Below are 555,430 nucleotides of genomic sequence, written 5' to 3'. Positions count from 1 at the left end.
ACTCCAGTCCAGGTATAATAACTCAATACTCCTCAACCATCACTTGTGTCTAAACCTCAGAGTTAAACTTGTGTCATTTCTACAGGCTTCAGTGATCACATGGAAGACAGAAAACTTAATGCCAAGAACTAATGTCCAAGAGCTCTGTTCTCAGTAGGTGCAACTCTGAACAGTCCTATTAAAATGAAATGAGAACATGGCCCTAGGACTGAGTAAATTGAAGCATTCTGAAACCCTTTGTTCCCTTTCCAATTTCTAAAAACGATTTCATTTGACCTGCTAAATATGTAGATTTAAAGGTGACAGTGAGGTAATAAGGCATGTATGTAAAAGCCTGATCCATCCCTTCAATATCCAACAGCAGCAGCAGGCAGACATGGAGGAAGAAGGCTAACTTTATCAAAAATATCCCTACCTCTTAAAGTACGAGGAAGTGTTCTTCCCCACCTACAGGCATGATGATTCAGCAATTTGGAAAGAATACAGAGAGCTCCACAAAATAGTAGGAAAAAATGGAAGTGCGCAAAAAAACCTGATCCCCTGTCCCACACTATGCCAGGATGGTTCTAACACATGAAAAATACAGTATATCTAACCAATCTGTAAGATTTGAGGCTACAAACTTGAACCCTGAATTCCTGGGAGTAAATAGGCAGATGCACACTGAGAGCAGCGCGTACCTATGGATCAGCCTCGACAGAACACCAGCATTCTTTTCCGTACACAATACACGTTTAACTTATCTCACAGCGCTTCACTGCTCAGCATACCTGCTCTCGCTTGGAAACGCAGACTAACTTTTGCTAACTCGTGCCAGCTCGCTCCAGCACAGCAGCTGGATCGCTCCCCTTCAGAGCTAAGCAAGGGACTTGCTCTGGGTCACAAGCCTGTTTTACTTGATCAGCTACATGTAACAGCAGGCTACAATGCATTTCACTCTCTAGCCTGTTTTAAATCCTCTGGGAAAGCAACTACATTCTGTTAACAAACCAGCATCTGGCAGTACTTTTCAATTGAGGAAGTGCAGACAAACTGCCTTTGAACCCAAGGTTCAGAATAAAGATCCATTCTCTATAGCTCCTAGAGGTTTAACTTGGCAAAGAAAGTGTGTGTGTTGGGGGGGGGGGTGTTAAAGGAAACATCTGGAAATTGTTTCTTGTGGCATCTTTCTCAAGTCTGTCTGAATAAAACATTTTCTTACTGAAAAACCGGTTAAAATGAGAAGCACCTAAAGAAAGGTCCATCAGTTTTCACACTTTTTTTTTTCCCTATACATACATCAGGCCGCTAAGTTTAAAATTTTGCCTTCAGCTTTGCTGGATATTTGTGGCAGATACAGGATGGTGAAAACGAATGACAGAAAATTTAATAACAAACAAGGTTTTAACTCAACACTTGGCCAGTTATTCTGAAAGCTGAGAAGCCTAACATATAATTTGGGATTGGGTGATTAATTTCATAGTGGATCTGTCAAGCAAACTAAACAAACAAAACACGACTGACAGCTCATCTGTGCCCATGGGAGGTCACTGTTGCTTCACAGAAGTGTATAAATCCTAAAAATAAAGTATCAGATGTGCTAATTTTGGATCGACAGCACAACTCCCATCAGGAATACCAGCAAGCCACATGATTCGTAATAGCCTGAAGAGTCTTTCCCTAAATACCTTTTCCAGAAATATACCAAAAAGTGAATATACGACGAAATACTTGTGAATGGAGACTGATGCTTCTCAGAGCTGTACTGAGAAGAAACCTAATGACATCTCCAAGTGCCCCTCTAAGGCACTGAAAATAGATGAATCATAAAAGAGTTTCTTCACCCTCAATAACCTGCAATTCTTTGATATCTGACCACGCAGCTCAGAAGGGAGCTGAATGCCATTAATAATTAACTGCATCTGTTCACTGTAGACAATGACATCAGAAACTAGTGTCACATAGGATCAGCAGGAGAACCAGCTTTACTTATCATGGTCTGAAGAAGCAAAGACAGTCTGCAAAACTTCTTGTTTAGTAACTATGGGGGACTGAGTCAAACAGGCGCTCTGACAAGAGAGAAAGTTCCTTACGGTTGAATAAAAGGTATTTCAGCTAGGCAAAAAAAAAAAAAAAAAGTCTGAACACGCCATTTCTGTCAGCGTTGAGGAGCTCTGAATCCAAGGAAAACATTTAGAAGTAACCATGCATCATCTTTAAAGATGAGTCAGTAGCAGATAATTCTTGGGGATTTACAATAGAAAGCATGCAAAAAATTACAATGATATTGTCAATTATGCCATCACTAGAGCTGCCTCTTTTACCCTCCTTCCTTCACTATAAGTTTTCACCTTCTACAACACAGTCTATTCTGCTGAACACAGACCATTTCACAAGCTGTGATGCCTTCAGCCCGTGGGTGCATGACTATAAGAGGGTGGAGAAAAATTGCTACCTGCGTTAGGCAAATAGCATGACTGAGATAGGCCCTGTCAGAATCGAGCAAATAAACAGGAATCCTTCTGACACACACTCACATAGCTGGAAAAATATCCTCCCTTCTCAGGAAACACATTTGCGCATGAGGAATTTGCCCTCATGTTTGCTTATGAGAATAAGCACCGAGAAGATGGCAAAGCAAACCATCCCTAAGGAAAGACAGGAGGCTTTTACAATAGAGGAAGGCACAGTATATGAAAACTGATCTTGTCTATGTCCTGTGCTCTATTTCTGTCCTCTAAAGGCAAAGCAGAGCATGCATAGTTACTGAAGTTCCTGCTGAAGGAAGATAATTGCAGATAGATAAAAGATGGTGTATTTTCACTCAACAAAGCTAAATATATCCAAGCCTTAGGAAAGCAAGACGTCAGTTATCAGAGTAGGGATTTTAAGGAGATCTGCACGATTTTGTGATTGGTAAGACAAATCAGTTTAGTCTTATAATACAGTTTTGTTCTGCAGCAAGAGGTAAAGTGACTTCACATTTCATGGGCATCAAAATCACTAAGAGCTGTTCAGGTTCAGCTGTTCAGCACTGACCTCTGTCATTACAGTTTCCCTCTGAAACATCATATACTAGCCACACTCAGCAGAGAACTCTGATGCAATTGCCCAATGGCCTTCCTCAGCATAGCAAGTTAGGTACTCCTGTTAACTATGAAAATGTGAGCCTACAAATGGATAGCAATGTCACAATCCTGTTTCATTGCCAGTGTAGACGTGGGCTGTAGAATATGCACGTTTAGAATACAGCACAATTTAAGCTTTCCATCAAAGGCATGCAAATGAAACCTCTGCATCAGAACGCTGCTTCCCAGGAGGGATACTCAGAGGCAAGAAAAATCCACACATGATCTGCATTTGCTCTGAATATCTACTTTTTCAACATATCTTAGTCAGTCAATACTTTTCAAATTATTGGAAATCCACTACCTTCAAGATCTACTCACACAATACAATGTTCATCTTCAAACAGAATTGTACACATATGATGTCTTATTTATATTCTAATCAGACATTAAAGCACATGCAAGGAAAATCCTTACGCTTCCTTTCTACACCACTGCAAATTTAGCCCAGCATCTCCATATCCCTCCATAGCTGAAAGGCAGTATTAATAAAGGAAACCTTCGCAACAAGGGATTTCACACACAGGTGAGTTAACAGCTGGCAAAGCAACAGCATCTAAAGGGAAAGACAGACAAAAACCTAACCCAGCAAATGCCGTTAAAGTGGGTGTGTGCACTAAAGAAACATGTAGCAACAAGGGATGAAGGAAGCTATAGAGCGTTCATCCTGCATCCAAATACATAAAAGGAGCTGCACTCACTGGCAGGATGACCTGAAAGTTCACATGGAGAGAGATTTGCAGAGCTGCCCATTACAAGTCAGCTGGAAAGAAACTGCTTTAACTACAGTTATCTACTAGGAAATTCCAACTGGTGACAGTCATTTTTCTGAACATATTACATAAGTATACTTTAAAGGGGAAAGAAAAAAAAAAAAGAAAAAAAAACTTCTCTCCACACAAAAATCTAACAGGCAATCTTTCCTGCTAACGGATCTGGTGAAGGGAGATACAGAAGAGGGGAAATACTAACCAGTCCTTCCTAAAAGCTTAGACAGCTCCGGGTACAGCCAAACCTGTGTTTCGACTTCCTCCCCTTCCCCAATTGACTGTCACTGAAAAATCTCTACCTAAACGCTCAGACTTGTATCCATCCTCATTCCTTACATTATGATGCTTGAAATTTTCTCGCTTTCTCAAAATAGATGGTATAGGGTAGATTAAAAGATCAGGAAATTTATAAACTGTGGAAGACAATTAAAATATTCTACGTCCCTGAGTAGAGAATACTTTTCCTAGCCTAGGTGTCACTGGTTAATAGGCTAAGTAGTTCTGTCCATGGCTGCGGGAATCAAGGAGTGCCAACTGTCTACAGATCCTGGAAAGCTGTGTTTACAGTCTCTCCGCTTGCTGTGCATGCTGCAACTTGCCTTGCAGCAATGGCTACAGGAGGACATGACTTGTAGCATTCTCAGCAGGTTCAAATTTAAAACTGCTATTGACAGGACAAAAGATGCAGCTGTAAATGGACAACTCATTTCCATTTCTGGCTATTCTTATTAATACTTGTTCATAGAATAAGACTCATAAGAGCTATCTGAAATTAGAGAATACTGTTTGCATAAAATATCACGTACCTGCTGAAGTTGGAAGCAGAACCACCACAAGATTCCACTTTCTTAGAGTGGCCAAGGTTGCTGTTGCTATCTTTGAAAAACTGCTTCTCTTCTCATGGCTACAGGGATGTGTTTTTGTCCTTTCTGTACCATAATGCTGGTCTAATTTCTGCTTTCACTGAGAATGTAATAGCATATTATAAACTAACAGTAAAAATTACCCAATATATTGGGTGGGTGCAGTGGGGGAGAGAAAAGAAAGGTGAAAAATCTCCAGTACAATTTTCAACCCAATAAACGCGATGATTCACCACAGCATTTTCCTGTTTATGGTAGGCCAAATTCTCCCACCTATACAAGCATTGAGAAGTTCCTTACAGGATATCTCATCCTACTGATTTGAACAGTACCTTTTACAAAATAACAAACTGCTTCATGTCACTAAGGAAGGTGTGACTGGATCCTGGCTCTGGCTTGTCCTAGGCTGACACAAGTCAATAAGGCAAAGTGGGCGAGACAAAAAAAAAAAAATATATATATATATATATTATATATAAATTTAACTAGAGAGCAGAGTATGTTCTTCATTGAAAATAGATACGCCTTCTGACTGTCTCAAGGTTAGAGACGTGAAAGAATTTTTCAGAATTTAGAAAGTTGTTATCAATCATTCTCATTAAGCAAACTGGTCACAATCCACAATGGAAGAAATTGGGATATTTGTTCATTATATGTCCTTAATCCCTGATCACCACCTACACAGTCATTTGGATTTTATAGGAATAAAAGAGAGTTCGCTTGGCCCTGTTAATTGAAACAATGGACAGCAGGCAAAGATATGGTTATTAGCCATACCTCTCCCCCCTACACTCATGTTTTCAGATCCAAATGTCATTAGTGCTGTTACTACGTTGTTAAGTTCTATGGGGCAGGAAGCAAGTCAATAGCCTCTCCAGCGCTGCTGCAATGCAGATTGGTACCTGATTCTACACTTGTAAAACAAGTATCAAATATCCTAGCTTTGATCAATATCTCAATAATTCTGTCAACATTCCTGAGACTGGGGTTACCACACGCAGTACAGAGGAAAAAAGAGAGACAGGATTGTGCAGGTCTGTCGAGAGGAGTCAGTATCCAGATTTAATTAAGACATATTTGTAGCACAGTTCTGCACCTGGTCAAGAAGGTGTAGTCCCCTTATGTTTAGTCTGATATACAAGGAAGATAATTCCGCTTGGGAGTAAAGCTGGAATGCTTTCCAAGATCCATCTAAGGGAGCTTCCATTATTATAGCATTTGATAAGCCTTGTAATCTCTTTCCAGAAAGAGACTGAAAGAATTATCTGGTTTTTGAGTTGAAATGTCATAGCCCACAAGTAGGGGTATATAACAAAATTTATTTCCCACGGAAACAAGAATAAAATTTAAATCTGGTGCCAAAGTCTTTTCTCCTCGTCTCAGAAAGACTTTCTGCAAGAGTGCCCATCCCAATAGATTTCTAAGTCACCTGTGATTTAAGAATTGCATGTCACAATATTTATGCATCCTTCTTTGGATAAAAAAAAGTCAACAGAAATAATAACAACTTTAATGGAGCATATAAAACTTCTATCTTCAGAGTCAAAACTATGCAGAGAGTAGGGGATGTGTTTGCACAGCTGAATTTTTGCTCTTAAGGGAAGAGCATTTATTTTTGCTTCTTGAAGGCTGTGAGCAATAGGTCCTTTTACACAGCCTTGGCAAAAGGGCTTTGTTTTCCTGATAAAAGAATTGACAAAATGTTTACTTCTGAATCAGTTGCTTGTTGTATGGTTCAATCTATTCATCTAGGGGGGTGTCTTTCCCTACTCATGCCACTCGCAGTAAACTCAACCAGAGTTTGATTTTTAAGTCTTACACCTAGGGAAAAAATATTTTTCAATTTGTACTCAGTCTCTTCTTGGGAAAAATGATTTATCCATCAGCTGCTGCTACAGATTGTTAGGAAAGAGGGTGGGGCCTTCCCAGGCTGACGTCCTTCAAGCCCTACCTGACTATAAAGAGCAAGGAAGTGTTGCAGCCAAGAAACACTCAAAAGCCATTTCTAGTGACTGCTTGGATTCCAAGGCTGGCTTTATGCTGCAACTGCTATAACTTGCTACCGAAAGAAGGAAGAGGGAAGTTGGAGCCAGCTAGTAGTGGCTAATTACTCTGGAGAATTACATGAGAAATTATCATGTTCTCAATGTGAAACTGGATTTTCATTTCTTTTTACAAATCAGTAAGGTTTGGTTTTCTAGGTTTTTTTTTTTCTTCCCTCCTTTTTCATATTTTTCTGCACAGCCAGTGGAAATGTTGCAAACAGTCTGCATGAGTCCTGAATTACTGATCAATCAAAACATCAGTGAAAATGAAGTCTGTGGCTATAGCCCAGGCCAGGAATCCCCACTGCCTGGAGAAACTGCCAGCCCCAAAAGCTATTTTCAGCAGAGCCCATCATTGCCAGACTCTGGATTAACTGAATTTAATGTTGCGAGTCCCGAGATCTACTCTCCTCCTTCTGGTAAACCTCAGGAGAGGTCTGCTCCCACCGGTAAGATCAAGAATTTACTCACATTTTTCTATTTTATGCAACTGTATTGTGCTTCCTTTGCAAAGCAATAAAGTACACTGACTTGCAACTCGCTCTGTGCTAGCAGAAAATTATGCTAAGAGCAGACATGTTAAGCTTCTGTGGCAATAATGCCAAAGAAAGATGCATGTTGCACTTTCCCTACTCAGATCTCATTTTTGTTTTGCTGTGGTCTGTTCCCAAAGTCAGAAATGATTTTGTGTTTTGTTAAGGGCTACTCAATAATCCATGATTTCTGTTTCTCTCTAGCATTTCGCTGCTCATTTACAATCTGAACTGCAAGTTTGGTTTCAAATCAAACAACAACGTAATAGATGTGACCTTCTAAGTTATTAATATTACAAAATCATATGAAAGCGTACTTGGTGAATCATTGCCTTTGTCGAGTTCTTCACTCTCAAGGCTGTATCTGGGCATGTAATCCAATCCATCATCTAGTACTGTTACTCTGAAATAGCTTAAATAACGTAATATATTAACAATTTTGTCTTTTTATAATGCCTTTCCAACAGGCCTTTAAAATACTCTACAAGTGGTAAATTATTTATCTTTAAAACACCAGTTTAAAATACTAATTATTTCCATTTGTAGAGTAGTCTGAAAAATAAACTACATTTTCGAGGTCTCAGTGTTTCAAATATTCAGTGACAGGTTAAACATTCAGAAATGCCAGAAGTCAGCACAAAGTGAAAATTCACCCAAAATGCACTGTTTGCCACTTGAGACTCATTGTCCTCCTGCTGAAGGGGTAGCAGTCTCTTAATGCCTGAAGCAGGGAAGAGAAACAACATCACATGACTTCAAACCACATCTTGCGTAGCTCGTTTCCATGCCAATATTGCCTACTCTGAGACATCCCAAGTTTGGGGAGGTGCACAATACACGCCCACTGAGCTCCTGCAATCCTCCTCCCCAGGATTAAGCTAGCCAGGCTCCAGCAGCTCTTACAGGGTGCACACACAGAAGCTCCCCTCTGCTCCAGCAAGCATTGCTGCTGGCTAACTCCTTGCTCTCAGTAGCCCACACACTGACTCTCGACACCAGGGCTCCTTTGGCACAGTATAATAATAATAATACTGTACTTTATGTGCTAGCCAACTGGGAAGAACCCTAGACTAATCCATTAAAGCTATCATTTTATAATGAGAATAGCTATTACTGAATGCTTTTCATAGGAAAAGGATCATCCTCAAGGGGAAAAAGTTACATAAAAGGTATTTCAAAAGCGATACATTTAAGCTCCTAATCTGGGCTAGTCTTTCAAGTTTGGGGATTCAAGTACAAGATACAAGAAGACCTAACACAAACAATCGCAGAGCAACTTGTTTTGACGAAGACAAGCTTGTTCGGACAATTATATATATATATATACACACACACACAAATAAGTATTTCATTTCACTACAGAAAAGCGTTGTTCCCTGTTGAATTACACCACATTGACTTCTACATACACCAAGAACCATTGGAAAAAGAGGTTGAACATGACATTTCCATCTCATCTCTAAAGAGTTCTGGTCCCAATTTGCGACCAATATCAACAAAAGAAACCACAGGACAGAAAACAGCAAAGAAAGATTTACTGTGACAGATGAGAATTGGAACAAGACTAAGAGGAGCAATAATCTGGACAGTGTTGACATATTCCTCCCAAAAGCACTATGACATGCTCTTAATCAGGATGGCACCCCTGAGCTGAAGGGCACCAACAGAAACTGCCCAGGGCCAAGCCTTAAGATACCATGTTTATTTCTGCACCACCAAAAACTCCAAGTCTGACTTTTCTCCCCCCCCTCTTCTTCCCATCCATCCATCTGAATTTCCCTCTGCCTTGCTACCCTGCGCCTGTTGTCCTGTTTCTAGCTTCAGTGCCACATTCATGCTTTGGGCAGTCTCTTCTCTTCCTTCCCTCCAAACCAAAGCGTTCCCTACACACTAAAGCTCGGCAACGGCCTTTGCGTGGCAATCTGCAGGTTAACTCAGCTCTCAGCTTATGCCTTGAGACTACAAACCCCACAGCTGGCTTTGGGGTTTACTTTTTGTTTCTCAAGAAAAAGATTCGTGTTGTCATGCCCCAGACTGTTTTACCTTGAGAAGTAACGCATTAAATAATTGTTGAGCAGGAAGTATTTTAATAAAAGGCCAGAGCTAAGGAAAATGTAAGTGATGTGGAGATTTCCTACGACTGATGATGAGCATCAGAATCAAAGGCTGCCCCTCAGGGTGTCCTCATCTTCTCACTACTATATTATAGCCCATAGAATTATATTGCTTTAAGCATCATGTTATGACTTTTCCAGACTCTGGACTCAGCTCTGAAATCCCTCAGAAGCGCTACATGGGCGTCAGGGTGAAGATGCCAGTACGGGAACTACTGAGAAAGATCCGGCTTTCCAAAGGCCTGGACTCAGCTCACAGTAAGGTAAGGACTCTCTTAGAGTTTGGAAAGGTCACTTACATCCTGAGGTGCAGCATGGTGCACGCACATCACGCTGCCGCTCTGTAGGTGGCTCTGGAAAGGTTACCCCATCGCTGCTGCCTCTTCTACCAGGTCAAGAGAATGCTTTTGATGGAGGTAGAGAATACACCAAGTTTTAAACAGGCTGAGGGCCTGTGCTAGGAACCTTTCTGAGTGACAGCAAGAACTCATCCATGCCCCACATGCCATTTTGAAGGATAAGCCCATGCTATATATTCAAATATACGCCAAAACTAAACATCATGCAATCAAGCTAAAGATGGCCTGAGAACCAATAGCAATTTTGCTGTAGCAACCCAGATTTCTGAACAACCTGCAAAACCAGCCTAAGAAGCTGGTAGACTCCCAGATACCTGGCCTACTGTAAGGGCTAGGCCACCATCTGCCTGCAGCTGTCATGAACTACCCAGTCATGGAATTTTGTTGACCTGCAGCCACTGCTGTGCAAAGTACATGCTGTGCAAAGTACATGGGTACTTTGCTGTGCAAAGTTACGATTTATTTAGCTCACATTACATTATTTGCCACTTTCACTTTCTCTTATGTGAGAGCGTCTCAAATTGAATTTTTTTTTGCCTCCTTAGGAAGCCTCATTAACGAAGACAGCAACTAAAGGATCCTCAGGAAAAACAGGTCAAGAAATCCCTCTCTTGGTAACGTGGTCTCCTTTTGTAGTAGGAATAGCACTCAGAAACACAAAGAGCTGGGCCACTTCTACCCCATTTTCAGTAACCGACACCGGTTCCTAGCTCCCCGAAAGTACACGAGCAGGGCAGCTGTGTATCACCGCCATGTATGTGTTACCTGTTACATGGGGGACCATTTCTGCTAAAATTCTGAGATCTTCTGTATATTCCCCCCCCTCTGATAACTGAAGACAGCTTTTTCTCTTTCTTTCCAACAGAAAAGAGACGAGTTCACCCTTATACAGAGAAACAGCTTGGACAGGTATGCATAACACATTCAGCTCAGCGCTGCCAGCCTCCCCAGGCATATTTCATGTTTTATCACTGAGCAAGAGCAGGACACTTCACGTCTGATTTTCCTCCCCCATCTTCCGCCCTCTCCCTTTTTGTTGTTGCTGTTTCAGAGCAAGCAGAGCATTGGGCAAACACCAAAAGGCTTAGAGGACCTCGATATCCTGGTGGAGGTACTGCAGGAAGATTTGAACAAAAGCCAGTCAAAGGAGTTTTCTCTGGGTTCTGCGCCAGATAGCTTTTGGCAGAGCTTCTCCAAAGACCTGCAAGCCACTCAGTGGGAAACTGGAGTAAGCAAGCAGGCAGCTGGCGGCCTGCGGGAAAGATGCCACAGCTTGACCAAATTGCACTCATACTGCTCTTTTAAAGATTGCAACTCACTGTTGCAGGGAGAGGTAGAGACTTCTTCTCATGATGATCATAAAAACATGCAAGAGCCAGACTCATCAGGACTATTCTCAAGGACAAGTGAGGAAAGCGGCTCATGGATGCAGCATGCATGTACCAGTTACCAGAAAGATTTCCTGAGGCTTTCTGCATGGACCACATCTCCCTGCTACAATCCATCAGGGGCCTGTCCAGAGGTGTTTCTGGAAGGTAGCAAAGGCTCTCCAGACTTCGAGGGACACTTGAAATCGACCTTGATTTCTTTCACACAGCAGGATCTCTCTGCCATCTCTTTCTTCCAGTTCCAGCTCTGCAGGGAAGAAAGTCTACTGAGAAACATCCCAGTGGGCAAACTGCTTGCACCTGATGAAAATGGCAACAGGTCTCCAATTTTTCTACTGAAATCATATAGCTTGCTTTTTCCTGGGGTGTCACTTGTCCTGAGGATTTGCTCTAACTTCTACTATCGGTTTTGGGCACACCTGTAGCAAAGGCTTCCTTACTCAATATGAAGCTCGAACTTGCTGTAGAATACACTGTTTTAGACAGAATCAAACTCCACTAGTAAAAATAGAAAGTTTCCCTATTTGCAGTAGTATTGCTAAACCACAGCTGACATCAAGACAAATTCAGAGTGTGAGCAATACTCAGGACTGAATTGTATATGTGAGGATTCAGAAGAAAATTAAATCAAGCAAAACAAATTGCTGCTACTTGGGGGGGGGGGGGGGGGGGGAATAAAGATGTGCAGACGAGATTTGTTTTCCAGGCTGCAGCCACTCATGGGATAATTACTTCTATTATTAGTTGGCAATAAAGATTAGCAGCATATGTATGTTTTGGTGTAGTCTACAGAGGGTAGACTTCCAAAGAACTGGGAGTGGTTGTTTTGTTAGAAATGAATTGAAGCAAAAGGCTTTACTGCTGGAGTGGCACACTTAAAGAGCAAATACTTGTTTACCAAAAAAAGCAAAACCTTATGAGGTTCCCTGCAGTTCAGCTAATTTGAGAAAAGATATCAAATCCAATATGGCAGAAAGCATGACCTAGTTCTAAACTGTCCTAGTTTGTTGGAAAGCAGACTCATTTGTGATCATACAGACAATCCTGATCCCAATTTAAAGTATTTGGATTCCATGCAGGGAGAGCTAGATAACAGAACTAGCCTCTTCCATGAAGTACCATGTTTCATTCACATAATGATTTGCAATGCAATAATACAAAATGTAGGCTTTGCTTCTCAAAAATAATGCACGACCCCCAACACAGTTGAAATAAGCCACCTCCTATCTTTTTTCAGTATTTCCCACATTTTTTAAATATTAATATAGAAGAAAAACCCTCACATCTACTCAAAATGCATCACAGTTAAGAAATTAAGATTTCTACTACCATTTTTATATAGAATCCGCAAGCTAAAATTTTCAGCAGCAAGCTTAAATCCATGAGGAACTTAAACACCAGGCCATGTGCACAAATGAGCATTTGAAGGCAAGAGTACCTACTAAAGGGATGTCAGTTCTGAGCTGAATCGAATGATGAGCAATACGAGTTACTGCATCAAAAAGCCCTCACAAAAACAAACCAACCAACCCCAGAGACTGCAGTAGGTGGCCAAACCCCAGCCTAGAGTTATTCAGACATCGCTGAGTACCATGCTACAGGACAAGGAAAATAAGTGCCTGCGCTAAATGTTTCCTCCAGAGGAAAGGTAAACATGTCCAATTTTACAAGAACATAAGTCTTTTCAGGAGAAGTACGTGTGCTTGTTTTGAGTAGTTCAGTGAGACTGAGGACAGAAGCACTGAGCTCTCCTCCTGCGTAGGACTGAATTACTGCTTGAAAACACTGCTTTTCTCTCAAGTGGGAGAGAAGGGATTCCCTTCCCAGGCTTTTCAGGCACCTCACGCTCCCTTTCCCCTGTACTGAAAGGGGCTCATATAAAAGGAGGAGGAAGTAGTTAGAGACGTCTAGTCTTCAGACTAGACTGAAGTGGAGGGGAACGGAGCAGTAAGTAGCAAGCAGGGAGAAGCAAGAAACCCCCAGCACACACAGCCAGTTCAAACAACAGCCACAAAATTAGCAAGTCCCTTATTAATACAGGATAGATAAATGCATTAAATGCTGAAACATCCCAAACTTTAGACATTTGCGACCCTTAGCATTTCAGGCTTTGAAATAAGTTATGTTACTTTTGAGTAAATTAAGCATTGCTTTAACTTCTAATTGTTTAAAACGGTATTTATTGCAGGCTGCTGCACAAGGCTGTCGCTCAGGGAAGAAGAGCTCTGACTTACGTGCTTGCACAGAGATTTGCATCCCTAAATAAAATTGACGAGAAGGATGCAGAGAAACGGGTAGGATGATAACTTAGAAAAAGACCCTATTCTTTCCATCACATGCAAATATCGTTCAAACATGGGTTAAAAAACCAAGCACCCTTTTGAGCAAGGTGTTGCTGCTGTTGTTGCAAAGAGGCAAGAACGTACAAGAGAGGAAATGATTCCCATAGAGCAAGTATTAGCACAGCTGGGAATAAAACGCAAAAGTCACAACTCTCCCTCTCTAACACACAGTGCTGCTTTAAAAGCATTTACACCTTTCACAGTGAGTTTCTCCCATTTTTCTTTACTTAGACTGCATTACATCTTGCTGCAGAAAAGAACCAACACCTGATGGTCAGTGACCTGATTTCGCTGGGAGCTAATGTCAATGAACAGGACAATTTGGGGAAAACCCCACTCCACCTCTGTGCAGAGAATGGATATTTGCGAGTTCTAGAAGTAAGTTGGTCATTTATATTTTACAGCCACACGCTCAAAGGCAGAGTTGATAAGTCAAATACCTGTTATTTCATTCAGAACAGACAGGGTTTTTACTTATTAGAAAACCAGCGTTGGTGTGATATTGTTAAAGTGGGATAGAGGGATTGTATTTTGGCAGTGCCAAAACCAAGTTGAGATGATAAATCATTTTCTTGATTTCAGGTTTTGAAAAACTGCAAAGAAAATGGCATGTGTGTGGAAGTGAACCTGACTGACCATTATGGTAAGAGGAAAAGCTTAACTATATTGAAGCGTAGCATAGATTCCTGAAGTTTCAGATCCCAGATTTTATCTGGGCCAAAGAACATTTAATTTTACATTTAAAAATAAAAGGTCTAGGATGAGGGCCAGTCTTACCAGGACATCCCCTTGCAATTAGCCACGCGTGGGATGGTTTACTTAAGTGATGTGTTCAAGCGCTGGATTTGTTTGACTTTTCTGTGATCCTTTCTGCTCAGGTTTAACACCGTTACACTGTGCCGCTCTTTCCCACACTGTCTTAGTTATGGAATCTCAAAAAACTGACATCAATACTGACATGGGAAGGTTTCTCAAACTACGCAAAGATCAAATTCTTGAGGGAATTAACTGTTTGTTACAAATGGGAGGAAAACCTGAGCTGCAGGTGAGGATCAGCAGCAGGCTGTTTACTGTGATCTTATGCTTTCTTATTTGTTCGCAAACACAGGTTTCGCTTTCTTTTGTAGGTACTAAATTCGTGTCAAATTACCACTCCCTGTTTAAAAATAGAGGAGAATACTGAGCTAATGCGTTTTCTCCAGACTCATAAACCCAGGAGACAGAACGTCCTTCAAGAGGTAACTCTGCCCATGGAGCCTTTTACACCAGCGCTAGCACCCAAGAAAGCAAACGTGGTAATATAAACTGTACCTCTCTGTAAGCACAGTAGATAAAGCTCCCCGTCTTGCCCTAGCTGGCACAGCATAGTCACCCCCCTTTTCAAGGGAAAACCACCATAGCAGCTGTTAGTCACGCTTGATCCCATTCCTGTTCCAGGGATTGTTACGTATGCAAAAATTTAGAGCAGTCCAGTTGCATGCAGGGGCTGCCAGCACACTGCTCACGCCTGCCCCCGATCCAGTCCCTGCTAGCAACAACTTCGTTTCCAACATTTTACAGCACACCAAACCAGACAGGGGTAAGTTCAGGAGCAGCACCAGAGGAATTCTTCCTCCGCTGATAAGGAGATGCTGCAGCCTAGAACGTTGCCACCATTTACAGTTTCAGCAGCTTTGTCATAGAGAAAAAGCTGATTTTCCTCATTTTCCCTGTCCCTTAGCATACCAATTCAATACGAACCCAAACCAACATCTGCAGTGCAAGGCTGAAAGATAACCAGATTATCCTGTGGTTATCAGTATCTCTTGCTAAATTTTTGGTGTAGCAGACACCAACCTTGAAAAGCAGGAACTCTGCTAAGCACTCAGATTGCTAGGGTGAAATTCTGTTCTCATGAAATAATGCAATATCTGCCATAGATTTCAGTATTCTTGTCAAAAACCTAGCAACTATTCAATGCTTAAGAGTAACAGCCTTCAGACCTATTTTCAAATGCATCAGATGAGACTTCTTAGCTGTGTACATGTACAGAAACTGAGCAAAAAAAAAGATTTTAGTCAGAGGTACGTAGATTTAAAAAAAAATGTATTTTGAGTCATTTATGGACCTATTTTCATAACAGATGTGCTCTGCAGGAACTAAAACACAGCACAAGCAATTAAAATCATTTCTACCCAGGTTACTACTGACTGAACTAACTGTTAACCATGCCACACTCTTCCATCTTATGGTAAGGGACAGAATCTAAGCTTAGCAAGTCAAAACCAGTTTGCGTTCTTGACACAAAGCTTGCCTCATTGAAATTGCTGAAAATTGACCGTTCTGGATTCTTCATCTCTACAGGGTTATGGTTTGCTTGATGCTCCAAGAAGAATGCCTTACCACTCACCACCAGATAATGTTTCTGAACTTTTTCCCCATTTCATCTTTGGGCTTCTTTGACATCATTCTTAAAGGTATTTCCCAATTACAAAAACGGTTTTATCTAGTCAGGATCTTTGTAACTCCACAGCTGGAATGTAGCAGCTACCTCCAGTACATAATTGGTATTGCTCTAGAATCATAAATCACCAGTTACACATGAACTGATGGAAAATATGCCCAGTGACTTGTAATAGATTTTGGATCAAGTCCAGAGTTCTGCACAAAATACCTTTTGCTTGCAAAGCTCCTTGCTCATCCAAAAACCAAGTAGAAAATGGGGCAATAAATATTTGGCATTAGAAAAAAATTTAACATGTAGATTGAACTGAATATTTGTTGGTTTATTGCCTTCCAGGGAAATGCTGATAAGGCTCATTATCTGCATCTCATGGTCCGTATGCTGCAGCTGTTGCTGAAGAATAGACAGAGAACAGACAGTAAAAGTCTTTGAATGTATTAGAGCTTGAACTGACTGTTAAAAAAAAATCTCCTTAGTATCTGGAAACAAAGAGCAAACAACTAAAGGCAAAAAAAACCCTCAGGCCAGGTTTCACTAGTATTAGGCATTCAGTGTTAGATGCTCCAATAAATAAGTCAGTCTTAATTTTCCTGTGCAGCTGATTGCACTTCTCTCTTGAAGTCCATTTGAGTAGTAGTTGTTCTGCATTCTGAAGCCCTGGCAATTTTTTTTTAAATGCATGTATCTAGTTTAAGGAGGAAGAAAAAAAAAAAAAAAACACACACACCCCTGATTTTAGCCCTCCACAGCCTAGTCTTCAGAGCACGAGCATGCGATTATCCTCTACAGTCTGAACTTAACGTTCAGATGTGCTGAAAACCTCCAGCAATATATAAATTTGAATGTATACTATGGGTACTCAAAGTCTGACTGGTTGAATCTAATACTCTCTGCAAATTAACTTTGAATTTGTCCAAGGCTTGAGTTGTCACCCTTTAAGGCAATCCCATTTAAAAACAAACAAAAAAACCCCTACATCTCATAACTAAGCCTTCCCCTCCCCCCGCAACAAAAGTCAAGCTCTGTTTATACAATCAGAATTTGCCATCAGTAATGGATTGTAGGTGTAGTTTGGGACAAAAAATTAGTGGTTTAGATCATTTAGAGTGAAGGAACTGATTCATCAGAGGAAAATACTCTAAAAAATTTAACTATATAACAACATGGCACTTTTTTAAATACGGAGAAATTTTGAAGTTAGAAGGATAACAAATAGCTTAAATAATCCTCTACTGCCAGATACATAAGCCTAATCTCTAGAATTTCTATAAATTAGGTAGTTATTGCCACAAAAAATTACTTTCTCTTTCTGGACTTAGTCTCATTTTATTTTAATTTCTGATTGTTAATTAGCTGGTTTCTATGAAACTTCCCTGTTTGCTACATATGGAGCAATCTAGATTTATATAAACCTACAAAATGACTGATCCAGCAATCAGCTCACATATGTACCTCCCATTGAAGGAATGGGAGGTTTTTCTTGTGTAACCATTGCAGGATCCAGTATTAAGTACTCAGCATGTTTGGGGGATATTTTTTAAACGCTTCCTTTGCATTTTCTTGTTATAGAACAATCTCTTTCCTCTTGTTGGATATCCTTAAGTGTTAAGCTCCAAGAGCTATAGTGTACAACACGATTCAAGTTTAACTTAAAAACACTGTCATTTTCAGTAAACTCCAGTGGGCTTTGGGTCATATCCTGTGTTTCTTATGCCCTGAACAGTTACATTTTGCATTGCATTACTCTACATGCATCTTCTGCAGTCTAAATGAGAATTAAGTACTACAAAACTCTCAAGTGTATTTTAAATAATTTTGTACTGCTACTTGCATAACAAGTTGAACAACATTATGCAGTATTCATCCCTCTCCTTCCATAGACATCCGCCATGCTTTTAATTATACAAAGTCTTTCTCTTCTTCTTTTGTCCCAGATTTTACCTGGAAATAGAAATATTTTCCTCTCAGATGTTTTTCTGTCACCCCCCCCCCCCCCCGCCACAAGTTCTTCTTTCATTTTGCATTTTAATTCTCATCTGAGCTCATAGCCCTTTTTATTCATTTAGAGAGAATGAATGTGGATCTTCTAGGTTACTCAGCTTCCATTCATGAGATTTAAGGAGCAGTTCCAAAACCTACTGAAATTAAAGACTCCTTATTTTCAGTGAATACTGGGCAAGAAATTCTGCATTACATGCAAAAGCAAGAATGAAGTAGTATGGTGACCAAATTTACAGCTGCATCAATAAACATTTTCAATGAAAAAAAAAAAAAAAGAATTTGCAGGATATCACAGAAAAAACTGCAGAAAACTATCGTATAAAAATACAATATTAAGCAAGGTTTTCTATTGTATAAAAATACAATATTAAGCAAGGTTTTAGTTACACAGATAACTGTTCAGGTGAAAGGAAGATTGGAACCTTAAGCTCTTAGTCTGTATCATTTATTCAATATACTCAAAACTGAATTTGCCTGTAAAGTATACATTTTACAACAGTTAATATATATTAACAGAATCTATTATTCTATTAAGAATAATAGATGTGCTTTACGTTGTTTCATTGTTCCTTCTCATCAATAAGTTTTCAGTTTCATGCATTATTTGTTTTTATGTACTGACATTGATATACTGTACTCACAGAAGAGACAACTGTCATCAAATGAGCAAATTAAGCAGTTAAAGTGTGTGCGTGTGGTTTTTTTTTAAATGCACTCATCAGCTTAAAAAAAAAAAGGGGGGGGGGAGGGGGATGAGTGGTGCCTGTGCAGCAGCACCATCATTACCAAGCGGTTTTACTAGAGACCCTTGTTTGCTAGCCATATTCATCAATTCTCTACCTCTAGCTAAGAGTAGAAAACTATTCTTTCAATAAACTATAAAACCAATTCTCAATCTTTTTCAGCACTAGGAAATTTTTGGCTACAACTGATCTGCAGCTGGAGGGGGGGCAGCACTAAAGAGCTTAAGTAATGCAAGAGCATGCTGAAAAAACTGCACTTTCTCAGCTGTTCACTGTGGCTAACTGCAACCAGCTATTTTAAACCAAAAGAGAATAAGAAAGGGCTTTGAATAGGAATTATCCTTTATAAACTTAATTTGCACTTCTATGGCAAGATTCTTCCAATTATTTTTTCCTCTTTGTGAGGAGAAGGACCTTTTAGCATTAAGATGGGGACTTTGTAAGTACTGCATTTTCTCTACTCCTAGTGCAGTCACTACTGCAAGTGATGTGAACAATTGTCTGCAAAGAGCTGTCACAACAGCTGGGCTGAAAATGAAGAAATATGATATTCAAGGGAAAGTTCTGGGGGAAGTTTTCTAGGGTGGTATGTGCTAACAGGTACTGTAATTTGGGAAGGGCAGAACTGAAATCAACTCCGACACGTATGTACAGCACTAGATAGGGCTAGTTAGATTGTGATGGTTCAGATTAAAAGCTTTTGCTTTGAATCTCATCACAAAGCGAAAACCTCCCCTGGCAGGGCAGCTCCTTGAACCTAGGCCCATTGCTGATTCAGGACTATCTCGAAGGAAAGGACAGCACTTACTGGATCACTAGCATTACTTCCTTCAGCCCCACATGCATGCTGTAAATCTGCCCCCACATCTCTTTAGACAGTCCCAGTTCAAACCCGCTTAGTTAGCGGTGGTAATAGGACCTCAACAGAAGGTTTTACAATACTTGAGAATCAGTCCAATGGCTTCTCCCGAGCCTGTCTTTAAACTGAGGTTTTGAAAACGCGCATACAAACACTAGCTTACTTTTGTGGAAATAGTCCCATGTTCCTACGAAAACTTCTGTCGCATTAATTATGGAAACTGGCTTCCACATTCAGCCCTCATGCTGACAAGGTTTAAGGTCACTGTAATCCAAGGAGGGACCTCTTGGCCTACAGACGCATCCTGTGCACATAGGCTGCAAAAGTGCCTGTGGCAGAGGGAGAGCGGTTACCTTTCTGCAGTTCCTGCCAGGGCACGGCAGAATTGTCCCCAGGACAGAGTTTGGCCATCACAGACCACAGGTCAGACCTACTTTAAGCTGCACTGATGTTATCAGCCTCACTTGAAATGGGCTCAGAGCTGGTGAGGTTCAAGAGGAGCAGCCACAGCAGCACAAGGTTCAAGGTGGGCAGCATGACTGTGGCACGCCTGGGACCAAGTGCTGTGCTGCTGACTACTAAGTACCACTTACAGTGGCCAGACTAATATTTGCTGCGCGAGTCCTCCAGCTAATTTATTCAAAGCCAGCTCCCGTGTGCTCCTGCAAGCTGTAGCCATGCCTTTGAACTACATACAGCACAGGCCATACTTAGAGAAGCTGCTTAGCTTTTTCACCTCACTTCTCACCCTGTATTACAAAATGAGTGTTGCTCACTGGCTTACACAGTTAGTTAGGTTCCGATTTCCTTTGAAGATATATGAGCACTGGCATGCATAATTATTTTTAAATGCAGTGCAAGAGCTCCGTCACTAAAGTAGTAGCGGTTCAGCACAGAAAGATAAAAATAAGCCACCAGATCAGATCCAGCACTCCCAGCAGTTCTCAGGGATGTTCCTGATGTGGAAAGAGGAAATTCATGAGATATCTGTGGCATATTTGTAATGGGTTGAAGAAGGTCATGGCAATGGTAGAAGCTTTACCTTCCTGTCAGGGCTCTCTGATGCATGTTTACCATCAGTGATAACTGCAAGGCCACAATCCCAGGTCTCCTCTCCCGTAGATCTTTCCATTTAGTGTTTTGGGTGAAAGGGAGTACATATGCCAGAGCCCTAAAAGCTAAAGTTACCCAGAAGAGAAGCTCCAGACTACAGCAAGATATGTTTGTCAAAAGCAGCCTGAGGCGAGGGAACAGGAGCTCTGTCCTAGGTGTTACCTCACTAGGACTTTGGCAGCATTTTACACCCTTCACATACAAAACCAATACCCTGAAGTTCCTCAAGGAGGCAAGGCAGAACACAGATGCTTAGATGCTGCTACTACAGTCACAAGCCCAGAAACAAAAGCTGTTCTAAGGATCTCAACACCTTAGCATTGAAAGCTTTTTTAGTGCACATAGATGTGTTCCCATTAGCTTCCAGAAGTTATCAGCAACACAAGTACTTAGCGTAGTCAACTATAAAGTGCTGTGAAAAGCAGAGAAAGCATAGCCTTTGCTACCAAGCTCATATCTATGAAACACACAAGATAAATTGCAGAGGTGGCAAAAGGCAATACAAATGATGAAAAGATTAGGGAAGAAATTTTATGGATGAAGAAGCAACTGCAAGGCAGACAGAAGGAAGGAAACTATCCTAGGTATTAGGTACATTAAAGTAGTAGGAATAACACAAAAAGGAGAGCAGAGAAGAGATTCTGGCCTCAATTTTCAGCTGCACGAAATTCGGCAGGCAGCAAGAGCGCCAGTTACAGACCATTAACTCTGGAAGATGTGTTAAGCAGACAGGTCCTCAGGGAGCTGTGTTCAGTAGCTAGTGAAGGCAGGAACACTCCAACAGTCTTTCCTACTTCTGACGCCAAATAGGATGATGGGACCTGACTTTTTTTTTTTTTTTTGGACAGAAGGAAATCCCCAGCTGGGGAAATCTGGCTGCTCTTCGGCCCTACCACCTCAGCCCGATATCAACAAAACGTCCGTAGCAGAAAATCCACCTCCTATTATGTTTTTATCCTCAGAAAAAAAGTCTTTGAAATCGTGCTTGGCAGCATACTCAAGGCTATGGTGGCAAAGGCTCTGTAAGGCTGCTGGGTTTTGCCAAAGCAAACTGTATCTCCCAGATCCCAAGAACTTAGCTAAGAAGCATATGGACTATTGCCTCCTAAAATAGATAACGGCAAACAGCAATGCTGCGATTGCATAACACATTCAGTCTTGTAGATGAGGAGCAAAAAGAGTTGGGAGTGGCAAGGGAGACCCCGAGGAAAACCCTCCATAGCACTGGCCCTTTGAGAATACAGGCCAACAGCTGCCATTTAAGAAGAAACACTGACTCTTCCTCTACACCAGTCTGCATCTTGTTTCCCGCAACCCCACATCTCTCTCCACATGGTAATGACAACCAGGCTGAGTTGCAAGCAGAGCTGGAGAAGCCAAGTTTCTGAGCCAAGCAAGAGGGAGGGGCTGAGCTCTTGGCTGATTCAGATTCTTTTGGAACAGTCTCACCCATCAAGTTTAATTTTTCCTGCTTTGTTTGTGGCTGCAGAAACTTGGAAACCAAGTAATTCAATTTAAAACAAGAACATGTTTCTGCAGCTGTGCTGAACAGGACAGATGAAATACATGCAGGGAAAAGGAGCCCACCAACTGAAACCCACGTGTCTCAGGAATTTTGGAGAGGTCACAGCAGGGAGAGGCAGGAAAAGGAAAGAGGACAGGACACTGGCTCCGACTCAACCCAGACAGCAGAGCTCTCAAGCTGTAGCAAGGGCTACAGCCCAGCCTACCCAGCCACACATACACGCAAGCCAGGCGCTGCAGTTGAGAGTTGCTGCACACTTCAGTCTGTTCACCCAGAAGCTTCGTTTCTCCTGAGGAGAAGCATGCTGCACAGCTTAGCACCCAGAGCTTGCAGGCTCAGCCCTAAAGAAGTCCCTTCAGTCCTGAGAGAGTCTAAACTGGGCTGAAGATTCAGGCATCCCTGCTTGCTCTAGTTACTGCCACCACGGTCACAGGGTACCTGCGCCCTGAAGTACTACACCATCAGTTTCCTGCCTTTTCTCCATCCTTCGTTCCATATGGTTTCCAGGAGGGGCAGAGGGTTTAAGCTCATGTGATCAGGAAACATTTTTCCTGAAGAAAGGGGAGGGTTAGGGTTTTTGGTGTCCCACTCACCCCTTGCTAAGCTTCCTGCAGTGCTGAAGATGCAGCGTTTATTCCTTCTTCCCTGGGTTTCCAGTTTCTTTTTATCAACTTTCAAGCCACTTTCCCTTTGTGTCATTGGGCAGCTTCGGGGTTCACTTGGCTTGACAGCAGGAGTTTAGACTCCAATGGATAAAACATCACTTCTCAAGTGTAAAAAACCAAGATGTTAAAACAATTTATGTCAGAAAGTCCCCTGGGCACTACTCTGCTCCATGCTTGACCATACTCCACTGTTACACCCATGAGAAGCTTGTCCAGGTAGGTCCTAGCTTTTAATTATCTCTGTTTGTCATCTCTATCTATTGCCACTGGCCCAACAAGTTTACAGAAGTCTCATTTTTTGGAACACAATGAGACCTCCAAATGCAAACATTGAGTAGTATGTAGTGTGATAAGTACATAGAGAAATCGTAACACCCTTACCTGAGGGTTACTGTGTAACCCAGAATAAATACTCCCTTTAGATCTATCTAAAGGAAAATATGCAGCGTGAATTAACACAAAAACATAGTGGCAGATCTTAAATATTAAGACTTGTTTTTAGCAAAACCCTCTAGATCCCATTGTTGCTGATGAGTAGCCAGTTTTTGAATCCCTCACAATTACTTTTAGAAAGCTATTCAGAACTAATTGCTCATTAGTCAGAGAGAAACACAACAACCTGTATTTAGAGTTCTACACAAAGGCCAAAAAAATGTTCCACTCTCACAAACACTTCGACTAAAACAAGGCATTTTACAGTTCACAAAGCACTGCCCCTTAAAACTTCAGTTCTCCTCGACTTCTGCATTTCATTCTATCCCTTTCATAAAAGTTCTTTAGAGAGAAAGGGCAAAAAGATGTTCACACTTTTACTCATGCTGTGATGAAATCACATTGCAGTTAAGGAAGAAATATCCTCCAGACAGAAAAACTCTAGGAAACATTAATGCACAGAAATTCATCTTGTACACACTACGTTTTTAATGCTTTTGACAGTTTCTGGGACGTCATTTTCTGCTGCTTCCAGGTGTACACGTTTTGTGTCCTAGTAAACATGACATTTCCATTTCAGTGGAATTATTACTCACATACAAAAGCAATCCCTTTTCTGATATAACACAAGATAAGCTTCTGCAGAACCCAGCAGTTCTTCGAGTTCACAGCCAGACAACGTGCTTCCTAAGGCGAAGCACGTACACTGTTAAAGTCCACTGTGATGATGCTTGTGCATGGTATGGAGGTCATTTCAACACTGGATTTTTACTTCCTATGTTTGCAGCAGGCTACTTTCAATAACATACTTGGCTGTTGTAAAAGAGAACGTAGTGGGTTTTTGCCTTACATACAAAAAAAAAAAAAAAACTTTGGGGGTTAGTTCTCTGAACAATGAAAAACTATGCACCATTACATTCCATGCACTACCTCCAGGATCAGCGCTCAGATATAGAGTTGCTAAATTATATGCATGTATTCTATACCAGTTTTAATCCAGCTACCCCTAAAGCTCTGCTATTGCAAAAATCCAGCTGCAAAATCAAAACAAAAACAAGATAGCAACTTACAGTCTTGGCACTGTCCCCAGGAGCTGAAAAATCTGAGCTCTTTCTGATCTACATCCTGACTCATTTGAATGTAAATTATGATTCAGGTGGCTTTTCAGAATTATTTCAGAACAGCCAGTCTTCAAGCCTTTTGTTTTCAAATACAACAATTGAGTCCCGAGTGCCAGAAGCCTTATGCTAATTCAATTCCATTCCCCCCCCCCCCCCCCCCCACCAAAAGTGAACTGGAACAGCCACAAACGTTGAAGAATAGAAATAAAACAGAGAAAGCATGGAAAGGGTAAGGAACATCAGATAAGACTCTTTCACGTGTTGGATCAGTTTCACCCCTGCATTTTAAGGGGGAGGAGGCACTTGTGTTTAAACAAAGACGACAGATAACTTAGAAGCTCCAGATATGCTATCATATACTCATATTTTGTGTGAAGAAGGATTCCTTCCTCTTTTGTAGATACTAGGTACATAGTAGACCAAACCAAAAAAGCACAGGGAAACAAATACGCATTCTGCGTTGCAATGGCAATCTTATGTGCATTATTATTAGGGCCAGACCTGTGACCTCCTCCAAACAGGGAGGAAGTCTGCATGAACCAGTTGCAGGTCTTCTGATCTTTACTCATATTGGGCAGAAAACTAACTTCACCCTCCTCTCACAACTCAGTCAACACTGAAACTGGAAGTTTGTAACAGATAATGTCCTCAACTTGGAGCCAGGGGGAGGGGTTCAAGGTAAATTACAGTTTTTAGAGCAGTAAGTCCTGCAACAGTCATTCTCTGGTAATGCCACCAAAACCATCAAGGTTACCTTGGCTTTGTGCCTACTGTTTCATTGGAAGGCTTTAAAAACACTTTTGCGTAAGCTTCTCTTCAGAAAGCCATTATGATCATAAACCAAGCGTTATCTAAGAGTACTTGTCCTCCTTCACCAGAGTCAAAGGCTATTGTAAACATTACCTGGAGAATAAAGTTTATGTGGAAAAGTAATAACATGGTATAACTAGTTAGTAGCTCGGTCAGATGCTTGCAAAAGAATATACATGACTTGTGGCTATGTGAACAGAGTCTTCCCTTTAGTTACAGACTTGTATTCAACTTTACAGGCAAACAGACGAAAATTTTGCTCGACTAACATATTAAACCTAGCTCTTACAAACATAACAGTACCTGCTTATTCACATATCACGTAATTAAAATAACAAATAATTCTCAAACCCCAACAGCCAGAAAGAAAAATAGCCAATGCTAACGTGCAGTTCATAACATCGATCTGGTGCAGCAAAGACTAGAAACAGAAGCAATTGTATTTACTCGAAAAAAATAGCACTCCTAACTAGAATTATATACGAGTTTAAAAAAAACGGCACGCATTAGGACATGCTTTACGAGCTCCATAACAAAGAGAAGGAGCAAGACTCTCCCCTTTGCTCTCTACAAGAACTATTTTGAGCAGGTTTGAAATCTCTAGTTTGTGTTCAATAACGCACTGCTTTTAGACACTATTCCCCCTATTTACAAGTTAAATAGAAAAACAGGACTTTGGTGTACTTAGCCTCTCCCTCTTTTTTCCTGTTCTTCTGCTCGAGTGAAAAGTTAAGCTAAATAATTACAGAAAAAAAAGAAAAAAGAAAAAAGAGAAGAGTCTGTATGACAGTGACAAAGGCAAGTACCTCTGAGAGTGACTCAAGCACTAGCTATTCTTGCTCTCGATTAGTCAGGACACGTTTTATGGGGATATTAAAACTCCAAACCCTGCCAGGAGAATGACTGTTTGGCGCACACAGCATCATTGTGTATCAGTTCTGTGGAAAGGGGAAGTTGCTTATCTGTTAACAACAACAAGCAATCACTAACCTAAGACTCAACAGGGAAAATGCTATCACAAGTTATTTCCTCATTCTAGACCCATCACAACCGGACACCAGTTTGTAGAGCCAATAGCAATTAGATACACAGCTATAAAACAGTTCCTGTTTGAAGTAAAGCCACTAACTTTTTCTCATGTTCTTCGCCTATGAAATGTCTCAGGGAGTCTTTGTGGTCACTTCCACAACAGTATGCATGCTGCACTCCCAAAGACTGAATTCTATTAGATCCAGGACTTGGAAGCCTGCCCAGCCTAATCTTTCCAGGGGAAAAAAAATAACAACAACAAATAAAAAATTTCCAAAAGAAGAACTTCTAGACTTATGGCGAAATCCAAAGTCTTGTAAAAGGCAAGAGAGCTGCCTTAGGAGGACATGTGCTAGGCACTTCTTAAAAATAAAGAAATAAACCCTCCAAAAACATCATGCTGAGCAGGGGTCTTGCAAAGTTACCCAGTTTTGAATTCCTGCATATGCCCAAGGCTTGTCTTGCTCTGGAGCTCTTGACACCTGACTCGGGGCTGCTCGCTGACAGAGAGGGACCTCCATCTACGTGGCATCCAGAGCCCAAAATCCTAGTTGTACTGATCAGTGACAGTTCATTTATTCTAAAGCACAGCTGGAGAAAGCAATGATTCAGTGACTAGCACTCGTAGCAGGAGGCGGGGGCAACCTCAGTCTCTGTTCTGTTTCCTGAGCCCTACTTTACTTAAAATAGTAACAGGCTGAAACAGAGAAAGCGTTGGAAGGAGGGAGATGAACACTGCACCACAACGCTACTCATTACCTTCTCTAGAATATGACACTAGCAGCTGTACAGAACGAACAGAACTACAATAGACAGCCATTCCTCTGTGTTCCCCTGGCAGCAAGGCCACATCCCCGTGAGGTAGGAGGTGTGAACTGAAACTTTTCTGGGAGAGGAAGGAGTTGAACGCATATCTGCTATTTCTGGGTGAATGTTCCAACTCTGTGGACGCTGGGTGGGAGACAGCTCTGACTATCTGTGTTTAAATAAAATAAAAAATAAATACAAGAAAAGAAAAAAATGGCTGCACTTAATTTGGCAATCACCAGCACTTGCTGGCTGTGCTCCGATATTGCACACCAAGGCAAAAGCCCTGGAGGGGTCTGGGGAATAGGCAGAAAAATAGCTAGTTCCTGCATTCCAGTCTGTTCTATGCAGGACCTATGCACAGGATTTCTCCAATGGGGGCAATTCCAGGCATGCTCAGAGACAGATCTTGGCACTTGGGGAATGCAAACTCAAACAAGGAGGTTAGTTGAGGCACTTTCAGTGTTAGGCAGCTGCTGAGCAGGAAAGTGTTGTGGATTGCAGTTTAAAAAGCAGGCAACTCAGATCTAAGCAAATCCCACTTTAAGAACCAAACTGTTTTAGTTGATACTGCCTCTATTGCATATCGTCCTATAAAACACCACCTTTGGTTGAAGACTTTAGCCACTACTGTATTAAATATATTTATATATATCAAATTTATATCCCAATTAATCCTTGCACTGTAGAATCACAGAGTTCTGCAAAATAATACCAACAACTACTGGCAACATGCACACAGTCAATCAAGTTGCAGTCTTAACTTTCGCAAAAAGATAAATTAATATAAACTTTTACAACAGTCTCCTTTCCCTGAGGGCTGCCTTCCCACATCCTGGGTTTTCCAGGCTGACTACCCAGTGGAACAATGAGTGCCATTCAAAAAACATCTGGGAACCACTCATTTATCATGTCCCTAGGAAGCCTACCCAAACACAACTCCTTGAACTAGCAGTTGTGCAAAAGGTCTTTAAGAAACATATACGCACTAAACAATGCTGAAAGAGATACAGAGGAGAGCAGTGGGAAACATCATCCAGAAGTGCTCTTGCATATTTGATTTTTATATTTCACAAGAAAATACAAGTCACTGCTAGACATATGGCATCTCCTTTATTATGCATGCAGAGAAGGCTCTGGGAGAGCTGCCTTCTATTACAAAGGCAAAGGTTTCAGAAACACCTCGGATGCTCAGACCCATCAATTTAAGATGTGACATTACTTCCCTTTACCTACCTCTCAGCACATTTGAAAAATCTCTTCCCGAATTGACATCGAGAAGTTTATCGCTTCCTTATCTGTGATTAGGAGAGCACAACACGTTTTGTGTCACAATGCAAAACTGAAAGAGGAGGAACCACTCAAGATACTTTCTCTTTACCTGCCAGGGTCTAGCACACGTCAGCGACTTGCAGAGCAATGAGGAGCAGGCGAGGGCAGAGCAGGTTTCCCTGCCCCGAAAGAGAAGGCACACTGCCCCCTGCTGTGGGAATTGCTATTTGACTGACAGGAGAAAGGCCTTGTTTTCCTGAGTAACAGGTTCAGAAACACTTGCCGTTTTGCAACTTTGGAAACCTCCCCCACCCCACCCCCCCCAGGAACGGAAAAAAAAGGAGGGCATTCAAAAACAGATCCTCTGGCCTGCATTCTAGGATCTGGCACAGATCTTGAAAAACGGAGAGGACAAAAATAATCGTGAGTAATTAGGCTTCCCACAATAAACACATAGAAGAAACCAATTGCTGAACCGGGTTCTGTTTTATGCACATCATAAACTATGCAGCCTATCCCAACACTAAGACACGCCGCATATCCCATATTTACTGATGAGTGCTTATGATAAACGAAGACTCGCAGGCTTTGCAAAAAATCTAGCTGTTACAGGGAGCCCAAAGAGTTCAGTAGCAAATTGTCTACAGTCATAGACAAGCGCTTATCTGTGCTGCAGCATTAGTATTTCATATATAAATTCTTTAGACTGGACAGGGTACAGTTTCTGTACTGTGACCTGTAGGGAAGTACAATAGGCTCAAGTAACCTGTATGAATATTTCACACAGATATATTAGCATGTTTCAACTTTCACTCTTTATTAAACATTCAGTGGCTGAAAAGATAGCTCTTCTTATGTGTGTCTGTTACTCACCAGCATTTGGCAAACTGAGTTACTCCCTGCAATAGGAGAATGGCCCACTTCCTCTTCATTTTCTTGATTTTCCTGAGCTTGCTTTGTGGTAACGGGGAGCTGCAACTTCAAAACAATGAAGATTGTCGAAGTGGAATTTACTGCAAAAGAAGAGAACAGAATCTGACAATCTGTCCAGCAGGTATTTGGGAATAATTTACCAGAGGTTATTAGCTTCTTTAGAATGGTTTTCAGTTACATACTGCTCACTAAAAATGCAGTGAGATCTTACTTTTGCTGAATGCTAGAGGAGCACTGAGCTAATCAATTAGACCTGAAGAAATTTGGATTGTAAAAGGTAAATGGGCTTAAATAACAACTGCATAGCATTCAAATTTTATTGTAATAAGATTCAGTAATCGGAAGACTTCCTTTCTGTCCTGCAAAATAAAACAATATTGAAATGGGAGAGTATTTTTAATAAGGCAGGATGCATTTAACAGATTTTGATGTTATGACACAAATAAGTTCCATTGTTTTTAATACTCTAAAGGCACTGTAACGCAGCTAACTAAACCACATAAGACAGCCACGTTATGTAAGAAACGTTCACAGGAATTTTTCTTGTTGTTCAAAGGCTTTTTCTGCCCTGAAGGAAACATCACACCAGTTCCGTGTCCCCCAGGCACTTTTCGTTCAGAAGGAGCAGCGCTCATATCACACAGTTGCTTGACGTGCCCAGTGGATTTCTTTAATCCTATGCCTGGCCAAAAAGCATGTCTTCCATGTGGCTCAGATGCTGCACAGCCTGCAGAAGGTCAAGAGACATGCATCTGCCTTGGGGAAGGTCAGGTGTTCCAGGTACAGGAGCAGCCCTGCAAAAGCAGTTCCATTCTCATGCACATCACTGCCTATTCAGGCTTTGATCTTTGCTCTCTTTACCTCGCATGCAGCGCCCTATGCCATCTTTCTCTCTTTAATATAGTCTTCAGTCCTATGTCTCATTTCTAATCACGTAGATCCACAATGGGGGGGGGGGGGGGGGAAGGCACCAGACCTGCATATTTACTGAGTTTCTTCAGAGTTGCATCATTCCATCTCCTTCCCTGGAAGGTAAGGGGTACAGATACAGATATCAAAGTTTCACCTGATCTTTGTCAAATAAGGTGCAATGCCTAACCCAGCAAGTTACAGAACAGTGCCTGCATGAGACAGCAGGTTTATAGACCAATATCTGTCTTTTCTTCCAGCCCCGTGATGCTCACTGCACATGCCCTCCAGGTTATTGGAGCTCCTTAGATGATAGAAGACATTGTGTCAGACAAATGTATGACATTTGTAGAGATTCAGCTTCCCGAAATCAGGAAGGACAATGTTTAACCAAGAAAGGATGGGCTCATTATTGCTCAGAAAAGGTATTGTGATTGTGGCATTAGTTAAGTCCAGGGACTGTGCAGAAGTTGCCCTAAGAGCAAACTCCCTAGCTCACTCTTTCTTAAGCATAGATAGCATGAGAACCAAGTGTTATTAACATTTTCACAAGAAGTTTTGCCTTATGTTATGTTGCTCTTCTTCAGCCTGAAATAGGAAGCCCAGAGTTGCCTCCTCACTTGACGAGCACCTGGCCATTGTTTGTCTTCCAAGTTACTCTTCTATACCCTTTTTCCTCTTGCAGGTTTGCACCATCCCTGGAGATTATGAAGGCTATGACAAGGTTCTTGGCCTCTGCATTTGTCAAGCTGACAGTCTGGAGAGCGTGTGTGATTCTCAGTGTAGAAGACAACAAAGAGATATTCTGCAGTTCACTTGTGCAGAGAAAAATGCTCGGCTTTTTATCACTTACAGAAATGGGAGCAAGGTAAAAGGCTGCATTTATTTTTACGATCTTCCACTTTACACTCAAATTCTATATTTTTTAAGCAATCTTTTAACCAAAGAACACACTCATTCTTCTTTTCTTAAGAAAAGTGTAGAAGGAAAGAAACAAAGAAAAAAATTCCAGACACTATTACATGTGTAGCATATTTTTGTACCTGGCCTTAACATTGCAACTGTGAGGGGGGTGGGGAAATCACAGTAAGAGTTTTCTGATCTCTCTTTCTGTTAGACTGCCATTTTTTTGGAAGAATTAAGAACAGTTCTGCTAAGACTGTCTTTTCCTCCGAAAGATGTCTGCCCTTCAGAGCAGAGCAACTCTTCCCATCCAGTGTACATGGTGAAAACAAGTGGTAAGGGAAAGGATAACAAGAGGTGCAGTATTAAATGACTTTTTAAGCAAGATACCTATCTTTGTTACTTGTAACACGAAGGATCGGCAATCTCGACAAGCATGAGGCAATACAAACTCAACACTTGGTGCAAAATTCATCCCATTCATTCCCAGAACATTCATCTGAGATCTGTATATTTCCGACATTCCAGGAAAGGACAGATAGCCAGAGATTCCTTCCCACTCCCATTTCCTAAATTAGGATAAACAGAGATGAAGAATACATCTGCATATCAAAAGACTGCCTCCTCAGATCCTTCATCTGTACACGTTTTCTCTGGGACTTCATGTTATAGATGTGATTTTACCAAGTAGAATTGAAAGCAGCTAAATGTTTTTTCAGTGTTCTAAAATTAACCCATGAGCCAAATGCACCATTTACACAACCGCATGAAAATCTAGTAAAGACCAATAGGATGGAAACATTTGCCCATGGTACCTTTGCACAGTTTCATCAACTTCAGCCAAGTTAAACTAGTTACTACTGAAGGAACAGGTCTTACCATACCAAAGAAACCCTAAAGCTTTTGGATAAAGCCCGGGCATTTTAGATCACTGCCCTGGAATAAGAGAAACACAGCAAAACACATACAATTTGCTTTTAGTTTCTGTAAACTTTACTTGAGGAACTTGGTGAGCTGATTCTCTATAAAGTAGAAGGACAGCAAAGTCCAAAATGATTAAAAAAAGAAAACCAGCCGTAACCAATGTTTTCTATATCACTTCAGGGAAAGGCTTTTTAGGGGTGTATAATCCTGACCCACAACTCTTCCACAATTTCATCATGCTAAACGAGGCTTCGTCACTTCACAAAAACAGGCCTTCCTCAGCAATGCCTCCAGGTAAGGTCTCACATAAAGCTACCCAGTAAGTATCTATGTATAGTTTAACAAAGATTTTATTGTGCTTCTTCACATCAACCATGTCTCCAGTGCTGAACTAAATGAGCAATAGCAAAACTGCACAGAACTCACCATCTTCAAATGCCCCAAGAAGCTGTTCATACCAAACATACTGAAGTCAAAGAAAAACCTTTGACTCCTCTGGACTCAGAATCAGGGCCCCTGTGCTCACAGCCTAGTAGCTCACTACCCAGGAGTCAGCAGGCTACCTCTGTCAGGCCCCCTGCCTTTTGCCTAGGGGCGAGGGGGAGCAGCTGTGTGGGCAATTGCTGAATGCCTCCACCTGCATGTGCACATGACCTGGCACGCGGCCCCCTAACATCCACGGCTGTGTGGGGAGGACAGAGCTCAGGAGCAGCTGGCAGAGCTGAGCTCCCCTGGTTCACATCTCTCCGTTGGTTTAATAACCCTAGTCCACAGCTTTGCTCCGTTCCTCAATTCTAATCTATGCCATCCTCTCCCTAGCTTTGGGCATTTCATATAACTTCTTTATTAGTTCCACTTGCACTCCCCTTGGAGGGCAGGACTTTTGTTCCTTCGTGTCAAATCTCATAAAAAATAAGGGAACCACTCCCTTACGAAGCCTGCAATTTTGCAAGTAGCGCTGCTTGTTTACCAGATGCATTTCGGCAGAGCTGTTACAAAAAGAGATGAGACTGTAATGCATAATTATCCAATGTCAGGCAAATGCCAGTGGCGTGTTTATGTGCTGCCTTGACTATAAACCTTACTCTGGAAACCAGATTTGCATCTATAAGGCTTGATCATAAAAATGCACAGGAAATATTGTATCCTGCAGCAATTCTGTAGACAGAAAATGATCAGTAATGAACCAAACCTAATGAGATCTGTGCTTTTACAGTTAAGTTTGGCCATGAAGAAGCCAGGTTTTCCTGGGTACAAAGCCTGAGACCTTCAAACTCCACATCAAAAATAATGTTTACTGGCATCTTAAATCCTACCACATGCATTGATGCTAATGTTACCATCATGTTCGTCGTCTCCAAGGAGCATTATCCAATTTATGATGTGTAAGTACAAATGCCGAAGGTAGAAGAACCTAGCTAATGCACATTTACTTAAGCTACAGAGAACAGGGCTGAAGTTTTCACTTTTGTCAACACAGAATTAAAGGCAAAAATATGAATGAGATGAGTGGAAATCTCACAGAATTGAACGTTCTTTAATGCCTTTTTGACACAGAAGACACTGTGCCACAGTAGGAAATGGCATCAAAGTCATTAGAAAAGCAACATTCAACTCTTAATACAAGCAAAAATAAACAAGTATATATTGTTCCTGATGCCCTGCTGATGCTGTTTCTGACGCATGGAAAGATGGACCTGCGTCTAAACTGTTCGTTGACTTCTCACTGGCTTGTGCTGTCCAGTCCCTTTAGTTGATCTTAACTTCTCTTCCCTTTTCTGAAAAACATTAAGGTTTAGGATCTCCTTGGAGCTAAGGTTTAGGTTTGGTAATCTAACTCAAATGGAAACAAGCAGTTTCTTCTGCACTGAAAGCCTTAGGAGCTCTTCCCTTGCTGCTTTTGGTGGGTTGGTTTTGTGGGTTTCTTCTTCTATAGCCTGTTTTGATTTCATTTCTGGCATTCATCCAGTTTGAAAGCATACAAGTAACGCAAGGAACGTGTAGCCAATAAGAAAAACTACATGTGACCCCCATATTCTCCATGTTGATATCTGTGAGGTTTAAATAGCTGCAAGGGATCCCAGTGACTGTGTCTTCACTGTTAAATAAACATCTGTGCTGCTTAGAGTTAATTCCTGCTACATGACGTTTTGGGAGAAGAGACATGTTTTGGGGAGGGCCAGTGGAAGCAGCCCAAAACAGAGCAGGGGTAAATTAACAGTGCAGCTGCGTGGACAATTAGAAGTCTAGCACCTAACCTCGCACCAGTCTCACTTATTTAGTGGTACTGAGGAACCATGAGTGACAACTATGTCTTAGCAAAGCACCACTGCAATTATGAGCCTACGCAAAAAAAAAAAAAAAAAAAAAAGGGGGGGGGGGAAACATAGCAAGAACTGACTTTTCTACTTTTGCTTCTAGAAACAATCTGTACAACACAAATGCTGGATTTGACTGGGGGGACTTCCGGAGCCTTGCAGAGCAAGTCAGAGAGGCCTCCTCAAACTTCCTCCTCTTCCTTTTCCAGTTCCAGCATCCTGGTACCTATGTTTTACGACTGAGTAGCAATCAGCACAAAAAAATGGTTTGTATCAAGGAATCTACATTTATGATGTCCCTCTCAGTGGAGCATTTTCATGTTCCATACAATGGTTTGATGTCAAAGGAAAAAAGTAACAGTGAGCATCTTTTCATATTGTTTTGATGAGTACAGCAATAAGCATGTGAGTTTGTATGTGTCACACGAGTGCCAAAAGGTGCAGCTGCAGCAAAGTTCTGACTCAGTGTAACAGACAAAATAGCACTTCACATTTAAAACAGCCATGTATGACTTAGCATTTCTATTTATGCTTCTTTCATTAAGTATGTTAAGGTCCTGCCACTTGGGGGACAGTGTTATGAAGAGGGTCCATTCTTCCCCACAACTCCCAGATATGCTGTACAGGTGGGCATGGCAAAAAAACAAGACCTCCTACTGAAACCTGACTGGACAGCTATTATTGGATTAGTCATGGGACTTCTCATATTCCTTACTACCTGCCTGCTATTGACCGTAAGTAATAGTTACACAAAATCTCTTTTCTCAGAACAAGATTTTGCACAATGAACCCACAAGTCATCTGTTCCCTTAGGTACCACCTACAGAGTTGGAAATCAGAATAAACTGTAATTCAACCTCCTGTTTTATATATGGCGTAAAATTCATCCCTATGAATTGATCCAGCTCCTCTGAAGCTCCAATATGGTTATCTGATACATAGGCCACTTAGAGGCACTCAATAGATACATGAATTTCATTCTTATTTTCTGGTTCGTTAGATCAAACCATAATAAAATTCTCCACAATTCACATCTCTACAGGAAGAATCAATGACAGGACAATTATTTTTTTCTTCATGATCTGCATGCACCTGCCTCAAAATAGAGGAGAGAGATGAATCCTGGAAAGTTATTACAAAGAACTGTCAATAATCAATGCCTTTCTCCAGTGGTCATTCCTATGACATTCAGTTTTGCACTCCTTATTCAGACAAAAGTCCCAGTGACCAGGACATATCTGGGATCAGGTTTGCAGTTTCACAGTAAACAAGCGAGTTGGCCCTTCAAACCGTAAATCCCTCAAAGAGCCATTCCTTTATGTTTCAAGTGCGTCCTGAAATCAACAGGCTTTTTCTGCAGCCAGAATACTGAAGTAACGAGAGAAAACGTGATTTATTCATTCAGCAGATCCAAACAACAGATAAGCGTATATTTCCTTCTTGCTGGTTAGGCCTGATCTGACAGGATCAATAACTCTTCCCTCTTAGCACAGATCACTTTAATGATATAGTTAGAAAACATGGGATAGACCCTCAGGGTCTTTGGCCTAACAGTTGATGATACATCCTGCTTTTGTAGTGAATAACGTGAATCATGTAATAAATATATCAAAAGAAGAAGAGAAACTTACTTGCTTAATTTTGTTGTGTTTTGCAGCTTCTCTGTCAGCGACTTAGCTGGTCTCAGAAAGGCACTGCCTGCCCCCCATTTCGAAGGCAGCAACTGAAATATAATCTTGACAGATATTCCTCCAATGTACCAACAGTCTTTTCCATTAAAAAACGTCGTCCCTGGCTGCAGAACGAAGATAGTTCGGATGCTGACTCTCGCGGCACTAGTGAAACAGGAGGTCAGATAACAGAAAGGCTAAACAACAGCTGGTCTACCTGTCTCCAGGTTGCTTGCATATATGCATATAACAGACTCAGAATCCTATCTCTAATCACGTGCCATGGCCAATAGATTCAGAATGATTTACATTCATTCTTTGTTCAAAAAACACTCTTAAATGGAAAAAGACTAATAAATAAATATCCATGTTTCAGCCTTCTTCCTAAAAAGAGGTGATACTTGGGAACCTGAAGAACAGATAGACCTCGAGTCATTCAATACCAATGTTTTCTTTGAACTTCTGCTGAGACAGTCTCTGTCAGTCACAGCCAAATTGGGTCATTTCAAAGAAGAGGTAAATCGTGTTTTAAGCCTATTCATGTATACGTAGAAAGAGCCTAAAACACGTAGCATTGCCTGTTCCCCACTGTTTCACTAGCCTTTGACTGTTAGGCATGTAACTTTATTTCACCTTTCATCTTTTTAGACTATGAAACACAGATAAATACGTACCCATATTCTTAAGCGTATTGTTTATACCACATAACATAGTGGGAGAAGTGGTGGCCTGAAGTCAGAATGCTTTGATTTTCCTACAGCTCTGCACTGAACTTATGCCATTTTTGGCAAGTCACTTCATCCCTTAGCTTCAGTGTTTCATCAGTAAAATGAGAATAACATGCATTTCCTGGTCAAAAGCCTGAGAACTGCAGATTAAATTGAGGAGAACTAAACGCACACGAATATCCAGCTCATAGATATGGAGCTTCATTATGCTATTTGAATTTTATAATTATGTCACAGCTGAAATCATTGGGATGACATTTCCCAGCCCTACAGTAACTGTGATAAATCTATCTGCAAGATTCATCTAACTTTCTTTGTGGTTTAAAGGACAGCAGAGGGAGCTGGTACTACAGCATGCAGTTTAACAGATGACTAGCGCAAGTGAAACCATTGTACCCTAGTAAGAGGAAAGCTAGCATTGATGTGTTTTGTACTGAAAACTCAGACACCAGTGTGTTTTTTAATTACATAAGGAGACATCTATTTTGTAGAGAGAATTCACTATCTTCACATCAACTCTTACAGTCATAATTTGGTCATTTTTCTTTTTTTTGGCCCTCAGGTGAAAACTATGTATCGCAAGCTTACAAGTGAAATATCTTCACTGAAAGAACTTTGGATAATGACACTGAGTGTCCCAGAAGAGACTGAAGCTTATGAGAGCACAATGATTGAGAGTTACTCAAAAGCAAAGCAGCAGGTAAAGCTCAGTTTGGCATCGTTTACACATGGAATAACAAATGAAATCCTCTGCACTCTCTTTTCATAATTTTAGGCACGGTCATGTAAAATCCCTCTTTTGCAATTGCAGACATTTCATATTTTCATAGGCTGCAAAGCAAATAACATTTTGTAACGTCTGTGAGCAACGGGCTGGACTGGACCTTTAAAGCATTTAAAGTTGTTAGCACTGCTTAGTGCTAACATCTCTCTGAAAGATTACTCAATTTTTCTTTTCTTGATCTGTGTCCGAGGCAACCTCTCTCTTCTTCTGGGAGCTCTTGTTTCTCTGCTCCAGTAGCAGAGGTTTCACTTTTGAACATAGCATGCATTTGTCTGTGGGAATGCCTGTTGCAACTTCTTTTTGCACTTCAGAGATGATGTACTTGTTTACATTGCTACAAAAGTTCTAAGAAATGAATTATTTCATGTATTATAAACAGAAATATACCCATCCTCTCACTTGGAAAAACGCACATTACACAGTAAGGAGCTGCAAATGCTAAGTTTTTCTTAAGGACACATTAAAAATTCTACATCACTTGATTAAAAAGATACTTGAAATTATTAGTTTATTCAGATCTGAGTGCATGCTGGTCACTTACATGCTAGATAACTGCGATTCAGCATATTAGAGTTGTTAGCATACGGATGCTCCAGTTCAAATGAATACATCACAATGTTTTTAATGTCTAGCATTTATCATTCTAATAAAGGGCAGAAAGTTGCGATCTATATTTACATTTGGATAAAACAGAAAAAGAGGTGTTTGTATTTGATATCCCACCTAGGCAGAAGAAGAGATGCAGCACAGGAAACAGCTGGCTGCTGAATACGAGGAAAGCGTGAACAAACAGATGCATTTATTACACCGTGATCTGAAATGCCAGGAAGAGCATTATGTCATGTTCAATTCTGCCCTGCGAGAGGCAATGAGATTGGTAGAGATACTGACAAATAAGGTGGCTTGTAGAGGAAACCAAACAATATGGTCTCAACCAGACTATCCAAGGTAACACTTACATTGCAAAATTCTACTGCAACTTTCTTTTTCCTAGCCAGAAAGCATTTGTGGTGAGTGATTGGGTTGCATAGTGGCCGGCAACACAGGTAGCTGGAAGCCAGTAACTGATTATTGATATGACAAGCAGATCATAATTTTCACATTCATGTAAAACAAGCCTAAAAAAATCTCAAGCAGACCCATAAACTCTCAAGAGGCTCCCATTAGAACGCAAGGGACAGCAATGTTTTGACGGTCCTCTCTTATGCTCCCAAATGATTTCTCTGTAGGATATCCCACTAGTTATACCTTGTGTGTCAGCCACGCTCTTATGCTCAGCATGGTGTAATTAACAAAAAAAACAAACCAAACAAAAAGCAAACAAAGAACCCCAGAGAAACAGGTAAGTGGCCTTTTCACTGCATTAGCCAAGGCAAATACAGATCAAGCTCTCTAGGTGCCAAAGTAGAGAGATGGGTTGCATGTCTATCAAAGTTCTTCCTCTGTGGCTCCCTTGAAATTGTTTTACCTTATCTTCAGATAGCTGGTAACTATCTTTATGTCTTGAATTCCAGCTTGTTAGCTCAGATAGATACTGCAAGCAGCAAGATGTCAAACATAATAATAAAGGAAAGCCACCGCCTCAAAGCATGGGGAGTACTGGGTGAAGGAATGGGAGCATACCTTCTTAACAAAGCTAAAACCAGAATTCTTACCAAGCAGGAGCTAGTGGGTAACTATAACTTCTATAAATTCTTTTCAAAACGATGTTAGTGTGTGCGGAAGTGTAGGCAGACAGTTGCAATCTATTGGTTTTGATGGCGTTTGTAAATAGCTGGTTCACAAAAGAACCAGGAGTGAAATGAAGAGAGACTACACTTTGAAAAGAACGTCCTCATTGAGTTTCCACTAACGACTTATGAATTAAGGGGTTGTTATAAAAGCAAAGTCATCAGTAGAACTTTCTTATGCCTTATTTCCTAGGAAGAAACGTCATATTTTCTTTTGTCAGGATTTTGACCGATAGCATGAAAACTGCTAGCAGGGTACTTGCTAATCATCCCCTAGCAACACAGAGGGAATTGAACTATTCTATAGCTGAGCGTCAATAAGTTGAGTTAATTCGTTCCTATGCATATGTTTGCTTTCTAATATTGCTACACATATTTTCATGTGAAAAACTGCATAGGTACCCTGACACTGAGAAACCTCTTGCTTTTACCCTTCTAAAAGGTACAGAAGTTAAAAACAAAAACAACCCACACACACACCATCAGACTGACCTTGGATGTTTAAATGAACACTGCAGACTAAGGCAATGAGATCTCAAATCCTGAACGCATATTCCTGAAACATCAATCTTTTTACTGTTGCAAGACTCATCTGGACACAGTAGAGAGAGAAATGAACACCAGCGTGCCAGGAATATTGTAGACTTTTCCCCGCAGGCAACATCTGCAAAAGATAACAGGAAGATCAGTCTCTTTATTCTCACTGTCTCTTGACCTTACATGTAATTATAGATAGAACAGGCAAAACCTCTCACAATCCCATGGATAGGTGGGGATCTGGAAGGCCTACAGGCTGAGAGTTTATGTTTTTTCCCTCTCTCTTGTGCACTGCTTTTAGATTCGAATGGCACTGCCAGAGCACCTGATGTTGTCTACATGGATCCTATCACTGGATTGCTAATGCCCAGCCCACAGTGTACCATGCTGCTGAACAGTCACTGCCCTGGGCCTGTACCTATCAATCATTTTCTGCATCCCGAGACTGGAAAGGTACTTCCTGTAGCTGGTAACATTGGTTATGATCCCATCAGATCTAAGTTGGTCTGTGCTGTTGATTCTGCATCAGGTAAGAGCCACAATGCAATAATTAATTGATCCAATTGCCTATATACAGAGTGTAGTTATAGTGGGGGTACTGGCAAAGAAAAACAACACAGAAACCCCCCCTTGGTATACTTGTATGCATTTTTTCCATTACAAAAAGACTAAAATTAAAGGAAATCTGTTTCTAGCTTCTCATTAGCATGGTACTAGAAGAAATTTCTGTTCAGCTTGATGTGAGCTTTGCTATGAATAAGATGTATTAGACATTGCACGGCTTTTATGCAAGGAAGCATTGAAATATTCCTTGTTTCCAAGAGATTTCAGCCTCTCTGTTCATTAAACCATATATATACTAAGAAACTTGCCACTTTTAAGTGGCCAAAGCAAAAATTAAATTTGGGGAAAAATACAGCTGGCAAAGAGGGCTTCCATTCACTCATGCAATTCTGGATCTGAACAAGATAAACCTTTACTATCAGCCTTCCCTGAAAGCTCCATATTCTCCATTCTGAGCTCTAATGCCTCCTTGCTGTTAGCATTAGTTCTCATAACCATGTTAAATTTCTTCTGTTTTAACACATAGGTGAGCTTCATAAGTCTGAAGGGCCTGTATTTCCCTACGTTCCTTATCCAATTTGTCCCAACACTGGTCTACCTGTGAAGACAAAACTTCCAGCCCTATGTCCTGAAAAAATGTTTGGCCTGGGAGGACTCATGCTAGATCCAGTGACGGAAATAGAAGTGCCAGTGCTTGCGATTACAGTCCATCCTCACACTGGGCAAAAACTGTCCATTGGTGGGACATATCTGAACCCCCTTACTGGCACAGTGACACCTCTAGAGATTGGCGGACCCATGATTGAGCCAGAGGGAGGCAAGATTGTTCCGATACTTGGAGTCAGTTTGGATAGCAATACTGGTACGTGAACACTCTTCATGTTTCAGTAAATATGATGTGCACTGTTCACTTAACCTGCCCATAATTCACTGATCCTAGGCACGGACTGGAATTTGCGTTGTCCTGTTGAGGAGGCTGTGGAACAGCTGTGCAACTTAGCTTTAACAGACAGAGATTGTTCTCCTTTCTAGAGTTTTATTCTAGGATTTATCAATTTAAAGGTCATCCAGAGAAAGAGTGACTGACATTTGAGGTGCAATAATCACTAACTGTGACACAAACTACTGACACTGATCTGACTCCTGGAGATAGAGCAACTGGACTATTAAAATAATAAAAGTATCATGAAATACATTATTTAGGGGCTCAGGGGTTTAGAAATTCTAGATTTATAGAAAGCATTTTCACATACCTACATTCTTTATAATTCACGTTAGAAGATATACTACACTGAGAAAGAAGTGTGGACACCTTAATTTTTTTTTTTTTAAAGTAGAAATTGGGAGACTTACATAAAACACTGTGAGACAAATTATTTTATAATCCATTTTGTAAAAGTTTCCCCCCCCCCCCCTCATTTGTTCAGTTAGACCTATTCTGCTTCCCCTGAAGTAAGTGATCCTTGTGCCTTCATCTGAATGGGTAAGGACCGGACCATAACGACTGGTTGCTAAGTGATGTTCTGACTTTCTTCCTCTTCCTTGACTGCAGGAGAGGTTATACCTGTAGGTGGACTTGTAGGTCCTTCTGGAAACCTAATGCTTCTTGGAGATTCCTTCACTGAACCTCTGAGCGGGAAAACTGCTCGGGTATATGGAGCTCACCTTGAGCAGGACAAGGTGCTGCCCCAAGCTGGAAGTTACCAAGCAATGTTGGAAGCTGGCTGGCTTGTATCCCAGACCCATGTGGTGAATGCTCTGAAGCAGTATAAAGAGTCAGTTCTGGAAGATGCCTGCTTAGTAGCAGACAGAAGGGCAGCACTAAAGGCTTCAGTAGAAGACATGAAGAAATCTTTCACCGTTACATTTTATCATGCAATGCATTGTTTGCAAAGCCTGGAGAAAAAACAGGAAATAGCTTCGAGTCTCAAAAGTAATGGTAGTAAACTGGGTAGGTATAAAACAATCAGTGTGTTTTAAAGAATAAATGTTACACTGAGGCTACTGAAATACATCCATTTGCATCACAGGGTTTGGCCGAAACATCAGCAGTTCATACCTTTAGGAAGCTTTTTGTCAAAATAACGAGTCTTAAGCAAATCTTATGATGAACGCAGCCAGGTGATATTTGGAAGCTGTAACAGAAATAACGTGCATTTGTCAGCCTCTAAAAATGAAAACAATTCTTTCCATCAGGAAACTTTTCAATTTAACCTTCCATGTTTCTCATCTTATTTTTTCAAACAAACTAGGGGTGATCAAATATCCTGGCACAGAGATGTGGATCCCTGCAGTGTTTGGAATGAAAATCCCAGATCCTAGTGGGTCCAGTTTGATGGTGCCAGTTCTGGGAATAGACTGTGACTGGAACACTAGGCAGCCTTCCCCACTCGCAGGAACCATGGAAGATGCAGATGGAAAAGGTAGAGCAGGAAATTGGATCGTATGATGTAAACAATTAAGAGGCAGAGGCTGCTGCACCATCACTAATATTTGTGTTAGTTTCAGAACCAGGAACGCATCTTACCAAAACAGATCATGGAACAGTTCAACACCGAATAGAAAATCCCAGTTTGCATGGTGTGTACATTCAGAACAAGCAAAGTGGATTAATGCTGCAAGCTAGAATGAGACCAAGCCACACGGTGGCTTTCAGCCCTTCAAAAATCTAGTGTACTCTTTGGAGAATTGCTATGAAGTTCTTGGTGATCTAACAGGGCTGCAAATAGATGCTGTCTGAAGGGAACGTCTGCAACTCCTTGGTCCTAAACTCTGCTCTTGGTATACAGCGTTTACAGCTCAGGGAAATTTAGTTTCTTTTTCACTAGGAAATTTCAAACATCGGTATTAAATTTTAGTAAAAGCTGGTCACAAGGGCTGCAGCTGGAATAGTTTTATTCCTGATCAAAATTCTAAGGATTATACTTAATTTTTCTTTATCCACAGGCCTTGTCCCCATCGCTATTGGTGCCAGAACCATAAGTCCTATTACAGGTGAAACTGGGCCTGTTATAGGTGCTCAAACCAATCCCTGGACACACAACGTAATTCCTACTGTTCAGTCCTTTGGATCTTTACCAAGAGCAACAGACCCAGATATGGTAATTATAGCTCCAGCCAACCAGCATTACTTACAGATTTGATAGCTTTGGGAAATTCTTTTTTGATTTTCAACTACTGAGAGGTGATTTCACTTCTCTCAAAGCCCCACATATAATGTTTTCTAACAGTAGGAGATGAACATTGTACTGACCTCCCCTTTTAATTATCTTTTTTCTCTCCCTTTTATCTATACCTTATCCTTCTCTTCTTTTTACTTTTTATTTCACATCCTTCAACCACCCCCCAAAACATATGACATTATAGCTTCGGAGACTGAATAGCTAAAGGTAAATTGCGGACAGGCACAGACTTACGATTGCTAAGCGTTCACCTCCCTCTGGCAGCAAAGTTGCGTTTATACTGTAGAAAGCACTGAATAATTCCGTCGCTAGCTTCCATGAAGTTCATAATCTTTCTTCACAGCCCTGCAGATCTGACCTGTTATATCTCTCATTGCTTTTCAGCTGGACCTTCTAGAAAAGGAAATAAATTCGAGGCAAATATACTGGCATTGCAGAAGAAAGAAGGAAGAAGCTCTTCTTAAAGAGCTGAACTCTTTGTTTCTCCATGTCCTCGATACTGCAAAAAAAGGAAAAGCACAGAAGGTGTGGCGCATTCTATTTACAATTGGCTTCAATAGAGTTCTTTAAGAAGTCCTTAAGACAGGCTTGTCCACGTGTATTAAATGTACATATCAGTGATGCCACACCCGTGATGGTGCTGTTTCCCACCAATATGGTACAAGCCCAAAACATAAATGGAGGTGTTGCGACCTCACTGCAACCATTCCCAGCGTAAGGAATTCTTTTAGTCCCTGGTCTCCTAACAGGAACCACCAGTTCAAACTCAGAATCTGTCTATGCACAGCACGGACAACACAACAGTTCATAGCGGTATCGGAAATGGGGACTGCAATCAATTTATATACACACACAGAAATGAAAAGACTAGGAAAAAGCAATGGTTAAATTAGACAATCTCTTGCTCTCCGCTATCAGAGAAAGAAGCATCACAACAAATGACAAGCTATCTGAAACTCCCTCTCCCCCTCCATTTCTTACAGATAAAGTACAAGGAAAAAGTCAAAGACGCTAAGGAAACGTGTCATTTTCTTGAACAGTCCTCCCTGCAGGAAGCTGAGAGAAGAACCTCAATATATTGCAGCAGCCAACTGGGCACTGAACTGTCCTTTCTATCCAAAGGTACAAAGGGTTAGTTTCAAACAGAAAAGAGGGAGTCAGGGCTGTACATCACTTTCTGTAACGTTCACTCCCTTTGCCAAGTCTGCACAAGCCTGCAGGCTACCTAGGTCCTCCTGAAGCAAAACGATACAGAGGTAGAACCTGGGTGATCCTTTGGGCTGTTTTAAGAGATGAAGACTGGAGATGTGGTGAAGCACATTTGGAAGGCATATTGCTTTTTGAAAAATATTGCAGAATCAGTTGAACATAAAATTAAAATTTAACCTGGGTCCTTGCACCCATATTAGACGTTCTGTAGCTTCTCACATAATTATTACTTCAGATCTGCTCTGAATTTCCATTAGATTATCATTTGGGAGCTACCGCTAATATTTGCTCTTTGTAGTTGACAGAGATGAAAAAGAACAGGAAATACAGGTTCTGCTGGAGATCAGAAGGATGCTGGAAAAACTGATACAGTTCATTAAAAAAATGCAACTGCAAGAAGATCAAATACAAATGCAGCTGACAGAGAAAGAAAAGCAAAGGAGACGCATCTTGAATGCTGAGACAGTAACAAACATGAAGCTCAGAAAGGTCAGGTTGCTGCTGGGTTGAGCTCACTGGCCTCAATCTACAGAGTACTCTGGACTAACCTTTGAGATGCACTGTAAAATGAAAGCTCTGAAGCTGTTTCAGTGTAGTATTTCAAATTCCAGGAACTGTCATTTATAAAGAGTCTTTCCTTCTGTGCTCGGCCTTCTCCCAGTTCCCTGTGGGGGAGCGGCGGGGTGGAAAGACAAACCAACAACAGGAATAAGAAGAAACATTAAAAATCCCAGTTACCCTAGACAGCTATCACTCAGATAATTAATGACAGATTTTATTAACATCTCATAGCGTACTGTGTAAGTGAAGCTGGTTTTCCTTAAAGAAAGATGTTAGAGAGAAGACCTGACAAAAACGCTGTTTTCTTTTATTTTCCTCTGTGGAACAGGAGCTGAGCAGTCACTGTCAAAATATAAATGAAACCTACCACATAAAGTCATATGGCTGGATTAAAGCTGGAATAGATCTAGGAGACCATGAAGCACTGCTCTCCCAGAAAGCAATACATATTCTCTGTGGGGCAGGATCCAGGTGTGATCTAGACAGGGTATTTCTGCAGCTGAATTTCTCTTCTTGCACTCTTCTTTTGGCGGGGAGTGCTAAGAAAAGCCTAAACTCTCTTAAATCTCCATACAGATAAATACATACTCTGCCTTTGAAAACCTTGTCAGGGCTTCTCCAATTAGGTGTTACCTAGTACTACAGAGATTGCACTGAGTCATGACAAAATAGACGCAACACCAGCTGAAGTAACCACAAATTTTGTTGACGGAACAGGTGCCAGGCAGGCTCTGCTGAAATACATTATCAAGAAGCTTCTCCGTGCAGTGTTAGCCTTTTAGACACATGCAGACTAATTGCATCCCATAGTCCAGCTGCCCTATTTATTTCCTCCAGTGTTCCTCTGCCATCAGTCCTTTTAGATCTCTCACCCGTTTTTATTGCCCTTCTCTGCATCATCTGCAGTTTCTGTGATCATTCTTTAATGGCTCCCCTGGCACAAGCGCAATATAACAATTACACCAGCCTTATAGCTACCGTCTTACTAGATTGTGCATAAAAAATAAAATGGGAGCCAGGTTTTTCAATTCATTTGAAATATGTTTATATTTCCTATCGTTTCTTCCAGGTCATACTTGCCCTAGCCTCTGAGTTTCAGGAATGCATACTGAAACAACAAGCCAGTGTGGAGACTGCATATACCAGACTGGAATATGTGAGGGACTTGTCAACTATCCAGTCCCAGCAGGCAAAGGTACTTTTTTCACCCCAAGGCAAATAAAAAGCAGTCATGTTACTTATCTTCCTACAAAAGCATGAGCAGCTGGCATGGTCTGAGAATAAATCCTGTCCAAGAACACTCCCCCAGAAATCAGAGCCCTGTAAAACTATACAAAACTTAAATGAGACTTGCAAAAGTTGACTTATGAAATACATACATGATCGAAGACTTTGAAACTTGGAAATTCAATAACATTTCACTTCAAAATGCGATTTTTTTCACAGCACTGTTAGAAAAGTTATTTGTCAATTTGCAGACAGATTTTAAACACCTGCACACCTGAAGTTCTGTATTTTCTGGGGAAGAAACAAGGTATTAAAGGGGCCTTTCAAATCCCGTCCAAGCACGTATAATGTCTTAAGAAATGTGCTTATATAGATTAAGATGTAGGCCCCAAAATCTTTTTGCAAGAGGTTCAGTGCGTGTTTCCATTAATTCAATGGACTCTGGATCTGATCCTTACTTTTTACAGTAATTGGTTTCCACATTCTATTTTGGACCGCTTATATTAAAAAGCTTAAAATCAGTGCACTTTTCTCATCCTCTTTTCCTTTCTTCAAAGTTTCTTCTTTAAAGTTCCCTGGGAGCTCTCTTTGTCCTCCTCTCCTGCTGTTCCATCCTGATGAGTCTGTCGGTATTTGAGTAAATTTCAGCTTATTAGTCTGAATGAGCTAAGGTTATTAGACGACAATGTTGAAGAGAAAGCATTTTATCACACGTATGGCACTTTAAAACTGAGAACGTTAAACACGAGTAACGCAGTTCAAATGACTTGTCTTAAAACTTTTACAGGCTCGAAGAATGTGGCAGTACCTGGGAGTTGGGAGCTGTGGGACCATAACCACTGCAAAGCCATTTTAAACTGATGAGGCAAACTTGATGTAGCAGGTGCATCTTCTTGTGCCACCAGATTATTTGCATAGGATGGCTGTGAAACAGCAGTAGAGAGTTTTCATGAGAAGGCAAAGCATGACAGGATGCTTCTAAATTATATTTATGACACACATTAAAAGCAAGTTGCATGTAGTGGCCTTTGGCTGATCTGTTCTGTTTCAGGTGCTTTTCTCTGGGTCACGACAGTGTTTTGAAAACTATGAAACATCCAGATTTTATGGTATTATTGGGTTCTCACATGGTACAGGCAAGGTCATCCATCAAAAACTGATCCCACTACTCAAGTCTGTGGTTCATATGCTGGAGGAGAATTGCAAGAGTAGTATACCCCCTGAGACACCAGGTAAGAAAGAAGATAAAGGTACTGTCAGTTACCTTATTTTATTCTGGCCTTTGTTGGAACCTCTCAATTTTAAAGTGCTAGAAAGAGAGATGCACCCATTGAATAGCAGAAAGTGAAACCTGAGCTCGATTTTGCAAGTATGAAGTCTCCTTGGACTTAATGCGTGAAGCCTTTATCATTTATATAAACTTGCTGCAGGGTGGGATCAACTCTAAAATCATTTGTAAGTATCATTCTCTTTTATGCCAGGCCTCACAAAATTTAGTGCGTATTTTGCAAAACTATTCATCTCTTTCTCCCCATTCAAGGTACTCCTATGCGTATAAACATAATTTCATTAGACTAATTAGTTATACGCTGAAATGCGGTTAAAATTCAAAGGAAAGACAATGAGAAAAGGATGGCACAACGTTTGATTTCTTGCATTTTCCATACGTTGGAGTTGAGCTGCTTTACCTTTCTGCTGTGAACGTTCAAAATGTGAATTGCACTGTGACCAGGCTTTTAGTTACGTACACATCTACCTGCTCTGTATTTGCCAATAGAACTGAAAAATACAAGTTGTCCAGCTGCTGGCGATTTTCAGGGTGCAAACATACAGTTCATATGAAGTATGCTTCTCTGAACCCTACAGAGAAAAAGCACAGTGGAATTTCCTCAGAAATTTTTAATTCTTTCTCTCATAGTTCACCTTCCTTTGTTGATCTCTCAGCATAAGTGATAAAATTAGAAGTAATACATGTAATAAATACATTTCCTTTCTCATTCTGAGCAGCCACAGTCTTTGCTAGAGCCACTGTCTGCAAGGTTGGAATCTGAATCAATAGCATTTCAAAAGTCTTCGTATACAATATCTTCGTTACTATCAGATCTAGTGATGATTTAACTCACTTAGACAGCTATCTTTATGGAAATGCGCAGTGCATAAATGAAAACTCAGCATGCATACCGCCAGAGGAAATAAGCACATACATAGGAAAAAGGGGTTTTGCTTCTGAGCATTTAGCCATGTAATTGCTATCAGGTACTTCAGTGAATTAGGGATGAAATAACCGTAGCATCACAATGCTGTTACTGCTTTTCCATTTTTTTTAATCACCTCTAGGTCCCTTGAGAAAACATTGGTGTTTTTAGCTAAACTTGGAAAGCGTCCCAAGAAGCCTGCAAATTTGTCAGCACTTTAGAACTAATTAGTGATTATTTAAATAACAAAACTGCATGAAAGTAATTAATACATAGGATTAAAAGGTCATTCTTCTTTCTTGGGCCAGTATTGATTTTCATTTTAGTAACAGTATTTTAACTTGCGCATCTTGACTGTTTCTAACAAAACTGGGGGTGAGGATAATCACCATAACATTTCCAGTGTGACAATGCGAGGAGGAAATCATCAGTTGTATTTTGACTCCAGTAGACTAGCACTGGTGATTACTAACACAAATGAAGAGAACCAGAATCAAGAGGTGCACCTTCACCCTCCTTTCTTTTAAAATAATTTACGGTAAAATTCCTGCATCAGCTGCAGGCACCACTTGATTTATCTGTCTGCAGCAGAGCAGTAATTGACTGGCATACTCTTAGGGATTTTTTCCATCTACTCATTTGTGCTTAGGACAGATTCACTACATTGGAAATGACCATCTGGTTATGCAGCAAGAAGATCCTATTGAGTTAAAGTTTATCTGCTGTTGAAGTTTATTTGTAGTTGAAAAGAGACATGTTGTACAAACAAAATTTCCTTTCTCAGTGAGCAATATAAACATATTTTCAGAGTTCTCATATCCATTTCAAGACAACTTTATAGGAGTAATTGATAAGCAGATACACAGGTTTTTGTTACAAATATACATCTATTCTATAAAAATACTCTTTTGGGGAAATATAACTAAAACGGACTGGTGAATGACCTTTCAAAAGGCCATTTGATATCCTTCTGGTGAAGAATACTGCTACTGAATACTGCAGAATTAAGGGGAAAAAAAATCATTTCCCTAGGAACTGCGCAAGAAGGTTTAAGGGTACTCGAAAACTAATGGTTCAGAAGTAAATGTAAAGATTCTCTCTGGTTTCTTCTACAGGTTACTCATCAAGAAGCACTTTAAAAGCCTCTGCTACTCATTCAGCAGCAATAAGGGCTGCAGCGAGTCAGGAAACTGCTTCAGCTTCCACAGTATCATCTATTCTACCCACTTTACACTCACCAAGGATCAGCCATATAAAACAAGAAATCCAGACAAGGTGAGAAATCCTTGTTTAATTGCTCCTGCATTTTTATTTAGGAAAAGTATTCGTTGCAGATTCCACCCCCCCCCCCCCCCCCCCCCCAAAAAAAAAGGGTTATATTTGGGACCTGTGGGTGGCTCATACCTGTTATAGCCCACTGCTTGTCCTCCAGGCAATCTTTACCAATGTGGCAAATGCCTCATAATAATGACTATACAATGGGGTGATCTTTCTTCAGTCCTGCCTCATGAATATCTGGTGGTAGGTTTTTCTTAGAGAAGCACGCTTGTGAACTGGCACATCTGGAGCTGTCCTTAATGACGGAAGAAATAAATACAATCTGTTACTTTTATGAAACCTCCAAGGCTAAGGAAAAGGAAGACCAGAAAGGAAATCGGGTAAGGCTGGCACTATGTCAGCTTGGAATTCTCCGTTGAACTACAGGAAAAGAAAGTTTTCTGTTTCTTTCCAGGTTGTTTTCAATTTTCCCATATCACATCAGAAGAGGAAATTGACTCAAAAGGGATTTTCTTAAAGAAGGAATCTTCTGTTCTGAGCATTGCAAAAGCAATACAGACACCACATGAAGTTTCCTTTCTCAATATTTAGGCACAAAAATCAGTGCCCTGATCTTCAGTAGCTCCTGGGTACTTCATTCCACAGTAAATCAGTCTACTTACATTACTGAAATGAACTTGGAGGTCTAATTTCTGGCTATGATTTTTTAAATTTTGGAATAAGTGTAACTGACAGTTCTTATTCCTTTGATGCTCCTAAGCATGCAGATGCTGCAGCTGGGATATTTATGTTTTCAGGAGATGAAGAGCCGTAAAGAAACAGAAGCAACCAGCAAGGACTCACTTCTGAAAAAACTGTCAGAACACCACCACCACACTGAACAAACCCTCTGTCAGAAACATTTGGAAGAAATCAAAAGTTCAGGCCTCAACCAGGATTTAGCAGCACCCAAACAGAGCCTACATTTTCTGGAAGAAATTCTGCATCATTTATCAATTTGTCACCCTGGCTTACAAATCTCTGATTCTAATACCACTGAACAAGAAGTGAGCTTAAGGCATTTTATTTATGTTGCTCCTGCCACTGTTATCTCAGTGTTTGAAAGAATGAATGTGATCTTGACTGCATGGTACAAACGAGCATGCTAGCTCTAGGCATTATGTAGGCAACTGTGTTTTCAGAGAAGCTACAGTCAGAACCCTTGCGTGCTCCACGTCTCCCTATATTGGGCTATGTATTTTGCTGCCTCAGTACAGGTGGAGAAACACTTTTTTTAATTAGAGAAAAACAGCCTTAAGTTTTAAACCATTCTCACACAAGAAAAAATAGTAAGTGATGTTACCAGTATGAAGCAGCGTTTCTAGGAATCATGTAAACAGGCTTTCAAAGTTTTTTTTTCCTCTTGTTTGCATGCATCAATGTACTTTTTCCTTTTTCCTCACAACATCTCTTTTCACCTCCGCTGCTCTACCAGCTATGACTCTATCCTTAAATACCCTAGGACTTTATAAGCTAGGATATACGTAGAACTATAACATGCTGTTTTTCCTCTAATGTGTCCTGGGTTTTGCGAGAAAAGTGACAGAAATGGACAATTGTTGAGGCTTTGAAAGTAGAAAAGCTCCCTCTTCTATCAACAATTTTTCCTTAAAATATTTTGAGTTACCACCTCCTTTACACACCTTCACTTTGTAGAAGGCACCACTGCCATTTCCGGTCTGAGAGCCCACCAATGGTGCTTTCCTTTTAGCTCTTACTACTGCTCTGTATACAAACGGACCTCATGCTATTGCCTGACAGGAAAACATTGTAGGGAAAGCTTGAAATATGCTTAGACAGCTCCTGCAAAGTATTTCTGCTGTGGGTAAATATGATCTGTAAGATAACCTTTGTTTATACAAGCAGTTTTTAGTATGGGAGAGATTCATTCTCTAGTCCGGTTTTATATGTCTGTTCTGGGAGCAGATGTCTGTCTATCTCTTATTAGGAGGATGATAATCTTTTTAATCCAATGTCTGATTTCGCCTAACTTTGCAGAGGCAGATAGAGGAAAAATCCAGATTGCTATATACACTCTCTGTAGAAAAAAAGCAGTGTCACTCCATGCCTTAATAGGTACCAAAACACTAGTTCAGGAAAGATCTCTATGGGAAAAGCTTCCCTTGGAGCCTCTATGCCCTTTGATGAAGGATTAGTCCAAAGTGACCCACATTTCCTACCACAAGCCTGTAGGAAATCTGGCTTCACTAGTTCTGACGACCACGGCGCTATTTGCTCTTGTTGAAAGTCTTTACCTTTTATTCTCCTTTGCTTAATAGGAACTACATTCTTCGGAAGCTGAGCTTTCTCCAAACTCTCTAACTCAAATACTACAAGTTTCAGCAGTGAAGATAGTGAAGTGGGAAGCTCTGAGGCAAGTGTGTCTGTACAGAGTCCTGGATCTCTACAACAACCTGCAGGTAGAGGCATTTCATTCTTTTCACGCCTCACCTCTCCCCACATGAGCCTCACGGTGATTCACAAAACCTTGGCGCTCACAGATGCCTAGCCTCATTGACTGATGACCTTTGGCACATGCAAGGCACTGGCTGAGTGGCACTTCACATCTGCAAAGTGCAGTTATAGTAGGCTCATGTACGCTGTGCTTTTTGTTATAGAACCCAATGCAGAAAACAAGTTTATTTCTCTAAATAAAATCCATTTGCTTGTATGACTCTGCTTTCCTGCTTCAGAGGCTGACTTGCCCAGAAGATGTGACAAGAATCCTGAACAGCTTAGACTATGAAAGTGCTGGTGAAGTAGTAGCTCAAGAGGTTGCTCAAACTAGAGAGAAACAGCAAGTCGCAAGAGCAGTGGCTTTTCTACAGAAGCATCATCAGGAAGGGGATTTGCTTATTGGTTTACAGGAAGAGTCAGAAGCTGAGCTGAGAAATATGAAGGCACAGTTTAGACTGGAACTTCAAACACAGACAGAAGAAAAGGTACAACAGCTAAAGCATTAGTCATTTGCTAACAGAGCTGTAAAAAGGGATGAGACTTCAGTAAAATCTCTGGCCATGTTATTTTAGATTCTGCAATGTTTTATGTGGTTCACAACTGTTTAAGTCATATTGTCAGTCAATACAGCAAGGATTTTTTGCGCTCCAGCTGGGCATGATTAGGGAAACATTTTAAAGCCCCCTTTTAAATTGGTGGATTGCATTATTCTTCAGGGCAGTTAATTTCTTATCTTCCTGAACTTCTGTTTTCAAACGTACAGTGAAAATTGGGGTATTTCAAAGCCTTCACAAGTCTGCAAGTAAGCTAATCTAAAAGACTTTGCAATGTTTTCTACCCAGATGCAAGCCAAAGAAATGCAAGTGATCCAGAAGGCTGAAGGACAGGGATTAGGGAATCTTGTGGCATATTTCATCCTATCTCAGAGACACCTGCGGCAAACAATCACAACGCTACAACACTACTACAGGCTCCAGAAGACTGCCTTGAGGTCCCAAATGGAAGGCACAAACCTGGAACAGCTTATTTTAAAAGTAAAAATCTCTTCGTAATTTGTTTTAGAATCTAGAACTCCTCTAGTATTTTGTTAAAAAGCTTTAAAGTTTATATACTTCTCTTCAGGGATTCTCTTCCGCTAACTCCAGGTTAAAACAAACAAAACAAAAAAAACAAAAAAACCCCAAAAACATACTGTCATCTACAACATTTGCAATTCATGCCAAAAGGAACTTTAAGGAACCTGGAAAATGGCTTAGGCCCTAGACTAAGGTTCAGACACTTCAGATCTGTTTCTTAATGTAGATGTACTTAAAATTTCTTTGAGGATCTTAGTGTCCACTCTAGTACCTTTTTTTTTTTTGGGGGGGGGGGGAGGAGGGGGAATGTATTACCTAGCTTCCACTACCTTTGAGTGTATTTCAAGACCCTCTGACTCTTAAAATTGTTCGTTGTTAATGGGCTGCATAGAAAGTAAGATAAAGAGTATAATTCTGATCATGTTCCACATTGTATTTCACATGGCCATTTTATCTCTCAGGAGTTATCGACCGATGATGACACGAGGGACATTTTACATCTCCTGAAAGACAACACAGAGTATATATCTTTAGTGCTGGAATATATGCAAGCTGCCCAGTTATTACAACTGAGAGAGTCACATTTTAAGGAAGTAACCAGAAGCCTAAAAGTCTACATCCAGGAGAAGGTGAAACTAAAAATAACTTGCAAAGTGGTTTTACTCTGAAAATGCCCTAATTTGCATTGTTACTGTTATTGTGTAGAACTCTGTTCGCCAGGTGTCATCCTTTCCAGAACAATACCTGAGTCTTGTTTTTTTTTTTTTTTTTTTTTTCCTTCTCTCTCTCCTGTGTATGGTCTGTAGTCTGTGGAGGAAGCTAACCTCATAGCCAATGAACTGAAGAAATTCAGAGAGCAGAAAATAAGAAGGCTGAAGGATCAACTGAAAGTCTTCCTGGAAAACAAAAGAGCAGAGAAGAATACTTCAAGTAGTTTTGACCCATTGCAGGTTAGAGAATGACAAATCCCAAAAGGTTTCAAATTGAATAGGCTGCATCATATGCATGATACACAAGATTAACAATGTAAACCTAATGAGACAATTACTACAGCTATGTTGTGTGGATTATGTTCTGTACCATGAGATTCATAACAGATATGTGAAAACGATGGTTTGAAGGTAGAGATTCGTAATGTAATATTTTAGGTAGTTAGGAAGGCATAAGAGAAGTACAACTTTCAAAACATGCTATATCCCAGGTAAAAGTATAATGGAACAGAGAAAGATCTTCACAGTTTTCTTCTTTGTAGATCAAAAAAGCCACCTTGAAAACAGAAGAAACAAACGAAAACAGAAAAGATATCTGGCAAACTTTCCAAGAGAAGCATCTGGACCTCAAAGAATTTCCTATATGGCAAATATCAGATGAAAGAGTAAAGCTACCGGATCGACTGGAGTGTGGAGAACTAAACGGCAGCATGGAGCATGCAGGGTTTGATTCTACAGCACACACCGAGCAGTGTGATAAGGTACTCCCTGACCACTTCCTTTCACCACCTCCTGACCCCCGGAACCCTTGTCTTTTTGCTATTTTATGGTTTTCTGAGTTACTCATCACTTAGATGTTGAGAAGACATACATGGTACAAAACGGTAATCATTGCATAGTCTGAGAAATGTAACTGCAGAAAATAAGTAGCTAAGTAGCTAGTAGCTATCCTAAATGAAGCATGTACTGCCTGAGAAATTCACTCTGTAAGGTGATAGCCTGCTGGAGGTCTCTGCATTTGGTTCTTAACATCTTTTCTGCAAATTGAGTAATGTTAGGGAGCAGTAGTTTCTAAAATACAGAGCCTCGCTTTATGTCAGGGTATCAGTAAAGGGTCACATAGAACCAAAGTGTATTAGCCAAACAAAATATCTGTTGTGTTTTTTATAGGCATGCACTTTCACATCTCCTTACTTAAATTTGCAGAACCTGATGAAACAATACAGTGAAACAAAAGCCTCGTTAGGAAAGGATTTTCATCCAGGTTTGGAAGAGCTGAGAATGAGAGTAGAGGAAGGAAAAGAAAGAGACACACAGCAGAACATCAGTCCCCTGTCATCCGTCACAGAGTCTTCCTGGGTTCCAGGGAAACACCATGAGGCAGATGACCAGCTCCTATTGTTCCTGACTGAGAGTAGGTCTGATTAGTCATAGGAAAGTCAATTGATCCGTCGTTCTTTGCTGATGGTGATACGTTTCCTGGGGGCGCATTAATGCTTTTGAAACTGAACAAACAGGAAGAAGGTGGGGTGGGAATCAGACTATAGTTACAGCATAGACTGAGGAAGGTTTTGGTGATTCTCTGAAAAAAAATGCCAGTCCCTTTCTCCTAATTAAGCATTCAGCAAGAGAACACCTTGGCACTCCTAGAAACTAAGCAAGCAAACAGGAAGAGTTTAGGTTAAAAGGGCATTTTCAGATCAGATGATGATCAATTTTTGATGCGCTCAAGTTATAGGCATTACTGTAAAAACAAATACTTAAACGGATGCTTACTTTTTCTAGGACACAAATAAAATTAAATGTCTTACCCAGATGATCTTCATGCAGCTGCAGAGCTGAGCTTATTCCCATCCTTAGGCTCAGCAGGTCTCTAGGGATTCTACTTGAAACGTCAGCAGGTACTCGATAGGTACCAGAATATCCTCCTCTCTGGATTAAAAAGGAAGTTTTATTGGGAGCAGGTGAATTATCACATGATCAATTCCTTAAGGTTTCCAAGTCTTTCCCAATACCTTCTATATGAAGTAAGCAGCTGTTTATTTTCTCAGCAGTTTGATAAAGTGGGATATAGTACAGTCCTAGAATTCACCTAAACAGAAGGAAACAAAAATAAAATTCGATTTGAAACACTTCTATCTGAAACACAGAGGATACAGAATTTCTCTCTGCAGCAAAAACTGAAATTAAAAAGAGCACGTATGGAGTGCATCAGCTGGCCTCGTTGCTCTCTTATCACCTTGTGAGCTATCCCCAGAGCTTACTTAACAGTAAACTGGTTGCATGAGCCACCAAATATCTGAACACCCGAGAAAGATTTCCTGATCTAGCCTATTGGAGGGATTCCAATATACTTCTGTATCTTTAAAGTGCTTCTAAAATTAGACGTTTAGTCAACAAGACCAACTTTTATTCCTAACGGTTGATTTTAAACTGATGACTTAGCCCAAATTCTATACAGAAAAGTCATGAGTAGCTTACGGAACAAGAACAGTAAGGGGCACGAACCTCTCTGGAATTCTTTGCAGTCATTAACTAGTGCGTATTGGTCTCACAGACATCAAGGTTCTGAAGCAGGTGGGACACCTGATGGCATCCAGAATTATTCTTCTGAATCCGCAGTTCACAACACCTCCTCTGTACGGTAAACACCCTAAATCAATTTGTTGACTACTGCCCCACAAACGTGTCTGCGCAAACCGATCCCGTGAGAAACTTTTTTTCCTCCTAGCTCTTTTCTTTATGTTGGAACGTCAACATACTGCATGAATCACGTGATCTCTGTATACGTAACTTGCCTAAATCTATGAAGTAGCAGTAGTCTTATAAAACAAACGTTGTGCTTGGATCGCTTCAATACAGCTAGGCGTTGCATTTGTTAGCTGAAAAAAATCCCATTAATTCTGACGAAATACAGGATTTTATACTTTGATAGACTGTCACTATTATAGAGTTAAAGGCAGATAGTCAATTTCTTTTCATCAATAAAAAAGCATTATAAATAAATACAACGTTGTTAAGAAAAAAGCTTCCTGGAATTGCCAGGAGTATTTTGTAAGCAGTCTACGCAAGAACTATGGGAATAAGAAATTATTCACTTTTTAATGAATGTGCCACATAACCCCCTTTTCCAGTGTGTGAAATTTATTTGCTTTAAAATAAAGGTAAGATTGCTTCAGAAAATAGTATTTCCGTGTGTTTACACAGGTGATGATAAAACTATGTTTATAAAAACATCTTTGCTTCTTGGTCTTCTGAAAAATATCAACGATGAGCTCCGAAGTCACGCAGCAGCGGCTGGACTACTGGAAAGCCCTAATCTGGACAAAAGTAAATCTAAGCTCCTTTCTCATATGAAATGTCCAAGTTCTTGAGTGTAATGCAGAGATTTGTTTCAGCACTGAGGTAGCCATAAACCGTGTTTATTGCAGTAAGGTCTTGCTGAACAGACATCTTAAAGTTACTCTCCTCTATGGAGCAAGCGCTCTACCAGTGAAGGAGAAAGACTCAGAATACAAAATCATACCTTGGCTTTGCTACTGATCAAGCGTGCCACACAAGTAACCTTGCATTTCTTGGCCTTAGTTATCTAACGTTTCACTAGGAAGAGTGAAGTTTTGGCAGTTGCCTAACGCTATTGAGGACTTCATGATTCATGAAAGAATTCAGAGTTCATCACAGTGACCCATTTTTATATTAAACAATGACTTTTAAGTGTTATAAGGCGAGAAGTGCCGCACATTATGTATTTGTATTGTTGTGTTCCTCCTTGGACAAACAAAATGAAAATAAAAACCAGATGTGTTTTTTTTTTTTAATGAAACGCTATTGTTTTTTGCAGAAACGACAAGTTCTTTTCAAGATATACTGGATTCCTTGATGACTTGTGATGAAGAACTAACAGTAGTTCATCCTGAAACCCTTTCTGCAAGGGAGTTTGTCATATATCAATATGGCATCTCCATCCTACAATTCCTCAGACTTCACATTGATGTAAGTTTTTACTATACTGATATTTAGTAACCAGTGCTTCCAAAGCAAAAAGTGTATCAATAACACTCAGCCTGTAAGTGTAAAGAATCTGCCAATTATAAGGCAAGATCAAGTAGAGAATGATCAGTCTGGAAAGAGCAGGAAGTAAAATCCATTTGTTTTCTCTGCAATGGTGTAGAAGGATAGTTTTGAGGTCCGACTTCTATCCCACAAGATCCAAGGTCAGTTCTTATTTTTGGTACAGCAACTTTGTTTTACATTCTTGGGCACATCAACTAATCCCTGTACAATTAGTATACAGATGAATAGTGTTTCTTTTAGGAAGTGGAGCAAGGAGTCTCACTGTCTTTGTACAGTTCTTAGCACACTATGGCTTTAGCCTAAGTAAACTCTCCAGGGCCTTTCATAACTATATGACATAAATAATAATAAAAATAATGGAGACTAGCAGCCAGAGCTCCAGGGCTAGAGTACACTTTCATTTATTTAATTAGAAAATTGGCAAGATGAACTGCTGTGATATGCTAGGGATTTTAAACAGTCTGTTTTCATGTGGTATTTGTTGGCTCTATGTACTCACTGCAAATCAAAGCTGACTTAAAATGAATTTATATCCCATTAATCCCTCTTACTTTGCAGATCTGAAGTGCACTTTCTTTTTTTTTTTTTTTTTTTTTAAACAAAAGAAATTTTTCTTCCCTTTGTAGGCTCCAGAAATCAACCTGTGTGTTGCCTCCAGCTTACCTCTCAGTAATGCCACAGGCAATGCCTTCAGAAACTCTTTCTTTTATCAGGTTTGTCAACATCATTTCCTGGCAGCCTACTCAATATTCTCATTTCCATTAAGTTCTGGAAATAGGAAGTAAATTGCAAAAGTGTTTCTTTTTTTAAGTCATGGCATGCTTGATGCTTTCTAAGAAAAACATCAACAGAAGAACCAACTCAAATACTAATGATTCATTCTCACTACGTCTAGATGAAAACTTACAGCTAAGATGTTGACTATGAACATATGTTTAATGCGATGGTCATACCTAGAACAGATTCTAAATCAGTTCTGGTTTCCCAGTCTCTCTTGCCCAAACTCCACCACTCCCATTTCCACCAAATCCTCTACAAGCTGCCTTTATAGAAGTGAGCAGCATATCAGCATTTCGCTTGCTATGAGTAAGTTACAGAATCTGATGGCTCAATATTATCTAGTTTTACAGTTGTGGGGTGCTGAGAAAAAAAGATTCTGTAACACTGAAGTTCGTAATGCAGAAAGATAGAACTGTCTTTGTGTGTGGAATACAAGAACGCTTTACTTTTCACACACAGGAAGTGAATTGTAGAGTAAGTTTCTTCTGTGAGGAAACGGGAAGATTTATGATAATGTTAACTTCTTGCATTGTGAATGTGGATGTTCCCCAGTGGTCTCTAAACTGGATCTAACTTCCTTAAAAATTAAGACCAACCATTTCAAGAGTCACACTGAGTAATCTGCCACAGTGCTCTCGCCTCAGGTCTGGATATTTGTTCTTTCTCAGAATTCAGAGAACAAACTATTCATTCTAAGAGATTGCCTGGGCTCCGTAGGAAGCTTCCTTTTGCTCCTGGTGCACTGTTTCGCTCATATCACTGCTACTGACTTCAATGAGGACTCCAATCCAGTCTTTCTGAGGCTTTTTTATCAGGTACATCACTACATTCCAAGTGTGATTACATTTCAGCAATGTGTGAAAAAACTACCATTCTTATATAGGTTCTTATACTTTTTTTGTACAGCTTCTAATAACGGAAAGCAAGAAGGGAGGTGAAATAAGATGGTTAACTATCACCTGAACTGCCACTGTAATTATACAGCGGCTGTTCAGAGATTTCTGTTCAGAAATTCTAAGAACACTTTCACCCCAGGTGTTACAAGACAGGAGAAGAATTTGACATACCCTGTATTAGCCTCTTGTATACAAACACCACTGACTTACAGATACCTGTTTGTTCTGCTGACAGCTAAGGAGAGATGAAGACAGACAACTACACGCTAACTGGCATTTAGCCAGTACATGGGAGAATCAAACAGAAGGCTCTTTCATAATCACGGTCTTGACTCGGAGAGCACATTATACAAGACAGATTTATCAAGAAATAGGGGACTGCAACTTTCTTCCCATAACACCTCTATGGGATGCAACCCTTTCCATCTAGCCTTCAGTATAATGCACTTCTGCATTGCAGGGGATGAGTTGTCAGCTAATTTTCCCAGCTATCCACAGCGCATACACATGATTTTGGCCCCCTGCTGAAAGCTACTGTTTATGAATGGTGGTTCTCCTTACAAGCAGCAAGCAGTATCAGCATTGCCTAGAAGCCGATACAATGAGATGTGCATGCCTGGCACCCTGTTCTCATCAGGATCATCTCCACAGCAGCTATTAACCACACCATACTAACCACATCGTGCAGAATATTTGTGGTCTACATCAAATCCCCATGAGACCAGTAAACCTATTGAAATGAAATTGGCTTCCAAAAGTGAAAAACTGTCTTGCTAACCTACTGTTTGAGTCCTTCCCCCGTGCCCCTTTCCTAATATCTCTTAAGTGGCTAGCTGTAAACAAATCATGTGCGACCCCTTTGAGACTTTCAAAACAATTTCTGTTTCTAGGCACTAAAGGCTTGTCTCAGTGAGATGTTCTCCCTCAGACTCCAGATGTCAGCAGTTCTTCAGGGTGCTAAGCCCTCTGGAATAAATGAGATGATGCTGAAGGAAGAACCATTCTCTGAGGAGGAAATAAATCTCATCTCCCAACTTTTTGAGGTGAAAGTAAAAAGCCTCACAGAGATGGAAACCTTTGAAGAGGTAATAAGAAAGGTCATGAATCCTGGTCTGGTTGAAAGCTCCCTACCCCTATTATCTTACACTGTTACAAAACAGCAATTTGAAGCTGCTTATGGATGCCCACCCCTCCAAATCTTTGCTCAATAAAATCACTCATGTGGGATCAGTAAGCTCTCTATACATCATCTCAACTCCTGAGCTGAAGGGTACTTCTAACAGACTGGAAAGGCACAGCATGATGGTAAAATTACCTTGACACAAACCAGAACTGATGCAGAGAAGGCCTGTTTGAACCATCAAACAGGTGTATCCTTAGGTGTCTTCTTAAAAGTGATAGCCATAAGCACAAGTGCTTCAAGGTATATACACATAAACCAACTCAGCTGGGAAGCTACAGCTACTGTTTTAAGTGTGGTGCTAAGAAGCCTTCTGCTTGCTTTAATGTTTCAAGAGCACGCCTTTTGAAAAGAAGCGTGCAAGGACTGAACTCTTCTCCCATTTCTTCATCTATAGACACACAGCAAAGTAACTGTATTTGAGAGTAAAAAAACCACACAAGCAGTTTCAGGAGCTGTCATTACCTGAAAATTCTCATATCATGAATAATTTGGCCTCATGCAAATCACACTAGAACAGCATGAAAAGCAATACCATTAAAAAAACATTTAAAGAGTCTTTAACACTAACCTGCCTTCTCTACTTCTGTGCTTATTGTGTGACACATGAAGAAAAACAGGAACCTTGTGCTCCACATGAAACTTGAGGAACCACTAAGTGACAGGTGGTCTGTGAAGAGAAAATATTTCCTTCATGCCTTGAACAGCTATGAAAAGAGCAGCTTCAGGCAGAGGACATGGTGAGAATGGTCTGAGATGAGGTATTAGACTGCTATACTAAAACAGCAACAACGGAGTAATTTGGATGGTGGTGGGAGGGAGAGGGGGGCAGTGATACAAAGCAAGTCATAACCCCTCTTAGACTACAAAGCCAATCATAAACAATGTTTCTAAATGTAGCAGGTTAAGTGACAGGTAGATTTGTTGCCAGCATATGTCACAGGAAGAAATTACTTCTCTATAAGCTAGGTTAGATTCTCAATAGCAGAGAAGTTGCATTTCAGTGAAATTCTTCTTCCTGGCTTGGCCTTCTTAGGAGCATAAGGGTATCACTTCAGCAGTGGCATTTATAGTGTCTGATTTTAAGCATTCATTTCCATTTCTTCAGCTTGGAAGAGGAAAGCTGCACTTGCTTCTCCCCTTCAGAACTGGAGGATAAAGTGGACGTATTAACTGAAGAGCTGGTGAACCTTGTAGAGGATGAACACCACTTTTTAAACAGCATAGGCAATGAAGGCTTGCTCTTTGACCACCTTGAAAGTATTGGTTTGGAGAGAGACCGTTTGATAAAGCAAATAGAAGCATTAGAAGAGAAAATAGCACAAGGCGGAAAGTTCTAGTGATATTCAGAGGAAGACTTGGCAGCGTGGTGTTAACTTGATCCTCTTTGCCTTTGTCTTCAGGCTTTACACCAAATAAATCTTTGTTCTGGGGTTTTTTGCTTTGTTAGAGTGCACTTTTCCCCTTCATGTTAAAGGCTCATTAAATCAGTGAAAGCAAGGCAGGTATTTAAGTGAAAAAGCCTTAGCCTACTTCTCCATGATGTCTTTAGAGATACAAGTTGGGAAAAGGCCAGTTGTCAAAAAAGCTCACCCAACTCCCAGTAGTCAAAGCAGAAACTTAGAACCAGGCTCATAAGCCTGCTCAGTGTTAAAACAACATTATTTTTGAGCTTATATTACTCTACTACATGCTCTGAAGTCTCTGCAGACCTCAGCTGATACTTAACACTAGTCTTTTGACCTTAAAGACAAGGCAACCATAGAGATAGCTAACACAACTGTGGGCCCCAGCTGTACCCAATTACAACAGGAATGGGAGCAGTCATCACCAAATGCACCATGCCTGGCCTGTACAGCCTTTACAGGTTCTGAAGTCACCATGTGAAACCTGCTCAGTAATGACACCTCTATGCAAGTGCAGGATCTTAGTCTTTGTATATCATAGGGGGCTACAGAAAGTTTTCTTCTTTAAGACAACTTAGGGTTCCCCACTGTCAAGGGCAATCCCTGCTTTTAAACTTGGAGACAAACTTCTCTTCCCTCATCCCAAATTCAAAGCCAAACCCTGTATCACATGAAACATTCAGCATTCACTGACCACTGTAAACATCACCTCTTTTTGGCTCACAACAGCCCCTAGTTTAGATAAGAGTGGGAAGAAGCAGAGTCAGCTAACATCCTCCCTACCCCCAGTACAAGAATTCTTGAGGACACAGGACAAGAATTTGGAATTGTTTCATGAATCACTGAATACCCTCACAGTAATGCTGTTACCTCATTACACATTAATTACTCAGCACTGAGAAGTGACTGGATTATTACGACCTCATGAATTAGGTAGCCATTCTATTCTCTAAGAAGTCCTGAGTCAAGCATTCACACCATCACCCAGTACATAGATTCTTATTTTGATCCTGCCAGAAAAAAAAACAGTGATTACAATATAAAGCAATTAAGTTGCCCACATGCAGGCTCTATTATCAAGGTATAAAAATTAGTTAGAAACGCTGCTTCTGACTCACAGTAGTGAAGAAGCTTCCCACCTGACATCTCATTTAAAGTAGTTAATTCAACACCCTACAGAATGCAGTATTTATACATTAACAGCAGGCTTTAAAATGCTTTTTTTTAAAAAAAGGAAATGCTGCACAGTTATAGGGAATATAGGATTTCTACTTATTTTGTATGAGTGCTCTGAACCCTATTAATACCACATTTATTTCAAGAACTCTTGTTGAAAAAGTACAGGTGATTCAGGGATGTGGGTTTGTTCTGAAGAAATATGGATCAATCCATGGTGAAGCATGACTGAGACAGTACCTCTTTGCTGAACTATGGATTACAGCCCTAGGATTCCTTCTGATTATTCCTATCCACAGGATGTTTGAAAGGTAAGCTGGGAAACAGTATATGGAGCTCCTGTTGCTTAATACAGCAAATACTAAGCTATCATTAGCATTTTACACCTGCTCTGAGATTAGCTAAGGTCTATAATCAAACATTTCCTATATGGCTTCACTTATTCAGGCAGCCCTCAAGTCTTATAGAACTGGCTCCTAGCCATCTGCTTTTACAGACCAGAGAATACTTTCCCTTTAGGATTACTTCCTAGGCGGTTGCAATTATTGCTTGTTAGATAGTGATAGTTGGAGCACAGCAAACAGGAACACTTGCAGTAAGTGACAGCTGTAAACATCTACATGAACTGTTAACTTTCGACAAGCTAGTTTGTTGCTATCAGAACTTGCATTTCAGCATTATGAAGAAATTTACCAGCAAGACTGAAGCAAACGATACCACTTCTGCAACCCTTGCACTCCCAGGCTTATCAGTGGGCAACATGGCAGCAGGACATGATCAAGTCAGTAGGAAGACATACTCCAAGTCAACAAGGTGAAGCAGCCATGTTGAGTCTGTGGCTGTCTGACACCCCCATTGCCTGCCCAGTACCTACAACTATTGTAGGGAACAATTTAGAAGCCCACTGTTCTAGTGGGTCCTCCTCCTTCCTCCCAAGAGGAGAGTCTTCAGCCTGGGGTTCTGAACTGGCTAGAAGACAGTCCAATGACCGGAGTTACCCATAGCTATAGAAAAGGCTCTTACCCTGGCCCAAGTACCACTGATAAGCAGACTAGACAGTTTTAGAGGAAACAGCTCCACCATCCTACAAGGTGATATAGCTTTCCACAGCTGTAAGCTAACACAACTCCGTATATTCATGCCTCTCCTGTCCAAGAGGGTGTTCTTCTGACAGGTAAGTTATAGTTGAAGAGGCAAAAGCCCAGTTGGGGCCACAAGAGCGTCTTTCACAGCCACATATACCAAAGCCTCAAGTGAAAGCACAGAGATTATTCTGCTTGCTATGTATAGATGTTTTGCTCACGCTGCAACTAAGCGGTGTGCTTGTGCCTTTACTACCTTTGCCAGAAGGAAGCAATCTTCCAAAGCAGCTGAGGATGTTTCATATTCCTTGACTTGCTTGTGCTCTTACCAAGCAAAATGGTTTTTTTAAACTCCCTTCAGGGCACTGAGAGCAGATCAGATGGCTTTTAAAAAAACATGATTGATTTATTGATATCCGCATTTCCTTTTTAACTTACAAGTACAGTCTTACACATTAATTTTCAATCTTATATTAACATTAATAAAATATTAAAATGGTTATATAATAAAACCCCAGCATTCCAGATGCACAAGACATAGGGAGTAGACAGTAAGTGCTTTTTCTATATGTATGAAATTTTGTAGTGCCAGCCTTCATCCTGTACCATAGCTCAGTGTTTCAACAGCCTGTAACAGGTGTAGCCACAGTTCTACCGCTTGGTATTGATCCAGTGGTATCTATCAACACGCGGTCCTGTGAAAGCAGCTGTTGGCCTGTAGACTTTGTAACCCCTGTGCTGGGCATAGTATGAGCCTGTCTGAGGAAGTCCATCAGTCATGTATGTCTTCCTATGAAGATACTGAGACCAGGTCTGCATGGGTGGCTTGCAGTAGTCATTGAACTAAACAGCAAGAAATAAGAGATTGTGTTAAAATGTGTTTGGGGTAGAAGGGGAGACTGGTCTGGCCAGTTGTTAGCCTGCTGCACTCCTCCACAAAGGAGCCTGTGGGGCAGATGCTAGCTCTTACTGACAGCTACATGCATTACCATGCGCTTACCTGGTAGACACTATTAGGGTTGCTGACAGTAGGGATAGCTTTCGGCTCCTTGTTGAAGCTCTCCTCATCTGAGGAGGTGCCAGAATGATAGTCTAGTGCTGCTCTGTCAGCAGCATAGCTGATCTGTTGAGGAAGCTCTCGGTTCTCCTCTCCTTCAAAGTGAGCAATTGTGAAGGGCCGGTTCTTCTCACCATATCTGGAAGCAACTATATTTGTATAATGCAGCTCTGCACTGGAAGTACAGACACCTGCTACTAGACAACCAGCACTAATAAGGAAGTACAGTCTTGGACATTAAGTCTCTAGTAGTATGCTTAGAGAGGATCAAGCTAGTACTACAGCACTTGACACAGGTTGTCTTTAATTACAGCTTCCCAGCTCACCTGCAACACACTTCAAATGGATCAACCCATAGTGTCATTTCTTTTGGTAAGCCAAGCTTATTGAAGTCCACATTACTCTCCACACAAGCTTGCTCCAGCAGTGGATCTCTCATTTGATGCTTGTTTATCCTTATACACCTAGGTAAGAGTAAAAGTGCAGATGGAACATAAGATTTCACTGCAACTACGCAAGTTTTGCTCATGCACAAGTACATTCAAATTCAGCAGTTATTTTATCTCAGCATGGCTAGCCTGTTCACAGAAGTTCTCACAGCCTTAACCAGCTGTTAAGCTAACAAGAGCTGCTTTATAAGCCCAAATAAGGTTTTATAATGCAGCAGCTCACTACAGGGGGTCATTAGAAAGTTAAATGCAGGTATGAAGATTTCCCAGTTCAGTTTAGGACTACTTGATTTCCACATTCAAGTAGTCAGATACTCAAGAAGTTATATGCACATTGTTTCCTGTCTCCAGTTTTCCACCTCAGCTTCCTAGCTAGACCTATATAGGCACATGCAAAAACAGTTTTGTGAAACCACTTTCAGAACAGGTGCATCTTTACCAGTCAATAGCACTTCTTCCCTCAAGCTGTAGAAATAGGCCAATGGTTCTCCCGAAACTTGGCTTTGCTACATTCCACAACTAACTGAGGATTATTTCCAGTGTAAGGACTCCAAGCACTGAAAACATACTCACTGCATCTTGTTTTTCATGCAAAGACACCAGTCCCCTTCCCCCCAGAGCTCCTCTTACCTGAAGGCTTGTCCTCTGGATGGATTGTCTAAGTACCAGTGATTCTTATACTTCTCAAACAGTATCGTTGTCAGCTTAGCTGCAAATTTATCCATTTTGTGTTTGCTCAGCTTGTCCTGCTTTTTCACTAGCCTTGTGATGAAGAAGACTGTGGCAGCAATTTCATCTTTCATTTTTAATTAACACGTACAAGGTGCTTTAGCTGTTGGATAGTCATCAGTAGAGATGAGACACTACTCTAGAGAGATTTAACAACATTAAGGTACTATCAACTTTCAAAGATAGATGTTGAAAAAACCTTCATAAGCTATAGCAGCTAAAACCTGGATATCCTAGATAGATCTAAGAAGATAGTATGTTGCCAAACAACTGATGATTTCAGTTCTGAGTAGTGACAGTTTAATGCATTGCTGGAAGGTACTCACACTAAGCTAGTTAACAGAGTAGAGGAACATCAATAAGAGATTATTCACTACTTATCATTTCTATATTGGAGCCAACCATTAGCAGTTCTTACACATAGTTCTTTTTATATAGACAATGAAGATCACAAACATTACCTTTGCAGACCAGAATTGATTAAAACACACCTCAGGTATACTTTATATATAACACCAAACAGTCAACAAGAAAACAGACTTAATGCTACAGGAACCTCTACAACCCATCAAAAAAATAAAAAAAAAAAAACCCAACTCCTCCCTCACTCTTTCTTTGGAGTAACTTACTTAGGGTTTATATAGAACTGGAAAAGAGATGGCCCTTAGGAAAGCAACAATATTCAGGTGTGCCCCATTAGATTGACCAACACGCTGGTTTCAAAGGTGTTTCCGATCTACTTGGTTTTATCCTAATATTAGCTCCCTTTTTAAGGTAATTGATTCTGTACTGTAATCTGTTGTGTCCATCAGTCTATCTCATAAACGCCATTTTAATATTTAGTGAAATAGTCATCGTGAGAAAAATAGTACCACGTTTATTACTTAATTATCACAGTTACACTTGACAGCTCCTGGCAGACTTTAAACAACACAGTTACTTTCTTTATGAAGCCCTCACATTACGTATTCTTTATCTGGAAAATCGTATGACTCTGTATGTCTGTATGTATTTGTCATAACATTAATTTAGCTAGTGTTCTATATAAATGTTCACACTATCAGTAAAGCTTTATGCTATTTCTGAGGCATTCCATACAGAGTGTGAGTGGCTTTGTTAAAGGGTTCACACGAAGGCAGTTTCTCAAATGTGAGTACCTCATTGTTTAAAACTGCGGGCAATAATTAGCCAGGGCACATACAGACAAAAGCTGATGTGTTCTGTTTTTTCTTCCCTTTGCTGTCTCAGGAAATTGTGCCTTCAGTGCCAGATAGCAGGAACTGTCAAGACAAGAGAACAAATGAAGGTAAAAAGAGCTGAGTATTTAAACTGGTTCTTGATTTGATTGTAGATGTTGCAGCCAAGCAATTCATGTGCTTACATTCAATCTTGGATTAGATTGTGATAAAATACATTGGATAAGCAAAATGAAGTATGAGGGCACAGGTACACATCATTACAAAGTCTACCCTAAACCACAAATGTCTGGTCATTTCTGGATTTCCTTTCCCCTCCACTCGCATAGTTCCGTGTTCTCTACAGTTTCTTTCTGCACCACAAAATAGATTTACCAATGGGCTTAGTAGGAATTCTGATTTTAAGAAGATAGTAACAAATAAGAAAAAAAGATATCTTCCCCTTTCCTTTTCCTCACGTATCTACATACTTCCTTAACCAATAAGTACCTTTCAATCACCATTTAAAAGAGAGAGAAATCAAGTCTGAGATAGATTATGAGTCTTCAAAAAAAGCCTTCAATAGCACCAGAGGTTGAGCCTTAATATCCTAGGCCAGTGTTTTAACCACAACGCTATCCCTACCATGTGGTCTGCGCTGTACTTGGTAGCTTACGATGACAAATAGGGATTTTGTTTGTTCCATACACAAACCATGAGTCATTCTTTCCCTTTTGCATACAGCGTAAGACGGTAACGGTAGTCTGTTCTGGGTTTTCTGGAGAATGGTGTCTGGCAACAGGAAATCCCTGCTATGCGTTGCCATGAAGAATTTCCATATGAGTGTTTTTAAGAGTTTGTTAGTCTCTTTCTATGGAGCCTGTGAGGAATTTTACTTTCCACTGACCCTTTGCATCCTGCACACCAAAATTAGCTCTGGGCAAGAGATGAGAATTCATGAACGGGCACACTGGATTTTCATGCCTGAGGCCTGAATTGCATTTGAGAGATTTGAAATTGCTTTAAAAATGTCAGGCAATTGATGGGTCATATTCTGGTCTGAATGGATTCCCTTGTAAACCCTGAAGACCTAATTTACGGCCACATCAATTTCTCTTTGTTTTTAAACTTCTGTTGTATGGTGCCATGTCAAAGGAATTAAAAAATGTTCCCAAGGGATTGCATCTTTTTATCACATAGACTTTGCTATAGAGTATAGCTGAACTGCATGACGAGTGGCCAATATCGAAAACGGGGCTTTGCTTTTCATATTAACGGTTGCATCTGTTGATAAGAGGCATTAGACAAACAGATATAGTTAGCTACAGACCTCCTGTAAGCAAGTGTTCACAGACTCCTTCTTAACTCACAGTGTGGCTTTTAGTGGATTGTCAGCTCTCTGGACAGCACTGGAATGATCTTCAGTCCTGAGAGGCAATGTCTGTGACATTCTAGTCCTGCAGGATTTACACACAGCACTCTGCTCTGCATTCCTGAAGAGCATTTCAGCGTTCTCATGAAGCCACATCTGAGGCCCCCACATACTATGTCCCAAAGGGACGACACTTGCTTCATGAAGTATCTTAAATGCCTGAGAATTTTCTATTGGAACTATGGAGAAATATCCCAAGGCTTTGCAGAGGGAAAAGCTAAGATATATGCAGAGTATGAGGTGACTGCAAAGAACTGATCCCTTTTCTAGTATCTTTACTTCTAGGAAAATTTTAGCAGTAAATACGCAGCTGGGAGGAAGTACCACAGACCTAGGTTTTCTAACTCTGCTGACACATAAGCGTCCAGGAAAATAGTAAACAAAAGCAAGATTTACCTCCTAAAAATGACAGCTAATGCACATAGTTACAGAATTACAGTTTTTTGAAGTTCTCTTCCATAACAGTTTAGTCACTCAGAGTTTCATGCATAATCACAGGCAAAGAGACTCTGAATCCTCTAGGGATGATGTTGTGTTTCTTGCCAAAGCACGGGAAGTTGCTGTTTAGTCCGGTTTCTTTTGCCTTCATGTCATTTTTCAGCAATATCATATTATGATCTAATAAAAGATATGACTTCTACCTATAAACCTTGTTTTCCTTTTATCCTGAATCTATCTGGGCTAAAATAACATTCCTACTGCAGAACGGCAGTAGGCATCACATGGACTCCATCCCCTGCCCCTGGAGTCCATAATTTGATCACAGTTTCCCTGTGGGCTCACCCTAACACAGTTAGGTCTCAGGAATTATTCAGCTGCTTTCTCTCAGTTTCCCCAATGAATGCCAAGCTGGTTTAGGGTCCCCGGAACATGAGCTGATGGGACTTCTGAACTGTCTCAAACTTGTCCAGGCAGGTCCTGGAAGTTATGAAATTCTGTGACAAAAGAGGGAAGTGCCTGGAATCCACAAAGGGCAATCAAAGAGAAGTTTGAATCCCTGCAACAACTCCTTTTGTGCAGTTACTTGTTCCCATAGTTAAGATATAAACTGTAAATCAGCAGTAAACAAAACTCTTCACCTGAGAAACCAGAGGGAGCAGTGAAATCAGTCATGCAATAAGGTGCTATTTCTTGGAAGTTAGGAGACAAAACCAAGGGCAAACTACACAAGTTTATAACTACTTTCTGCATCAGACAGAAAAAAAAAAGAATCCAAACCAAAAAAATAAGAACAAACCAAGGAATATTTAAGCCAAATCCTTAGCAATTTATCCAGATGGCTCTATTAAGGATGTCACTGATGTAGAAGTAAGGTGCTGAGAAGCAAGGTGCTGAGTAAGGTGCTTAGTATTTTTAGTATCAAACAGGAATGCATAAATGTTTTTGTTAATGACGCTGCTTAAAAGAAGCCAGAATAACAGAGAATACTTCAACTGTCTGGCTTCCCATTTCAGCGACAAGAAAAACTGGCTCTTTTAATTAGGCAGATTCACTGAACTCAGATCCTTCATAGTGCTGTCACTTGTCACTGACTTATAGGAAACATAGCCCTGGGTACTCTCTTTGGATAATAATCAGCTGAGAAACAAAGCTTCAAATGCAAAACTTGGACTGTCCATCCCAATGTGAGATCCCCTAAGCAAAGTCAGCGAGTTATGCTCCAACTCATTCCCAGTCACATACAAACAGAAACTGTTAGCATCCCAGCAGCTTTTGCAGCATCCCAGCAGCTTTTGCAAAGAGGAAAAACGTGATGAATAGCCAAGCGATCTGACTGACAAGATGCATGAGATAAATGAGCAGACATTTGCACCTTTTGCTAAATGGTGCTGCTATGTCTTAATCGTTCGTAGAAGGAAAAAAACGAAACCCGCATCGCTGCGTTCCAGTGCCTGGACATTAGTGGGACCGATTCAGAGCTCACTGAAATGAATGGAAATCTGTCCAAAGACTTCAGTGGGATTCAGATCAGGCCCCTAACTCAGCACAAGCATTCTTAGTTAGATTAAATTATGGGTCTCCCGGATCACCAGGCAAGCCTAGGCATGAACTACAAAGGGAAAAGAGTCAGTCACAGTTTCTCTAGTAACTGCAGGCCAAACCGAGAGCAAACACTGTTTCCCTAAACACACTGCTAGCAAGGGTCACCCTCGCAGAAATGTTTGCAATTTTTTTTATTTTACGTGACTGAGTACATGGAACCAACAAAACAAAGTCCAGCTTACTGCTAGCAGTCTTCCTTCTACGAGCCATTCAGCTTTTGTGGGCGACGAATGACAGACACCTTCTCCAGGTAAGCAGTTGAAGTCCTAACTAGTGATATAAGATCAGTAAGCGTGAGCTAGTTCTGTATGGGAAAACATCCTATGTGACAAAAGGTTGATTTACTGCTGTTAGAGAAAGGCACTTTGTATTTGCTTAGTCTGGCTATATATACACTGTCCCACTCTAGGCCACAAATATCACATAGCAGCAAGGTACAAACAGTAGTAGTGCTGCATGAACGCAGCAGAGGTTCTGCTGCCCGTGCCATTATGTTGGAAGGCAGACGAAACCTTGTATCAGGAGCGTGATACTAAAAACTGACATCTCTGTTTAAATCATGCGGTCTCTGTGCACAGAATTATTTTTGGATGAAACAACACAGCAATTGATTCCAATCAAAGCCACAAACTAAATTTGAGTATGTGGATTGTTCAGAGAATTTCCCGCCTTTTAGATTATATGAGTTGACACTTTCTGGGCCTGACCAGAAAGTTTAAGAATATTTATTTAAGAAATGAATCATGTTTTCATTAAGGCTTTCATTTTTAATTAATCACTTAGTGACTCAATGGACGTTCTTCAGTAAATATCTAAATGTATTTATAGGCAATTTTTCTACATAAACACTTTACCAGGAGTACTGTTACTTTATTATGCATTGCACATATGACTATATGGCCATGCTAATTACACTGATCAGTAGGGGCAGCTTTCCAAAGGAAAACACTCGTTGATGTAAAAGGCCTTTGGGTCCAGGTCTGCAAGAACACTCATCTAAGCAGAAGTGTGATGATGTGACACTGTTGTGCCATACAGGGCCAATGGATGAGATAAGGTGTAACCGCAAGTGCGCCAAGCTCTACAACATGTTCTGGCTCACAACTCCATCCGTAACTAGCTCTAATTGTCATCTACCAAATCTGTAACGTTTGACTTCAGGGTCTGCTTTACCTCAGCCCGTGAGTTGTCATTTTCCTTTTCAGAAGAGGAAATCGCTGAGAAAAGTCAGTGATGGAGTTATGTATTGCTGTTTAGCAACTTCTAATATTGTTCATTGATTTCACATTACAAACGGCAGATTGGGAGAAACTTATATTTGCTTGCAGAGGATCTTAATTGTTTGAGCACCACGTGTTACCACATTTCACTTAAGATCATCCGTCTTTGTCGACTAAAGCAATAAAATAAACCAAAAAAAGGCTGGTGATGGTCTAGCCTGTTATAAAATTAAACAGCACAGGCAAGACTGCAAAGTTGCCTGGGCTCATGTTACGCAGTCTTAGAGCTATTGCTACAGCCTTCAAAATGATTTCCGTTAACGAAATGTCTTTTCTCCTGCTCTGCCTCGGCTGCCAATGTGGCCAGCGTGGAGCAAAGGATAGGCCAAAGTGGGGACAATCAGCATTGCAGCAATCCATCATCTCACCTACCTGCCTCCTACCCAAATGGTAGCATGTTGGGGGCCTGTTGGGGCTGGTTGTGGGGAGGAAAAGAGCAAAGATTAAGTACAGAAACAAGGCCGGAAATGCAAGGGATAGAGAAGACTGTAGTGAGCTGAACAGGTCAGGAGTAAGCACATAGAAATGGCTGGCTGGGCCCTCAAGGAATGAGGAGAGAGGTGATCTGGCCACGCTGCCTTTGGGTGAAGATAGGCAGCATATGCCTCCCACTGCAGCCTAGCGCCAGGATCACAAGGTATTCATTATTTCAAGTTGCTTGGCTGTCTTTTCTGGGCATCTGACTATGGTATCTAGGCTCCCAGAATGACCGTAACCTCGCTGAAGCCCCAGAGTCCAGATGTAAGTCTAGGGGGATGCACCTGGACCACCACGTGTAACACCACAGCCCAGATCACCCTCAACAGCTATGACACAACCTGTAGCCATTTGTTCACAGGAGAAAGGCAGAAGCTCCTTTGCTCTCTATTGGCTTTGCCCATAGACACCTCTTTTGTGACAGGACCTCCTACGGTAAGAGACATCTGTGCATTTTAAAGCAACAGCCCATCCTCCAGGCACGAGCCGCACCTGAGTGACCATGACAACAGAGCGTACACAAAGGTTGTAGGCATGGGGCTGACCTACAGTCCAGACTGGGGACACTCCAGCCCAGGAAGACCAGGGGTAGAGATGGCACCCAGGTGCCACCTTAGGAAACATTCCTGGAGGCATGTTTCCCTGTTAAAAGACTGCTGGATGCCAACGAATGGGTGGAGGTGCTAGCCATGGAAAAAGAAAGGAAATGCAGAGTGAAGAAGCTGGCCATTTTTCCCTTTCCATTAAAGCTTTTTAAGCTTTATTCAGTCCTCATTCGGTATAAATTCAGTCCTTATCATGAGGATTATTACAAGGTAAGCTACTTAAGGGTAAGTCCTGTATTCTTTTTATGCATTTCAAAAATAAGGCCTTTATTCGTGAGAGGCAGCGAAAGTTTTTTAATTGGTAGGCCAAATTTTCCTTGTAAGCCCACTGGCTCTGTCTCATTGTTGAATTAAGAATGGCCTGGTAAACCTATATAAAATATTTGTATCACATTATTAATTGCATACACATATATAAGACAAAAGGCATAATTAATTACAGCCGCTTGTCAATATTCCGTTTTGTTCTGCAGAACAGATTTGCTCATTTATTTGGCTACCAAAAATTAGCGTAAAGTATCTGAGTAACCTGACATCTGACTACCTGCACTGCCTATGTTTCTGTATTTTTCTGAAAAAATGAGGAGAGTTTTCTGAAGTTCGGGGAACTACTGAGATTCTATTCTTACTGCTGCTGTACTTATATGCAGTTTCTTCTGAGAATCTTTAAACGGAAATTTCACCATTCCAGTGCAATAGGACAAATTAACTCAACTGCCTTGACTAGAATACAAGGATAAATATGGTAACTGTGCCATAAGTATTAACAGCTGGCATGTTGTAAACCAGGTAGAATGTTATTTATGTTTGACATTTTGTCTTGGTTCAAATTTGCAGATGTAGTTGCATATGCAGCCCTGAATAAAGCTACCACTTAATCTGCGCTCATGCAGCAAGGACTACATGTCCAGGCTTTTCTCATTTCCCAGTGCCGTTCCCACACATTGGAATCATTTACGTTTGGGTATTTCATTGTTTTACATTGCACTCGCTTCTGAAATGATCTTTGTGCTGCATCCACCACTCACTTATTTGTTAAGAACAGTTAACTTGTGATACAAAGACTTTGGATTCAGTAGAATGACACTAAGGGTGATAGGACAAATGTTTTTCATTATTGACAACTGCTTGCTTTTATAAGAGCAGCTGATAACACAGTATGTGTTAATATACATGTTACTGGAAGTGCTTTCTTTGTTTCTAGGTTTGAATGCCATGACTCCATTACAGGAGTAGTGCTTGGTTTGTAGGCAGTGTAGTTAGCTGATTGTATCTGCTGCTTCGCAATCACTAACTTCACTGCCATCAAAACAAGGCACAGGATTCCCTGCTACAACCTCAGTACAGAGAACTGCATGCCTCACAACATCCTCATGCCTAATGCAGAATTATTAATAATACTTATTTGCTAATGACCTCATTTTCAGAAATGTTAGCTGTCCAAAGGAACTCTATGCTATTGCCAATGTTAAATGAAATCTTAGATTTCTTCAGGTTGGTGATAAAATTCTAACTTTCCTGGAGCAAAAATACTATTTGCATTTGTTTTTTCGGCTTCATGAAAGCTTCTTGTGTACTCAATTGTTTATGTGTCAGAGCTCGGAGCGCATCCCTCTTGTAAGAGTTTAGTTAGTCCAGTTAGAGTTGAGCTAGCTGAGTCCAAGCTTAGCTCCTCAGCTGATTCGAGCTGTTTTGAAGAAAGCTGGAAGCGGGGGCCTGCCCCCTCTTTCCCCTGCGAACTGCTTTTAAGCTGAGGCTTTACCGCTGGCCCCTGCCTGTGCTATATCACAGCTGTGCAGCAGCTATGTCTGCACTCGGTCTTGTTTCTGTGTGATTCTGACCCAGACCCAGACCCGCTGGCTCAGCTTCCTGTCTCAGCCTCGGACCTGCGTCATCACTACAGACTCGCTGGGTGATCGCTGGACTGTGCCTGACCCTGACCACAGTCTCTGGCCCCAGTCCTTACCCAGATTTGCTGCTCTGCGTCCTGGCTTCTCGTTGGTCGCTGCTCATGCCTGCCCTATTATTGTGCTCTGCTCCCAGCTCACCTTCCTTTGCAGAGCAGCCGGCCCTCACTGCTTCCTGACATTATGCACCAAGTTTGAGCCAAGAGAGGCTCTACGGAAAAAGAAAAAGGCAGGAAATTTAAATCTGCTCTCTCTGCCTTTAAAGGTTCTTTTATGGATGAGAACTTCTTTATTGCATCCTTCAGTTTATCTGCCAGGTATTAGGAAAATAATTTCCATTTAGATTTCATGTCTTGTTTAACAGGCTAGTAAGTGAAAGGTTTTTTACGCAACGCTTAAGTATTAAATTCACTGTATGCTATAAATGTTTTTTTACTCGGATCACTTCACTTAACATTTGAGAATTTTAATGACAAAGAAAATTCAACCTTAATAGTGCTAGAACCGGCTATAAGAGGTTGTTAGTTTGTTTTTTTTTTTTTACAAAAACCTAGTCTTCGTAAAAACAGGTGTTGAAAGGGAACCGTCTCTTACGTCAGCCTAGTTACTAGGCAGTGTAGTTAGCTGATTGCCAAAGGTAACAATCACTAACCACACAGCCAGGTAAAAAGGTTTGGAAGATACCTCGATGGAAATCAGACACGCAGGAAGGCAGGTCGAGTGACCTCTTTGCAGAGGTACATAACGCACAAGCAAGGCAGTATAACAAAACAAGTGAGATGTACTGGTTTGCCGGTCACATACGTAAGAGACACCAGCCCGCATAGTTGTCAAGCCAGCGTTGCCTAGCTGTTTAACTACACCTGCCTGTGCGATACAAAGCTTCACTCGCAACTGTTTTGCGTACAAGATGCTCAGAAAAAACATGAAAGCGAATTGAAAGGCTTTTTTTTTTTTTTTAATTTGCAGACATTAAGTCCAACGCTGTGCTTTTCTCAGCCTTACGCTTGTCTAATGCCTCTGTTTTCAACATTTACTCCTCTCTCCTCTGGTTGAATAAATAAAATTCAGGCTTATGATTCTTTTATGGAAACGAACGTCGTTAATCATTCCAGCCACCCTGAGATCTTAGAGCCGTAGTCATGGATGCCTCTGTGCTGCCCGCTGCCCAAACGCAGGCTAGAAAGATGGTCCCACAAAAAGGTTTGGCAAATTTACTGACTTGCACGTCCACATTCCCTTCTGCAAGAGCATCCACAGGAGGGCCCTGGCTGAGCTCCTTCCAGGATAGCTCACGAAGGACTCACAGAAGCGGCAGTTTGCTGAGAGACGGCGCGCGCCCACCCTGCCAACAGCTGCTAGTCGAAGCCTGACGTTCCCTATGAACCACCTCAGCGGCCTTCGGTCTTTCGCTAAGGGCTGCCCCACGACACGGCGCTGCCCCTCCTTTTGTGCCGCTCTGTCCCCGTAAGAGCTTTAATGTTCCCGCGGAAGTACAGCGGGAAGCCGTGACTTCGTTTTACGCCCGCAAATCACACTTTCAGAACAGATATTCAGCAGCCTGAAGTAAAGCACCCGGAGAAAACGTTCCAGCGGGATGTTGTGGGAGTTCGAGGTTGGAGGGGAAGCGGACGCCTGCAGCGCGTGGAGCACAGGGCGCCTGGCGGCAGCTGCCTTTACGCAGGGACCCTCGGCCCCACGTGCCAGTGACGGGAGGGGAAAAGAGAGGGCCCCCGGCAGAGAGGACACGGGCACCTACCGCGGCCGGCGACCGTGACAGGAGCAGCGCCAGGCCCCGCCGTCCTCTCGCCGCCTCCGCCCGCGGGATGGGGGACGCCGGGCCGCGGCCCCGCCGAGGGCCCGGCCGCCGCTCGCCCCCGCCACCCGCCGGCACGCTCGTCTTCGCCGGCTCGGGCCCGGACGACGTGGCGGCCGCTCGCGCCTTCTGGAGCTCGGCCACCCTCCCGCCGCCCCTCGAGTCCCGACTCGGCCCCGCCGCCCCGCGCCGTGAGGGGACCCCGCCTGCGCCCTCCACCTCCACCCCGGGGCCTCACACCGCCCCTAAGGCCCCCCCCGAGCCCCACACCATCCCTGCACCCCCCCAGCCCCACACCGCCCCTAAGGCCCCCCCCGAGCCCCACACCTTCGCTGCACCCCCCCCAGCCCCACACCGCCCCTAAGGCCGTCCCCGAGCCCCACACCTTCGCTGCACCCCCCCAGCCCCACACCGCCCCTAAGGCCGTCCCCGAGCCTCACACCTTCCCTGCACCCCCCCAGCCCCACACCGCCCCTAAGGCCCCCCCCGAGCCCCACACCATCCCTGCACCCCCCCAGCCCCACACCGCCCCTAAGGCCCCCCCCGAGCCCCACACCATCCCTGCACCCCCCCAGCCCCACACCGCCCCTAAGGCCCCCCCCGAGCCCCACACCTTCCCTGCACCCCCCCAGCCCCACACCGCCCCTAAGGCCCCCCCCGAGCCCCACACCATCCCTGCACCCCCCCAGCCCCACACCGCCCCTAAGGCCGTCCCCGAGCCCCACACCTTCCCTGCACCCCCCCAGCCCCACACCGCCCCTAAGGCTGTCCCCGAGCCCCACACCTTCCCTGCACCCCCCCAGCCCCACACCGCCCCTAAGGCCCCCCCCGAGCCCCACACCATCCCTGTACCCCCCCAGCCCCACACCTTCCCTAAGGCCGTCCCCGAGCCCCACACCTTCCCTGCACACCCCCCCCCCCCACAGCTTCCCTGGGGTGCTGTGCCCTCCCTGAGGCCCCATACCTTCCCTGGGGCCCTACGCCCTCCCTGAGCCCCCCCACACCTTACCCTGGCCCCTGCCCCCTCCCCAGGGCTCCCCACACCTTGCCCAGGGCCAGCACCCTCCCAGGGTGCTTTTTTCCAGTCTTTTGGAGTAATTCAGCCATGTGGTAGTGTTTGCTAGACTAAAGCGATGAATTTTTTCTTTTTTTCTTCATGTGATTTTTCTTCTCAGAAAGAAGTATTGCTTCACAGGGCCCACCGCTTGCTAGGAGTAAGTATCAACTACTGCATGCCCCCAGTTTGCTAAACCTTCGTTGCCTAGGTTTCTCGGAGGAATTTATTCCAAGGAATAAATAATAGCGGTGCCAATAGCCCTGGATGACAGAAGAGCCCCAGGCTCTGCAAGAGTGAGTTATTTCAGCCGATACCTGCTGTCTCGGGGATCCAGGCACTGGGATCACTAGCTGTCTAAAGTGGCCCAAAGGACATTATAGTTCAGTTGCCCTCTGTGAAGCACAGTTGTAGTAGGAGTACTCGGTCATTTGCCTCTCATTTATTTTATTTAGAAAGTGAGAAAAACAGTGAGAAAGAGGGAACCTTGGAAGCGCACAACATACAGAAAACTGAAGAAAAATATCTTCGGCAGGTAAGAACCGCTGCATGGAGTATAGCAGGACAGGCCTGCCACAGAACTGCTTGATCCAATCTGTTGTCCACTGAATAAATAGCATCCGTATCCCTTTGTATATCTTTAGGTGCACACTAGACTCTTATTTTTATATGAGATGGAAACCCCAAAAGACTAACCAGGTTGGTTTTCTTTTTGTAATCAGGAATACAGACTCTTCAATTTGTAACAGAAAAAGCCTTCCTTTGCATGCTGTTTAGATCATCTGGAAACCCTTTTTTCCCCAGAAAACTATTTTTCATAAATGAAAGAGTCAACTGTTAAGAACTGTATTGCAAACTTGTAGCTCACCATTATGAGTGACAACATTTAGGGCTCATTTCTGCATTTTGCCGAGCTCCTACTCAGGCTTTGAGGGGGCTTCACGTACCATTTTCCCCACCTTTAGGGGTGGAAACTTTGGAGTGTTTTTGATTCCAAAGGCAGAATGTGGGCCTTCCTGCTGGTACAAGAGCACAGAGGGGCCCTGAACGCTAAAAGCTGCTAATAAATATCACAGCTTCACTTGCTTATGTCAGTGTGTTTCCTTTAGGGTCAGAGGTAACTTGATTTAGAGACAGATAATGGTTGTTTAGAAGAATGCATTGTTATACATTACGGTAAACGTGACCACTGTTGAAAACGTTTTATATTACAGTAGTAGAAATGAAACATTTCCGAAATAGGTCTTCAGAAGTTTCCCTGACCTCGCCTCTTTTTTCACAAATATTGCCACTCACTCTTTGGGTGTCATTCAGTGGCGTACTGGAAATTTGGCGATGACATGATGAACAGCAATAAAAATAGCCTGAGCATGGCCCACAGTGTGGTTTGCATGACGCAGCCCATTTCTTGATGGGTAGCTTAAATTTACTCCTAATTGTGCCATGCTGGCTTGAGGCAGGGCTGAAAGTAGCAGGGCTGTATAGTTAGTTTGCTCACAGTAAGCTCATAACGTCTCTTCCCGTTTAGTATCTACAAGTAGGCAAGCGAGAGCGCTCATATTCAAGAGGATATCTTTTGTGAAAATAAACAGTGCCACTTTCACATACAAAATCCTGGCATAGATCAATTGAAGTACAGCTCAAAGACTTAGTTTATTTTTTTAGTTGTCTTTCTGGGTTATTAATAGATCTCTCCATTAGCCTGTGCCCAGCAGCAGCTAGTGCCAAGAGTTCATTGAACAAGAGATGCAGGAAACTTGGTAGTGGGCAGTTAATCAATACATCTCCATGAGAATGCTTTTGCCTTGGCCTGCCACTCAGGGATAGGTTTAGGTGATGTTTTTATACTGGTATCGTTCAAAAACAGCTTGACCAAGCCACTTCATGTTTTGTAGCAACATCCCGTTCAGCTCCAGAGCAAACTGCAGGCTTCCACAAACAACGTCAAAATTGAGTTTATACTGCCTTTACAAAAGAAGGTGTAAGTGCGACGTTGTAGACTCTTTCAGGTTGGCTCCTTCTGGTTTGCAAAGATCCTTTCTGATTTCAGTGGAGTTTTACATAAGCTTACCTCAGTCTGCCCTGGCCCTGCAAAACTAGGAGTTTATTTAATAGCTCTTGCAGAATCTGTAATTGGTGGAAAGGATCAGTAAAATTCAGCCTGCTATGTATGCATGTATGTATGTAGTCAAGGCAGAATTTTATTTGTAGATGAGCCTTTAAAAAATCAGTATCTATCTACATAATATTTGTGCTCATCAGGCGCGCTCTCCTTTTATTGAAGAGTGGCAGGATTCATGTTTATGCAGTGACCCAAGCATTACATTGACCACGAAAAGAAGCAAAATAAGTGACACGGTGTCCACAACTTTGGGTGCACCTCCTCCAAAACGGTGGGGTTGAACTAGGTGTATAGACCCTGGGGTTTCTCCTACTGCTTTGCCAAGAAAAAAAGTCTTGGCAAATAACAGTTGTGCTTGCTTTCGAGACACTGATGTAGTCTGAAGATGCAAACCTTTCCTAAAGTCACCATTAGTACAACTGGTGAATTAATATTCCATATGCATACCATGAATGCAATTCACACTAACAATGGAAATGTGAGACAACTAAAGTTAAATATTGTAATAATGTTGCCAGCCTGACTCTATAATTGTAGTACATTTTACCCATTTTAGTAAAATGTTCTACGTTTTTAATGAAAAGCCTCTACCCTATATTTGGGAAGCAGGCCAGACGACAGCAATCTGCAAGAGGTGTGGAAAGGCGCTGAGGTCTGCAAGTCTTTCCTGCAAGTCAGCAATCCTGTTTTTCCAATTAATAACCCTGTAATGCATCTCTTCCATTAGCATCAATTAGACTTCTTTCTGAACGTTGGCTGAAGCTAGCAACAGTTCCTTGCTTCTGCAGTTCATTTTTTTTTAAATTCAGCAACAATAGTGATACCAAGGTTTTGCAGCTTTGGGCATCTGGCAGCTGCCCCCGAAAGAGGTGGCTGATTAATTTCAATGAGTAAATTACTTTATACCACTACAGGACACTCTATAAGCCTCAAGTCAGTCTAGGAAATCCTAAGTAATGCACTGACTGCAATAAGAATAACGTTCACTTCATTATCAGTCACAGGTGTCATTTTCCGTTCAAATGCAGACTGTAAACTTGATTCAGACATTCTTCTCTTGCAAGGCATTCCCTGGGAGAGCAAAACTTGGAAGCTGTATTCTGCTGCGTAGATCTGGGCAGTGAATTTTGTCTACGCAGTGGTGCAGCGTCAGGGTTTTTCAGAAAGCAAGCTTAGGCGCATTAACACTGTTATTTCCTAACTTGACAGTGAATTTATTTATTATAAATGCTTATTTTAATTAGTTGGCTAATTTCACACAAAATAGGATTGAAGCACATGGGAAAATAGCTGTTGTCTTTTTAAACATTCATTTCACTGGACTACTCTGTAATTCATTTATTCCCACAAGCTTTACAGGATATTTCATGATTAACAAAGAAACTACAAAATTACAAACACTGCAACTCTGAGTAATCAGCTAAATGCGTCTAAAATAGGAATGCTGAGCTTGTCTGAATAGATCTTTGTATTCCTACGTACTTTTTCACCCCAGCTACTTTTTCACCCTGGCTACTTTTTCTGTTAACGTTGGTCTTATTTGGCTGTCTTCAGTTCCTCACTTGTAAGGTAGTGCTCCATCTGCACGTGTTATTATCCTGTGGTTTGGTGGTGCTTACCAGGGCCACAAGAACACTAACAGCCTGTAATGGCCCTGAACAGCCTCACCTGGGGGCCTCTTCCCACACCTACACCCCCGCCCATGGGCCCAGGAGCTCCACTTAAGCTCAGTAAAGCCTGGGGCCTTTGCTCTCTTGTTGACCTAGGTGGTAGGTAGGGCTGTTGTGACTGTGTTTGGTGGCAGACTTTACTGATCCAGACTCTAACTTGCAGACCTGCTTCCTGGCTTTGCCTCTGGTCTGTGTCTTCACTATGGACGTGCCTGGCATTTACTGGGCTGTATCTGATGCCGGTTGCTGCTGTTGTGCTTTGTTGGGACTTGTGGATTACCTTCCTGGCTTAGCTTTGGGCCTGCCTTGTTGCAACAACCTTGCCTGATGATCTGAGCTCTTGGTTGAAGCTGGTTGCTGCTCCTAGGTCTGTATTGCTCACCTTGTTGTGGTATGGGGGGGTTGATGAGGCTTCTGGCTGTGTTGTTCCACCTAGCTCCTTACCCTTTGGGGAGCAGCTAGCCTTTGCTGCTTGCTGACAGTGCTGTATAGGTTGTGTGAAATACTTATCTATGTGGGGTTCATTATTGTTTGGCTGAGTACTTAGATTTGGAGGAGACTTACACAAAGTGAAGAAAATGAGATATCTTGCTGCTGCCTTCCTTAGAGTTGGGATATTGAATGTTTTGGCAGTCTAAGACTCATGATTCTGAGAAGGTCTAGGAAGTTCTCAGAGGGTTGGATGTTCTCTTTTATGGGAGCATTCCTGGAAGGAGAAAAAAAAAAAAAAAGAGGCTGTAGCAGCCTAAAGGAAAATGCAGGTGCTGCTTTCAGCCTCTCATGCCACCCTCATGGAGGAAACTTATTATTGTTAGTTAAAGGTAATAGCTTTTTAGAATTGAACTATAGTTTTATTAATTTATATTAATTCCATTTATATTAAATTACATATAAATTATTATATATTTATTATAATATAAATTATTAAGTTCAGTTTATATTAATTCCCCCATGAGCTGGTGAAAGGTAAGAGCTCTAGATCTGGGATACTGGGTGGGTGTTGCACCTGGACATGCAGGCTTCAAAACAACTGCAGCTTGGGTTTTGCCTTTGGCACTGTTGTTTATGTTGCAAAAACAAAACAAGTTGGCAACAACTTCGGGGTGCTTAAAGCTAATTAAAAGTTTGAAACGTGTGGCCGCCGAACCGGGCAGGTGAAGCCCTGCGGCCCCTAGAACATTCTAGCAAGCGCTGCCTGTCAGTCAGGCACAGCGGCTTTATCCTGATTGGCCGAGCAAGAGCACGTGGTATCAGGCTGCTGGCCTGATGCAAATGAAGGCTCGAGAAACGACCAATCGGCATAGGTCACGGAATCGTAAGGCCTGCCTATTGGGGGAGGTGCTATCCGGCTGGCTATAAAAGAACCACTGCCGGAGCAGGCGGGTGTGATGGCGGCAGCGAGGGGCAGGGGGGAGAGGGTGTAGGAGTTGAAATGGCTGTTCGCGCTGCCCTCGTCAGGGCTCGCAGGAGCTGAGCGGCCTCAGTCAAGGCCTCGCCGAGAAGCTGCGGGTGGCACATGCGCTTCTGTTTTTCCGCTCCTTTCCCCCCTCCCTATTCGGGAGGCCCGACGGTGAGTGGCCCGGTGAGAGGATGTCCGTACGTAGCACCACGTAGCCCTGGAGTAGGGAAAAGGCCCACCGTTACGTGCGGCCTAATTCCACGAGTTTTGGGCTCTGCACCAGTGTCTGGCACGCCTTCTGGGTATGGCCAGCTATTACATCCCCTCTGTGCACTTTGGTTTGGTGCACCTGCCAGGTGTGGCCAGCCGAATTTGTGGTAGCGGTACCCTGGAGAGGTGTGTCTGCCCAGTGTGGCCTTTCAGGTATCTTGATTTATATGTGCATGTGTTTGTTTTCCAGAAGATTTTATTACTGCATGTACATATGGTTCTTCCATTTTATTGCTTCTGAATATCGCTATATGAATATAATACTTACATAGTTCAGTGGTTACAGCTGTTGCTGTGATTGTTACTTGATATTAAACACTACTGTCAGTTTTACCAGTAGCGTTTGTAAATCCATTCATCAGTACGCAAACACCTGTACTGCCACCCTGAATTCGCTTAAGTTGCAGATGCCTCTTCACGTAAGTGTCCTCCTTAATATGCTTTTTGGTTGGTGCGTCTGCTCCTCCGGTGTGTAGCGTACCACCAGTGGCGCAGGCCTGTTAAACTAGGACATAAGCAAAGGAATTTTAAAGCACTGAATATTCCCTAAGTTTTAAATTCGGTTTGTGTGCAGGAAACTGGTCAGGTGAAAGAATTAAAGGCATGGCCCTGGGGAAAACGTTCCCTTCTACCCCCCACTGCAAATCAGTTTTTGCCTTTTTTTCCTAACTGCCCTTTTTTCCCCACTTTTTTCTGTGTGAAAAAAGTGAGCAAGAAATCTTTCTTTCTTAGTCGTGTGCTAGGATGTGCTCCTTCTTGGTGCTGGTTGATGGTTTTTCCAGAATGCTTCCTAGAATGTCAGTTTCACGACATACTGCTAGGAATTTATTGGAGCAGTTTAATACGATTTTAGTCAGCTTAAACAGGGTTGTCTTACTGTGTTTGAGAGTTAGTCACTTCCATAAAGCAAAAATACGGATGTACACAGATGTCTGGAAATCAGAACGCCAGTGAACTCTGAGTAGGAGTTGAAGTGCCACTCTTCATGAAATCATTTCCTCTTCCAACTGTATAAAGAGGAGAGCTTTAACAAGTTCTGGGGTATGCACTTCCCTTTGTGTAACCTGGAAGAAGCAGGGCTATGGATTGAAGAGAGATCATTAGATGTTCTGTACTTCCAAGTGCTAGATGAAATTTTATCCCCATTGAAGTTAGCACAATTTTTAATCACTTGCACAGAGCAGCAGAGACTGGGTTACTCCAGAGATGCATACTAAAAACAAAACTTACTGTGGGTTGCACCTCTCAGATGAAAAGGATTTTGTAATGAGTCATTATGCATATGGCAGTCCTGAATTACCCTGATTTTTATAATCCTGAGATGCTGCAGAGCACTGTTTGCTAATGTGTGTACATGCTCATCTCCATATTTGGAGTGATTCATCTTAAATTAAGGGAAGAAACCTTATTGGAAACTTCATGTAATTCTAAGAAGGGGAAGTTGCTCCCTGAAATGTATTTTCAGGCTCTTAGGAAGGAAGGAAGAAAGAAAACTGAAGTACTTTATCCCTTAACTTGTTATTTCTGCTTATATCGTTTGCTCTAGCTTTCAGTTTCAGTGAGGAATTGAAAGTTTACAATGAAGCCATCGAGTATCACTTAATTTTTTTAAAACATTTTTCTGGGCTTATTGTGCTAAATATGTTTCCTAGGCTGAGAAAAGAGAAGAAATACTAGCTTTACTGAGGAGGCAGAGAGAAGAAAGGATTGCAGTAAGTTTGAATTTTTTTTTCCTGTTACGTTTTGGATTCCTCAAGGTTTGTGCATCCTTGCAGTAGACAAGGTTGCAAGTACTGTAGTCCGATGTGTGACAGTTCTTGTCATATTGCAAGGTTTACTGTAGCTGACAACAGTCTGCATAGCAGAAACACCTCAGGCTGAGTTGTAGTAAACATGGGGGAAAAGTTACCTAAGCAGAGAATCCTGTAAGCTATGTGCTTCTGAAGGTCTCAGGCCAGGGAGCAAGAAGCATAGAACCTCGGTGAAGCCCAAGCCAGCTGATACATGGTTAGTGTGAACATTTCTCATAGAGTCTTGAAAACCTCAAGGGATAGGAGAGTGGTATTCTAAATACCCAGTTATACCCTCAAGTACCTCTCTGTGTTTCTTGACGCAGGGTTTCATTTTTGTATAGATATAACTTACTCTGCTACGACACTGTAGCTTTAATTGCTTTTCCCAAGACAGCAGAAGAGTTAGAGCAGATTGTGTGTGGTTTTGCAAGCCGTCTTAAAAGGGCCACTGCATACTTCCAGTGTTAGCACAGAAAACGTGGAGATTCTTGTGGGAGGAGCAGATAGGAACTGAAGCTGACCTCAGTGGTGGAGATGGATAGGAAACAGGGCAATTGTGGAACAGTGCCAAACATTGAAAGCTAGAAGAGCTTGGGACTGGGAAGGGAAATACAGCAGAAGCAGTGGCTGGCCCTGTCAGAATGGTGATGAGGCAAGTGACTTAGCAGCTCTTCTGTTAAAGGCACTGGACTTGTACAGAGATGCATAACAAAAGGACTTCAGTTATTTAAATTAACCCAATTTTAATAAAGCTAAGTGAAAACAGCTGAATTCCTCCATTTAATATGCTGAAAGGATCCTTACAGCTTCTTTGTTGTATTTTTAGTTGCCTTTTTTCCATTGTTGTCTCAGGTTTTCTTTTATTCACCGAAGCACTCAAACTGTGGGTTTATAATAGAGCTATAAAACTAGCTGCAGGTTTGGCATGCTCTGCTCTCTTAAAAAGCTTTCATAAACCAAATTTGCACAATAAAAGGAAGAAATCCATTTAGGGATTTGTGTTATCCGTGGTGAACACTAGATTTTCTGGTGTATAATATTTTTTGCTTGGCCTGACTGGATGTTTATTAGCAAAAGAAAATTGAGAAACAAGGGTTCTATATTATATTAAGGCACTCCTTTCCTTCGGTTGTAATTTGCAAGATACAAAGCAGAGATAGATGTGTGTGTGTTTTTTTTTTTTTTTAATGCCTCATATAAGGGTAAATGCTTCATCTGAAAAGCCACATATCCTGATTAATAGAATTTTATTACACTCAATACAAGAGAGCAGAACTGGTTTTGAAGCTGATGAGTATAGTGATCTGACAAGTGACTTAAAGCAAAATTTTGAAGAATTCTTTCAGCAATGACATTTTAGATGTCAAATCATCTTTTTTCTTCCTCACTTAAGCTTGTAAATTGTTCCATATTAAGTACTTCCTCTTCTCAGAGTTATTAAAATGCTGAACCAAGTACATTTGCTTTACCTAAATCGAATGTATTAGCAGTAGATCTGAAGCCAGTTTCCACCCTCCTTCTGGCAGGTTAACTGGAATGGTTTTTTATGTTCTGAAATACTGAGGTAGCATATTCACATATGAAAAAAATCTCCAAACTATTTCTAATGCTAATGTAGATTTTGGTTCCTGCATTTGTATAATTCATTCTAAACTTAGACTGCTTATCCTGAAGGACAGTTTTAAAGAGGTCATTAATCCATCTTTCTCTCTCTTTTTTTTTTTTAGAAAGAATTGATTTCTCATCCATATAAACCAAAGACCAAAACAAACCAAACGAGGTAACTAAAGTACTTAAAGTAAGGATTTTACTCCGCTTAAGTAGTCAGGCCTCATTTGGGAGGACAAAGATGTTCTGTTTAAATTATTCTTACTGTTTTGAAAAATATGCAGTGTTATCCTGTATGATCTGTTATGATAAAATTTAGAGATTGAGGCTAATCTGCCTGCTATTACTGTGCTGTACTTGGTTTTGAAATATAATAGGCATGGATATGTAATAAGCACAGATAGATGTAAGTCATTTACTTCTCTATGTTCCATTTATTTCTAAGTAGAACTTAGGGAAAGGAAATGGAAGCTTAGTTAATAAAAGCAAGTTATGAAGACTTTAATTTTGCAATTTTGGTTCAAATGCGGGAAGTCAGGAGAAGACCACAGTTGTCTTAAGTGCCTCCATGCTTTTTCAAAGGGTCAGGAAATAGCAGAAGGCCTGCCTCTTTCCAAATGATACCTTGCTTGAGTGAGAGAAGAGGTGTTAAAATGACCTCCTCACTAGTATTCCACCGTATGGATGCTTTCTTTGGTTACACTTTTGTAAAGTTAAAATTTTTCCGGTTACTAGCCTTGCTATAGATCCAGAGATCACCATAGTAAGACATGACTCGATGTAATGCACTATGTGATGACTCCTTGACATACTTTAAAAAGTATTGGACCTCAAAGTCACTCTTGCAAATACTGACACAAATCTGCATAGCCTTTAAGGGGACCAGGCACAGGAGTTTAACCCGGAGTGACAGTTTGATCCTGAAATTTCTCCTTTCTGGAGGCATTGCAGCATGCTTGCGTGGCCTATTGAAATTGTCTTTGTCATCACACAGATAGTTCTGTAAGATACGGTTGGAAAACCAAAATCTTTAGGTGTTCCTAAAGGGTTGGAGATGTGTGGGATGAAATGACCTGAAATGACTTCCCTTTTGTTTAGGCCAGTGACGGAGGTGCAGAAGTTGCTCAGTGGTGAAGGTTTCTTTACTAGGTCTGAGGTTGCCGGCGATCTGGTTATGTTATGTCAGATGGTTTCCTTTCTGGCACTTGGCTTAGACCTCCTGTAATGATGTAAATACTGTTCTTTCCCATTGTCAATAAGCATCTAGTTAAGTAAACAGGATCCCAGCAACTGCCTGATAGGGACCATGCAGGGCAGAAACTCAAGCTTAAGGTCATCCTCTGTTACTTTCAGACCCGCGTTGAGAAGGATTGGAAAACTGCTCTGAACTGAGTAGCATGTTCTTAGCTACAAAGAGTATTCCACATTCTTTTTTTTTTTAAAAACTATTGTTGTGAAAGGGATTCTATTGGTTAGGTTAAAAAGCAATTTATTTACCTGGCCTTGCATATGAAAGTTACTGCTCAATTAAAAATAGACGAGGGTAATATTTTTATGTCCTGGCTAGTTGATTCTCTTCACATTTACCACTAATGCTTTCCACTCTCTACTGTGATATTGTAAGGCAATTTCTTCTGCCCGAAAGCACATCGGTACTGCCCTGCCTATCCAAAAACCTCATTTTCCTTTGCCAGTCAAGTGGGAGCTCCAAGGACAATGTTAAACATACAGTTGCCCGTTGGGCCACAGATATTAAGCTGCAGCATAAAAGTTCAGGAGAAGAACTCCACTTAGTATGAAACTTTTCTTAATTAAGAAAAAAGTCTCCTATTTGAAAATGCTGACAAGGTACCTCACAGCCTTTAATTCAGCAATTTCTTCCTTTTAGTAAATGACATTTAGATTATTTAAGTAAGGCCATTTTTTTCCTCACACTGGCACCAGTTTAAGCAAGACTCTTATCATTGAATATGCACAGCTCAAAGACTGAGCAATGAATCTGCAGCTTACGTCTTCATTTCAACTTAACATATGGATGTGAAAGCTGAGAAATGACAGACAATTCATTTTGAAAGGAAATGCATCCGAAAGGTACTGGGCATTAGATGGAATTAATTGAGAAAGACTATTACCTGAAAAATTTTCTGAAAAGGGAAATAGAAGCCTCTGGAAGGAGTGAAAAGGCTGAAGGTGTAATATCTTCTAAGGTGGGTGGCTGGAGGGAGGAGCAGGTATAAAGGAATGACCTACAGAACCTTTTCTGCCTTCAACAGGTAGTGCAGAAGCAAAGCAAGGGCAGAACTGGTAGAGCTTTGTGCCTCAAGTGATATTTAATGGCATGGGGAGAGCTGAGAGTCGTGTTTTAGACAGCAGTTTATGGCCTGTGAAGCAAACTCTTGTACTCTTATTATCCTATTATGTTTCTTTGAAATGCTCACCTATAATTAAGTGTGCACTGTACTACTTTGTCTCCATGCTGAAGCAAACTTACCTGTAGCACAAGGTATTGATTAGTAGTATGCTTAATTAGAATAATTGTGTGGGTTTTTTTTTTTGCAAGGACCTCTTGGCATTTGTCACTAAGAAGTGATAGGAATATATCATTTTTACTGATACCTTGTAAAATACCTAATCTGTATTGCCAAATGTGATCCCTCTTTCTAGTGACAGCTTGGATGGGAAAACATTTTGTATCTAGAGGAGCTGGGCTTGTCACTTTTTCCGTTGGCAGAATGCACTCTTCCTGAGTCTGTCTTCCTTCAGTAGGTCCCCTCTTCTCCCACTACTCATCCTCTTCCTGATTTCTGCAGACTCGTGATTTGTGTGTTGTTTTTTTTTTTTTAAACAGATCTTCACCTTCCAAGTGTTAAAAATAGACCTAACTTGTTTCCTTCCCAGCATTCGGGAGAGATAGCTTGAATAGTTCAGTGCTTTGACTTTTTTAGTTTTAACTAACAGCTTGTTTTTTGTACTGAATTTATATTGTTTTAAAAGTACAATTTAATTAGAATACATTCTCTTAAGTGGATACGTATCTGTCAGTGTAAAGGAGCGTGTGCACTGATGTAAAAAAACATCCATAGCGAAAGGAATGTGCATAGCAAAGGTGCCTAGTATAAGGCACCCCTGTACTGATATACTTGTGTCCCTATTGGGTCACAATATAACTTTCCAAAATAACTTTGAATAACTTTACGAAAACCTCCAAATAAACAACATGCGCCTAGCAACGTAACTGTAGGGTGTATAACTTAAGGGATTCAAAATCAGAGTGAAATACAAATGCACTAAGGCCTGTATTAATTCTGTCTTCTATCAGTGTGCTTGACGGGTCACATCTCAACCTAGTTTTGGTATAGCTCCGAGGACAGTTCTGCCTGTCGTGGTCTCCTGGCCTCTGGCTCTGATAACTGTGGGGGTGAATTGTTGCCAGGGAAGGTGTAACCGTTCAGGTTCAGTTGTTCTGATTTTGAGTACAGTGAATGTGAGCTTGATTTGAACTCAGCAGTCTCTTCCATCGTCACTGTGTATACATTGATGACTTCCCCTCTGTCTAGGCTAGCTTCTCTTCCTGTCTACTAGAAACTCATAATGTATGCCCTGCTACTTTAAACTGTATGTGGCAAGAACTGAACTTCTCGTATTTCTTGCTAATGCCACCTCTTCCATCAGTGCTTGGGAGCTCTGCTCACCCTTGTGACGTTAAAGCTTCTAGCTGTCAAGTTATATCCACATTGTGAAACCTCTTATGTTCTGTAAAGCATTGTGAGCCTTGGGTGTTACATAGGGGCTCATTAAAATTATATAAGAAGAAATTATTTTAAATATCATTTTTGAGTTTGACAGAAGCTTTTCAAAATTTGGAATGGGAATCCTGTGCAACACTGCTTGGAGTTTGGTGTTTTTTCCCTGTTGGTTTGTATTTTGCCATTGACAGGTAACTGTCAGTAAACTATTACCAAGGTTCTGATACTTGTATGGACACTCTGGTGTGGATTATCTGAATTATAGTACTCTGAATTTGCTTTTTGTATGCAGCTAGGTATTTGCAAAGCATGTCTGTATTTACAGAGAGATATGCACAAAGTATACGTACAATAGGACTATGTAGATCAGGCTGAAGAAGAGGTCTGCACCCTGGCAGCTATCTCACACTGACTCCTCTCTTTACAGCTGGCTTAAAAAAAAAAAAAACAAAAAACATTACTTTGAGGCTGTTAGTGTGCCCGTAAGCAGTCTGCGTTCACGTGTATAAGCTGCGGTTGCGACATCAACGAGTTGCTGGATCTGATCTGTTGCTGTTACTTCCAACAGGGGAGAGCTGTCTGATTCTGACCTAATGGATCAAGAAGCAGTAAAGGCCCTCAAATAGTGCAGCTAAGTTGTCTGACAGGGAGTATAGTGTTCCTTTGCTTCAGAAACAATATCTTGCTATCAGGACCATGCTGCTTTGGATTTCAAGCTGTGTACATTCCTAGTTTGGGTACATTTCTAGTTGTTCCTACTGTTACAAAGGCTGTGGATAGATTTGGGGCAACTTTTCAGCCTGTCTATAAATCTATTTTGCTAGAAGCTAGAACAATAAATGTTTAATTAAAAAAATTTTTAAACAAATACTTTATTTACTTCATAAACTGTTAGATCCTAATGTTGAGTCATTGATTTTGTGAACGCTGAGTTTTTATTGTACTCATGTTCTCCTTTCGTCTTGGTACGCCGGCAGTGAACAATGTATGTGAACAGCTGCTTACCAGTCTTCAGAGCCCTTATCCAAGCTGCTGCATAAGGTAGATGATAAAAGTCCGTTGCCCTGATGGAAATCGTAAGTCTCCCTTGAAGGCTCATCTTTTCTAATACTTGAGAAATGCAATGCCTCAAGAGTTTGAGTCCTGATACTTCAGACTGGAGTGTAACTGAATTTAGTGCCTAAATTAACTGAGTTAGCAAACAACTTTCACATAAGTTTGCATCTAGCTCTTTTCTGGAGGCTCAAAAATGACTGAATTCTGTTCTTTGTTAGCATCTCTCACTAATGTACTGTGAGACAAAGTGGGAGGCTCAATCCACTGCCTTCTGAGTGGGCAGGAAATGAGAATGTTAGTTTCGGTCATGTTTTTTCTTAAGTCAGCGTAAAGAAGGTGCAGAAATGTTAGTGAAGCACTTTGGATGGTCTGAGCTCTAAGCAGATAAGTATATATCTTTCCAGTTCCAAGAGCTGTTTACATCTTCTGGGAAGAAAAGACAATCTCTAGAATTTCTTCAAATTCTGTGCCAGGGTGTTGTCTGTTGGTGGAGTTTGCTTTAGAAACGCATGCATTTTCTCTTCTGGTGCGCGCACACGAATGTGTGCCCCTCAGAGCACAGCTATTGCTGGCATGAAATTTGATCATCATTGGCTTCTGAAATACTAATGCCAAAGTATTTGAGCCAAAATGTGTGCCTGGGCAGTCGCAGACTCTTACTCTGTGGACATTAGTGATTGCAGGATTTATGACTCCTTTGTAGGATTTGAAGTCTTCTGAGCTTTGCTAGCTAGCTCTCAAGTGGCATACTTCGGTGGTCTAAAGGGCTGGTAAATTGAATATATGCATTTCCTGTGTGCTGAATCCACCAAAACTATAAATGGAGGAAAAAAAGGTTTTCACAGCCAAGACAGTAAGCTTTGTTACCAAGTGGTGTGTGCATAGCGCTTAAATACTTGCAAATGACCTCTATTTAAAAAGAAATCAGTGAAGGCCTCTATCAGCTGCTGACACTTTCCTGTCAAAGGCAGCAAAATCTTTGGTGTAATCCCTTTGTGTTACTGCACTGTACTCTGCAGTTGTGCTTTTGATGTGGGAGAGGCAAAACACTTAACGTTGCTACTACTTTCCATGGAGATATTTTAATGCTTGCTCTTTAGAGCCATTACAGAAATGCCTTCCGAGGGGTTAAGCATAAATCTATGCCAAGAAGAGGATAGGCTGGTCAAATAACTAGTGGTGGTGGGTTTAACTTGTGTTATGAAATAGGTGCAGCTGTAAGGAAGATGAGTTTCTTCTTTAATTTCTTAAAATACTAATTATTTTACTTGCTTTAGTTTGCAAAACAAATATCCTAGAACAGAATTTCCTTTGTGTCAAGTGTTCTTCAAATAATATACTGTAATCAAGCATGGAGGGAATGAAGCTTTGCCTGATAAAGGGTTGACTTCAGGATTACAGTCCAAATTGCTGGCAGTTCAGATACTCTGTTCTTCCCTATATTTGATATAGGTCAAATTAGACTAGCCAGTAGTTTGGAAATGGTTAAATGTATGTCTTTTCAATGGGCATATCTCACTGAGGTGTTTTGGAAGATCTTCAAAGGATTTAAGAACTAGTCTTCCAAAAGAAATGAAACTAAATGCAAAAGAGATTACTTACTTCATGAACTTGAACCTTGGCAGAAGTAGGATTAATACTTTGGTAAAGTTGCTTATGCCCGTGAAGTTGCTCAAATGCATGTTGGCTAAATCCAGACCTCAGTCACCACGGAATTAGGAAATGCGAAAGCCTGATCCTGGAATACCATAGATGTGCACATTTCACAGATGTGATAGACTGCAAAGCTGTAGTCTTAGCGTGCCTCCAACAGCTACCTCTGCACTTCCTGACTTCTGGTACCTGGAATGGGGAGTTTTCTTGATATTTTAAAGGGTCTTGCTCCACTTTAAAATACTGATTTTTAGCAAATGTTAGTTTAAGCTACTTTCTAAGAGCTGGTCAAGTCTGATAAAATCATACTAATGTCACTTTTTAAAAATGAAAGACCCTGTTAAATACCTGTCCTCTGAGCAGACAGTGTAGGGAGCTGTAAGGACTGTATTGGTCCTTTCTAGCGCTCAGTCCCTTTCTGCAGGCTGTGAAGGGCTGTTTGAGAGAGACACTTAAATTGTAGCTGGAGAGTGAGCTCTAGTGTTCCCGGAAACAAGTGCAACCCAACTTCCTAACACCAGGATACCGGAATGGGGGGAATGCAGGCTCAGCACTTAGCACACTAGAGTCAGTGTTTGCAGTAAGGTTCCTGAGAGGGGTGGGTTTTTTCCTGATGTTTTCACTCTTAGCAGTTTGCTAAAAGGGGCAACGCAGTGGTGTGGGGCAGCTTTGCCTTTGGTTTCAAGGGCTGCAGGCGGGTAGAGGCACCTCCCTGGTGTGGGGGAGCTGCTGGTGGGCTGCAGGGAGGTGCGGAGGCTGGGCTGGGCTGCAGCTGGGCGGTGCTGGGGAGGTGGAGCTGGCTCCGCCCCAGGGCCCTGCTCCCCCCCAATCCGCTGCAGCAGCGGCCACTTGCGTGGGGAGCTCCCGTGCACAGACTCAGGGATGATGCTGGCGGCTCTGGTGCTCTGCGCTGCTGTGCTGGGCTCGGCTGCAGGCGCTCAGCTGCTCAGTGGTAAGCTGCAGTGGGGGGGGGGGGGAGGGGGGGGCGCAGGGAGCCTGGGCAGTGGTTGGGCATGGGGCTTGCTTTGGCGGAATAGGCAGCACAGTGAGTGAGGTGTGTGGTGTTTTTTTTTTTTCCCCCCCCCCCTTTCTGACTTCCTAGAAGCAGCAAGACCTGCCCTGGGGAGAGTTAAGCATCCTCAGTGTTGGGCGGGAGCCCCTCTGCCCTTCTTGCTGCTGGTCCTGGAGCTGACGCTCCAGTTATGTTTTCATCTTCCAGCAGGCAACCCTCTCTGCTTTTGCTGCAGCGTTTCTTCCTTGCTTCTGGGGATTGCGAGTGCTGCCCTAGGTGACAGAGCTGCTTGTCAGCCCCCAGGCTGCCTGAATTTGCAGCCAATGCTAGTTTTCTCGTTCTGCCTGGATGAACTTTGGTTATCAGTCTGTCCAGATCCTCTTTTTGTGCAGAGGAATGTCAGCTATTGGAGACCTGTCTTAGGAATAGGTAGGTAGCAGCTCAGGGCTGGACCAGCAGTACCTTTTGGTGTAGTAGCCAAATGAGTCTGGTTTCAGAGGAATGTGCTGGCTTCCCCCATAGCACAAAATGGCTAGTCCAGGGGAAGTTTCTCCCTAATGTAATAATTTAGTGTATTCGGGACAAAGCCTGAATATTACCACCCAAGAAATGTTCCTGTTGGTTCATAAGTATCCCTATAAATCAATTCATTTTTAGTTCTGGTATGCTGTTGACCACAACAGGATTTTGCAGCAGCGAGTTCCAAAGCTTAGCTGCCACCTGGGGTGTTGGAGATGCTATTTCTTCATCAGTGTTTACTTTGCAGTGTAATGGCTCTTTCTTAGCTTTGTATAACCGAGGCTCACTGAAGTCTGCAGGCTTGAGACAGATCCCATGTCAGCACTGAGGAGGTAAGGGGGGAATACAAGGAACCTTTTCAGTGCTGGTTACAGCGCTGTATCCAGTTGTCCTCTGTTACCTAATCTATACCAGTGAGATCACTCTTTGGAAAGCTAACTTGCCATGAGGTTTGGACTGGGATCAACTACATAAAAACTTTTCCTTAGCTAAAAGCAGTGGCATATTTGACCGACAAGACGTGGATGTTCTGCTAGTCTATGGAGGAAGAGAAACTGTTTGAATATCAAAAATGAACCCAGGTATAGTTCGTAACTGACTATTTCTAGACAGTTGCTACAGATTTATAATAACAGTGACCTCTGTTTTTCCTGTGGCTTTTTCAGCAGCAGTGGACACGTCCCTCAGAAGAGGTAAAGTCTCTTGCCTTTTACACCAAACTTGCACGAGTGTTAAATTACCAAGAGAAATACAGGTTCTGCCTAAAGATACATTTTGAGGTGATGTTGTTGTGGCAAAAATGGCTCTCATTTTTCTATAAAGCATTAGCAGACTCTGTAGTTCTGAGTACTTAAGTGTTTAAAAGTTCCCGTATGAAATGTGTTTAGAATTGCCAGGCTCTGAGTGGCCATGCAGGAAGACAGAAGAATATGGAGAAGCTAGCATATGTCCTGTGTAGGAATTTATAATGGCCAGTCCATACATCCCATTCGTTCTGGTTCTATAATGAAAGTTGCTCTTTTTTCTGTAGTTGCTAAATGTTTTTCTTTTGCTTAAAAAAAAAAAAAAAAAATTAGATTAGAAGATAGCTGCCTGTTGGAAGGGAAATATTTAGTAAGTAAATTGAAACTGTTTCCGCAGTCTTAAGTGTTGGGACTCTTCTGCTGAGAAATACATAAGTGCATAATTTTTAGGTTATGTATCTTTTCACTTTCATCCTTACTTTCCTTTAAGTAAGCTGTGCTGCATCATGCATGAAAAAGCCCTTAGCTTATGACAGTCTAAAAACCTCCTTGTTTACTTCCTGGGTGGACAGTAACTTTACAGTGGAGAGCTGGGCTTATAAATCAGGCTATGTGAATACCTCCTGGTGTGTTGCAGTAGACTCCTTAAAGCTATTCCGTACACCGCAGAAGGTAAAGAATTATTTCTGCTTGTGTAAGGGAGTCTCTAGTTCCAATCACTTGAATTCCGTTTAAAAAAGCCTCCTTGAGCAATTTGTAAGAAACTCCCTTTAAAAAGGTTGCACGTGTCAGCTTGTTCTCTGGCACAGCCTTACTTTTTTGTAAGGAACTCCTGGGGTCTTCAAATTACAGAGAACTCATGGGGGAGCTGAGAAGTACAGAGCGTGAACATGTGCGGATCGGCCTGAACCGCTGTGTGCGGTAAGAGAAGCTTGGAGATGCCTTGTGCCATTCCAGTGAGGCAGGGGGCTGTGTTTAATTTCTTACCCGTTGCATTCTCTGTATACGTTGTCATACAGCGCCAGGCTCAGCCACGTGGAAATGCTAGTGTTTGCTTTTTGTACCAACAGGCGCACTTTGTTTAGCAGGTTTCTTTCTATTTCCGCAGGGCAGACAGTTTGCCGAGGCGGAACGCAGCGACCGTGCTACAAAATAGTTTATTTTCATGATGTTTCGCGCAGGATCAGCTATGAAGAAGCACACCTTGCCTGTAGAGGTGATGGCGGTCACCTAGTCAGTATTGAAACAGAAGCAGAGCAAAGACTGATTGAAAAATTCATTGAGAGTCTCTTGGCTTCGGATGGAGATTTTTGGATAGGGCTTAGGAGGAAAAAGGAGGAGGAGATGGACAATAGCACAGAGTGTCAGAACCTCTACAGCTGGTCAGATGGCAGCTTGTCCAAGTTCAGGTAGGTACTTGGGTGAGAGGTTGGTCGGTGGCTGGATGAGGGCCTGCATCAGCCACCTCTAGCAGTCTGCACCAGTTCTTTCAAAAGAATGGAGTAGTGTGTTCTCAGCTGTCCTTGGTGTCCCCTTTGCAGTCGGTGAAGAGTGGTAGTCGTCTCCAGAGTGGTTCATCCCATCCAGCTGGAAGAGCTAGACAAACTTTCTTTTAGAGACCCTACTCCCTTATTGACCATATAGGATATCTGGATAGGCTAGGTGTTTAGCTTTTGCTGGCTAAAGGGAGGTGGAAGAGCGGGCCCTCTGGCCATAACAATCTGATGAAGCAAATACATGCACCTTGACATGCAGGTCCCTGAAGTTCTGTCCCCTGAGGTCCTGACCGGTGGATCCTCCTTCTCCAACTTACTGAAGGAGTAGTCTTTTTTTCTCTGTGAGACTGCAGAGTTGGAGAGCTGCAGAATTTAGGGTGGACAAGAGAAACTGAAGTTGTCAAAATACTCACTAGGTCTTCTGCCTCCTTGTCTTAAGGCGTTTGCTGTAATAGAGATGCAACACAAATTACAACTAATACAAGCTTGCTGGAGTTGTTTTCACCACATTCCTGTTTTTGTTCAGCATCGAATCAAAATAACGTGTAGCCTCAGAAGTTCTGCTGAATTATGCTTCCACTTCGATCATAACTCAGTTTTCTAGCACAAAGGTATTCAGAGAACCAGGCCTACAAAATCTACCTTTGTGTAGTATAGAAACAGAAAATCTTCTGCTCTAAACATTGCCAGGTTAATGAAAGACTTGGCAGTGAGGTGGCAGCTCTACAGTGAACTGGCAGGTTCAAGAGGGTTTTGCCTGGCAGACAGTTAGTATTGAACCTATGATTAAATTAATTACAGGAAATCAAGCTATGCAGCGTTCAGTAATTATCCTGAATTCCTTGCTGCCTTTATAGTGATAGAACCATGAATGTCGTGAAATAACCCAACTGCTACTAAATATTTTATGGCAATATGTCATACATATGACAAGTCTTGCCTTTGTGTTCTTTTTTTATATTAGGAATGCGTAGAATTAAGTTGTTACTGGCTCCTAAAGTACCAGGTTGACAACAAGGGATTTTACTTGCTCTGTGCGGGACGGAACAAAACGAAGTTGCTATGAGTATTGTTCAGTTTCAGGTTTCTCCTGTCATTGGGATATTGGAAATGCATATTTGGGAGCTAGACCTAGATCTGCTGCTGCTAAGGAACTGATGTACCTTTCTTGCATTGGTGGAGCACAGCTTATTTACATGAAGTGATACAGCTAAACAGAAGACTTGTTTTCTTGGGGGGGGGAAGAAGGGGAAGAATACAGCATGTAATGACGGCAGAATTATTGCTTTAACGCTTCCCCCCAGGTTGAATATCTTGGTATATCTGGAATTATTTATATTCTGTGGGCCAGCTTTCAAAAAGTGCTTGGCCTGCAAAACCTTGTGTCAGAATCGGTGGGTATTGAACATTTTTTAAAATCGGGCTATATAGTCTTAAAAGAAACGCTCCTTTGTGATTCATAAAATGCGTCTTCAGCGTCAATTATATTAGATTGCTAAATAGTTATGGCCTGCTTCCTTTGTTCCACTTGGAAAGGCCCACACAGTTTACAGTGGTGAAGTTTGTTATTACTGGAAAAAACATCCACAAGACTGTTTTTCCCCTCTGCCTAGGAATATGTTAATATGAAAAAAACCTGATGTTTTAGCTTTTTCATTTTCTTATTAAATACATGGTCTCTCTGAAGCCAGAGAGCAAAAAAAGGTTTGGCAGATCATTTTGCATGGGTCTAAACGTACAGAGAAAGTCAAAGCTCTCTTGTGCCTTACTCAGCCTCACCAACGAGATTCAGGCAGAATATTCTGCTCTACGTTCCCTGACGTCCCTTGAGTGCCTTGCTGTCCACGTTCTCTTTGGAAATTTAGAATTCAAAAAGATGATACACTGATTAACTGTGGTGTACCTATCTTGATTTAATGGGAGAGGATGTATGTGCTGAGCTGTGCTCTGTTTTGATACCGCCCTCTATACTGCATTCCCATTTATGCTTCTGCAGTATTATGGAAGATGACTGCAAGTCTTACTTGACATGTTTGTTGTGTTTTCCTAGGAACTGGTATGTAGATGAGCCATCCTGTGGGAGTGAAATCTGTGTTGTGATGTACCACCAGCCATCTGCCCCACCGGGTGTTGGAGGTCCTTACATGTTTCAATGGAACGATGACAGATGCAACATGAAAAATAACTTCATTTGCAAATATTCTCTTGGTAATGAGTCACATCTTTAAAATTCAACCTGCTCCCGGTCCCCAAGAGTAGGTATAATGAGGTTATGGCAATGTATAAGGAAACCCTCCGGCTTTGCTGGAAAGATCCGTTAGGAGACGAATAGCTTTAAATTGTGCAAGTCGTGGGGAAAACAACCTCGGTATATAATGTGTGTATCAATATATTATATGTATCTAACATGAACTCTCAGAGGGTTTTTATAATGTGTCTGAGATCTCAAATGGGGCCTGAGGGAGAGGGGGCACCAAAGGGTACTCACTTTTCTGGACTGTAGACAGTAGACTTAGTCCTCCTGCTCAAACTTGTAAGGAAATTATGCATATCTTTTCTTCTAGAAAAGCAAACGAATGCTCCAAGAGAGACTTCTCAAACAGGTAAGTTACAGAAGCTTGGTTTCAGGCTTTTTTTAATAGAAATACTTTAACGTTCATTATCAAGGACACTAACAGACCGAAAACTTCATGAGCAAAAAAAGCTTCCCTGCAGTTTGCGTTTCCTTCCTGTGCTATAATCCAGTCTGCACCAGCAGTGTTGCCTGTTGTTGATGCAGTGTCTGGAACCCCTGCTCCTGCTGCAGAGGTCTTAGCACAAGGTATCAGGTAAAAACGCTTTGCACCTCTTCATAGCTGACAGTCTCTTCCATCTCCTCTCACCCTCACTTTCTATGATTCTGAGCTCTTTCAACTAACATCTGTAATATTCTGCTTCTTCCCAGACGTTGCAACAGAACCTCTGAAGCCGACGTTCCCAGAAGAACACCGTAAGAACAATGCTAATGAAACGATTAAAGAAGCCAGAGGTATGCTGTGTTCAACAGCTGGCCCGTTCTCTCTAGCTCTGCCGGCCCATGTCTCACCTGTGGCTGCAAACACTCAACATCTAGGTGTGGGGTGTTTGACCCTGAACATAGATGGAGCTTAGCTGAGCTGACTGCGTCTGAAAAAGCTTCCCGTGAATCTTTACCAGTGCCAGTGTAAACAGGTTGCTTTGACTACCAAACTGTTCTAAAGCTGTGCGAAGTATTTTGAGTCTGAGAAAAGGTACTCTTACCTTGCTAAATTGCTCTTGAATGTCAAAACAGGTAATGTTTTGTTGGTAAGAGTTAACTATTAAAAACTTGACATTTGTTCTTAGTGCTTCATATAGATGACTGGACAATAACAATGATGTTTAGAACTAATTGGTAGATCATGAGACACACGCTGCTCTGAAATTGTTTGACTGGTGTTTCATAAGCTTTCAAAAGATAGCATATCTCACTGACTTGCACTACCATTTCCTTCTCACAGTGAGACGGCAAACGGTTGTGATTTCCTCATCCTGAATTTGAGCTTATTTTACTGCAACCTGCTTAACTAGGTATCAGTCTATATTGGAGCTCCTGCCTTTGAGGAGTAGATATTGGTAGGTTATGAAGAGGACTTAACGCTTTGAGGTGTAATGGTGCTGCCTTTTATAAGCTAGTTTTCTGTCAAGTTCTGTGCATGCCAGATATAACTGGAAGAGAATAAAAGCTGGAATTTTGTTTTTCTACCCCTAGAACCTATTCTGAGTCTTGCCTACATCCTTATTCCCAGCATTCCTGTGCTGCTGCTTCTGATGGTCGTTACAGCCATCTTCTGTTTTTGGCTTTTTGCAAAGAGGCAAGTGACACTGTCTAACAGGTGAACCTGTGGTATCTTGTGCGAACAGTCATTTTGCAGCTAGCTTCAGGATCCTGTAAGATGCTCTGGAGAAGACTGCTCTCAGCCAAGTGTAAAAAAAAAAAAAAAAAAGAAAGTTTAGAAAGCAGCACGGATTTTTCCGTGTAGAGTTATTGCTGAAGTAAAACGTTAGGCAATCGCATTATGTTGTATTATCGTCACGGACGCACAGTAGTTAGGGAGTAGTGTAAAACCAGATGACTGATTTGAAGTGTTAGCGTTACAGTTCCCTTACTAAAGAACAGATTTGTGCAAACCGAAAGATGAGGAGATGCCCTTCAAAAATGATAAACACAATTTGCTCCAAAGTTACCACGCTCTTTCTGCTACTGTGCTTTTTCAGTGTCCTCTCCCTTTCCTTGTGTGCATGGTAGCTTTGGTGGGGAAGGTGGCTGGGGGTGCCTGGGTTGAGCCTTGCTGCCTCAGAACCCCTTGGGGTTCCAGGGTGCCTCCGCCCGGCCCAGGGTGCTGTGGGGCTGCCCAGGGGTGTGGCTTGCTGCCCCATGCCTGGAACTGCAAGCGATAGCAAATGTCCTGCGTCTAGGCTCTCAGTGTCAGCTTTCCTCAAAGATCATCTTCAGGTTACTGAGAGATGTGGTATTGTTTTGCGTTTAATCCTGCATGAGAGCGCATAAGGACTTATTTTCCTCTTTCCCTAAGGAGGCAGGAGCAAATAGATGCAAGCCCAAAGGAAGAAGATGCCTGGCTCTCAACCCCTAGGAGGAACAGTCCAGATCTGGAGGTTTACAAAGTAATTAAGAAGCAATCGGAAGCAGATCTGGCTGGAACTAGGCCTGACATAAAGAATTCTTCATTCCGTACGCGAGAAGATAAGATGCTTGATAGTCTCTCCGGGGATTATGACGATGTGGCAATGAATACATCAAGTGGCTTTGTGACGTTGGCCAGTACAGAAAGTGGCTTTGTGACCAATGATATCTATGAGCTATGTGGAGATCACGTAGGGAGGAGCAAGGAATCGGCTTGGGTGGAGAATGAGATATATGGATATTAAGGAAATGGACCAAGAAAGCCTGGAATGTGGATCGCAGAGTGAATGCCAATGCAAGTTTAGCCTGTCCTACCTGTGCACTTGTTGTAATGATTGTATGAGCGATATTGTATCCTGGTTTTGTATCGCACCTATATTCTCTTTTTTGAAAGAATATGGGTTTTTAAAGAGCCAACCCAAAAAGAATGTGTATCTTGTTTTGCATCAACCCTCCTTTTGCACTGGGAATGGCCTGTTAATAGTCTTGATTACTTCTGTGTACTACAGTCTAAATTTCCTGCACTCCAAAGGTGAAAATGTAGTTCAAACTGAAGAACAATCTAAAATCTCCATTTATTTATTTAAACTGACTTCCTATCTCCAGAGAAGTTGAAAGTCAAAATTCAATCACTAGTCATGCTTGCTTTCTCATAGGTGACCCAAAGAAAACTGCTGTGGTTGCAGATCAGTCGTTGTTTGCATGCCAACCCTTGGTCCAGCGGTGTGCTGCTTACAGTGCTGACAGGCACTAGACACGGAGGAGAGTAGTGTGATTTCTGGTCTTCTCCCCTCTCCTAGTGTCACTGCGAAGGCAAGACATGAGTTGCAGCACATAACTGTACTAAGTTTATGCTAAGTGGTTTTTTAAAAGAATCTCTGTGCTTTGCTATAAGGCTCATCTTGTCTCCTCACTTACTCTTGCAAAAAGAATTGCAAAGCAAGGAATGGGGAACCTCTCTCCACGGCTGAAGAGAGGCAATGGGATATTCCAAAGCGTTCTAGTTGACATCAGAAGCTACTGTGGTCTGGTTTTCTGTACCTGGTTAACTGTCCAGGGTCGTACTAATTTGGCCTAAAGGAAAAAGTAAATACCAGTGACCTTCTTGTAGAAGGAATAGCCAGTTGCAGTTCTATTATAGATTTTTTTTTTCCCTCCTTGTGCCTATGACCTGTACTAAAGTCTGTGAAGACAAATGTCCTGATGTTAATCTCCATAGAGACAGAATTAAGACAAGGTAGGTGAGCATAAGAAATGGGAATAAAAGCAGCATTTTGACTGATATTAATCACTTAAAATAAATGCTCTGTCTCAGTGCTACAGAGACTAAACATACTCATTTCTTTGATTATTAAGTAAGTGTCGAGGTGAAGTACTGAAGATAGCACAATAGAATTTCCACTTTTGACAGTGGGAAGGAATGCCTTTGGAAAAAATTTAAAGGACTGGGATTTGGTACCTGCCATTTCCCTTTCCTTTTGGAGGAACAGAGATGAAAGGGAGCAGCCAATAGCTGCCACGCGAGTAAGAATAAATTCAGGTGAAGTGAGAATTAGCCCGTTAGATACCCGGAACAAACGAGAACCTAGAAAAGCACCATTTACCTAGAGAAGAATTGCTGCTCTGTTATTTCACTGCTTGATTTCTGAGAATGGGTCAAGTCCTTCGTAGTAAGGTTTTTTGTTTTGTTTTAAGCTACCTTTTTCTGATATTTGCAGCACATCTCAAAGTTCATAAGGAGCTAGGAGAAATCGAGAGCACGCACTTGCCATGGAATTGATACGAAGGAACTGGCCAAAAGTCGGCGGAAGTGACTTGAGGCCGGAGTTTCCTCCTCTCCGAGGCACATAAGGAGCCAGAGCAGGCTGACAGGATATTGTAAGGGTTATGCTGAGTTTAATTCTTCAATTGAGCAGGGAATGTATAAAGAGTAAAAGGCTTGCAGCCAAATATGACTGAGATTTCTGATGTGTAAAGTCAAAGTGGCTGTGATGAGCTATTCCAAGATAAATGATTTAATTTGGTCGCTGATCTGTTTTAAAGCCTTTTGAAGTGCACTTTGAGATCGCTTATATCGCAGGATTAGAGAAAGGTGGTGCCATGCATCTTTCCTCACACTACCCTGTAGTTATATCCCTTCTCATTTTGTTTCTTTGGCTTGGGAGGACCGTGTCATGCATCACAGATGATGCAGAAAGGCAACTGAATGAGAAGTTGTGTGCTTGGCACTTTTACTGGGCTTGTCTAGTGCCAGATGGTGTGAAGAGGTACCCAGTTAAGCCCCGCAAGTCGAATACCACACAACCTTACTTGGAAAGGGGCAAAAGCATAACTGAGAGTATGTGATCTGCTTATCAGCATGGATCCTTAAGGAACTGGATGCCTTTGATTTTGAAGTTGTCCCATGGACAAGTCTTCATCTGTGCGTTAGTAGAGATTCCAGTATCTCCCATATAAGCTTGTAGTTATCAGAGGGATTTTGTTACGCCATGTAGTGTAGAGCCGCCCACCAGTATATGTTTGCTGAGAAGAAACACAGCAAAGGGGGCTCAGGAGCAGTACTGACAGCTTGGGGTCATGATTAACTTTGTTTTTTTTTTTTTTTTTTTTTTTTTGCCTAGGGCTTTCTGATATGTGTTTGTTCATGTGACGTGACCAGATCAGTGTTTGGCTCACAGTAATAAGGACTAAATGACCTTCCTGGGAATTGGGAGCTAACTCCCGTGGCAAGGTCTCTGCACTGTCTGTGCCGCTAAGTGGAAAAACAAAAGTTTGGATAAAAACAAAAGTTGGGATAAAATCAGATTCTTACTTGGCTGAATATATGCTCAGGGCAAAATAGTATGTGCTGCTGCATGTGGACTTGCTTTAGCTGGGTTCATTGTAGAAATAAAGTTTGCAGGAAGTTGGAAATGTTGGCAGCTGCCAGGGCTTTAGAAAAGAATGGAAAGGGGATTCAGATTTATTGGATAAGCACATGATCTGGTTGCATAAATGACTGCTTCCTGTCAAGTATTTGATGTCAGTACTGATGCTTGCAAAAACTGAAAATACAAGATTTTCCCCATTGCACTGAATAGGCACGACCCATTCCTGTGCCTCTCTAGCTGCCTCAGGCTGTTGATGCACCGCACAGCGTTGTTCTGCGCTCTTCTGCTTTTTAAGCCTTTTCGTCCTTACCTGAACACGCTGGTGACAAATGGGAGATTGGAGTTGGGAGCACAAGTTCTGTAGCAAGTGACAGAGTCTGAGGCCGAGTCACCGGCTGTGAAGCACCAATAGCAGCAGTGTGGCCTCTGGATTTTGTTTAGTCCAGAGTTTGCCCGGGTTTCAAACCTATGTGAGTTAAGTCCTGCTGTTAATGCAGTTAATGAAGACGCTTGGAGGCTTGGGATTCAGAGATGTACAGCTTCTTGCTATGAATCTTTGCACGTTCATAGCTGTGTCTGTGCAGAAAAGTGGCAGCAGCTCTGGAGTTAGACTATTAGGATTTCTGTCCCGTTTCCTCTGTCTCAGCTCTTTCATAGACTTGTTTATATGTTCTTAAGGCAAATATGTTCAGCTTTGAGTAAGCCAGCACATTCTGCTTTGTCTGCATTTGCTGTTTTCAATTATTCCAGTAACGGAGCTATTTCCTAAAATTGGCATTTTTATTTGACTCAGTCCCACTGGACTGAGAAAGAAATAGGAGTGCCACACTGAGAACTGAATACTTCAAACATTGGTCATCTGGACATCTGCGTTACGGAAAAGAAACTGCTTAGGACACTGTCCTGTGTCTGGGGCCATTTGGATTCAGTTCTGCACCCTGTCCCAGTCTGATCTCATCCACCCAGTGTCTCAGTCCCTTGTGAAAAAGGGAAGTAACGTTTCCCAGACTTCTAGGGATGCTGTGAATCTCAGAAAAGTGACTGTGAAATGATTTGAAGCTACAGCAATAAGACTGTGTAATTGCGAAACTTTAATTCTGTTGTCCAGCAGGTATGTGGAACGATTTGGAAGCATGTTGAGACAGTCAGTATGTATAAAAACTTGTTTACAGATGCAGTTTGAGCAGTTCTGATACTTGACCCAGTGTACAGCAAGTAATATTTTTATGTATTCTGTTGGATCATGTTCAAGCTTTTCGTAAGCCAAATAAAAATGAATGCCTGTTAATCTATAAAAAAGAAGAAAAAAAAAAAAAACAAGGCCTGCCAGTCAGTGCTGGTTGCAAGTCAGTCATCTTTTCAGGAGAACTTTTATCCGTAGATCTCAAGCATGCATAGGACTAAATTTCTCAGTGTCCTTCAGTTCAGAATTATTTAGTGGAGTCTTAAGCAATCTTAAAGATTTCCATGTAACTAAGTGCTCTCTCAGCTAAACACCACTCTTTAAGAGCCTGCCCTAGTGTGGGCAGGGAAGACTTGCACTGATCTCTTTTTGCTTATGGAACACTTTTGTGAATATTTTCCTTGTTTAGGCTACCTTGTGCACACAGTGATGGACAGGAAGGGTAATGTGGCAGCGATGTGCTGGGCTCCTGCTGGGTGAGGTTTGTCTGAAGGCGTAAAGGGCATAACACAGCTGTGTGAAAGGAGCAGGTTGAGGCAATCTTGATACTATGAAATGATTACTGAAGCCAGAATTCTTCAAAATATTTTGTTAAAATTATGAAGAATTGTATCTACTTTATCCTGCTTTATAATGTTTAAAAAATTACAAGAATTTTCTGAACTCCAGGGTTTGGATCTATCTGTTTTCTGTTTTTTTTTTTTTTTTTTCCTCCTCTTTGATCGGTGACCAGGAAATGGAGAGAGGATGACTGAGTGAATTAAGCAAGCCAAGCAGGAATGCTAATAACTACTCACCTATTGCTCTGCAGGTGAATGTTTCCAGCTCCAGGAGGGCCGTGTTCTGCTGCCAAACAGGTCTGGCTGTGAAACATCTGAAATTAATTTAGCTCTTGACAGAGTTCACACAAAGTTTGCTCTTCATTGCACAGAAATCAATATGAGAAAGAAGCAAACTAATTTGCATAAGCCACCAGGAAGCCAAGATCTGCCAAAGGCTTTAGCAGGAGGTGTTTTATGTGGGACTGAAACAACAGAAGTGAGTGCAGGACGTGGCTATGAGTGTGCTCTGCCAGTATAAATACGAAGGAAGCCGGTTCTGGATCTCTGTACTATTACTGTACATTGCAAACATGGAAATACTTCAGTTGCCACAGCTGCTTCTCCCTTCCTGAACGTTACAGGCAAGGTTGTGCACAGTGGCTCTGTCCTGCATACCTGCAGGATGACACAGTGTCTGCTGATCTTGCAGTGTTCCTCCAGCAGTCAGTGGAGCAGGATTGGGCCTTGAAACTGCAACACTGCAAAAAGTCTTCTGCCTGTTTTGAAAGCAGCACCCAGTTAACATCCATGTCTTCTAACTTTTTTCTTCTTCTCTTGGCATCTCTTAAGCATTGAGAAACAGGAAATGAGAGCGGAAAGCTCAACACGCAGAGCTTAGGCGTGCAAACGTTTAAAGCCCAATTCTGGTAGCTATAGAAGTGTCCTGATACTTGGAACTGATGACTTTACCTGACCTCAGTAAGTCAGCTGCATTGTTCAGCATTTCTGGAAGTCAGGTCAGTTAGCTATAGGGATAAATTTAAATAGTGGTTAATGAACTAAGGTTTCATACGTAAGTGACCCAAAATAGTGCTGCTTTGGTGGTAGGCTGGATAATGCTGGTCTGTGATTTTTTTTTTCTTTTTTTTCCACACAACTTTAACTTCATAGGCTGTTTGATTTAAATTCTTTGAATGAGAGTTAATGTTCGAGTCTCCAATCACAGTCACACTTTTCTCAAGAGACTTCTCTAATTGACTTAGATTAGGAAGGTAGGTAGAAGTATTTGAATGTACTATCACAAGATCTCCGTTCTAAGTAAATTCATTGTGGGGAAAAAAGGTTCCGTTTCCTGTATAGCAAAGCCAGCTATATTGTGATTAGAAACAGAATTAAAGTTCTTGAAATGAGGGCAATTTAAATTCTTTGAGACTATCCGTGTGCCATAGCTGCCTCTCTGGGGAAATCTTGCAGGCCAACCTGACCACAGTCTTGTAAAAGGGGACAATCAGCGTGTGGAAGTAGATGGCTCAGAAGTTGGAGGAAACGCTAGGATTTGCATTTCCGAGTTTCAGCCTTTGCTCTGAATGCCTCCTAAAAACTGAGGAATTGAGTTGATTCTCCAATATTGGTCTCTTTCTGAAATGCACTTTGTATTTACTTCTTGAGAAAGTGCTTGGAAATTACGTTGCCTTTGAGTTACTGTGGACATTACATGGTGCTGTAAATTTTTTTGGCTTTTACTTCTCCCCATCAGGAACAACTTTGTCTTAATGTGTTAGGGAGCAGCTTGTAATAAATTGCACTTTCTGCAGCTTTTGTTGTTGTTAGTGGTTTAATCCCCTGTACACCCCAGTATTGGTAGCAAGGAAAATCAACACCAAAATTAAAGTATAAAACAAGTCTTGTGAGAACTGTTGGATGCCGCAGTACTTCCCATTTAGCACAGCAGCTTTTCTCACCGATTCCTTTGAGTGCTGCTCTTTTAAAATACGACTTTTTTTGTCTCAGCACATAGCTAATTAAATGAAGGTCAGTAAATGTGATGTGAATGGACTGTGCTCCAGTATGCATTGCAGATACAGAAACAGTTAGAAGGTAAGGAATGTCCTGTGTCTTCCAGGCCAAACTTGAGAGGCAACGCAAGCTGTTTGATATGGCTGTTTTCCACAGCTTCACCTTGGTCTTGCATTAAGCACCAAGAAGTGGCTCTTCCACTGAGTCCTTGTGGAGGTTGTTCTACAGTCTAACGTACTGCAATTTCACTGCCTCGTATCCGATATCTTCCACCAGGTCTCTCCCTAGAGAGAAGTCAGCACCTTAACCCCCTTTAGCATTGTGCCTTGTCCCCGTTTTACAGAAAGCAAAGATGACTTAGAGGTAATAGAACTTGCCAAAAGCTGTGTGACTCAGTGATGAGCAGGTGCTCGGATAAAGTAAGATTGCAAACCTTGAATCTAGCACTTCAGCTATTGATGGTAGTGCTAGATTTTAATGTGCCCTAGATGTTAGCAGCCTGTGGGATCAATCAGTGGTGTTATTTCAAGTTAAGGGAGGTGACCATGAAGAAGCTGATTTCCTCTTCAGTAGTTTGCCTGGTTTCTCTAATGCAGTATGACGTCTAAGGAGGATGTTGGTGGAAAGGATTGCTGGCATTAACTTAGCTCCTCTTCCCACTGTGTCTTTCCCTGTGGCCACGTAATTCATAATTGTACTCTATGCAGCTTCTCCCCTGATGCTCTGCTATGACCTAGTAAGGAGGTGGAAAGCGTTAGCATGATGTTATCTTTAGGATTTATCTCAGCTGGTTTATCCCTAGTGTGATTTCTAGGGCTGAATTCAGTAGTGAAAATACAAATTTAATTAGAATAGAAGTTAAAGAGAAAACAGTTCCCTTGCACATCCTGCTAAGGCTGTTTCATGGGAGATTGTAGTTTTTGCAGGATTCAACCTGCGAACTCGGGCAGATCCCCTAAACTGATCTTGCAGACCCACCTCCACCAGGTGTTCGACAAGCACTGCATAGTAAGGAAATAATGCTATTTTCTGGCTGTATTTCTACAGGTAGGTGGTTTTATTTCCTTGCTTTCCTTTGTATAGTCAGCCATTTTAACTTTTAAGGATAGTGTTTCATTAGGTGTGTAATCCTTATTGCAGATTTGTCTCAAACCTTTTTATCTCCCTCCCCCCCTACCCCCCAAATTTTCTGGACTTAAATCTTTCTGGGCAGACAAGCATGTGTGACTGCATTTATCTGTGTATAATGGACTTAGGTGTTACATGGGACAGGAAGGAAAAAGAAGGCAGATCAATTGTTCTCTGATATCTCAGTGTAATAAAGCATGACAGTTGCAGTATTAGGTACAGGGGTGTTGACCACAAGAGGGCATGTGTGCTCCACACTTGATTCCATTTGCCTGTTAGTTGAAAGTTTGCCTTGAAAAACTCCTCTGCGTTCTAAGAAAACACCAGCGTTTGAGAGAAGCAGTTGGATGACCTTCTTCAAAGCATAGTAGAAGCCATCAATGGCCATGAAGTCTGCACAAGGAATGTTCTTGTGATCGCAGTTCCTTTAGCAGTGTTGGGCAGTATTTATTTTTTTTACCCTAAACTTCTAGGCCAAAATGGGCGTTATACAGTGCTCCACAAGGAAGTTTTTGGAAATGAAGCTTTCTGTTGAAAGCACAGTATCTGGCTTAATGGATTTTTGGAAGAATTTGGTGGGACTTTACATGCGTGAAAGCAGGCAGGAAGCAACAGAATTTTACATTGCTACAGCTTTTATAACAGCAACTGAGAACAGGTGTTGAGCAATATTTTGCACAATGCAGGGATTTAAAAGAAGAAAAAGTTACTTTTAACATGCTGCGCTTGCATCATGCTTAAGTTACTGTTTGGCCTATGTGAAACAGGAGTGAAGTCTCATAAGTAGTGGATGAGGATGACACCATTTTCTATCCAAGTGAGATTATGGTGAGCTTGCTCATACACCTGTCAATCCTAGAAAAGGGTGAATGTCTGACTAACTCAACTCATGGCTTAGTCATTGCCAGAACTTCTTAAGGGGATAAATAGAGTGGCAACAGCACAGTTGTTACCCATAGCAGTGTCAGCTTAAAATGTCATCCTGTAGAGGAATCTCAAACTGCAAGTGCAGTGCAGGGCATGTGTTAACTTTATTCACTCAGGTCTTCAGTTGCCTAGTCAGAAGGATGATTACTTTATAGCAGCTGACAAATTTAAACAACCTTCCACAAGTATGAGGCAGCTTTAAATACAAAACTCCTATGTAAAGGGAAGATGTGAGACAGATGTTTAGTTCCTTGCATTCATGAACTTTTTCCTTTTGTGGCCAAGCGGTGGTCTCATTAGTGTTTGCGTCCGTGGCGCTCTGGAATACGGAGCGGGCCTGTAACTGCTGCTGAATGTGCAGCTGACTCGACAGACACGTGTGTGCCCTCATGCCACCAGCTCTGGGACATGCCTTGCTCAGTCAGCAGCACTGCAGGAAACCTCCGGAGGGCGATTCCTGTTACCTGGATGTCAGGTGGTGCCGATCTCCCAGGGTGAGGTGGGTCAGTCAGAGGGGAGCAAGGAGGGACAAGTGAGAACGGGAGGAGGGCAGATTGCTGAAAAGAGCATGGCGATTTTAGAAGCCAACATAACTGAATTACAAGCAGTGAAGTGAACTAGGTGGACTGAGTAGTGGAAGGGAAATTAGGTGTAAGAGGCCTTCCTCTTCACACACTACCACTGTCAGCTGTGTAACCATTTTATGCTGAAGGGGCCTCACTGCTTTGACATCTAAGTGATGGGAAATGCTGATGGCTATTTTGATATGTACAGGCCGATTACATTAAGGGCATCCTTCTGATGTAGGACGACTGTGGTGGCCTTGAAATGCTGTTCTCCGCAAGGGGAAGGGCATTTCCCTCCGGAAGCCGAGGATCTGGTCCTGGCTGGTGGTGATGGCCCCCAGGCCTTAGAGCTGTTCTTGAGGCTGTGGAGCAGGCTGGGAGCTGAGATGCTGATGCAGTGCTGGAGTGGCACCTGGGGGGGGGGGGGGGCTCCTGCGGTGGAGGAGCACCGGGGGGAGCCCCTTGGTTTTTTGTGGGTGGTGCTAATGTAGCTGACTCAGCCCTGCTGTGCACACAGGTGCGAGGGGCCTAGGCTTGAGGGCATGGGGGGGGGGGGGCCCTCTCCCTGGCCCCAGGGCTGTGACGGTGGAGGAGGCGGCTCCTTACATCTTGGTGGAGGGAGGTAGCTCGGGGTAGCGGGGGGTGCGGTGCCTTCTCTCCTTTCCTCTCCCCCTCCGCCCGGCCTTGCCGCGCTGCGGGGGCCGCCGGGGAGGGGAGGCCCGGCGGCCGCCCCGCCGCGGTGGCTCCGGTTGCCATGGCGAGGCCCCGCCCCCGCTGACGCGCGCGGTGACGCGCGGTTGGTGGAGGAGGGCGGAGGGGGCGGGGCGGCGCGGCTCCAGGGCGCCGCAGACGGACGCGAGCCGCTGCCGCCGCCGCTCGCGTCGGAGCCGCCGCCGCCCCCCGCGCCCAGCATGGTAATGGCCGAGCCCCGGCGGCCCCCCCCGCTGCTGCCCCGCGGGCCCGGGCCCGTCCGCGTCGGTTTCTACGACATCGAGGGCACGCTGGGCAAGGGCAACTTCGCCGTGGTCAAGCTGGCGCGGCACCGCATCACGCGCAGCGAGGTGAGGCGGGGAGATGCGAGGCGGCGGGGGCCGCGGCCGCCCCCTGCCCCGGCGCCGCCCGGCCGCCGCCGGGCCTCGCGCGCGCGCCGACCGTTGGGACCGTTGGAAGGGGGGGGGGGGGAAGCTCGCTCGGGCTCTCCTCGGGGCTTCGAGCTGTCTGTTGGGCTCGGCTCGGGGTATGGATGGGCCTTAGCGCTGTGGGGCTCGGCTCAGGGTTTCTCTGGGCGGGGGGGGGGGGGTGTTCACCTTTGGGGCTGTGAGGCTCGGCTCGGGGTGTGGGGTGGCCATGGGGCTTTGGGGGAGGGGGTGTTCGCCTTTGGGGCTGTGAGGCTCGGCTCAGGGTTTGGGGTTTTACAGAGGCGTAAGCTGGGTGGCTCAGCTGGGGGGGAGGTCGGCAGGCGCCCTTGCACGGCTTTGTCCCTTCTGGCGCAGGAACCTTCTCCTTTAGGAGAAGGTGTGAGGAGGGGGATTTTACTTGAAGTGCTTTGCTGTGAGCAGGCTTTGAAGGACGAATCATGCCTGCTTATTCTTATTTTTGGTTTTCCTGGCAAGGGCAGCAGTAACGCCTCTGAGCCCAGCTGTAGCAGGGTGTCCCTGTGGCTCCAGCCCCCCTCCCTGTGGCAGTGCACTTGCTGGTTTGTGGCTGTGACAGTAAGGATGCTGGGGGCTGTGTGTGAGGGGGTGAACAGCTGTTGGCATAGTTCATGAGGCACGCTGATCAGATAATGGTAACTTGCTTGCTGCTGATAAGGGAGGCTAAGATCTTGGCTTGTGGCTGGTTTGTTGTCCTGCATACATTAGTTTCCTCACTTGGCTAGTACTTTTAGATGAGCCGTAGTAGTCTGTTTTAGTGAAGGAACTATTTTTTATATATATATCTTGCTATGAGTCCTCCCAGTAAGACATGCTACAAATGAACCAAATCCAACCATTTTAGTTTTTCGCTGTTTTTGCTTGCCCCAAATGTTACATAGTGAGTACCAGCCTTGAAACTGTTAACCTTTCATGCTTCACCTAAAGCTATAATTATTGCAGTCTATTTGGGTAATATGTAGTCAGGTGCACTCTAAAAACTGCCATCTAATGGGAGTAATGGCTTTGAACGATCAGCTTCCTCTCATGTTTTCTTCTGAAATACTAGGGGTGAGCTCTTTGTCAGTCTCTGTGAAGATCTTTTTTGCTCTTTACTGAAGAGCTTTATGTGGTGCTTATACCAGTCAAAAATAAGGAAATTGGCTAATCAAAGTGTTGTCCAAAATACAAAGTAAACAAATTGAAAAAAACCTGACATTAAGCAGTTGCTGTAGTCTTCTCATATGACAGACTCATTCCTCACAAGAATGAAAACTGCCATGAGCTTGGGCTTTGGTTAAAGAAAACAAACCTCCAATGCTGATGTTGTTCTGGCTGTGCTGTGGTGGATGGGCTTTGCATCCTAAACATTAAATTAGAGCCATATTTCTCAAGTTGCACAATAAACTGCTAATCACTTTAAATCTTTCTCTTTTGTTACTGAAGAGCAAGTTAAGACCTTTGACGATTACCTGAAGGTGTTCTGTTCTCAAGTTGGATGCTATATGCCAAATTTCTAAGTATTCCACTTGAAAGCAGTAGGTTGTCCTTTTTAGTGGTGTTCTGTCTTATATATGGGCTTTATGATGAGGAGGAATACTTCAGTCTTGACCTTGTTATTTTAAGAAGTCTTTGTTTGGTATTGTTCAAAATAATGAGTATATAGAAAATTAGGAGCTTAACAGCTCTCTCATTCTGGTACGATTCTTCCACCTGTACCCTCAGAAATTCTTAAATTCCAGTACATTGTCATCAGTACAAGTTTGAGTTCTGTTAACCGAGTTTATCTTTTATGAGAAGCCTTGTGTACAGTGTCTAATCTGGAGCCTTTTTATTTCTGCATTATTTTTACAGTAAACTTGCCTATGAGACTTCTGTGTCAAACTTCACTTTTCAGTACAGTTACATTGCTGTGAATTTTTGCGGTAAGAGATGCAAGAATATTTATTTGGAAGTTAATTGCTTAGTTGCTCGAAGTATTGACGTGATCTTTGAGGAAGAGGAACCCTGTTCAGATCACTTTTAGTAACGTCAAGAGAAAGTAATTTTAACGGAATACTGCTTTGAATAAGCACCCCAAGTTTGGGACAACCTCACTTAATTTAATGGTAGCTGACTACGCACATAAGAGAGCGGGAGTCCCGCTTAATAACATGTCTAGATGGAAGACATTTGATTCTGAGACTTGTTCTAAACTGTTGGATATTAAGTTTGGCTTAAATTTCTTAAGTTGCTGCTTTCTTGTGTTTACTTATATGCTGCACATGACTGCCTCTATTAAACTTGCTATGGAAGAATATTTAGCTTATCAGCTGCTGAAACTAATGCCATCTCACCAATGAGTCTGTAGTACATGAAGATCTGTGCTGTGTTTCTGTTGAGACATGCTCAGAGAAGTCCTTTCAAAGGGACTGTTTCCTTCTCTGAGTTTCTCCTGACTCTCCCTGTTCAAACTCGTTATGCTATGAATTTGTTTTGGGGCTTTTTTACAGACTTTGCAAGTTATGCTGGTATACCAGTATTAGCCAGTAAGCGTCAAATTTGAAAAGATAGGATCTTATTACCTTGCAAGCTTAGCATTTATGGAGTATGTACAGAATCCACCTTACATATAAAAACCTGCATATTAGAATTGAAAATTGTAATATTAACTGAAAACACTGAGTACAGTTGCCATGAAACTGTTAAAGAAGATTATGGATGAAAGTAAAATGATACCAGACCTGAAGCAAAAGATACCCTTCTACTACCTTCTCTTTTGTGTATGCAAAGAAACTCTGAAATTGTAAGTGAAACACTGTGTTAATATAGCAGTAAAATAGTCAACCGGAAAGAAACATGAAAATACAGTCCATGACCCTCTTCAACGACAGTCCATACAAGGTGCCTCAAAAGGGGGCTGCACGGTTGAATGTGACCTTTGCTTTGCTTGTTTGTGTGTTTGTTGCCATTAAGTTAATGACATGCTCTTTTCTGCCATGCTTGTTTATCAAGTTGCCAAGGAATCCTGTGATCTCAGGATATCATTTGCTAATGAAATGTGCAAATAAGCAAAATGCCTCTTTAGAAGGAGAAGAGGGAAAACTGCTTGCTGCTACAGACTCTCCAGATCTGTTGCAGGGGGTAGAGGAGGAAATGCCTCTCCGGAGGCAGAGAATGAGCAGAGCAGTCCCTTTTATCAGCCAACTCGCAGGTAGATCAGATTGGGTGTAATGCGAAACTGCACCCTGAGGGAGGTAATGTTTTTGTGAATCTGTGAGAGCCAAACACTGTGCTGTTCTAAATTGAACTCGCTCCAGATCAAAGTGGTGTGTGTTGATGCTGTTAATCTACTTTTGAGGTGCACTGGGTTAACAACTCAAATGAGAATTTCTCTAACCTGGATGAAACCTTAATTAAAGCTTACACTGACATGGACAAACTTCTTTTCAGAAAGAGCGATAAGAGAATTAAATGGATAACAGCAGAACTAAATGAAAGTTGAAAGCTGGAGTAGTTGAAGGATAGAAAAACTTTTTTTGCTTAACATTCATCTTAAACCTGCTGCCTGACAGTTTCAGTTCTCAGATGTGTCAGATTAGGGTAGTGCGAACTCCCTTTCCAGTACTCTAGGCCTTTAGCAAAAGAGGGAAGGAAGTACTATTCCTAACATTCTTGAATTAAAAAGGAATGATGTTCCAAAACATTTTTGCTGTATTCACGTCTTTAAGCAGCAAAAAGATGAGGTGGGAAGAGAAGAGGGAGCAGACTTCCCTTCTCTTTTTCTCACCTTGAAGTTATCTTAAAGTACATACTTACATACTGATGTTTGAATTTTTTTTATTTCTTTTTAGGAGAGGTGTGGTAACCTTTTTCTGTTTTTTAAAAAAAAAAGGTACCCTAACAGTAGAAGCTTGCTGGAATCACAGAGTTTGTGTAATTGTTCTTTATCTGGTGTGTGCTGCAGCTGGAGGCTGTGTTATGATCGACTGTGCTACAGAAATGAGAGTTCGTTTATTTATGCAGACAGTCTGTATCCGCTATTTTGTAAAGATCAGGGATGTTACAACATCTCTGTAAGGCTTTAGTAGTTAGGGAGCTGTACATTTGGGGACAAAACCACTTTATAGTTAGGAAACTCTTCTCCAGCCTATGTGACTTCAGCTTTTTTAACTAAAAATTGCTTCCTTTTCTCCTGTCATCATGTTACAGCTGAGATTATGGACAAAAGTGAGTGGTTTCTACTGAATGTAATATGTCTCCTTACATCCTTATAAAGAAGTCGCTGGATTTTTAAGTGTTTCCAACTGTTTTTTCTCTAAACCTTTTACAGACCTGGTAAGATGCAAGAGAACTGGAGATCGCAAATACTGTGATATCTAATCTGCATTTGATTACAGAAGCAGCGGTGCCAGCTGCTACTATGCTGCTTCTCATGTAAAAGCCTGCCACTGTATGCATATACATAATATAACACGTTGGGAGTTGTACAAGCATTGCAAAATAAACAGCGAAATTTTTTCTTTGAGTAATCGTGCACTTTCACCCTTTACATTCAAAAACCAACTGCTTAATAGTACTAAAGCATTTCACATTATAAGACAAAACGTGTTTTGATCTAATATGCTGGATTTTTTTTAATGAAGTGCCTATTGAAACTGGAAATATATTTAGTCCTTCATTATCTTGCCTGATGTCCACTTGCATGTCAAATGCAAAGGTACTCCTGATTACTGGAGAGCAATGCTTAGAATTACTTCTGATACTGATTTTGTTGGAACTTCAGGCAGATGTTAGAATCTGGAAACTGCAGCATTCAGAGTGATGCCTGATATCTGTGGAGAAAGCTGGTGGTGCAGACTCTTGCAGATTGGCTTGAAAGCGGTAGCGGGCTGTATTGAAATATTTTTTGCTTTCGGTAGAAGGAATACTCAAAAGATAAGAGCAAACTGTGGGAGCGCCAAACTATGCTGGAAAGAAGTGCCAAGAGTCTGTTTACTTCTAAAGTCAGATTTTTCACTGGGGTAAGGTGGTGAGAGTCAAGCTTCCTTGGAAAAAGTAGTAATAGCAAGCCATACAGTTGCAGACTCCCTCCTGTCCAATAGAGAGGGGGGTGAGAAGTATTGGAGAAGGATATATAAATATTTGTTAAATAAATGATACTATGGTGGATAGATTAACAAAGGTTCAGCAAGAGCCTCAGCAGGCAGGCTGCTGCTGTTACTTTCAAATTCTCCAAGGAAGCCTTTATTTGTTACTTGGCTGTGGTCTTGCTTGTTGTTTTTTCTCTTCTGTGTTAGACCTAACCTCTTTTCTTTGAAGTCCTGCAGAGCTTTGCTTTTACTTGGCTTCTCTGTACTGCGCGCATTTCCTATGCGTGAGAAGAGTAAATAGGAGAAAGTTACTGCAGTTTCTTTTCACTTGCGTTGAAGAGAGCTTCGTAAAATAGAGAACTATGGGGAGAAAACGCACAGTCACTTTGTAAGGTGAAATTAAATGGACCAGAGCAAGGGAAGGAGGCAGTCTGAGGTTGAGTGCTGTGAGTGTTATGTGAAGCTTCTACGCTGTGTTGTCTAGGATGAAGGAGGTGAAGAAAAAGGTTACCCTGAATACCTCAAGTTCATGAGGGACTGGTGCTATGTAATAGCAAAAATGGCAGCAGGATTTTTTGCGCTCTAGTGGATCAGTGAAGGAGGTATTGGCACTTTCCTAAACAACCTGATCTATCTGAGATTGGAGATACCTTGCTGCTTGACGGAGATTACTGGTTTGTGGACTGGTAGGAATGCAAGATTACTAGGGATTGATCTTTTCATTATTTTGGAAATAAAAAGTGGTCTCTGCTCCTCTTAAATCTGGAAGTTATGCAAATAACGGGTATAAGCCAGGTTAAGTGTTGAGAATGAATGAGAAACCATCTTGTCTCTCTGGTTGATGCTACTTTTCCAGGGAGCCAGTATAAAATCAATTAGAGCAAGTAGGGAAATGTGGCACATGAGTTACTTTGAATAAACATTTCCTGATGTGTGCTTAAGAATTTGGCCTGGCTTTAGTGGCTTGGTTTGATTACTTTGGTTACCTTGTGTAACTTTCTAGTGAAGTGACTCTTCTGGGTTAACTGTGCCTGCAAAAAAAAGAAAAAAAAACTAAGCAGAGGTCAGTTTATTAGGTATAATCTTAACCTGGAGCAGGAAGGTTTAGAGGTATTGGGGGGCCAGGGAGGGAGACTAAGCTATATGAATGATTGCATCCTCTGCTGCCAGATGGCGTACAATCAGACCAAATTAGGAAGCAACTTGCTGGTCTGCCTTTATATGTGAGCAAAAGGGGACCTGCTGAGAGAATGAGCAAGTACTGTAGGGAGTAGTTTAAGTGCAAGTCTGGGAAGACTAAACAGGAGCTATGTATTTGGATAATCCAATCTAATGATTGTTACTATTCTTCCTTTCTCCCTTATTACTTGCACAGGTGAAGTTAGAACTTCTTAAGTTTATATATAAACCTTATGTAAGACAGTAAATATAGTTGGAAGGAATAGGAGTAAAGTAAGAGGATAGCGAGTCAGGATAGAAGCAGGCTATCTGCCTGTTTTACTTGCCTGATTTAGAGGTATTTGTCTTCATAGCTACAAGACAAACTTTCAAAGGGAGAGATCAGTGATCTCCTAGGACCTGATTGTTCACTCTGTTACTGATCCCTGTTTACTGTATCCTTCTCAATGCAGAATGTAGTGTGATGTGAAAGACGGCAGAGCGGGTTCATTATGGACAGGGCCGTACATATATACAGTTAGCAGAAAAGAACAGAAAAGCATATTTTGAGATCAGGCATCAGGATTATCCAAGCTGTTGTATGTCAGACTGGCATGGAAGAAACAGTTGCAGATAGTAGGAGAAGGGGAGGGGAGCACTGAATGCTTGAATAACATTTTTAGTACCGCTTTTCCCAACGGCATCCACTGCTATACTTTTGAAGAATAGAGGCTATGGAATAATTTCACGGTTAATGGTGAATGTGTTGTGGGATGTGAACCTTTATTTCTTGTTTTGTTTGTCTGTTCCTATATATACTGTTATGTTTTTGACTAAATTTAATTTTAGTGAGTGGCAGTGAGCTCTGCATTGATGAGGTGTTGTGAGATCTTTTGCGTTGCTTTTGGATTTTTTGTTCGTTTGTACTTTGAAAACCAGAATCTCGTTCTACTTCAGCTGTGTTGTAGTGCATCCTGCATTTAAAAAAAAAAAAAAAACAACCTTCCATTGATTACAAGGCTAGATGACTTTATTCACTCATAGCAGGGTCTTACCTATTTCTTTCTTATTTCTCTTGTGGTTAGGGAAGGCAAGTATGCCTCTGTGAATAGATTACAAAGGAAAAGCATATGGCAATGGAGTCAGTAAATAGTTAATTCTGAATTCAGGTAGGTCCGTAATCAGCCTTTCTGGAGATAATGAGGTTCACCTCCTGTGGATTTTTGTCTCCTGCATAACAGCTGTCTCCTGTAGTTCAATAGTTTATGTGAAATGCAGCTATAATTGGAAGTTTGTGTGATTTATATTGTTTGCTCCTGCTTCCACATTTGTAATGTGGTATTCGGGGTGAATGTACACCATTAGGGTATTTAATATTTTTCAGTGCTGTTATCTCTTGTGTATGTTTCTTTATAGCAGCTGTAACTGCTTCCTCTCTGAAATTTTTAACTAACTTTTTAATTTGAAATGAAATTTTTGGACTCTCACAAGCATGCATAGTTCTCTGTAATTTGTTTAACAGTGAAAACTACACGAGTCTACTGTGTTTTAATGGCTCGTGTTGAGCCAACAGTTCCTGGTTAAAACGTTGTTTGCATTTGTAGAATTAAAACTGACTGCCTTGACTCCAGAAGTGGAAATAATTAGGCTTTATAGAAATCTTTTTGTTTTTAAAGCACTGCTACGTGCAAGGTCCTTAGTTATTCCCACCAGCTGCTGATAAAGGAACATTCTGTAGCTGGGCTCGCTGGAGCGCTAACCTCCTGCCACCTGCTCTGTCTTCCGTTTCCAGTGAAGTTTTGGTTACTGACATGCAAATGTAGGTTATAGTCCAGCAGGCGCCTAGTGGGACTACGGGTACGTTCAGTGTTGTGCTGTTGTATTTTTAAATCCTGCAGCGTTGGGAGGTGTATTTCTGAGCTAGAAAAAAAAGACCTTTAAGCTATCTAGGGTTATGGTAGGTGCTCTCTTTCTAAGGAGGATGAATTAATAAGGAGAAATGTTGGAGAGTTTTAATCTGAATTTTACTCTTGGCTGCAGGTGGCAATAAAAATCATTGACAAATCTCAGCTGGATGCTGTGAATCTGGAGAAGATCTATCGAGAAGTGCAGATAATGAAAATGCTTGATCACCCACACATTATAAAGCTCTACCAGGTATGTTTAGCAGTGTTTTCTTCCCTCCTCTCCGTCTTCACTCCAGTATGAAGGGTTTACTTTACACTAGTAACTTCTTACAGATGGCCAGTCCATGACAAACTCCCAGCTTTTCTGGGATTGACTTGTGTTGGCTACGTGACTAATATTTTTGCATGCGCGTGTACAGTGCTGTTGCTTGTTCTCTGGTACCAGTTGGACTGGCACTGTTAGGTACTCAAATATACCTGCTATCTACTTAAAATACACAGAAAACTGTAAATGTGATGCTAGTGAAAGAGCTGATTTTTGAAATACCTGGTGATGAATCTTTCCTGTCTGTTACTCGACAAACCATCGAGTAAGCTGGAGCAGTGCAGGAATATTCAGCCCTATCTGCAGGGAGAACTTGTATAGGCAAGTATCAAGAGTTGTGTTAGTTCTGTGATTCCTGCCCTGCCGTCCCCATCATCAAACTATGAAAAGGAATACTAATAGCTGTGGTGTGAGTCTTGTAAATTCTTGCCTACTGAGAGTAGGAGACCACCGGAAAGCTTTTGTCTCTTCTTTAATTGACCTACCAGAGGCTGACAGCTTTGTGCTGAAGGCAGCCAGTTACAGAAAAGGATTTGTAATCCAGACTGCAGAATCATCTCATTCCACGTGTAAAGTCCCGATTCTTAGTTGTCTGAAGTATTGGAAAATACTGTTTTTTCCGTCTGAAACAGAAAACACCAAGTCGGTGTTGCCCTGCCTCCCTAATGCTTATGCGCACCGGAGTTATTGTCATAATAGGCCAGAAGCTTCACAGCAGTCTATCAAAGTTGTGTAACGGAAGATTTCTGAATAGTATTTTTATTTCTATTGACTTTTAGCTGATGTGCAGGCTTTGCTGAACCTCAGAAAATTGCATGAGTTCAGTTGGATCTGAAATTCTCTCGCTAATCTTGATGCGTCTTTACCATGTAATGGGCCTTGGCACAGAAAGGTGCAAAGAATTCTGTTTCAACAGTCTACGTTTGTTCTTTAGCGAAAGCCCCCCTTGAAATCAGGGCTAGAGATGCTACTGTGTGTTTGAAATGGCAGCATTATATTGTAGGTCATACTTCTTGAAAACTGGGGCTGTTGAAGGATCCCATCAATTGCATAGGAATTTTCTCTTGTTTTCTGGATCAAATGTTCATGATAAAATTAGTGATTTGTAACACAAACTTCACTGCTTTGGGGAGATGGAATATTTTCATCTCTGAGCAATAAACTGAACCTTGGCTGCCAGATGAATCCAAAATGAAAATGGGGTAGGAAAACGATGGGGAGGTCAGAGTGGGAAGAATTTTAGATCAAGAGAGGAAAACAGAATAGATCCTAGGCTTCAGAATCAGTTTTAGAAATGTATGTTATGATCTTGAAGTTGGTTCCCTCGAGGTAGGATTACTGGCAAAGCACAAAAATAGTCCACTCTATTGGTGGGAAGAATTGCATTTTCACCTCGGGGTTTGTGCCTGAAAGGAAGGGGTGCTATTTTATTTGGAAGTCTCTGATTACTGCATGGTTTTTCCTTCTTCAAATCTGATGAAAGGGGCGCGCCTTTCACGTGTATTGATTAGGATAAGTTAAGTGCATATACGATGAGCCTTGGCTAGTAAAAGGTTATCCCTTACCTGGGAATGTGACTTCTTCCTTACCTTTCTTCTAGCAATGTACAGCTGCCTGCTGAAGCTCCCAGCAAGCAAACTGTAAAAGCCCAGTGTAATTTCTTTGTCCTTGGCTGGTGTCTGACAGTTTAAGCCTGATATTGTACATGTATATTCTTTGCCTTATAGGTCTGTCTCTTGACTAACTTGAGTTGATCTGCTAGTTCTCCATGCTGTTTGTTTGTCTGACTAGTTTAGTTAGGATATGTTTATGGACAATTGATGTCCTCTAGTCAAGTGTGTCAGTGTAAATACAGTCAGTATTTCTGGTTGCTTAAGGGTATAAAGACAGGTGAAATGGCTACATCCGAAGTGGTCTTTTAAATGCCCTTGGCGATGCAGAGGTGGTCTAGCACACATGCCTCTAAGTTTAGTCTTCTGAGTGGTTACCTGGAAGGAAGCTGAGGATTTGTGTCTCTGTAGTGATTTTCTTTAGTCAAATCTGAGAGAGGAAGTTGAGCAATATTTGCAGCCTCTATTTGATATCTTTGGATAAGAAGGCACCAAGTGAGAGAGACCTCAAAACTTTATCTTAAGGTACATTTATTAGAAGATGGATAACGAGTTCTGTGGTAGATTTATTTCCGTTGGAATCTTGCCTCGCTGGTGTGGTGGACGTGGACACGTTGATGATTCTCCTAAACTGAATTATGTATGTTGTGGAATTGGATGCGTTCCTTTCCAATATAATGGAGAGTAATTATGGCATGAGAGTATGTTTATTAAAAATAAAAGATAAACATATACTTGTAGTAACGTGCAATTACAGACTTTCTAAAAAGTTTGAAGATTTCTACTTGTGGCACCACTTTTGTAGTGCACACAGTTTGTATAGTAAAAATATAATTTTGCTTTGTTTTTTTCCTGCTCTGTTTCATTTTCTGTTCCCACTAGCATAGCAGTAAAATATTTGAGGCTGCTGGCATTTCTGCTTCACATAAAACTTACTTCGAAGGCTTTCTTCAGAGTATACTCTTTGGGATCTGCTTGTCAGTGGTCCGTTTAACAAACGAAATAGTGCTTCTGCGATGTTCTTTTGCTTATTTCAAGTAAACCTAGCTCAACAGATTTGTGCATGCTGAAAACCAAACTTTGACTTTAAACTTGGATCAACTCTTGCTGATCTCTAAAGGCAGTAGTACGATCACTTGCACGAGGGCTTAGATCTTTGGTGTTAGAATTGCGCCGTTGATTAAAGACAACTGGCCTGGTTTAGTCTTAGCCTTAATTTTATGTTATGGAAAAGAGACTGGCACTTTCTTTTTAAAATGGACTGTTGATTCATTGAGTAGCTGCAGGCTTTACAGAATTAAACTCTTAACTAGCTTGAGTAATACCTACTACAGTTTCTCCTGAATGGATGACAAAACACAAAAATGAGAGAGGAGATTGAGAGTAGTTAATTTAAGGTTGGAGATCATCAAGGTTACTTGAGGAGGAGGATAATTGTTATGTAGTGCTTACCTTTTCATTGTTAAGTGATTGGCACATTAGAAGTACGTTTGGTAGACAGGTGAGTTGACTTTCAAAATAGCACTCAATAAAACTGCCTCTCTAGTTTGCCTGTAAAATAGGCCCATCACTGTATTGTGTCCCTACTATGAGTTTCTGAATTGTCTTGTATTGGGGAACTGTTGAGGGCTGACAAATTTAGGTAATGAACCCAGCAACAAATGGTCGTGTGTATTTGTAGTGCCCTCATCTTCTGTCTGCTGGCTTGTCTGATTTTGGTAGTTCTGCTGTTTTTATAACTTCCATGATTCGTCTGATTTTTTTTTTTAAGTTTTCCTGAAAACGGTTCATCTATGAGCCAATCTTCCTGTACTTTCAAACTCAAACAAAATGCAGAAATAGAATTCAAGATAGTCTTGTCTACAGGCAGCTTGGGCTGAACTCTTCTTCTGTGGTTGTAAAAATAGCATATGCCCAGTATGTGACCCGAGCTGAAATTGTATTATACTGAAGAGAAATCCTAAGTGACTTTATCTGAAGTAGAGTATTGCCCGTATATCTTTCAGTCGTGCTATTTGTATGAGATCCTGGCTAGCTGTTTGAGCAACTTAGGAGTAGAACCTTAGGAAAAAAAGCAGCAGGATAGCTGAGGAGGACTGCCCTTTCCCAGTGTGTTTTATGGAAAGATGGAATCTTGAATTGTTGGGGGTAGTGTTCTTGTTCAAGGCCATGAGCATCTGTCTATGGAAAACCTCTGAAGCCTTCCCTTCTTTTCCTTTTTGGTTTGTCTCGCTCTGTTCCTTCCAGCCTCACATGTTTTGGAGTTGTGAGCAGTCTATTTTTGTAACAGGATGGCTGGAAACACCAGCGGGAAAAGGCAGAAGATGCTTATAGGGTGGTTTTAATCCCTAGGAAATACAGTAGAGCTACAAAGCAATCACGTACTCTGCCTGACTCTGCGATGTGATCCTGTGATGTGATGCTGTGTCTGAAATTTGACCGACAGATACTCCTTTGTTTTTCCTTTGAGTGACTAGAGAACTGTTGGTAACAGAGGTCAGTAACAGCCCCAGACTACTTTCTCAAGCACAGATGCTAACCAGCCATCAGCATGTTACAGGAGTTGAACAAGGGAATTGCTTAGGTGGATTGCTTCAGGAAAAGTTTTGAAACTAGCCAGGGAGGATGCCGCTGCCTTATGCTAGTCACTTACAGCCAAGAATTCCAGCCACCTCTTCCTCTGTACGGTGGCTTATTGAGGTGTTTAAAGCTTAGCCATGCGCTTAGCGCCCTTGCCATTGTTGAGATGGTTTAAAGAAACAAACTGGAAAAAATTGTGATAACTGTATGTGCAAGCCCAAGACTTTCACTTCTTCCTTATCGGAGGAGATATCACCAGAGGAGATACCTGAAAATATGTGTTCATGTGGGTTCATTTGTTTTTTTGTTCTTCCCCCAAATAAACTAATGTGCACTTTCTCCATCAACAGGTGATGGAGACCAAAAGCATGTTGTACCTTGTGACAGAATTTGCCAAAAATGGAGAGATTTTCGGTAAGCGAGATAATATTTTTATATTCAACGTTTTAACCTTAACTTCTGAAGTTTGTCATTTGCAGTTATCCAAGGATCCCTTTTACTGCAGAATGTCACTTTCTGTTACCCATCAAGAAGAAGCCGTGACGCTTGGTACTGTTTCCTAGACTTGTTATTTCTAAAATGAGAAAAAGTACGGTATATGCTGGTATAAAAAAGCTAAAGAGAACTGATGTCCCTTTAGCAGAAGGCATTGGTTAATCCAAATAGTGCACTTGACAGAATTGCCAGGTTTTCATCACTGAGTTGAGATGAAAAACTATCTTGTCTTTAAATGTTCAGCCTGATAATGAACAGTGGACCAACCAGTATTTCAGGTAAGCTGAGGAAGCTCTTTTTGTGTGTTTACTGTTTTGTCAGACATCATTTTCTTAATAAGTTTCCAGGAAGAATGTGGCAGTAGGGAAGAGTGCGTGGGGGTTGCTGGGAGTAACGCTCATTAAAAGACACGTTTTAAGTTGTCTGAGTTGACTGACTCATTCAAATTCACACTAATTTTTATTCCTTGGTCCAAATGCCTCACTTAAGCAACACTTCTGAAATAAATCCATATGACGGTAGTAGTTTTTTAGTTGTAATACTTCACAATGCAGCTTTTTTTCCTGTAACACTCAGGTGTATACATAGGGGTTTGTTTTGATACTACAAATGAAATAGTTTTAGTCTAAATGGGAATTAATGTGTACTCCAGATTGGGAGCCTGTCTCTGACCTTCAAAATGGGAGGCTGATGGTGAAGTTGAAAAATGAAAGTAGATGATGGATTTTTATGTAAACTTGCATGAGGGGATGTACAATTACATAGGCTTAATCAGGTTTAGCCAGATCAATTTTGGTGAGCCCCTGCTGACTAGAATGACCAGTCGTTCCCAGGGCTAGATGAAAGTCTTAATGTGCTATTTATTAGTAACAGTTATTTTTTCCAAGACTATTGTATAAAGGCTTAAGTGGCTACAGCACTCAACTACAATAGTGGGTTTTGTCCTGAGTTGGGTGGATTTTTGTTTCAAAATGTACCACAGCATATGCGTAATGCAGTTCCTCTTTTTCCTGCCTCTTGTTTAGCACTAATTGAGTTACCCATCTTGTTTCCATCTTAGAGGAAGAGTTATTCATCCTGTAAGCCCACCTGATTTGGCATAAATTAACAGAAGCTGTCAACATGGGAATGAATTTATCACATAAATACAATGGAAAACCAAAACTATGTATGATCATCTATTGCTTCTGTAGCCAGAGGAGAAATAGATGCAAAATGACTGGAGCTTGAAACTGAGTTGCTGGGGCACTGAAATCTTCTGTCCAGTGCAGGGAAAGAAGTGGAATTCTGAACGGTTGGGTCCAGAGAGGCAGGTAATGCTGCCAGGCATGTTAGTACATGGGAGCTGTTCTTTCTCGTTTTAACCTAAAGACTTTACCGTTTTGTGCAAGGTAAGTGGTTTTGTGCAAACCAGTGCAAGGTAATTGTAAAATACGACTATTCTGAGGAGGTAATACTTTGCACTTACTTTGTCCTCTTTCTAGTGTAAATGACCACCTGAAGTGCAGAACTTGAGAGAATCCTTCAGTGTTCTGAAGGTTCAGAAGAATGAAGGAGGCTGGCTAACTTTTGAAATCTTCAGCTGCTTAGTATATAGGAGGGAATTGGTGAGGTGCGTTTTTTATGAGCCTTTAACTCATCCCAAAGGCAGTGAAGTGGATAATGAAAGTGATTCCACCCTTTTAAGGTTTTCTTTTTTGTATTGAACATGATTCCTGCACTCTTTCCCTGGGTAGTCATGCTTTTTGATTGTGGTAACGGGCACAGTAGAAAAATCTTGCATGGTTAACTAATGGAGACCTGGCTATGGCAGCCAGGTTGTACCTGCTGACCTCTGTTTCAGTGAGTTTGAATAATTGTCATAGTTCTGAAAGTATTCAGGCTTTCACATGCTCATGCTTTAAGCTCAGTGCTTTAACATTGCCAGTTAGTTATCTCAAGGTTATTTTGTCTTTTGTGATTGTGCTATACGCATGTTTCGCAAGTTATTCTGTGCGGGGATTTTTGTTTTGGATATGAGGGTAGCAACAAAGTCTCCTGCAGGAAGAAGAGGCTGAATCTGCTATAGCAATGCTCTTTGTTAGGCCACAAGGAAGAAACAAACAAAACGATGCATGTAACCAGTTAACATCATGCTTTGACCTATATTAGTGTATTTAACTTTACAGATCACATTAGTGATCAAAGGCTACCTGAAAATTGCCTTTCCTCAGCTCCTGTACATGTGAAAAAATGTTTGTGATAGCTTGTGTTTATCTGACTAAAGATGAGCTCGCTATTCATAAACTTGTTTGAAATGGCGGGCAACATGTAGAATGGCAAGGTGCTATTCTAATAAGGCTGGGGTAGAAAAATACTAAGAATGTTGCTCTCACTTGGGCTACAGCATGCAAGCATAGGTCTGTTTTGGGGTCTGCTAAAGTTTGAATATCTTGTGCGTTTCCTAGAAATATTTCTTTCTCTAGAGGAACTGTATGATTTATTGTGCTTTACACTGACTGCCATCTGGAAACATGGAATAAGAGGAAAGAGGATTTTGATTTTCTCACATGCTAAGCTACCGTTCTCAAACTAGTGCTAATCTTGAAGACCAGCCACAAGAGTGGAGGCTGGCCTACCTCTACCTCAGTACATCTTTTACGTAGGTGTCATCAAATTGTTTAATTAAAGTGTGTTTTTTTTTCAGTTGCATGGGGAACGGGTGCTGAGTTAGTATAAACATAGAGACCTGCATAGAACAGTAATTATTTAGAGTATGTGAAGAGCTCAGTTAGTTGAAATCAGTTGGAGTTTCTCCATGGACTTTATCAGGGGTTTAAGTAGTTCTTAAATGCTGTTTTTCATATTAGCTAGGCCAGAGGTGATTTTTTTTTTTTTTTTGCACTCTATACAGTTAGATCCTATGCAGTGAGGACAATTAAGTGAACCATCTTCATTGAGACAGGTTCCCTGATTCTCTGAGCTACTCGGAAAAATGGCAGTAAGTTGTGCGTATCTGGCATGTAACAAGACATCGTTAGGCATTGTAACAAAAGTTCAACTCTAATTTTTCAATAATCTCTACTGTTCTATTTTTTCAAGTTCACCCATATTTATAAAGGAAAAACGGAACTCAGCCATAGGATGCTTGAAGATACAAGTATAGAGTCCTGAGTGCTATTTATAGATTTGTGGATTGTCACTGTTGCATCATTATTTCTTACTGATTAACACCTTAACACCTACCTCATGTTTCAAGCAACTGTTACAACAGTTACAACCCAGCTAGAGAGGTAGAAGGGTTTCGTGGATTGTAAGAACCCTTTTTCCCCCTGTTGTAACTCTTCTGTTCTTTTTTCCATGGAATCTTTCCATTTGTTTTTATAACTTGCTTTGAAAACCACAACATCAGATGTTATTTGCCTTGTAAGGTTTGCCTAAGTGATTAACATACTCTAGAGGTTTATCTAAAAATCACCTTTGGAGCTACATGAGGTTAATGATAAGTTTGTGTATTTTATGTAGTTTCAGTTAAGATTCTACAACTATTAAGTTGCATTTACAAGACCAGGAGCTTTATTTCTGTGAGAAAATGGGGTGGCCAAAGAAGGAAGAATTCACGAAAAACTAAGGATGTACAGTCCTGACCAGTATGGCTAAAGAGTCTAGAAATAATTTGGATGCTCACCTTTTTTCTTTTTTTTTTTGCCGCCTTATTTGTATCTTGGTTTTGATGTGTGGGTCATTTCCTGCCATACTTTGAGCTGACAACACTATATAGTTCATTTTGAAGAAACGGAGGCATTCTGGGCTTTGAGACATCCCCCTTGCATTTCCATTAATTTGCATTTCAGACAGTTTGCTAATTCTCTTGGACCGTGTTTTCTCATAAAAATTCAAGGATCCTTCTGGATCCCTTACTGGAGATATGATATTTTGGGATGGGTTTTTTCGAGATAAGCTTTTACTGGAGTAGTTTTTATCTGAGAGTGACTTAATTTGTAATTGATGACAGGATACTTCATTGTAAATTGTATGTATTAGTCATTGTTTACCTATGTTTTTGGAGGAGGAGGCAGCAATTAGGTAACGGTAGAAACATATTAGAACTTCAGAGGGTAACGGGGTCTCTCACATTGCCCTTACAGTCTGCAGAAAAAAAGCAAAAACAAATTGTCACTACCTAATACCAAGCTTGTCTCAAGTTGGCATAATACCCAGCACAATGGGGGATTATTTTCCATGACTGAGTCTCACATACCCTCATTGAGTAATGGAAGGAAAAAAAAAAAAGTAAAATAGCAGAGGAACAGAAATACTATTGAAGGTAAAAGAAAACTTTTCATCTAGAGCATCCCATACATATTGCTGCTCTGTTTAGGAATTAGACTGAGGTATTGAAAGTAATGACCTCTCTTGCTTAATAAAAGTTAACTTCATGATTTTCGTGCTTGATATCTAGGCACTCGGAGTTTCCAGGTGCATTTTTAGATTGCAGTAACAAAACTGGAGTTGCTTTTTCAAAAAAAAAAAAAAAAACTGTTTCAGTGAAGCAAAATTTTGTTGGTTGATGTGGCAAGCAGAACAAGCTCACAGGGGTCAGAATAGAGCTCAGCATTTGGAGCACCCTTGTGATTGGAGAGCAGGAGAGGTGGAGCCTGGCTGAGTGTGTGTGGTGTTTTTTTTAACTCTTGGGGAGGGGTGTCACAGAAACAGAACTCAAATGGTCAAAGTCCCTTCTTGTTGTCTGGGTTATCTCCCCCCCGCCCCCTAAAGTCCTTATCATTGGACTGGTTGTGTCATAAGCAGGATATCGTGTCCAAGGGAACTTTGATGTAACTGCAAAGTAGAGAAAACCAGGGTAGTATTTAAAAAAAAAAAAAAAACAGGGTGGGGGAGCAGGGGTAGAAAGTTGACTCAAACTGTGTGAATATAGTTTTTTCCTCTTTTGTGTCATGGTCGGTCTTTGGCTGTATGGAATTTGCTACTTTAGTCTAAAAGTATGTACAATGTCTCCCTCTTCTAACCTTAGATTTCAAACCACAATAATAGTGAGATGTTCTTCTGGAGTTCTGTACAAAAATACCTTCCAAGTTTCTAGCACTTTGCCATGTGCCTTCCTGGTTTTTGAGGGATATTGGTTTTTTTTCCCTGTAAAGCGAGATGATTATAAAGCTGGTGGAAGCCAGTGTTTCTTCAGTTAATTTGTTTCCTGACAACATTTAAATATTGTGCTGTTTTGTTCTTCAGCTAACCTTTAGCTGCATTTGGGAAAAATAGTTCTGGGTTTCTGGACAAGAGCAGATAATTTGCTCTTATTCCAGAGCTAGTGAGGGGGGGAGAAGTATATGCCAAAAGGCAAAATTGAATCTACTGGGGCTGATCTTTCTTTACGTTCCCTCTGCAGTCAGGGAGGAGTGAGACACCTCCAAGGGGTCCCCTTCCACAGCAGGGCTGAACGGAGCTTTGACTCACCCTCCAGAGGAGCCTCTCTTTCTCCTCTGACGGCAAGAGGAGCCCACAGATCAGACTCTATGTTGAAGTTAGCCATAGTGATCACTCCTCAACACAACTTTGGTACTTAGTAGTTTACAACATTTGTAAGAGTTTGTAGGAAGTCCCTTTCCTATCTATCATTCCTCTTGAATGAAATCCCATAAAGTACACAGCATGCTTTTTAAAATGGTCATCAGTGTTTGGTAACTGGTAAATGTTCTCTTAATGCTGTGTCAGACTTTGGAGTTCATTGTGAGTAGCCTGGTATTGAACCTCATAGTCTTTTCAGCTCTGCTAAACCGTCGTTTCATAGTGTTGAATGCTAGTTCATGTAAAGGATTACTTTGTTTTATCCCTTGTGCTAAGATTCTTTGCTCTCTTCGTGGCCACAGTAAAACAACAACATATACGCTCAACAGCAGTTAATGTCACTGCTATAAATGTTATTTTAAGTCTAGTCATTTTAAATGTTATGTTTTAAAGCTGTTTTTAAAAATAAGTCTTTAGACTTAATAAAATGCTCAAAGAAAAAGGTTGCAGTTTTGCTTAATACTTCATAGTTCTACAAAGCTTTTAAGCTAGCTATTTCTGCTGTATTTTTAGAGTATATTCATTAGCTGCCTTGTAACCTTTCTTCAGTGTCTCTCACCTGAAGTCTCTTTCTCAGCTGAGATGAAGGTAACTATCAGCTAAATTAATTATAGTGAACCTGTTCTGAAGGATTAGTTCTCTAGTTTTTCATCAGTGACCAGGAGTTTTCTTAACATTACAAGAATCCAGACCCTGGAGGGTAAGGCTGACTCTCTGGCCTACAAATAACCCAAGCATTCAGCAAGGGGAAAGGGGATGTCTGAGGGTTTCAGTAGTTTGTACTACTGTGAATGTAGTTCGCCGCCTCTTGCCTGCTGTGTCTGACATACTCACTACATGAAAGACTTGCTACATACTTTAAATGCAGTAAACGTGACCGGTCCCCACAGGAGTTCAAAAGTAGCAGCTTGTGTGATTTATGTCCAGTTAAACTTACAAGCTTTGAGAGGAATGTGCTGCCTTTGGCTGAAGTTAGGAGAAATTATTTAATCTTGTGCTTCAACTTCCTAATGTGGTCTGCAGCTGGATTTTTAGCCCAAGACTTTATCAAACAAGCGATAATAACACAGCTTCTATATCTGTAACGCCAATATCACATTTTGGAACACGTGATGTGATAACTGTGCCTACCTACTTTTCTGATACTCTTTTTTTCCTACTGCATGCTCGAAGTGTGAAGGAGGTGAAGACCTGGGAATAGGTAAGAGGAAGACGTTTCAACTGCAGTCCATCATGCCTGGGAAGAGCGGTGTCACCGTATTTACATACTTGTGTTACCTTCCATCTTGTCATCTACTTTCCTGATGGTTTAGGTATTGCTTACAGTCTCCAGCCTGTTCTGCAACTGGACAGTAGGCAGAGAGGACCTTGCTGTCTTTTTTTTTTTTAAAGTGGAGAATAGTGGGACGCTGCTGACCATAATGCCAGGCTATGTTACTGTGCTAATACTACTTGTACTGTTCTTAAGCAGATATATTGCTGTTTTACTGTCAAGAACCATAAGGCTATTCTGAGATTTGTAAAAGAGTTCAGAGTGGAAGCAAGAAGTTTCTTACTCTTGTCAGATACCAGTCTGAGGCTATATATTACTGATAATTCACCATCCCATTTCAGAAATTAGTTTTGTGGAATGATAGTGATGCGTGGAAATGCAAAATAAGCTACTTCAGTCAGTCAGTGAGTATGTTCTGCCTTTCTCTTTGCAACAGCTCTTGTGCTTTAACAGTATATGCGCTATGGTGGTTTGGAAAAACAGATCAGCCTGGGGAAGAGTGTGATGCTTCTCAGCTGCTTCTACACATACAATCAAGAATCCCTGAGAAGTAGATCTCAACGTAAATCTTTTTGAATAGCATGCTACTGAATTTGTTGAGAAACATTTCTTATTAAAAACACAGCAGCCAAGATATGAAGAAATGTCTACATTAAATATGAACAGTAACTAGCCATGTAATGTGTGCCATGTTATGCAAATTAAAAGGTAGCACTGCGATCGCCCATTTATTGATTCTTTTCTGAGCACTTCTCTTAGAAGCATGGGGTATAATTTAACCAATGGGATGCACAATTTAAGTAGCCTAAATTCTATTCCTGATTTTGTTCTTCTATCTTGGGAAGCCTAGTTGTAGTGTTCTTTTGTTGTCAAACCAAATTTTGCCGAGATTGAGATTGCCTTCGTAACTTGTCCTCCTGGCCTAGAGTTATTGGATCTGTAGCTCGATGCCTACATGCTATTGCAGTATCCCCAGTAGACAGAGGAGTTGCTGAGTCTTCCAAGTCTTCTAGCGTATTTCAGCATAAATAAATTTTAAGCCTTAAGGATATGTGTGTGTTATTGTGAACCTCCGTGCTTGCCTTCTCAGCTGCTTAGACTCTTGTGTCTGTTTGGGAAGTGAGCAATAAAATTTAAATCTCTCCAGAAACATTTCTGTGTAAAGGAGGCCTTCAGGCATCTCTTCAGGCTCTTAGAGTGAGAGCATTTAATTATGTCTGTGTCTGGAAGAGCCTAGTCTTACCTAGCAGTTTGCCCTCCACATTTTTATATATGTCTAGGCACAGATGTAGCCAGCTGAACTGGAGTGGACTTCAGCAGCTGTCTAGTATGTCCCAGCCCTAGCAAAGGATCAGCTACAACTACGCTTTCTAGCAGAAGTTGTCTAACACGTTCTCAGAAACTTCCCTAGAGGGAGATTAAGTAACCTTTCTAGACAAAACTATCCAAGATGGGATTTTTTTTATTACAAAGGTTATTTTTAGTGTATAATCTAAATTTCCTAAGCTGAAATTCGAACCAGTTATTAATGCTTCTGTTAGGCAGCTATAAGCCTAGAAGTACCTGTCCTCTAATACTGGAATATTCATTTTTGTTCCTTACTAATCTTGGAATTGAGGAGCAGTGTCTCTGCTGCCTCACGCTGAGCCCAGATGACATGATCGCAGAACAGTTGAGATTGGAAGGGTTCTCTAGAGATCGTCCAGTCCAGTCCCCCTGCTCAGAGGAGGGTCAGCTAGAGCGTTGCTCAGGACCGTGCCCAGCTGTGTTTTGAATGTCTTCAAGCATGGAAGATCTACCTCCCCCCCCCCCCCCTTCTGTATCTCCTGTTCCGGTGCTTGCCTGTGGAGTAAAATACTTTTTTCTTATGTTCAAACAGGATTTTCTTTATTTCAATTTGTGCCTCTCGCCTCTGTGTCCTTTCACTGGATACTGCTGAGAGGAGTTTGGCTCAGTCGTCTTCACACCTGCCCCTCAGGAGTTCATACGCATTGATAAGATCCCTTTGCACCTCTTTTTCCCCAGGCTGAACAGTCCCAGCTTGCTCAGCCTCTCCTCATATAACAGGTGCTCTGATCTCATATCATCTTTGTGGCACTTCACTGGACTTGTTCCAGTATGTGTATGTTTCTTACGCAGAGCCTTAACATGCCAAGTAAAGAAACAACTATATGTAATGGTTCACCTAGATGGACAACACTTTAAATGAGAAGCTTTGAGTGGGGGCTCTTCTAAACAGTGTATCTACTAAGAGTATACATACTATTATATATACTGAAGTAAATACCATATTTTACAAAGCACATCTTACTTATCCTCTTACTTATTACTTATGCAGAAAACTGAAAGCCAGAGAGGAAGCTGCTTTCTGAGCAAAAGGCTGACTTATTCTTGTCATGATTCCAGCTCAACCTAAGGTGGCTTCTTGTTTCTATTGTATTATGCAAAAAAAAACAATAAAACATAAAACACTTAATCGGGTGTGGTGTGGGAGTACACACTTCAGCATAGGTAGCCTTGCTATTTCTAGCTTACCAGGGTCCTTTGCTCTAGATATATGAAGTAAAAATGGAGGAGAGTCATGGTTGTGTTAGCTCCAGCGATAAAATATGCATATAGAATCAGCATCCGGGTTCCAGCTACTGTGGCAGAATATCTCCCATAAGTTTCAGCTGTTTTAAAAAGGTCTCTCTATTCCAGTGGCTGGCACTGCCTTTATCCCAACCTCTCCTCTTTGAAAGCTAGTTAATGCACAAAGGGTATCTTTGCAGACATCGCCTTCACCTATGTAGGGGGATTATGACAGGTTTTATTTCTCCAGGGGAGAAAGTATATTTCAGCATGAATGACCAGCTTGGTATTTCCTGTACAGAGACTATTAGAGTTGGTGGAAAGTATAAGGGCAAGTGTATCTGAAAAGGTGCTTTGGAATTTTTAAATTACTCCTAACAGGCCAGAGCTATAAAAGCAAGAGGCAGTTTAAGTTCATTAACTTGTTTGCTGCATTACTAACAAAGAATGAATTAAAAGCTTGAAGGGGTGGCTTGCATTTAACATAGTTTAGTTTGTCTTTGACATCTGACTTCAGCATCATATCATGTGATGTGCCAGTCACTTTGTGACTGAATGGTATTTAGCATGCAAACATTATGATCTTCCCCTTGCTGCCAGGCTTTTGTTTGTTTGCGTGCCTTGCCAAGTTAAACAAGCAGAAAACGTTTTGGGTTCGAAGCTCTGGGGCAAGTTTTCAGATCTGCAGGTTCTGGAGACTGGGCCTAATATGTTTTGCTTAAAAACATTTTTGGGGAGGTATTAAGTACAGTGTCAGGTACTGACTGAATGAAGTCTCTAGTCGCACCATTTCAGAGGGCTCATGAACAACCATCTCTCTCTGCTTGGGAGATAGTAACAGCAGCGTGTGAAATGCTTTCAACTGCACATAAGCAAAACCTTTAAGTCACCTCAGTTATGGAATATAGGCCTTTTTTCTAAATAATCTGCCTACAAAGCATCTTTGAAATAAGCCTGTCTTACTGAGCATATTAACAAGGGGATCTGTTAATGGTGGCAATACATAAAAACGTGATTCAGAATTCGTTTTACTAATCAATAACCCAATGCCTGGAGCACTTAATGGCGGAATACTCTAGTGACCCAAGTGGCAGCTGAGAACTCTGATGCCTAAGAACACAATGTCAGCAAAGTTCTCAGCCTTGCACAATCTAGAAGAAATCTTAGGTTTTTCCAGATCTTCAAATTTCTTCCAAATTTTCAGATTTCTCCAGATCATCTAACATTCAAAGAACATTTCTTACATTTGTAATACTGAGAGCACTGTACTTCCCCCCTTCCTTACACAGCCATGTTTACATTTTTAAAGAGTCTGAAGCACAAAGTTGGCATCATGTCACATGTGGGGTTTAATTTGATGTTCCTGGATTGGGAACTATGAAAACTGCTTTATAATCCATGGCGCTCTTTGTCCTGAAAACTCAGCATGGTGTGAGCATGAACGGTGGCTTTGGCAAGGGTTAAAAGCAGCGCAGTGTTCTCAACCTGTTTATTTGTAAAGAATGTTTTGGAAAAAAAAAAAGAGCGTTTGAGTTTCCTTCATTATATACTATACAGAAAATTATTGAAAGCCGCTTTTTGTGTAAAGAATGATAAATGAATCACTGCCATCTACTATATTTAGTTTGCTGCAGTAATAGATACAGAGCATTGCAGTACTGTGATGAATTGCTTGTATGACAAAAAGAATCTTCTACCTCTTCGAAACCTTTTAGAAGTAAGCGTTTTTTAGGGCGGCAGAGTGAAGCTCCTCCAGATTTGCCTAGGACTATCATGGCTAAGCTTGGTTTAGATGTTGAGTTTTCCATCTTGCCTAAAAGATGTAAGTGGTACTGCATTGGTTCCACACTGAAGATTGGGGAGAGTGCTGTGCCATCTCTCTCAAAATTGCCTTGTTTTTCTCTGCTTTTTCTTCTGTCTAGGTAGTACCACATCTACTTTGGTTTGTCATGTAGCGTAAATCTGATCTTAGGGTCGATGATGTCACTACAGATGGGGCCTCTGCAGAGGGATGGTGGGGAATTGAGAGAAAAATCAGCCTGTTAATTCTCTGGGGTGGGAGAGTAAAGGAAATTGTGATCCACTGGGTAAAGGATGGGAAGCCAGAATCTGCCAGATTCTAAACCCGCTGGATGTGTTTTGTGTAGTCCTTTGCAAGCAGGCTTAGCTCTGTGATTTTTGTTCTGTTTCCCTCATCTGTAAAACTGAGGCGGTGATATTTACAAAGCCAGTTTCTGATAAGTACTCTACGGATAAAAGGAGAGCATTTCCCTTTCTGTGATATACCCACAGAACAGCCTGTCACAGCTTAGCTCACAGTACACTGTCCTTGCAGATTGTTAGGGTTACCTGCAAATGTAAAGTTCTTTGGAAACGTAAGCACTTTGTGATTTGATTTGTAGTTTGAATTGTGGACGTATGTGTAGCTTAGCTTCTCAAAATAGGTTCCTAGCTACCTCTGGTTATTCGTTAGGAATTTGGTAAGCGTTTAGGGGGAAGGTGTAGCTGAACTTAATCCTAGTTGACTCAGTCATAAAATAAAATAAAACGCATCTTTGATCTTTTGGCATACCCTGAATATGCTTCGTCATAAGACCGTTTCCCCCCTCTGTAGGGGGACAGATGTAACGTTGTCAGAATCCAGGATGTGTTTCTTTGCCTGATCATATTGCATGAAACTCTATTCAGCAATCAGTCATTTTAATTAAGGATTTTGTCAGAGATCCTCACAAACAAACAAACAGAAGTAGGATCAAAATCTCATATGGATCATGTTTGTTCTTTCACTTGCAGAAGCAGCCATTCTGACCTGTAAACTGACTTCAGACAGAAATGCGTGTCAGCTGGTCTGTAAAGGATAATTCCTCTTCGTGGGACCTTCTCCATAAATGACAATTAGAAGGGGCTAACAGCAGCTCCAACAGTTATTTAAATTGAGACATGCATTTGGACCAGACCTAAAATTTCATAGTTCTGCCTCACTGAATTTAAATTTATTAAGCAGTTCATCATTTTAATTTTCTGAAAAACTGTTTAGCTTTGAAAGAGAGGGCCTTTCAAGGCAACATTCTTTCATGCCTAAGGAACTGAGAGCAATAATCTGCAGGCTATAATTTGGGATAGAGAGTCCCAAAGGCTCATCCGCTGAGGCTGTCGGTGCTGGACTCAGCACTGTGCTTCAGAGAGAGCTTCAACTGTCCCCCATTTCATCCCCCTGCAGACATACGGTCTGTTGAAGGAAAAAAAAAAATTATTGAGGTTGGAAGCTCAGAGCTGTAGCCTTCCGAGTTTTGAAGGCACCATCTCCATCCTTAAATGGCTGGTGAAATCCTTCAGTGAGTTGACTGGTAATACCAGTAAGGAAGAATAAAGTATCTTGCCTCTACTGGCTGTATTCATGTGAAATTTGGTGCTGCTGTATCAATGTTGTTTTGTAAGAGGAGAACGAAATGAGATGCAATCTTCAAGTTGTAGCTGTGTTTCTGTTTATAAAGAACGTGAGAGGTATTTTTGCCTGAAAGAATTATAGAATCGTTAAGAAAATTATTTAGAAAATGGAGGTGACATTTAAAGATTTAATGCGACAATTTAGAGATAAGAGACAATAACATAGGTAACCAGGATTTTATTGCCGTTTGCGTCTGCAAATCTTAGTGGTGGGTTTTGGGGGGTTTTTTGTGGGTTTTTTTGGTGCATTTTGTCATGAGATACCAGATGTGCGGGCCCAATTTTCAAAATGGTCATCTCCTGTAATTTCTGTTAAATCTGCCTTGACCTTAAACTAACACCATTGGAAATGAAGCAGATGTTTTTTGTAGTGGTCCTTTGAGCGACTGCTGAAGTCAGGTTTCCCACACTGAAGTACAGGGAACAAAGTATGAAATCTGTTTTCTGGCTCTGTTGGAAAGCAGTCCTTTTACCTCCCTCGTGCTGAACACCTGTTGTTACACGTTTGTAATTGAGCTAACCTATCAGTTAGTAGTTGCAGGCTCTCTGGGGCTCAGTGTGAACTCTTCTGCTGCACCCTCGTTTTCAGTCTGTAAGAATATTTTATCAGAAGAAGAAACAATGACGTTGAGTCTGTAAGAGTTGCATCTAATCAAACGTATAGCTAACGGCAGGCGTAAGAAAAAGACACTTAAACAGTAGCTAAACAAGCTAAGATATGTTGGACCGCAATAAGGGTGCGCAGACTGAAATAAGATGCAACTTCATGGAAGGCGGAGAAACTATTAGTTTAGTTATCCAGTATTGCAAATACACTCTCACTTTTGCCCAACTAGAGTTTGTAAAGCACGTTGGTGTGTTAAAACAACTTAAAAGCGGCTCGTATACCTCCGAGGCGTTACAGTCAAAAAATATTTTGAAATGTTAAATTATCTACTCTAGTTTCACTGCTGATACATTTTATCATGTAGCTCAGATGCCATTATTGAATTTTTAAACTAACGATAATTTGATTTTAAGTTCTTGTTGTGAAAAAAAAAAAAATCTTGTGAAAAAAAGTTCTTTTTGCTTTCCTAATCTGAAAGGCTTTGGCTTTGCCAAAATAAATCAAAAAAGCTGAACTTTGGTGGAGAGCAGAAGCAGTACCGGAGAACTGCTGACAGTGCAGTGAAATAGCCAGAACAAATGGTAGGCAAAAACTTACATTTTTTTGTTAAATCCAAAATTTGAAGCCATTAAGCAGTTGACTGAAAGCCTATGCCTTAATAGCACACTGATGTTCTCAGTTGTATTAATACAAATTGAAGAAACGCCCTTTTTGGCTTTGAGCACAACTGTACTGTGGCTCTCTGGATCAGCTGGGAAGCTCTTGCTCTCTTTTTCTGCCTTTTTTTAGCAGCACTTTCTCAGGAAGACATCCTTGTTTATGCCAGATGGTTTTCTACACACCACGTTTTACGAGATAGAAATGCCACTTTTTGAAATGGGCTTTGGGACAAGTTTAATGTAAGTTTTATTTGGTTTAATTTATATCTAACTTTTTACAAATCTTTCATTTGCTCTTTGTCCTGCTTTAATGACTACTGTTGCCGTTAAAGGTAATTTCTAGAAGCAAATAAAATCGTTGTCTTCAGAAAACATTAGATGTAGTGGACTGAAAATTAGTAATAACATGGCACGGATAAACCTGGGTTTTGAAGCATCAAGCCTATTTTTTTCCCCACAAATATTTCAGCGAGTCAGTAACTTATTAAGAGTATTTTGTGGATTTTTAGATACTGCGTCTCATCTTCTGAAAAGTTTTACTGACCGATAGGAAACGATGCTTGGTAGCTGTTCTCTGCTGCATTTTCAGTTGCATTGCGCAAAACATTCAAACTTCCTTGTGGGTACTTTCCTCAGATTTGTTATATAATTTCAGGGTATTTACAGAGTCATGTAAGCATTTGCAGCAGACCTGTAATGTAGAGTTAATACAGAAATGTTGTACTTTCTGTGGAATTGGTGGGTATGTACTGCCAATTAGATGAATAATTTCCCATATGCGTTATTGACTGGGTGATTTCCTGCCAAATAAGCAATAGCTTTCTCACAACCCTTTTTTTCTTGCTAAATCAGCACCGTGCCACAGTTCCTCCAGATCTTCATACCACTGTTTCACTGCATTTTTTTCCTGGTTTATATTGAAATTTTATGTACTTGTAGTATGCTAAAGCTAGTGGTCTTACACAGAAATGAGTCCAGAATAATTCTGCTAAATTTGGTTAATTTTCCATAGCTTTACAGGTGACAGAAAGCTTAGTTTGGCGCTAGTTGTCTGATTCTCTCAATGGCCCTTTGCAAGCTGGGTTACTCTTACTCCATGTAGCATCAGAAACTAGCAGCTGCATTGTTACAGATGGTTTGTAAATTTTCCCCTTTCCCCCCCTTCTCCCCCCTTTCCCCCCCTTTTCCCCCCTCACAAATGCTGGTTCTGTGAAATATTGGTAGGGTAGAATGTTTGGCAATGCACGTCCTCACTGTCTAGTAAGCTCTTTTACAAGACTTGCAGGATAGAAAAGATTTCTTTGCTCTGAAGTGTCATTGTTTCTGCCCCCCCCCCCAGCCATAATGCAGGAATTATAGCCAAATGCCTGTAGACTGCCTTCTATTACCCTTAGCATTTTGGAAGGTTGATATCTGTGTAACTAATAAGGCTGTATTTTATCGCCTCATGATGGGTACAACGTAAGGTTACCTGCCATGGAAATAAGATGTGGGGTTGCAAGCTAGTTTAACAACTTTATAATGATATTAAGAACCAAGGAACCAACTTATTTTAGGAACATTAGATTATATAAATTTAATTTTGTCTCTTCTGATTTATCCAAGAAGAAATCAACAGTCTAGTCAAGGTTTGCCAGGAGCTGATTGGGTCACTGATGATCATACATGTGACTTAAGTGCATTTTATTACAGATCGTGGGTAGTTGTTACTACCCTCCTGAAACTGTTTATGCAGCCTGCAGCCTATCACGTTTTTTTCTATTAGCCACTGCAATATGAGCAGGGAGTGAGATGGGGATCTGTGGGCAGTTTAATTTTGTGGCTCACACACACACTTTATCTCATATGACTGTACGTTTTATTCATTTAGTTAGCACATGTAGAGATCCACCGTGTGATAAGTGAATGTCTGATAACATCGTGTTGTATATATGTGTAAAGTGGGATTGGAACATATTTCAATGCTGAATCCTAACATAAATCCTAGAGTCTCATAGCGTCTCAGTTTTTGCTCTGTGCTTTAAACAAGAGCTGGAAAATGGCTGATGAATGAAAGATGTTGCATGTGTAAGCATGGGCAAAATGAATTAACGGTGAGATGGAGTCTCCGGAGACAAAATCTCATTCCAGATGAAGCTAATATTCCTTCTCCTTTCACCCTTTAACAGAAACTTGTGAGATAAACAGCAAAGATGTAAAATAGATCACTCTAAAAAAAAATGCACTTGCTTTTGGTTGTAGTAAAGCAATTGGCATCTTATTTCAGCTAATTACCTCCCGCTTCATTCCACTTGGATTTCATACACGTTCCCAGAAAACATCGCTACTGATAAAGACCTTGTGTGTCAGCGGATTAGACAAAAGAATTGAGGAGTGCGGGTTGAAAGGCTTTGTGTCCTGTCCGCAGTGTCCATACGAAGCAGCCTTTTTTTGCATAGCCCTGTAAAGGTCGTTGTTTAGAAGATTCATAGATGGGTTCAATCACCTTTATTTGAATAGCGTACCTTCCAGCATCACTGTACAGTATTGCAGTAACCCACACTACAATAAGATGTGCGTTGTTTGACTCTTATTTTTCAAGAGTTCTGAGAAAGTAGTCGTGCTGAGAGGTTCTGCGGTGCCTTTGAGCAAATAGTGACAATGCTGCATTGCATGGAGCAGAATTGTTCCTGGAATTTACCACCTCGTTTTATCTGAGAGAAGTTATTTTTGTCACTATACTAGTCATTTGGCTGAAAATCATCTTGCGTTTTTAAACTCTTACCGTTCTTCAAATAAGATTGTCTCTTGCTCACTGTTTCTTGTTTATTTTAACTTCACTGCAAAGGACTGGTTATTGTGTTGCAGCAAGTGGTTGCAGATCAGTTGTGTGTGTATGTGCTGCCCTTGTCTGTGGATCGCTGGGTAGAATACCTGTGTGCATTTGCCACACCTTGTCCATTAACTGCAGTCTTTGTAGGATGTAGAAGGCAATTCTAAAAGCATCCTAACTGTTGATTTCTTAATTGTCTGCCTTGTAAGAGCAAGAGACAAGAATTGGCTATAGAAGCTCCTTTCTGTCAGGACAGTTGAATTGAAATCTCACAACTGCTGCTTCATTTGTTTGTGTTCCTGAGGATAAATGGAGTCTGCAGTTTCCAGAGCTATTGTTTGTTTCAGGGCTAACGTTACTTTTATGACATAATCAAATATGAAAGCAAAATGTTCTTCCTGCTTGTGGTGTGATGAAGACAAGAGACCAGTCAGCATGGCTCCTTATGGGTACTGATTTTACTTCCAGAGAAGCAATGCTTTTACTTTTTACTTTTACAACATACTGCATGTGTTGAGGTTTCAGAGGAAGAATTGTGACATGAAGCTCACTTGAACTGCTAAGAGGCTAAGACTTAAAGTATCTTGTGACGGTGAAGCCAGTTATTCTAGCCATTCCCCATTCCACGGGAGTTGTGTTGTATGAAAAAATTTATTGGAACAGTTATACAACCCTAAAAGAGGTAATGGAGGGTTGAGTTTGATTCGGCAACAGTTTTTTGTACTCTTTCTTTTTTTTCCCCCCACCCTTTTGGAAGGGAGCTTGGGAGAACAATGGGTTGGGAACTGGGACTGGCTGAAATCCTTGTTGAGTTTGCTAGTGCTTGATATTTGAGAGAAATTACTTAATTTCAGGGTTACTGCTTGCTGGCTAATCCATTGAAACCTGCTTCATTTGAACAGATTACCTCGCCAGCCACGGCCGTCTAAGTGAGTCTGAGGCCAGGCGTAAATTCTGGCAGATCCTCTCAGCAGTGGAGTATTGCCATGGCCGAAAGATTGTGCACCGTGATCTGAAGGCTGAAAATCTTCTGCTTGACAACAACATGAACATCAAAATAGCAGGTACCCAGAATGTTGATGATATTCAGTAACAGCTTATTTTTATGAAAGCAGTTACGGTAATTCAGTTGCTGCTGCCCGAGAAATCCTGCTGCACTTAACGGTATAGAAAATCAGAGTGGGGTGTGTGTGTGTGTGTGTGTGTGTGTGTATATATATATATGTGTGTGTGTGTGTGTGTGTGTATGTGTATGTATGTATGTATTTTTTTAAATTATGGCTATCACAGTAAAGGCAGCTAAAATAATTCCCAAATTAGCTCCGTTATGTTTTCAGGAAAAAGGAAATAATTTTTGGAGTCATCGTCATTTTTTTGTGTGTGTCATAACATGTCTGTAACGTTGCCAGATGTTCAGGTTAAAACAGAGTTAATCAAATAACTTCTTTCAACATTAGAAAAACTCAAAATGGAAGCTTATTGATTCTTTTTCTTTGCATGCATGATTTCATTTTAATTATAAATTTAGACACAGCAGATGTTGCCAGCAGTGGAAATTATTTTGTCGGTTGTCAACTCATTACAATTCCACGAACCCTTCCATGCTGGCTTTAGCCCTCAGACACTTGCAAGGGGAAAGCTAGGTAACATCTTGATGTGGAGGACTGTTGAACTTCAATCATCAAGAATATGGGAGCAGAAAAGGCAGACTAAGTGCTGTATGAAACTGGTTTGCATAGCAGTTAGCTTCGCAGCTCTGAGAAGGAAGCGGCAATAGACTTTCAGTGGGCTGAAAAAGGTGGAGTGCTAAACTCTTGTAAGCTGCAGATCATTGTTGCATCATTTTACCCTTGAATTTCCTTTCTGGAATTTCTGAAATGGATCAACTGAAAATGTGGCTCGATCTCTAATGCCTCCTGTAAGGATAAGGCTGCAGAAGAACATTAAATGTGCCTGCAGATGTCTGACAGATTTCTTTTTGACTACAGAATACAAAGGGAGCATCCTGAAAGAGTTTAAAGGAAACAGAAAAGGCATGGGATGTTTCTTTTGCAAGAAATTTAAGACCTGCCTAGGCTAGAAGAAAATGAAATTGAGAAACTCAGGGAAAGGATTTTTAATTAGGTAGCATAATTTATTATTTAAATTAACACCTGGTTAACTAGTTAGCATCTGTGTCACAAAGATTCACCCCTTTCTCTGTGATACTACAGCAAACATTGGGAAGACTGGGCATCCCTACTCTTTCTGGGGATTCATTTCACCCTCAGGAAAAATTTCTTACATCCTTTCAAGTCCTCTTTCTCAGAATAGGAAATCAACGCATCTTTTAAAATGAGCACTTCACCTCTGAGATGAAATGTTTTGGCTTGAGCAAGAATTTTATCCTCTTCTAAACTTAGAAAAAAGGAACCCATAGTCACTGCTGTCAAAAGAGAGGTTATCTTTGGCTTGGGATTCAAAGATAAATGGGGTTTTACTGGTGGGCTAAGGAGCATTTCTTATCGGCATATGTATTAATGGAGTAGCTTTCCCAGCTTCTGGATTTGTTTGTTGCTTTTGCATTGACCTTTGTTTTGCTTGTACATTCAAAATATTCCTTTCTTCATTCCTTCACCACCACTTTCCTACCCCTAGCATGTTTTTCTCATGGTTTAAGAGCTTACAGAAAGGTTAAGTAAGGGATGAAACAAAATTAAGGAAAAGGGAAAAAAAAGTATGCGAGTTCCAGAACCATGATTTTGGTAGAGTGTTCAGCTAATTTCGGTTATCAAACCTGAATAAAATGGTTATCACACAATTCATATCTGGTTATGGTTATCAAATCTGGGCTTTACATTTTTGGCAGAAGGAAAGGTATGGGAAAACAGACTATCTGGAGCAAAGGAGGGAAGACTAGTAATCTGGTCTTTGACAGCACGTCCTGTGCGTTTCTTGGCTCTTTAGCATATTAGAGCATTTTACAGCAGTTTCATAAAAGCTATACAAAAGTGTTCTGTTATTTAATGCTTTATATAAATTAATAGCAACTTTGCAGTAGCCTCTTTTTTGGTTCATCTGATATTAAACTATTTACTGTTATCTTTTAATTTTCTCTGTTCTATAAAGGTGGGCTTTTGTATTAATGTTAAACTGTAATACTAGTAAAAGCTACTATCAGATGAAGCAAAAGGATTTTACAGTTGCTTTACCAGGAAGTTGTAGTTCCAGTGTGAGTTCTTACTTGGGGCTTTTGGTGCCTGAAGAAAGCTAAAGAAACAGTTTAAGATGGAGAGGGTAGCTGGACTTTATAACAGAATGGCCCAAGTATAACAACTGAGGATGTTGGGATTGAATGTGTGATATTCAGTCTCAAAATTCTGAAAACTAATAGGGCAATTCAGAGTTTGCTCAGAGCTGTTGGTAATAAGGCCGTGAATTTGGCAATGAAAGGTCTGTTCTACTTTGTTCACCTTTAATTGAGCAAATTCATCAACTGTTTGTAGAATATTTTTACTTTTATTTGTTCTAATTTCAAACTTACATTTACTTAAAGCAGTTGTTTGCAATCCTATAAATTTATCATTGATTTAAGATTATATGTGCTATGACAACGTATGACTTCAATAAATGCCAAATCTAAGGAGTGCAAGTCACATGGACCCCACTTAACTCCCAGTAGCTAAACTACATTAAGGGGGTTTTTTGGCCTATTGTTCATCTGGTCTCTTTCCTCTCCTTCTGATCTGCTGTTTGTCTCCCCGCTCACACCACCGCTTTCCATCTGTTTTAATTTTTTTTGCTCCGTATCAGTGTTCAGCACTGTATCTCGTCGCATTTAGCCAAGGATAGTTTTCCAGAACTCCTCCGCGGGGGCCTTGGCCGCCTTGAACCAGGGCAGTATTCAGAGGTATCCCTTTCATGACTGTCTTTTGCTCTGTGGGGAAGCAAGTTCCCTGCCTCCCTGAACATTGCAGTGCAAGTACAACGCAGGGTCACAAAAATACTACTTCAAAGGCGTCCCAGGAGACCTGTTAGCAGAACAAAGGTTAGAGACGTGAACTGTTCTGTCATAGGGAATTTCCATGCGTAGGTTCTCCAGGGACTGAAAAATAAATAAATGCATTGATGAATGGTTAAGTTACTGGATTCCATCATCTGCTGCTATCTCTTTCCTCCTTTTAGCTGTTCCTCTGCTCTACCTCTGTATTACAGAATGTTAATTACTGTGGTCTTTGTGTAAATGATCATATTAACTAACGGTGATTCATATGATCTGATTCTTGCATGTCGCTTTGTCAGGCTTCGTCAGATAGATTACAATTCCCACGTCCAACGTCGGTGATAAAATAGCTGGAGGAAGATTATGATGGGCAGAAACTTTTGTAGTGATTTGTCCCCAGTCAGTTGTTTTGTTTTTCTCTGCAAGGGAGATAGCTGATGAAATCCACAGGATGGTGTATTTGTGATTTTAGAGTTATCTGCTGTTGCACAGGTCCACGAGAGCAGTCTCTTCCAGTGGTTCATATTCTGCATGGTTCACTTATCAAGCTGAGGAAGAACAAAGGGCACGCAGGATCCCAACTCTGATAATTAGAATTAATCTAGCAATTTAAAAGCAGTACAATAACTAGTTAATTATGCTAATAGAAAGTTCTGCAGTGTCAGTATGAGGGCCCATGCGCTGAGCCCTGTGCGCTGTGCTTGGGGCTCTCTCTTGCTGATCATTCCAAGCAGCTAGGAAATAAATCCAAGTAGATACTCATGCTCGTTCCAAGCTCTTCGTAACTTCCATTGAATCTCTTGGTTCCTTCTGATGTTTCTAAGGCTTTTACTGAAGTTTTTTCTCTTTGGGAAAACAATGTTTTTTGGTCAAATATGTCCATAACGTTGCCTCTGTATTTCAGCTTACAGGAGAATAGTTAAGACTCAAAAAGAAATGTTTCTAAAACTGTGTGCTGATGAGACTGCCACCTTCTGTGTTTAAACAAGGAGGCAGCACTGCAGGTCAGTGGCTTTGCTTCAAAGTTGTTCTAAAAGAAAGAAGATAGATGTCCAGGGAACTTTCTTCAGTCTTAATAACTGAATGACAAACAGAGGATGCATGAAGATCTTTAGGTGATAGCTTTTATTACCTGTTATTCTCTAGAAGATATGAGAGGGTTGGGAGCAAAAGCCTCAAACTTAAACTTCAGCCTAAGTAACATGAAAAACAATATTAATTGGATAAAACATCCACTGAGAAGATTGCAGCTGAAGACTACTATACCGTGTGGTCTCCATCACATTAGATACCATATTTGTTTTAAAAAGTAACAAGATGAAGCTCCTTTGCTCTTCTCAAAGTTGTTCCCTGTAGATAGTCAAAATGCTCTTCTACTCGTTACTATTTTTTTTTTGAAAGGACCATAAGGGCTGGATTTCAGTTACTGCATGCTTCCCACCCAACAAAGCTGCCAGATTGAGATGCTTTATAGATGTCTCTGCAGAAATCATGCCATCTTGATTGTAAACCTATTGTGTCCTGAACCAGATCAGGTAGGAGAGACTGTTATTTTGAAGTAGGTGCTGGCTTGTCTTGCTGGTGGACAGTAAAATGTGCATTGACGTCAGAACTGGCTGATCAGCATTCAGTTCATGAAGTGGGTCAGGTTTGTTTCTAACACACTCATACCTTTCCTTTATCGGTACCTCTCTCCTCGTGATTATCTCCTTCACTCCTATTGCTATTGTAACAAAAGATCCACGTGCCTCTATGAAGCCAGGCAGGTTGAATCTGTGCAATTTTAGGAAAGTGGATTAATTATAACTCTGAAGCTAGTGGCCCTTCTGGAGGATTTTTAAAGGTACAAATTAGATACCACCTCATATTGCTAGATGCACAGCAGAAGTTGCAGTAGCTCTGGCAGGGAGCTTCCATTTCTCACATTGCAAACAGGTCTGAAATCTTACTCTGTTTCCATTTTTAACAGACAAGAGATTCCATTTAAATGATGTACATGCAAAAAATTATACCTTCTAAATTCGAGATTATTCTAAAGGGGGGTAATGAGATTGAGAAACAAAAGGCCACAAATGTTGAGAGCCAATATTTGCAGATTGCACAAGCGCAGAGTTGATTCAACTGAACACAAAGCTGTAAATGATCATATTTTTTAAAGTGCAGATTCAGGCAAACGTTAAGAAGGTAAAGATCACTCCATTATGTAATCTCAGTCCTTTGGTTACGAGTCCAGTTTCAGTCCTTTTAGAATGCTGTGGCTGGCATATATCTTGTGGAAGGCTGGCACGTTTTTCCCCTTAGAGATCAGAGAGAGATCAATTTTAAAATACAGCAGATCTGGAATGAAAAATCTTAACACTGTTCTTAGGTGGAAAACAATCACCTTTGACCTTAAATGGTTATGGTAGATGAGCAATTGCAGAGCAGAAACGAGGTAGGGGAAGAGGGAGGGAAAGAGAGGCTAGTGATTGTTTTGTGCTTAACTGAGCCCTGGCCATTGTGACGTTTCAGAAAGTGAGAGCATCAAACTTACAGTGCAATAATTGAAGAGTGAAGAAGCCCAGTGGATTGTGCATCCAGTAGGCTTGTCTAAATCTTGAACTTTTTCTTTGAAATTGATATAGTGGGTACTATAAATTCGTGAGTTCTTAAAAGGCGGTTTAACATGATTAGAAGAAACAAGTGTAGAGAACATAATGGAAACAAAAAGAGGTAACTAATAATATATATAGCCTAACAACTGATGTCGAACTTCCTGCCCAGGTAGTCATTTTGTCCAACAATAGAATATAATTGGGTTTCTAAAGATCGGAACGGTTTGCTGAAACATGCATCACTAAGTCTTATGTTACACGAAAAAGTCCAGTGTGAATTAATAGCTTTGACTGTACTTCTTACAGTCAAGGCATGCTATTTTTCAGCATATACTTAAAACTGAAGAAATAGTGATGTTCCTTTCGCTTGAAAAAGGGAAGAAATTGAAGTTGTAGAACTGCAGACCCAAGGGCAGAACGAAGCAACAGTTGGCCAGTTCAGGGCATGTAATTCCAGCCCAGCCCAAGCACACAGACTCTTGAGAAATGCCCTCCTGGGTCAGACCAGCGATCCATCTAGCCTACTATTCTGTGTCGGGCAGTGACAGTGGGTGATGCTATTCAGGAGGGTATACAAGGCTGGCCACTTTCTGCAGACCATTTCCCCTACCCCCAAACCCCAGCAAGCAGAATTGTTGTATCAGTGCTTGTAGAGAGTACGTTCTTGCCTGTTCCTTTTAGTATCAATTTATAGACCTTTCATTCGTGGCTCTGTCTGATAAAACTTAATGCTCCGTGCCGTCACCGAACCATCAGATGAAAGCCAACTGCTGCTGTTCCACCGAGGCAAATGCTGTCTGGACAGCCATAGTTATGTAATTGTGGTGCTCAAATAGGGAGCAAAAGGCAACAGCCTTGCAAGGACCATGCCATTCACTTCTAAGCCCATCTTGCTCTTAGGCTATTTGGGTAATTATAAGTAAAACTATTATGTGTTATGACACTAAACCATGTAAAGATTATAGCAAAAAAGAAAATCCTAATTGCAGATTTATACTACAGCTTTTCCTTTACTGATCGGTCAGATTTAAAACACTCTAGACTTTGGCTGTTCAATTTTTTTTTTTTTTTTTTAACTTTCTTTCTGAAGTGGCTTCCTCGTGTTCATATTCGCTAAATACCTAGCTTTAAATCCAGTCTGGATGAGTAAAGTTTCCCTTTCTTAGGAATTGATATCTTGTGTATTTCCAAGCAAGTCATGCTTTCTGTAACTGTGATTACAAGTATACGTACATGTACTTGTGAATCTGATATGGAGACTTATGAGGGTGGCACCTGAGCAGGAGCTGCAGTTCTGAGTTAAAGATTGATATTTATCTGCAGTACTTAGAGGATGTTGAAAATCTGACAAATTCAAGATAAGTGAAGGGAGAGATCAGACTTAATGTCACCTACGCAGATGGCAAAATGCTTCTGAGAGAAGAAATTGCCTCATGTCTCGTGAAGCACTGTCAAGGTTGCCAAGCCAATGATGTGTGAAGAAAACTTTCCTCACAGTGAATAAAAAATTTCACAACAAAAGTCTATCTGTGATAGGAAAAAGGCAGGTGACATAGAGTGATTGGGGGATTTTTCCGTAGAAGGTTTCGTTACTTCCCCCTCTGTTACTCCAACTGACGTTGTAATTGTTTTGGAACAGAAGGTGTATGGAAAAGAAAAAACATAGCATGAGTTTTATATTCAGTGTTTCCTGTTTAGATTTGGAAACTGAGCTGACGTTGGCCATTTGCACCTCCAGAGGATGGTGACATGCCAGGATGCCATCACGTAACTGTTCATGCAACTGTCAGGCATTCTGTGTACTTGCAGAGCATGATGCTGTTGTGGATCTAGCAGGTGGTCTGACTTTCAAATAGTCTTTCTGGCGTTGCAGCCTTCTTACTGGTAGGCGCTGGGGCTCTTCTCTGCTTATGGGAGAGTCCCAAAATCCCACTGCTGTGAGACCGGCTATCTGATTTTCTGACATTAAGCCAATACGGTGTTGGCCAGCTAATACTGGCCACAATACAGACTTAAACTCTTGGGAGTTGCACCTACAACAGATACTTGCAGTAACATAAAATGATTTTCTCATACCACAAGTATGTTAATTACCTGGAACATAATATTGATTTGGAGATGTCGTGTTAAAAGGGTAAAATGAAGGTTAAATGTTTGTTTGCCTGTTAAATTTCCAGCCTGATTGTTAGCGATGCAAAAACGGGTGAGAGATGGTATCACGAGTCATCACCAAAATGATAACTCACAATTAGCAGCCAGCACACAGATGCATACATCTTAAACCCCTAAGGAGCTTTTTTGATTGTGGAGCTGGTTCAGTCAGTCACTGCTGCCAGCAGACTCGATCATTTGTACCTGAACTAGAGTTTATCTTTTAGAAAGACCTCAAATTTTTATTCAGATATTTAAAGTAATGAATCCACAAAATGCTACCGTGCAGCCCTAGAAGGTGGTTCTAAATCAAATAAGATAAATCATGAAATGTAAGAGTTTCAAAGTTATTTATGCCCTAGAGCCCCTATCCAAGGAATTCATTGAAGTCTCAAGGCCTCTGAACATGATCTTTTTGGCAGTAGATTCTCATGAATTGTTTCTTCCAACCTGAAGCCTTATGCTACAGCTCCTTGTTTGTCACTGGGATCACTTTAGCAGATTTGATGTCACGTCAGCCTTGCAGTTCGGGTCTTGGAGGGAGGATAACAGGGCTATCTAATGACCAACTAACTCAGCTTTCCTAAAACAAAGGTTTATTTGTTCGGAACAAAAGTGGAACAAAAATGTATCATAAAACTGCAAAGAACAAGCACCTGGGTTTTTCAGTCCTTCTGAAAAAGGAAGCACTCTTGTGTGCTAATCCTTGACAGAGGGAGGAAATGTGGGATTCTGATGATTAGGTTATGTGCATTGCTCTGATAATTAATAATTTTCATTTATTACTCCTCGTTGCCTTCAATTGCTGCAAGAAACATTTGTACCTGTTTAACTAGAAGCAGAATAACTGAAGAACACAGAGGCGTTGTATTCCTGTTACACAGGAGTGCCTAACTCTTCCATGAGTTTTTATAATTTATTATGGATATTAAGTATCAACAAAGAAAGAGGATTCGCCATAGCGTTTGCCCATTCCAATATCAAGGAATTATTTATTTTCTAATAAGAGCATCAAACCATTTGTATTCTGGTGTCACCAAAAAGATGCCGCAGTTATCCAGAGGAAGACACGTTTTTTACTGAATACCTGATTATCTGAGCAGACAAATAATAATGAAAGGCAGAGGATCCTGACCACACATAATATTTTATGAAGTAAAAAGATACTGTACAAACGTTCCTCTGACTTGGCTAGCGTTAGCTTGCTCTGTTGCCAGAGACAGTTTGGAAGACAGATCATTAGTGCGACCCCAAAGGCAGGGTGACAGTTTTAGAATTCAACTGAGAGGGTGAATTCAATATCTAAGAAGTAGGATGGAAAAACACGCAAAGATGAGGTCCATTCACTTACATTTTAGTCCTCTTTCCCAGTGAGAAAACCCTAGGATCTAAGAGGTGTCTGTTCCCGCTTTATGTGTATGCAAATAATGGGTACGGTTAGTTTGAGATAAGAAGTGAAAAGAATTAATTTTATGACTGTGGGTGACACTGTTTCTCATTAATAAATACACCTGCAGAACAGCTCCAAGGATTGACTACTTAAATGCAGATACTATTCGTAGGGCAATTAAGGACCTGAGCCTTTGCAGAATTTTTGTTGTAGAGGAATTGGCATGCCGAGTGTTTTCAGACTTTTAAAATGCAGATGTTGCCCTTATTGTTAGTGCTTTATAACGTCCTGGCAAACTCAATCCCACAGTTATTTTGAACTTTCCAGTAAAGGAGCAGGAATATTCTATTTTATGCCCTTTATCTGCTATGTATCGGAAGTGAGTGTCCCAAAATGACTCCTTGGTGCGGCTCATCTGCACACGAGAATTCCCGCAGCAAAGACCTCCTCATTGTGCAGTTAGCAGTTGTGCAGTTGTCAAATGTCTCTGGGGATGTATCCTGTGACGCTATGCTGAGGTAATTCAGGATTGTTTCCCAGACAGCTGAAGATCAGAGACTTCGTTCTCTGCGAGAGGAATTATGAGAATGGCTTGGGAGGGTTATAGGCACCAGAGCTCTTGTCGTTGCTACAGAGGTGGTGGATTTCACCTGGGGCGCACAAGGAGCCAGAGCAGTAACCTGCACGTCTCTCTGTGTAAGCAAGCCTGTGTTTTCAGAGTACTTCCAGATCCAAGTCAGAGGTTTTCCTGGGTGGATAGCTGCAGGATTAGTGCAAACCCAGGAGAAGTCTTTGACTGCCTGGTATAGAATGGTGCGTGGTGGGCTCAGCCCCTGGCCTAGTTTGTGTGTGGGATCTGGACAGATAAAGGGCATGCCTTTTGACTGCTTTGGGTTGGGCCCAGGAGCTTCACGCGTGTGGTCAAGGAGATGAAGGTAGCCCATTTTCCTGTGTTTTCAACATGAGTTTGCTGCTGCTGACAATGAGGCCGATATCTTTATCATCCCATAGACTATCCTAAACAAACTATCCTGCTTATTTTTAGGCTCGTTCTCTTAAGACAGCAAATTCAGAAATCCCTGTAATGTCTTTTGCACAGAATGGTTAGTTAGTTTAAAAGAAAAGGTAATTTCCAGTAAGTTGATGAGATACTGATGAAGTATGTGCAGGGTGTCAGACCATACAGCTACAACCAAGGAAAAAAGGCATAAGGCTAATGTTTATAAAAGGAAATGAGACTTAGCACTTCCCCTTATACCCTGATGTATTCAGGTCACTGGACTGAGATGTTCCCAGAGCACATGATGTATATTAGAGGTGACAGAAAGGTTATAGCAGAGGTACAGCATTGAATTTCAGGCTGTGGAAATGCCTAGGCAGAGGTTTTCAGCAGAGTGAGAAGTTTCTATTTGGTGTTTAGAGAACAGTCGGGCGCTTCAGTTATTCCTGGCCCTGGGCTGGGTCATCACTGACTTGTTACCTGAATTGGGGTTAGTCTTTTAACTTCTCTGCTCCACTGGCCTCACCTGTAAAATTGGTATGCTGTTTAACATACTAAAACCCCGATAAGAGAGACTAGTTCCATAACAAATGTTTTGAAATTCCTGAACAAAAAGAGCAATTATACACATTGCAAGATATTTTCAAAGATGAAGTTTCTGTGGAAGAACCCCACTGAGAACAGGTGTAAGTCAGGTCAGACATTTACATTGCTGTGTCTAGCTGTTCCTTCAAGATTGCCTCAAATGAGCTTTGGAAAGACACGGGATAAAACGAGACAGAATGACATGAATTGTGTGTGTATAACTGTGGCTGTTCTACAGTCACCAGCCGCTTACCGGAATCAAACGGATCATCATCGTAAGGTATGTAAAGAGGGCCAGTTTATAATACGAATGCCCTCTGGAACATTACTGTTGCACAAAATAGTGACTGTTTCTATTAACTTACAGCGTGTGTTACCCATTGTAGAGATTTCTGTACTGAGAGCTGGTTGGTTGCATAGTCTTGGCTCTCTCTTATTCCTAATTAGTGCATTTCATTAAAGCCAATTAAAAATATCCTGCTTATTTTAGTCGTACCGATTAACTAATAGAGAATCTATAATGCAGTGCAGTAAGGAAGCAGAGGTGTGTTTCTTGATGAAATCTTCACTCAACTTTTAGTTAAAAGAATCATTTATTAGAAACAGCCAAAAGGCCTGTGAGATCATGCTGTTTGTGCATGTGGCCCAGGTAGCTTTTGAACCTGTTGCTTGACTGTAACCAAATTTGACAGAATGCCAAAATCTCAAAGGGAAGAAACATTCCTGCAGGTTCATGTGTAGATGTTCAGGCACTGAATGGTAAGTCTTACTTGTGGAAGTGGTTGCAGAAGCAACTTTATACCTGCTAAGGAAAATCTTGAAAGGCAGGAGAACTGCTCTAAAGCCTCTTCAGTTTTGATGTTCCTGAAACTGCTACTTCTGTCGGTGCTCATTTTTGATGCATGTATCAGGAAGCAGTATATGAAATGAATTGCTGGAGCTCTTGTGCCATTTCGTGAGGAAAAAAATTAATTACCTTTTCTGTTGAACAAGTTGTATGTTTTAGTTTCCATTTTGCTCCTCTAAAGCAACTCCACGTTGACTTTCTTTATGCCTGTTCAGTTTTCCTGTTTAATATCTCTGTCCTCCTTTGATTCTGAGGTTCTCTAATATTTTATAGCTCACAACATATGAAGAGAGAGCCAAGCCTTTTCTTCTATGTAAAAGAGCCTATGCAAATAGACCTAAACAAAGTGGTACCAGCAGTGCCTGTACCACCATTTCTGCTAACCACAGTGTTTATCAGTGCTGCTATCTGCTGATCAGTGCCACATCGTATTAACATACCTCTGAGGTATTCAGTGGTTGATAGGACTAAATCAACAGCCTGATTACAGTATATCAACACTGCTGACTTTCACAGGATTCCTCGAGTCATGCCAGCATGCAGTATTACTTTGCAGGAGCCTGGCTGGCTACTAGGGTAAAGCATTATCCTTATAAAAATAAACCCAAAGCAACTTGTAGCCTTCTACTGTATAGCTTGCTCTAGTTAGGAGAAAGTGGCAGGGAAGAGCTAAATCATTATTAACACAGGGGTAGACCAGTGGTGAGCATAAACAGCTTTGTTGTTGTACAAAGAACATGGACTTGAGGGTCTTTGCATGTTACCTGCTAATGCTCCATTCTGTACTTCCTTCAGAGATACAGCTGAGCAGTTAGCAAATTGAAGCCAGTTTGCTGTAGTCTTGAAAGTCTTTCATCCAGAAATATTTGTCTTTGTCAGATCTTTCACCTTGAGAACGTCGTTTTTAAGCATTAACAGCATTTGTTTTCACAGAGAACGTGGAGAGTGGTCTGTAGCGTGAGTGGAAGAGGAGACTAAACAATACTGACCAGTAATACTGGAAGCAAGAGGGAGAAATGTTGGCTTCACTGAATTTAATGAGGAAACTCCCCTAGACTTTAGTGGAGCCAGGATTTTGATTCATTGTGTTTCCAAATACAGCGCTCCAGTGTCTTTTATTAAAAGACTGTAGAATAAGTAGGACTCTGTGTATTAATACTGCATAGTGTCATGGAAAGAGCGTATTTAGAATGGGTGTGTGAAACGGACATAGGAGGGACAATCAGGAGGCAGTAAGAGCAGGGACTGCTAAAGCAAACGAAATTTGAACTAAGCGAAGGGAGCGCGAGAGATGGCAGGATGTAAGAGGAACTGGAAGGTCCAGGCTGTGAAGAGCTCCGAAGACACTGATAAGGGTGGAGTGGGAGTTGAGAGAGCTACAGATTGGACACTGGGGGGTGGTACGCCCGCCCACTTGGCATTCTGCTTTTTGAAAATAATCAGCTTTAGTTCAGCCACTAAGCCAGGTTCCTCATTGCTAATGTTGTTTGCTGGGTTTTTTTTTTTCAGTAAAAGCTACACAGCCTGGGAGAGAAGCAACAGGGGAAGCTATACAAATTGCTTCAGTACTTTCTCTGACTTAATGTTCCCTATTCACCAGTGACTGCCACTTCACTTTTCACTATTGGATTATTACGAATTGGGACTAATACAGAAGTCTCTCGTTAAGCCATAAAGAACATTTTTAAAAAAAATGCTGAGTTGTAGAATAAGTGTTCAGTTGTAGACTGAAAGGGTTGCAGACAATCCCAGTAGCAGAGCTTCCTTCCTAGCAGAAGGCTGTGTTTTCCCATGCTTGTTGCTTTTGGCAAAGCTCCTTCCTCCCATCTCCACTGTCGATGCTTTTGTTGTCAATATTTGTTGTGTATTCAAGGCTAGAGAGCACCCAAAGAAAACTCAGGAAATCTCAGATCCAGTACTGAATCTCAGATATTTCTTGGCAAGTAAATAGCTCATATGTATGTCTGATCTCCGGTTTGCTGAATTCTAGGGATAAGTGTTCATAAACTTAGATTTAGCAAATTGGTAGAAGTTAACTGAAAACTCCTACGGGTTGTGAAGGTTTGCAGAGGGTTTTAATAATTATGCAGTTGTCATGAAAATAATAACGTAGGACATTCAGCATCCCAGTAACTACTTTTAGTGGGAGTACTGCTGAAAGACTTTGTGAGAGAGCCTTTGATGAACAAAGGTGAGCTTTCAGGCCCAATCCTTGCATATAATTAAGTTTGACGGGTAAGTGGATGTTTGAAGTGACTTTTTCCTTAATTTCTCAACAGATTTTGGCTTTGGAAATTTCTATAAAAGTGGCGAGCCTCTGACGACGTGGTGTGGAAGCCCACCTTATGCAGCCCCAGAAGTCTTTGAAGGACAGCAATACGAGGGACCCCAGCTGGATATCTGGGTATCGTTACTCCTTTTTTAACTGAATTTAAATCAGCTTTTAGGAATTTAAAACACAGTAATCACTTTTGAGTTTTCTTAAGCTGCAGACAAGCTGTTTCTATTTGACTTTATTTCTTGAAAGCATCATAAAATAACATAGAATGGGATTGAAGTTAACAATTAAGTGGCCATTCAATGTACGTTGTAGGAATACGTAAGCCCACCAGAGGAAAAACTGTAGCTCCTCAAATAGCTCTCCTGACTGAATGCATGAACTTTGCTGTTTCACTGCATTGGACATTTTCTGTGTTAAGTGGGAATTGAACTTGTAAGGCGTGTATGTTCTTGAGGAGCTTAAAGGGATTCTGAGCCACTGAAACATAAGAGAGAGAACTCACTGCTGTTCTCTCTGAGCTGAGAACAGTCACGCTGGTGCCACAAGCCTTTCTACTGCAGGCAGCTGCATGTTTTTGAATCCATGTGTGTATCTCCATGCATACTACTGCAATGGAAGAGCACAGAGAGAGCAACTAAATTCTCATGCAATGAAAAAGGGACTAAAATGAGCTGAACAGGTTCTCTGCACCCTTCATGAATTGTCAGAGACGGCTTTTCATTCCTCATATGTTTTTCTTTTAATTTTAGTGTTCTGGTACTTACAATGACAGATTCATATCCTGAAGTAACCAGAAGCAGAACACAATTTGGCAGTCTTTGCTCTGACGTCAGGTTTGCAGTGATAATATTGCATATATCATAACAACACAGGCGCTGATGTTTTGGTCAGAGCCTGTTCACCGGCATGGAAATTCATCTTTCAGCTGCTAATCTAATATAATCTAATTGTTTTAACAAAAACACTCCTTAGCTATTTATTGATATCTCTCGATATCAATATATCTATATATCTATATATAGGTCTCAATTTAAAAAAAAAAAAAAAAAGGCTACAACCTTTCTGAACCATCTGTAATTGCCAGATAATGCTGCAGTAGACCAGCTATACTCATTGTTTCTGGTAACACAGACACTGTTTGAATGGCAGAAGTGAATCTCAGAGCTTTGTTAAATATTTCTTTAAATATTTAAGATCCGAAATCATTAACATAATCTGCCTGCTCACAAAGAGAAGCACGAGTGTGCTTATATTTACGATGATAAAATTATCTCCTTCACTTACCTTCTCAAATGAGTTCAGGATTCTGTATTTCTTTTGCAACAGCTCATCACAGAGTAGGTCAGCTGAAAGAGCTAAGCTTGCAGGAGGAATGCAACAATCCACAGTTCAGCTCTTGTCGGGGGAAGGAAGGAAGGAAGGGACTTTTAAAAATATATATTCAGTCTTTAAAATCTTTATGTACTTAGCAAAATTCTAAGGTGAATGTGCAATGCTTACTTTTTTTCCCCTTGAGAAATCCAGTGCTGTGGCTAACTATGCCAACTCGTGGCATGAGGGTCTGGTGTAGTTATTTCATCTAGTGTGGCGCTATAATTTTTTTTGGCTATGCTGCAAGACTATTTCCACTTGCAGTGCCAATTAGCTTGCATACTTTCAAAAATGAGCCTGGCAGTTGGATGAGAGCTCTTGCCCAGATTGTCTCCTTTTGCTCATTTTACATAATCCCTCGTGCTCAGCACTGCACACAGCAGTGCAGAATCACTAATTGGAGTCTCCCTGAAGCCAACGCTGTTCATAAAGCTACCAGTGTACTTCCTCCCTAGGCTTCTGCAAATTGGTAAAAGGTTGCAATTTCTTACTTTGAGTAGCTGCTATTTGAGGTTTGTTTTTGCTTGAGGAAAGTTCAGGTTAATAAAGATTGTCTCTAATTCTCATCAGAAGTTGGGGCTCACTTTTCAGGTATCACTCAGTCACCTGTGCGGAGCTTCCTGCTAGCAGCCAGAGTCTCTAGCCTATTACACTTCAGCTTACCTGCTTATCAGCACAAGGTACTGCAAGTCTAGCCATCTTAGGTTAGCTGAGTGTTCTTAATGTTTAGGGATTTTCAGAAATGTAACTGCTTTTTCTGTATTTTTCCTGTTTCTGCAGAACAGAATTTTGGTTTTTTTCTGTGATAGGAGTTGGCTAGCCAAGCTCAGACAATTTTGCTTGTGACTTGAAAGACAAAATGAGCGTTCTCTTTCTTACAGAGCATGGGTGTAGTTCTTTATGTTTTGGTCTGTGGAGCATTACCTTTTGATGGACCAACGCTCCCCATACTGAGGCAACGAGTTCTGGAAGGAAGATTCAGAATCCCCTATTTTATGTCAGAAGGTAATAATGTGTCCTCCTTTATTTTTGGGGTGGTAAATCTTGAGTGAAGTCTAGAATAACCTCTTTTGCAAGACAGCAAAGAGTGGTGCATCTATTCACCAGACTTTGTTGTGGCAGACCATTTAATTTTGGTAAGAAACATAAAATTAGTTAGTGTAGGTGAGCCACGTGCCTTTGCAACCAGGCTGCCTCTGCTAGGCAAACCAGCCCATTTCTACCTCAAGAAACACATGTGCATCGCAGACAGCAGCGTGGCTGTGGCCAAGGGCAACGAGAGGTTCTAAACAGAAGCTGAAGAATCTCTTGTCCTACTGTGACTAAAAATATTGGGGTGCAACAGGGAGAGGTACGTTTGAGCAGCAGTTGATTTTCATTCTCCAATGCCATAAACATTTTAATCTGGAACGAAAATATGCTGAGAGCAGTATCACTGTCATACTTATGTTGTGGATCGGGTGTTTCCTGGTTTTTGACAGTGTCTGCTAAACAAAAGCAAAAAAGTGCGCAACGAATTCATGTGCCAGATTCTCATAGTCATATCTCTGGCACTCCCACACGCGACTGAGAGACTATCAGATCTCTCCCTCACTTAATTGCCCCATCTGTTGGGTTTCACTCTCCCTCGTGCCTGTTCAGACAAGAACAAATGGGGCCATTTTTGCACAGGGTTTTATGCTGTCCTTCAGCTTCCCTGTATTAAAGGGTCTCTAAACTTGGATTATTAGAACCAACCTTCCTGAATCAAATGCTTTTTCAGTAGACTACTTTCTATGCTTATTTTTAGATCTCTCAAATAATTTTTTTTTTCTGCCCTGTTGTTGAGGGTTCTGTGCTGCAAAACATTCTGGTCCTCCCCTTTTTCTTTCTGGTGGTATGTACTCCTGAACACCGCCTCTGGAAATAGCCACTGCAGTGTAGCTATAGCAGAGCTACTTAACTCAGCGCTTGGTTGCTTTTAGCAATGCAATTATGGTACCACAGAGTGGAGCTGAGCAACCCCTTAGCTTCCTGGGCACGTTTTGTATCCTCTGCTGAGCTGTGCGGTGTTTCTGTGACTGCGACGACATAGGTATCCAAGCTAGATCCAAGTACCTTTATGCAAGTTGCAATCATTGCTGTGACTGCGGTGTAGATCTGCTGTTTCACTTCCAGCTTCCCTCTGCCTCTTGCTGATCACATGGTGTTGCAGGGGCGTGGGGAAGGGTGTGTCTCTTAGCAAACCAGTGAAACCAAAGGAGATAAACAGGAATAAATAGCCAGAAATCTCTCTCTCAACTGTTTGTTATAACTACCTGAATGGACTGGTTCAGTACAACTGTACTGTAGCCACATCACGGTCAGCTAGAAATACAGGGCATATTGCTAAGCCCTCTTAAAGTAACTTGCGTTGACTTCCTCTCATATAAAAACTACACGTTCATCTCTTGCTCCCTCAGCTTCCAAAATCCAATGGAGATCTTCATTACCCTTTCCAACATATAGCGGTCAGAGAGCAGCAATGGCCAGGTGTGTTCAGAATCATTCTGGCAGCTAAAGCTACCGAGTGTGTCTTGGGTCTGGATTTGAAACATATAAGCCTGCAGTCTTAGCCGCTGGCTACTATTCACACCCCAAGGAGGCGTCATTTTTAATTGTGTTTTTTGTGACCACAGGGGTCCAACTGTTGGAGAAGGATGCTAATTACCCCCCACTTCAGAGAGGTGTTCTGAAGCTTCATTAGTTAATGTTGCCACTGTTCTTAGAACAGCTCAAGTGGCTTTAAAGAGGTATTAAGTATTACCTGTTACCCTTGTGGTGTGGCAGCTGTGTGGAAATAATGGCACTATTAACCATACCATATATTTAAAGAAGTTGATTTTTTTTCTCCTCCTAGTGTGACTTTTAGTCTTGTTTTGAAAGATTGTTTTAGCTTTCAGGAAATGTATTTAGCACCAAAATCAGGTAGAAGCAAGCCAGTTTCCTGTTGTTGTGCTCTGTATTGGTAGGTGTCAGGTGAACACATGCAAGTAGCACTAAGCAAGCAGGCTAGTAACTTACGTTATTTTTTCCCAACAGAATGTGAACACCTCATTAGAAGAATGTTGGTCCTAGACCCATCCAAAAGGTTAACTATTGCTCAGATTAAGGAGCACAAATGGATGCTTATAGAAGTTCCTGCACAGAGACTCATTCTTTATCCGCCAGGACAGGAGAATGAGCCTTCCATTGGAGAGTATAACGAGCAAGTTTTGCGGCTAATGCACAGCCTTGGAATAGACCAACAGAAAACTATTGAGGTAAAACAGATTTACACCAATATTTATTCCTGGGGGAGCTCACTTTCTTTTTTGTTTTATTATTGTGAGTTATTACGTGAGTTCCTTACAACATTCTTTATTTCAAGAGCTAGGAAAAGAAAAGCCGGTAGGCTATTTCACAAGGTCAGACCCTAGCAAGGGCAAACATTTCCAAGAAGCTATGCTGCTGCTTCCCATTTAGGCATTTTGTAGTTGTTCTGTCCTTTCCATGCCTCAGTCTGTGCCAGCAGACTGATCAGGAAGAGCAGCGACATCCCTCCCTCCAAGATATTTCCTAAAGATCATCTGTAGCAGGGGGAAGGTGTCTGTGTTATGCAAAGAGAAGGCAAGCATTGTGCAATATTCCCACAAGCAACTTTACCAGCGTGCCTTATTCTTTGCTGGACACACCCAGCTATTCCAGTCCAAGGCATCCCTTGCCCCTCAGAGTAAAAACGTGTCCATTAAAAAGGCAGCACCGTGAGGGAAATGACACTCCTCTCTCTGCGTCAAGAATACAAATTAGAAGCCATGGGAAAGAATAATGTTAAGGACGTATATCCCAGGGCCCTCAGGACTAGATTATTGGTCTTTTATTGTAATTAACTACTCACTTTCATTTAAACCCGTATACACTTCAAAATACGTTTCAGTTGCGTTTGACGAGAGGACACATAGAAACAGCGTGTACTACTTAAAAAGCGGTAGCCCTATAGTACTTTCTGTCAGGATGCTGATATTTGCTTCTGCTTACAAATGGTCATTTCTAGGGATTTGTTTGCTCGCTAAGTTGATTCTTCAGCAGAGAAGTAAACTCAAGGAGCCATATTGGCTTCTACACTATTCGACTCCCTGGAGGGGGATGGATAAATCGTTACTTGTCAAATGGAGAGAGAGGAGGGGAAGCAGAAGGGAAAGTAAATTCACTTTGAGCTTCTGAGAGGGTGGAATATGACATTCAAAAAGGCGCATAAGAGCAGTAAGCAATTGACTGTCTCCTCCTAATCCCAAATCGTGCTTCTTACCAAACGTAAATGCTAAAAGACTCCCTATGGAGTTAACACAATCATTTCCTTTAGAATGGTCGCTATTTTTAGCCATTGTGGAGGCTGCCGTTTGAATACTTCCTGCTAGAACAGGCTAGTGTCTCTGCTTTACAGGGGCTCAGTTCCCCGTTGCTTCTCGCGATTTGGAATAGCCTGTTTACTCAGGAGGTCCTGGGCCTCAGTCCCTTCTACAGGTTCAAATCTTTGCGGGCTCAGAATAGCATCTGAATGTTATGCGCGTTATGCGGCAGCCTGGAACATAGCAAGCTCCTGCCACTTACAAGGGCCGTGAAACCAAGGCTGATGCTTTCTTTGCCTGGCACTTCTGGTGTGAAACTTTCCGACTTCACGACGACGTTTGCCCGATTGCCTCTTAAATGTTTGTTTTTCTTCTAGAAAGCAGTTTTCCTTATCTCATAGTACATAAAAGATGCATGTATTTGGCTGCACTCAAACTTTTGAGATTCTCTTTCAGTCTCTGCAGAACAAGAGTTATAACCACTTCGCTGCTATCTATTACTTGTTGGTGGAGAGGCTCAAATCACATCGGAGTAGCTTCCCTGTGGAGCAGAGACTTGATGCGCGGCAGCGTCGGCCGAGTACCATCGCTGAGCAGACAGTAGCCAAGGTAACGTCTCGTTCCTAGCAGAGGTGGGCTCAGGGCTGCACAAGACATTCTTCTCTCCCAGAAGGATGTTTCTATATAGGTTCACTTAGAATCTGTTGTTTTTTTCTGAGTTTTATAGTCTGTAGACTCCTAGCATCATTTTGGCAAGACTTGTATTTGTCTCCTGTCAGAACCACCTGATGACAAACCAGTTGTCTGGCATGCATCCTACCATGGCTCCTGGCACACCTGGCCCCTTCTCCCCACTAGCCTCCACCCTAAAATAGTGTTTGTTATTGGAGGGGAGAAGCTTAAGGAAAGGAAGCTGACTGTGTCCTGAAGCCCCAAATACAAACAATGGCCTTGGCCTTACCGGGTAGCTGCCTTAACTCCTGGTTCGTTTTCTCTCTACTTTTTGGTTCACGCTTAGCCTTCCTGGTCTGTCTTTTTGCGATGTGTTAATTTGAAAATAACAGTTAAAGGAAAAATGGTGCTCTTGGGCTTCTAGGTGGAACATTTCCATTTTTGAGAAATTGTAACCTTTTGCTGGGGAAGTCATTGGGTAAACTGTTGGAGAACTACAAGTTTTCTGGCTTGGAGACTGTGCAATACTTGGAATATTTTAAATGCGATCGACAAGAATTTATGGAGAGCTGTGCTAGCATGGAGGCTAAAAGCACGCAGGCTTTACTCAGTGTTACGGGACATAGGCATTCTAAAGGGACCTGCTGAAACTAAAATTACTTTCTCCCCTGCTGTTCTCCAGATAGGCCTTCTATCTCCCTTGAAATGAAGCATGGCAAAGAACAGTAGAGAGATACCAAAGAAAAAATATTAGGATTGATCTGTCAGGTTAATACGCCCATTCTTTATAATATCTAAGTACCGGATATTCATATCATTGCCATGAGATTCTTGGTGGCTCAAGACTTTGTTTCTAAATGATGTCATCTCAGCATGCTAAGACTGGCACCACTTTTTCTTCCTGTGACCCAGCAAGAATTTCATTTCACAGGAGGTTTCACAGCACAAGCTGCAAAGCCTCTGTAGACCAGGCATACGCCACAGAGCCAATGTGACGACCAACTAATTGACCGAAGTCTTAAAGAGGTCACGTGTATTTTATAGAGTAATTTAGGGTGCTCCCTAGATCTGGTGCCAGCCTGTCCATTGCAGAAGACTGTCCATGTGGTATCCTCTTTAATTATACTGACTGGTTCAGTACAGGCTCTAATGCTATTCTGTTTCTTCCTGGGTAACTTCCTTCACAAAAAAAAAGTCACGTACAGTTCATCACACCTTATTCCAATAATTCTCAGATTTTTTTTTTACATATTTTTCCATTTCATTAAGATTCACAGACATTGTACAGCTTTTGATTTCTACTAAGGCGTAAGACTTGACCTCTGCAAAAGACTTGGCCTAAGATGATTCAGACTGTAATGGTCTCGAGCAAATACTTGCTCAAGTCTATGGCCTGTTAGGTACCATATTGCTGGGGTATATAACAAGCGTCCAAATCCTGTCAGAATTCTTTTGTTCCAGGAGAAAACGCAACCGTGCTGCTGCATTTTTGCCTGAGGCAGTAAGACACTATTTGGATTTGGATTCTGTTGAAATGAAAGCCAAACTACGTCAACTATAAACATAAGTCCAGGAACAATATGGCTGACAAAGATTAAAATCAGTGGGGTTTTTTAGATAGTAATTGTAGTGAGAGAAAGAGACACTACTCCAAAGCAGATCATTAATTATAGAAGTTGTATTTTTCCAAGCAGGTGGAGACAGATGAGCAAGGAGGAAGAGAAAACTTCACAGAAGGTGGTTCTTTCATGAACTACGTTCAACTTTCTTGTACTTTCTAGCCACATTACCTGCTTTTGGCTCCAGACTGTACTCACTGGAGTAACAAGATAATTGATTTTCACACGTGGTGGTACCACAGTCTCCTGTATAAAGCGGCTTGTTTTCTTTTGGACAGACAAGCTGTTTGGATCCTGCATTTCAGGAAAAGAATGGTTTTCACGTGATTGTTAATCTTAATTTCCTAGTTTTGCCGTGGTTCACTGAGCCACGCCTCTCTCTTCAGTAGCGCGCTCTATTAAAATATCTTAGCTCAGAGCTAGCCGGCTCTGTTCTTTCTCGTGGTTTGCTCTACAGGATTCAGCGCGTGTTAGAAAGATCATCTAAAGCAGCCTTATGCCTCATTGTAATATTAAGGGTTTTGTACTACATGTAAAAAGGAACTGTAGCAGGTCAAAAGTTGGAGGGCACTGAAGGGTCCCAAAAGCTTTCCTTGCCTCTCTTTCCTGTTAGTAAGAGCTTGACTTCAATAAGTAGTTAGGAAGACTTAATAAGACATCTCCTTTTATTATTATTATTATTTTTAACTCTAAAGACTAAGAATGCAATGCATTAAGAACGAGGAAAAAAATCTTAGACTTCTGCTGTGGAGATGGAATGGGTATTGTTTGGTTTTAGTTTGTGAGTCTGTATGTTGTTTTGTTGTTGCTTATTTTCTACCTAAACCTGTTTAGTTTTTGGAGTTCTTTAATCTCTTTCAGGCACAAGCTGTGGTGCCCTCAGTGAACTTGCGTTCACAAAACGCAAGGCTGCTGCGATCTCCAGGCCTGCCCCCTGCTTCAGGTGCAGAAGCCTTTTCATTCCCTCCATCCAGCTGCCAGGCAGAGACAGCATTTATGGAAGAAGAAAGAGTTGAGACACCGAAGGTATGGCTTAATACTGGCCTACCGTTTTGTCGAATTTCCGTAAGACTAAACGTGATGTTGCTCTTTTAAGTTACTATCTAGCAAAAGCCCTGCTAGTGGTAGAACATGCAGCTTTTCAGTAACTAATGGGAGATTGGTTTCTTTGCTGCCAGGTTAGTATAGATCATCGTAGCACAAAGCACTGGGGAGTTTGGGCCAGAGTCTTTGCTAATTTAAAGTAATGGTACTTCACAGACCTCGGTGGTTCATGCCTCCTACGTCTGGACACTTGTAGGTAGCTCAGCTGGAAAACCCGACGCTTCTCTCTGTTTTCAGTAGCCTTTTCTTCTTTTCTTCCAACATTCTCATCTTGTTCCTAAGCACTTACTCTAAAGCAAATGTGGTCCCCAAAATTCTGACCTCCTGCAAGCCCTGATTCCTGGGTAACCTCTCAGGATAGATGCCAGCTCAGATGCAAAGACCTCTAGTACAAACACATGATGTGAACTTTTCTTGTACTAGCTGGACAAAACACAGTGTATCTCTTTCCCAAAATGTAAGTATTCTTTGAGCATGAGACTTCTAGGTATTCCATGCTCCTTTTTCTGCCATAACTTTTGACAGCTGCGTCTTTTTCCGATAGCTAATCTGCCTCTCATGGTTCTTTACTTACATTCCAATCGTACCGCACTGTCATTTGTAAGAGACAATCAACCTATTGAAGGGTTTTTTCTCCTTCGTCTCAAATATATTTTTAAAAGGCCTGAAGGTTTGTTTAGCTTCTGCTACCAAGCAGTAATATATATACCCGTAGTGTATTTACATCTTTTTATGTATGCTTCTTTTAATCCCTAAAAACTGTTGATTGGATTCATCTCTAAATTCCCAAGCACGCTCTTTGTGATGAAATCTAGAGAAACCTACTCAGCTAGGTACTTATGCAAAAATTCAGACAAATGAGAACAGGCAAGCATAATGAATCCTTAACCATAAGCTTCCATTGTCAGCTAAAGCTACTGATTAACCATACACTTAAAGTGCTTATCTCCACCAATTTCATAGTAAGCCAGCCAAAAGAGTGACATTTTTATTAATTTTTAGTTCAATGGTAAATAGCCTGTAGGACCTCCAAAAAAACCTGTCAAAAAATATTAGAACCACAGCATCTCAAATGAGATATAGTTGATCTCAGCTAGGCCGTTTCTGTAACTAGGAATACCTCCGAAATCTTCTCTGGAGACCTTGTAAAACTGTAGTCCCATCTAATGGGTTTTGTTTCCTGTAATGAGACGAAGACTTTGTGTAGGCTTCCCACACCTCCACAGTTAACAGACTTAACTAATAGGATGCGGCGGCTCCAGAGCCTTACAAATGTGTGGTTACAGTTTAACTCTGAAGGGAGCTACAGCCTGATAAGTTTTGCCATCCAACTTTGATGTCTGTGACAATACTTTGCAGGATAGCAAGCAGTAAGTCAAAGACATGGGAGCTGGATGGATAGGACTCAGGAGCTTTTGTGAGGAAGGAGATACTGCTTACAGAACTGCATCTATGAAGCAAATTATGCGCATTAAATCTTTGTTACTGTCTCTCATAGCAGCACACCATTATGACTTTAATTTTAGCCTGTTGTACTTTGCCTGCTGCCAGCTAGGGGGTTTGATTTCATGCTTGCCATTCTGAAGGTTTTATACCTCATTTACTGGTTAGTTACTGACACTAAGAGGGTATCCCCATTTCTCATGACTGTTTTAAGTAACTCTTGTGTGGTCCCTTACAGCTGGAAAGCAAAAAGCAGTTAAGTTCCAAATTTCTCTTAACATTACAAACTTTATTTCACATTCTCCCTCAATCCCTTTGAGTTTTTGCTTTTCTAGGTGGGGTTTGGGTGAGTAAATCAACAAATGGTGACTACTGTGAGGCATCAAATCACAATTGCCTTAGGAATATTTCAGTGGCCAAGTATTATGGAAGGTGTCTGCTAAGGACTTCCAAGCTCTGAACCACGCGCCATGGTAAACTGCAGCGAGCTGCCTGCCTCACATACTTTTATAAGCATATCCCTAGCAATCCTGTCTTAGCATCCAGCAGCCATGGAGGTGATGAAAGACTGTGTTCTGTCTACAGAGGGTAGTCCAGAAGAGGAAAAATTTCATTTTGAACATGAAACGTCTGCAGAGATGGTTTCTTTTTACTTCCATCCAGTTAGGCTAACATCAGTTCTCATCAGTTACTAAAGTCTGTGGAATGTCTTTTGGATTAGAGTTGCTTAATTAGCGTATTGATGCATACATAATGCTCAGGGGCTGTCTGACTTAGAAATGTTCAACCAATACATGTCCACATCGCAGGAAACTTGATAAACCATAACTTTAATGTGAAGTTTGATGTTAGACAAATGAGCTGTTCTTTTCCTGTATTTTACCCAACCTGATCCTACCAAAAATGGTAAGAGTGAGTAATACTTGTCCACACTGCAAAAAGGAAATTGTTTAGAGCTTCTAAGGTATTATAGAACTGAATACATCACCTACACCACCCCCAGCCTCTCCCAATACTGTGTGACATGCAGGCCATGGTCCACCAAAGTCATTTAGTTGCCTATGGAGAGGAAGTAGCTAAGGCCCAGAAAGATTCGGGACCTGACTCTTTATATTACCTGATTGGTAATATAAAGACTGAATGAAGCGAAATATAGAAGTAGAATCCTGGGAATATTTAGTCTGGAAAGGTACCTCTAGCATTCATGTAGTGCAGCCTCCTGCCAAAAGCAGGGCTAACTTCAAAGCTAGATGCGGTTGCTCAGAGCCTTATGAAGTTGAGCTGCGAAAGTCTGCAAGGATGGGGATTCCACAGCCTCTCTAGGCTAGCAGATGACCAGTATAAATCACATGGATTTGCTGGAAAGGGTACATTTATTGTGCTGTTGTTAAACACGTCTCTGCAGCTCTGTAAGAACACTGCAGAATTAAAGTTGAGAAGATTATTTTTTCATACTGCCTATTTGAGTGTGATAAACAAACACGTAATAGTTGTGACTAAGCTGGCAAGGGTTTTTAATGACTTTCCAAAAAAAATCTGGAGAACGCAATACTGTGGAAATAAGAGTATTCAGATTTAGGGACTTGAGTACTAAAAGAATGTCAGTGGTAACTTCACCTGGAGGGATTTGTTTGTCATCTCTACAGCTCTTAACAAGTCGTACTTAACTCAGTAGTAGATTATTGGGGGGGGTTCATACGTTTTAAGAATCTAGGCTGCCTTCAGTATGTACGACAGGCAGAGATTCCTTACGCTCCAAGGAAGGACTGTGTGCCAGTTAACTGAAAGCTGTCTGTCTTCTCTTGTGGTGTTTAGGTAAATGGCTGTCTGTTAGATCCCGTACCTCCTGTGGTGATGAGGAAAGGATGCCAGTCACTGCCTACCAGCATGATGGAAACTTCTATTGATGAAGGAATAGAGACAGAAGGCGAGTCAGAGGATGACCCTGCACAGGCATTTGCAGCCCTCCAAGCAACTCGCTGTGGGAAGAGACGTCACACTCTGGCAGAAGTTACCAACCAGCTGGTGATGCTGCCAGGCACAGGTACAGAAGTTAGCGGAGGCATCTCAGACCCTAGTTCCTGCTCTCAGCACTCAGTCTAATAAGCCAAGGAGGAAAAACACTAGACTTAAAGTGAGGACTAGCACAAGGAAGAGTTTCTTGATTCTGTTCCTTGGCATTTGCTATAAAGGCCAAAGCCCACCTCCCCCAGCTCTGCTGTATAGACAATATAAACCGAAGCAGCGAATTCACAGCTGGCTACGGTCTTGTACAATCCCAACTAATCCAATGGCAACATATGAAGTCTCTGCCAAGAAGAATAGGCCAACCTGCCAATGAAGTGCCCCCAAATACTTTATCCCCTAAAGAGGGGCTGGGGGAAGAGGGCAGGAGGAAACATTACCCCCTAGGCTCCAGTATTCCAGAACTATCCAGGTGACCAACCCTTTTGGCTTAGGCTACGACCTTGTCCGTGTCCTCCACAAAAAGCACTGAATGCTCTCCAATTAAGCCAGTGAACATAATTTGCATAGTGTCTTACCCTTGATAGAGTGTAAATACCAGTAGCGAATACCCATTCCAGCCCTGCAAGTGTTAAATTACAATTACTTTGTTTTTGAAACTTGCTTTTTGTTTCATTTCCTCTAAAATAATCACTGGAGACACTGTTGGCAGGAATAGCTCAAGCCTGTGGCACTTCCTTTGCTTTGCTGAATTACTGCTGCACTTTCCTTTTATTCTGGCTTTTGTTTTTTGTCAAAGGAAAAGTCTACTCATTGGATGAAAACTCATCTCTGGGCAGCATTGATTCAGAGTATGAGATGGGATCCCTTCAGAGAGATATTAGCTTCCTGGAAGACACCCCTTCCTTGAAAGAAATGGTGCTAACTAACCAACCAGCACCCAGAATGACACCACCTTTCATAGGCCTGAGACCTGCCAATCCAGCCATGCAGGCCCTCACCTCCCAAAAACGAGAGACCCACAACCGCTCTCCTGTCAGTTTCCGAGAGGGGCGTAGAGCTTCTGACACATCGCTCACACAAGGTAATTATAACCTCTGTCATGACACGTTATAGCTAGACATGGTACTAAATGTACTTTATTCACAGAACAATCAAGGTGGGGGTTGTGACTCAGCTGATCTCAGATTGCCATGTTAACCAGACATGAATCAACTGATTTTCTGACAAGAGTTTTTGCTTGACTCTTCTCCAGGAATTGTAGCGTTTAGACAGCACCTTCAGCATCTGGCACGAACCAAAGGAATCCTGGAGCTGAACAAAGTCCAGTTGCTATATGAACAGATGGGATCAGAAGAAGAGCCTACCCTGACATCACCTGCCACCCAGTTGCAGGACCTCGTTAATAGTCCCCCTCAGGTACTTAGACCAGAAATAAACAAGCTCCATCTTTCAGGAACCTAATGCTTTGGGACAGATAAGGAGAGGATAAGAGGTCCTGGAGCTGCGAAAAGCTAATTTACAGATAAAACTCTCCTCCTCTCCCATTCCGCCTCCTGCAGAAGAGGGAATGGGCGTTTGCAGGTTAGCCTTTACCGTCCTTATAGTCAGTGACATGGCCTAATTAGCTTTCTGAATCCAGCATTTTACGCCTATTTTTAGTCTGAAGGATATTTTAGATTCCACGAAGCCTAACTAACATCTTTCAGTGGTGGAGCTGGTCTGGTTACAACTGTCATATAGCAAGAAGTGCAAAAGCAGAGTGATAATATAACAGTTAGCTACTTAGCCTTTCACTGCATAAATCAAACTTCCACCCATTCCCTAATTACTTGTTTGGAACAGGTCACAGGAAACCGGAATAATAAGTTTCTCTTAGAGCTCAGCAATAAAGCGGGTAAGAAATACGCAGGCAACGCAAGCGTCTGATGTTCCAGATGAAGCCTGCTGTCTTTAAAAGGTCCAGCTCCCTTACTTTCTAACTGCTGGAAAACTTCAGTGCTGACAGCCACAAAGTTGTAACAATTTCACAAGAATCTCCCATTTGAAAGTAATACATTGCAGTGCTTATGGTATTCTTTTGACAACAATTTACTCCCTTCCCCTGTCAGCACTCTCCTTACCTGCTAGAGATGCCTACTCTGTGTGTATTCTCTTGCCCATTATTGAAAGGTTTTTGCCTTCAGTTTTGAAGCTGTGACAGGAGGGCTGTGCTAAAGCACATTCAGAGCTTGGACAGTTTTCTAACCCTGTACATTTACCCTAACAGAGCAGTCAGAAATATGTTCCACACCTCACTTCAGTTAGAGATGTAAGCCCTAGGCATTTCACAGCACAGAGAGTTCCAAGCTTTATCGTTTGGACTCCTAACCATGAGGTGGAAGTGGTGAGTGACAGCATGAGACCCAGTCTGCATGGTAACTGTGGAACCCCTGTCAGTAGAAATACGTGAAGGGGTGAAGCAGAAAAGTAAGCCTTTTCTGCGGATGAAACTTCTTCCTCTTTTCTCTGCAGGAAGAAGCATCTCAGCAGCAGGAGGCTACATCTGCGTTCCCTAATGGTGCACACCCCCCATTACTATCCAGACGGCAGAGCTTAGAAACACAGTACTTGCAACACAGGCTCCAGGTACCATGCCCCTCCTCCACTGAGCTGAACCAGGCACTGTTACTACACAGCAAACTGGCCTTTTGGATCTTGTTATGTTCCTCGGTCAAAAGCTAAATTAGCAGACAACAGCTGAAATTGAAATTGTACTGTATTTTTTTTTTTTTTTGGTCGGACACTAAGCCTGATTACGCAAAAAGCATACTATATTGCTGCTGTTTTCCTCCTCAGCCTGTTACTGTACAGGGTTATTAAAGCAATTTGAAGTAACTGCTAGAGAATACCTATTATTTGTGTTGCACCCCATAAAGGGCACACATTACAATCTGAGAAGCATGTGTCCTACTTCTGACCCCCTGCGGTTACTATCTCCCCCCCCCCCCCCCCCAAAACCACTTACATTTTTTAAAATCAGTTTTTACATGGCTTCAGTTTAAAAAAAAAAAACCAAACTTTTTTCCAGGTTGCAGCTTCCCTTTCACTTAGGAAATCTTTCTGTGGATTTTGATGATGCAAGCTATCATGCAGAGATATTCTTTATCTAAGAGTTCGAAGCCAATAAGCGGTAGTGATTGTGGTTTTGGATAGTAGCTATAATGACAGCTTCTGAAAATGGAGGTGGACACTTAAACTGTCATAAGGGCAGACAATCATTTATGGAAGTTCCCTTGCTTTCTGGTCTGATGCATTAAAACCAGTACAATTTAAAACAGCACTTCTGCTTTTCTTGCAGAAACCCACCCTGCTATCTAAAGTTCAGAATACCTGCCAGCTATACTGCAAAGAACTACCCCGGAGTCTGGAACAGCAGCTACAGGAACACAGGTGAGAAGCTTTCAAAACAGGCAGATAAATTATTTGTTCTTACTCCCAAGAGCAATGAAAGAACTGGGACAATCCTTGTCTGTTTAGGTATTCTTTGAGAGGGAAGACTTCACTTTAAAATCTCTAAGGACACAGTACTTCTAAAGGAGGGACAGTAATTCTGCCATGTGTTTACAAATTGCTGTGCCTTGAGCTCTTTATCAGCCAGCACTACCAGGGTGCATGTAGACTGCCAATGCCTGAACGCTTCATTTAGTGATAACAGGCATACAGAAGCGTTGGAGGAAGCTACCCTACTGCTTATAGCATTGTACTCACCCCCACCCCCTTTATGGTGGTATATTGCAGTATTTAGGGTAAGTCAGAACACGGATCATGTCTTTCTCCCTGCCTGGAAGCCCTGCAGTCATTTAGGTATTTCCTGTCTCATTCCCATGACCCAATAACTTTACTGTAAAGAAAACATAAAGTCAGTCAAGTATTTCTGGTCATTAAAGGATCTACCAGTCTAGAAGTGATGCTCCTCTGAAAGAATCCTGTCTGCTCTAATACATAGAATTATGAAAGGATGCTTCAGATCTATTCACTGCCTTCAGTTATTTTTCTTTAAGCTTGGCAATTAAAATTATAGTAAAGGCTGCAAAACCAAGCTCATCATTTGGTAATCATTAAACAAGCAAGCAAGCAAGCTACTAAAGGTGGTTACTGTCCCTAAGTTTTGCAAAACGGTCACAGTACGAAAAGGAAGACAATCCAGCTACATGCCAACAGAACAGAATGATTGAGCCAGAGGTATGAAAATACTACTTGATTTCAAGAAAGCATGCAGTCTGAAATTACTTTTTCGTTTATGGCCATTCCTGGCAACTGCAGCATTGATTAATCCTAATCAAGAACTCAGCTGACAGTATTAGATCATCGGAGCAGCTTAATATACTTCTTTACTTCAAAAAAAAAAGGAGGTATGTGCAGAGAAATAAGCTACCTTAGTATGTAAGCAGGGAAACAATAGATTTCTTTTTTGAATGCTGTAGGCATGCCTGCAGTAGTAGGTTTCCTATTTCTGCATGCCCTGGGAATTGGCTGGCTGGAGATCTCCCTTTTGTTGTATCGCAGGATTTTGTCAAAGGTAGCTACATAACCTGGCATTGTGTTGTAAGTTCTTCCTGTCTGTAAAATGTCAAAAACATAGAGTTTCATAAACGCTCACAAGGAGAAAGGCAGGTCAAAGAAAAGCAATATGGGAGGAGGAAGACTTTGTTCGCTCCTGTTGGCAGCCAGAAATACTCAAGTCTTCAGTTCCTAGGTTATACACAGCAATGAATAACGAGCTTAAAATACAAACACAGTGCATCTTGTGCTTAGTAAACAAAACTAACAATGCACGAGGTTAACTTAATTGCACAGGAAAAGCTCACTAGTTGATTAAAAAGGTGTTATCAAGAAGAGGCCCGCAAACTCTGCCTCCGCACGTTTGCTTAGAGACAAATATGCTGGTTCGGTGCAAGTTTTAATAAGTAAACAAGACATCCCTGGAAGTTTAAAGTACTGTCCTCTCCTGCCTGAGCGGTGCGAGTGACTGGCATGCAGAACTTGCTTACTTACGCTGCTGCCTTAACACTTCAAAAAATGAAAATAATTGCTGTTTGTGTTCTTGATTCAGGCTGCATCAGAAGCGACTCTTTCTCCAGAAGCAGTCCCAGTTGCAAGCCTATTTTAACCAGATGCAAATAGCCGAGAGCTCATACCCAAGGTCAAGTCAACTGCCACTGTCATGCCAGGAGGAGGAGCAGCAGCAGCAGCAGCAATCAACACAGTTCAGCTTGCAGCAGCCTCTAAGCCCCGTCATGGAGCCTTCCTCAGAACAAATGCAATATGACCCCTTCCTCAGTCATTACCAGAAAGTACAGTTGGAGCCACTGCCACCTTCCCAGATCACCAGCTCATCACAGTTGTCATCACCGATTCAGGTGCAGCAGCCATCACAGTCGTTACAGTATTCCTATCAGACTTGTGAATTGCCTGTTGTCACCTCTTCTGAGCCAGACTACCCAAACCAGTGCCAGTATTCCATGGACCCAGCACAACAGAGCAATGTAGCATTGCCTGACAGCCAGAGCAGCTCAGCATCTCGTGAGTCTCAATCAAACTATGATGCGTTAACCCTCTCAGAATTGCCTGGACTCTTTGACTGCGAAATGATGGAGACTGTAGATCCCCAGCACAGTGGCTATGTCCTGGTGAATTAAAAATGCGGGGTGGCTAACATGAGAGTGAAAGACGGGACAAACAAAGGAGAAGCATGTGAATTTTTGTTTTTGTTCCCACGCTAAAGTTCCTGGTAATTTTCCAACCCCTGAATTAAACAGGGGATATAAAAATCCACCTGACTGGAAAGAGCAGGGGATGGCTACAAGCGTTTGTTCGCTAGCTCATCTTGTTGGCGGCAGGGGCTGGAGAACAGAGAGTGCAGTTTGGTTCAACAAAGAACCAGTTTGCGTGGAAGGAACCAAGGAAAAAAAGGAAAAGAAAAAAAAAAAAGTGAATCTTGAAAGAAATGGCCCCTTCCAAAAAAATTGGATAGTCTGGCAGCGTTCATCCAATACTAGGAGAAAGGAGACTGAGTGCATATTGCGTTGCACTTCTCGGCAATAAAAGCAATAGTTTTCATTGAAATTCAGACTAGAATTTGGGTCTACACTGATGGCAAACGTATAACAGTATAGTCAGGTGGATTTAAAGGAAAGTTGCACTTTGGCATCAAATTGCTGGTTGTAAGCTACTGATCTTGAACTACTCCACAGTAAGTCTCAGAGCTCACCAGGCATCTCGAGCAGCCTCCAGTTCCTCCTGTTAGCAAGTACACAGTATTTCCCAAGCCTGCCAAGGAACTCTCAGTCATCCACAAAAGGAAGCCTCTGGATCTTTGCAAAGTGACATACTGACCTAGTCAAAAGATACCTGGAACTGACACAGGGTGCCACAGTGGTTTGTAGACCTCTGGGTGGGGCTCAGAATACAAAAAGGTAAAGGATTAGTTAACAGGGAGACAGAGGGTAAGACATACCACGAGAAGGTCAAGAACTGCAGCCAGTGACATCAAAAAGTCAGCCTTTGGCATCTGAAATCAACCCTTTTTGCAGGCAGCCCATTGTGGAGTGCTCCGTCTTGGAGAAGTTCTGATCACTGGAGAGGATTCATCTGTCCTTTTGTTGCTTTTTTGGAAAACAAACAGTGTTTTGAATTTACAGTATGCGTTGCTGGTGGTTTATTGAGCTTTGTATATTTGGACAATTATTTAGGGTTTTAGAACTTAAGGATAAAAACAATGAGCTTAAAAAAACCTCTGTGAAGTGATAGTGCTGTGCCTTTTTCGGTTCCTTATCAGACTATATGCTTTTTTCTGAAGAAAGTAGACGATACCCCATTTATATCCTTGCTACAGCCAAAGTCCCTTCAGAGCACGCGTTCCACCATGTGGAACATAACGTTTAACTTTTTTAGTGCTTTGATTGCTCATGTATATATAGTGTTGAAAGTATTACAGCAATATTTAGCATCAAGAACTGTTGATGTATTAACCATTTCAACAAATGCTAAACTCAACAAGCACTTGTGTCTCCAGACCTTTCAGTCATGACATGTTAGACATAGGAGGATTGTTCAGGAGTCAAAGTTTAGGTCTCCGTAATATGGGTTTTGTCTCCAGTCTTTAAATATTGTGGGGCATTGTCTACCTTCCTGTAAATGAGCCCCACAGCTGGAACTTGCAGCCCTTTTCTAAGCAAACATTAAGCACAATGCCGATTACTAAAGCACAAAGAATGATGGAGAAACAGAATGATGGATCACATGTATAGGAAACACCACTGTTGGCTGGAAAGTTTCTCTGGTATTAAAAGTTCAGTGAGCTAAGGTCTTTGGCACCACAAGTCAAGAGGCTGTAGCCACCAAACTCAATAGAGTTTGGGTATTCAGGGGCGCCTGGTCATTTTAAGTTGATAGACAAACATCTTGGTGTTACACATACTACAGCAAAGCACTAGGTTGAACAGGCAGCAAAAGGAGGAAGAAAAAAAAAAAAGTATTTCCAATATGTTTGTTCTTCCATGTGTGTCAAATCACAGATTCCTACCACGCTAGGGAAAAAAAAAAAAAAAAAACTCTCAATGCTGCTCTCTTTTGCTTCACCACAAAGGTGAATAATCAGCCAGCATTTACAGCAATAACACCAGATTTAAATGCAGAATAGTAGAAGCTTAGTCACTGCATTGTAGACTGCTTGAAGGCGGGACAGGTTTAACAACCAATAGAAGGCATATTATTTCCTGTATACTAAATTTAGAGAGTAATTAGGAGAGGTAATTCCTGTCAATGCATACCCAAGCTCTGATATTAGTCCAGTTGTGCAGCTGGATTCAGTTCTTGAGGGCTTAGCTTCTACCTCTGGTAACACAATGAGTCTCCTGGTGTCAATGAAGGGAAGCTTAAAGAAGAGGGATCACGTCCATGCACTTTTCAATTGGATGCAAGACAGAAAAGGCTAGAAAACTTTAAACAACTGAGTTAGACACATTTGATTTTGGAGGGAATTCATTTAATAAAACCCTCTTCTGAAGCAGGAAATAGCTATGGAACACAGAAACCCATATAACCCCGTAAGTGATAAAGAGCAGGGGAACAGCTGAAAAGCACAGCAAAAGACCAACAGCCAGGCATTTCACTACTGCAAAAGAGGAAAGGAGGCAACAAAAAGGTCCTGTCCGTTCATTCTTTCTTCCTGGCCCCTCAGCATAATAAAAGTAACACTGTTTGGATGTGTTGAGCTCAAACCCAGTGCACAAGAGAAAACTGCTAATGAGACACATAACACCTATGGAGACAGGCCCAGTTCTGCAGTGGGAGCTTGGTTACTGCCATAACGACAACCATGTCCCTCCCCATCCAACACTAGGCTACTGTACGTATAAGGACGCAAAAATAATTCTGCTCTTAATTGAGGAGTTGTGTGATTCCTTGTCAGGCTGTGCCAACTAGTGTAAGCTGATTTGAGCTTTGCAGTGCTGGCAAGGGGGAAGTTAATAGCATTTTGGAATGTAGTTTAGGCCATTCCCCTCAAATAACAACCTGTTTTAACATTTCGTGTAATGGCCTTTAAGCCAACTAGCATAAAAGACCTCTAGTGCCACAGCAGAGTATCTATTGGGCATCTCCTTGTATTCATGCTACTTTGAAGTGGCTCTTTTGTTCAAGTCTTTTATGTCTAACATTAGAGGACTGTGTATACTACTGCTAGAGTAATTATTAGCTTTATTATCTTGTATTACAGGAGCCTTTGAAGAGACTTTGGTGTGATAAATATGGGGTAAAAATTTCATATGGAGAAAAGTGCAATATATGTGGGGGGGGGGGTGTGTGCGCACGCGCGTGTGTGGTACGTTAATGTATTTTTTTAAGGAGTTAGAGGGTTTAGTCTGCTTTGGGATAAATGCACTAGTTTTGTGAGCTCCAGTTTGACAAGTTTATCTGTAGTCTTTACATGCAACTGATAATGCTGGACTCTGTAAAGCAATTACAGTGTATTACTACAAAATAAAGAATATGTACATTTCATTTTTAAATAATACTTAGTGAGCTAAAGCAGCCTCTGCAGCTTTTTTGTTCCTAGCAGCCACTTTTTATTTATTGCCTTGAGGTTATTTTATGTCTGACACACTGAGCTACAAATCACAAAAAGAAAATGAGCAGTCCTACTGCAAAGGCTGTATGCTCTAGGCTGAAGTTTACTTACTTGCTATCATTTTAACACACACACACACACAGAGTAGTTGGTACCACTGACTTTTGAAGGCAGCTATGAAAAGAGAAAGCTTTCTAAGACCTTGACAAAAAGCTGCATTTCTTTACTGCCTGCTATCCCACGGAATCTGTCCTACTCCCAGGAACATGTCTCCATCACAGGCAATGTCATCATTCAATGATATTTGCCTTGAACTCTGAAAGAGGAAAATAGTTTCAAACCCACCATATCAGTTTTGATATTGTGCCACGTTAAGCAGGATACACTGGCCAACTAGTGATGCAAAAGCCATTTAATGCTGAGCATATACCGCTAATCCCTAGGAACACTGTGAAGGGGGCAGGGTTTGGGCACTGCCAGAGAGAAGCCACCATAATTTCTCTAGTAATATGGCCACAGCATGTCAAGGTGTCATCCTATGCACCCACCCACTCCCTTGAAAAGTATTAGTCCGGATTTGACCAGCAAAAACACTCACTGGTGGCACTGCTTGGGAATGAAAAGATGCCATTCACAGAAGGAAAAGAGATTTTTCTTTTAGACTTTATAGTGGAGCCGGTTTTCCCAAGGCTCCAAAGCTGTCTCTGAAACGTCTTGAAGTTAAATTTTGCATCCATCTCCTTTGACACCAAATGCAATAAAAATCATATCTACAAGAAGGGTCTTCTCACTTGTTTTTCTAACTTTCCACAACGTTTTTAACCTGTAAAAGCATTGCTTCTCTGTGCATCCTCTGTAGTGCATGCTTTTTGCAGCTCTGCAATCTAAAGCAGAGGAGATTTTTGGGTGGGATGGGGGAGAGCTCGAAGATTTAATCAGCTCCTCACCAGGAAAAATGAAACGCCCAAGTTTCCCACTAAGAGAAACAGACCAAAATTAAAAAACACTGTCCTCTGGCTCTTTAAATTAAACCTCTTTTTTTCTGTAGAGGAAAAAAATTGGAAGAAAAAAAGAATTTTGGTCAGCTCCCTGTAACAGCCATCCTGGATATAGAAGCAGCAATTAGCATGCACTGAGAGCGAGTTTTTAAAGTTTACTTGGTCTGGACCACACATACTTTCCACTGATTAAATTCTTAGTAAACGCATTTAGTTAGATGGGTACAATCTCATGCTGACAGTGTGGTTATACCATGGAGTGATACATACAATGGTTGTATTTCCATAGATATACAGGGATATAGTGTTTGCGAGAGAGAGATAGGTATCATTAAGCCATGAGACCACTGTAACTAACTGTTTCTAAATTAAGAGCATTTTGGAAAGCCAGTCATGCAATAGTAAATGACATCTAGGGCCTACTGAGCTAGTTACACTAGCAGCTGCAGTACACATGCACAAGACACCCAGAGTTCCACAGAAAACAAAGAAACCAGGCACTGCACGTGACACTGCAGCCCTTTCTAGAGGCTGGAGAACTTGATTCCACAAGGTAGTTACAATACTTTTCACTTTCATTAGTAGAAGACTCATTCAAAATTACTAAGACAAGACCAAAAACAAAAACAAAAAAGTAAATGAAGTTCAATGGCAAGAGCAAGGTGAAATTTTTGCTCCATCTGTGACATCAGGAACAATAACAAGATTTGTGCCATCTAAAATTGGCTTACTCATTTGAAAGCTGCACTCACATTTTCTGCTCGGCCTTTGCTCTGCTCTGCCAGCAAGTTTGAATTGGCCTGTAAAAGACGTGAAAAAAACCCAACTCCCAGAATAGAGCAAGACTAGGTATTAATGACAATTAATTCTGTCAACTACTGTCCCTAAAACCTTTTACTCTGATCTGGGCTGTAATAGGCTTATGTTGACTTAGCCTAAGACTATCCAGCACCTTCCTCATAGAAAAGAGGCTTCGGTCTCTAGAGTTAAGGTGGATTTTTCACTACTGCTGCTTGAATAGGCACCTCTTCGAAGTCCTACATCTCTGCCCTGTTAAGAGTGAAGACTAAAAATGAATGATAGGAACTCTCCAGAAGACAGTTTAAATTTATAGCAAGAATGGGCAACTCCAGAGGAGGCTCTGTGAGAAAGTAAAATGCCACACACTTCTTGGAGGGTGCACCAAAGACCAGCAGATACTCAAAGAGGAGACATTGCAGCACAGCTTCTACCCTGGGGCTGCAACAAGCCTGCCCTTGCACTGCTCTCAGAAGTTTCTTCCAGACTCTAGTTAGCTGCAAGAGTTAGTACACAACAGGAAAGATCATTGTGTGTGTGTGTGTGTGTGTGTGTGTGTGTGTGTGTGTGTGTGTATGCATGAAAGAAATCTGAACAACTCTTTCTTCAACATCTTTAATATCACTCTTGTGAGCCTCAAACAGGGTTTCTTCAATTGAAATAAAACTGTGGTGGTCAGAGATACTTCAAGCTCTTATGAGCAAGAATTAACGTAGAACATGCAAATTCACCTATCCTGCCACACTCAAACACCTCCGTCCCTGTTGCATTTGTGCCGAGACCTCAGCTACAACTGGCCATGAACAGCTGCGGCTGAAGATGGCAGTTAGTATGACGCACTGGGACACAAAACATTTGGCTACAGAATTAGTATTTTGGTTTGTAACAGAACTGACCAACTGACAGATCATCTTCCACATTCCCATGAATCAGAAGTGCCAGGAAGCTTCCAGAATACAGACCCAGACAGGCTACCAGCAACGCTGTGCCTTAACACGACATCAAGCTGGATACACGTAACATACCTAACTGCCACGGCTCTTGCCCACATACTCCACTCCTCCATTGACCTAGACCTCATGATACAGTCTGGGGAGAAGATCCAAGTGAGAAGGGTGAAGTTTTGTATCTGCCTGCATGCCCAGCTTAACCAGAGACGTCAGCCAGAGATCTCAGGATGACTCAAGCTGCACAGAGACAGGGGCGGTTTGTCGCTCCTCCCCCAGAAGCACTACAAACAGGCTACATACAGGATGGGGGGGGGGGAGGGGGGGGGAGAAAATGCTTTCCCATACAGAGATACTCCTTTGCTACTAGGAGTCACAGCAAAACAAACCAGTGAGCAAGGTCATACCTCAAGGGGTGACCTCAAATAACCTTGCAGGCTGTCTCAAAGGCATCTCCCCACTCGCCTCAAAATGCACAGGCTAAACTCTGGTCATCCCAATGGAGACTGGAGGAAGCCCTAGCCCTTCCTGGGATGAGTTGTGACTTACAGATTACATCAGAGCTTTTAAACTCCTTGCAAAGTTGCAGACCACAGCATTTTCCCTGCTGGGCCTCCAGCCAGCAGAGCTGTCCTTTTCAGTGTTATCTGCCTGACACTGTTCAGTTAAGTCCCTGGCAGATGGATCGGCAGCAAGGCTGTCAGGAGCACAACATACACGGGGTAGCAGCCACTATCGGCACAGTTTGTGCATGAGGTGGGAGTAGAACGCATATGCGTCAGTTCTGCTGATGAGGCTTTTGCAATCTAAGCTGACCAGCTAGTCAGGTGTAGCTTTAAAACTGTCTGAATTAGGCACATAGCAGTTCTGTGGGCATAAGCTTGCACCTCTGTTCACCTTGCACCAGGGTCCTGAACACATACAGGATAAGCTCTCAAAAGCTTCACTGCCCAAGTCCTTTCAGCATGGAGCAAAGTGGCAGCAAGGGAGACTGGTTAAAGAAAGAGTGGCGAGAAAGCCTGGGAAAGAGAACTGGTGCATTTGAAAGTGGGAAAGGATGAGTGTCTAGGAAAGGACTGCGGGAATAGATTGATAGCCCCAGACAGCAAATATTCAAAAATGACAGCTTAAAATGAGACAAACAAGAACCCACATCCACTTGCACTGCAAAGCCTGCTCCTCTGCACGGACAGAGCAAGGGAACTTCTGCAGACCAGAACCCAGATACGCAGCCGGAAGAGCTCCAACAGCAATACAGCCATCAGCTGGAAGCTCTAGCCCTTGCAAGGCTTCAACCAAACCTAGGCACTGTTCCTCCTAGTACAGGCAACTTTTCATACTTGGATTGGTGAGCAGCTCCAAACAGGAACAAGGCTGCACACATTTCCCCAGAGCTGTACTGAGCTGGGCACTGGCAGGACCACCTTCCTGCTCGGAAAGCAGAGCTGGCCACTTTCCTGACACAAGGTAGAAGCAGGCTTGTCTGCAGAAGATGAAGTCTCTCAGCTGCCCCAGCTCTGCTCGCCAATATGCTAACTCAGGGGATTATCTGAAACATCATCCACACACTGCAGAGCCCAGCATAGTGCTCGAGGAAACAGCATAGCCCAGTCCTGTAGCAGCACAGCCACGGGCCTCTCAGAGGGGAACTCCGCAACACAGCCAGGCTTCTGCCCAGCCTCCACCACCTGCCTGCAAAGCCAGCACATAACAACCATGCCAACCTGCACTTGGCACGCGTGTCAGGGGAATGGGGGGCTCGCAGCTAAGCGTTACAGCACAGGAGTCGCCTGCTCTATAGTGACAACTTATGCAGGACTGTTCCCCTTCCTAATACACCTCCCAAGAGGCAAAGCCTCAGGCCCCATAAGCAAGCACAGAAACAGTGGGTGCTTCACCAGCACGTGACCTTCAGGTGAAGACAGGCCGGATACCCTGCAACACCCCTGAAGACACCCCTTGTTTCATGGCTATTGCTAAGTACATATCTAGCCCTTGTGGGCTGGCACATGCAACCAACAGAGCAGAGTTTGCAGGTGAAGAAGAGAGCAGCAATTGAACCTGTAAGCTCAATGACGAGCTAGTAATTGAGCATGACGTGCCCATCCTGAAAGGCTGGGGGCTGCATTTTGGAAATTTTCCAGTTTATCTGAAAGGATCAATTAGAAGTTTATGTTCAGAAAGAAGAGTTCTTCAGAAGATATTTCTTCTGAGGGAGCTGATCCAAGAGCAAGGATATTATGCTCCTTGGACTGATAAAGCAGTCCTAGACATGCAATCCTGACTGACACTGAGGCAAATATACTAAGTACTGTTCTGCACAACATTTACACAAACGTAAATATTATTGCTTTACATAAAGTCAACGGAGAGAAGTGGCCTCCTTCTTTATGTCTTCAATGGCATGCCCTCGTAAAGTCTTTAGATGAAAAGGGTCACCACATTCAGAGCACCCCATTATTCTCAGAGGCAGAGAGTTGAAACAAAATGTACAACAGCAACAGACTGATAACCGGGCTTCAAAAATACCAAACCAGGCAACGCAAGGTAAAATAAGACTTAACGAGTACGTTTAGCTGCAATTACCCAGGAGGTGACTGAATGGCAGGCTATGAGACAAGCAAGAGGCAGAAATGCAAGTTCAGGCTAAGAAACTGACCCTAAATTTACAAGGCAGTTGTAAAAATGGAAGTTTAAGCAGGCTGAGCTCAAGCCAAAGCAATAGCAAAATCAGATTGCAGCTCTGAGGCTCCAAGCACCTCAGCAGCTGGGGGTGGCAATACACTGAAGCAGAGAACTGAGGCTTTGAACATGGATGTAACAGGGAGAGCGGAGCGATCCTGACACACCAGGATCAGAGGATCCTGCTGAAGCAAAGCAGTACAAAAGGGATTAGATGAATAGACTAAGTGGGGAACAGAACACCCAAAATTCAACTATTCTGCCTGCTCCTCCAGTAACCTCCAAGCGATGACTAAGGATTTTGAAAAGTCTGATAGTGGTAGCTAGGCTGATTAGCCCGTAACCCAGACGGTGAATTAAAACCCAACGTTCTTTCTCTTACGGAGGTACAGAAACCCAGGCATCCAAAGGGAGTGGCAAATGGCACAGACAGGAAGATGAGTTTCCAGTCCCTATAATACTAGCCAGTGTATATTATTAATGAGCCATAGAATAAGCTCTAACTAAACCTGATCTCTTCATCTGTGCCTTTTCTAATGAAGGAGCAGAGTACGTCCGTCTAATCGTTTACGAGAGTACTCTATACATGAAATTGAATAAGATTTTGCAGACTGAATATGCAATTATAGCAGAAATGAAATTGTATTCACTAATGGACATTCAAAGTAAATAGCTGGAAAATGATGTACAGCTTCTGTAGCCCTGACCCTGGCTGGGGACTAAGTACAAGGAACATTGCCAAGCAGGTCAACCCAGCATGGAGAATTGCAAGCAACCCTAGAAGTTAAAACAACAAAAGCATTGTGATTTTTGCTGATTCAGATTATTTAGTGACAGGAATATTATATCGCATGTTTGCCGTGGAGGTCGGATAACAGAAAGCTCATTTTAAATAAGATGGAAAGAAACTTCTAATTGGGTGAATGTCTCAGGGAATCAGCTGTGAATGAGGTAGACAAAAGCTCAAAGGGACAAGAATCCAGAAACTGAATGGAGAAGTAAGGCAGATTTAGGTGCAAAAGCAGCAACGAACCTGGGGCACACAGAGCAAACCATAAGGGCAGTTATTTTGGCACAACAGGAACAACAGGACCGAAACAGACAGGCAAAGAAGGAATTGATAAACTAATGTAGTAGCATTTTACATGATAACTGGAAAAATTACAAGTGAGAGAAATAACAACGTGGGGCACTATGGAAGTGGGTGTCAACCCGCGTGCAGGATCTTCCCTGTCCCACCAGCTAGAGACTGCAGGAGCACGCAACAGGAACCTCTGTCATCTTCGGCACCGCCGCACAAAGCTACAGCGATGAGAGGGGCAGTTCAATACACGCCTCACAGTAGCTTGTTTCAAAAACCTTCTGCAAACCCCAGCAGACAGCTCTGCTACATTTAACACGCAGCTCACATCAAAGCAGCCTCTTCTAACACAAACTGCAGGAGCCATACTTTTTAATCAAAGCTGAGACTGTAGGACACAACAGCAGCCCCCCATGACAATACTGGCATACCCCAAATGCTCAATCTGAACCCAATCTGCAGCTAAAAAGCAAACAAAATTACACCATGAGACACCCTGATTTCTCTTTGTTGCTAGACAAACATCAGCAGAGATACAGGATATTCAGGAAAAACAGACTCATGGACCAGATCTTTATTTTTCCAGTTTACTTCAACAGTTGTCTCTGTTCAGTTTTTCAGGTCTTTTCAGCAAAAATTCAATGTACTATCCCTAAGAGGAAGGCTTCATTTCCCGTAGAGCTATAACTCAGTGTTAGGAAAATGTTTTAAATATGGCAGTTTGAGAAGAGATCTCTGTGCTCAAGAATGTACTTTATGGCGGTAATTTTCTGCAAGGAAAATGCCATAATATGGTTTTTATGTAGCAATCCCTGCTGAACTGACTTATCAGCAAATAAAGGCTACAGTGTTTTGATAAGAACCCATGTGGTGCTGGTGTGTGGAGCAGGCACAAAATGAGTTACGCTTTGGAAGGCTAATAGGAGGTTTGATCCCAAAATACTCATAAATGGACATTTACTTAGCTGAGAATTATACGCCGAGTTCTGGAAAGGTTAGGCACATTTCGGGAGTTCATAAGCTCTCTGCAGCTCATCTCCTAGAGGCTGCTATAGAGGAGAGAAGCTGAGAGTGTGCAGCTGCTGACGTCAATAGGGTAAATAATATCATGTACTGAAATCACCTGGGTATGCATTACCCTTTCAACAGAGCCTGCGGAGCACACTGTGCTGCAAAGCACTCTGGGAAGCCCAGGTGTCTGCTTGCATGGAAAATACCACATTGGACCTGGTAAATAGTCGGGGGGGGCGGGGGGGGGGAGCACCGCATACAACACCGTAGCTCAGTTCACGTACCAAGAGCTGGGCACCATGATATGCAGATGCCAAATGGCAAACCCTCTCCGAAGAGAGCAAAGGCAGCCTTTGCCCACAGCAGTCAAGAGGTCACTTTCCTGATTCCAGGACAGGCTGTGTTATTTGCGACGAACAGATTGCATTTTAATTGCTTGGAAAGGCTGCTCTGCTGCTGGCCTGGGGAAGCAAGACAGAGCCGATGTATCTGCAATGGCGTTGGAGCACCTTTTTGGGGCTCTCTGGGACCTGGGGTCCTCTCCTCCAAAAAGAGCCAGAACACTGGGTCTGGCCTGCGTGCAGGACCCACAGCAGCCACAGGGCACTGCATAGCACTGCAGGTCGGCAAATACGGTCAGGGTCTCAGATCACAGCACTCAAGACAACGGTAGGCACAGATATAACAGATACTTGCAGGAGAGTAACTCTTTAAATGCCTATGAAAGCAGACTCCTCCCCTTCTCCACTCAGAAAAGCAATGCCAGAGCTGGAAAGTGAGCTCACAGCAGCTCCCAAATCCCGGCCCAGCACCCTAGCCACTAGGTCACACTGTTTCTCCAGCAAGCAGGGTCTGTTGCCTTCAGAGCAGGCAGAAAAGGAGCTGAAGCCACTGCTCCTGCCTGTCAGAGCACATGCATGCACTCCCACCCCACGTTCCCAGCCTTGCAGACTACTCTAAGCTTTGAGTGCCTCCGTCTGTCTGGGGGAAAGGGGGAAAAGGAGCAATTGGAACCACCAAACAGAGAACCTGGCTTTAACCTCCTTCCCTGGAAACATATTTATGAGCCAGAGTAGGAGAACATTATTATTAACACAGCAAATTAGTGGTTGGGTCCCGTCAGCACTGCTCACGTCACTGCAGCTGCATTAAAGGCTGTTAGAGAGACATATGAATTATTCACACTAATCAGAGCACTGACAGCATGATCCGGGGGCATAGCCAGGGCAGCGGCTGCAGCCTCCCGCTTGAGGTACCTTGTCATGACTGCAGGCCAGCTGCTCTCCTTTCTCGACAAGCGTTTCCTTGGAGCGGTTGCCATGTCAACACATCTGTCTAGGCCATCCCTACTTGTTGAAAGTTTAAGGTAATTCAGCACAGAAAGCCAGGGAAGGTTCTGAAGTGCTTTAACCCTTTTTATGCACTGAGCAAGCTCTTTCCCAGGAAGGTGGACTACTCAGCAGCTGCAAGCCAAAGAAAACTTGTAGAGCTGCTGACGGGAACAGAAATAGCTGCCAACATCCCCCTCCCAAGGGACCCACCAACTCTTCTGGATGCAGGAGCGTCGGGGGGGGGGGGGGGACGACAAAAAAACCCCAAATTACCACTGTTTCCCCAGTAAGCTTCTACAAGAGCAAGCAAGCAAAACCCAGCCAAGGTGTCAGGAGGCCAGAAGCCTGTTTTTCCCCCTTCATACCTCAGGTTGCCACGTATTCACACTGATGCCAAATTCCAGTTAAATAAGCAAGACCCTGACCTTCTCCCAGAACCACATGGCTTTAACCTTTGCCTTTCTGGTTTAACCCAGGTCCTTAACCTCTAGCTCCAAAGACACTCCTGTGGTCCCAAGTACTTCACCTTGTTCTATTAATGTTTATTTAAAGTAATCACATATTTGAGGAGAGGCCAAAGCTCTGATTCAGCGTGGCCTGTTTAAAAAAAAAAAATTAGATGTTTGTCAGTTCTCCAGACCAATTTAGCCCAAGCATTCATGAATGACAACTAACTGATGCATTTAATGCTCCATGCAGGGAGACGAACATGGAAAGCAAAAGCTTTGAGTGCCATTAACTTAATTTCTGCAGAAGCAGAAAGACAACCGGAATTTTGGGGAAGGCTTTCTAAAAACACTGTCAGGAAAACACACGCTTTCCAAGAGCCCAGAAAGAGAGTTTGCCTCTTAAGCAAGCATTTCTCGAGCTCTGAGAAGCCCTGATAACTCCCTTCTTACCTGCTCAGATGTTATGATTTGATCAAGATAAACATGCACACAAACATAGCAGCAGTAAAAGCCTGGGTTCATAAGCCACTCATACATGTATTACCCCTGAGCCAGAACTGGAGGTTGAGACTTAAAGAAAAAAAGTACAAAGTGCAAGAAATAACCATGCATTTTTGCATCATTTTGAACATATTGCCTAGATCCCTGGCATGACATATCCAGATTTTTGTCCTCCCTTGGGGTATTCATCCCAGAATACTGCCCTTTAAAAGGGTTGGTTTTTATATCAACAGTTTCTTAGAAACCACAAAAGCATTCTCTTTTTACTCCAAAAGAATTAATTGTAAATTGCCTAAAAATAAGCCTGGAAAAACTCAGAGGGGAAAGCAGCGTCAGCTCCTGGCAGCGTTACTACAGTGCTCTTTGTGCCGTGTGGCCTCCATTGTTTCTAGCTGGGTCACTGGGGGATGGGGGAAACCTACTTTACAAGCCAAGAGACCTCCTGTAGTCACTGAGCAGCTCACAGGCATTCACTTGTAAGGGAACAAAGGCAACCAGCTACACATTTCACCCTATAACCAAAAGGGCTGATATTTACTGGCTACTTTTCAATGGCAACCCTCATCTCTGAAAGCAAAGCATCTGCATAAACAAGGCCATCCTATTTTCTCTGAGCACAAAGCAGTGCCTACTGGTATTTGACTGCAGGTTTCCAGGAACCACATGCTGGGAAAGATTGGAAGCCGCTCAGGGCAGGGACTCTGCAGTCCGCACAGCACCTGACAAAGGCATGTTATAAACAGGATGCAGGAGCGAGGCAGCAGAGCTCCAGGCTGTGGTTGCTGGGCTTGGTGTTGTGGAGTCACTACCCTTTTTCCAGCACAGCCTCACCTCAGACAGCACATACTGTTCACAGACAGAGAATAAACAAGGCTCCTCCAGCCAGAGGTGCAGCCCTTACCTGTCTGCTGACATACTGGGCCTCAGTCCTGCCCGGCGGTGACCTTCTTCAGTTGGCCAGGCACCTTTTGATGTCTCCAGGGTCCTCTGCGCCTCTCCAGCCAGAGAGCTTCCTCCTCCAGACACACCTGCTCCACGCGCAAACCCTTCTCCCTCCTCCACTGCTTACCTCTATGCATCCAGCTACGGGCAAACCACGCAGCACCCACCCGTCCCAGGGTCTGTGGGGCTCTGCCTGCCTCCAGCAGAGCCTAGGAGAAACTGCTGGGACACCCTCAGGGCCACTCAGGCCATGGCAATCAGGGCCTTTTAGCAATGGCCCAGCAGGTGCAGGAGCCCATAACGAGGGCTGCGCTGGGCAGGGAGTCATGCGTCAGGGCTGTGTCTGGCCTGGCTGCTGCATGCCTGCCCTGATGCACGTGTCCTGATGGGCTTCTTGGTGCAAAATCCACTGGTGTAAGGCTGACGTGATCCACACGTCAGGTTTAGCGAGAGCTGAGCGCAAGTGCAGGAAGACACGCTGCGACGTACATAAAAAGCAGTTTAGCTCTTACTTATGACCTAACGTCCTAGTCTGTGGAGAGCAGCTCATCCCTCAGAGCGCAATGCTGGCGTCTAGGGTTTGGTTCATAAAATAAAACAGAAATTAGGCTGCTGCTCCAACAGGCACCGTTCCTAAGTGAAGGCCTTCCCATAATCAGCAAGGACTCTAGGATTGGGTCATGCTGGGTTTTGCTCAACGGCAGTACAGAACACGCTCTTTTGCTCCATAGAAACATGGCAGATTCTTAGGAGCCATACAGACAGCACTTGAGGGGTTAACAGGCTAGCACATCAATTCAGGCCTGTATCTAAACAGAAAGAAAAATGGCCAAAACATTTCTTAAGAGGAGAGGCAGCTGACGCCAGTAGCATCTGATCTCCTGCTGCCAACAGGCAGTTTAAGCACCCAGGGGGTTTACAGCCAGATCAGCTGCTGTGTTTTGTTTTCAGCAGTGCCCTTCTCCCTGTTTCCGAAGTAGGTCTCAGTCACAAGGCAGGCAAGGCTAAAACATTTGCTGGGAGGGATTTGTTCTGTCAGAAGGGATTCTGGAGACAGTACTACCAAGTCTTTAGTGTCAAAGGGTAGAAATTCTCAGTGAAGTAAAAGTGTTTTGTTAAGACAGAAAGTAACACTCCCTATTTTATAACAAAAGAAAACATCCTAAAACTCAGCACCAACTCAGTGTTTTTAAAAATGTAAGTGAGAACAATCTGACTTTCTTTTACCAGACAGTGAGCATAAGGCCCAAGTCATAAGCAATAAGCCTAGCTCCAGGCACCAAGGGTATTTCCAAGGTCACAGAAAAATACCCAGTAAGTGAGCCTGTGGGTAAATTTAGCAAAGGGTCACATATTCCCCCACTGCTCCATGCCACTTTAATCTGGCTTAGCCACACATTTCTCAGGGTTTCTCTGGAGAAGGTCCACCAATCCCTCCACTTTATTCAAGAAGCGAGGTGAACGTCAGGTGAAGGCAGGGAGAACCGTGCGCTTTGTCGAACTGGCTCTGAACCAATGAGCCAGTTCTGTGGGCCGGCAGCTGAGGACTTGGAGGATGAGCTTGTCAGCTCTCAGCAGAGAGAAACTGCTGCTAGCTGTTGGGCAAATCGTTTTCTGGGGATGTCTGGAAAGCTTTGGTATCCAACGCCGAATGGCTCAACTTAGGAATTACCCTGTGACGCCAACTTTGCCTGCGAGTACAGGCAAGACCTTTAGCTTACTGTACCTCTGCTTCCTCTCTAAAGTGGCCTACGAGCGTTGCCCTGCCTGCAGGGGAGTTGCAGGAGTCAATACAGTCAAGCCTAAGAGATTGTTCCTTAGACAACAGAGACAGGGACAAAACACCAGGTGGAATGGGGAGTGGCATCCCAAAACCATAAATCCTCTAAACCAGGTTTTCCAGACCTTGAACTATTCCAGCAGCTCTAGAAGGCCAGTTCCCTGCCTGCTTTGCCTCCAGGCAGAGAGAAGATTAAATTTCTCAGTCATGAAAAATTTCATTTAAAACGGTTGCTTATAAGACATGTCAGCTCCCATCAGACAGTTTGCTTTAACAGCAGATCCCTCACCAAGCACTTGCTCTCTGAATAACATCAGTGCTGAACAGAAGAGTCAACTACATATATACGAGCCTCTGTACTTATAGGCAGCCTCTATAATAAACCTCTTGTGTTCTCCTTTCACGTTGAGTGTCTTGAATCTGTTGTACCTTCCAGGTAACAAATCAGTTAGTGACCATTAAGAATTTTAATCTAAATCAAGTGATCACAGCAGCATAAATACACCCCCTTAGATTTCAGAATAAAAGCCCAGGCCCTCAGCAGTAGGAGCTGAAGTCGGGCAAAATCTCCACTTCCACTTCAGCCTTCAAGGACTTCACGCTTTGTCTTTCAGGAAGCACAGATTTTGCAACTAGAGCATTTGCCATTTTGTCCCATTCCCAAAAAGGAAGGAATCTACATGAGGAACATGAAAAGCTCTTGTCTTTACTGTTGCTCATTAAACCAAAGGCAAGGAGAAGAGAACTGAAGCAAAACGAGCACAAGCGCGCTAGCAGTTTTCACAAAGTAATGCAGCTCTTTCGGGGGCAGGCTCCCATGAGACTCCCATGGCAGGGATTCAGATAAACATCTCCCCTCTCACACACAGTAGGTTCTGTTGATGCAGGGGCAGTTTTCGAAGGCATCCTTCGTACAAAACCAAAGCGTTGCGACCATCACATAGAACCAGGGGAGCATCAGGCCTTCCACGGTCTGAGGCACAGCTGCTTCCTGCCTTGCACTTTAGCTTCCCTCCTGTTCTTTTCCTGCCTTTTCTGCTTAGGCAACGCTGCTTGCATGGGAGCTGTCTTTCACTGGCCTTACCTCCTCTTTAGGCGTGTCTTCCAAACCATGTATGTAGACTAGATGGGTTAGAGCTGCTGTCCCTTCTACTTGGGTAAGCAGGTCAAGGTAAACACACAGGTGAGAGAGGTTTACACCAACTTGCTGGTGAGCGCGAAACCTACAGGCACCTCTTCCAGCCTAGGACTTTCCTGAAGAGTTTTCCCTGAAAGAACGCAAAGCCTGAGTGTCTGCCCAGCAAGGTTTCCTCATGATGCTGCAGTAATAAAATAATCAGCTTCTGCATTTCTCGCACCAATAGCATCTCCTGGGATTCCATTATAGACACACACAAGGGAGGATGCACTGGAGAAAATAGAAAACCTTCAGGCAAGTTTTGGGTCAGGCCCAGTATTAACACGTACATGGCGAAACAGGGCACCACGGAAACCACGTTTTGGCTGGTTCAATCCAGTCCTTCATGCTATCAGATTCCCCAGGCATGAGTTCAAAACTCATGCATCAACCTCTAAATCAAGCCTGGGCAGCTGTTCTGCAAGGGAAGGGGGAAAATATACAAGTCATGCATTCTTCCTTGCTTGCTTGCTTTCCTGACCTTTCAGAGCGTAACTTTTGACTATAAAAAGCTGAGCCTTTACAAGTCAGGGGAATGTCTGAGGGGGCCCAGGAGCACGTTTTCTGTGTTACGTTGTCTGCAGATTGGGACTATTAGAGAGACTGGGGTTTACTTAACACAGGGAAACGGTTCACTCTGCCTTCCTCCTTGGTAATGGCCTGACTGAAGTGCTCCTGTTTGGTAACAGTTATTCTTACAGTAAAACAACAACTAAACTCCAACAACAACACCACAGCCATAATCTCTGCCGAACTCAGGAGCCGGTCCCAAGCCAAATGCAAAACAAAGGGCTCTGCAGAAGCTTTTCAGGTGGTCTTTGGGAGTCCAGCATCTTAAGAAACATCTTCCTTGTAGGAACAAGCAGTTGCTCTGTCCCTGGAGACGCAAGAAATTACATGCATCTTCCACACACATTTTTTGCATCTAGAAAACAGATCACAGCATCTAGGAGTGTCTACTTTCAAAAAGAATTTAAAGACGCCAATTTTTACACACAATCAGCCAATCAGCTCTGTGAAAACATGGAGAAAACCAGAGCCTTGTATGGGGACCCAGCAGCCCGAAGAACATACAAAGCAGCATTCCAGAGCAGTAGGGAATGTCTCCTATAGTCCAGCTTCCTTGATTACAGCAAACACCACATAAATACAGCCTGTCTTCTCCCAGTGGTACCTAACCATTTATGGTCAGTAAGTCACCTACCATGTAAGCAGCATTCAATCCTCTTGCGGCCGTCCCTTTGGAGGGCAGGACGTTGCATTGACCAGGAGGTAGCATGGCCCCATCCAAGAGAGCTCCAGGCTGGGACTCAAGAGACGCACGCTTGATTTCTCAGTTTTGCCACCAGGCTTGCTGGAGACTATGGACACATCGCCTTTCCATGGCTCAGTTTTCCTCCCATAGATAGAGGAACAAGCTCTCTTCATACTGTTCTCCCCTCTGGATTAGGCAGTTACCTTCTTTTTTTTTTTTTTTTTTTTTTTTTTTATCAGTAAGAAGTTTTTAAGTATCTGGGAGAGCCTGACTGCTGAAGGAGGCACCTAGCTGAAAGCTGCTAATCTGCACATCTCCTATGCTGTATCTCATACGAAGTGCGCTGCTGGCCCGGCTCCCAGGGCTAACAGATGCCAGGAGCGCTCAATAGGTACATGCCAGCATTCAGAGAAGTACATATCACGCACACAAGGCCCCATTCCATTTACTGTAATTTGGCTCCATCTGATTTATGTTTTCCTGCTGATGTTGATGTACCAGATGCCTCCCCTCCAGGCAGCATGCTGGAAACCACCTCTAAAAAGGAGCTAGTGTTGGAAACTGAAATTCTGCTTTATAGCCAACAGTGCAATGAGCTTTGCAAACATGAACAAATTTCACTCTAACCTTCCCTGTAAAGAGGGCATTTGCTCCAACGCAATGGCTCTTCCAATTGTGTCAGCAGTAAGACTGGGAACAAGTTCTCAGGACACAAAGACACTCAAAGATACAAGTTTAACTGCAAGCCCCATCCTTCTGGTCATGTGAAATGAGCAACACAGCAAAGTTAGAAGATCCTGAGCTCTTGCCATCTCTTCTACACAACAGCCAGTTACCTACAACTTAAGGTAAGACCATGAGCAGCCTGAATAAAACACCCAACAAACTAAAGATTTTCTGCACTTAGTAACCACAGATTCTTACCGATCTCCCCTTCTCTTCCCACCACTCCACCTGTACTGTCTTGTTTCATTTTTGAAGACATCATGTTAAATTTAGGACCAGGCCTGACACATTTACTTCCATGAGTACATCCTAGACACTGTATACAAAGAAGCTGTAAGACAGCCATCGGTGTCCACAGCGCCCTGGTATGGGGGTGCTTTTCTGTTTGGGCAGGTAGCTAATGCACTCCTAGAAAGAAAGTATCGTGAAAGCCAGACATTTCCTAGCAAGCTAACTGGGCTCCGGCCGCTGAGATCTATAGCACAGATACAGAGAACAAAGGTGGTCTGGGCATGGTTTCATCCCCTAGACACTACTATGATTAATCAGAAGAGCAGCTGACTGCCCAAGAATATCAGTCAAGTCCTATGGAATGATTTAGCATCCTTTGTTTTTTGTAATTTAAAATAAATAAATATTATAATAGAGTTTTTAATTATAGCATCCACACATACTTGAATCCATTATTATTTATATCTACTCATAATCACTCATTAATCACGCAGCAAGTCAACCTAGAATCACCTGAAGAATTCCACCCACTCTTTGTAAATTGTCATCAGTCAAAAGGAATGTAACCTACCAAAAGTCTGCCTTAAAGAGAAACATGCCACAGCTTTTCTTGAGTTACTGTCTTATACGGTGCACCTGTAAGAGGCTGGAGAATCCACTTCCCTCCAACCAAACTAATCTGCCCCATATTGCATGTGAAGCTGGAGGGAAACAGGCTTTGGAGGCTGATATTCTAGCTTGTGAACATGTCCCGACTGCTGTGGTATATAGGCTGTCTGGAATAAAGCAGTCAAAGAAACAAAAATTGTGCAAGAGGAGAGCTGTGTACTCCACAGCTGCATGAACAATGGTTAATTCCATTCTGTCCCACAGCTGCTGCAAATGTTCCTCATCCAATTCTTAAAAGTCAGTCTAATTGGTGCCTTAATACTCCGATAGGTTTACGGAAACATATTCCTAGTTGCACTGCTGAAAGACAAAACCACTGAAACCCATCTTTGGGGATGGATGAGTTTCAATTCTCCTTCCCTGCCCCGCAAGGGTATAAGTAGCACCTAAAAAAGTTCAATGATTTTCCACACAGTTTCCAGACTTCCCTCAAGCCTTTGCTAGGATATATTCTCTCTGCTCTCCAACCAGTGAGGCTTGAATTTTTGACTCCATCATCGGCGGGTAAGAACGTATGAAACTGTGATTTCGTATAAATTTCCCCAAACAGACAGAAGTACAAGGGAAAGAAGGGAAGAACAGAAGCTAAGCAAATTAAAATTAATATGAATAGAGCAAAAAATCACTAACAACCGAGATTAATCTAGCGAAAGATACTGGCAGGCAAACACCTATTTTATTACTGATTTCTGCTTTCATAGTGTCAAGGCACTGTCAAGAACTGTCAGCCCCACACAGACACATAACTAAGGCACGGTTGTCCCAAGCTCACTCTCTGAGGCCAGAGTCTGCAGCTGGGGACAGAGAATGGGACTGCCAAAGGACAAAGAGCCTTGTTGGTTAGCATGACAATACTGGCCAGGTTTTTTGACCTTATGGCACAGCGGAGTCTTGTGGACAGAACAGAAAGTGACCAATGCACTGAAATGACTTTGCAGAGGACTTTCTGGGGAGTCCACTGGAGCTGTAACGATCAGGCGGGCATAAACGTCTCTGATCAGGCTTTCGTACTCGGTCACTAGGAAGACTGCATTTGCCACCATACATCCCTAGGAAGCAAAAAGACAGATGAGAGGCAATGGCATGGATTTACACTTACAACCAGTATCACAGGAGGAAAATCATATCTTAAACTCTAGACCTGAGAGAGTTTTTTGTCTTTAATCACGAGCCAGGGACTTGTATCTAGCCACTAACATAAACCTAATGCAGGCTGGTGAGACATGGGTTTGGAGAACTGCCCAGGGCAGACGCTTCCTCTTTTCACTAAACCTCTTTCCAGTCTGGTCTACCTGGACTTTTAAACCAAGATAAGCTAGTGCAAATCACCTCACAAACCAACGTGGAGCTCTCCTGCACACAAGAGCTGCAAATCTTTTCCACAAAGGTAACTACCCCCGTGGTTATAAATCTCTGGAGAGACAAGCACTTGGAAGCAGGCTCACTCAGTGAGGGGTTGCAAAGCACGAGGAACAGTGGGGGGATTTTTTGGCTTCAACTCCGAGGGCACAAGGATAGATTTCACTTGGCTGAGTTGCAGAATGCAATTAAGGGCCCTGCTGCCTTCCCTTACTAGTGGAAGAGAAAAGTTTCTTATCAGAGCCAAATACTTTGACATACTAAATAATCTGCACAGTGAAGATCTTCAAGCTTCTTGTTAGTGAACCAGAAAGGTAACAGCCAGTGTACTGAAAGATAGGGCAGCAAATGTTCCTCTCTTAAAAAAAAAATGCTTGGAAGTTATAGGAGACTGCAATAACGAGGAAATTAAGTGGAACCATAATTGAAAAGAGAGAGAGAGGACCGCTAGATCAAGGGCTTACAGCTAACGTTACGCACAAGCTACATCCAGCCGGTGCACCCACAAAAAAATCCATCAAGACAGAGCTTTGGACAAGGCCATCTTACAAGGACTCCCAAAAAGCTACGCAAAAGAGCATCTTTCACACCTCTACGCACCAAGTAAGTAATGCAAGCATGGACTCTCATCTCCAGAGCCTAACTTGGCATGGTTACAGGGCACATCCAGAGGACCTGAGGATGCAGAAAAACGCAACCAGAACTGGCCCCCTCCAGTGCCTGCACTGAGCTGGTTATTCCAGAATCATACAACTCTCTCTCTCTCTTTCGGCAAACTATATTAGCGCTGGTGCAATGCTTTGCTGACTAGGTGTACAGTTTCTGTATAGGAGCTGGCTTACAGCCTAACTTCCAGGAATATGGTATTGGAGCAGAAATCCGTCTGCACCAATCTGTGCAGACACGTTCAGAAGAGTTTTTTCTTAAGAAGACCCATGGTTATCTGAAAGTCTAAAGGCACTATTCTCCCCTGCCCCTTCCCTTTCTGTAGGAGGGCGTAATACACAAACAGATACACAAACAGCTTTAGTGAACGTCATTTGAAGACTTTTCTGCCTGGTGTTTTGAAGAGGAATGTCCCAGTATCCTGGCCAAAACAGGTCAGTGTGGGAGATTATGGATCTATAATACAGAGCTTTAGGTTGAGATTAATCACCACATGCAAGTTGTACATGCTTCCAATGCCACGCATCCTTCCATCCAGCAAATACAAAATCAGGCTAAGACTACAGATCAAAATCATGCTATAATTCTTAGGGGAAGAGGGAGAGGGAAAAGGAGTGCCAGCTTAATATCCACCAGTCTAAGGTGCAACTGTCTTCATAACTCTTACCTTGGTTGAACTGAACGCAGCAAAAGGCCAGAGGGACAAGCTCCCCACTCTCCAGACTGAAGGAAAGAGAAGGCAGGGTTTTCCTGGTGTCCCTGACACAGGCTGACTCCTTAGTCTCACCAGGGTGATGGTGTTTCACTTTTTATTGTGTCTAGTCTTTGCTTCATGGTGTTGCCTTGGAAGTGCAGCGGAATGCTAGGACTCCAGTATCCTGGGGCTGCAGTGATACCGCACAAGAAGACAGATAGGAAATTGGGGAGGGGGACATGGCTGAAACCAGACTCTGGCTGCCCTGATAACGCTGAGGAGGCGATTCAGACTCCACTGAAGTTAACAGGAGTTTTCTCATGGCTTTTAGCAAAACCAAGATTTCACCCTGGAACTAAATAAATGATCCTGTGGCTTTCTTTTCCCAAATTCCAGCCTTTCTTGGAGCAGATGGGCTGAAACACACTCCATACACAGAACAGAAAATGAAAACATGACCTGGCAATCATTGGAAGGCTCCCACAACCTTGTCTTCTATGAACGCCCACATGTCATTGCTACACAAACAAGAGCTGCCAATGCGGGAGACTTTGGGGCAATATTCCAGCAGAAGAGGAGAAACAAATACCAAAACAAGAGAGCAACAGCGTTTTAACAGCTTGCCTGGAAGAGCAAATATTGACTGGTTGACTGGAAAAAGCCAGCTCATCCTCCTTGTTGCTGGGGGTGGTTCTGGCACAGACGATGTGCCCTCACAATTTAGCAAGCACACTGGGCTTACTAAACAGTACAAGGAACTTTCTTAGCAAATAATACTGCTGGAAGGTGGTACCGGAGAGCTAATCTGCACGAGGGCTCTGTTCACCAACACAGGCTTCCTATGAGCCTGCCTGCAGGCTCTAGGCAATAGTCTAAAAACATACAAGGAATTGACGTGACGCCAAGGGTAAAAACAGGGCTGGGTACTCAGCACACCTCACTGTTCTGAGTGAGATGGCTGGCCATGGAGTTAGACCAGATGGCCAGAAATGTGAAGTTCTCCTGCAGATCAGGAAACCAAACCTAGCTTCTCATGGGGAGATGGCTGGGCACTGGACTGCCCTTCTCTGTCAAGGAGTCCTTTCAAGAGGTTGACCCGTTCAGCTTTTGCCCGCGCTACATTAAGCTTCTTAAGGCACCAGCCTTCCTTAGCAGTATTTACTGTCCAAGCACCATCAGCATTTCAAACAGCTGATAGAGAACTGGCCAAAGCTATTTAGGGCATGAAGACCAGGCACAAAAGCATATCAGCAAATTTCATCAGCCCACTGCTAAGTACAAAGTCCACAGAAATACATTTGTGAACTCACCAACAAACTGCACTAAAATGCACAGTCCTTCTCATGCACAGTCCTTTTACCTAGTGTAAACGGAGCTCCTTACATTGTGACTACCAGAGAGCAGAAGTAAAAAGGCGGCTGTTTGGGGTTGTAACACAGCTCTACTGTCATTCAGCTCTCACAGACATCACAGCCACTCTCACAAGGAAAGCTCAGACACACACACACTGCTATTCCTGTAAATCATTAGGCAGCAGGCATGTTAGACTGTAACTGACATTTAAGAGGCAGTCCCATTAACCCTGAGTCTGTTGGCTAGTGCCTCGCAATCTTTCCTTTCCATTTATTTAGGAGAAAACTCCTCCCTGCCTGAATACCATGAAATATGTCCTGTGGCTAAAATTCCAGGGCATTTTCATTATGTCCAAAAAAAAAAAAAAAAATCTACAGGGGGCAGTTGTGCCTTGTCCTCTACTTTCTCACACAACGCTGAAATGCGATCGCTCATTTTTTTCCCTGCCTAAGGCACTACTGTTCCCTCTCACCTATGCAGCCCAAAAGGGGGATGGGTATTGCACCTACTCCTTCACGGTGACTCCCATCTCTAGGCTATTGCTGGGAAAGGCAAGCACAGCCCTGAATTCTGCACCAGCTCCCCCCCATGAGGACAACTATTTTCTATTTTGGACTGCCAGAAACATAGTATATTTGTCAGCAAATTCTGCAAGACAAAGGACACGGAGCCTGATTGAAAGGAAGCAATTAATCATTAATTTTCCTTCCAAACATTGATCATCTGTCAATAAGTGTCAACCCACTACAGAAAATGAGATTCGGAAATAATCCCTATTATGCAGGGATGTTTTCTAGGTTGCTTTAAGAACAGAGGAACTTGCTTTGCCAGAAGGCCCTCGTTCTGCATTTGTCGTGTGCAGTAGCAAAGGGACCAACAGCAATCCCTGGGCAGGAGAGAAGGGAAACTCCCAGAGTGGTGGGAGAGCATCAAGAATTTCCCCGCTCCCTCTCTCTTCGGCACCTCCATCTCCTGCCTGGCCTGATTTTACTATCAACAGTGTGTAGGTTTAAATGTCTGCAGAAATCTGCAGAATGCACCACAGACTCCTCAGGCTCTGCAGGGGGGTCTCCCCCAGCTGGGCAGCAGTCCAACTTGCACAGGAATTCAGCACACGCACACACATATGCTCAAAACTTTTCCACTGACTCCAGGATTTCAGGCAGGACACTCTATTCACTTCCAGACCAATGCCCAGGACTTGAAGGTGAGAAGCTTGCAGCTGTTGTGCACGGCGCACACAGGCTGTGTTCACACTGCCCAGCACAGTAGACAGCATGGTGGTTCCTCACTCTGACTGACCAAGGCAAATATTCATTCCGTTGATGAACCAAGAGAACTGAGTGACTGGTAGGATCACTTCCTCCAGTTGGGTCCTCTGCTCAGACACAAATACACGCACTTACACACACACACACACACACACACACACACAGAGAGAGAGCTCTGTGCATACAAATTGGGAAGCCAGCTGTGTTACACCCTGGGGGCCTCACAGACAGGTACTTAACAAAGAAGGACTTCTACCGAAACAATTTAAACAAGGAAGAAGAACAGCTTGCTCTGAAAAGCGGAAACACTGACCCTAATGCAGGAGATTACCCCAGGGAGACAAAGAGAGCAGGGATGTTCCATCTCTCCAGTCGAGGGCACTCTCTGCAGCCCTCACAGATGGGCTGGTGCATACTCTTCACTCAGGTCTGGCTACCATAAAGCCACCTGAACGAACTAAACTAAACCTCCCTTGCTACTATAGCGACAAGGGATACATAACTGCAGTCACAGATGGGGAGAACAACAGTCAGCATTGCCGCCTCCTTCGCAATCCCACTCTGACAGAGAAGGGAGTGTGAATGACCTGCCTGCCCTGAGGTGCAGCGTGCTGCCCACTCGAGCAAGAAGGGCGTTCCAGGCTCTGTCTCCACACAGGACCAAGACCAAGCTGCCAGTTGAGCCCCTCCTAGTATATCTTGCGCCCTCCTGTCACATCTGCCCTCCTGTCACATCTCTCTGGACCAGCGTGTAAAGGTGCTGGAGGAGGCACTGGGAGAAGGCCATCAGAGCACAGAGGCAGGGAGAAGGAATAGGATGCTCTACTATTTCATCTTCGGGAGAGAAAACACTCATGCGTCAGCCACTCACCTCCTCCCCTACTCCCACTAAGATCCCAGCAAGATCAGCGCTACCATACAACTGCAAGGTTGCAGTCCAGAAACCCAAGCTCTAACCCGCTGCAGAAACCCCAATCCCTCCCCACCCCCTCCCCAAGTACTCCTGCACTCTCAGCCCAGCAGGCAGCTCTGAAGACCCTGTCCCTTGCCCGCTTCCCGTGGAGCATGATGCCCTCTCCTGGGAGCCTGAGGAAGTAGCTGGAGAAGGGTTTCCTAGTTGGGGAGTTGGGTGAAACTCAGCAGGATTCCCCTTAGGGACCCAGACCATCGGGGGCTGAAGGGAGAAATGAGGGCCTAAAACAGAGATTCCCAGACTCTGTTAGCTCTGATCCCTCTTCTGGGTATAAGCGTGACGTCTGTCAGCCACAGGCTCCAAAGATAGACCAGCTTAACAGAAGCAAGGATGAACAAAGCTGTCACTGCTCCCAGTTTGCAAACTGCTGTCCCCATCACCTAGAGCAGTAGGGGACTACCAGCCTGCAGAGGATACTGTATGGAAAGCAAGAAAAGCTGGAGGCTTCCAAAAATGCTTGAAGCAGAGGGGAAATTAATGTTTTCTGTGGGGCAGATCCTCCAAATCTTTCCCTCAGATGCCTCACCCCAAATAATTTCCTCACACAACCACATCTCTGCTCCACACGGTTGCACCTCCTCCTGTCCTCTTGCCTCTCCCACAGTCTCTGTGCCTTATTCCACCCTCACAATACATCCCTGGCTGAAAAAAACACTATGACCTCCTCTTCCTAGTGCTGCATCGTACACAAATCCTCCCTTTGCTCTCTCTTTCACCACTGCCTGCCTGCTTGCCCTGCCACACCCTGGAATCCACCAGCACACCTGAGGCAGAGATTTATAGCCCTGCATCCACCCTCCTTCACAGCGGCCATTAGTTTCTGCTTGGTACCCTACAGAGCTGGCTTCGACCAGTGAGGTGTATACATTTCCCTCTAAATCTCACTAGCATCAGTTGCTGAGTGCTCTGAGCATTTCATCTCCTAAAGAGTCTACCTATTGTCCTCTGTGCAGAGCCCCCTTGCCAAAGAGGAGAGAAGCCTGCCAGTTCTCTGACCACCCCTCTGAGGAGGAGTGGTCTGCAGGGAGAGCAGATACGTAGAAAGGGGACCCCAGCAAATATGTCTATGTGTGGCCATCTGGAGACACGCAGCATCGTCTCCTTCCACTCACCTCCTTACTGCACTAGAGATGCAGCACCAGACACTGGTTCTAGCTGTCTGCAAAGCAAACTCCAGGGTGTGGAGAGCAAGGCTCTGGCAAGCCTGACCTGGTAGACAGACCTGTTTTGCAAGGCACAGCTGGAAGAAACAGGGGTATCGCGGGGCTGCAAGGCAGCTGTCTAGAGAAAGAATAAAAAGTTCTGTTGAGATTCTAGTTCTCACCCCAGCCCATCCCCACACCACCCACAGCAACATCCACTATAGAGGAGCTAGCCATTTCTTTCCTCACTTTAAAAATACCTCCTTCATCCCTTCTCCGAACCTCAGCACGTCCTGGCTGTTCTGGGCCTGTCAGAATAACAACACAGGGCGCAGTCTGAGCAGCTTTTAGGTTTTTGTGCACAGCAGAGCACTTACCAAACAAGCACAGATAAGAAGAGGAGTTGGGTTCTGACAGAAAGCTGCACCCAAGTCCCTGGAGCACATGTTGAGTGCACAAAATACAAAATCAGCTTCAAGGGAAGGTAAAGCACCCTACAGCTAAAAGCACTTCTTCCAGACAACTGGAAGAGGCAGAGAGAGAAGCAGCACATGCAGGTAGGAAGAGAAGGAGGGATCTGTGCTGGGTACAGATTTGGCAAGGGGATAAGACTACAGCTTCATTTGGATGGGACTGCTGACAGCCTTGAAATGAGGCAGCAGTCCTGTTGGGCAAGGTGTACTCACATGGTACGAGACTGTGCAGTCCAGAGGCCTACTGCAAAGCCTGGTGAAATCGGCATTTGCACCCACTTTTCGCAAGCCTTAGATCTGTCCCTCACAAAAAAGGCAGAGAAAGAAAGTGCTGCCATCCCTGTTTGACAGGGCACTGGGGCTTTCTCACAGTCACGCCGCGTGTTGGGGCTGAGTAGGGAACTGGACCCAGCACTTGCACTTTAGGCGCTGCAGCTGATCACTCCAGTGACTGTGGCAAGTGTTCAGCCCAGTTTCTTATGGCTTGTGTTTTTCTATCCACCCCCAAAATAGCTGGCATTTGCCACACTGCTGATATTGGAGCGGACGGCTCATTAGCACAGCCAGAACTTGGGAGGCTGGAACAGGGCAGAGGATGAGCTCAGGTGGGGAAGAAGCAACAATAACAGCAGGGGCAGGCAGACTCTGGAGAAGTAGAGATCCCTTTTTCTTGCCAGCTTCCCTAGTGGAAAGCCAGAGAGAAAATAATGGATATTTATAAGCAAACCTGTCTCTAAGGCAGCAGTTTCCAAAGTCTAATAATAGGGTTTGGACTTGTTTATAGCATGATTCAGACAGCGTTGCATAAAACTGCTGGAAAGATCCTGCCTGTCCCCAGAGCATATTCCCAAGAAGTCGTGAGTTAGAGGAGGGCCTGTGTCCAGCTGCAGAGGGTTCATGCCAGCAGTGCACCAACAGGTTCTCTCTCTCCAACGGTGCGGTCAGAGCCTCCAGGGATGCTGGAGCAAAGCAGGGCATGCAAAATGAGTCTGAAAGCCTCCTCCCAAGGAAAGAACAACCTACTCCCTGTTCTGGAACAGCAAGGTAAGAAGCCAAGGAGCCTGCTAATCTCATCTCTTGCTTTGACCCTTTGGTGTCTCATACCTGCAGCAGCGCTGAGCTAAGTGCAGGGTACCATGGTGCAAGGCAGGCAGGGACTGCACCTGCCTCCAAGATTCTGCAGCTGGGCAAAGACTGTCACAGATGTGGAAAGCCACCTGCCCCAAAAATCAAGGCGAAAAGCCAAGTCTCCAGATTGCCACTGCTATGCCCTGACCACTGGGCCGGGTTCAAACCAGACCTGCTAACAAGGGCAACCGCTTATGATTTCACCACAAAATCCACGTTCAGTGGCCCTGTTGTTACTCCTTGCTGACTCAGATACAATGTGTTGAAACTACGGCTTCGCTGGCCAAGTAGGAGGGGAAGATTAAAAACAGGAAGGCCAAAACAGCCTCCTCTTTGTATGGGGGAGAAAACAGGGCTGGGCTCTGCAGTGCAGGGCAGCACCTGTACAGCATGTTCTAAAGCAAAATAACTGCAGTTATCGCATCTCCACCCTGCTCTTGGCCAGATAGAGAGACTTTCCAGCCAGCCCATTTCAACACAGGACAGAGGAAACTTCAGAGGACTCCTCTTTGCCCACTCCAGGCAGGACGAGTGCTACAACAACGCCACAGGGGACTATTAGAAACCAGATAAGGCCAGAGCAGCCTTCTCTTTGTGTTGGGTAGAGCAAGGAGCAGCTTGCCATGTTCTAGCCAAGGATGTTTGAAGACCGTCTTGTCACTCACGTTTTAAACACTTCCCAGCAATTCACCTCCCCAGCAAGATTCATGGACTTACAGGACACAGGAGTGACAGTACTGGAAGAGAACCCAGGAGTCCCGACTCCTCTCCCCACCTCTAGCCACAGGCCTATACTGTCGCCTGCAGTTTAGAACAGGACCCAGGCACCTGACTCTCTAGTCTCGCGTCTAGCCACATGTACATGTTTGGAAGAGAATCAGGGAGTCTCCACCTCTGCATCCAGCCTCTTCACTAATCCCACAACCGAAGGCAACGCTCTGTCCTGTCCTGGCTGCAATGCTCCAATCCTGCACAGCCGTTGCCCTCCAGGTGAAGGTCTCCAGGGCATGAATGCTGCAAAAGGAGTCCACTGATCGAGAGCCCTGCTAGGTTACGATGCTCTCTCACCCTGCACATCCAGCCTGACCTTTTTTGCTGCTTGGCAGACACAGCTGGAGTTTGCAAAGCAGACAGATGGGGCCTCATTAGTACCCCTCCAGGCAAATGGATAGAGACATGTGCAGCTATTCACGGGGACACGCGACGAATCTCAGCGGGGCTGGGATGACGCCCAGGTTCTGATGGATGCTGAAGGAAAAAGAAATTCACAGCTCTTTTCCTCCAGCAGTGCCTGGAAAGTTAGAAGCTTGAACAAACAGTTTCATTACCTACTATGTCAATGCCTTTCATTGGGTGTGATGCGGATCCGAGTACTAAGGTAGCCCTCGCCTCTGAGTTTAGTACAAGTACCAAGGAGAGAGTTGTTCCGAGCTTGGCCTCCACTGAGAATGGCTGGCTAAGCCTCAGGCTTACCAGAGACAAGGCAGGGGAACGGGGGAGAAGAAAACCACTTGACACTGATAATCCTTGTCCCAGGTACCAAACTTTGGTCAGGTATTCTCAAGAGATGAGCAGTCCGCTATGAAAACATCCTCTCCCCCGACCCCATGCTTCACAGAAATTTCCCGTGTGTTGGCCACGCAACATAGCCAGTCAAGATGTTTCCCCATTCCTTTGGAGAGAAGAGCTTTCAAACAGCAGCTGAGCTCTGGAAAGACAGACCAGCAGCCAACACACCATAACTCTGTCCTAGAACAACTTGCTCCGCGCTGATCTGCCAGCTGCACCTGAATGCTGACCTGTGGCACTCCCAACTACACTAGGCTGAAGCCCTTCCATGCTCCCAGCCTGCATACAGCCCTCAGCATTTTATCCACTGTTATTCCATTCCCAGGTCCCTGCTCCACACACTCCAACTCCTTTGCCCCCTCCTCTTCACACATACTCTCAGTTCCACACTTGTAGCAGAGTATACTAGTTCAGTTATTTTCCCTACTGAAAGACGACAAAAACTTTGAACAGTAAAAAAAAAAACCCTGAGTCAAGGAAAATGAGCATCACCTCTCTGCAGATGCACCGTTCTTTTGGTTTGCCTTTCAAAAACCAGCAAATTTCTACTGAACAACATTCAAACATGCTTGAGCGCAGCAGCGCTGCTTCTCACATACCCCTGAGGCCAGGCCTAGAGCCCTACAGGGAGCTAACCAGCCTACACATCCACCTGCCTTTTGAGCAGCTTGTAGCTGAACCCCACAAACTGACTCCTGCTTTTTCTGCCTAACTGAAACAGACCTTAAATCCTGCTGCAGTAAACAGGCAGGAAAAAAGTCCTTTTGTGGAAACCATGACTTCCCTCAGTCTATTTCTGAGGGTGTCAATCTGTCTCATTGCTGGCATTTCCTCAGGGACTCTCCACCTCAGCGCTCTGCGTTGCAAAGACTGGATGAGCTCAGACGAGCTGGAATCCAGGCAGCATGCGTGACAGAGCTCTCGGTGGCAGCCCTAGATGGGATATGAAATGCCAGGCTAAAAATGCATGCTGATGCCTGACTTTACTGGGTCCCAGTACTTCACAGCAGCACTTTTCCAACCCTCAGAGCTCTCAGTCTCAGTTTGCAAGCAGAGAACTACTGCCAGCAAAGAGGAGGTTAGTACTGTAACCCCTGCACATTCTCCTACCAACCACAACGAGACACATGATCTAGCCACAGATGTGACCACAAGGATGCACCTAGCTCTGGTGCTGTCAAGAAAACAGCTTCTACCAGTGTGCCAGGCCAGAAACGAGCAGCACTCCAGAAATCCATCTAGAAATTCTTTCCTCCGGAACCAGCCAGAATAATATGAAAGGCCCTTTCTCCAAAGATGAGAGAAGAGACCAAAGGTAGGAAAAATCAAACTAAGATTGCCTGCATGATCCTGACACGTGCTACCCAGCAGGTTTGGTCACAACACCCGCCCCTGACCAAGGCGACCCCAGGCAGCCTTGGCAATCCAACTGAGGCAGATCAACAATGTGTGGTTTGCCCCTTTACCCATAGAGCTTACAAACCACAAAACTTTATTTATTTTTTAATACAGGTCATAAATCAGCGATACCAAACGTGCCTCCTCACAATGAGATCGTAAATTTGCTTTATTTAGAGTCAAAGCAAAGATTAAAAAAAAAAAAAAAAAAACTCAGGACCCCTCCCCTCCACCAAGCTTGAGAACAAAACCAGCAATGCAAACTACAAAATGCTTTAAAAATGTTTTAGACAGAGCTCCACCTTTTGGCACAAATCTCTTCACATCCACATGTACATTCAGAAAGCAAGATTCTTCATCCAGAGAGTCCTGAACCTGGCAGGCAATTCTTGCAGTCTGTCCTACTCCCTTCCTGCAGGCCCCAAAACACATACTCCTTGGACTGCTCACTCCATCGAGTCTGCTTATTTACTAGTAATCTTCTTGCTATTGAATGCTATTTGCTTAAATACTCACTACTGTGCAAAAGCCCTGACCTGTGAATTATGAACAGATGAGGGGAGCTTTAGCCTTTCCCATCAGAAGTATCACCTATAGCTCAGTCCTTATGATAAAAACACCATTAGAAGCAACTTCACCTTCTCATAGCAGACGGTTTTACCTGGGGTTGATGGATTGTCTCCATGCTACATTCTGGTTGCCAGAGAACACTACCCAAGACAATGATTCTGCTCTAACAAGGACTAAAGGAAAAGAGTCCAAAGGGATTTTGGAGGGCTTTACCTGTTGCTATGAAGGCTCATTCTGTGCCAAAGACACTAGACAAGAAACAACCTGTAGTCACAGACTCCACAGGTGACCTTGGATGAGTTATGTCGGGTGAAGATCTTCAAAGCACTTTATCACTTAACTTCCCACTGAAATCAGTGTTAAAATTTGATCTTCACTCACCATCCAAAAAATGAGAATAACAACCCTTCTTTTCATTGCCTCATCTCTTTAGCCTGCAAATTCTCCAGGTGGCACGATTGATTCCACCTGTTTGTAGGGGAAGCAGCAAAACAGAGCCGCCGCCTTGATTTGAACCTCTGGAATGGAAAGCTGGACCAGTGCCTGTAGCTGCACCTGCATTTACCTCCAGGAACCAAATATTTGCTGACTTCCTCTGGAAAACATTGATATCTGCTAATTATTGTCAAGTTATCAGTCTCCCACCATTCCCCCTCAATACAGGAATCAAAAGAGAGAGGGAGGTGGAGCAGCCACAGTCCTTCAAAATAGATACTTATTGAAACGTCTTCTCACGGTAAACCTAAGGTTGAAGGCTAGGACATCACAGAACAGTCAGACAAACAGCACCAGAGGGAGGTGCAATTGGTTCTTCAATTGCATTTATTTAATTTATAGTCACAGATGAGCAAGGGGAGTGGCAACAAGGAAGACAAGAGTATTGATTCTGATTCACCACAGAAGAGGCCTGTTCAACACATGTAAACTTTCAGCAGGGAGAGAGCCAGCTGTAGGGATATAGGGGAATACCATGAATACAGACACTGCAACGCTGATCTGCAATGTGCCTGCGACCTTTCAAGCCGATTCACCCAAGACACAAGTTGCTTGGCTGAAATCCTTTAAGCACCACATTTGGCTGTCACGAGGGGTGATATTTGCACATAGTGAAATCCATCTCTGCAGAAGGCCAAGACTTACACACTGCAATGGTCCCCCTACGCCTTCAAACTCTGAGTTCAGAAAGAGTTTCAACTTTAAACTGCTCCTTCATACAGTGCGGGTCAAAGGGAAGAGGACTGCATTCTCCATGCTCTAATCACTCAGACAACAGAGGTGAACTGTTTGCTCTTACTGCGGTTTGAACTGTATAAGACGTGTTATCAACAAAGCACAAGGCCATTAAAAAAACTCCTCCTTAATGAAATGCAAAGGAGAATCAGAACTCTTGGCCTCCATTAAACACAGCTTGTCTCCAGCCATTTGTCAGTTCTGAGGTTCCACTCGCTTTTTTCTGACAGGTGACAGACACATCCTCTACTCTGCTTGCAGACCACAATAGGGAAATTTTCAACATCACGAGAGAAATAAGATCAGGAAAATAGGGTTGTTACAATGTGCAGAGCGCTGAGAGAAGCTGGGATGGAAACCGTGCCAGCCCTGCATGCAGAGCGTCTTCTACCTACAGTAACAAGCTCCACAGACAGGAAAGCACAAAAAACAGAGAACACAACACATTAGCTGAGTGCTTACGGCTCACCCAAGGCTGAAATAAGACCTTAATGAGAGCTCTATCACCAAATCACAATATCCACAAACAGGCTGATAACAGTATTTACTGGTTTCATATATTTGAAGCATGTCACTCACTAGCACCTACTGATCTAAATGGTAGAATCAACTGCAGATATAAGTTTCAGAAGTAGTAAGAGATCTGAGGCCAACTTCACATATATTCATTCTTGCAAATCACTCTCTGCACAGTGACTCCTCCCTCTTCCAAGAGGAGACAAGGGAATCAAAACCCGGGGATGCTGTGAGCAGTCGGCTGTTCTGGAGTCACAATCAGGGCTCAAGAGGCTGAAGAGAATTCAAGATCGTTTCAGAGTTGGAGGAAGCTACCTGTCTCTCTGGTCTCCAGGTTCTATCTGGAAAATTATTCTGAGGCTAACACCAAGGAAAACCTCTTCAAGACACTCCTAGCTGCAGACCTGGTTGATTAATCAGAAAGAACTCGGAAGTCAGCAGCATGGTTCAACACTGGCTTCCATGCCTTTTATCTTACTTGGGGAGGGATCTTAAACCGGAACTGCAGCCACTGGCCCTAGAGTCCATTTTGTTCCCCCTCTCTGGAATGTTCCTAATGTTCCTCTTCTGCGTTCAGTGCCCCAAGGGGACTTAGCCACTCCCTACATTTCCAAGGCGTCTCCTCTGATTCCAGCCATGCCTTGCTCCTCGTCCAGCTCTTTCTGCTCTGACCCAATAGTGTCATGTTAAATCACAGCCCTGATGGTACAGCCTGCCCTTCCCATTCGGCTCAGCTGTTAACCTGCAGACCGGCCAAGAGATTTGCCTACCCCAGGATTCTGCACCTGGACCAGCATACGTATCCCCAGGGGCACATGCTTTGCTGTTTGCATACAAACCCACCTGCTTCCTGATCCACCTGCTCTGGCACCTTGTCACTGCACACGTGACCAATGTATTCACAGGTGTAAGAGCGGGGCACAAAGCTTGTGCAGCCTTTTTGCAAAAAAAGGCACTGCCTCTCAGCTCTATCTCACGCCATCCCATTCCTGCACAGATGAAAAAAGCCTCTTCATCTGGCTTGCAATGCAACATGTTTTAAAAAAATGGAGCTATAATCAAATACTGCATTTCTCTGGAGCATACTGGACCAATGAAACACACATACTCTCTGCCTTGTAGATTTGGGAGACAGAACCATATAAAGAAAAATTAAAATTTTTTCTCCTTTTTGGATGTTTCTGGAAATCTTAGATGTCGTAGACCAGAATTCAAAGGATGTTACAGGAGGCCTCTTTAAGGAATTATGAATAACAAACAAAACCTGTGTTTCACACTATCAAAGATATAACAAAAATACCCTGATTCCATTAAAACAGATAATTGACACAATTCATCAGTTTTGGTTTTGTTTTTTTTCCCCAAAAGCACAAGTTTTTCCTTGAAAGCGTCTCCTGGGCAGAGCAACCTTAGGCTGTTTCTCCATGGCATAGACTACCTCGTTCCTTGACGTTCAGTGCATTTCACAGTTAATTTTCTCCCAGGGTTTTTTTTTCCCTGCCCTCCCCCTTCTTTTCCTTTAAAAATGTTTTTCTTAAATACTGTTATCTGAAAAAGCTCCGTGGGAGAAAGTGAGCACTACTTAGGCAGATGAGGACTACAGAGAGACTGAGAGAAAGAAGGGTGGAGCTGGGTTTTCCCATTGCCAGACTGCAACCTGGAGCATAACCTCACACTGTCATTCCTTGTTATTTTTCATTTTCCTCTTCTCCAGTGTAATAGATAATAACACAGGGAGCAGCAGGGACAATATGTTTGTAGGTGGCTGCTGGATTTTCAAACTGTTTCTTACCAGTATGTTCTGTGTAGGCAGAGCAGAGACCTGACATCGAGAACTGAAAGCAGATGATGTACCCTTTTTACAGCTGGAGGCTTGCAGAGTGAAATCACTTCATGGGAAATCTTTATTAGTGGATCTTACGCGCACAGTCTTTCAAAAAGGGAACTGAAGAAGGCTTAGCCAGCTGTCCAGCAGTGTCAGTGGATGCTTATGATTCTGTTTACCAGGTGTGTTGCTAGCCTCCCATTTTTTTCCTGATTTGCTTCACCCTCCGGGATTTCAGAATAGTATAGTTTGCATACCATGTGTGCTGTTCTGACAGGAGAGGGATGTAGAACGCACGCAGCAGCTTTGAGGACCTGAAACCAAAAAGGAAAAACAGATCGTCCTTGAAGCGCTCATTAGCCAACGTATGCAAAATGACAGAAATGAGGCTTTGAAAAAGATTTGGGCTGGTGAGCAAGCGATGTGGGGAATGACAGTGGTACAGACATATAAAGCCCAGTCCATCTTCTCCTCGTCAGTGGGACCAAAGCTGGTTTGTGCCAGTGTTACCAGCTTAAAAGCATCAGCCTGCTCAGTTCTTCCAACACCACCTACTCCGGTAGGATTAAAGGGGAGAGAGGGGAGGAAGGCATAATTATGGAAAGAAGCTTAGCTCCTGAATATCACGATCCAAACAGCAAGCAGTATAATCCTGTGGGCCTGACAGAAGACTTGGTACCATACAGATAAAAACAGCTCCCTTCCCTCAGGACACACTATGAAGCTGGAAGATAGCAAGGCTGCAGTTAGTTCCCAACATCTCCTATTTTCTGTTCAATCTGTCTGGCCTCCTCCTTCACAATGCCTGAAGTAGAGACAAACTTTGACCGGCTCCAGGATTCCAGAGTTTTGCTCTTCTGCTGAGGGTACTGAATTAAAGATGGAGGCACTGCTCTAAGACCTACAAGGCAATTTGTTGCTGGCTGTCACTATTCACTCCACAACCTCCTGGTGCCAGGAGCTGGTGTTTCATAGCATCTTGCAGCAACTGCGCCAGCAGAGTACTCAAGCATGGAGGGCTTAATGACTGTATCAAATTAGTACCCCTTGTTTGGCTGCTAATTGCTGGAGATGTGGTGGCTGAGTATATTCTAAATGCATGCACTCTTCTATTGAGCAAATTAATAGTAAAATCCAGGTTTAGATATGAAGTGGAAAAATAAGATAATTTCCGTTATCATCAACGCTGAACCCTCCTAGAAGCTATGAAATTTTGAGCAATTTCTTGAAATCAGGGCTGGGGCAAGTCTTGCCTTCTCAGCATTGAGGCTTAACTCTACACCTTATTTCTTTAAGATCATCTTGTTCGTAAACTATCAGCGCCTTGACAAACATAAGTCTAACTCCACCAACATAAAGCCAGCAGCAGCACTCAAATCCGTGATTTGCAGCATGCCAAGCGGTCAGTGATGGTACACAGATCCAGCATGTACTTGCTGTTCACTGTAATTCATGCAGCTATCCTGGTAACATAGCCAAGGTTCTGGACTTCCAATTTAAGTCTCTTTCAGAAGAAAGATGAACTGTGTTTTGTTTGCTTTTTGTAAGGCAGCATTGGATATCTTTCAAAGATGCAGTTCAAAAAAACAATGGCAGGAACTGCGACTGTGAACCAATCTCCCAGGAGGCTCTCAGGGTTCTTAGACAACCTCACTGTAGCATGACTGAGAACAGCAAACTCCTGAACTCCTGCAGCTTGGAATTCAAAGATCCTCCAGGAAAAGGCTGGTGATTCTTACTTGTACTGCCACAGCACCACTCAATATCAGCGTCCTTTTATATGAGATGCTACAGAAGCATAGAGCAAAACATTCTTCACTTGAAGAGTTCCCACTCCAGACAGACAAAGTGATGGGGAGGTAGTATTATTCCCATCTGGGAGAGGGGAAAAATGAGACAGAAAGTACGGTCTACCCTCAGAGAGGCCAAAGGAACCTGAACTCCCACAATTCACAAGTCCCATTCTTAATTGTGAGACTCTGCCTTCGTTCAGTATCCAGCATCCTGTAAGCCTGCTTTTTGCCAAGCGCTCAGATATATGCAAAGCCCTTTAGTCTATAAAATGCTGATTGCTTCACTTCCAAAAAACAAAAAGCTCAGTAGTAACATTTAGGCCCCTTACAAATTGGTAAGGGCCCACCAAAGTTCCTAAATAAAAGAACCACTGGAAATGCTAGTTCTTTGCGAATTCCTGAGGCGCTAGAATTGGGAATATGTTCAAATCAGAATCTCTTAGTAGCAAATAACTAGGTGGAAGACGGTAATTTTGGTGTGTTCTGAATAAGGAACATTTTTTGCAGCTGTCATTTCCTTGTGCTTGAAAATCAGAGGCTGACCTCTCTCCAGTCTCTAGAAGTAAAAGCACCCCCTTGGAAAAGAACGCTTGCATTTCCTCCTCCATCTCTTGTGGCTAACAAACACTGTGTCATTGCTGAACTTATTCTGGCATCTCCTCCTCTGCGCCTGACAGCCCACCATTGCCTGAGCCAACAGAAACGTTGGCACAAGCTTACATGTGCACACACACACACAACACAGGCACACACATACATATCTCGATACTGAAGCTTGCTGCTCTCTGAATGGTTTAGTTTCACTTCGTTTCCCTCGAGTGAAGGGGAAAAAAAAAAAAAGCAACTGCGTTCATGCTGCTTGCAATGCTGTTTAAATTAAGTAAAATGAAAAATAAGAGTGAATATCAGCTTAACGCTACACTGTAAGGAAGGGGTGAAAACTAGCACAATTCCCCAGAGTTCTGGGTTCATGCAGAACAAGAGCAACAGCTTGAGTTAAAAATGAAGTAACTGGATGAATTTGCCTTGCACAATTTAGCTCAGGGACAGGGAGGAAGGCAGCAGCTACAGCCGATGGCTGAGGTCCTGACTATAGAGTCTGTCACACTGAAAATGCTTTCAGCCACTCAGTCCAGGCTTACAGCTGACAGTAGTCAGACAACACTGCTGGTTCACGTCCTCCCCTCGACCTGGATGCATCTACATAACGACAGCCTGCCCAGGCCAGCACTCTATGAACGAGTGGCACTCCAGCAGTAGTGGGTCGGACTGCTGGAGCAACAGAACTAAGTGCCTGTGGTGCCATCAGCACTGGTGCCTCTCACAGTCCTGCGGAAACACATACTAGCCTGTCTTCACTTCCTCTTCTTCACACCTTTTGTGAGAAGCACTCCCTACACCTTTTACTTGCTGGTGTTCTAAGAGGTGCTAACTACAGGGCCCAGCATAGCTCACGTGCTCATGTGAGCTCACGTGGTCCGTACGCCTCAGGTTGATAATCTGCAGAATTCAGTTTTGCATTGTAGAACAGAAGGCTATTTCAAGATCTGGCAGTAGCAAAAGAAAGCCAGTTCAAATCCTCCTAAATAAGCTTACTCAGTGCCATCACCCTGAGTTTGCTGACAGCCTGAAACAACAACTTGGAGCAATGGAAGCTCTCCACATGCTCCTAATTTCTCTGGCAACTCAGCCCTTATTAACAGTAGTTTGAATGTCAGTGCTCACTGCTCCATAGTTTTTATCAGCAGCGGAATGGGAGGAGAAAAATACTGTTGGCAGAAAGAAGATCACGAAAGAGAAAAGAGGCAGGAATGACTGATGGAAAAAAAAAAAAAAAGAGAATCGAGGGCGGAAAATGACGAGAAATGCAGAGCAGAAAGATAAGCTGCTCTTCCCACCAGTGGATGTCATACATACTGTGAAGACACAAAGCCCATGACAACTAACAATACAGTGAGTTGGTGGATAAAGGATGCAGTTCATCTACATTCCTTTTCTCTGGGCAGAACTCCCCCCGGAACAAGGAGTACTTGCTCCAAGAACAGAGAGAGGTAAATCTCATTTAACCAGAGGAGATCCCCAAAATGAAGTTCAACCTGCTTTTCAAGGTAACGTGATACTATCGCTTGAACTCTCAGGTCTATAAGGAATCCTTGGTTTCTACTGGGTGTTAGCTAGCCAGGCTTCTGGTGCCATAGCAAAATGAATCCTCATTGACAAGATTTATAAATTACCCAGCCTAAGGACATGGGTTAAAAACAAGACAAGAGAAAATAAAAGATGCATATTAAAAATAACAACATTGATGCACTCAGAAAAAGCCACACACAGCTCAGGTCCAAAACGATGAATACCTGAAAATGATATGGCAAATGGGGGCACCAAGGATATGTGGTCCATAGTTGTAAGCACAGCCTTTATGTTTGTTAAGCAGCAGCTTTCTCACCAAAAAGAGACGTGGTCTGGACGCAAGCACGTTGTTATTCTCTTTCCTGCTCTTAACTACACAGTGGCAAGGTCCTGAAGGCCTTGCTTCCAATGAGATAATCATAACTGCTGGTGCACTTACAGCTCAGAAAGCAATGAGAGCACTTTAATTCAAACAGGGAGTCTTTACCTCCTGTCACCTTGCTCCGTCAGCCTCAGCAACCTCAGACAACAGATGGCACATGGAAGGGGTTGGGATGACAGAAGACAGCGAGTATATATAATTCTATGTTCTATTTGCATGTGCTTCTAAATTTGCACCCCAGAGACTGTGAGTGTGTGTAGCCTTCAGGAGCACAGAGCTCCCATGCAGCATCTTGGTAGCAAGATCAAGGCCACAATGATTCCAAGTTGGGTAGCCAAGGGTCCAGTGCAATGCTGCCAGAACACTGCTACAGCAAGGCTCTTCAAATGGCAGGCTCTGGGCCAGAGCTGGGCAACAGGCAAATTCTGCCCAGTCCTTGCTGTGCCCCAGATGTGGGAGGTCTCCCACACTCCAGAAGGAAGTCCTAATACTTTCCATTTTTCTGGTCTCTGGGACAGCACCCAGGGCAGTTCCCAGTTAGGGGAGAGCTGCACAGCACCCCGCTAGGCCCCGTAGAGCTGCAACCACAGCACTGTTTGGTGCTGAGCATATTTCTATGAACTACTTCAGGAGAAAGCAACCGAACAGCCCTGTTCTATTAACTCCAGTGGATGCTCTTCTAGACCAGGAGCAAGAACTGCTAAGTGAAGGAGTTCAAGTCCTTGCTTCCAAACTCAATGACTTACTTGGAATGGAAGCAGCTAGATTATACACCGGGGCGGGGGGAGAGAACTGTTCTTTCTTGCTAATTGCATCTTGTAGTCTGAACTTCTCACTCCAGTCAGCAGAATTCAGAAAGACGCATGAGGAGGAAGGGGAGAAAGGAAAGGTAGAAGAGGAGGCAGGATGAAGTTGGATCTCTGCCACATGAGCAGGACCTAGTACCTTCTGGCTGCTGGCACACACAGGAAGCCTGTGATCAAAGCTCTCTGAGAACCCATTAACATTTGCACTTCCTCTAGGTGTTAAATTCTGAACCAACTGGGCACCTAACAAGTGATTTAGCTACTTATAAAACAAAAGCAGGGAAACCATTTCATGTAACATGGAGGAAAGCACTGCTAAAGGGAATGAGACAGAGTCTCTTATCAAACCAGGGTGATGATATTCTAGTACAAGGTGACTGAATCATTAATCTTGTATTAAGAATATTTTTTATGATGGAAAACCCAAGGGTGAGAGCACAAGCATTTGGAGCAAGCAGACGGCTCAGCCTAAAGAGCTGGAAAATATGTGCTCCTCAGCAGGGAGCTGTAATATATTTCCCCTTTTCTCTGCCAGATTTGGAGCGCTGAGCCAATATAGAATTAAATGGACCTGGACAAAGCAGCTTCCTGAGGAGCATAATTAGCTGGTGGCTTAGAGTGCTCTCTAATTCAATTAGCAGCACCATTTATCAGAGCCAGCTGAGATTTACATTTGCACTTGCTGACGTCAATGTGAGACTCGCAGTAAGTCCCAGAAGCCTTCAGTTCAGCAGGAGTGAATTGAACAGCTAGGGTCATTTATTTTCAAAGAACAAGAGCTGGAGGGGTTTTTTTTCCTGCTTTCCCCCCCCCCCCCCCCAATGCTCCTTGCTCTACAGCGCTGGAGCTATAGACCTGAAATCTAAGCTGGCTGCTTCCCTCACAGCTCAGTTTGAGGGGATACTTTTTTTTTTTTATTTTTTTTTAAAAGAGGGGAGGAAGGGAGAGAAAAAGAGCTGCCTTTTCATAGCGCTTTTACACTTACTTCATAGGTAGCGGGGGGCACTTCCAAATTATTGTGCGGAAGCAGGTGCGGGATTTAAGAGATGCGTCATTCTGCTGAGCTGGGAGGGGAGGAGGCACACGCTCAGAAACGCAAGCAGCTTGAATTGTTATAGGAAGGTCCTGACGCATCTTCCCTGACTCTACCCACAGACCTGTGCGTCTGACTCTGCAAAGAATTCTGCCCACACATCTACTAGCTCTGAGATCCTTTGACCTAATCAATTTCTAGCACCTAACATGCTGCTACATCTACAACTGTGGGTTACTGCTGCTCTCTTGTAGCTAAGCACCCCAGACTGATCAACTTCTCAACTGTAGGAGAGACGCACTGCTTAGATTTGTTGTCCCAAATTAAAAAATACAAAAATATTTTTGCTGGGATTTCCATACCTTTTCCGTCGTCAGGTCTGCCAATAACTTTCTGGGCTATAGAAGTACTTGTTGCATCCATGAAACAGCCTCAGTGCATCATGATGCCCTGAGAGAAACTTCCAGCTGGGTGAAGAATGGCAGCAATAACTCTCAGTCTCTTCCCTCTGGGGCTCAGATGTGCCCGCTCTAGTTGGGCTCCACAAGCTGGGCTTAAGGCCAGAAGCAAGCAAAGGAAGGGCTGATTGGCAGCAAGAGAGGCTGCCGCAGCCCAAGGCAGAAAGATCCTCCAGGAGTACTTGCTTTGCAAATGAGGTTTTCCGTTCTCAGCAAAAGCACAACAGTTAATGCCCGGGTCTGCAACATGAGACAGACCCTTGAAACTTATCTGATTGCCAGGCAGATCCGTAGTTGTTGCCAGGTGGCTCATCTGTCAGCTGCCAATCTATTGCAAAACTTCTGTCAGCTCCCCCTTTGGGAACTGCGTGTACCCCATTATTTTATGCAAATTACTATTCAATCACACTCAGAGGAGGGGGGGGGGAGCAAACGACGCTGTCTTACTGTAGAGATGGTATGACACATCCAGAGCAAAGAGCTCAACAGATCGGTTATGAGCACTTGCTATGGGAAACCTTTCTACAGACATTGCAGCAAAATTTCAATATTTGGATGCCAAATGATGAAAATGTATTTATTTGCCACTACTGTTATGAAATTGAAGAGCCTCACTCTTTCATTCATCATCAAAGAACTCCTGGAGGTAAACAGGAGCTAACAAACTTTTGGTCCAAATAAAAAACTGCAGCACAGGGATGCTAAGAGACCGCGCCACATTTACAGGAGCACCAAGTTCCAGCTCAGGCCCTTAATCACACATCCACCCTACCTCTACTCCAAGGGCCAAATTAAAATTAAAAAAAAAAAAAAAAGTAAAATACGTGACAAAAAAAATAACGAAGCTGGCAATCCAAAAGGAGCCTTTCTAAAATTTCTCTTGCTCATGCTGATACGGATGGGCTTGCAAAAGGGGCCACGACTTTGTCTGTAGAATCCAAGTTTTAACATGATACTGTTAAATGATACACTGGCTGGAGTACAGGGTGGATCAGACCTCATAGGATTTGCTCTTTCTCCTCTTCATCGCTCCATGAGCTGTCTTAGGAAGCTGTGCCCATAGCTAAGCATTTCCCCTGCTAGGCAAGGTGTGATTATTGACTTACCATTCTTCATCAGGGGGACAGAAAATCTGTCAGACAAGCAGGGTGACAAGACAAGGGAGACACTGCTGGTTCCCTCAGCCCCAGGGATACCCCAAGTTGAGCACATGCCCTTCTTGTCCTTCACCAGCACCATGCACTCTATCTGCCCCACCTGCCAACTGCTGAAAGCCTGCTGAGGGGACAAGAGCACAGCGCTCCAAACTGCGGGAGCTCTGGAGGTACTCACAGCAGGCATGTAAATCAGACACGCTGCTATGGCAACCTGGCCTCTTCCACTGGTGAAGGCACTGCACCTCCCTTCTGCTCCAGCTGTGAGGCGTTGATAATGAACAGCACGGAGAATTTCAGTGCAGCACAAGAACAGGAAGGAGAGAAGGAAAGGAGGCTGTCAAGGCACACCAGCAAGGCCAAAGACCTGACTGCCTGATCTCCTCTCGGGACACGCTCTGCAAACCCTCTTCTACTCTAGTCTCCCACTAATGCAACAGCATCCTTTGTTAAGGAGGACCCTGCAGCCAAAAAGGTCCCCTTCCTCCCTCCGCTACTTTTAGGTAAGTTGTTCCTTTGTTCTAAGCACTCGATTATTGCTTAGCCAGGAAGGACTCTGTTGTCTTCCCCACTGTTCTGCTCTTTCACCTCATCATTATTACCATGGCCACAGTATTCTGGAGTTTCAGGATCTCTCTGCAGCTCCCAGCTCCTCACAACAAGCTGCCGGTCCACGGTGAGATGTTACCTTTGCTGCAAAAAGCTGGACCGTCACTTCCAGTGGTAGCAGCCACACGCTCTCTCCCTTCATAAACCAAATACAAAGAACCAAACTCAGACATCTACATCCCTGTACTGAGTGGGTTACCTGGAGGCTGGCTCCAGGCCTTCAGAGATGCTTAGCCAATAGGAAACGCAGCTCAGGGTTCTAGCTGGACTTTAGACCATCTAAATGCAACACATACTATAATATGTCAAATCAAGATGACTGGACAGATTTGCACTGCCAAGCTTGGGAACAAGTTACTTTCCCAAGGCCAGCAAAAGTACCTTGACAGCATTTTCCCTAGAAGGGCAGAGCAGCCTGCAATGCAACAGCATTTCTGCCTATGCGGTTCAGGAAGCAGAACTCCTGAGCAGCCAGCCCAGTGTTTGTGCTTGCCAAGACAAAGAGGATTGGCAGTAAATAGGGAAATTCCTGAATCCCATCCATTTCCCCAAATGAGAAGGGCAGCGGCAGATGAATTTCACAGAGCAGCTCACAAGGGAAACAGCATTAAAACATCTAAAGCGAAGAGAGCGTGACAAGGACTCAGCTAACCAGATAGGTACTGAGCTATGTCTTTGGCTCAAGCTTTAAACCTTACATTGATGCCATGCAGCCTGGCAGAGCAGAGTGGGGTCATGACTGAGAAGGTATCTCATACACCAGCGCACCTTACAGGAAACATCCCCAGGCAAGCTAGAAACGAACAAAAGAAACCCTGCGTCAAGGCAGAGGATTCCAAACCCTCGTGTCCCTCCTGTGGTAAGGCCTACAGTTGCAGGCACAGCTTTCTACCAGCAAAAGGAGCAGACACACTGCCCTCCTGCTCCCAGACAGATGCTGGCTTGTATTCAGCAGGGCACAGCTTCTAATGGGATAGGAAAGGTGCTCAGAGGAAAGAACAATGGTATATCTCTCAGGAGCTGTAACCTGAAGCTCAGAGGCTAAGGGTGGAGGCTGAAGAGAACATGGTGCAATAATCCAAAAGCCCCACAAAACAGATCAACTCCTTCTCTACCAAACATCAGCTGAGGACAGGAAGAAGAGGGGGGAAAAAAAAAAAAAAAAAAAAAAAAAAATCAGAAAAAGCCATAGAAAACAGCCATGAAGAATCCAGGACGTTCCGGAGAAGCCTGTGACATGTACAGCCCTACCAGAATAGTTTGCTTTGCTTTCACTAGGCAGGCTGTCGTGATAGCCTGCTATTCCTGAAAGCACCCCTAGCAAGTGACATCCCCATGATGGGACCCCAGGTGTCTCAAAAATCTTACTTGGACCTGATCCAGTGCCTCTGATTGACTTCAAAGGACATTAGATCAGGTACAAACAATCATAGTTTGTTCAGCAGAGAATAGCAAGACATACCACCTTTGAAAACACCTGAACGCGTATTTAAAGCAGAAATGCCCCTGAACGTTTGAAGCTATTTGCATGTGCTCTGCACAAGGAGTCCTGTTACACAGTTAAACTGTCTGTTTACACAGTCCTGTTAAACTGTTACACAGATGTTTCTACTGCCTCTTTAATTAGACTCACTGGCCATCTCATTCTCCCTTCCTAAAGTCCTGCTCTAACATAATAACAGCAGGTCTCCGAGCAAAAACAGTTCATGAAAAACCTTGCCTAGGAAACTTATCTGTGTCAGCAAGCTGGGAATAATGAGAGCAACTTCTGGGGAAAGCACATTTCCACTCCTCCTTACTCTCTAACTACTTTCAGCAATCCCCCTCCCTGTGCAACACAGATCTACTACTAGGTCTCACACGGAAAACAGGTGTTGACTTTAGTGTTACTCTTTTCCAGAGACTTTTTCACACAGCTTCTCTGTCCTGGTATGACAGCTAGGTGACCAGAGCTTTAAACAAATAAATAACCATCCCTTCATAGCTGAGAGTTGCTGTCCTTGCAAGGATGTATTAACACCACTCCCATTTCGACAAACCTGATTCCACTGCATGTTAGCCTGGAGGAAGGCAATTTCACTCTAATTTATGCTTCTCAAAAAAATTCTTGTCCAAACACACAAGCAAGCTGTTCAGTGAGCGGGCAGACCTAATGAAACCTGGATTCTGACAGCGGTCTCTTAGGCAGGTTCTCTGACGTCTAATAAAGGAGTGACCTTGCTGGTTTTTCACTCATTGAAACTGTCTCCTCTATCCATCTGCCAGCTTTCATAAAACTTTGTAAGAGCCCACTCTCTTTGAGACTGACTTACATTGGTCTATTGAATTGGTCAAAACAAGATAGGAGATTCAAAAGTCTATTGGGAGGAGACGACAAAGGTCTCATTTCTTTAGAAAGCAAAACAAAAAAAATATATTACTTCAGCAAGAAGTGCACAGGGAGGATTCCTGTTAAATATAATCTTCCCTCCCCACCCTTCTCAGCTAGTTTCATCCTCTCAAGCAGCCTAGGTAACAAACATCGCAAGTACAAGTTTGACATCGGTTGTACTGTAGCCAGGAAGTTGTCTTTACTGGAAAGATCTTTTCAAGCTGGCTTTTGCTAACATATCTCTGCTCCCAGTATACAGCTACTTTTGTAAGCAGACCAACAAACAGAATTAGTTCATAGGCCTGCCAGCCTTTCTCCCTCCCTCTCAAATACGTAAAACATACCTGGACGCATCTAGGAATGGCTTGTAGGCAATGGTGATCCACTCTTCTTTGTTGGAGGAATACTTTGGCTCCCTTGGGGTTTCAGCTGCTGTATCCAAGTCCACCAGATAATGGCATTTGGAAATGTCAATCTGCAGAAAGGAAGAGATTCTTTATTTCCTGTAGGTTTCTCGTTATACGTGTTCATTGACACAGGCTGCTGTTATGCATCTACAAAAAGGGGTTTACATTTCTAGCAACAGGTGAAACGCTTCGTTTAGAAAACTTGGTAAAATATTTTGAATGTGAAAGTGGTCTCTTGAAAATATTTTTCAAGTGAAAGCTTTATGGGGACTGTATATTATCACTACTGCTCTGATCACAGGAGAGGAGCCCTAGGGTCTCTCTCTGAACAAGTACCACTGACAGTTCTTTACCGAGGAACTGTCAGGTCACAGAAGGGAATTTAAGGGAGCAGCATCAATTCTACTTGAGCTTTTCCTTGTGGATGTCTAACTAGTTCTTAAAGACTTCTAAATGCTGACTCCACAACTCCCGAGGCAAAAGGCTTCACTATCCTTATTGTTAGAAAGGCTTCCTGATGTCTAAACTGAATCTTTCTTGTTTCAGTTTATGCCTGTTCCTACTTGTTCTACACCATGCACGAGGAAAACAGATCATCATCTCTGCGATACCTTTTACGCAGTTGAGTTCTGTTATCTGAAGATGGCTCCTGTCTTCTCTTCTCTAGACTAAACAATCACTTTTTACTCAGTCTTTCCTCTACAGTCATGTTTTTCTAACCCTGGGATCATTCTCATGGGTTTCTTCTGAAATGTCTTCAAATAGTCGCATCTATCCTGCATGTGGCACCCAAATTTGCATGCTGCACTTGAACGGTGGCCTTGCTTACGCAGAGCGGCAATGCATGAGTCACATAACAACATAACATGCTCCTCTGCATATAACCCAACATGCAGCTCATCTCTTTTTATAGGCGCATGGCATTGCTCAGTTGTATCCAGCCAGTGATTCATTGCACACTTGAATCCTTTTCTGAAGGACTTGTGCCTAACTGTCAGGTCCCCATCCTATATGCGTGCACCTAATTATTTCTGTCTAACGCACCTGTCCATACAGAATTTCTTCCTGTTGCTTTCAGACCATTTCTACAATTTGTCAAAATCACTCTGAATTCTACTTCAACATACTTGCTCCTACATCGTTTGCAATTTAATAAGCATGTTCCTTTTTCTCTCAATCATTGACGAAAACTCTGAAAAGGATAGACCTTTGCAGCTTCCTCTCGTTTTGAGAGTGATCTATGGATAACTGCTCCTATCACTGCCATAGCACAGCAGCAGTTCAGGGATAACACTCCGAAGAGTGTGCCCAACAGTAAGAAGAGCACCTTAAGTCAAAGCACATCCACAGGAATGTTTCTGCAAACCAGAGGAATACTAAACGTGGATTCCAGGAAATGCATCAACTCAGCACTTGTTTATCATTATCATGAACCGTTTGCAATATATAAACATCCAAAGACCCTGCTGAGTAACACCTCGTATAGGTGCTGTACAATTGCTAAGGAGAACAGAGCCCTGGCCCTAAAGAACACACAGTTAAGTTCAGGCAATAAGGGCTTGACCCACTGCCCAAGAAAGAGAACAAAGTAGATGCTAGATCAGGCTGCAGGGGAGCATACAAACCCATGCCAGTGCCTTGTGCTCTGCTGTTTATTTTCCTCCAAGACATACCACATCTGATATCTTTCCAAAAAAAAAAAAAAAAATTCCCCTCCCTCGCGTAATTTTTCAGGCCTCCTACACAAGTGCATTTACAATCAGTTGTATACGTTTCTAGCACATCTGGCGAAATACATACAGAGACCAACACAGGTTAAGGTTACTGATAACTGATCACACTGTTAACTCTGTCAGCCTCATAGCATTGGTGTTCTCACCTTGTGACAAGTTTAGCTGGGGTTCGCTAGGGCTTAAGCGGAATCATGGAAAACCGAAGTAGCTCTGGCAGAGTAAGCTCCTTGCCTGGCACAAATGCGCTGCACCCTGCTGGGTCTGTGCATGAATAACCTGTACTGCAGCACTGCTGACCCTCACTGTCTCGCTTGCAGCAGATGGACATCACATTGTACCTCTCAGACCACGTGGACTTGATATCAGCACAGTCATGCCTTTATCAGCTGCCTGTGACGCAAGTAACTGCTCTGCCCTGACAGAAATGTTTGGCAACATTCTGCTAAATTATGAAAACGTATTCGAGGAAGCAACATCACAGAAATGAATTGTGTGTGTGACCTCCCAGTTAAATGAGCTGTGGGCAGTGTCCTCGGGAGACTTGCGTTATGCAACCTTCTCCTTCCTACTGAGGAGTGATCTTGGATACAAACAGACCATACTATGCATTTATATGCTGCTGCGCCCTTTCTGGCTAATAGCCCTCTCCTCTCGTCCTCTTTTCCCCACTCCTTGCAGGTTCTTGTAAAGACGTGCACATGAGCTGCCGCGGAAGAAAAACTCTGCCAAGACAAATGTGAACTGTCAGCTACAAAGAAGTTTTGAGCTCCTATCAGGACAAATTTCCTTTTAATAATAACCATAAGTTATGAGATAAGTAACATACAAAGTAGTTCAACGAAAGGATACATTGTGCAGAAACCTCTGCCTAGAGAGAAAGAGGTCTAGAGGAGAGGACAAGTTATTAGGAATAAAGGCTGTCCTCCTGTTGGAGATCTAATCGTCTCTAAGTGACCCAAGAATGTAAGTCCCATTTTCAAAAATGAAGCAAGCAGCCCAGAGCCTAAGGCACGGTCTAAACTGTACCAGAGTAAACGTATCATTACAATACACCAGCAAAATGAACCTCTCACAGATGCAGGATTGCAGCAGTAAGGCTGAGCTTTTGCTGGCATAATGATTTTCAGTCACTGGAGCAAAGTAAGTTCTACCCGTTTCTGCCTCTGTACTTGGGTCTTTTGCTGGTGCTAGGTTTTGTCAGTCAACGGTCACACATCCTCACATCCTGAGCTGGCAGAGTTTTCTGGCCAAAGCTTGCAGTAGTGAGTTGAGAGTCACTAGCAGGCAACAGGATTGATGCTTGCAACTATCTCGTGCTTTGCCGTCACTTCACATCACAGTAATTTCAAAGCCTTATCCCTAGCGTTTCTGGCTGATAAGCGAGAACGCATAGACCTCTTGGATGCTTTTTCTGTTGGTCTGCCATCCCTCCTCGTGACACTCCCGTTTTTCCAACTAGGAAAGGAACTAACGATTCCCACTTCTGCCTCAAATGTGCTATTAAGCCTTCTACATTAGAAAGTAGTTCAGTGCCTTGAAATTTCTGAGAAAAGACACCAGTGAAGTGCAGTACATCCTAATAACTATTGGTTGTGTCCTTCAGTAATCCCGATGTTTTGATTTGGGAGTCATCAGGGAACTACGATATATATATTTAGATATAAAATAATAAGTCACCCAAGTCTTTCCTCTGGTTACATGGAACAAACAGGGCATAATTTCTCACCAACAAATAATTACCAACTCTAACATTAGTCACATGGATGTTTCTCCCAGGTAAAATACAAGGGAGAGAGGAAAGAGATTTAACAAGGGAATTTAGGAAAAATATCAAGTTTTCAACTGCAACAGCTCAGCTGCAGGTTGTAGCTTCCCTGCACCTGGCAGGACAGGGATATCAGAGTGGCGGGATGCTTTGCACCATCTAATCCCAGCCCCGTTAGACCAGCAAGCACTAAGAAAACTGACTGGCAAGCAACCGAAAGCTTCAGCCGTCTCCTTACAAATGCCCTGCTGCCACCAAGGCTGCATTTGAACTCTCAACTGTATGAGCAGGAGGACAGTTACATGCTTCTAACATGCTTCCTTCCCAACCTCAGGCATACACAAGGACACCTACCACTGAGCAATTCACTGCATTTTCAGGAATCAGGAGAAATCATGAGGTGGCTAAATGACCTCTAAGGAGATTTTGTACTAAGCTAAGAACTTCCATCATGCATCTTGCTGTGAACCGGTTGCAATTTTTTGGAAAAAAACAAAACAAAACACCAAAAACAGCAACAAAAACACTGCAACAGAAGTAAACCATTGTGCTCTGTCCGAACACGAGGAAAAACTGCTTTACTGTGAGGGTGACCAAGAACACTGGAATACGTTGCCCAGAGAGGTTGTGGAGTCTCCTTCTGTGGAGATATTCAAAAGCCATCTGGGCACAATCCTGTGCAACGTGCTCTAGGTGACCCTGCATAAGCAGGGGGGTTTGGGACTAGATGATCTCCAGAAGTCCCTTCCAACGTCAACCATTCTCTGATTGTGTGTGTGATTCTGTGCTGAATTATTGTCTGGAGACAAGCTCTGTGGCCCCACTGCCATAATCAGATTCTGTCGACAGCGCGCACACAAAAAACCCTCTCTCTCAGCTGATGATAGTAGCTCTTGGTCCTTGTTCATCCCTCAGTGGCTCTGCACTGCCATTAAGCTTGCACAAGCTTATAAATGCTCAGTTCATGGGGGAGACTCTGGCAGGGTCACATATCATTGACATCTGTAAAAGACAGCCCCCTTCAGACTTGGTACGGTGTCCGGGCAACAGGGCTGGAAGAGAAAGACTATGGACCCTGTCAGGGGAGGACTCACATTCCTGAAGTTACATGCCTGGTGAAAGGAATGCAACCAAGTTTGGGGAGCTTCAAGTTCTGGTCTGATTAGTTTCAATGCCCTCTGCATTGAGGGCCCCTGACCTTCATGAGAGATCTGTCTGCAGCCCTTAGGAAGCCAGCACTCCCACAGTTGTGTCTTGGTGATGACACAACAGCGCAGACATCTCACCCAGTTAGGAAAACATGGAGGTGATATATAATGATCAGGTGTTTCAAAAAAGGAGTAAATTTCCTCAGAGCCACTACAAACGTTTGTCATGTTGAAAACACGGGAAAAAAAGGCAGGGCAGCTAGCGCTAAATTAGTCAAATCAAAAGCTGAGGCACGCTTGCAAAGGCTCCTACCCATACGTTATCTTAAATCCAAGTAGCTGAGATGAGCCAAACATTCTCCTGGATGACTACGTCTTGTATTGACTCACTTCCTCAGCCTCTTCTTTGAGGGTTTCCTTGATTTCAGTTTGCTCTCTTACAAACGTCTATTGCAAACTTCCTTGGACATTCTCGGATTCCCTTTCTGAAGCTACTTTGGGGTTTATTATTACAATTTAGGCTGAAAATAGTTTAATTAAGAAGATACCAGATGGCTCAGCGGCATCACAGCTAAGCAGCAGATGAAATTACACCATGGGAAACTCAGCTAAGGAGAGTGTTGAATCCTCTTTTTGCACTGTGTAAGAAGAACACTCCAGGCCCTGAGAGGGGTTCCGGCTCATTAGCAAAATGACTCTCAAAACAAGTTTGTTTTACAAGTTACATAGGTTCTATCAGAGAAACAAGTTGCTGCCTCAAACAGTAAGACAGATCTCACTTCTTTCATTCTAAATGTTCCCCGCTAAAAGAGCTGGAACCTCCAGTGCAAACGAATTATCTGTCAGGTGATGGACAGATTTCCCTTCTACCAGTCCCAGTAGAGCACAGTGTATTATCGTAGGTTATGCTGAAGCTAAGGATGATATTCACCCTGGTCAGAAGGCCAGCACAGATGCTATACACTTATTTGAGGGTTTACACAAGACTTCAGTGTTGTACAGACGTTGAATTTTTTTTTTTTTTTTTAAATAGACAGAAGATATCAGCCTTAGTGAATGGAGCCACATGGAATTTATAAAGTACAGCCTATCGCCTTCTCCTCTCACCTTTCCTTTTCCTCCTCCTAGTCTTTTTCTTATAAAGGTGGTGCAACTGTTACAGTAATTGGTGGAGGAGAACTAGATTGGATCACATGCTAAATAACAGGAGAGGACACAATATTCTGCAGAGGCAGAAGTCGGAGTCCTGCCTGTTGCTGTACTTCTGCAACTGCACGTCTCTCATGAGCGCCTAGATGGATGCTGGCCAGCTACACAGAGCATGACAAGAGCTTGTCTGGTGTACCACAGATAAAGTTAAAATGTGCTGGACAGAAACAGAGATGTTCCACTGAAAGCACTCAAACACATCTTTCAAAAATGGGCAGCAAGTGATTGCTACAGTTCAAAATAGAGAGGAAGGGAATGGGAAAAAAAGTGAAAATAAAGTGTTTAAAAAAAAAAAACCCTCTGAAGTCAGGAGTTTTTAAACAGTGTTTCTGCTCTTAGGCCTAATCTACTGTTCTTGTTGGACTCCCCTTTTCAAGAGATAATATCCTTTATCTCCTCCTTAGTAGCTTTGGAGAGAAACGCATCTCCCCAGTAGGACAAGTACAAGCAAGCGCTGTTCAACACGATTAAGAAAGGAAGAATTGCAAAACAAGAAGGTCAAATCACTCTTTTCCCCAGTGTCCCATAGCAACAGAAACAGTGAGATTTACTCGGCAATTTTCAAGCAGCACAGGAATAGATATTAACACTTGAGGCCAACAGATCAGTCTCATTTCTCCAGCTATTAACTGGTTTTGAGCTGTCTATGGCTCAGATAATCCTTCTGAAACATTTGTTTTCCCCCCTCTTTAAATGACCAACAGCCTCCTTCTATTTAGATTTATTTGCTACGTATGGTTCCATTTTTCCAGGGCTTGCAGACTTTTTTCCTTTCCTTTTTTTTTTTTTTTTTTTTTGATTCTTGAATCTGGGTATGCTTTAGCAGCTCAGAAGAAAAGGTTTGTTTTAAAACCCCATTTAAAATTTACATCAAGTAGCTAATTTCTAACTGCACTAAATAAACATGTCCCAGGCCCTCTCGCTTGCATCAGAAATAACAAAATTGTAGGGTGACATTAAGAAACAACCATGAAACAAAAGTGTGTTTCGTTCCATTAGTCACAGGCTGCGCACAGACAGCCAGCTGTCTGTGCTAAAAATACGCCACAGTTAAAAGATTTCGTAAATTAAATGCACTGCAGCAGACAGCTTCTCTCAGGTGGGTACACGCCTCCCTTCCATTTCCAATAACTACATAACGAGGCTCAAAATAAGAGAGCTTCAACCCAGCCGATTCATCCTGGCTTTCACTCACATACGCTCCATCTCTGTTACCGTACTGCATTCCATCCGCTTCTGAGAGCTGATCACAACTACTCTGTATATCGTGTAAAAGGTCAAAGTCATGAGCCATATAAACGAGCGCATGTCCACTGTCTTCAGTGAAGCTACATCCACCCATACAAACCAGAAACCTGGTCCGTTACATGTGAGCGCTTCCTATATACTGATGAACATACCAAAGTTATCCTCCAAGGTGCTGAGAGAGGATGAAGAAAGGACTGTGCATTTCTTGGCAGTTCCTCTCATTCACCCCTTAAGACAGAAAAGGAAGGATGACTAAATATCTGATATTTAGTGCACCACTAAAATTTTATCTGCTAAATAATTTTTACAAGCAGTTAGCTGACAATATTTAAAAAATATTCATCTGTGAGAGCTATTTTTGGTTAGGTAACACAAGACAACCAAGTAAAGTAACAAATGAATAATACTGGTATACATTATCTTAAACAGCTTCCCATTGAAATCACTGATGCAATTGTTTCAAGGAAGTTCCAAATTAAACTCCTTCTCCTCTCTTGCAAATATGATGAGTAACTCCATATTTAAAAAGAAAGGAAAGTACAAAAGAAAAATTCAATCCCTGCTCAGTGACAAACATTTTATGTGGGGGATTTCAAACTACTCATTCAGGTCACTCCCCTGTGTGTACAGGAACACATTGTACTCAACCCAAAACTGCATCAACTAGGAATTATTACTTCTTTTGCTTGGCTGGTTTTTTTAACCTCTTTAAATGAAAAATAGGGAGATGAAATGCAAACAGAAACCGGATATACAAATGGGGAAATTTCTAAGTGCTGTAGAAAACTCGTTTTTGTTCTGTAGCTGTACAGTCCCCAGGACACAAAACGGGCAGATCTGATCCTTGATTCTAGGCACTACAATAATATGAACGATATAGTAAGATAAGGAAAAGAAAACAGGAATGCAATCCTTACATATCGCGATGGCTCTTCCCTGTTTTGGTCGTTCATGTCCGTGGGAATGATCCGCGTTGCCATTGGTCCCTTGGCAAATGGTTTCGGTAACTGGCCCCTGAATTCTGACAGGATGAACTGGAGCTGCCAACTATAGAGAACAGTGTTAGAAAGCCGAGCAGGAAACCGCAGGAGCTGGTAGGATTTTGCATGGAGAAGACCAAAAATATAACCAAGGGCATTTCATGCTTGACAGCAGACAGCCCTGTTAGAAGAGCAGTCACACCACAGATTTTCAGTGGCTCCTGGCCAACATAATCTGTTGACACCAGACCTCTGAATCCCGTGTTTTGGATATGCTGGTGTCCACAGAGATATAAGGTCTAGAAGATTACTCCCATAAGTATTTCTTAGGAGAAGTGCCCCCACTTATGGATCTCATCAAATCAAGCCTTACTTATCTGGCAGAAGAAAGCTGCTTGGAAATCTGTACCACTCCTTTCCCACACAGACATTAACTGGCCTCCCCTCTGGCACAGTGTGAATAGTTGGGTCAGTTGCAATCCTGTGAAATTCTGGGTATAAGTCCAGAGGCCCATGGTAGCCTACGGGAGGCAGAAAGTTGTCAGCGAGGCTAAAGAAGTAGACAATATTTGCATGACTTATCTTGAAAGACTACAAATAAATGTCCCATACATATCTTCTAATTGGTAACTTATTGAATAAATGAAATGGTCTATAACAAGAAGTGGCTGGACTCCAAACATTCCTATCCCCACGTTTTAGAGGTGCTGTTACCACAGCACCTTTATTGACGTTCTCCTATCCCAACTGTTAATGGCTACCATCTAGAGAAAAACGTTGCTGCTGCCTAACTTTGCTGAGGAGGGAAGGCTCACTGCATGGCCCTGATTCAAGAAAGCACTTAAGAACCATACTTAATCCATCTCCATGAAGGACATATGCACCTAATTACAAATGTTACATGGAAAAAATGCTTTTTCAAGTAGGAGCATATGTTTGCAAGTTTAAGTATCTGCAGAAACACTGATCTGGATACAGACTTTGTATCAGTATAGTCACACTGGCTGAAGATGAAGGGTAGCAGTGTTTTAACGGATATAATTATAGTAATATGCACATACATCTAGTCAATCCTTAAGTGTGACCATCACAGTTTATTCCTTTCCCCGGTAAAATGACATCCAAACTCCCAAGACTGTCTTACTATGTTGGTACAGTCAAAGCAGCACAACTTCAGCAAGCCCTAAGACTTGTCAAGACCAGCACCCCAAAAAGCACAGGACAAGTCTAAAATACCAACCTCTGAATAAGGCAACAGAGCGCGACAATGACAACAGGCCAAAGAGAAAGACAGTCCCCAGAGCCAACCAGTTGGAGGAGACTGTGTAGTGTTCCAGGCGGTAGCGCTGGAATATGAAGTGGTAACACTTCTGAGGGGAGAGAGAGAGAGAGAGACAAAAAGAAAATATGAAGTTACGCATACTCTGATATGACTGATAAACTGAGAATATGAGAAACTACATCAGATAATTGGTTTGGTCCGTCTCTCCTGCTCTACCTTTGTGCAGGAGGGATTATTCACTTCCTGTCCTAATCTGGTTTCTGTTCCTCTTGACTTGTTTGCATTTTTCTCATAACAACCAGACTCATGCGGTTCAAGGGAGTAGTTTCTCTGATGAGCTTGCTCTGTTAGCATGGCATCAGTTCTAAGCTCTCAGCTGGATACTGAATGCAGGACAAAACTCCATCAAATAGTGTTAAAACACGCAGGACAGAAATACACACTAGAGTTTCCTAAAGCCGTATTTGACAGCGGTTCTAAACTGTTGCCCTCCGATTAATCTTCTGACAGCACACAGCAATTCTCAATTAGAGCAATAAATCTGCTTACATGACAGAGCCTGAACCTGTAAGAACTCAAAGACTGAAACTCAACTGCGGTGTTCCAAGTCTAACATTGCAAGGCATCAGCAGTGATGGGAAATTAAGAGACAGGATAGATCTAGTGAGTGACTGGGGTGGCATGAGAGTGATTTGAGGGATGCTGACAGTGCTGGTGGGGAGGCTAGGAGATGAACAGTGGGGTATAGCAGGACAGAGGGGTAACAGCAGACCAAAGCAGAACAGCGGGAAGGGTTTATAACAGGGACTAGCGACTGCATTCCTGCATGAGGAGAGATGAGTAATTTTGAGCTTTGGCAAGGCTCCTGTTGACTTGGAATGTTTTACTCTACTAAGTGTTTTAATCATCATTTATTAAACATCCAGTTTTTGACTCTTCCAAATGCCAAAAGCAATTTCCTGATGCCTAAACAAGATCTTTTTCCCCTGTCAAATCAGGGAAGGATTCTTATCAGCGTACAACAAAATGCATTTCCTACACACGCATATTCCTGCCCCTTAAAGCTAGCTCAGCAGCAGGCCAAGGGTCCACAGCACTACCGGCAAGTTATCAATCCTTGTGACACCTCTTGGATGTTACATTGTGTTGGCACTGCAACGCCACAACTGCTCTCCATCAGAGATTCCCCCTTGCAGGGTGGGAGAACAAGTCAAAGTCACAACGGAACAGTTAGTGGCAAGAAAATATCCTCAACTATTTATCGTTTCATACAATTCCAGAAAAGTTCCTAACGTTATCACGTTATAAAGCCATGAAATTTGATCTTTTCTGCTGGGCTATTCAGAAGCCTGCATTGAAGTCCAAGATTATTAGATTAGCTCATTAGGTATGCCACTCAGAGAGGAAATCCCAAATAATTTTGTTTTTGCATCCCGGGGCTCACAGTTTTCCAGACACTTCCCATTATCCTGTACAGGAGGACTATGGTTTACCTCATAAAAGCAGCAACATGCCACCCTTCAATATTATAACTGCTGTGCTTCCAGAGTCTTAACACCTGTCCATGAAAAAGTCTGAAAATGAAACTGCTATAGCTAGAGACAGATGATGACAAGTTACACACAGGACTGTGCTGAGCCATGTAAACACAGCAGATTGTGTCACAGTCGCAGACATTCTGCGGATATACCCAAGCTTTGGAAAGCAACGTTACAGAAGTCAGCTAGCTATAACTGCTAACTCCCTAAAGGTATGAGCTCGTTAAAAAAACGACCCATCCTACTAAAACTTACCTGAAGAGCAGAGAGCGCCACAGCACCACAAAGACAGATGAGAGGATAGATAGGAAAGAGAAACCTCTCCTCTTTGTGGGGCTGACTGAAGAAAATCATGATCCAAATGTACATAGGAGCTAGTGTCAGCCAGTAGGGACGGCCCAGATTCTGAACTGAAAGAAAAAATATACTCCGCAAAGTAGTAACATAAGAGTAAGAGGTTTATCCTATTTGCCCTCCTGCACAGACTCACCAGGTATGTTACCATATCTTATATTCAGAAGGTCATTTTTCAGACCCAAATAACAGCCTTCAGACATAGATACTCCATGTTCCGAGGAGAGGTGCTGCTATAAGCCAAGTAACATGTCCAAACATTCAGTACAGAAGTTTGAAGAGTTTTCATAGGTTCCTAAACACCAACAGTCTTGACAAGCTTTAGGAGACCGCGTGCAGAGGATACTGGACTCATTTACTGAATCCAAGTAAAAAGAGACAAAAATCTCTCAAGAACTGACATGTCTAAAAAGGTAATCTGAAGTACCAGGTTTCTTTTTGTGTATTATGCTGAACATACAAAAATCAGAAAGAATCTCCTCTGGATCTATCTTTCACTTACAAGAGGTTTAGCCACTGATGTTTCCACAACCTTCATTGCTTCATTACAAAAATGACAGCATGTGAGAGGTCTCTCAGGTACCTTCTGCTTAACACAGGAAATAACTGATTCAAAAATAACAACAATTACCCTGAATTTTAGTCACACTGAGGAGAATTGCACAGCGCCTGACAATTTTCAATCCTTTTTCTGCCCCTTCGCTACTCCCAACAGCGGGGTTAAACAATTTAGCCAAAGGCATTTCACAGACAATAAGAACAAAGCACCCAGCAGAACGGCTCCCGCGGTTAAGCACAAAAACACTAAGTGAACAGCAGGAAGTCTTGCATTGACAGGATCTCCTACTGGGCTTTTACTGGTTTCTGACAGTATGTCAGTCATATCCAAGGAACAGATATAAGCAAGCACTCATTAGCATAAATTGGCAGCAAGGTTATGATGTTAGTGTTTCTCGTATCCAGTAAAAATTATGACAGCAGAGCCCTAACTGGACTGATGAATCTGGAGGCAGCTGCTGCCATTTAACATTTGCCATGAATCTTCCTTAGGAAAACGGCAGAGGAGAACTCACACTTCCCCAATACTCTTTTCCTCTCTACAGTCACTTGCCAAATGCTGTGTGTTTAAACTGACATCATTTATTTAAGAGAAAACTCAAAATGAAGCAGAAAAGCTGCAGGGGAGCTCTTCTCTCTGCTCTCAGTATATACACACCTACAGAGACACTTCCCAGTGCATGGACTGTCCTGTCTTTGTAGGCTCAGCCCCAAAAATGAGAAAGAAAAGGAAAAACAACTCTGTTCTCCCAAACTGCTGCAGCAAATGTTCTGGCAGTGGCATAAAAAGCAACAGTGGAAAAGCACAATAAAAGATTCCTCATCCAACTCCGGTCTACCATTTCCAGCTGCAGATAAGATGGAAACAACAATGGGTACGTGGTTTCTTTCCCTTCTTAAGATTTCTGGTGGAGTTACTGCTAAAGCGTTTGCATGTCTGGCTGAAGGTTATGTACTGTACAATTTGCAAGCTTACTCTGGATAGTTCAGCCTTGACAACACAATGTTCTTCCGCAGAGGGAGGCAGGGAACAAAGGCATCGTCCTTAAAAGAGACGGATATTTCTGCCTTTCCGCAGACAGCCCTGTGAGTAGATACGTCTCAGTGTGCCTCTCTACGCAGCTAACTCCACTGTGACGTCAATACTGAACTGAGTAACGAGCTCCAAGAACTTTGCTATTATTCCAAAGACTTTCCCTGAACCTCATTTCACTTCCAGTAAAGGAAAGCTGCACTCTAGCAGGTAAACTCTTCCCTGACTAGCAAGGCTGCAGGAGATCAGGGCTGTCTGTGCTCAGCTCTCACAGCCATCTTGTACTCACCATGAAATTTCTGGAGCAGACACTCCATGAAGCAAGTCAGCGGCAGGACAAGCAGAGCCAAAATAAATGCCACGTTGAAATTCAGAAAGCCATTGATGAAATAGAAGGAGCAGGGTTCAGTACCTAAAGCATGGGAAAGGGAAACTTTTTTTTTTTTTTTTTAAACATAAACATGTAAGAGATCTAGATGTTACAGTAACTTCATTACTTCTCTGTCTGAAATAAATTGAGATAATCAGCAGCAGATATCACTGCTCCCCACTGCACGCAACTTGAAACCAAAGAGCAGAAGGGTGTGGAGAGAAGATGTCACAGTTCGACAGAGGATGCAGCCCCCTGGAGCGAGCCTGAGCCAACTCAAAGCACTCTCGCGGTTCTGCCTCTCACCCACGAAACTGGCATAAAAGCGACAATGGAACTGGTCAACAGCCATACAAAAGTATCCGAATATCTTACAGTCATGTCTATGCCAGAAACTTTGTTGTCTGCCTTTTCATGAATTATTTTTTCCTTTTTCATTGGGTCATAATCAGTGTTACATCTGCTGCTCATGAATCACAGGTCACTAACATCAGCCTTGACTAGCAGAGAGCCAGGTGCTGTGACAGAGAACCCACCTTTGCCTTATGAAAGCCTATGAAGCAAGAAAGCAGAAGCTGAAACTGATAAAGCCAGGAAATTCTATTCCTAATTCATTCTTGCTAACTGCAGGAAAGTAACACAGGGATAACCCAGAAGCACAGGATGTCAAGAGATCATTATTACCCTGGAGTGAAGATGCTATATTCCATGCTGGCAGAACTAGAAAATATACTAAAACCAACCAAACAAAAAAAAAAGTTCACATTCACACTTCATCCAACTGAGACGCTTCCACCAAAGTGCATCCAGATGCTAGTTCTGATACCTCCTCAGGGTCAACACTGTGTAAAATTTCCCTGCTTCAGTTTGTTCCTACAGTGTAGCCTTAAACAGCAGCAAGTCGTAACACATACGGACAGGTGTTGGTTGAAAGCTGGAAGGATGCAAACTGACACAAATTCCAGTCCAACTGTCATTCACTTGGACTCTTAACTCAAGATGCTTAAAATTCTGAACAATGAAGAACGCCAGTTCTGCACATTTGCCACTTTCTCAGTGTGATTAGCTCAATCAGTCGGTAAGTGACACGCGGGGGCTTTAATCACTGCACTGTTGTGACATATGTCACATGCCGCAGCAATTTCCTGCAATCAGAGCCACTTAAAAAGGGTCCATGTTGAAATTAATCAGACAACTGAAAAGCAGCAGGGAAAACCCAACACCTCTGCAGCTCCTACAACTAAATACAATTAGAAGGTGAACTGGTAATGTCAGAAACATGCAGCTGGAGTTACTGAGGCACAGTCCAAGCAACCAAAGTTCATTTAGGAAATCTTTATCTATTAGCACTGAAAACAAAAAGCAATTACGGGAGCAAGTTTTTAGATATTCACCCTCTCTCTCTCTCTCCCCATTTGCCTTGTAATTCTTTCAAGTCCCACAGGAGCATAATTCTCAGCCTGACAAAGGGGGAATACAGGATATGGTAGACTGAAAGAAGACGTTAGGCGACGGACTCGACAGTTATCTGTATAGCAATTTTTGCAATACTGCCAACATACTTTCCCCTTTCTCTAGCCTCTGTTGGTGACTCTCCATTTTTGAGCCCTGCAATTCTAAACACCCACCGAGAGGAGGATCCTGACTGAGTGCAGAAAACAGGTCGTTCTAGGACTAAATCAGGGCTATGAGGTGGGGAACGTCCGTGAGGGAAACACCTGAGGCAGTGTGCAGCATCACATGTATATCTGCCAGTGGACATCTGGAAAAAGTGTATGTAAAGTGGGCTTTAGTTTCTCCTCAGCCTCCAGATTCTTCCATTCTGGGGTCACAATATAGGTTTCTAAGGAATTATGGCAAGGCTAACACAGGTTAAGCCACTCCAGTAACTACTTCTACAGAGCACTAAGGTCTCTTTTATATAAAAGGGGACCGGAACTGAATTATGTAGCCTGTTTCCCCACTTTCACTGCTAAAACATACAATCACTTTATCACAGATGATGCCAGGATAAGATAAAAGTCTTCTTAAAATGATAGAAATTGGTACTCCCCAGTTAAACTGCATAGCAAGGTCAAGTCCTGTATCTCTAAAAGACTAGGGGCCACACTGTCTCCCTTTCCACTTGCCCTGGCTGCTATGGAAACAGAAGGAAACGAACTATGGCCCACCCTAGTCCGGTCTCTGATCTTGTCAGCCTGGGGCTCAGGAATGAAGGACACTTCATGAAGCACCTCCACAGTGCAGATACAGATTTAAAGGCCCAGAGGTTTCTTGAGGTATGCTGCTAACAAAAGAGGTCAGCTGGTCTAAAGCACAGTTTTAACACAATGGATAGTCCCTCAGATTTTTTCCAGTGCAACTTAACTGTCCTTAAGCAGTAAGAACTGGAACCTCCCCTCCTTCTCCAAGGACAAACTTTCTGCTTTGGCTGGAGCGGGGGAAGCCAAATGGGAGGAGAATAGTGCATCGCACAAGGCAAGTTAAGTAACTCGCAGACATCAGGTTTTATATAGAAGGCACAGGCTTGGTTCGCTGCGGTGACTCACATTCAGTCTCATTGCCTCCCAGGCAATTTTCCTGTTGTTATCCACAAAGACTCAAGGTGATCACCTTGAGAAAGGTGAGGAAGGACTGCAATGAAAGACATCAGCCCCACTGCATACAAGAAGTCCTGGCCTAGGAGAACGTCCTTCATGCAGGGGGAGGGACACTGAAGGACTCTCCAGGCATAGCACTGATGGGAACAAGCTTCCACAGCATCGCCTTCAGGCCACGACAGATAATATGCTAGCGCTGAGTAAGTGTCAGCTGTAGGAGAAAGTAGCAGTTGCAGTTCATGGCACTACAGTTCCACACTGGGAAGAAGCAACTGGAAGCACTGCCAGATACTGAGCCAGAAACCGCATCGAACCTTGTGCTCTGTGACAGGCTCCAGGAACACTTACAGAAGTCAAACTCACCAGATTAGTTCCAGAGCTTAACAAGCCATCATGCTGCAGCTTGACCACAGCAACGGTGAGGGCAGCTCAGGACAAAACAGAGGTGTTGTAAAATAGGCTTAAGCTAAGGGACCCTGTCTAATATTTATCACAAGCTAAAAGCCTGTATACACACTGAAACTGCAGCTCAGCTGTTAAGCACTAATTAAGCCACAATAACTTGATAATGAGTCACAGCCCTCATTCTAAATAAGTCTGATTCAGTCCTAGTATAACAAACAGTCTGCTTTCTGCATTTGATTTATTTTTCACTCTGTTTAATGACCAGGGCTCAACAGAGCAAGGTGTCATATAAAAAACTCCAACTGTAGTACATTTGGTCAGGGCTGAGCCTGAGCTGAACAAAGCTTCCCGAAATGCCACTGCATTGCAAATCAGAGCCAAATCTCTCATCACAGGAAGTAGGACAAAAGCTGTGCCACCAATTGTGTGTTCTTAGCATACATGCAAACAAAAACACCACAAAGCCTCGGAATCAGGCTCAGGGATATCTGCTTAGAAGCTACTTTCCCTCGACTCCAGGAACCTAATAACCACAAGGGGAAACATTCTTTGCACAGATAGTGTCTATCCAGAAGGAGTATACTGCTAAAGGAAAAAAGAAATTCAGCCTTGCCTCTAAGACTCCAGTCTGCAGGCAAAAGTAAAGATACTGCAGTGCTCACACTGAAGATACAGGTTGATAACTCTGCAACCTCCAGCAGCTTTTGCTCCCATCGTATGAAAGCTGGGAAATCCCTGTTCCAAAGCCAAAAGGGATTTGCCAGCCTTTCATCTCCCCTGGTAGTGTTATCTTTCCTTATTCGTAAGTGTTTCGAAGCTCTCTAAACACACACTGTTGTCCTGACCACACTGCATTAAAGAGCAGTTTCAGGCAGGCTCTTGTATTAACCCAAGGATGTTATACAAATGTCACTGTGAATAAAACAGTTAAGAATAGATTGGTCCCTGGAGGACGCTGGAAACAACTCATGCACCAGTGTGGAGAAAGGTCATGGATGAGCCCGTGCCAAACCCCATCGGAGACACAGCTTGGAGTTTCCATTACGGAAGAGTCACAGCAAGAGGCTTCAGAGCCTTCCTGCAGAAATGAAGGACCGCAGCATGGTAGCCATCACTCTGTTGTGCCACAACACAATGAACAAGTCACCACTCAAAAAAGACCTTCAAGTGAGCCTCCAAATACAGCCTGCAGGGCACTGCGGGAGAAAGCCTTCATCACTACTAATCACTGCTGAATTCCTCCTGGAAAACCTCACTAGGGCTGAAACAGATTACGGAGATGGTAGAGATCCTGTGCCATAAGGCTCCCTGAAGTTTCCTCCAGCAAAACGCCCCTCTCTAGCTCTGCTAGAAACATAATACACTATTACTCTTCAACTCTAACACTACAGGATATACGAGCAACTAAGTGCAATGGCAGCTCTCAAACAAAGACCATGGCTTTGCCAGGAGGATTCAGATCTGAGATCTGGGTCACTCAGTATCCTGAAAGGCTAGTACCAGGGAATCTCATGCTAGGCAGATGATTTGCCTGCAGATTAGATATCATCCTGGTCTCTAACACTAAGAGATTACCCTAAACCCTGAAGTATAAGGTTTAACACCCGTTCTAAATTTGACATTATAATTGATGATGACAACTCTGACTCCCCTTGAGATCCATAAACATTTCTAACCCCTTTTTAAGTCTAGTGGAGGCTACCAGCTTAGTTATTTCCCATGGCAATTATTTCCATATCTAACTACATGTTGTCTGAAACGGTGTTGTCTGAATCAATTTTGAATTTTTGCTAACATTAAAACTATACGGAATGAAACACTAATCCTGTCTTTGCTACTGACTCACTCTGCAAGCTTAGGCAAGACACTTCCTTTACTCTGCGTTCAGCTCTGGAAAGCAGAGATAATTTTTATATTGCTTAAGCCAAAAAGAAGAAAGGAAATGTTTATAAACTCTATGAAGGGCTTACAGATGAAAAGTGGAAACAGGAGCCTAAATATTATTATCGCTGCTTTTTCTGGACTCTCTGCCACTTGTCATTGTCATAAAGATTTTTCTCCCCCCCCCCCCCTCACAATTTAGTCATCCAAGAGAAACAGGGAGATCAAGTGTAGTCTATGCGAGTCAAACCTGCCCTGGCTCCAGCAGGACTGCCAGAACAGCATGGGGAATGAGTTAACCTTTCTTCCTTCTCCAGAGTCTCAAAGATGCCTTTGCGGTAACCACAGATGCTACTTGCCAGCAAAGCCCAGGCCACACGCTGTCAAATAAGACGATTCCCAAAGCACAGCGTGGAACCAGGTAGTCTGCAAAGACCTGACGTGAACTGAAAGAACGATGGGTCCTGCATTGCTACATGTTCTCCCAAGGCTCTGCACCCTGACTGCGAAGAACAAGAACAGCCAAGAACGGGATTAAAGCTGACAGACACACACATGCACATACACATGCAGATGCCCCTTTCCTTGGCTTCTCTAACTAAATTGGCAGTTGATCCAAGTGCGTAACTGGCATTTTTCAGACATACGATGAGTCGTCCAGGTCTTTATTATAAATAACCACTCTGAAAAAACATCTAGAAAGCACATTGGAAACGTAACCACACACTAGGGCAAATCCAAACTGTTAATAAACAATTTCATTTGTGCCTGTTGCGTTCACGTTGCATTCCAGACAAGTTTGCTGCTAACAGCTCTCTGCTGTGATGTGGGATTGCTGAGACATCTCATGACGGTTTACAGAACTTCAAAGCTAAAAGGTGAACAAAAGCAGCTTAACTCAAAGCACTGGAAACCCAACGGGAAATGTGACAATGCCCAATGGATTCCCAGCTCGAGAGAGACACCGCGTGGCAAAAAGCTGAAACTGACACTCTTTGGAGCTTGCAAGCTCTTTGCTTTTGCGTATGTCAGCCAAAGGATCAGCAAACAAAACGTGGTAGGTCACTGTCCCCTGACAGTACCAAGAAAGTGACCAGTTACCTTCCTGTTGTGTTATCTTAAACTTACCATAGAGATCAGGCCCATGAGAAGTGAAGACGTTGTATAAAACAATGTTGAGAGGTGCAACTACCAGCTTCCCATAGTAATAGCTGTCCACAATTACCAAGGGCACCTGGAAGAAAGTGTCTATGATGTAGGGCGTGCCAGAAGCTTTCGGCTGAACAGTCCAAAAGCTTTATGCGATTTTGTTTACAGAACCCTCCTTCCATTCATTGCAAGCCCAATCCATTCCTTCTTTGCATTGTTACAGGGACTTACCAGAAACATGATCAACGATACCACACACCAGTTTAAGAAGCTTTTCCACCTCCGCTTCAGTATTAACAAGTCGAAGGCAATAGGAAGCCTGAAAGAGAGATCAGGTATCAACTGGAGACTTTATCTTGCCCCACCATGAGATTTTCTGTCCCCTCGAAACAAGCATGACAGTAACTGGAGGAGAAACATCACTGCACTGGGGTCTGCTACTACTCCCTATTCCACTCATTCAGCTCAGGTCTTCTCCATATATTAGGGTCAGGAAATGCTCCCAAACTTAAACTGTTCAAAAGCAAAGAAATGAGGCTGTGGCTCCTCCAGCCCTGTGGCCCCTACATTCTCCCCAAACAATAGGGGACAAATATTTGACAAAGTGCAAAACTCCTGAACATCCCTCTCCTTACCCAAGAGCTGCACTGAAGGGCCAGCCAACAAGGGCTCCAGCAGCCACCCCCAACACAGCTACAGAGGTCTTATCCATGTACCAGCCAGTCATGGCAATCATTGTGGTGTACATGCAGAAACTGCTTGGGAGGAAAGCTGCAACAGAAAGAAAGAAAGGAGTTAGCATAGCTTTCCCACAGTTAGAGAACTGCACGAGGCCAAGATAAGGCTAAACATCTCTCGTTGATTCCATTGGAGCTGGGATGTTGTACTGGAAGCTCTTATTTCAGTAGAAGCAAAAAAGAGGCTTCCTGCTCTTGTTCTGCCAAGACCAGAAATACTTCCTTTAGGTGTGAAGGCTTCTTTCCCCAGTGGCACCCAGCAGCAGAATTCACTTCAGAGCATCCATGATTGCAGGTGGATAACCACTTTGTGACACTTGCTTTATCCTCTGCAGCCTGCTAGGCTGAAAAAAATGAAGTGAACAAAAAGCAGCAGGAAATGGGAGCTGACCAGGCACAGTCTCTGAAACAACTGGGGTCAGACTGGCAGGACATAACGACAGAATGAAGAGACCTCTAACGCTGCTAAGACCAATGAAGCAAAAATCCAGTCTCTATTCACCATAAACAAAAAAGGGCAAAATAGGCAATCTCAGCACTCTTAAGCTATGATATTACCCTTTCTTTAAATTTTGGTACACACTACACAGAAAACTCTTGCTCAAGGCCTCTCTTCACACTTTACTCAATACCCACAATAGGTGTTTTCTAAGACTTAGAGTGGTTTACTTGGCAGATGGGAACAGCCAGCCAGAAGGGACAGGACACAAAGACAAATGACAACGCAAAAAACATGGCCTTCCTTCCTTAGATTAAACCGTGTTTAAGGAAGAGGCCAATACCTTGTCTGAAAGGCATGGCTTTACTGCCCTGAGATAGGAGGCTACAGTAGAAATAAATATGCCTTGGAAGAGGGAAGAGAGAAGAAAGTGATGCAGGGAACGTCATCTGAATCAACAGCTATTCTGTCACCACACCTGCCACAAGGAATACCTGCAACACAGTAGAGCAAACTATCTAGCACAGGGTGCTGGCTGCTAGAGAGAGATTTTAGTGCTGTGATTTTTCTTCTCTCTAGATCTGTCTTTGGTTTCTATGGACAAGGTAATCGTGAACCTCACTGCTGAAGAGACTTACCTGCAGATGAGCAAAACATGCCAGTGCTGAGAACTAAGAAGGCCAACATCAGCCGACTCACATGCAGCCCAAATTTCTTGCACACGGCCCTAAGAAAGCAAGAGAGAATTAGAGATCACAGAAATATTCTCAGTATACAAAAGCACAGTACCCAATGCATGCAGAGCCACAGGGAATTCCTGGAGCATCCCCAAAGCTTTAAGCTGGGCAACTTTCATTCCTCAGCCTGTGAGGGCAATTCGAAGAGCAGCATGGTCACCTCTGGCCTGGGGTTTCAGATCCTCCCAAGCTACACCATCGCAAAACTCTGGTAGAAACCAGGTCTGCTCTAACGTCAACTGCATTTGGAAGTCAGGAACTACTAGACTTGTTCAAAAGTCCAACGTTATGGTCCATCAAGACCAGCACCTTTTCTACAACAACACTTTGTTACTATGCACCAGGTTCATGCTTGGGAGTTTGCACTGCTATAGCAACATCAGTCTGTCTAAGGCTTCCACCCATCACAAAATCCCACCAACGGCAACTTCGTGCCAAAAGTCATAGCTCACGTCCTTAGAACCAGACTGTTGCCAACAGAAGTCATGCAAGATAATAGCTTGAAAGCCACAAATGAAGAGGTAGCCGGGAAAAATAAAAATCTAGCTTAAATAGGTAATGGCATGTTCAGGCTACTGCTTTTAGTGGATGTTATCGCCATTGGCAGATACACCACTGAGAGCAACTATCAATGCATCCCACTAAAAATCACTATGATAAGCATACACACAGCACCCATCTCCGTTCTTGCAGAGCTCAGTTTACAACACACCCACCTTACTTGCTGGTATCAGTGAGAAAAAGAGGGTAGCCAAGGCAAAACACTGCAGTGGAGACGTGGGTGGTGAATCTCAGACTAGATTTTTGTCCTAACAGTGGAATTCTGACCAATATTTCACTCAGTTGTCTTGAGGACATATATTTTTAAGTTTCATTGTGAAGCAACCCAATTTGGCAGAGACATTCGCGTACGGGCTTCAGGGTATGTTTTCTGTAGCAAGAACTGAATATGTTGTTCACATTGCTTGAAAACACTCACAGCAGACAGCTTCCTGTACTCACTTATAGAAGTAGAGTTCACAAATGCAGCTCAGGAAGGCCAGGAGGCATCGGAGGAAATAGAAGATAAGAACCTAGGAGACGGACCCAGAGTCAGAACAAGGTTTGCAACGAAGTTGATGCACCTGCTGCTAACAAGCAGGTCGCAAGAACAGAAGTTCTGAACAGAATGAAGCAAGTTTGGCAGCAGAGAACAAGCATGTTATTGTAGACCCAGGTTGCACACCAAGGGATGGCAAAAGCTCCCAGTAGCTCGAGGCCTAGCCCTCTAATCCAGAGGTTCTTTACAGCAAATAAGGTGAACACAGTGCACTGAACTGACTGATCCTATCCCTCTTTATTCTGGAAGACCATAAAGAAGAGCATTTGCCAGAACTAATATGCTCCAGGTAACCGAATACCATGCAACACCACAAATGCCCCTATGTTCTGTTGCGGAGAAACATTCAAAGCATGATAAAGGCTACTCAAGTAGAATGCACGTTCAGCGGTTTTGTTTACACTCCTGCAAGGTCAGCTCACAATGTCATTTGCAAAATATGTGTTTTTAAAAATAGTTCATCGAAAGAAAAAATCAAAGCAGTCACTGATAGCTGCGGTGGAAAATAATAGCAGCTCCTGAAACATGGGGGTGAAATCAACCACTGACGCACACTGAATGAGAGCCTGCTACCCCTGGCTAACTGCCCCCAGGCCTGCAGACACTGACAACACCAGGGAGCCCCCAATCCATCCAAGACAGCTTTTCAGTGAACAAAGAGCATGACAGCACTTCCCCGCAACTCTCCAATCACTTTCCCTTCACCCCCCCCCCCACTCCTGAGTCACCTCACAAACCCTCACAAACAGCAATTCCATTATCACTGACAACAGACAAAGCAATTGTTTAACCCAGACTAAAGGCACATTAATTTCTCACAAGAGAAGCCTTGGTACGTCTCACTTACCTTATTAGTTTGCAGAACTTTAGCATGGAACAAGGCTGGTAAGGCATGAAGCCACAAGTAAGCATAGGATCGGATGGCATAGGCTGGAGAGTATTCCCACGTCTGGAACCCCTTCCCATAAACGAGGTAGTGTGTCTACAAAGGTGATTTAAAAGAACAAATAAACGTGCATCAAACGGAGTCCGCAGTTTCACATTTCCCATTACTGAACGCTCAAGTAAGACATTTCCTCTGAAAAAGCACAGATTCGCATTCTAGATAAATCTACATTTGCACGGGCTAAGTGCAAACTGCCAAATCCCTCCAAGGAGAAGCCACTTACCGGTTCCCAGTAGTTAAATGTCTCATCACAATCCGAGATGTTGCTCAAGAGAGCAGCACAGAACCTGGCTGAGATGAGACACTTGAAAGCTGTAGATCCTTCGGGGGCCCAGACTTGTCCTGCTTTGTTCCCAGATGGTCTACTCCAAAGAAAAAATACAAACATGCACCAGGAAAACTCAGGAACAGGATCAAGAGTAGTGCCTAGGGTCACAGCAAATAACTAGGTCTCCAAGGGGCCAAGAAATCCTTCCGTTTTGAACAGCCTTTCGCTATCTGAAAACATCGCCTTGACCAACACCTGTGAACTGCTCTCTTCCTTTCAGACCTTGCTACTCTAAGCATGTTTGCATCTTCTTAATTTCCACCATGAGGCAAAGTTCATTTAGAGCATTTGGTGAGCACAGGTGACACTTATTCGCTGGTCTCTTTGGGGGGCACACAGTCCCCTCCCACTACCATTCGCCTACATGATACTGAAGCAAGGCCCCTGCACCCCTCGGGGCCCACCCCACCACTGACAGCCAGCCCCACACGACCGCATCCACCGCCCCCAGCCCAGAGACAGCAAGGCAGGCACTGGCTGCTGCGGCGCCAGGGGAGCCGGAGCTGCTCTGGATAAGCCAAGGAAACCCCTTTCCACCAAGCCTGCCAAGCCCCGCGGATGCCCACCAGGGCGCCCCGCTGCGGGGCCTGCCGTGTGAAACCCCGGCGCTGGGTAAAAACCCTCCGCAGTAACGGTCGCTCACCCCCCCTCCCCCAGAGGGGGCTGCTGACCGCCGGCAGGCGCTTGCCCCCCGCGCGCGGCGGTTGCCGACCTCTCCCTCCCCCCCGCGCGACGCTTGCACTCAGCCCGGGGAGTGGGCACGCGCCCCTCGGTTTCTACTCGCCAGCGCGCCGCGCCCCGCCCGCCACCTACTCCGCCCGGGCCTCCTCCGCGCCCGCCGCCTCCGCCCGCGGCCGGGCCGCCTCCCCGCCGCCGCCGCCGCCTGCCCGCGGCCGCTGCCGGGCCCCCTTGGCCGCCATGCCGAGTACGGGCAGCCGGGCGCCCGCGCCCTCCCGCGAGACGGGCCGAAGCCGCCGGCCGCCATGCCGGGTGTGGGCACGGGCGCGCGCCCCCCGCCGGCCGCAGCCCGCCGTCGTCCCCAGCGCGCTCCGCCCGCAGCTCCTCACCTCCAGGAGAGGTAAAGGGGCTCTCACGCCTGCAACGGCGCCGTCGGAGACCCAAGGGGCCGCCGCGCTCAGCCCTGCGCTAGACTCCAACGGCTCTCATAGGGCTCCGTTAGACTGGACAGGAATTACTAGGGACTGCTAACAGATAATCCTGCCCTTTGATTCTAGTGTGAGACTCTACCAGAATCTTTTCGAATCTACTAATAGATTTATCTAGTAGTACAATTTTGTATTGGTAATATTCATATGCATTGATGCTATTAATGCAATTTCCTAATACTGTCTAAGAATATCTAGAGTAGCTGTAGTAATTACTACTAAAATCATCTGTACCCTCTCAGAATGCATTCATAGAAAGACCACTCAGCATCCACTGTAACTATTTATACACGTACCTCATAGAATTGAACAGATTCCAGGAACACAATCTATGACTAGAGTTACCTAGTAGTACCTATTAATATCTATTGGAGCCATTAATATAGTAGCACCTCATAGTACAGTTTTTAAAATGTTAGTATCTATTGGAATCTAATCACAGAATTATCATTCGTAATTACTGTCTATATTAGCTATTAATGAAATAACTACTATCTAATAACCTACCCAGTGAATTGAGATAGTCGTATGGGGCTTATCCCCACGCTGGCCTTCCTTCTCCTGGAAAGAGCTGCACAGGGCAGACCTCGCAAATAGTGAGCACTGACAGGAACTAAGCACCTGCTCCATGGGATGTTTAGTGCTCAGACTCCACACAACCTTTTTGAACTAGTCACAAAGCTCAGGTTCAGCACACTTGATACAGTAGCCATCACTGCAAGGGGCTGGGTGAACATAAGCAGCACTAGGAAGAGTGAATTGGCATCAGTAAGTAGAGGAATTCCAGTTTCATAGCTATTACAGGAACCTCATAAAGCAAGCTTCCACTTAAAAACATTGCATTACAGACACAGAAAATAGGAAGGCACATGGTCTTTGTTACCTTCAACGGGAATTTTCATATTTAAAACGCATGCAGATGCATCAGTTAGGTCCACAGCACCTTTACAAAAGGCATTGCAACAACACACAGTGTTAGGTTTAACACGATGCAGTCCACACTTTCCAGGACAGCAACAATCATAGGTGGTGCTGAAAAGGCTAAAGACAGTCTACAATGGTCTACCGAAGAGTCACGCGCAAGCACTGCCGTATTTCCTCCCGAAAAAGCAGCTGCATCTCTGCCACCTCCTGGCAGCTCAGTGCCTTGTCACAGGACTGATAGGTCAGTCTGTAGCAGAGGCTCTTCCGTCCAGTCTCTGACTGCTGGAAACTATCAATTAACTGGATGGATACAACTGTTTCACGTGACACCTGCCTGGCAATAGTATGAAAAGCAACTTCATCGAACTGCTCCCCATCAGGAACCCAAAAGCTGACATCATGCACGTAGGAAGGGGGATAGAGAGAAAAACTCTTGAAAACCCTTAACTCTCCTCCAGGAAACTGACTGAGGAAGCGCTCATCTGATGTCCAGAGCATTCGCCAGTCTGCTATTCCACAGATCAGCATGGCTAGGAGGTCGAGATTCACTGATGCAAACACAGCCACCAAATCGCTGCTCTTTGGGCCATCACGAGCTGTGCTCGTGGATCCCACACAGCAGCCCTTCTCACAGGAGCCTAAAGCATCCGTTTCCACACAGACAAAGTGCTGAATTTTAGTAACCTGAGCTTCAAAAGCGGCAAAGTCATTTAGCTCCGTTGTTTCAAAGCTTGTTGCTTCCTGCAGAGTGATGTTCAATTTACAACCAGAAACAGTCTGGTGAAGGGAATGTATGCCGCTCCTAATGGTATCCGCCAACATCTGGATACAGCTGTTCTCCATACCCTTGTCAACTGCACATAAAAACACTGCCTCGTGAAAAACAGGCAGAGAGTGAGGAGAGATGGGACACTTCCTGAAAACAGGCCCAGAAAGAACATAAAGAGTCCCAGGCAGAAAGGTTGCTCTTTCTATTAGCGTCTGAACGTAGAGCAGCAGGGAAGGTCTAAGACAAATCTGTTCTGAAATGAGGTTGCCCTCTTGTACCTTCATCCAGCCATTCTCATCTGTGTCCTTGCAAAAATCAGCGTGGGAAAATAACACTGCATTTGCCGGTCCATTAGCCATTTGCTCAGTGCATGCATTCTCCTCTGGGCTGGGAACTATCCAAAAGACATTTGAGTGACAAACACCACTGATGTGACCTTGGTGGAGGAGAGGAAGGCAGCAGTCAATGCTTTGTATCGGAAAGGCTTGCCTGAGCACTGCAGTGAGCTTCTCCTTGACTGTTCTTACTGGATGATCTGAGTTTAGTTCTAGGAAACCCCTGTGAAAAACAACATGGCACATTACAGACACCACTCCGATTTGCTTGAAATGCCATCCTGTGATCCTAATTTGAGGGTGACAATTTACCCAAAGTGATCTCAGATGTTAAACCTGTTTTCAGGAGCCACCTGAACAAGGAGGCATAATAACTGCTAACGCATTTTCAAGACACTGGGGTTTGCGTTGCAGTCAAGGATTAACTGCACTTTGGCTTGTGGAAAGCAACTTAGCAAGCATCACGAGGCTGCTGCTCAGCATTGGCATCACCAGGTTAAGGCAGTTAATCAAATGCAGACATTAGCCCCAGACATTCTCCAGAGTCTGCAGTAGTTCACCTAAAAGTTTAGCCCTTCTCATCCTAGCTAGCTTTTGTTTTGCAGTATTAGCAGACATCAAGTCAACGCCCAAATTCCTTCCAAGCTTCTGCGTGACATATTAAAACATTTATCTTTATTCCTGTGTGCAAAGTATTCACTGCCTCAGTCTTACTCAGAAAGTGCCCTTTCTTCTGTAGACTTATTTGGAACAGGCCACGACCAAAAGCCAACTCAAAGCAGACTTCCAGAAGAAATGGAAAAGGAAATTCTGTAAGGGGGAAAGGAGGGAGCGTGAAGCAACTCCATTTTATCTGAGAGTCAAGCTAGTCATATATGCTGTAGGGTGTGTTACTGCCAAACACTTGCTAATTATAATACCTACCTGTTAATTTTATCCACAAGTACCTGTGGCACTTGAAAAGAAACTCTTCTGCTTCCCAGTTCCATCTGGCAGATCATAGGTTTGAGAGGTGGAAGTGGCGTGCTTCGTGTGAAAACGTGGTTTAAAGCACCTTCTATACTGAAGGATTTATCTTGACTCCTGGCAATATATAAAAGCACAGCAAAGTCATTGACAAATCTGTATATTTAATGTGTCAGAAGTGTGCACAGTGACACAGATAACCTGAAGAAACCTACTGAGCCTAACACTAATGTATGTACCTATTGCTGAATGCCAGGTCTTGTTAGGAGGCGAGCAAAATGCTACGGTGTTTTTACTGTGGGTGGTCAAAAGCCAGCAGAGGTTATTCAGAGAAGTAGTGGAGTCTCCATCCTTGGAGATACTCAACATCCAATGGGACATGGCTCTAAGCAACCTGCCCTGGCCAGCCCTGCTTTGAGCTGCAGGGCAGGACTAGATGATCTCCAGAGGTCCCTGCCAACACCATCGAGGAGGCTATGATTCTACGATTGTCTGCTAGGCAGATACACCTACCATAGCTCCTTTGCTGTCTTTAAGGCAAGATTGACGTTTGTTCTGAAATGGATCACTTGGACCTTTAAAATCCTAAAATCATCTTATTTCTGGAGGATGCTTTCTCAAGAAGCTTGAATTTTAATCTTAACTATTCTCCTTAGAGACAAAAGAGATTAGTAGCTATTTTAAGGAATACTAAAGTGAGTTTCTCTCTCTCCAGGAAACAGCAGACTAAAGGAAGATATGATGGTGCCAGGCATTATGAAAGCATTAGTATCAGCTTTTGAGTTTTATCACATGGCAGTTACCTGTATCCAGTACATTTATATCCATGGATATTCTCTGCGTTGAAGGGATGAACATCGCTCAAGATAAATCTGGCTCCTGCCGCCATTGCCACTATTTGCCAGCTGTTGTGCCATGCTCTCCTTGGCCGATCAGCGGGTGTCCCACCCTGCCCGTTGCAAAGCGCCACATGGACCTCACCTTTCTCTGCCAGCACTTCTGCACAGCTAGAAGGAAAGCCGGGCAGTAAGAAAAATTTACTAGTGTGCTCAGGAGTTGCGTAGTGCTAGTGAAATGGGGCTCTGTAACGGGGCTAGAAGGCTGTCTCGCAGCAGTCAGTTTGCAGAGAGCTAACTCTGCTCACCTAGAGAAAAACTGGGCAAGCAGCGCTCTGTTCTTCATCACCCCAGCTTTCCTTCCACAGTGAGGGAAGTTGAAATAAATACAGGAAAACGCTCCGTCTGCTGGTAAAAAGTAGTCCCTCAGCTTGGTGCAGTCCACAGAAAACAGAACTTCGGCTCCTCAAAGGCAAACAAAAAGAAGAATCTGACATTTTAAGTTACGGAAAGTTTTTAAACAAAGGTAACCGCTAAACTGCATTAAAAGAGAAAGACTAAACCGGGCTGTTAAGACAGTCGACCTGCAGCACAACTTCAACTTCCGGGCATACATGTAATGAAGAAGAAGAAGGGAAAAAAATAAAAAAACCCCACAGGCCTGCCCAGCCCACTTGCCGGTGGCGGCCGCCTCTGCCCCGGCCCCCGCGGCGCCGCCTCACCGCTCTCCCGCAGCCGCCGGAGGTTTGCGGCCGCCAGCGGCCGCCCGGACACGTCCTCTTCGCCCTCGTAGCAGGTGGCCACGAGGCGGGAGGCGGCGGCGGCTCCGCAGAGGGCGGCGGCGAAGGAGAAGTTGCCCTCGCCGAGGAGCAGGACGCGGCGCCCCGGCCCCATGTCGGCGCGGCGCCGCCGCCGCCGCTTGCGGCACAAGATGGCGCCGCGGCGCCGCCCCGAGGAGCCGGGGGCGGGCGGCAGCGGCCGTTGGCGGTTGAAGGCGGCGAAGGGGCGCCCGTGCCCGGCCTTGCGCAAGCGGCCCAAGCTCTCTGCCCCGTCTGAGGGGCTGAATTACCCCCAGGGGTCCCCTGTCAACAAGTAGCGCTTCGGAGAGGAAGGTGGTCGTCCCTGTCGGCCGCTTTCTGCCGCAGGGGTTTCCCTGCGGGCGCATGGCCCGGGCAGGGCCGTGGCACCCTGGCTGCGGCTCGCTGGTGCGCGCCACCGGCCACGGGGAGGTGTGGGCGGACTGGAGCCCCACCGCCAAGTTTTCCCAGTTCGGCTGGAGGTGCACCACCAACGAAAGCGATTATTCGCACAAAACCCACATAGGGAACTGGAACGAGGAGCGGTACGATATCCAGAAAATCGTGCAGCCCAAGCCCCTTCCTTCCCAGGTAGGCGCTCCCGCTTTTCCCCTGAGAGCGGCCATCGCGAGTCTCAGCTGAGATGCTCCTCGGTCACTTCGTTTGTCATGGACGCAGGGCTTTATCCGGCTATCCCTGCCGTGTCTGCGGCACAGGTGCTTCCAGGAGTAGCATCCCGTTGTGCCGCCCTGCTCCTAGTCTTTGCTCCTGGTCTTTAAAAGTAGGGAAAGGCAACAGTCCTTTTGCTCCTTTTCTTCGCCCTCGGCTTAGGGCCTTACGGTGGTCCCACCCCAGGAGCGCAGACTTGAGAAATGGCTTTTTGTGTCATCTCTCTGTTTTATTCCTTCTGAAGATGGCCCCAATCCAGCTGTCTTCTCTGTGCCCTTCAGTGTTTTGCCCTTTACGGTGAGTCAAAAGGAGTCACCCAGGCTTTGTTATCTTACCTTAGCCTGTCTTTCAAGAGCTAGCGTAATTGCAGGTGCTTTGGTCTTCTTGTAAGATATAAAATGCTAAAGTTTGCTTCTATGCAGATAGCATTAGTATTATGCTAATGTTTACTTATGTTTAGCCACGCTAAGTATGAACTTTCCTTTTCAGTACGCTCACTGCTTTGAAACAACTTACTCTTCAGATTACAACAAGGGAAAGCATCAAAGAACAAGAAGTAGGTGCACAAAAACATAGTCTCTTTGATCTGTAGTGTAGCTGAGGAGAAGCTTCTAAATGACAGTTGTGCATAGAGATGAAAGAGTTCAGTTTTCCCTTCTCGCTGTTGAGTTGCGTTCCTGCACCACCATGGAACAGGTATTTCAAGTCAGGGAGTGGCATTTGCGTTTCAAGTGTTCTTGTCTACCTAACCTCATCACCTTTATCCCCAAGGAGCTGCCACTCAGAATCCCCATTTCTTGCTCCTAAGTTTGAGCCTAAGAAAACACTGCTCTGCAGAAAAAGTTTCCCTCAGTTTCACTTTCTGGATATAATCTTACTATTTCGCACTTTCCCGAGAGTTTTTTGTTTTGTTTTGTTTTCTTTTCTTTTAGGATTTACGCGAGAACCTCATTGGTTTCCAGGCCACCAGCCTGAGTTGGAACCCCCTCCGTTCAAACCAACTGCCCCATCTTGCTACATGATCGACTACAGGCCTCCACATGGGAACATTTCCTTTGCTGGTGTCCGAGGCTCGGGGGAGGAACGAGAGGGTGTGGGGAAAGCGACAGTGAAGATACAGACTGTGCTTCCAGAATGACGGGAGGCCTGTCTGCCAGCAGCGCTGCAAGGATGTCCTTCAAGCAGAAAAACCTGTCGGGCATTAAAACCAAACGTAGCACCGTGTGAAATATACTCTTCCTGCTTCCTAAACTGTATCGTTTTGTCACTTGAGTGTTTTTCTGTCACTTGTTTCATGTACAGAGGTGACCACAAGGCACCTGGGTCGTGCTGCGCCTTCTCAGCTAAGTTCAAATAAGACCCTCTTCCTGAGCTGGAAGAGCTTACTAGAGCCAGCTAATAGGAAACACTGGAACTTGGCATTTAAGTGGGATTTGGGGCATTTGACTATGACTCCACATCACTGAATGTTTGTTTTATTTCTCTCACTCACGGCCGTGGAAGAAGGCTCTTTCAGTTCATTTGAAATTTAAACTGATGCCTTCTACAAGGTCTTTTGTCTTAGCACGTATAAGGAACAGAGAAAATAGATTGGGTCATAACTGAGTGTGACCCCGTAGGCATTACTGGACATATTTGTGGCATTCTGTCCTTTTTGGACAAGGATTATAGAAATTCAATTCCAATACTGCAGATTTTCGTTTCTGCTGGTGTCTCTTTGAAACCAGAGATGCTAAGCAGCTGGTGGCACCTGAGAGAAAGAAACTCTGTAGCATTTCGCAGTGCTGAACAATGTTAGCACAAATCAGATGAATATTTTAGACTTCAGATGCTATTTATTGTTTGAAGGACACTGGCCGCATAGTTTCAAAGTGATGTGATTTGCACTATGAGAGTAGGACATTTTTCTCTGCTCTGGTTGTATCTGTTTACAGCAGCTATGCAATTGTCGTTTGCAACCGGTCTGAATTGGTTGCAGCGCTTGGACGCTTCCCCATACCGTGAGTCATTCTAGAGATTTAAGATATGGTTGTCTCCCATTCAGTTGTTATCTAATACCCCTATTTAGAAAGGGTTTCAACTGTCATGTAGTTGTCTTACCAGTCTCATGTCCACTGGAGAGACTTTCCTATTGTTTGTGAAACACACTCAGAAATCCTTCAGAAAAACTGAGGGAAAGGGCTCATGCAATTAGATGTTTGCAAAACATTAGAGTAATGAAATGAAACCAGCAAAGTGGTTCTGACCACCAAAACAAGCTCTCCTGGACGCACCAGCGCTCAGGCTGTAAGCGAGAATGACGCCAGGTGTGTTTCGCTGCACAGGAAGCTTACGCAGCTTTCTTAAGACAACACTTCCCATGCGCTGAGCTTTCAGAAACCAAAAATACAAAGTGCTTATTCATGTTTTATTTGTTAGTAAATTTACTCAGCATAAATAAATAAGAGTGGCCATTCACTACAGCTGGCATCTGATGGGAAGTGTTCTTGAAAAGCCCAAGGCTGGCTTTTAAATAGCAGCCTACTTCCTTTGGGCTCCTGCAATGGCAGGTTTCTCCTCATGGGTGATAGGGATCGTGCGCTCCGGTAGGTCACTCAGTTTCCTCGGTGCGCTCACTGTCAGGACACCATCCAAAGAGAGCGACGAGGTTATGGTCAGGGGATCCACGTCAGCTGGAATCCTGTATTTCCGGTTGAACTCCCTGGCAATAAAGCCATGCTCATCCTTCAAAAGGAGAAGAGAAGGAACAGCCTTGATTAGAAGTGTTCACTCTGATCCAACTAAACCCCGAGCCCTTTGCCTGCAGTCTGAGTTCAGCAAGCTCCAGCCCTCAAAGGACGATATTTCTGAGAGTTTGAAGTGTTTCTGTCATGAGATGCCTTTATAAAGCACCAAGACTGGCTGAAGTCAGAGACTGCCCTGCCCTAGCTGCAGGTGCCTACAGGCACAGTGTTTGCACGGAGAGACCATGCTGCAGCTCTTGCGCCAGCCAGTCTGCCTTCGTCACGCAGTGGGGTGCTGCTGTTCCTAAGATGCTGGAGCTGTATCCGGTACCACCCACACCTATTCCCAAGGGTCTCCAGAGCTCTTGTAAAACACAGCTTCCCAGTGAGCTAATGTCTGCTAAAGTATTTGGTTATTTTCCTAGCCAGAAAACTTTGCAGAAGCAGTATCAGAATTAGAAGCTTCCCGCAGCTATGTCAGGCAATGCTGTATTTCCTGACTGAGAAATCTGTGCTCCCAGAAGCTCTTAGTGCTGACAGTCACACCGGCATAGCTGCTTTACCACCAGGATTTGTTTCTGCTGAGGCGGGGAGGAGGAACTGGAAAACCCTGTTTTGTACAACCTTGTACATGGCTTTTGACTTCTCTCTGCCCAGCTGGCACACAGGTCTCCAGGGCCAGCAGGCGGTAGGATGACTGGCAGCAGAACACAACCCTTAAAGATTACAAACCGGTAAATGGGCCTTTTTCAGGAAGAGATAACCTCCTGCTAATAGAACAGGGTAATGGACTATTCATTGTGTGGTTTAATTATTAGAGTTCATTGTTAACTTATTGAATGCCTCCCTGCATTCCTGGCCTCTTCCCAGCAAGATGGAGGCTCAGAAATGCACATTTCAAAGTTGATTTTCCAGTTCGGTTCACAGTTCATATATCACCGGCAATAAAACTCTACCCTGCTGCTGCCCAGTCTGGGATTAGTGGAGGGGTTACACAGAGCATCTTCCGTTAGGATCAGTTGATAAAAACCACTAGAAGCGTTTGCAGATGAGCACAGAACAGGACGGGTTTGCAGTCTCCTTGTTTAACCACAGATGAGGAAGTTCAGAACTGACTCTATCAGTCACATAGTAAGAGCAAAAGTACCTGGCGCTCCTCATGTTTCCCGTGAATATCTATCATGTCTCCTAACACCTTGACTTTCAGCTCCTCAGGAGAGAAATGCTTCACATCAAGGTTAACAGAAAACTTGTCCTTCTCCAGTCGCATCTGCAAAATAAGGAGATGACTTCAGAGAAGAGCAGGTGAGGGTTTCAGCCTTAAAAGGTGCTCAGAATATAACAGTTCAAGACTTAAGCGGGTACCTCCACATGCCCTCACCTAAAAAGCTGAGAAGAAACAGCACTGTCCGATCTCCCTCATCCAGCCCTGGGGTTCTGACCCAGCTGGGTTTGTCTCTTTCTAGCCTGTTACACTAGTGCCCATCACTAAAGTGTGATGCCTTTCTTTCTCTTGATTACACGGCGTAAGTGTTTTCCTGGGGGTGGCGAAGAGACTCTCTCAACTTGAATTTGCTAAAAGGGACTCATTAGTTGGCCTGCAGGTTTTGTATCTGGTTCTTTTTACAGAATGTCTGCAGATTTCCAGTCCCTGTAGCTGGATTTTGCAAGGTCTTTAAAGAAGCCTGACCGTGCAGCTAGCTGACTGCGGCTCATCTGTGCCACTTGCAGGCTTTCCCCTCTATTGTCACTCTCTAGTAACCAAAATAATGTGTCACCAGCAAACACTGCCACCTCACTACCTGCCTCTCTTATCTGAGCAGCAAGATTTCTGATGAAACTGAGTCACCTGCTGCTAATCTTGCCTCCTTCTCCTTCATTTTATGCTTTATCACCTCTAGCAAATGCTGCTTTTTCTGGTTCCTCTGGTGAGGTTGCTTCACCTTTGTTTCCCATCACCTACCTCCGTGGCTTGGACAAGCTCCTGGGACTTTGCTATGTGAGCTGGCTATCTCTGCCTTCCTATTGCATTCGTGGTGAGGGAGCACGCAAGCCTCCCGGAGCTCTGCTCTGGGACGTGGAGGTAGCCTCCCTGCCAGCTCTACGCTTGCTGGTTTCTGCTTCCTTCTCCTCCTTCAAACGTATTTGTGACAGAGATTTCTCCACTGAGGCAGTGGGATGCTGTTTTCTATGGTGCTTGATATGGCTGCTTCTGGGGACAGCCAGTCCCCGTTTGCCAAATCAAGTGAAACATTATGGAAAGATTAAGAAATACTTTCCTCTCGCTCCTTTGGCTTAGAATAGCTCTGCAAGTTACTTGTAAATAGACAGCTGACTTGCAGACCAGGCAAGGCCCTTCGAGCTGCATGCCCCTTGGCTCAGCCCCCGCAGCACTGCCACTTTGAGCCAGAAGAGCTACTGGTGGGGCCGTGGCGCCTATAAGACCACGCGAGTCCAGTCGTATACAAGCATCTCGCCATCCCCACGGCATCCAGGGCTGCTAGGGATGCACAGCAGCCCGTTGTCTCCCTGCCCCAGGGCCACTGCAGCAGAGCTCCTGGCCGCACAGGTTGTGTATTAGTCCCCCAGCTCCGCCGCTGCTACGAGAGCTGCTGCTCTTCCTGCGCTGCTCCTGGCCGCGGGACCTGCTGTGAGCCGAGCGAGGGCTGGAGAGGTTCCCGTAGTGGGGACCAGCTCTGCCCAGAGGGAGGGCAGCCCTGGGCTTCCCAGGCTCTGCCAGCCACAGCGGACACTTGTCGGTGAGGTGCTGGGGTCTGGTGTAGCCAGCGCAGGGCAAAGCAATGCGGGAACCACCGGAGAGCTGGGAGCTGCGCGCCTTCCGCTCAGAGGCGACACGATGTCTGGGGAAAAAGTGGTTTGGAGATCGGATTTTCCTGGCTCTTCTCTGCAAAAGGTGCTGGGGCTCCGAGGGTGAGGGCAGGAGGAGAGGCGGCCGGCGGCAGGCATGCCTGCCCCGTCGTGCGCTGGGTCTCCCACAGCAGGCCGGCAGCGCCAGGGCTCAGCCATCCGCCTTTTAGGAGGAAGGCCGTGCAGGTTGGTTCCCCCTGCGAGTTACAGACAGGCAGGATTCGCTCCTGACGTCCGCCCAGGATCTCTGGCCTGTGCTGACACCTAGATGCGGCCTCCTCAGCTCAGCACAGATGTGCCCGGTGGTGATGTATCCCAGCAGCTGCTTGGGGATGCAGCACCACTCCGGCCTCCGAGGGAGAGCCACTCCTCGCTAGGTTTTCCTCTAGCCTCCCCGGAGCACTCTGGCCAGGATAAAAGTCGTCTTCACCCCTGGGATCACTACGAACATGCATGCAGGTCCAGAAACGCGAAGCAGCTCTCACTGCATTGGCAGAACAAGGGAGTGTGGGAGACAGACAGGGCTGGAGGGCTATTTCGTGGTCAGTTGGGTCCTGTGTATTTCTCAAAATGCTGCTCTGCTCAGCAGTGACACTCCAAAACGGACCCCTTTTTACCCACGAACCCCAGCCTCCCGTACGAGGATCCCACCGCTCCGGGGCTCCCTTCCCTTCTCAGGAGGGAGTGGGTTTGAAAGTTTCGCAGAGCAGACAGGGAATTTAGGTTTCGTCCTTTCTCCCCTCAACTCTTACAGTCATTTGCAGCACAGACTCAGCTCAGCCTGCCTGTGCCCAAGGCTATGGCAATGCTTGCTCGCAGTCAGGAACGGTTAGCAGAGCAGGCAGAGGCCCTTGCCCGCTGCGGAGAAGCGGAGACACAAGCACAGCACCTTTTCCCCCAGGCTTTTCCTAATAACCGCCTGCCAGCAGCTTCCCAGCTCTCAGCCATCACGGTCCCCAGCTCCAGAGACATCAGGATGTGCAGGCAGCAATAGCACAGAGCAGTAAGAAGGGAAGGTTACCTCAGAGAGCCCAGTCTCTATCCAGCTGGGCATCCGAAAGATGGGAGATCGCATCAGGAAGGTGCTGAGGCCGGGGGAGGTAGGGAGCAGCTCCGACTCCTGCAGATGCTCCCCAAAAGTCTGGTCGAAGATGCGACTCGGCGCCAACAAAGACAGGAGGGGCCGGCGGATCAGGGGGTTGTGGATGGTGATATCCATTGGAGCGTGCGGGAGGAGCGGGGCCGGCGACTGCTGCAACGCTCGGCGGGGAGCCGGGGCAGCTTTATAGCCGTGCGGCTGGCCTGGCTCCCCCCGCCGAGCCCGCGCAAACGGTGATGTCAGGGATTTTATTGTCCCACTCCTGGGCCGGTCCCTTCAGCTGTGCCCAGTAGCTGTCTGGGGGATTTGAACACGCTGCTGAGGAGGAGGGGGAAGGCGAGAAGAAGAAAAGGAGTCTGACGGGGCAGCAAGAAGCCAAACTGCCCCGCCGCCCGCCCTGCTCCCCCACGTGCTGTTTATCTGCAGAGTCCCAAGCCGGCTTGGCTGATGCTCCCAGCTGCTTCGGATGCCAGCAGGATCAATGCAGCTCCTATCTTTGGCTCACACGGAAAATGAAAAGGGGCTGTTGTTTCTGCTGCCAGCCTCGGGGCTCTGGCTCCCGGCATCACCCACGGGTCTGGGGAGAGCTCTGCCTCTCCTCCAGGCAAAGGAAGCCAGGGCTGGTTTAATGAGGGGGAAATCAGTAAAGACCCCAGGAGATCTGGTTGCCCCCAGCAGAGTGGCTCTCTGCAGCCCGGCACGCACAGGCGACGTGAGCCCCGCCGCCTTAGTGCAGGCCCGCTGGTCTGGGCGCAAACGAAAGATGCCTTCCTCCACAGTGCATCAAACTGCTTTGCCCACTGCAGAAATGAGTTCGCTGGAGAGAGCAGAAGAGCCTAATACTCGGTGAGCTCAGCCCTGGCGGTGCAGGAAGGGCTGCTGCCCGGTGACGTGCCCTCTCACGGAGGCAAGCTGCATGCTTGCCTGCCCCTGTCTGCTTGTGCTCCTGCAGTAAGCTCATTTCCTATAATTAATACTCCTAATATGCCCTAACTTTTTTGCCCATTTGCCTTAATTCCTGCTCGTGAACATGGGACAAGGTTCAGCCCTGGGGCTGTCCTTACAAGTCAAGAGCTAGTCCGTGCCTCTGAGAGCTTGCAACTCAAATACAGGTTACTGGCTCAGCGGCACATCCTTCTTGCTGCTAGCACCACTGGTCCCTTGCGCAGGGCTCTGGCCCTCTTCCTTTCAACTTGCCTGCTGGACTGGGGAGCGGCTTTCTCTCTGCGCAACAGCCCGGGCCGTAAATGCCTCCTCCAGTTCCACATTACATCAACGGCAGAGCACCCGCTCTCTCCTGCTGCGGGGACGTGGACTCAGGGCGATCTCTGGTTTCAGGGTATAAGGAGCTTAGTGAGGACTATCCCTCCCAGTTCAGTAAAACTGGACCTATGCCAAATTCAGCTCCCCAGTTAACTGAGGGTCCCTGCCTTGGGCATTTCTCCAGGTCTCATCACACAATGCCGAAGCCCAGGACCAGGTGGACCGCCATCTCCAGCAGCACCGTCTGGGTTGTGGAGGTGCTGGTAGAGGGATCTGGATCCCGTCTAGGCCAGCTTAACCTGGGCTAGTTTAACCTGCAGGACCTTAGCGCTCGCAGGAACAAAAGGCTCGTGCCTCCACGCGGCTCCTGGGAAAACCAAGCTCCTCTGTAGGGCATAGGATGGGTAGGCAGCGGTGCCCAGCATCCAGCCGGCTCTCCCCCGCTCCACGGCCTCCCCCAGCTCGCCCCCTCGCCACCCGGCCCCGCTCGGCGGCCCGCTTGCCTCCGCACGCCCTGCTCAAGGAGCAGATCCCAGGGGAGGCGCAGGATTTTCGCCAGGCACCCCCGCCTGCGGCAGTGCCTGGACTCCCCGCAGGAATGCAGCAAGGAGCTTCCCTCGTCACCCTGGCGAGGCGTCTCTGGGCCTGTGTGCGCGGCTATTTTGGTCCGTCTTTTTATCACACACTCCTCCCTGTGGAATTCACCCCATTAAAGCCTTGCAATCTGCAGCCTTCACTCTCAGCGGCAGCGAGCGCTCGCAAGGTCCCCGTCCCGGAGGCACCATGGCTGCACGGACCGTCCCCCACGCCTACCCCATGAGTTCGGAGTACGAGTTTGCCAGCCCCAGCAAGATCTACGACCAGAACTTCGGGGAAGGTAAGGAGGAAGCCGGCGTCTTCCCGGCACCTTTCCGTCCTCCGAGGCAGGAGAGCCGGCAGAGTCCCTCTGGAGGGATTCACCTCCAGAGCGGGCCAGCGAGGCTGGAGCCAAGGGAGCTGCGGAGCGCAGGAACCCAGGTCAGATCAGGGGGCACATCTGGAGAGTGCCTCTGCCGGTTCGCTTCCCTCCATCCCTGCCTCGTTCCTCTCCTCCCCTCCCTCACACCCCCACCTTGCTGGCCTTCGTGCGCATGCTGTGCAAACACGGAGCGAAACGCCCTGCTGCAACCCTTCTACATGTCGGGCTGCCGTCCCCCGGCAGCCCCCGGGTGCCTCGTGCCCCACGCTAACCCCAGCAGAAGGCCGTACGGTCACAAGGCTGCGCAGGACCTGCCTCCATGCTCTCCTTCGCTAATAAGGGATGGCTGAGCGGAGACCCCCCACCTGCCCACCTCCCTGCCCCAGCTGCTGTGAGCAGCCGCCGGGCAGAGCTCCTGAGCAGAAGGGCCACTGCCACAGTGCCAGGGGCAGGGATGAAAATTAGGCCCTTTTGGAAAGTGCTAGTGCAGGGAGGGGTTTTTGCAGCCGGGGGCAGTGGAGAAAAGCTGAGCTGGGGTGTTGAGCACAAAGCCCGGCAGCGGCTGGCAGCGGGGAAGGAATGTGGGCAGCAGCAGAACCATTCAGCACCCGCACAACAGCGTGAAAAGGCAAAAAGCCCCAAGAAAAGCCCCCCAGACAATGGCACACAAAAGGGCTTTAGTTCCTCGGCCCAATTTCTTCACCGTCAGCGTTTTCCGTGCCCAGCCCTGCGCCTGGCTCCGCAGAGCACCCAGCGCACCTACCAGTCCCTCCCTGCCCGGCCGGCAAACACCCGAGAGCTGGCCACCAGCCCTTGGCTGCCTGGCGGGAGGTGGTGGCCGGCCGGCGGCTGGCCCCAAGCATGTGCTTTGGAGACACAAAGGCAGGAACAGCTGGAGATTCGCTCCCTTTTGTGCAGCTGGTGCAGCTGCAAAACCAAGGAACCTGTTTGCCACATCCCAGCCTCCTCCTGTCCCCATCACATCTGCTGCCAACCATCCTCCTCCCACTCCTTCCCCTGGGAACCCCATGCTCCTCACTGGGTCTCACTTTCAGGTGTGTCCCCATGTGAGATTTTAGCTCCTGCCCTGTATCATGGCTACTACATCAGGCCTCGGATCAACAAGCAGCTGGATCGAGGCACCTCCGAGATCAGCCTCAACGACCACAAATTCCAGGTGTTCCTGGATGTCTGTCACTTCTTGCCGGATGAGCTCACTGTCCGCACCGTGGACAACCTGCTGGAGGTGATGGGGCAGCACCCGCAAAAGTCTGACCGTCACGGCTTCATCTCCCGAGAGTTCACCAGGACCTACATCCTCCCGCTGGATGTCGACCCCTTGCTGGTGAGAGCCACCTTGTCCCATGACGGCATCTTAAGTATTGTGGCTCCTCGGACCGGGAAGGAGGTGAAGGCCAGAGTCAACGAGGTGAAGATAACCCACCAGAAGCAGCCGGAGGGCAAGGAAGAACAGCCCAAGGAGGAACAGCCCAAGGAGGAACAGTCCAAGGAAGAGAAAGAGAAAGAAGAATCCTAAAAGTCCCAGAGCTGGGCTGGAGCAGGGGGTGGGGGGGATGTCTCAGTGCCAGACCCCTATTTCTCACCACCAGTGCTTAGCAGAGGCGTGAGACCGGAGAGGTGCCCGTGCCAGACTCCTGCTTCTGAAGGCTGCTGGTTGGAAAAAGGGGCTTGGAATTGAAAAAAGAGGGGAACTGAAATGTTAGTGTGGGGAACTGTCATGTAAGTTTTCTCCTAGGTCAAGTGCCCGCTGAGCACCGTGCAGGGTGGTGCTCTTTGCCCATCCCAGATCGCAAGGGTCACTCTTAGGCGAGACAGCCAGGCTGCATCGCTGCAGACTGAAACAGCTGCTGTGCTCCAGCCTGGAAGGAGCTGCTCTTCCAGGGTGCCGGGAAGAGGGAAGGGGTGCTCCCGGCACCTCACTCCCGGGCCGGCCGCCGACCGCTGCGGACAGTGCTGGAGATGGAAGGTGCGTGCCTCTCTGCAGAAGTGCCCACAGCTCTCAGGACGAAAGAGGAATAAATCTGACTCTGACCTTCTCTTCTTTGCCTCAGATTCATATTGCTTCTGGCCAAGTCACTGTGCAGTGGAGAGCATGGATGGCGCCTGAGCTGCTCCTGAGGCGCTGAGCGGAGCAGCGGGCAGCTCCCGCTGCGCGTGGCTGTCGAAATGGCACCAAGGGGGACTTGGAGGGCAGCCCAAGGGAGCCCTGCCATCGTCCCTGCCCGCTCCAGCACAGCCAGGGTCATTCACCCCTGCAGGGAGCCTGCGGCAGGCAGGAACCTCTGGGAGGAAAGGCTGAGGGCGACGGGCTCTTGGAGGCTCACTGTGCGTGTGCCGGCACCTGGCTGGCGCCCCGGCGCTCTCCGGGGAGTCGCAGAGCGGGTGAACGTGGCCCCCTTTGCAGGCGCCGTGATGCTCAGGGCGCATGAGGAACGTCTCCCCGGTCTTGCGCTACCCGGCCAGGGATGGCGTGCGCGACCGATGGCTGCAGCTGCCGCCCCGGCTGGCCCCGAGGCTCAGCCGGTGCCTGTCTCGATCCCCGTCAGTGCCAATCAAAGCAGCTAAAACGCTGTGTCACTGACCAAATATGGGGGGCCCTGGCACGCCGCAGCGCAGCCCTCCCATGGGGGAGAGAGCAGGCTCCCAGGCCGCGGCGGGGGCTCGGGGAGCATCGCTCTCGGCCCGCTGGGAGCTGCTCTGCTGGCCCTGAGCGCTGCCCCCGTGAAGAAACAGGGCCAGAAACGCCCCACGCAGGAGCCTGCCCCATGCAGCCTGCCTCCTGGCTTGCTCAAGCACCGGTATAAGGCTGCTCTTTCGCTCTCGCCAGGCAAGGCAGCACCCAGACCAGAGCGAACCGCTGTGCAGCTATTTTCTGCTCCTCGGGGCCCCTGCCAGCAATGAGGACTGAAGTGAAATTAAGAGCAGCCCTGAGGGCCTTGCCAGCCCCGGGAGAGAGGGAGCGGGAGGGCGGCAAAGCCTCCGTCCCACCCCGGTCTGTACCACTGAGGGATGCCACACCAGCTGCTGCCAGTGAGCGTTTCAGAAGATGCTGTCAAAAGGAAAACCACCTGTACAACAGGCTTTGTCTGGGTTGTTAATAATAATCTCAGCGATAATACTGGGCTCCTGACTTTCAACGACCTGAAGAGGCAGCTCGTAAGAGCAGGAATTGCTCCTGCCAGTGAGAGCCAGGCTGTCTCTCTCCTCAAACGCAAAACCAGGTGAATAACCGTGGGTCCTGCCTGCAGGTCAGGTTTTACTTCCTTGAGCTCAGCTTCCCTCGCACCCAGCTCTCCTGTAATCCGCCTCCTCGGGTGAGCGGTGGTTTCCCCATCCTATAGGTCTGCAGCAAAATAATCAGAGCAATGAAGCAGGTTTTACTTTAAAAAACCAAAGGGCAATCTCTTCTCAGGTATTTATTTAAAGCTCCCAGCCCCGCTCGCCAGTGCAATGTGTCCCCGGGGCGCCGCGAGCCCAGGGACGAGCAGAGGGGATGGCTGCAGGGTGCACGGCTGGGTGTAGAGGGGGAAAGGGCTCCCTTGGCGGCATGGCGGCAGGAGGTCGGGTCCACGCAGGCAGCACGGCAGCAGAAGGGCTGCGTGGCCTGGGCTAGGGCTGCAAACGGCGCCGATTCTAAGGCGAAAGCGGCCAAATCCGTTCAGAGCTCCCCGCTTTTTGAAACGCCAGCTCGCTGTGTGCCTGTACCGCACCTACCACCGTGTGGTCCCATTCCTCCGTGTACGAGGTACCTGGCTACTGCCGCAATACAAATTAAGAGTCATTTCACAGTTCTGCTCTCCCCCTGGCTTTTTTAGCTCTGCCTCGGCTCTCCAGCGAGTTCCTTCTCTGCTCGCAGGCTCGCGCTGCGCCAGCTGCGCAGCCCGTTGCCCCAGACGATGTGCCTGGGTGCATGAAGCCGGCTGCCCCGCGCGCGATGCGGCGAGGGGGCCGGCACGGCCTGGCGTGCTGCAGAGGGCTGTGCCGCTGCACCCTTGCAGGCTTTGCACAAAATAGCGTGATCGCCCTGCGAAGCAGGAGCGCTGGGAGCCAGGCTCGCTTTTATCCCTGCAGACACAGACGGAAGAGGGAATGCAGAACGGCAGCCAAATGTTTTCCAGCTCTGCCAATGTTTTCGATGCCTTTCTGTCTCTCTGATGGAGCTCAAACCAGCAGCTCCAGCGTTTGTGTCAGGGGCCAATGAGAACGGGCTCTCAGCTTTTTTTTTCCCCTTCCTCTCCACAAAACAACAAAGCCCAAGTTATCCCTGAAATCAAAACAGAGACTGGCTCGCTAAACCAACAGTGTCTGTGGCAAACTCGGAGACACATAGTCTGCGACTTCCCCAGGGGACACGGACTCCTGAGACCAGCCGGTTTTTGCAGCAGCTGGAGAACACGGTCCTGCTGGGTCCGGGCCTCAATCCCGTCTGCCTGCCCCAGCCAGACCCTAAATCCTGCTGGGGCTCGGGGTGCCGCGTGCGCTGGCAAGCTGCCCGCCGGCCGCACGCTGGGCAGCGGTGTCAGTGTAAGACCAGGCTCTGCAGCTCGAGGGGCCGCTGCTCCAGGACTCGGAGGGCATCTGCGCCCCGCCATCCTGCCAAGGAGAGCCACAGGCCTCGCTCTGCGCTGGGGCGGACGGTAGGCGATACCGCGAGCCCAGCTGAGAGCAGACCCGGCCCCTTAGTCGACCGGGGAGCTGCAGCCTGGGACTGGCAGAGCTGGAGGAGCAGGGGGACCTGCCAGGGCTCCGCGTGCGATACAGCTCAAACCGGCTAGCCAGCAGGGTGAATTAAAACTTACCGGCTTGCCCGCACGTCCCGTCAGGGCTGTGCAGAGCTGGGGCTGACTGCTGAACCTAAGCTCTGGAGCGCGCAGTTTCTGCTGCGCTCACGCGCTATCTTTTAGCGTTGGGTGTCAGCTCTCTTACAGCTGCTGGAGGTCAGGGCCTTGCTGCGCCGCGCAGGAGCCGACAGCTCCTCCGGTCTGAAGGGCTCTCAGCAGGAGCTACAAAAGGCAGGCGAAAGACCGACTAATGTCCCTATCTGGCAGGCTGAGGGCTGAGCCTAAGGGCAGTATTGTAGCACTCTTAACGGTGCTACGTCCCTCGTGGGATCCTCAAAAGGGCAAACCTGTACTTCCTGGTCTAGATAAAAGACCTGGACTTTGAAAAGCCCGGACGCGCAGGAACGTGCCTTAGGTTACGTGCCCCCTTCCGTCTGGCCGGCCGCAGCGGAGAGCGGACCCGCGGGGCACCCTGCTGCCGCGCTTGGCCAGGGCACGGCCTCCCTCCCCGGCCCGCTCGCTCCCGCGCCCAGGCGCCGCCAGCCCAGGCTGCACGTTCCTCTGGCATCCCACCGGAGAGGAGATGCAGCAACAATTGGAGCACGAACGGGGCTGACAGCTCCCTTCCCCTCCCGGCCTCCCCTGCAGTGTCTCCTCTCGTTCCGGGACATTCAAAATCTCTCCTCCATCCACTTTCACCTCTCTGCCGGCATCCGCGGCATGGTGCCGGCCGGAGAGGGGCATAGTGGAGGGACAGCCGCTGCGGAGGGCAAGGCAGCGTTTTAGCCCCAGGGCTGAGCCCCGGAGGCATGGTGCTACCTTGCCCTGTCCTGGCCGGGCAGCAGGAGGGGAGCGCAGAGCCCGGGGTCCGGCCAGCCCTCCGGTAGATGGCACGCTCGGGCCTAGCGAAGCTCGCTGCAGTGATGGAGAGAAATCTGACACTGCCAGACACTCCCTTAGAATAGCCAGGGGCCGAGCAGGGAACCAGGAAATACAAGCTCTCCCTGTCCAGAAAACACTGCTGCTTCATGGAGGAGGGAGCGACATGGGCAATCTCTGCAGCTGCGGGCGAGCGTGGTGAGTACGGCGCCCGCCGGGGACGAGGGCGGCCGGCGAGGCTCGGGGCAGCCCGAGCAAAAGTTTGGGTGGACTTTGCAAGCTTTGCTTGCCGGCGCGGAGTTGCTGCCGCCCGGCTCCCAGCCCGGCACCTCGCCCGCTCGCAGGGGCACCCGGCGCAAGCGAGCCCCGGCGGCCGGGCGGGCGGCTGCCTGCAGGTGCCGGGGCAGGCGGAGGGGCTCCGAAGCGGGGACGGGAAAGGGGGCTTCGCCGCTGCCATCTCGCAGCCCAGACGAGCCGCGGCACCTCCGGGACCGGCAGCCTCGCGTTGCCGCAGCCGTGCCGGTAGCTGAGAATAGCGCGGCTCCAGGAAGGAGTTAGCTGGAGCCCCTGCGTGCGCCCCAGCGCTCTCCAGGCAGGTGCGCGCCCGGAGGTGTCCCCTTGGCACCCCTGGGGCAGGGCTGGCACCAAGGGCTTTGGGTGAGCTTCCTGGTCCCGCTCGCAGCGGCCCCAGCCCCTCTCCCTGCCTGTGTCTGCCTGGGCTTTATCTGCGCTCGGGAAACCCTGGCCACGTTTTTCAGATGCTGTTGGGTTTTTTTCCCCTAAGAGGGAGGATGCCAGTTTAATCCCTCCAGGCTCACACGGTGCCCTGCACCTCCGGCTTGCAGAGAAAGGGCACAGCGGAGCAGCATTCGATGCCAAGTGGAAATATTTGCTGCTCTGAGAGTGGTACAAGGGGGAAGAGCCACGAATATCAGGTGAAGCCCAGAGGACACGCTCTCCAGCGCTGCATTTGCTGAAGTATTTAAAAAACCATCATTGCTTTTCAACAGTTAAGAGAAGTGCAGCATCACCTAGTGGCTGGAACAGAGGAGCGGGGGTCGGGACGGCCGGGTGCTCTGGGCCCAAGCCCCTAGTTGGAGGGCAGGAACTCAGGGACGGGGAGCCCTGGGGCGCAGGCTGGTTGTCTTGGAGGGAGCTGCGTGTGCCAGCCCCGCAAAGCCGGGGACTCCTGAGCACAAGCAACACCGTTACAGCACGCATTGCAGGGGCAGCGCCGGGCCCGGGTGGTGCCAGGCCGCGCACAAACACCTCTGCCCACGGAAGGAAGCACGAACCCGAATTTGAAGGTGACTGGCCCGGGCAGGGCCAGCAGGAGCTCAGCTTTCTGCTCCCTTCGGGCAGCAGCGCTGCAGCAAGCCCTCTCCTGCCTGCTCCCCTGCGGCAGCGTCAAATGCTGCTCTCCCCAGGCTACAGGACGGGGGCTCCTGTTACCTGCTTGATTTTTTCTCCCAGAGGTGGCATGGAAAGTGAGAAGCCAGAGTGGTACTTCTGCTGCGGGCGTTGCAACCCTGCAGCCGCTGCCCTGCAGCGGATTCCTCCCGCCGAGGGCGAAGCTCTGGCCGAAGACGCAGCTCCCTTTTGCCCTGAGCAGCTGTGCGGGGCTCCAGTGCTAACGTCTACCTTAAAGGCTGTGCAGGGAGGGGAAAGCAGAGCTCTCTCCCCAGGAGCATCATTTCCCATCTCACAGGGGAAAGCACATGGGTGAATGAAGGGCCTGAGGCTCCCAGGCGCCCACGTGCTGCACAGCCGCCTTGCAAGGGCTCCTGACGAGGAGGGAGGAAGCCAACAGGAACGTGTTGTTGGTAACATGGGCTTGTGAGCACCTACAAAGGACCATGACTAACAGCAGACTGTGGTGCATTGAAGCCCCGCAGCAGAGGTTTGGACGATTCATAGCTTTGCCTTGGTGACAGAGGGGAAAAAATGGTACTTAGTTTTAGCTGAGGTGTTTCCAGGCATCAATACTGCTTTATTTCTGGATACTTGCTGTCTCTGCAGCACCCCAGCGATGTCAGCAAAGAGCTGGGCTTTCTAAATAAAGCTGAGACTTGCAACAGGGCTGAGGGGAGGCAGTCACCCACCTCCTCCCGGATGGAAGAGCCTCGTCATCATCACCGCCGACGTGTGGGCCCGGAGGGACATGCAGCAGATGGTGAGAGACTGAGGAGGCTTCTGAAGGAAGCAAAGGAAAGCAAATTTACTCACAGAGGGAAGCTACCGACGGGGGACTGTGCCCCCAGGTGTGGGTACATCCGTGCGTGCCGCCCTGCAGCAGACAGGTTTTCTCCCTTCCGGGGAGCGCTCCGGGCTGGATTATGCAGTGTGCGTGGATAGCGATGCATGGTGAGATTTCGGACCTACTGGAAAGCAGACTGGCATAGGGCTGAAATCCAGAAGGCGTTGATGTCGGCAAAGGGGTAGAAGTGATACAGGAGCAGGGAATACAAAGTGCATCTAGCAGGCTGTGAGTTGGTGCAACATATTTGACCTGGTTTCGAGCAAAAGGAGGGAGAGGTTTGCCCTGTTCTTGTTTCCCTTGCCACATCCGCTCTAATTACCGCAGATCAGGCTGGGAGATGCCGTCTCCTGCCTGGCTGTGACTAGCCTGCAGACAGCCTCAGAATAGCTCCAGCCTACAGACTGGCAGCTAACTCGCGCTCTACAGAGGCAGGCACTCAAAACAAGCAAAAGCAGCCTGGAAAGCTGATATTGGAACCTCCATCCCAGGAGAGAGGCCAGGGACCCCGCTGATCATATTTAAAGTGGAGCTATTTCAATTGCGCTGCACAACCTGCCTGAACGCCGCAAAGAAGCAAGGCGCTCGGGAGCCTCGCGGAGCCGGCGGAGGCGGGAGGGAAGCGCCTCCAGGCAGAGCCTTGCTGCCCTGAGCCGGGCCCCCTCCCGGGGGCAGCCCCCGGCTGCTCTCCGATGAGCGCTGGGGTCTCGGTGGCCGGCGGAGCCCCTGCCGAGCGGCGGGCGGCAGAGGCACCAGGAGCAGGGCTTGACCCTTTGCTCGCGCAGCCCTTGGGCGACGGGCTAGAGCTGGGCCAGCCCCTGGTTCGGCCCCGCTGCAGCCAGCGCGGCCACCCTGCCTTCCCCAAAGCTGCGCTGCCCAGCTCTAGCAAGGCTGGCTGGTTAATCATTACTGGCCACTTTGAAGGTCTCCAAGTTCTTTGCTCTCATTCACGCTTTTTTTTTTTTTTGTTGTTTTGCTCTGGAAGCACCAAAGCCATTATCGCACATGCTCTGCCCCGCTCACCCTTCCCCCTGCCGAAACCGCTTCTAAAAGCTGGCAGAGGCTGAGCTCTGCCGCAGGCGCTGCGTCGTTCCCGGCCGCGGCGGGGCTGTCTGGCGAAGGCAGACGCCGTGGGACGTATCACGCCCCTTGGGTACCATCTGGTGATTCTCCTGTCCCGTTAAAAAGCTCTAGCTGCCCCCGCTCGGGCACTGCCTGCGCCGCGGCAGAGACACAGCCCAGGGTGGGACCCTCCGAGGCCCGCGGTGTTGGCCGGCGGCCAGCGCCGGACGTCCGTGTGTGCACAGGAGGAGCCGAACAAGGGCTGGCACCTGCTCCCCTCCGGCCCTCCGAGCACGCTGGAACGATAACATTTGCTTCATGTGTCTGGCCCAGAATGTGACACGTCTCTGCTCGGCCTCCCTCTGCTCCCCTTGCCAGCGCCAGCCCGTGGGGGCTCCGCTCCCACCGGTGTTTGTACAGTAGGAATGAATTTGGCTCCTGTTCGCAGCACGGCTGGGACACAGCTGTATGTGGCCTGTCTCTCTCTGGTTGCACAGGTCCGGCCGAGGGTAGAACTGGCTTGGCTTATATGAAGAGCCTGGCTTGTTTGGCTTGGTTGTGTTTGGCTTGGTTGTGCTGAAGTGGAAAATTGAGAGGAGGAGAAACAATCTGAAAAATTAACTTAGCACAAGGTCTGTGCACAGCTGCTCCTTGGTCAAGGGGGCCAAGGGTATGGGACTATCAGAGCATGTGGCCCTAAGAGAAATGTTTTGTGCCAACCCAGAGCAGGCTCTGCACCCTGCGCCTTTGATTGTCCAGCTGTGGAAACGTGGCCGCAGAACTGCAGTGAAATCTGCTCTCATTCACTCTGATGTATGTGCATATTGGACAGCCAGACAGGGCTGAAAGGCAAGGAGACTTGGGGGTGTCTGTGGGGTACAGCAGAAGTGCCACAGAAGCAGGAGAGACATCCCCAGATCTTTCCTTTGGACCCTCGTCCTGCGGAAGCGGCTCCGGTTCACGGGGCGCCCCAGTTAGCAAGCAGGACAGGAGCCTGCAGAGCTGCTCGTGCAGAGCAGCTGGACTAGCTGGTCCCCTGCCGCAGCGTTGTTGCGGTCCCGTCCCCGCTGGGCAGCTGCCCACAGAGGGGACACCCTGGTGCTGTGCGTTTCGGTGCGTGTGTTACGCGACGGCAGAGCTGGGGCTGGGGCTGCTCAGGGCTAACATCTCTCTCTGATTTCAGGAACTGCCCTTCACCTTTTAAAAGAAAGAAGGAAAAGCAAGGTAAGGATACGTAAAACTGCTTTAGGGAACAAGCGCAGGGGGAACAGCTTACGCCTGGTTAGCTGGCATTAGTCAGTGCTGAGTGCGAGCTGCATCCCGGAGGCCGAGTTCCCCTCCCAAACTCTTTTGTACCTTACTTTCCTGGAGAGAAGTTTGACTGAGGCAAGAGGCAAGGTTTCTTTAAAACTTAAAAGAAAGGGTGTGATGTGCCATGAGACTGGCGAGGGGGAGGGAAAGGACTTCAGCATTTTCCTTAAAATGCCTAAGTCTCTCACCAAAAAGCATGTGAGCAAGGCAGAAACTGCATCACGCTCCAGCGAGAGCCGCAAACACTCCTCTGACATCAGCCCCCTGGCCACCAAGTGCGTTCGCTAAGTGGCCCACTTGTGTCCTGTGGCCTTTGGACCAAGCTTGGCAAAACATGTTTGCCAGACAGCAAAGGAAATAACAAAGTTAAAACTGGATCTGACTTCTCCAAGGGCCTGACAAGGAAGCTGTCTGTGCTGTGTACATCCTCCTGGGTTCTGCCAAGAACATTGCGGTCCACAGCATGTTGTCATCTCGGGAAACCTTATTTTTTTTTACCAAAGAAACAAGCCCAGGCTTTCTTCTCAGAGGCAAGCCTCAAAGTCAGGATTAGGGTGAGGATGTCAGATGGGCCAGAAATTTGATATGTTTCCAGGGGGGAGAGCCCATGTGCCAGACGCTGCATTTCTGCGTTCAAAGACGGAACAATAAACAGTTGTGTTAACCTGATCCTCTGGTCTTTCTTTTTCAGGAGCCAGAGTGAGACATGACAGCCAACAGCACCAGCATGGCAGGAAGGTAAACAGCTTCCTAGGGGTTTTTTGCAAACTGGTCACTGCAAGGACAGGGCTGACCATCACTTCCTAGGCTAGATGCCTTGGGAGGACACGAGGCAGCTTATTTAGAGCCCAGTCGTGTCATCCAGTGTAGGCTGGGACGGTTGTGGGAACAACGTGCATTGCTGCACAGTGGCGTGGGCTCTCATCCTTTCCGCCCGGCTGGAGCAGTAGGACGCTGCTAACACAGTTAGCCTGAGCCGCCGGGAGCTGGATGCTGCTGGGGGGGGTGTGCAGGGCATCTGCCCCGGGAGCGGGGGAAGCCAGCTGCAGCAGCAGCAGCCGCGGGAGCTGACTGTCCAGAGCTCTTTCTCCCTAAAGGCTCCGATGTACGAAGATGTCCCAGAGCTTCCTGTCTATGCCACCGTGAATAAGCCCAAGAGTGTGAAGCAGGACGAAAGCATTCATTACGCGGACATCCAGGTGTTCACCAAGGCCCGGGAGCGCTCTGCAGAGGAGGTGAAGAACTTGCAAATGCAGAATGCCACAGAGTACGCCACCCTCAACTTCCCCAGGCCCAGGCTGAAATACGATAGCAAGAACGGGACCCTGGTGTAAGAAGCTTGATGGCCCCCTTCTCCTTCAGCAGCGAAAGAATTTCACAGGTTTAGAGATACTGTAGACCCAAGCTGGGCTCACGGACAGATCACGTCTCCCTGAGAAGGTGCAGAGGGGCTGTGTCTTCCACCTGCATTTGGCTTTGGAGGACACAGAAATAATTATCTTCACATGAGAAGTAGTCTCCTGTCTGGTTCTGCTGGCAAAAGACACCTCTCCTCTTTGGAAAACCTGGGTCACTTCTGAAGCTAGCAGCCCATCTGCTCTGGGGCCCGTGAGAAAGCAGAACTGCTCCGCAGTTGATGAAGGCTAAAGGTGCAGCCCAGAGCTGCAGGGAGAAGGTTTCTGCTGTAGCTGAGGTTTCCCTGAGTGCTGCTCGGCAGGAAGACTTAGGAACACAGCAAACAGGATTAGATCCTGGGATTAGAGAGATGCTGCCACTGGATTTTATTGTCAATGCTAACAGAAATCGGCAACGTGCTATAGAAAATGAGGTGTGGATGATACCGCGAGGAAATGGCATGCAACCTCTAACAGTTTCTGCCACAATGTCTTCCTCCAACACCAGCCGCTGCACACTGCAGGCCTCAAGCGCTAGCTGCACCCGCTTTGCTCCAAGAACAGTGCGTTGTGGCCACGCACAGCACTCAGACAAAGGTCGGAAACGCAGCACCGGCTGCAGGGTACAGAGCAACTGCTTTTGCTGGAGGGCTGTACAGAGAGGCATCCTTACCCTAGCATGTGTGGTAGTGAGCAGCAATTCTCTAATTGGGAATGAAACAAGGAAAATTCACAATTTGCCTTTAAGGCAGCCATTTAAAAGCCATTGTCAGCATTTAGGGGTAGTTATCCAGTCCTTAGAGTACAGTAGCTGTTTGCATGCCTGTGCCACTGGGAATGAATCCTGGCCAACTCAGCGAGGGCTTTGGAGTTTTTCTCCACTTTTTTCTTCCTCTTTTGTATTAGCAGCTTTAGTTATAAAGCCCTGCAACACAGAGCTCATGCCATGTATTTTTTCCTGCTAACCCTCCCAGATACACATCTGGGAATCTACTTATGGATTTAAAATAGCATTAGTAATGCAGTCTAGCAACCTTCCAAAAGGCTTCTGCCACGAGACTGAATATTTTAACATTGGCAGCTGAACAGGGCTCCCCAGCCGTATCTTCAGACGCTAAATCAATGCTCGGCACATTCTGCTCCTAATTGATGGTCTCGATAGCTAAATGCAGAACGACCTGTTTATTGCCAATGTTTAAAAATGGGCATCCTGCTACATTTTATAAACGTACATCATTTTGCATATTATGGCTGAGCTGCATGTAAAAAGCAGGAGGCAGTTCCTGCTCACTAGGAACAGTAAAGGCGGCGCAGGCAGCGTTTGCTAGCGTGGAAGCGCTCTGAGGACCAAGCTCACCGTTCTTCTACCCGAACAGCTCTTTCCGCCCATGCTATCCAGCAGACCTCCATGGGGCTACCGTTAAGGCTAGGGTAAGGTTTGCAGGATAAGGTCCTTTATTTATAATAGACACAGTATTATGTTACTGGTAGGGCTAGTTCTCCCGAGTGCCAAGGATTCCTCTTCCTGCTCCTCCAAATCCCTGCCCGCGCTGCATGCCCAGCGGGACGGCCTGTCCTTTGGGCCGCGCAGGGCCGAAGGGGCACAGCCTTTAATGTTGCGAGCGGGTGTCGGAGAGGCACGGCGCTCCCCTCTGCGCGCTCAGTCCTGCTGGCCCGGCTGTCCGAGGTGGAGCCGGGCACGCAGACCCAGGCCCGGCTCGAGGCGGGCCTCCTTCCTCTGAACTGGAAAGGGGCACCGGTTCCGGGTCTAGTCCAGCTTTCCTCAGCGTAGGAAGAAACAGGTTTATGCCACTGGGTTTTTTAGGTATGTTATTAACCATGGATTACAGCGTAGCCGACGGGAGGTGGCCTGGAAGGTACCGAATCCAGCAGGTCGTGTGTAACCACAGCTGAAGCGCAACAGCCCATTCGTTGCCGCAGCGGCATTCCTGCGAAGGCTCCTCGGCGGCGCTGAAGCCCTTCTCCCCGAGAAGGAGAGCCGGCGCTGGGGACAGCGGGCTGCACAGGCCCCGAGCGGCGTAAATCTGCACATCCGCACGCTCGAGGCGGCTTTGCAGCGAGCATTAAGCAGGGACGGGGCTCGGCTCTCCGGGCTGCTGATGGAGCCCCCGGCTCGGCCGCGCTCGCAGCCAGCGCCAGCTGCAGCACAAACTGTCTTGTCAGGAGCTGCTCCCGCCAGCCGGGGCCGGGCCGTTGCCCCAAGCACGCGGGGACGGGACAGCGATTTGGCCCTGTTTAACAGGGCCTTGAAGGGATAAAATGTGAACGCCACCCGCTTTGGAATGACGATTGCCCTAAAGGACTCGTTTTTGCACTGAATATTAATGGATGGAGGGAGCGTACCTCCTGCCTCCCCCCGGGATCGCTACGCTGAGGGGGTTAAACGGGCGTTAACCTATCAAACGTTCCTCGAACGTCAAAGATTTAATGTCAGTTTTAACTAATAAATGTGCACTTTTTAGCGCGGTCATCCGAGCGGTTCAGGCCCGCGTCCCGCACTCGTCGGGCCGAGCGCCTGCACAGCCGGGCCCGCGGCTCGGCCCTCCCTTACGCTTTTATTTCGGGTTTTTCTTTTCTTTTCAGTGCGCATGCGGGACATTTCTCCCGGCCTGCTGCGGGGGAAAAACGTGGAGCCGATACCCGTTTTTCCCGGGGAATCAGCCGTGCTTGGAAACACCCCGCGGGAGTTACACTGTTGATGTGGGGGCGGGATGCAAGCGGGAGCCATGCGCGGCTGCCGCCTTGGGTCTGAGCGATGGGGGACAAGGAAGCGGGGCGACGGGACCTCCGCCGCCGCCACCGGACTCCGCGGGGTCCCGCCGGCGCTGCCGCTGCCGGGAATTAAAGTGTTTTTCACAGCCGAGAGGTTGGTGGCTGCCGGCCCGGCGGGGCGCGGCCTGCGCGGCCGGGCCGGGCCGCCCCCGTCGCCATGGCAACGGCAACGCGCCGGGCCTGCGGCCTCCCGCCCGCGCCCGCGCCCGCCCAGGTAGGGCCCGGCCTGGGCCGCCCCGCTCCGGGGTCCCGGCCCCTCTCCCCTGCTCCGGGGTCCCGGCCCCCTTCCCTGCCCCCCCGGGCTGCCCTGCTGTGGGGGATCCCGGCCCCCTTCCCTGCCCCCCCGGGCTGCCCTGCTGTGGGGGATCCCGGCCCCCTTCCCCTCTGTGGGGGATCCTGGCCCCCTTCCCTGCACCCTGGGCTGCCCTGCTGTGGGGGATCCCGGCCCCCTTCCCTGCCCCCCCGGGCTGCCCTGCTGTGGGGGATCCCGGCCCCCTTCCCTGCCCCCCCGGGCTGCCCTGCTGTGGGGGATCCCGGCCCCCTTCCCTGCCCCCCCGGGCTGCCCTGCTGTGGGGGATCCCGGCCCCCTTCCCTGCCCCCCCGGGCTGCCCTGCTGTGGGGGATCCCGGCCCCCTTCCCTGCCCCCCCGGGCTGCCCTGCTGTGGGGGATCCCGGCCCCCTTCCCTGCCCCCCCGGGCTGCCCTGCTGTGGGGGATCCAGGCCCCCTTCCCCTCTGTGGGGGATCCTGGCCCCCTTCCCTGCACCCTGGGCTGCCCTGCTGTGGGGGATCCCGGCCCCCTTCCCTGCCCCCCCGGGCTGCCCTGCTGTGGGGGATCCCGGCCCCCTTCCCTGCCCCCCCGGGCTGCCCTGCTGTGGGGGATCCCGGCCCCCTTCCCTGCCCCCCCGGGCTGCCCTGCTGTGGGGGATCCCGGCCCCCTTCCCTGCCCCCCCGGGCTGCCCTGCTGTGGGGGATCCCGGCCCCCTTCCCTGCCCCCCCGGGCTGCCCTGCTGTGGGGGATCCCGGCCCCCTTCCCTGCCCCCCCGGGCTGCCCTGCTGTGGGGGATCCCGGCCCCCTTCCCTGCCCCCCCGGGCTGCCCTGCTGTGGGGGATCCCGGCCCCCTTCCCTGCTGTGGGGGATCCCAGCCCCCTTCCCCTCTGTGGGGGATCCTGGCCCCCTTCCCTGCACCTCGGGCTGCCCTGCTGTGGGGGATCCAGGCCCCCTTCCCTGCCCCCCCGGGCTGCCCTGCTGTGGGGGATCCCGGCCCCCTTCCCTGCTGTGGGGGATCCCAGCCCCCTTCCCCTCTGTGGGGGATCCTGGCCCCCTTCCCTGCACCTCGGGCTGCCCTGCTGTGGGGGATCCCGGCCCCCTTCCCTGCCCCCCCGGGCTGCCCTGCTGTGGGGGATCCCGGCCCCCTTCCCCTCTGTGGGGGATCCTGGCCCCCTTCCCTGCACCCTGGGCTGCCCTGCTGTGGGGGATCCCGGCCCCTTTCCCTGCCCCCCCGGGCTGCCCTGCTGTGGGGGATCCCGGCCCCCTTCCCTGCCCCCCCGGGCTGCCCTGCTGTGGGGGATCCAGGCCCCCTTCCCTGCACCCCGGGCTGCCCTGTTGTGGGGGATCCTGGCCCCTTTCCCCTTCCCTGTGCCCTGAACCACCCCATTGCCGGATCCCGGCCCCCTTCCCTGGGCTCTGAGCCCAGCAGTACTGGGCTGGTATGGCACACCAAAGAGAATAGTAACCAGCCACCGCAGGGTTACGTTCTTGCTCACCTCTAAGTGTTCTTTAAAAACAATGATTCTAGCTATCCTTTTTTTTCCTACTCTGATGAGTCTATCTAAAGTACTCCTACTATTTTGCATTCTATTAGCTCTTCCGAACTCCCCCGCTTTTCCTTTCACCAGACTTTACTTCAGACTTCTAAAAGAAGACTATGCAAATGAAAATGTAGATTATTAAAAATTCTTAAATACAGATAAGTCAGTATGTGGAATTGTTTCCTAATATTATTTATGGATCTTGGGTCCTTTAATACTGAATTGAGTAATAGCCTGGTTATTTGACAGTAGGGAACAGTAGAAGTTGGCTCCTGCAAACAAACTTCCTACTGCCTAGCTTCTTTAGCTTTTGCTGAATTTGGATTCCCCCTTTACACACGTAAAGAAATAATTAGATCCTTTGTGCAGTATGAGCCAATGTGACCAGGAACCCTTATGTTACATATGTTTCAAGGGAATTCTGTCTGCTGTACATAGTTCACATGTGAAATAGGGCACAGAAATGTGTAACTTTCCCGAAGTCCTAGGACTGTAGCCCTTAAATATATTTTCTGAAGGCAATGAAAGAAGATGGCAACTTTCCTCCTTTGTTCTGGTTAAATTAAGGAGTTGCCTTAGTAAGTTCCCCCCCCCGCCCCGGCTTCTTCTCCCTAAGAAGTTTCTTCCCTTTGTGTTTAATACATTTGCTTCTCCTCCTCAGGTTTCAAGGAAGACAGAGCACTGGTACATTCATTCCCCTTAGCATTGACTTAAGTCGTGGCAACCACCATGGGAACTCTGGTGGATGTAGTTCACTGTCGCACGTCACAGCCTGCTGCATCTTCTGTAAGTTTTCTGGAGTCCTTACTGGGCCTGTCCTTTCTTTTGGATGCTGGCAGGGGGAAGAGGCTCAGTGACATGAAGGCATTGGTTGCATTAGGGAGCTCTTTCTGCTATTCCTGCAGTTGTGGCCTCGCATACTTTGGTTCAGAATCCAACTCATTTGGCCTTATTTCCCCACCCAAATTCTTATCAGTGAGATCCAAAGTGTAGCCATGGATCCCCCTCTCTTTCCTAAGAGCTGTGGAGAGGAACAGTTAGTGAATGTTGATAAAGTGTTTTAGAGTCCTTGGATGGGAGGCTTTAAGGAAGGCTTAGGTGTTTGTGCTGGGTGGTGCTGCTGTGACACCACGACAGTCACACTATGAAAACGTGAAATGGAGAAGTAACAGCAACATACCTTGCCCATGCTTTGACAGTAGGAAAGTACAAGGGTTATGCTGAAATTGGCCAGGAGAGGGCAATGCCACCAACCAAACTGACATCCTATGCGTTTGTTTTGAAGATCACTCACACGCAGAACAGTAGACGCCAAGGCCCTTTAGACATCACTGCCCAGTCCCCTTCCTTTTGGATTTACCTTCAGGGAATTTTAACAGTCAATCTTGAAAGGGAGAATTGTGAAGCATTAGTTTTTATTGAGAAGCCCTTTTGTTTGCTTCTTGCAAAGTTAGTGTTCAAAGGCCTCTTGTATGATGCTATAAAACTGAAAGAAAAACATGGTTCCTGCTACAAAAATGAGAGTGAAACACAGAGGAGAGAGATGGATTATAATTTAAAAAAGGTATTTCAGCACTCTCCCAGCTGCGTTTGTGTTACTGTTACAAACAAAAGAAGGGCCCAGCATGCTTTGCCTCTCAGTCGAGCCAGCAGAAATGGCCTAGTTTCTAGTCTCTGACATTCATATTGTCAAAATGAGGCAATTCTGTTTCAGAGATAAGAAGCCCCATGTAGAAGCAAATCTTTGATGACAAAATCTCTGATGGAAAATAACACTGTGAGCAGGCCTGCACCTGAACCTGGCACTAATGAGAACACCTTGCCCTTTGCTGTGTTGGTGTTCTAGTAGGTAGAAGGTCCACAATAAGGATGCAGGACTGAGAGGAAGCACCTGAATTTCGTGTTTCACTCCCAGCTTTTCTTGGTGATCCAAAAAGGCAGGCGGTGGAGGGCTTCTAATCTGAATAGTCTCTCCAATCCAAAGCAGCTTCTTCACAGCTCCACTACTGTGTTCAGCTGAGCGAGTCTTTCTGCATTTCTCAGGGATCGAACTACTGTATTATGGGTGACATATCTGGCTTTAGGTCCTCTCATTCGTACCAGGAAATTGGCACCAATTGATTGCCTTTTCACTGAGGCTCTGATTGGGGCTGGTGCCACAGAGAGCTTGTACTGGGAGCTTGGAATTGTTTTGAGTTTAGGTGATCAAATAGCAGTGTCTGACTTCTGAACACAGCCAATCTGCATCCCTGACAACCTAGAGATACCTGTCAAAACCTCACATAAAGCTTCTATGGTCAAATATAGGTTGCACAGCAAGCAGCGACTTAATGGCAGTCCCTGTATCCTGCTGTTGCCCAAATGCTTTGCACTCCTTACATGATGGAGTGCGAGCACTAATAGTAAGTGCTTCGTTGTTGCCCATTGCTAATGCAACAGGACACCTACTGAATGCCGCTGAGGATCGTGATAAATGAACTGTTTTTCTCAGTGTATCAGCTTATCGTGATTTAAACAATACCCTTTACAAATTAAATCCTGCGTGTGCTTCGTGTTTCTGTGCTGTTTGAACAGATTATCTCTTTATTCTTATTTTTATTTATTTTTTAAATCCTGTGAATTTGTGTCCTGTCTCCAGTGTAAAATCTGTGGCTAGGGACTGCCTGCCTATGGTTTCTCTCCTCTTCAAAGGAGAAGTACCAATATCTGGAGCCCGTGAGGATTATAAGCATATAATATTTAATCTGCCATCAAATTCATAAAATAAATTCTAAAAATAGAGGACATCTAACTGCCATCTGCCACCTCTCCGTACAGAGTGAATTTGATTTTACTTCAGTACATCCTGAGTTTATTTTTCTTTATTCCATAAATTCAAGCAGTATAGGGAAGGGTTGACCTTAGCATTCTCACCTGTTAATATTACAGATCTACTATGAATGTATATTTACTATGTAGCACTGAAAAACAGATAGTAAATATGACCTTTCTTTGAGAACATTAGTCAAGATACCATTGTAAAGTCCATAGAAAAGGCTCCAATGAGATCACTTTCTATCTGATGGGGAAGCCATTTATTCAGATTATATATGAAATTTGCTTGAAATTGCAAAAGCACAGTCTACTTGATTGCATTGTACAAATTGTGGATAACTATTTATTGCCATCTAATTAGCCATTTTGAGTCTCAAAGGCAGGCTGGATCATGGTGCGAACCATCAGCAGTGCCATCTCTCAGGAATTTTATGCAAAGCCTCACAATATTTATTATTTTGCTTAACAGCTGTGATGCTACAATCAATGATAACATAAAAATCCTAGTCCACACTGAATTATTAAAAGTACATAAGGAAGACAAACATGAATAAGTAATTTAAAACTCGTATTTTTGGGGGGGGAGGTGGCTGGCTCCTTTTGGAATGGATTGGGTTGGTAATAGTATGAATGACCTTTTGCTTGTCTTTCTGAATTTTAGCAGCATCTCTCCAGATGTGGTGGAGAGAATATTAGCATGATAAAATTCTGCCATTGCTTTTTCCTCCAGATCCTTCCAATACTTAGGCTGAAAAACATGTTTGTTTTCAAATGTGTCTTCTCACTTAGAAATGCTTGATCAAAACCAAATATTATGAAATCTGAAGGCACAGCCTGAATGTCACTGGACAGTACTTGTACTGTTGCTGTGTGGATTAGCAGCCAGAGCCTCTGGCAGAAGGTGGCTTTGGCCATTCTTGGAGGTTTTTCATGGTTTTTTTTTTTTCCCCTGGGCATTTCCTCTAAGATGAGGTGAAGTTTGAGGGATTGTCTGGAGATATTTGGTAGCTATTTTCTGGAATGAAGGCAATTATTATTGCTTTAGAAACCTTGCTGGCAATCGTATTTAATTCTATTTGGAAAGTTTTCTTTTATTTTTTTTTTTAATTCCTCAACTTATTTACATGGCAGCTAGAGTAAAGCCTGATACTGTGTAAATGTTACTAGCTATGCTGTAGCCTGGTTGCAGTTTCCTGCCTCTCCAGAGGTTGCTGAAAACGCTGCTCTTTCTTCAGGGCTGCTGACCCTTGGCTGAGAGTTAAAGCTGGAGGCTGTTCTAGTCTTCCCTCTAACTTTTCTAATGAAGCAAGACATCTGCTATTTGCCGTTCTCCTTCCTGCTCTCTCCCTGCCCCCGCGCCGCACAGAGCTCGCTGTGTTTGGTGGGTTTGAAAATCTCTTGCACGCAGCAGGTTCCGCGTGAGAACGATCGCTGGAAATAGGTTTCAGATGTTTCCCCAACTCAGTCCTGGGCCTGCATCTTGTAAGCTGAAGCGTTTCTATAGGAACCGTGTGACATCTAGCTTGCTACTCCCCCAGCAGCTCCCTCACGAGCATGCCCAGTGCAAGCCCTGACTTTGGCTCAACTATCCTGCGTGCAGCAACGGGCTGCGCATATGGGACTATGAATACGGTTCCTGATGAGCTCCAGCTCCAACTCTTTGTCTTTGGGAGGAAGAGGTCGTGCCCTGAGCCAGAGGAGCTGCCTTGCGTCCGCTGAGACCCTCGCCCTTCGGTGGGCTCGTGGAGAATGCTCGCCTGTTTGGCCAGGGGGAATTTACTGGATATCCTGCAGGAGGGCTTCACGGAGGTAAATGCATGTCCCAAGCCTCATGCAGACCTTTCCAGGGCTAGGCAGCCTTCTTTTGTGCAGCTTCTCTCAGGAACTGGTATGTCTCCTAGCGTTCTGAGAAACAGAAAAGGAGGAAATGAGCATGATTGCTGAGAGGGAGAGATGCTTAGTAACAGAAGAGCATACCGGGCAGCTCAGCCAGGGGTCTGCAAAACAGCAGTTCTTTTGAGGAGTTTGTGACTGTTTTACAGCTGATGTTTTTAGCTCAGATTTTTTATACTCTTTGCAGACCTTTTTATTCTTGTATCAGAAATACTATAAGCTGCTGTAAGGTTATGGGGAATGGATTATTTTGTAGCGCTGACGCCTCAAGTCTTGAGTCTAGGAGATCTCTGTGCCTGAGAGCTGTTGGAAAGTCTGTATACAAATCTGCTGTGTGGACACACACGGTTCTTGGGAAAGGCTGACACAGAGCAGCCTGTCTGGGTTGTTATTCCATCCTGTTCAGTAGGTTGGACTTCTGGGGAGTGAAATTCAGCTTGGTCAGGAAAATAACGTTTTTCAAGTGTTCTTTATTTGCTTATTCTGCTGTCAGGGAGCCAGGTAAATCATAAAACGAGGAATGAGAACTGCCAAGAAATTTTCCAGAGATGGGAATGCTGAGACTGCAAGGAGAGAGCAGGTTGTTGTTTGCTTCCCTCTTTAGGGTGCACAAGAAGTTAGTTGATTTGGACTCTCTCTTTGTGGACTTGGTACAAAATGCCAGGGCAGCCACTGCCTGCCTGGAGTTCATCACGCAAACCACGCTGGAGCACCATTTCGTGCCTGTAAGCTGAGAAGGAAGGAAAATTGTGGGGGCTTGCGCTGGAAGCAAATAGTGGCTGCTGTTTCCTTTCTCACCTGGTGGAGGGGATGGTCTTTTGGTGTGTTTTACTCTTTCCTGGAGCGCATATCCTGTTTTGGTTGTGTTTAGTGGTTCCTCGTCTGTGCAAGGCCCTGACACCATCTGACTGTGGAGCCCCCGTGCTCCATTCTTTACAGCAAACGCACATCCCTTCCGAACGTAGCAGCACCAGTCATCAAAGGCAAAACAAAAGAGGTATGAAACTTGAACCTCACAGCGTCATGCCAGCCACAGGTCTCCCTTTAACGCTCTGCTCAACTGTGTAAATATTCCATCCCCTTCTCTTCAGAGAACCTCAGTCTCGTTTTTAGCTAGCAAAGGTATCGCTTTAGTTCAAGTTGTAGAGATTTACAATTCCTGTTTTCGAGGGCATTAATTTCTTCTCTGGCGTAAGCTAACAGTAACCGTTATATTAATAGTGGGAACAAAGAGCAATTTTACATTCAATGCTAGTCCCACCCCGTCTGTCTGGTTTTACCCAGAGGCTGCCCAGCTGCCACGGTAAAACCTGAGATTCACCCTTATGTCTCTTACTTGGGATCTCTGCACTGGGCCACATCACGCGCTTTATAACTAAAGGCAAATTAAAATCAATTTTGCAGGTGTAAAACCTAAGGCACAAAGAGGTTAAGTGACTTGCCAAAGGACCCACATCACATCACTGACAGAGCTGGGAATGAACTAGAAACCCTGCAACTCCTTGTGTTCTGTTTTGATCCAGCAGTCATACTCCCCCCTCTATCCAGCTTTTTACGTTATGTGGTTATTTGCTTACGTAAGTCCCCAGATGTGATATAGTGTCCCGAGGTGTCCGATCCCAACACAGGATTCTGGTGTTAGAAGGCTGGGGGTGGCTACTAAGCATAACGTTTGAGTGTGAAAACAAATTCGAGAGAGTCGGACACAATTTTACACAAGTAGCAAATTGCAAGAATTGCCTTGCTAACTCAATGTCTGTTGTGCTTTTGGTAGAGCATCTTTTGTGGCCAGGTGGCTGTTTTTGTGACTAGGTACCTTGCAATATAAGGACATACTTTCCAAATCTATGCATAGAAGTTTAGTTCACACAAATAAATAAGTAGCTAGCAAGCTTATAGGGGTATAGGTGCTAAGCTCAGGTGCAACCCTGGACATGCTTGGGACCTGGAGGCTAGGTCTAGTTCTCTTGCTTTAGGGATGTTGGTTATGTGTCTGTCTTGCACCTTTGGTCTGTCTATAATCCATGCCTGGAAAGTTACTCTACCCAGCTGAGAGGCTACAGAGAAGTTTCTTTTGTTTCTTTGCATCCTCCCTCTCTGCGTCCTGCTGGCTGAAGGCCATCCAGGCAGCCTCGTTATCTCTTGAGCAAGGATGGAGAATGCAGCGTCATTGTCCCTTATGCAGCTAATGCCTGTTCTGCTTCACAGATAACCTGTCAGATTGGTGCTTTCTCCATGATTAACATAATCACAGATTGCTAAAGGGGGACCTGTAAATTGCAAGTTCAGGGCTGTGCATTTCCCTTCCCTTTCAGAGTCCCTGGGCCAAAAATGGTTGCGGAGGGTGTCATCTGCAGACGTCTAGAGCAGGGTAACTTTTGTTTAATGTTGAAATGGGAGTGAACTCCCCTGTGGGCATCACGCAGCTCCTGTCCCTCTTTCATTAATGGAATATCCTGCCTTGAAGGTGCTTCCCTGCTGTTTAGAGAGTCTTATGCTGCTCTGAGACAGCTAAATAATTCAGTCCCACAGCTGGATAGTGCCATGGGAATGTGTGGCTGCTGTAAATGGCAGTTTATAACATATGGAAAACCAGAGTGCAGGGTCTCCTCTTGATGACTCTGTCCGTGTGGCCTCAGGCCACTCTTTCTTTGAGGAAATGCAGTTTATTTAAGACATGTGCTTAGGCTTCTGTCACTTGTTTAAGACAGATGGTACTCACAGAAAACGTGTCAGAAATGGCCCTGAGAGCTCCAAGCCATTAATGTGGCTGTACTTTGACAATTATCCCCCTCTCCGCCTTCTCTTTTTGAAGTAGGAAGATCATTTCCTCCGGCAGATGTAGTATGTAGCTGCTTGTGCACAGTGAGTCATTTGAATGGCAACTTGCTCCCTCCGAGACTATGTTGAACAGCAAGCCTGGGATTGGGATTGGCTGCTCCCTGGAGATTGAAATGGTGGTGAATTTTCAAGAGCCCAAGCAGAGGTTGTTTTGAAATTAGGGTCTCCAACAGCAGCCAAGCGCAGTGCAGCATTGCCACATAAGGCTTTGTCTATGCAGGGAAATGCATACGCATTTTGCTAGGTGGGGACTGCTCGTTCCCCAGCAGGACATGCGCAGGAAGCCATGTGGGGCAAGTAGGGCTCTGTATTCTCACCCTCGTGGGCTGCTCACTGCCTGCCTCCTTGCTGAGCGTAGCATGTAATAATTTCCCCTGAGTGGTGGGTTCACAGCTGAGCGGTGGCTAAAACAGGAATTTCCTCTATTTCCCACGCGTACAGTCTCTCTGCTTATTTTACTATTAGAGGTTTGCTGTATCTGCCAGTTCACTCGAGGTGATTAGATAGCGGTCCTGTCTGAGAGATCAGAATACTTGCTGTGAGAAATGGCCTGGGTTTCGGTTTGGTTTGCTTTTCTGGTTGAAGTAATTTTCTGGCATTATATTTCTGGCATTGCTACTGTCTTGTACTTGCAGCCGTTCTGTCCCCCATGGTCTAACGTGTGATTTGTGATAAAACTGTCTCTGCTACTGGGATCTTAGTAGCAGAAACCTGCACTCACCCTCCCCTTGCAATTAGTGCTATTTATAGCTAATAGGATTCACTGTGAAGAGAGCTGATTTGACTCCTGTCTCCTTTGTCCAGTTCAGCCCATTAGGGCCAGCCCATCCCTGCTTGTTCCCTGCAGCACTGAGTCCCTCTCATGCAGTGACTCCTCAGAGCCTGGGTTTTGCTACTGCTACTTGAAGCTCTGTAGAGATGCTGCTGTTTTCCACGTAGTAGGGCTGAGTCTCATTTCGTATCGGCTTTACTTTGATATGTTTCTTCTAGCATTTTACTTCTGGCCATACGCTGTTAAAGCAACAGGATGATCAGGCTCACTTGTTTAAGGCTTGGCCAAAGAAAGAAAGGCTCAGAGCTGAAGAACTGCTTATTCTTACAGATTGTCTGTCTGGTCTGGAAGATGCCAGGCAGCTGCTGCTTTGTAGTTCTGCTATGCCTCAAGTGCAGACATCAGAAAACACAGCTGGGGCTTCCCATACCTGGATCAACGTGGAGATGTTCTTTAGCTGATAGCTGCTTGCTCTGGTAGGAATTCTTATGAGTTTGTCCAAAGCCCTTGTGCCTAGCCAGCAGCAGGGACTGTCAACAAGGGAAGGATGAGTTTACTGTTACACAAGATGAGGGGTTCAGCAGTTAGGATTCGATCCCTGCCTGAGGTCCACTGTGTGACTAAGGTAGGCTTATGCTTTGGTTGTACAGCAGTAGCCATGCTGTCCTTTGACATGGTGTATTACCTGTGCGTTTGCACAGTGACGGGCAAAGCTTTATTATCGCTGTAGATCTCAAAGCATTTTACAAAATTGTACAAAAATTAGTACATCTGCTTTGCAGCTAGAAACTGAGGCGCACAGAGGCAAAGTGGGCTGCCAAACTCACAGTGAGTGAGCAGAGCGAGCAACAGAGTCTGTCTGTGTCCTACATGCGTCTTTAGTGCCCTGCATCCTTAGCAGGTAACCTCACGGGGTGTCCCTTCCCCTTCTTTTTCCATTAAAGGTCCTTGACTGCAGAAGGCACTATTCAGTCGTACTGTGTGCCTAGTCTCTTCACAAAGCTGCTTTCCCCTGTCCATGCAGGGCTAGTGACTGCATGCTCCGAAATAAAGGAACAATGCTCCTTTTCTTTCCTGAAGCGTCAGGTGATGTCTCAGTGCAGCTTATTTTGACAGACCTTAAACTTTATTTGGGTGTAGTGGAACCATTTGACATTCAGAGAGAATCAAATGCTCCAAAGTACTGGCAGTTTACAGTAAGAGAACTATGGTTCAGCTTTTTGCATGTCTGCTTAGATGGAAACACTGTCTGTTTAAAGAGACTCCAAATCCTTTCCTCCCTCAGACTGGGGAACTGAGGTACTAAAACATGCTGCAAAAGTGCCAGAAATGGTCCCTAACACAGCAACATGGCTTAAGGGAACAGATACCTTCAGAACTGCGAACATAAAAGGAGTGCATAGGATTGCCACTGTGGGTGTGAAAGGTATAGTGAGAAATCCTAGGACCTTTACAAACAGGAGATGGGAGTTAGAAGAAGTATGGGTGGAAAACAGATTAATCCCAGAGAGAACGCTTGCTTGTGGTGTTACGAAAGTGGCAGGCAAAGTTACTGTTGGAAGAAAGCACACTCAGTTACCACTCATCTGTAAGATGGGTGGCACAGGTGAGGTCTCTTTGTGGCTGTGAGGATAGGTATTGGCAAAATATCCGCAGAAGGAAAAAGGTACATGAAAAGGAAAAGGGGAATCATCAGCCTTTTGTTCTGCACAAATAAAATAACTCTTTGGTTATATGGAGATAAAAGGCTGTTAGAGACACGCATTTCCTGCCATCTGCTCACCTAGGTTTAGTTTCCTGGGAGGAGACTCAAGGTTAGTTATTATTAGGCTGCAGCAAACTACCGAGCGTAGCTGTCTGTCAGATGTGAGTGGTCATGCTGGCTTCATGAGCTGTTTAAAAAGATCTTATATTTGCATCTGTTAAACTCCTTCAACATGTATTCTAAAATGCAACCCTAACTGAATAAAATAGCAGCGTTTGTAGGCACATGTAAGAATTACTTCATCCTCTACTGAAAGGCAAATGTCTGTGGAATGGAGCATGACAGCTGTTCAGAACGTGGCTGTGCAGCATGGAATAAAAATTAAAATGGCAGAGGAAATTTAGGGAGTTTGAATGTTCTTACTTGTGGTGGAATTTGGCCTTGCTCTTTAACACTCCGGCTCTTGCTCGTTATGGGTAAAGGACAGTGAAAGATGTGGTAAACGTTGAAATCAATAATCATGTGTCCCAAAAGATAGTTGAGTGCTCTGGAAATTCTTGCTGTTTTTTCATTTGGGCAACATGTGGAATGCACCTTCAGCTCTAAACTTCATCCTTCACAGACCTCCCAGCACTTGAGCTGGCATCTGAAAGTCTGCCAGTGAGCTGCTCCTGCAATAGACCAAACAGGCACCACAAACCCATCATTTATTCCCCTCCCAGTGACAAGTGGTAGTTTAGCCAAGATGCCAAAGGCAGCTGTCATCTCAGCCGTGCTCTACTGCCAGGCTTTGAGCAAAAATCCCTGCTCGTCTCCCTCCGGACACGAAGACAGTGTTCTCCTGATTCTGACCTTCTAAATGAAGGGCAGAATCAGTTCCAGTGTGAGATCCGTGTTGAGGAGTGCAGAGAACTGGATTTACAACTCCTTATATTTGCTCTGACCACACAGGGGTGGCAGGAATATCTCTAAAGAAATTTTAAAGATCTAGCCAATGGTTTCTGTAGTTGCAGGCACTTGCTTTCTAAAGATCTTTGGACCATCCTGAACAGCCAGTGAAGAGCATTCCATCAGTGATTTCAAAAACGTTGTGCGCTCTAAGAGGTCAGAGAACTGAAGACTGTAGTCTTTACTTCCTTGAATCTGACTGAAAAAAACAGTTGGCTAGTGTTTGAGATAAATTCACTGAAATAAAGAAAGGGTTTATATTAAGATGAAGAAACTGAGTGAGCCTAAAACATAGTTTGGGATAAGGGTTTCCTTGTGCTGCTCCTCCAAAAGGTTTGTACTGCTTGAGTCTTTGAAACGGAACTTAGAAGTTACATAGAAAATATTTGCTGGCTTTCATGAAGATTTCAGGGTGATTGTTCTCTCCGGATCTCAGCGAATCAGTGAAAAATCCTTATCCAGACATGTCAGGAGGCTGGAAATGTCCATGTTTGCACTCGGACTGGGGATAAGGGTTGAGGAGGTCTCCTTGTTTTGTGTCACAAGTTTTCTCTTTTTCAGCTCAAACAATATTTCTGTCTCTTGGTGTGCCTGAGACCACATAGGTGCCTCCTTTTCCAAATAGTGTTACTGTACTGAGACGTCTTCTGTGCTTGAGGTGGGCTTTTTATAGGAGAGATGGAAAATATACATCAGGCCAAAAGTTATTTTCCAAAAAAATTACATATTCTGCTTTAAAGTAAGAGTTATATGAAAGAGGAGCCCTCTCTGTATATATATGGTCATTCTGGCATCACTCTGCTCCTAAGTGGCAGTGTTTCACTGTTGGATATATCAGAGGCTATCTCCCTGTGTTAAAAAGCCTGAATCATATTTGAGTAGTGATTTCCAGGAAAAAAAAAAAAAACCTGCTGGTTTTGGGAGCAGAGAGAAACATCATTCTCTTTGCTTGTGAGTTTTTATTTTCTGCTTCTGCAAAGGCCTCATCAAACAAAAACGTAAGACCACTGGAGGAGCACTGGATAGCAGATTACAGAGATCATCTAATTAAGATGTCAGAGAGCTTAGAAATCATGCCTTAAACATTACATCCTGATGTAATTAGACCACCCTTTGAGCTTTGTTGTTGCAGACATTTGGTTCAGTGCTCTGAATACACAGGACACTAAATGCCTTTCACGCTCGGACCAGCCTCGTAGCATGAGGGCTATTCCTATTGACCCTGTCAGACTTGGTCTGTGGGCAGTGTCCAGAGAGCGTAAAGAAAAAGCAGAGTAAAGATTATGAGAATCATTATTCTTCTAAGCTGAGTCCCTAAATCCAACAGTCAGGAAAGCTTCAGATTCATCAAATGAATGCAGAAAAGGCACCTCTTCCCAGAAGCACAGAATGTCACGGGAGTCTCCCGTATCACAAGAACAAGGAGGTCAGGCCCTCTGGAAGAATCTGCCTGCTAAAGAATGAATTTGTGTAAGAATGAAGTTGGTGGCCAACTTCAAAATGTGCAATCCCCTAATCTCGGAGAAGGAGATGAAAATTAGCCTGTTACAGTATCATATGGACAGCGCTGAGAAAAAGGGTGGAACAAAGGACAGGCTAGCATATCGAGGAATCATGATCTGCCTGTGTTTACTGTCATGCAGATGGAGCTGACTGGTGGTAGAGAGGGGAGAAACATGAGCCCCAAGCAGCAGGTGGTGAACTACACTGGCTAAATGAGAATGGCAAGGACACCTAGGGCTGGCAGGAGATTTGCAATAGAGCTGTTGCTTTTCTTCCACCTATGGAAAATATTTGATGATGACACTTGGATTCTAGTTATCGGTAAGGGCTCACAGCCCCTGAGAAAAGGTGTTGACCCTAGAAGGGTGGGCTCTGAGTCTATTATTGGTTCTCCGTGCAAAGCACCAAGATATGTGTTCCTGACCTCTGTGGCTATCATCTCGTGAGCAGTGGGCCTAAGGCGTTTCTGGAGGATCTGTGCTGAATAAGTGATCTAGTAAGTGGAATCCTGTCCTCACAGGTGCTCTTGCCACTGAAGAGCACTGAAGTGCTAGCCTGTCATGTGCTAGCAGAAGTACCTGCAAGCTGTCAGACCCTTTACACCCTTGCAGGTGGCCCAAGTTACCTTACTTTAAAACCGTCTCCAATCCCTACGAGTCTTTTAGGGCTTCCAGAGTGACTCAGATATAAGAACCTTGCAATGAGGTGCCTGGGAGTTGAAGCAATCTGGGCTCTGAGTTCCTTCAGGTAAGGGAGTTACTTTCCCAACTGCAGAGTACAGGTGAACCTGGCCTTTTTTTGGAACACAAAGCTGTATTAATATAAATAGGATTAAATCTAACTCCATCACAATCCTAATAATCTGTGCTCTGTATAGTAAATCTTAGATGAGGCTAATATGTTTTTTTCCTTTGAAAATCCTGCTTTTTGGAAAAAAAAATACTGGTGCGGGACTAGACCTCAGTGTCTGCCCTGTTGAGTCTGGGATGGGGCTGAACTGAAACTCAGAGCAAAACACAGGGGAGTAGCAGAAAACTGCTGAGTAGTCAGTGTTTAAAGGAAAAATTATGAAGGTAAAGGGAAGGGGTGAGCTAGTTAGAACAACAGTTGCTCTGTCTCTGAGTGCTCTTGGATATAGCCAGACCTGATTATAAAATAACAAGGGGAAGCTCTAGGGATTTGTTAAATCCTGGGCAGTTTGGAGCTTCTGTAGCTGCAGAGTTAGAACATGGCAGGAATTGGTGTAATAAGTCCCGCAGGACCTTCCCCTTCCACTGAAAGGACAAAGGTTCAACAGGAGAATCGCAAAGGACATGAGCAGCTGTCAGAGTAGGGGACCTGAGCAGGTCTGGGGGGCTATGGAGTCGAGCTTTCTGGGCTTAAAGGCTCACTTTACATCGTTTACTGAGCCTGGCTTGTCTTCTGCTGTGTTTGCCCTGCCTCTGGGTTTAGAGTTGATGTATAGTTTCTGTTGAGACCAAGACCCCTTTAGGACTGGTGCTGCACAAAAAGTGAAAAATAATCCTGATCCTCACATTCTTGTGATCTAATTAAGCCTGGATATTCCACGTAGAAACTGCAAATAGTCACAAGGAATAGCCAGGGGAAGATGAGGAAACTCAGCATTAAGTATTACATTCTTTCCATTCTTCTTTTTGCAAAGCCTGGGGTTCCACAGCAGGGACCGCTGCTTTAAGGGTTACTTGTTCCCTCTGACCAGGTTCCTGCTCCTCTGGGAAAGCAACACAGAGGATGCAGCTCAAAAGACATGAGGTGGAAGCGTGGTTTTAGACCCCCTGGTCTCTCCTGAACTTATAGCTGTTCTGGGAGCAAAGGTGTGAGTTAGAAGCGCCTCAGAGGCAGGGTGGCTGCACTGTGACCAGTCCCCCCTGCCTGCCTGTGCCAGGGACAGGACAGGAGTGCAGGATGGAGCACGTTTCAGCCCAGCCAGCTCCTGACTGAGTGCTTGTGCTTGCCCTGTTCACGCAGGCCAACACAGTAGTGGCCGAAGCAAAGCCTTTTTGCCTCCCCAGCTTAAACGTTACTCTATTAGGATTTCTGCTGAGCAACTTGGGGGCTTTATCCCTTTAAGTGTTTAATACCACTTTACCGTTTTTAGGTCATTAGACTTAGTTCTATCTGTTATTTTCTTGGTAAGTTCAGTTACCTGCTCATCTCAGTTGCTAAAAGTGACAGCTTGCTCCTTGGTTTTTTAGTTTTGCAGGAATCTAAGTCTCTTGGTAAAGTCATTACCTTTTAAAGTTTTTTGGGATACAGAATCGGAAATGATGAACAATCCAACTGTCTGAACAGCTACTGGAAAATCTTATGCTTTAGTGGAAAAAATAATACCAGGTCTGCTAATTAAGTGAAAGTCTGCAGTACTGTAGTGGCTACTGCTATGAAATTCTCCCCTTTGTAATGGTGACATCCATATTCCATTGCCTCAAAATCCTCCTTTTAACAAGGATAATTTAAAGTGTAAATGTGCTGGGCTTTCAAAGTGGTTTTTTTTTTCTTCCTCTAATAACATTTTCTATCTTTTCATGCTTTTAAGAAATAATAGAGGTTAAAAGTATGCCAAAAAATACATTTTTGCAAATGCATGCAGAGTGCTGAGAGAAGAAACAGACAATCAACTGTTTAGTGAAAGGATCTACTTTTGCATATTTCTTTCCTTTGAGTGAAAGGAGGTTTCTGAGTGGAAGTACCCTATAGACTCTCACAGAATTGCAAGCTTTTGCAGGTTGGAAGGAGTTATGCCCTTTACGGGATTAGTACAACATAGCATTCTAGTTTAGAACTTTGTAAAATGATTTGCAAAAAATGAGTACAAAGCAGTAAACACAATCTGTGAGAAGGAGATTATTTTCCTAAATTACGTAGACTTCAGATGCAATTTTCATGTAACCCTATTCAGAAAGTCTTTATTGAATCCAGATATTTCCGTGACGGTGCTCATGCTGTATTACTGGGTAACAGATGGCTCTGTAAACAAACCTACTTCTCTTCCACTGATAATTATTTGAATAAATTAGAGCTTGACTGAACGCCCGTGTAATAGAAGGCTTGTGGTCTGTCTGGCTCTGGAATTAGATTGTGTTGCAGGACTGGATCTTGGTGCCCACATGCTCAGTTTAAGTATACTTGCACGAGGCTGGGATGCTGCTTGCAGGCTGGTAAGAGCTGTTGTCACTGTTGATCTCAAAATCAGTGCAGGATCATCAATTGCTGCAAAAGGTGCAGAAGTCAAGGCAACGCCTGTTAATGTGACAGGGGATATGCAGGATTAAGTAGAAACTAGAGACCTCTGAAATTGGACGGGCAAAACTGACATATATTGCTGCTGTCACGGCCAAAGAAGGTCACACAGACCTAATCCATGTGGAGGTCTGCTCCAGCAAACGTGCACCAGTCTGCCACTTCTGTTCCCTTCTTTTAAAAGCAAGCAGGCAGTCTCCCAGGCTTGTTTCCTCTGTTCTGCTCTCTGCTGAGTGAGCAGAACGGATTGAACACAAGCATCCGGGCACCTTTCTGAATCAGCAGACCGAGCCATGGTGCAGTTACAGCTGGATTTCCCTTGTCAGGATAATTGAAGTGAGGCTGTGATCAGAATGTGACTTTGTCATGGGCAATAAAAGCATAAAGTCTGACTGACATTGCTGAGATGATATGAAATGGAGACTTAAAACCTGCTGCATGGGCAGAATAACAGGAAGCTTAGTGAAACAGAGGTAATCTGATAAATGGATCAATCTGTTTACACTCCGCATGCCACACAAACCCTGCCCAAAGGGATTTTGGTTTCACCAGGGCTGCCACTAGCCTTGGAAGTGCCAGTGAGAGGGGGGACGGAAATGGAAAGACCACGTGAAGTGGCTCTGTGCCTTTCAGTCGCTGATGGCAGATGGGTCCTCGTGTTGACTGGGAGCCTGAATCTCCCTGGTCTTCCCTTTGCATCAGCATCCACAGCTGTGTGAAGCAGCACCCAGTATGACCTGCCAGAAGGGCAGTGCTCTTGGTGCTCTTTGCTCTCAGGTCTTGCAGTCTGAGTGCTGTGGCAAGCTAGCCTCCAGGTGCTCAGGGCCATGTATAGAAACAAAATTGGTCCATTAGAAATGCTGGGGTAGCTCCACGGAAAGGGAGGAAGGACGCTGTGCAACGGGGTGGCTCATCCTTGCTGCACGAGCTGTTGCAAGTGAGCCATGCTGGCAGTGCTAAGGAAGAGGGAGGCTGTGATCCCTTCCAGGAGATCTGCCCTGTTTGTTGCTTCTGGTAACTGGCGTTGTTTTATGTGGGATATCGCACAGATTTTCTTGCTCCTGCACTGTGGCTTTTTTACTTTTCAGGTATCTGGAAGGAAATAATAACTGGGGGGTGGGGGAGAAAGAAGTTGACTACTGCGAGTGAACCATTTTTGGCCCTAAAAATGAGGGGTTGACAGCACTGTTTTGCCAGCTGCGTCCATTAGACGTTATGTAAAGCAAGCTCTCTTCTCAGTTGTGCTTGGTATGAGTCCTGTCCTACTGCCTGCTTGCTCTTCCCATCCTGGCACGGGCTGAGCTGCACCACAGTGTGCAATGATGTCAGTCAGTGCTCAGCAGGCTTTGGGATGAGACCCACTTGTGTTTGTTTTCAAAGGCAGAAGATGGTGAAACCTGTGAAGAAGAGCGAGAGAAAAGTGAGAGCTATTCAACTTCCCTGTAAGAGAGCAGTGATTTGCAAACAGTTTGTTTTGTTTTTTATTTCAAGCAACAACTACAGGCATATGTGGCCTGGGTGAATTCCCAACTGAAGAAGAAGCCAACAATAAAGCCAGTCCAAGACCTGAGACAAGATCTCCGAGATGGAGTTGTTCTTTCCTCGCTTATCGAGATTGTAGGTCAGTAATGCTACCTGGACTATCTTTCATCTTGCAGTTTTAGGTACTGTGTGGAAGAGGCTGGCCTTGGCTCAGACGTCTGTGAGGCTGACCGGTGGGCACTACTGACAGCATCAGAGCTGGGGGAGAGTGGGTCATTTTAAAAGGAAACAAAACTGCAAATCCTACGGGCAATTCTACTGAAGTCCATATGTGTTAGCAGACGGTCATTTGTAACGTTAGGGGGTAGCCAAATTGAGGACCTTTCCAAATATGTATGTGGTGTCCAACATATCATGTGGCAGACGTGCTGAAACCTGTCAGAGGCCGGGCTAACTCCCACAGGGCTGGGATGGAGCCATGAAAGGATTCTCTTTATAGAGAAATGGTGTTAGGATCTCCACTGTGGTGGGGGCCTTTAGCTGCTGCTCGGTGTATATGTGTCACTGTGACTTATTCTGGCATCTCCAGTGTGAAGGGCAGGGCTGGGAATCAACACGCGTGCAGGTGTTAATGCAGGGCAGAGTGAGCTGTTTGCCGAGGTACTGATATTTATAGGATGAGAATAGAGAGGCTGAGCAGAAGCAGTTCTGGGAGATGATGCTTTCTCTCTGAACCTGTGCAGTACAGTCTAATGTTTCCACACAGAAGGGCACAGACTGACTCAGGAGCAATCATAGAACAATGAACTATATATTCAAAACGCACCTTTGCCGGCAATATATTGCAAATCCTGTCTCTCACCCAGTTATCCCCAGTTCTGGGTACCTTTCAAGCAGGAAAAGAAATCACCATGTCTCTTGCATCCTGGCTCTGACAGGATATAAGATCAGCCCCTACACCTATGACCATTCCTGTGACAGCAACAAGCAGTTCTGTTCCTCTCTGTAATTGAGGTGTTCTATTTTCTCAGCTGGTGAGAAGCTGAACGGAGTTCAGGTCAATCCCACCAGTCAGCAGGAAATGAGGGAAAACGTGGAGAAGGTCTTACAGTTTGTGGCATCAAAGAAGATCCGCATGCATCAGACGTCAGCCAAAGGTATGTGCCCCTGGAGGTAGCCTCAGATGATTCTGTGTGTTGAAGGCCTACTTCTGTTTTGTTCCGTATTAAACTGGTAACGTGTACTGGTTGGTTTATGGTGGGTGGATTCGCCCCCCCCACCCCCCGCGGTTTGGTAATAGGTTTTGGGGTGAATGACACTGTATTCTTATCTGCTTTTGCTAGCAAAACTCAGTGAACAGGAACAGAAGTGCCTTTTCTCCTGCTCTTAAGCAGTCAGAAGACCAAGTAATGGTGTAATGGGTGATACAAACTTAGCCTGTCTCACTGAAAGGACATACAAATCTGTCATTGTGAAGTGAACCTTGAGAAAAATAATTCTGGACCGCTGGAAAGCTCTGATACTGCTTCCTGTGGCCTGCAAACTCTGCTGTATTTCCTGTGCAGAGAACAGTACATGCAATGGGAAAGAAAGCCAGTACGCAAAATCACATGTCTATGGCAAGATTTAGTCGCGTATCACAAGGACTGGAAAAAAAATACTCGTGAGGCAGAAAGCAGGCCCTCACCCTTGCGGTTTGCTGACTTTACTGGGAGGGGGACTGTTCCTATTGTCTGTGACCCTGCAGATGAGGGGCAGGGGAGAGACTGACTACGTGGAGCACATGACCTTTCTTGGCTTTAGCAGACGAGCGCAAGATGTTGGTTTATAGGCCTCAGGGTGAGAACCTCAGTACTTCTATATAAAGGAATGAGTAGTGTCCCCACAGTACAGCTACTGGCAGAGTGGAGGCTGTGCCATTTCTCATTTGGTAGTGCGGCAAACTAATTCTTACCGGCTCATGACTGTAGAAATGGTGGCAATACTGGTAACTCTTCCATAACAGATGTATCAACCTGGACATGCAATGAAATGATGGATAGGATAGGATACAGGCACAGGATTCTGGGTCAGAAGACACTGGGGCGCAAGCTCTGGAGCTCTGATCACAGCTCTGATGTTGACTCGTTCTGGGACTTCAAAAATGTCACACAAATCCATGGCTTCATGTTCTCCATGAGTGACATGGAGGTAACCGTCACTGTGACATTTTGACTATTTCTTATTTTTTGGCCACTGAAGCAAATAGTAACTGGCCTTTACACTTCCAGCACCTGTGAATTTTTTTCAAGGCTGTCTCCACTGCTTGGAAGCCCAAGTCCTATTATTTTTAATGGACTTTGAGTATTTCAGTTCACTAAATGGTTTTGAAAAATCCTAACCTGAAAGAACAGTTGATCTTTGCAGTGAACTCAAACAATCAGCACGTTTGAGCTAGTCTGGATGCTGGGGGAAGTGCATAGTGTGAGATCATCAGAACTGATTAGTTAACATTTGCAAGGTGCTACAAACAATTTAAGGTACAAGACACTAATACTAAAAAGATGCGTTGTTGCTCTCTTGTCTTTCATATTGAAAACGCAAATTCCGTTTGCCAATTGAAGCAACTGCGAGGAGAAGGGTAGTCTTCAGTGACTGCTGTAGTTTTCCAGAGAGCCTTGAGTAATTACAATGTGCTGTCACATTACCTGCTGGCTTGTTAGCTGAAAATGGCCACAGAGGGAAGGCTCAGGTCTCCTCAGAGCTCTTAAACTTGTGATCTGTAGGTGGCAGTCAGCATGCTGTTTTGTACAAAACAAGCAAACCCAAGCATCCATGCTGTAACGCGGTCTTATCTGCATAGTACTTTTTTTTTTTTTTTTTAACTGGCATGACCCATTGGGTTTAATTGCACTCACGCTTGTTGGTCAGATGCAGCTCTTGTGGGACTCCATGTTAATGGCATTGTTCTTGACTTTAATTGTATTTTACAGATATTGTTGACGGGAACTTGAAATCTATCATGAGGCTGATCCTGGCCTTAGCTGCTCATTTCAAACCAGGCTCAGGGAGAGCAATGAATCATAGCTCACCAGCTGGCACCGTGGGGAAGAGCACGTCAGCATCATCTGCCAGTCACAGGCCTCGCTCGGCTGCTGCGGTAGCGCAAGGGGCGGTGGCTGCTCTGGCAGATGTTCGTCAAGATGTCTCACAATTGGGCCGGGATGTTTTTCGACACAGGCAGAGGTAAAGGGTGTTTCCTGGTTATGTGAGATCAAACTGTGTTAGCACTTGGGCAAAATACCTTAAAAAATAAAAAAGGTACCTCTTTATCCTGACGCTTGCCTATGCAAGGGAGTCTCCCATTGCACAAACAAATGGAGATAAACCACTAGTGCCTCAGGGAAACTGATGGTGGCCTGACAAAGGGGAGTACTGATCTGGCCTGGCTGCCTCATGATGAAAACTACAGGTATTTTAGCTCCTTTTCAGGTTTAACAGCAAAATAACTGCTGGATCTCTGTTATCTCACTGTACGAGAACAGTTCTTTGTGCCCAAGGCTGCCTCCTTTTCCCCATCTCACACTGAGCACAATGCCCTGTCTTGGTGCTGTGTACTTGGAGACTATCATTTCAAGTGAAACAGAAAACTCACGTCTTAACTACGGGTACTGGTTACAGACCTGGGAGCAGTTTTTGCCAGAATTATAGTGTTGCTCCTATTGTCCAAGTCCGTTCTGTCTTCTACATTGCTGTTCATCCCAAAGTCACGCTTCCTGCTGTAGACGGATGCAGAGTGTTGCTGTGTGCTGTTAATCGGTTGTAAGTGGAGTTCTGGTGATAATGAAGGGAAATGATCCATGTACAGAAGGAGCGTGTAACTCTGAAAAGCACATTTTAACACTTGGAAAAGGTGCTATGTGGATTATAATAATAATAATAGTAATGACATTTAAATGGAAGCCAGATGGCTGTCTGTCGAGGGTTTCATTTACACAGTTAAAGGTCATTTGCCCATATTATACTGGCTCAAGGGAGTACCCATGAAGCAATTTGGAAACGAGGCTGAAATGATACGTTTTGCTGAAAAATTAAATGTTACAGGTTTTTCTTGCAAAGGCCTTGGGCCAGGAATTGCTCAGGAAAGCCAGTCCTTGTTTTGTTTGCATATTTTGTTCTTTTTCTTGCCTTCCCAGACCTCTTCTAGCCACAGAATTGGGGTTGGGTTTAAAAGGGGAGCTCCTGTCTGCCTGTGTTTCCTCACACCAAGAATACAGAATGAAGCTCCCTGATACTAGATTTTTCTTTCAAAAATGGCAGTTTTTTAGCTGTCTCCTCCTTCTTACCTTCCTTCCATCAGCTCTCCTCCCATCCTCCTTGGAGACCAGAATAATTTCTGCCCCTGCCAGGTAAGGCTTCCCTCATTCTGTGATTATTACCTCCAGAAACAGCAGCATGGATGAGGAGATTGGAACCCCCTACTGGAGTGTGCGGGCATTGGTGCAGCAGTACGAAGGGCAGCAGAGTGTGCCCTCGGAGTCCCACTCCTCCAGGTAAGAAACTCTCTGTTGCCAAGATGCGTCCCCCGTGGTCCTGTGCATGGCAGAGTCGATGCACTGCATTCCCTTCAAAGTGCCCTTCCTTATCACCAGGGTCTGATTCCTTTTGGTAGAAAGGAGGGTTCCCAAACTACAGTCTCCTGGCTGATCTGGAGAGTGACGCCTCAGGAACCAAAATGAAGCAATGGTTTTCTCCCATTTCTCCCAGATAAAACTGATCTCATCCATGATGTGAACACATGGATAAGAGCTGGGAACTCCTGAGTTATAACTGCATGTAGAGCTCTGGGGTGTCCTTTGTCAAGACTAGGGGAATAGGATCGGGAAACACCCACTCTAGGATTTTACTGGTAAACTGAATGTAGAGGTGGAGCTGAGTGAGTGAGCGCCGACCCGAGGGAGGCTGAGTCAGAGTTCCTGTCCTGCCCTGCAGGAAGGAGGGAGCAGAGTAGCTAGAGTACAGGAGATGAATATTTCATGAGCCGATGGAAAAGATGTGGAGAAATGGGACTTAAACCAAACAAACCTCATGTCCTGCAGAGAGGCAGAGATGAGGGGACGTGTGGATTTAAACAGGAGACCGTTACAGTAACGCGCTGTTCTTTAATCCAGACCAGTAGTCCCTGGGGGACCAGCAGCAGTTTTCATTGCCGTTGTGCCCTCATGCATCACCTCTAACTGTCTCTAGCTTTATAGTTATCTAATTTACCCTTCCATCCCCTGGACTTTCACCTTCAGTCCAGTGCAGCATTTAATTATTTTACTGAAAAATCTCCCTCATGCTGCTGCAAAGCCTGAAAGTCAGAGTTCACTGCGGTTTCCACTGGAGGTGGTTTTGCCCTTCAAAGTAGGACTTGGACCCTGAGAAGTATGTGCTCTGTCTTATAAATAGCCTGTAGCCTTGGTTGGGGGTTCACTGGCACAAGTTAAGCAAGGTCAAGCTGGGGCAAGTTGAGGCTTTCTAAGGAAACGGGTTCCGCAGAAGCCGGGACTGGTTAGAACTGCAGCATTTAACACATTTCCTGTAGGAACTGGTACAATTCACAGCTGTGAACCTGCCTGCTATGTGCTGGTAACAACACATCAAGTTGGTGCTTTATAGGCTCTTCTAACTTCCCCTTGCTTTAGGGCAGAAGTCAAAGCTCTTGCCCCAGTTTACTGGGGTAGTGCGTGGCTGTGACTTTTGTTTTGGGGTGTGTGTGTTTGTTTATTTTCATGGATGCAGGAGAGACAGTGTAGCTGAAAGGGCATTTGAGAAACTACTATGGTGGGGGAGCTGTTCCAGTGTGAGTACACTCATAGTGAAGACAGTCTTTCCCTTTTTAAGAAGCTAGCTTGAAAATGAAGAACCGGATGTCTGAACATATCAGATCTCCCTCTGGGCATGACGCTTTGCTCCATTTGAGCTCCTCAGGAGCAGACTAAGAGGATAGAGCTGCATGGACACGGCTGCAGCTCTTGACTCACAGTCTCCTGGCCTCAGTTTAAGCCCCAGCTCTGCTCCATTATCAACTTGTCCAGCCTGGGTCACTCCCTGAGACTGCCTCAACTAGACTTTTTTCCATCGTGCGAGAGTGAGGAGGTTCATTTGCCTAGGGTAGATTGCCACTGGCGGAGTCTGTAGGCAGGATTTCTCCGCAGGGTTTCTCAGGGCACTTTTGATGCTCTCTGCTATGAAGATGCCTCCGTGTACTGGAGAACTGGGGTCACTCGGCACAATGGAACAGAGAAAAAGCACGGTAGTTTGGACTTTTCTTCAAAACTTTGCTGTATATCACTCTAGGGTCTGCTTTATAAATACTGAAGACGTAGACATTTGGAAAGGTATGGAAACTCCATCTGAGCCAGTGTTGGACCCCTGTCTCCACATGATGTCAGCAGAGAGTATACTTTTGAAGCTGTCATTTCCAAGGGAGATGTAAAAATTCTGGCCCTGGCAACAGGATTTCATGGCTAATTTCACAGGACTTCAGTGTAGACTTCTTAACTGTGATCTTACCAGGACAGTGAGTGAAATGTGTTGCCTCCCCTCCGCTCATCCTTCAAATTGAACTGGCCATAGGATTTTATGGGTTCTCTCCTACCCTGTTGGGCATTGTCAGACAGCTGCTGTTGGCCCCTTTGGTTGCATTTCACGAGTGAGTGAAAATTTGTTTCTCAGGCTCATGGATCAGGAGCCAAAGGGAACCCCAGGCAGCCCACTGTGTTGTGTGTGGGTTCCCTCTCTGAACTCTGCTAATCCTGCGTCGTGGAAGCACATAGAGGGCAACTGATAGCTCACCAGGAGATGATCAGAGATTGGATCAAGATGGAGCTAAAACACCTTTTTCATTAAAATTATGAATATGCTGTGATGTGTAATTAGATTTCAGACATAAAGTCTTGAGAATGGAATTTTTCCCATTCCGTATGCAGATTTGTTCCCTCAAAAAGAGAAATGAGAGTCAGAAATTCTATTGTGTTTATCAGCAGCAAGGCCCAAGAGACAGGCTGGAAGGGAAGTTTAAGGTGCTGAATTCTGTCTGTGTTATCAAAGGGCAAGACCATAGCTTTGAGGGCTGGTGAAAGAGAGCAGGCATGGTAATGCTATTGGTTGTTTTTTTTTTTTTTTTTTTTTTTTTTTTGCATGCAAGGATCCAGCTGGGGAACAGATCCAGGCTGCCAGGCAGAAGACTGCTTTTCTGTAGCCTCCAGCACTGCCAGATATAGAACTTGTTCTGTGTCAGCAAGGAGAGAGCAGATTGAGGCTATTGTGGTAAAAAGGCATCTGATGCCATTAGCCAGAGGCACAGCAATTACAAACACAGAGGTTGGCTGTTTAATTGCAGGAGGAACTGCCAAGTGGGGAAGGATCTATTCATATCAAGTCTTACCATTAAATCAGGAGTATGTGTACGGTGATGGGGCACCAGTCAGTGTCTGGTGTCTCAGAAATCAGACTCAACAGTAGCCGTACTCTGTATGCTTTATTTTGAGTTGATGGATAAAAGTCTTTTATGAATAGGTGCAGGGGATGCAAAGGTACCTGTGGGTGTTTGGGAGAAAGCAAGGCTGCACTGCTAACTCATGACATACTTCCAGAGAAATGAGGTCCTGGCATGTAAGGCCACTGCATATAGGTCTTGGCTACTGTGGCGCAGCTCTTCATTCTTCTGGGTTTTTTTCCCCCCCATACAAAAAACAGAGAACTGCTATGTTGCCTATTTCTCATGAATTCATCTTGCAGTTCCCTCCACCCTTATTTCAAACTCTGTCCTCACGCAGTTACGCTGACTTCCAATGGACTTTGTTTAGAGGTCTCTTCTCCTTTGCATAGTCAAGATATTCTTTCTGTGAGAATACTGGCTGCATCCTTTCTACAGCCAGTCTGGTTCCCTGGCATGCTGGCTATTTTCAGAGCTCCCAAGGACCATACTTGCTCTTAACTCTGGTGGATCAGTTGGCAATCTACCCAAGGAAATTGAGCGCAGTGTGAGCTCCAGCTCCTAGTGATGTTTTCTGCTGATGCTAGGCTTCACAATGAAAACAAGATGCTTGTTTCTCTTTTTCCTTCCAAGGAGGAAAATAAAGTAGCTCAGTTATGAGAACTGGCTGACAGGAAAAAAAAAAAAAAAGCCATACTTTTTCTTTATTAGCAAGAGAGAATGTGGTTAATAACTGCAGCCATCCTCCTCTATCTGATTGTGCCGCTGATGAGCGTGTCCCAGGGCAGCATTCCCTCTAACATCAGCCCATTTCTGCATTAACTCTTTAGTAAGAGAGCTCACAGTGTGGCTATCAGAATTTCCAGGAAGAAGAACTCTAGTTAGCAAAGGCAATAGAAGTGATTCGTGGAAAACTTGGCAAAATCAGAGCGATACCCAGGCCGTCAAGCCCCTCATCCATCCCTCCTCCCTTTCTCCTCCCCTTCCCCCCAGTCTTCCCACCCCCACCCTGAGTCAGGCATCTCAGAGAAGAGGCTCTGCCTTGCACAGCCTGCATGACAGCGGGAGAGAGAGGGAGCTGGAGATAGTGAGGAAGCCGTGTGCAGGCTGGGAAGTGCTGCATGCTGTGTTTCAAAGCGATATCCGAGGCTGGAAGAGCGAGGAACCTACAGCTTAGAGAAGCACCTTCCCGTGGCTGTGCATTGGCATCTGCAGCAGGTGCTGAGAATAATCTAAACTGGGCAGAATGGGATGAGAAATGCAACTCGTCATCCAGACCACAGTGTGTGTGATGCAAACAGCAAGGGCGTGCAGCTGACCAAAATGCAGCAGCAAGAGACAAATAAACCGAGCGGAAACCCAGCAAAACCAAAACCCGGGCTGCTGAATTCCCTGGCTCTGGAGTCAAATCTGCGTGTGGGGGCTGCTGATCTGCCATCAGACGGTTTCTTGCAAAGACCCTGAGCGTTTTCTGCTGTGAATCTTTCAGCTCGCGTGAAGCAGTCCAGCTTGCAAACATTTCTCCAGCAGCTTGACAGGAGCTGGCGTCTTCTGTGCTGAATTCGGAGCACGTGAAGGGACGAGGCATGTCTGTAGCACGAATCCTGAGGCTCCCCAGGAAACGGACTCTGTGAGGCGAAAGGTTAAAGTGGGATCATGGGAGGGAAGCAGGTCAAATGGTGAGCGATTGTTGCCGTTGTCAGTTTGAAACAGCAGGGATGGGGTGTTTACTAAAATCATGAGAGAATTCGGGCTAATCACTGTCGCCCTAAAGCCTTGGCTGTGTGCACCGCTGGCAACGCGGGGACTCAACTGAGCAGGGATGTTAGTTAAGACATCAAACAGTGGTAAAGAAATAAAGCAGAACCGTTGTCTGCGTTGTAAATCTTACTTAAATTGCTTTAATTTCCCAGCACTTATTTCCGCATGCTTTAATTGTGAATTACGTACTTTAAAGAGAGGATCATATCAGTGGATGTTTTGTACTCTAACAGACTTGGTGACCGATACAAAAAATCATTGAAATGTTTTTGACAGAGTGATGAATAGGGCATCCTTTGGCCTGTGCTACTGCTTCATCAGCCATCTAAGTGCATCTCAGGGGCTCTTTTACTGTTTGGTATGGTTCAAGAGGCCGTCTCTGGTGCCCTGTGAACCCCTCTGAACGCTGGAGGGAAACTCTTGTGTTCATGCGGTGTGGGATACCAAACCGGTAGTGACTGCACAACCTCCGCCAGTCAAGATCTTTACAGATTTGCTTTGGTCTGTGGATCCAGTTCTGAAAGGAGCTGACTTGGGGAGGGGGGGAGTGTTACTTCCAGGTGGCACCCCCTCACTTCCTGTGGCCTACTCCTGCTTCTCTGTACCGCTCCACAGTGTCCCTTCCAATTCCCTGCTCCTGCCCATACCTCAGCTTCACCCTTACATCCTAGGTGAGCTTCTCACCCAGCAATTGCTAATATTGGTTTTCTAGGAGAGCCCTCATCCTTTTACCTCTTGCATGGGTGAGAACCCCCAGTGCACTTGCCAGTGGTCATATCAGGACGTTGGTTTCCGAGGTTCAGAGTCTCAGTTAAGAATGTGCCGGGGGAATATCAAGATCTGCTCCTCAGAGGAAGGCAAATTGCCCTCAGCAGTACTGGAGCGTTAGATCAGCCAAGCTGCCTCTCTGTGCCTGTGCTTTCAGAAAGTTTCACCCTTATCTTTAATCCTTGTTGTGTAGCATAAACCCAATAATTACTCGCTAGGCTACTGAAAAAATATTTTAAATTTATGCTGTGCATCCATCAAGCCACCTGCTCCTGATTGTCTTTGGTTACAAATACTCTATACAGAATGTCCCTAACTGGGGAACACTGTGATGGGATTAGCTTTCCTGAAGGTAAATCTTTGAGCAAAGCCAGGTGGCTTGGGCCCCTTTAACAAACATGCCCCCTGTTTGAGCAGCAGGACAGGAACAGGTACTGTAGCTGTCAGAGATCCCCATTAGAAGATGGTTATTCGTGCAGTCAGTAACTTGCATTCATCTTTTCTTTTAATGTGGTGGAAGTCCATTTAGTTTGGATCATTTAAGCTAAATTGCTTGAAGGTCTGGAATATAAATGAGAGTTAGGCCAGCACTGACTGTGGGAGTGGACCAGACAGAAGCTGCTAGCAAGTCGTTTCCATCTCTGTTGCAAAGCTTTCCTGATTCTGTTAGAGAGCTGTGTGTAACAGCAGTGCCGGGAAGATGGGGAAGGCAAGCTGTAGAAACCTTGCATTTTTCTAAACCTATTCTATTATTTCCGCTTTGCTTTCTTTTTGTTCTCTCTGGCTTTTGTTTCTGTCTTGGGGAGAATGAAAAATTAACTCCTGCTCATGCTTGCGAGGATTAGTTCCTGAGACTTTGGAGGTACATTAAATGGGTCAGTGAGCTTCAGACACCTTTGATGTTGTCCGGGTGATGCATTTAGGAAGAATCTCTGAAAAAAGGATTGAAAGTTTGGACCTCACAGTTAGCTGAGATGCCTGCACTGGAAAAATGTGGATACTTCTGAGAAGTTTTAACGTAAGAACATGAGACAGTGGTATCTGACTCTTAAAAGTATTTTGCCCTTGGAATTTCAAGTTAATTTCCCTGGACTGCAGTGATGCTTTGAAACATAGGGGTTAGGTCGGAAGAAAGCCCGGGTGGCTTTTGGTTCCCTTTGCAGTACGCTTGTAAGACTGACAGTAAACTGAGTTTCTGAGAAGAACGGCAGTAGAGTGTGGGTTTATCCCTGTCTGGGTGTATACGTTAATTCTGTGGTAGCTGTCTCAAATTTGTGTTTTGTTAAGGAAAATGAAAAGACAAATTCTTCCACATAGCAGTTAGGCAACTATGACATTCACGTAGCGGGACTGAAAAGTAACAAGCCCAGCGCTGGTTTGTTAATGCCTTCCCTGGCATGCAGATAATTCTTAGTTATAGCGAGACTTCTTACGTGTTCACTTGTATCTCGGATGAGGGTGATGTCAGCCGTTGAGCCTTGCCACACTGAGTCAGCACTAGAAATAACTGTTGCTTCTTTCCTCTGCAGCCTCACATCTCCCAGTCCTGTCCATAGCACAAAGAGTGAATCCACTGTAACCCAGTCAGAGGAGAAGGTGGAATTTGGCATCATCCACGCTGAAGAAACAGAAACTAAAAGAGGTGGCTTGCAGATAATGCTTTACAGCTCTCGTTGTCGTTGTGATTTGTTTATATCCCAGACGTGCTGGAAAGCTCTCCAGAGACCTGGAGTGAACATAGAGAATGGCGTGCTGGACATCTGCCCACACAAAACTAAATCCCAAGACTTAACACTGCAGTTGTACCATAACATGGCAAAGTCTGGGAGGCCTGAAAATTAATGTTTGGAAAATGAAAAGTCCTGGAGAAGGATTAAGTGTCATATATTATTTATACTGTAGGGAGAATGCTTTCATCTTGCATTAGGCTCTGTTGAAAAAACATTCAAAGTTCCCTTGAGAAAGACGAAGTCCGTGTGAACTTGTAAGGCCCATGAGGCAGAACTTGGCTTTGTGTGAACAGAGGTCTGTTTACAGCACGTCTGTGCATAGGTTGAGCGGCCCTTTGTAGGGAACGGAACTGTTGTAGCATTGTTGTGGTGTTTGCATTGAGAAATCAGTGCTGTATTGCCGCAAGTGCCCTGTGACATGATCAGTTTACCCTTCAGATTTTCAGGCCAAATCAAGGAAATGTTTTCAAAGAAGTTTCTGATGTGACTTTCCTGTCAGGAGTGCGGCCTAATAATAAGTGTTTCTGGTTAGCTTCCATCCCAAGAGCGAATGACAGAAGCTTTCCCAGGAAATACTATGTTGCCTCAGCCAGTAAAGCCTTCCTTCAGTGCTCCTTCCAAAGTATCTCGGCAGCTGAAGTAGCTGGCAGGCTGTGGCTCTTCCCTGAATTCTTAGCAGTACCATGTCCACTTGCTGCCCGTACAGTGTGGTATCTGGGGGTTTTGGCCGCATGTCTGTAGAAATACTGCGGCTTGCACGGGCCAGTTTTGTTTTTGGTTAATTAGGTAACAGGCACCACTATGATTAGCCCTCACCTAACCTCATGTCTTCTTTGCAGAAAAAAATCTACATTCCTGGCCACATAGGGGATGATAATAGCTAACCAGTAACCCATCTCACGCTGGCGATCAGAAACATTTCCAGATCTGAAATACAGACCTACATTAGTAATTGTGATGCTACTTAATATCAATATGGAAACTTGATGGTTGGGAACCAGACTATGATACACTATTTAGTCATCAGTGAAACGTGGGTTAAAGTTGTTGTATTTCTTGTTAGGCTCTTTGAGGATGTGTTGCAGGATATCAATGCCTGGATATCACAACAATGAGAAGTACAAGGTATACGGGTAGCTAAGTCGGGCAGGTACAACAAACTGGCTCATTCTGTGTCTGTGCAGGAAAAGCTTTTGCATGGTAATTGCAGGCAATCATTGTGTGGTGCAAGTGTCTTTGGGACTCCTTTGTTGTCCATCGTGACTCTATTCAGCTGTTCTTTTTTCCAGAAGAGACGGAATCTCAATTCTACCCAGAGTGGCAGGCAGGAAACCCTGGGTCATATCTAGAGAATTCATGGGAGGAACAGCTTTTGGAACAACAGGACCATTTGGAAAAGGAAATGGAGGAAGCAAAGAAGATGATTTCAGGCTTGCAGGTAATAGATTTTCTCTTCAGCCAGCTTTTCCCCTCTCTATTGTTATTTCTTCACCAACTGTAGATGGAAGATGGGTTATCTTGTTGAGACGCTGGCCTGCAACTCAAAAGAGCTGAGTGAGAGTCCTGGCCCAAGGGGATCTCCCGAGGTGATCTTGCAGAAGTTGGTCGATCTTTTAGGTCATCTTTGCTAGTGGGGAGAGCGGTTCTTCCTGTGTCAACAGAGTATTGGGGCACCCCCTCTGTGGGAAGACCTGTTCGGGAATGAGGAAGTACTTGATAATACCTGGAGTGCATTTGCTGTAGCCAGATGAGACCTCACTCCAGAATACCACTTGTACTCTGGCCCAAGTGCCTGCTTTGTTTAGGTTCTCTTGGCCTCCTGGACTTATAATTTGCTGCTGGTCACCTTTCTGTGAGTGGGGAACGCAGCGAATGTCTGACTTCCCAAGTGCAATTTAGAAGTGAGCTGGATCAGGCCACAGTCCTGCGGGGTGGAGGGTTATGCCTGTCCCCCATTGTATTCCATTATGCTAAACCAGGAGAGACCAGGGAGGAAGGAAGGGCAGCTGCAACTCCCCCAGCCCCGGTACGTTTACCAGGTGTCAAAGATTATAATGCCATTCTGTGCAATTCAGACAAGACTTTTTTTTTTTTTTTTACTTTTAATTCAGGATTCTCCAAAACTCACTGTTGACATGATTTCTGAGGCTTTTATTCTGTGGGGATGGAGGCAGAAGGATGGGGAGGGAGAGGAAGATGATATTGCTGTGAAGACCTAAGCTCAGTGATAGCCAGTAATGGTAATTTAGGTGGATTGTAAGACAGTAAAGGGCACACTGAATGTAGGTAAGAAAGGAATCCCCTTTGGAGAATCCAGGACCAAGTGTGTGTTGAGAAGTTGGTTATCTTCCTGTTTACTTTTGGTTGGAGTTCAGATCCTAGTAGGGGTCATTGGCTGGGTGTCCCATCCTGCGATGCTATGCTAACTCCTGAATGTGCTGTCACTGTGCAAAGCATGTGTGTTACTGTGCAAAATGGTAAAGATGCAGCAGTGTTTTCCCATGTGCTGGGGCTCCCGTTCTTCACCAGGGCGTTTGGCAGCCCGCAGGTTTTGTTAGCGGCCCAGGAGAACAGAGCAGTCTTTCTGCGATTTGTGATCGGAAGTAATGCGGAGAGACAAGGAATGTCGGGAAATCAATAGAGATTCACAGAGCTGATCGTGGGGTCACAGAGGCTTACACCAGTCTTTGAGTGAGCTGGGCTGAACCATAAGATTTGGCACGTTCCCCACATGACTGTGGGACCCTTTTCTAGCTGTCCTGTTCCAGTCCTTCCGTGACCAAATGACCCTCAGCCCCATGTGTTTGTGTGACTCCACATGGGGAGTAGAGCCCCTGATCCATATGGTAAAGACCCTGAACTCTCTCAGGACTATTCCTTTCTGTTTGTGCTGGGAACCATACTGGCTTTGAATTGTAAATATTTATGTGCCAGTAAACAAAGCAGAGATTGTGTGAGAAGTACATGCAGTGGGGAGGGTGCTCTCCCTGTGGACAATGGGCAGGGGACACAAAAGACTCCAGAAGAAAATAGATGCTTGGTGCACTGGTAAAATCCGGTTGCGCTGTGTGCCCATTGGGAGCAGGGAGAGGCAGCACTGGAAGGACTGGCACGTCTCACTTTCCCCACCCCCAGCCCCATGTTTCAGGAATGAGGGCAAGCAGCTGGCATTGCTGCCCCCCTTATCCCCCGGGAGCAGGAAGAGACAGCTGATGTTGATTGCCAAGAAATTGGATTTGATTAATTGATTTTCCCCTCTTGCTCAATATTTAAAAGCCTCCATGATCAAATCATGAGGATTTGATTGAAATATCAGGGACCTGCATGCCCCATAAGGAGCTGAGACCATGGCAGCTTTTTATGTTCCTGTGTGATTCCTCCTCGAGTGTCCTGCTGGGCTGAGTTTGGGATGCGCTCAGAGAGCTGTTTCCCTAACAGCCTTTGCATTAACTGAATGCAGATCGCTGACAGTTTGCTATTTGACAGCAGTTACAGCTCTTTGGTAAAATTCTGTCGGCAGGCAGAACCCGACCCGTCAGCCTTGATGTCTTTTGGGGCTGAACTGGAGTATTACTGCACATGGGCTACTTTGCTTGTAGCCATGGAGTTCAAGTAGAAATAAAACAAAAAACTATCTGAAAGGAAGGAATGGGATTATTTAAATTATTGACTTGTCCAGCTGTATGTGACGTCCTAGCAAATACCACGAGTTCTGGAAGTCGGAGACAGAAAAGTCTGTAAGAAAACCATCAGTTAGGGAGAACCAGCGTGGCATCCCCTAACCATTCACCCTTGCTGGAGATCTGCTTGCCTCATGCTAGTCATGCTTCCTAGGGTGCAGGCTCTTCCTTTCTTCAGGCTAAGCTCAGTCTAACGTGGAAATTCTGGCATCTTCCTGCAGGCACATGCGGTCCCTTGGGGTAGCTGAAGGAGTTAGTACTGAGCTTCTAGCAGCCTTCCTCCAGCATGGGGAGAACTTGAGGTTTTCAGCCTGTCTGTGGGGACGAGGACTTTTCCCTCACTTGGGCAGCAGTCCTGAAGGTGTCTGTCTTGCCTGGAGTAGGACAGAATTATGTTTCCTTGAACATCCGGTTTCTAAATTCTGTCTTAGATGTGTGGTTAGGAGAATGGCTGCTTTTAGCAGGGGGGGCCGCTAAAGTGCGGATCTTTAAAGGCGTTTAGGCTCTTAAATCCCTACTGATATTAGTGGGAATTAAGACCTACCCAGAAAGCAGAGGAGCCGATCCTGCTGACCTTTCTGGTAGGTATTAAAAATTCAAGTGTTTTGGTGGCCCTTGTATTACTGCTGCTTTTTGTGTGAGCCATTTTACCCCAATTCTGGTTCCTAGTGCAGATGGAGACTAGAAAACAGGTCTAAGAATAGAAGTGGTTCCTGACAAACCCAGTCCTGCTAGATGTGTTTGTGCCAGTGCTCCTACCTTCCACAGCTCCTGCAAATCGCAGCACCTGTGGCTTGGGCAACAAGCTGCTGGATTTTCTTCTTCGGTCTGTGATTTATGGAGCCCCTGGAACATTTCAGTGTGGTTCTGGAAGAGAAGCTTCATGATGCAAAGCTGGTTCAGCCACTCTGCTTTAGACTTCAAATCTGTTATTGTAGTGAAGACTTTATATCATTGAACTGAAGCCCGAGATGGATTTCACTCCCAGAAAATCTGAGCTGTTGGCTTTGCTTGATGTCTCTCTGTGGGGAAGAGTATTGGCTGACATATATCTCTGGGAGAGCTTTCCCAGGGGATAAATTCTTCTGTTGATTCCCAAAAAATCTTCTGCTGACTTGTTCCCCTAAAAAGCAGTAAATGGAAAACAGTCCAGAGATGGCTGATGGGAAAGACTGCTGGCTGGAGTTGTGGCCAGCCTACTTTCCCTTGAAACACCTGATGAAGAGATTCCCCTTCCCTCCCCACCCCCCAATCTTTTTAGGCTTTGCTGCTAAATGGATCTTTGCCTGAGGATGAGCAGGAAGGTTCCTTTGTACTTTGTGAACGTGGAGCCTGCCCTGAAGAGCAGCTGGTGAGCACTTTCCTGTACCAACATTTCTCTGATCCAGCAGCTCTGTGTGCTGTTTTGCCACAGGCAGGTGCCTAACACAGGCAGTAACCACAGCATTTTACATTTAGATCATAATCCGAAGTCGTCTGGACCAGAGCGTGGAGGAAAATCAAGACCTAAAGGTTAGAGGGGGGTAGATGAAGGGGAAAAGAAAGGTTTGGGGGGGCGTGGGATCTTTGGAGACTCTGCCCCTACTAGGATTTTTTGAGAATTCTTGGTTTGGGTATATTGTGAGTACGCTGTGTAGGGGGTCCAGCTGTGCTCCTACCTCCCGCTGTGTGGGATCTCCGTCCCTCCAGGAGCATAGAGCTACCTGCTTGCCGCTGCCCTTAAGGACAGATTTAGGGGACTAAGCAACCTTTCTCTCTTGTGTTTAACAGTGGGAGCCCAGGGAATTGCTCAGCTGTTTTGCCCTATTTGTAACTCATTGAAATGGCTCAGGGCCTGACCTGCTCTTTGATCTGTGGCAAAAGGTGGCATGTGCTTTTTTCTGAAGCAGGCTTTTGGGGACACAGAACAGTGAGTTGGGGTTGCTTCTGAAGCAGTGACACAGAGATGCCATTTAATCAAATTGTTTTGGATTTACAGAAGGAGCTCCTGAAGTACAAACAAGAAGCTCGAAACCTACAGGGAATAAAAGTGAGCAAAAAGGCACTTCATCAAATATTAATAATAAAGCTTTGGAGTCTACCTCAGCCCAGGAGAGAGGCCAGCAGCAGCAGCAACGTTCTCTGAGGAGTCGCAGGGAACGGAGGGAGCTGTATGAGGGGAGCGAGAGGTGGGGGATGCTATGCTCTGATTCTGGCGCTGGGGAGAGACTGCCGTTTGGGCAGGCGCGAGGAGTTAGGTCTTCTGGCTCCTGCCTCCATCTGTAGGATTGCGGTCAAATATCACCTCGTGTCTCAGTTTCCTGTAAACAAAATATGTGGCACAGGGTGCCTTCCTTTTTATACTTTTTGGGGTGAGCACAGCAGGACTGGCCTAGTGAACTCATTATTCTTGACAGCAGAGGCAGAAGAGCACTAGAGTATCCTCGTCCTCTTCAGCTGCAGCATTCTTTCCCCATTTTTGGCTCCTATTTGCTCAGTGTTTCCCTCTGGAGGTACAAACAGTTTAATCTGCTCCTGAACAGAGATATTTTTAGAGCTGCCCGTCAGGCTGGTGTGGGAAGGAAGTGAACAGCAGTAGCTGTCCAAGGTGGAGCTCGCAGCTTCTGGGTAACACAAAGTGAAAGGTGCAGAGGTAGCCCAGAGAGAGGTGTCTGCTGAGAGGATTTCACTGCACAGTTAGGTCCCACGGGGAACTTAAAGTTTCCTTGTGTGGCTGACATTGGCCTCTTTCTGCTGTGTGGGTGGTGCAGATGCTTGGCTGGAGATGCTAACTGTAGGCCACTGAAAAGACCCTCCAAACATACTGCTGCTTTCTTCCTTAAAGGCAAAGTGGCTGAGCTGGAGCAGGAGGTTCGGGCAGATGCACAGAAATCTGTCACAGATGGCTACAACACTGGCAGGGGATTCATGAGCAGGGAATAGCAAGACAGAAGGTCTGAGAGCGCGTTATGGGCAGATGTCTGCATGTCTTCCGATCTCCTAGGACCTTTGCAATGCTTCAGGCTTCTATGTGGCTCCAGCGTGTTATTGCCATGGGTCTAGATCAGTGGCTTCCCAGGGAAGGGTCTCTGCCTCCGTCTTGCACCTATCTACAGATAACACATATTTTCCCAGGATGCTTTGCAGCAAAGGTTGGCTCAACAGGATACTTCAGTTCTTCAGCTAAAGCAGGAACTGCTGAGAGCAAACATGGACAAGGAGGAGTTGCACAACCAGAACGTGAGTCCCTGTGCTGCTGACTACAAGATTATTTTGCAAAGAGGCTGGGGGGGAGGGGAGGGACTCTGAGGGCTCCAGGAGCCACAGGATGGAGTTAGTGGTTGCAACATAGTTCTTGGGGTCGTGGGATAAAGAACCACCCCTCAAAGGTCTCCACACAGTAAACAGAGTCTGCTAGCCAGCTGAGACACACACTGGAGTTTCCTGCTCTTCATTCCTACTTCCTATCCTCTAAGGCCTTCTGAAAAAGTGACGGGCTTCTCTTAATGTGTACAGTACAGTTGCGTTGCTGCTTCCTTACTGCACTCCCTGCATTATCGAGTGGCACTCAACAGGTGAAGCAAGCTACCATGTATAGTTTCTGCCTGGAGAGGGCAAGGCCAGGAAGGAATAGCCCTAACCAAAAGGCTGCCATCCTTAGACACCAGCTCCCCTGAACCCTGCTTCCCTGCAAATGCTTGGTGTCTGGTCACCCTTTAGCACAAGGGGCAAAGAGGTTTGCACTAAACCTCCAGGGGTGCATACTTCACACTTAGGTGTTGCTTCTGCAGGTTGACCTTCAGAGAAAAGTTGAAGAGAGAAACCGGCTACTGGCAGAATACAAGGTAAAAGAGCCTCTTCTTTTTCGCTGGGGGCTTTGCTGGGGCAGGATCTGGTGGTTCTTCCTTCCTGTCTTGCGAATGTGACTGGTGTCTCTCTGGTGGCAGTCTGTCACCTCAGGGCAGTGGATTAAGTCACAAGAGCCATGAATGTTTATAGTGAGATGGAGGGTTCAGGTGGTCCTTGTGTTCTGCCTCAGCAGCTTTATAGTGGATCTTCTGCTGTCACACTTTTCCTGTGACGCCCTGCTAAGTGTCTAACACTCTTGCAGAAACCCATCAAGTCATGCTGTGTCTCTGACTTACACGCTGATCCATCAGGAATCTGTTTTCTTTCAGTCAGTCTCTTGCCTGGCCACAGTGCTTGGCCAGGGGTCTGCAGGTAAGAGGAACCTGGCTGATTTTTTTCAAACAAAGCTTTGAAACTCAGGTGTAACATCTGGTTAAAAGTGTATAGATTGTGTCAGTCAAGTTGTAGAGGAACCTGGTCCTGGCAGACTCTAAAGACCTTTCCTGGCCTCGAGGAATGTGACTGTGAGCCTTCCTCACTCGCTGTCCTGCTGTGATTCCCTTGATCCCTGTGTTGCAGAAGGAACTGGGCCAGAAGGATCGTCATTTACAGCAGCATCAGACCAAACTGGATGAAATGCTTAGGCAGCTTTCTGAGGCCAGCTACCAGCAGGTATGGAGCAGGTGGGCTGCAGTGGTGCCCTGAGAGCTGCCACTTGCCTTGCTGGCTCTGTGCTGAATTTTCTGTTCCCTTCACAGGTAGATTTGGAGCGGGAGCTGGAGCACAAAGAGGCCCTGCTGGCCCAGTGTATAAAGAGAGAAGCTGAGGAGGTATGCAATGCTTTGATCCACATAGCAGACCGCTGGAGCAATATTTCTCTCCAGCACTCTCTTGCTACCGAACTCCATGAGTCACCCCCTCCATCCTAGAGAGGTTAGGCTCAGTGCAGTCTCCTTGTGCTCTAACCAAAGCAGCCAGACACCACGAGGTGTCCGACTTACCAAAGCTCTCAGCAGCGAGCTCTCTGGCTTAGTTAGTCTCTGGAGTCATGAGGGATGAAAGAGTGAGGGGAGCGCAGGAGTGAGCGGAAGCCAACTCTTCCTCCTCTTGGGTTCCGGTTCCAGTTCCAGCTCTGACAGAGGCTAATGGTTAGACCAGGGCTTAGCTGCTTATCTCCTCCTCTTCCTGTTGTGACCCATACATTGACAACCTGTAATTCTCTGAGCAGAGAGAGTACCAGCCCCAGCTCTCAACTTGCACGGTGCCACTTGCACACTGACTGTGCTCTCTAGAGCTTACAGAACCTGCTGTCACCTAGTGGCAAACCCCTTCCTGTCTCTGCCCCTGTTTCTCCCCCATATCGGGGGAATCATGTCTGTGTCCTGGGCCATAGGACTGCCAGCACACTTCTGTGTGAGTGTATTTACTTCATAGAAGGTGCCAGTTGCATCACTGATTTATTGGAAAGTCCTCTCTTCACTTTGGAGTTGGCAAATTGCAATCTTTTTCAAGGAAATCTTACTGTTACGTTCCTTGTGGCGTGCATATCTTTCCCTGAACAGGTGATGGGCTACAGCAATCACAGCGCTCAGAGCAATGGTTTCCTCCAGACAGCAGGAAAAGGAGCTGCTCCCCCAGCCCACCGAGGGGTAAGTGCACCTACGGGATGTTTTCCCAGCCAAGGGCTCCAGGTAGCACCCTTCTCCTTGGAGCTGCTAGCTTGTTAAGGGAGATTTTTCCCTTTGTAAAGCCTGTGGCTTTAAGTGGGAAGAAGGCAGCCTGGCGTGTCTGACCAGCTTGTGGTCTCTTGGGCAGACAAATGACTTGCAGCTGGTCCGTGATGCCCTTCGCAGCCTGAGGAACAGTTTCAGTGGCCACGACCCACAGCACCATACCATTGACAGCCTGGAACAGGGCATCTCCAGCCTGATGGAACGGCTGCACCGCATGGAGACGCAGAAGAGGCAAGAGAGAAGGGTAAAGGTTGCAGAGCGCGCTTGGCTTCTTACTTCCGCCTCTCTCGCCCAACTGTGAGCTGGGCAGCAAGGGGAGCCCCAACATGGGAAGTGACCCTTCTTTCTCACTCTTTTTGCCTTTGCCCCTAGGTCCGGGGGAAGTCACCGGCAAACAGAGCAGCAAACGAATATAGAGACTCCTGGCCTCCCAACTTCAGTAAGTGCCTTTCAGCTCCTTCGCTCCCACTGCCAACTTCACTGCTCAGATTTCCTGGCCAGAGTCCAGGGCACAGCAGCCCCTTGGGTATCTGCCACCTCCAGCCTCTCACTCCACTCCCTTTACTTGAGCTCACTTCCCTCCCTTCAGGCGTTTGCTGCGCAGACGAGACTTCACCACAAAGGAATGGGGGCAAGGACCGTCTCTGGCTGCTTGTTAGTACAGCACCATCACAGTGGGAGCCTCTCTGGGCCCCCTGGGTAGTACTGCAGTATAAATAATTATAACAAATAATTACCCCTGGGACAAGTGGGAAGTAGGATGTTATTTCAGGTTTCCCTCTGGCTTACACCATCTAGTGGACATAGATAAGTGTACGGCTGCCTCCTCTCCTGCTCCCCCCTTGGCATCTAGCTCCTTTCATGTATTCCCAACAGCGCAGCATTTTCTAACAGTATGTTTCCTGGCTGCAGCAGCTCCAGGTTGCCCTTCCTCATGAAGGCTGCTTTTCCGGTGCTGGCTGTAAATGTCACCGTAAACAGTCTGTGAGGTCAAAGGGGAAATGCCTGGCAGGAGGGAAGCCCTGTAGGTACTGGGGAAAGACAAAGGCCCCCATCTTTCAGCTGCATTGTAGTGCCCAGCAGCAGGGGAGTGTGGAGGAACAGGATGGGGAAGAAGGCTGGAGAGGAGCTCAGGAGCCAGAGGTGGGCTCCGATGAGGCCTTGCAGGGTTCTCCCTCCTCTCCTGTAAACTGCAGTTCCTGCAGCAGCCTCTGCATAAGGTATCCTCTGCATGCAAACTGCACTTCTCTGTTTCTCCTTAGGTCTTAGCGGGCTCCATCCGCTCTGCTGCAGCAGGGAAATCATTCAGAGTTTTGCAGCCGCAAACCTAGAATGACTGGCGAGTAAAGAGCTCTAAGAGGGTGGCTCCAAAGACTTCTTAAACTCAAAAGCCTTTGTGATTGGGTGTCTTTACTGCTTTCTTCCTGCTAGGATGGCTAAAACCCAATAGAGTCACTGAGTGTGAACCTTCCCCTGCTTCAGCTTTTGGCACGGTGTATTGTAGGGACAGAGAAAACAAGGCAGCAGCCAGAGGGAGAGAAGCACAAATGAGAATTCCATGCACAAACACTCATTCTGGCCAAGTAGAGTGAGCAGATGGGGAGGAGACATACAGCCTTTGCCTTAATGATCATGATCAGTCAGTTCATCCTGCTCCACCCATCTGCAAGCAATAATGTTGCTGTGGGCCCAGCCAGTAGGACCGGGCACTGTGCAGTCAGCTGCTGTTCCAGAAATGTTCTGCTGTCACTGCTGAGCTGGGGAGTGTCTGTGGAGTAGGTGGCAGTAGAAGCATGCCCCTTTGTGGGTGGGACAGAGCAATCCTGCAGAGCTGAGCTAGGCACCTCCTCCAGGCTAACTGCACAATCAGGTGGTGGCTCTACCCTAAAATGCAAAACTTTCCAGTGAGCAGGGCAGTGCCTGGCCCTTCCCAAGGGGATGGCCTCTCTTGTAAGGAAGTCCTTCCTACCTCCTAGTTCTCTCCTGTGATGGCAAGCTTGATGCTGAGAGCACCTCCATTGTAATGGGGCAAGAGAAGGACCATGTTCACTGGTGATGGTTCTCTGTGCTCTTTTCTTTGCAGAACTGCCTCACTCTCACAGCACGCCCGCAATGAACACCGGTGCCTGCACCAAAGTTTTGTACTTCACTGACCGCTCCCTCACACCTTTTATGGTCAACATACCAAAGAGGTGAGGCCTGCTGTTTCCTTGCTGACATGGGTATGGAAGGCGCTCTATTCCCTAACAGCACTAGTTTGATCTCTTCCTGGTGTGGTCACTGCTGGCACAGGTTCCCTGTGCGTTAAGTCAGACATCTGAGTTCATTCCTTTGAGTGGGAAAATTACGTAAAGGAGTCCTCTAGCTGATAGATTTGTTTATTAGATTCCCCAAGAGATTTCATGGGGGGGAGGGGGGGGACTGCGTTGTTTGGGGGGTTTTTTTCTTTGTTTTTTGTTTCCTTTGTTAATTTCCAAGGGAGAGCAGCCAGGCAGTTCTGTTGTGGCATGTAGTGCAGGACTGCCTTGCAAAAATACTCCTGGCTGTCAATGCAAAAGGGGAAAGGACAAAGGTTGTTTGGGGGGGGAAAACAGGTTAGGTCTTAGGAAAAGAGGAGGTGAATCTTCCTCTGAAGAGGCCCTGGGGCTGAAATGTTTGTGGCCAGGGTGCCACATGCCTAGCCAGGTTTGTGCTGTGGCTTAGCATGATATGGAGTAACACCTAAACTAAATCTGTGACTGTGTACCATGGGATAGTGCAAAACTCTTCCCTTGCAGGTTAGGGGAAGTGACTCTGAAGGATTTTAAGGCAGCTATTGATCGTGAAGGAACCCACCGGTACCACTTCAAAGCTCTGGATCCAGAGTTTGGCACGGTTAAGGAGGAGGTAGGTGTGGAATTTGGCCATCAGCCAGTATGGTGTGCAGTGTTACCACTTAACCCTGGAGACTTTGGTCATACTCACTTGTCAATGAATGAAGTTGCCTCAGAACAGTGTGCCATGTTTTCACAACTGTAGATTAGGCTTCTCTTGTAAAGCGCTAAAACAGGATGTTTTCATCCCCAGCCAGACCAATGACATGACTGTGATTGCAGTTACCTGTGGTTCGCAGAGCCCCTTGTGCGAAGAGCTGGCTATTTGTAAGGGCAATCTGTGACACAGCATTGCTCAGAGGACACTGGGCAAGAACCTGAACCACACTTCTAGCTCTGCAGTGGCTGTGTGAACTCTGTTGCAGTGAGAGACCCTGTAAGCAAATTAGATTTACTGAAAAACCATGTTCTCCTACTTTGTCTTTTAAAGGTTTTTCAGAGGTGATAGTGTTTTTGTGGCATCTTTTCCCTTGTATCCTGCATTACAGCCCCTGTTTGGGCAGTGGCTGGTGTTGGCGCTACTGTCACTTTAGCCCTTCACATTCATTAAAGGTTTTTGGGACGGTTCCTGTTTCACAAGTCGATAAAGGCAAGAGGGATTACCTTATTTGGCAACAGTCAGGTGACTAGGTAGCCGTTCTGCAGAAAACAGTTGTAAGTTGTGATGTGATAGATCACAAAAAGGCAAAGACAAGAAACATGCCATCTTTCCTTTTCAGAACAGCAATGACAACAACAATATTGACTGTTTTTGATTAGAGAAGGAGCCTAAGCTGTTTTTCCCCTAAAGCCTGAAGGGAATATTCAGGTCTGTGTCAATGTTGGATGAAATGTATGTTCCGTGGGCTGCGTGGTCTGAGCTAAGCTCTTTGATTTCATGCCTGCCTCTTCTTATGCCACTCGTGCAGGAAAGTGGTGTCCTAGCTCCAGAGGTGACTGGACTCACTTGCTTTTTTTTTTTATTATTTTATTTTTTCTTTTTTTTTCTTTTCTTTTAACAGGTATTCCATGATGATGACATCATTCCTGGTTGGGAGGGGAAAATTGTGGCCTGGGTAGAAGAAGACCATGGGGATAATTAATTGAACTTTTAGGTCCTTTCACTGTGGGAACCTGTAACTGGCTGCTGAGCTCAGAGAATGACCAAAAAGTATGTGTCCTGGAAGGAGCGCAATTCAAGCTAGGGCTTTTTTGCAAACAATGGGTAACGTGCTGTTGTATGCATGGACACCTGGCATCACACTTTCCATGGCCAAATGCAGACATGTGGTTGTAAGACTGAAATGACAGGTCTGTGGGAAGGAAACACCTTGCTTTGTCCTGTCAACTAAACCCTGAAGGCCTTAATGATGCATTTCTCCCTTCCCCTGCCTCTCCATTCCTGCAATGTCTGCGTAGCGGTTTGTGATCTGAGCATTTCAACGTTGGTTTGTTGTACACAGTATTATATAAATCTGCACTGATGGCAGAAACGTGAAGCTTTGTCTTCATGAACCAGAAGATGCTGCTAGATTCTGTGAGCAGAAGGTCTGACTGACTCCAGCCCTGGACTTGCATGTGCTACAGGAGCAGGGTGAACTTTGTGGACAGTCCAGATGGACAGTATAGAGACCTGAGCTGGGAAGGGAAGACAGTCTTCTGAAGCCTTCATGCACTGTCTAAAGCGAAGATCATCAGCTTGGCAAAGCTCCTCTTCTCCCCAGATTCAGGCTTCCAATTCCTAGCCCTTCTTCTGCTGCCTGCCTTCCAAACTTGTGCTCACTTCTTGAGGTCCATTGTGGGTTTGCTTTGTTGCTCTGGGAACTCTGGTAACTTGGTGCTTGCTTATCTGCCGAAATATTTCATTTGTGGGAGGGAGCTGGAATCACCTGCTTGCCCAAAGTACTTTTAACTGCCCTCCTTGATGAGCCCCTTTCCCTGCACTCCTGCCCTCTCCTCTCTTCCAGCAAGGCAGATGGATTGTGCAACCAACAGACATGTCTCTTCAGGTTTAAAGCAGTAGTGGGAGTCTGGGTGCTGCATCTGCCTCCTTTTTCCCTAGCCGCCTTTGTGCGGGCATCAGTGTGCACTGCTGTCCGCTGATTGCAAGGGCTCCCAAACGCATAGCCACGCTGGCAGGATAAACCCTGTCAGCACAGCACCCATTCCCACTCCTTGGGGTGCCTGAGGGAGCAGGAGACAAAGTGTTTGCTGGGAAGGTACAAACCCTGAAGTCTGTGAGGGTTTTGGATTCCTCCCCCCACCAATGGATTGCCTGTCTCTGCCCTTCAGCTGCCATGCAGCTCGACTGCCATGCAGTGCTGACTGTGGTTTGCAGCAGACACTGACTTAAAAGGTTGAACAGTGAGTCAAGGCTCTGCTCATCCTCGGTACGTGTGGCTCTGCCATGGGCTACGTGCGTGTCTGTGCTGTGCGTGAGGCTGGGAGACAGTGAACTTGGGTTTTATTGTTTTATATTAACATGTCCTTTTTGTAAACCTGTTCCTGTTTTTGGAATTATTTTATACCAGTTTACATCGTTGTCTGAGGACTGTGGATATTTTTATACCTGTGCAAGTCCTTTCTGTATATTTCTGCACGCATTATACTGTATTTTACTCCTTTTCCTAGTGGATGCTGAGATGTTTTTATATGGTCTCCTGTAAACACGGTGGGCTCGTAACTTTATTTTACTATGGAAATCCAACTAGTTCCTACAGGGTTTTATATTTTGGCAGCTTGTAGAGACAGTAACAGTGCCACCTTTCTTCTCGCCGCTTTACTGTCCAGCAAAGAGCTCAAGACTCTCATGTGGCCCCATGCTGCACTGGCACAATATCTACAGCCTGCTGTTTTCTACAACTTGTTACAGTGATTTCTTTTCCTCACAGACAGCAGCCAGACTATCAATGGGAAAGTTAATGAAGGGAGCGTGGGGGAATGTATCTGTCTTGGAAAAGAAACGCAAATTATCTTCCTCCCTGGAACTGGTTTCTCTGTTGCATGATGTTTAGTGGTTTGCTGTAAGAGAGCATGGGGTTATCATAGTGAAATTCATTGTTGTATTTCAATTGCAAATTCTTCTCAAGTATTTCTTACTTCAGCTTTTACTTACTGGTTTTATTTCAGCTAGAACCACACACTGAGGCTGGCATTTTACAGAGACAAATAAGACCCTTTTCGAGGTCTGCACTTGCATTTCCCTATTGCCCTCTGCTACTCAAAGATGGGGCAGCCTGGTTTCGGAGGACTGAAGGCACAGGAGGTGGTTCACGTGACCAGAGCTTCTGATGGATAGGGTGTCAGTACAGCCTTGCCCAGAAGCTCTCCAGCCTTCCCATGGAGAAAATAGCTGTTAATTGACATAGGAGATAGTTTTTACTCTGGTTCAGAGGACTGTAACCACGGTCCTATCTCCTATCCTTACTTTCACTCCCGCCAGAGAACCAAGGAGTGAACTGGCTCTGGAAAGCTTTCTGCCACATGCTGTCCAGAGCAGGAACAGGATATACTGGCAAGGGAGTCAGGCTGGCATAAACTCTTGCTCCTTGGGGCTGGAGGTCACATACCTCTCATCAGTGTTAACATCGTGTATAAACCAGGACAAGAAAGGGCATGCCCCGAGACAGGGCTGACAGCAGTGCTCTTGTTCGTGGGTTCCTGGGGGCAGCCCTCATGGGGAGGCAGGGAACTGATTTTGGGGAGTGATGCAAGAATTGCCTCGTTCTCCTTCCGTGTGGCACACGCACAATTCGGGTTCAGCCTCCTTTCTGCAGTGACGCCGCAGCCTTCTCTGGATTTTTTTTCCTTGGCCTGAGGGATAGAAATAAGTCTGAAGGAGGGAAGAAACAGCAGGCACAAGGCAAAGGGTGGCAAATGTTTGTGCCAGGTGCTTCTCTGGCTTTCAGCGGTCTGACTCTGTAGTAAGAGCAACTTCAGCGGATTTATACTGGGGGGGAAGCGCCTAAAACTCAACAGCTAGGACTTGGCTTTTGACTGTTTTGCGTCTGTGTCTATTCCTCTCCCATTTTCTTCAGTGTTACTTCCCTCTTTCCTGTAATTGTGCCTGGATTATCGACCGCACGAGTGCTATACGTAAAACTACATTTCTCGTAGACGCTCTGGCGCTTGCGCTCGTGGCTCTAAAAGGGGCAGTTATTCCCAGGAAAAGAGGAAACCGCGGCCCCTCCGTCGGGCTTGGGCCCTTCCCGATAAAGCGCGGCCTCTGTATCGCGGCCGGGGAGGGCCGGGGGCGGCTGCGCGGCCGGCGGGGGCGCGCCGCCATTACACGGCGGCACTGCACTTGTGCCGCGCCGCCGCGCTTTACGGCGTCGCGCGGCAGCGTCGCGCGGGGGCCGTGCGGCGCCGTGCCCGGACGGAGGAGGTCACCGAGCGGCGGCGGCGCCGCGGCTCCAACTCCGGCTCCAGCATGTGGCGAGTGTTGGCGCGGCGCGTGGCCCGGGCGGCGCCGGGGGTCGCCGCCGGCCCTACGCGGGGCTGCCGGGCGTTTGGTGGGGCGGCGGGGGCCGCGTTAGCCGGCCGGGGCCCAGCGCGGGGCGGCGGGCTCGGCCCCACGGCCCGGCCCGGGGGGCGGCTGCTGCCGCCGCCGCCCGCCTGGCCTCGCTTCGTGCCCCGCCGCTGCTGCAGCCTCCCGGCGCACCAGAAGGTGAGAGAGCCCAGCCCGGGGGCGGCCCCGGCACCCTTCCCAGGGCGGGCAGCCAAGCCTTCCGTCCGGGCAGCCCCGCTTCCTCCCTCGCTGTCCTCGCCGGGGCGGCCCCGGTTTCCCCCCCCCCCCCCGCCTCTCACCCCCCCGCCTCTCTCGGCCCCCCTGGGCCACCCCCCCCCCCCCGGAGGTGGTCAGCCGCCATGCAGCGCCCCTGCCCGGCGGGAGGCAGCCCCAGCCCGCTGGGGCGCTCGGGGAGAGGCTGCCCTCGCTGCCCCTTGTGCTGGGGACCCGCCTGTTCCCCTGGGTCCTGCCGCCAGGACCGCCCGGCTGCTAACGCTCTGCCCTGCTCCTGCCAGGTGGCCCTGCCGGCGTTGTCCCCCACGATGCAGATGGGCACCATTGCACGCTGGGAGAAGAAGGAGGGTGACAAGATCAGCGAAGGGGAGCTGATAGCGGAGGTATCTCCTGGGCACAGGCTGTGCTGCGTTTCGAATAGGCTGTGCGCATGCCTGCGGTCTTGGGCCTGGTCGCTCCCCCCACCCCAGCACAGATCTTCTGGAGATGCTGTCAGTAGCCAGTGACTAACAGCCTTTCAGGTTTGGCTGCTGCTTCTCCTTCCTCTGGAGTAAGGAGCAGAAGCGAGGCTTATTTGAGAGCACGTTTTCCAGAGCCGGTGGGACAGGGTGATTTTGCTAGAACTGTGTGCATTGGGACCCTCCGCTGTCAGATGGGAAGGCTCTGAGCTCGCCAGTATTTTGCTTTGTCTTAATGATGTCCTGTTCTCTCTCAAAGGTGGAGACAGACAAAGCAACAGTTGGCTTTGAGAGCATAGAGGAATGTTACTTAGCCAAGATCCTGGTGCCAGAAGGAACAAGGGACGTTCCTATTGGGGCCATAATATGTATCACAGTTGAAAAGTATGTGTTTTGATAACGTTTCGGTGGAATTTTCTCTGTTGGGGCTGCTTGGGTGCCCTGCATGAAAGGCTTAGAGACAGCAGTCTGACTGGTTTTGTGGTTCCACGTTCTCCTCTAGGCCTGAACATGTTGATGCCTTTAAAAATTACACGCTGGATTCTGCAGCATCTGCTCCTCCTGCAGCAACAGTGCCTCCCCCCCCAACTGCAGCTCCCTCGCCACCACCTCAGCCTTCTCCTCAGGCTCCTGGCAGCTCTTACCCTCCTCACATGCAGGTGAGAGAGCGTTCCTAATGAATTCATGTTTGTTGCACTCTTTTTCTGTGACTTTGGCATTGCTAGCCCCAGGGTATTGTGCCATAAATTCCGTCTAGAGTGGGAGGTTACTAGCTACAGCTGCAGGAGTGCAAGCCACTTAAGTGCATGCTTAAAGTAGGTGTCATTGGAGGTCCCGGTAAGCTGTTTTCTGAGAGGTATTTTAGCATTTCTTCTGTCAGTAGAAGAGAGACTTGTCTTTCTAGGATTCTTATGCAGGCCAGAAAAAAGCTGCTATGATTTGGACAGGTGTGACATAAAAAGACCCTGTGCAAATTGTGAATAAGCTCTGAAGACGCCGCTCGCATCTCCGAGCGAGGCTGAGTGTGGTATTGTGGTGAACAAACCAGATGTGTTTGTGGGTGACTAATAATGAGTTGTATTTGTGGGTAATGTTTTCACGCCGCTTAGTTGTTGAAGCGTACCTCTGTGTTTGAGTGCTTTGTTATGGGTTTATTTCTGCAATGTTCCTTTGAAATAGGAAATTGCTACTAATTTCATTTTACAGATGACATATGGAAACTGACTTGTCTGAGATGTTACAGGAAATCAGGGATTGAGCAGGGAGTTAATTCAAAGCTCTTTTATCTGACTTGTGTTTCTACTACTAAACCAGTTTTCTTCCCACTTGCTTGTCTTTTCCATCCAATTCTGCTCTGAAGGTGTGATTCCACATGCTGTTTCTGTTGCATGTGTTTAGTGTGCACGTGAAAACGTACAGCATCTTTGTGCGCTTATCGGAGGTAAAGCGTGTATAACTTCTAAAGGAGCGAAACCTGCTTGCTGCAGACAGGGTGACTTGCTTCAGTCTTCCTTTTGGTCTTACAGGCAGCAACTGCAAGACACTCTCTGTGCAGTGGTGGTACTAAACGCTTCAACATGGACGTTTCTTGGGTTTTGCTCCTGCTTGCTTTGCTGCTCGATAAAAGAAGCCAAACTAGAGATATGGCATAGCACTGTACTTTGCTTCAGTGGAACCAGATCTAAGAGTGCAGCAAAGACCAGCCACTTCCTTTGTTTGACATCACTTAGCTGGGAGTTAGAATTCTGTTTCTGTTCCTTTTGGGTTATCAGAGTCTGATTTACTTGCATTTACTGGCTTCACAGGTCACTCTCCCTGCACTGTCACCTACCATGACAATGGGCACAGTGCAGAGATGGGAGAAGAAGGTTGGGGAGAAACTGAATGAAGGAGACTTACTGGCAGAAATTGAGACGGACAAAGCCACAATAGGTGAGTCCGCTCCAAAGCCAAGACAGGGTGGTATATAGCCTTGAAGGAGGAGGAGGATCCAGAGTAGCTTTTGTGCAAACTGTTCTCTTCCAGCTGCCCAGGACACAAAGCTGTGGGCAATGAAAAACAGTATTGTTACTTCTCATTCCAGTGCAGAGGTAAACACTGCAGCTCCTAAAAACACTTCTGTTTCTTCATCTGTTGTTGTAATACACGTACAGTGCACAGAGATGTTTGCCTGCTAGTTGCATGGAGACGGATTCTCTTGCCTGCTAAAAAATGGCAGGGCTTTAGCTACCACTGTCTTTAGAAGCGTCGTAAGCATGAAGGGACTCTTTGGCTGTAGCAGGCACCAAAACAGTTTTATTTCTTTCCCTTCCAGGCTTTGAAGTGCAGGAAGAAGGCTACTTGGCAAAAATCTTGGTGCCTGAAGGAACAAGGGATGTGCCACTAGGAACAGCCCTCTGCATTATTGTGGAGAAAGAGTCTGATATTCCAGCCTTTGCTGACTACCGGGAGACTGGAGTAGTTGACCTGAAGCCGCAAGCTGCTGCTGCTGCTGCTCCTCCACCGGTAAGGACCCTCCTTAGCAGGGAAGAGAAGTTATGGGGACCACTGAGAACTGCTGATTTGATCTGAACAGTTCTGATGGTTTGACCCTGTGAAGCCCTAGGTCCAGTAATAACGTTTATGATCTTATGATGAGTGCCAGGCTAACGTATTTGTTGGTGATAGATATCACTTGTTAGGTCATCCAGTTTGCCCTGCGAGACCTGGAGCAGATCGCTCGTGATCTCTTCTCTAGCCTGTTATTTGAACCTGTTCTAATGCCGCCTCCTCCCACCGAAGTTAGGAGGACAAATTATTTCACCTTTTTCAGATGTACAGTTCGGCTTAATTGGCCACCTTCCCAGGAAGTTTTTGGTAGGACTTTGACACTCGGAAACTTCTCTGAATCTGAAAATCCTCCCAGATTAACGTCTGTTTGCTGTTCCCTTTACTGAAAATGAAATACGTTCTCTTATTGTACTGGAGTGAAACCTTCAAGGCTCTTGCTGAAGCTAATGGCTTTGATCCTTCTGTTAAGGTGATGGCAACTCCTGCTGTTCCTCCTCCTCCGCAGCCTGCTGCCCCTCCCACTCCAGCCTTCGCTGCAGGTGTGCCTTCTCCCCAGAAAGGAAGGATCCTAGTTAGTCCCCTGGCAAAGAAACTGGCAGCAGAAAAAGGAATTGACCTCGCCCAGGTGAAAGGTAAGTTGTCTTTCCCTTCCATTGCTCTCGCTGTCAAGTATCTGTCCCTCTAGGTGCGTGCTTACTTATCCTTTCCCTTCTTTCCTGTCAGGAACGTTTGCAGCTCTCCCTCACCCCCAGGGGCTGTGTTAACTAACTTATCTCTGTTAAACAAAAGTGGTACCCTTATAAGCAATGCCCAATTGCAAATAATTGATACCCTCTTATTTTTCCCTTGACTACCTTAGGTACCGGACCGGATGGTAGAATCACAAAGAAAGATGTGGAGTCATTTGTGCCACCAAAGGTTGCTCCAGTGAGTAGGCCTGAGATCTCTGAGAATGGCTATGTTGTGAAAATGATGGAAATGCTCCATAGGCATGCAGTTATTACATGGAAGTGTTATCGTCCCTGGATTGGTTGGGTTATGATTCTACGTGGACTGTAGAGACTATTAGATTGCAAAGCTTAACTTGTCAGAAACGCGAAGGAAGTTTTCTTCCTTAATTTGTCCAGTTCGTATTTCACTGAAGAAACAAGTTCTGTGCTCCCAAGCATTCTTGCGGTCGCAACATTGCTTTGGGTTCAGGTAAGCCTAGTTTCAACTGATCTGACGTTGCTGAAGAGAGGCAAACAGAGTGAAAGCCAGCATTATGAAGCGACAGCCTGTTGTAGTCCTTGTCCCAACTCTGTTCTTTGCCAGCTTCTGTTACAAAAGACAAGTACTGGAAGTGCTGCTTTGTGTACTGCTGGAAGGCACATGGCTGAGTGCGGTTTGCAAGTGTAGCATACATCTCTGCTGAATCCCTGAAACGCAATCATCTAGCGGGACTTACCATTCTTGGAACTCTATAGCAGTGTATCTCAGTCTCATATTTCAAAATCAGTCTAGTGCTACATATAATGATTAAATATAGGGTTTATAAATATCTAGAGAATCTAGCGGGGACCAGGGAGGAGAAGCTAGAGAGCAGAAGTACCTGCTGCTCACAAGTGACAGACACATAGCCCCAGCGCTTGCTTCACGTGCTGACCTACTCTGTCAAATGATATTTGGATAATGCAGTGAACTACACTGTCTTTCTCTAATTGCAGGCCCCAGCAGTAGAGGCAGTACCTGCAGTTGCTGCAGTTGCAGCAGCGCCAGTGGGGACTTTCACAGATATCCCTGTCAGCAACATTCGGAGGGTGAGAAGATTTTATCGCTTTCTGAGATTGTTATTTGCAGTCTTGAATTTTCTGACTTGATTTGCTCTTTTAATTGCTTTCATTGATACCTTCAGGTCATTGCTCAGCGGCTGATGCAGTCTAAACAAACAATACCTCACTATTACCTGTCTATCGACGTAAACATGGGAGAAGTGCTGGTGCTAAGAAAAGAACTCAATCAGGTACAGCAGCTGGAGAGTCATGGCGAGAGTGTGGGGGAATAAAATGCTAGATTCTCTCACAGGCTTTCCCACTCTGCTCTTTGGTGATGCACCCCTTTGACTTAGGAAAAATAATCTTTCCACTGCCCGTGCTGCTTCTGGTGGATCAGTTCTGGACCGCCTTGTGGCGGAATGGGACTTTTTAACCAAGTACTGTGCACTGGTATTCTGACTTCCCCGAGAGCAGTACTTTGCTTGGAGTTCTTCCTTTTTTTCAGCTGGAGGGCAAAAGGTAAAAAGAGCACCTGCTTTTTAAGTGAGATGCTAATTCTAAGCCAAGTTTGGGGAAACAGACATGAAAAAATAGATCCAAGAACTAACATGTTCTTCAGTTACGAGGGAGACGTATTCACCTGCTAAATAATCGTGGCCCTTCAAATATTAATGCTTACAGATAGCATGTTTTTTTTTTCCCCCCAAGATTTTCTCTAAACAGGGCTGCAGGGCAGTGACGATCTAAATTAACTTAGTTAATATGAGAGAGACCAACTGATGCCTCAAATCTCTTTCTTTACAGGTGGTCTCGGATAACATTAAGCTCTCTGTCAATGACTTCATAATTAAAGCTTCGGCTCTGGCATGCTTGAAGGTGCCCGAGGCGAATTCTTCATGGATGGACACAGTTATTAGGCAGTAAGTTTATGGTACGGTCGAAGCCAGAAACTTTCTTTGTTCAGTAGAGAGTTCACAGCATAATAACAGATCTTCTGGTGGGATTTTGAGGTGGGAGGCTGACGGGTGTAATGCAAAGGCTGAGGGGTTTTAGTGAAAGTGCTAAGAGCTTTGTGTCTGAGGCCAGTGTGCAAGGTGAAATACTTTTTGCGAAATGAATATTCACTTGAAGTTATCTTAACGCTTACAACAATTTTTCATTATATCTTGCTAGAGTAACTTGTATCTGCATTGTGTCTTGCAGAAATCACGTAGTAGATGTTAGCGTTGCAGTGAGTACTCCTGCAGGGCTTATAACGCCTATTGTGTTTAACGCACATATAAAGGGCCTGGCTTCCATTAGTAAGGATGTTCTTTCTTTGGCAACTAAAGCCCGAGAAGGTAAACTTCAGCCACACGAATTCCAGGTGAGGGGCTCTGATCGCTGGTAATTATTGCTGCCCTTGACTTTTCGTCCCTGTTCAGAATGATGTGCTTCAGCCAAGTTGATTAATATGCTACATGAAACGTGTTTTTCTTGCAGGGTGGCACTTTCACGGTTTCCAATTTAGGAATGTATGGAATTAAGAATTTCTCTGCCATAATCAATCCACCTCAAGCGTGCATCCTTGCAGTTGGTTCCTCAGAGAAAAGGCTGGTGCCAGCAGATAATGAGAAGGGGTAAGCTGATTCTGCATATACTGAGCTTCTGGCTTAAAACTTTGAAACGATGGCTAGTTTTCTAACGCTCCCATTAGATTATCAGTTAAAAAAACATTTGAATGTTGATGCTCTACTGCTTCCAGTACCTTCTACAGGGAGATGTTGTGTTGTACTCTTAATGGGTATGTGACCCTGTTCCAGTGAGTGATGCCTGATGCGCCATACAGTTACCCTCACAACTTCCTTGCAAGTTAAGGAAGAGCTGTTTTTTACTTTGAGGGGAGGGATAAGCTGTGGAAAAGTCTTGGATCCACAATAGTTTAGGCACTAGTCCCTCTCTAATGAGGTGCTTAAGTTTGCACCCTTAAAGAAAGCCGAGGTGACGGTCAATGATTTTAGTGTCATGTGTATAATAGTGCCTTGTTTGCAAGACCCAGGCTAATGTTTGTGAAAAGTAGTTTATCTTTCATCATTAGACCTCACGTTTTCTAACAGAAGAAAAAGTCCTTTCACGCATGGTAAAAGTATAATTAAAACTGTAGAAATTAAGAGAGGAGACAAATTTATGGAGGATGGATCAGATGGACTATTGAATATGGTTATCTCCTATAGAATACATTCTGTTACTGTGTCTCTGATAAAAGCTTTTTTGCTTTGTTAGTGTCACTGGTTTGGCACTGATTTTTAGAGGGCTATGTGTTTGTTTTCCCTTCTTTTTTCAGATTTGGTGTGGCCAGTGTGATGTCCGTTACACTTAGCTGTGACCATCGTGTTGTGGATGGAGCAGTTGGAGCGCAGTGGCTTGTCGAATTCAAGAATTTCCTTGAAAAGCCTGTCACCATGCTGCTATAATTTAACTATGTGAGCAAAACTTTCCTGGGTCACACTGTTTTGTTCTAAACAAGCTATTTAGACTTTAGTGTTCAGACATAGAGTTCCTTTTTTTATTTTAAATATGTATTATATTGTCTGGTAATCTTATTACCAGTCTGTACAGATAAAATAGTTTGCAAAAAGGCTTTTCAGAGCAATACTGTATTTTTATACAGTTAACTTGCAAACTCTTTCAAAACAGAGTTAAGCATCCCAGATCTAAAAATTATCCAGGTGGTGTGCGTACTGCCATCTGCTCCTAAATTAGGTTGAACAGGGGTGTGCATACCAAGTAATTTCATGATCTCTGGGTTCTCAAATTTGAATTATAAACATCTCTTCACAGGAGTTCAGATGAGCAGGTAAATGAAATCTGCAAGTTGGTAGAAGGTGAATTCCCTTGTTAGTCTGTTCTCCTGCTGCGGTGGGCGACAATGACAGATGCACTAAGGGACTGGAGCCCCTGGGAAGATTTTCTCAAAGGCCAAGTGTTAGCATTGCAAATGTCTTTTGGAATTTGGCACTGGTTCTGACTTTCCCAGCTATGCGATCCCTTTTGAGCACTTTAACGTAAGGTGAAAGACCACTGACACCTGTGAGGTCAGAGGGAGCCACAATACCACAGGGAACGTGCTATCTTCTCCTGGACTTTCACTTACATGTGCTTTTATATGAAATCTCTTTTGCTTTTTCTTTTGCTAAGTTAATAGCAGAATACGATGCCATGGAAATAGCTGTTTTGCAGAACGTTCAAGAGAATCTGTGTGTTGGAACCCATATAGGCAATCACACATGCTAATCCCATCAGTGGGAATTAATCATGTGATGACTTGAATGTTTGAAGAAAACTTTTTTTTCAGGCATTCTAACATAGGAAGCTCTGAGTTAGTCACTGGTACTGCAGTCCTTCCATGCATTGTCTATGTTGTCCCAGCCTCAGTAAACTGCAGAATGTGCTATCCATGTATATACTGTATGTAAAATGCTAGATAGTTCAATGGACTTACGTCCAGTTACCCCAGTCATTGTATCCTGAATGGGGTACAGTGGTTAACATTATTAAATTCCACTTTCCAAATGGAAATGTTAATGTAAAAAGGAGGATTGTGTAGTAATTATGTAGTGACCAGGAGAATTAAATAGGAGGGAGAAGGTTTTGTAAAGAAAAAAAAAAACTAACCTGTTATTCTGTATATTGCATTAAGTACCGTCTCCTGTAAAGTCGTGGTACAAAATTCGCTGAAGATGTTGAAAGAAAGTACTGTGGAAATTAAATATTTTTGTGGGAACTATTTAATGTCTGGTTGCAATGATACCTGGTTTTCATGTCTGGCTTAAGCAAAAAAAGTGTGTGTTTGGGGTGGTTTTTGGTTTTGTTGTTTTGTTTTGTTTTGTTTTTGAATGATCTAAAACGTCTTGGTTCCAGACTTGCTCTAGTGAACCTGTGTTCTATTAAACATTTGGAATTGACAGACTACTAAAATTGTTCCCATGCTTTTCTCTTCAGTAATTTGTGTGGCTTACCATACTGCTGTGGCACAGAGCGATTTACTCTTCCAGTTTGATAGTGAAACTCATCCTATTAACCTTACATTGTAACAACAAACGTTCAAAAATAACACATGCTTAAGTACTCTCATGCTTGTACTACCATGCAGCACTGAACTTGAACCTTCCTTCCTGCTGTGTTCACCAGTACCTGAAATTCTGGTTAAAGGGAAACCCTTGAACACTAATGTAAGTAGTTCATCCTATGGAAACACTCCCTGAATGACAGGAAGACTCAGGATCTTGTGGGGCGGGAAGCGTGTTCCAATTCTGTGCGTGTGTGCGCGCTCGGAGTGCTGACAGTGACTTCTGGCGCTGCTTCCAGCCTGCAACCTGCTGGCTCATCTCACACAGTCACACTATTTCAGCGTGGACTGCAGCTGTAGCCGCTGAACAGGATTTCAATGCAGCCTTCTAAGTTTCTCTGAACCGAAGAAGGGGGAAAGCCAGGAGCTGTTACTCTTTCGTAAGCCCCCATTTTGAAATTGCAGCTCTACACCAACTTGTCTGACTTCTGATGTGAGGAACATCCTTACAGTAACATGGTGTAGTGCAAATAAGGCATTGGTGTAAGAGCACTGTAATACCAAATTGGTCATGAAGCTACGATCATTTAAGCGATTGTATGTCCCTTTCCCCATGAAGGATACTAATTTTTATTAGTCTTGGAAGGTATTTTGTACTTCTAAGTTATTCTGCGTTTTGTGTATTAGTGTAAACTCATGCATCTTGTTTTCCTAGTTGAAGTACTCCAAGATTGTTTTTGATACCTAGCTTCACCCATAAGCATTCTTGAGCCTCGATTCTTTATACGCTGTTTTGAATGTTAATTTCAGAATGAGACCATCAAACAACAGACCTCTTCTGTACCAAACTGATAAAGTGAGGTCAAGCATATTTAGTGACTGAGAAGACTATGACGCCTATTCCAGTTGCAATCAGGAATTGTTCTAAAAAGAACAGGATGCAAGACAACTTGTAGAATCGCACATGACGTACTTCTGCTGGTTGTGCCAGCCTTAAATATATGAGAACTGCTCTAGCCATGTAACTCCAGTTATCAAAGAGCATTTATTTGAAAAAAATCAACTGCTATTGCTATATATTAAGGCAAAACTGAATCAGGTAGTAAAGCTTGTATGCATTTAAGGATCTTAAATACTACAGTTGTTTTAAAAAAAAAAAAAAAAGTAAACACTCAAGAAATACTTGAATACGTTAACTTTTTTTTTTTTTCCTCCAAGTTCAGTGGTGCTAACGTTTCTCCAGACTTCCTTTTCTATATATGCACACTCTAGGCCCTTTAATCCTAAGGGCATTTTGAGATACTCACCTTGGAAGATTAGGCTAGTTTAAAAAAAGAAAACAACTGTCATCACAAGGTAAAAGTCAGGATTCTCCTTTTGGGCTTCTGTGAGCGTAAACCTGAGAGAATGCAGTCTTTAAAGTTCTGGCTTGACAACTGGCATTGTGATGAGCAATACCCCTTTTCCTTTATTAAATACTGCTGTAGTTGCGTCTTCATCTACCAATGCTGGTAGATCCAGTTGCAGTTTGTATTTTTCAGGGACCTCAATGATAACATCATCCTAAAACAAGCGAATTACAATACTTGGTTAATTGTCAATGAATGGGCAGTGAACGCCTCTATGAATTGGATGCTACAGAGAAACCACAAGGTTACTCTTTCTGTTATCTTACCTTTGAAATACTCAGATCACACTCAGAAACAGAGCTAACCTCAGGCAATTTGATTTTCAGCTCAAGCTTTAGTGGTTTCTTGTTTGCATCCTTCACAGTGAGCATTTCATAGAGAGGTGTACTTAGCTCCTCTGGCAATTCCGTACTGGCAATTTCCTCTATCAGAGGCACTTTGGACTGTTGAACACTTTCTTCCAGCAGCACAGAATCACGGGTGCAGTCCTCTGCTTCCATGCTATGTAGCAACTGATCAAGAGTCAATTCTTTCCCGTACAAACACAAAAAAGCCCACACTTATTACGGAGTTATTAAAAACTGTAATGTTATGCCATTTGACAATTAATATTATTAAACTTATGATTGCAAAGCAGAAGCTTGATCGGCTGGAGATTGTAATTTGCTGTTTCTCTTTCACCCATGCTTTCTACTTTTATTACCAAATGGCTAAAAGTTACAGCAGCTACCCCTTTTACTCAGGTCAGAGCAAGAGATCCTCAGCCCCTCAAAGGATCTGACCCTAGCAGACCTCCAGCGGCTGGTGGGAATGTGCTGTTTCAGCATCACTACAGTTTCTCAACTGTAGAACGCAGGCGAGTAAGGGCCAAAACCCAGAGGTGAATGTAGATAGGCCAGCAGGGTTCAACTGAAGTCTGGCATGAATGCTACTCTGTTTCTCTAAATTTGTATGAGTGTGTCATTTATATGTAAGGCAAGGATTTGGGTAAGAAAGATTAGGGTTGAGGAAGTGTGTTGGAGAAGTCTGATAGGCCTTCAGGGAAAAGTGACAGCAGCTATCTACGTACCATTCCTGGTGTTGTGGGTGAGAGGTGCAGTTGGCATCTGCTTTCCTTTCAGGCTTTGCTGCATCCTTTCCAGGCTTCCTTTCAGTTTAAATGTTTCGATATTGTAGGAGCATGAAAGAGTAAGGCTGCATCGTTCCTCAACAAATTTAAGTGTCAAACGGATCAAGTGTTCCATTTTTTCTGTGTTTTCTTCTGCTCTCTGAAGAACATCTGGGTTATATGCCACGTCTATAATGCTGTAGAGTTCTGAAAAGATCAGTTAACGTGTCAGAATTATTGCGATGGTACTGCATCCTGGTTCACAGGGGCTGGCATGTATTGCCTACAACCTTATACTAACAATAGGTTTGTGATGCGCTTTATAATCACTTGATTTAAAAGTCACAGCACTGAATTGGCTGCTTCGGGCAGAGAGCTCATTCTAGAGCCTGGTGCAGAGACAGCACTGACCCATGCACCGTGTTTGTGCTCAAGCACGGGGATGCGATCCAAATCACCGTGGCCGAAGGGAGAGCTAGCGCCTACCTACTTTTCAGGATTCAGGTGTACACTATCGGTTGCGATTGGTGAGGTTTTCCGAAGAGAAAGGGCTCATTTCGGGCCTCTCTGGGGCATCCTTAAACCCCGGACCCCACGGAGCTAGGGGCTGGCCGTGTAAGAGCCGACCCGCTCCGCACTCGCGGCCCCGCCCGTCGCCCCAAGCGCTGCCCGCCGGGGAGAAACGGCGCCGCACGCACCTGCCGCCTCCGCCACCTCCTGCAGGGCCCCGGCGCTGACGGGCACGGGGTCGGCGGGGGCCCGCGGCGCCGGGACCCGGCTCCAGCCGCAGACGTTGACGAACAGCGGCCTGCCGGCAGCGCCCTGCAACACACCGAGCCGCAGCTGAGCGCCCCGCGCCGCCTCCCCCCCGCCCGCCCCGGCCCGGCCCCGGCCCCGGCGCCGCGCACCCACCGCCGGGCGGGCCCGCAGGCAGAGGCGCGGCTGCGGCGGGGCGCAGAGCCGCCGCGCCTCGGCGTGCTGCTGCCGCAGGAAGCGGCGGTAGGCCTGCGGCTCGCTCTCCGCCAGCTCGTCCAGCAGCGACCACAGCTGCGCCGCCCGCGCCGCCATCTCCCCTGCCGTCGCCATGGCGACCCGCGCCGGAAGCGCCCCGCTCTGGCCCGGCCCCGCTCGCCTTCCCCCCCCCCACCCCGGCTTCCTACCCGCGCCCGCGCGTTCCGGCCCCGCGCTGCTCCCCACCCCTCCTCACCGCGCTTCCCACCCGCGCCCGGCCGCCACCCCGCCTGCCCCGCGGCGCAGCCGGCCGTCGGGAGCGCCGGCACCTCCGGGAGCGCCGCCGGGCCGTTCCGCCCCGGGCCCGCCGCGGCTCGCTGCTCGCGGTGCGTGTTGCCGGGGGGGGAGGCGTTCGGCGCGGACCCACTTCCGGCGGGGAGGCTCCGGCGGCTCGGCTGGGCTCGGCGGGCGAGGGGCGCGGCGGCGGCGGCCCGCGGGGGCCGGGGCTCCGCGGCGGGCGGGCGGGAGGATGTCGCGGGTGCCGGTGGGGAAGGTGCTGCTGCGGAACGTCATCCGCCACACGGGCGCGCACAACAAGGTAACGGCCCGGCCGGGCCGCGGCGGGGCCCCGGGCGGCCCTCAGGCGCGGGCGGCCCGGGGGGAGCAGGCCCGGCCCGAGCTGCGGGGGGGCGGAGCAGACGCGTTTTTCGGGGAGAAAAGGAACTTGCTGAAGGCGGTGACGTAGCGCACCGTGAACGGCACTTGCCCGACCCTCTTCCTTCTTGAGGTCGGGGACCGGCAGCGCCTTTACGCGCCACGTTTGCCCGCTCTGAAAACGGCCTACTCGGGACTTTCTGTGGCGGAAATTATACTTTGCCTCTTAAAAACAGTAAACCCTTAAAATGAGGGGTTTTTTTCCCTGTTGTAGTTTTTATGCACTGTAAACGCTTCAGAGGTGTTGAACTTTGGGTTAATGTACACAGGTAGTATTTTAGTGAATGATATAGAAGCTGCATCAGCTTTAGCAAGCTATTTAATTCACCCTTGTTGCAATTAAGCAGGTCCGACACCTTAATCTCATAACTTCATAAAACGATTCTCTTACAGCCAGCCTACATGAACATAAATGCTTGCCAAACCCCTCAGTGTTTGCACGCTTTTTTTTTTTTTTAGTTTCTTGTGTAAGTTCTTACTTTGGCCTTGTCCTCCCCAGTGATAATTGTATACTGAATTTTCTGGCTGCATATATGCTTGGAATGGCAATGAATGACAATGCAAGGTAGCCAGCATGGGTGAGAGAGCAAAATCAGACAGTCGAAGCTCCAGTTGCAGGATCAAACCCATTATTTATCCTGCTGTTATACTTCCTTGTTTTGCTAGCGTTTTGCCATCAAGAGATTTCTCTTTTTGCTTATCTCGGTTCTAGCTAGAAATATTCATCTCTTTCAAGAAAGTTTGGGGTGAATTTTGGTAGCGCGAGTGCTGACTTCTGAGCTGGTACTTCATGCTACATGTCTGTAAGGTTTCCCTAATGTGGAAAGATTACGCTTGTTTCTTTTTTATGATTTACAGATTCAGGAAGAGTCAGAAATGTGGAAAATACGGGAGTGGGAGAAGCAGACAGAAGAGACTTACTGGAGAAAGCAAAGCAGAATGCTGTCTGACACCTCCAGGTTGGCTTTAGTTGTGTGGTCTTGACTTAACCACAGAATCCTTTTGTGTAATAATACTACATAATACTTTACAAATATCTTAAGAGCGTTACGTGATGACTGTGTAATATAAAGAGACCATGGTGGGTGTAGAGATCTTTGCTTCCTCCACAATGAATCCCCAGGAATCGGTCATACCACCTGCTTAAGTCTGACCTTTTATCTATTCATCTAGATGTATATAGCTTTCATAAGATTAAATAGGCCAGGCTCTCTGAAGCAGTTGGGGTACAAGCGCTTAAGTAGCATGTCAGGATGTTGTAGGGAGAGTCTAAACGTACTGGCATTTAGAAGGAGCCATAGGCTAGCAGTACACGAAATTGTTCTAGTATGGGGTCCTGCAATACCCCCAGTACTGGCTGTTGCTGAGGGGGTATCTGTTAAACCATCCTGGCATGCCTGAGGATCTCGCAAGCTAGATGGAAACAAGCTGGTTGGGGGGGGGGGGGTGGATTTTTTTGGTTTGTTTTTTCTACGTTTAATTTTTACTAGTGTGAAGACTTTCCAGAAGCGTGTATGTTGCAGGAAGTGGTTTTAGTTTCTCAGGAGAGAACACCTTTCATGCCTGTGCTGAGTCCACTGGTGTTGCTTGGCTAAGGAAATGTGGCAGTTCAAGTGAGAAACAGAAGTACAGCCATAGACATGTGAGATCACTGAAAACTCTGCTGAGGCTTTTTGTTGCACTGGGAATCTTAGTCCTGGTACCTGATCAGGTTCCAATTCCAGTAGGTCAGTTCTACTTCCCACCTTCCCCATCTGCTGTTTTTCACAGCTTATGTCCCACTGCATTTTGTTAGTCTCCTCCTGCAGAGTATTCCGGAGGAAGAAAACTGCAATTTTAGTGATAGGCAAGGTAAAGAGGGAGCCCTTTAAAGTGCTGTGAGCATCACTGTTTGCAAATAATTTTGCTGTGCATGGAGAGCAACGGTCAATGTGAACAACAGGGTTAGCTACTGAGTTGGCTTTGTGAGAGCTCTTAAGGATGACTATCTGTTGAAATGATATTCAGTCTTCTTGCATAGATGGACATCCAAGACTTGCTGGATTTTTGCTCCCCTCGCTGGACTAACCCCTTGCTCAGAAAGTTTCTCCATCAGAACTGACCGCTGAAGGACAACTGTTCTCTCTCTGCAGCAGTCGGATGCGCAGCGATGGCTTCGATGAGGAGAGCCACAGGGCCGACTGGAGGGCAAAGACCTCGCAGTTTCTTGACCCAATCGAAGATGATTTTAGGGCACGGTCCTGGAATAAAAAGCTCTATGAATGCGAAGCCAACATGCCGGACAGGTTTGTGGAGGAATTAATACTCTGAGATTACAACCAGAGCACCTTTCTGGAGTCCTGTCCCCAAAAGTTGGTATTTTTCTCTTTTCAGTACACAATCCTATAAAATAGTGGTTGGTCGCATTTTGAGGCTGAATAAGTTAAGACTCGCACACTTGTGCAATGTTACAGAGTGCCTGGATTTGAATGCATTCATAGAGTTCCTAAGTGACATTAAGCGTAGTGTTTATTACTTTGCTGAAGGAATTGGAAAAAAAATCTTGAGAAATGCAGGTTAGTGCTCTCAAGTATTTTAAAGAAATGTGAGTTGTGCCAATTTGCTAATCTGAAATGAGAACGAAACTGAGAACATAACGTGTTAAAATAGTACCATCCAAATTGGTTGTTTTTCCTTCCTCCTTTGATGAGGAGGTTCTGATTTCCTTTCTTCTTTGCTTCTAAACTCCTACTCATTTTGAGGCTCTGTCCTTTCAGAGCTTGATTTGTTCATTTTTATTTTTCTTAAAAGCCTTGTCTGTTCCTAACAGATGTTTCTGCTTCCTTACAGATGGGGTCACAGTGGCTATAAAGAGTTATACCCTGAAGAATTTGATACAGATAGGTAAGGCGAACAGGCTCAGTAATGTATTCAGAATCTTTATTTCAGTCAGGTTGTGCAGGGAATTTTGCAAAACGAGTTTTCAACGTTGACTATAAATCAACCTTTACTGTCAAAGCAGAGCTTTTCGGTTAGGGACCCCTCTGAAAAAGTTGAGTCCGTTAACACGGATTTTTTTTTTTTTTCCAATTCAGAACAAATGTCATCATTTCATAAGGATGCTGGCATTAACCTTCTAAGGCAAAAAATACTGAGTTAAGGCTTAAGTTGTCGTCGTCTTTTGTGATGCTCTCTGCCCTGTGTCAGGTTTTCCCTTGCCTGAGCCTCAGAAGGGGACCGTAGATCTTACGTTCATTAGACATTCAGCTGTAGCTTCAGTCCATAAAATGTCAGGAATCTGAGAGGTCTGCCTGATTAGTAGACTGGATCCAAATCAGCTCAGTACACAGCCTCTCAAATATCAGCTCCGGGTTCCCCTTTGTGTTACGGTGTACCTGGATTATCTGTGTTGCTCCTTATTTGGAGAATATGAACCCTCCCCATATCCTTCAAAATGGAGACTTGATTGTGTAATAAAATCTTAGGCAGCATTGTTTTTCAACTATATCTAGCAGAATCATCAAGTACGCTAGTCGTCTGGAATTTTAAATTCACAGATTTGAAATAACCTGCTGTCAATGAGTTTTTCATACACAGTAGTTTTAAATACATGTACTCCTTCGTTCTGGCTAGAGCATCTTAAACATCGCTATTAGAAAGGTATAGACCCAAACCATAAAAAAAAAAAAAAAACTAACCCACACACTTTAAACAGAAAAAGCAGCTACCACATCTGTCATAGCATCCATCTCCCTGCACAAGCCTAATGAATCAGTGGGCTTGTTTAAAACTTTGAAACTGAAAAGGCTGAACTCTTACATGCCTGCCTGTCTACTTCCTTCCAGTCATACTTGTTCTTCTTACAGCGATCAGCAAGAAGGAGATGAACAAAATGCTGTCAATGGCAAGAAGAAATCTCATCTGGGAAAGCAACCTGCCCGTGATTCGCACAAACGGAAAAAAACAAAGAAATCACACAGGAAAAAGCAAAAAAAACGATCACACAAAAAGCGAAAGAAAAAGAAAAAGGAGCAGGCAAGAACATCATCCGATTCTTCCCAGGAGAGTGAGTGCTCAGAAGAGACTTCAGGTACCCGCAAAGGGAAACACAAGCGCAAGAAAAAGACCAGGAAAGTGCCTGCCAGGAAACCTGCCTCTTCTTCTGGGCAGGAAAGTGACTTTTCCCATGCAAGCAGCTCAACCACCAGCAGCTCTGAGGACAGTGAATCTGAGGAGAAAAAAGAGAAATGTCCCCCCAAAAAGAGAAAGAAACGTCATAATTCTGTGTCGGAGAGGAACAGTGAAGTACCAGAGAAGAGGAGCAAGAGGAAGAACTGGAAAGTGGCAGCTGACGAGAAATCAGAGGATAGCTCAGATGAGGACTGATGAGGAAATACCGAGCCTAGGCTGCGGCTCAGACAATAAGGTAGAGGACAGAGGCGGGTGTTTTTCTTTCAGCACTGCCCCACGGTACAACGTGTTCAACACTGTGGTTTATCCCTCCTGCCAGCCCGCAGGGGAGAAACTGAGCTCTGGCTGCCTGCAGGACGTGCCCCCTTGCTTTTCACTGACTTGACATTGGAAAAGCTGGGGAGCAGCGGTCCGCCTCGCAGGTTGGCTGGTCCTGCCTACTCCAGATTGTCTTTACGTCGCCAGATTGACCTTTGATGCACAGAAACGTCACAGGCTGTCTACAGGCGTGACTGCACCATTTTTATTTTTTTAATTAAGTTTTAACAGATTGTTTCCTTTTTTCATGACCCAAGTAATGACCAACACATGCAATAAAAGAGCGGCAAGATGAAAGTCCGTCAGCCGAGCTGATGACAAAGGAAACGCCATTGGGTTTACACGGTAGCTTTGTCTTCCCTCCCTCCAGCAGAAGCGGATCTGTGTGGCCCTGTGCAGAGTCAGCTGGAGGCAGAAGGGAGCACAGGGGAATGCTCTCATTCCGGCGGAAGGTGCGGGCACTCCTTCCACAACGATGAAGGAGGGAGAGCCGCGTCTTTGCTCGTGGTTGCTGGCTGGCCGCCGCGTCTGCCTTTCCTCCTTTCCCTCTAGGGGAACGCAGAGCGCGGACAAGCCTCGGTGGGTTTTGCGTTCTTGGTGGAAAAACAGGTACGGGGCAGTTCTCCCTGCAGTAGAACAGCCAAGCCTTCCTTTAAGAAAAAAAAAAATAAAATAAACGCGGAGCTGTTGGCTGCTTTTGTCGTTGTTGTGGAGCGAAGCCCAGGGAGAGGGCGCAGGCGCGCGCCTAGAGCGCCCGGGTCAGGACCTCCGGGCGCCGGAAGCGGAAGGGTGGCGGCGGCTTCCCCTTCCGGTGCGCGCTGCCCTTGAGCTGGTGGGGGACGAAGATGGCGGCGCTGGGGCTGGTGCTGCGGGCCGGCCTGGCGCGGCCCCGCGGCCCCGCCGCGACGGGTGAGTGAACGTGTGTGTGTCCCAACCCCTTCCCCTCCCCCGATCACCTCCCCGGCTCCGGCCCTGACGCCCCCCTTTCTCTCCGCAGCTCTCCTCCTCGGCCGGACGCCGCTCCGCCCGCCCGCCCTGCTGGCCGCCGCCCAGCGCCCCGCTCCGGCCCGGCAGAGCCACGGCGCCCCGCCGCCCGGCCACGGTACGTCCCGCTACGTCCTCGCTCGTTTGGTCTCTCTGGTGGCTTGTTCTTTGTTCTTTCTTCTTTTTTTTTTTTTTTTTTTTTGCGGCGCGGTGCCGATAGCGGCGTCGCCAGCGCGGCAGCCGTAGCCCTAGTCACGCTCTTTTCATCCGCTCTGCGCTTCGGCCTGCTCTCGGTGAAGGAGTCCGCGCAACCCCGTAGATTGGCAGCGTCGGTGTCAAGGGAGCGACTGCGGAGAGGCTCTAAGCTGTAGATGTTAACTGAGTGTCAGGGGGAGGGGGGGGAACCAACCCTTCTCTGCTTAAGACCGAAGCTGGTAATTCTTTTTCAGCTGAGAAATCAGGGATGAAAGATTTGAAAAGAAAACACAAAGAAAGGACTATACTTCATATGACCTAGTAGCAGTAATCACCTGAAAATACTGTAGTTGTGGCTCTTTTCTTTTCCGGTTTCCTGAGGTTAGTCTGTGAAGTCTGATCTGCAAGCAGAGCCTTTGTTTTAGGGTGTTTTTTACTCTCGAGGTGGTAAGAATACACAGAGATGGTGAAAGATAACCATGCCAAGCTGCACTTCTGGTCTGTCATTAGTTGCACACTTAAATAGGAAAATTTTATGACCAAAAGTTAAGGATGTTTTGTAGCTATTATGTTGTGACTTGGAAATAGAAAACATGAAGAAATACTTGTAAAACAAGCTGCTTAACCACAGCACCTGTCCTTTCTTTCCTGGTCTTGATATTAATATTCAGTGAAAGCTTCCCAGCTACGTTAACCTAACTTTCCTTAGGCTATGCGATATGGTGTCACAGAGCCTCAAAGCTAGAGAGAATCTAGTGCTCAAAACAAAGGTTCAAAAAAACAGTAGGTTTCACACACGTGCTGTGAAGCACTGGAGGCCCCGGCGTCCCATGAGAAAAGCTTATTAGTTCACAGTCTCAGTCCCTCTCCTGTTTAACTGCAGGTTCTTTGCTTTTCATATCTCGTCACTTTTTGAAATTTCTTTCTTCTTGCAAAGAAGAAGAAAAGCTTTATGGTACAGTCCAAGTTCAAAAATTTCTGTTGCTTTTACTTTTAGATAATTGGTTACCATCTATATGTTAGGCAAGCCTTTTGGGGGTATTAGGTTCTAAAGGTAATTACACAGAGTCGGTTTGCATGTTTTTTGCCTGGGCTGATGGTGATATTCAGGTTAAAAATGTTGCCTGTGATATTAGGGTCTTTGGTCCTTTCAGAACCTTCTGAGTGGTGTGAGGGTTTTTTTTGTTTTTGTTTTCTTTTTCTCTCCTCTAACAATACCTGTGAACTTGTATTAAGTACAGGTTGATTACAGAGCTTGCTAACTGGCTGTTCTACCTCTAGAGTCACCTGTTACGTAGATCCAATTGCACACAGCTGAGTATCTATGAGGGACTGAAATCCTTTGGCCTTCAGACTGCTCCTAGGCCGTTCATCACTGTGGTTTAACTCACTATTTACAGTTTAACTCACTATTTACAGTTTAAAGTGACAATATTGATTCCCAGGCAGAACTGGGTGCCAAGTTATCATAGGTGTGCCATTCGCTGGCATCTGTAGTAGTTGTGTCCATCCAGATATCGAAGCCCTTTTTGAGACAGGCAGGAGTAATATATGCCCTGTAACACTCAGGAAGTTCACCAGACAAAAAAGCTTTGTTTTCAGAGGTGTTTATTTCCTGTGGTGGTTGACCTTGACCTTGTTCTAGAACCCTGTGCTGTGAAACTAGGACTGCTGTTTCTTTTGACTTCACCTGTTGAGACTTCTAGTCTTTTCTAGTGAAAAAAACTTCTCTCTCTTAAAAGTAGCAGAGAGAGGAACACTTAAAATGAACCTTTAAGATGCTGTGAAATAGATGCATCTTCTACAACGGTAGTTCAAAGACATCTTGATTTTGCTCAGATAAAAGCTTGGTAGTCAGGCTTGAGAAAACCGCATAGCGTTGTTCAGGATGAGGTGTCTGTGGTTACGGTTGCAGCACTCTGAACAGGGACTTTGCACTGAAACATACTTCTCCTTGCAGGCAGTTCCAAGGCTGCGTCCTTGCACTGGACAGGTGAGCGAGCTGTCAGTGTCCTCTTGCTGGGCCTCCTTCCTGCAGCCTATCTGTATCCTGGACCAGCCGTGGACTATTCACTGGCTGCAGCCCTCACTCTCCATGGTCACTGGTAAGCACAGTAGGTCCCTCAGCATCAAAAATAAAATCCCATAGTCACAATGGGTCCAAGCCTTAGGCTGAAGTCCTGGCTTAACTCTGTATAGGGCAGTAAATCTATTGATTGATTTCCTCATTACTGTGAAATGCCTAGAAAGTGCACAAGCAAAATCCTCAGTCTCCAAGTTCTGGTGGCCGTCATCATCTTGGACAAGATTAGCTGTACCTTGGGTCTTTCTCTTTCACACTGTTCTTTCAGTGGCAAGCAGGATAGATGCTACTATTAAAGCATCTGTGAACTTATCATTCTGTAGTATTCTTCTCCAGTCTGCATCTTGTGCTTTGCAGGTATTACAGTATCTTACATTAGGAGGCCATCCGTGCTAGTAGCTGGGGTTTTTTTTCTTTCTTTCTTTCTTTCTTTCTTTCCTCACTATGCTTTACCACATAAGATCTGAGCATGCCCTTAAAGTTGTATCAATCTAGAGTCTTGCAGTATTTTTATCCTGGAGAAGAATTAGCATTGTGTGAACACAGGAGAACAGAAACAACACAGAGCTGTATATAACAAGTCGTTTTTTTCAATCTTCTTTGGGCTCCCTTTGTACATCTTAATGGCGATGAGATTCTGCATAATGAAGAGATCAACAAACCTTGTACTAAAGAAGCTGAGACCGTGGTCATTAATTTCTTGTGATTCCTAAGAAACAGATACCTGCTGCTGTTCTTCCTCTTAAGTGTAGTTCTGCTATGGCTTTTCATGTACGTAGACTAGACTAGTCTTTCTTTCTGTTATGAGTCTAGTTAGGATTTGCCCAGCTACGTGATTGGCCTAACTGGCAGTGTTTGCATTCTTGAGATGATCTTGGTCCATAGTTCCTTGTGGCAGGGATAAAGCAGATAATCAACTGAAATGTATTTTGGCGCACAAGGTTTTCTTGAATCTGAATTTTGCTCTTTCCAAGTTGTACCAAGCATTCTTGCGCTTGGCTCGTTGTTCCTGGGGGTTTCTTCCCAAAGCCCTCAAATTTAGTACAGAATTCATCTGAAATGTAGCTATCCTTGAAAATATCTAGCAGAGCTCTTTCAAAAATAAAATAAATAAAGCTAAGCTTACCTGCCTTTGAAGCATTTCTCCACTTGTTCGTTATATGCACTTCAGTGTCATACTGAATAAGAATGCATGGGGAAGTTCCAGGCAATGGAAAAGGTTACTGCAGGTTCACGTGTTGCAATGAGTTGCCTGGAGCACGTTTTGTGTTGATGCGTGCAAATTTGTTCTCCAGTGAATGTCTCTGTTGACATACATTCATTATTCATAGTGGAAATCCTGTTTCTGTAAGCAGTGTGGGAATTTCCCTCACGTGAAAAATGTCTTGCTGCTTCTGTAAGATGCTTCTGGTAGCTCTCATCAGAGTGAATCCATCCCTCGATGTGTGTGGGTTCTTCGTTGTTTCTGAAGCTGGAAATTTTCTCCAGTATTCAACTCTTGATTTGCAAAGCATGGGCTTAAAAAGCTGAAGTGTTCCTACATAGAGAAGTTCTCTTCTGGTGCTTTCACATATATTTGGTGCTAGAATACCTTTAAGAGGAAAAAAGATCATTAGTTTGACATAAAAGATCACTTGATCAGACAATTCATGTTGACAGCTGATAAGAAACTGCAGAACCTTCATATATTTTCTGTTTTTCATTGTTCTGACTTGGCAGTAAAGAGTGTCATAAAATCCAGGAATCTGACCCTATGCAGCACCTTTTGCTATATGTTTTTCCTCAGGAACGGTTGTCCCAAAATATGTTGGAAACACTGCCTCAGCTGGTCTAGTGACAGCTTAGAGTTTGGACTGACAATCACTTAACTTTCCCTAGAAACCTAAAGCCCTGTCAATCTTGCGCCTTTTTCACTGGCACGTAATAAAGACTTCTCTGCCCAGTGGAGCTGCCGTGCTGTAAGCTGTGTTGTGGGTCTGTTACACACCAGCTCTTTCCCGCTCATTCCTTTGTTCTTGGGGCCACTTGTCTCTTCTCCTGAGGACTTTGTTTGGAATAATTATTATGCTGTTAAGTCACGGGCCAATTTTTCCATTTGAGTACTCTTAACGTGGCTCGGTTTCTTTCTGCCATGCAAAGCAAACACCTGATGAAAATCCTTCACCGATGCTCCGGTCAAAAGGGCAGCCTGTGAATCCCAAGTTGCCTGATCTGTCTGTGCCTAGGACAGTTCAGAGTGCAGGTAGGGGCTGCTTGCACCGCTCGCGTTTCGCTGTCCAGTCCAAGTTGATAGCTCTGACAGTTTGAGAGTAGTTGCCTTCTAGATTACATCTGCTTTATGCTTCTCTTCTGTGTGTCTAGCGGTTACTTGTTCCCCTTTTCTTGCTTTTGGCATCTTTGGGTATCGATCCCCTCTAAGCAAAAATGAGCTTAGTGTTCACTTCCAGTGGCATCTGCTGCAGCGCTTGGAACGTTGCTAGGTCACTAGCTTGTCTTCTCATTTGTGGTGGACAGATCCTTCAGTTCCAGACTAGACAAAAGGCAAAATTCTAGAAAGCAAATCACTGCATTAAATATACTTCTCTCTTTGGCAGGGTGACATCTGTCACTGCAGAAGGCAAATATCGTAGTGCTTTTTTGGAAGAGAACTACCACATCGCTTTAGTAACATCCCTTGTCTTTCTATTGCAGGACAGATTGAATGTGGAACAGAGTTGGCTTCTAGTGTGTCAGATGTAGGAAAAACCCTATGTATGCTAATTTTTGTTGTTGCTGCTATTTTATAATGTCAACTTGCATCCTGGCATCTTTTCTGTGTTTGTGCCAAAGGCTGGTCCAAGTGCCACACCTTGCTGTTCAAGCAAGAAGCATATTCCCTGTGGTTTCTCTTCTTCTGTCCTTGGAAGTCAGATTAGCTGCCCACTGTTTCTTGGAAGCAAATTATACTGTTTGAAAGAGCTGTGCTCAACACCTTGTTTTCTCAATATCATTAAGAAAACTCTGAGCCTATATATATATATATTTATTTATTAAAGTAGAATGCATACGGAATGACTTTCGAAGCGCATTCATCTGCTTTTTTAGTGGAAGCTATTCCCTGTAGGAAAGGGTGATGGGGGCGTGAAAGAAATGACGCGATTGAACTGACTTGCACCAGTAGCGCAGAGAACAGTATTGGCCATCAGTTACAGTAGAAAGCTCATATAAGCCAGGTGGATTTTAGTGAGGAATGCTCTTCTCTGATTTTAGCTTGTTTCTCTCTCTCCCTCTCTTATTCTTTAGGGGTCTTGGACAGGTTATAACTGACTACGTCCATGGAGAGCTACCCATTAAACTGGCCAATACAGGTCTGTATGTACTCTCAGCCGTTACCTTCGCTGGCCTCTGCTACTTTAACTATCACGATGTCGGTATCTGCAAGGCTGTGGCCATGCTGTGGAGCCTCTAAGATGCAATCAAGTCCCTGACGAACATGATGATTCACTGCTGCCTCTGCTTCATCATATTTTTATCGAGATGTTTGATGCAGGAGAAATGATTAACAAAGGGTCCATAGTATGTACATACCACAGTAGCAAACGCAGAACTAGTCTTTTAGAAATCAGTTTTCATCATTTCTTTGGTTTATTGCAACAGCAGTAAAATGTTGGAAGAGAAGTAGATTTAAAGTGAATTCCGTCCAGGCAAGAGTGAGTTTGTTTAAGCTGAATTGTAAATTGGGAGGAGTTAGTTACATCAATAACAGACTTACACAGCTGAAGATAACTTGCCTTTTAACATCAGTTTGGATTGTTGTTGCTCCTCTTCCCCCCGCTGCCCCTCCCCCCCCATCCAACGGCTTCCTATTCTGTAAAACAAATTTGACCTGGGGAAAGTTAAGCTGTTATACCTGACATTACAACAACTGAACTGTGCGTAAGGCACTCTCTGTAACTTTTCGGGCCCTAAGAGTTGATGTAGAAAAAGGAATACTTTTTTCTTAATCCATACAATAAAGAATTTACAGAAACTGGGTGTGTGTGATTCTGATTCATTTTTTTTTTCATAGTTTTGGGTTAGTTAAAATGTTTTCCCTGCAGATAATGTTTCTTTCTAAAATCAAGCTCAAGGACTAATTCATATTGTTACAGCTCTACATTACTTTGTGCAGATGTGTTAAACAAAAAATACTTTTTAGGAATATGCATTGCCCTTAAGACAAAACCTGACTTAGACTTGACTCAAGACTGTTGTCCCTAAGAAAACAATAATTGTCTTAGAAGAAAAGGAATTTTCCAGATTAAATTTAGGAGCCATAAATAGCATATGGCTTTCATAGCTTCCCTGGAACCTGTATGGAACCTTCCCTGGAACCACAACAACTTCTTTGTAGTAAAGAAAATCTGGCAGTGTACCCTTTCACTGCTTGTCTTCAGTATTTTCTGTATGACTGAAGAGATTCAAACTGATGTTATGCACTCTTTTTGAAGAGGAAAAAAAAAAGCACTCTTTTGGAAAATTCTTTAATTAGTGATTACAAATATCATTCTGAAGATGCCCCTTTATTGCATCAATACTAATATAGCTGTGGTGATCTCTCTCTGATGCTGTGATGGATGCAGTTTCCCAGTGCTTTGCTATTTATATATTTTTATAATCTAAATTTCCACTCAATACAACTCTCTTATTTTATAGATTTATGCTTGTTTATATAGTACTCAATACCACATCGAAATGATCGAATGAGCCCCTGATGACCAGCAAATCAGAGAGCAGTTAACACCAGGCCAGTGCTTAAAACACACTTTGTATTTTGTAGCTTTTCTTTGTTTAAAAGCAGGTAGATGGTATTTTTTGAATTCCTGAGGCTGAAGTCTGGCAGACTTGATTATGACCAGAATAAAAGGTGGTACGATTATTGAAAGTCTTCACAAAACAGCGTTTTTTAAGTGGGAAATAGTTTTAAAATTATTTGCTATATTTTGACACTGTAAATAAAGGCATACGTGTTTTAGCTGTCACAGTGTCTTTCAGTGGTTGTATAGTGTTACTCATACAAAGGTGTTAACAGTTGCATCACGTTCTAGATTAAACACCTGCTCTAGCTTTAACATTTTATGATGGCCAGAGTGAAGCTGTTTGTTTTCTAAGTAAACACTGCTACTCTTTTTCCTATGTGACTTCAAAGACAGCAAAGGTAGCCTTTCTCTCATAGCTTCTCTGGAAAAGAATGCTGTCTCTGTTTCAACTTCTTTAGGTTTCATAGCATTTTAGGGGGAAAAAAAGGAACTTTGTTTTTTTTTTTTAAACTTCCTTCACTTCTTTATCTTTTCTGACTTGCCCAGTAATAAGCATTGGTTAACTGTTTCCAAAGTTTAGTGGTACTTTTGTGGTACTATTAATGGTAAGAGGAAGAGAATTGCTGCGTTTCCATCAGTCTAACTGTGCAACAGACAGAAAGAATAAGCTGCTGCCTGAATTCTACCAAATCAATGTCCTGATTTGATGTTAAAATCTAAGTTTTTATTTAAAAAAAAAAAACCTGTATTTCATGGAAAAATTTTGTTCTTACTCATGTAACTGTGAGAAATGCTGCGTAACTGGCCGCTTTTGCTTTGCTAAACTTGATATAAGAATTGAGATGGTTGCTTCTGTCTGATGTGGTTTGATTTAGATACCAATGTAACAATCATTATTTCGGTACAGCAAGGAGGATGCATCCGTATGACTCATTTGTAGATTCCTCTGTAGAATTTGAGTATGTATCATAGAAAGTGTTTGGCATTTCCTGTTTGAAACCGACTGTGAGATGCAATTTTTTAATTTTGGTATGTGGTAAGTGTTTAAGATACCTTGGGTAAGGAATGAGTTAGTGAAAGCTCTGGGAATGTAGTAGGCCAGAGGTACTGTGTTAGGGACTAGCAGGTCTGAGACCAATTCTTTGCATTTTTGAGGCAAAAATGAAAAGGTAACGACCAGAGCTTTCTCTATGAATAGAATGTGTTCCTCGGTCCTCTTGAAACTGAATCAGTTGCTCTTAATTATCATTAATTTTTGTTCTGAATTTTTGTGGTGGGTGTTAACCATTTGGTCTAATGCTATTTTATGAACGTTCGTCAAGCCTCTTGAGCTGGGACTGAGCTCTGCTGGGTTATCTGGATATCTTAAATATATTCTGGAGTTTACGCCCCTCTAGTGAATTCTTCTTAAGCCACAGTACAGAATGGTAGCTGTACCTGATTCTAGGTAACCACCTTCTAATTGCGATTAGCAGCTAGGTAGGTGAAACCCTAGGGGCAGCATAACATGGAAGTTGAGGCACTCAGGGTTATCACAGCAGTTTCTCGTCTCTTAACTTCTGTGCTTTTATAAAGCTCTGTGTGTGGGGGGGGTTTTTTGTTTTTTTGTTTTTAAATGAAAACAAGCCTTGAGACTTCGCTATTCTGCAAGTTTAAGGACTTTCCTCTGTTTAAGGAGAGAGGCCCTCCTGTTCTCCTCAGCCATTTCTGCCTGTGTGGAGTATGACAACCGTGCCCTCTTTTTAACCGTTCTGCTTGGCAAGCTGAAGACCCCGGGACTCCAGCTAGTGATAATCTGAACATGGGTTGCAGCTGGAGTTGGCTCAGTAGAAAAGAATCAAAACCTGTGTTACATGTAGAAAAGAATAATACATGTCTTATCAGTTTCCTCATGGATTAAATAGAATACGTTACAACAGTCTTGTTCTTGGTGAAGTCCAGCGTTTGTTCAGCTGCATGCAGAAAACAGGGTTCACAGCTTGACCCTGGTATATGCTGTATCGTTACATACATAACATGAGATAGGCTCTTTGTGGGAGCCAGCCATAGCTAACAGCATATTAAGACGACAAATGTCTATTTCATTTAGTCACTAATTTGCAGTTAACTGTTACGTGTTAAAAAGTTTACATAAAAGCATGAAGATTTTTTTCCTAGAAGGCTGAGGACAAACAGCTTTATTAGGACTTCAGTTGTTTAGAGATGTTATTAGTTTTCTCAGTAAAGATTCCTGTAAGTTTCCAGTACAAATTCTACTTCCGTTGAAGGTGAGAATGTCACTTGTACGACTGAGATTGGTGAAGACACTCAGGAAATCATCCTGAAGCAGAGAAGCCGTTCTTGAGTGTTTATGGCCCAAGTGCATGGTCTGCTTATGAAATCAGGTTTTCTAAGGATTTGTATGTTGTGGATTCTTCAGGTCTCTGGGTTTTGGTTAGCTATAACTCTCTTTCGGGAAGAGGGGAGGGCTTAAATAAGAGCATACTTTTTCTTCCTCCCCTTAACAGGTCTAATTCATATGTGAAAAATACCTACGTTTGAACAGCAGACACTAAAGGGGTTAGGGACGAGACTATAGAGGACTACAGAGGCGTGCGTGCTCTTGTGTCTTCATTATATAGTTCTCCTACTATCTGACTAGAAATCGTTCCTCTCCTGGTTCTTTCCCCCGATAAATTTAATTTGTTTTCCTCTGTAAGATGCTATTTTTTGCACTGACTTGTGGTAGCAAGCTAAAAATACAAAACTAGCTTGCCTCAGATGAAGAAAGAATAAAATTTATTTTTTTTAAGCCAGAAAACATATTGTAAGACTATCCAAGTATGTCACAGGTTATGAGTTTCATATTGACTTAATCTAGAAACTTCATGGTTTCATCCACTTCATCTTCACTTGACATTTTCTTTAAAATTAATTTTCTTAAGGAGCCTTCTTTCTCAAAGGCCAAGAACATTCCTTGTTCTAGTGAATATTCAAACTTAAATGCTTTGGAGCTACAAGATGTAAACATCTTTTTGAAAAAGATGAAGTTACTTTCTCCAGGAATTTCTGTGGGAACTTCTCCTTCCTGAGGAAGAAAAAGGAAATGGGTTATTGCTGGCCTAAGACGTCAGAAGTTTCATTTTGGCTCACAGATGTTTGAAATCTTAATTTTGCTTGCTACTTATACATATAAAAGGTATGGAAAGCAGATGCGAGATACTTACGCGAAATCGAACAATCGTTTTCCCAAGTTCTTTCTCACAACACATGTAGTAATTCTTGTCTTCTATCTGGATGCTGAATGCAACAGGCATCCCTGCTGAAGGCGTGGTAGTTTTGTAACAGTGAATGTTGAAGTGCATTCCACTGCCTAAATAGAAATCATTTATCGTTAACAGTCTGCTCAGAAGAAGAGAGCTGGAACAACTTAACCCTATTTATGTATTTTACTATTGCACTGGCAACTGCTGCCTTCCCAGGACACTTTTTCTGACAGGACAGCCAGCACTTGTAATTTTTATGACTGCTGGTAGCAGGTATTTGACCTTAGGTCAACGTTCAATAACTAAGAGTTTGATGAACTTACCAATTACTGTGGGATGGATGTTCACATCATTCTGTGTGCATGCACAAAGTGAGAATTGGATTTGTAAAGAGTAATCTGTAAATCAGGTCACATCTGTGATCTGTAAATGAATGTGTTCTATAAATAGGGTCCTGAATGAATTACTGGGGCCAAACAAAAGAAGCAAAAACAAAACCATAAGAACAATGTTAGCTCCTGCTGTTAGAAGAAAGTAAGTTTTTGGTGCTAAATGCATTGTCTGTGCTTGTTTAAACCTGCAACACAAAAAAGAGACTAAGAACCTAGTTTACGTTCACAGCTAACCAGAAATCTTAGCAGCCCTTTCCAGCGTGGGGCGTCCTGCAGGTGTCAGGCCTGCTTGAAGTGCAGGGAACTCTGTGAGAACTTCTGATTTGGCTCCTGCCGCAAAAGGCATTTGCGCTCTTATCGATGCACACAATGGGCAAAATTTCAGCTGTTTTAGCTTAGCTTTACTCTTAGCCAGTGGTAAGAGCAAGCTACAGCTGAAGCTTTAAGTCTGGACTCTTCACTGTCAGTCATGCCCTTTACACTGGGTGATTACAAAGAACAAAAGCGCATCTGAAATAAAGGGATGTCACAATGGTTATAGTAAGGGATTGAAAAACAGTGTACCAGAATTCATCTCCTGATCTGTCACATCTTCAAAAGCTGCCACGTTTAAATCTGGTTGAACCACAAGCAACTGTCTATTTACATTTCGAAAGACTCGTTGTTTGAGAATTTTTTCCGTACATAAGGCATCACATTCCAGCTCTGCAGAAATATTAAGCAAAGAGGATCAAGTGGTTTAGCTGTAGTCTTCCCTGCTCTTAGCAGCTCACTACGGGCTTTGTTTTGCCATTAAAGACATCAGGTGAAGTAATTTCTTGGAATGGCAGTCTCAAACACAATGGAGGCCTCATCATTCTTCCCCCCTGTAGCTTTTAGCGACCCAGTCAAAGATACAAGGATTTTCCAGGACACAAGCAAATTTGCAGAAAAAGCAAGAGAGGCTACTAAGTGTGCTAATGAAAGTACAGCTGCCAACGAGTCTCTCTCCTGCGCAACAATTACACTTGCATGATGAGGTCTTTGTATGAGGGAAGCTACTCCCCTATACCTTAGGAGGAAACAAGGCACCATCAACATCAGAGGAAGGTGAGCTGCAACTCTTTTTCATACTAGCCATCAACCAGTTTGAAACCCTATTGGTACACCCTAAGGTACACAAAGCATTTGTGGGTTAGTAAGCCTGAGCAGCTTAGTTCAGATTAAACCGTGACAAACTTTCAACTTACCATCATCGTCTTCGTTCCAAATGAGCAATGAAAAAAAAAAAAAAAAAAAGACAAGAGGAGAAAAAACCATTAAGTTCTGCCCCCACAGAAGAGACCACTTTTTAACCAGTTCTGTTATACAAGATTGGGAGCCAGCCAGCCAGCCACCTACCCATTTCCGGTTCTCCCCAGTAATCACTAACCCACCAGCTGAGCTGCTCTAACTACGGAGTGTGTTTTAGTTGTGAGCATAACAACCTCAACAAGATGATGAAACCACCAGTCATTTGAAAACTTGAGTTACCACTAAACCCAGAGGCATGCAAAATGTTTTCGGGTTACTTAAGGGTGAGCAGCTTGGTTCAGGTTAAGCCTATAACCAAGGAATAACATGCAACATGCTGCTTGCATTGGCCCCGTTGTTCTCAACGAGCAAAAGGACCGTTACAAACTGCCTCCGAAGAAAAGACCATTTTCTAACCAATTTTATCCTGCAAAATCGGAAGTTAGCCACCCCTTTCCAACTCCACTCCTTCTGGGCGTCCTTTACCTGAATATACCGCATAAAGTAATAAAGATCCCACTGACTGAGGTACTGTGCCTACAGTACCCCAAACTGAGGCTTACGGGAAAATCAGTGTGACATCAGAGTGATAAAAAAATTGTTTTTAATAATTATTCAAGCAGCTAAAGGCAGCAAAAGCTTAAGGTGTTCAGCAGTAATATGACACTACTGACCTATTAACACACGGGGACCGCTGTCTCAGACTCAGATCCCCGTTGCACTGAACGGCCCAGCTCCGTAATTTAGGAACTATCACTCTTCCAACTAGGTGGGGGTTGTCATTGCTTTCAGGATTGCTCAGGTAATACGGGGGCAAAAACAGGGTGCCACAAAAAACATGAGCGCCAGCCCAAGGACAGGACTGAACTGCGTAGCAGCTTTTGCTCTTCTAAGAGGAATTCAGACCCTGTATGTCTCTTTCAGCAAGAGGTAATAATTACCTGCAAAATAGAGGCAGAAGTTCTTCCCAAGTTTTACTGCACACACAGGAATCTCTTCACCGCTCATCTTCACTCTGCCAAAAACACACGGAGAGGATTCAGAGAGTCTGCTTTTCTGTTGCCATTTGTCACTGAAGGATGCTGTATCTTATTATAAGCAAATTCTGTTATTTCATTAAACTTTACATTGACTTATGTGATGTTACAGGGGAATAAAGAATCTGGTCTGCAGGCCTTTTTTTGCTGAATAAATGATAGTTCTGTGTAGACCACTATAATAACTCATTACCATTTTCTGTTTCTGTGAGAATGCTAATAGGTAGATCCACAAACACCTTTCATCAAGCAAGCTCTCCCTTCCCTTGGGCCTGCAAAAGTTATCCTACTATCACCTGGTCATTTGATTTTCTAATTTTCCTGTAGGGAAGTGACTTAGAATGGCTTAAGCACCCTTTTACTGGCCATCAAGGCATAAAAGCTACTCATCTTTTCAGACTCCACAGACTGTTCTTTTCAGGTTCCTTCTATAAAAAAAGAGTGAGCTTCCAAAATACCTCAAACTTAGTCCTGCTTCGACTGCCCCCTACGAAGGCCTATATCTTTCCATCGATGAAAAAGACAGTCTAAAGAGACTAAACTTCTTGCTCAGGAAGTGAGCCTTTCAAGTGCATCTAGAGCTGGACTTGTGTAGGCTCCTAGAGAAGCTGGGATATAGCTTATTTTGCACTAGCAGTGATTTGCTTGGTTTTTAGCCTTATTCCAATCCAGGTTGAATTCTGAGCTTGACTTCAAAGCTACTCGCTTTCAGGGGTGACACAGAGCAAAGTGAAGAAGATGAGGTCTACTTCCCCGCAGGCTAACAAATGCCATTTACCAAAAAGCTGCCGTCCTCCAGCCTGGACTGATCTTTAACGACCAGCCAGCCTGGGCACCGCCGAGGTTCCTGTCCCCGAAGGGCTCAGGCAGAACCAGCCCAGGGCTGCCCTCTGGCTCTCAGATGTCACTACAGGACCCCCTCCAGGACCTGAGAGAGACCCAAGAATAATTGGTTTTAGCTTTGTTTACATCCTCAGCCTCACGCACAACAGCCAGACAAGGAGACTTCCGCTTCTTTCACTTCCTAACGTAGTGACTGAGAGCTATTAACGTATGAAACAAAAGAACCGTGATGGCCATAAACCTGCGGTACCCATTCCATTTACCTGAAACTGCCCCCCTCCCTTTTCTTCCATCTTCAAATTTCTGTCTGTGCGTGCAGCAAAGAGATACATCTAAGTGGACTGTGTTGCTCTGCAGGCCACCAACATCTCTGCATCTTCAATTCTAAGCAGCGTGCCAAGGACAAAAAAAAAAAAATTCTGAAAAGTGACGTGGCGTCACCTGTCCTGGGAATAATTTTACTGCTTTTGGGACTGTTGTCACTGGAGGCAATGATTCTAAGAACTAAACCCTCAGAAATTTGTGTTTGAAAAGTGATGATGAAAATACCCTTTTCAGAATTAGAACAGCATTTGCTATCTTTAAAGGAAAGGGGGAATAAAAATAAAGAAAAGCATTATATAACTAAGGAAGACGTAGCAAAGACAGTTCTACTCTTCCTCTTCTCCATCAGCACACACTGCTTTCAAAGGTCCTCTTCTATGCCACTTCATGTTGTGAAATGCAGGTTGTCACCTTCCTTCCTGTTTCCTTTTGGTCTGTATCTTAGTACTTTTGGTCATTTTCCTAAAATGCTGTCTCTCTCTCAATGTTCCTAGGCATTTTATTTATGTTTTAATAAATAAAGGCATCTTACCTTCAGAAAATAACAACAAGCTGTCCTTGATATCACTGTAATATCTTTAATATTACTTGGCTTTGTGAAAGGCTTAACATTTTTGGCCATATACATAAAATAGCATTTTCAGTGCCATTCACCATCGCAGCATTTAAGCTTTAGGAGCCCAGCATCTGTAGGAAATCTTCCGCCTGGAGCTAGGTGCCTAGCCTCTGCGCACAATACCCGAGAGGAGCCAATCAGAGCAGAACGTAGCCCGCCAAAACATGTTAGCCAGGCAGCATCAAATAACAAAGCCGAGAACAGTCAATAGGAAATGCTGAAATTATTTAAATTAAACTGTGAGCTTGTCTCCTGGGGCACCCTCAGGCAGCGCAGAGCACAGAAGTCAGTGCGAACAACCCTATGAAGATGCGGACTGCTTTGCAAGTATATTTTGTTGAGAGAAAGAAAAATGTATTTGCTTCATCCGTCTATGTTATCTCTCTATGGTCTTCCTGTTTTTCACTTCTGAGCAGTGGTAATTTTGCCGTAGACAACTGTACAGCAGTTCAGACTATCAGTAACATTTAACCAAAGCGAGTAGCTCACCAGAACTACGTTCCTTAAACACGGTTTGTGAAGCTGACCGGAACAAATGGACAGATCATAGGCAGAAGGTATTATTTTATTTTGCCTTTCTGAATTAATAGCTGACATGCCATTTTTTGCTCTGTGATGACAAATATTTGTAATTGTAAGGCTAATTAACATGTAGGAGCCTTACAGGTTCTTCTCTAGGTGATTTTGACTGTTTAAAATAAATTACTCTTACTTATAGTTAAAGTCAAGCAGTTTGGGGCATCTGCGGAATATAAAGCGCTTCATTCAAATCGACTAACCCCTTCCAAAGCATTCTTTCCCTTGCACTAGCTGCAGGAATAATGTAAATAAATGCGTTACACCAAGGTAAACAAAAGGGAGAACTGGCTCTTGCACTGGCATTTCAAAGCTCTTTTTCACCACTTGAAAAAGAATTATTATATAAAACATAACCGAGCGATGTAAATAAGCAAGTAGCTTGCTTTGCTTGCCTTTTTTTTTTAAAGTAAAAAACCAAGGAAATAAATAAGCACATACATCAGCCTCGGGGGCTGGGCTGGGATAGTCACAGTGCCTCTCTTCCTTGTCCCTCTAGTCAAGCGCTCTGAGGAACTGATTTGGGAGCAAATTTCTGGCACCCTGGTTTTTACCCGGCCTGTGCCTCTAGCTGCTACAAGCGGGCTCACAGCAGAGGGCTGGCTCCTCGTTTCCACACACGCGTACCCGAGCCTTTGAAACGAACTCCTACAGCAGACGCTCGCTGCCTGCCTCCTGGGTCGAAAACTGGGTCAAGAGATCAAGGAAACTTTGAAAAAGTCCGAGGGGCAAAGGGAAGGCCCAAGGAGTCAGGGCAGACGCGGCCCCTGCTTAGGAGCCGAGTTTCCACCTGGGAGTTTTTACCGTGGCGCACGCTGCCTTAAGTGGTTTAAGCGTGAAAACCTGCTAAATGACTGGACGTTTTCGAGCCTGCGGTGAGAGAGGGTCCGGTCTCCTGCCTCCAGCCCCCGTCTGAAAGGGGCTACTAGAAGCCCGAGTCCGCGCGGAGGCAGCGGCGGATGCTGGCGGGCAGCCGCCCCGGCCCCCCCCGCTCCCCCTCTCGCAGCTGCGTCGCGGCCGCGATCCTACCTGGCTCCCGGGCCGGGCTGCAGCGGAACGAAGCGAGGTGGAAGGAGCGGCCGCGCCTGCCCTGCCCCGACCCGGCCCGGCCCGGCCCGGCCCGGCCCGCCCCGTCGGGCTGCCGCGGCGCAGGCGGCGCTCTCGTGTCAGCGCGGCGGCGGCGGGTCCGGCCCCCGCCCGCCTTGCATCACCCTGGGACGGCATCAGCCGCCCGAAGAGGCTGCGTCGGAAATTGGGACTCTTTCCCAAGGCGTCGGGCACTTCCCCATCCGCGGCAGAGATAAAAGCAGAGCGAGCCACGCCAATCTGGCGTTGCACGGGAGGTGTTTCCCCCCCCCCCCGTCCCGCCCCCCTTGATCTCTCACGGCTCCCCGGCATGTCGCGCTGGGCTCTCCGGGCCCGCCCGCTCGCCGCCGGCAGGCAGGTACCGGCCGTCCGCAACACGCAGACTTCCCCTTCCCCGCGCGCTGCCCGTAAGCGTTGCGTCCGCTGTGGGGAAAGCCCGCGTGGGACTGAAAGCTGTGCAGTTATCCGTCTGAGTTTCTCGTGACGACAGTGCCAGAAATGCACGAGCGGCGGGCTGTGGGAAACGCCCGGCTCATTTCACATCCCTTCCTGGGTAAGCTGTTATCCGGCAGGCACGTAGGCTCCGCCCGAGCCTGGAGCCGGATAAAGGGAGGGTGCTCCTAATTCGTGCCGGCCAGCCAGTTGGGTCCCGGTTATTAATCACAAGCCGCTAAAACTGGGGTATCCCCTGTTCCTAGCCTAGCGGCTGCTGTTGCAAAAGGGGATGCTTGCTTTGCGGGACGCAAGCTCTGCAGCCCTCCCGCCGAGGAACGCACCGCTTTTGGGGGTCGTTTGCAGGACTCCGCCTCGTCCATTGGGACTCTCCAAGCCGTGACGGGCTGTTTGTAAGCCCGGGTAGCAAGGCAGGAGGACATCAGGCTGTGGAGCCCCGCAGGTAAAATTGGAAGAGGCTCAAGATTTTAGCACTGCACTGTGCGAAGCGAGCACCAAAGGAACAAGCAGAACGCCCTCAAAACCCAACCCCCCCCCCACACACACACACCTGCTCCTGCAAGGGGGAAAAAAAAAGGCAATACATGATTGTAAGGGATGTTTTATTGCCCGTATCATAAAACTAGGGAGATTTTGAGGTCAAAGGAGCAACTTTCAATCTCACCTGAAATAATAAACCTAAAAATAAAAACAGATACGTTTTTACTAATAACCACAAATCTCAACTGTTCCACCCAGAAGGAGCAGTATACTTCACTGATACGTTAAGACAAACAAAAAACCTGTTTATATGCTACAGAAATTTATCTTGTTTCTTTAGAATTGTTGTCAGTAATGATTTTTTGGGGGGGCAGAATAATTTAAGAAAATAGAGATTTGGCTGTTATGAATATTTCTTGTGAGGCAAGATTTCATTTTGCATAGTAACTATTATACACCTTCAACAGAGTAAAACTTCCTCCCGTTTCAAACAAAGAAAAAAACCATTTTGGGGGGGCATGAGTATATACAGCTATTTGCAGACATTCACTTGCAGCGACTGAATTCGAACGAGAGAGCAATATTATATCATCCCTTTTCAAGTTCCTGTTTTGCTACAGGGCATTTGGTATCTCTGGGGAATTGTGTTTGCATAAAGCAGTGTACTAGAAAGATATCCAGATCTGTTTTAAACGTGTAGATCTATAAGACTTTATATATATAAAGAGCATAGAATTCTGCCATTCCTCTTGGTACTTTATTTGAATGGCTAGTTCTTGCGGTTAAAAAAACTCCTTTTTAAATTTAATGGCCTTCTGCTTCTGGTCACTGGTTCCTGTACATTTTTCTGATAGCCGTTTCATAACTCACAGTTCCTTCCTGTGAAGCTATAAAGTATGATCAAATTACCTCATGGTATTCTTTCAACCTGTATTCACAAGAGAGTCCCCCCTTGTGCCCATATGTTGGCATTTCCTGTTCTTGATCTAATTTTTCACTTCACTGCATTAAAATGCTATTTTTAAAAAAATTAGTATCATAATCGTTATTTCTCCTTTCACCCATTTTCCATAGTTAAGTCTAGATTTACTTTCAGATCGCCAATGAAGCATTAATTAGTAGTGGATGTGCTACCAAACTCTGTGCAAACACACCAAAGCGATGCCAGTCAGCCAGGCTTGTTTATAACGTATCAGCCGCTGGTGCTGATATTTCTGGGCCACTGAGATTCGATAGGAAACTAACAATGAGGAGGAACTGGTCTTTCTTGACACCCTTCCGACTGAGATCTGTGACCGATGATCACGTAGGTCATTCAGCAGGTTGCTTAGAAGGTTTTTTTTCCTCTTGCTCTTTATATATTCACATTTTTAAGGAACTAGTTCCAATTCTTATACGAATGGCTTTTACTGCAATTTTCTGCTTTCATTTCTCCTGCCATTTTAATTTTTCCATTTTTTTTAAGGAGCTGGAACTACTTATTGGAGTAATGGCTTAGATTTTTTTTTTCAGTCTTAGCTTTTGCCATAGGCTGACACATGCCTAAGATACTGAAAGTGGTAAAACCATTTAGATGTTTATTTTAATTCAGATGGTTTATTAATAAAAGTATCTTAACACATCAAGGGTACCTCTTAACATGTTATTTTTAGTAACATACTGCTCTCATAGCTGTTTCTTAATGTTAACTAGGATTGCTAATAACATAAAAATCTCTTAGCATTTTTGGAGAATTTCATGAAGTGGGCCATTGCAGCATATCGAATATTGATTCTGTTTTGAGGAAGTCTTTAGTTCTTGTTCCTTCAGCAGTTTCATTTCTTGTCCCGGGTTTTGACTTTGAGTTTACTGTCAATTATAGAAGGTTGGTATCTTTCTCTTAAAAAAAAGGGGGGGGGGCAAAAAACACAGAAGAAAAGCCCCGTAAAGTGCAACATAACTTTAGATCTTATGATGGCTTTCTTCGCTGTAGCTACTCAAGCTAGATTTAGGAAAGTAATAACTGTAGATAGCGTTTAATATTTTTGGCTAACGGCATAAAGTGTCGTACTGAAAGAGACTGCCTCTGAGTCATTGTGTCTCATTCTCCTGCTGTTGCAAATCTGACTCAAGACATTTCTTGATGAAATCATACATAATTTACCTACGGAAGTGAAGCAAAACATAGGGAAAATACAATCTTATTTTCTGTTTTCTCAAAAAAAAAGTTGCCTAGAAAGTTGTCTGATTTTAATGACTTGACGTCATCTCTCAGATTGTATTAATTCGTGGCTCCTCTTTCCGCCTGATGAGACGGAGCCGTCTAGCCTAGTCTGGCTTTTCACTGTCAGCAGAAAACGGTCTAGTGGTTCAAACCGTGACTGGATCTGTCGCGGACGCTTGAAGGACAAGGAAGCGCCGCTGCTGGGGCGCACGGCGGCCGGGAGCCCCACGGCGCCTAGCCCGCTCCGCGCGGTTCAGCTCAGGCCGGGCCACGGCGGGGAAGCGCTTCTCCCGTGGATGACTGCAACGGGAGGTGTGCGAGCGGGAAATCTTGCGCAATTTTTCCCCAGCACGACTTCTCCTTACTCAGCCTCGCAGCCCGGCCGTGCGGCCAGCGAGGACATCGCCGGAGCGGTGCCCGCGCCGGGCTGCGCCTCTGCCGCCGGCCGGCCGCAGCCGGGCCGCCGCGGGGGGAGCGGCGGCCTCTGCCCCCTCCCAGCCGCTCCCGCCTGCCCGGCGCGCCGGCCGCTAACGGCCCCCGAGCGCGAACCGCCACGGGGACCGTTAACGGCCCTCGAGCGCGCCGGGCCTCGCGAGGACCGTTAACGGCCGCCGAGGGCGAAGCGCCGCGCGGACCGCTAACGGCTGCCGAGCGCGAACCGCCACGGGGACCGTTAACGGCTCCCGAGCGCGCCGGGCCTCGCGCGGACCGTTAACGGCTGCCGAGCGCGAAGCGCCGCGCGGAGGGTTAGCGGCCCCCGAACGCGAAGCGCCGCGAGACCGTTAACGGCTGCCGAGCGCGAAGCGCCGCGCGGACCGTTAGCGGCCCCCGAACGCGACGCGGCGCGCCCCGCGCGGACCGTTAACGGCTGCCGAGCGCGAAGCGCCGCGCGGACCGCCAGCCGTTAGCCGCCGCGCGCCAGCCTGCAGCGGTCCCCACAAGCTGCCCGGCTTGGCGAGCGCAGCCTGGGGCGAGAGGTCTCGGGGTGGGGTGGGGGGGGGGGGAGGCCTCCCGGGAGGACGAGCGGCGCCCCGCTGCCCCTGCGTGCGGAGGATACCGCGGGAGCACAGGTAGGGCTGCGGCGGAACCAACGCTTTCCCGGCGAGGCGGCGGGGTAGCGGGGGGCGCTCAGCAGCCCGAGGCGGCTCTCGGCGCCCTTCGGCCCCCGCGGGAGCGGCCGGCCCGTGGGGCGCACGGCGCCCGCCCTGCCCCCGCCCCGGCGCTGCCTCTCCAGGGAGCGTCTGCGGAGGAGCTCCCAGAGGCACCCGTTACGCGTCTTAGGCATTCTTATGTAGGTTTATTTTCTAGTCACGCAAGAAAAGCACTCATCAAATACGACGTTGTACTTTTTGTCAGGTAACAATGACAAGCAGCGCACAAAAGTCCGATGAGAATAGAAGTAAACGTAAAAAGGAGATGGAGGTGAGCAGAGTTGGATGAGGAGGGGAGGGAAGACCTGGAGCCTGCTCCTGGCTCCGGGCAGCCAGGCGACCCTGCAGCCCTGTGTTCTTCACTGGCGTTGCTGCGGGTTCCTGCCGAGGACAGGGCTAAGAGCTCTAGCTCCCTTCAGGGAGGCTGATAGAGACTTGTATGGCTTTCTTGTATGAGAAGATTGTAGTATTTCTCTGTTTGAAGATCGAGAAAATTGGCTATGCTCTGCAACGCAATTACGTAGGGCTTCTTGAGAGTGAGCTGCTGAAACACACCAGCTTTTATGAGCAAAAGACTCAAGTTGGTATTTCCCTCGCACTCGCCTACCAACCACTAAGAAGTTGGGCTTGCTCATGACGGAGAATGTTGACACTGTGGAGCCAACAATACTTGCGCTTTCTCTGAAAACAGTCTCTCAAGATCTTGTAAAAACTCTATAATTGAAGTCTGTCTGTGCTGAGCTTGTTTTAAGTCCTTGATCTTGTGTTTTTTATGTGCTCTGTTACTAGAGTGAAGCTTCAGATAATCCACAGTTGTCCTCCCTTGACAAAACAGATCTGGCTTTTTCCGAGGGCTCACAATCCCTTTACAAACCTGAACCTCTGGAAAAGGTTTTAAATGGTGATGTATTAAATATACTCAAAAATAACTATTATGTTAGTTAAATATTTGGATGTTGAGATGAACTGATTCTTTCAGACTTGTAAATAAAATGACTTTTTTGTGTTAACAGAGATGAACAAAGAAATTAAGAACTTGCTATCAAAATACGCCCACATCTTAAGGCAAGTTGACTTCGTGACAGTTGTACAGCACGCACTTTTCTAACTAAGATAGGTTACTGTGGCTGCAGTTTAAAGAAACTAGCACTGAAAACTCTCATAGACCTTGAAAAAAAATTCCTCTGTTTTCTGTTACAACAGAGAACTACTTTCGCCATAAGCTGTGTTTTGATAGAGAACACATTTTTAAGTAGAGCATCAAAGCAGTTCTAAGTAGTAGTGAGAAAGTTAATGGCTTTGGTATTGATTTTAACCCCAGACTTTTTTTCAATTAAGTGACAGAGCAGCGATGGATGCTTCTTATGTCCAGGAGCTTGATGGAATCTTGAAAGAAGCGAAAATCATGGAAAACCACTTAAAACAGAAGAGGGAGGGTTTGAAACAGAGATTCACAGTGATTGCAAATACTCTGCAAAGCTAAATGGAGTTTATTAGATTGAAATGCAGAGCAAAACTGTTGTACATATATTTTATGTACTGTAATATAAACTACAATAAATGCTACAATATTTCATAAATAAGTTCTGTAAATATTTCTAGCAGTTCAGGAAACTTTCAACACCTTAAGTTTTGAAATAAATTTTGTTTTTGAAATAAATACATACAGTAAATAGGGTAGTGGTAGTAACAAGCAATACTGAATCTCCATCTTAAATCCTATGATTTCATGGGATTTTATACTTAAATCATATTTTCTTGCTTGTTGACCCATTCTTTAGGCTGCACCTATGCTTCGATCCCTAGAAAATACTGGAAGTACTTACAGTAGAAGCAATTTTGTGTTGCTTGGCTTCAAGGCTTTGGAAGTACAAAATAACTGAATTCAGGAGCAGTCCTGGTATTTCTAATTTGAATACTAAGAATTTTTTTCTTTTACTTTCACAACTAATCCTTCTCTCTATAACAATATAGAAACATTTCTATGAAGTGTAGAATTTTGCTAACTATATAAGTGAAGACTTTGGATTATTTTGTATTAACCATTTTCTATTTGTTTCCTATTCTAGAAAATATTTTGGTGCTAAAATCCTAGTAGAATACACTTGGAATCTTATTTCAATTTTTGTCTCAGAACATAAATAGCCTGAAGAGATCAGTTCAGAAACAGGAGAGTTCTATCAAGAATATTACTTTGGGAAATGTATAAAGATTAATTTGAAAATGTAATTCAATACTTATATAGTTTTTCTAATAAAACCAAGGCAATTTTAATAGAATCATAAAAGCACACATTTAAAACTTTGCTGGTAATGTCAATAAATGACTAGGTTAACACTAGCTAGAACGTTACACTGCTGTTTTACTTTGTCATTTTGACATATCAGTATTGTTTGCTGAGTCTACAGTTTACTTAATGATGCTTATGGAGTTCTTTGAGCAATTTTTCTTTCTTGTCATTTGACTGTGTTAAAAAGATGAAACAAGCAATGTATAAAGTTTTATTTGTACAAACTGTCAGGTTAATGTAATAAAGCACTAGATACTCCTGCAGCTAGCAAAAGCGATATGTATGTCTTTAACCCAGTCCCATGTATTCATCTTCTCTTTACATTTTTTCAGACTTGATCCTACTTTCCCCCTTTTAACAGATAAAACTTACAACTGAATGTAATACCTGTCAAAATGATACATGTAAAACAAATAATTAGAGAAACTGGACATCTAGGGTGAGATTTTCCAAGGTATTTAGGTTCCTAAAGATGCAGACGTGTACTTAGTAGGATTTTCCAAGTGCCTAAGCGTGTAAGCGCCTTACATGCTTCAGAAGTTTTGAAAATCCCATATAAGGTGCCTGTCTGCATCTTTAGCATCCAGAGACTTTTAAAAATCTGGCCACCAGTCTGCATCTTATTTTACAGATCTATTACTTGTCCGTAACAATTGCATCTGGTTTCGTTAATGCTGTTAATGCTAATGCTGTTTAAGTGGGACAAGGGGAGAAGAAGAGAAGATCTTGGAAGACACATTTTCTAGAATATTGTACTAAGCGTTTCTAGAATAATGTGCTATGGTCATTTATAATGATCATAACAAGCAGAGGTTAAAACTTTCATATACAGATTTTTAAATTCAGGTAGTTTACCTATTTATGAAGTATTTAAATAAAAACAACAGGGCTTTCATTACTATTAGATATCTGCCAGTTTTCCCAAAGTCAAAAGGGATTTGCTTCATTGTATCTGCTCATGCTTAGGAAAATTATGCAACTTATTAGATCATCTGGATTTAGATCATCTAGATTTATGTGACTGATATATCCCAGCTGCAAAATTCTGGCTTTAGGATTAACAGAATTCTACCTACCATTGGATCACATCCAAATCTAAATTTCTTCCATTAGGGGACTGAGAGAGCACAGACCCACGTTGCCGGTGCAGTGGTTTGCTCCATGTATAAAACTTAATAAAATCCAATAAAATTTAATAGAACGATAGTTCTTAGAAGAATTAAGACTGCTTAGTCTGGCATTTAAGCGCAGTTAAATCCAAGACATAGCTCTTTAAAAGATCACTCCTGTTATTCTACAGTGATTTCTTATGTAATTGGTATCTTCACATCGGGGCTTTACATGCGGAACGTGACTATCTCCAAGGCCATAAGCAGTTGCCAAGGACGTTATAGTTTATACCTCTATGGTAGCAAGGAGATTGTAGAGTCTGAAGAGACAGTTGATGTAAATTCAGTAGGTATGGCCATGGTAACCTATCTGAGATAATAAACAGTGTGTTGTCTATTTATATAGATTGGGGAAAAGGTATCATGTTATTAATGCTTATGCTTTTTAAAGGACAGCCATTCAAAGTAGTGGTTTGGTATGACTTTGAAATAGGTGTTTTTAAATGCATTTTAAAACTGCTAAGAACAGCAAAGCTTCTGCTTTTGCTGCACATATCTACATAAGCATATATAAAAAGAAACACTAACCAACTACAATAAACAAAATCATAATTTTATAAAGTTCCAGCTTGAAATAGTATGTTCAGAATGCTTACAACATCTATTAAAAAAGAAAACAAGTCTTTTCTCTTCCGAAGTTAAGAGATTTTTCAGCAATGAAAATACCTACTTACTGGTTGCTTTTGTATATAAATCTCTTCCTGTTTAAAAGGGAACCTTCCATAATTCCTGACTAAAAGTATCAGGAGGGGTTTGTCTGTTGGCTGCGCTTGTGTGTTCCTGCTCAACATCTATATAGATGGGAACGCTTACTACATATTGTTTTTCTTCTAGACCATTTAAAAAAACAGTTTTACTGTTTTCCTGTTTATCTGGATTAAGAATGATGTTTGTGTACTGCTTGCCGCTCTCATATATTTCAGTATTTATTGGGAGAAACAAAACAAAGTTATTTACTCTCACCATCTGAAATTAACCTAAAAGCTCTTTCATTCCGTCACTGAGGAATGAGCTACCATGAAATCCAGTTGGCATCTAGCCCATCACTATCCGCTTTCCAGTTTTACTGAGGGAGGTTTGAACTGAAAATTAATTGGCTTTAAAGCCGCCAAATCTGATCAGTAAAGCTCATCTGGTAACTACCTTTCCTTTAAGCTTCCCCCCTCTGGTTTAAGCTGCAGCGCCTTGGGAAATTAACAAGAATATCCAAGATCACAGATCAGTAACAGAATATAAATGGATTTTTTAAAATTGCAAAAACGTCTGGGACAAAGTTTTGATGCTCTTAAAGGGATTTTTGACAGTGAGTCTCTTGCATTTCTGACCCTGTTGTGAGTGCCTTCACAGTCCTGAAAGCGCAAGTGATGAAAAACTTAACATTCAGTTCCTCTCATTGCCCATGCATGGTCTAAAATCTAAATGTGCAGAATAACAGATAATGCAAAGAAGGCTGATGTATTCAGTGCAAAATCTTCTTCCCTTAAAAGGCTAATTGTGACTATTTACTTAAAATGAAACTGGCTTTTAGCATAGATTTAGGAATGTGGGTCATAATAGGAAAAGAACAGGTTGAATATTTAGGTAATACATGTATTTAAGGCTGATGAAAGTCAATCTAGAACATGTCAGAATTCAGTCTCGCTAATCTTAGAACCTTTGGGTTTTGTCTTTGAATGGTCTTCGAAAACCTGATGATGAAGGAGAGGCACTACAAAAAAAGCAGAGAGACAGTGTCTTGAATTGTCAGGGTGAATAGTCAGAAAAAAGGAGGAAAGAGAATCATAGATCAATCAGCCTGTCTCCCATCCCGAAAGATTCTGGAGTAAATTATTTAACAATCAGCTTACAAGCACCTGGCGAATAATAAAGTACATACACTGTCCTGTATGATTCCATGTATAAATAAGAACAATCAGGAAGTATGGGCTACCTGGATGAGTTAAAAAGGCAATCAAAGGAATAATTCTCATTTGTTCTGAAAGATAGTTTAAGTGGCATCCTACAGGGAACTGCTTCACGCCTGGTTTATTCTGTATTATGCTACATGATGTTGAGGAATGAAATTAGAGAATACAGTTAATTTTTCAGATGACACCAAGTTATGAGGGGTTATAAATGTTTTCAATAATATACATTGAAAATTCAAGATAATCTCAATAAGCTGAAGGGCTGATCTGAAATCAAGCTAAAATTCAAAAAACACAGAGGTAAAGTATAATGTTTAGCAAAGGGAATCATGTGTGGTACTTACAAACCAGAAAATAGATACCTAGAGTTAGTATGATATTGGGTGGGGAAAAAAAGACCTGAGAGATGTTAATTATAGGAAAGCGATAAGACATAAAAGGATAATTATTCTTCTTCACAGTTAGGTCTCAGCTGAAGAATGGGTCTGCTTTAAGGTCACTAGACCTTATTAAAAACAACCTGGACAGAGTCCAGAGTGGGAAACATGAATAGTAAGAGACTAAGAATATATGATCTATGAGGAACAGTTGAAGCATTTGAGTTTGTCTAATTTAGGGAAAAAAACAAGTGATGGGAAGACATGATAACAGATAGAAAGGACAGTAGTCAGGCATTCACTGTGTCTTGTGGAAAGGACAAGAAGAAATCAGCTTAATTTGCAGCAGAAGACTTGGGGTGAATAGTACGTAAAGTTGTCCCATTCTAAGGACACTGGGATGGGCTACCTAGGGCACTCCAGGAATAGGGCAGCTTTTAAGAGTTGCTTAGTAAAATGAAACAAATACAGCCATCACAGCATGGGTGCAAAATGGTAGCAGCTTCCTCTCTGCATCCAGAAGGAATGGGGATAGCTCCATCTTACTTTGAAACAACAGGCCTGGTCCTCCCCCATCTGATTTGATGGTCTAATCTGGTGCGGCAACCAATATGCCTGAATTTTTGAGATTGTTTGAGGTGCAAAATGGTCATTTAGATTTTGAAACTAAAGAAAACAAAGCAAAAGTATTTCTGACAAGTGAAAACGCTGACATAAACCAGCACGTGTTTTTTTTAAGGAAAATTGCCTTGAAGCCTGGCTACCTCAGTACATAGGTACATTTACTCTTCTCCCTCTTCTTCCAACTTCTGCAGCTACAACTGGCAAATAGTGATAAGACCTCAGTGGAAATGTTTTACTGTAATTGACTTGGTGCTCCAGCTAAATTGGAGCTCCAGCTCCAATCGCTAAATGTGGAATGACAGAGGAATTTATTGGATAACATTTAAAAAACAGTTCATAGATGAAAAGGTTTCAGAAATGCTCAGTATTAATAATCTACTATCAAGATCTGGACACGTTTGTGTAGAAATGCTTGCCTTTCAACAACTGGGGAAAATGATTATGAACATTACAAATTATTTAACATTGAGTACAATTAAACTATTATGCCCCCTAGGAGACTCTTCACTAAAGGCTTATCTGGCAGACCAGAAACACCTGGGGTGTAAACAACCTGTCATGGTGCTCACCTGGGCCAGCTGCGTGAGGCTCTAAGAGCTGCCGAGCTGCTAGTGGGAGGTTTCCACTGTGTGCCCGCGGTGGGGAGGGCTGGCTGCCAGCCTGGGTTGTGCAGTACAGTCCAGGCTGTTTCATCCTGTCCTGCTTGGACAGATCTTCCTGACTTTTATTCTGAAATGATGGTGTCACTCAGCTCTCTCCAGTGGCTCTGTCAGTGCTTGCTGCACACTACCATCCTGGCACCAGTACGTTTCGCAGGCTATCTCGGATCTGATGCCTTCTTCCGAGCGGAATATGTTTTCCAAAATCCTTTTGTCTGCCATCAGCCTCCTGCTTGATAATTTGCAGCCTTTCCTCTGCTCTTTGATGCAATTAATTCCAGGTAAAATGAATAAACAAAGAAATCCTTCTATTCCATCATCCTGGAAAGGGGTTTTCTGCTCCCCTGCTGTTAAGAGCTGCTGCTGGCACAGGTCGGTAGAGCAATTTTATTTCTTATAATCAGAAAATAGGAACTAAACAATTCAAAAGTGTTTATTAGGAGTCAGAAGTTCTGTTATTTATTGAAAAAATAAGCAGGAGAGACAAGTGCGTTGCGCGGATTCCCTCAAATTATGAGCAGATACTGACGATTCGGTGCTAGAAAATCAGCAGGCAGCAGATTCTGTCTGCGGGGAGCCTGCTGCAAGACATGCAAATGGGCAGGGGGAGGGAGAGATTGTTTGGAGCAGCGACATCGCCGGAGCTTTGATCCGAGCGTACAACTGGGAAACTACCGCGGGGGATTTCTGCATCAGGGGACTTGGCAATGTCGTTATTGCACAATTTGATCTGCTGTTTTTTTCTAGCAGAGTGAGACCTCTTATCACGAAATAGGAAAGCAATAAAGATAGGGACTTAATTCACCAGAATTTCTGCCCGTTCCTTTCCCCCATGCCCCAGAATCAAAGGGGCGTCTGAAGACCCAGAAGGTTCTCAGACCTGCCTTCTTGTGCCGTCAATGCGTATCCGTGGATACAAATTTAAGAACAGTCCCGAAGGTTGCCTTTAAGCACATCTGTTCCTAAGTTGGTGTGAGGCATGACAGGGTATCACCAACTAGTGCTGTGAGAGGCAAGACAGGTAATGCAGAGGTAGACTTATTTAATAAAAAACTGAATAACAAATATTTTGTCCAGCTTTGGAAATGTTATATAAAACAACCTATTAGTATTACGGGGTGTGATGAAGTACTTTGGTGCTGGGGGGAAAAACGCCTTCTGTGCATAAGTGTATGACGTTCTGTTCTGCTAGCAGTCTGCAAAAACTGCTACTGCTTAAGCGGGGGTTCTCTGCTACGTTCTCTTGTACCTGACCTTTTCCGTTATGCTTCAATTGCCTTTGAAGCTGAACTGCTTCAAAGCAGTGTTTCTTGTTCTGATTATCTGATTGATATAAAAAACCTAAAATCTCCCTACTTCATTCTTTATTTCATGATGAAAATTACAGATCTTCCCTGACTTTTACTGAGGTCTTGCTGGAAAAGATGGTTGCTTTAGAATTTTCTCAATTTAACTAAAAGGTGGGAGTGATGAATCATGAGAAGAGACCCCTCCCTATTATTTGTTCAGGCAATTGAATGAAACAGTGATAATAAAAATCAAAAAGTGTGAATAAAAAAACTACTCCATCTGATGTCATTTCTGTGACATCAGCTGAATTGTGATAGTTCACCAGTCATTCATAGTGTCTTTTTAGAATAAGTGTTTCAAGAACTTGATTGTGTAAATCAATATTTAATGAGGAATTCATTATACTCTTTTCATGTTATCAAAAATACCCAAGTGCAGAATATATTTCCAGAGGTGTCTTTGGGGAATCAAGTGATATTTCATACACAAGAATATGTACAGCTCACCTCTTATAAGAGAGAGAAGCCACGGACGCCATCTCCCTTTGAGATGCCTTTCTTTCCTCCTCTTCTCCATTCCTTTTCCCCCCGCATTCTGCCATTCCTTTTATGTTCTTCTCTCTTCCTTTGCCTATTAGCAAGGAAGCCGGTCGCTGAGTTGCTGACAATGGGAAACCAACAAGCTAGATGGACTAAGGAGCCAAATACAGAGGCTTCCCTGCAGATGCAAGGCAGGTACAACAACTTCTGTTCAGAAGTCAGTGTGGGACACTCAGGTGAGCTGAGGGATCCAGTCCTGGTGAAGGCTGGGGGAGCAGGCTAGAGGTAGCGTGGCAGAAAACAGCTAGCACGGCAGAAAACAGCTAGCACGACTTCTGTTCAGCCCTTACTGAGGGGGAGAGAAAGAGAGACATATGATTTGATGCCCTATTATTCTAACCTGTGATGTACAGGGACTGTAAAGTGGCCCTTAGCTTGCACCAGAGGATTTCTAGCTCAGCTGTATGGTGAACCTGAATTTGCATGAATCCTCAGGGAAGCAGAACTCTTGCTTCACTCCCCCTGCTTGAAGAACCCCAACTGTGAGCATTTCTGTCTACTGTGAAGTCTGCCATTAAGTCTGGTCTTGGATGTCCTTTCGAGTCAGGCACTGAAATTATGCAGTTGCAGACAGAGACAAATGTTGGTGGGCCCTGTGCCTTGGATTTGGTTATGTAGGTTAAAATCAAAGTGAATTTGCTATATCCACTCAATTTCATGGCTAGCAAATGGCTTCTATGTCTTTTCCATCCGCTCTTAAGACTTCTCTGTCACACCCATTGCTGTTTAAAGTCTTTGTGTGATTTTTGTCTGACTCATTGCTACTCTACCCAAAGCAGGGAGGGTAGCTTTTTTTTTAAACAAAGGCTTTTCAAAGCTCTTTGTCCATGGCTCTACTATTTCTGGATGTAAGTAAGTAATGCTAGGATGTCTAGTGTTGACAGGCGGAGAAAGTGTGGCACATGGCTCTTGGAGCGGAAACGGTGCAGGAACATAGAATTCAACTCCCCTTTCATTCAAACAGATGCCAGACTGCAATAATTCTGTAGGAATAGCTTCCCATTTTTAGAAAAGATGTAGTTTTAGGAGAAACTACAGTGCTATATTTGGCACTATCTCTGCTCTGACGTCCTAAAGGAAGTTGAGTTCTTAAAGTCATTTTTAAGGATTTTAGGTAATATGGAAGTTGTAGTCCAGAGATGAGGTCTCAGGACATGCCAGGTTTACAGCCTGCTGTCTTGGAGACTTGTGCTGATTTTAAGGCGTTATGCTCAAGCCAATATAGTAAGGCCCCCCTGAGACTGCAGTGGCTCTGGGTGGCTGCTTGCATAAATTCTTTTACCTTGGAGCGTAGCCAGAGCAACCGTAGCTCTGTCACTTAAAGATCACAGAAAAAGCTGTCTCTCAGTGCTAGCAGATTGTTTTGATTAACGTGTAGCTCAACATTAAAAAAAAAAAAAAGTCTTTTGTGGAGATTAGTGTCTTCTTGGGTAGCTAGATGTTATGAGAATTTAGAGATACAGGACTGAGCTCTGATCTTAAGGTGCTATATACTCCTTTACTATATTAGCTCACAAACAGGCCTTCAAATAGGAAGTATTTGCATTACATACAGCTTAGTGTGTTTCTGAGTAAACACAGATAATTATAACAGTTTTTAGTATTCAACTGTGAGTAAATTTGGAATGTGGACCTGATGCAGATTTATTAATCTTCTAAAAAGAGATGAAGTGCATGGTGCAACTGTAGTGTGTATGATTATTTATTTTATTTTTGTAAAATGCTGCTATGATGACTCACAGGTTAGCAAGAAAACTATTTCCTTTGTGTTATTTTTGTGTGGTACTGTCCTGCATATGGATTGCAGCATTTTTGTTTTTTGGAATGAATACAAGGCTTTCCTGTGGTGACAGGGAAGAGAGAGCTGCACTAAGTCCTTCCAGTCTGTTCTTGTCTGTTATGTGCTACTTAGACTGTGGTGTTCGCTGCTGCACAATCAATGGATTGTGTACATGTCTGTCTACTTCTACATTATATAATGATTCATTTAAAAAATGGCAGGTTGCATAAAAACCCCGCAGAGAACCTGTCTGACTTCACATACACACACATACACTAAGCTTTCTCAAACGCTGTCTTGCTTTGTAGATGATGATTGCTGAGGAAATCTCTGACAGCTATCTAGTGCCTAGATCTGTCTAGTCCTTTGCAATAATGAGGAAGCTGATATCTCTTCACAATTAATTCCCTGAAGAAAATGTTGCTTGTACAGCAGTTTTTTTTTTTTCCCCTTGGCTTGTCAAAGCTATCCTAGAATGGCTTGTCATGTCTCTGAAAACTTCTGACTGGTCTGAGTATCATGCATGACTTGACTACATTTTTGAATTTGGTACTTTCAGGATGTTCAGCTTGTGAGTACTTCTCAGCAGGAAAGATCTTAGGTTATATTGCTGTGCTGGTATGGCTTGTTTCCTTCTCTCTGGCCTGATGGAAGAAAAGGGTAATAACTTGCATATTCTTGTTGTATGCAGCCTGCTTTTGGTCTCTTTCTGGAAAATGCCTTGAAACTTTTTGAGCAGTTGTGGCTATCCAAGCTCAGGAAAGCTGAGTTCTAACTAAATCAGATTTCATCATGGATTACTAAGGTGATCAGGGGAATGGAAAGCTTATAGGTGAAGGGAGCCTAAAAGCTTGTCTTGTCTTGCTTAGAAAGAGATATGATTGGTGACTATAAGTACGGCATGAAGTAAACACAAGTGAGGGAGAACTACACAAGCCAAAGAACAGTGCTGATACAAGAACAGGAGAATGAACTGTCATGTGAACAAATTCCTTCTGCCAATTAGAAGGATTTTCTTCTGGTTCATCTGAGCAATATGTTCTGAACCAGTCAGCCAAAAAAGGGAGAAGTTCCAGGAAGCCTAGCAACTTTTAGGACTGAGTTCATACCTAAGGCTGGGACAGGAAGCAACTAGAGTAGATGACCCAGGAGGTCTTTTCCAGTTCTGTGTTCAGGCTCTTCTGTGAAGTATTTCTCAATTCCCATTTGTAGTTATGCTGTTCTTAGCAAAAAATTTTTCTGTAGTGCCACCTTGGTCATGCCATGCTTGTTTCCGCTTGGAGGCAAAAATGTCTCCTTAGGGACATGCCTCTCACCTTTCTGCATATTTTACACCTTTACAAGCTTTATCTTGGCCTACTAAGGCAGCATTTCTCCAAACGCTTGTGGCAATCACTAAACCTGCCGGATGTCAGTTGATATGAAAAGCCTCTACTTCTTTATGTCGAAGTCACTATTATGGGGCACTAATGTTAGGATCAGATTGAGTGCTTCATATGGGATTTAATTAGAACTTAATTGAATTTTAAGAGGGAGAGGATGTTGGTACCTGCAGGTTAATTGCTTTAGCCCTGCAGTCTGAATTCTTTATCTAGCTGATTTACCATATTAGACATCTAAGAAGGATTTGAGGATTGGCAAGCTGGAGAACTACAATAAAGGGATCTTGCAATCTGCCTTCCTGTGTGCCCAGAACTCATTCTGCCTATGGCTGATCTAAAGAAGCCAGCTACGAAAAATGCTGTATGCCAACATAATTATTTCTCAGGTACTGTCTTGTTCTGGAATAAAAAATTTTCTCTGTAGACCTGAATATGTGGTTTCAGAGGCTCATGGACAAATTGTGCAGCAGTTTCACTTAATCCCCTCGGTTAAAGAAGGCAGGCTAGAAAGACGCTGAAGCGTCTGCAGTGGTGAAAGTGACTGGTGTAGCCAGAATAAATTGCCACATCAAAAAACTGGAAGGCAGTCCAATACTAAACTGACATTTCTTTAATGTATGGCCTTGTCTATACTAGGACTGGTTTAGGAATGAACTTCTGTATGCCAAGCTGTTCTTGTTTATCTTGTTTCACTTACAGCTGCATCTTAGTCAGCGCTAGTTTAGTTCAGGGCGGTATGGTAAGGATGCAGCCATGTAGCAGAGCAACTCCACTGATCTGTGACATGGAGCCTTGGTAGATCAGTAGGTGCTAGTGTGGGGCGGGAAGGTGACAGCCCCTGTAGGTAAACCCCCCTTTGCAGCTAAAGGGATTGCTGAAACAGCCCCTGTGTTGGCAAGCTTTGCAAGCCAGGCTTCTGGAGCCAATATCCAACTGAGCGCTGTTAGCGCACGGTGTTGCCTTCACTTCATGCTTCCTTGAGGCTGTTGTCCTGCAACTTGACTAATAAGGGAGGTTATCGCAGCCAAAGTTCAAACAAGTGGCTCAATCAGAAATTATCGTTTTCTTCAATAGTTTGTTTTTACTAGGTAAATGTGTTAAAGGTGTATTTCAGCTCAGTTTGATTTATGTGTCTTTTTTCTTCTCCCCTGCAAGGGGAAGAGCCAGCAACTGTCTTTTCGAGCTTCTGAAATCAGATTGTATTGGTGAGTTGGAGACCCTGTACCCTGTGCACCTTTCAATAGTCTGTGCACTTCTACTTTATTGCATTTCAAGGGCTGCCAACTAAGCAGAGCTCTCCGCACGCGGTGTAGGTAGAAAAGGTGACAAGCCAGATTGTTCCAAGACTTTGGGTTCTTTAATATTGTATTTATAACACTTGCTGTGTAACAAGTTACAGCTGGCCCGGATCTGCAGATGAGCACTAGGACTCCTCTGTAATGTTTTTTTTAGTGAATCCCCACCCCCCCCACCCCCACCTTTTACTGGAAGATACTTTGCACTATGGACAGGGAAACTAGTTGTTTGGCTCAGCAGAGGATTTTGTATGGTTTTATTGAGAACAGCATAATGCTTTGAAGAAACCTAATGCCACAACATGTCTCTGTCCCTAAACTCTGAAGCTGGGAGATCATGAATTTTGGCTAAGCATGTTAAAAGGGATACCAGAACTAAGAAATTTCTTCACTGTGAAAGGATTAGCATTTAAAAAAAAAAAAATCACACATTAGGTTTAGCTGCAAACAATGCTGGTTCTTACTGTAAGCAACATTACAGCACAGGCTTTTCAACACTGTTCCAGAAACCCTTGGTTAAACCCAGGTTGGATTAAGTCTTAGTCACAGGTGTCTAAAGAAGCGCTGACCATGATTTGACCTGGATATTGCTGCTTATTAGATTGTATGTTGTTGCATTGCTGACTTCCATCCACAAGCAGTAGTGAGCAGTTTGTCTAATATAGACCTAATTCATGTAGTTAACACCAGAGAAAACAGCTGTGATTTAAACTGGCACAGCACAGGCTAGAGGCCAAACACAATAATTCTTGCATCCGTTCCGATGGCACAGAGTTGAAGTGAACCATATCTCTAATTGCTGTGCTCCAAAGCCTCAAAGCAACGGACAGGGCCTTGTCCTCTGTGTTCAGCTTGTTCGATGCTGCACTGTCCTTTCTTTACTCTGCAAGCTTTACTGCATAAGCTTTGGCAATCAAGGACTTCATAAAACGATTTTCTTGTTCTGCAAATACAAAAAAAGGAGCAAATCTGTGTCTACCACAGAATCAATGATGAGGATGGCTATCAGCATTAAAGATCGAACACTAGTGACTGGACAGCAGAAACACCTAAGTAAAATCTTAACTGCAGCAAAGGTAAAAAGATCAACAGCATATTCTGTATAAGCATCACGTCTTTTAGTATGTTCCTGTTTTTTCTGCTCTCTGCTTTAGATCTGGAAACTCCTTGGGTGTTGGTGGTTTAGGTTACAATCCTGGGAAATGTCCCAGTATGCCCAGTTTCTTCTAACATATCCATAACTGTGATACCAAGGTGGAGTTAGAGGGTGTTTTAGAATGTAGTTTTTCTGTCTGAGCGGTGCCCAGCTCTGCCTTGCTTTTGGCAGCATTGTGGCATAGAGGCAACAGGCACTGCTTTACAAGGTGCTTAATTACATCTTCCTGATGCTGGCTTTGCTCTGCAACACTTGGACTAGCTTCTCTCTGCCTCTTTCCTTAGAGGACCACTTCTCAGGAGTCACTGGGAGATTATTTTAGGGCTCTTCCTCAGCATTACTGTCTACAACAGATTTTTCTGTAACCTCTCAGGTTCTCAGAACAAACATCCACATCCTACTTCCTGTCAGTTACTTATTGAAATAAATTGTAACTGTAGGCTTCCTTTAATTAAAAGTTCCTTTCTTTCCATACCTCTTATCACCTCCGCTGGACTGCAGAACAGGTGTCTCTAAAGGATTAACTACAGTAGCATTAAATCCACTGGATTTTCAGCTCCCTGTGGACATGAGGGGTATTATAGGAACATAGCTTTAGTTTGAATATCCACTACAGCTTGGCTGCTTGCAGAATGCTGAATGCTAGTTTCAGACATCCAAACTTGAGCTCTAGCAATTGTCTGTTCATTCCAGTGAAAATTTGATTTACCTGCTTTTTGCTCTCATTGTTTTCTTTGCAGATCTAAAGAATTTCCTGTCCAGACCAGCAGAGGAGCAAATCACCTTCCACAGCCACAGAGGTTTGCAATGCATCTCGCCCTTAATGCAGACGGTAGAAGAGACTCCTCAGCCCATCCCAACAAAAATCAAAGGACATATTCCCAAATGGATTAATGGCAATCTTCTGAGGAACGGGCCTGGGAAGTTTGAGTTTGGTGAGGAGAAGTAAGTCCAGGTTTGGTGAGTCTGTCAAACGATTCTGGCCTGAGCACTGGCTCAATCTAAAGGGGATTCTCCCACATGGCTCATCACTGTTCAGAGCATCTTGTAGCTTCTTCTTAGATCAGGCGAGGAGGAAATGCTTTTTTTTTTAATCATTCTTTTAAGAACAGCTCCTCCTGCATCTAGAAACTCTCAGGGGGCTCTCTGAAAACAGGAGTGTGGTTAACTGTTAAGGGTGGAGAATCTGAGTCGCAGAGAGGCTGTAACCTACTCAGAAGCATATAGTGAGGGATTAGAGCTTGGGATTGGAACGTACGGATTCCTCGTCCTCTGTCTTTAACGAAAGTCCATTCCACAAGCATTCTGAAATGCGGGGCAGGATTTGTAAAGTTGATTCAAAAATTAAAGGTGTTTTTAAAGCAAAATCAACTTTAAATCAAATCCATTTTATTTTACTAATAACATAATTAATATTTTAAGAAGGCAGCTCCTGCCTCTGGCTTGGGATCTACCATCCTAGTAAAATGACAAAGCTAGCTCTTCTTCCTGCAAAGCTGGTGGCAGCAAGTGGCCAAAGGTGGCCATCTTAACGTATTTCCAGAAATGGACCTTAAGATTTTTTTCTTGAAGTCTTAGCAAGATTTTTTTTTTCCTTTTGGAGAGAACGGCATCCTGCAAGTTGCTGAGAGCTCATGGTTCCGCCTTGTACAGTTGGGCTCTCAGGGGTAACTTTTATTCTTTTTGTGCAGTAAAGCACAATTTCTGTTCCTTGTGAAGAAGTCTGTGGAGTGATTACTTTACCAGTATAGATTACTCTCCCCAAAGCTCATGCACAGCCTTTTCAGAAGTCCTTAAGATCCACTTTCAAAATAGTACAGGGAGCCCAGTTCTCACTGAAAGTCAGTGCCTAATCTCAGGCCTCACGCTTGCAAATGCAGAGGCACTTGATTTGTTTCACTCAATTCACACACTTTCTCAGACTCATTACGAGGCTATGCTAGTGTTCAGATCTGGGTGTTAGCTTGTCACAAACAACAGCAAACCCAAAGGCAAGGGGGAGCAGCGTTGCAGGACATAATGTAGTGCCCCGCTCTTGTTCTTTTATTTTTCTCTGCTTGAAGATTTAACCATTGGTTTGATGGCATGGCCCTGTTGCATCAGTTCCAGTTGGAGAATGGCACAGTGACATATCGGAGCAAGTTTCTGCAGAGCAGTTCCTACCTGACCAACAGCCAGAACAACCGCATCATGGCCTCAGAATTTGGCACGTTGGCAATGCCAGACCCGTGCAAGAGTGTTTTTGGGCGCTTCGTGTCACGCTTTGAGATACCACGTAAGAGGGTTTCTAATAAATAAGAAATGTTCTGCAATCTTCTTGGAACTTGTGGTTAGGTCTGAAGAGAGCTGTGGGGAAGTCTTGTAGGCCTGCTCTGAGTCCATGTTCTTCCTTAGAAGATCATCCCTTGGAACAACAACAACAAACCCACCAAGCTGGTATCAAATTAAACTGGGAGAGGCCCATTCAGCTTAATGTGTTAATACCACTTAATGTTTTCACTCCAAATTGGACATGCTGTTTCTGCCTGGGAAAAAGTCTCTTTGTATAGGTGGATGACTAGCAGACTGCTAGGTACTCTCAGTGCCAGAGGAACCTAGGAGTCCTAGATGTTCAGATCCGCTTGACACTTATCCCTCTGAAATCACCAAGGAAATATTTGGCTTGCAGTCACATTCAGCTCACATGATTCCACTTGGTTGTAAACTGCCAACAGAAATCTTTCCCCAAAGAACACCCTGCACAGTCTTGGTAATGAGCATTACAGTCTGTTCTCCCTGAGACACAGCCTTGCCCTTAAAACACCTTGCCTTGCTAAGCTTGTAAGGTAAGTGGGCTAATCCTTCCCTTCCTGTACTAAGGTGCAGGAGGTGGTATGAGTAAGATGAGAGAGGGTATTGCAGAGGAATGGAAGTATTGCCTGCAAGGATGCTGTGGACATCAGGTAAGAAATGGGCTTAATTGCAAGCAAAGTATCTTCCACTAAAACCAGAACAGACCTAAAAGGTGGGACCATGAATCACTTTTCAGAATGCAGGCAAGTGAAACAGGTCTGTCGTCGTTTGGGTTCAGCTCAAGCTCTGGGTTGCAGAAGGCTTCCAGATCTGGTAAGAGGCAGTACTAGAATCTCATCCTAGAGGCTTGTTGTGTGGATGACTGGTGGATGTTAGCATCCCCGTTAAATAGCCATTGAACTACTTAAAACTAGACTACCTTTTAGAATGCTTAACTGAATCTGCACCAGTTTATTCTGAGCTGCCTTATTTGATGGTATCAATGTAAATACGTGAATGTGAGTTAGTCCGTGCCTTGCTTCCCCATACTTGCACTGTAGCCTTTGAGGATGTCTTGGTTCTGGGAGCAGAGCTGGGATTTGGCACCCGGGAAACACTGCAACTGAAGTGATCTGGAACAATCAATGACTTCAAACTGCAGCTGAGTCTAGCATATTCTTGCTTCAACTGCTCAGTGCAACCAGTTACAGCTGCCTGGGGTAGAAAAGCCTTCCATTACTGATGAAGTACAGTTACAAGGTCAATGCAGAAAACTTTCAGGTTGTAGCTTTGCACTTTGTTGTTGTTGTTGTTTAATCAGTGCTTGTATGTTCCTTAAAATATTTTGCCCTACCACAGGGCCATGTTATTATCAGTGACCTGCTTCATCAGCAACCTTAGAGCCCTTGCTCTTTTGCTCTTATTGTTGAGTACTGGCAGCTTTGTCTGGCCTTTTGGTGAAAGATACTTCAATCTTCTCCAGCAATTGTTTCCCTTAGCTCAAGATTCCAGCTGCTATAATCATTTCCTTTAGTACCAAGAAACCATATGCCAGCAATAGCTTGTTGGTACCTAGCACTGAGCTGAAAAAGATGTGCAGCAAGAACTAGTCCTTTTTCTTTTCCCCTGGACTCAGCTGTGCAAACGGTTTCTTGAATGTCGTTGTAGATTAGTGAGATATTGCCAAGCGATCACAGAGGGATTAGTGTCATTGCAAATGGGTTTATTTAAACATGTCTAACTTGATGTAATGTGACCCGAGCTTAAACAAAGCTGTGTGCAACTCTCGTATTTTGTTTCAGAGCCAAGTGACAATGCCAGTGTGAACTACGTTATGTATAAAGGAGACTACTATGTCAGCAATGAGAACGTCTTCATGCACAAAGTCGACCCAGAAACGCTTGAAACAAAGGAGAAGGTGCGAGTGGGTGGCATAAGGGGGTTAGCTTATGGCACAGGAGAATCACTCCCTGCTGTTGCTAAGAGGGTCTCAGCAAGCTGTGAGGAGGGGAGAACACAGGTTCTGGAATGAAGGATCAGTGCAGCTCTGAGCGCACCTCTTCACGGTGTGCTCGAGTCCCTGAAAAATCTACTTCAACAAGGCAGCTCTAGTCACCGCTTGCTGTAGCGGGCAAGGAGAGCGACAGGCGTATGCCGTTTGGGTAAAGCTGGCGTTCTTCCAATGCACTTGCTACTTGTCTGGGCTTGTCTGCAGCTACCAGTGTGTGAAGAGTAAGCGCATACAGGAAGAAGTTACTAACATCACTGACCTTTAGATCTGTATTCCTGTCCTGTCTCTTCGTTCTTCCTATCTGTTCATTTCCTTCATACTTTTCCAGCTCTGAACACTCCAGACTGGCCCTTTTACAAAGTCTTGACTAAAACTTCTTTGTTGCAGATGGGCAGTGAAGTCAGTGTGCAGCTGCAGCTGCCGCTTTCTTTTCCCCCATTCTCCTGCTAGCAAATGAAGAGAAGGTCAGAGCTGAAGTCTTCCCAGATGTTCTGTGCGTAGCCTCACGCAAGGGAGGTTCTATTTGGGGCAGAGTATGACTTGTGAAATGGCAGCACAAGTTCTTCTTCCTTACCACTCCCCTCCCCAGGTATACCCTTAGAAGGGATTTGGGTATTTGCTGAGAGGGACCATTGTGAGAAGAGCTGCAGAAGGATTCTGGCATTCCTAATTCAGTGATGAACTACCATGCCCGTATATTATGATGGACTATTTAATACCACAAAGCAGCAAGCTTGCTGCACCCTCGGATCTCGAGGGAGGTATTCTAGCAGTCCCCACCTCTCTACAGGATCACTTGTGAGTCATGATGAAACTGTTTGAGACATAGCATACTACTTGCATATTGAAATGGAGAATTTGATGAATGGCTACATTCTTTGCTTTGTAAACTCCGTGATGCTTTGTAAATTCAACGATGAAATGATGCGTGGATGTTGTTAGTTTCAAGGTTCAGCTCTGCTGAGCCATCTGGTCATTTAAAAAAAAAAAAAAATCCCCTTAAGCTGCTTTTTAGATGTCGACCAACTTTTTTTGGCTAAATGAAGAAATTGGAGGGATGATTTCACATTTAAACTTACAACCTGAGATGCCTTAGAAGGACATGGTTTTTTGAGCTTAGGGTGGCTTAGCATTCTTTGAAAAAATGGGGCTTTCTAAAAGGTCTCAAGTTGGATGCTTAAAAGCCATTTTTTTTGAAACTCTGGGGAAAAAGCAGCATATTTTCCATGCTTTAATGTTTCAATGTGTGGATTGATCTTCCTCCAACATTCTCCTTCAGAATTTCTTCCCAGAAAAATCCCTTCCACTGTCTGAACCTAAATCACAGCCCGATCCAAGACTTGGGAGTATGTGTCAATGGTACTTGCAACTGGCCATTTGTGTTAACTGTTGCCTCTCGTTGTAGACAGTGAAGCTAGGCTGTTCTCTCTAGAAATCTGTGGGGAGAGTGAGCACTGCCATTTAGCTATATCTGCAAAAAAAAACTTGGTGTGTGGTATTTTTTTGGGGGGGGGGGGCAGTGACTGTCTCTTTATGCATGTCTATCTGTGCTTACCATGTGGGGTCCTAGCTAAAGTGCTCCTATGGACAGCATTCCTGCAGCATCAGTACTCCCTGCCGTTGGTCACATTCATGTCTCCCAGAGAAGTGTTGGTGCTTTTACTACTATTTTACTGGTATGACGGAAGCACACATGCACCCAGTTGCTATTCAGAGCACTTCAGGCAAAACAAAGACTTAAATCCAGATCCCACATTACAGGCATAATCATTAAGCTATTCCTCCTCAGGCTTTCAAGTAACCAACATTTTTTAGAAAGACTGTGGCTTGCTCGAGAGGAACAGGGAACTTCTGTACTGACTGACACTTTTTGTCATTTGCAGGTAGACTGGAGCAAATTTGTTGCAGTGAACGGGGCCACTGCTCATCCTCATTATGAGTCTGATGGGACAGCATACAACATGGGCAATTCCTATGGGAAACACGGTAAGATTGGGCATGGCTAGGCCTGGCCTGCGGGCAGACTGCATAGGCTACTTCATGCTGCTCCAAGGTGCAGTTGTGGAAGGAATTTCAGTATCTCAAGAGACCTTGAAATTGCTGGGTTTTTTTAAGTCTAAATGATGGTAAACAGGTTAGTTCTTATGTCAGGGTATCAGCCATTAAAAAATGGCTTCTCTCAGCAATTAGTTCAGGTGCTTCTGACTTCCTCTGCGCCTGGGTTATCTCACACCTCAGACCTTTCTCTGTGAGCAGTCTGGCCTGTGAATGGTCAGTGGGCTCCCTCCTTTCCCCTCCCAAGCTTCAACAGAAGAGAATGCTTTTTAAAGAAGCCCTATCCAGCATTGAAGCCTAATCCAAAGAATTTGACATGAGCCACAAGTTGTTCATTAACTGTCTTCTGATAACAACCATTAGGGGTTATATAGGAGAGAAGTGGCAGTTATTACAGTAAACCAGTTATCTTACAGTAAAGTTGAATTTTCTGGGATATCTTTCTTCTTCCCCAAAGTATGCAGATTACCTCTAGCTGTGACCTAGTTACTTCTGTATGGTTGCTGAGAACTACTGTTTACTGTTGGTTACATGAAAAGTCTCTCTTTTGGGTGCCGGAGGCCTGTGAAAACAGCCGTTCCCCTTTGTCATTGCACCTCAAACTGGTTCCAATTCACTGAACAGTTGCCCAATTTTGATCTTTTTTCACTCTTGCTGTTTTCATTTCCTTTTGGCTTTGGCAACGTTTAGCTTTACAGCACATGCCCTTTTCAGCTGGAGAGACTAAACTATAGACTGTTATTCAAACATGCCATTCATCCCTGCCCATATGCTCAGGTTTAGTAGAAAAGTATCAGTCTTCACTAGGCTCAAAGATCTCATTTCCTTTGATACACAGGCTATGAATTTTGTTTTCTTCCTGGTCCTGTTGTTACAGGGTACTTTAAGTTTACATAAGGAATGCAGGGCAGACTGTAAAATTAGATGGCAGTCTACCAGTCTGAGAAGGTTCCTCTACTTCCTTTCCTTTCCCCCCCCCCTCCCCTCTCCTCCCCCAGATCATCCTCTGTAGATTGTGACTTGATAACTGGCTTTCTTTTCGGCTCAGCTTACTCATGACTGATGTTCCTAGTCGACTATGGAAACAGAAAGGAACAGAGCCTGATTTTAGTTTAATGAATGTCGACAGCCTCAAAACTCAGTGGTGATGAACACATTTTCTTCTTTCCAGGATCTAGGTATAATATCATTCAGATCCCTCCACAAAAGTCTAACTGCAGTGACATGTTAGAGGGAGCAAAAGTGGTGTGCTCCATTGCTCCAATGGATAAGATGAAACCTTCCTACTATCACAGCTTTGGTAAGAACATTTCCTGTCTCATATTCTGTGGATTTAGCCTACTTTGAGGCAGAAAGGGCTGCTCACTGCCCTCTGCCCCCAGGTTTTTTCGCTATCATATTTGTCTAATATTCTGATTCTGCCTTCCCTCCCTCTTCAGGAATGAGCAAAAACTACATCATCTTTGTAGAGCAACCCATTAAGTTGAATCTGTTGCAGATTATCACCTCCAAACTCCGTGGGAAGCCTATTTCTGAAGGGATAAGCTGGGAGCCTCAGTACAACACCTACTTCCATGTGGTGAATAAGCACACTGGGGAGGTAGGTGTTCCAGCAGCTGTGCAACTGTACCTGGAATTCTAGATCCCAGGAGAAGAGTGCTGGCTGGCAGCCACAGATGGCCGTATGAATCAATCCAGGAGCTACTGCAATACAGACTTTACAGGGATGGATGTAACTTTATTAGAAATGGAATGCCTTCATTCATTTTCTGCTCTATTGTTTAATCTCTTTGCCAGCCCTAAAAGAACAGTCTAGGTAAGTAAGCAGTTTGAGGCTCCTGGGATTGCAGCACCGGGACTGAAATGCAGTTCCCAAGGGCTACTGGCAATAAAAAGGACAGTCGTAGCGTGGGAATGATGCTCTAGAGATCGAGTTATGACCAGGTGGGGTCTATCTTGTGCTGCTTTATATTTTGGCTTGTCTTCATGTGGCTCTGCCTATTTACTGGCTTAAAGCAGCCTTTGTGAAGGGACACAAGGATGGAAGACAAATGCAAAGGAATGAGTAGGGGAGTGAAATATGGGAGAGAACTTTTGAGGTGGACCTAGGATGTTTTGAAAGGGCAAGTCAGCCTCCCTCTTATGTCACTGTAGGTGCTGCCGGGGCAGTGGTACAGTAAGCCCTTTGCTACTTTCCATCAAATCAATGCCTTTGAAGATCATGGCTGCGTGGTCCTTGACCTGTGCTGCCAGGATGGTGGGACAGCACTGGCTACTTACAAACTTCAGAATCTGCGGAGGACTGGGGAAGGCCTAGATCAGGTGAGATCTCTGGTGTTTGTGTTGCCTGGGGTCTGATGGGGCTCCACATCGGTGGAGTTACTTATCGGAAGCAAGGCTCAGGTCAGTAGAATAGATAACGTTATGAAGGACCAAAAGGAAGAGGATGTGGCCTGAGGAAAGGAACTACGACTTTGCGAAAAACTCAAATTATGATCTATAGATATGTTTATGTTTTTTCTCTCCTTTTACATCTCTTAACAGATGATCTCTATGGAGAGTTTCCTTGAAACTTTTAAAAACTGGTTTGTTGCACAGATCTCAGGCAGGCAGGCCGAATGTGCTTCTGTTTTAAAATCTCATTTTTAATGATACTCCCTTTCCATACCCCCATGTAATGAAAGGAAACATTTCTTTCCCCCATAAAAGTATGCAAAATAAGTTTTTGCATGACTTCTACAGGGCAAAAGAAAAAGAAACCCTGCTATTTAAAGGCATTACTTCATAAAACCAACCTTTATTATGTAAACCGCAAAGATACAAACATCCCAGAATCCCCTGTATTGTTCCTCTCATTCACCTCACGTCAGGATGTACTCATAAATGACTTGGTATGTCCAGCTCTGTCACAAGTGCTATTTAAAGCCATGTAAGAGAGATTATTTTACATAACTAATGCTTGGAAAAAATGGGGGCGTCTTCAGTTTCTTCTAGCATGCATGTGTTTATTGGAAACCCACCATATGGTGAGTGGAGGGCAGACACTGCTACAACATGTTCAGACAAATCTGAACTTCCTCTGTCCATGTTCTGAACTGTCTAAAAGCAAGTCTGTTCTGTTCTGAAAGGTGTATAGCTGTGTCCCTGCAAGGATTTCCCCCCTCCCCGCCCCCAAAGACGCGGTGAACATTAATTAAAGTACAACACAGTGTTAAAAAGCAATTTGCTTTGCAAACGGGATCTAGCTTTTGTCCAGCCTGCTGTGAACATGAAAGAGCTGTATTTTATCTGTGTGAAGGCATGCTTATGTCAACTTTAGGTATGTGCTCTCCATACCCACGTTACTAAACTGACAAGTAGCCTATTCAATAAAATGTGCGCGCGCGCGCACGCACACACACACACACACACACACACACGAGTGCGAGTCATTTCAGAGCAGAATCTCAAATCTACCCTGCACCAAAAAAACTAAGGCATGTCTGAACATGATTTGTCTATTTTCCCCCATTCATGCTTAGTCCTTTTGCTTACTGACTACGTAATGTTTAAACTGACAGAGTTCCTCAAGCAGTTTCTGTGGCTACATCAAACACAAACTTTAAAAATAGGGTTTCAAGATTAACACACAAGTTTGAAATCAAGTTTTGTGTGGAACTGGTGAGTCACAGGTTAAAGTAACTGAAAAGCACCAGAACAGAGTTGGCACCAGAAAGAGTTCTGGTCTTTTCTGGCACCAGAAAAGAGTTTTAGTGGTGATGGTGGGATTATTCCTCCTCTAGTGTAACCCACCGGACGCCTCTCGCACCGGGGACTGCTTGTCTGCTCTCCTCTTCCCCTCCCCAAGTAAATCCACCACTACTGTAAACTTCCTAAAAGTTGTATGTAGGGCTGGTGGGGACCTGAGAAGAGAAGGGAGTCATGATGCAGGCACACCTCGGACACTGAGCTGACGTGCTGCGGTCTCCTTCTGTTCCTTTATCCTCCATTGGAGAGGGAGGGCCTCCAGAAACGGATGCAGAGCATTTAGTGAGATGCTTGCAGCCATCCTCTGGAGAAGGCCCTCCTCCATTCACTTCAGAGAGCCTATGCTGTTCCTTGCAGAGTAACAGCAAGCATTATGGTTGGTGTCCCTGTGCTGTCGCCTCACGTGGGCCTCTGAAACTGTCTGTAATCAAGCAGTCTTTCTGCTAAAGTTTTGTAACTACTGGAGTGGAGCATGCCGCTCATATGCCTACCAAGCATTTCTTCCCTGCATGATTCATTGTTCTTCATGTGCTTTGCTCAGCCTCAGACTTCCAAAGTGGGACTGCCACTGATCAGCAACGGGGTTCTAGGAGTTGAGTTTCCAGCAGGGGGACGCTCTCTGCTTGCTCAGTGTTACCGAGGTCCCATTTTCTGTAATCTCCCTATTAGCTCATGCTCTTGGTTGGGCAAGAAGGGCCCAAGTCGCACAGCCAGTGGGGCACGTGCGGTCCGGCCATGAAAAGGCTCACTTAGTCTGTCCTAACTAAATAAAATGTTGGATTTGGAGGACAACTGAGTGATTTCCAGACCCAAGTCAGCGATGATTACTGTGAAAGTAATGCTGACCTGTTTATTGAGAGCCTTTTGTGTTCTGCTGCAATGCAGTGAGAAGGGGAGCCCTTACAAGAACTTGGTAAAACATGTAATAGAAAGAAAGGTATTTGAGAAGTGGGAGGGAGGGGAAACTTCAAGACTATCTCAAAAGGGCACTTAGAGAGACCACTGCCTTCTCTCTCCATCCCCATAACTTTCTCCCTCTCTAATAGGTTTATAATTCAATACCCCGAGCTTTCCCTCGTCGCTTTGTTCTCCCACTCAGTGTGAATTCAGACACGCCTGTGGGGAAGAATCTGAACCCTTTGTCTTATACATCAGCAAGAGCTGTGAAAGATGCAGATGGTAAGGTGGGTATATTCCAGTCTTACATAACTGCACTTATGGCTGCAGTGAGATTGCCTTTAGCAGCATCGTCCTGTGCTATTATCTCTTCAGACCTTGTCCACCAACTAAGCTAGGCTTGGTTATTGCTTAGCTGGGAATTAGTGACTTAGTATAAAGCATACCATCTTCCCTTAAATGAGAGAGCAAGGACAGATCGTGACTTACCAAAAATGCCCAAGTGGGTTATTAACCTTTGCGATAACTGGCCAGACTTCAGCTTCCTCATTCACAAAATCCCTATGCTTTCAGGTACAGAACTGTTCTTTGCTTCTGCCTCTGAACAGTCTTATAGCGTGGCTGTGGATGGTATAGAACACGTGCTCTCTGTATAGATAGCCGCTATTGGTGGAGTAATCTCAGTGTGTAGTTTGTACATCAGTTGCTGATACGTGGATTTGCTTGTGTTTCAATTTTTTCCCATTAGACTAAGCCTTTAAATTTCCGGAAGTCTATGATGAATCACTTCTTTGGGTGAAACAGCAAGGGAGACAGAACTGTCCCTTCCAGCTGCCTTAGTGTATAGTTTGGCTCAGCCTCAGACATCTTGTCTCCACAATGGCTGTGCAGTGGGTTAGTGGGACTGGTCAGCTCCTCTCCAAACCTAAACTGACTCTCCTGTAATGCCTACTCCCTCTAGGTCTGGTGCACACATGAAAATCTCCACCCTGAGGGCTTTGAAAACGTTGGGGGCTTAGAGTTCCCTCAGATTAACTACATGCGGTACAACGGTAGGAAGTATCGATTCTTCTATGGATGTGGCTTTCGGCATTTGGTTGGAGATTCCTTGATGAAGGTTGATGTGGAGACCAAGACATTCAAGGTGAGACGAAGCAGGACTGTCTTCTTTAAGAGCTGGAAGTTATTCTACTGAGCTGCTCTCTAAGATCTGTCATCTACTAGGCACTTTGCTCTTTCAGGGGTTTCTTTCAAATGGGTCTAAGATTAGGTCCCTAGCTTCATCTCTCACCTAGTGCCTTGTGAATGTGGCACACTCACTAAACAGGAGAGTACATCATTCCAATTCCCTGGATAGAGAAGGGAATGGAAAGGGCTGGATAATGTACGTACATGTTTTCCAGGCTAAAGAAGAGTCATATCTTATCTGAATGATAACACAAAAAATAGCTAGGTAGTACAGGCAGTTGGAGGTGAGTTGCCAGGGTATTTATGACTCGGGCAAGAAACCAGGTCCAGGATATTCCCACCTACAAACACAACCTGGGATTTATGTTGTACCTCCCTTAAGTGGGGAGTATTGACCTCTGAACCTTTAAGCGCTTACTATGCAGAGACTTTCCCAGGGACCAGAAAGAGTTAGGAATCATCAGAAAGAGACACCGTTGTTTCAAGAGTTCTGCTCGTGAATACTCATTTTGCAGTAAGAGTTGGCAGTAAGCATTTGCCCTCCTTCAGCACCGTGGTTGGTGCCATGGCTGTCTGCAGTAAGAGCAGCAGCAATGCTGTCAGGTGGTGATGGCCATAGATCTCTTCTCTGCTGGCATGGCACCTCTCCCTCCAGGCTGCCTGGGCACAGCCTGGTCTACCCTAGCATGGTGTAAAGCTGGCTGTGCCATCCAGGATTTTTTTTTTTTCCCCCTCCTGATACCTGTGCTGACACAAACTGTTGGATGAAGTGAGCAACAGGACCCCTTTTCACTGCCTGTTTGCAAGGTGCCTGGCATAATGGGCATGCTGTCACAACACTGGCATTGACATATTACTGAAATCAAACTAATGACTGATCAGGTCAGCTACAGGTTTCTTGGGGCACGCAGCTTTCCTGCATGCCTGGGTAGCTTTGCAGGGAGGCCTCTAATTTGGAACTCTGTTAACTGTAGTAGCCGAATATGAATGTCTCCATATGTTACTGTGCTTGCTAGATTTGGCAGGAGGATGGATCCTACCCATCAGAGCCTGTGTTTGTGCCAGTGCCTAATGCCACGGCAGAAGACAGTGGGGTCATCTTGTCTGTTGTGGTCTCCCCCATCGAGGTAATGTATTCCTACTAGTTCATCAAAGCCACATAGTACTAGGTATGTTTGCTAAACCATAAAATTGCATTTGAGGTGCTCTGGCAGGTGATTCTAGCACCGCGCTTCTCAAGGCACGTACCTCCGCAACCGTCAAGCAGAGCTGAGCAAACCTCGAATAGGAGTGTACCTCGGAATATCAGTATTTCTTGGGTGGCATCTGTGACTAGCAGTGCTCCTGGCTACCCGTCTTAGCTTGTAAGGTCTGGCTGTAGGTGTGATGGACTGGTTGTACATTGGGCCTCCCTTGTGTGGGGCAAATGTAGCAGGCTGGGTAGTGGAGTGAAGTTCAGCCTGGCCATTCATTCTGGCTCTCTTTTTATCCTGCAGAACCGAAGCACTTTCCTGCTTGTCTTGGATGCAGAGACCTTTAAAGAATTGGGGCGAGCAGAAGTCCCAGTGCAAATGCCTTATGGATTCCATGGCATCTTTGCTTCTCACTGACAGAAGCCCTTGCTGCCTCCTCTAACTCAGGGCCAGGTTAGGCTCAGAAAGAAACCTCTGCTTTCTTTTACCTCCCACCTTTGCATTATGCCCTGGATGAAGGAACTGCTTCTTCTGTCACAACCTCTGAGTTACTGCTGCATTCCCAGTAAGACACTGTAAAGGGTCTGAAACATACTCTGAGGAAGACCGTAGCCCCACCACTCCAACAGCCCACTGCTTTATCTTGTTTTGCTAATTACCTTGCTAGGCCAACTAGCAGCAGTTCATGAAGGCTGCCAGGTGTAAGGCTTGCAAGGGAAAAAATTGAAACCAAGACGACGGTTCCTTTCTCCTGATACCACTGTGCTTTGCAGGGAAGAGGCCAATCAATATCTGTGCTTTGGCTGCAGTGTGTAAAGCAGAAGGGAATAAAAGGAACTAGTGGCATCCAGCTTCAAGGGAGGGATGTAACTTTACCCCTGCTGCATAAAGATTGCCTTCAGCAAAAATCAGACGGTAAAAGCAAAGGCTTACTTGTAGTGCTGTTCTCTTTACACTAACAGTGCCCTGAAATAAAATGCTGTGGTGTTTGTTCCTTCCTTCCCTCCCCTCACTGAACCCATAGCCAGCCTCTGTGCCATGCCATGAGAAGAGTCAGCTGCAACCCTGACGCATGCTTTATCACGTTACCTGATCTTGCAGAGGTGCAAAACATCTCTACCATGCTCCTGCTTGAACAGCAGAGGTGGCTACAGCTCTGACAAGTAACGTTTCCCACCTTGTTCCTCATGCAACCAGTACGAAACATGTAGAACTCCACCGTGGTCTTGGTATCCCCTTGCTGTAACTTGTGCAGATGAAACTTGGCCCACAGCAGTCTCCCATATGTTTGGTTCCTCGTCCAGGCTCCTGTAGCTTCAGGACAGCAGTCTCCAAGTTCAGCTGAGGTGGGGGTAGGTAGGACGTGCCGAGGGAAACCTCTCTAGCAGTTTCTTTACAAGCCCTGGCTTTAAAGACACTGTGAAAGGCAAAAGCTTCCTGGAGAATGGATTCCCCTCATGGCTTAAGGGCTTTTCCCAGGTTTCTCACAATGGAGCACTGTAAAATGTTTTGAACCCCTTCCCTGAGCAAAAAAAGTGAGCCTTGGGCTCTGGTGTTTTGGGGAAAGCCCTTGCTTCCTATGTGCAAATTTGCTCTGCTTTATTTCAATTCTTGATTTTTCTGGAGGCTGGCCCAGACAGAATGGAATCAAGTCGGAGCTGACTCACTTTTCCAGAACAATCCAGCTCTCTTGTCTGACCCTGCTTCACCTTCCTTTTAGATCTTGGGGAAAAGGCAAGGGGGGAGAAATAAGGATTGTACACAAGGCTGCAGCCCTGGGAGAAGGCAGAAGGAGAGGCTCACGCTAGAGCTGGTCTCACAAAGCCACTAGATGGCAAACATCCCCCGGGATTGGTGCTCCAGCCCTGCCACCCTGCTGCCTGGCCTGCTCCAGCCGGCAGCCCAGTGTGTGACCTGCCATGTCAGCCAGCGGAGTCTCTCTCCCTTGGCCCACAGGGCTTCCCAGACCCCAGCAAGGTCACATCTCCGTGGCTGGCAGCTGAACGGTGCTAAGGAAATGCTTAATGAAGGCTCTTACAGCTTTGTCACCATTGCTGCTTTTTTTAAGCCTTTCCTTCGTGGGGAGGTGGGAAGTGGAAAGGCAGCTGTCAGAAGTCCCTGTGTTAGCGGTAACCAGTCACAGTACCCAAGCCAGGACTGTAGATCAACGCTGAAGTGGGGGAGAGAGGCCCTGCAGCGCAGTCTTTATAAAGCTGCACTTCAACAGTACGTAATCCGTCGGCCCTGCCTGCATCACGTGCGCTCAGGCTGTGCGCCACTGCCTTCAGAGCTTCAGAGCTGTTCTTGTAATGCCGAACTCGGCAGCTCCTTCTCTGATGCTTGGAGTTTTCCCGTTCCGGTGAAGCGGCAGATATGCTTCACCGTCCTCGGGGTGCTAGGAACACCGTGACGGCAACGCGCTGACGCACGTACCTCCGTTCACATCCGTGCAGCGCTGAGGAATCCTAGTTCCCCCGCTCTCTCCCAAAGCTTTCTGTAAATCACGACGCTTCATGGATTCCTCTGCTTGAACTCCGTGAACGTTACTACCAGAGTGCACTCCTCCAAATGTGTCAGCTTTATAGCCATCCCAGAAGTAGAATTAGTTTGCCAGCATAGAAGGGGAATCAACAGGCTTGGCAGCCCTTCCTCTCTACCTGGTGTGGTTACTAGATCTAACCCATCGCAGATCAGGCCTGTGACAGGGCCGCGGGGCACGCTCAGGAACTGTACAATAGCTCCTCTGATAGCACGGTGCTGGGGGATGGACAGAGCTCAGCTGCTGTGTGGTGGGTAGCAGTTAAATCAGCAAGTCTTTATCAGTCCTTTCAGGTGAGCGTTGCTGCGTGGACCGCTTCTCCGGGGACTGCCGCCCTGAACACCTTTCGTGCGTGTTCAGAGCTTGCCAGCTCTCTCCCGGCAGGCCCAGCCCTGCGCATCCGTATGTCTGCAAACGCGCTTCTTGCTCTTGCCGTTACTCAAAAATCAAAACGAAAGGCAAACTGCTGGCCTGCTAACATTACCTCTGCGGGCTGATTGAGAGGGTGAAAAGCCTTGAAGCTTTCCTGGAAAAACGACAAGTGCGACGCATGAGTTTCGGGACCTGGATTTGCCCTGGGTGTCTGTTGAGGCGCAGCTCCCGGGCCCACGGACAGCCCCTGCGCCGTCTGAGCAGAGGCGCTCCACTGATGCCGTTTTCCCGGTGCACGCCTGAGCCAACCCGTCCCCGGGGCCTCGCACCCGGCAGCCGGGCTCAGGTGAAGAAGCCCGAAAGCAGGGTCTGAACCAGGCCGGGAGCTGCAAGGTCGGCTCGCCTCCCGGCGTCGTGGCACCGAGCCCACCCGGACGCGGGCGAAGGCCGGCCGCGCTCGGCCGCCCCTCGCCCACCGCGGGGCCGGCGCAGGGCGCTCCAGCGGCCGCCCCCTGCTCCGCCGGCCGAGGCCGAGGGGCAGCGGCCCGCGCTGGGGGGCGCTGCCGGGCCCGGCCCGAGGCCCCGGATGGAGCCGGAGCCGGAGCCGCCGCGCAGGCGCTGCCGGCCGCGGCCCCGCCATGGCGCCGCTGGCCGCCCGGCTGGCGCGGGTCTCCCGCGCCGTCACCTTCAGCGCCTGCCACCGGCTGCACAGGTGAGCGGCGGCGGCGGCCTCGGGCCCGAGGGAGGCGGCGCGGGTCCCGCGCTCCTTCCTGAGCGGCGCCTGCAGCCCGCAGCGGCTTCCTCTGTGGCGCGGGAGCCCCCGGGGCTTTGCTTACTCCTGAGCGACCAGCACTAACGGTTATACCCGGCTTCGGTCGTTTCCTGCTCGTCGGAACCGGCCGGAGGAACCCCAAGGGGTCCGGGAAGATCCCAAAGGGGTCCGGGAAGATCCCAAAGGGGTTTGGGAGGAACCCAAGGGGTCTAGGAGGAACCCAAAGGGGTTTGGGAAGATCCCATAGGGGTCTAGGAGGAACCCAAAGGGGTTTGGGAAGATCCCATAGGGGTCTAGGAGGACCCCAAAGGGGTTTAGAAGGAACCCAAGGGGTCTGGGAAGATCCCAAAGGGGTGTAGGAAGTACCCAAAGGGGTCTGGGAGGAACCCAAGGGGTCTAGGAGGAACCCAAGGGGTCCAGGAAGATCCCAAAGCGGTTTGGGAAGAACCCAGAGGGATTTGGGAAGAACCCAAGGGGTCCGGGAAGATCCCAAAGGGGTTTGGGAGGAACCCAGAGGGATTTGGGGGGAACCCAAAGGGGTTTAGAAAGAAACTAAAGGAATTTGGGAGGAACCCAAGGGGTCTGGGAAGAACTCAAAGGGGTTTGTGAGGATCCCAAAGGGGTTTTGGGAGGAACCCAAGGGGGTTTGTGAGGATCCCAAAGGGGTTTTGGGAGGAACCCAAGGGGGTTTGTGAGGATCCCAAAGGGGTTTGGGAGGAACCCAAGGGGTCTGGGAAGAACCCCAAGGGGTTTGGGAGGAACCCAAGGGGTCTGGGAAGAACCCAAAGGGGTTTAGGAGGAACCCAAGGGGTTTGGGAAGAACCCAAGGGATTTGGGAAGAACCTAAAGGGGTTTGGGAGGAACCCAAGCAATTTGGCTGCGCTGGCGCCTGGCTGGCTCGCAGCACTGGTGCGGCACTGGCGTTGAGCGGTTGCGGTGAGGCCCACATTTGTGCGTGCAGAACGCTGTCAAGTGCGGCTTGGCAGGGCGGAAGCGCTCCCGCAGCCTGGCCTGGGCCTCCCGGGTCAAGTTTGGGGGAGCAGGGAAGAGGAGGGAGCTGGAAAGGCCATCCAGGTCGAAGCGGAGCTGGGGCGGTGCGGAGGCGCTGCTGAAACGCCACGTGTGTGTTTCTCACAGCAAATCGCTGAGCGACGAAGAAAACTTGAAGCTCTTTGGGAAATGCAATAACCCACACGGCCACGGGCACAACTATAAAGGTAAGGGGCTGGCTGGTGTCCGAGCTTACCCGCTGGGGCATGGATGGAGGCTGCTCGTGGCAGGCAGGCTGGTTCGGATGTGAGTAACCGCTAGGAGAGCGAGGCCGGTCGCATGTCGCAGCAGGCTGGCCTGGCTTTTGGTGGCTGTTTTCTTTTTTTTTTTTTTTGCTTTTATTTCCTTTTGTTTTCTTTTTTCAAGAAGAATTGGAATGAGTCCTCAACAGCAGGGGGTGTGAACCTCAGCACAGAGCTGCAAGCCGTTAAAGTAGATGGATAGTAAATATTTACCTCCAAATGCCACTTAATAAATGACAGCTATTTGTTCATAATCTGCACGATCATTGTGCGTTTCGAACGGTGATTTTGCTAAGCAAAATACATGCAACTAAAACAGCCCATAAACTTTACTTGAATGTTCCCACGAGTTCTTCTCCTGGCATCTTCAGCCTATGCACGTGAAATCAGATCTCCCCAACTGACAGGCTGGTTTTGGACTGCCTGTGTATTGTAAGTACCCTGAAACCTCTACTACAGAGCCACTAACTTTACTAGGGAAGACAGATTGCTGAGCTGAAGACCTGCCCCTCATTTTAAGGCTGAGTTACAGGCACAGCTGTGCTTACCTTCTCATATGAGAAGGATGTTCCCATTTTCAAAGATTGCTGGAAAATGAGGGAGATGCCCCTAAGCAAGCAAAGGGGCCCTTATCACTGAGGAGAATCACAACCAGGCTCGGACCATTATGACTTTCTGGTTTTGTCCAAAAGACTGCTGATCAGGAGACTCTTATCCTGAGTAAAAAGGGCATAGAAAGTAGTTATTTGAGGAGTCAGCTAGTCTGTGGCTGCCTGCAAGTGGTTCTTCAGGGATAGTGAGCATCAGACCTTGAAGAATGAATTGTTTAGGAGCTGGGTGACTCTGAGTAGTTTGTCTTTATACAGCGGAGAGCCATTCTGTAAAACCAGTCCCGCTTCTAAGCGCTAGGAAGCTCCCACTGGCCCCGGGTGGATTAGTGATGTATGGGCTGTCTGTCCTGATCACTTAGGTTCACTGTGTCACACACATGACTTGGTATTTTCTTTTTTTCAGTTGTAGTCACTGTGCGTGGAGAGGTAAGTGTGATCACCAGTTTTTTTCCATTCCTTAGGGCAACAGCGTAGCTGGGTCTCTGTATTCCACGATTCCTAACTTCCAGCTAGATTGCTAGTTTTCCCGGGGTGTTTGAGGAAGCTCTGTATACATGACTGTAGAAGAAGGTATTCTATAATCGCTTTTTTCCTGAAGACAGCTGTCCCTTTCACCCTGCATCTCACAGGTGTTTGAAGGGGATCATATTTAAGTCCTAGGCTTGTAATTTTCCTTGGGGCACAGAGCTTTGCCTGCCAGGACCTCACTGCAGAACAAGTAGGTTCTCCTCTCAGGTCTGCGGTGCACCTTCTGGATGACTATTGAGCCAAAGGGAGGTTTATTAATTACACTGTTTGTTTTTTCTCTCCTGTTTCTCCAAGGTATTTTATTGCAAGTACAAAAGGAACTTCTGCTTTCACAATTGCTTTTTACCCTTCAACCTGTCACTGTTTTGTGTATTTCTGCAGAGTGAGTTGTTTTGATAGCGCTTAGGTTTTAATGTTTCCCTAACACTTTTGTAGGGTTTCGGGTTCATAGGGAGGTTGACGAGGGGGGGTTGCATTCAGACCTGAATCAAAATTTTTAAAGCCTTTTCCTTCCAAGTTCCGGAAATTCCCTGTCACCTGCACAACCTGCTTTTGTTTGTAGAGCTGTGCCTCCTGTGGATGGAGGATGTCCTGAGCTCAGGTTAGTCTTTGACTATTTTTCTTGGTTATTCAACCCAGCGATTTAATGCCTGTATTCCTGCTTATGATCTTGCTAAATCATTGCTTGGAGACTGTGTGTTTTAGAGAGGTTTTTCCTCCTTAGTGTAGGCTTTTATATAAGAGACAGCAGAACCACCGGAGTTGTTTGTATGCTCTGTCTAGCCTGTGAGGACATCACGGGGTAGAGTTGGAGCTCGGCATGGGAAAGTGGAGAGAGATTTTTCTTGTGGGTCAGGTGTCCTGAGCACACAGTCTGATTTGCACTGGATCATGGCAGCTTTGGTAATAAGGACCAGTAGCCAGGCTACTGATCTCCCTTTTGTTTTCCTTTCAGATTGATCCAGTCTCAGGGATGGTTATAAACCTAACAGACCTGAAAGAATATATGCAGGTAATAGTGCTACTTTCCTAGACAACAGCAGTTTGTTTAGTACCAAGGTGGAGACACTGTGAGTTGGTAGTGTAAGAAATAAAGAAGAAATTAAGAAGTGATGTCAGACCTAAATGCTTTAGCGCAGTGGTGTGAGGCAGCACAACGTATCCTGCTAGGAAGCTAACAGGCGGATGTAGGGCTCCTATCCTTTCGAAACATACTGTTGCCTTCCTCCAAACTGACATGCATGATAATTTGGACCCCAGTACACTGTCCCTACTGGGACAGTATTGCTGATGCTGCTAATTGCTGTTGCTGATTGCTGTTAATGTTACTGATTGCTCTTGTCTGCCTACAGGAGGCCATCATGGAGCCACTTGACCACAAAAACTTGGATAAGGATGTGCCCTACTTTGCTGAGGTTGTGAGGTGTGTGGTAGGGACTCCTTTGAGTTGCACGGCCTGGGAATAGTCTCTGGGGCTGAGTCCTACATCTGAAGCAGCAGCCTCTGAAGCAGCTGTGCATTTCACATGCTGGGTGTCCTGGCTGCCCTACATCCCTGTGGCTGGCTGGGTGCGGGCCTGCTGGGGCAGCTGTGGTCCCCCATGCTCTGGAAGGCACAGCTCACTCTCACCTAAGGAGCCCTTTGCACACTGGTACTTCTCACAGTGAGCCTGCTCTGTAGATATCTTGGGGAGACAGATATAACCTGTTAATTAGAGCTAGTGTTACGTGTGTTTGCTGGCACTGGTTCGAGCCCCACTTGCATTCAGTGTGTCATCTCATGAAAGCTGCCCGCATGCTTCCCCTTGGCCTTTCTCATGCCCGTTCTAGGTAGAGCCTAGTCAAACGCCATTGCTGTCGGTTCTCAGTGCGCTCCCCTTTTACTCCTAGCACCACTGAGAACGTTGCCGTGTTCATCTGGGAAAACCTCAAGAAGCTCCTGCCCATGGGGACTCTTTACAAAGTCAAAGTGTACGAAACAGACCAGAACATTGTTGTGTACAAAGGAGAAGAAACAATCTCTGAGAAGTGAAATGAGCTTAAGCTCAGGTGATCAGAAATCCTGCTGTCTAATTACATCAGTGAATTACTTCAGCCCTGTGCACCGTATCTCTTATATGTGGACATTGATTTTGCATTTCAGAAGGACAAGAATAGGTATTTTACAAAAATTCTTGCAGCAAGCTGGCAGTTGGGGTTCACAGAATTTGTTGATTTGTCTGCTTTTTTCCAAGACATTTCTTTTTTGCAAACCCCAGCCATCAAGCTGATGCAAAACCTGCGGTTGTACTGTGTTAAATAAAGCAGCTTCCTAGAGAGTCTTGCAAAGTGTATATCCCTTTCAACCACAAGAGGCTTTGACTTTCTCTAATTAAACACTGGATTAATTTATGGATTTTTAATAGCCTCGACTTTGTTTTTTGTTTTGCTTCTTGATCAGATAGAGAGTGACAACTCCGTGAATTTTTTCTTTAGTGGTTCAGACTCTCCTTCCTCTGGCTAGCAGGTCTGTTTCTGTATAAGGAACTGGTATAGTGAGTAATAAAATTGTTTGCAAAGCAATTCCAGTATAGCTGCAAAGCTAAAGAGAACAGTACATTGTTGAGAATGAGCATGAAGAGCTGAGGAAAAAAGTTAGAGCGTCTTTTAAACTGGGCTGGCTTGTGTGCTTTTGCCAGGACACATTGGCCTGAAAACTCCAGACAGAAGGTGAAAGCGGAGTGGGAGAGGAAATAGGAACATTGCAGCCCCAACTGCGTAAGAGAGCCCTCATGCAGTGGTCAAAGTGCCCTATGGGAAGTAGGTGAGAATAAAGGCTTAAATCCTGATTACCCAGCTGCTGTCCCAAAGCTGCTACTCCTGTGAAGTTTTACTAAGAGAATACTTTTCATGTTATCAGATTCTGGCTGAGTTTGTCTCATCATTGTGTAAGCAATCACTTTATTGGTACCCTGTGGTGCTAGCTCAGTACAGGACCAGAGCAGACAGACATGATCCTCACCTTGCTGTAGAGTCATCCCTGCTACAGGAGGCTTTCCGTTCAACGTCTGATGTGGAGAGCTGGTGCAGCAGGGAAGGACCTGTGATACCTTGAGACTCTATTCATTTAAAGTCCCCTAAAAGCTTGTAGGCACAAGCGGTCAGGTCGAGTATGTTTTTCTTAAGGAAGTCCTTATGAATTCTAGGAATAAACTCCCCCCTTTTTTCTCTCTGGAGAAAGCAGTCAGCTGGTGCTCCTCCATGTCAAAAAGGTCTCGTAGACAAAAGGAGCACCTGGCATGCATCAGTCCTTGATGCTGGTGCTTCCCACTGTCTCCTTTGCAAATCGGGTGATGCTGCGCTGTTAGTTCAGCACAGGTTGTTACAAAAGGATGAGGTTGTAAGATGTGTTTATATGAACACTAACCAAATAATTCTGAAGATTCCTGAAATTGTAGGCATACCATGAAAGCTGAGTGCAGGAAGAATGCATGTAAAACCAGTGAGGGAACGATTATTGCACAACTGCAATGGTTGTTTTTAGGGTCATAAGATCAAATTCTCCGCCTAGAGGCAGAAGTGATAGTACTGTATGTGATTCTCTTTATCACATGAGCAAAGTCCTGAAGGGGAGTCAGAGTAATTAGACGATACGACCAGGAAGCTAGCAATGCACATAATTAAAAAAGTGACATCCAGAGCGATAATTCCCTTGCTTTACAAGGAAATTATGTGTCTGAATAGCGATAGCAAACAGCAGTATTTTGAAAGGTTTAATGAACCTTGCCTGATAGTTAACCTTGGCCTTGCTTCACTGCAGGCTGAAGGCAAACTATTGTTCTGTAGCTACCGACTTGGCTGGAAAGTAGCTTTTATAATTCCAAAAAATACTTTGACTGCTTTCTCTTAAACCGTGACTACTTTCTATGGGCCACAGTTCTGTGTTGTATCGTACCTTGATCCACCTTTGTTCAGATTTTCTGGGTGAGCTTCTAAAAGGGGGTTGGTTATAAGGAACGGCTAGATATGAGAGGTGTTCCTGCCCACCTTCCTTTTTTGGCAGAGCAAAACCTCTGCCATTGAGGTTCCAGTGTTCATTTCTTTCTTCTTAAAGACAGTCCTTTGGAGAATAACTGCCTGCGAATTCGTTCCAGTGTCACCCAAGTAGGTGAGTCACCCAAGCAGGGAGTGCTCAGTGCATCAAATGAAGGGAACGTGCCCCCCACCCCCACCCCCAACCTTTTTTTCCCCAGCAGTGGCACCAGTCAGCTTTTTTCAGTGTGAGCTCTGGCCAGGGAGATTTTGCAGTTTACCTGAATGTTCCTGCCGGTATGTATTTTGTCAGGTTTTCATTCCGGTTTGCTGTAATAAATGACGTAGATCGTACGTGGATGATAGCTGCTGTTGATGAGTCACAACGCGTTTGCTGTCATCAGTGCATCACAGAGACTAAAATGGATCATATGGTATCTTTACCAGAAGCCTAATTCAGCTGTTGACATTATTGGCAAAAACAAACAACTGGGTACATCTGTGTAGCACAGCTCAGTGCTACTACTAGCCCAAGTGAGGTGCTGGGCCATGGATGCTAGCCCAAACCCCTTATCTTTTCCTCCAGTGTAATATAGCATTGACAAAGTCCTGCAATAGCATGGGCGTTTCTGTTTATCGCTGTATTGCTTGTTGCGTGTACCTGGATCCTGTATTCCAAGCAGTCCAGTTTAAATGGTAGCAAATCTGGAGAGACTGAAATAAATTGGCTTACTGGGTAGCAGCTTGGGTGAAGGGGGTTGGCAGTATCAGAGCTGGAATTCTAATTGCTGATATCCCAAGAAACTGCAGTATATTCTGTCCCTTCTCCTACCTTAGAGGGATCTGCGTCCTTGCAGGTGTGTATGAGCTCCATGTAGGGAAGTCTCTGTAGCCTCCAAATACAGAGGAGGGTGGTATAAGGAGAGAATTAACTCACATCAGTAAGAATCCCTTTGCCGTAACTTATTTATTGAATGATGGAATGGTTTGAGGGAGGATCATTCAGGTGACTCATAACAGCAAGTTAAAAGGTCAAAGCTGATCCCAGGAGAGTTACTGTAGGAGCAAGACTTCATACTTCAGTGCACATGAATGTAAATAGCAGTGTAACGGCAGCAGGATCAGAACGTGCTATCTGTGCTGTGCTTAGCAGGGCCTGAGTTGGAAGGCTCAGTTCTTCCTGTCACACGGAAAGATAAATAATCAGGTTCTTTAGAAAAGTGGTGTCAGGGCAGGGACAGAGTGAATGGGGAGCCTGTGCGAGAAGCTGGCCTCCTCAGTGCCTGCTGCTGCATTCGCACTCACGCCGCGCTTCAGCTAACGTGACCGTTCGGTTCTGCCAACTAGAAGCAAAGCCTGAGGCTGCCCAGTTTCAAAGCAAAGCCGTTCGGCAACAGCCCCCCTTTTGTTTTAATTCTTCCTAGGGGACGATTTCCCATTTGGCCTCGTTGCGAGGAGAAAAAGTCTTTTTTCTGGTCTTGGAACGCAGTGACCACAGGAGGACTCTGGGTTCAGCTGCAGCTTTTGCAGCGTGGGGAGTGGGAATTGATCGTTTTCCCATGACGTCTGAAGTTATGAAACGGGGCACAGCACAAGGGATGCTATTAGAAAAGGAGCAGCAAAGCGAAAGCCAGCAGTTTTTCTGAGCCGCGTTCTGGAGCTTGGTCTTACATGCCACTCCCTGGGCTGTTATTTATAGTTCATTGTAGTCCCAACAATGACCAAGTTAATAAATAATCCGAGCATCGTTGTTGATGAGGGGCTACGTGTGGGACATGAAGCCCCTGCCAGGAGCTGTTCCTCTGGCGCTCAGGCGACCGGCCGCGTGTTACAGTTGCTGAACTGAAGCTTGCTCCTGTAGCATGGCTCCTTTGCGTGTGCGCGCAGTGGCAGGAACGCAAGGAGCATCGCCGGCCCTTTCACAGGACCTCTGCCCCGTTGGCTGCCCGAGACCGGCGGTGCCCTGGCGGGGAACAAGAAGTGAAACGAGGCCGCCGGAGAGCCGCCAGCTTTGTCCTGTGCAGGGGCTGGGCGGCACACAGTGAACGGAGCTGGGCGCTCCGGGGGAGAAGGAAATGCTGCCGGTAAGAGCTGCTGAGCGACCGAGGGAGACAATCCCACCCTGCAGAAGTGCAGCATGAGGCTCTGGGGAAAGCAATGCTGGAGAAAAGAGCACGTGAGGAGGATAAAGAGCATTTTGACGCTGTCCTCCTGCAGCGAGCGTTATCTGTCCTGTGTAAATCAGTGAGGCCAGGGCCTGGGGGAAAAAGGGTGTGATCTTACCACATATGCACAAGGGGAGGTGATTTATGGCAAAGAAAGTCATGGTTCAGGCATTTCCTGGTGTTTGCCTCCTTCACCCTGCAACTCTACTGTCCTTTTAACTTGTATGGGTGTGGGTGTCCATATGTACAAGAGAGTCATTAGGATGGGAGGGAAGGCAAACTTTTGCTGTACCAAGGGTATGATTTGTTTATTCAGACGCTCCGCTGAAGCACTCGTTTGGAAAACTCATGGCTGCTCTAAAAGTTATTTTAAAATGTCTGAGGATGTGGCAAGGGACAAAGCGATGCTGGCCCAAGGCGAGGCACCTCTGAGCCAAATGTCCCTACTTAAATCTGTGGATACAACGTGACTCTCCTACTGTTCTTATCCACCTCCAGTGGGCTGCTGAGAAAGTAAACGTTGCTGTTACTTCCACTGGAAAGGGACAGGTACAGCCAACAGGAGACCTAGGGCTAACGCTGCATCTTGTTCTGCAGCAGTGAAGGTTTTTTGGGTGACGTAAATTAAGGAAATAAAATTAATCTTTAATCTTGATCGATTGATTTCTCCCAAAATGAACATTGCACTTTCTCCTGCTTTATCTAAGCTAAGAAACATCAACAAGATGTCGAATCTGTAGTCCAAGAAGTTGGGGCCTGTTCTGCTGGTTTCTGCGAGGCATGGTGGGTATCACGACAGCTATTAAACTTGAGGCATTACAGCAAGCCAATGGGAAGGCTGGGAAAATTTTTAATAGATCTTTATTGCTCACAGTAAGACATTTGTCGTGGTACTCTGTTAATTATTAATAAATGGTTTAAAACTAAAAACTTCCAGTAGCAGATTCCCACTCATGGTTAACGCAGGGTTTCATCTCTCCCTAAAAATTAGACCTCAGGGCTCATCTGATATATCCTGAGAGCCTCTGCTGTGCCTCGGTAGGCAGTGGAGTCCTTGTCAGGAGCCTGGACTTTGGCTTTGCACTGCCATGCACCTGGCGGTGCCTCCAGAGCGAGGCTGTGCCGTGCCGTGCAGGGAGCAGGGTGCTTCATGGCACGAAGGAGATGAAGAGTGTTTGCCTAGGCTTGTTTCGGGCTGTTGAACAAACTGCCAGTCAATATTTGCTGCCAACTATGGATTCTTTCCAAAAAGACCCAGCGTTGTCCTCCGGTATCACAGGGACAAAGGTTGAACGGAGTCCCTAGGTTTTGGCTCCTGGATGACTGAGAGCCAGCAGAAGGGAGCCCAGGACCCAGCAGACCAGGCTGGCCGCCCCCGCAGGACCTCCCAGCACTGCAGCAGCATGCTTCACACCGTTTTTTCTAGGGGAAAGGGCTGCCCTAAATCCGATGACTCATTTGTCACCTGCGTGCGTCTGTGCAGCTCTAGGACCTGGCTGGGCTCTGCCACAGGTCCCCGCTGCAGCCACAACTTCTGCACGATATTTGACATCCTGATCTGGGTTTTGTGGTCGAGTGGCTCTGTGCCTCTGGGGTGGAGAAGGAAGACACCAGCATCTGTCCTGGTGGCAGGGTCAGGCAACGTGGCACGTTGCAGTCTCTTGGGAGATTAGCTCCGAGTCAAAGGAGGGCTTTGCTTTGCTTGTGCTTTAGGACTAGAAAACTGAAGTGATGCTGGCTCTCTCATTAGCGTCATTCACAGCTTGCCAAGAGATGTGCTGTGGTGCGATGGGAGAGGACAGGGTCATCACATGGGGACAGTAGCATGTGGCTGGGAACCTTATTTTGAATGTCGCAGACCAGTTTTCCCTGCAGCAGGACAGAGGCTCTAGGCTATCATTCCAGCATCTCATGAACCTGTGCCCTGTTGCTTTCGTCTTTTCTACAGCAGAATTTCCCCATATTTTAGTCTCAGATGATATATTTTACCCAGTGATGAGGCCTCGCCCTTATTGCCCTTCCTGCTGAAGCATGAGAATTTCTGCGTGTCTGATTCAAATTCCCGGTTACAGCACAACACTGAGTGACCGCACTTGGGTCCAAGGACAGGTGTAGGCAAGTGGTGTCGGTTGCTCCTTTCTCGGTTTGTCGCCCTGTCTCTGAGTTGTGCCAGCGGCCAGTGCAGGGGCTTGAGCGTCAGCTCCGTGAAGGCACAGACACCGAAAGAGAGTCTAGATAAGAAGGCTGGGATGAAGGGACCCCATCTCCCCCCGCTCACAGCAGGGCTATCCAACATCACGCCTGCCTTTGGGGAGAGCAGACCACATCTCTAAGGTGTCTCAGCAAGGATGTGCAGTTACATATCTGTCTTGAGTCAGGCAGAAAGGATTAGGTGCTGGAAGACTTGAGCCTGTCTTAGAAAGGCTGGAAGGGGGGGAGATGGGCTGCTATCTCAGGGACTACGTGCAGCGTGCCTGCTCCCCTGGACAGGGTTTCTGAAGGAGAGCTCCGAGCCTCGCGAGGGCGTTTTGCTCTGTACATTTCAATGAATGTTAGAAAGGAAAATAATTATTGTTTGTGTCCCGGCTCCCCTGTCATGAATCACAACATTCCCTTGCAGAACAAAAAAACAACAAACAGACAGCTTCTGGAGTGGCAATGAGACTGTCGGAGGCCGCAGGGGAAGATGCAGGCCCCGATGCAAAGTTTCATTTCCCTCTCCAGGGCAGCTGGCAGCGCGCCTGACTGCTGCAGCCCGGCAGCTGCCTTCCTCGCCACCGCGATTCGGGGCAGCTGGCCCTGCTCTCCCTGGAGCAGCTGCGGTTTCCGCACAGCATGTTAAGTGGCTTCCTTACTACCTGTCTTGCTTTCCCCCAGGGCCCTCCTTCCTCTGCAGCTGGGGAAGTCGTGGCAGCCCTTGCCTTGCTCTTGCTTGGTGCTCACTGGGTGAAGCTCCCTTTGGGCCCAGCACCGTGTCCGGGTGGCTGTCCTCTCCGGCTCTCAAGCACCACGAGGCCCTCAGGGAGGGTTTGAGGGGCTGTTTCCTCCTCGGGCACACCTTGCAGGAATCACAGGGATGCAGTGGGCCACGTGGGTCCTGGAAGCAGCTTTTCAGCCACTGCGGGTGCGTTCTTGTTCCCCTCTTTGGGAGCCACAGAGCATCAGCTCCTGGGACACTGTGCAGAGGGTCCTCAGACCTCCCTGCTACCACCTCTGTGCTGCCTGGGCTAGCGCTTGCGATCCTTATTCACCCATGATTTCCCCATCGTTTGCTATCATAACCTGGTGGTAGCAAGCTTCTGGGAAGTGAGAGCAAGCAGGTTAGATATAAAGCTGCTTGTAATTTTTTATGAGTCTTTACTGCTTGAAAGAGCTGTTGGGAAACAAAAAAGAAAGGTGAGACAGACCTGAGATAATATGTCCCTCAGCAACATTGAGGTGGTTGTTTTCTCAGGTGTGTCCTTTAAACAAAGGTTACTGGTTATGTTGTGATGTTATGTTGTGAATTCCCCACAGAGCTCATAAAATTGTCTTGGAGCAGAAGAACTCGAGCGCGTGTCAGCTGAGGGAGTAACTGGTATCCAGCTCCGGGGAGAGAGCAGCCCGGCCAAAGAGGGGGAGGTGGAAGCGGGATGGACCTAGTTCTTGGAGACTCCAAAGTTAAGCAAAAGGGTAGTCCCCACTTCACGAGGGGAGTTGTTTCCCAGACCCTCCCATTTTGCTTTGTTCCCACGTGGTTTGGGAAGGCTGTTGGCTTCCTGCGTTCCCCTCTGCAGAGAGGCGCCCCAGGTGGGAGACCAGAGCCTCCAGCGCCTTGGGCGCTGCCGAGCATGAAGGCAGGCGGCCCCTGCCCGCGGAGCTGCTGGTGCTGGTGGAAAACTCTGAGAGACCCTGACAATGCAGAGGAAAGGATTAGGTGCCCGGGCCAGGTGGAGAAATAGGGTCCTGCCGTTGTATATATTTAGTATTTATATAAGTAAACCGCACCTCTTAGTTCATTATTTTTCTTCCTGGCAGGGAGCGTGCCAAGGACCAGGCAGCATGGTTTTGTGTGATAAGAGCCCACAATTGAATCCGTAAGCGGGCGTCCTTCGGGGGCAGCGTGACCTTGAGCGCGGGAGCTGCCCTTCGGCTGTTGCGCCGGGAGCTGGGCTGAGCTGGGCCTTGCGCTGCTGCCTAATGGGAGGGATGGTCTCGGCCTCGCACGTTCCAGCGCCCGAAGGACAGAGCGACTCTTTTGACAAGCATGAACGATAGTGCTGCTTTGAGTCCCTTCTTCTTCCTCCCTTTGGACTGGGGAGGGCAAAGGGAATGAGTTTCTCTGTGTGGGGAAATGAGGGGGAGAGAGAGAGAGAGAGACACACACACACACTCTTTGGAGGAGACAAACTCTGAGTGCAAACCCGGAGCGTTTATTTACACGCTGGGTGGTTCCCAGTCATCTCTGGTGGGTACAGTCGGCACATGGCGATAAAACAGGCGCTTTCGTTCATATTGTTCCCACAAGCTTTAAAAGGTAGATAATCCCTCCGGCTGTAGCTGAGGCCCCAGCAAAGGCTGGCGGGGCCACTGCTGGCCCCAGGCTGGAAGCCACATCTCTGGTCCATGGCCATCCAAATGGGCTCTGTCTCCTGCAGAAGGAAACAGCCAGAGGACAAGTAGGGCAGAGATGCCCTTCTGACTCGGCCCTCCAGAGCTTTCTGGCTCACCCTGGAGAGGAGTGCAGTGAACAGTCCCCACTTCTTTTTGTGTCTTTATGTGCTTGTCTGTGGGGGTAATTCGCCGTATTCAGAGTCGCTTCAGCTTCCCCTGCCACATCTCAGCCAATCCAGGACATAATGTTAGGTGCAATAGCCAACTTTTGTTCCTTAATTTATTCAGATTAGTTTAAGAAAAATTACTTTCCAGAAGCTTGAAAATTCCCAAATAAACATTATCCATATAAAAATACACACAAATACAATCAAGACACTCAGTGGCCCATCCAGTCTTGCCCTAAAGCAAAATCAGCTGTTGATTTAAAAAAAATAAGAATAAAAAAATACCCACCCGCCCATTCCAGACAGCCAGAACAAGAACAGGGGAACCTTGCAGGGCATCCAGGGAAATAACAAGATTCAGGTGATGCTGGACTGAAGAGCAGTATGGAAAATAAACTCACAAGGCCTGTGGCCTTTGTGGAGGACACCCTGCCAGCAGGATCTCCCGCTTGTCTTGGGGAGGGTTGGTGGGCACATCCGTTTCTTCTGTGCCTGCCCTGGAGGTTTTAACTTGGTTGAGTCACGTGAATCTTAAACCCGTAATTTCCACACCCCCTCGCCCCCTCCCCGCCCCCGGCCCATTTCCAATTCTTCTCCCGGTTTTGGTTAATATACCGTGGGCGACTGGGCGAGACTGCCATTGAGGAGTGGGCGGACGCCAACGCTCGCTCTCATCCACGCAGGCTGCGAGCGTGGGTCCCGGGCCGCGCAGCTGAGAGCAGACTTCTCCTTGAGCTTCTCAGCAGACCCCAGCACCCTGACGAGAGGAAGGCCTTTGCCCTCTCGCAGGCGTTTTCATGCTTTTTTTGTGCTTCACAGAATCCCAGGTGAAGAGAGAGGAATTAGCTCGCGCGGCGCCCCTGGGGTATCGGGGACCCGCTCTCAGCGACGCTGTGCTTTTCTAGCTGCTCTGAGCAGAATGAGCTCTGACTTGCTATGATATTTTTCATCTTACTGAGTACACTGGCCCTGGGCGAGGGGAATAAGGGAAGGATCAGCTCTCTGGTCAAATGGACTTTATAATTTCATGTAGAAGTGCAGTCATCATCCTAACGCACAAAGAAAATAGTTTTCCTGAGTAAATCAGCCGCCTGCCCTCCCGCAAGCGCTGAAGGCGAGGAGGAAAGCTGCAGCACAGCTGGGTCGTCTCCTCTCCCCGACTTCTAGGAGAGCAGTTTGCTTGTGACAAAGAGCAGCAGCGCTTGTGCGATGGCTATGAAGACGGTGCTGCTCTGAACCGCGGAGATGGAGTTGGGGGTGGTGGATGGTGATGGTGATGGTGTGGTTGTGTTCCCCTCTGAAACAGAAAGAGACCCCCCCCAGGGTGGGTTAGAAATGGAGAGGACCAGCTGTGCCACAGACCTACTGCAAGAGGCCACATTTAGATCTCATTCCTCAGAAATGGGGGGGTGAGACCCATGGTAGGGGAGTGGGGTGCCTGAACGTGTCTATTGATCTCAATGGAGCACCACCAGTTTAGGCCCTGAGGCTCATGCTTTGTAGGGGGTTCTCTGGGGCACCGGAGACGGTATCTGTGATGGCAAAGCCACAGTTTCCACTTCACACAGAGTGAATAGGGGGATAAAGCCTGTGCCAATTCCTGCAGAAATAAATAAGCATCTCCTCCCATCTGTAGCTATTTTATATCCTTTAAAGCCAAGAGGAAGTTTGAAAAGGTTTAAGTTCAACATGATACCTTGAAAAAAAACTCTGGCTAGCTTTAGTATCTTTGCCCTGTCTCCTGACCCCTGGCGAGACGAGAAACGCTTCAACCGGAGATGGACTGAGTCCATCTTCCTCCTCTCCCAATACACCAGAGGGCAGATGAAGCCTTTGCTCAGTTACCATTCGCCCTGCTGTTGAATTGCCCAACTGAAGCTCATTTACCTTCTTTATTCAGAGTCACCGTGTTGAACTCAGTGGAGTTATTAGAAAGGAGGATATATGCCCTGTGGAGGGAGGTAAGGAGATCAAATCAAAAATCAAGAAAATCAAATGAGAAGCTACATGTCTTACATAAACCCTGTGAAGCAATATAAAGGGGATGTTAAGAGCAGATAAAGGGACGGGAACTATGAAGTCATTCTGAACTCCCTTATATTGCCCTCCAACCATATAGCGCACTTGTTTTTCACCTGAAACAAGGGGAGCTAGTCCCCTTGCTGTTTGCTGCTTTAGTGCCTTGCTCAGCGATGAGATAGGAATGCCTTGCAATGGGGTGGCACTTTGCTGTGACCATCTGTTCCTTGTAACTAGAATCACTATTGTAACGAACCATTGCCTTCTTCCTTCCTGCAGATAAGGCCAATCAGGCTAATGGCTATGGTTTCCTTTGGCAAACACTTCCCGCTGATGCAGCTCCATTAGTGTTAATGGAAACAAGAGGGGTGTCCATCCATTCATTTCCGTGGAGCTAATATACATTCCTACTAATGTGAGCAAATCTTTAAAACTATCAGACTCTTTGAGAAGTAATCTCTGGGTCTGACTTTGCAGAAAATGTTTCCTTCATCTTTGCAAGTGAAAATCTGGAGCAGGCAAAAGGGGTTTGTTCCAACCCCTGCTCTAGATCAAGACTCCTGATTCTGAGTATTGCCAGAGCCTACCCAGGCAAGCAGTGTCCCAACTGAATACCTAAAGGTAGAGTGCAGTATTACCTTATTTCCACAGAAGTGATGTTACTGCTTGGGGATGTCCAATTTGCTGTTGTGTTAGTGCTAGTCATTACTGCTGTAGCAATATTACTGCAGTTTTCCTGGCTTAGGTCCTTCCATTCTCCCACAGAGCTGTTTGAGGAGGATAAGGCTTGCAGTAAAACTGCAGTTGCACTTCTGCTGCTGTTTATTTTAACTGGAAAGAGAGCGAATGAGAAGAGTGAGCTGTCTGTCCTGTAAGGCAGCTATCGCCAGACCCCGAGCCTTCAGGGTTTTCAGCAGGGGAGTGTTTGGGCTTGCACCAGGCTCTGTGAGATGTGGGAGCACCGGAAGCTGAAGTCCTATAGCCCTCCCCAGCAAAGAAAGCAAAGAAAGAAAAAGTCCCCTACCTGCCCCCTCCCCAGTTTAGGAACAGACTGGGAGGAATTTCTCAGCTACCAAACCAGCCCCTGCTAGCATGGCCACAGAGCTCCTGGACTGCGAATCTTCACTGGGTCGCATGTGAATGCCAGGAGAAGAAAACCCAAAGGGGACGAGCTTTCGGCCAGCAAATCCTTCCCTCCATCCCCAACGTCGAGGGCACCAGACCCCACCCTTCCTGCTTCCCCCCGTCTCCAGCCCTGGCAGCTGATTCACAGCTGCGAGCAGCCTGCAGAGCCCGGCTGCGTCCCGGCCTGGTATTGCGCAGAGCCGTCGGTCACTAAGCAAGGGGAGCCCCTGGCCAGCCGCCTCTCCCCGGAGCCCGGTCGCTGCGCGGGCCGCGCTGCCCTGGCCCTCGGCCCGCTTCGGGGTGCAACTGCGTTTCCAGTGAAACCCACGAGACCTGCGACAGCTACGGAAGCTGATGCAAGGCAGCGCCCAGCTCAAAATGTGCAATAATGGCCGTGGTGAACAATACGCCCCCCCCCCCCCCCCCCCCCTGTTAAAAAAACGGCCAACTGCAATGGATGCTCCCTGGGGTGAAATCTGAAGGAAGTCTACCGCTTGAGACCAGCACACTACCTGCCGCCTTGCAGGAAGGGGCCCGGAGAGCCCTCTTCCCCTGTTTCCCCAGCAGGTAGGTTTTGCTGAACCTTAAGGCAAAGGGACATTTGTTGTCACGTGCTGGAAACAGAGGCAGGCTGCCGCACGCTCTGTGGCCAAGCGCTCTGTAATATTCAAAACCATTTTCTACGACTGGCACTGAACACGCGTCACTCTCAAAGTAACCTCGTCACCTTCGTCCTTATAGCCGTTACCACTGAGAAGGGCAAATTCTCAGGGAAGGGGAAAGAGAACGGATCCATAAAGAAAACTTCCCTCAAAATTCTGTGTGTTTTCAGGAGTGTTCAAATCCTGCTATGCAGTGTAGGCAAAATGATTAAGGAGGGAAAAGAGGTACCCTAGAAAGGAAAGGGAATTTGGGATTGACCCTGTAGATGTGAACGTGAAATTGGAACAAGAGATACCAGCTAGTGCCATTTACCTATCTCCTGCCTGAAATAAAAACACATTAAATGCGTGTTAAACCTCACGTGTTTTAAACACCTTTGAAAAGCATCCCCACCCAAGACTCAAGAGGCCAGCTGGGGTAGGGGCAGGGGAGACACACCCCTGTGCGGCGTGCAAATTCGGAGGTCGGAGCAGAGCCCGCTTACCTTCGTAAGTTGTGTTTGCCATGTAGGTCGAAGGTATCACGGATATGGAGAAATTGCTTGCCGTCGCGTTCGGGAGCAAATTACATCTTTCCATCTGCAAATATGCTGGGACAATTAGAGTCCCAAGGAAGAGGAGATGCAGCATGAAGAGGAAAGCTGCCATGATCCACTTTGATGTCTCTGCTTCACACACCTGCACCCGGGAATTGAGAAAGTCTCACGTTTTCCAGCCTATTTATACTATTGATGAGGTAAATGCAAATAGTTCCTCCTCCTCATCCACCTCACTCGTACACACCCTTGATGGGAGGCTTCACTTAGGCTTTTAGAGATTACTTCCTCCTACCTACTTAGTCTCTAGGGGAACTGAAAGGGGTGACAAGCCGCGTAGGGTTAAAACGGGCAGTGTACATGTCACCCAGAAAACTGTGGGCTGGAAATTAAGTCTCCGCATGTACGCAACATGGCGTTCCCCATACACGCCGGTAGTGCCCGTAACCTCTCGCACGTGCCCAGCGGCTGGAAACGTGGAGGAACATCCACAGTCCAATTTCCAGAGCTGGTGCTGGCTTTGCTGAAAAGTGAAACAGTTCCAGAAAGCGGGCAGAGCCCAGCTGGGGTACATCCTTGTAGAGATGTTCACACACATCCCCCCGCGTCTGCCTGCAGGCGGCTGGGGGGCGACGACACCCCTCACCCCAGCACTTCCCTGAGGAACGCAGCGGGGTCTTCGCTGGGGGCAAGTCATTTATGTGATTTTTCTGCAGAGGTACCACGGCAAGGCAGTTTGCGCGTAACCCCTCAAATAACAATATATGAAAAATAAGAAGACCACATGTCTCTCCTCTTCCTTTTCTCTTGCTGGGATTCCCCCTTCCTTGCCCTGTGAGCCATGGGGTGGGTTTTTCGGAGGCTGATTTTGCAAGTGGGGAGGTGCTGGCACGGGGTGATGAGTTACATCAACGCGGGTGAGAGAGGAGCGCTTCTGCCGTCCAGAAACCTTCCTCCCACGTGCCTTCTGCCTTGGAGGGCAAGGAGCGGCGGGCACAGCGCAGAGTGAAACCCAGGCCGTGCGACACCCAGTGATTACCGCGGACCCAGCCCTGAAACGCTGCCCGAATCAGTCCCCTGGAAGGGAGGTTGCTGCAGAACCTGTTCCCAGCCCTCGTTCTGCTGAGGGCAATTACTCCCAGCAGGGAAAACTGGGGGATGCCGAACGCATAGGTCCTCCAAATCCTCGAAAGGGAGATGGGCAGGCCCTTTCTTTCCCCTGATTTGCCCTGTGCTTGCAGATGCATCGTTCAGCAACGCCACGGGAAGCTCCCGGAGGCGTTTCCCGGACCTCAGGCCGCCGTTCGCTTGAGCCCACCTGCGCCGCTCAGGCCCCAGCTCTGCTTAGCCACCGGCGCTGCCGGGAAGCGGGAGGTCTGAATTGCCTTCCTTGCGCTCTCGGCCCAAAAGCGCCTCACCCAGCGCCGGGTCTCCCCGGACTGGGCCGGCCTCGCCGCCCTCAAAGCGGCCTGCGGGTTTGCAAACAAGCTGTTGCCTTCAAACAAAAGTTGAGCGGAAACGGGCAAAGAAGGACAAGTGCCTGAAAAAAGAGTGGGTGGGTGCAGGACTAGTGGTGTAGAAGGAGAGCAGCAAGAGAGAGGCAAGAGGAAAAGAGGACGTGCTGGCCCACGGCCGGCGATGCTAGCACGGGTTGGAGGTTAACTTCGCCCTAAGGCAGCGGGTGTGGGGAAAGCGAGAAACTGAGCTTTTCTGGCCTGTTAAATTCCCAGCTCTGCCACAGACCGCAGCAGTCCTGCAGGGCCTCATTCCCTTGCCGCTTTCTCCCCTGCCTTCGGCCCCGCGGGGAGCTGGGCTCGGCCGCGCTCAGCGCGGGGGGCGGCCGGACGTACGGCCCCCCGGGCATCCTGCTTCTCCCCTGCCTGGCGCGCAGCCTTTTCTGAAAAACGCCCGTGGAGCGAGGAAGGTAAGTCGGCAAAACGGGAGGAAACGAAACAGGGAAAAGGAGCCTGAAAATAGAAGCCGAGGATTTTGCAAGCGCTATTTCGCTTGTGACCCTGTTGCCCTTGGCAGTTTCATCTGCAATCTCCTTGCAAAAGCTCCGGCCCGTCCTCCAGTCACTGAGGGTGACTCAGTCTGATGTCACCCGAGCAAGCCGGGTTGAAAACAGATGTGTGCCTCTACGAGAGGGATTAATTTCGGAAAAGAAAGGCAGGCTGCGATCCTGTCGTGTATATCACACAGACGAGCCTGTTACAAAAACCTGCCCAGGGTGACGGAGACCTTTGCAAGCGAGGGCGCAAGCGGCAGCGTTTACTACGAGATGTGCGCTCCGCATCGCCTTCAGTTTTGCTGCTCCTCCGGTCTTAGGCAGACCGAGCTTGCCAGGGGAAGGGGCGAGGCGGCCTGCCTTGGCGCCCTGCGGGCGTACCCCCCGAAAGCTCTGCCAGCGGCCGAGCTCTGGGAAGCCGCAAAATTAGCAGCGTGGGCCAGGGAGCTGGCGGCGCGGTGATGAGCCGAGCCCGGGGTAGCGAAGCGAGGCGAAGGGGCGCGAGGTGCGGCGGAGGCCGCGGGAGGGCTGTGCCGGCCGGGCCACCAGCAAGGAGCCCGAACTGCCCACATCCGAACTTCCACCCTCCCCGATGTCCCCGGGCTGGGCGGCCCCGCAGCCGGGCGGACGGAGCGGAAGCTGGGCATTTTTAAAAGCGACTGCAGCCCTTTGGGTTTTTTTTTTTTTTTTCCCTAGCTGGGCCTCTCTCTCGCCTCTGCCTCTCCGCTGCCGCTGGAGGGGGCCGGATGGCGGTGTCCGAAACGGCCTGCGGGGCCCGAGGCGGGCGGCAGTGAAGCAGCGGGGCGCGGGAAGCGCAGGAGCTGGCCCCTTCGGGCCGGCAGCTGGCGAGCCTGGTTTTCAGGCGCCACAACAAAGCAGAGGCTCTGGGTGAGGAGCAGCCGCGGGGCTCTCCAGCCCCAGCTCTCACCTGCCTCTCCTCAGCAAGCCCAAGGGCAGGATTTGGGGAGGTTTCCCCATCTCTCAGTCCGGCTGCAGGTGCGTTGCACCGCCCGGTCTGGCTGTTCCCTCCTGGCGGGCCGCCAGGCGCTGGGCTCTCGCCCTGCCTTCTCCTTGCGAGCGCACGTGCTGCGGCTCCTTCCCTGCCCTCCCTTTCCGGGTATTTGTGGGCAAAACTGCAGCGAGAGCTAGACTTTCTGCAAGCCTCTTTCAAGGTCAAACCGTGGCCGGTCCCTGCTTCTGCCTTCCCGAACCGGCGGGGACAGCGGCGGGGACCTTTCCTCAAGGAGCACCTGGAAGCTGGGTGCTGCCTCGTTTAGGCAGCGAGAGGCTCGCGGTGCTGAGCATCCCCGGCTCAGACGGGCCCAGCTCAGAGCCTGCGGCACTAAGGGAGAAACCCGGGTCGCTGCCCCCTTTCCCCGCGGTAAATCATCTCCTCTCTCTCTTGCCCAAAGGCAAAAGGATTTGCCTTTTTGTGGCTGCAGGCCGGGAGCCCCCAGGCAAAGAGCAGCGCTTTGGACTCAGGCCGCTGCCCCGCTCCGGGAGGGAGGTGGAAGCCCGGGGTGCGCTGGCCGCGAGGTAAAGGTCTGGGGAGCTGGGGAGCCGGGGGAAGCAAAGCTTTCCCCTCCCGTGTGCGGCCCAGCAGCAGGAGGCGGCAAGCGGGGGGCTGCAGCAGTTTCGCAGAGAAGGACTAGTTGCGCGCAACCGCCTGCTTCGCAGCGTGGAAACGAGAGTCACCGGTAGACTGAGACCGGCTCAGGCTGTGGCTCGCGCTGCGGCGGCGGCGAGCAAGCCAGGTGGCTGGAGCAGGGCCCCAGCTGGGGCTGAGGAAAGGACGGCACGGGGGCAGCGAAGGCACAGGATCCCGCGTGGGCTGCCGCAGCGCCGGGCGGACCCCCGGTCCCCGCTGCGATGCCCCGCGCCGCAGGGCGGCACCGGCCGAGCCACCTCCCCGGCCGGCGCCGGGGCCCGCTGGCCCCCCTCGGCAGGAGGTGTCCCCGGGCCGGGGGGAAGTCCGCGCGCGCTGAGCTCCTCCGCACGCGTTTATTGGGGCTGTTTGCTCCGGGCAAAGGCCCCGGGGGCAGCTGAGGTTTACCGGCCTGTCATGCAAACAGTGTGTTTTGCAAATGCTGCCGGTGGTTTAGTGCCTGGGCGGCTGAGCTGGCTTTGGAAGATGCCTCGCGCCGCTCTGTCCCCCGGTGCACCCGGCCTGCTCCGGGGAGGCACCCCTGCCCGGGCTCTGGGGGCCTCCGGCCGGCCGCGCTTCCCAGCACCAGGAGGGACCCGGGGATTTAAGGTCTTCTGGCCAAGTCTGTTAGCCCTGAAACCCTGGGGCTTTATGCCGGCATGAACAATAAAAGGCGGATTGTTCTCTGCGGGTTTCCCTGCGCGCTGTGTACTCTTGAAAGCCTCCTTGTTATCTGCATCAGAAGGGCTGCTGGCCAAGGGGATGGGGAGGGAGGGCGGGCTGGCTCCGGCACGGCGCAAGGGGGAAATCTGCTTTGAAGGACAAACATGTCACATAAGGGCGCTCCTTTAAAGGGGACAGTTTAACAAGCGAATTTTCCTGCCTGGCCTGTATTTCTTTGCGCTCCCCCCTGTCACCTTGCAGCCCTTTGTCCCCTCCTCCGGTGGGTCGCTGGGCTCCAGCCATGCACGGCGCTGACCTTGGCCCAGCCCGGCCACCCTCTCCCTGTGCTGCCAGCCTGAGCCCGTGAGCGGCTCCCTTGGGAGACGGCGCCGGTGGGGATCGCTTGGGGAGGACGGGAAAGGCAGGCAGAGCTCTCCGCGCGCGTCGGAGCGGACGCGCGTGACCTTGTATCGCAGCGGGGGCAGACGGGGCCCACTCGCTCCGCACCTATAGACTTATCACCTCCTTATGGAAACCAGCACTGTTTGCTCATGCAAACCCGCCCCAGGGCAAAAAGGCCCTGGCAGCCCGCCTGCCCCAGCGCTCGCTCGTGGCAGCACCGCAAAGGTCACTGCAAGTCTCTTTGGTTTTCCGCCACGCAGAGGTCGGGTCCCCAAATTTCCCTTGATCCTAAGAGATAGGAAAAACAGCAGGCAGGCGTTCGCCCTCCCTGGGGGTTAAAGGCCCACGGGGCAGTGACCGGGTTTGCCTGCTTCCTCAGCCTGCTCTCTCCCAGCGACGGAGAACAGGGCTCTTCTCTCTTTTGCAAAACCCCTGCCGGCCCCGGTCGCTCCCATCCTCATTTTACGTCTGCTGCGCTTGGCTGGAAAGAGAGCCCGGGCTGGTGTCCCAGGGCCAGCACCGCACGGGCTCCCGTTTCCGCGTCTGGACGGTTTCCCGCACGGTCCGGCTCCTCGCCGGCTGCCAGCTGCTGCCAGGGCAGAGCCCAGCACCGGGGCTGGCACCCGCGGCGCCCGCCGGCGCCCCGCCACCGCGCCAAGCGCTGTGCTTGCCTTTGCCGGGGAGCGCGTTTGCCCAGGGGCCCCGGGCAGGCTGCACCCCTGCTCGCGCAAGGCCGAGCGCTCCCAGCGCCGCGCGGCCGGCTGTCGGCGAGCACCCCGGCTGCCGGGCAAGGCAGCCCCGGGAAAGGCTGCCGGAGGCAGACGGGCTGCCCAGGAGATGGCAGCAGCTTTCCACCGGCTGCACTGGGTTTTGTGGTCCCGGTTCTGCCGGGTCGTGCCCGCGCAGCGCCAGCAAGAGGGGCAGGGAAAAGCCCGGCCTGCCCCCGGCACCCGGCTGCAGGGCGGCAGGCGGAGGCTGTCCCCGGGAGCGAGGCGGATGCCGTCCCCGGAGAGCATCTCCTTCCCGGCGGCGGCCGGCGGGGACCCGCGCGGTCGGTTGAAGCCAAGGGCTGACGCCGGCGGCGAGGCTCTGCCGCAGCTCGGAGGGGTGGGAAGCCCTGCCAGCCGCCGGGTTTGCCTCTCTCGCCGTCCCGGGAGAGGGGGCGGCCGGGGGGCCGGCGGGGAGCGGGAGCAGGGCCAGCTCGTGCTCCTGGGCGGGCAGCCCCCAGCCCTCGTGCCGTCCACCTCCACGTGTCCGGCAAAGGCCGAATGCCTGGGGGGTGGCAGGCAGAGCTGGGCAGGGGGTCTCTGGAAAGGTGCTGGGATGGGGTGAGGGGCGGAAGGGCCAACGAGGGCCGCGGGCTGAGGCTGACCCTGACCCTGACCCTGACCCGCCGCAGGTGTGGGCGCTGCTGAGGGCATAAATGGGGCTGGAGCACGGGGAGAGCTGCTGGGGTGGTTGTGGCTGGCTGGTCTGCTGCCCCCAGCTGCCGTTTGCCTCCTGCCTGGGGAACTGCGTGCTGCAGGAGAAGGGGTCTGGGGGCTGCAGCCTTGGGCTGGAGTTTGCCTGGCTGCTCCTCAAACCCCTGCTGCAGCCTTGCCTTTGAGGGCTGCGGAGGAGGGTGGCTCTGCTAGTCGCTGTGCCCCTTCCTTGCCTTCTCATGGCCCTTGCTTGCCTCCCAGGGATGTGTCCCCAAATTTCTTGCCTTCCCTGATGCCTGAGCCTCAGGAGGAGGGAGCGAAGAAGGGGATGCAGAGGCAAAAGAGATGGAGCAGGGAGCTGTGTTCATCTGGGTGCTCTCTCTTGAAAGAGGCCGCTTTCCGAGGTGGTGAGGAAGTGTCAGGATGTGCCGGAGGGGGTGGCTGTGGGGAAGCAATGCATTGAGCAGTGACCTCTTGGGAGAGCCCTGAGGGTTGCAGGCCCCCCGGGCTTTCTCAGCAGCCTGGAGATGGTGGCCGGCTGGAGCTGTCCTCCCCGCAGCGGCCGGTGCTGCGCTGCTGCCGGGCCGGCAAAGCTGCTGGCGAGGGAGCTTGGCAGCCCCAGGGGCCTGGTGGCAAGCGGGTGTCTGGCTCCTGCTAGAGAGCGCGTTGCTCCACCTCGCGTTTCTGGGGGTAAAACGCACGTCGAGCTGGCCACGCTCCTGCGGGCCGCGCAGGCGGAGGGCTCGGGAGCTGTGCCGCCGGGCAGCAGCGCGCAAGGCGGCCCCGCCGCCCCAGCGAGGTTGTGCCTGCCTGGGTGGCTGCAGCTGGAGAGGCAGCCGGGACGTGCTGCGGGAGCGGGTTAGACACCTCCAGTGCAAACCGTGGATCCTCCCGGTGTCCCCAGCCCGCCTTTGGGAAGCGCCCCGCGAGCAAGCGCCGGTTCCTGGCGCGGTTACGCTGTCTTCCCATCTGAGCGGGAGACCTCGGGGCAGGGACCGTCCTCCCAGACTTGAGCCTTGACTCTGAGCCCAGGCACAGCTCCGGCAGAGGCGCTGCAGGACCTTGTGGGTCTTTCTGCCTGGTCACCTTTCGCGGCAGATGGGACACGGGACCCAGAGGCTGACATCCCGGTCAGGAAACAGCAGCTGGAGGAGCACCTGGCGCTGGCGAGGAGCCGCGTTGGAGGTGGCTGGCGGGCAGCTTTGCTGGCCCCGGGCGAGCTCCAGCTGGGCTGTGGGGTCCAGGATGGCTCCTCTGCAGCTTTATCCCAGAAAGGCAGTTTCCAGCTCTCTGGTGGGACTATGTTTATTTATCACTGCTGCCTCCTCATTATGGATTTGTCCTTCTGAACTTTATCAACAGGAAGGTGACCTACAGCGAGAGTGGAAGGGGAGAGAGGATGTGCCCAGAGTGGTGCATGTTTAATCATCATTTTCTAATGGCAATTGGAGATTTCCTATTTAATCAGTAATGCAAGTGCCTAGCAATTAATTCTGCGGGACTCTCCATCCCCTGACCACTGCAGTGCTGCTTCTGAGCATGACTTTCCTACTCTTGGTGCAGTTTTGAGGGGTAATAAGGTTGCTGTAATGAATTACAAAAGGTATTATTTCGTTCCTAGCTCCCAATGACAAGTATTAGTCCTTACTTTTAAATGAGGACACGAACGTTTCATTCCTTAATAGGCAAGCTGTCCTGGACCAGGCTTCGTAAAGGAAGCAGGGGGAAGAGAGAGGGAGTGTCTTGCACCAACCGAAGCTGATGTGAGTGTATTTCATCCGATGCATGTCGCGCGATGACGCTCACACGTCCCCGAGGCACCTCGGTAAGCGACCATCCTTCCCCTCTTGCCTTCCCATGCCAACCCTCCCCAAGCTCCCCGGCATGGCCCCTGTGACGGGCTGGATGAGGCTGGCCGCGCTGCGGCTCGCAGGCTGGAGGGTTGGCGCGCTCCCAGGTGGTGACTAATGAGCAGTCTGATCTGCCGTTTCAGCTGCTGGCAGTCTGTAATAGTAAGTAAGTAGGCTAACAGGCACTGGGAAACAAAAGAGCTTACGGAAGAGAGAGGGGGCTGTGTAGTGTTGTCTCACGTGCAAAACGCCCAAGTGTGAAAAGCACGCTGCAGAATTTAGCTGCTTTATTTGTGCTTTGATTAAATGCTTCCCTCTCCGTCTCAGGGTATTTTGACCCGAGTTGCTAGTGTTTGCGGCTGGGAAGTTTGACTGCGCTGACTGAGGAGCAGAAAAAATAGAAGAAGAAAAAAATATATATAAAAAAAAAAGCTTCACTTGAGTTGGAAAATCAGCACTGTCTTGGCTTACTGCCGGCTTCAAACACAGCAGCAGAACCTCTCGTGTTTAGCCCCAAAGGAGTCCCTAATTAGCAGAGAAACTGCAAAGCTCTGAACATGTTTGGGAATGCTTTAGTGCAGTGGCCCCCTGAGGTTCATTAAACAAATGAATTCAAAGCATTCAAACAGCCAGAATCTTCAAAGCGACAAGGAGCTCGGTCCCAGGGAAGGCGGCGCAGCCATGAAAGCACGCTGGCAGTGCAAATAAAACGCTTTCCAAAACGGGTGCTCCAGATCTCTGCAGCACACCGGGGGCTCCTGGATGCCCAGGCTTACCATGCTGCTGGAAGTGAACATCTACATCCAAAGCCCAGTTAAAAGATTGCCCTTCCATCTTACCCCCTCCTCCTCCCACGTACTCCAGGCGTCCTGCCCGCAGAGCTGTTGCTGTTTAGGTGCAAACATGCTCCAGCAGCAGGACTGACCCAGAGCTGGGCGAGGGCCGTTTGGATGCAATTGCACCGGCGTGGATCCGGGTGGGCACGCTCGCCCAGCCCTGCGTGCTGGGGCACGGCCGCGTCCGGGCGGGCTCGGCGGGGAAACGCTGTCCTTGCCCATCTCTCTGAGCAAGGGGTGCAAGACGCTGAGCCCCTCTGTGCAGCCTGGCAAGAGCGAGCGGCCCCAGCCCCTTGGGGGGGGGATCTGTCCCGCGGGGTCCCACTGCGCGGGAGGGTGCTCCCCCCCACGACGGGACCCCCAGGGTGCTGAGGGGCTGGGGCTCAGGGAGGGGGCTGCCTCGGCTGGCCCCAGCATGGGGCCCGGACCCGCGGGGGAGCCGAGAGAAGAGGGGATGCTGCTTCGGCCACAGAAAATGCGGCACTCGCCTCAGTGCTGGCCTTTGTTAAGAACACTTAAATGAGCTTAATCCTCATTTAATTTGCTAAATTGGTGTAATAACATTGTCTGGCTCTCCAGTGATGCTTTTAATCTGAAGAGCTCAAGGCGGGGAAGCACGGGGCGCTTGAGAGAGCGTTTTCCGAAGCCCGGGAGGCACGTCCTTCACCTGAGCACGCCTGCATCGGCCGCTCGCCCAGGGTGGCCGGGTGCACCTGGAGCGGCTGAGCCTCGCCCGTTCAGGGTCCGGCCTGGGTTTACGTTCAAGCTGGCCTAAGAAGGAAACAGGGCAGCGTGAGAAGAAGCAAACCGCTGCGGGTGAGAGAGCAGGTCAGGGGGCGGATGGACAGGCGCACGCAGGTATACAAGCCCAAGACAAAACCTGAAGCCTGCGCCGGTGAAAGCGGTGATGAGAACGTCACCAAACGCAACGTCGAGCGGAGGAGGAACCGCAGAGGAGAGCTGATGGCGACGGAGGGAGGCGGACGGAGCAGGCTGCCCGGGGCACGGCCCCGCGCCGCGGCGGCAGTCGGCCTGGGTAGGCTGGGGAAGGGTGCCCCGTTCCCTCCCTGCGTGAGCTGGGGCTGCGATTAAATGCCGTGGCAGTGGGGTTTAAACAGAGCGAGAAGGGGAAAGCGGGGGAGAAAAAAAAAAAAAAAAGGAGGGAGGATTGGGAGGGGAGTGGAGATGCCATGACTAAGCTGCTCGGACTTAAGGAGCGAAGCGAGCGCCGGTCTCTATTGGCCTCGCGCCGGGTTTGGAGGCCGGCTTCCCAGCTGGGCTCGCCGAGAGCCCCCGGCGCCGCGGAGGCCCGCCGAGCTGTCAGCGCCGGGCATGGGCGTACGTGGGCAAAAACGCCTCAGCAGAGGGAAGGCAGAGAGCTGCTTTGGTCTTCAGCAAATCCGCATCGACCAGCCCTGGCCTGTGTGATACCAGACCTCTTTCCCCCGCCCCGGCGAGCGTCTGTTCCCGCAGCCGCTGGCCCTGCCATCTCCTGGGCCCCCGTGTCAGAAGGGGCATGTTCACCCTTTTCAGAAAAAAATGCCGCAGGTTCGTACCCTTGCTTGCTGCCTCCCCCTCTGACACAGGATTTCCTAGTATCTCTGACTATGTGAAACGCGTCCCTTCTTCAGATTTAAAAAAAAAAAAAGGCAATTTTCCACTTGGGTGGCAGGAAGCAAAGTGCAGGCTGCAGCACGGGCTGGTGTTTTGGAAGAGCGCTGTCGTGTCCCTCCCCTTGTAGGACAAGGTCAGTATCGGTGCGTGCAAAGGATGAGCAATGGGAGCCCTGCGGGGAGAGAGGCGCTGACCCCCCGGGGCCGCCCGCCTCCTGCCGCGGCGATGCCGGGAGCTGCCTCCTGCCGCGGCCGCTGCCTCCCGCTAGCCCAGCCCCTGGCAGCGTTAGCTAGGCCTAATTTACCTTCCCGAAAACCCGTAGCCCGTCTCCGGGCTGAGCGCAGCGCGAGGTGCAATATCAGTTACAACGACGTGCGGTCTTTGATGGTTTGGCTAAACGCATTTCAGCTGGTGAAAGCGCAGTCGTGTCTTTAGTTGCAGCATCAGTGGCATGACCGGCCGTCAACAGTGGAAGTCCGGCACGGGGGAGCGGTATTGCTGCAGTATTTCTCAGGCCTCCCGTCTGCTGCCAGTCTCCTCTTCTGCTCCTGCTCGGGCACTGCAGCGCCTTTGACAACAGTGACTGAGTAAATTGCTGGAGCAGAACAATGTGTGCTCCCTTTCCCACCCAGAGAACACCTCTGCTCATTGTTGGTACATGGCATGGAAATTACCTGCCATTTCTCAGGTGCTAATATTTAAAAAAAAAAAAAAAAAAAAGGTACAAAAATACTCCTCAGCACCCGGTGAATTTCAATGAGATGCTTTGTTTTCCCTGGCTTTGAGCAATGGTGTTTGCAGAAGGCTCATCTGCGACGTGCTCTGTTCCAGAGACCTTCCGAGTTGTGCAAGGGCAGCCCCAAACACTCGCTGTCCCTCTCCTATTGTTTTTCTTGCCTTATTTATTTCAAGCAGGCCCCGCTGGGGGTGAGGAGCAGTTTTGTTGGCTCTGGGTACAGCACACAGCTCTTGTCAGTACACGGCCCCGTGCTCTGTGCCTGGGCCAGCGCCTCGGTGGATCCCTTCCTCCACGTTCATTTACTCACTGTTTCCTCTGTTCGTCCTCCCTCCTCCTTTCCCTCCCTTCGTCTGCCACCGCAGTCCAATGCCGCCGATGAGAAGCGATGTGGGAAAGTGAGAATTAACGCGAGAGCCCTCTCCTGCTGCGTGCTCGTGCGCGCGGGGAGGGCAAGCGATGCGCGGCGGCGGCGGGGGGGAGCCCCAGCCCCTGGGCTCCCGAGGTCCAGCCAGGGCGCGCAGCAGGCGGACAGAAACGTTGCATCCAGAGAGCAGCGGGTGCATGCCCGCTGCTACAACAGCCTTCTGCGTGCCGTGTCTGCCGTCTCCGGAGAGCGGCCTCGGAGCTGCGGCTCTCGGGAGGTGGCCAAGGGAGGATGGCCCCGCTTGAGCGTGGGCCTGGCCTGCCTCCTGCTCCTAGCCTGGCACGGCCCGGATCCGCTTGGCTTTGCTGCAGCCTGTCCCTCTGCCCCCGCGTCCTCTGTGAGAGCAGCGCCCGGCAGCGACAAACTAACCGATGGCGCTATTCGGGGAGCGCGGGTGGGCACCAGCGCTCGATTTAGCGAAAGTGAAGAGGAACCAGAGCTAATTATGTGCCAGGAATTACGTTAAAATACCATGAAGGGCTTTAGCGAAGTCTCTGATCGTTCAGCGGGAAGTACTGGGTCCTGTTTTTCTTTCCGCAGCATGCAAATCTCTACAGCTTGCTGTCATGCCCGAGAGGAAAGCAAAGAGCTTGTCCTGTCCTTACCCAGAGTTTCCTTTCCTGTTTGCTTTGACCCAGGGGCTTGCAGGTAGGTCAGTCCTCCCTCCCTAGACGTGCTTGTTTAAACTTTAGCTCCTGTTACTTGCCCCCGGTTCGGGCGTTGCTGCCGAGATGCTGCTAGCCAAGCTTGTAACTGAGGAGCGATGCTAAAGCCTGGCTTGTGCGGTGGATGCCCTGCGGCTGGCCGCTCGCTGTGTCCTCGGGGGCAGGTTGGCTGCAGCTCCCGGCCCTGGGGCTTGCGCTGGTGCTTGTCGGAGGCAGAGAGGCTTCCCGGCGCGGGCTGCCAGGGCCGAGCCCCGCGGGCTCGCAGCCCCGCTGCGCTCTCCGACAAAGCACCCGTTTCCCGTGCCTTGCCGTTCCAGGGCGGCTCTGCTAAGAGCTGCTCCCGGGTTCGTGCTGGAGGGCTGAGGGAGGAAGGTTTTGCTCCCCTCGGAGGGGCTCCCCCGGGGGAGAAGCTTTCAGAGGCGAGGCCGGGAGACGGAGGCAGAGGCGGCCAGCTGAGCGAGCGGAAAACAAGGTGTCATCCTGCATAAATCACCCTCGTATTTTTACCCTAAATACACAGAGCACTAAAATACTGCAAATCCCTGACAATCCTTCAATTTTATAAACTCCGCGGATTGATTTTCCAATGAAATCCTCCCACTGCAAGATCCAGGTTCATTTATATAAATTATACAGTGATTTATTTAATGACCTACTTTGAGTGCTATAAATTCCGCAACGTCCGTGCAATTTATTATTTAAACGCCATATAAATCATGCAGGACAGAGAGAGGGGAGGCCGCGTGAGGAAGGGAAGAGCTGGCGCGGCGCCTGACGGGGAGGAAAACAAGACCTGGAGTCCCTGCGGCCCGCGCGAGACCGTGCGCTCCGGGCTGCGGCCAGCCGTGGCTAGTCCCGCTCAGCACTGGCAGCCGGCCGCTCGGGCTGAAGCGCCGACGCTGCTCGTCACAGGTATCCAGCTCTCCTCCGGCAGGGGTTTGCAGCGTAGCCTCTGTCTTGTACTTGTGAGTTTTGGGTTTTTTTTTTTTTTTGGTCTTGAAATGGAAACTCTCTATTCTCAAGCCACTCCAAACTTGCTCATCCATCCCATGTCTCCCCCCTTACTCCCTCACCTACTCTCCATCCAGCGCTCCTCACTACACAGATGATTTCTCATATGTCTATGATTTTTCTGCACTATGCGCTAAGCTGCGCAGGACCGGGCATAGCCCCCAGTGTTTGCGGTGGTGTGAGGGCTTGCGTTAGTCCCTGAAGCTGCTTTGCACGAGCAGACACACTGAATTTACTTGGATTCAGAGACATCGCACATCGGAAGCTGTGTGCTGGAGGAGCGACCTACATCTAAAGATGCTCTAAATCAAACCTGGCTTGCCACAGCGTCAATCAGTGAATGGTTGCAGAGGGCTCTGGAAATGCAAGGACCCCTGGAAGTGATAATTATTGTTATTATCATGCAGCCTACAGCAGTGAAGCACGTCTTACTGGCGGTGGAGCTCCCCACGCACTGCCTAAGCCGAGGCACGGCATCGCTCCCGCCGTTAAGCGGCATCATCAGGGCAGGCTCAGCTCGTGGGGACAGCGGGAGGTCTGGCGCACGGGGATATCGAAACGCGGCAACGCCCTGCTGGGTCCCTTTGGCACCGGAGGGGTGCAGCGGCGGAGGGGGACGCGGGGGCTGCCTCCCGCCGGCCTGGCGCGAGCCGGGGCAGCGGGCTGGCCCTCGCCCCCGGCCGGGGCGAGCCTGGGGGAGCACGCCTGCCCCTTTCATCAGCCAGCTCATGTTTGGTCCTGCCTCAACAAGCTTGTGTGCTGCTCCTCGGCACGGGCTTTTCCCTTATCAGCTCGCCGAGGACTTAACGGCACCGGGAGCAACCTTGGGCTGTGCTGACTAGTTGTGTGCGCTGTAGTCTTGCCAAGGCTGCTTGTGCGCGCCTTACCGTGACACGAAAGCACATGCACTCTGCTCGCAAGTCAGCAGGTTGCGGGAACGCGGTGTCATCGCACCCGTGTCAAAGGCACTGCTGTTGTCCCGAAAACAAAACGGACGCGTCCCCTCTGCAGCCGGGCCCTCTCCGGGGTACCCCCCCAGGTTAACTGTTCACCAGGAGAGCAGCGCGGCGGCAACACCTGTCCTTAAAATACCAGAGGGGAAACCAGAAGCATTTGGGGGTTTTCCTGCCGGTATTGGCTTTTTCTGTTGCTAAACATCAACTTGATGTGCCAGAAGCTTTCCCTGGAAACGTACCCGTTGCAGTAACTTCCAGCAGGGGAGCTTCTCCAGCCCAGGGGGGAAAACGAGCAAACGGGCGCGTGCCCACCGCGCGCTCAGGACCGGGGCGCTTGGCGCTGGGCCAGCGGCTGATGCTGTAGCGCGCGTGCGGGCGGCGGTGGCGAGCGGGACCTGGCGAGAAGAGGGGCTCACGGCTGAGCTGCGGGGAGTCTCCGAGCGCAGCAGGGGCTGACGGCCGGGCAAGGGGCGGCTCTCCCGAAGGCGGGATGACGACAGCCTCCCAGGCAGCGGGAAAGCCTCGGCGCTCATTTTCCTTTTGAAAACTTGCTTTTTTTTTTTTTTTCCCCTTCCTGTGCCCATGAGGACGGCTGCGTGGCATCAGATCATCGTGCGGGGCTGTCGGTAATTGCCTGGAGCAGGGCGACGACTTCGGCAGAGGTCTGCCTCTCCCCCTGCCCGCTCCGCTCCCCCCCGCGCCCCACAAGCAGCTGATTAGCTCACGGAAGAGAGCGAAGGTTCGCTCTGGGCAAGAGCTTGTTCAGGCCCCGAAAGGCTCAAACGGGTGTTTTTCTCCTTAGCGGCACATCGTGGAGCCGGCTGGCCCAGCGCGTCGCCCGGGCTGGGAGTTTCACGCCCAGCTTTGGTTCTGTAGCGCTGGAGTTTCAGGTGCACCACGTGAAAACCCAATAGCTGCTGGTGGGAAGCGGGGTCTGGCGTGAAGCGCTGCCGGTGTCACCCCTCCCAGGGCAGAGAGACGCCCGTTTCCTTTCCAGGCAGCGCGGTGCCAGCAGGGAGCGTGTTGCTGCAGCAGCTGACCTGCTGCGCAGGGCAGGGGGGAGCGCCGCCGCCACGGGCTCTGGCCCCCGGGGGCTCTCATTTCACAATCGCAGCTCACGGTACCTGCCGCGCTGCGGGCGGCTCGCCCGCCTTCACTCGCCGCACGCCTGAGCGCCTCGCGCGCTTCCGCCGAGGGGAAAGAAAGCACAAAAGGCGTACAAGCGAGCAGCGACAGCGCCGGGGTGAAGGGAAGCGGCTTTCCTGCTGCCGCAGCCGCCCGCCGTCGGGGCCAGGGCGAGCCGACGGGGCTGCCCGGCACGGCGGCGCCCGAGCTGCTGCCCCGCGCGGTTCTGCCGGCCGTCTGCCGGCACCGGCGCGACCTGCCCGCCTTGGCCGCCTCTCCCCCCCGGCTCCTCCGGGAGGGCAAAGACGCGTAACGTGCTCCGGCCGATCTCAGTACGCGCTTCGGGACTGCCTGGCGGCGACGCGGCCCTTGCTGCTTCTAGCGTGGGAAAGGTGCCTATAGATAGTGGCTGGGGTCCGCGATGCTCCTGTTCTCCGCACACGCCGGTAGCTTGCCAGCACCTCATGATTTTCTTCCAAGTCTTGCAATATTTGTGTGTATTTCTCACTTCCTGGGTCAAGTTATTGCCTAGAATACAAGATTTAAAAAAAAAAAAAAAGAAAAGGTTTCTAGCCTTTATGGCTGTAAAGAAAAGCAGAGAGTGAGTTTCAAAAGCAACTTATAGGATTAGAAACCAAAAACCAAATACAATTAACTTAAACTCATCAGGTATTCTTAAAATCTCCCGGTTCTGGAGTCAGTGTGACTCATGAAGTTTGAACCCTCGGGATTAGTGACACTTGGAAGAGCAAACAGGAATTTTCAGGCAGATGATACTGCTTTCAGCTAAGAGTATGCCGCAACAAGGAAGGGAAAAGGTCAAGAAATCACGCGAGAAAGAAAGGCCGTCTCTCTGCTTTCTGATGGGCAGGAGCTAGGGGCACAAAATGCCTGGTGAATTTAACCCAGGCGAACCTAGTGCTGCAAGGGGACAGCGCGGATGGAGGTTCCCTGGTTGTGCCGAGCACCGCTTTGGCCGGTCAGAAGCTGTTTAAGGCAGAGAAGTCACAGGAGATGCACAAAATCCTTGCGTGACAGCGAAGCCAAGCACATTTCAACAGTAAAAACATAACCTGGCTTCAGTGTGTTTATTAAACACCCTTATCTGCCCATTTGTTGTTTGCCCAAGGCCGCTATTGAAACTAAAGCCAGGCTGTGTAAGAGGCGGTACGGGCAGCACGCACGCACGGGGCGACGCTGGGGAGGGAGGAGAGCATCACGGCCGGCCGCTGTTTCGCACAGACGGAGCAGGAGGAGGGCTTTTCGCTCCTCCAGCCGCCAAGGGGTTTAACAAACAGCTCAGGCCTCTACCTCGGCCCTGAAACCCTCGCGCAGTTTTTTAAAAATCTGGGCGTGTGTGACGCTGTGGCCCTACAGCGCCTTTGGGCCAGGACCACTCTGCCGCCCGAGGGTGAGCGCTGAGCGCGGCCGTCTGCCCTTCTGGGCCGCCCTGGGTGCCTGTCGTCACCCGATTTAACGCCTTGAGGACGGTGGTTAGGCGGCATCTCTGTGCCCTGTCCCTTATCTTGTCGATTTGCCTCTCAGTTCCCACTTTTGTTTCTGTGTTCCCCCAGAAGAAAACATGGCCTTGGTCTCCGGCGACGGGCTGCGTGGTCGGAGAGACTGCAGCCTGGTAAGTCACTGGGCTGTTCATTGCTTTTAAACACTCCAAGGGAAAGACTAAACAAGGCGAGATTTGCTTAGTGTTTATATTCATTTCAGGCTGGTCTAATAGCTGCTTCTTATCCCGCAAAGCCTCCTGGCGTTGTCTTTTAGTGGCAATTACAATCTCAGAGATGGAGTTAAAAATGACTGAGGGAACAGAAGCAGCACTTTGGAGGTGTCTGATGAAAATCAATGAAGTTGACCCATACTGCTGATTAAATTCATTGCGATTTTCCCACAAGCTGTCTGGCAGATGAGCTATGATCAGGGCTAGTTCTTAAATCTCCAGCTCTGTTTTTTTTTTTTTTTTTTTACACAGCCAGGTTTGTCATGTCCCTTTCTCTCTAGCACAAGGAAAAAGGATCAGGAATGCAGGAAGAGATCATTGCTGCCAAAAGGTGTTGCAGTCACCCATTCTTTTCTGCACATCTGGCAGAGTCTTCCAGGGGAAAATTGCACCCCAGGGAGCGACTAAACTTCTCCTCACCCAGAAGCAATATCCCATCAGCTGCCTTGGAAGGTGCAGCCTGGAAAGGGAACATGGTACTGAAGGAACTTGCTAAATTGAAACCTGAAAAGGAGAAATTATCATCTCCATTTTACGAATAGGAAACTGAAGCCCATCTCACTGCCTCCCCCTTCCCCCTGCCCAGTTCCCTAAAGGGCACTTTTATCCTGTGCTCCTTGTTTAATCCATGGAGGGAGAGAGAGAGAGCTTTTTGGATCCTAAGTGCAGTCAACCAGCACATGGAAACACATTCTCACACTGACTACTGCTATCCTGCTTCCAGCTTGCCTTGGCTTGGTGTCTAAAATTAGGAGAGACAGGGATATAAAGGATTAGGTAACATGACCGAGGTCATCCTGAGAGCCTCTGGCAGAGATGGAAACAGATCTCTCCAGTCCCTGTGAATGGCCAATACTCAGAGGTCACAAGGAATTTTTTTGTTTTCCTCTATTGGAGTCACATTTTTTAATTTTGTTTCTGTATGTTTGGAGACTTTTAATTAGATCCTTTCAGAACTTTGCTCAGCGCACATGCATCTTCCAATTTTAGCATACTCTGGTTATTATTTCAGATTTTTTAGAGGGAAGAAGATGTCATTTTAATATAGGTTAAGTATTACAGTGTCAATAGGATTTTTTTAAAATTACAGATTATTTAGAGGACAAATGGCTAATTGCAGAACATTAAGAGGACAAATGAGTCAAAATAGACAAAGTTTCAGATGCCTTATAAAAACCTTATTTTTTTAATAGAAAGTCACTTTCCTGAGGAAGTTTTTGGCACAAAGAGCATTCTCCCATGGCTCTTGTACCAGCTGCAGAGAGAGCACAACGGCCATGGGTTTGGCCACCCCATGGTCCTTTGATCTCATTGCAATGAATGGGAGAATTAGGCTCCAATGAGCAAGAAACTCGAGTCCAGAGTGAGTGATGTTGAAGGAAACAGACGGTCTTGTTGACAGCACTGAAGAGAAAGCACTTAGAGGAGATCAAAGGAAAACCAGAGAAAAGATGCAATGCAAATGTGGCCCCCCAGTTCCAAAGACTTTATACATCATCAGAAAACCTGCGAGCAACTGGCCCAGATTCAGGCATCACAAAACTCCTGGGGCCAGAGAACAGACACACGCTTAGTGAGTCTGAGCAAACAAAGGAAGAGAAAAAACAATATAACTTTTTCAACAATGAGGGGCCATGGCTTTTCTTTCTTTCTTTCTTTCTTTCTTTTCCTTAAAGCAATTCAATTAAAACTTGCCAGAGATAATTGTATCTTCAGGAAAACAGTTAATGAACTGAATAAACAACAACAGGAGGAATTGCAAAGCCAATAAGTGTCCAACTGTAATGTACAACTCTGTGTCTAATAGTAAAACCGAGGGCTTTCGTGAGGTACTTTATATCGCTGGCCCCAGGACGCTGGGACAAGCAGTGGGGTGGGTCCTCTCCCGGAGCTAACGGGCCTGAAGGACTGATGCTGAGATGCAGGTCGTGGCCCTGTCCTGGCTGGGACGAATTAGATACCAAGACACCCGATGGGCTTTCTTTGGTGGCTTCTTCATGTCCACCTCGTGGAAAGCTAAGGAAAGCATGTTTGTGCAGAGAAAGTGAAAATGTGAAGAGGGGACAGGTGAGAGAGTGCACCCGTGGACCTGCCACCCCGGAGAGCGTGTCCTTCAGCAGCGACTGGCAGTCATGGACTCGCCTTCCACGCCATCTCTGAGTGCGCAAGATGCAGCTGGGACTTCAAGAGACTACGGGTGGCTAAGGTGGCAGGCAATTATTTTTGATAATGGAGGGAAAAGGACTTTCTTTAATGGAGCATGGTAAGGAGTCCTTTCGTGATTCTCTTTTCCATCTACATGGGCTCATAACAGAGCAGCAAAGCCCGTTGCAGCTCAGGGTCAGCTCTCGCCGAACGAAACACCTCTGCATGCCGGTTTGCTCGGATGAGGAGCCGCGTAGGCAGACAGGACAGACGTGGCTGATACACGGGCGGAGGAGATCAGACTGAGTGGAGCTTTCCCTCAAGATCTTTCAGCTGAAAGGGAGGATTTTTCTTCTCCTAAGACCTAGAGAAGAAGGAGTTGTGGTGTGGAGCTCGGCAGACGTCAGCGATTGTCTCGGGGGTGGCCACGAGCGTAACCAAGACCCTCAGCATCCCGGGCTGCCGCCAGGCTGCTGGGCTGCCTCCCTTCTCCGGAGCCGCTGGGCATCCGCTGCTCACAGCCCCTCGCTGCCCCGCCGGGGCTCCGCAGCTGCAGGGAAGAGGACATGAGGACTCCTTACCCTTCCCCGGCTGATTACGGGAACTTATCTTGTTAAAACAAATGAAACAACACAAAACCCAGCATGCTTCACAAGAAGAGGTATTTTTCCCCCCAGCAGACTTAAAGGCAGGGGAGAAGCAAATCCTGTTCTCTGCTGTGGGAGCAATGGATGAAAGCGGGTCAGGTGTGTCCTGTGCACCAGCCACGGAGGTTGCAACTCTGCGGCAGGCCAAACTCAGCCTGTCCCAGCTTTCTTTTTCAGCTCTGGAGGTGCCTGGCTCAGCCTGTGGTTTGCTATCGCATTTGTCCTCCCGCACTGCCCGGTGCCCGAGACCACCCGATGGCCTCCTCAGGAGGGGCAGCACGAGCGAGCAGCGCAGCCTGCTCCCGACCGTGCCCACCTGCACGTGCCAGCCCCTTGGTTCAAGCTGCTTTGTGCTGGAAGTGACGCAACGGGGAGAAAGCTTTTGACATAGTGAGGTTTCCTCTGAGCTGCGTGGCGAAGAACATCCTCACCGGTTTATTGACGTGTATCCCTGCAGACAGGACCTGGGCTGCCAGCCCCAGCCTGATGTGGATTTTTCAAGACAGCCCTAAACTACAGGAGTCAGGGTTTCATCTTGGAAAAAACAGCAATGCTCTCTGACTCTGGGGCTGTTCTTGCCTGCAGCTCTTAATTAGCCTGGGACGAGATAGCCTTGCATAGACCTGATGTGATTAAACATGTCTCCTCCTCGCCTGAGACTCCCCGAGTCTAACCAGAGTTTCCGTTTGGAGCCTGAGAGATCTCCCTGAGGAATGGACACCACCGCAGGCGTTTTCTCTTTTTCTCAGGGTTCACCTCTCACACCAAACACGTTAAGATTCAGACTCTAAGTTTGATAACGGATCCAGCAGTTTTGGAAGCTAAACTGTCGGACTATCTATAGCCAAGGCAGTGGCCGCTGCTCTGGAGTGTGGATTCACTATGCCCAGTAGACAGGCTTAACTCTGAGCAATCATTTCGGCTCGGAGCTTAGAAGCGGCTCCCGATCAGTATTCTGCGCGTAGCTGGTATTACCTTCCCGCAGACGCAGTAACAAATGCGGAGCTGCTGCGTCTCCTGGCATGGCCCGCAGCCTGATTAATAGGATTATAAGCTGCCTTGTCAATGACAGCGGGAACAAGCCACCTGATAAATCCCAGGTAAGAACTGCCTGCGAGCTGGGCCTCAGTCGACGCTGTCTGAAGGGACTGGGTATTTTTATAGAGGTGAAGGGAAAAGTAAGAAACTGCTTTAAGAGAATAAAAACCCAAAGCTGGCTAACCGTGTGCCTCCTGCCAAAGGAACTTGGTTTTTGTGACATACCTTTCTGCTGTAAGGCAATGGGAGATTGTGGCTTTTCAGAAATGACACCCAAAGCTCAGATTATTTCTATCTGCTTCCCAGTGGAAACTGTCGCCCCCGCCACAGCTCCCTCAGGAAACCGCCTCCTCCCCTTCCCCCGGTTTTGGTAGAGCTAATTTAGGATTTTTCAATTTGCTTCATGTGGGACAAGACAGCTGCTGCCAACCCCAGGCCTTCTGTCCCCTGTGGCTTGGGGCTCTCTCATATGATACCAATCCATCAGAAACGTAGCTCCTTGGCCTCTTGCTGGTCTCGTGGTGCTTCATCTCCGTTAGCCATATTAGTACAGCCCGGCTTTACAGAGGACGCTGCTCCTGAAACATGGTTTGTCTGACAGAGACAGAGCATGCGGCCACCACAAGCACAGATGAAGCCAGTCCTCGTTCTTTCGTGCTTTTCACTAATTTAATCTCCTGCTTACAGCTCCCTCCACAGCCGTCTCCATTTTTGGTAATATCTTTGGAGTAAGGAGAAGGCATTAGCCCAGCAAAAGTTGGCTATGGGAACCAGGCTGAGATGCTGGCTCGCTGGAGTCGATGGGGCTTTTGCCGTTGCTTTAATTGGAGCCGCAGTTTCCTGTCACTAACAGCGTTAAAAGCAGGCTCTCGTCCAAGGGCATGAATGCGGGAGTCTGCGCAGGCATTTATTCCAGCAGCCCGGCCCAGGTTTGCAGCTGTAGGAGCGCACTTGCTGCTGGTGTAGCCTCCCAGGAGTCGATGGGGCGGCAGCGGCAGCATCGCCGTGGAGGAGCCAGCACCCCTTCCCGCGGAGGGCAGCTCAGCAGCTCGCCTTGCAGAGCTGCCTTTGGGCTGGGGTTTGCAGCCGGCGGCGTTGCTTGTTTGCGGGGCCGCTTTCTGCCGTGTCCGGGGCTGGGAGTCGGGGCGCCTCGGCACAACGGCACGCGCAGCGTGCTCCTGACACCCTGCGCTGAGAAATCATAACATATTAACTACAAATCTGCCCGCACAATGTTTGTTCACGTTAATAAATTATGCTGGAGAATAAATAGATGCTAAATTACATCCTGGCCTGGCCAGAACTTTTATCTTGCCTGTCAGGACTGTGTAATATTAATTATAGCCTGCCTCAGATCCCCTCCGGGAGAGCTGGCAAACGGCTGCTGCAGTCAGCTGTGCCTCTCCTATCTCGTATTTGATTTTTCATTTAATCAATGCCCAATAAATCTGTAATCTCCTGAATCTGGACATCTGTGTTTAATGTATCCATGGAGCAACCTAATTAAATCCCAGCCTGGACAGTCCCATGATGGGACCGGACACTTGCTTTCTCGCTTTTCCAGCATCAGAGCAGGGGGGAAAACATCCTCACGCTTGTCGGTGTCCTCTGTGAGACCTAGAGAGGCCCTAAGCGGAGGATGTGAGGCATAAAACAGAGGAACTGCCTTTAACAGGGGTGCAGAGCTGTTGGTACCCTACTTTTGGCAATACTGGGAGTGACTGTTCAGGGGTGAGTGCAAGAGGAGAGGGGGTGTGTGGTGCTGCCCCCAGACCGTTTGCCTCTCCAGGACCTCCTGTGCTGCAGGACACCCTCGACCGTCGCGTTTAACAGCCGCCGATGACAGATAGACCGACAGCTGGATTTCCGGCTCTTGGGTAACACTTTATCAAGCCTGAGCACAGTGATCTTCGCTTGCAGCCATGAGCCAAGGCATTTTATCTGCAACTAACTTACTCCTCTCAGCCTCTTAATCTTCCAAAATACTTGTTCTGGATGAAATGGATTAACTGACCATAGTTTTCATTTCAGATGAACAGGTGATAAATTGTTACACTGAGGAATGAGATTTGCTGTTGTATACAGCTGGTAATACAATTTATCCTTCCTGTGGACTATTTCCTCCACTGGGCATTATCTGCCTTACAAAGAACAGATTTCATTTTTCTTACGGCTTAAAAATCTGATTTGTTTGCTTTGTGCTTCTTCCATTAAACCTGGTTTAACAAAACGTTAATTGTTCTTAATGCCTGAAATTAATGACAGTCATTTTCGCTGCCCCTCTGTGCCTGCGTGCATGGCCGCGGCATTGCGACGGCAACCCTTCTCAGCGGGGCGAACGCCCGCGTTCCCCCTCCCCGGGCCCGCTGCTTCGCCGGCGCAGCCGAGCAGCAGGCCTGGGTTTCCCCAGGAGCAAAATAAGGAGGACTCCAGCCCTCTCAGACGTCCCCACTAGAGCTTTGGGCTCCACCGCTGGAAAGACAAAATTGGTTTATGTCTCGCCCTCTCTTTTTGTGCCTGGGCTTTCTTGTGCAGGAGCTAAGGGCCCTCCAGTTTCTTCTGCCAAAGGAATGCAGGCCTCCCGGGTCCGGGCAAGTTTGCTCGCAGCGCCTGGCAGCACGGGCGCTCAGGCACGCAGGTCTTGGGCAGCTGGCAGCGGTGCAGGGCCGTGGGCGGGCGGCGGGGTCGCTGGAGCCGGGAGAGCCGCGGGAAGGGCAGGAGGGAGACGTCAGCATGCCAGGACTCTTCTGGAGCTTGGGGAGAGCCGCGTGCGCCGCTGGCCGGGCTGGGGCAGAGCCTTCCCAAGGCGAGGAGCTGCTCAGGCTCCCGCTGAAGGCAAAGCATCCTGCCTGCCCCGGGAGAAAGGGAGGAGCAGCCCCAGTGTCCATGTTTCTTGGGCGCGTGGCATCAAAGGAACCGACGGAAACCTGAGCCCCGGCTCTGCGGCACACGTTTCCTCCTTGGCTTGCGGTCTGCTCCGCTTGCACTGGAATTACAGCCGCGCTTGCCCCGGTCTTGGGCCTTTCCTCCACAGGGTGTGCGCTATTAACTACTGCCTGCACCAGTTCCCTTAAGGAGAGCTGGCAAATGGCTAGCACCAGGCAAACACAAACTAAAAAAGCAGCAAGAGGTCCGGACCTCAGCTGGTGTGGGAACGCAGCCCCGGGTGGGCTGCCTGGGGCTGCCGGCGCCGCTGGGGAAGGGGCTGCCGCACGCTGGGCCGGGGGCTGCCGGTGGGGAGCGCCTGGGCACGAGCAGGGGCAGCCAGTCGCCGGCACCGGGCTCGGCGAGGAGGAGGGAGACGGCTTCGCGGCAGCCGAGATGGGGATCCTGCTCGGACTTTTTGGGCCCCCACCAGTCCCAGGAAGGGGGCTTTGGGCCAGCTGCCGGGCCCGGGCTCTGGGCATCCTCAGCCAGAGCGACACAAAGCGGAGTCTGCTTTCGCCCAAACACTGCTGGGTGTTTCAGACTGGCCGACGGTATGAGGTGCTGCTGTGGTACTGGCTTCACTTGGAAATCTTGCTCCGTTGGGGGCACTGACATCTCAGAGCCTAGGTCTCGCTTTCCTACCTCTGTCAAGGGGCACACGGCCCCTCTCCTCCCCTCTCCTCTTTGTCTTGTCCTCCTAGGCACGGCGCTCACGAGGACGGGGGACATGTCTCACAGCGCATCCCTACGGCCCTCCCGCTTATGACAAGCGGCGTCCGTCGTGCCCTTCCTAAGCAAGGAGCTTGGCGGGCACCAACCAGTGAGAAGGAGCTGCGGAAGGGGAGGGCGCTGGGGGTGCGGGGGCTGCTTTTCCGTGCCCCTTCGCCTTGCCCCAGCAAGCCGGCGCTGCTGACCAGCGGTGGCGAGCCCGGCTCCCGCCTCCCCCGGCTGCCTCGGCAGCCGGCTGCTGGGGCTGTCTGCCATGCATAATTCACAGCTTTGCTGCAGTGATTTTAAGTCGGTTGGCTTTGAAACGTTAATATGAAGAGAAGAAACGCTGTTATTTTTCACTCTTCTCAAGTGCTTTGGGCAGGAGCCTTAAAGGGACAGACCTGAGATTAATAAGGTGGAGAGAGGGAAAGAAAGAAAGAGACAGCTTTTCTGCAGCTCTTTGAGCAAACTTTCTGCATAAAATTCACCGTGAGGGAAAGGAACAGCCTTGCTGTAGGCTAGAAATTGATGTAGATTGTGCTAATTTGGGGACTGCTACTTCAGTCCTTCGCTCGGACACGGACCAGCTGCGCGAGCGTGGTCGAACCCCTTCGCCCCCGCCGCCTCGCTCTCCTGGCTCCTCCGGCTCGCTTGGAGGGCGCTGCGCGCGGCCGGGCTCTGCCGGTCACCGGCTGGGTGGCCGAGCCGCCGGCCGCGGCCCCAGCTGCGGCCAGCCGCCCCCAGCTTGCTCCCCTCAGACTCGAGGCACGGCATAGACGAGCGCTGCTCGGGGGGACGCGGGGAGGCGAGGCGGGAGTTGCTCGGTGGCATCACCGATGGACCATATCCGTCCTTAAACTGTCCCTCATCTACCCTGCGCCATGCGGCTTTCTCCCATCGCTAGCTCCACCGGCTGGGGCAATATTTGCTGCTCCTCTTCCTGGCTATTTGATATTTTCTCATGGAGCAGTGACTTCGCTATTCTGTGCTGCTGCTGTTGGGGAAACTAAAGGAAAACAGAGGGCGACCAATGCCGGAGCAATTGCTTCAGTGAGTTTCGAGGAGCTCTTGGCAGCCGAGCGTGGATTTTCCCGCCGCCGAGTGTGCACACGCGTTTGCCTCCGACGCTTGGGGCGAGAGGTCCGAAGCCCGAAGGCGCGCAGTCGAGACTGCCTGCTTGCGGAAGCCGCCTGCAATTAGCCAGCGCCACGTAAACGCCTTCTCTGCCTGGTTTTGTCCCTGGCAGCCTTACGCGAGGCGGAGCGGGTCCGAGCTGCGGGCGGGCAGGGGGCCGGGACCCCAACCCGCGCACCCAAGGGCCCCGCTGCTCCGTTTGCTTACGCGGGGGAAACGCTGTTTTCTTAAACAAATCTTGTCCGGGCGGTGGGTGCCAGCAGGGGCGAGGGCGGCCGAGGCGGCGGGGGCGACCACACAGGCACAGGAGGAGAGGTGCGAGCTTTCCCGGCGATAAGCAGCCAAATCCGGCTCAGGCTGAGGCAGGGGAAAACTCTCTGCTAGTGTAAATTTTCCCGTGGCAGCAGCAGTCTCTGGCCGTTTTTAGAGACAGGAGCACGGACTAGGCTGGCCCAGAAAGCTAGTCGAGTCCGACGGCTTGTGTTTGCCTCGCTTCGGAAGCAGGATGAATTGTGCCTTTTTCTAAAGGGAGCGTTTCCAGCTCTGGCTTCGCTGGCTTTCTCCGGTCCTGCACAAACTGGCCTCCCGCGCGGGCTGCGCCTCCTCTCGGCACCCTCTGCTCCGGGAAGACTTTGCTTGCTGGGGAAAGCAGTATGCGTTTAAATTGGCTGCAACGCCATCGCAGTCTCGCTTCTGCTTGTGTGCAGCCTGTGCCCCAAAAACGCTCATGAAGCATACATCGTTTACACTAATGCCTTGAGAGACTGCACGTCTTGCTACATTAAAAACATTTTCCAGAGAATGTACAGGCTGTAGATCAACCATTTCTGGCACCTTATAATGTAAAAACACATAGATAACGTATATTTGCAAATGTCTCGGATAACTCCCCTCTGACAGGAATCCTCTAAAGGCTCGTCTGGCCGGGTTTGGGGTGACGGGTCTTTTTTTTTTTTTTGCCGCATCTGTCGTATAAACATTTGCAGTAGCATTTTGCATCTTTGGTCTTCTGTTGTTAGTACTGTGGATAAAAACTCTTGGGATATTATCATGCTATTTGGTCCAGACATTTAAGTTGGAATTTGATCACCCTGTGAAGAAGTGCAATCTTTTTTTGATGGGTGGCAGAAGAATAGCAAAGACACTAAGTTCTCATCCAAGCCCTCTGGAAGAAGAGGTGGTGGGTAAGTGTCTGTGCAAGGAACTGGTTGTTTCAAGGAGGAGAAAACAGGAAATCTGCAAAGCTGTTAGTGATTCCGGAATAGAGCTGGTCTTAACTAGATACTTCGGAGTAAAGACACATCTCAGCAGCAGGGAGGAAAGTCGGCAGTAGCAAGTCATTTCTCCCCACATCGGATATGCAGCTCTCCCACCCAGCAGCATGCGGCGCTTCTCCCTCTCCCGTCAGTGCATCTGCATTTCAGAATAGATGTACAGCTTTAACCCCCTTTTTCACCCTAGGGAACCAGGCATGGGAAGGTGTTTCTTTCCTTCTAATTAATCTCTAATGCTGACCCCAAAAACAGCTGAAATCCTTTGTCATCAAAAGCAAACCTAGCCTCAGCTGGAAGTGATCAGCATCTGCATTTATTGCTGGGGAGTGATAGCCCTAGCTTTGCTTGGGAAGCCTGATTTCTTGTTGGATCTAGGACTTCCAGATCTGCCCTGTGCGTGGCCCTGGTGTGGTTGGTGGATGGAGCCTTGGAGCTTCCATGTTGTCTGCAAGGCTTTACTTGTCTCTCAGGATATTGGACAGGTTAGTGCTATTTATCAACATATAAATCCAGGTCAAGAATAAAAGAACAACAACAAAATCCCAAGATCAAAAAACTTTAAAATGAGCAGCTTTGAGATGTAAGCAGTACTTTGCAGCATCTCTGTCAAGCTGCTTCTGCCTTGCTGCTGGAGATGCATAGTACAAGTGAGCTACCTGTGCAACCTGCCCTTAATTTTGCCCAGAGAGAAACCTATGCCAGGACTGGCCTGTGTGTTGGGGAGATTTCCCTGTCAGTCCTGTGGACTCTGTCTTGCTTTCTGTTCTCTGTTGGTGGCTCAGATAAGCCCCTGTCATTGGGCCATGAGCCCTGGAGTGCTCTGGTGATGCCATTCAGCCTTTGTGACAATTTGCCCCCAGTAAGAGGTGCGTTAACTCGATTAGGTGTATTTCCTGGGAGTAACTGGTGCAATTGAAACAGCAAGGTGTATCAGAATGTGCCTTAAAAGTATCCTAATATTACAGTCAATTGCAATTTCCTCCGTGATCTGGATCTGCAGCTTTGGAAAGCTGTCTTTCCCTTGATTCTGCCAGTTAAAAGACAGCAATCCCTGTCTCAGAGCCTGGGAAACAACCAGCAGAAGGAAATCTTTACTCTTAAGAGCCTCATTGCTTATTAATGAGGGTAATTAAATGGATCTAGCCTAACTGAGGCTAGCGTGACGTCTGAGAGCGCCTGTATACATATTCACTGGTTTAAATGCTCCACTCAGATTAATAAAGGAATTGATGTAGACAATGGCTAACGTCTGGGAATTGCTCTTGAGACTGTAATGAAGACATAACAGTTGCCTCCTCTAAGCCTCCTTTTGCTATAATACAGCTAAAAATAGCACAGATCCACATTTGCCATAGAGCAGTGGTTGTGCAACAGCATTAGATGCCCTAGAAATACCCCAGATAGGCAGGTGGAGGGGAGGAGGGGGCTGGAGAGCTCGAGCTGGGTCCTGCTCCTGACGCAGCCACTGAATGGCCGGGGGCACATACCCTGGCGCCCCTTCCCCAGGAACCAGCCTCTCGTACATCTCTTAGGCAGCAGATGCAAAAAGCAAGCAAATAGGTGGAGCAAAGCAAGGAGATGAACTCTGCACTAGTGCAAAGCTAGCGTTAACGGTGCAGGGAAGTTAGTGCGGCAGGATGCGGTATCCAAGACGGGGCGGAGGGCTCTGCCCCAGGATGCCGTAGTCACCAGGCAGGGTTTGGGGACCTCGCTGAGCTTGGGAGCACTGGCGGTGCTGGCAGCTCGGTGTGACAGCATGGTGTGGCAGTGTGTGCGCTGAGTGTGTGAGGGAGAGGTGTTTGTGCCCTTTGTTTCAAAGAGGCTCTGTAAGGAGCCTGCTGGTGGCTGCAGGGCCTCTTGGTGCAGGCTGCACCAGTCACTCACACCCAGCGCTTTCTTGCAAAGCAGCTGGGTTTGGATTGCTCCTTTGCAGCATATGATGCTTTGTGTTTGCAGAGCATGGGGGGCTTCTGCTGCTGCGAATGACCTGAATGCTTTTGCATGCACACCTGCAGGGGTTTGTCTGCCCTGCAAGCCTGAGCTTATAGACAGCTGCCCTCTAGCTGAGAGCAGGGGTAGGCAAGCTGCTGGGCTTGGCTAGCTGATGCCACTGCAAGAGCCGTTTGTGTAAAGCCTATGGTCTGCTATGGCTGCCTGCAAAAGGCTCTCAGTCTGAGCGGCTTCCTAACCCACTTGGCAGTGCACTGCATTTTAATGGTGTTTTCCTTCGGGAGCAAATTCAGGTGAATTTAGTGCATAGTACAGAAGAGTGCAGGCCAGGCAGGCAAGCCTCAACAGGTTGCCCAGAGGTGGCTGAGACCTGAGTTCCTTCCATTGAGAAACATGGGGGTGCTTTTGGGCAGCAAGGAGTTTTTTTTGCATGCCCAGGTACCAGCTTGCTCCAGAGGAGAATTAAGAATAGCTGGTCATCTGGGAGGAGCTTCTGCTGTTTTCTTTCCAAGCTTGGAAACAGGCCCAGACCAAGTGCTGAAAAATATTCCCCTGGAAAGCCACAGGGTCAAAGGCTAGATCAGCAGTGATGTTGGAAAAGGAGCATGTGGCAGGAGGCCCCATCCCGGGTGGGGTGCACAATGGAGACACAGCTGGGGTGGGCAGTGAGCAGCTGGTTTAGATTAAAGTCTTGGAGGACAGACTATTGCTGTAATGACTTCGTTGGTGCTCAGGAAGGATGTGAGGATAGTCATCACCAAGCCAGGAGGACCAGAAAGGTATCACCTGCCTTTAGCCTGTCCCAAGGTGCCCTGCCTGCCCAGCTGGGTGGTAGTCTAGGCTTTAGCATGGTCAGTTTTGTCCTCATGAGGCTTTCTCCATTACGAGCCCTCTCTAGGGAATCCTTCGAGCCCCTCAGACTGAACAGCTGCTTTGTGACACATCAGCTATGGACTGGCTGGTGTAGCTGGAGCAAGGCTTCACTCAACAAGGAATAAGACGCGGCTGAGCTCAATGTCCATTTCATCGCCCATCTCGCCTGGGGAAAGCTAAAGGACTTTCTGCCCCTTCTTTGACAGAAGTCTGTCTTGGATGGACTATGTCCCTAGCCCTCCTGTCTGCCTGATGCGGGTGCAGATCAGGTGTGGGGAAGTGAGGCTGGGACCAAATCCAGCGACTGCGGTGCGTGGTGCTTTCTCTCCTGCCCCTGCTAAATCTAATGAGGCACAGCTCCCTTGGGTCTCGGGAGCAGGAAAAGATTTGAAACAGAAATATGAGGGAGTTTTCTTGTGTGATATCTCTGTGTAAATAACAAGAAAATGAAGCATAAATGCCACATTAGTGCTTTCTGATGGAAGTCTCCAGGGACTCCAAGTTGTTACAGAACAAAACGGGTTGGTATTTGCACAGCAAGCCGGGAACGCAGCCAGGGCCCGCTCCCTGCTCGTGCTCGGCTCACGTGCAGCTGGGCCAGGTCTCTTCCTTAGCGGCTGGGTCCCGGAGGCTGCGCCTGGGAGGCTCTCTGGGGATGGAGGGTAGCAGAGGTGCAGTAAAAGCTAAATTGGCCCCTCACATTTATTTCTTTCTGCATCGTTGAACTTCTGCAAGGCAAATGGGCGCAGTCTTAATTGTGCGGTGAATTACAAATGCATTTGAGTCCATTAGCCGTGATTAAAAAATGTTAAAGGCACCATGCCCTTATTATAGCTGTTCATTCTTAAAGGCTGGTTTGCTTCTCCCTCGTGGAGTCGTCAGCGTGATTATCGGAGGCGCTGCAGGTATATCCGGAGTCATATCTGAGATCTGGAGTGCGCGCTGGGAGTCATTTTAAAGACGTGTAATGAGAGGTCGTCCCCGCTCTGAGGAGTCTATAGATTAAGCACACTAGATGTGCAGAGGCAGGGAGAAAGGAATATTACGTTCTCTGAGAAACTGGGTAGCGAGAAGTTAAGGGAGCCTGTAGCAAAGCTAGAAAGGAGGCAGGATCCCTTGAGCACCACTGTGCTATTTTAGTGGATTAACCACAGGACCATCACTTCTCCTTCAAAGTGCATCCTCTGTTAGCCAAGTGCCAGGCTGAAGAAGTAAATGCAGCTGCTGCTGAGATAAAGGTGTTAACAGCTGCACAGCAGTGCTGCCCTACTGGCCCTCTGACAGCAACTGAGGGGTGGAAGAAAATGAAAATGCTGCTGTATTTATGCAGCACGTCCTCTAGGTTGAAAAGTTGTCATGCTACTTCATGCTATGTACTGATATATTAATATTCAGCTTCATATCATCACAGGAAGAAAAGGCCTATTTGGAGCTTAGCCTGCATAATACAGCTGTGAATCAGTCGCACAACTTGTGCCCAAGTTAATCTTGCATCAAAATTATAAAGGTCCTGAGATTGGAGTGGGAGAAAATTAGAACCAAATGGATGATGGTTTGCCTGAACAGCTTGTACTCTGCACTGGGATACAGTTAATAAAGGTGTCTTTATGCTTGTTGAGCTGTTGGAATATTTTGCTCGAAGTGAGTTAAGGCATGATCAGAAACTTGCTTGCAAAATGTAGGTAGATATGTACAGAATATTTTGTCTTCCTGCTGTGAGTGGAATATAAATTTGGAGTTCTGGGTATACGCACTGAATGTACTCCAAATTTCACAGTACCCCAATGTCCAGCTATTTGTAATGTCAGCTTGAGCCTGCTGACTCATAACAGTCTCAGCAAACAGAAAGCAGCAATCTACTGAGCGCACACAACTTGGACGCCAAGAATAGTTAAGAAAACCCATAGAGCCTGATGGAGGATGAATAAACCTGTGGGGAAAGTGAGCAATGAGACAGCATGCCCTTCCGTTTGCACATGTTGATGGCCAGAGTACTGCCGAAATAGCAGGGGTGAGCTTTTGCCTTCGGGTATGTGATGGCTACGCTGTCCATGCGTCTCCCTGATGGTGTTGGTATAGCCAGCACAACAGGGGTGATGGCAAAACATACTGAATATGGAAGGACAAGAGAATAGTGCCACCTGATGATAATTGCCTTTTATTTTGCTTTCCGGTCAATGCACCTTCCCTCTCTCCCTAAAGAGTGTTTCCACCAAGGTAAAACCCTGGAAGGGCTTCTGAAGGGGAGAACAAACTGTTGTTGATTTAAAAAAATGAAAGGATTAGCTGAGTGCTCCAGTGATTTCTAACAGGTTTATGCAGCAATAACTTGTTTTACTCCAACAACCTGATTAATCAATTTTATTGTGTGTTGTAACATTGCCTGGTGGTGGAACTTGTCACTGGAAATACTTTGCTGCTTTGCTATTCACCATCGGAAATCAACAGTGGGAACTAACCAACCAGAAACTTCAAACCAAATCTGAAGAGCAGCGTGGCAAAGTGAGGAGCTGAGAATGGAAATGCTTTTGGCAGAGCTAAGCAGCGCTCAGTGCCAATTTGCTATTAGAAGGTACCACACTCAGAGCAAGAAATAAGGCCAAGTTTTTCTTTGACAGTGATTAGGTACCTTCCCTGAAGTGATGCATTGCTCCAGAAGAAAGTTCACTGCAAAGCATAATGGTTTTTCAATCTGGCACACGCTGGCTGCCTCCATTTCTTTTTCTGCTGCCTGACAAAAAACCAGGACCTCTGCTGTCAGCTGACCCTTGCTGGCAGCTGCATTAGCTTTTGCCTTCCTAGCTTGGAGACAGTAGAAGGAATTCGTAATTTAAAGACTGGATGCAGCAACAGCTGAGTGAAAGGGCCCATCCCATTTTAACTGGAGGGTCCCAGGGCTGCTTGGAGTCTTGTTCTGTCTTGCTGAAATCGAGGAGACCTTTACAGGGGATTAGTAACAGAAGCAAGGCCAAAGCATGCTAGAGCCATGTGTTATAAAGGTTTTTGTTTGGAGATATGTTTTTATAGGTATATATGAATATTTACAAGAAACATTTTAGCTCTTACTTTTCCTGTAGCCACTGGAGGGGATAGAGAGAGGAAGGATAACCCCATGGTGGCACAGGTTGTTTGCTGAGGTGGGAGGGCAGCTGTGCGCTGCCACTGGTTCCACCTCCCTCCACCAAAACTGGAGCCAGGTGGCCCAAATGAAAGGCTAAGTGTGATACTGGAGGCCTGGCTTTCAGGCCTATGTGACAGGGAGAAAAGGGAGGGAGATGGCAGCAGGCAGGTGTCACGTTTCTGTCTAATTGCATGTCTGCTGCCTGCAGAGCAGTGGGAGTAGGTGTCAGAGCTGGCGGTGGTCTCTGGGTGGAGGCTGGGAAAAGCTGCTGCCAATTTATCCCAGCGGGAGAGCGAGGGGAGGCTAAGAGGAGCAAAGGGAAGCTCGACAGGATGATGATGGTGGGAGAGAGGGGAACCCCGGGGTGTGAGCACGCATGTCACTCGTGCCTTGGCTTCGCTGCAGTGCTGGGGGGATGCTTCGTTTTCTGAATCCAAGTGCTGGCAAGCCCTTTTCCCTCGCAGGGGACCCGCTGGCTCCTCAGGCCCTAGGAGAGCCTTCTCCAGGCTTACTCAGCCTGGGTTTTGACCTCACATTCTCTGAGGTTTTGATGTGGGAGAAAGGCCCCAGCAAGGGCAGGCTGATGGTAGCTACACACACAGGCTCATCCCATCTGCCTAGTGCTGGGTAGCCTTAACTATGCTCAAACACTGATCTCTGACATGGGGGTAAAGGGGAAAACCAGTGTTTGTAATGCTGAGCAGAAAGTAGTGATTAGGGATTTGACTTTCTGCTTCTCTGCTTAATCCAAAGGAAGCAGAGCCAGGCCAGGTAAGGGGGTCTGGGACCTGCTCTGGGCGCAGACAGCATCAGCAGGGGGAGCGGCTGGCTCGGCTCCAGCAGGACAAGCTGCTGGGGACCTCATCCCTTGAGGCCATGGCACTCAGCCTGGGCTCGCAGGTACACTTTCTTCCTTTTTTTTCCTTAAAGGAAGACACATCTGAGTCCGCTCGGGTGTTCACTTTGTCAGCCAGGGGCCTTGCCGTGTGTTGCCTTTCAGGCAGGATGGATGTGAGGAAGAGGCAGCTCATGCCAAGGAGCAGGGAAAGGGACTGCAGAGGCAGAAATGTCCTCAAAACCGCCCCACCGCAGAGGCAGGGCTAGGCTGGTGGTGTGGAAAAAGCTTGGTAAAAGACTTTGGATACCTGGCGACATGGAGCTCAGAGCAAGGAAACGCTTTCCGTTTGACCCCCGCTGTGCTCCAAGAGAGGGTTTCATGTATTCTGTCTGGGCAAAAAAGACTACGTTAAAGAAATATCTGATCTCTACCATATTTTTCTCCTCCCTGACACACCATAAGAGGCTCCAAATTTAGGTTAGTCATTTGGGTGACTGAAATGTGAACTTTAGCAGCATTTATACATGATGAAGATCTTTTCCTCTCCTTTCTTTCTATATTTTTCTGACCTTGGAGAATGTCAAAGTGCCTTGTACTCCCTCTACCTTCCCCTTCTGAGCTCTCAGGAGACTTGAGATAAAATGCAAGTTGAATTTGATCAAAAAGGATTTTCATTAAAAGAAAAATAGCAGTTGCTCTACAGAAGTCTACCCTGATTGAGGTAAATAACCAAGCATTATGTGGAGAATGAAAGACATCTCCCAGCTGCTTTAACTGTTTCTGATTTAACTGGAAATTAGACTGCTCATTTCTCCCCCTGGCCCAAACCAGCAATGCGCCTGGAGCTGTGAGGTGGAGATACAGCTTAATACCAGAGCCACGTGCGTGCCGGAAATCACACCAGATGACTCCCCACTTACGAACCGTTTGCCGGGAAACTCGTTGGGTGCTTTTGCGTCAGCCGAGAGGCAGGAGAAGCCCAGACTGTCCCCAGGGCCGGGCTGGGCAGAGGCGCTGGAGATCGCGGCCGCCCCGCGCCCAGGAGCCAAGGGAGCAGCGGCGAGAAAAGCGCCTGGCGTTTGGGCTGCCCTGTTGCAGCCTGGGCGCGCGAAGGTGCGGGCGGCGGGCAGCGCTCGGGCCAGGCGAGCCGCAGGGTGCGGGGGCGGAGCGGGGGGGCGCAGGCTGGGCCCCTGATGCTGCGCCTCCGCGAGAGGGCTGCTGCGAACGGCCAAAACCCGGGGCAGGACGGCTGAGGAAGCGGAGCTGGGGTGTGGGCCTGCCCCCGGCGAGGCGGTGGGGTTTAGGTGGGTCTGGGGAGGCCCCCGGAGACAGTGGGCATCGCCTTGCTGCCCTCAAAGGAGGGCTTGGTACTTTCTGCCTGGATCCTGCCAGGCCCGAAAGGAACTGCTTTTTTAGTGCCACAGTGGGGTATATAGGGTGGGAGAAAGGGAGAAGCTTCTCCCTAACTTCCTCAAATTTCATCTTTGTCTTTTCAGTGATTTCGGGGAAGTTGAGAAATTCTGGTGTGTCTTTTATGAGGAGATCTGTTTTCCACTTCCCTGTTTTTGCTGTCTGGGAAGCAAAGGGCAGTTTATTTCTTGGAAGAGCAGCTGAGCGAGGGGCAGTGGGTCACACGGGCAGGTTGACGTTGCTGTGAACAGCATATCAGGAGCTGTAGAAATATAGAAATGCCCATCGCAGTGAGGTCGCAGCAGGGGTTTGTGCTGCACCGAGCACCAGCAAGGCCCTAATTTTGCCTGGGGCTCTGCTGACCCATAAATAGCAGCTAACTGATGATAGCAAACGCTTGCTTACTGCAGACCTTCCCTGAGCTGAGCCAGTGACTTAGGTTTGCCTCTCTGCTTCTGAGCCCTGCGCCTCGTTCTCCAAGCTCTGAGCTTAGGCTTTGTCAAAAGTCTTTATAGTCCAGGAGACAAGGCAGTGAAAACTGTGCCCATTGCTTTATGGATAAGCACCGTCTAGTTAACATGTAGAACAGAGACCAGAAACACGCTCTTACTGCGATTGAAAGCTGTGTATCTTTCTCCTCATAATTTTGTGCTGTAATCCAGGGTTGGTTTTTTGTGCCTCTTGGAGTGTCATAGTCCCTGGTGCAGTGACGGATGTGACATCTGCTCTGTGGCGTGCCGTAACAAATGATTCATTACTGCCAAACGGCCTTGCAATCATCAGCTCTGAGTTTAATGTGGCATTCTGCAGTCTCTCAAATCCCGCTCGGCTCCAGGGATTATGCATCATGTTTTATATCGGTGCTGAAACCTGAACTAAAAGAGACAATGGGTATTTAACATGTTTGGCAATTTAGCTGACGTATTTACTTTTCCCGAGTGAGCCCATTTTGGAGACAAACACTGAAGTGCTCGGGCTCGTCACTGGAGCTTAGTGCGGAGCTGCGCTGCCCTCCTCTCCGGGATGTCCCCTGCGGAAGGAGGGATAGCTGGCACTGGGAGGGCAAGTGGTTGTGCCCAGGGAGGCATCACAGGGGAGCAGGTGTGCAAACAGGGAAGGTTGTGCCTTTCCCCTCCCTCTCCTTGCTTCCCTTCCTTTTTTTAGGAAGGTGAAACGGCAGCTCCCAGACTGGGGCTCTGGTTTCCATCGCTGCCTCAGGCAGCTTCCCCAGGGAGGGCTCCCTGGGCGAGGGGCACTCCTCCGCAAGCTCCCCTGTGCTCCCCTGCTGCAAAGCACCCAAGGTAGTCTTCTACAAATGAACTCTAACAGTTCTCCAAAGACCCACCGACCGTAGTTGAAGCAGTGCTGGTGCTGAGCTGCTCACACAAGTTTTACCCTCGCTCTCCAAAAAGCAGCTTGGTTTCTGCTCTTCTTTTGCATGCCTTTTTCTGCTGCTTGTGTAACCCGCTATAACTCAGTTGCACGGCAGTTTGTTTGCTTCGCTCAAGTGGCTCTGCTTGGTTGGAGCCTCCTGATAGCCCCCTGAATCCAAGCACATCCATGGGCTCTAATATAATCACAGAGCCTCGTGCATTGCTCAAAATCTCAACTAATCTGTGTCATCATGAGATATAGTCACTGTTGATTCCTGGAGGCTGTGATTTAATGTGAACATGGGGAACTGGAAGCACTAAACAATAGCTGTAGCTCAGCCTTAATGCAGCTCACTCCCTGTGAGGATGGAAAATTACAGATAAACTCCTCATATTAGACGGAGTAGCTCTAATCCCAGGAGATTTAGTTCCAAATTATTATTGAAGGCAAGATTTTTCCTTGCCACCTGTTTGTGGCTTATATGCTTTTGTTTGTTTTTGTTTTGTTTTAAAATATGGGAAATGATCTATATGACAAAGAATTACCCTTATGCCAGCCTTGGATTTCGTTCTCAAATACCCAAGCAGTTGCTCGATGAAGGCATATTAGCAGGACTGCAGCTCGGCAGACAAGGATGGGTTGGTGTGGTCTGTTCCATGGCACTGAGGCTGCTGCGGACATGGACAGCCAGCAGCGAGTTGCTCCTCTTAGGCCTTGTGCTTAGAGCTGCAGTTTGGGAAAGCAGCCTCCAGCTCCCTGCGCTGCTGTGGACGTCCTGCATGACCCTAGCCTGCTCACTTAACCTTCCCCTGCTTCTGGCCCTCCGTCCCTGAGATGCTGATGGCACTTGCCTGCCTCGTGGGCTGGTGTGGAGCGGTGCTCAGTAATGCTCCCGAGGCGCTTTTGTGACGGGAGCGGTGTAAATAGCTTGTGCTCAAGGCACTCTGAAGAGATGGCAGTTGAAGTCGGAGATCCACACGACTTCAGATCTGTATTTACAGATCACCTGCGGATTCATTAGATACAAGGGCTGGTCGTGTTGTGGGCTAGGGGGCACCTGCCCTGAATGGCTAAATCTTCCTAATCTTGAAGAAAAGCTCTTGCTGTTGAGTTCACGGTGTTGAATTCGTTTAAAGCAGAGTTAGTGACCGCTAATAAGCACATGAAGGGCTAGAATTTCATTTCACATTGAACTTGTTACAATGCGAGTTGGGGATTTCACAGGAAGGCTGGTGAACGCTGGCTGTTAATGACTGCGTGGTGTTGGGAGGGAGCCACGGACACCGCGCGGCGAGCTCGCGGCGGGGGGCAGATGGGCATGCAGAGCTGCCGAAGCGCAGGAGCCCGACATCCCGCAGCCTTTGCCCAGCTTCAGCAACGGAAGGAGGATGCAGGGGGCTGGTGTGACACCAGAGGGCACAGCTTTTCTTCTCTGCCCGTCCTGTGGCTGAGAGCCTCGTCCCATGGCAGCCTTCCAGCCCTTGGAGCCACACAGAGCCCCGGGGCACCCCAAATCCTAGGGGCTAGCAGGTAGCTGGGCTCACCTGCCAGAGCCAGAAGCGGGTTAAGTGCCAGCTCTATTAGAGCAGCCCCCAGATGGGGACAAAAATGATCTCCCAGCCTCTGGCGTGGGAGCAACCTGAGTGGCAGCTGCAGGCATGGGAAGTGCATTGCACAGACATAACTGAGGTTGATGCAGCCCAGTGTTATTAAACTCCCCTGACATGTTCCTTTTCTCCGTAGAAAGCCTTCAGACACATTGGTGACGCCCCACTGAGGCGGAGGGGGAGCACACACTGCGGCTGGCGCTGGCTCTCCCCCCACCGTGGCCGGGTTCGTTAAGCTGCTCCCCAGCCAGCTTCCAGAGAGGTGCGATTGCTTTCCTGTCTGCTAGGCCAGCGCGACAGAAACCAGATCTGTCAGGAGCTGTCACACAACAAAGGCAAGCATGGTGAATACATATTAAAAATAACACCAGGAGCGATGTATGTGGGGTCCAGTACAGCCATTGCTGCTGCAGTAACACAGCTCATATTGTAATAATTGTATCCAGTGCTTAGACAGCAGGTTATGCTGCCAAGGATCCCCCTGGGCTTTGCACGGAAAATCAGGCTGAATTTTCCAAAGTGCCTGTCCCCTGTTGCAGAAATACTAGTGAAATACATAGACAGGCTTGCACTTGCAGCTTTTGCTGCTGTTTGTAATTGCTTAGGCATCACCTAGGATGCCCTTCCTCCGCTTAACCCTTTTGCGGGGATTATACTTGGCTTTACTTTGCTACAGCATGGCAGGCACAGGAGAGGAATAATAACAAAAAATAACCTACCTCCTGTGAACGTTTGAAGAGGTCCAGGCACAGAGGAACTGATGGCACCAGTCACCGGTGACTGGGTTTGCAGGTAGCCTGCCCAGGTTAGCGGTGACGGATGGAGAACTGAGATGTCCCTGCGAACGTTCACCGTTGCTGAAATGCAGCTCACCTTTTGGCGCTCAGTGTATTATCCTGCCTTTGGCTGTGAACGCTGGATGTCCTGTTTGTGGGTGAGAGGAAGAGCAGCGACCTCTCATGAGACCTGACTCATTCACTGCTGAAATCATGAGCGCCTATCAAAAACACGCATCTAACTTTCACCCCCTCTCTGGAGGATGCCTAGCCCTGCTGCGCCAGCATGTTTTACTTGTTTTACTTCATTCCACCTGGATGCTTCCCACCCCCCTCCCAAAACCTCACTTTTGCTGTTTTCTGTCAGCCGAACCGTATGCTGCAGCCTTTCTGGTGTTTGTGTGTGCAGCACGACCCTGGAGTCCTGGCCCCACGCGCCGAGCGCCTGGAGACCTCCAGTCTGAGCATGTGAACTTCCTTTGGCGCTCCAGCAAGCAACGTGAGCCATCCAAAGTTCAAGAGCTCCTCTGGGGACTTCTGGCCAGACTCTTTTGCGCCATAGGCCTGTGTTTGATATGGGGGGAAAAAAAGCGGGGGAAGTTTCTGCTCAAAGGCTGAAGGAAAGTCTGCAGAGGGACTTCTCTTGAATGACTTGGGTATTCTTCTGTTTTTCCTCATGCCTCATGTTCAGGGACCTTGTGGGGCAGCCAGATCTGTGCTGGCAGTCTTTCAGCCCATGCACAGCCAGCACCTCTCTGCACAGGCGCGTGCATGAGCAGCCTTGCGCCTCCTGGGAGGGGGGTTTCCTTCCAGATGTGAGGCATGGCACTAGCAGGAGCCCAGAGCTGTGGCCCCCTTGCACCAACAGCGCATGAAGAAGGAAAAGCAGAGCTGGTTCAACTGCCTGTGGCGGGATGTGGCTCTGTAACATGCCTCCGAATTGGCCATGTCCCCCTGGCGAGGGCAGGGCATTGCAGCTCACAGCAGCCTTGCAGGGAAGGGCTGCCGGAGGTGTGTGCACGGGTGAAGAGACGTGGGCACGAATGCACACATTTGCATGAGCGACTGTGGGTGTGCGAGTGAGCGTGCCATTAGTGACAGATGTACTGGGGGTGTCTGGGGACATGTGAAGTAGCAGAGATGCATGGGATCAGGTGGTGTGTAGGTGCAGGGTGACTCGAACATGCGTGGCCAGTATATGTGTTGCTGTGTGCATGTGTATGGGAGTCTGAGCAAGCAAGGGTATGGGCACAAGGCTTAGTGAGAAAACAATTTTCTCTCCTGGCACAGTGAAGTCTGAACCGCTTTCCTGCGTATCAGCCACACTTGCCAGATATCTCCCGGACCAGAAGGAGAACAGATGTTTTATTTGCCAGAAATGGTAATGCTGAAAAACTCTTCAGTCCTGAAAGATGTAAGGAGCGGTTCCCTGGCTTGAAGGGAGGTGTCAGATGCCTTTTTCTGCTGAGGCCATTGGCGTTGCCTCCTCTGCAGCAGCAAGTGTCAGGCTCCAAAGCGGGGCAAGCCCCTGAGCCCCCCAGGGTGCGCGGCAAGGCTGTTTGGAGGTGTGAACGTGGTTCTTCGGCTGGGACCTGGCTCTGCTACAGCCTGCCGTCGCTCCCCTGCCTGTTTGTGCAGGAGCAAGGCCGGGGCGATGCAGTTACCCGTGGCCGAGCCAGCTCTCCCTCGGTGAGCCCTGGGCAGAGGCGCCGGGCGCGGGGCAGCTCCGACGCTTCTCCTGGCGTGTGGAGCTGCTTCCCCCTCGCCTCCCTGAAGCGTCCTGTTCTGCTGCGCTGCTCGTGGAGAGACAGTCTTTGCTCCAAAAATCAATAGGTAGATGTTCCCTGCTGTGTGTTTATGCTGGGGCTGGAGATAAATCTAACTCATTTGGATGAATACTTGAGGGGAAGGAACTTAGAAAGGAGAAAATGCCTTGGCAACTTTGAGCTGAGCTTGTTGCTATGCAACGTTGTGCTGCAACCATAGCAACTTCCCGGAGCAGCACCTTGCACCAGACCTCTCCGCCTGACACAGGCTGCGGGGGAAATGCTGCGTGCTCCCCACCCCAGGGCCAGCGTGGGCCGCTGTGGACCAGCAGGGCAGGCTTGCTCCAGCGGCGGTCGCGGTTTCCTCTGCCCTGTGGGCTCACTGTTGCAGCTTGTGTTGCTGAGATTGGTTATTTTCAGCAGTTACTGTTTCTCGAAGGGTTGGTTTCATTGCTTTCCAGCCTGAAGCCTTTGCATTAAAGGGTCCTGGCCAGAAGGCTGGAAAGCTGCTAGGCACCCAGCCAGGCAGCAGTCGCACAGGGCCGTGGCATCCTCTATGCAAAACAGCAGATTGCTCTCTGCTACCCTCCCTGGGAAAGGTGAGAGGAGCATGTCCTTGCCTGAGACTGTGGCTGCTCCTGCAGGGTCAGAGCCACTGGAAATATGTAAGAAAAGGTGAACTCCAGAGGAATGCAAGGGAAAGGGTGGAAAATCAGGGAAGGGAATGGGGTCAAAATGAGGTCTCCCTGGACAGTACAAAATGTAAAGCCCTGGGCAGCTCTTCCTGCAGATCCTCTTTTTCCTGGTCTCCTTGTCTGCAGGCTTGGCTGGGGTGGCAGGAAGGTAGGTAAGCCAGCTCTTCACGTGATGGCTCTGTTAATGACTTGGGAGAGGGATGGCTCCCCGCCAGAGCCCCTCGCATCTCTTTGAAACGCGGTGCTGGCTAGCATGCGGCTTGGGGAGCATCATGGCTTAGAGCTTGTCATCGCTACCCTTTCTCACCCCGCCAGAAAGGGGAGAGTTGTCCCCTCAGAGGTTTAATGCTTTTATTCGGAGGAACGCATGGTCCGTAGGATAACCTGACAGAAGGTACCAGCTGGAGATGCCAGCGTGGAAGAGATAATTGTGGGATGATTTTAAAGAAAAAGCAGCTTTCAGGAGGAATGAACAGGCACAGAAGTAGGAGGTTTGGAGTGGAGTACAGTAAATGTTTGGGATTAAGCATTAAACCCAGAAGGGAGAGTAATCTGGATCATTCGTGAGGAGGAGGAGTGACTGGCTGCCCATCTGGAGCGCTTCCCGGCGGGGTGGGTGACGCGAGCGCAGAGCTGCCGGGAGCATGCTGCGATGAGAGGTGCCCTCTCTAGCCACAGCCCCTAAAGGGCTTCCCAAAACCTCCTCAAGTTTATCGGCCAGGAACGGGTGGAGCAGGTTAGCTTAGCGGCGTGCAGAGCCGGCAGCAGCCAGGGCCCCAGGGAGCTGCGGCGCGGTCGCTCCCTGCCCCGCTCGACAGCAGCCCTCTCCGGCTCGGCTGTGTCGGGCGCTCGGAGACATCCCCGATCAGCCAGCCGCCGGCGGCCACGCAACCCCCGGGTTCCTGGAGCAGCGATCCCGCGCTCTCGCCTGCTGCGCTGCGCTTCTCTCTCCCAAAAAGCAGCTGAGGGGTTGCAGAGCCGGGGCGCTTGGGTCCCAGCTGCCGGCTGGAGGTGAGCCCGGAAACCCTGGGAACGCGCCTGCGGCTTTTGCCCGCCTGGACAAGGCTAGGGCAGCGTCAGGCAGCGCCTGGGAAGCGTGCCCCTTGGCCTTTCCCGAGGAGCAGCGCTCGCAGGTCATTAAATGCCTTTTGATCCGTAAAGCGCCGCTGCCGTGTCCCTTGCGGGAGATGCTGCTGGGCAGGCCCTGCTGCAGGTGTGGATGCGTTCGCCCTGGCCGGACCCCGTGCTTCACCTCTTCAGCACCCTCTGATGAGGTGCTCCCTCTTTCTGCGCCTTTTTCCTGCATTTGAGGACGTGGGCTAGTAACGCCAGCCTGCGCAGAAGAGAGCGTGGGGATCCCCAAGCTCAGGAGCTCGGTCTCCTGCCCAAGCGTGACGAAACGCTGGCGCTCCTTTGAAACGTTGTTGTGGCAGACGGATGAGTTTGGAGTTTCCTTCCCCAAACCGGAGTTCTCCACCGCTTCCCCTGCCATTTTTTTTATTGCGGATGATATTTAGTCATTAACTTTTATTACAATCGTAATTTTTTTATTAACTTTGAGTAAAAATTGTTTCCCAGGTGATCGCTCTTGCGCAGAGCTCCAGCCCAGCAGCCCGCAGCCCCGCTCGCTAAATTGAACTTCCTCGCGCCAGTATTTCACTGGCAGTAAATCCATCCCGGCTGCCTTGTCTTGCTTAAAAAGCCATGAAATTCCCATGCACTATCAGTGAAATAACCACAGCAGAGAGATGTATTAAATAGAGATTGAAATTCAGTCTCTGAGACGTTTGTGTTGCGTGGATCGAGATAATCAGTTATTGATACCGGCGGAATAAGATTTGCAACATTGAGCGAGCGCCCGTTAGCTTAGCTCGGAGCGAGCAAGTTAGAAATGAAGCAGGAATCTTTTTCCTTTGGTATTTGTCCACCAGATACGGCACATCGGAGTTTCTTCCAGGCCTGGGCAGAGGGGCAGGAAATAACCTCCTCTCTCTGTGCGCCGGCGTGCCGGGCTCGGCAGCACCCGGGGGCTCTGCCGCGGCTAGCGCTCTACTGGAGAGCCGTTAGCCGGGTACCCGAGCGTCCCCCAGCAGCGCGTTAAGCGACAGGAGCGATGAATGTCCTTTCCTCCTACCTGCCTCTCCCCGCGGGCAGAAGCCTGCGTCCTGCTGCGCTGGCTGTGGGCTGCTGGCCGAGGCGAGGTCTGCAGCGCTGTCCTAGGCGCGGGCGCTGGGGGGGTTTCCAGGCGCTCTCGTTGGGTAGCCGCGGGAAAGGGTGTGCTGGCCTCCAAAATGTGGGCCTGCGTGCGTGTTGGGGAGGTGTTTCCCTCAAGGAAAGTTCTCAAAGAAAGCAGACACAAAATATTTCAGTCTGTCGGAAAGCCATTTTCTCAGTGTGAGTACAATAATATATATGTTTTAACACACATATATATTATATATATTATAACAGTAGCTGAGCCACCCTTCTTAGGTGCATTACGGGGTTATGTGTACCAGCGGAGCCCCGTGCTGCGGGGCGACGACCCAGGCGGCGCCTGCCCTCTCAGCCGGCCGAGGAGAGGGGAGCAGGCGGCCGTGCGGGCGCCTGCTCGGCGCTGCACGGGGTCGGAGGCAGAGCTGGGAACTGCTTCTCGCCGTACCGCGCGCTGGCAGCAGCAGCGTGAGCCCGCGCCGCTGCCCGCTCGCGTTGTGCGTGCCGGGTTGCGAAGAGCCTCGCGGGTCCTTGCGCATTGCCAGGTTACGGCAGGGTCCTTCCCCTGCGCTTGTGCCTTTACCACAATTCCCTTGTAATTTTAGGGTTTGTGCTGAATAAATAGTGTCTGGGTATTTGAATTTTTTTTAAACACACTTGTGGTGATGGTTGACAAATGCAATTTTTCTTTCTTTTTACCCATACAGAAAGACTGTTTAAAAAAAAAAAAGGGGGGGGGGAGGGGCCCTCAACTCCAGAATGCAAGAAAGTCCTCGACAAAGTGTGTTTTATCAACCGAATGAAATTAGATACCTGTCAGAATACATTTGTCCGCGAAATAACTTCATACGTTTCATTTTCCTGCATAAAGAGATATTCAGCTGCTCTCTTCTGCCTGTCATTTGCCACTCGCATTCCAGCACTGGCTGTGGGAGGGAAATATTTAAAGACGCTTCCAAAGCAATAAGCAGGCAAGGCTTATATCATTTCCTCTGGCTTTCTTAGCGCCGCTCGCTTTATTACCAACGAGAAGGGAAACATCTATTTAAAATCAATCCAATAACATTGTGTTCCAAAACATTAATTCCTAGCTGCAAAGCCCTGTTTGGTTTCGAGCGAGCTCTGCGGCAGACGAGCGGCTCCCAAGCGGGGCGGCTGCCCGCCCTGGCACGACGCAAGCTGCTGCCCTCAGGCCCCAGGACTTGGTGCCGGGTGTAAGTATGTATGTATATGTATGTATACCCGTGTGCAAAGCGAGTGCAAAATGAGCACGTGGGGTGGGATGCGAGAGCCCCTCTTCCCCCAGGAAACCTCTGGCCTGGCCCCGGGGCTGCTCGCCCCAGCGGGGAGCGGGGGGACGGGCGAGGAGCCATCTGCCACCTTTGACAGCTTCTCTCCTTAACGAAATATTTAGTCCAGGACCTCTAGAGGGAAAACTAATTTGTTGACGCATTTCCTAGAAATTCAAGGGACCTAATGAGACAGGAAATTGTGGAATTAATGAGCTAATGTGGATAATAGCTACTGTTAATTAAAAAAAAAGAAAATCCGTTTCATGTCCAAACTGAGGAATACAGTGAGCTATAGAACTTAACCTGGAATTAAACAAACAAACAAACAAACAGTTTACCTGTTTTGGGTTTTTCCGAGGTTTGAGTTACAGGAGCCTCTAGGCCCGGCAGCCTCTGGTGCAGAGCTTTTGGCATCTGAGAAATTTGAGAAAGTCAACAAGGAGGAACATCGGCTGAACTCGCTCCAAGCTTCATTCTTGACAATGGCTGTTCACATGCAAACAAAAACCTGTCTGAAGACGACAGGGAAATGTGGCAACTTTGTTGTCATAGGGAGGCTCCTCTGCTCCCCCACGCAGCGCAGGCTGATTAAAAATCAGCATAAAGTACCGGCAGCGTGGATCTGAATTCAAAACCACACGCTGCTAATCCTGAAGGTAAAAGAATTTGTAGCAAGGCACTTGGGAAGCTATAAAGATGAAAAACCCTAGACTGATTTGTTTATAGACTTTTCTTTGTTACTCACTGCTCTGGTATCTGAGCAAACAGATAATGATTATTATATTTTATTTTTATCTATTGTTATTAGAAGGAACAGACACGACGACAAGCTTTGATTCCCACATGTCCCTGCAGCAAAACGCAAGACAGATAAGGATGGTGATGGGTAAACAGAGAGCCAGCCTGTCAAATCACTGGGGCCGCTTTGCTGTCCTGAGAGTCGGCTTTGCGAAGGAGGTCGGGCAACGGGGCCCGCGTAGTGCTGGTGGAGGCTGCGCGCCCTGGAAGATCGAGAGACTTCCTTTCCACACCCAACTATCAACCGAAATTGCTGGAAAATCTGAAGTGAGCTGTGGGTGCGGAGCTGTTCTCCAGGCTCGGTCACGCGGGAGAACGCAGCCGGGGCTTGGAGACGGGGCTGTAGGCAAGGCTTGCCTCAGCTCAGCCTGCTCTTGGCCGGCATAGCACGGACCGTTACAGCAGTAGAAATGTGATTGTGTAAAGACAGCTGATCCTTTACGTAAAGAAACGTAAGATATACTGTATTTATGGACGGCTATGTGTAAGGCGCCTTTATCTCACTGCGCCTGTAGCCACGTGGTGGAACGCTCTGCTAAGGGTAAAATATTGTGTCCCTAAACCACGCAGTGACAGATGTCTGAACCCAGGAAGGGTTGAAACCCTGGTTTCCGTCCCTCCAAATCAGCCTTGCGTGGAGCGCCTGTGCGCGTTTGCTCGGCTGCAGCGGTTCGAGACGATCCCCGAGAGCCCGGTGCAGCCGTCGGCCAGCAGCAAAGCCGGCGTCGCCTGGCGGTTCCCTGGGAGCCTGCAGCTCGGAGAGGGAGCGTCTCGGCTGCCCGCCCGGGACTTCAGGTACTGCCGCCGCTGTAATTAATTTTTCCATGTGATAAAGGAGGCCATCAATCACTTTTACATTAAAATAGTTGAGAAGGCCCTAAGGGGAGAATAAAACAGATAGCAGAGCCCTTCCTCTGGCTTGCGTCCCTCCCTGCAAATTGGCTCTGTAGCTGGTGGAGGCTGGGCGAGCAACGCAGAGACCGAGGTGGGCAAGGAAAGGGGTCCTGCAAGCTCGAGCTCCTCGGGGGTGCCCGCGTGGTTCTCTTCCACCTAAAAGCGGGGGGTTCATACCCTCCCATAAAGACTCAAGCGGACTGGAAAGCCGTCCACGTGAAACCCAAGCGGGTGGCCGAGCTGTTGAGCTTTGGAGGATTTGGTTTGGGGGAAACGTCTAGCGCTACGAGCTCTATTCCTTACCTTCGTGACGAGAGCCTGAGCTGCGTGTGGCCAGGCGTAAGGCAGAAGGACTCTCTCTAGAAGCTGATGGTGTCAACTGACTTGGTTGGAGGGGCAGGGGGAAAAATGGAGCAAGGAAGGGGCATTTTTCCCCACACAAAGGTATTTAGGGGCTTGTCTTCCCATGAGGATGAATGAGGGGTGCAGGTAGCTAGAGGGGAGTTAGGCAGTTGCCTTTTTGAGCTTACAGAGCAGCTCTGCGGCAGAGCTGAGACTGAAGCGTCTGTGCCAGGGGGTGCCTTAGCCGCAGCCACAAACTCCTGGCCAAAATCTCTGCCTTCTCTGGAGAATTCCATGTTTCCCTTCCCAGACTGAAAAAAGTGGATGTTGTTAGCACTGCTTGTAATTGAACGGCATGTGGACATTCGACATATGATGAAAATTAAGTAAAAATTAAAAAAAAATCACACATGCAAAGAGTCCTGTAGAGGTAAAAGGGAGACGGTCATTCCCCCTGAACCAGGCTGCCGTTCCCTCAAGGCGATGCCCTCTGAACGGGGAGGCTGGGCCTGATCGAAGAACCGCATCCGTCTCGCCCAGCCGGGCAGCTGGCGAAGCGCAGGGAGCTCGGTTATCTACTGGCGTCGTTTGTCAGCCTCTCCGGGAGACGTAAACGTACATGACGGGTGGGGAGCGGAAAGCAGAGGGGAGAACTTGGCGTGGGATAAAAGCGTTTCTTCCCACTGACTGCACTAGATTTTGAATCAGACCCTCGCAGACTCCTGTAAGGCCACAGAAAGGATCATCCTGACACCCAAATATAGGGATTATTTGCATTGTGCTACCACCTACGGGCCCTAAGCTGAGAGCAGGGTGATTTGGGGCTGAGTTCCCAGGAGGAAGCTGTTCTCGAAAAATTTAACACGCTAGGGTGAGAAATGGAGGCGCCGTTCAGGCCGGGCCCGAAACGGGGAACGAATCCAACTCTGAAGTCCACATATTCTGTTCATTTACTCTCATGCAAGTTAACTAATGTTAGAAGCAATGATGCTCTGCAGACCTTTGCTATCCTGATACCTGTCAAAGCTTAGCAATGTTACTTATTTATTAATGGTGCTGACTGTCACTTTATATGTCTGTTAAGCGTTACCTCCACCCACAGTGCTACATAAAATAATAAACAGCCAATTGGAAAGAGATTCAGCTTTTTTCCCCTCAATCTTTTTATAGCAAAAACTGCTGTTTTGGCCTTGGTTGGTGATTACCTCCTACTCTTACTGCTGCAGGCACTTAGGAGTTTCAGTCCCACCCAGCACTGCTTCTGGATTTAATGGGCTGTCAGGCTTTCTCTTGTTATCTCTAGCTCCAGCCTGGATAACTTGGTCATAAACATCCCCCCTGGACTAAAGCTGGGTCCAGCAGAAAATCTGCAAGTTTTTCTCAGGTTTCTCATAAGCATGTGAGTACTGCCTATGTTTTTCAGCTAAAAAACGCCAAACAGAAAAACAGCTAGATTGCATTGGTCAGAGAAATATTGTAAAGCTAAGGGTCAGAAGCCTCTGTACGTGCACCAGTCTAGACTAACTCCAGTGCAACGCTGACAAAACATTTTTCCTTTTTCCCAGCGCCATGTCAGACTTGGAGGCCGCGAGCTCCCGAGCTGGCTGTGCAGAAGGAGTCAGGGTCCCCCGGTGGGCCCGCAAAACAGGGACCCTGGGGAAACAGAGGAGACGCGGTGGTTCAGATCTGGATTTTGCCTTCACTGGGTTATTGGTGAGCCAAATCCGTTTCTGCTCTTCCCCCTTCCCCCACGGAAGTTTTTACGGTTCAGGAATTTGCAAAACTCGCTTTCAGAGGATGGGCAGAGAATGGGTCCTTAGAGGCTATAGGTATTTTTTCAAGCAAGTGTCCTTGCTGGCTGTCACGCTAAGTGGCTAACTTGCTTAGCTTGCGCTTTGGATCAGGTGCCCCAGCCAAGCCACAGGGTATGGTGAAGAGGGGGTTGAACTGGGGTTCAGCCAAGACACTGCTGAACAGCGCTAGGAATTGAAGCGAGGGACTTCAGCTGTGTTTTGCATCCCCTGGTCCGGACTGTAGCAGAGAGCAACAGACTGAACGTTGTTAACAGCGTGCACGGTCACAGCAGAGACAGCCGGTGCCGAGGCCGAAGCCAAGCCCCGTGCGGAAGGGAGCATCGCGCTCGCCCCAGCGGCAGCCGGCGGTTTGTCCTTGGGGGCGAGGGGCTGGACGCCGACCCCGAGGGGCGGCCGTGGGAGGGGGCTGGTTAGCGCAGGAAAACGCATGTCCTTGGTTGAACCTCGCTCCAGCGCTTGGGCCAAGCTCCGTCCTCCATGCGAGGAAAACTCCTTGCAAGGCAAAGCTCCAAATCCTCCCTCTCCCGCTGTCTTCCTTTCGGCTGAACTGGGGATTCAGGCAAAGGCTCTTAATTCCCAGTATGTTGCCTGGGACCATGTTCCAGTTTTAGCTTTCTATAGCGTGTAAAGAGCCCTTGCATAAAGGGGCAGAAGGGCTGGATGGGGAACGGGGGAGCAGCGCGCTCGCGTCAACCAGCCGCACTGCTGCCCTCGCCGGCTCCTTGTCTTGCTTTGAAAGCCTCCCTAGCGCTCTCCTTGCCAAAGCGTCCCGCTGTTCTTCTGGTCCCCTTGAGTTCTCGTCTGTGGGGTACAGGCACCAGCGAGGACTTTCTCCTTTCCTTCCTTCCTTTCTCCCCCCGCCACCAGCATTTCAGCCCACCCCAGCCGTTTGCAGGTGTGAGACAGCGCTGGCCCCACGCACCTCGCAGCTGCAACACGGCAGCCCCAGCGCGGTGCGGGCCCTAAGCGCGAGTTTTTGCCGGCGGCCCCGTCCCCGCTGGCGGCCCAGCAGGGCGCGAACGGTGGGCAGCTCCCGGCAGAGGCCGGGCCAGCTCGGTGCGTGGGGTGCGCGGGCCCCTGGCGCTATGCGCAGGGGGTTTGCACGGCACGGGCCAGGGTTGGGCTGATTTACCCCCTCCGAGAACCTGGCCTTGCTCTGCAGAGGTGGAGGAGCACTGCAGCGAAAGCATCGTTAAATACACAATTTGGAGCTGAAATATCCTTTATCAGAAATTTATAACCCATTTTAAATGAATCCATTCAGGGCCCAGCGAGGGTCTTGGCTGAGGGAGGAGATAATTCCCCGGGTTTATTTATACCGTTAGATAGCTTTTATGCTGGGCTTGTAAAAGAGAGTCTGTGCCAATAAAATACTTTCTCTGCTTGTAAAACTGGAGAGCGTTTTATCGGCGGTGCTGAGACTGGGCTGCCCTGCTAGCTTTCCGTGGGAAGCGGCGGAGCGGGGGCCGGAGCAGCGGGAGGCCCGGACCCGGCCAGCGCTGGCACGTGCCTCCCTGCCGCCGGAGCCGTCCGTGCGGCCGCCTGCTGCCGCTGCTTGTGTGGACGCGAGACGTGCCTAGGCGAGCTAGCGGAAGGAAAGCCCATCGAGGCATAACCTTGTCTGATGTGCCAAAACTCCGTTCGTTAGTCCAACACGAAGATATCACCTGGAAATGGGGAAGGAAAGGAGGTGAGCAGGCTGGACTCCGGCGAAAGTCTCACTCTGCGTTTGCCCTGTTCTTAGGCCCTTTGCACAGAGGTGGGATATTCAGCTATGTGGTCTGTACTGATCCAGCCTAGTTTGCATTCTTACATTCATCATGAGATACGTAGCCTGATGAAGCTCTGCAAGGTTTTGATACCGGCTAAGAGATGACAAGCAGCAATAGTGATTTCTTTCTACTTGCCAACAAAAAAAAAAAGAGAGAGAAAGAACCTGCAATTCCAACCCCCAAAGGGCAGATGTAGTCTTGACTTCTTATGCTAAACTCTCCGCAGACTGAGTTTGCTGCTTGTGTAATGAGCACAGCTTTATCCCGCTAGCGATTGTGGGATAATAACAGCTCTAATGGCAGTGATTCTATTGTAATACAATTTCTGCTGCAAAAATATTGTTATTACAGAAATTGCTGTGACTGGATTGTTGCTGGAGAAACGTTGAATAATCGTGTGCAAAGGGAGGCCAAAGGACACGACGACAGAGCCGTCTGACGACCTCGGCGCAGGGACCGGGAACCTGCGTCTGACAGGTACTGCTGGGGCAGCCAGGAAACGCTCCTTCTCTCCCTTTGCACTGGTTTTGCTCAAAATTGTCATCCTCAGAGAGCTTTAGGAAAAATTTCCCCCTGTCTTCAAAGGCAGTTTTCAGCCAGGAGTGAATGGCCTGCTTAGCAGCTGCTTCTGCGCTTCGCGCTCCCGTTTGCAGCTGCTGGGACTGCTCTGGGAGAGGTCTCCAAGGCTCAGCACCAGAATTAGCTTAGGCAGATAAAGCAAAAGGTGTATTAACACTGAAAGTATCCCAGAGAATGGTTTATGGGGAAATTTGTAACTTGACACGCTGTTTATGTAGGTGGTTTTATTTGTGCTGTACCCAGCTACACTGTTGAAAACAGATGGATTAATGGGAGGAATCTATCATTTATGCAGAGAAAAATAAGGTGATCAAATCAGAATGAATTTTCCCTTCCTTAGAGACAGGAGAGCAATTACAGGACAATGCAGTCTGCGGAGAACTGAGAGGGGCTATTGTATCTGCACAACAGAGAGCAGAAAGGAAACTGGGAAGAAAAAATGGAGAGAGAGAGAAAGAGGGAGAAAAAACCAGAAGAAGCCGTATTATCTGTGACAAGGACACAATGTAAACTAGCAACATCAAAGCGGCAACAGAGGCTTGGCAGAGAGGGAAATTAAGCCGCACAACCTGCTGATAAGACAGGCGGGAGCGGGGTGCGCGGTGGGGAGCGCGGGCGCCTGCGCAGCGCACGGTCCGTCCCGGCAGAGCCGCAGCCAGCGGGCGCCAGGCAGAGCTTGCCGAGGATGCTGCGCGCGGGCGAGGGGGCTCCTGCGGCGAGCCGCCGGGTGGGGAAGCCTCGGGCAATGCCAGCTCTCCCCCCCGCCCCCGTGCACCCCCAAATCTCCCCTGGGGACTTGGAGTGCTCTTCACTGCTTGTAGCTGAAGGGTGGCGTTTCCGCCCGAGGGCAAAGCTAGAAGGAGCGTGGAACCAACAGGAGTCAGTCACCCCCGGCCGCTTGGTTTATCTACTCTAGCAGAGCTTCCTACCTTTCATACTTCGCTTTTTATACCCTCATTTAGCTCCCTTTGTACCTTCCAAAATCTTAAGTGATCTAAGGCAAAATACAAAATAGAGAAATTCATGGCAGTGGCTGATGTGGCCACTGCTTAAGAAGCCGGAACTGAGGAATATTTGTGGCCTTTTAAAATGTGCAAGAATTTCTAGCTTCTCACCTTTTCTTATTCTCGACTCCTAGTTTTCTTCTGATCCCCGAAAGGTATTCTAGGTGATTAAAAGAAATGGATAGGAAATGCAGCCATCTCCCAATTTGGAGTAGAAGTGTTTCGACAGCACTTTTTGTTCTGCAGGCCATTTCCTGCTGTCCATGCACGCCATGGAAGAATCCAGGAAAGTGCAATTAGGGTAATGAGCTGCAATTTCAAACTATGGAAAGCAGTCAAACACAAAGCAAAACCCAGCGAAACTCCGTATTATTGCTATTTTGGTCAATGCTTGAACCCTCGAGTTCTGTGCGCAGCAGTCCATGTTTCAGGTTAATAGCAGGCTGCAAATGCCCCAATCATTTCCCTCACAATGCTCCTTAATTGTATTTAGACCTGTTTCTACAGGCTTGGGCGACATTTAGAGAGAACAATGCGGGGTTTGCTTGTCACAGCAATATACCGCTGGGCTGGATTATCTGCTTGGCGCTGCTCATAGGGTTTAACAAAGTAATGAGCCTGGCACTACTTTTGTTGCTTTTTCTAACTCAATGCAAAAATTTTTTTTTCACCTGCCCAAATAGAGACCTGAGTAATGAAAGCGTGAGAGCAGCACAAATGTTCTGCTGACTTAAGAGAAAGCAAGAAGTAATTCCAACAGGGAAGCAGGGAGAGGCTGCTGAGGCTGGTGCCTTGTACCTTCCTGTAAGGCAGATGTGGAGGAGGGCGGAGAGGGGTCGGGGTGCCGCAGCGAGCAGCGGATGGGTGGCCGGGGGCACTCGCGCTTCGCAGGGAGCGACGTCTGTGCCAGCTCAGCCTGCCACGCGCCAGGCAGCTCGCTTTGGAAATTGTCCCAGGCGAAAATTTTACTTGGAGATTGAGGAATAGCTCATGTGAACAGAGAGGAAAATGAGCCTGGAGCTCACTGCAGTCCCTGGACAGTGGCTGCCAGGACGGCAACTTTGCAGACACTGATAAGAAGGGAAAAATGCAGTGTATAGTTAAAGCAGGCGTCCCCAGGAAAGCATTTAGAAAAGCAGTGGCGTTTCATAGAGTCAGTGGTGGCACTGGAGCCATTAAACATTGTTTATTCTTTGTCACACAAGCTCATCCAATGTCCTGGAGATTTTGGGCCAGCCATTTCATTTCCATGAGAACTGGATTTCTGGGTGGTGAGTTCAGCCTGCAGTAGGATTTGGCTGTGTTGGGCGTTTTGTAACGGCTCTGGAAACAAAAAGCTGGAAAAAAGCCATCACCAAAGCTGCTTTGCGCGGAGGCTGACCAGCTCCTCCGTTATTGGTGCAGAGCGGAGCCCTCAGCGAGGATGCCGAACACTTTATTTCTGCAGACTCCAGTGCATCTGGCATGAGTGCAGTACGTAAATATTTAGCTGGTTTGTTTTCAATATCCCAGATCAGCAAATCCCCTTCAAAGGAGGCGCGAAGAAACTCTCTGTCCTCCAACATATCGTCTGTTCCCTGTGCTGGGTGCAGCCCCACCTCCGCTCTGACTTGTCTCTTGTAACACAGGAGAAGGAAACTCGCAGCCTTCCGAAACAGGGGAATAGCTTTCATCATGATCCATGGCCAAAAGCTTAATAAAAAAAGTGTGTTTCCTGGCTGAATCCCCGGCTAGTGCGTTTAGAGATGTAGGTTTGCTGTCTATAGGCGCAGGCATAAAGCAGGCGGCTGCCCGAGGAGCAGTGACAGTGCGGGAAGGGGAAGGTGCAGCAGGAGCTCCTGGGAACGGCGGAGGCGCCTGGCTGCTGCCGTACGGGCGCGCAAGGCAGCGCCGAGCTCCGCTCCTCGCTTTGCCTGCTAGCCTGCTGTTTCTCTGCAGGGACGCTTGCGGGTGGTGGCTCTTCCTGCAGGTAGAGCAGCCTCGTAACGCTGCCCTTTTGTCAGTAGCAGTAGTGATTTCTGTAAAATGTGAGGAAATAATGTCTAGTCTGACTGGTATTTTAGAGTCTTAACTTTTGCACGGTGTCGTGGTTTTGGAGCCTGAGTCCAAGGATAGGCTTAGCTAAGTACAGCCTTAGTCTAAACATGAGCACTAGCAAAGCTTTGGCAGTTCCCCGTCCCTGCTGCCTGGCTACTGTGGGAAAATCACCGTCCTTGGTGTTGGCTGGCACCCTCAGCCGTGCTAGTCTGATTCTGGTCTGGGGGAAAAAATTAAAAACCTATTAGCATCTCTCTGTAATGAACATATTAAAAACATTACTAGGCTTTTCATGTTTTGTAATGAACTTTCTAGAAAATATGATATTGTTTTTTCTAGTCAACCCTCTATTGGAGTGTTATTGATTTGCACAAAACAGTACAAAACCGTATTCTTCTCAGGCTGCTGGGTAAGGACAGACTTGTGTTAGCTAGTTCCTCTTAAGAGGTTTAGCTGAGCATGGACGACGTGGTTGAGAAAGCTTTAATTCCTTCTCTGGGATATTAGTGTACAGCGCAGCGTTTGCACTGCAGACACTGCACCCGAGCAGCACTCTTCTGTTGCTTCTAGCCAAATAGCCACAGAAATAATTGCTTGGGAGGAAAAATTTCTCCTTTTTGATAGTATCACAGGCAGGCCCCCCTTGTTCTCGCTGCTGGGCACGCGTTTCTCCGAGACGAGCCCTGCCCGAAGCGTTGGCGCCGACCCGGCACAGAGGGCAGGAGCGAGAAAGCGGCGTGCCGAAGAGCCGTCGGGGCCGGCAGAGCCCGGCGGGCGGCAGAGCAGACAGCAGCTAGTTGCACGGGTCTGACGCTGACCCCGAACCGCTGACTCCGGAGATGAGCCTCCCCGGGGCCCCGCGCCGCGGCCGACCGGGCTGCGCTGATCCCCAACGCGCGTTGAGCCCTGGCGGGCGGCGCGGGGGCGCTGACGCCCGGTGGGCGCCTTGGTGGCGGAGCAGGCAGGGATGCTGCCAGCCAGCTCCGGTTAGAGCAGCGCCGGGACCCAGGGGCGCGTTTCCCCGCGCGGCTTTGCAAAACCTCCCGTGCGCCGCGGGGGATCGCCGGGGCGCCTGCCCCCTTCTGCTGCGGGCAGCCGGCACTGCGAACCCGGCCGTGCTGTTTTGGATAAAGAAGCTGTTGGTGGCTGGCGTTACCCCGCAGTAAACCTGGCGGCTTGTTTTTGCGCGTGATTATTATTTCCGCAAGATTATTATTGTTAACAGTAGGCCAAATCGGAGACCCTGCTCCAGACAAGGGGACGGCAGGTCACTCCTGAGCTGTAACTACAGCATTTAAGAGCAGTCCCGGCTGGGGGTGGGGGGGAAGACGGAAGACCTTACCGATTCTTACAGCTATATTCTCAATCCGGTGCCCTTGAAATCAATGCCAAATAAACGTTATTTGTCATTGTATTAATATATTACAGGCATGCTTAGCTGTCCTGAGCGCTGGGGGAAACATCACTATGATTTGTGGGCAAAGCAGAGAGACCGTCCCAGCCCTGAAAACTTCAGAAGCCAAGGGGACAAGACAGAGGGGAAAAAAAGAAAAACTACACAAATTTTACAAACGTCGGCTCAAGGCATGGAGAGACAAAGACGTGAGCTGGTGGAAAATTTTGGCCAAAGCTTTTCTTGGATGAAGACTGCGGTTTGGATTTGTTGAAGTATTTTGGAAATGTATGTAAATTTCATCTATTTTAGCCTATAATGCTGCATAAAAATAAAAGTGCTTTGTTTCGTCTTTTTAAAAATGAATCACTGCATTTTAAAATTTGAAATGATGTTTCCTTTCAAAGTTAATTTCAGTTGTATTAAAAAAGAAAAAAAAGAAGGAAAAAAAAGAAAAAGCTCTGAAAAATGAAACATTTACTTCCAGACTGGGCATACTTGATGTGACGCAGTTTTCCGTCCGCCCCTGCTTTGCTGCCGATGAGCAGGAGAAGCGGGTATTTGCACGGCTCTCCAGGAGGTTTGCCCTTGCAAACGTCTCAGGCTGCGACGCGCGCCGGCTCTTCCCCGTAGCCGGGCCGTGCCTTCCCTCGCTCGGCGGGCATGGATGGAGCCCACCAGCGTGCAGAAGTGCGAGTGAAGCGTTACAACCAGACCGAGCGTGGGAGGGTTGCTGAGGCCGGGGCTTGCCAGACGCGCTGTGCCCCGGGTGCGGCCATCCAGCCCCTTCCAGGCGACGGCCGAAAGCCGCCTGGCGTGCAAGCTGCGTCGCGGCCCGGGGGGCCCAGCGCACAGGCGGGGCTCCTCTAGCTGCCTCGTGATGCTCCCTGCACGAAGCGCCCGGCGTCCCTTTCCCTCGCCGGTCTCGTCGAGCAGTTTTGAGAACGCGGGGCTTTCCTCAGCGCCGCTCTCGGAGCTGGATGCTTCTGCCCCAAACGCACAGCTCGTCTTCTAATGACTGTGAATGAACACATGCAGCGAGCTAGCGTGGAGCCCAAGCACGCTATTTGTTATAAAATTCATTTTTCTAACTATTAAAGTAATAACTATAATCAATCTCCTCCTTGCTAAAGCACAAGCATCCACACACCGCCCGTTCTCAGCAAGTAGGTGCAAAATAACTTACGTCAATAGAATAAATACCACTTTAAATGGCGCAGGATGACAGTGACTAATGACACATTATATACACATTAAAATATTGTTTATATTTACATCTATCATGACAGCGAAGTGTGCAAGTCTCTGAGCCTCCACCAAACCAGAGACGCGCTCTGGGCCCCGCTGAGAGCTCGGCCTGGCTAGCGGTCTCTGCTAATGCACCCGTGGGCAGCCTGGCCGTCACGCGGGCGCAGAGGCAAAAGGCTGGGTCTCCCTCAAGTGCCAAACTGCAGGTTTCTAGCTATAGTTAACAGCCGTTTGGAGAAAAAACATGCATCTCCTCTTCTGACCCTGGAATGCAGGACGTTTTCAAAGCGGGCTCCTCAGCTGTGCCTAGAGGTTAAGATTACACATATGTACTAACCACGCGTATTCAAACAGCCGTCGCAGCAAACTCAGTCCGTTTCCTCCAGTCCAGCGCAATGCTGTGGAGAGCCTGCGTGAGCAAATATAGATGCAGCGCCCCCGCACAGACTGCCTGCCCGTACCAGGGTGACCTGTCTCCCTGAGCAGACGCAGGGGTGCCCGAGCACAGGGCACCCCGAGGGAGCGTGTTACACTTCTCTCCCTGGGCAAAGGAGCACAGCTAAGCAGCATGGGGAGCTTGGACAAGGCCTTAAGTCTTCCCCGCCTTGAGAGGAAATAAGAGACTTTGCTCCTTGAAGTTTTGCATGAACTGTGAAGCACAACCAATCCTGAGCAGCATTCGGGGATCTGCAATTCAGATGTCGTTAGCAATTCTGAGTTTTCTCTGTCTACCCAAAATTACGTCAAGGATAGTTCCAGGGGCTTCAAAGAGCCTAGCATCACCTCCTGCCGGCACATCTGCGGAGCAGAGCTGAGCAAAGTCAAACTGTCGCTCTCACAAAGATTTGCAGTGGTGCCTGTTGCGAGCTCATGAGCGGTGCTGCGTGACGTGGGGCGCGCAACAGCGGAGCACTGGCCCCGCTGCCTACAGCTCGCTCTCAGGCCCTCCTTCCTCGGGTTGGTGCCTCAGCGCTGCACCTCTGATAGCCTCACTGCCTCACCAGAGACTGCGCTCCTCTTTATGTCGAAAAGGGCATCTTCATCAGGACGGATTAATTTTCCAGGATGTATGCATCCTTTCTCCAAACAGATAGTTAATATAAGGCAAAAAGTTTTCTGTTGCCATCACCCATGCTGGTATCAAGGAGCCTGGATGGACACCCAGGCGCTCATTAGCCTTAGTAATAGGCATTTCCCAATTATAATTTGTCTGATTCTCCCCACTCCCTTTGTAGTGGTGAGGAGAGCACTTGCAAACTTGCATGTGTTTTAATTGCTTTGCACCCCTCCATCGCTCGCAGCCCTGGAGCTGAATGCCCTTGTCAAAGCCATGCTACTGATGTGGCAAGGAGATGACTCATGTCCTTTTCCGTGTGTTTAGCCTTACTGTTAGAAATGGGGGAGTTTCTTATAAAGCCAGCTCAGTCGTGAATACATTACAGCAACGCCAAACATAGATGCTTATAGCACTGTTTTGGGTAGAATGAGGTAATAGGTTTGGTGGGAGTAGTCGGGAAGGAAATACAGTCTAGAGGCTAGCACACGAACTGAGGGTTTTGAGAAGGGTTTCACTCCGTTTTGCACTGATCGAGGATATGAATTCATCTTCAGCAAAACTTTCTGTTCCTCTCTTTCCTTTCCAACCTGTTGCACGAGCCAGCCATGTAAGCAGCAAGCTCTCTAGGGAAGGGTATCCTGCTGCATTGCTGTTAGCAGTGTGCTAGCCGCCTGAGCGAGATACACGGATTCCTGCTCCCCTTCCACAGTCTTTACTTCTAATGTTTCTTAACCCGCTAAGGGGTAAGGGCTTGTCATAGCCATATGCTCATGACTCAGCCATCTTATTAATCACCACCGAAGCACCACATTACAGCTTCTTTAGCAAGGATTTCAGCTGTAGCCTCTGTTTCACCGCTACTCTATTTTGTGAAAGCGGGCAAGCCATCTGACCTCTCTGACTCGCCCCCGAACGCTGGCTCTGCAATCCCATTGCAAAATGGGAAGCAATTTATCTGCTTCATGAAGAATTCATTAGCTAATGTTTGCAAAGGGCATCAAACAAATAAGTGCTAACTCTACTTGCACTAAGTCATCACATTGGCTTCTTTCATCAACATAATTAGTTGTTGCTTGGTTAATGTCACCTTCTCTGAATGCACTTTCAGGGCTTAGTGATCCATGATCTTATGACCAGAATAGTCCATGAGCTTTCTCTTAACTAATTTCATATGCTTGCTTTGCAAATGATTTGATTTTCCGGCAGGTTCTCAGCTGGGGCGGTACCTGCCTTCCAAGGGAACTGTGCCTGATTGAAGCAGAAGCAGAGCTGGTGTGCTAAAACCCAAAACTTAGCGAATGAAATGTAAAGAGCTAGTGAAGGCAGATACGCTAACTGCTCTTGCAATAGCAGTCCCACAGTCAGAAGGCTGCTGTGCCACTGCAGTCCCATTTCATCTCACTGTCCTTAAGCAGCACCAAACATTTTCAGACAAGGGTGGTGAAATTCTAGAAGGACTTTTGGCCACTTCCCAATTAAAAGGTGCAGATAAATTCTCTTTGAACAGTAACAATCGTTGGAGTTGCCTTCTGGAACGTACTTTTTTCTCAATATCAAATCAGCGGACCTCCTTCAGCGTCACCAGGGCACCCAGCAGAGCAGCTGGGGACTGCACGCCACGGGCCAGCGCCAAGCGGCGCTGGCTGAGGCGCTGTCCCCGCAGCTCCATCCCAAGCCCCAGAAGGGAGCTGAATGACCCTGAAATGATCCATTTGTGCCAGTTTTGCTTTGTGGACTCTTCTGGCTGGGCATGCTCTACTGATGTGGACCTCCTTTCCATGCCAGGCCCACTTTGTGCTTGCAGAGGTCAAAACCAAGCAATACAGGTGTACAGGTACATCTAACCAGAGCGGACCCAAACTCAGAGCTGATATATCCCTGGGAGGGAGCTGGCACTTCATTTTCTTCAACCATCTGGAACTCCTGCTAGGGCTGTGATTTTCTGCTGAGATTCATTCCCTGTCTGAACTAATAGAAGCAGCAGAGGGACAATCAATTCTTTGGAAATAGCCTATTGCTTCATGTGCTTTTTGAACAGAGTGAGATTTCTGTCCCCTTCCCCAATCTTGATTCAGCGTCAGTATGTTGCTGCCTGCTATGTGCATGCTCTGCACCGTGATGGTGGATTCAGGTGATCAGGTGGAGATGAAGTTATAGGCTACCGTGTGTTTCTCAAAGGCGAGTGTGTTTGCACTTGGCTTAGGCCAAGCTCACGTGGTCAGTGGTGCAATGCATCTCACTGGGAATGAGCTCTGGACTGTATTTCAGAATAAATGCTGTAATTACAATTGGCATTTCTGAGTCTCCTGCTGGCAGCAGCCAGCCGTCTCGCTGACAAAACGCTGTTATTTGTGTGGCTGGCTGTGCAGGGGATCCGTGGAAGAGATGCAGAATCAGAGGCACCTGTTTACACAGCATTAACCCAGCTGTTAGCAACAATTCCCACTCTCATTCCCTTGTCCTTCCAGCATGATGAGGGAGGGAAAGAAATAATCCCCCACTGGCCCACTTGCCCTCCTTTAAAGCCTGCGGCCTTGATTGTGGTGTCAGCAGGACAGTGCCGGGATGAATTCAGTGTGGTGCAGCTGCCCAGCACAGGACCCAGATGAAACTTGGATTTTCCAGGGCTCAGAGCTAGACCAGGCTGCACGCTTGAGACCCAGCCTCTTCATGCCTGTATCACCGAGAAGCACCTCGATGTATGGCGCAGCGATGCAACGTTCACTGCCAGGTTTAGTAGCATAGGGATGCCTTCTCTGTTGAGGCTGCAGACACAAGGGGCTGCGTATCAAAGCGCTGCCGGTCTGGGCAGCTGTCCGTCCCCGAGAGCAGCCCTTCGCCCCTGCTCGATCACACAGCTGGCTGCGGCAGGCTCTCCCGGCAGCGAGAGCTCTCAGCCCCCTCGAGACAGTGACCGCAACTGGTGCTTGCGGGAGAGGCGGGAGGAAGCGCTCGAGCCGGTGATGCCTCGGCAGCTATTTGCAACAACCCTACATCCCTGTGCTCTGCCTTGCTGATGTCTGCCTGATATTTACGGCACACTCAGAGGTGGGGGAGCAGACACTTCAGCGTTTAATATCCTTGGTTTTATGTAAGTGTGTCTGTGGCTTTCAAGTGCATCTCCGTGCACTCTACTGCTTTACTGGTCTGAGCTTTGTTTGCTGCGACAGTCAGGTGCTGCTGTCAGAGATGCTTATGTGGGAAAGTTCAGGTCTGCTCTTTCTGCTAGCTCTTCTCCCACAGAGGCCAGTAACCCTTATTTTTGTGCATGCAGCTGCATCTCAAAGCAGCCAGTTTCTGTGCAGAGACGACCATCACATGGTGTGACTCGTCAGGCCGGGGCTGGGGTGAGACCCGAGCTGGACTGGTGGGACAGCTCACAGAGTACTGCGTGCAGTGTCGTGCTCCAGTATTCTTTTCCCTCATCTGCGAAAGCAACAAAAGCACATTTAGAACAGCTTCACAGCTAGGAAAACAGCCCCCAGTAGAACAAAAAAAGATATTAGTCATTAGCATTTGCATAGGCCTTTCCAGCTGTGGAGATGAGAACGGTTTGCAGAAGCGGATCCATTTTATCCGCACGCAGGCAGAGCGGCTGAGACAAGCAGCCTCGTCCGCTAACCCCTTGGTGGAGCTGGGGAGCAGAACTCGCTCGGCCCGGCTCCCACTCCCACGCATGAGCCTTCCCATCAGCAATAACCACCGGAATTCAATGTCCCACGCCTGCTAGGCTTCCTGCTTGGCAAAACCCACTCGTACCTCTTTCATGCAGCAAACGTTTTTGCCTTCAGTGAGAGAAGGTGAGAATCTGTACCGAGCTGTGAACACGCAGCCCGTTTTGGGGAGCTTTGCATGTTATTGAATGTTTTGTTGCGAGAGTGACCTTCGTGCTGCACAGCGCCCTGCGAGCAGCAGGAGGTGAGCAGCCGTGTCAGGAGGGGGTGCGACGGCGCAACCCTGAGCCGTCGTCTCCCTGCCTCCTAGGAGCTGCCAGCCCCTGGAAAGAGCAAGCGCCTTCCGCAGGAGCCTGGCCCGGGAGTCGGTCGGCAGTTTCCAGCCTGAATGTGAGGAAAAAGGAGCCTGGCATGACCTGAGTAAGAATATTCTCTGGGAAAAAAAAAAAAAAAAAAAGGGGGTCACATTTGCAAGCACGTTTGTGGCACTGTGCAATTGCCGGACGTTCCCCCAAATATCTTGCCTAGGTGCAAGGGCGGAGGGGAACGGGACAGGCAGGCTGAGAGTGAACATCCCCGTGCTGTGCTTACGGGCGGTCGTTGTGAGTCTCGGCTTCCCTGGCATCAGTGCGGAGAGGGGAGCGCGTGAGCCCACCGGGGCATAGCGGCACCCGCAGTCCTCGGCAGCCCCTGCCGCGCACAGAGCAGCTTTCTGGCAGCGAGGGCACTGGGCACTGCCCAGCCGGACAAGGCTCGCCGCGCGCACGCTCACCTTCCGCGTGGGAACCCCCCTCCGCAGGGGCGGCAATGCCGAAGCGATAGCGGTAGGGTGGCCCGCGTGCTATCCGCAGTGGAAGAGGAAAAACAGCAGGAGCCGGCCGGCCCCGCTCCTGCGGGGGGAAGCAGCTCTGCCAGCGCTGCTGCTTGCAGGTGGAGGCGACAGGGCGAGCCTGACTTGCCAGCCTGTTTACGTCTAAAATTAGAAGTGAAATGAGAGGATATTATGCTTATAGTTTCCGGACAATTAAATGTAAATATAGTCACTTGCTGCGGCTTTCCTGCTAGGCGCAGAGCTCCGTCAAACAAGCAGGGGCCCTGGTCCCGCTCCGCGGAGGGGCCACGCGCGACCCAGAAGCTGCCTGGCCCGGGGAGGTTAAGGACTCTGCGGAGTCCGAAAGAAAAACTGCGAGGGGAGATTAAAAACAGGGGATTTGCCCCCCCTCCCTTTTATTGGGCTCTAAACAACAGGCAAATCCTGCTCGGTGGCTTGAGGCGGCTCTGCAGCCGGAGCGGCCGGCCCCGAGGCAACGCGGCGCCTGACTTGCGGCTCTCGGTTCCCTAGCAACGAGGCACAGCGCGGAGATGCGCTCGGCCTCCTCGCAGCCACGTGTTGCAGCCATTAACGTTCATCACCGCTGCGTGAGGCAGGCCGAGGGCAAAGGCGGGAAAGGAGAGGGGAGGGCGCGGGTGTGCGAACGAGCGCGGGGCCGGGGGGCAGAGGCGGGACGGAGAGCCAGGGTGGACCCGCACCTCCCCGCGCGCCCCTGCAACGCAGCCAGCGCTGGTGCTGCACGGGGCCGTGTTAGGCCGGGGCAGCGCGTGCACGCCTGGGCCGTGGGAGCAGGCGTCCTGCCGCGCGCCCGGTTTCTGCCTTCGCGGCAGAGCTCTCTTGCAAGGAGACGGACAATTACATTTTGCCGGGCCCGGAAACGCTCGGTGCCCTCTGCACTATGAGCGTGTTCCTCTCGTTCAGCAGCGTCCCTCACAGCAGCTTCGACCAAGCCGGGCGAGGTCAAGCTTACACGCTCAGCAACGTGCCGTACTGTATTGCAAAGCCCCGGAGGGATTATCCTTGCAATATTGCATAATCGATTCATTAATATGATAACAACTGCAACGCTGTGTAAACCAGCAGGTCCCCGTAGCGGCCCCTGTGGAGCAGTACTAAGCACAGGGGAGTCTGCGGAAAAAAAAAGGAAGAGGAGGGAGTCGATGGCGTCATAGTACGGCCAACGCCAACAGATCCCAAAGCCTGAGCAGCTCCGGAGACTGCCGGGCAAAGGCGGTGACTAAACCTGGGGTGCCGAGCTGCTGCTTGCCGGCAGTGCTGAGCGCCTGTCCCCTGCACACCGGCTCCATTTCCTTCTTCTGCGTGTGACTTCTCTTTTGGAATAGGAACTCCAGAGCAAAGAAACACCGCCAGATTAAAACCCAGCCCTTAATCTCCTGCTTGCTCCCCTTGTCTCGTGTTCAGCACAAAAACGCCGGGAAATACGCATTTGGAGAGCCTGCCCCGCGCAGTTCCTGCTAAACGGCCTAAATTACTTTTGCGGTTTAAACCAAGCTCAGAGAACAGATTGCTTCAGCTTGCTTAAAAAAAAAAAAGCCACTTTCTTAAGCCCCCCGCGCGAGGCTGGTGCCCTGGCCCGGTAATTGAGTTGTCCTGCGCTGTAACAGCAAGCGATCTCTCAGCAACGGCCAGGCAGGGCGGCCGGGAGGAGCGGAGCAGCAGCAGCAGCTGATGCCTTCCGTGGGCTGGGAGCGGCGGGAGGATGAAGAGGGCGCAGAGCATTTCCTGGTTTGGAAAATAACACGTGGAGAAACAGAAGGTGGTCACCTCTTCGATTTGGGGGTGTCCTTCTGAGGGCTGAGCTGCTTGCGGCGGCAGCAAGCAGCGGGCGGCGCAGGAGAGGAGGCGGGGGGCTGCCGAGAAGGAAGGGCCGTGCGTGGGCTGCACAGTGCAACGTCTGCAAAACGTGATGTGTGGCCAGGCTTTCGGGCAAACGGCGTTACAGCGGGGCAGCGAAGTGACTCTGTGAGACCACACGCCAAACCGGGGCTGCTGCAGCGAAAGCTCCTTCCTCAGCCGGCCCCGAGGTGGGCAGGCAGGGCCGCAGGGAGATGGACAACCTGCCTGGGAAACGCATTTCACTGTCCTGCAAAAGCTCAGAGCAAACAACTTTTTTTCCATCACAATCCCAGTGGGACGTGAGAGCGTTAATCAACAAAAATAAAAAAAAAACACTCAAACCACCTGATCCTCCTTCTCTCTCAAGTCACCTAACTCTGGGTTTGCCCGCTGCAGTATTGGCCTGTATTTACCCCCATGGCTGCAGTGAACTGTCTTCTAACCGTGCGACGAGAGCCCTCAGCAGCACAAATCCCAGCCTGTTTGTTGGCGGGTGCTTTAGGGACACTTCCGCTTGGATAGCTGTGGAAGACGGGGACAAAAGTGGGAGGGAGAGCTGGAGAAAGGGAGAGATGTCCCTCCCTCACATACTTAATTTGACAGTGCTCAGTCCCAGCTCCCTTTCCAGCCGAGACCATAGCAGGACCCCAAGGCTGAGTGCCGCGGTGCGAAGTTGGACCTTGCCACCCACCTCGGCCAAGCAGGGCCTTTGCAAGGGCAGCATCTTGGCAGCCCCTGCTCGGCCTCAGCGGCTTGCTCCTGCCCCCGGCCCGGCCCCAGCGCCCCCCCAGCACGGCTTGGGCCCTGCAGCTACGTCTCATAGGTTGTGCAGAGCTCAGGGTGGGAGCAGGCAGCTACTGCTGGTCACAACTGCGCTGGTAGCACCTGGGCCTGCCTGCATCACGTTGAGGAGGACAAGCAACTTTGAAACACCTGAGATAATAAAGGCCTTATGCCTCGTCATGCCGGCAGGCTGGGATGGAGGTTAACACATGTTTAATTGACCCCTTGCTCAGTAATTGCTTACAGGGGGAAGTAGCAACAGATTTAGAATATTTAATTAAATACTAAAATTTGGTAGCAAATTAATTAACATGTAACATTTCCTTCCCTAACAAACACTTCTTAAGACAGGGTAGGCAAGGCAACATTAATTGTAACAATTAATTAGGAATTAAACTGATAATGGGCACAGCTGCTAACAATTAAGAGCTAATTATGTCAAGCACTTTAACCATTTCAGCAGGGAAGCGGGGGCAGGTGGGAGAGGATGAGCCGATGGGGTGTTAAGTGGTGCCAGCCTTCCTGAGACCTTTATAAGGAGCCTCTGGGGGAAGGGGGTTGAGATGCTGCTCCCTGCAGGAGAAGGCTTTTTGGGGTGGTTGTGCTGGGAGGCTGCTCTGCGTCAAGGTAAGAGTGCGGCTCGGTGCAGCGGGCTTGTCTGCGGGGACTCGTGGTGTGCGAACAGGTGGGTGTCTTTCTGGGCTGTGGAGTTGAAATTGGTTGATGAGGAGCTTGTTGTCTTTTGGTGGTGGTTTTTTGGGGGAGGGCTGGCTGGCCTCAGCGCGGCTGTAGCGAGCTGAGGTAGAACAAGGCCTGCCCTGCTGCAGGGTGAGGCTGGGCTGTGGTGGAGGACAGTGGTTGTGTCCTGTGGCCCTGGCTGCCTTTTTCTGCTGAGATGGGGCATGGTGTTGCTGCAGTGGACAGGCAGAGCCCCTCAGGGCTGCCTTTAGAGGAGTGAGAGGCTTTTCTCCTGAAGCTGAGAAGTGTTTCAGGTTTGGTGGCACACTTCCCTCGTGCATAGAGAAGTGGCCCCTGGAGCTATCTTGGGTCCCAGTGATCCCTTGTGGAGCAGTTGCTGCTCCTGTGGCAGCACTGTGATGGGCTGAGCAGGTTTAAAGTGTCCCAGGTGTCTTTGTGTGCTTATATTGGGCTTTGTTTCTGCTGGGGGTAGCAAGCTCTGGCTTGCAGATCAGCCTCTTGGGTTGTATGCTTCCTTCTGTGGGAAGATGGAGCTGGTGTGATGGTAAAAGTGCTTCTGGCATCCCACCTGCCCAAAGTAGTGAAGATGCTGGTGGGGGAGTAAAAAAGATTGTATTGTAACTGCAATGTAAACCTGAGTCATGTGGTGATACCTCTTGTTTCTTAAGTGGAGTGTCTGGTAGAAAATCCTGTTTCAAATGGAAATTGGTAAGCTGAGAATAAACTTAGTCTATAAATCAGAAGGCTGTTGCTCTGCATCAAGGGAGTGAGGTTCTGAGATGCTGGTACTGTGGGGGTCTGGGGAGCAATAAATTCAATTGGGTGCTGAGTAAGGCTGGATATGTTTATGGAAGTAGTTATATGATGTGATGACTGCATTAGCAAGGACTGAAGAGGTCTCTTACAAAGCAATGTGTTTATCTTGGCATGTAGGGAATATATACTGTCTTCTTGATCCATGTTTGGAAGGCTTTCAAGCCCTCAGGTTGTACAGGAACATCAAATTTTTCCTGTTTTAATTTAAGGAGAATGAACTCTCTTAAGCTTTGTTCTATGGAAAATCTGCCATTTCTCAATACTTTGTTTTCAACTTGGTTTGGAGAAATAACACTTTTGTGTTCCAAAACCCTCAAGTCTCTTTTGGCTGCTTCTAGCTTCTAAAGTCAGTGGTGTGTCTGATGCTGAGGAAGCAGGAAGGTTTGGAGCTTAGGGATGTTAAAAGATCTTGCTGCTGTGGAGAATACCAGTGCTGTAATGCCTCCTGTAAGGAGGGCCTGCCTCTGCCCACTGCCTCTGTGTCTTTGACTTCACTTGTAACTGGCTGCGATTCATCTGCTTTGATTTGTCTAGCCATGATGGAGCAGGGAGCACTGGGGATGCTCTTTCACCCCACAAAGCTCCAGTGCTTTTCACTCCCTGGAGAATGACTACTCTAGGCTGGATGTACCAGGGCTAGGCAGGACATGCTGTGGCTAAATCTGCTAGCTGTGCTCCTGAACAGCACAATGGCCAAGAAAATAACACAGCACAAGGTTTTAATGTGTTATTAAAGGCTGGTATAAATTACAGAGTATCATTGAGACAAAACACTGAATAATAGATATAATATAGTGGCAGCTTTAGGAAGACAAATTGTCACAGAAGCTATAAATAAAAGGAGTGTGTGAAGTGCTGGCGCTGTCCCAAGGAACAGATGTGCTGCTCAGCCCTCACAGCAGTGATATTTATGTCCATTAGCCTGTGGATAGGGAGTGCTCCTGCCAAAGGAAGCTGCCCTCTGTGGAAGAGGCTGGTGGCATTGTGGGGAGGGAGGAGGCATGTGCAAGCGCCAGCAGCTCCTAGGCACTGCTGTTCAGCTGGGTGTTGGAGATTGGCCCTGTCTCTTGGGAGCTGGTGGGGGAGAGGGAGGCCAGAGGGGCCTTGCGGGAGGAGAAAGGGGAGTGGGAAAAGCTCCTTGCAGGCTGTCTCTGCCCTGGTTGCTGAAACTTTGCTGTTCTACGATGCTATGAAAAATGGCCAGGTCAGGGCCTCTTGCAGCTTGTATGGAGGATATTACATACCAGTGAAGGAACATGCTGTGAACTCCCCCTCCCTTAGCTAAACCTGTGGCTGCTGCTCTGGAGACACTGAATCTTTTACTGCCTGAGCTGAAAGCAAGGCAGTGCAAGGGTGTTAAAAGCAGTTGCTCCAGGTAAATGTGTCAAGATGCTTGCTTTCTCTTTTCCTGCTTGGCTGCTGGTTTTGTTCAGGAGTTAGAGCTGTGTAGACTTCAGGTTCTTCTCTCCCATATAAATAATCACTTTTTCCAGACTGCAAACATACTGAGAATCAGGCTGGACAGGGCACCCAATCCTGCATGAAGTGCAGCTTTGCAAACACTTCACCTCTTTCCTGTGTGGCTTCAAAAAGTGATTTGTGTTTTATTTCATGCTAGCTGTTAAGTGATCACAGCTGAGGCCTTTGGCTGTGAAGGCAGGGGGTGTGTGACCAGCCCATGTTCAGGTGTGTATGCAGGAAGCTAGATCAGCATATCCCCAAGTGCTGAGTACTCCTTGGAGATGCTGCAGTACTTTTGTGCCTCACTTTCATCGTAAACCCCCAGGGGTGTGTGGTGCATGAAGTGAGAATGGGTGCCCAGTGCAGATGCTTTGGCCTGCAGGCTGCATTTCTTTCTGGGAGAGAAGTCCCTGTTGCTGAGGGTGTTAACAAAGGGCTGCTGACCCCAGCAGCAGCATGTCTGGAGGGGGCGTGCTTCTACATCACTGGCAGCCTGCTTCCATTTTGGGGGGGGTGGGGTTGCAGTTAATCTTTTCCTTGGCTAGACTTGTTGGATTCAGCCAGGCTGAATATCCCATGGAGGCTGCACTGCAGCAACCAGGCCCAGCTTTTACTTGATACTCGGTCAAGGCTTGCTCTGTGAACTCCCCTCAGGTAATACTTGCAGGCCCAGTGTGGGGCATAGGTTGCCACAACATCACAGCTTCTGGTGGGGCAAAGTATTAAGGTATTACCTAGAATAATACCTATTCCTCTATTAAGGTATGTTGCAAGGAAAAAGGGGTTGAGATGCCAGACTAAGCTAAACCAGGGCCTACTGGAGAACAATCTCAAGGAATGGGATGATTTTCTTAAAACCCACATTCTCAAATATTTTGCAACTTGTTTTTCCACTTTACTTCTCTCCCTTCCCCTCTGCACCCTGAAATGTGAGAGGGGCTCAGGGAACTCCAAAAGCGTGCGTAGAAAAATTGGAGAGAGTAAGGTGCTGAAATATGATGGAAATAATATTTGAAGTTGGGACAAATGTTAATTTCATTTTGGACTATTGATTTTTCTTCTCATTATTTCCTGTGGGAAGTTGTAAGGTTTTCATGTGAAAATATCCCTCATAGGCAAAATATAACATGTTTTGACTAGCTTGGGCCCCGGGCTGACCTTAGAGCACTGTCCTCTGTTCCCAGCAGAATGCCTCACACTGTGGTTGCCCACTTGCTTTTCTCTTGCAAAATAACAGTGGGTTTGCTGACAGGCTGTTTTTATTGTATCATAATGAAGCTTGGACTTTGCCAGCACAGGACAATGAAATGCAATAATTCGGGCTGTAAAATCCATCTGTTTGAGCACACTGAGTCTTTCCATGGTGTGGAGTTGCTTGCACTTTCCATTTATATTGAAATTTGTGCCTGTGGAGATACCTTTCTTTGCCAAAGCAGCAGAGCCTCTAGTTGCTGGAATGAGGAAATGGCTGTGTGCGAGCACTTTTCAGAGTTGAGGTCAGTGGTGCAGACCTATACATTCAGCCTCTTCTGTACATTGAGGAACGCAGTGTCTAGTCACTGCTATTTCTTCCTGGGTTTGCCGTGAGCTTTTGAAGTGTCTTGGAGAATTGTAGGAAATTTGGGGCCTGAGGCTTCACTGGTGTAAGTGGTCATCACTTGGCATTCACTGGATTTGCCGTGAGCTGACCTGGGGTGATGTGTGCGTGGCTCCTGCTCTTTCTGGGCTTGCTGCGTTACCTGTCTGGGCTGTTACCACAAGGCAGTAAAAGCGGTCTGTATGAGTGAGCACCATTAAGAGATTTCTAAAATGGCAAGTGTATGCCTCTGTCTCAGATGTGGACTCTCTTATGTAACTTGGCCGTTGTTATGCAGCTATAGGTCTGTGCTGCTCCAGCTGAATTTATCAGCAGCCCCTATACAGAAAATACGTGTATGGGCATAACTGGACAGCCTTGGCCTGAGACCTTCAGCATCCATCTGTTGTGCTTTGCAGTGTTGGCAGGATTGAGCCAAGCTGTGGGAAGTTGCCAGGAGGGCCTTGCTAGTATGTTCAGTGGAGGATTACAGGATACATGGGGCATGCAGGATCTTGCACTGTGGGTCACATAATGTGCCAAGGTTTATTTTGGTCTGTTCTTGGCTGGTGATGGCCCCACTTGCTGGCTGTGGTGATGTTCCACTGAGCAAGTGTGCTGAATTGCTCTGTGCTCATGTCTTTGAGGAGAACCCACTGAAAAATGATCCTTAATGCTGCTTATTCTTAAGTCCTCTGTATTAAGCATGGATGGCATCTTAAGGAAACTCAGGTCTACAGTTTGCAGTGCTGCAGGCTGGTATTTATATATTATGCAGGCCTCAATATAGCTGGCTTGTTAACTCAACTTTTTTGTCGAGGAAACCACAAATGGATTTTTCTATTGTGTGGGAAAGACAGATCCATCAACAGGCAGGCAATAGGAAAGGAAAATGTGTTGGTGTTTTAACATGTGCAGAAGCAATCAGCAGGAAAAGGCTGTAATATACTTAAAGGGGCAAAAGTAGGAGTAGCAAAAACGGCAAATCCCTGTGTGGCCATCAGATAGGCCTAATGGTGTGAAAAACAAAACCAAACCATGTCACATTTTTCAGCCATGTGTTTTATGAGTGGGAGAGGCAGTAAGAATGCATAAAGACACTGGTACTGCCTCAAGCTGCTTTCACATCAGTGTAACTGTGCTGTTTACTGTGAAGCTTCTCATGGCTTACGCATGAATGCAAGAATGAGGTCAGACACAACAGTGGCCTTAAAGTAAAACCTTTACCTTTGGCTTGGCAGGTAATGGAGGATCAACTTGCTGGAGCAGAATGTGACTTGACTTCACTGCTGGCCTGGTGCTGGGAAGCCCCTTGCTGTGCTCCTCCCTGAACAGAGGCCTCTAGAGCTCTCCCCTGTGTGGTGGTGTCGCAGGAGGATGTGGCATCTGCATGCAGGCACCACCAGTAAGTGAGGGTTGTGGTCTGCAAGGTGGCCAGCTGTGATTCCAGCAGGTAACCAGCTCTGGAGTGTTGCGAAATACATACTCAGCTGCTCTAATGCAGCAGAACTCCATGGCTCTCAATTGAGCAACAAGGTGGCATCACATGGCAACTCCTCTCCTTAGCAGTTACTTGGTTTTAATCTGTTAGGGATACAGGGTAAAACCCTGCACACATCACACTTCATTCCCTGCAGTACTCCTTGCCTGTAATTATCCCTTTTTTGCAAGCCCTTGAGTTGCTGGAGAAGTACTTAACACAGAACAGAAACTACCTTTCAGTCACTGTCTTGATCTTTTGGTCAGAGGTGGGCTTGCTTTCAGGCAGGAAAGGGACAAAAGCAGCTTGCAACTACCTTCATGAAACTGGATAGACCTCAAAAGATGAGCGGCTTCCATGCTTCTCAAGCTATCAAGATTGAAGTAGCAATTAAAAATAAGCTTCACATCCTTTGTCAGGGTAAAGGGAATGTGCTTGGTTTCTTCATGTGTGAGAGTGCTGTAATTGGTGTGTTACTGTCATCTCTGTCCCATCTGACCTTCGAGTCACCTGTATGAAGCACTTAAGGGGTGACCTGGTTTAGCTGTCTGATAGCAATAACAGCATCTAAGCTTCTGGGGTTGTGTTGCCTAATGGCACAGGCATGCTGATCCCTTGGTTGTGGTGCAGTGCGGTGTTATGCCAGGCTGGGGGAGGGCTTGCTGAGCAGTGGCTCCTCTGCCCCTTGCCAATGCAGGAAATTCCTGTCTTGGCCTCTCAATCTGAAAACTACAGAAATAGAAAAAGCACTTTTAAACCCATAGTTTATTTTGTCTAGTAGAGCACAAGACAGATGTGTCTAGGTGCATTCTTGTTGCTGTTACTGTTGGTTTCTGTTCTAAATGGTTTGCAGTGAGGGTATTTAAAAGGACCTTCTCCAGCCTCAGCACACAGACTTGCATTCCTAATGAGCTCTCCTGCTGTCAAGAGCTGCGCTGGAGAGAGCCCGTTGCTGCATGAGCTACTTCTTTGTTATACTGAGAATCTCCATCCAAACTAAGATGCAGTTCATGTAATTTAGCAAAGTTGTGACCTGTAGTGAATGTGTGATGGCCCATTTCAGAGCAAGGCAGGCATCAGCTACCTAGTTAGGTCTCCTCAGCTGGTAGGTAACTTGTGTGGATGTCTGTGTATATATAGCTTCTTTTCATTGTTACCTCAGGTCTGTTGGTAAAGACATCTGTATCTTGGACTGTTGGCCTTATATGTGTATGGGCAGAGAGGGACTGTCTCTGCAATAAAGGTCTTGAACAAAGTCATGATATGACTATGGTTTCTTGGTGTCAGCAGCAGAAAATATTTCTATGGCTTGAATTGCATGCGTGTTTAAACAATAAAATAGGTAACTGAGGTGAATGCAGTAAAACAGGCAGTGAGTTCATTTACAATAATCTTTGGCGTCCTCTGCCTCTGGAGCTGCTTGTGGATTGAAGGGTTCTTAGGCCCTGCTTTTATTGTGGCCTTGTGCTAAATATTGCCCTCCATTTCCTGGATATCATTTAAGGCAGAGATGGGATCACTGGATATGCCTATGTAAAAGAAGAAAGTACACAGCTTAAGGGTGGCAGCACAGGCTAGGCATGGGCAGCAGTGACAGCGGGCCAGTGGCACCCTGGAAGGGTTATGCTCTGGCTAGCACAGCATGTGATGGCTTGTCCTTGTTGTTTGCATCGACTAGACTAAAGGTAGCATAGGTATGGCCAGTTATAGCATAACTTCACTTTTACATTAACGCCCGCAGTCTTTTCTGTGTGACTCCCTTCTCTCAAGAGAGGGACCTCTGCTAAGGAGATGGACCTCTGTTTTGGGGGGAGTACCCAGGGCAAACAAGGGACTTGTTGCTAGGGCTCTTTAAATGGAGCTTGTGATTTCTCTACTCATAGCTCAAAATACTGTTAGATCTGATGTGTGGTGCTGTTCTGACTGGGAAGTGTAATGTCTCCTGTAAGACTGTGCAAGAGTCTCATTTCTTGAGAATGGGCAGTTGTTATCTCTAACTGTACAGCACCCAATGTACTGGTGGCTGCTTTGATGCTACTGCAATATAAAACTGAAATAACACTATTACCGATAAAGGCAGTTTACTCATCCCACTTAAATTCAGTTCTATTTAGTTTTGTGAGTTAGACCTAGTGGGGAATGGCTTGTGCTTCCTTTTGAAGGTAATACCCTATAGGAAAGAACAGATTTGCTATTTTAGTGTTTACTTTTCTGTGGGAGCCAGAGTGCAAAATAATTCAGGGTACCTGCTGAGTACAGAAATTGCACAACTGGCTTTTGAGACTAATCAGGTGCTTCAAGAGCTGCTGGCAAAAGTTGATGTGGATTTTGGTACCGTTTTTGTAAGTCAGCACTGAACTGTTGTGAAACAGATGCAATTGGTAAAGGAGAAATATAATTGCTGCTTAATTTAGTGTTCAGGGCTTAAAGTAGCTTTTTGTGGAAGGAGGAGGAGAATATTGCGCTCTGGATCACAAAAGAAGCACCAAATGGGTAGCAGTCAGATGCGAAATAGCAGCATGGGTATTTCAGATGGCTGGGGCTGCTTTGATTACACAAATGGCAGAGCAGCCTGGGACCAATTAAGAGATGTATGCCAGTGTCAGGGGTGAAGCATTCAGCCAAAAAGCAGGTCTGAGCTCCAATTACTCTGATTTGTTCTCCAGAGATCAAAGTAGAAAAATCTCAATGGTAAAGATGCTTAGGCTCAGAAAAGTAGTGGCTTGGATAAAGACCTCACAGGCAAAACGAACTTGAGAGGCAGCTGGATGCCAACACTGGAGTTCTAAGGAAGATTTGCATCTCTAAAAGGCTCCTTGCAAGAAGTTTTTTCTGCTAGGTTTATCTGAAAGTCTCATAGGGCTAATTCTGCTGCTGGGTTACCTTTTGAGTGTGAAATGCATGTCCAAGGGTGTTTGCAAGATAGTGCAACATGCGCTGGCTTGGGGTGTGTCACCATTCCTGTTAGTTCACCTGCTGGCAAGCTCCTATCACTATTTGCAGACAACTCTTCTCCCTGGTTCAGAGCACTAAAGGTGCTGGAATTGGACTAAACTGAGGATCTACAAAGAACTTTGGCAAGACAAATCTGCTACAAACTTCTTTTTCTGTATTTCTTCCTTCAGCCATCAGCAGCAAGGCAGGTTTCTGCAGGAGTTGAAACTGCTCATCAAAGGGGCCTTCTGAACTCTGAGCAGGAATCACATGAGTGACAGATCAGGCTGATGTCTCTTGAGTTGCCTCTGCTGCCTGGCTCCAGCTCACTTTCTATCTTGTAATTCTCTATCTTCTGTTTACTGCAGGGAAAACTCAAATGTGCAGATTAAGAAAGCAAGAGGAGTGGAACAAAATCTCAGATGAAGTGGTGGGCTATAACCTTGCTATGCTCCTAGAGAACAGAAGCAGGTGGTATATAAGCTCCACTGGCAAAAAAGGAAAGTGAATCATTGATAGATCAGCTTCCTCATGGAGGAGTGTTTTCCTCCAGTCCCTCTGTGGGTGGCTCTGGCAGAAATAACTCTGAGCTTTGGTTTCTCTGGGATGATTCTCAGCTGAAGGCATCCAGTAACAATTTATGACTTGCTGGGTGCAGAAAGGATGTTCAGAAATTTAGTTAACCAAGACTTTGGGGAATAACCTTGTTTTTAGAGCCAGGCGTGAAAATCAAGGCTCTGCTGTAATAGACACTTCCAAGCATCTCCATGAGACCACCAGCTCTGTTTAACTGTTATCTTGCACGTATTCTGCATTTAACTTCACTATGTACTATTTCTCTTCCTCTCCAAAGAGTGATGCTTTGCCTGCACAGAACTTGCTCAAACTGTTTCCCTATGAAATTCATATTTGATATTTTTGTGGGCACATTTCATGTTTTTAATCAGAATTTTTCTGTGTTCCTAAAGGAAAACCCCCATGGCTGTGACAGCTGGGGAATGCTGTGCAATTTAGCTTGTACCAGGTAGTGCCAAAGTGGGGGGCAGTATCCTCTATAGCTTTCCTTTTATGTGGTGCCTAGCCTGGCTGAGCAGGGGTGAATTTCTCCCTTAGTGGACTGCTTGCACCCACTTGGGTCTCAATTTGCTTCTGTCTTTCTGTCTCTGATGGCAACTGCCTTCAACAGCACCCTTGTAGGGTTGCTCAAACCCTGTTTGCATCCTGCTAGCTGGGGTGGAGTCAGGGCTCTTGCTGATGCATATGGGTTTATTTTTAAAGCCAGTGATGTTTGTAATTACCTTGAGTGTGAACACATGCTTTCTCCTTCTGAGGAAAGCACTTGCCTTAAATGAGATATTTATTCTTCCAAGTCTGAAATAAATTAAACATGGCAGCATGAGCTTTTTCAGCAGTAATGCAGTGAAGCTGTTAACATTTCTAAAATGATCTAATTCCTTTGTTTCTCCAGGCAATAACACTTCCAAGTGTTTCCCTCTTAAGGCTTTCTCCACCTGGATTCCTCTTCCATGCAGTCGCTGATAGATCCTGCTTCCTTCTATTGGCAAAACCTAGGGTGTTTTTCTCCTGCCTCAGCACTTCAAGAACTGGTTAAGAGAAAACTGGAGGGTTGAGCCAGGAGAGCAGCTGAATGGTGGCTTTAGGGATGTGTTAGGTGATTCCAGCTTGACACCTCTCATGTGTAGAGTCCCTAACTCCTGGTGGCTGGGAGCATGTTGTAGGTGGAGGGAGGGCTGTGCCTTTTGCATGCTTTCCCTGGATGAGTCTGCTGGAGGCAGGATTGAGGGTTGTGGAGGAGCTGGTATTTTCAGAGTAGGCTCTGCCTGAGGCTGCAGCTCTTGGAGTTTGTGCCTCTCTGGGGTAATGCTTGCAGCTCTTGGAGTTTGTGCCTCTCTGGGGTAATGCTAGCCCCAGCTCATTGTGGTTGGGAGAGGGCTGTGGTGGAAGAGCTTTGCAGTGGCCAATGCATTGCAGGCAAGAGGGCTGAGAACAGGGCCAGAGACTTTTTTATTTGACCTCACTCTTATCCATCTCTTCCCCAGTTTCTGGTCTGTAAATTGGTTAAGCTCTCCTTTCATTCCAATTTCAGTCTGTTCTAGCTATAAACTCAGGGAGGAAACTTGCTGCAGAACAGTGCCTTGGGTGGGAAGGTGACAGATGGCTGTAAGCCTGCTGGGGAGCCAAGGAGGCTGGCTGGTGTTTTGCCTCTGAGGCAGGAAGGCTCCCAGCTGTTTGCAAGTCTAGGGTCTATATGTGATTAGATGCTATGTTCTTGTATGGGGGGGGGGAATGGCTGGAAAAGATTTGCATGCTTCTGTGCTAGTGTGTTCTCCACCCTTTCCAGCCTCTTGGACTTTGAAGGGGATTGGCCTTGGTCAGGTTTTGCTAACAAAAGTTCAGGTTGTCCTGCCAGTCTAGGCTAAGCCAAGGCAGGCTTTGGTGCCTGCTGTGACTCTGAGGAGCAGAGATGCTCCTCAAGGAGCAGTGTGTGAAAATCCCTTGTGAGGAGCAAAACTGGTAAGGAGCGTGCTAATGGAATTTGCAGGTCTTATGGCTGAAATGAGGAAGTAGATTTGTTTTTTCCTTTGCATTATTGCTAATACAAAGTATCTGTACTTTTTAGGATCATATTTCCTCCCACTTTCTAAGCAGCTTTGTTTCAAGGTTTTTAAAAGAAAAGCCCTGGGTCAGAGCTATCTTTGATTATATTGTTTGCTGTGATGTGGGGAAATAGAGCCCCTCAGAGTTTGACAGGCTGTGATCAGGCCCAGCCAGCCAGGTGTAATGTCGGAGCATGTTTGTCAATCCAGCGTGGGGAGAGCTAGTGGCTCTGACGTGGATTTATGGCCTGCCACAATCTACCTCTCCTGCTGTATTAGATGCATGGCCCATCAGAGCTAGCTGGATATTTAATCGATCTGAGCAAAACATCAATTTTTCTGACTCTTGTAGCAAGAACCTTCTTTTCATAGGGTATTGGTCTTGCTTAACTGTTGGAGCCTTTTTCCTTCTAGGCACCACCAAACTCTATAAGCCTTCTCAGTTTGGTTTGTCCATACTCTGCCATGACTCATTTCCTGTGGCTGACCTGTTTGCCCAGCTGAGGGGCTGAGCTCCTCTCTGAATTGGCCTCTTCCTCCTGAGCTTATTCCAATCCTAGGTGAAAACCCCTGGGGACACTACTTCATGCAGAGATTTTTAGCTCTTTGGAGAGCAGTCCTGTTGCCTGCCTGAGTGACCTTCAGCCAGGTCTGATCTTCATGGAGGCTGGTTGAGGTGCTGTAACTGGAGCACTTGCTGGAACTGTACTGACAAGGATTCCTTATAATGTGTTGGGACTCTTTTGCAAACAGTTACTAATAATTTGGCACTGGATTTCCATTTAAATGGAGGCATTAACCTCAGAAGCCCCATGTAGGCCTGCTGGAGTGTGAAGTTAAATATAGCCCTTATCGCTGCACTATCTTAACCTGCTGTGTAGCTGGAGGTAAATAAATCCTGGTACCTTTTAATGAGTCACTTACCTTTGTCTTCCTTCCCTCTTTCAAGCAGGAGGGGTAGGAAAGGGGCTTAGTATGCATTTGCTGCCTTTATTTGTGTCACTTCTCTGCCCTGGGCTGTGATGCTCTGATGGGTCTTTGTGCAGTTATCTGAATTATCCTTGGGTTGCAGAGCACATGCCTGTCCTGGGGGAAGGCAGTAGCTGTCACAGTGATTTGACACTCTAGCTTAGATGCTACCAGGGCTCTGGGGACACTGGTTCTCATCACCAGCATCAGAAAGATATAGGCTCAGGCTGTGGCTGGGAAGCAGGATGGTCTAGTAGGTGAAGTGCTAGACTGGGCTGCCTGGTCAGAAACCTGGGTTCAGCTGCAAGACAGCTGTCTCAAGTGAGGAGGTTGGGTAAATGACTTCTTCAGTTTCCTCATCCTTATTGGGAAGATAAGGGTGTTTGCCTCCTGCATAAAGCCTGGGCTGTAGACTGTCCTTTGCTTTAGGTTATGCTTTGTTTCCCAGTGTGGGTGACCTGGGAAGCTGCTCAGATGGGTGCTGGGATGCTCATGCCCTGTCAGTCTGGGTGCTACTGACAGCTGCTAGTCTTGTAGCCCTTTTGCTTCTGTTCCTTCTGGTGCTCCCAGACCCCTTGTCATTCTCCAGTCACACCAGCTCTATTATGTCTGTCCCAAAACTGGAAAGGGGGCCTTCAGCAATGCCATGTGCAGCTGTGCAAGGGCTACAGTGTGGCACTCTGGTTAGAGGACAAGCAAGTGTGAGTCTTGGCTCCCTCCAGTATCCCAGGATATCTGGTGCTCAGGCCCAGTGAAATTGAGGCAAGCCCACATTTACAGCCAGCAGGATCAAGGGGAGGGTACTGCCCAACTCTGCCTTTGTTTCCCACATCTGATGCTCTTTCCTTCTTTAGACTGTGTGGGGGCAGGACAGTGATCTGGCTGACCCCTGGGGGTCCCTGCCAGCCCTCTCCCCTGGGGGTCTGATGCTGCCAGCCCTGCCCTCCCCTGAGGGGCTGGTACCAGGGAGGTGTCTGATGTGGCTCTTGCTGTCCCTTGCAGATGTTGTGGGCACAGCTGTGCCCTGATGTGCTGACAGCTCCCTAATGGGAAATCCCACACTGCTAAATAATGCAGACCAATGTCTCCACTTGGGCTCCTCTGTGCTCAAGGGAGTTTGCTGTTCTCCTTTGAATCCCTTGACAGCTGCCTCCTAAAAATAAGGCCCTAATTGGAGCTGGCTGCTTGCCCTTTCCATTGGTTTTCTCATTCCGATTGAATTTGTTTTGCTCTGGCACGAGCTCCCAGCCCACAACCGCTGCTCCCTTGTCACAGATGCCATGTAAGGGATTAACAGACCTCTGAGAAGAAACTGACTCCAAACTCTGTGGTTGCATCAGACTATGGAGTTAGCTTGGGGGTGTTAAGGTCTTGCCAAGGCACAATACTTTTCCCCTCTGCTGTGTTTTTGCACTAGACAAGTAATAGCCCATTTTACCCAAATGACCACCCTTGGGAGTTTGGCAATACAGGCCAAGGGCTGGGACCTCAAGGAGAGGGACCAGGCACTTTTTTGTAGGCAAGAAGACTGGTCATCAATCCCTGCCTTGTTCCCGGCTGGACCAGTATCTTAAGGGAGGATATCAAACTTCCAGGTTGCAAAGGCCAGAGTATGTGGGGCCTCTTCCCCCTCCCCATAGTCCTGGTTAGAAGCCTTCTTCCTTCTGTTCCTGTAGGGAATGAATCCACTCAGCTGCAGTGCCACTGCTTGCCAATTCTTGGTGTGGCTGTGCTTCCCACAGAGGTTTGGGCCAGGCCCTTCCAAAGACGGCTCTAAAATTAAAGCAGCTGAAGCCAGGGCCCTGGGACTATGCTGGGCCCTGGGTGAGTTCTCTCCCAATTGCATGCTTTATTCTTGCAGGTAGGCTGTCCCTAGTGGAAGGCATCTCAGCACAACACTGAGGATGTTGACAAACAGGGAAAAAGGCTAACCGCCCTCATGGTGCAGCCAAGGAAGGAGTGATAAGTCTCTGAATTTGCAGTTGTGCCAGAGAAAACTCTTCCAGCTGCTGTTCCCGCAGTAGAAGAGAAGGCAATGTGGGAAAAGTTTCTCTTGAGTCCCTGTGAGATCTGATCTGTGTCCCTGAACCAAGCTTTGAGAAGTCACAGGATGTTCTTACTGTAGGGAGCTGAGCTGCCCCTTTATTGTGATGCAAAGAGATTAGTGACTAGGTTAAAATAGAGCTGGGGGAGCCATTGCCATAATTGCAATGTGATTTCTTCAGTTGGTAAGATGCACTGGTTTACTTACCTGGGAAATGATAACACCTATTGTTTTTTACTCCAGGAGTGTTCAGAGCCCCTGATGTGTGAAGTGTTACACAGCCAAAAGACAATTGCTGTTTGAAAGATCTTATGGACCTGACAAATACTGCCAGGTCCCTCTGCTTACTGCATTATGGGTTTTGCAGTGTGTTCATGTTCCAGGCTAGAGAGCACAAAATTGGCACTGATAGCTCCTTAACTATTATCTATTATGCCCTTGCTTCCCCTGTAGCCCCTTTCAGGATCTAAGCTTCAAGCTGAGGTGTTTTTCAGGCTCCTGCTTCACCTGCATGCAGACTGGATCTTAGAGGAAAGCAAAACTCTAAGCAGCGTCACTGATGGACCCTTTACTCAGGGCTAAGATGTAGCACGAAACGTGGCAGACTTCACTGGCCTCTGGCCAGAGATCTTATACTTAATGCTGTCTTGTACTTGGGGCTAGCAGGGAGGAGGATGGACCCATGTGAGCTGGGGTGGTCTTGTGGGCTATGGCAAATACAGAAACTCTGAGCCTTTGGTCCAGAAACAGCTCTGAGCTACTTGCATTATCAGTGACAACTGAACTGCCCCTGGGTACCCTGGTTTCTGTGGCATCTGAGTCCCATGTGGTTAAACTGGTGGCTTGATTTTCCATTTCTAAGTACAGATGGGGCAATGAAGGTTGCAGAGCCTGAAAACAAACCAAGCCTTCCCCTGCCACGGAAAAATTGAAACATCAATAGTAAAGCCAAGCCCCATGTTGGAGTTTCCACCTGATCCTTGGGTGATGGTGCAGGCTGGATCTTCTCAGTCTGAAAGGGCTCCTATCTGTGTCTGGCATGGTTTTATGCTGCTTTATTGACTGTTAAGTACAGTCACTTTTACTAAGAAGAAAAAAACTTTCACTCAGCATCAGGCCTTGTCGGCTCAGCTTTTCTTTAAAGTTGGTGTAAATTGGCTTAGCAGATAGGTGGCCTTTTGACAACGATAGAAACCCTCCTGTGAGCCATTTCTAAGCCTTTACCAGTGATGAGTGGTCCAGGGCTGACCCTGGAGGCCATGTGGATGCACCTTACAGACTCCGCTTTGTCCTCCCACTGCTGCATGGGGTTCATACAGTACTGGGAGGTAAATCGGAGTGTAACTGGGATTTCAGTCCTTTTCCTGAGGGAAAATTTCTCCTGGAGAGAGATTCTTGAGCATTCAGGAGCATCTGTTTGCAGCATATGGGAAGTAAAATCTAGGACTAGATCATGTATAAAGAGCTAACCCTCAGGGGAAGATGCAGAAGCTTTCTCACCTCTGGGTGATGCTGGTCAAAGGCTTTTTTACTAAGTTTATAGGCATGAAAGCTAATTTCTGGCTGAAAACTATTTTTAAAATTTGAGGAGTGTTTTAAATGAGAATCTTGGTCTTGGAGATGGTCAATACAACTAAAACCCTGATCTTCCCAATTTCTGGAAATTGGGAAGAGACACTTCAGCCCCTTCCTCTCTGGGCTTGCTTGTCCAGACTGCATAAACCTCCAGCATTCTTCACCCATGCAGAGTGAAGACTATTTTGGGTTGTCTCATAAGTGAAATTGTCATCCACCCTTGATTTTTTTCTTCTGTTCAGCCCTACAAATTGCGGTGAATGAGCAGAGAGCTGATAGAGGCCTCCCCTGGCATTAGATGCTTTTTATCTGCGGAGTAAAGGACCTCTTGGGTTACAGAAAGTATGGAGGGAAGATGGGCAGAAGAGCATTGCCTCTAGGAGGGATGAAATGGCATTGTATGCTGACATCTGCTGTATTGATCTTTATAAGTGGGGTACTAATATTTTCATTTTTAAACAAATATTCAGTAGTTCATGGATGAAGCCTTCAGAGCTCAGTATACAGCATGTCACATTCTGTGATGTTGTAGAATCCATCAGGTAGAAGGGTTTTTGGTAGGAAACCTTTAAAAAAGCAGTTTCTGGATTGAAATTTTTAGAGGTTTTCCTTTTCCCCAGAGCAAAAGGAAGCTTTGCCAGAGCTGAGGACAAACAAGCAGGCGAGTGTGAAGGTTAAACATTTTGACAGTGCTCCTGCCTCTCAGTTGCAGAGTTCAGTGCTCTTAGCATTTCAAGCCTTTGCAGCCACCTTGAGCTGAGGCCAGTAGAGACAGGAACTGGGTTGTGCCACATGCTCCACCTGCTTCCTGATCCTCAGTGCTAGTGCTCCTGCTGACGATAGCTCTGGGCAGGGCTGCAGTGTGGGAGTCCTGTTGTGCTGCTTTTTGCGTGTGCCTTGTTCAGCATGGGTAGCTCTGGCTCTGCTGGTGACACTTCCAGATGCCTCTGCAGCAGGTAGATGGGTTGAAGCTGTTTGAGTCTGCAAATGGTCAAACTTGCCTCTGGTTTCAAAATAAACCTGGCAGTCTTGGGGACCCCTCTATGAAGTGTTTTGCTGGTCATCACCTCATTTCAAATGCCTGCTCAGCAGCTACTTCACATGCAGTGCTGTATGAGCAGATCAAATATTTTGTGTTAAACCTGTGACAAACTGCTCACTGCTATCAGCCCCAGGCCCCCATGATGCATTTAAATGGGGCCGTGACTGTCTATAGCCTGTGTATAATTCACATTGGCCCTCTGGGAGCAGGAAAATCTAATTTTATTAGATTCATTATCCTTTTCTCAAGAATTAATAGCTCCTGAGACTCTTGGCCTAACATGGCTGATTTTTACTTTGTAATTGAGCAGTATTAGGAAAATTACTGACTTGGTCAAAACACTCTACAAACCTTTCTTACCTGTCATGAGGATGCTGCGGGCATGTGCATACATCAGTCTGGGCTGCCTTTCAGCCCCCTGGCTTGGCTCTCTGGGGACTGCTGCGGTCAGATTCAGCACATAGCTTCCCGTGGGCTAAGATGCTTGGCAATTTTTTCATTCTCAGTGCCTTGTGAGATGGTATGTTTTACAACTAAAGAAATTGGGGAAGATGAAGTAATTGTCTGAAGTTTTGCGTGGAGAAGGTGAGGACTGTTTCCATGTGAATTTCCAAGCCTCCGGCTGCTAAATGAGGTGCAGTTTGAATACTGGTGAGACATGATCAGATTTCACTATTCCTGTGAGCTTCTACTGGTTGGAACTGCATAGCTGAAGCTTTGGGAGCTTGCTTTCTCCATGCTGAGTTACTGTACGGAAGGGCATTCATGCTACCTAACTGGGTATTTTGGATGCCTGCAGGAGGTGCTGCAAATGCACCCCTGTAGGTCTAGTAGCCTTCAGAAGAGGAAGGCATTTCTGCCATTGATCAAGGAATCCTACTTCTGAGAGGAATTAGTGATAAATGTCCCCCTTTTACAGCCTTCACAACTGTCTTCCAGTGGCTTTGGGGCTATGTTGTCTGGAGCGGAGCTTGTCCCAAAGCTGAAGCTTTGGGAGTGGAGTGGAGAGTAGCTCTGATGTGGGAAAGCAAGTAGGAAAGAGGCTGAAAACAGGCAGCAGGGTAAGAGCTAGTGCACAGTTGTGCTTGTTTGCAGCAAGTGGGACAAAGGCAGCTCTGTCCCACCTAGTGGGGATCTATGCTAGGGGTGACAAGTGGGTCTGGGCCAGAAATAGCTCACAGCTGGCCCTTACCTAAATGCCCATTACATTTGTGCAGCATGGGCTTTGCCGTATGTACTTCCCTGTGGTTCTGTGCCCTGCTTTTAGTGCCTCGCTGCAGAGCAGTGTGGGAAGGTCTCAGCTGTGCCTGGTGCAGGCAGTGGGGCTCTGCCTGGTCCAGCTTCTGCAGCCACAGCACAGCCAGGCAACTTGTTTGGTTCCTCTGTTAATGCGAGGTAAGGGCTTGCAATAGTTGTCCAAGAGAGCTGAAGGAGGAAGGCAGAGGGTGCTTCTGAAATCATTGCAAACTGAAGCTGTGGAGGAGCTTGGGAGCATGTGCCTCTCCTGCCAGCCACCACTGCTACACAGGAACAGGCATTACACACCCAGAACAGAATCTTTCCCTTTTTGCTGTTGTGCTGAGTGTTTGGATTTGGCTAGGTTCTTGCTAGCGGTGGGAAAGCCAGATTTGCGCTCTAGCCCTGGCTCCTCTGCCTCCTCTGTTCCTGATGGCGGAAATGAAGATAGTGTCAGTGGCCACTGCCTTCTGATCTGTTCCACAGTGCTGTCTGTCATGTGTGCTTGGGAAGAGATTAAAAACCCAAGAGGAGTAGACTGGAGGTAGTGAGAGGAAAACGTAATAAGTCAGGCCTTTTTCTGAGCTTCAGGACTTCGCACAAGGAACATATGCAATAACTCAGGCCAAGAAGTTTGTCATGTCAAAGACGAGCCAAGAATCTGCCCCTAAAAATTCCTCTAGGCAAAGCATTGTGTTGCAACTGGATATCTGAAGTTAGATTAGGGTGAATCCAGACTTTATTCATTCTCCTGGTAGAATCCACAGAAATGTTATAGCTCATTTGTGAAGGGTTATTTTGCAGTTTGGAGTCCATCTGTGTAGATTGGATAAGGCAGAGATAAATTGTTGCTGATTGCAAAAGCAAGGAACCCCTTTCTAGAGCCAGCTCTGAGCCTTTGGTCCAGATATTAGCAGCTTTATAGAGCAGAGGAACTGAACCTGAGAAGCCGGAGCTGAGGACCAGGGCAGCATCCTGATGTGACTAATTTCTTAATTTTAATGGTCTTTGCCTGAACAGCTGGGTGGAAAAGAACAGGAACACTTCCAGGAGAGGCAAGATGGGAAGTTTGTGCTGACACTGGAGAAGTAGAAACACTAATGTAGGAGAAGAGCTGTGCCTGATGAGTCACAGGTTGGGGGAGGGAGGCTTCAAAGATAAGTCATGGAACAAAGTGATTAAAAGAAAACAGTGAAGATGACTATCCGGAAAGACTAATCAATTTTAATGCCTGAACGGACCATTACGTCACCTAGGCTGTTCTGTCTCATACAGGCTATAGCGTTACATGGGCTGATCCCAGCCCTGAGCTCAGGGCAGGTCTTCCAAGAAGGCGCACGTGCTCCTGATCCAAGGCTATTGGCAGGCAGAGAATGTATTACTGCTTAGGGCAGCCCGTTCCCCTGGCTGACTGCCTGTGTCAAAATGGGTCCCTTTTTCTCTTCTAAGCTTGCCTAATTCTACTTTTCAGCCACTGGTTCCTGCTCTCTGATCAACTGGGACTTTGTGCCCAGTAAATGAGTTGTCTTTTGGTCTTACGTTAGCTCCAAGAGCCTGCCAATGCTGCCTTTTAAGATCCAGCTGCCGTATGGACACCAACTCTGCATACTGCCAGACTACCTAGCTATCTTCCACAGCAGGACCTCACAGGAGGCCTATGTTGTGCCTGTCAAGCAGCAAAGCTGCATTTGACTATTTTAGCTGAGAGCACCCCTCAAAGGCTACCTGGACATAATGTCAATGTAAGCTTTTCTTTCTGGCCTTGGATTATTCTTGCAGCTGTGGGCACCAGGATGGGAGACAGTTCCCTGAAAGACTGCTTAGGCAGCAGCATTGCTTCCTTGGGAAGTGGAAGGGGTCTCTTGGCTTGGTTTTTTCCAAGAGATCAGAGAAAATACTAAGACAAGTGCCCCAATGAGATGCATTTTGAGCTGTTTGGATTCAGCGATTGTCTTCCCTCAACACTTTCATGTAATGTAAAAACCCTAGAGAGCATCTGGCTGATACAGCCTGAAACAGCTTTCAGGCCTAGTGTAAAACAATGGCAGCACTCTGTCCATTCAAAGCTAATAATATGGCTGTGACCAGTCCCCTCTAAAAGGTAAGGGAGTTCCAGACAGCCCTATGTGAAATGCAGATGGCATTTCAGTGGGCTCAATGGAGGAAGGCAGTGCCTCTGCATTTGGGGGTCTTTAGGAATCCTGGGAAGAATGAGAAGGGAGTGTGTTATTTCCATCTTACCATAAACATCATTTAGATGCGCACTAAGTGACTGCAACCTGCTTGCTGTTGAGAACCTGTATAAATAGATAGCTCTTTGATCCTGTAAAAATGTTTGCCTACTATGGCTCTCATCTCTGCAGGAGCCATGCAGTTGTAGAGGCCTTTGCTGCAGGAGAGCTGTGCAGGGGATGGGCTGTCTGTGAGCAGCCAAAGTCATGGTGCCAAGGGCAAGGAGAAGGCCAAGCTGGCACAAGGGTTAATTGCCTGTGACACTTCACAACTGCAATCTGGATGATTGAAACATGCACTTACAAAATTAGCCCTGCCATGATGTTATGTATGGAGAGAAATTGCTTGCACTGTCTCATATTAATGCCTCACCAAAGAAATTAGTTATGTAACTTTAGGGACACTGAGCAGGCAGTGTAATGGCTGTGGCAGTTCTGCCTTATCACATCCACAGCTGTCTGCATCTGTGCTAATGCCCAACGACCTGTACTGTCTCCCTGCAGCAAATGGGCAGCCAGTCTGAGAATTAACTCCTGACCTGGAGTAAGTGGAAAACATAATTGATCTGCCCCAGAGGTGCAGAAGGGCACCAGCCCTGGGCTCTGAGCTGGCAGCCGCTGGGTGGCACTGCTGCCTCGCGCAAATGTTGGAGGAGCTGTATTGATCTGGGAGGTAAAAAGGGACTCTGCTTCTAGGGACGGAGGCTTTGAAATAGCTCTCATGCTGGCTTCTCACATCACTGCTGCTGGTTCCTCCTGTCATAATGAAAAGGCATTTTGTGTAACTGAGTGTCCTCCAGCAAGGAAATGGCATGTGAAGGCTTCACCTTTGGCACAGTCCATGTATAACGGGATTGTGTTGTGGGTTGGCTTGCACTGACAATTGTGATCAGCCACCCATCAAGGCCGCTGAGGAAGGCTTGAGAGCAGGAGGTCGGTGCACCCCAAACCAAGCAAGAAGGCTTTATAGGAAGAGCCCCATTTTTGTATTTTTAAATCTCCTAGTGCGCTGGGACTGGACTGATGTTTTAAGCCCTTTGGGGAGGCTGTTTCAATGCCCTGTGTGGAGGAGGTGGCAGCTGCTTAGTCTCAGCCTTGCTCAGAGGAGGCTCTTGTCTTTCAGAGATCCTACAGGGAGGAAGGATGCTAATGAATTGGCACCTGTGGTCTCGGCAGCCTCTGCTGGCTTGCAGGCAGGAGACGGGTTAGCTGCTTCTACCAGTGTCTACCTCAGCAGTGGCTGGGCAAGACAGGCACTGCAGAAGGAAAATGTATGAGTCCTCATGGTACAGTTAAGAGGTTGGCTGGAATAATTAGCTTTCCAGTTAGACTTGAAAGAAGCACAAGTGTTTGCTGGAGACATAGATCTGATTCCAAATCTTTTGTATTTAATCCCATTATTTCCCTTCCCTCTTTGCCCTCTGTGTAATGAGAGCGAGCCTGTTAGTACACCAACACTTTTAAGTTTGTCTGTGCCACGTGAATTGTCAATACCTGCTACTGTGCCAGCAACATGCTGTCATAGAACAGGTTTGCATCCTCACAGATGACAAGCCAGGTAATTACCTCTGCTTGGCAAATGCAGTGCTGCCAGCCCTTGCAGTCTTGGGTGCACTGAGATGGCCTCAGACCCCAGTGTGGGAGTACGTTCTGCATTGTGTGGTCAAAGGACAGAGCTGGAAAGACTATCAGTGAGGGCTGGGCTTTGCTTTTTGTTCCCCTTTCAAGTCAGAGTTGATTAATGTGGAAGGGAAGAGCCTGAGAAACACCAGGCTAAAGATAAACTGCAGAGCGACTAGGAAATGACACCTCTTTGGACTGGGCTCAGAAAGTTTGCAGGTCCCCCTCCCATAGATCAGATTTCGTGTTGCCTTTGTAGCATAGATGCAGCTGGGGGACTTTGGCCTGGGAGACAGAACAACGCTGACAAGAGTCCAGAGGTAGTTCTGGAGAGAGATGGATAGAAAAACTTTGAGATCAGCAAATGAAAAGTGAACCACTTGACCTGCTTTGAACTTATTTCAAATCCATCAGGCGTGGAGAAAATTGAGACCATAACTCAGATTGTTCCTGTTGGTCACATTACCATTTCCATTATGCTGGGCTCTTTGTCTTAATTGGGCTGGAGTCTGTCCTATGACTAATTGCCAGGTCACACTGGCCCTAAATTAAAAATAGAGGGTTTTTTACTTTCTAACAACTTGAAAGTCTAGTTATCGGTGTTTTTCTCTAAAAGCTGGTGTTTTCCAGGCAAGCTGACTATAGTGTGCCGAGTTCAAACTGACCTATGCTTTTATTATTGGGATGTTTATTTGTATTATAGTAGTGCCTACCCGTGAATGGCACAGTCTGAGCTTGCACAGTTCAGTCCAGGCAGCAAAAGGGCAAGAGAGAACCTCCCTCCTGCTCAGACAAGTTCCTTGTGAGCCCTTTAAAGAAGGAAGGAGATGAGTAAGAGCCGACATAGCTCCTTCAAGAAGGGGCCATGTCAGAGCTGTCCAGCCACCTGTATGGGGGTAGCAGCCTTCTGCACTGGGGGGAAGAGTAGATATGCGTAGCTCTTGAATTCAGCAGGTGTGTTGAAGTTTTGCCCAACAGTCTCAGCTGCTCATAGAAACATGGTCCAAGCAAAATTACTCAGAGGTATACAAAAATGCTTTTTACTGGACAGCAGTCATCAATAGCTTCCTATCAAAGTATCACTTCAGTTCTGCAGGACTGATATTAGTCAATATTTTCCTCATAGCCTAGATGATGGAACAGCAAGTGTATGCATACAGAATAGGTTAACAAGTCTCTCTCATGTGCTTTTGGAGTCTGGAAACTTTTCTGGGGAGTCCAGGTGGTATTACAGGAAGCTGTTCTCTTGGAGGTTCCAGGCAGTTGGAAAAGAAGGATTTCTTCTGCCAGCAGCAGGGACACGGGTGGAGGGTTCCTGTGGATTTGTGTGGTTAGGTGCTCTGCGGTCTAGTAAACACTGCAACCCTCCACTCTGCAGGGCACCAGTATAGCCTCCCTCTAGCTGGTTTTCTGACAGCAGCAGGAACAGAATATATTTCAGACTTGTCCTTCTCTGCCAAACTGGACAGACTGGCAGCATGGGGTCGGAGCGTGAGTATATTTTCTTAAAACACCTAGAAATGCTGCTCCTTTCCCCAGCTTAACTGTCCTTCTGTTGCTCCGGCACGAGCTGGTGAAGCCTTGCCATTGGACGTGGTCTGGGATGGACGAGGTGTGGGAACAAGGCCCTGGGACCCATGGGGCTGGCACTGCCTTCCCTGCTGTCATCTCTGCGGAGGGGTTGACTTTAGCTAGGTCTGTGAAGAAAAGAGCTTGCTTTTTTGTGTGGTGCAAGCAAATAGCACTGTAGTAATACTGCAAGCTCCCCCATCACCTCTGTGCTCACCTTTTCAGTAAGAGGGGAGCTGCTTTCCTCCAAGGTTTTTATTTCCATTTGTTTTTCTCTTCTAGTACATCTATTTATCTCCTCTGTAAGTTCGGAGAGGGATAGTAACATCAAATCCATTAAGAAATGCTAAATCTTTCAGCCTGAGTGGGTTTGAGATGGTTTTGTCAGATGCTGACAGGACAGGCTAGAAGGAGAATGGCAGCAGCCATAAAAAAGGGCAAAACCCCAGCAGCCCTAGCAGCGGGGGGAAGCAAGGTGGGCATGCAGCATGCACATGCCTGTAATATGTGCCCAACACTAAGTGCCCCTGTAAATCTGCTAGCTGGGTGCTCATGATAAGCAGCTTTTAAGGGGGAGAAAAAACAAGCAAATGGATTGTGGTTCTGTTCATAAATTGTCTGTGCTGTAGTGTGGCTTTAAAAATAGACTTATGAGCAAAGTCCAGTCAGGCAAAGAGCAGTAGAGGGGGAATCTGTATAAAATGGAGAGGGACTGTCTAATCTAGTAGTGTGGATTACTCAGTTCAATAAACAAACATAAGGGCCCTCAGTTCCCTTGGTGGCAGCTGCATGCTGCTGCAGGTCTGTCCTGCACAGAATGGTTGCTTAACTGTTCATGCTTCTTGAGCCTTTTTTAATTATAAAAATCACTTGTTATGTGACCTGGTCTGGTAAGGGCTGTCTCAAGTTTGGCTCATCTTCCCATGCTGAAGAAACAGCAAAATGGGATGCTAAACAAATCTGAGTAAGAAATTGTGTCTTTACGCAGAAGCAGGTGGCAAAGTCCTATGGTGTGGTCCTGTTGTGTTCCTGCCCTCCCTGAGAGCATCCTGAAGAGCAAGAATATTCTTACCCTGACGGAGCAAAGTATAGGGAGCGGCAGGGCTGCAAGCCGGCCCTGGCGCTGGGCTGCTGCGACACCTCCTTCCTTCCCCTGTGCTGCTCACAGGCCAGACAGAGGAATTTCTCCCACAGAAAGGTTGCTGGAGAGCCAATGCAGTATAACTGGTGAGCGTTTTCCAGCCCTCTGACTTCTCTGGTGTGTCACTGCCTGCTGTATGCTGAACTGCACTGAAAAATGCTTCTGTAACTTACTAGAGTACAGCAAGTCTGTTATGAGAGTATGCCTCAAAAGCACCCAACCAGAGTGGCTAACATTAATATTGCACTAGCCAGAGATGCAGAAACTATGCCTCACAGACACTGCTTTCCAGGATTTCAGCGCTCTGTCACTTGCAAACAGCAGACAGTACCTCCTTGTTTCATCCTAGCGCCCCTTTAAATAACTACACTCCTATTTCAGAGTTGGTCTCCCTATTGAGCTGTTTGATGCAACACTGGAGGAGGGTTAGTCTGATTTGACAGAGCTGGCCATTAAATCACAGCCAGTTCCCTAACTTGCTGTTAAAAGCTGTCCCCAGCAAGCTCTGCAGCCTCTTCTGGGAGCTGTCAGCTGCACTGGGACCTCAGCTCCCTCACCTTCGCTGTCTGCCTTCACTTGGCAGTGCCACCCCAAATGGGTTAGAATTTTTCTCCTTTGCACTTGTTCTAAATCCTTGGTGCCTGCTGAACTGCACCTTCAACAGATGCCCCTGCAGTGAGGTGTGATGTGGCCTGATGCACTAATGCCCTCTGAGAAATGGCCTTGAGTGAGGGGCTGGGATATTTTGCTGAGGGGAGCCCTAGGAGTGACTGGAGGGGGAAAAAGACAATTGGAGCTCATCAAAGGCACATAGACAAAAACTGCCTATTTCCTGTTTGAGTGTTCAATTTGCAGGAGCAATCCCTGCCACAGCAGGGAGTAAATTAGGTGAGCAATTGCACCCTTGTGTTCTTAACATATTTTCCTTATGGTTTTCACCTCTCCTCCCTGACATCCTTTATCTATACTACCAGCTACACATCCACACTGCAGCCGCCTTGGTTGATGTATAATGTAGCCATTGCAGTCTCTCCTGAGTGGAAGTACTGCATGCAGACTTTGACAGAGCCCTTGCTGGTGAACTTCATGCCTCGGCAGTAAAATTAACAAATGATGCTGTCAGATAGGGGGTCAGAGCTTGATGAGGAAACTAATATTGCAGCACTATCTCCACTAATAAAATCACTCAGCTGAGCCATGGAGCAATAGCAACATCCTGATAAGTGGCTATGTGTGTTTAGCTTGATGCATCATTATTGATGCTTGTTAGTGTGATGAAAGCTAAAATACTGTCATTGCTCATCCACTCGGTGCTGGGAAGGGCAGTGTTGAGGAGTCCCAGTGGAAAAAGATTCCAGCACAAGCTGGTGCTTCTGTGGTGAGGTCTGGGAGCTGTTTGCACATGAGAAATGGTTATATCTATATCATCATGTTAGCCTGGAGCTCAGGTTTGTGCTTTGACCATATTTCTCCACCATCCTTGCTGTTTGTGTGCTGTGTGAATTCTGGGTTGAGTGCAGTGTGAAATGGGTGGCTGTCAATTGAGCGCAGGCAGGCAGGGCTGGCTTGTGTGTCGAGCCCTGCTCCCAGCGCAGATGTCTGCAGCTCGTGTCTCTGGGCTCTGACTTTGACCTCCAGTGCAGTTTAGATGGTAGCTGGTGGCTCTTGCAGGGGAATTATTCAAAGGCTGTGTGGCATGGGTTTGTGTTAGCAATTCTTTCTTCTCCCAGCCCCTATCATATGGCTGCCAGGGCAGTGCTGCCAGAAGAGTGGTTTCATCTTTGCTTATAGTTGTAGATGAGCAGGAATCGGTTCTTCATGGAGTCCCTGTCACGTGGGAGCACTGATAGCAGTTATTACAACTCTGCTAAATTCTGTCTGACACTTTCCGTTCTCAGATGTCTTGGGATGAGCAGATTCCTCCTTCTTTGAGACTTAGCAGGCCTGTTTCTTATCTTGGAAAGCCTAGTGTTATGTTTGGCCTCAGCCTTGCTATCCTTTAGCCCTCCAGTGGGAGCAAAAGGGGAAAAATGTGCAACTGCAGATAAGAAAAGGCAAGCTTCCTGGCAGATGAGATGCTGAAGATGTGCCTGAGCTATCCAATTGCAGCTGGCACTCCCCCCAGGACCTGCAATGCTACAGAGCAGCCACCTCCTCTAAACCAGCAAAGCTGGGAGTCTGGTTGCCTGACTTCATGGAAGCCGCTCTAAGGATGGGATGGTAAGTCAAGAGTAGTATTTCCCTCTTGCCAGCATTAGGCTGAGGGCTCTGCCTTGCAGACTGGCTGCCACAATGTTCAGCAACGCGGCAGCTGCTGCCCAAAACAATGAGGCTCTTGGCTCCTCATTTCACCTGCTTCATTAGGTAGTCTCCCTCTGGGATGCAGTTTGATGTTAGTTTCTGCTGTACCTGGGTAAACCACTTGGGCTGGCCGTGTTTAGAAGCTATCAGGAATGCAGCACAGGCAGGCCAAGCAATCTAGTGTTGGGAGTTTTTATAATCTTCTGCCTCAAGTACCTTTCTAAAAGAGGCTGAAGTGAGAGCACAGGCTCCTAGTCCCTTTCCTCTTTCCCCACACAATTTGTGAGAGGGATTTATCCTGCCTTCCTCTGGACCACATTTCTCACATAGTGGATCTGTGAGATGGGGGCTGTGCAGCTAAGGGTTGGAGCAGCAGTCTGGGGTCCGGGATTGCTCTGCAATGCTCAGCTGTGGCCTACAGGGCAAAAATCTCCCCTTGGTCTCATGTGCTAGTCTCTGGGCTTCAGATAAGGCCGGATGCTGCTGGATTTGTGATGCTAGATGAAGGGCCTTGTGTTGCTTCAGTGTTCACAGCTCAGAGCTGCTCTGTTAGATGGTGGCCTTGTCCTGGCAGTTCCGTGTTTGTCAGTCACACATCTGGCACCAGGGTACGTGTGAAGGGGACAGGGAGGTGGCAAGATGTTGCTAAGCTTCTTAGAAAGCCCGGGATCTGAGCAGACAACCATTCCTGCTTTCGCACCCCTCTGGGCTCTGCAGTCAGTCCCATCGTGTTTGTGTTCCTTCCCAGAAAGCTTACAGTGTCAGGAGAATGCTATGGACTTCCCTAAGGCAGGATCGAGCCTGCAGGAGCTATTGTTATCTGAGCACATTCATTATGGTTAAAGGGCCTTGTCTCATAATTTTTCTCTCTATAAATTAAACATTCATTTAAAATTATTATTACAAGATGGCTAGCTAATGATTCTTCCCCTTTTATTTATAGAGCATTGACTTTGCATTAACTGCGGCTGCTAGGATGGGTTCCAGGCTTGGCAGCTTTGGAACAAGGACGGGCAAGCCCTTTTCAATTGCTTTTGATTACGGAGGTGTTATGGCACTGCTGGTGGAAATTCTGAGGTGGGAGGGGACAGGCTGCTTCCTACAAAGTCTGCCCTGAATTTCTGCTTTCTTGGTAAACGGCCAAAGATATCTTCAGGCAAGTAGTGTGCTTGCAGGATGCTGTCTTCAGTCAAGAGATGAAGAGAGACTCCAGCCCCTCTGGGAAAGGCCTGTCAGTCACCCTCAGAGGAGAGACTGGGCACACAAAATACCCGGGGGAAGGGTCAGTGAGGCAGAGTCAGGAGGGACCTTCCTGCACAAGGCCAGGGTGAGATGGGGGGAGGCTTGCTGGAGATGCCGACTGTAGTGTCGGGGAGCAAGGTTCAGCCATTAGTGCTGTTCCCCTCTAGAGATGAGTATGTTACCCTCCATACTAGTATCCTTCTGCCCTAATTCCCAGAGGAAGACCATGGTGGTTGGCCACACCAGTGTCTGGCCTCCTATGGGACCTCCTGCAAATCTAACTTCCTAGTGCCCCCATTTCCAGTCTGTAAAAAGGGGGTGAAACTACTTTGCAGAGGTGTTGCAAGGATAATCTAATCAATATACATGAGGTGAGCCAATATTGCAGGGAAGAGGGCTGTATGTACCCTGACTAATGAACATCTGTCATTTCCAGTGCTTTAGGAAGGTAACAGTAATATAAAAGTGAGATACTAATGTATATCTAGATACTTATGGAGTTATCTATCTATTCACTCAAAACAAATTAACACCTGCTGTGCTAAGTGTAGGGATAGTCATTCTGACACAGATCCTTTTCATAAAGGATATTGCTAATAGATAGATGCAGTCATTTTCACAATTAGGCAATTAACTATGCCATTAAGAGTGAGTTAAGTTCATTGAACCGAAATGAAGAGCACAAAAATTAAAATCGGAAATCACACATAGGCAGCCCAGGGCGAGGTACAGGCTTTATATTTTTAATGGTGATCACTGCAATGTGATGACTTCTCTCTCTGAACTTCTTGGAACAATAAATCAGCTCTGACTACTGGTAGATTCAGCTGCTGAGGCATCTGCTGGTTTCTTGCACTTTTGGTGGCAAACATTCAGCATAATCTTGGATTCAAAGGATAAAGGAAAAAACATACTGGATACTGCCTGTCTGAGCAACTTGCAGTGTCAGACGTGCCTCCTTGAAGTTTGACATTGTGCTGAGGCCACAGAAGAGTTGGCTTGTCTTTACCAGGGCGCTGTGGGCAACCTAGGCTTGTTGTACGCTGACTGGAGCTGTAATGACATCATGCAGTTTGTGTTATATCTGAAATGATCTGTCTTCGAAAGGGCTTTGACCCCACTCCAACAAGATGAAATAACTCTGGCCCAACCCTTCCAGCTTGGACACTGTTCCATGCTTGTCACGATGTTGCCCTGAGGAAAAGGGTTGTTAGTGCTTCCCTCCTGTTTCTCTTTGGCTGTCCTCTTTGGAACTAGGTTGCTCAGGCTGGCTGCAGTGTGCAAGATGAATGGGACATGTTTTGTCTGTGTTGGTGTTAGTATCAACCTCTGCCTTGGGATTGATGGCATGCTCTTCAGCCTGTTCTACCTCCTAATGTATCACTTGTCTCTCTAGTGGGCCCTTCTGCTTTGGGATGTGACTCCATCAACAATTTTTGGAGTTGTTCTATTTTCTTTCCTGTTCCTCAAGGTGACATCTCCCTCTCCAGCTGCTACCACTTGTGAAAGAAGAGTATTTCTGTGGAGCTTTTCCCACTCAAAGTTAAGTAGAGATTGGACTTGGCCAGACCCTCCTGGAGCTGAACTTTCCCAGTTACAGCAGCTAGTGTGACAAACTGCATCTGAATAGGCTTTTCACTGACTATCCACTGAGCTGTGTTGATTTCCACTGGCTGTGGATCTTGCCCCACGAGGATATTCTGAACGTGTTTCAATTAACATTAGTCTACAAGCTCCTGAGTACCTACTCCTTATTTCATGAGACTTATCCCCATTCAGGTGAATATTAAATCTTTTTAAAAGAATGAAACTTGGAAAAACAGCTGGCTATGTGAGCCTTGCAAGAGCTGCTTTACCCTTCCCTCAGACTAGTGATCTTGGCTTCACTACTTCTGCTGTCCCCTGCCTTTCCTCCCTCACTGAGACCACAAAGAAGCTAAGTGAAATGCTTAGAAACAAGAGCATGGTCTGTTGAAAGTGAATGGAAGCCAACAAAATCCTCGCCAAGAAAAAGGTCAAGAAACTATAGGGAAGTCTGTCAAGGTGGCGGCTTCTTCCAGTTTGATTTCTGTGAATGTCTTGTCAGATTAGCTTTGTCTTCTGTCTATTGTAGAAATGTATTGTGCTGGAAACCATTTTCCAAACTGAGAACTCTTACTTCTCAAGTCCTTTGAGAGCCAGGGAGAGGAATGTTTTTGTATCTGGGATGAATCATGCCTCCTATTCTCTCATTAATGCTTGGGAGATGGTTCGCTGATTGGGACGCACTTCAACTAATGCTTTTTAATCATCTTTTTTCTTGCTGCCCATAGGTCCTTTGTATATATTATTCCTTGAAGCATTAAGGATAGCTTTGAAGATAGCATGTCCCATTTGTCTCCTGCTTTTTGAAATGCATATATCAATTCTTGGTCAATTTTTCTCGGGCAGCCTAGTTCGCACCTGAAGTCAACAGGACAGATGAATAGGACTGGGGAGGAAAACAGATGCCTCACGGAGCAGAAAGATGAGCTAGAAAGCAGAGCAGGCTCCCAGAGGATTTAGTTCCAGCTCCTTCATCCTTTTCCTAGTGGTATGAACAAGTTATTCTGAGCAGGTGCAAAGGACTGGGCTGTCTTCATGTAGTGCAGTCAGAGGGACAGAGAATGTATTATCAGTACAGGCAGGCACTTCTGATGCTATTTATACTTTCTCTACTGATTTTTTTCTTTCCCCCCACCACCTAGTTTTGATGTTAAATTGATCTGAAGTATATTCCTTTTTCATTTGCATGTATATGTAGGGGGAGCTTTTGGAGGGCCAGAGTAATATGCACTAGTCTCTTTCTACTTCCAAACAAAAGTACAAAAGAAAAAAGATGAGCAGGTCATAAAACAATTCAGAAGATGCTGGATCTCATTATTTCTATTTGGGAGGATCACATTTTTGTCTAGGTGCAGTGGTTCTGAGAGGAATAAGATTATATTAGATTCTTCTTATACCAGGTTTGCCATAATGATCTGTAATTTTCAAGTTTTAACAAAACTTTATTAGCTAGGCACAAGTCAGCTCATGTGCTGGGCTACCTGGCTGATAAATGGTAAATGGTGCTTGGGTGACTTCTTCTGTTTGACATTTCTTATGTGACACAGCACTAGTAGTACCTTATACTGGCTTAAGAATGTTATTCCAGTATGGATCATTTCACTTGTGGAAATGCCATAGGCCATGCTGACAAAAACATTCTTTTTAATCACTATATCTGTACCAATGGTGTTTTTAGTGTGCTTGTGTCATTAAACACTTTTTGAGGGTGGACATGTCTTAGGATGCTTGGGTCTTTTCATCTCCTGAGAGGGGAGATCTGCACATCGGGTCAAAATGTCCCTTAGCAGAATTGTTGCTATTCTTTAAGGTAAGAAGCTGTCACATCATACCAGCATTGCCTTGGATGTGACATTTTAACGAAGCCATTAGAGTTGTGTATGTATTTTCATAACTCACAAGCATGCTAATTAGATGCAAGTTATATCTAAATATTTAAATTAAAATGAAAACAAGCCCCTTCCCCCTGTTCTGTAATGGGTGTCCAGCTCTAGCTGTGGCACTGCAAGCCTCTGCAGGAGGGTGGGGGCTGTTACCTCAGAAGGGGTGTGAGGGGGTGTAAGGAACATTACTTTCAACATGACCTTTAAAGATTAAAAGCATTTGTTCAGTGCATCATTTGGATGTACAAAGCAGGTTTGACAGCTCTATTGAATTGTTAAACTGTTGTTCCATATTGAAATTCTCCTGATGTATTGTGTGGTGCCTTGTTTGGGTGCACGTTTACTTGGAGCTTGTTGCTCAGAGAGGAGATGAGACTAGAGATGGGAGAACTACTGTGGGATGAACTTGGCAGAGCCACGCTTGCCAGTGCAGTTTGGCAGAGGTGTGTTAACTACCCTCAGTGCTCAAACGCATGCATGCAGCAGCCAGGTCAGACTTGCACACCTCAAACTTGTGTCCTTCCCTATAGACTTTTACCTTGTCCCTAGGGAAGGGGAGGCTGCCTTTTCAACAAAGCTTATAAGCATTAAGTGGTAATAAAATGTTCCCTCTTTCCCATATCTAAACAAAGCGTGGAAGGAGCTGCTTCTGGTCTACTTCAGGCAGCAGTTGTACAGGCCCTTTTTCTGAAAGAGCACTAAGGAAAGGCACTTATCTTAGGTAAATCATGCACAAGCTTTGATTTTAATTTGTGGGGAGGGCATTCTCATTTTTGCTGTTGCATCCCTCCCAGCTGCAGCCACAGGCTTGGAGCTGCGCGTGGCCAGTGGTGTTGGTCTCCTGTTGCCTTTCCTGCCTGTGGCAGGCATGGCGTGAGCAAGGCTGACTGCATGAACAGCTGCTGCCTTCTGAGCAAGGGCTGCAATAGGTGGCTTATTGGTTGTTGCAAGTTGGGACGCGATCGCACATGTTCAAGTGCATCAGGGATATATAAGCTGCTCGTGTCTGTCAGGGATATATAAGCTGCTCGTGTCCGTCTCCAGCCTCTGTCTGGTGGCGAGAGGTCTGATGGTGCAGACAGGACAACTTCTCCTTCATGTCTTTCCCTGCTCTTCCCATTTTATCCTGCTTGGCCAGAAGGGGCCTGATGGTGAGGCAGAGGTCTCCTGAGCCTGGTGGGGCTGCTTCAGCTGTTATCTCCCAACTCTGAGCTGTGACTGTTCCAGCTCTACATTAGTTGTCTCTCCTCACAGTTGTGTTCCCTGAGTGCCTCCTCAAAATCAACTGCTGGCTGCAGTTGCTGTGACAAACACCTTTAGTGGGATTACAAACCTTCACTTCAAACACTGGCTGGTTTCTATACAAGTCTTGCTCTTAGCTTCCTCAGCTGGCGAAATAAAAACCCAGACCCTGGAGTAGCCCTGAATGAAGGCCTTCCTCAGCCAAAGGGCAGGCCCGGCACCTTCTGTTCAAAAGCTGGCCAATGAGCTGAGGTGTTGGATTGGGTGTAGGAGATGCCCCTGGACAGGAGAGCTGTGGAGCTGAGCAGAGCCCAGAGCTGGGGCATGCCTTGGTAACAAGGCCCTGGCCACTTGTGGCACTGCAGCTTCTCTCCCTAGGCACCTCTGCTCCAGGTGTGTGGAGGGTCGTGTTCAGCAGCCAGCTGTGTGTAGCATGGTATGTTTGGGGGTGCTGGTAGCAGGGGAGAGTTGCATGCTACCTACTCACATGCACAGAGATGGAGCAAGAGCAGCTTTAGTTTATTCAGCAGGATGACTCAAATTTAATTAATCTTGAACTCCAGTTACTGTGCAAATTCTATCAATTTATCTGCAATTAACTCATGACTCTTGCAGAACTAATGATTTTTCCTTGGGGAAAAGAAAAAAACTGTTCACTGAATCTTTGTTTAATTCCACATCTTGGTGAACTCTGCCAACTCTGATTCTTTTTCCCATGCCCACTAGCATCAATAAGATCTTTCCCTTTGTTACTGTTTTATTGCTTATGCTGGATTGAACCGCAACAAAGATGTGGGAGTTAAGCCTGCAGGTGCATGATCAAGTTATTGCTGCTTAATGGGTAACCATGTGTCAGATGAGATGCAGTGATCATACAGGTTGTAACCTTGGACAAACAAAAGGCAGTCTGCTTAGTTTGAGGAGAGAGGTTTAAGTTGAGCTGGATTTATCTTTACTGAGGACTAGCAGAGTGCACAGACAGCTACAGAGGTTCAGTTAAGATGTAGCTGGCTTAGCCAGATGCATGCCTGTCTTGTGTGGGTATTCATATCACACAGCTTGTATTTAAGAGGTAGGACCTACCTAGTCTCTGTGTGAAATCTATGGAGAGAAGAAAGCTCTTAACTACTTAAGACAAGCTGGCATCTCCCTTGTGGACTATATAAGGTACCAGGGCTCAGTTTAGACACCCAAGTTGAGTATTGTGATGGGAAAATCAAATGTCTTCTGGTAGAATTTGGGTCTGGTCTTTTATGCTTCTGAAAACTCTCTGGCTAACTCCAGCCATGGAGTTCTGCCTGTCCTAATGTTACTGTTAGCAGGGACTCTCTCAAGAATCGATTGGTAAAAGCTTATGGCTAAATTAGAGTCGAGTTTCTTTGCCTGTCTTCAGAAATCCCCTGCCAATCAAGGTCAGCCAGCTGGACACAATTCATGTAGCTGAAATAAGGGAATGATTCATGAACTAGGTCACTCAGTTTTAATTTACCCTCACAAAGAAAGCAGCTCCCAGCCCAGCATGAGTGCACAAATGCACAGCTCTGCACAGTTTCTTCCACAGCCATGTCATGGCAGAGATGTTTGGCAGCTGCTCCCAGGAACAGATGAGAAGGAATTTGTGCATGGCCCTTCCAAGGGCCCCGCTGGCCCTGTGTTTTCCAAGAGGTTCTACAGCTACTAAGCACCATTCCCATGAACACTGTCCCAATTTGTGGTACTGGGGTTCATGGGAGAGACCCATTTCAGTCTGAAGTTTTTCCTTCTCTTTTCAAAGCTGTTTCTTCTGTACTTAGTAGCATAACATGGTCGCAATTTTCTTGGGTGGTACCTATTCAACATGTGGCTGTGAAGTGATAGCGAAGAAGCCAGTGAAACGTGCTTTGGAACAAAAAGATTAAGGACCTGCCTCTCTGCTGGGTAGGATGCCTGTAGGAGAGCTGACAGCAGCCAGAACCCCAGAATCTGTGTTCCCTTCCCATTTCATCTTCCTTTCTCCCTGATACTCTGGTCAAAGCTGAAAAATGAGGGTTACCTAAGCAGATTTGGGATTCTCAAGTGAGACTGTCTTTAACATTATCTTTTAAAGGGTTATTTAATTTTTCTATTTTGAGTCAAAAAGACGTTTTATCACAATGTACGGACCTTGTTACAAGTGCCTCTTCTAATCCCCTTAGTTTTAAAGGTAATTGAAGCTTAATATTTTACTCCATCATAATCTTAATGCTTCTGCCTTTTCTGATGCAGTGGAGATTCCCTACCAACTATCGGGCTCAGGAACAAAGTTCATCTTTTTGACCTTGACATAAGCTCATCTTGCGTGTTCTCCTGCTAATGGCCACACATCTGACCTGTCAGCTCTGCCCCTGCCTCTGCACCCTTTTGGCAGATCTGGCCAGTGGACCAAAATGCAGACAACCAGCTGTTTGAGGTACAGGCTCTCCCAGGGCCTGCTGAGAGAGGCTTTTAGATGAAAACAGCCCTGAAATGGGTTACTTTCAGAGGCTGTAGATTCTGAAAAAGGCCAGGCCTATGGTGACCTTGCTTAGGTGCGGGCTGATTTTTTTCCAAAGGCTTATTATCCAGAGAGCAGCCACTTGCTTTGGGGAGCAAACGAGTTCAGTGCCCCACTTAGCTTCAGGTTTCTCAGAACAATTTAGCTCTGTCCAGGCTTGTTGTTAGCTGATTGCTATTACTTATGCTTTTTGAATGAGTTGCCCTTCAAGATAATGTCTAGAGCTGAATGCTGTACTCTTCAATGACTATTATTTGGCAGGAAACAGCTAAAAACAGTAATTTCCCTTTCAGGTTGTGGAGCAGGTGTGTGTTAAATCAGAAGCTAAGAAGGGGGAGGAGAGGTTAAGTAAATAACCTCCTAGGCCAAAAAGCCCCCCAATGCTGCTCCTCTAGGGAGCACTTCACAAAATTAGCCTCACCTTGTGCACATCCTTGTGACTGAATTTATTCAGTTTTTTGCAATGCCAAGCTGTGCTTTCTTTTCTGCCATGGCCATGTCCCCGTCCCCTATGGCTTGGCAGTCCCAATTCATGTGTGCATCATAAGTGCATCCTCCTACAGATGATTTTAAGAGGACCTGTGCCTGCAGGACTGACCAGATCTCAGGCCCCAGACTTGCAGCGGAATTGAGGTTTCCTTACTTAGGCAGTGTGGCCTATTCAAATACTAATATCACAGGTGCTGCTCCTGGGTGGTGGGAGCTTCTCTACCCTTCTAAAGAACTGAGCAGTTGTTAAGGCACTGATATATATCATCTGACTTTCAAACAAGCTGAGCATGCTGTGCACAGGTAATCTGGCTGCTGGTATGGCAGTGGAGGCTGCTGGTGCTGAGTGCTGTGGGAAGTGGAAGCCTTTTCTTGTCTGAATTGTGCAAGAGGGAATAGGGGAGAGGAAGAGAGCAGGGGAGAGAGCATGAGGACAGGGGATGCGTGTGGGTATATCTGAGACAGGGTGAGGTGCCAGGCTCTGTTTTTTTTTTTCTGGGCTGATAGTTTTTCTTGTGTTACATACCATAGTGCTAGCTTATTTTTTCTCAGTGCTAATGGAAATAACTGAGACAAAGATGATAATGAGCAGGAAGAAGCTTTTACTGCATGGCTCTAACAATGAAGTGTTACCCTGGGGCAGGAGTCTTCACAAATCATGGCAGACCCTTTTATCCTTCATACACCTTCCTATGTTTGTCTGGCTACTTCGCCTTAGTGTGAGGCAGCTGCTTTGTTGTGCCTAGCTGCAAGATTTCTAGCACTTTTGTCTTTCTGTCCCATTCAACCACTCCTATGTTTTCTCAGGCCCTGCCCACTTAGCGGTGTACCCCTTTAAATTATATAGTGCTGTCTTATGCTAGAGCTGTCCTAGTTCAGGTAGAACATCTCCAGTAATTCCTATGAGAATGGTGCTATGGGGGAAAGCTTTTCAGAGTTCCATATAAAGCATCTCTAAACCCCTCATCCAAGATGTGTAGTGTCAGGTATACAGTAAATGTCATCTTAAAAGAGTAAGCATTACAGATGAGAAAAGGGGGCTCTGAAAAACTGTCTTCCCTAAGGCCCTGGAAATGAGTCATGGTGGAGCAGATGAGTCCTGCTTCCTTCCCATCCTCCTTTTCCTGTAATTAAAATAGATTCAGATGCATGTAAGCAGCTACAGATGAGGAGCTAAGTCATGGGTGTAACCAGAAAATGGTCTCCTATTGGTTCCTTCAAGGAAATGATACTTCAGCACTTCTTAAGTAGCTGGGCACCCCTGGATTGAACCAGGCCAGGAAGTTGCTTTCGTGCAGTTTTACTTATATCTCCATCCAGCTGGGCCTCGCTTCTGTCACTGCTGCTTGCCCTGCACCTTCTGAGCTGCTCAGTGTGAGCACCTCGGTGAGGCTGCTGTCAGGGCTGCACGGCAATCCGAGTGCCACTTTGTAAGCGAGCGGGTACCAACTGGAAAACAGAGGAAGCTTTTTCTCCTCTGCGATTGCCATCTGCTCTTTGACTCTGCTGGTGCCCAAACTTGTGAGCTGCACAGACTCAGCTTTGCTCTTTTGAATTCTGGCACTATTAAGTGGCCCAGGATTGTTTGCCTATTTTTGCCTTTGCATGTAGTCTTTATAAAATATTCATCAAAGTTAAAGGGGATTCTGCACTAAAAATCCCTTCTCTGGACTTGTATGAATTCTGTGGAGGGGATAATCTTTATAAATAGCAAGAGGTCTTGACAGAGTGGTGAAGGGCTGGGGGATGGTGACTGGCCATGGGTGCGGGCTTCAGGGTATAGCAGTTCAGCCATTTGTGTAGTCAATGGGTTTGTGCCAATGTGTCTGGGAGGAAGGATAGGATGGGTTTGCTGCTGGCCACATGAATTGGACCCTGAGCTGCAGTGTTTGCTAAAGAAAATGTAGCTTTTCAACATGATTATTTATGTGATTAACCAGACAAGAAACCCAAACAAAGGCTGTGTTCCTAGCAGAGCGATTGTGGCTCCAGCCTAGATGTTTGCAAGTGTCAAAGTAGATTAGGATGTTTTATTTTGATTGGCCTGATGCCATGGCTGGGCCTCTCTCTGAAAGGAGAGCTCTGCGAACACTGCTTTAACTGTTGTGTGGTTTGCGATGGGTGCTTGGTGTCTTAGCAGGAGCTAAGTTCCCTTTGGAGCCTCCTGGTTGAGACATCAGAAAGCTGCTAAGGGAAGGGGGCATGGCTCTCGAGAGGAGCAGCTAACCCGTTTCCTTTTTGAGCATGCTTCTGTTGTGGAAGAGGAAAGGGGCAGCTCACAGGTTGCTCCCTGGGCAAGGCTCAGCTTGCTGGGGCCCACTGCTCCTGGCACAACAGCTGAAGCAGAAGGACATGTCTTCTGACAAAGCATGCACCTAGCATGGGGACAAACAGCTGTTGCTGGAGACCACAGCCATGTCCACAGTCAGGAGATGCTTGGCCACTGGATCAGCCCTGCCGCAGCAGCTGGAAGGGCTGCTCTGGGCTGGCAAATCTGGTCTGGCCTCACCTGCTTTTCTGGCTGCGCTCTGTGCTGTAAAAGCATAGGTCCCTTTTCTGTGGCTTGGTGGTTGTTTTACTTGGTTTTTCCTCTTCTGCCTTTGCAGTCTGTTTTTATTTGAAATGGAAACCCTTGTGGCTGGTTTTGGTCCTTCCAGAGAACTGGGCCTGCTCATTCTCCCTTTTGGGGTAGATTGAGCAACTGCTGTTGGAGCCAGGGCATGGAGTCTGTGTAGCTCCTCGCATGAAGTCCTTGCTCCACAGGCACCGGGTTTCTCAGCGAGTGCAATGGCATGAGTGATTTCTGAGTGGGGCTGGTACCTTGCCTGTTTTTCCCTTAGCTAATGGAGAGAGAAGCAGGGGAGGGGGCTGTGTGGAGCATCAGCATTAGGTTCTTGTTCTGCATCGCTGTCTGGAGGATTTCCTAGTTCAATGTTGTTTCTAGGTATTGAATGTAAGCTCTGTAAAGAATCCTCTTATGGGAAGGGCATGATATCCACTGTACTCTTAATTTTGCAGAAATGTAGCTTTTGACCTGGACTTCATTCCTTTTCCTTTTAGGAAAGGAAGGTAGTAAAAAGTAATAATGGGCTGGGCATGTTTTTTTCTTTGGGTTCGCTGTCCTGCTGCCTGGATGGGGAACTATTTGCACCTAGCAGGAGGAGACTGCTGCTCTTTCCCTGATAGCTCCCTTCCCTCCCTTCCCTCATCTCCACCCTTCCCCCTCTTTCATATCAAAAATTGCCTGCGGAGCTCCAGGCAAGCAAATATTGTTTTCAGAGGATTAGATTAGTTATGTCATTCCTGCTTGTCATGGGTCGATTCTTTCAGAAAGGTCAGCCCAGGAGTTGTTTGTGGAAGCCAGAGATAACGAAGAGCATCATGCTGTGAGTTTGCACAGGCTGCTGCCTGGTGAATGGGGTGGCAGAGAGCCCTCTGTCAGTGCCTGCCCCAGAAAAACAAAGGAAATGAGCCCCTTGTATTGCTGTGCCTGGGATGATGCTTCCCAGATGGGTGGTGAATGTCTGCCCTGACACTGTAATGCCGGACAAGAGGAGCATCTTAAAGTTAAGAGCTACCCCAGGCTTGAAAAGAGCGGGGATGTTATACACTCTCTGCACCTTCTTGTGCTAATTTGACTGAATTTGAACATTCCCATGAATTTGTTGATGTTCCTGTAAGTTTCTCCTGTAGTGAAATTGATGCCCTTTGCTCTTTAGGGAATAAAGAATATCGTGGTCCTGTCTGGGTTGCTCCTGCCAATTAACATTCATAAATCAGAAAGGCCAGATTAGCAGAGTTGAAGTATAAACTTAAGGGAAGATGTGTGGTCCATGTTGAGGAGTGTTAGGATGGTTGTCCCACTGACGCATTGCACAAAGGGTGGTACAACAAAGAGCAAAAAAGCTGGTTTTCAGTTTGGGTTGCTTTTGGTTGAGGAGTCCAAGCAAGAGGAATGAAGCAAGAGGAAAACCAGAGGAGTTTGGATGCACATTTACATGGATCCTTGTTCTGAACAGGCTTGTGCCAGATGTATCAGAGGACTCAAATTTCTGCATAAACACTTCTCTAAGAGGGAGATAAATGTACTCTTCAACAATTCAGCCATATAAGATTCTTGCAGCGTTATTCACCAGTCTCAAGACTTCAGAATTAGCTGTAAGGAAAATGATGCTTTATTCAGGAATAAAAACCTCTTCATTGCTGAATTGGTAATACCCTTTCAAAGTGGAGTGACACCCCTTGACACAGGGAGCTGAGTCAGAGCAAGTCCCTCTTTCAATTTCCCTAGCTACACAAGCTCTGAGCCTGACTTCCAGATGCAGGGAGCAGCTGGGTCTCCACTGGCCTCATCAGGAGCTCTTGAAGGGGGCTGGTTCAAGCCCTTCAAAGCTTTTCTAGCTTTCTTATTTAAATACTGAAAGTGACAAAATCTAAGGAGTGTGACAGGGGGAGTGTGATTCTTCCTATGTGGTGATTAGGAGCACTGGGTAATTAGAGTATAAATAAGGGGTCTTCAGCTGATGGTCACTGATCTTACTGAAGGCCACCATGTTTTGCATGCAGAAACTTAATGCAGGGAGGAGGCATTGCTAATGTATCCAAATGCACTTTAATTGAAGATCATGTTGTGCTGGCTTAAGTCAAAGAATTTCACTTCGATATCCAAGGTTATAATGGCTTTGCAGACCGGCCAATGGGAAATTAAAAACAAAAATGCAAATGTAACACTCCAACACTGTCAGGCAGGGAGGTGTTTGTCATCTTTCAGAAAGAGGTACATGTAAGAGGAAGCTGGAGTACATGATTCACTGGTGCTCAGCCCACCCAGGCAGCTGTTACTGACCCAATCATTACCTTACAGATGCTCAAGAGAGCCATGTGTAAACACTGAAGGCTACCCGGAGGAGGGGGAAGATAGCACTCGGGCAAATGAGATCAATAGGTTCACTGTGTATCAAGAAGATCGACAGCTGAGTTAGATTAGCACAGACCCACTGGCTTGGCTTAAGGTAATACAGAGGCTGAAGCAGGGCTGAGGGGGCTATGGTATTCTGTGAGCAGCTTGGTTACAGCGAGTTCAGGATCTGTAGTTTAGATTGTTCTTCAGAATTAAACACTTCAGCTGTAGTTTCCTATCTGCCTATATATAGCTTCAACATTTAGGCATTATGTCATGGTTTGATATCTTCTTAGCTGCTGACTCTCCAGTTATCACATTTGTTTTCTCCTCAGATTTTCATAGCTTCACTGCTCTTAGTGAGCTGTCTAGATTGAAGTTGGAGGGGTCTCTAAGGTGCGAGCTCTCTGAGGAGACTGGGAGAACAGGGAAATGCATCGGATTCAGAGCCATGCTTAGGCTGCCCCCCTCCAAGCACAAGGTGTGGGGGGGGAACAGATGCAAAGTCTTCTAGTTGCATATATTTGGAATGGGGACTTCTCAGACTACAACAGTCTCCAGTGAACAAAGCTATGAATAGAAAACTTGAATAATCTTGAATCTTCCTGTTTCTTTAATCAATTGGTTTGCTCAGAGCTGCTGCCCTAAAGGCTGAGGCAGTAGATTTATGGATCATATTTATCAAGCTCTGGGACTTTTAATCCCTAAATTGACTTTGTATCAAGGCATTCAGATCTTACCGAAATCTGAGCTACTTGGAATCCAGTTCTAAATAACTTTACTTGGGACCTATGAAAAGCTTTTGCTTTCCAAACTTCTGCTTTCTTGATTACCTTGTCAGAATTCTGGGAGACCACCAATATCACTGAATTTTGGTCCAGTCCTTTTTTAGTCAGGTTTTGAGCTCTCTGTATATGATATCTTCTTATGATGAAGTGTAGGGGAGAGGTGTGAAAAATTAGTTTGGTCGTGTATCTGAAACAAAGGAAATGTGTAGCTGCTTGGTAAAGCATGTCATCTTACTCCTTTTGGATGCTTTAGGGTTAGACTTAGCCAAACAAACGTCTTTGGGAAGGCAGAAACACTTTCAAGCCCATGAGAAGAACAATATTTGGGGAAAAGTCGGATAGTTTATACACAGAGCAAGGCGGTGTGCCTTACCATCTCGAGAAGAACAATGCAAGCATCTCCAGTTTGTGTATTTATACAGAAGCCACCCGGAGATGTGAATGATCCTTTGTGGCTTTGGCTTTTCTTATGGAATGTGTCTCTTTTCAAAGCAAGATGGTTTCAAAGCATTCTCAGGAGATCAAGGCCTGTGGACTTTGAAGCTGATGCTGCAATTAGGACCATATTTATATAAAAGTAAACAGTTGGGGATGAGAACTCAAGAGCCTCTCTCACTGCTGATGTATCAGGCTGCAGTGCAGCAGCAAGTATTCTGCTTTTTAGTTCTGAATTTGGCAGTTGAGAGACTTGTTTTTAGAGGCAAACACTGGTTAGTAGAGATCATTACTGTCTGCAAGAAATATGGCTGCCAAAGTGGTTGCTGGTGGGTTCTAGGCATTGCTCCTAGCAAATGCCACAGCCCTCTGGCATGCTTGGCAGGCAACTACTTGGCAGGCAACTCCATGGGTTCAAGCACAGGGCATTTCTCCTAAACATGATTTAGAAGTTGGATTGATTACAGTAGCAGCTACTGTCTGTCACGTAAAACACTAAAGATGCCTTGAGGAAGAGTCTGCCTCTTGCTCTGCATTTGTTGTACCTCCCCCTGTAGTGGGAGGAAGGAGTAGATGGCTGAGGTTATAAGGAAGGCAAGTGACAGGGATGGAGCTGGGATCCTGACTTTGTGAATCCTCACCCCATGTTCACTGTGCAGCACTGCCCGCCTCACCCTGCGTGGGTTTTGTCACAGCAGCAAGATGCTCTGGCCCTCTGTTTCTGAGAGGCAGAGCCCCCTCCTGCCTCGCTGCCCTGGGTAGCTGCTGCTGGAGTTGTCCAACACATCTGAGCAGCAGCTTCCACTTCTCCTGAAGCACTGCAGTGTGGTGCCTTTTGTGGCTATCAGTGCTGCACCATGCTAATGAGCTCCTTCTGCAAGCACCATTTGCTTGCCCTCTGTTTCAAGCAGATGTGTATTCTCCAGGTTGCAGTGCAGCTCCCTCTGTCATATTGGGGGGTGAGAAGTAAACACTTAGTGTTTTGTTTCTCTTCAGCAGGGAGAGAAAACAACCCCCCCAAGCTCCCCAGAGACTATTTCACCTGTAAGTGGCACTGCTGTGTGGTGGGCACTGCAGCAGATGCACCATGGCACAAAGCTATTAAGCTGCCCCGGAGAGAAGGGGGGCTGGAGGGCTGGGAGAAGCATGAGCCCCAGCAGCACAGGCTGTGGTGCTTTGGCTGCTTTCCTGTGGACAGGACTGGGAGACCTCAGCTGGTAGGATTTACTCTTCCTTGCAGTCCTGATGGTATTATAAAATGTTCGCCTGCCCTCTGCCTCTTCTGCCTATGCTGGAGAGGGGAGGCCATAAGCATTGCAAAGAGAAACTGAAGTGGAGTACTGAGCAGCTGCTGTTAGCGTGGCCTTGGGGTAGACTGCTTAGTGCTTGCAGACTGAAGGTGCACTTCTCATACCCCTCTGGGTTTTCAAAGATGACAAAATTAATTTACACCTTATTGTAACTCCATAGTTGCAGGTTACATAATTTCCTTGGTTCTATGTAAACTCTAGCCTCTAGGTCTTAGATGTTTTACATGATCCCCTCTGTAACACCAGGGCTGGTCTGTGAGGGTCTCCTTCAGCCCTATGGGTAGACTCTTACCCTGAGCACAAATGGTACAGGGAGAATGATAACGCAGCCCCCTAGGAGCTCTGAGTCGGCAGGTGAGAACCAGGCTGTGGCCTCTCAGCCTTGCTGTGAGTCTGCCAGTGCCTGATCAGGGGAGCTGGGGAGAAACACTGTGACCTTCAAAAGGGGAGGGAAGGAACTGACAGCTTGTGTGCGGGCTGGGATGAAACTACTTTCATGCATGATTTCATGAAAGAAACACAGAAAAAGTTATATATTAAATGATGTATAATTCCCTAAGGGAATAGAATTTAATTATAGAAAATGACTGCCAAAAAAATCTTAAAATAATTAATACCATTACTTCCAGTTTTTAAGTGCTATGAAAGATGGAAAGGGAGGAGAATTTATAATCCGGAGAAAAGGAGCTGAATTCAGGGGGCTGTGTGTTTTATTCAAGGTATTGAACCAAGCTGATTCTGAGAAGCACATATTTTACTGTTTCAATTAGCCCAGATTACTTTCTAGGCTACCAGGCAGTAATTATTATTGTGATGAGACTGCTTTGCAGGTTTTCTAATTTGTACTGTATGTACTGAACGAAATACAATAATAAACCATAATGAAATGAAGTCAGATCTCTTAAGAGCGCAGCCTCTCGCGACAGACAGAAGGTTCAAGAATACATTGTTGAAAACTAACAGTATGCAAATATTGTAAATGTATCATCAGGCAAATTAATAAAGTGTTTATAAGCAAAAGCAAGAGCATTTTCTAAAGCCTCTCATGAGGGGGTGTGGTTGCTGAGTCAGTGGAGCAGTGTGGGTGTGCTGGTATGTGTGATCCCTGCAGCCCTGGTTAGAATATGCTCTGCAAGGTAGAAGATTAATGTTTGTTTCAGATACTTGTGCCTGAACTCAGCATGCTGAATTTCAGATGCTTAAATGAGGCAGCTATGCTGGGAATACAATGGCTTTAGGGTCCCTTAATGGGCTTATCCTTCCCTAGATAAGGGGGGAGGATGTCCTCGGCATGTGTTGGTTTGCTGGATGATGTGGCAGTTGTGGTGGGATGCGGAGGGTTTGCAAGGCCAGGTGGCAGCTCCTAGCACAGGTGCCTCAGAGCCTCCCCAGATGGGACCAGCTGAGCTCTGCCCTGTGAAATCTTCCAAACAGCAGTGCTCAGAGCATAGCTGGAAGATGCTTTCAAGGATTAATGTAACTTCAAATCTATTGTGCCTTTTAGGGCAGCCTGATTTTTTTTCCATGTTTGCCCAGTTAAAATGAAAAGAAAGACTATTTATCTGCTACATGCATTACATATGTGCTTAGGAAGGACAGAAAATAGATTTTCGGTAACTGTTATTAGGATTTATTTCTTGTGCTACCATAGCTGTGCTGAAACTGTACCTGAGCAGTATAGGAGCAGGCAGGACTCTGAAATGCATTCCTGTAGATGGAGACTGAAGGTCAGCAGATCTTTGTCTTGGTCTTCCTCTCATATTTGCCCTTTTCACCTTCTGAGCAAATTGTAGGGACAGACTTGGCTCTCTTTCTTTCCTTGATGAGCAGTTCTGATCTCAAAATTAGCTGAGGAAGGAAAGCTTTCTGCTTGCTTGAGGAGAAAGCTTTCTTTTGCGTGGAGACCTGTCCGCTCTGCAAGACATAGCCTGTACCAGAGGCAGTTCCCAAGGTGCGTCTCTACCTACCTCATGCTGTCTGTGACCAAAGGAGGAAGATTGTCAGAGATCTGCTTTCATGATTCCTGCTGCCAGGTGGGATAACAGAAGAGGGGACTGACCTGACCAAGGGATGTCCTGGGCAGGGAAATTGTAACTCAGGTTTTCCAGCGCATGCACTCACAAGCGCAGCCATGAGCTGTGTATTTTGGTCTACCAGTTGAACTGACATTTGATGTGATGACACAAATCTGTTGCTGCTTTACCCTGCTTTCCAGGTGTGGGAGTGCAGGGATGAAGGGTTGAAGTCAAACCCATGGTCCAACTTTCAGAAGATGACCACTGACTAAGTGTGGCAGATATGGGGTGGTGCAGATGCCACTCTCCTCCCACCTCAGTGTTGCTGCTTATGTATGAATTTTGGGCTTCCTCTGGGAGTCTATTTTTTCTCATGGTCTCTTTAGCAGAGTATCTGGAGACAGCAAGTTAGGCCTTTCACCAAGTCTGGAAGTCTGGCAATGGTAACTGTGTTATGGGGAGCTCAGGGTAGTGTTAGGCAATCTAAACTGGTGTGACTTTTTCCAAGGCAATTAACTTATTTCCTCCATTTATTTCCCAGAGGAGCAGGAAGGAACTTTGCATTTGCCCTCATGTTCTCTGGATGGCACCTGGCTCTCAGTAACCAAGCTGGCTTCCCCTACTAAATTCCCTAAATGGATGCCTCTACTGAGACACAAGTCAGTTGACATACTTGGCAAGGGCAGCCTTTGACTCTGGCTTTGGGGACCCCCAGTGGGCCGTTTCACAGGGTGAGGGTACTTGCAGCAAGAAAGCCCTCTGGTGCACTGAGCAGTGTTGGGAAGCCAGTGAAAAGGGGATGAGCAGGGACCTGGGTTGGGTGAGTTAGCCCAGCTGACACCTGTCTCCCATCCTGATGGCATACTGTGATCTAGCTTGCTTTCATATGGGCTGACCAACATAGAAATACCAAGAGCAATGGGACTAGGAATGAAAAAGCAGAGATCCAACCTCTAACTTTGTCCTAAAAGCAGAGCAATTAGAATAAAAGCCTCTTTAGTGTTGCTCTTTCCCCACCTCAGTTTCCTTTGAGAGGAGGAAAGAAGTGTGAAGCTTCCACACTTAGAAACCCATACATTTAAAGGGAGAAGATGAAAGGGGAAACTTGTTTGTTTTTTTTTTCTGGAGGCCCTTTGGAAGCTTTTATCTTTGGAACAATCTCCATTCTTTTCCCTTGCATAAGCAGGATTCAGTTGGGTTTAACAGGCTCGTGCTGGGATATTGTTAGTGGATTCTTAATGCTATATATTGCAGGATGCTATCTTCGAGGCTAATTGTAATAGTTTCATACACATAAAGGACTTCAGCTACCAGTGCCCAACGACTAGTGGGAGCCTTTCCACTGCGATGTCTTAGTGTTGCCATTGGCAGGAAGAGCTTATGCCTACTGCTCAAGCAAGAAGGGGCTGCCACTTTGTGTGTTCATCTCTGCAAAGGACTTTGAGCCCTTCGAAAGGGAGGAAATAAAATTTTATTATTTGTTATTACCATCACCAGCGAGGGTGGGAAATGATTTAAGCGAAACTGCCAGAGGAAATGATCTCTTGAAGCTGTCACTTCAAGGCTTGGATGCCTTGTGGGCAGATCTGCTCCAGTCCAACATGATTTGTCAGGCTCCATAAAGAAGTAACTAGAAAGAATTATTTGCCCTATATTAGATGGGAGGTCAGTTTAAATGATCTGATAGTCCCTTTTGGCCTCAGAATTGCTGACTTGCGTTCATAAAGCCCAGAGCAGCAGCAGGCATGGACAAAAACAGCTGCAATTTAAAAGCAGTGTTTGGGGATGCTTTCAGCAAACCGGGTTGAATCCCTTTTTTCCATCAATGTGACCTTACTGTTTGAGTGGGGTTTTGACTTGCTTTGCACTGATGTGACCAGGGCAAAATTCAGTTCTATGTATCTAGGTTTCTATCCAGAAAAAATGAAAACGACCCCTTTTGCAGCTTGCTAAGGGGCATTGACAGTGCAGCCTCTGCCTTGATGTCTTTCACTTATACTGGGGTCTGCATGTCACTGATTTTGTCATCTTTGAGAAAAACAATGCATGACTGGGAGTGTAAATTGCCAAATTGCCCTCCTAGGCATCCTAATGGGCCGTTGGAAATAACTCCCATCAGAGTATGGGGAATAATACATAAATACATATACTAAGGAAAGAATGTGGCAACCAGCTAAAAGCACAGAAATGAGGGACCTGAGGAATGTCCATCACTTCAGTCTCAATACCTAGGCACATAAATACAGCTAAGTGACACCTTTATAGCACTGATGGAGAGTGGTTTGATCTGGAAAGCATGTGTCCACACAGCTCTCTAAGCCTGACTGTTTTTATGAATATAGATAATGCTTTTTCACTTAACCATAGGAAAGGATAAAATTCTGGTTATGTTTATTGTCCTATGGCATTGAAAACTGCCAAGTTGTAGCTTCTCATGTTCCATTTGGCAGAGTCCTGATAAGGATGCTAACGCTTGTTGGATTACACAATCTGTCTGTTGCTTATTAATCATCTCATCAGCATTATTAATTTTTTGCCATGTCCCAAATGCTCTCCAAACAGCCTGATTATAATCTGTTACCCTGGTTCAGGCCATGTCTTTAGCACGTGTATGGGCTTAAGCAAACAAGCAGTGTCAAAATACTGGTCCGAGCTGGAGAAGGTCAGGGACAGAGGCCTTGCTGGCTATGGCAGAAGGGTTAGATGAGGATTATTTCGGGGGGAGGAGAGGAAGAAAAAGCACTGTTAATGACTTTGTAACTAGGAACAAATATTTCTACCCAACTCAGCAAAGATGTCAAGATGGTGCTAAAAGTGTCTCCTTTTTCAGACTGTTTCATTCTTTTAGTTTTGGGGGAAGGAAGCAGTCCCCTCTGCTCAGGCTTCCAGATGCCTTTGAATATTTGAAATTCTCAGTTTTCATTAAAAAGAATAAATTACATTTTGACTAGTTAGTTCAGAAAAAATCTTCTAAACAAATGCTTGAGCTAGACTCCAAAGAAAGAATCAATAGTGTAATTCAGGAACCAATCACCTATTTACTGTTTTTTAAGAAATTCATGAATATTAAGTCCAATCTCATCACTTTCAAGGGTCTTATTCTGATGTTTTAGTGCTTGATGTCTGTGTAATCCAAGCCTCCAGACACTAAAATGACTACAGGTAAAGAAATCAAAGGTGAGACTAAAAGCCTCAGGGAAAGTTTGTTTTTGTTCAGAGTTTGTACAGCAGGTACCGCAATGTGGTTGTGGTTCATAGCTGGCAGTCTGGGTACCTCCAAAACACAAACAACCTTCAGCTGCCCTTGATGCTACTTTTTAAAGCTTTTTAGTACTGCCCTTTCCTGTTTGTCTGTGCAGGTATTCTCCATTTGCCATCCTGTCTCTCCAAAAATAGAAGCAAAAAACACCCCCCCCCCCCCCCAAACTAATCTTGGAGCTGCAGTGACATTTTGAGTCTCATCACCCTGCTGCTGTGCTGTAAGCCTGCTACTGTGTCCTGTTTGGCTACAGTGAGGAATAGCTCTAGCTCTGCAATGGCATGCTGTCTTGCAGCATCGTCTTTTCAGCTTTTGTTGGGGTCTCGAGGTACCATTGCGTTACTGGCACACAGAACAGGGAGGAGAGTTTCCCATGGGAAATGGAGATTGCAAATGTCCCTTTTCTCTGGGCTCAGAATGAAAGGATGAGAATGCAGAACAGCTGAAGTCTGTGCTACTTCCCTTCTGAGACACCTAATCAAAATGTGGAAGCATTACGTATTGAATAACAAACATGGAGGTGTTGTTTAATAGCTATAAATATACTCTAAACATTTTAAAAGAGGGAAAGAAAAGACTGAAAGCAAAGCATGGGGAGAAAGAACAGAACTAAATGATTTTTATGCATTCAACTTGTTTCAAATATTGCATTTTGATTTGAATAACTCCCAACTTTTCCATAGGAATTTGACAGAAATGAATGAAATGTTTGCTTCAACAATCTCCTATTTTCCTCTTGGAAAGAGTTGACCTGACAAGAGAGATGTTAGCTCAAAAAAATAGATCTACAAATAGTTGTGAAGATTATGGATGAAAAGAAGCTGTTCTGGCCCTGCCTGATTTTGTTGTGCTCAGGCTGAGCTGAGTTGTTGTTTTGCTCTAACATCAATCCATAAAACTGCGATTAGGATGTGGCTTCAAAGCTGCTATTCAGCAGATGTGCCCATTGTAAAACTCGGTTCTTTTTGTTTATTCCCTGCCTGTTTCCTTTCAAACATATCCATTGCCCATGGTTGCAATGCGAACATACACGTGGCACTGCAGCCACGCTACCACCACCTGTGGGGAATTTATCAGCCTTTCTTTGCAGCAGTGAATGGGCAGAACAATCCTATCTGGTCTTGTGTCTTGTGGCGGCCTGGTGCTGTGATGTGCTGCTATTCTTCAGGTAAATATGATAACCGAGTGGAGCATTAATAACAAAGGCCTCTGATTCCTCACCACAATTGTGCGTGGCCTTATCAGCCTCTCTGCAGTGATTATTCTTCTGGCGCAGAATGTCATGACTTTACAGTCAAAATCATGTGTGGAAAGTTTGCTTTATTGGCCCTCTGGCTCAGTCAGTTTATGTACAAAGAGGAATAGATAAGAAAACCAGTTCAAGCGCTGAGGGCTGTGTCTTCCTGTGGTATGAACCTATGTGGCTCCACTTCACAAGGTGCTATGGTAGTTCCCACCAGTTGTTTTTTTCTCCAGTGTTTCTGATTTTGTTTTAATTTCAAAACAAAATCATGGAGAATAGAGCAATGTGTGTTTTATTTCTCATGAGGCAGATGTGCTGCTGGTGACCTGGTCAATGGTGGGACTCTCTTCCTGCTGCTCTTGCATGCATTTACCAAACTGGCCTGAATTTGCGAGCAGTTTTGATCTTCCTAAAACTTGGTCATTTGGCAGAAGTACCGTTTGCTGAAGGCAAGTCACCCAGTAATACGTACCGTCCATTTTGGGTCACGGCTTGGGCCGCAAAATGCTACTGCGGTGGAAAACCTGATGATCACTAGGCAATGTTAGGTCCCCCTGTGAAGGCGGCGCTGGTGAGCTGAGCTAATGAAGCCATCTATGAAATGATAGCAGCAGCAGGGAGCAGATAACTTATCCTTATCATTGCGCTGCTGTGCGTCTGGCAACATGTCAACAAGACTCTTCCAATGTTTGCCCGGGAATGCGGCCACTGACAGTAGCAATAGTTTTTTTTCAGACCCTCTGGGATCAAGCCGAACAGCGCTTCAGGCTGGCTGGCGGCTGGGAGCTGCCTCCTGGGTAGCTGCGCTGAGCAAGCAGCATGCTCTCAGTGGCTCTGCTCCCCCTTCCCAGGGCAAGCAAGCCAAACAGCACTGGTGGTGCTGGGAGCTGGAGGCTCAGCCAGAATATTGTAGCCTAAGAGAGCTTCCTCTTCTCTCCTGACCCAGGTATCAGTCAGAGGAGGTTTCTTGGCAAAGGAAGCCTTACCAGTGCCAGCAGCCACCTGGCTCTGAGTGCGTCTTGTGCTACTTTCTCACTTGCCCTTGATGCAGGGGACAGAGGAGCCAGGTAGGGAACAAGAGAGCAGGCAGCTGCTCTGTGGTGTTTTGGTGGGTAGAGCTATTCTAATTTTAGTCCTCTGAAAGTCAGCTGCCTCGTAATTAAGGCTTTGAGCTGTTCCTTCTTTGCCTTCCCTTTTTGAGGTCATGTTTACCAGGAGAAAAATAACTAAATAAGTGTTTCCAAGATTGAGCTTAAGAATGTAGCCTTAGAAAACGCTGGGTTTAAAATGACTGTGGTCCTGAAACTCTTCCCAAGGCTCTGTCTGAATTTCACTTAAGGACAGCAGTATAAATAAATACAAATGGTGAATTCTCTAAGTAATATGGTCCTATTGTATTGCACAGGGTCTAAAAAATATATCCACCCTTTGGCTGACCTTGTGACCCTGGACTCTTTTGTAAGTGAGGCTTCAGCTTTACATGCCTATTTCTGCCTAGGTTTGAATTTGCTAAATCCCTTCATTAGTGGTGCTTTGCTCCACTTTCCAGTTAGCTGCACTATCCAACGGTGCTGCTGGCTGCAGATTGCTTAGCTCAGAGGTCAGGAGCAGACCGTTAGACCCTCTGCTGTCAAGGTGATGGATACAAATCCCACTGAATCAGCTGTGATCTGATAGCTTTTGTCAATCTTTCTCTGCTGTAAGTCAAGCCAGAGATCAGCATTTGCAGGATCTCAGTGGATCCTGGTTCCAGTTTCCAGGTGGCAATGAGTACAGAAAAATTTTCTTGCAGGACCTTTGATATTGGAGCTGTTTAGGATGGAGACTTGGGCAGAAGACAATAGTCTTCCAATATGCGAAAGGCAGTAGAAACAGAACAAACGCTGCTTCTGTGCCCAGCTGGAATATAACAAGATGCTTGGCAGCAGCACCTGGGATTTATGTCAGATATTGGGAAAACTTTTTACCAATACCAGAGCTGAGCACTGGGATGAATTGCTCTGTCAGGAAACATGGGTAGATGGGTTAAGGATTATCCACTTCCAATTAGCTCAGTGTCTGGGCCATGAGAGGGAATTAAGGTGTCCAGTTCTGTTCCCTGCTCTGCCTGTAGCCTTGGATGAGTGGCTTCGCTTTTGCTGGAGCATAAAGACACTTTGCGACCCAGGAATTCAAAGTGCTGTGTAAAGTAGGCTAAGAGCTAAATCATGTTATAGCTAAAGGGAAGCATATCTTACAGCTTTAAGTTTAATCTACAGGAGCACATTTTGTCATGAGTAATTTATAGCAATAAATTACCAAAATAGATGATTAATTGCCTTGCATTAGCACTGCATTCTCCAGTGAAATTAGCACTTTAGCCGTGGAGTAAAAACATATTTCATCTCTTCTTCCAAAACTGAAAACAGTAGCACCTTCTCATCTATTAATCAAGCCCTACATTAATCAGGATAACACTCCATAATTGTGATTACAGTTAGAAATCAATTAATGCTCACCTTAAAATAAAGTGTAGAGAGGGAAGCAATTAAGGTAATAGAGCCAGTGCATCTGAAAGAGACAAATATTATTGACGGTACCAAAAGCACATTTTTCATTTTTGTGCATCCTTAAAATCTCATAGAAGCTGCTGGAGGAAGAGGCTGAGCTGGGACCTGCCTTACCTCACAAAGCCAGATGTATCTAGGGGCAGCTTTTAGGGTTAAGTAGCGCCTTGGCAGAGGGAGGATGCGTGGTCCGCAGCACAGGGAGCAGCCTAAGGGGAAGGCAGTGTTTCGAGCATTGCTCTCTACTGTGGGACTTCCTGCCTTGCTCTGCACGTGTGAGCACAGAAGTTGAGGTAGACAGTGCATAAAGGACCCTTTGCTTTCCTATGGCTTTACTTAAGGATGTAATCTCAGGTGTCTAATGCTGCGCCCAGGGCTTGTTGCACAGCCAGCATGGGGGGAGGCAGAAACTAAAAGCCTAAATCTTGCAAGTGTGACTCCTCCCTTATAATGCTCCAGGGAGCTAGCACACTAGCACGGTTTTCCCAGCTGTGGCTTCAGCCTCTGGTGGACAACTGCTCCTGTGCCCTTAAAGCCTTTTGGCCTCTGTAGCATCTCCTCAAGCCTTGTCTTGCTTTGTTGCAGAATGGACTTGTCCTTTCATTTCCCTATTTCAAAACATTCTGGCACTGCTTCCAGCACAAAAATTTCCATAATGCAGGGATATAAACACTCCTCAGCTGCTGAGAGATTAGCTTCTACAGCCATTAGAGTGAAATGTTAAATGTGGGTTTTTGTCTCCCCTCATCCCTGGAACTAATTCCGTATTTGGCATTTTGCTTCTCTGGTTGGTGCTTTTGCCTGCTGATTTCTGCAGCCTGATTAATGTTCTGATTGTCCAGGCTCAAAACTGGGTCGAATGCTTTAGTTCAATGTAAACATTTGCAGCACAAAGGAGAGGGGCCGGCAATGAGCCATCAGTAACATTAGCTTGGTGTCTCGTGCTAGGCTCAACTAGATGTTTATACATGTCACAAAACCACTACATAATTTGGCAGAGCTGGTGATGTCCCTTTAGAAGAGGTCCTGGACCACAGCGGGGGGGCTTTGCAGGTCAGCAGAGAGATGCACTGGCAGAGAGGGTTGAGGCTGGTGCACTGCAGCACTAGTTGGAAACTAAAGATAAAGATTCAGGTGTATCTGCCCGAAGGCTATTGGATTAGGCCTGGTGGAGCTGGCTCTTTCCTAATTCAGACCTGAAGGCTCTCGAGGCGCTGTGTATGGAGAGCCCAGGACTCAATGTGGTGGGTCAGGTACAGTCACAGGAGGGACCGTGAGCTGCAGTAGGAGCTTGTGCAGTCAGCAACCAAGGTGCTTTGCTGGTGGAGGAGGAGGGAAGACCTAGAGCTGGGATAGCAGGGTGTGAGGCTGCTCGGGGGGAGGCACTGCAGCATGGTAGAGGAAGGTAAATCTTTGCAGCATGTGCTGCCATGGTATATAATAACAGTATTTGCATTCAGCTTCCTAGGCACCACTGGTGTATGAAAGGTTTTAAATGTGCTTGGAGGAAGATGAGTGAGGGGTGATGAACACCAGCACCCTCCCAGCCTGCAGCAGAGGCTGAGCTTTACTGCAGAGCAGGTCTATCTGTGAGGCAGAGGCCAGTGAGAGCTGAGACCCAGCCCCTCTGGGGACTGCTCTCCAGCCAGGTCTTGCTGGGAGGATGTCCTGGATCCCTGCCTGTGTCCCTCCCACTCCATGGTCTCCTACTACCCTCCTCAAGAGGGGAGTGCAGGGGGCTGTCTGCTTTACTGGATGATTTCCTCTGCTGGTGTAAATCTCTGCAGCTCCAATTGCTTAATAGGGCTCTCCCAGCTAAGAGTGGCTTCCTTTTTTCCCCTTTTTTGGTCAGCGAATGTGCAGGGACCTCTCTTACCTCCTATTTAGATCTCTCAAAGAGTCAGAGTCACCGAAACCGTCCTTTCTGTGTGTGCCCAGCTCTCCTCACTCTCAGTACGGGCATGAGCTCTATAGATGCAGTGTTTGACCACCCAGCGAGTGGGCAGGAGGAGCGTGCTCCCCTCCCAGCCCTGCTCCTGGGATGAGCTCTGTAGCGCAACTTGCAGGTTGCATCTTGGATTTCATAGTAAAAGTAGTCATGAGTTGAAATGCTCGGCGGGCCCTGTCCTTGCTCTTGTGCTCAGAGGAGAGAGGAAGTAATGTTCGACAGCAAAAGCATGGGAACTTCTTTCCATTGCTGGAAGTACCTTTCCAGTCTAAAATGGACTGGCCTAGATAGCACCAGAAATGACCAGTTTTTGGTCATTTGCCAGCCACGCCCCCTAGCAGTGTGGAGACAAGTGATGATAGCAGTTTCCCTGAGCAAGGACTGCTCATGCTTTCTGTGCCTGTTCACAGCACCCTGCTCCCCAGCACTAACGAGCGTGCAGTAGGTACCACGAGAGTCATGGCCCACAAGCTGAGCAGAAAACATAGCTCAGGGGAAAAGGTGAGCTGGTAGAAAGGCTGATGCAATCAGCAGACAGTTTGGGAAGGCTTCCAAAAGGGGAAGCTATTTTCTTGTGCTTCCTCTCTTCAAGTAAGATGGCAAATGCAAATTTAGTTTTGTTTGCAGATCTAGATCTGATGAGTAAACGCTTTGTTTTCCCATCTAATTTCTCTTTTCAAATGCTGCTTGCTCCAGTTTAGGACTGCTGTTGCATGGATAATTTCCCCAGAGGCTTAAGGAGGTGGTTTCCTTTGCAGTGCTGAGGAGTAAAGATGGCCCCAGCAGCAGAACTTGCACTTTCTGTCCCCAGCCAAGAAGCCAGATGGAGGTAGGCTGTAATCGGGTCACATGAGAAAAGGGTAGCTGAAAGACTTGAAGGAGGCAAGAACTGGGAAAGGCTATTGCACCTATTTTTGATCTTTAAAGAGAAAAGATTATTTTAGATCTGGTGTACACAAGGAAAAAAAAAATCTGTTTGCAGAGGGGCCCAGTTCTGACAGTTCTTTGTCAGTAACTGCACTGATGAAAAGAGGATGCAAATGGCTCCTGAATCAGTGCTGACCCCCCATCTTTCAGATAAATGCTTCCAGACGCTGTGCTTTCTTCAAAGTAAACAGGGGAGGAACAAATTCCCTGGATGCCACAGAGGCAGATGTAAATGCAGTATCTAATGTGAGTGGGAAACTCAAAAGTTATGTTGCCTTGAAAAACAGTAGTGCTGACTCACTACAAAAATCAGTGGCATGTTATTACCTCAGTCTCAAATAAAAAGTAATTTTCCAATGTTTGAATGTCATAATTCTGTAAAGCATTCATTGTAGGCAAGTTGAGTAATACTTTCAGGTTGAATGCTGTCAGTCTCATCTAGGGTATTTGTAAAGCAAAGCTTATCAAAACTGTCTTAGAGAATTAACTACTAAAAGATCGCAAGCTTGGTTTCAGCTGGTGCAAACTGATACACAGGGCTGTTGATGGCAATGTGATAGATGACAAAGCTGCAGGTGAGAGCTGTAGTGATGGGGCAGGGTGAGGAGAAGCTGGGATAGCTGCAGTTTTGCTTCCTCCTGCAGCTATGGTTGCATGGTGGGGGGAAAGGCTGCTGTCTGAGAGGGGTGTGTGTCTCTGGAGCTCTGCACGTGTGTGGTAATCCCTTAACCACCCTGCAGGTTGTCTTCCTAGGAGAGCTGGATCTGTTCTCATCAGTCACTCAGCTGGTGCTTTCTGTGTTATCGCAGAAGACTATTTCCCTTCCCGGCTGAGAATGGGATAGAGGAGCAGAACAGAATATTAAGTGCTTTTTTTAATTAAAACCCACCCAAAAGCAAAAATGGGTTTTATTTATACATAAAAGAGCTTTTAGTGTGTAAAGCTGTGGGGGTGGTGAAAGCACCGCTTAAAGAAAGCGATTAACACTTGACAAGATAGAAGGGATGTGCAGTTTTCATGGCAACGATCAGAGTTTGTAGAGGTTGTCTGAGAGCATCACCTCCTCTGGAGAACTGTCCTACTTGAGCAGACTGGGGAAGCCCAGTTTGCAAGGCTGCTATTGAATGAGAAGCTTGGATAGCATGGGGACTGTGTCTGAAAAAGCTGGGCATCCAGGCCTCAGCAGTCGAAGGGGCAGAGTCTCCAGCTTATGAGCTGTGTGAATCTTGCACTGACAGGTCTCCTTATTGGTTTGGTCTGGATTTTAGTAGTGGCTGCATGAACATCCCTTGAGCAGATCATGCCTTCTCCTAACTGGACTTATGAAGTCCCGGCAAGTCCTGTGATTGTAAGCCCAACTGAATGTGGACAGGGATGCTAAACTGTAGAAGAGGTGAAGAGAAAAAACCTTAATGGTTTGGGTGATTGTGTTTTTCCCCTTTGCAAAAATTTGAATCTGACAAAATTGGTTTATGACCAAAAGTAATACAAAGTTTGGAAGGAGCCTGTGTTATGCTACAGGATCATAGTCCTGTGTTTCAGCAAGTCAGGTGTCATCACGTTTTAAAGCTCAAGCACATTTAGAGTAATCCTAGTCGTTACGATATGCAGACAGTTGAGGGAGTTTGCAGCATCAGGTGGCAACAGTGTGCCGTGCAAGCCCTTGGATCTTTGTTCTGCTCACTTTCGTGCTCCTTTTCTCCCACACTAGCTGACTCTTTTGCTTTTCTGACAATAGTTAACGGAGCTGTGTGCTTGATGAAATATTGAATGAATGGAAACTGCTAAAAATAGAAGTTGAAACGTTGTAATGAGTAGATGATGGGAAGGTTAGGCCTATTCAGAAACAGTCTCCAGGAACTACCAGTCTACTCCTGCTCATCAATTCATCAAAGAGGGGTTGGCAATCCCTATGTTGTTGTGACAAACACGTTCATTCTGACACAAATACAGTAAATGAAGTGAAAATGGACTAAAATAGACTTATTAAGAGTGGTGAAGTATTGTAATGTAAATGAATGGAGGAAGCACCTTTCTCTCTTGAAGCAGTGAGAGAGAAGACATGACAACCGAGAAGAGTATTGAACTAACCTTTCCCCTCTGGTGTTTAAGTCTAGCTCACCCACTGACCAAAGGGGCTGCGAATCAATTAGATCTGACAGGTTCAACTTTAAGTGCCTCAGCAGGGCAAATGGTAATGTCTCAGCATTAAGAAAAATTCTCCAGCATTTCTGACCTTGGATGGAGCAAAAAGCTCTCTGCTTGTCAGCATTCAGAGTTTCCCCTGTGTCTGCAGAACTGCCTGAGTGCAATGCTCACCAATTATGATGCACGAGCAAACTGGGGAAAAAGTCTCGTAGTGTGCGTCAGAGTTAGAGGAGGCTCAATCTTCCTAAGGCTTTTTGAAAGAGCTGCTCCGGCTGAGACGTGGCCACTTGTTTCATCAGCCCTTTGGAGAAAGAAACTCAATTCGTGACATTACTCATTTCTATCCTTTCTACAAGAGAATACGGGGTAGGGGGTTTCCCTGATATATGGAAAATCAGAGCTCATTACTTCCCAGGAAAATGGTATGTGGTCAAGATGCCAAATCCCAATGTGCTGAGGCCTCCAAAAAGTAAATATAAAATTTGGTGTGCTTCTCTTCAGAAAGCATTAGCTGTGCTACTGGGGGGACTCGATTCCAGTGTTCCTGCTTTTGCAGCTTTTTAACATGGGAGCTATTATAGTAGCTGAGTTTCCACTGTAGTAAGGCTGCAAGGGGATGAATCACACAAATTAGAGCCGAAAGGATTGTTAGGCCCACTTTTATTTGTACCTCAGAGGATTGATTTGCAGAAAACTTTTCTCAGCATTTCAGGCAATAATTGTTCTTCCTAACATTTCATTTGGAGAAACAGATCAATTTTATTTTCTGAATGCTTTCCTGCTGCTCAGGCTGAGGCCTGGGCTGTGTAATTCCCACTCTGACAGGGATTGCCCTTTCAGGGCAATCAACAGCAAATTAATTTTTCTAACAGAAAGTGGTCCCCTGGTCACTGGTATGTTTGTGTCCATCACTTCCTGGTGCTGTGGAGCATTGAGCGGCACGTAGGCTTTGAGCTGGATTTTCCCCCCCATCTGTGCTTTCTCTGAAGTTGAAAATGGCATTTTTTAACTAGCAAGGAAAGAGGGGAAGATCACAGAGGGTGACCCAAAGGAGGGCACTATTTCCTCTAGGAAAGGCAGATGCTGCTCTGTGAACCTGGCAAACATCTGCATCTCTGCCCCACTTTGCATTTACATGCTCTTTCAGAAGGCTGCTCATTGAGAGGAGAGAAGATTGTTTCAGCTCTCCAGCTATGACAAATTGCTACTCAATGGTATTGCTGATGAAATAAGGAAAGCCTTGAAGAACCAAAAGCTTCTATTACTTTTTAATATGAGTAACTTTAATAGAAAGGCTTAAATGTTTCTTTCTATTGCAGCGCCTCAGCATTTCTACGGTCATAAATTCTTCTCCTGCCAGTCTGCTATTACTGACGTATCAATTCTTTCTACTTCTCTGAACACTAAAATTGAAAGAAAACAAGATTGAGGCTTTATGTATTTTTAATTTAATAAAATTCAGCTTAAAGTTGAGAAAAACATTTCTCTGCATGGAGCACTGCAGCCCTTAGAAAGCCCTCCATCAGCCAGAGCAGCAGGATGGTCAGAGGCGCTATTGCTCGTTCTCCAGAAATCTGCAGGGGTTTCTTACCAGCTTTGTCTCTGTGGCTTCCCCCCTTATTTCAAGTCAGCCCTTTTCCATGTTAATAGTGTCTAGTTGAGTTAATACTGCACTCTGTCCAGCTGAGCCCTGCCTTACCCTTTCTTGCGAGGAGCCACGGGGCAGAGGGCGATCCTTGAGCAGGTAGTGAGGACACTAGGCAGCACAGTGCCCAGGAGAAGGGCAGCAAGTGGAGTGCTCTGAAGGAGAAGAGGTTTCAGACCATGTGTGGGGTGTGTTTTGCCTGTCTTGTTATAGCTGAGTTCTTAGATACTTTTGAAAGGCGGATAAGAGGCAGCTACATGGGTGGCAACTGCATGAAGCAGACTGGGATTAGGTATTGCAAGTAAATCGGCTCAGGCCTGTTGCGTTGGCGCAGAGAAGGGATATAATTATTGTCTGCTCTGTGCCCACAGAGCCCTTAGTGATGTGTGAGATAGGAGTAAAGATTCTCCCTGCTCTGAAGAACTTGGAGTTTAAGACGGCTAGAGGAGGCATGCCAGGGGGATTACTTCAGGGTGTTAATTGTAGACATCTCTCCTCCCCCAGCATGATGGGAATGAAGTCAAGTGTGTGCGCCCTGGTGTGTGGGGAGCTTGTGGTAGGAGGGGACTGCAGGCAGGAGGAGCAGGACACTCAGCCATTCGAGAGCAGTTTCCAAGGCTGCTGCCTGCTGGAGCAGCCTGCGAGCACCCTCCGCAAAGCAGGCGGTGTGAGATGGCTGGGGAGGAGGAGAGGAGTGGAAGAGGGGCTGGGTGGGCCCTCACTACCTGTAGTGGAAAGACAGCAAGGCAAAAGTAGGACTGGAGATGAACTGTCCTTTGCTTTCCCCAATGTGAATGGTGCTCAGAGGAGAAGTGGGGCTCTGTAACAGTTGCTGGTCTGGAGGTAAAGCAGGAGACCTCAAACCTGAGTGCTGATGCAACATGGTCAATGTTAGCAGGATGCTACAAGCCCAGAGACTGAGCAGCAAGATGCCTGCTCTGCATCGTGGCATGAGTGGCCAAAGCGAGCCTCTTCTGGGGCAACAGGGGCAGGACAAGGGCCGGTGCCCGGAGCCTCATGAGGAGGGTCCTTGCAATCCTTGCACCGGGCATGTATGCCTGGCTCTCCAGGGCATGATTAGTGCCAGAGCAAAGTACTTTATGGCTCCACTGTCAGGGGTCTTACGCAGAAGGACCTATAAATTAATGTTTGCAAACAGAGGCAGACACCCAGCTCCCATTCATTTTAATTTTTGGAAATTGTTCTCTATAGCCCACAAGTGGCTTTGGAAAATCTACACCTTAATCTTGAGGTATATTAACTGTATTGTAATAAGGAAAGCTTAACAACAGTCGTGTCACAGTATAATTGCAGCTTGTGTGCTCTGTGGTTTTGAGTGCTAATTTGTATAAACAGAAATCACGGTACCGGCAGTATGCATATAAAGTGTAGCCCCTTCTGCTCCTTAGTGAATAAGTAAAAAGTCCTGCTCCTAGTAAATATACTGGCACCAGTTAGTATTGGTGCCTCTCACTGATTTGGGAGAAGTTGGTCATGTGACCAATTTATATTTATTTTCAGTGGAACCCACAGTGACAGGTCTTATGTTCAGCACTCAGCTGAGACAGGGCCCTTACTGAGCCTTCAGCAAACAACTGTTTCCCTTGGAATTATAAAGGCCACTTTTTGCATATTGTCTAGACCAAGTTGGAGCAAGAAAGTGATGCTGTTGGGGTTCAGATGAGGAGGTGGCTGGCTGCTTGGAGAAATGTCAGTTAGCACCTCCTTGATCTACAATAAGTGCTCCCTGTCTGATCCACACTCTCTCTTTAATTTACAGTTAAAAAAAGCTTTTGATGGGAGGCAAAAGGCAAAATACCCCATACAGTTGTTCTAGTTGTTTACAAGGTTTCTGACAGTTTGTTCAGTGGATCTTCACAGCTGAAGCTTCTCAGTTATTCCAGAGGTAAGGAGATGGATATATATTTCAGTATGATTTTTTTCCAAAGATAACTTGTCCTTTCACAACAGTTAGGCAGCCAATTGTGTTAAACTGCTGCTGAGACAAAGATCTTACTGCATTCAGCATCCTCTACTGCAGCACAAAGTGATGTGATACAAAGTGCTAAGGGCAAGCAGTTTACTGCCAAGTCAGATATTTGCAGGAGTGGCTGGATTCGAGCCTCACCTCAGCTAGGGGAAGAGACATGAGTGAAAAAGTAAAAAAGGTTTTGTTTTCTTGAATGTCCTCAAGAATCTTTCTTATGTTTTGCAATGCAAGTGTCTGGTTTTGGGTGTATAGGACTGAGAGATGGCAGTCTGAGTGAACTTGGGAAAATAGAAGCCTGTGTTTGGTTTTGGATGAACCTTCCTGGTAAGGGACCTGGACTGGAAGACCTGAGAGTGTCTTTTGCAGTTGTACAAGCACTTCCTAACAGCCAGAAGTCCACTTTAAGGTGTGATTGCACTAGAAAGGCATACCAAGGATCACAGTCCATGCTACAGTGACTCATACATCAACAGGTCAACTGCTCCTAAGAGCAGTGACAAGGGACATAAAGATATATAAGACGGATTAGAAAAGTGAGTGTATTTCACAGATTTTTTTCGGAGATAATACTTAGTAATAAACCAGAAAAGGATGTGGTACTTGACCTTCGTTCTCTCTGTTTTACAAAATCTTTTTAGTGCTTGGGAGAACCACTGAGTTGGTCATTTCTCATGGAAATACTCTCCCCACAGTTCAGGGGTGTGAATTTACATCTATTTTTCACATTGTTTTTCAGAGGAATTGTCACTGACATCATCCAAAAATGGATTGTCCCATTGTCACTGCATGCTCATACTGTGAACGTCCCAGCACTGGGTAAATGCATGTTCTTACCATTCCTGATCTTTTGAGTGTTTTAGACTGCCGTGAACTAACACATAGAGCTCTCAGCAAGCAATAATATGTTTAATAACGAGGGACACTTATTGCTTTTCCCTTTAGAGGGGTTCTGGAAAGAACAGTGTTTCAGTGAGACTCTCCTGGTGAGTCTGCAACTAAGTGGTGTTAACAGCCTCTTCAGAGTTGTGGTATGCCTCTGAGGAAAGGGCACTCAAGAATATTGTTTGCCTGGGCCCGTTTTCCACAGCCCTCCTCCACTTGGGGCCTCTTAGCAGCTGTTTTGGATGCAGATGTTCTTGTACCTCTGCCACTGAAATGGCCTTCCCATGGAGGAACCTGATGCTGCAGAAACTGCCCCGGGGTGCTCAGGAGCCGGGTGGCTCGTATGTGCTGGGGAAGGGGGCGCAGGCATGACCACGACCTGGCTGAACGTCTCGGCTGGGAGCGGAAAGGGCAGTCACACGGCGGCAGGGATGCAGCCTCCCTGGGCTGAGCCTGCCCCATGGTGCTGGAGTCGGCTGCCGTTGCCCAGCCTTGCGCTTGAGCACTGGAAAGAGGGGCGCTTTTACAATAGGCCTTTTTCAATGACTTGGGAAGCCAGTTACTGGATGTTAACAAAAACAAGTTGAGGAAATCTCTGACCATCTGCTGAGAGCTGCTCTTGGCCAAGGTGATGGCTCTGTGCTGTTTGGCAGAACTGGGTTTTGTCACACCTGAAATAAGAAAACGGCTGGGGTCTGCCCCCTCTTTGCAGGGCTGGACCAGTCAGTGTTCCTGAGGGGCTCCCAAGCAACGGGAAGGCTGCATGACCACACGATTCAAACGACTAGCTTGCCTCTCCAAGGAGAGGAGTAGAGAAGCATCTCTCATGGAAATGGAGATTTTCCAGACAGGTTTTTGCTAGAACTCGATTCATGTAGGTAGGCAGGTGATCTTTCTTCCTCCAAAAAAGCAGGTAAAATTTCTGACTTCAATCAGGCCTTGAAAGGTGGTTTCAAAAATGCCAAAGAATGTTTTAGATCCACCTGAAATGTTGTTTGACCCCAAAACAAATTGTTTTCCGTAGTTTGGGCATTATTTAATACTTTATGCTTTGACTCAGGCCAGTGTAAATGCTTGAGAGATGGCAAAGCCTCCACCACTAAGGATTTTTAGAGAACTTGTAGACAAAACACTTCAGGTATGGTTTAGACACAGGGATGGCTTAGATGCAGCTTGATCCTTCCTTACAGCAGGGACATGGACAAGAAAGCCATTTCTCAGCACAGTCTGCGTCTGCTAGGGGACCATAAAATATCCAGAAAGGCTTGCCAAATTGGTTGCAGCACTAACAAGCAATGCCTACAAACGGAGAAAAACAGAGCAGGATAAGGCTGTGTGTGTGTGTTTTAGCAAGTTTAATTGATTCTTAGATTGATCTTTCTTTTTATTTTTGTTGGTTTGGCCTTTTGATTAAGAAGAGTTAATAGCAAGGGATTAACTGACCCCCCAAAGTCTTTTCTAGCCCACCTGGTGGTTTCTAAATCTGTTTTTAGGTATCTTCAGTCAGATACCACACATCCACTTCTTGTGTCTGTGTGTGAAAGTGTCAGCTGCTTCCAAGACTCTGCAGAGTAGCTAAAGAAAACAAAGCCAGAGAGAAATTTATACATCCAAATGCAGCATGTTAACAAGCAGTCTGCAGGAAAAATCCTGCACCCAAAAGGCAAAACCAGCATGGAAGCAGCTAGCAGTGAGATGCTGATGAGAGCAACTTTCTTTCTAATGATGCTGGAGACCTAAACTCTGAATTCATGTGGAGCGTTTGTGAAGGACACCAAATGTTAATTAGCACATGCGATGGCACCATTGCCAGCTTAGCCAAAGTGTCACATGAATTGTGGACCTTTCTGGCTGCCTGTTAGGAGCAATAATCGAGCAAATTAAGTTATCATGAGGATGGTGTACTACCAGGTAATGGAGGATGCAAAATGAGTCATTAGCGATGGCCATCTGGAGACAGGGAACTTGGACAGCGAGTGAGGATAGCACATGGGAAGGAGGAGGAGAGGCCAGTATGATGGCTGTTTGCTCTGGCACGTGCCCTCCCAAAACATCGCACCATGCACAGGTCTCTGTTCCTCTGCTCCTCATCTCATGCTCTGTAACTCTTGTCGGCCCAGAACGAAAAGAAAGCCTGCAGTATTTCCATGCTTGCATGTCTGAGTGTGTCTCTGTATAGAAATGCTATGCTCTTTGAATAGGTAGCAGCTTAGCATCCCCTGCTCTGATATGATGTATATCTACCAGCTTTAACAATCAAATTATGGAAGCTCAGCATTAAAAAAAAAAAAAAACCTAGTGCCGTTCTGAAGCTGCTGTGACCTGTGGTGCATCACGCTTTGGCAGGGGGCCAGCTTACCACTTAGTGTGACAGCTCTGAAAAAGAGGGGGCTAAATAACATTTTTCATATTGTATCTGTCTCCTCCCCTTGCCCTCAGCATGTTAAATAGAGCTTTGCTTGAGGAATGCCAATCTAGCCCCCTCCTTCCAATTTCTAGCTGAGTTTTGGAACAATATTAAAAAATATATATTCAGAAACAATTACAAAATCCTAGCATTATCTGTTAATTATAGAGGAATAGGGAGTTATTTCAGTAAGCTTACTATTGTGTTCTGTTTTTGCAGCTTCTTTCTAATGTAGCTATGGTGCAGAGGATGGGGAGGGGAAGAGGTGTGGATGTTGTCTACTGCTGTTGGACATTCAGGATGCTGGAATACATGCGTCAGAGGTGTCAGCTTGATATGAGTGTGTGGGACTGCAACTGGGTCTGAGTACAGTATGATGCAGCTTTGTGCAATGCCCTCAATTTCTTGTAAAGGCATTTCCCCTTTGAGCCAGGCCCCACCTTGCCTGTCCCTCTGCCCTTGGCAGCTCTGCTGTGTGAGCCCTTTGCTGTGCGGGTGCTGAGCCCAGCACTGCTGGCCTGGGGGACCTGCTCCTCGCCTGCGGCGCTGGCTGTGCTGGTGCTGGGCCGTCTGGGAAACGCAGGTTGCCACATGGCTAAACGGGTGAGGAGATGTCTTTATGTGCATGAAAGCAGAATATCCCCCACACTCAAGAAGGTGGCGGGGTGGGGGGAAGAGTCCTGCTCCTCTCTAAGGAATATGCATGTCTCAGTGTCTGGCAAACTCTTCCCCTTACAAAGGGAGTAAAAGAGGAGCTAAAGGCAGGATTGTAGCAATAGCCCAGACCTGTACACGTCTTAAACACAGCACCCTATTGTGCTTGTCCAAACAGCCTCTGCTTTGATCTCTAACCACACAGGTGTTTGTGCTGATATAGCATTAGCACTCAGTAATGCACACTATACCTGAACGCTTTCCTCCAGTAGGAACAGAGAACCAGGAGGTTCGGAAGAAATTGCAGCAGCCGGGATCTTCCAAACCTGCTCGCTTTCTTTCTTTAAAGCTTTAACCTACGAACCGTATTTGAAGTTGTGCTTTTTGTGCAGTGCCTTCTGTTCCATTTGGCAAGTTTAGCAGTTCTTCAGAGTCTCTTTTGCTTTCATCTTGACTTGGGTGCTGAACGGTAAAGAATTGTGGTTCTGTATCAATAATGATAAATGTTGTAGCGCAAAGGCCAGAGCGGATAAACTCTGGCCTTGGAATGGCATGAGAACTAGACGCCAGAACATATCCTCAGCTGATGATTTGGCTTCAAGCTCAGTCATGTGGTGTCCAGCTTTGTAAATGATGCTTTGTCACCAGCCCAGCATAACAAGATTCCTAACAGCGTGTCAGATTAGTTCACTGATATTCGGCATATCTGGTACCTCTCTGCAGCAGTGTGCTGGAACCGAAGTGCTAGGCAGAAGCAGCCCCCCCCTACACACACGTAGCTTGCTGCTGTGCTGCTTGTGGGAGATGGACTTTGGTCCCTGCACTAAACAGACAGCACCGATATTCCTATCCTGTGAGTGTTTTGCCTTGATTCAGTGCTTTGTCAGCATGAGTTAGAGACGAGGAAGAAAATTGCTTCTCTGTAGCTGTTCTCTGCGCTAAGCTACTGCAGCGCTGTACTGCCTGCACCCTCCTCCAGCATGTTCTGCAGCTCGTGGTCTGATCCGAGGAGGGGTGGATTTCATGCTGCTGCTATAGCCCTGTCGCAAGGAAGAGCGGCTGTGAGCATACGCCTGAACCCTCAGATGTCACCTGCTCTCTCCACGTGGTGGTTGCTTGAGTGTGACTTTTCCTGCAGTCCCTGCACATAAATATTTAATACCCACAGCAATGCAGTGCTAAGAATCCACTTAATTAGTCCAAATGCCACCTTTTCTCTGGTGTGTCTGTGGATGTGCAGGACTAAATGAGGCCTTGTACGCTGGCAGTGTGACAAGTGGGACCTGCGATGGCTTCAAGGCTCCCCAGGCAGGCCTGGCCTCCCTGCCGCGTCGCTGGGAGGTTTGCCTAGACCCTGCGGCCGCAGCGCCCGCTGTCAGCCTGCCGTGGGCATCCGCACCCTGAACTGTCCCAGCGCCTGCTGGGCAGTGTGAGCTGCAGCTTGTCCCTCTGCTGGGGGACAGAGCGAGTTCATGAAGTTTCTCTTGAAAATGCAAAGTTTTGCAGGATATTGAGGGCCCAAGGGGCCTGTGTGCAGTGATCTCAGAAGCTGAGCATCAAGAGCAGGGAGGATTCCCTACCTGCAAATGAAACCAGGTTTTCTTTCCTGTATCTTAGACACAAGCTGCTTCAAATAGGGTCACAAATTTGCATTCTGAGTTAAACGTTTTTGTGAGTACACTTTACTTCATGAACAGTAGTTAGTTTAAAAAAAAAAAGGATGTGCCCTGCCTTGCAAAGCCTAGCTATATCATGTTTTGCTGAGTTCCCCTTTGCTATTTAAGCATCTGCTAGCTTTGATGCATCTCTTTAAATCCCTGTGGGAAGCAGTGACATGTTATTATGAAGGGCACTGATTGGCTTCGTCAGGGCAGTGCTTTTCTCTGCAATCTGTTCTGCTTTCAAAATGTGCCCTTGCCCCTCTGGGAGATGTTAGGCTGCTTGCAATTATGCTACTTTGCTGTGCTTAGTTGTTCCTAATATTTAAGTCTTGTCTGGGTCCAGGGGGTCTTCAGTGTGCTCTCATCCAGTTATAGAAACATAGGATGCAGGCAGGCTCCTCCTCTGCCCAGCAGGGATGGGCAAGATGTGATAATGGGCTTATCTGAAGGCGAAGAGGAGAAAACACTTGGCACTGTCTGGCAGAGGTCCCCCAAGGGATGAGCAGTGCGGCTGTGTGACAAACACTGGCGTGCCCGTGCATCGCCTGTGGAGGCTGCTGCTGGCTTTGGTTCGTGTCAGGCCTCCAGCTGCAGCACCTCTGAGAGCCGCTGCTTGTCATAACGTAGGAGATGCTCTGAACGGGTCCGCAGAGCTGCCTGCGGTTCCTATGGTAACGGGATGCAGTTCTGCATTACTGTGGATGCTTGCTGCAGTTTTAACAGCACAACAAACTCAGGTGGGACTGTTAAGGAGATGAACTCATTTCACTCAGTGGCAGAAATGCCCAGGGGACTGCGAGGCGCATGATCTCCAGCACACGGGCATGCACAGGGATTGGGGCTGTTACTTCCCCAGTGATCAGGCAGGCCATGAACATCCAGCCAGCGCGAGTGAAGGTGTGATGAAAGCGCACCACAACTCTGCATAAAGATGCAGTGACAGAGAAACATGTGCTTCCTGGGGCTGTTTGCACTGACCCCACTAACGCAGTAGGCTTGGTCTGTGCTAGTAAGCAATGAGTCTACCAGAACAGGAGTAATTCCTGCATAGTGCTGGCTAGCTCAGTGTGTAAAAATTTGGGGTGAGACTTGGAAGCTAGAGGGCCAGGTGTCCTTGGACTGTTAGTGGTGGTAAGGAACCATTTCCCTGCTTGCTAGACTTACAGTACAGGGAATTGGAAATCTGAGAACTTGCAGTTTTGATGAAAGCAAGCCATTTTTCCCATGGAAACAGCATTTGCTGAAGAGCTCTGTCATGGGGACCAAGGCATGCAAGGCATGAATTAGGGCGATGATGTCAAGTGCAGGCATGTTTAGAGAGCGCTCAGGTCTTTAAGTCCTGAAGCTGATGTAGGAAAAAAGCAGGGCTGTTTTCTACCAGCCTGAGAGACCAGAGGATGCGGCAAGACGGTCGGATGCAGTGCGGGAAGACGACTATACATCGCTTGCTTCAAAGTGTGAAGCTGGACTGAATACAAATAATCTGTTCTTCCTCACCCTCTCCTTTTCATTCTTTCTTGTAATAAGGTAGTAAGCAACCACAGTCTGTATAGAAGGCAAGCCCTGGAAAAAATATAAGGCAGATCAGTCCTTGGAGGGAAAGATAATTTGGCAATGTTAGGTTATTTTGCTTTCCAGGACTCTGTTTTTCATCTCTGTGTAATTAGGAGGAAGTGCTATAGGTAAATATCATATCCATCACTTTTATGAGAGACTTGGAATCTAGGAGAGGCGTCCAAATTGTGTTTGGCATGGTGCATCTTGTGAAGTCATGGACAACAGGATCTGGCCAAAGGAAATGTTCTCCCTTCCCTCCATTGTAGCCATGTTTGCAATGGCTAAGTCACAGAGTAACGGGATTTGGCAAGGTCAGTAAGGCAAACAGGTATTGTTGTAATCTGAATCCCTGGCTAGCATCTTGTCAAGCAAAAGAAGTGAAAGCTGTGTGGGATGTTACCCTATTCCTATCACAATGAGATCTGAACCACTCTGATTCTGTGATTCTGTGATTCACTCACTTGCTGGAGGTGAAATAAGCTGCTGCATTTCAATAAGGTATCTAGAAAGTGAGAAAATCTTTTATCCTTGGAGTAAGTCTTGTAATGGGTTAAATGAGTGTTTCCCTGCTGTGATGGGATAGCCCAGTAATGCTTTCTTTGCAAGTAGAGAGCCTGGGGGTTGTGACTCACCATTATATATCCCAAATAATATACAAATTCAGAACAAAGGCCTTGCTGCAGGTACCCAGAAACTTTCTGGCCACGCTTCTGCTGTCTTCCTGCTACAGTTTCTCTATCTGTAAAATGAGTTATAGCCTTGGCACGCGTGTGTGAGTGCTTGGAGACCTGTGCTGCAAGAGGACTGTTTGGCAGCTAAGTAGTATTAGTTTGCCCAGGCTTCTAGAGGTCTGGAACATTGAAAGGCAGTAGAAGAAATCTGAGGGGAACTGATAAAGCATACCTGCTCTGAAGCTAGCCAGGAGCTTAAAAAGAGTAAGACATTCAAATCCTATTGATGCATCATGGCCTAAGCTCTGAGTGGCCCAACAGCCTGTGGGGGGGGGGGGGACCTTAATCTTCTGAGCTCATAAAATATTTTATATTTTTTTCTGAGGCTGCAGGATAGAGCAGTGGCTCTAATGTGACTCCAGTAGAAGAGGTCTGAATGTAGTTTGAATAGAGAAACAAGAAACCCAGTCTGTGCCAGATATGTAGTTGTTGCAATGATTGACAGCTGCTTTCCCTACCACCACCCATTTCTTTTTTTCTTTTCTGTATTTAAGTGACACTAAGAAAGAGGAGTGAGGGCTGATTTCAAGTGGTGGGAATATTGTTTGGTTTCTAGCATGCAGCCTGGCTCTCTTAAAACAGAAGCTCTGAAAAATCTGCCTCCCTCAGGCAGAGGAGCTATCAGGACTTCCTGCATCTCACCTTGTTTTTAGGGAAAACATTTTTTTTATAGCAAAATAACTAGCCATATGCCTTAGCTCATTCCCTAGGAGATACTGGGTAAGGTATGTAACTACTGTATGTGAATCTAATACTATTGCTTTTAGTGGATCTGGGTGACTGCACACCTCTTCACTACCTGCTGGCCCATGAGGGTCCATTATATGACACTTTTTAATCTCCCCCAAATGTGCTGTGAAAGCAAACACATCTGTTCAGAGCTGTTAGCTCTGCTCCAATGAGGCTCCCTAACCCCCAACTCCATAGTACTGGAAACCCTGTTATATATATATTAAATCATATTTATTAAAGCATTAATACCCTGGGTATCTGTCTGGTTATGACTCCTCTAGAAAGTATTAAACAAACCTGACTGCGTAAATGTGCTCAGCTCCCTTGCTGTAGTGGGTAAATGTCTCAGCTGCAGCATAAACGCAGAGAGGTTTTCCTGGGCTGTTTAACTCCTTTCTGTCCTGATTGACATCCCCCACAGTCTGGAGTAGTAGCATTCTGCTGTTGCCAGGAGAGGAAGGTAAAAGCAGCAATATGTAGCAGTCAAAGATCCCCAAGGGAATTCTGCTGGCTCCTTGTAAATGGTGTCAGAGCATCATTTTGAGCCCTGGCCCCTGCTGCCTGTATGCCAAGAACGCTTGCGTTATTTTGGCAATTGGACGTAAATCATGCAGCTCAGCTCGTGTTATTCCTAGAGTGCTTTTCACCAGTGCAGTTGCAAAAGAGTCTGCAGAGGACTCTGCCTGTCGGCATTAACTTGCTGGCTGCTGGCACTTGGAAAGGAGCACAGGGCTTTGAAACTTGGGTAGAAGCTGTGCTAAATACAGGGGCAGCTCCAGGTGTGCTTTCCTCTATGGTATGTTTACCATACAAGCCACAAATCACAGAGGCTAGAGGCAGCTGACAGATTTTCAGCAGTTTCAGTCACTTCATATGAAAGCACTCAGTTTTAAGGGAAAAGTGATGAGGAAGAGAAAATAGGGGAGCCCTTGGGACATCCAGTGATATGTATGTAGGGGCCCTCAGCTGAGGTATGGGATGCCCAGATTCAAGACCCTATTCTGCCTAACATAAATTTTGTGGCTAATTGTATTACTATGAAGTCTGGAAAAAATAACCAAAACTGATGTTTCTCCATAGACTAGTTACTGTCACAATAAATAAGTGACTGTGCACAAAGCTGATGCTGAAGTAGGCAAGGACAAAGGATGGGGGGAAAGAAAGGATTATATATATCCTACTATTATATGTAACAGTCCATTTTATTGTGTTCATGTGTGAAATCTATGGCATAAGAGTTAGACCTTGCTTCCTGAAATCTCAGTACCAAAGTGCAAGACCACCAATCACTTGCAGCGTGTCACATACCCCACATAAGTGCTTGCATACATCTTTACTGGCTTGCCAGAGGGATTTGCCTTGCTGTTAAGGTGGGATCCAGGCTTCCATGTGACCTATAAGCTTGAGCTGCTTTCTCTCTCTGCATGGAAAACATAGGTTGTCAAAATTTCCACGGAAGCATGAGTTTTTAGAGTAGCACGTCCTTCACATGAAAATGCAGCTCCACTAGTCTTAGCAAGGGAGCATGTCCCAGCTCTGCCCCAGAAGTGCTAACCAAGCTGAGGATGTGAATGCAGCCATCGGGATGCTGACAGCTCGTTTGGAGGCAAGACAGTGTTGAGCTGCGAGTGGATGCTTTGCCTTTCCAAGGTTTTGTAAAAAGAGTGTGGCAATATCTATGCCTAATTATGCCTGTCGCTGCAACGTTGAGGGGTTTTCAGTGGTTATTTGTGTTTGGCAGCACCTGTAGTAGCCCACTGGCAAACAATGAGCATATCTGTAGAGCTGTTCCTTGTGGAAACAGGGAGCGGGTCGCAGCCTGGGTTCTGCCCTGGTCAGGCTGTAATCCTACAGGCATGGCCCCGTTCACGTGAGCTGGAGCAGAAGCAAGCTCTTGGCTGAAAAATAAAGGTCCTTACACCACTATGTTCTTGCAGTTGAACTGGGATCACCCCAGCACAAAACTGGAGCAATGCCATGGGCGTGTGCGAGCTCTATGGCTGTTGGTGCCTGAGGCTGCAGCTGCACAGCTCAGCCCAGGTCAGCAGCTCTCTGCCTTGCAAACTGAGGTTTGAGCTCCTGTTGGGAGACCCTGGCGAAGGCAGCACGTGGGCTGCAGCCTTGCAGCTCGGCAGGCGGAGCAGCACGGCTGCGCTTGACTCCATGCAGGCAAACACGCTCCCCTTCCTCTCTCCCTCTCTTGGTTCCCTTCTTCTGTGTTTGGGCTGAGCTCAAAGATAAGCAATGTTGACGGCTCGCTGCCCAGGCTGCTGCCTTGCTGGAGGCAGAGAGGCAGTTTTCCCTAGCTAATGCCTGCCTCATGGCTTGCAGTCTTCCTGGTGATAAGAAGAAACAGATGACATTTCCAAAGTCACAGCTTTGCTGCAGGAGCCCACGGCTCAGTGCAGTGTAAGGCTCCAACTGCACCCTGCTGAATGCAAAGGAGAAGTTCCCAGTGACGCAGCCAGGGTTTAGCTCAGGCTGTTGATTTGCACAGTGTTGTGAGACGCAGCTGCTTTGGAGGTGCAGGACGGTGTTCAGCTGGTGCCTGAAGGGCAAGGGGGGGCACAGAGGATTTTGGAGAGCTTACCCGCACTGAGCAAAAGCACAACTCCTTCGTTCCTGAGGCATGAGCACTTCAGCAGCCCCGACGATGGTAGCTGACCACCCATAGAGACTAACGGCTGAGAAGCAATTTCCCAAGGGAGCTTTCAAAAAGAAACTGAAATCTGAGTTTAACAGCTCCCATGCTATAAAGGAGGCAATGGATATCTGGCTTGGATGCAATGTCTTCGCTCAGAGTGTGCAGGCTGCAGCTGCCTTGCTAAGAGGGAACTGCGAGACAGGATGCAACAAATGTTTCAGTGTGGAACCCTTAATCACCTTTAAATGCGTTGCTCTTAATTGCTGTAATCATAGTGGTTGTGCTCCCATCCCAGTGAGACATCTGGCTGTCTAATGGCAGAAGGGACAGGACACAAGGACAATGTGGATGCTATTGTGGAGAGAGGTCCCTTTGTGGAGCTGTCCTTAACTTGCCCTTCAGGTGAACTTGGGCTGAAGAGTCGGGAGGCCTAGGGGAAGTGCAGGGGTGATGTTCCCCTGGCTTTGCGAACCTTATCTGCCCACCCTCTGCAGTCCTTACACAGGCCCACGTCTGTCATGTCATTTCTCTCCCCGTTTCTGGCATTGACCTTGATACTAAGCATCTGTTTACTCTCATGTACGTGAAACATGTTTGAGTGGCTTTTGCCAAGCTGGAATTTGATCTGCATCTCCAAAGTCATCACTATACGAGCACCGCTTCCAGCTTCTGCTGTCTTTCTCCTTCAGATTTGGTCCCCTTGCCCTTGTGATGTCCTGAACTAGCCAGGATCTCTCTTGTATTATATTTAATACTCTTTTCTATTGCTTCTGTCTCTTCTCACCGTTATACTGAGAAATCCTTTACAACACAGCTACAGCTCTGGACAGCCCCCAGCACGCTGTGACCCAGTGGCTGAAGGAGGTCAGTCTAGTTCAGTGAGTGATGGAGTGGGCATGGGAAGAGGTGGTTCATAAGCACAAATGGAAGGAAGGAAATTTCTGATAGCAGAGGAGTCTCCCATGCTCCCAAATGAAAAATGGGGTGAAGAGGCTGCAAGGTAAGCTAGATAAATGCCAGCTGGGGATAAGGCTTGTTTCTCATACTCAAAATAATTAACTGCTGTATCGGGACGATTTACTTGAAATCATGACACAGAAAGCTAGCTGGAGTCTGAAAAACGTGCTTTCCTTTCATAAGGAGTTACAGGGTTAGTGGTGGAGTCACAGGCTGGATTTGAACAGTCTGCGTTATGCAGCAGATGAGAGGAAGTGATCAGAATGATGCTTCTTGGCCTTAAAATCTTTGAGTTTTACATCAGTACAGAAATTTTTTTTAGCCCCTTTCCTGATTTTTTAGGAATGTGTTTTTTCCTGTCCAATCTTCTTCTAAACGTTGTTTTCTGCTTTGCTCCAGGTACCTACCCAGGCTTGCAAACTATGTGAGGAGGAACAATGTTTTGTGTCATTGTTGAAAACCAGGGCTGGGTGCTCCTTCCCAGGAGTTTCTACAAGGTTACCTCTGTAGTGTCAGGGAGATAGCTTTACAATGGCTGCGTCCTCTTCTCTCTCAACGCGTTGATAGAATCTGTCAGAAGTTTTTTAATCTTTTGTTTGAAAATAATTACTAATTCTTTCTCAGTTTTCTGTCCCCTTTAAAAAAGGCATTGGAGTATTATCACAGAATTGTGATAACCAATCTCTTCTTGTTCCCTTTGTGCTAGGTATTGTTATTATTAATACTTATTGGTCTATTGTGCCTAGGAAATTAAAAGGCCTGAACTCGCCTGATGGGGCGGGATGTTTTATGTATGTTAGAAAGTGAGCTTAGGGAAATTTGTCTTGGTTGCAAGCAGAAGAAGTTGGAAGCGATTATGTGTAAGTTTGAGGACTACATTTCAGTTTGATATCTTTTCTTGGAAATAAACACTGCAGATGTCTTAGAAAGAGAAACAAGCAAAGGAAGCTGCTAACTATGCCTAAACATGATCTGACTGTTTTCCCATTTATAACAATGGGGAAAGATTCATGGAAACTGATTAATCTTCAGCATTTGAACCTAAAATAAAGCCACAAGTTAAGCAAGTGTTAATTTGGAAATGTGAAACGTGGGGAACAGGATATTGGTGAGATCCTCTCTATCTTTTTTGGTCCATGTTTCTGTCGGTGATTGTCAATGTCACAGACCCTTTCTGGAGTATTTTTCTTGGGGCTTATGGAGGACCAAAGCTGCTTGCAGCTGTTCCTCAAGGGCTGGAATGGCCAGTGCTGCTGGCTGAAGGCCCTTCCTTCCGCCTGGCCTTGGCCCTGCGACGCGACGGTCTCGCGAGGCTGGGCAACGCTGATTGCTGGCCTCAGCTCAGAATCACCACGCTCATAACTCAGAGGAGCAAGGAAGGATCATTAATTTGGTAAATACGGATGGCAGAAGGTGAAACGCTGAGGTGGGCTGGTCCAAGGAGGGGCAGTAAAAAGCCTGCTTTTCAGAGGTGGCATTTCTTCTACCAGAAGAGTTGGGCTCCTCATATGGGAGGTTCATGAAAACACTATCCTTGCCCTCTGCTTCTCTTTTTTTTTTTTATGGTTTAAACTTCCCTGAGGTGCCATCTTGAACAGATCCTCTTATTTATTTCCCTTGAGCATTTCTTTTCACGCTACTTTTGAGTGGAGACTCTGATTAGTCCTTGAGGGCTTCCAAATATTTAGGGAAGGCTTTTCAGCAGAAAATATTTTGAAATCTCGCTTTCTTATTTTCACTACAATTGGAAAATCCTCTCTCGACTCAGATGAGGTCCTCTTCCCGGGAGGATAACTCCTGCTTCTGTTTGTGTGTGGTTTGCTGTGAGACACCTTCACTGTTTGACTAAATCTAAGGAGGCCAAACATCTCCTCTATGTTCCTAACTCTCCGTTCAGTGTTTCAGTTTGATAGATGGTCCCATCATCCCCTCACAAATCAGAGACAAGAGAAATGCCAAGTCCCTTTTCTCCCACAGAAACGGCAAGAAGCCTAAGGGGAACCATACTTTAGGCAGCGATTGTTTGTTTGTATGTGATAAGATTATTTCTTGTGTAGGGAATAAAACTATAGACTAGGACTTGGTTTTGGCATGTAGCTCCAGGGTGGCAGAGGGACGCTGCCGAGCCTGGCAGAAGGGAGCGATGCATCCTATCTGTGCAGCCCTGAGCCCTTTCTGTTTCAGTCAGAAGCAATCTCCGTTTTTACTAAGACAAGTTCTCTGAACTTTTCTGTCCCATTAAAAGTTATAGCAGTTTTTTCTTTTTTTGCTCTCCACGCTGATTTCCTCTCGGCTTAACTTCTACTAGTGCTTAACTTGGAATCGGAATAGCATAACTGAGCATGGAAGACCTAAAATGTGTATCTAACTGGGGAGCCTCTGTATAGAACAAATTTATTTAAAGTTACTGTGATAAAAATATCTTTTAGTCCTCATCAACAACTAATTTTTCTTCACGAAAAATACCCACAGCATGAGCTACTCTAAAATTCTTTAATTATTATTTCTTACTTTGAGTTCATTTATTATGAACTTTCTGTCTTTCAGCATCTCTTTCTGTTAGATTAAATCTCATTTTCCAACTTAAATGATGCCTCTATCTTGTGTGAATGGAATCAGGGCTTTTAGTGCTTAGAATTAATGGTTTCTAACGCATTATTGAAGTGTGATAAAATAGGAAAAACTGTTTCTCAGGAATCTTGCAGCATGTGTGAACTTCTCGTTGCTTGTTTACAGACAAAGGCCATAAATGCTTCTCAATTTAGACCTATGCAAACACAGCAAGTGGGCTAAAATTATCCTCCAGCTGCAAAAGGAAAACAAATCCTACTTTTGTGCCATGGCTGAGCAGGCTCCCCATAACCTTGTCTGATGGTCCAAGGCCACAGCTATTAACAAAATGAAATATATTGAGTCAACAATATTCGAGGCTTTCACCGAAAAGGTTAACGTTAGCAGAACTGAACGATTAATACGAGACCTGGAGGAGGAATGTGTTCACACACAAATAGAAATCAATGTGAAATATCTATATTTATACTCCCACAAAAATAGTAATAGACCATTAGAAAGAAGAGAAGGAAGAATAAAAAAGTATATCACAAAATATGTCCAAAGTTAATTCTTTAGGATTTTGGTTTCACTAGCTCACAGGGTTCTGATATGTCTTTGGTGACCAACTACTCTTTTTATAGCTCTTAAACAATTTTATTTTGAACAGGGTTTCTTCTGGGGGAGATTTGATATCTGAACTGGGGCAGCTACAGTTTTCTTCCAAAAATGTATCTGGCTTCTCCCCCTTCCTAGCTTGCAAGCCGAGAGTTGGAGATGCTAGTTGTCCGTCCAGCACGTCCTTCCTACTTTAATGAGCCTCTTGGGCTGTGGGAAGAGAAATCCTGTCTCTAGAAGGCTAAGTTTAAAGATGGGAAGGATGGTCTTGATGGTAAGAAATTGGCCTCATTCATGATGGCTCAGTTCAGTTTTGTAACTCTGTCAAACTCCCTGAAATAAGGTGGGAAGGTCAGTTAATCTCTGTACGAGTGGTGCGTTGCAGTGAAAAGAATAACAATGTTAATTTTCCTCCACGTTTTGATAATGTTGCATGGTAAATTTATTGGTGCAGGAGCTCTCCCTCATTTGCTAATTGTTTAGAGACAGGAGCTCCTCTCAGGACTTCTGGATATTATTTTAATATTAAAAAAAGCTCCTTTTTCCATGAGGAAATAGAGCTTTTAACTGACCCCAGCCAAGTCAATGGGATCCAGATACTGCCTCATTCCAGATACCAAACAAAAGTGGAAAATTTCCCACCCTTTCAAAGGAGAGCCAAGTCAGTATAGATCTTAGTCTGACGCAAAGCTGGGACAGGATCCATTAACTTTTATCAGCT

The 555,430-nt window shown here is 46.2% G+C and overlaps 20 protein-coding genes and 1 long non-coding RNA gene across 67 annotated transcripts; 14 read left to right on the top strand and 7 right to left on the bottom strand.

Annotated features, from left to right (window-relative positions):
- Positions 1–6,776: 6,776 nt before the first annotated feature.
- Positions 6,777–17,932, top strand: LOC104141105 (NF-kappa-B inhibitor zeta-like). The gene is made up of 12 exons (XM_009670228.2): positions 6,777–7,234; positions 9,574–9,695; positions 10,337–10,385; positions 10,657–10,700; positions 10,843–11,498; positions 13,368–13,473; positions 13,753–13,899; positions 14,104–14,164; positions 14,400–14,566; positions 14,649–14,759; positions 15,865–15,977; positions 16,301–17,932. The coding sequence occupies exons 1-11, from the start codon at positions 6,865–6,867 to the stop codon at positions 15,961–15,963; spliced, it is 1,932 nt and encodes a 643-aa protein (XP_009668523.2). The 5' UTR covers positions 6,777–6,864; the 3' UTR covers positions 15,964–15,977; positions 16,301–17,932.
- A 47,451-nt stretch (positions 17,933–65,383) lies between these two features.
- On the bottom strand, positions 65,384–67,650 carry BTG4 (BTG anti-proliferation factor 4). Its single transcript, XM_009670227.2, has 5 exons — positions 67,566–67,650; positions 67,006–67,243; positions 66,253–66,390; positions 65,870–66,065; positions 65,384–65,712 (listed from the first exon to the last, which is right to left on the bottom strand). Exons 2-5 carry the CDS (start codon positions 67,176–67,178, stop codon positions 65,521–65,523), a joined length of 699 nt encoding a protein of 232 aa, XP_009668522.1. The 5' UTR covers positions 67,179–67,243; positions 67,566–67,650; the 3' UTR covers positions 65,384–65,520.
- A 27,351-nt stretch (positions 67,651–95,001) lies between these two features.
- Positions 95,002–109,090, top strand: LAYN (layilin). Of its 13 annotated transcripts, XM_068916850.1 has the most exons (10): positions 95,114–95,162; positions 96,008–96,073; positions 96,230–96,322; positions 96,407–96,433; positions 97,593–97,893; positions 100,031–100,188; positions 100,545–100,583; positions 100,925–101,008; positions 101,750–101,852; positions 102,573–109,090. In XM_068916850.1, the coding sequence occupies exons 3-10, from the start codon at positions 96,313–96,315 to the stop codon at positions 102,925–102,927; spliced, it is 1,077 nt and encodes a 358-aa protein (XP_068772951.1). In that variant the 5' UTR covers positions 95,114–95,162; positions 96,008–96,073; positions 96,230–96,312; the 3' UTR covers positions 102,928–109,090. The 13 variants fall into 13 exon arrangements, with proteins under 13 accessions (XP_068772948.1, XP_068772949.1, XP_068772947.1 ...); XM_068916852.1 differs by lacking the exon at positions 96,008–96,073 and having other exon boundaries at positions 95,077–95,162; XM_068916846.1 differs by lacking the exons at positions 96,008–96,073; positions 96,230–96,322 and having other exon boundaries at positions 95,044–95,162; positions 96,410–96,433; positions 101,750–101,856; positions 102,580–109,090.
- A 3,645-nt stretch (positions 109,091–112,735) lies between these two features.
- SIK2 (salt inducible kinase 2) lies at positions 112,736–179,536 on the top strand. Of its 5 annotated transcripts, none has more exons than XM_068916936.1 (16): positions 112,763–112,975; positions 121,318–121,434; positions 126,050–126,113; positions 127,679–127,806; positions 144,031–144,192; positions 157,957–158,081; positions 160,211–160,334; positions 162,390–162,610; positions 164,132–164,284; positions 166,828–166,992; positions 170,329–170,557; positions 171,278–171,562; positions 171,734–171,897; positions 172,993–173,106; positions 173,819–173,910; positions 175,574–179,536. In XM_068916936.1, exons 5-16 carry the CDS (start codon positions 144,174–144,176, stop codon positions 176,157–176,159), a joined length of 2,277 nt encoding a protein of 758 aa, XP_068773037.1. In that variant the 5' UTR covers positions 112,763–112,975; positions 121,318–121,434; positions 126,050–126,113; positions 127,679–127,806; positions 144,031–144,173; the 3' UTR covers positions 176,160–179,536. The 5 variants fall into 5 exon arrangements, with proteins under 5 accessions (XP_068773035.1, XP_068773037.1, XP_068773036.1 ...); XM_068916937.1 differs by lacking the exons at positions 112,763–112,975; positions 121,318–121,434 and adding exons at positions 138,397–140,238; positions 140,447–140,556; XM_068916934.1 differs by lacking the exon at positions 127,679–127,806 and having other exon boundaries at positions 112,736–112,975.
- Positions 158,009–247,949, bottom strand: ALG9 (ALG9 alpha-1,2-mannosyltransferase). Of its 7 annotated transcripts, XM_068916939.1 has the most exons (19): positions 247,831–247,949; positions 246,913–247,051; positions 246,591–246,725; positions 245,647–245,717; positions 244,546–244,634; positions 243,367–243,502; positions 242,963–243,050; positions 242,711–242,816; positions 236,616–236,738; positions 234,637–234,791; positions 232,802–232,931; positions 231,935–232,082; positions 231,499–231,628; positions 223,416–223,546; positions 221,399–221,493; positions 220,780–220,836; positions 203,597–203,765; positions 161,427–161,545; positions 158,009–159,353 (listed from the first exon to the last, which is right to left on the bottom strand). In XM_068916939.1, exons 1-19 carry the CDS (start codon positions 247,935–247,937, stop codon positions 159,301–159,303), a joined length of 2,181 nt encoding a protein of 726 aa, XP_068773040.1. In that variant the 5' UTR covers positions 247,938–247,949; the 3' UTR covers positions 158,009–159,300. The 7 variants fall into 7 exon arrangements, 5 of the variants coding, with proteins under 5 accessions (XP_068773040.1, XP_068773041.1, XP_068773045.1 ...); XR_011135929.1 differs by lacking the exons at positions 161,427–161,545; positions 203,597–203,765 and adding an exon at positions 212,303–212,649 and having other exon boundaries at positions 220,694–220,836; positions 246,913–247,054; positions 247,831–247,937; XR_011135928.1 differs by lacking the exons at positions 158,009–159,353; positions 161,427–161,545; positions 203,597–203,765 and adding an exon at positions 209,569–212,649 and having other exon boundaries at positions 220,694–220,836; positions 246,913–247,054; positions 247,831–247,937.
- A 747-nt stretch (positions 247,950–248,696) lies between these two features.
- Positions 248,697–252,965, bottom strand: FDXACB1 (ferredoxin-fold anticodon binding domain containing 1). 2 transcript variants are annotated; one of them, XM_068916945.1, is made up of 5 exons: positions 252,736–252,965; positions 252,322–252,478; positions 251,981–252,184; positions 251,136–251,294; positions 248,697–250,434 (listed from the first exon to the last, which is right to left on the bottom strand). In XM_068916945.1, the coding sequence occupies exons 1-5, from the start codon at positions 252,905–252,907 to the stop codon at positions 249,246–249,248; spliced, it is 1,881 nt and encodes a 626-aa protein (XP_068773046.1). In that variant the 5' UTR covers positions 252,908–252,965; the 3' UTR covers positions 248,697–249,245. The 2 variants fall into 2 exon arrangements, with proteins under 2 accessions (XP_068773046.1, XP_068773047.1); XM_068916946.1 differs by having other exon boundaries at positions 252,692–252,936.
- On the top strand, positions 252,918–255,937 carry CFAP68 (cilia and flagella associated protein 68). The gene is made up of 3 exons (XM_009670238.2): positions 252,918–253,401; positions 253,969–254,035; positions 254,412–255,937. The coding sequence occupies exons 1-3, from the start codon at positions 253,177–253,179 to the stop codon at positions 254,615–254,617; spliced, it is 498 nt and encodes a 165-aa protein (XP_009668533.1). The 5' UTR covers positions 252,918–253,176; the 3' UTR covers positions 254,618–255,937.
- On the bottom strand, positions 255,873–260,511 carry CRYAB (crystallin alpha B). Its single transcript, XM_009670221.2, has 3 exons — positions 260,092–260,511; positions 257,350–257,472; positions 255,873–256,203 (listed from the first exon to the last, which is right to left on the bottom strand). Exons 1-3 carry the CDS (start codon positions 260,287–260,289, stop codon positions 256,000–256,002), a joined length of 525 nt encoding a protein of 174 aa, XP_009668516.1. The 5' UTR covers positions 260,290–260,511; the 3' UTR covers positions 255,873–255,999.
- A 1,498-nt stretch (positions 260,512–262,009) lies between these two features.
- On the top strand, positions 262,010–264,447 carry HSPB2 (heat shock protein family B (small) member 2). The gene is made up of 2 exons (XM_009670237.2): positions 262,010–262,309; positions 263,446–264,447. The coding sequence occupies exons 1-2, from the start codon at positions 262,216–262,218 to the stop codon at positions 263,925–263,927; spliced, it is 576 nt and encodes a 191-aa protein (XP_009668532.1). The 5' UTR covers positions 262,010–262,215; the 3' UTR covers positions 263,928–264,447.
- A 3,141-nt stretch (positions 264,448–267,588) lies between these two features.
- C22H11orf52 (chromosome 22 C11orf52 homolog) lies at positions 267,589–276,685 on the top strand. 2 transcript variants are annotated; one of them, XM_009670220.2, is made up of 4 exons: positions 267,589–268,269; positions 272,574–272,614; positions 273,393–273,439; positions 273,799–276,684. In XM_009670220.2, the coding sequence occupies exons 1-4, from the start codon at positions 268,238–268,240 to the stop codon at positions 274,033–274,035; spliced, it is 357 nt and encodes a 118-aa protein (XP_009668515.2). In that variant the 5' UTR covers positions 267,589–268,237; the 3' UTR covers positions 274,036–276,684. The 2 variants fall into 2 exon arrangements, with proteins under 2 accessions (XP_009668515.2, XP_068773034.1); XM_068916933.1 differs by lacking the exon at positions 267,589–268,269 and adding an exon at positions 268,379–270,332 and having other exon boundaries at positions 273,799–276,685.
- Positions 276,686–277,028: 343 nt separating this feature from the next.
- Positions 277,029–322,834, top strand: DIXDC1 (DIX domain containing 1). 7 transcript variants are annotated; one of them, XM_068917031.1, is made up of 21 exons: positions 277,029–277,102; positions 279,360–279,484; positions 295,927–296,056; positions 296,949–297,074; positions 298,890–299,142; positions 300,342–300,449; positions 307,438–307,550; positions 308,928–309,076; positions 312,580–312,669; positions 312,777–312,830; positions 313,297–313,347; positions 314,433–314,537; positions 315,089–315,142; positions 315,726–315,818; positions 315,905–315,976; positions 316,709–316,795; positions 316,962–317,123; positions 317,252–317,318; positions 318,963–319,071; positions 319,657–319,765; positions 320,754–322,834. In XM_068917031.1, exons 2-21 carry the CDS (start codon positions 279,428–279,430, stop codon positions 320,832–320,834), a joined length of 2,070 nt encoding a protein of 689 aa, XP_068773132.1. In that variant the 5' UTR covers positions 277,029–277,102; positions 279,360–279,427; the 3' UTR covers positions 320,835–322,834. The 7 variants fall into 7 exon arrangements, with proteins under 7 accessions (XP_068773132.1, XP_068773133.1, XP_068773135.1 ...); XM_068917032.1 differs by having other exon boundaries at positions 277,059–277,102; positions 308,931–309,076; XM_068917034.1 differs by lacking the exons at positions 277,029–277,102; positions 320,754–322,834 and adding an exon at positions 320,472–320,727.
- Positions 322,835–323,411: 577 nt separating this feature from the next.
- On the top strand, positions 323,412–333,191 carry DLAT (dihydrolipoamide S-acetyltransferase). Of its 5 annotated transcripts, none has more exons than XM_068917041.1 (15): positions 323,412–323,654; positions 324,754–324,855; positions 325,190–325,314; positions 325,433–325,589; positions 326,736–326,862; positions 327,245–327,435; positions 327,950–328,112; positions 328,340–328,407; positions 329,187–329,279; positions 329,375–329,482; positions 330,039–330,154; positions 330,438–330,600; positions 330,717–330,853; positions 331,558–331,696; positions 332,055–333,191. In XM_068917041.1, exons 2-14 carry the CDS (start codon positions 324,781–324,783, stop codon positions 331,685–331,687), a joined length of 1,653 nt encoding a protein of 550 aa, XP_068773142.1. In that variant the 5' UTR covers positions 323,412–323,654; positions 324,754–324,780; the 3' UTR covers positions 331,688–331,696; positions 332,055–333,191. The 5 variants fall into 5 exon arrangements, with proteins under 5 accessions (XP_068773142.1, XP_068773140.1, XP_068773141.1 ...); XM_068917040.1 differs by lacking the exon at positions 323,412–323,654 and adding an exon at positions 324,083–324,165; XM_068917038.1 differs by lacking the exon at positions 323,412–323,654 and adding an exon at positions 324,161–324,397.
- A 1,113-nt stretch (positions 333,192–334,304) lies between these two features.
- PIH1D2 (PIH1 domain containing 2) lies at positions 334,305–336,901 on the bottom strand. 2 transcript variants are annotated; one of them, XM_068917045.1, is made up of 5 exons: positions 336,712–336,901; positions 336,498–336,642; positions 335,761–336,006; positions 334,958–335,220; positions 334,305–334,845 (listed from the first exon to the last, which is right to left on the bottom strand). In XM_068917045.1, exons 1-5 carry the CDS (start codon positions 336,883–336,885, stop codon positions 334,699–334,701), a joined length of 975 nt encoding a protein of 324 aa, XP_068773146.1. In that variant the 5' UTR covers positions 336,886–336,901; the 3' UTR covers positions 334,305–334,698. The 2 variants fall into 2 exon arrangements, with proteins under 2 accessions (XP_068773146.1, XP_068773147.1); XM_068917046.1 differs by having other exon boundaries at positions 336,498–336,621; positions 336,712–336,898.
- Positions 336,902–337,216: 315 nt separating this feature from the next.
- On the top strand, positions 337,217–342,252 carry NKAPD1 (NKAP domain containing 1). Of its 3 annotated transcripts, none has more exons than XM_068917047.1 (5): positions 337,217–337,348; positions 338,323–338,423; positions 339,597–339,749; positions 340,294–340,347; positions 341,310–342,252. In XM_068917047.1, exons 1-5 carry the CDS (start codon positions 337,280–337,282, stop codon positions 341,827–341,829), a joined length of 897 nt encoding a protein of 298 aa, XP_068773148.1. In that variant the 5' UTR covers positions 337,217–337,279; the 3' UTR covers positions 341,830–342,252. The 3 variants fall into 3 exon arrangements, with proteins under 3 accessions (XP_068773148.1, XP_009668507.1, XP_009668508.1); XM_009670212.2 differs by lacking the exon at positions 337,217–337,348 and adding an exon at positions 337,485–337,733; XM_009670213.2 differs by lacking the exon at positions 337,217–337,348 and having other exon boundaries at positions 338,325–338,423; positions 339,485–339,749.
- A 525-nt stretch (positions 342,253–342,777) lies between these two features.
- SDHD (succinate dehydrogenase complex subunit D) lies at positions 342,778–349,226 on the top strand. Its single transcript, XM_068917052.1, has 4 exons — positions 342,778–342,861; positions 342,950–343,054; positions 345,092–345,236; positions 348,497–349,226. The coding sequence occupies exons 1-4, from the start codon at positions 342,798–342,800 to the stop codon at positions 348,660–348,662; spliced, it is 480 nt and encodes a 159-aa protein (XP_068773153.1). The 5' UTR covers positions 342,778–342,797; the 3' UTR covers positions 348,663–349,226.
- IL18 (interleukin 18) lies at positions 348,573–359,877 on the bottom strand. 3 transcript variants are annotated; one of them, XM_068917050.1, is made up of 6 exons: positions 359,746–359,835; positions 358,739–358,984; positions 355,843–355,916; positions 354,194–354,334; positions 353,199–353,344; positions 348,573–353,059 (listed from the first exon to the last, which is right to left on the bottom strand). In XM_068917050.1, the coding sequence occupies exons 3-6, from the start codon at positions 355,907–355,909 to the stop codon at positions 352,844–352,846; spliced, it is 570 nt and encodes a 189-aa protein (XP_068773151.1). In that variant the 5' UTR covers positions 355,910–355,916; positions 358,739–358,984; positions 359,746–359,835; the 3' UTR covers positions 348,573–352,843. The 3 variants fall into 3 exon arrangements, with proteins under 3 accessions (XP_068773151.1, XP_068773150.1, XP_068773149.1); XM_068917049.1 differs by lacking the exon at positions 358,739–358,984 and having other exon boundaries at positions 359,746–359,877; XM_068917048.1 differs by lacking the exons at positions 358,739–358,984; positions 359,746–359,835 and adding an exon at positions 359,327–359,637.
- BCO2 (beta-carotene oxygenase 2) lies at positions 357,160–392,558 on the top strand. Of its 6 annotated transcripts, none has more exons than XM_009670203.2 (13): positions 370,717–370,977; positions 372,624–372,761; positions 378,939–379,143; positions 380,262–380,473; positions 382,272–382,387; positions 384,364–384,466; positions 385,707–385,835; positions 385,975–386,135; positions 386,690–386,857; positions 389,329–389,466; positions 390,141–390,323; positions 391,384–391,494; positions 391,864–392,558. In XM_009670203.2, the coding sequence occupies exons 1-13, from the start codon at positions 370,869–370,871 to the stop codon at positions 391,975–391,977; spliced, it is 1,887 nt and encodes a 628-aa protein (XP_009668498.2). In that variant the 5' UTR covers positions 370,717–370,868; the 3' UTR covers positions 391,978–392,558. The 6 variants fall into 6 exon arrangements, with proteins under 6 accessions (XP_068773144.1, XP_068773143.1, XP_009668498.2 ...); XM_009670204.2 differs by having other exon boundaries at positions 370,719–370,977; positions 372,624–372,716; XM_068917043.1 differs by lacking the exons at positions 370,717–370,977; positions 372,624–372,761 and adding an exon at positions 357,160–358,278.
- TEX12 (testis expressed 12) lies at positions 362,619–366,268 on the top strand. 3 transcript variants are annotated; one of them, XM_068917054.1, is made up of 5 exons: positions 362,619–362,831; positions 363,876–363,941; positions 364,460–364,571; positions 364,684–364,735; positions 365,009–366,268. In XM_068917054.1, exons 2-5 carry the CDS (start codon positions 363,882–363,884, stop codon positions 365,151–365,153), a joined length of 369 nt encoding a protein of 122 aa, XP_068773155.1. In that variant the 5' UTR covers positions 362,619–362,831; positions 363,876–363,881; the 3' UTR covers positions 365,154–366,268. The 3 variants fall into 3 exon arrangements, with proteins under 3 accessions (XP_068773155.1, XP_068773156.1, XP_068773154.1); XM_068917055.1 differs by lacking the exon at positions 362,619–362,831 and adding an exon at positions 363,180–363,265; XM_068917053.1 differs by lacking the exon at positions 362,619–362,831 and adding an exon at positions 363,522–363,589.
- Positions 392,559–395,036: 2,478 nt separating the features above from the next.
- PTS (6-pyruvoyltetrahydropterin synthase) lies at positions 395,037–400,075 on the top strand. The gene is made up of 6 exons (XM_068916455.1): positions 395,037–395,183; positions 396,381–396,460; positions 397,550–397,572; positions 398,630–398,686; positions 399,027–399,097; positions 399,564–400,075. Exons 1-6 carry the CDS (start codon positions 395,110–395,112, stop codon positions 399,703–399,705), a joined length of 447 nt encoding a protein of 148 aa, XP_068772556.1. The 5' UTR covers positions 395,037–395,109; the 3' UTR covers positions 399,706–400,075.
- Positions 400,076–408,708: 8,633 nt separating this feature from the next.
- LOC138061880 (placenta-expressed transcript 1 protein-like) lies at positions 408,709–413,196 on the bottom strand. The gene is made up of 4 exons (XM_068916454.1): positions 412,901–413,196; positions 411,267–411,459; positions 410,497–410,558; positions 408,709–409,906 (listed from the first exon to the last, which is right to left on the bottom strand). The coding sequence occupies exons 1-4, from the start codon at positions 413,061–413,063 to the stop codon at positions 409,773–409,775; spliced, it is 552 nt and encodes a 183-aa protein (XP_068772555.1). The 5' UTR covers positions 413,064–413,196; the 3' UTR covers positions 408,709–409,772.
- A 49,738-nt stretch (positions 413,197–462,934) lies between these two features.
- Positions 462,935–468,871, top strand: LOC138061879 (uncharacterized). Its single transcript, XR_011135867.1, has 3 exons — positions 462,935–463,352; positions 463,786–463,911; positions 468,483–468,871. It is a non-coding gene; the product is annotated as an uncharacterized lncRNA (long non-coding RNA).
- Positions 468,872–555,430: the final 86,559 nt, after the last annotated feature.

Source organism: Struthio camelus, chromosome 22 (assembly GCF_040807025.1).
Source record: "Struthio camelus isolate bStrCam1 chromosome 22, bStrCam1.hap1, whole genome shotgun sequence".
Taxonomy (NCBI): Eukaryota; Metazoa; Chordata; class Aves; order Struthioniformes; family Struthionidae; genus Struthio; species Struthio camelus.
This window is presented reverse-complemented; position numbering and strand designations above follow the sequence as displayed.

Bases quoted from the DNA above. Each gene is read 5' to 3' on its own strand.
- LOC104141105 (XM_009670228.2), top strand. From the start codon at position 6,865: ATGAGAAATTATCATGTTCTCAATGTGAAACTGGATTTTCATTTCTTT. The intron at 13,900-14,103 runs GTAAGTTGGTCA...TCTTGATTTCAG, and splicing joins GATATTTGCGAGTTCTAGAA to GTTTTGAAAAACTGCAAAGA. The intron at 14,567-14,648 runs GTGAGGATCAGC...TTTCTTTTGTAG, and splicing joins GAGGAAAACCTGAGCTGCAG to GTACTAAATTCGTGTCAAAT.
- BTG4 (XM_009670227.2), bottom strand. From the start codon at position 67,178: ATGAAAGATGAAATTGCTGCCACAGTCTTCTTCATCACAAGGCTAGTG. The intron at 66,066-66,252 runs GTGAGCTGGGAA...AGTTGCTTCCAG, and splicing joins CCATTTGAAGTGTGTTGCAG to ATATGGTGAGAAGAACCGGC. The intron at 65,713-65,869 runs GTAAGCGCATGG...CTTGCTGTTTAG, and splicing joins ACCCTAATAGTGTCTACCAG to TTCAATGACTACTGCAAGCC.
- LAYN (XM_068916843.1), top strand. From the start codon at position 95,093: ATGATGCTGGCGGCTCTGGTGCTCTGCGCTGCTGTGCTGGGCTCGGCT. The intron at 100,189-100,544 runs GTAATGAGTCAC...CTTTTCTTCTAG, and splicing joins CATTTGCAAATATTCTCTTG to AAAAGCAAACGAATGCTCCA. The intron at 100,584-100,924 runs GTAAGTTACAGA...GCTTCTTCCCAG, and splicing joins AAGAGAGACTTCTCAAACAG to ACGTTGCAACAGAACCTCTG.
- SIK2 (XM_068916934.1), top strand. From the start codon at position 112,826: ATGGTAATGGCCGAGCCCCGGCGGCCCCCCCCGCTGCTGCCCCGCGGG. The intron at 126,114-144,030 runs GTAAGCGAGATA...TCATTTGAACAG, and splicing joins CAAAAATGGAGAGATTTTCG to ATTACCTCGCCAGCCACGGC. The intron at 171,898-172,992 runs GTACTTAGACCA...TTTTCTCTGCAG, and splicing joins TCGTTAATAGTCCCCCTCAG to GAAGAAGCATCTCAGCAGCA.
- ALG9 (XM_068916939.1), bottom strand. From the start codon at position 247,937: ATGGCGGCCAAGGGGGCCCGGCAGCGGCCGCGGGCAGGCGGCGGCGGC. The intron at 246,726-246,912 runs GTAAGTGGCTTC...TCACCTTTGTAG, and splicing joins CATTTAACTACTGGGAACCG to ACACACTACCTCGTTTATGG. The intron at 231,629-231,934 runs GTAAGGCTTGAT...TGTTCTCTATAG, and splicing joins AGCTTTCTTCTGCCAGATAA to TTGGCAGCTCCAGTTCATCC.
- FDXACB1 (XM_068916945.1), bottom strand. From the start codon at position 252,907: ATGGGGCCGGGGCGCCGCGTCCTGCTCCTCGGCGAGGGCAACTTCTCC. The intron at 252,479-252,735 runs GTGAGGCGGCGC...TTTGCCTTTGAG, and splicing joins CCGGCGGCTGCGGGAGAGCG to GAGCCGAAGTTCTGTTTTCT. The intron at 251,295-251,980 runs GTAACTGCCATG...ATATATTGCCAG, and splicing joins TATAAATGTACTGGATACAG to GAGTCAAGATAAATCCTTCA.
- CFAP68 (XM_009670238.2), top strand. From the start codon at position 253,177: ATGGCCCGGGCAGGGCCGTGGCACCCTGGCTGCGGCTCGCTGGTGCGC. The intron at 253,402-253,968 runs GTAGGCGCTCCC...TTTCCTTTTCAG, and splicing joins CCAAGCCCCTTCCTTCCCAG to TACGCTCACTGCTTTGAAAC. The intron at 254,036-254,411 runs GTAGGTGCACAA...CTTTTCTTTTAG, and splicing joins AAAGCATCAAAGAACAAGAA to GATTTACGCGAGAACCTCAT.
- CRYAB (XM_009670221.2), bottom strand. From the start codon at position 260,289: ATGGATATCACCATCCACAACCCCCTGATCCGCCGGCCCCTCCTGTCT. The intron at 257,473-260,091 runs GTAACCTTCCCT...CTTATTTTGCAG, and splicing joins TAGAGACTGGGCTCTCTGAG to ATGCGACTGGAGAAGGACAA. The intron at 256,204-257,349 runs GTACTTTTGCTC...CTCCTTTTGAAG, and splicing joins GGAAACATGAGGAGCGCCAG to GATGAGCATGGCTTTATTGC.
- HSPB2 (XM_009670237.2), top strand. From the start codon at position 262,216: ATGGCTGCACGGACCGTCCCCCACGCCTACCCCATGAGTTCGGAGTAC. The intron at 262,310-263,445 runs GTAAGGAGGAAG...TCTCACTTTCAG, and splicing joins CGACCAGAACTTCGGGGAAG to GTGTGTCCCCATGTGAGATT.
- C22H11orf52 (XM_068916933.1), top strand. From the start codon at position 270,184: ATGGAAGAGCCTCGTCATCATCACCGCCGACGTGTGGGCCCGGAGGGA. The intron at 270,333-272,573 runs GTGTGGGTACAT...CTCTGATTTCAG, and splicing joins ACGGGGGACTGTGCCCCCAG to GAACTGCCCTTCACCTTTTA. The intron at 273,440-273,798 runs GTAAACAGCTTC...TTCTCCCTAAAG, and splicing joins AGCACCAGCATGGCAGGAAG to GCTCCGATGTACGAAGATGT.
- DIXDC1 (XM_009670216.2), top strand. From the start codon at position 283,262: ATGCTCGCCTGTTTGGCCAGGGGGAATTTACTGGATATCCTGCAGGAG. The intron at 300,450-307,437 runs GTAAGAAACTCT...TTTCCTCTGCAG, and splicing joins TCGGAGTCCCACTCCTCCAG to CCTCACATCTCCCAGTCCTG. The intron at 312,831-313,296 runs GTTAGAGGGGGG...TTGGATTTACAG, and splicing joins AGGAAAATCAAGACCTAAAG to AAGGAGCTCCTGAAGTACAA.
- DLAT (XM_068917038.1), top strand. From the start codon at position 324,161: ATGTGGCGAGTGTTGGCGCGGCGCGTGGCCCGGGCGGCGCCGGGGGTC. The intron at 324,856-325,189 runs GTATCTCCTGGG...TCTCTCTCAAAG, and splicing joins AAGGGGAGCTGATAGCGGAG to GTGGAGACAGACAAAGCAAC. The intron at 328,408-329,186 runs GTGAGTAGGCCT...CTCTAATTGCAG, and splicing joins TGCCACCAAAGGTTGCTCCA to GCCCCAGCAGTAGAGGCAGT.
- PIH1D2 (XM_068917045.1), bottom strand. From the start codon at position 336,885: ATGGCGACGGCAGGGGAGATGGCGGCGCGGGCGGCGCAGCTGTGGTCG. The intron at 336,643-336,711 runs GTGGGTGCGCGG...CGGGGCGCTCAG, and splicing joins GCCTGCGGGCCCGCCCGGCG to CTGCGGCTCGGTGTGTTGCA. The intron at 336,007-336,497 runs GTGCGTGCGGCG...TGATCTTTTCAG, and splicing joins GGAGGTGGCGGAGGCGGCAG to AACTCTACAGCATTATAGAC.
- NKAPD1 (XM_068917047.1), top strand. From the start codon at position 337,280: ATGTCGCGGGTGCCGGTGGGGAAGGTGCTGCTGCGGAACGTCATCCGC. The intron at 339,750-340,293 runs GTTTGTGGAGGA...GCTTCCTTACAG, and splicing joins GAAGCCAACATGCCGGACAG to ATGGGGTCACAGTGGCTATA. The intron at 340,348-341,309 runs GTAAGGCGAACA...TTCTTCTTACAG, and splicing joins GAAGAATTTGATACAGATAG to CGATCAGCAAGAAGGAGATG.
- SDHD (XM_068917052.1), top strand. From the start codon at position 342,798: ATGGCGGCGCTGGGGCTGGTGCTGCGGGCCGGCCTGGCGCGGCCCCGC. The intron at 342,862-342,949 runs GTGAGTGAACGT...TTCTCTCCGCAG, and splicing joins CCGCGGCCCCGCCGCGACGG to CTCTCCTCCTCGGCCGGACG. The intron at 345,237-348,496 runs GTAAGCACAGTA...CTTATTCTTTAG, and splicing joins CTCACTCTCCATGGTCACTG to GGGTCTTGGACAGGTTATAA.
- IL18 (XM_068917049.1), bottom strand. From the start codon at position 355,909: ATGAGCGGTGAAGAGATTCCTGTGTGTGCAGTAAAACTTGGGAAGAAC. The intron at 354,335-355,842 runs GTAATTATTACC...ATATTTCTGCAG, and splicing joins CTTCTGCCTCTATTTTGCAG to AGCTGGAATGTGATGCCTTA. The intron at 353,060-353,198 runs GTAAGTATCTCG...TTTCTTCCTCAG, and splicing joins AAACGATTGTTCGATTTCGC to GAAGGAGAAGTTCCCACAGA.
- TEX12 (XM_068917054.1), top strand. From the start codon at position 363,882: ATGACAAGCAGCGCACAAAAGTCCGATGAGAATAGAAGTAAACGTAAA. The intron at 363,942-364,459 runs GTGAGCAGAGTT...CTCTGTTACTAG, and splicing joins AACGTAAAAAGGAGATGGAG to AGTGAAGCTTCAGATAATCC. The intron at 364,736-365,008 runs GCAAGTTGACTT...TTTTCAATTAAG, and splicing joins AAATACGCCCACATCTTAAG to TGACAGAGCAGCGATGGATG.
- BCO2 (XM_009670203.2), top strand. From the start codon at position 370,869: ATGCCTTCTTCCGAGCGGAATATGTTTTCCAAAATCCTTTTGTCTGCC. The intron at 382,388-384,363 runs GTGCGAGTGGGT...TGTCATTTGCAG, and splicing joins CGCTTGAAACAAAGGAGAAG to GTAGACTGGAGCAAATTTGT. The intron at 389,467-390,140 runs GTGGGTATATTC...TACTCCCTCTAG, and splicing joins TGAAAGATGCAGATGGTAAG to GTCTGGTGCACACATGAAAA.
- PTS (XM_068916455.1), top strand. From the start codon at position 395,110: ATGGCGCCGCTGGCCGCCCGGCTGGCGCGGGTCTCCCGCGCCGTCACC. The intron at 395,184-396,380 runs GTGAGCGGCGGC...TGTTTCTCACAG, and splicing joins GCCTGCCACCGGCTGCACAG to CAAATCGCTGAGCGACGAAG. The intron at 398,687-399,026 runs GTAATAGTGCTA...GTCTGCCTACAG, and splicing joins ACCTGAAAGAATATATGCAG to GAGGCCATCATGGAGCCACT.
- LOC138061880 (XM_068916454.1), bottom strand. From the start codon at position 413,063: ATGGCAGCTTTCCTCTTCATGCTGCATCTCCTCTTCCTTGGGACTCTA. The intron at 411,460-412,900 runs GTAAGCGGGCTC...CTCTCTTTCCAG, and splicing joins GGCAAACACAACTTACGAAG to TTAAAATAAACAGCAGCAGA. The intron at 410,559-411,266 runs GTAATACTGCAC...CTCCCTCCACAG, and splicing joins ATCACTTCTGTGGAAATAAG to GGCATATATCCTCCTTTCTA.